This window comes from Anas platyrhynchos, chromosome 25, assembly GCF_047663525.1.
Source record: "Anas platyrhynchos isolate ZD024472 breed Pekin duck chromosome 25, IASCAAS_PekinDuck_T2T, whole genome shotgun sequence".
Classification (NCBI taxonomy): Eukaryota; Metazoa; Chordata; class Aves; order Anseriformes; family Anatidae; genus Anas; species Anas platyrhynchos.
In genome coordinates this window covers 3,831,970-4,402,594 of record NC_092611.1, presented here as the reverse complement: position 1 = coordinate 4,402,594, position 570,625 = coordinate 3,831,970, and the positions used below count along the sequence as shown (strand labels likewise).

At 44.2% G+C, this 570,625-nt stretch overlaps 6 protein-coding genes, 4 long non-coding RNA genes and 1 other non-coding gene across 38 annotated transcripts; 2 read left to right on the top strand and 9 right to left on the bottom strand.

Moving 5' to 3' along the window:
* The first annotated feature begins 7,593 nt into the window (after positions 1 to 7,593).
* On the top strand, positions 7,594 to 55,405 carry APLP2 (amyloid beta precursor like protein 2). 7 transcript variants are annotated; one of them, XM_027444200.3, is made up of 18 exons: positions 7,594 to 7,754; positions 30,984 to 31,157; positions 32,312 to 32,441; positions 35,948 to 36,060; positions 37,577 to 37,752; positions 38,301 to 38,518; positions 40,187 to 40,354; positions 42,395 to 42,510; positions 42,736 to 42,810; positions 43,973 to 44,131; positions 44,513 to 44,641; positions 47,137 to 47,236; positions 47,793 to 47,963; positions 48,558 to 48,593; positions 51,465 to 51,547; positions 52,378 to 52,452; positions 52,904 to 53,059; positions 53,852 to 55,405. In XM_027444200.3, the coding sequence occupies exons 1-18, from the start codon at positions 7,674 to 7,676 to the stop codon at positions 53,951 to 53,953; spliced, it is 2,262 nt and encodes a 753-aa protein (XP_027300001.1). In that variant the 5' UTR covers positions 7,594 to 7,673; the 3' UTR covers positions 53,954 to 55,405. The 7 variants fall into 7 exon arrangements, with proteins under 7 accessions (XP_027300001.1, XP_071883724.1, XP_038023467.2 ...); XM_038167539.2 differs by lacking the exon at positions 7,594 to 7,754 and having other exon boundaries at positions 51,465 to 51,544; XM_072027623.1 differs by lacking the exons at positions 40,187 to 40,354; positions 48,558 to 48,593 and having other exon boundaries at positions 7,595 to 7,754.
* Positions 55,406 to 69,952: 14,547 nt separating this feature from the next.
* Positions 69,953 to 77,263, bottom strand: LOC101794943 (transmembrane protein 45B). 6 transcript variants are annotated; one of them, XM_038167668.2, is made up of 7 exons: positions 75,575 to 75,613; positions 74,786 to 74,879; positions 72,639 to 72,843; positions 72,162 to 72,374; positions 71,504 to 71,688; positions 70,767 to 70,912; positions 69,953 to 70,540 (listed from the first exon to the last, which is right to left on the bottom strand). In XM_038167668.2, the coding sequence occupies exons 3-7, from the start codon at positions 72,823 to 72,825 to the stop codon at positions 70,414 to 70,416; spliced, it is 858 nt and encodes a 285-aa protein (XP_038023596.2). In that variant the 5' UTR covers positions 72,826 to 72,843; positions 74,786 to 74,879; positions 75,575 to 75,613; the 3' UTR covers positions 69,953 to 70,413. The 6 variants fall into 6 exon arrangements, with proteins under 6 accessions (XP_038023596.2, XP_038023592.2, XP_071883725.1 ...); XM_038167664.2 differs by lacking the exons at positions 74,786 to 74,879; positions 75,575 to 75,613 and adding an exon at positions 77,109 to 77,263; XM_072027624.1 differs by lacking the exon at positions 74,786 to 74,879 and having other exon boundaries at positions 75,575 to 75,731.
* Positions 77,264 to 80,371: 3,108 nt separating this feature from the next.
* Positions 80,372 to 91,586, bottom strand: TMEM45B (transmembrane protein 45B). 3 transcript variants are annotated; one of them, XM_072027626.1, is made up of 6 exons: positions 91,564 to 91,586; positions 84,256 to 84,457; positions 83,676 to 83,888; positions 82,626 to 82,810; positions 81,616 to 81,761; positions 80,372 to 81,072 (listed from the first exon to the last, which is right to left on the bottom strand). In XM_072027626.1, the coding sequence occupies exons 2-6, from the start codon at positions 84,437 to 84,439 to the stop codon at positions 80,955 to 80,957; spliced, it is 846 nt and encodes a 281-aa protein (XP_071883727.1). In that variant the 5' UTR covers positions 84,440 to 84,457; positions 91,564 to 91,586; the 3' UTR covers positions 80,372 to 80,954. The 3 variants fall into 3 exon arrangements, with proteins under 3 accessions (XP_071883727.1, XP_005019717.3, XP_071883726.1); XM_005019660.6 differs by lacking the exon at positions 91,564 to 91,586 and adding an exon at positions 90,747 to 90,870; XM_072027625.1 differs by lacking the exon at positions 91,564 to 91,586 and adding an exon at positions 89,871 to 89,993.
* Positions 91,587 to 98,743: 7,157 nt separating this feature from the next.
* Positions 98,744 to 134,950, bottom strand: LOC110352740 (uncharacterized). 2 transcript variants are annotated; one of them, XR_011804878.1, is made up of 4 exons: positions 134,803 to 134,950; positions 131,554 to 131,725; positions 121,378 to 121,483; positions 98,744 to 102,417 (listed from the first exon to the last, which is right to left on the bottom strand). It is a non-coding gene; the product is annotated as an uncharacterized lncRNA (long non-coding RNA). The 2 variants fall into 2 exon arrangements; XR_011804879.1 differs by lacking the exons at positions 98,744 to 102,417; positions 121,378 to 121,483 and adding an exon at positions 129,223 to 131,170 and having other exon boundaries at positions 134,803 to 134,945.
* Positions 134,951 to 147,800: 12,850 nt separating this feature from the next.
* BARX2 (BARX homeobox 2) lies at positions 147,801 to 183,870 on the bottom strand. Its single transcript, XM_027444309.3, has 4 exons — positions 183,356 to 183,870; positions 153,441 to 153,738; positions 150,380 to 150,464; positions 147,801 to 149,135 (listed from the first exon to the last, which is right to left on the bottom strand). Exons 1-4 carry the CDS (start codon positions 183,540 to 183,542, stop codon positions 148,884 to 148,886), a joined length of 822 nt encoding a protein of 273 aa, XP_027300110.1. The 5' UTR covers positions 183,543 to 183,870; the 3' UTR covers positions 147,801 to 148,883.
* Positions 183,871 to 193,981: 10,111 nt separating this feature from the next.
* On the bottom strand, positions 193,982 to 226,074 carry LOC139999438 (uncharacterized). The gene is made up of 3 exons (XR_011804945.1): positions 225,936 to 226,074; positions 199,863 to 199,987; positions 193,982 to 196,845 (listed from the first exon to the last, which is right to left on the bottom strand). It is a non-coding gene; the product is annotated as an uncharacterized lncRNA (long non-coding RNA).
* ARHGAP32 (Rho GTPase activating protein 32) lies at positions 225,744 to 489,989 on the top strand. 12 transcript variants are annotated; one of them, XM_072027724.1, is made up of 25 exons: positions 225,744 to 226,034; positions 277,241 to 277,335; positions 330,176 to 330,284; positions 349,945 to 350,036; positions 351,073 to 351,114; positions 351,485 to 351,569; positions 388,894 to 388,980; positions 407,278 to 407,415; positions 409,567 to 409,659; positions 411,358 to 411,480; positions 413,665 to 413,742; positions 423,224 to 423,305; positions 429,388 to 429,438; positions 450,153 to 450,302; positions 466,338 to 466,440; positions 469,620 to 469,764; positions 470,446 to 470,528; positions 473,077 to 473,184; positions 474,455 to 474,600; positions 476,803 to 477,004; positions 477,791 to 477,936; positions 479,119 to 479,193; positions 479,811 to 480,665; positions 481,321 to 482,243; positions 483,153 to 489,989. In XM_072027724.1, the coding sequence occupies exons 2-25, from the start codon at positions 277,328 to 277,330 to the stop codon at positions 485,403 to 485,405; spliced, it is 6,177 nt and encodes a 2,058-aa protein (XP_071883825.1). In that variant the 5' UTR covers positions 225,744 to 226,034; positions 277,241 to 277,327; the 3' UTR covers positions 485,406 to 489,989. The 12 variants fall into 12 exon arrangements, with proteins under 12 accessions (XP_071883825.1, XP_038023525.2, XP_071883829.1 ...); XM_038167597.2 differs by lacking the exon at positions 277,241 to 277,335; XM_072027728.1 differs by lacking the exon at positions 351,073 to 351,114.
* On the bottom strand, positions 280,209 to 280,280 carry TRNAP-AGG (transfer RNA proline (anticodon AGG)). Its single transcript has one exon. It is a non-coding gene; the product is annotated as a tRNA-Pro (tRNA).
* Positions 361,431 to 364,250, bottom strand: LOC139999437 (uncharacterized). Its single transcript, XR_011804944.1, has 4 exons — positions 363,064 to 364,250; positions 362,553 to 362,626; positions 362,141 to 362,220; positions 361,431 to 361,611 (listed from the first exon to the last, which is right to left on the bottom strand). It is a non-coding gene; the product is annotated as an uncharacterized lncRNA (long non-coding RNA).
* On the bottom strand, positions 473,178 to 513,656 carry LOC106017134 (uncharacterized). 2 transcript variants are annotated; one of them, XR_002402225.4, is made up of 4 exons: positions 513,171 to 513,656; positions 509,294 to 509,411; positions 474,387 to 474,627; positions 473,178 to 474,241 (listed from the first exon to the last, which is right to left on the bottom strand). It is a non-coding gene; the product is annotated as an uncharacterized lncRNA (long non-coding RNA). The 2 variants fall into 2 exon arrangements; XR_001190382.5 differs by lacking the exons at positions 473,178 to 474,241; positions 474,387 to 474,627 and adding an exon at positions 498,265 to 499,848 and having other exon boundaries at positions 513,171 to 513,649.
* Positions 513,657 to 533,581: 19,925 nt separating this feature from the next.
* KCNJ5 (potassium inwardly rectifying channel subfamily J member 5) lies at positions 533,582 to 567,478 on the bottom strand. Of its 2 annotated transcripts, none has more exons than XM_072027708.1 (4): positions 567,363 to 567,478; positions 554,082 to 554,256; positions 545,063 to 546,009; positions 533,582 to 534,393 (listed from the first exon to the last, which is right to left on the bottom strand). In XM_072027708.1, exons 3-4 carry the CDS (start codon positions 546,000 to 546,002, stop codon positions 534,047 to 534,049), a joined length of 1,287 nt encoding a protein of 428 aa, XP_071883809.1. In that variant the 5' UTR covers positions 546,003 to 546,009; positions 554,082 to 554,256; positions 567,363 to 567,478; the 3' UTR covers positions 533,582 to 534,046. The 2 variants fall into 2 exon arrangements, with proteins under 2 accessions (XP_071883809.1, XP_012955083.1); XM_013099629.5 differs by lacking the exon at positions 567,363 to 567,478 and adding an exon at positions 554,690 to 554,760.
* Between the last annotated feature and the right edge of the window lie 3,147 nt (positions 567,479 to 570,625).

Genomic DNA, 570,625 nt, shown 5'->3' with positions numbered 1-570,625 from the left:
CTGAAGGCGTTTAAAAGCTTTGAATTTACTGCTACTTCTTATCTTCTTGTGGTCTTCCAAAGAATTGCATGATTCAAAGGTTATAAACAAAAAAAACAAAATGGTGCAGAGTATGAAGCCACTCTTTTAAATGAGTTTATAAATGAATAGTACTAGAGAGCACTGTCTTTATTTGGGGTGTTAAAGTATCTGGACCCACTTGTAGCACAGGGTCTGCAAGTGTGAATCCCTGTGCCTAGGAATTCCAAAATCCCACCATTTTTCCCATAAACTTGGTTGAAGATTAGGCTTTAAGTCAGAACAAGACCCTTCAGCTCCTTCCCAAAATGTGTTTTGGTGGCAGGAAGTGGGAGGCAGAGCTTCTACATCCTCTTTGCTGCTACCTCATGCTTATTGCCCTTGTCTCCAGGTTGCATGTTTCAAGAAACTAAAATATTCCTGTGTTGACATAAGAATGACTGGGTAGCTGGAAGCCATGAGGCTCCTAATGATGACTGCAACAGGAAATGTCTTAATATTTGTTTAAACAGAATGATGCAAACTGCAGCAATCCGTGATACCAATTGAGTCGGGGGGGGGCTTTTTTGGTGGAGTCACTTCGCTCTTAAGCGCATTATGCTGCTGATAGAAAACGGTTACTAGAAATAAACCTTTGCGCCATCAGACATGAAATGTTCAATAGACGTGAAATGTCTCCTCGGCTTCTCAAAATTCTCATGGTCTGAACTTGGGTAGACCTGTGCGCTGTTAAGAGTTGGACTTGATGATCCTTAAGGGTCCCTTCCAACTCAGGATATTCTATGATTCTATGATTCTATGAATTCCTTGCTGTCTGTTCCTGTGTCGTGTTACTACTTAACACACCCTGTTGCTTGCAAACTGAGTAACTGTACAAACAAGTGATGGGGGAGAAATGAGGTGCCTTCAGTGTGCCACAAAAGAGCTTGTTAGCACAGGTTATTCCATGATGCCTGATGAAACACGCGCTGAATCAGACCTGATTGCAGAAGGAGGGGTAGATTTTTGTTGTTGAATTGCACTTATCTTCAAAGCTGCTGCAGATGATTCTACATTTATTCAGCAGGAAAAAGTCCTGAATTTTTACATTCTATGTTGTTCATTGCCGTGCCATTTGTTAAGATGATTTGGCTTTTAATCCACCAATGAATACTGAATGAAGAATTCAATCGTGAATCAGATATCTTCTTTTGCTTGCCAGTAATACAAGCCATTTTTATTTTCAATTTCAGGTTTCTTTTATTGCACGGGACAAAAATAAATTATGAGAGGAAAAGTTAAAATTGTTCTTCTCAAGCAACTCTCTCGCATCAATGCTTAATCTTTCCATTATGCGTGATATCATTAATCATCCTACTGTAATATTTGACACACGTTTGTGGGACAAATTCAGATCTAATATAAAAGATGCAATAATACTGACTTATGTGGAACTGTAGCTAATTATAACATATTTGAATTTTCATCTTTCATGAAAGACCTCTATAAAATGAAGAACCTTTCACACTGCTGAAATGAGAGTCTGAATGAAACTGGCAAGCAGACAAGGGGAAGAATGAAATGTTGTCCAAGGACAATAGGAGAAATTTCAGCATCATAATGAGCCAATAACTGGAAAATATGCTCAGTTGTTAGTGGATTTTTTACTTGTCTTTTTCTTTAAATTCTCATATGTCTTCTCTGTCACAAATTGCACTGTTCAGCTTAGCCAAGTTGGAATTATTTGGTTGCCCATGATGTAGAATCATAGTTTTAGGTTGGAAAGACTTCAAGATCAAGTCCAACTATCAGTCTGACCTACTAAGTTTCATCACTAAACAAAGTCCCTTAGTGCCACATCCGCACGTCTCTTAAATACCTCCAGGGATGGGGGTTCCACCACTTTGCTGGGCAGCCTGTTGCAATGTTTGACCGATGCATTCCTACTGTTCTCAGAGACTGAATAACATCTCTTCTAGTCCACCTGCAAAGACAGGAATAAAGATAATGGGAAACCACGGCCATTGTGGTAAGATACTATGATGCAGAAAGGGGAGAATTTACAAAGTATTTTCCGCAATGCAGCCTCTCTTTCTTCCCTCCTCCTCTTGTGTTTTGAGTTCCATGTGTCAAGTCAAGTGTTTGTTGCAGCTCTTTGAAAACACATTAGACTTGAGATCTGGTGCTGTGTTAGGCACAGAACAGAGCAGTAGGAAAATGGCCATCAGGAGTTAAGGATTTATTGCATGAAGTTTAGGTGAAAGCCAAACTGATGGTACTGTTTTAGGCACAGAACCAGAGCAGTAGGAAAACGGCCATCAAGAGTTAAAGATTCATTGATGTAATAAAAGGTAGACTTTTCCTCCCTTCCCTGTCAAGCCATTTTAAAGATGTCATTGAGGAGAAACAGGCTCATTGTCTACCACTATTTACTGTATCATATCCTTTTTTGCATATTCCTCTGCTAGTTTTCCTCATGCCTGCAATTCCTCTTATTTTTTTAAGGTACGACTGTTTGCAATGCATCTGTTCTTATTTATTTTCATTCTTTCGTTCTTCTAAACTCCACTGTATTTCTGTAGAAATTAACTGTCTTAAACTATCTGTGTCACCTTATCTTTCAAGGCCTAGAAGGTCTGTCTTTTTTTTTTTTTTTTTTTATCCCCTTTCTAGGGAATATCTTCATCCTCTGTGTGTACCTTATATTTTAACTCCATTCTTTTTCAGTGAACTTTCCTTCTTTGCATTGCTGCTGGACTTTGTGTCTTGTTTGCCACGAGTTGTCTTTTTCAGTCACAGATGGGAGACTGAGTTGCAAAACTGCAGGAACCCTACATTTCCACAAAGAATTTTTGCAGCCAAATATAGATGTCCAATACCAAAGTAGGTTGGCAACTTTCTGATGTTATTTACAGGTTTTGGAGAAGTGTTATTTCCCAAAGGCACTTACATAGCTGGATGTTGGATTGAATTTTAGTTTACTAATAAAAGTTGTGTATTGCCTTACGGTTCTCAAACAGCCTTGTTCACCAATGGATGACTTGTCTTAAGCATGGTATGGCTCATGATGAGTTGTGGCAGTTAACTGTATATCATCCATGCAGGTTGTTTAATATATATTTCTGCCTTCAAGCACTCTTTATATTTCTTACTGCTGAATTGTAACTGAATTAGGAGTTCTTTCCACTGAAGCACACCATATGCTGTGGTTGTTTTCTAAATTGAGTTAGCATTTTACCTCCTAAAACCAAGGCTAGCTCGGCTCTACCTTCGCAACCTCTAACTTGCACGTATCTGTCATGTAGAGCTACTACGAGTGATATGATCTGCCATTTAAATCTTCAATCAAGTTTTTTAATTAAGAGCTGCATAACATTACTGTTCACAGCCTAGATCAACTTTATGCTTTAATTTGTGGAGTCTAAGAGACTGGTGAGAATATTCAAAGGTTTTCTCACTTTTGTGAACTCATTCTCTGGTACTGGCGTGATCTCAGCACATCTGCTGAAGCTGCTGCTCCGAGTGACTTTACTGGTATCAGACACGTTCCTCACTGACTTCTCTTCACCGTTTTTAACAAGAGTTTATCATTGCCCTTTTAGGGCACGTTTTTTGCTCATAAATATGCTCATTTCATTTACACAGTTGTGGTCTTGCCAGTAATAATGGAGAGGTGCTCACTTGAAACATTACTTACAGAATAAGCAGTACTGGAGGATTTTTCTCTCTAAGCCAGCCACGGCTGAGCACAAGATTCTCAGTGCATCTTTTCTATAGGTGTGCTGGGAAAAGGATGCTAAAAGCCCTGCAACCAAGCATATAAAATAAGGTTCTTGGAAGTAAATGAAAGCTGCTACCTACCTAACAGGGTTAGCAATTGAAAAGGCATTCTAGGGAATGCTGCAGCCTTGCAGCAGTTCAGTGGTACTGTTGTCAGAGGCAACAACAGATAACTACTAGTTCTAATCTGGAATTATCTACACAGAAAATGTCGACATGCAGTGGTCATGGCTTCATGCTTCGTAGCATAACCTGCTGTTATGATGTTCACTAGTACTTATTTGAAAGCAACCACCACCAAAAGCTTGCGCGATCCCTGCTGAAAGTGCTTTTATTTTATTTTTTAACTGCTGGAATTGCATTTGCATTTTGCTGTGTAAACATGCTGTTAGGCAGCTCTGGACAACCATCTGCATGATGAGGGAGATTGCTCCGATCCCAGAACAGCCATCTCACAGCAGAGCCAAATGATACTCCGCGAGGCCGCTGGCTGTGAAGTCTGTGCTATGTATTTTTGCTACACAGTACAGGAACTCGTCTACAATGTATGGAAAGCTCCAGAAGTTATAACTACGGGGCTAAAAAAAGAAGTAAGAGGTTCTAGACAACATTAATTGTGTGAGTTATTTGAACTTCCATGGAACCTTTCACCTGAGGATCTTAAAGGGTTTTACTGACATTAATGAAACCTTCCTGTGCCTCCCTGCATATATATTAAACACCATCTCCCCATTAATGCCAAGCAAAATGAAGTAGCCCTAAAATGACTTTTCCAGGGTTGCACAGCGTGGTGCAAAGTGGTTCTCTGGGATGTGACAGATCATTGGTGGGCTTTGGAAGGTAATTTTCAGCCATTAGTGTAGTCTGACACTCCACCACCTTGCACTTCTCCTCCATGAAGGCTGCATAATAGCTGATGGATCATGGCAATGGTAAATCCACTCACCCTGTGATTGCTCCTTTCACTGTTATATGCCCTATGGCTCTAGTGACAGATCTATGCTCTGTTTCAATCTCCTTTTCTCCTTGCCCTCCAGCAGTCATGTAAATTCAGTTATATTCAGAGCTCCTAATGACCACGAAAGATAGAACAAGATCTCCTGGTTTAAAACTTTTCTGTGGAGGTCTGATTTCCACGTGAAGGGGAATCAATTAGTCTTAATGAGTTCAAATTAAATTTGTTGCATGTTTTTTAGGTAGTACGCTGAGCGCTGATGGTCTTGCTTTTGAACCAGAATATGCTGTGTTCCAGCCCTGTGATAGGACTTCAGCTCTTACACATTGGTGTGTCTGCAGTGTAGTACTAGTAGGTGGATTTGTTACTAAAGGTGAGAAGTTAAGCTGAGTTCGTACCTCATGCTTATCTGTGAGACTTCCATATAAGTCACCAGATTCCAATGGCTTGTCAGGGAAAAATGAGGATAATGCTGTTCTAATCAAGATTGTCTCAATAAAAAAAAATAAAATAAAAAATACTCTAAAGTGGATCAAGTATTTGGTATGTCTGTGTATGTGGATGCTGCTTTTTGTGTGTGTGTGTGTGTGTGTTAATAGCCATTGTTGTACAATAGTTTTATAGGTGGCCGAATAGCTTGAGATAAAAGACTTAAGTATATTCAAGTTGGACCATTGTTCTGATTTCTCACGTGGGTAACACATGGCAATTGAAATTCGGTCTCGTGAGGACCCTCATACTTTGTATGCCTCTGGGCTTAGACATTTGTGACTTATTTCTAGAGGTACTTAGTAACCTGCAGCCAATTGCTTCAGTTTCTGCTGTACTCCAAGAATCATGCCACTACATACTCTAACAATTAACAAGCCCTATTTTTTTGCAGTCTTTCTGACATCTGCAAAATACGCTAGATCACAGAGGTGTTGTGAGCATTAATATTCACCAAGTGCTATGTAAATACTAAGTATTAAAAGTGTATTAATTTATATAGCACTCTAAGTGCTGTGTAAATTAAACCAAGAATGAAAGCCTCTATCCAAAGATTTATAACTAGCTTGTACTTTTTGGCCTGGGGAGAAAGAAAAGTACCTTCTTTTACTTTTTTTTTTAGCTTAACTCCCAATATTCTCAGTTATTTACTGGTGTATTTATATTGCACAATAAAATATTTACATTAAAATGTATCAATTTTCAAAAAACTCTAACTCCATTTTCCAACTGAATTTGGCCATGTTGAAAATAAAATTATATACGCCAAAGGACTGCAATAAAAGAGATTTAAAGGCTTTCAAATACTATAAAAAAGAGACTATAATAAGTGACTAGTGGACCAGTCAGCTGTTTTAATTAAAACTGGGCCATGTATTGATCTATCGTCCAGATTTACCCCCATCTGCAACGTTTCAGCAATATTCCCTTCAACCATTTCAGAAAATAGCACTTGTGAGAGACACTAAAGAATACGGAAGTTGGGAATGTAAATGTTTTATAACTATGCGACATTTTGTACAGAAATCTTTCTTCCACGGTATCTAAGTGGCATATGTATTCTGATACAAAGAGTGAATCTACAGATTCTATAGAATATTCCTTTCCAGACATAATTATAATGGATTCCGTGATTGTTACTGCTTAAAGAATGCCAAGTCTAAAATGTATTGGGTTAGATCATTTTTTTTAAAGGTGTCATATTACCTAAACACTGCTCTTGCCTTTGAAACCAGTAGGAGCTTTAGTAGTTACATGTTGAAGGTGGGCATTTGTCCTCCGTGAATTGAGGTATGTTCCTGTTGTGGAAGCCAAAGAGCTACTGAAAAGGGACTGATAAATGCTTTGCACTGGAATGTAAAGGCTTCTGTATCAGCAGCTGTGCTTGGTATCTGTGGTTTGTTCCTGAAGGGCTTGATTCAGTTTGCTTAGATTTCTTTTTATAAGTAACGTGGTGAAATTCAAGCAGGCGATGCAAATGCGGTATGATGGGTTTTAAAGGCAGAAACGTCCTTAAATTGTGGCACCAGCTGTGGCACAACATCTGCACCGAGAGGCACCGCTCACGCGCTCCAGTCGCTCAAAAGGAACAGGAGGCAAAGCCGCTTTGCAGCAAGTGGCGCAGGAGCAGCAGGTGATGTATCGCTGGGATAAGCACCTGTCATTATTAAAGTTTACCCAGGGCTTTATGGTGTGTACAGAAGCAGGCAGCAGCACGTGCGGTGGTGATCTCTGCAGGTAGCGCCAGCCTCTCGGGGTGTGGGCACGCGAGCGCCAGCTCCTGTTGGGGTGGCTGCTGGGATGGAGCCACCTCATAGCGCTGTCTTGGCTGTATTTTTATTAAAGAGTGGAAAAAAAGGGAAAAAAGATGTTAAGTGTCATTTTGTTATGGTGGAGAATGGAGGTGCCCAGTGTTGAGTGTGTTTGTGAGGGGACACAGAGGGACGCAGAGTTGGCTTTGTGAGCCCAGGCTCCCTGCTTTTGATTATTTTTTATTATTTTTAAACGAGGACGCCTCCCCATTGCCCTCGTGCTCCTCGCTGTGGCGCTGGGCAGGCACCATGAGGCCCGAGGCCGCCCGGCCGCGCCCCGCCGGCCCCACAGGGCGCCGCGCCGCCAGGGCCGCCTCGGGGCCTTCCGGCCGCCATTTTCCCCCCGGGCCCCACAGCAGCGCTCCCCCCGTGGGCGGAGCCCCCACCCGGCGCCTCCCCCTCCTATTGGCTGATCCCAGCGCGGCTCCGCCCCCTCCTCCCCCAAGCATATGGCCCATTCTCCGCCCCGCGCCCATTGGCCGGCGCTTCGGCGCCTCTCCCTGCGATAGGCCGGGCGGCGCGGCAGGGGCGGGGCTCGGCGGCAGGGGGCGGGGCCTGGCGAGGCGGGTCCCGCGGGGGGGGCGCGGCGGCCGCAGTAGCGCCGGGGCGGCGGCGGTGGCGGGCGGCGGCTGGCGGCGGCGATGGGCTCGGCGCGGCGCTTCCCCCTCCTGCTCCTGCTGGGGCTCGCCGGCCCCGCCGCCGCGCTGGCCGGCTACATCGAGGTGGGTCCGGGGGGCGGCGGGGTCGGGGGAGGAACGGGTTGGGGCGGGGGAGCCCCCGGTGTGCGCAGTCAGCGTGCGGCTGGGGCGATCTTTGGGCTTAAAGGGCGTGCTGGAGGTGCTCCTGCTCCGGCTGCTCGCATCAATGCAGCTTCACGCGTAGAGGTGGTTAAGGGAGGGAAGCTCCTTTAGAAATTAAAACTTAACATTATCTACCTGCACGCGGTGGGGGGGGGGGGGTGAGGAATCCCGGCCCTTCCCCAAAACCTGGGGGCTGCGATCTGTGTAAAACAAAGAGCAAAGTGTGCGCTGGGGGTAAGGGGAGCTCAACAAACCCCGCCTGGGCGCTGTTCGGGGAGGCTGAGCTGCCACAAGGTCCTGCGGGGCTCGGGGTGCTCAGGGAGGGGTGGGGGACGGGTTGTGGTGCTGTGGGTGGCTGGGTTTGGCAGTTGAAGTGTTCCGGGCTTGGTTCAGCACAGCATCTGCCCGCGTGCCATGCAAAAATTGCGAGCCCCAAGCTGCTGGTTGTTAACCTGCGATAAGCACAGCCCGTTAATGTTTTTGTGTCTTGTGTGGAATTAGTCCAGGACTTCTGCCCTGCCCTCTTATTCAGCCATTGCCAGGGAATTGTATTCCACAGAATTTTTACCGGTGTTTCTGTTAGATTGCTGTAAATTGGTGGAACGAGGCAATAATCCTATGGGGAAAAAGTTGCGCTGGGGTTATCCTGCAGGGAAGGTGCCGAGGCTCAGCAGGACTGGGCTGAGGGACCCCAGCTGATGGCACGGTCAGGTTTCGTGCTCCTGCCTTGGTGGCGGGGGACTGTCCTGGCTGCTGGGTGGTGACCACGCTAATCTGATCTCCTGCACCTGTTGAGAAACTCCTCCAGCTGTAGGTCACTTCCTCTGGCATATCCGAGGCAAATTCAGCTGCTTGTGGCACATCCCTTCTGGAGGCTGCAGTTGCTCACGGACTTGCCTTTCAAAAAGCCGACTTCCTCCTCAGGAAACAAACCTAGCCGTAATTTTATTCTGAAGCCTTGCGTCCAGCTGAAGAAGCAGAGCCCGGCATTCAGAATGGGATTAGCGAAGGTTTTGGCACCGAGGGGAGCGCACCGGTGTCACCCACCTGGCAGCCCCACGGCTTGGGGCGCTGAGCTGCTGGAAGAGGATGCGCCCGGAATGGTTCCTGCCTCCTTCCTCAGCGGATCGCCGTGCCTGTAGCAGGGCTGGTTTCGGGGGCTGTGGATTTGCTCCCAGGCTGCGGCAGGCCGGCGTGTGCTGACACAGATCAGCGCCAGGCTGGGGCTGCGCTGGTGCGGCGGGCTGTCGGCGTTCGGAGGTGCGTGCGCGAGCTGCTGCTGCCGCAGAATCCGCATCCTCCAAAGGCATGACAGCCTCCTTGGTCGGCTGACACAAAATGTCAGTCGTGACATTTTAATTCTTTTTTTTTTTTTTTAACTGCATCCTCTACCGTTGTCTTGCCCGTGGGGAGCTGCAGCTCTCGAGTCTTTCTTGCTGCCAAATTTTTTCCAGAATGTTATCTTGACGCAGAGCTTAGGAAGTGAAATGGTTATTGTTCTTGTTTTCATCATCATTACTGGAGGATACCAGGTAATGTGATGAAAAATGTATAAGTGGTTGATTAAAAAACAAAAAGACATTTGAAAGTGTACTAGAGTTAAGGAAAATACGTAGCATTGTCTGTATTTATTAGTTCAGTTGAATTGGCACGGTCCCATTAGGTGGATTTTCTTTTGCTCGATTATCTTAGCTACCAGTCCCTGTCCCTGGAACACCCGGTAATCTTCTTATCGACTACAATTTGTTTTTCTTTCTTCCATGTATGGGGGAAGGCGAGTGGCAGATTTATTTATTTTTTTAATTACTGATGGATGAACCTTTGAATAGGGCGTTTACTGGGGCTTGTCACTGGTGACCGTCTCCCTTTCAGATCGTGGTGCTGGCAGATAACCTCTGACAGCCTTTCTTCAAATGAATTTGAATATAAGAGCTCAGAGAAAGCATGGACACCCAGCAGAATAATGGGTTTTTCTTCCCAGAGCAATGCGTGTCCTAAGGATGTATTTGAATTCAGTGACTGCTGTGTTTTGCTTGTGAAATCTGAGAGAACTTCAAATAGTTCACTGATGCTGACTGACAAAAGAAAATAAATCTATTCTAATTTGATCTGTATTCCAATGATAAACTACTTCTGCTGTGCCCTCAAGGCCTTTAAAGATGCAAAGTTTCTTTTTTATCACTTGACCTTTTTGTGTAATCGAATCTCAGCAATGCAGACTTGATACTGCCTCTTTTTTTTTTAATCTCTTTTTTTTTTGAGTGGTCTTTTTCCAAAGCCATCTTGAATGATTCTGTTACCTGTCTGCTTCAAATGAAAAACATTTGGGGTGAGAAAAACAACGTGCTGTCTTGCATCAGAATTGTGCAGCTCTTGTTATTTCTGTGCGGTGTGCTTAAATTCTCACTAACAAAAATATCAGTCTTGTGCCATTTCTGCAGACCTTAGGGACTTCTAATTGCCTGCTGCATTGAACAAAGAACTCCACCTAGGGGAAATTTCCACTTCTGTGTTGAAGTCCTGAGTAGAAACAGCTCAGTAAAATTCCAGTCTTGAACATGGCCTTTAGTTTGCTTTCAGTTCCCACAACTTCACTTCCCAGTAAGTGTTAGGAAATATATTTTCGAATGAAAGCAATTAGACGCAGTGCCTTATCTTAGCCTAAAGCAGAGCTTCGCAGAGGCAGAGATGCGTGTAAGGAAATAAAGCGAATCAGGTGGGCAGCTGGTATTGCAGAGAGGCTCTGGAATTTCTGCTGCATTGTAGAAGGCTACGTGAAGGTAAGCCCCGCTCTTTGGAGAATGCCTTCAACTCTCCTTGTGCTAGACGTGCGAGGGCATCTTATTTATGACCTCTCTTATGTGTTATTTAGGTGTTAATATCTCTACCTTGGATTAAGTGTTTTTGTTGTTAATAATGTCCATTGCAGCACCTGAGAGCTATTCAAAATCTATTATACGGGTGGTAGCTTAAGCTGCATTTGAGTTTTGTTGTTACATACTGCACCTTCTCCAGTGCATTATAGTGAAGAAAGAAAGAATGTAGTGCCTGTTCTGTGTATGTCACGCTCCTCTCTAGATTTTGCTTGTAAAAAATTGCCTTTGCTTTTTTCCATTGTATGTGTCTTCTGGAGGCGTATGGACTCAATCTTGTAAACATAAGTTATTTTGACTGTAGCATCTGCTTGTACAAATGTGCTTAAACCATAACCTTGTTCTTCAGCTGAAAATACAAGGAGTATGCTATCCACAGCTATTTCTTTCTTGGTAGAACAAGAAAGCCGCTTTCTGTACTTTAGCATCTCAGAATCTTCTTGTTAACTACTTTAGGGTGTATAAATGGATGTAATCCTTCAGCTGTTTGCTCTCATGTTGCTTACATGCAGTAAAGCTTACTGTCATTGATTATTTTTTTTTCTTTTAAATTTAGTTCATGCAGTCAGTGCCCCTGAAATCTCGTTAAATTAAGGTGGTGCTGGCTCTTAATTGGAGTACTTCAGATGCTTGCAATGGCCTATAAACCACTCTGGTAAGGCTTCTACTTCAGAACTGTGCTCAGCTCTGCAAGATTGTCCCTTTTTCTACAGAAGTGTTGTCTGTGCCCATAATGGGCATGCTTCGATTCCTCTGCTAGCAGTGAGTTTGTCACTGCTAATGGCAGTGACAGGCAAATGGCACGTCCTATCACTGGTTTAACCTTAAATGGAGCCTGCGAGGCACATAGGCTATTTACATTTTGTATTCCAGTTTTGAGTTTCCATCGTCTGCAGGAAAGAGTTGTGCCATTAAATCTCAGGTTTGTGAGAACATGGATTGACAGCACTGTGTAAAGTTAGAGTAACTCCTCCAGATACATATCTTTATTTAGTGAATGGAATAAATCATCAGGCTTCTGTTTACTGTGGTTTATCCAAAATGGCATATGGTGGTTCTTATTTTGGGTACCATGGGCTAGAAGGTAACTTCAGCATGTTACCACTGTTATGTCAGTGGGACAGGTTATGCTTTAAGTTGGGTGCTACAAGGGAAAGAACCAAGTAAACTTCCATTCTTGAGAGACTGTGCACAAGGCAATGTGCATTTCAAGGAAAACAGATGGATTTTTTATTTTTTATTTTTTATTTTTTATTTTTTTTAGTAATTTCTTAAGTTGGTTGCACTTTCAATTTACAAATTCTTGCAATGCTGAACAACTAACTCCCTAGTTGGATTTTGCATGTGGATAACAATTGTTTAACTTGTTCAGCTTCTTCTCAGTTAAGGAAACAGTCAGGAATATGTAATTAACTTTCCTGCCCTATATGAGAACATGAAAAATCCCCATAGAAAAGAGAAATTGAGTTCACTTTTTTTTCATGGCTGTGCAGTGGTCAGTGAGTCATAATGCTTGCTCTGCAGTCTCATTGGGCTGATTTTAATATTCAAAATTTCATCTTTATCTGCATTTGTGAAACTTTAACCTCCAACTTGAGACAAATGATCAAAACTGTAATCTTCTGCAAGTGGTGTTAAACTAATCTTTCTAGCACAAAACGTAGCCTGCTCGGCTTTTTTACGTAATCATGTGTCCACCTGATCAGAAACGCATGCAGCTAAGCTGCTTACCAGCGCTTCATCGCCAAGTATTACAGCGGTTGTTCTGTGTATAGCCAGCAGGGAAATACCTTCGTTATTTTTGAGGGATCAACCCGTATATGTACTAAACCTCGTTATAATGTTTGGTGATTGTTTTCTGTGCTGTCAGTGATGATCATGCTTGTGCAGGAACTGAGGCACTGCAGCGCCTTGGTACCTCCAGCAGCGTGCTGTCCTCTGACCAGTGTGCGGAGTCATGCGGGGCCGCTGTCTGTGGCGTCCGATGTCTGATCTCACTTTCCATTTTTCTTGGAAAATCAAATCACGTCCTCATTCTCTGTGTTTCACAGGGAGAGAACTGATGGTGAAAGCACCCTCGTGGATGAGGCATGGTCCGTGTAGTCTTTTGTTTTCTGCTGCAGGCAGTCCTGATGCCTGAACATATATTTCTTTATCCATTTTAGAGATCAATACTTGATCTCTCCTGGCCGACTGACAGAATAGCCTGAGAATTTTTGTTGTTCAGCTCCCATGATGTTGGTGTGTTGACTGCAAGGATAATGGTTTCGCCTGAGGTGCTTTTTCCCTATGTTTTTTTTTTTTTTCTCTGCAGAACCGTGTTAGGCCTTGCAGTAACATCTTTTAGCAGTAGTTTTGGGAAGTCTTGGATTTCAAGCCTGCTGATCAGTGTCTGGCTATAGAGTTTATCTAGTTCAAGGGTGCTCTTTTGGGGGTTGATCATCTGAACCTTGGATAGTTTTGGCAGATTTTGGCTGCTGGGGTACCCATGCAGCTGAGCAGCGCAGCAGGCCGCTGGAGCTGTACAGGCCCTTCAGTTTACCGAGGGGGCCTGAGGTCGCTATTCCATGCAGCACATGAGCTTCAGAGAAGTTTACAGAGGAGACGAAATCAATAATTGTTTGGCTCAGATGGCTTTTCTGTGTTTTGAGACTAACTGAAAATCGTTATGAAATGATGACTTTGAGTTTTTTCAAGGCACCAAATGCGCAGGGCTTAACAATTACCCGCATCATTCAGATGCAGCCTGGAAAAAATAAACAAAAAACGGAGATGCCAGAGCTGACCTTTCTTCCCTGGCTGCCTTGGTTAAGCTTCACGTGTCCTAACTCTGCAAAATCACAGAGTCCTAGGTAGTGATACAGCTCACCCTGCTGTATGCGGCCTCCCTCGTATGGGTATCGCACTGAGGTGCGGCACGGACGATAACCGTGCTTCAGTGCAGGGATCCCAGGCTTTGGCTCAGTGACAGGGATGCATTTAAGTAATTTCATACAGTAAGCTTCTCTCTAACAAAATTACAGCAGTCAGAAGTATAGTCTGATTCAGGTCAAGGACATGGAGAGAGAGATGGAACGGCTGGGGCCTTGTTCCTCCTTCCTGTAACAGTAGATTGGTACTTGGTGAAGTTTCCATTTAAGAGTAGCTAATTATCATCTCCTTACTGAAGACTCCTTGCTGATCACATCAGGCAGGCTGACAACCAGCCACACCAGAAGTGTTTAAATAAAAGTAGTGTTTAACCTTGGAAGTGCCCTTAGTCATTTAGGTCTGTTTTTACAACCAAACACTCGCTGATTAGGTTGTGTTTTCGAGAGTCTGATATGTTCTGAGGTGTTTGCTGGTGATTTTTTTTTTTAATTCTTGCAGTGAAGAAAGGTATTTTTTTGTTAACTTTTTAGTCTAACAGGCATGCATTTTCTCACATTGTTGTTGTGCTTGGGTTGTTTAATCCACCACCTCAAAGCACTGCAATAGCGATAAGACCTCAAAAATCATCTTCTGATGATGTTCTTGCAAGGATGGACCAGAGGCTTGGTGAGCTACGTGGTATTTTCTGGGAATTGCCCTATGTTAGTTTCAATACCGAGATGCTTAAATCAAAGCCAGACATTTACATTTTTAATTTTTGGGTTTCTCTGTAAGGGCTTGTACGTTATTTTTAGATCCAGCTCCCTGCCAAAAGTTTTGTCCATTTTGTTTTGGATGTTGGGCTGACGAATCCCACTAATTATGATGTCATTGCGTAGTGTGAAGTGACAGCAACAAAAAGAAAAATCTTGCCCGTGCCATCTGTTACAATAAACATTATGCATTCATGCTGGATTTCAAGCGGATTTGGATTGCATATTCACAACAGAAGCTGGTTTCTGCTTAGACGTATGGTAGCCTCCAGTGTAAAGCTTTTAATCACCAAATTCTCGATATGGTTTTGGACTTTGGTCTGACACATTGCTGGGTCTAAGTAGTAGGTCTTTTTGTTGGTGTTTAATCTTTTCCCATTCATATTGGGACTAGTAAATTGCCAAAAATAGTCCTAGAGCAATCTGCACGAATTATACTAATTCACTAGTACTGAGCATTGGTTGAGGGCTGGCTGACTTCTTACGCTGGTCGTCTTACGATAATAGTGGCCTGAAATAGAGAGGGGCAGATTTGCTTTAATCTGCTAAGTATTCCTCTCAAAAGATTAAATGCAAAATGTTGATTCAAACCTGTGGTTTGAGTTCCCAGCGAGTGTATCGGCATTTGAACGCAAATCTTTCTCTGCATAATTTATCAAAGCCCTTGCTGAAGAAATTGAATTTGATGTCTGCTTCATTTTACGCAGCAAGATCACATACGCGTTTAGAAACCCAAAAGAATGAAACAATGTCAAGATCCAAGCTAAGCACATTAACCTGTGCAACAGTCCTGGCCTGAGATTAACTCAATGTAGGGTGCGTGGTGGTGCTCACGTATTTGCTAGATGTTGTTGCCTGCTAGGAGAAAGGGAGACCAATTGTTAAAGGTGCACGTTATCATGGAAACTAGTTGTTATTCTTGAATGGAGCACAATGTTCACGACTCTTGGAATAGGAGTAAGAGCCTCCAGGTAGTTTGGGATACACTCTGTAGAGTCCTGAAGTAGGTTTCTGTAGCTTCAGCACCGAAGTGTCAATCAGTGGTGAAGGTTTTTACTTGGTAGCCAGCCAGGAAAGTATGATTCTGTGTTTTTTTTTTTTTGTTTTGTTTTGTTTTGTTTTGGAACATGTTGGTGTTTTGAGATCTGCATTGGACACGAATGTCTGTGCTGCTCTGGACTGGCAAGGGGCCAGAGCCCATCCCCAGAGCATCCAAGCGATTCCCCGACCAGGGGGTGCAGGACGGTGACAGCACATCCATGGTGGCACCGCAACGCCAACCGCAGCAGTGCAGCCCCCATCCCCTCCACCTTCTGCCATAAGGCTCCTCGTAAATTCTGGCTTCTTCAATTGCATCAGTACTTGCTCTGCAACAAAGCTAGTCAGTATGTGGATGTTCTGTTTAGGGCAACAGACGCTTTCTCGGAAGCAATTTACCAATAAGAGAGGCAGAAGATGAATGGCCTGCCAAAGAGCAGGCTCGATGCGATGTAATATTTTGTGCTGCTGTAACCCTGTGTTGTCCACGGCTGGCTGTACGGGCTAAGTCACAGCTTGTGAGGGGTTTGGGCCTGCCTCCTGGCTGCATGCTTGTCCTTTTACCAGTCTTTTCATTGTATGCATGTTCAAAATGTGTCTGAGTTACACTAATCACAACAGCTGACATGTATTATTTATGTCTGAATCCCTGGTACAGCTTTTATGCGTAATGTTTTGGATAAACGAATCCTTCATTTTCAGTGCTTGCATCTTGCTTCAGAACGCCTTCAGTTCTCAGGGTAGGAGACAAAGAAGTAAACAAACGCCAACCAGCCGATCACCTCGGAGGCCTTTTGCCATCTCCTTCGCTCAGCAACATGGCTCAAAGGGAGACTAACGAGAAGAGCTGGATTCCTAATGTATCAGGGCTGTTAAAGCAGCAGGAAATCTTCCTTAAGATTTGCTTAAATGTAAAACCTGTGATACAGACAAAAGGCATTTTGAAGTCCAGGCTGAAATCCCTGGGTTCGGATGGATTTGTTTTCCTCGGTTACATTAAGCAAGCTTTGGACCTTGCTCCACACGGGAATTAGTGTGGTGTGAAGAACACTTCTCAAAGTATAACCACATGGGAGGTTTTCCACAGGGCATCTGTAGCATGTTAATTCCCTTTTTCATTGCAGGGCACTGACTAGAATGGATCTTTGTGGCTCTTTTGTAAAAGCTGCTGATGTTTTTCAAGGGTATTACAGCTCTGAAAAGGCCAGCGGCGTACTTGTTAGTTAGGTGTATGCAAACAGCTGAACTGGTTGCTCCAGAGAAGCATGCTGTGAAGATAGCCACAAATTTTGGGCTGCAAGCTTCATGTGCACTGTGGAAGAGAAGGACTGGGAGTACTGCTTGCTAAGACGTGAAATGGCCTTTTTCTTCAGGCAAAAGAAACGATGCCTTGACTTCATTTGCCCTGTTGCCCTTGGTTTCGATTTGGCTTTTTGTATTTCCTGTCACTATCTTTATAAAGATTTTTGCAAAAAGTTAAATCGTTATTCCTCACTATGTAAGTGGCAGATTGCTGTACTCAAACTGTTCTGTTATTCTATTTAATAGTCTGTGATTATTAAATCTATCTTGATGGTAAAACCGAGGGCACAACAAACATTTAGCTACTGCTAGCAGTGAAGTTGACTGTCTAAGACATGCACAGCTGTTTGTAGCTGAAATTTCAGCAGCAATTCCCAAGGTTTTGGCTTTGAGGTACGTTGCCACTACTTTATGACAGTGCTCCTGACCTGCCTGTAAGCTGCTTCTCAGGCCACAACAGGGGGCTGGCCATTTTTCACTCTTTATAGCAGATAGCTTAAATATTCCACATCTGTAAAGCAGAGGATTTTGTTTCATAGTATGTGCTTTGGAAGGACTTCTGGGGCGTGGAATATCTCTTCAAATACCTCTCTGAGCAGCATCCACGTAACAATATGTACCTACATCCCATTTAAGATGACGTTCTTCAGTGATGAAGAGGATCAAAACAGTCATTAAGCTACGAAATGTGTCACGTGTTGTATGAAGCATGAAATAAAGATACAGACTGAACATGCCAGAGTGGTGCAATCCATTGGAACGCGTCAGGATGTGAACGTCTTTAGCTGAACTTCAAATGCTCGTGTTGCTGACGGATGAAACTCTGGTGCTGGGTTTTCATACAGAGACACTCTGTCGGTGTTTGCACAAACACTTTTTTTTTTCTTCTTCTGTGTATGAACGGATAGTTGGAGCCCCTCTGAAGCACCAAGGCTCCTGAGTGAAACTTAAAATTGTGTGCTTAGCTGTAGGTTAGTTGTTAGGATAAGTACTGGAGTGATGAGAACGAACCTTGGGAACAAAGAGTGGCCCCAAAGAAGAGGACTGTGCTTGGTATTCCAGCTGCTGCACTAATATTCCTGTCCCTTTCATTGACATGTATAACTGTCAAAAATGATGATCTGGAGTTGTGCAGCTCTGCAGTTAGGACATTCATTGCTGCTGTCCAGGCTTTAGAATTGCTCTGCAGCCTTGACAGAGGAGCTTTTATTTCTGGCCATTTTTTCTCTACTCCAACTGGTGTATTTGCAATCAGATAAAAAAAATTTCTGAGTGCAGTATTCTCAGAATCTTCTCGCTGTCCCCAAGCTCATGACATGAGTTCAGCCGTCATTGGGAGCACTGCTGGTTAGGTTAGCTGATGGCTGCGTGGAGAGGCAGCCTCGTTGAGACCTAGACTGGAAGGAACTCACTGGGGCCCATGACAGTTTCTATTTATCCAAAATAAGGATATTAGAATGGGACGTTTCTGGCTGCCTGGTGCTGTTGCATCATCAAGCTACTATTTCAACACAGCTCTTTCTCAAGGGCTCACTTCTTACCATGTGAGGCGTCTGAATACATTCCATAAGGTGAATCCACCACGGTGATTTGCTTGATTGTGGTGAGGCTGCTGCTGAGATACTTGCACAGCCATGTGTCTGAGTTATAAAAAGCCTTGTTGGGCCATGTCTGAAGTCAACTAATGAAAAACAAAACCACCGCTCCCAGGGGTGAGAACTTTGTGCAACATTTTCAGCCTTTGACTTTGAGAAAACTCTATTGAAGCTACTCAGCCTATGGCTAGGAAAATGGTGAGTGGCCTATTGCATCAATACTCAGATCAATCTTCCCTCCAATCGCCGTCCTAGTGATGGGATTTATGTGTTAAGTCAGCATTTCTATTGCCGTCCATATCTGCTTGTAGGGTCAAAGAAAGTAAAACTTGCTTGTGACAGCCGACCTTTTATATCTTTCTGCTGGCTCTCAGCAGAGATAAATGCACTCAAGTGTTGGACAAGAGCATCTGAGCAGGCAAAAAAGTTTCTGCAAGAAAAAGTAAACAGTCCCTTTCTGCTAATAGCCTTTTCCAAGGCTACTTGGAAACAGAGAATTGTTGGGGCTTGTGTTTATAACAAGACAGCTTGAAGTTTCTCTTTGCTGTTCCTGCAGTTGGAGGATGCTAAGTCTTTAGGCCAAACAAAGAATTTTACTGCTGAGATGGTCAGATTGTATAGAGGGTTAAATGGTGTGTTCTGGGAAAATAAAAAATAGTGATCCCTGTTGGAGACCTTGAAGAGGAACTTCTCTGGAGGTGATGGGAGTTCTCACTGTATTGCCTGCTGTTCATGAAGGCATAACTAGATTGGCTGAAACTGTTCTGCCTGTTCTTTTTCAAAGGGTAATTTCCCCCACTGATGCGGAATGGGTGATTTTGCTTCCAGCTTTGTAATAAAGCTTTTGGCTCATAATGGTTTTGTGCTGGAAGACCTCACTGAAGTGTCACATTTCTTAAAAAATTATCCAAGAGCTAAGCAGCAGAAGTATGCAGCTGCAGTATCTAACCACTTCTTCCACGCATCTTGTAATTAATAGTAGCTCAACTTCAAAAAAAAAAAAAAAAAAAAAGCACTGCTCTCTAACACCTACCTTGAAAATTTTGTTGAAAGTGCTTAAGGAAACCTTGAGGAAATAGGGTATCAGTGTGCTGAGTTCCTTCTTCCTGCTGAAAGCAGGAAGAAATTGATAACAGAAGTTGAAATCTCATTTTATCATACATGAAAGTCGGTTCTCCCATTTTGTTTGTTCCCTTGTAATGCTTCACAATCTGATAGAGCTCAGGAGACCCAAGACCTATAAAACCATGGAGGTCAGGTGTGCTTGTGCAACATGCAAAGTCAGTTAACGCTGAGAGAACAACAACCTGGACACGTTTGAGGCTCTGTGCTAACTTCTGTTGAACTAGTTTTACTTTCTGGATCAGCAAAATCAGTAAAGGGGATCTGAAGCTAGCCAGCTTTAGTCTGTGCTATAAATTACTGCTTAATTTTCTAATAGCATTAAGCAGTTACTCTAAGTAGAGGTCTGTTGCTTCCCTTAAAGGAACTGTTTAATACATCCATTAGAGTTTCTGTATGCTGGCTTAGCTACGATATGACGTTGTGACTATTAAACCCTAGCTGATAAATTAATGCTTTAGAAATAAAATGCTACTAAATTAGTCAGGATTGCTTTTAAAGAGTAAAAGACTGAAATCCATTAAGCCATTACTGAGGTCCTTTCTTCACTTTCTGTGACCCAGCAGCTGACAAAACTTCAGGGGTACTTCAAAAGGTTCCTTGCCATTTGACCCCTCTCTTGTGTTAGATTGCTGAATCTGGGGGTGGGAGCTTCAGGGGCTGGAGTTCCCGTTTTATACTGCACTTTGAAAGAAGAAAGTTAAGTTGTGAGATTCCAGCCTAAATTCTGCCATTAGTAACGGGATGCTTTGGAGATGTTTGGCTCTGGGGTGACAAACTTAGAAATAAACAAATAAACTTCCACTATCTGACCGCTGGAATTGAGCTGTGTTGCTCCAAGTCATCTTCCTGCTCTTCAGCCTTTTTGCTACTTAAGTGTTTGGCTTTTATTTTAAACAAACAAACAGCCAAAAAAAAGCTAAAAACCCAACACACAATTCTGCTCTTGCGTGCTTGTTTGCTGAACTCCAGTTTGCCAGCATTAGTGGAAGGAAACTGGCAGCCTTTCATCAGTTTTGTTGCTGTTTACTGGGATCAAAAATAACTGCAGTCAGGAAAATTGAAGGGCTGTTTTTTTGTGAAAAGTTGAGATGGGTTTGCTAAAGTAATTCTTTTGCTTTTTGCTTTTTTTTTTTTTTTTCCCATAAGTGTTAGGAACTTTTCCTAATGAGCAGCTTAAGTGCAAACTAAACTTTCTTAGGGCATTGAGGTTTCGTCTTCAAGAAAAAAAAATGATTATTTACTGTAGCTGAATAAACTGAGAATATCAGTGTGGGAATCTTTAAGCAGCAAATACAAAGATTTTTAAAGTGCTGCTTTCTACGCCCCTGCACATTAAATATTCTTAAAGGATTTTGTTTGGTATGCGAGCACTGATACAAGGTGCTGCCTGAAAGATGCTCAGCAATAAGCAGTTCTTAGAATAAATAACAGTAGGAGGAAGAGGTGTGTGGGAAGGTGTGTGGGGAGTTGTTTTTGTTTTAAGATCCCAATTTGCATTATTTTCTAAATATATTTCATAAGAGCTAATTTCCCCCATCTCAGTAATATCTGCTAACTGCTGACTTACTCTCATAGGCCTGTAATTTATAGAATTAACCCCTACCTTTGACAGAACTTAAAGAGTTTTAAGTATAAATATACCCTCAGTTTGGATGCTGAAAAACAGCAAGGCTGTTCCATAATTAGTTTGGTAACATGTTGATTTTGGTCTGGATCAGCAAATACTTGGCAACGCTCGGAGAGCAACTGCAAAGTTGAGAGCAGCCCTGTATTTGAGCCGTGGGTTTCCTATTCTCAAAAGATGGTCATTAGCATGGCTTGGACAGCCAGCACTTAAAAACCTCATGGTTTCCCCTTCCAGATTTGAAGTTTCATCTGGACTGTTTGTATGTCAGGATTACCAATTAATGTGTTTTTCAGGAGATTGTGAATTTGGGGGTGGAAAGCCAGCAGCATAACCTGCAGAGCTTCAGTGTGGTGAGAGCAATTCCTGTGGAATTATTCCTGCGTGCCAAAGGAAGTTAACTTGTCACCTAATTGCAGGACTTTAAGATACCAAGTGAACATTTTATCGTGTTCCAAAACAACTGCAGTCTGTGCACGCAAATAGCCAGCCTGTGATGCTGAACGACGTCCATAAAGGGAGGTAAACTCGAGCTCACAAATGGCTGAAACCAACGTAAGCCTACACTGCAAACTTCCCGCTTATCTTCCCTTTATCTTGCAATTTCTTTTCCAGGTATTTTTCCTTGCCACTTCAAATTCTTGATGCTCTATTAAAATACGCTCTTCAATTTCCTGCTGGCTTCTTGGGTATTTGTGTTGCAGATAAAAACACAATCTGTGCAGCCTTGTTATCGCGTGACATCTGAGTGGTGAGGAGCATGGTTAGGCTGAGAAACCACAGGTTCCTGCAGTGGTCTCCTCTGCAGGCTTTTTTGTGAAGCTCCCAGTGAGCTTCTGAGGTCTCTCAAACAAATATTTGCGTTGATTTTTTTTTACAATTTATTTTTCCTCTGGAATGCTAGATCAGTTTGGATCAGTAGTTTGTTAGCTTTTGCTTGCCTGATGACAATAAATTCTTCTCGTGGTCTTCTTTCTGCCAGTTTTATCCACTAGGAAAACTTGGACAAGTGTGTGCGATTCGTGGTGAGCATCGGTCTGGAAGTTACTTTTGGAATGAGCATTCTGTTTTGAAGTGATGAAAGATTTTGTAACTACTTTCCTGTGTATTACGGACCTTCTGAATCCTAGTTACTCCTGTGATTGAATCTCTGCGTCCTAGTTACTCCTGTGGTTATATTCACTAACTTACATGGCTAAAGTGCCTTAAGATGGAAAGGATTCATTATTAAACTGTGCGGAGAAGTTACTTATAAAATAGCGTCTCAGTACTCCTCATGTAGCGCTGGTGTCAGCAAAGCTTTTATGCTATTAACAGCAATAGTCCGTGCTAGCAGCCTGCTCAGTAATGAAATTTAGATCTGAAAAGAGACTTAAGTGCTTTTTTTTCTCTAAATAAAGTGAAACAGGATTAAACTGTGGCCACTTTTCTTGCACAGTGTTTTGCAGTTCTTGCAGTCTTCCAGTTGTCCAGGAAAGCAAAGTCATCCTGGTCTCTTTGTGGCCTTTGAGAGCAGGCTTTAGGATTTCCCATCTGCATGCTCTTAGACATCTCCTGGTTTGCAATCCATCTCCAACCCAGTTCTATAAAAACCAGTACAGGGTTCTGCGTGCAGCCATGTGCTGTGTTCCCCACGGCCTTCTTCTTTCCTAGGTTTTTAATGTTTGTGAAAACATAAACTTGCACTGAAGCTTTCATTTACTGGCAAGATAACAGGACATCTTGAGTCTCTGTGGTTCAGATGCCCAAATAATTCAAGTGGGAAAGCAGTAATTAGTCGTGCTGTGCAAGGCAGTATGATGACACAGATTGGCGCAAGGAGGGGCTGAGGATTAATCCAGCCTGCGCCCACTGACGGCTGACCTTAGGCGAGTCACTTGACTTTGTGCCTCAGTTTAGCCCAGTAATAAATAGGTCCCGCCTGCGTGTGCTGTGATATGACTTAGAATCGCTCCAGAAAAAGGCACTTTAAATAGCCTCGTTGCTGTGTTTTGCTGCAAAAAGGCAGGAGGTGGCCGTGAGTGCAGCCACCAGGCAGTTTGCATGAAGCTTGTCCTTGGGGCTCTTGTGCCTGGCGGAAGGCGGCCCGGCCGATTTCACGTGTCCGAGCCCTCCTGTGCGCTGCCTTTGGGTCACTGGCAGGGTCACAGTGTTGCCCGCCTCTTCTCCACGCCCTGTATTTGTAGGATTGCTTTTTTGGGAAGCCGTTCTGGCCGCAGCCATTACACACAAGCCATAGTGCTGAAAGCCTGAGGCCTACCAGTTGGTCTGTCTCAAGGCCGCGGCTCTGGAGGCAGTGCCGTTTGCTCAGGGAATGTTCCAGCCGAGGTGCTCTGAACTTTGCCTCTCCAGGGCTAGAAGAGAGGATGCTGAAGGTGGCCGTGTTACACAACCAGCCTCGGGGAGCCAGGCCTGCCCCGAATCCTGGCTTTGCTGGTGGGATCGCTGCTCCCTGTGACGAGCCGCGCTGCCTGCAGTGCCGCGTCCCCTATCTGAACGGCGCAGATGTCTGACAGCAGATTATCTGCCCGGTGACTCACCGAGGCTTGGTTTGTGGAGCACGATAAACTGGGGGAGGTGGGGGGATAATCTGCTGTGTAATTAGTACAAATTCCAAGGGCAGAAAGGCTGCCCGTGAGTCACAGGTACTTGGAATCTCCCCCTTCCCCTGCAGAAAGGCGGAGGAAGGCGCAGAAGCGGTGGAAAATGCTTCAGGCTTCAGCCTTGTTTGGGTCTGTGCCGTGCTACGGCTGCTGTCAGCACATCTGAAAGTGCACGGGTTATTGTCACTGAACTTCCGAGCGTCCAAGGCTGCGTGTTAGCCACCAACAGCGGGGATCTAAATATAAACTGCACCCAGGCCAGCGCTGCAGCTCCTGCATTGGTTTCCAGTTTTTGGCCGGTGCAGGATTCTCTACCACAAAAGTCAATAAAGGACGAGCTGATGAGAACGCCACCCCTTCCAGCAAGTTAAAGTAAGCCAAAGAAGTAAGCCAAAGACTGCTTTACTGAGATTTCTGCCATTTAAATTCAAAAGCAAACACAGGCTGGTATTATCAGCTCACACCAGATCTGCCTGCAGACAATAATTCTTCCTGTCTTGGACCCCTGCCCACGTGCATTATTGTAATTATCAGCAATTTAAAAAAAAATAAAGCAATAGAGCTAGGATGAGCTGCTAGTCTGTAGATTTACTGCCTGCTGTGTCAGACATTCATTAGCCTTCCTGGGTTCAAGCCACCTATCTGCTGAATAAAAGCAGGAAGAGAAGCTAAGGAAAACAAAGCGTGGAACACCATCTGAAGCACGAATTGAAGGCTCTGCTCATGTTTACAAGTCATAAATCCAAATACAGGGGGATTTCAAATATTCTGTTCAGAAGTTCTTGTGCATAAAATCCCTTTGCCAACTTCCTTCGGTTTTTAATCCAAGTGTGGATTTCCTGAATCCTAGCTTGCCATAAACTGTTCATTAGCAGGTGAGACTCAAGGCGATGACTGTAAGGTTTAAGGGGCTGTGCAGGGCCTGGAGACTGGGGGGCTCACCTCCGAATTCCAACCGGGGTCTTCTCCTCCGAGCTCCAGCCTAACACTTCACATCACACTGCAGCAGTTTCTGAGTAAACATCTGAGCCTTTAATTTTGTAAAGGACTGGTCTCTGCTTATGGAAGGAGGGATCCCTGGGTCTGCCCTTGTGCAGGGCTTACAAGCAGTCAGGTCACTGCACAAAGTGTGTGCTGAGTTTCAGCCGAGGAAGGGGCAGAAAGTCAAAATGCACATTTAGGAGTAGCGCTCATCAAGGGCTGTGCTCGCTGGAAGGCTCGTAAGGTAGCAGGACTCTTGTTTGTGTCAAAGGAGCTCTTTAAATTCCTCAGTGGTCTTGAAAAAATTCAATTTATATTCTCCATATCTGCAGTTATTCCACAGGCCTGGGAAGAGCTGCAGTGCTGACACCTCTGTGTTGCACTGCAGACAGAATGGGAGATGTATTCTTTTCAGTGAAATCCAGAAAAGCTTTTTTTTTTTTTAATAGGTAAAGGTAGGAAGTGAAATTTATCGGGATAGGGGATCTGTGCCAGATAGTATGTTGGTTTGAGCCTCATGTACGCTATGATTTAGTAAACAGTATTTCTTTTGAGAAGCCTTACTTAATTAAAAATAAACAGTGCAAGTAATCTTTCAAAGTACAGTCTGGCATTTCTTGTCGGTGCAGCAGCAAACAGTTGTGGAATATTTAACTCTACTGAGCAGGAAATCTGATCTGACCTGTGGACAGTGCTGCAAAAGGCTGCACATTTTCTTACAAGGCCAGGAAAGTCCCTGGCACGTATCGGTCTGTGTTCTCTGGCCGCTGTCGATGCAGTTCATGCTCAGAGGTCTCCTCAGCAGCCTGGGAATCCTGGAGGCTGAGGTTTCGGTTTTAAAGCATCTGTTTGTGTTGCTGCAGAGGAAGCCTAAATGTAAAGTGAGCTTGAAACAAAGGGAGTTGTCTGTTGCGTTGTCAATTGTTTGCCCTGTGCATGCTAGCAGGGAGACCAGGATTTTCCATACTGTGTATTCCTAACGTTTCTCTGGAAGCAATATGCTACGTGAACTCTGCAGCATAAATAAGAAGTGAATCTCAGATATTCTGCTCAGCTCCTGTCCACCCCGGTTCTGCTGGGATAAAGACTCCTCTTCTGGCTAATCTGATCAGATAGCGAGGTTACTCTAATGTTTAACCTCATGGAGGATTCAGAATGTAGTTACATCTGACATTTTGCAGATATCTGTGCTATTAGGAAAGCTCAAAAAAGAAACTCCAGCCGCCTGTATTCTGAAGCCCCCAGCAGCATGCCAGAAGGCTTTCCTGAATAGCATTTGATGGTGAGCAGAATAGCCAGCGTGCTCAATATGCTGTGTTGTGATGAGGTTTAGCAGATCCTGGAAATCTACGGCAAAGGAAAATGGCTATTTTTTCATGTTTGTTTCAGCGTGGATTGAAAGAGGCACTGCTGGGTGTTCCTATACCCTCTGTTGTTTGCGGCTGGAATTCAGAATGAAATAAGACATTAAAGGACTGCATCCGCTACGAGAGTGTTGAGATGCTCTAGTGAAGGTGCAAAATTGTTTTGCAGGTTAAAATAATTCTCTCAGGCTGCTGTTTCTTCCAGCCTCGTGGGTCAAAATTGTTTCCTGGAAGTAGTCAAAGCCTCGCAGACAGCAGTGATGCTACCAAGATGGCATCCATCTGTAAAACTCCTTCCTTGTGATGCGCAGCTTGTGAATTTAATGCTGGAGTTTGGGCCAGGCCAGTTTTTAGTCACCCGTTGTATCTTAGAGGCACATTGTGAACCTCCAATTTAATTTAAATTACAAAAGCATTTTACAATTAATTAGAGTTCTCTCCTAGAAGAATGAGAGGGAAGATGAGAGGGAAGGCTTTGAAAGTCTTGAAAGCAGAAAATCAAAAAGATGCACACAGCAGTCACTTTGCACACAGCGTTTCTGAGAAATTCTTAACTTACTGAGACGTGCCTGACGAGATAACTGGAGGCTTCAGTTTTACCTTGCTCTGGCAAAGGGAAACTGGCAAGTTCTCCAGGAGCAGCACGAAGGTTTCTTCCTCACCCCCCACACAGGTCTCTCTTTTGGGCCATTGCTCAGCCATGTGATGAACCAGCTCAGAAGACCAATTTGGGTTAAGAAGTTGTCTTTCTTTCCAGACTTAATTCTAAGTCTTGAGTTTCTCATTTGAGACAGTAGATACTTAGAGGGGTAAAAAAGATGTGACACTTTTTAGAGTGCAGAGCCCAGGCCTCTGGATGGGTAAAACCCAGTTTTGAAAGCCGCTGTCCCAGAATTGAAGAGGTTAGGAGTAAATGAAAGGCTGGATGCTTAGGCAGAGATGCTTCCATCAGAGAAAAAGAAGATTTAGATGTCTGAATTCCAGTGTTTCAGGACTGTAAATCAGGCCCTGCATGACAGGGTGAGGAATTTAACTGACATTAACTGGCCAGAGATTTATGTGTTTATGGAATCAAATGCTTTTCTGGTCTTGGAAAGCAAACTGGATTACAGAATTATACCAAAAGGCAGAGTGAAATTTGTCATGAATCGTTTTGTAAATTCAAGTGCTAGCAAGGAAAGTGATGGTTTATGTAACAGTCTTTTCCCAAATAGCAGTCATCGTGTTACGGCTATGTATTCACAGGGTAACAGCCACCGAAGGAGAGCTCACTGAGGATGTGCACCGCTGGGTGAGCTCTCTGCTGGGTGAGCTCTCCCCATTGTGCACGGTGCCCCCCCCAGGCTGTCAGCCTGCTTATTTAAGGGATTTAGTACTTGCTCCCTCGCACCAAGAGAGGTGGCTGCTTCCATTTATGGCTGGGAAATTCCCAGGGAGAAATGTGCTTTCAGTTTCTTCATCCCTCTGCAATGTGGAATGGGTGAATTCTCTGAAATACCGAGCAGCTCAGCCAAGGGCAATTTCTGCCTTGAGCTTCCTTCTCCTTTTTTGTTCCCCAACCCCCCTTTTGCAAAATAATGCTTGAGTGTTGGGTAACGGACTTCAAGCCTGGTCAGCCTGAGTGATCAGCTTTTATTTTTGGTATGCTGAGGGCAATTGTGGGGGCAACAGAAAAGGCCTTTGCCCCAAAAACCCTTCTAGGTGACTTTCTTCCCTTGAGTGGCAGTGTTAAAGGGGTTTGTGCTGTGCTCAGTTTATTGTTCAGTGCTCTGCCATTGCAGGTAGAATGAGATAAAATGCTAAATGAAGTAAGTGAGGTGTTCGGTGGCTGGGACAGATTGTCAGTGGTGAAAAACTGAAGCCCATTACTCAAAAACCTTACTTTTCAGACCCCGGGTTAAAGATTCAACTTCTGTACAAAGTTCATTAATTTACTCAACTGTGTGATTCAAGACAAGATTCTTCCATTTGATTAAAAGCGATGAAATCAAGCAGGTAATTAGTCTCGTTTGTTCAGCTGCGAATTGGGGTTTAGCATGTTCTGGTAGCTACAGCAACAGCCCTCTACTGATATGCAAACTATTTGAACAATCCAGGAGGAGGAATGATACCTTTGCCACAGTGCCGAGGTGTCAAGCCGGAGAGACAGCAAAAATAAACAGCAGCTAACATCAGTATGTAAATACGGGGTGGTCATGATTTCAGTAGCTTGGTATGTGTTTGAACAGGAGCTCTGCTCATGCAGGAGCGGTTGTGAGGGGATTACTTATGGATGGTTCTGCCTCCGGATGGGACCCGCGCCTCTCCTGCTCATGCACTGACCTTCTTTTGCTGCACACTTGTGAAGTTTCTTTTGAAGAAGAGGACTTTAAGGCGCAGGCTGTGCTAATGATGTCCGAGCCATTCCTAACACATACATTTTATTCGCTTTTGATGCCCTGTATTCTTCTTAGGGCTAATGCTGTGCACATACTTGATCCTGCACTTCTTTTTTTTTTTTTCAGAATTCAGCTCAAATCTTGGGTGCAGTCGTAGTGTTGTCATAAAACAAAGTTTTGTTGTGGCTTGTTTCCTGTAACATGTCAAGTCTTGTGCTCTCTGGAAAGCGGTTGTTGGTACCAAAGCAGTGTTTGTTTGCAGAGAGATAAAAAAGCCCTCTCGCAAGTCTGCATGCGTGTGTTTTTACAGGGTTACAAAGGATCATTCTCCACTTGCCTTTTTCTTCTGGCACAATAGGGCAGCGAGGAAGGCAGAGCGAGAGCCTGGGCTTTGCTGCGTGGTGCCGGTCAGCACCTGTTAGAAGCTCGTGTTGGTTAAATGGTTTCTGAAGGAACAAAGGCACTGCACCCTGTTACCAAAGCCTCAGCCTATTTATTGATCCTCCTAGACCTGAAATGCCTACCTGGCATCTCACTGCCCTACTGATGCAGCAGGTAGCACGATGTTTGTGGTGTTATTCTCCCATCAGAAGAGTCTGTAGTTTCCGTCCTGGTTCCTCCATACTACAGGAGGTCAAAAGACAAGCGAATAACAAGAGAAGGTTCTGCCCTTTAACTTGTGCCTCTTGTGCTCCCTCCAAGACCTGATGGAGAGCAGGGGAGGACTCAGAGCTTGGCTGTTTCCAAGCCTCTTAAGGAGCAAGCCAGCGAATTACGTCTGTGTTGGAAGAGCTGGGATTACACACGAATTCAGATATGTTCATTCTGTGTATCGTAACTTCTAGGCCTTTGGCTTCAGAGATAGTGAGTAAAATTTGCTGTTTTTAGCAAAACTGTTGCTTGACATCAATCTTCTGGGCAGAAGGGATGCTTCTCCACTGTCAGCACGGAGCTGAGAGGCTGCAGTCAGAGGAGGCCTTCAGGTTCAGCTGTGCTAAACGCAAAGCAGCGAGCAGTGCTTTGAACTTGGAAGCAGCTTGTTACTGCAACATCGATACTGGTATCTGTTAGATATAGTTCAATATTTTATTACTTCGTGATCTGTGCTAAAATTTGCTCTCACCGGTGTCTGTTGGCGGAAGGGGTTTGAGTAAACAGAAACCACTTCTCCGTGAATGTTTCTCCTGCAGGCGACGTGCTGTTGAATAGTCCTTAAAACTCAAGGGGTAATTTTTCTGAAGGTAAGGCATGAATCCATGCTTGTGTATCTCAGGTTGGTCCTACCCCCTGAGCACAGCCACGTGCTCAGCACTAAGCAGGCCGTGATCCTGAGTGCCTTATCTGCAGGCAGCGCTTGTGTGTGAAAGGGGAGGGGGGCAGTGGGCTAGTCACAAGGGAGTTAATTTTTTGCTAATATCCAGCAGCCAGGAGCTGCACGCAGGGTTATCGGGTTGAAATCATCTCTTGGTCACTTTTATACTTGCTGTGAGCATAAGCGTGTCAGTATAAGTTGATGAGGATCTGCAGGCAATGGGGAATAAACAGTGCCTGCAGAAATGTTGGTGTTTTTGAGTGCTTGAAAGGTTAAATCTGAAGGCAGGACTGGTGGCCTTGAGTGGTGCTGCCTCCAGAGGAGCAGAGGCTTAGGGGCAGTGGTGCCCTGAAGCCTGTGTCTTGCTGTTTCTCATCTGCCTTGTCTGCAGCGGCTGAAATGAATTTCACTACCCCAAAAACACTCGGAAGAGCTTTCGAGGTGGGAGTTCATGCAGTGGGTTTGTTTGTTATTGCTCATAGGGTTTTTAGTTACACAGGGAGAGGACATTCAACTCCGTGCATAACCTCAGCCTTTCAGAAACACCCCACCTCTGCAATTTAATTTAAATCCCTTGTTCTTCCTTTGGTCAGCCAGCAAGGTTTCAGAAAGGGAAGCTGACCTTGTTTTCATTGATCGGTCTGCAGCTTGACCCGGACGTGGGTCTGCCTTGTCGGGTTTTTGTCCTGTGCTCTCAGTCTGCTGGTGCCGGGTGGGGAGAGCACAGAACATGCATCAGAACGGGAGGCGACAGGCTTTGAGGAGTTGGTTGCATTTCTCTGATTCAACAGAAGTCATCTTTACTTGTATGTTTGGGCAAGAAAGCTAGGTGTTTCCATCCCAGATATTTGAAGATATCTGGAAAAACACATGGCTTGAAACTCTGAGCCAGTCTCATGAAGTGGGAAGTAATTATTCTATTAGCAGTAGCAATACTGGTAGCCTCAGAGGAGTTTCTGCCAAGAGTTAATGATATTAGTTATTTATCTCTCTATGCTGGGGACGGAAAGGAGCTCTTTTAAGTTCTTCAGACATCTGTTTTAGCTTTTGTGGGCACAACCTTTAAGTGTGAATTACTCTTTGCTTTTGGTAAGCTGTTGTTGCAATAATAAAAACAGAGTTTGGAAAAACAAATACATTGCTGGTGGAAACTTTGTGTGGGCCCACCAGCTTTAAGGAATATGGTTACAAAATACATTTGCAAGGCTCCAGTGATGCTCTGGATTAAGCGGGAGCTCTCTGAGTAGATGACAGAGCCTTTCTGGTTCTTTTGACATGTTCTGCTTTCTATCAGATAAAGCAATAAATGTTTTCTTTCTGTTCGTGTTCACAGGCACTCGCAGCCAATGCTGGGACAGGGTTTGCGGTGGCAGAGCCTCAAATTGCCATGTTCTGTGGGAAGCTAAATATGCATGTGAATATCCAGACTGGGAAATGGGAACCTGACACTTCTGGGACCAAGAGCTGCTTTGGAAGTAAGGAAGAGATTCTGCAGTACTGCCAGGAGGTGAGGATTGCTGTGTGATCCTGCGTATTCACTGCTGCTGAGGAGTTGGGTTTGAATTTAGCCAGTCAATAGCAAAGCAACCCTTCAGGAGAGTATCTTGTGTTCGACTAGCAGTTTTCCCTGGACTGTCCTGCTGTGTTACTGCCCAGTAAGGGCAGGAGGGACGCTGCAGTGGGATTTAGGAGCTACATCTGATGTAGATCAGCTTAGGCTGCCACAGGAGGTCCTTGGTCTATAAGTCAGAGAGGTACCTCTGAGCTAGTTAGAGCAGCATCTGCTCCGTATCTGCAAAAAGGGAACCCGATGCCTTTTTGAATCGGAATGTGGTTGTGTTGTTATTGGTGGTGTGTTCAGAACAGCCAGAATATTAGAAAAATATTTTCATCAAAATGTTGGCAGTGTTTTTAGGTTCTTCATGCTTTATTGTAAAGGCCTTAATCTCCTTTCAGTGTGCTCCAGATACTGCAGCATATTGGTTTTGAGTAAGTGACTTTAATTATTCCTTGGAGGTAACAGGCATGTAAAATACCACAAGGAATGTTATTTTTTAATGGGAAGGTGATAGAACACACCATGTCTGGACTGGAAAACTTTCAAAACTGTTTTACAAGGCTGATGATCACATAGCGGAAGCCTAAATATAAATCAGTGTCCAGACTTGAGAACTTGAGCAGATCGTAGGGATCATATTAATAAATTATAAATGGAGCAGGCACAAGGAAACCTGAGGAGTTAGGTGCATATTAGCTTGACACATGCTGAGACAGTCTGAAGATGTTATTAATCCTATTGGTGATTGCCCTCTTCCGGAGGGTATTGCGCCAGCCAGAAGGGAACAGGTGAGGATATTCCTCCTCCTCCACTGCTGTCAGAGCCAAACACCTCAGTGCTCAGCTCCTGCCCCTAACCAGGCTTCCTCCTGCCGCCTGTGAAGGAGTGGTGACATGTTCTGTTGATGCTCTATGTGACAAACAGCTGGGGGCTTTTTTATGTCTTTAGCTGTTGTAAGCTTGAACCAGAAGAGAATGTGGATCTGTGTGCACATTTGAACGTATTCTTGTTTAAAGATTCAGTCTTGCTACTTCTGGTTAGGAGCCACTTTGCACATTTTTTGTGCTTTCTGGAAATAAGTCTGTGTGGGTCTTCTTAAACAGATGTATCCAGACCTTCAGATTACGAACGTCGTGGAAGCCAATCAGCCTGTCAGCATCGACAGCTGGTGCAAGAGGGGGAAGAAGCAGTGCAAGGACCACACTCACATTGTTGTGCCCTACAAGTGCCTGGGTGAGTACATGATGTGCTTTTCGTGTGTTCCTGTGGGGGAGTAAAGGATTGCCTCCTGGCTTCTTAGGGAACAACTGAGTTCACAGAGCTGCTCTCGTATCAGGTTGCCATTTCCACATCCAACTTCCAGTCAAATGTTTTTATTTCCACAAGATGGAACTCTGCCTTTCTCCAACAGATCGACAGCTTGATAGCAGCTGTGCTGGAATAATGGTGCCTGGCGTGAAAAAGAAATCCCCATTCTCTCTGCAACTGCCATAAAAACCTGAAGGCTATTGTATTTGAGTATCACAAAGACATTGGGATTTAATACTCTGATCCTATTTTTGTGGAGCTTTAATATTTTGTTGCCTTGGAGACTTAAATGCTCATAGTGTTCAGGCTTCCTGCTTCGGTCTTGGCAAGAGATCTCTATTCTATTCCAACGACTATATTTAAACTTAGCTGCTTCAAAGAGGCCCTGCTTCTTGCAGCTATATCCCATGTCCCTACTTTGAACTGTGAAAGAATATTAGATAAATGGTGATGGATTTCACTGTACTTTCCAGAGTCTGTCCGCCCACTCGAATCAGGCGGCAACATGTTCAGTGTGTTTACCTGGCAGCTTTTGACCTGCAGCTTGGGACTGACACTGCTGTGCTGCATGTGTCCTTAGCAGTAATCTTCGTCTCAGCTGGCTGAATCTCTTTTTAGTTACCCACTGGAAAAGGCTTTGTATATCAGTTTGCAAGAAGTCTTGTGCAATCTTGGAGAGTCCGATGGCTGAGAACAGTCAGTGGGAACCGGTTTCCATAATTTGCAGAGGTATTTCAGGGTAGCATATGGTTTGTCCTAAAAGAGCACAACCAAATCTGCCTAACTGTGCAGGTACTCTTCTCCTGTATGTAATACCTTCCACTAGATGATCACAAAGCACTTCACAAAAATTTTGTATGGTTACATCCTGGGAGAAAGATGCTTCTCTTTATAGATGTGGGAATTCAGGTTTGAGAAGCAGCTGAACCCTGCTGATTATACTGAGTACTGCTAATGGAAATAAGGATGAAAGCAAGATCTCTGGATTTATAAGGAGTCATCTCTTTTAAAAATAATCCTCCCCCAAGCCTATTCTTCAGCTGAAAATTAAGCTGATTTTAGTGACACTGCCCTAAAATGTGATAAGTATAAAACTGTTAAAGGTTTTCATTAGTGTTTTTCACAGTGCTCTTGACTTGTAAGGCCCAGCCTGTAAGGCAGCGTTGTTTTTTAAGGTCTGAGTTGCAAGTCAGTCCATAAAATGCATTTTCATTGCCTTTATCATACTGCACATTGCTTGTTGTAAATGTATGATGTGTGCTTCTGGGGTACACATGCTTTTTTTTTTTATTATTGTTATAGTCCAACAATATTTTTTCCTGTTTCTGCTGGTGTCTTCCTTGCTACAATAACACAGACTATCCTGAGGTAGGATCTTGCTGTCCTGCCATGTTTAACCTTCTCCTGCCTCTCCCCCACCAGTGAAAGCTCTTTTGTATTTCAAAGGTGGAGGGGGGAGAGGAGAACCCATTAGCACTCTCACTGAACTGTAAAATAAAGGTAACAATAGGATGATGGGAGTAGGGCTGAGCTTGGTGAGGTGTGAAAAGACAAACTGCTGACAGTTCTGGCTAAGCTGCTAGGTGGCATGGAAACACCTCTTCTGGCTACTCTGGTTTTAAAAGCAAGAGGATTATTTTTTTTATTAGCCGTGGTCATGAATGGGGAAGGTGCGTGGTGTAATAGTTTTCCAATTATAAGCCGAATTGAGAAAACCTTCCGTGTCTCTCACGCCAGGATTCAATGCAGCTAGAAACAGCTGTTTCTGTGGCTCTTGTTTATTACTGATTACCGTTTCTAATCAGTTTGAATCTTCTGCCTTCAGACCCCAGAACCACAGACTCTTGATTTTAAAGTTTTGTCTTTTTTTTTTTTTTCTTGTAATCGGAAACTTTCCACCAACCTCTTGTGAGAGGGAATGAGGAGAGATTATTAACTCAAAATTGTATCTGGCTTGCTTTCAGAGAAGAAAATAGGGGAAAATAGCATTTCTCTATTATGTCTATTTTTAAATTAAACCAATTTAAAAGGGGTGATGAATGCTAGCTGATTTCATTATTTTATGATTGTCACAAGATAATCTGTCCCCAAACTCTATTTTGACTTGTGTGTGTAGAGCACAGAAGCGTTCATGAGCCTTTGGTATCTTCACTAATGGGCTGCATTAAAATGGGTCACGCAGTATATTAAATTTCTTCTGAAAAGATTATGTTGAAGGCTGGTTGGACAAAAAATTCTGCTCTCTGGAGACTTCAGGAGAAAAAGACATTTACCTAAAGAATTTTTCTCCAATTTAATAAAGAGTTCCTAAAGCTGCCAGTCAGGTGTGCCAGGTATGTTGCTGTGAAACACTTGGACTGAAGACCTTCTCTTAGTCTTTTTAGGGTATATAAGTATTTCCTTATTTTAAAATTACTGGAAGCGGCATTCAAATCTGCAAAGAAAAATCTCAACTCTGAGAAAATTGAATATTCTGCATTCCAGTGACAAGGTTTATTAGGACTGGAGAGAGAACAGAAAGTAATGCTTATGTAGTTCTGATACAGATTTGACATGTGCTGGTACTAAACCGAGTTGTGGTGGATATTTAAGTTAAATAGCTGTGAAGTCCAACTGATACAAAAGCTGTACAGCAGGCTGAATATCTTTGTTTCCCTCCTTCCTCAAAAGCAAAAGTCTGGTTTTAAGATTGTGCCAAGACTTGATCGTGTTGGTGAGGTTGTGGCTATCTAGATGTTGGAATGCAGTGTATTTGCTGAGTCTTGGTTTTACACCATGTTTTTTTGGTCTGTATGGTTTTTATTTTCCAGTCCTCTGTGTTTTGGTTAGGACTGTCCGAGTTGGGGAATGTGCTGCAGTTGATCCTGAACTAAGCCATCTGGAAACTGTTGAAAAACAAAACAAACAAGACTAACTCAGATACCCAGATACTGAAAACATAGATAACGCTTGTGGCACATAAAAATTTCCAGGCGGTTACAACAACAGGCAGCATGAGCTGGCTTTGGTTTGATACAGCTCATTTAGAAATTGGTGATTAAGTGGTTTGAAAACTTCCGTATGCAGATGCGATGTTTTCAAAGATTTGCATGAAATTGCTTCAGTCAATCCTGCCTGTTCCTTGAACAATTCACTGACTTGCATCGTAAACTTTGCTTTCAGTTCAGCCTTAGGCTTTGCATAATGTGTCAGCCATTGGCCCCTTCTCTTGTTTTCATTTTGGAAGCTCTGAGGCTCTGATTTTCCACTAAATTAGCATAGATAGCTGCTGTGTCCGGAAAGAATATGCCTTAGGCAGACCTTAAAGGCACTAACAGCAGTGGACTTTGGGCACCTCTGATACTGGCTTTGTCTTCTGTTTGAAGCTGGATGTTTGTGATGGGACAAATGGACTCTTGTTCACTGTCCTGGGGGCATTTCTTGTTTTTCAGTGGGCGAGTTTGTAAGCGATGTCCTGCTGGTCCCGGAGAAGTGCCGATTCTTCCACAAGGAGCGGATGGATGTGTGTGAAAGTCATCAGCACTGGCACACAGTAGCAAAAGAGGTAACTGAGCTGCTTTGGCAAGAATATTTGCTCTGGATCTGTCTACTCAGATGCTTGGAGTACTGGAGCATAACAATGTTTATCTCTGGGGTCTCATATTCCCATGTTGTAGTCTATGGACTGAGGCGGAGATAAATGAAAAAATGTTTAAAGGAACTCAGCTTAAAAAAAGTGTGTAGCTAGCTGAGTTATTTTTCACTCCTGAAAAGCTGTCCTAAGTAGCTTGCTGAAGATCATATTTAGGATGGAGCTAGGAATTGAAATCAGGTCCCTGGAATATATCACTAACCAGTGGCTCATCCTTTTCCCCAGGGTGGAGGGCCTCTGTGGTCGTAGGATGTTTTGTAATTGTCTTGCACATTTTGCATTAATGTTGGTGGTGCTACTGCTGGGGATTTGGTTTAGAGTGCAATGTGAGTTATGTTGTGATGATTAGTAGAGGTTTTACATAAGAGATGGATTATCTTCTCAGAATAAATCTAGCCCTTGGGTTTTTTTTTGATGTTTGTGTTTGTTTGTTTTATCTGACTAGTGAAAATGTTGCAAATTCTCTGCACACCTATTTCAGCTGGGAGTAATAAAAACAAGATTGTGACTAAATGCACATGTTTTCTGTTTTGTAGAAAGAGCAACACAATGTTTAATTGTGACAGTGCTAGTAAATAGGCGTTACAGATGCAACGATTATGCTTGTATTTCTGTAACTTACTGGGAGCAAAAGCCTGTCATAATAAAGCTGTGTTAGGGGAATTGCTTTTTAATTGAGGACGAACTTGCTTACGTTCAGAAAATTTTAAAATCATTTGCTTTCAACATAATTGGAGAACTTTTCCAGAAATATTTGGCTCATTTTATATCTGTGCTATAACAAGACAAAACACAAAAGAGTTCTGATGTGCATAACAAAGCCTTTCTTACTCCATTCCTTTCTGGGGGGTACCACAAAACAATATATTTCCGTAGTTCAAGAGAAGTATATAGACATAATGTCTAATCACAGTTTGCATTAGGCTTTTTCTTGAATTATCTGATTGATTTTCATCTACAGCGTGTTAAAATAATCCTGACACAAAGTGCATTTGAGCAATTACTCACTTACTGCAATGTAAAGTTTAATAGATAAAGTTTAATGAAATGGCCAGCCCAGAAAAGCAAACAGCAGTTCTCTTCTTTCCAAGTGCTCTCTCCCTCGAGTTGGCACAAAACGCCTCGTTATTTTTCCAGAACTCAGGCTGACAAGCCAGCAGTTGGTAGGGTCGGGCTGTTAGGGTTGGTGCATGAACACCAGGAAGCACTGCAAGGCTCTGAACCTGACTTTTCTGGGGATTTTTTTTATGCCTCAAGTCTCAAATCCATTTGTCTTTAGTGTTCAGACTTAGGTCTTGTGTTGCTACTACGTTTTTTCTGTGAAATGTAGACTATTGGTAGCATCCTTGGGATCTCTTGTAGGCAAATCTTGGCTGTTCCCAAAGTAAGAGCCTAACGCTGAAGTGATGCATGTGGGCTCCTCTTTCAGGCGTGCCTGACAGAAGGGATGATCCTGCACAGTTATGGCATGCTGCTGCCCTGTGGAGTAGACCAGTTCCACGGAACAGAATATGTATGCTGTCCTCAGACAAAAGTTGTGGATGAGGCTCTGTCCAAAGAGGAGGAGGATGAAGATGAGGATGAAGACTATGATGTTTATAAAAGGTGAGGTTCTGATTGCTGGCGTGGATGTTAGCAGCTCTATGGGAAGTTGCTGTCACCAGTTCCATGCAGTGACTCCGTGGTGGTGAGGACTGAGAGAATTTCTGTGCTTTTGAATTTCCCAGAGGAGCATCCTGAACATGAAAAAACCTTGTAGAAGGTTGACTTTGTAATGCTCCTTTTACTGGAGCTAAACAGCCCCCTCCTTCCATCCTTAGCCAGTCAAAAGGACTGATTGCTACAATAGGTTTGTAATCCCAAGCATTTTAGGCTTTCACTTACTGAAAAGGAACTGTTAAAAAACATATTAGGAATCCCCACTAAGCCAGAGGCACGGAGTAGCTCTCTAGCCTGTAAGAGCAGGCATGTCTGTAACAGGAGAAGTCCCATTGCTGCAGCTGATGGGCTGATCAACAATTGGTACATTTATTTTCCCATCTCTTGTGTTTCTAAAGCAGATGAAAAGAGAATCATTATTCTGTTACATCAAAGCTTGGCTACAAAGTGGTTAGCATTAGCTTAACTCCCCTAACTTAACTGTATCCCTTCAGTGAGTTCCCTACAGAGGCAGGTGTAGAAGATTTCACAGGAACAGCTGTGGAGGAAGATGAAGATGAAGAAGATGAAGGGGAGGAAGAAGAGGACGTGGTGGAGGATCGTGATTACTATTATGATAGCTACAAAGTAGATGACTACACTGAAGAGACCACTACAGAGCCTAGCAGTGACAAGGCTGTTTCTGAAAAAGAAGTTAGCAGCGATATGAAATGTAAGTCACATTCTAGCCTACAGGCCGCTCAGTTCCTTGTATTCTTGTTTGCTGTCAGTTGGCGATAGGTTTCTGATGAAGTCAATAAATGCCACTTGGAAGTTTTATTTGCCAGATAAGTTAGCAAACAGAGGAAAGCTGATGATGCTTATGTTTCAAGTGTTGAAATTAACTCTCTAGAGCATGGGCCATATGTTTCTAGATAAACAGCAGTTCTGCTGGCAGAAAGCCCAGTGTTTGGCACATTGAACAGGCACCTCCATGAAGGTGCAGTGTTGAGTCAGAAAATAATATCTGCATCTGCTAATTTTGGAAAATCTTAAGGAGGCATTTGGGGTACAGTACGAATCCCTAATTTTGGGTGATTGCCTTGAATTTGGTGTTTTATACCCAGATTACAAAAAGGAAGCTTAAAGTGTGGGGGCATATTTTGCAGAAATGGCGTTAAAGGTGCCCTCTGGCCATTTGAGGTTGAGGAATATACTTGGTGCTCCCCTTCTAGTCTCCATGTTAAACAATAATAGCCTTTGCATAAACCCTTCTCCTTCTTGAAAGAAAGAAAATTAGCACAATTGCCTCACTTTTATTATATAAGCATTTCCAGTAGCTTTTGTTAAGCAGTATGTGCCATTGCAGAGGGCATCTGCTGATTGTGTGGTGTTTCAGTGTTACACTGCCCTATCCTTTGCGTGTAGAAGTATCTGCAGAGGAAGGAGGATGGGGAGAGGGAATGAAATTCAATTAGCTACAGATCAGTGAATTGTTGCCAGCAGTTCTTGCATCTTGCTGGTAAATCGCCAGCATGCTGCAGATAATTTCACTTGCTGAAACACAGCTTAGATCATATATGTACAGGACTGTTACAAATCTGCAGATGTCGAAACAGACTTGGAACCATTTGAATGGGGTGTCTGTTTCGGGGGTACGCAGTCTGTTTTCTCAAAGTGCTGTGAACATTTGCTAACTTACACAGTGTATCTGTTCTCTTGCCTCAAAATAACCCAGCGGCTCGTATTGCCTGCTTATTGTAAAGCAGCCCACATGCCATGGCTACCTGGAGTTTCAGTATTTACTGTGTAGATGTTTCAAAACTTGAAAACCTAACAGCTCTGATTGTCATGGCGATCGTGTTCCTTGTGCTTAGCCTGCCTTCTCACTTGCTTTTATACCTCACCTGTAAGATGTGAAGCATCAATCCAGGCAGAGTGCAGTGGAACAGGACATCACTGAATGCTTTAAGCAGCCCTAATGGGTTTTCTTTCCATCATGCTGGTTTTATACAGTGGAGGCTCTACCATTGGGACACTCAAGACATAACTCCAGCATCAGCAAAAGAGATCCTTGCTGTTTCTGCCACTAGCTAATGTGAAATCACTCTTGCAGATGAAAGCTCCATGTTGAGACAACGGCTGCTGCACGTTTGCCTCAAAGCAGGATGTGCAGGCCCTTCCCTGAGTAGTGCTGGCAACCTTTGTGATGGACACTAGTAAAACCTCACAAATCCCCCCAAAACGGACACAAGCCCTTTGAAGGGCTGATGAGGTAGTGATGCTGAGGCTGGCACAGGTGCCCAGAGGAAGGTGTGAACTAGAGCCACCACTGCTTTGTAAGTCGCTTGGCGAGGCCTGTGCTCCTCACTAGCTCATGTTCTAACCCGTCTCCACACAGCTGTCTGCTCCCAGGAGGCGATGACAGGGCCCTGCCGGGCTGTGATGCCTCGTTGGTACTTCGACCCTAACAAGAGAAAGTGCATTCGCTTTATATATGGAGGCTGCGGAGGCAACAGGAACAATTTTGAGTCAGAGGAGTATTGTATGGCTGTGTGTAAAAAGATGAGTAAGTCCTGCCTCCCACTGGCCCTTTTGCAGCTAGCCACTGTCTGTCTGGCGTTTGGTGTCTCCTCCTCCTTGCCTGGGTCAAGAGAGGATACGTGTGTAGCCCATCCTTTTGGTTCTGGTGTCTGTCCTTTTGCAGCAGTCTCCTCTTGTCTCTGCTTCTCGAGGTCTTTAGGTTTGACTTTCCTGGGGAAGGTGGCTCTGGATGTATTCTTTCTGTGCTCACGGTTGGTTTGCAGCTCTTACCGAGGGCTTAGTTATCTTCTGGATTTATCGCAGGGACCGGGGGCTGTCTCTACCCTCTTGTTATGAAAACATGTAGCTTGCCTCTTTGTGTAACTGGCTTTTTTTTTTTCCCCCCAAGTATGTGGAAGAAAGCACTTGCTTTCCCCAGTTATATTACTGTGCATGTGTTTGACTAGTCAGTCCTGAAAAGCAAGCTGCTACTCGCCATTCTCCTGGTAGTAGGCGTTCTCTTGCTATTATATTTTGGGCAAACATCAGTGAAGTAGTATAGAATTCAGATTCCCACTTTCAGCTCAGTTTGAAATATGAATCGTGACTCAATCCCTGCATTTTTGAGAGCTTGAGGTTTTTGGCACCAATTTCAACTGGCTTTTATGTCAGATGATAAAACTACCAAAAACATTTTAACCTCCTTATTAATCTTATTGTTGAACTCCAGCACTTCCACTTCAGCTACCATTAAAGCCTTTTGAAAGGCTTTTTGTGTTATCTGGGGCTTGGCAGTCTGACTATACAGCCATAATCCTGTTTACAAAATGGGCTTCATGCAAGTGCTTTAGATTGGGCTGATCTAACTGAAGTGATGAAATAAAAGATGCGGATGTCAGGAGCTTTTTGTACAAAAGTTTGTCCTGTTACAGAGGGATTTGGGGCTGGAAAGAGTTCTCTGTGTCAAAGCCTGGTTCAGAACTGCCATGAGTAGGCCCAGAGTACAGTGCTGGTCTGTCATTGTTCTTGCGCACAACAATAATGCCTATGTTGTATGTCGCCAGTATTTCATGCGGTAATTCTTTCCCCTTTTCCACTCCTCCTTCCCTAGTTAGGACAGAGGATTGTGGGTTCCAGGGCTAAACTCTTAGCCTTCATTCATGCTAAAGCATAAAGAATTTTTTTTCTCTGAAACATTCTGCCTTTCAGTGATGTCGCAGATTTTATCTATCCAAATTAATAAAATGTTTGAAGGGTTGCCTTAATTTTCCCTTTCTGTTAAAGGGCAGTAACAGAGTGCATCCTGTTTGCCACAGATCCTTTGAGAAAGAGCTCTGCGGTGTGTAGTGTAGCACAGAACCTTGGTTCAGCTTTTCTCGAACGGCAGCGTGTGGAGCACAGACCTCCTGTTGTGGATTTCGCAGGCGCTTGTAACTGTCAGTTCTAAAATTTTATTTCTCCCCTTGTTGGATTTGAATGTCTTAAAGATACAAGCCGTCCAGATTATTGGACAAGTCAATTTGTCTCACTGAGCCTCCTCCTGTTGCTGTCTTGTCTAATATCATTGCCTGTTAGTTCTGTATGGTGCATCTGGTAGAGAAGGTAGGTTTGAAGTGTAAAATATTGGGTAGTGTTTTGTGCAGATTTATTGTCAAGCTCCCTAATCACATTAATGATGTCTGGAGCCAGCTTGTCAGTGAACAGCTAATGCACAAAATGTCATTTAAACTATCCAAAGCCAATGTGAAAGGGAAGAGGAAAAAAAATAAAAGTTCTTTATTCTGCAATCCGAGTCATTCTGTTGCTGGAGCTGAATAATGCTCGTCTCAGAACTAATGAGAAGACTGAACAGGTGCTGGTTGCCGCAGTGCATTACTGTGTTTGGGATGATGTAACTAACTGGTGTTGTGCAGTAAATTGGCAGCTTAGAGATACAAAAATGGACTCTTGGTAGGTGGTGGTTCAGTAAGCTCAGCCTGCCAGATTGTTAATGCTGCAGGCATGGAGATTCCTCTCCCTACCTGTCTCTCACAATCCAGGACCACAGATTTCTGAGCCCCCACTTACCCGTACCCTCTCTTTGCAGTGCCAACTGATGATGTGGATGTGTACTTTGAAACCCCCGCTGATGACAACGAACATGCTCGCTTCCAGAAGGCAAAGGAGCAGCTGGAGGTCAGACACCACAACCGCATGGACAGGGTGAGTATCCAGCTTTAGCCTTTTTTTTTTTTTTTTCTCTGCCCTGCATAGTTGCTGCCCATGTTCTTACGGACAAATTGGTGGCAAAATGTCTTTTCTTTCCAGTCACCAACTTCTCTGAGTTTCTTACAACATAACCACGCCGTGGCAGTTAGATTTTCACTTCTCCAAAAATCGGACATAAATTTGTGTTGTGGTGATATGTTCTGTCCTTTTCTTGTCCAGGTGAAGAAGGAATGGGAAGAAGCAGAACACCAAGCCGTAAATCTCCCCAAGGCAGAAAGACAGACTCTCATTCAGGTAGGAGTTGAAGGACCTAAAGAAAAAAGCTACTGGTTCTTGGCCTTCATCTTGTCAATAAACTAAATGAGAGATGCTCGTATTCTAAGCTAAAAGATGACTGAAATGGAAGAATATATTTCCTCTTCTGTCAGCAGTTGCCTTTTAGAGGAGATTTGATTGAATTGCATGTTTTGTTCTTAAAGCTGGAGATGATCTGATACTGTGCCAGGTCCTTTCCCAAGCCAAGTAGTAGGAAGCTATCTCATCTCCTGAGCCTAGCAACAGCAGAGCCAAACTGTAACCTTAGACCTTTGGCCTGCATTGCACTAACCAGTGGCCTCCCAGCCCAGTTCAGATTGGCCCTGACTCTCTGGACACACATTTCCTGTTTGGGCAGACTTAGTGAAAACCACTTAGACAGCAGATAAAGCTGGTTTGCTGCCAAAATGCCAATCTTCTGTCTTATGATTAGAGTTCAGTTAGACTATGAAGTTAATCAGGGATATGCTTTGTATGGGATTGTTAGAGGCCGTGACAAACAGGTGAAGTTCTCTCAAACCAGTATACAGCTAAGTGACTGACTCCAGTTCATAAGCTCACTTTGGATTTTATCCTGGAACACAGTTTTCTCTCTACATTAATTAGCATAAGCTACCTTTTGAAATCTGTACAAGTCAAAAAGAGTTTTCCATTGTCTGATGAAATACAGCAGCACTTAATGGATTCTTGTAGTTTGTTTGGAGATGCTCGTTATGACCTTTCTAATAGCATATATAGAGATTTGATCTGAAGGAATGCTGATGAAAAGACCCATCTGCGAATTCAGATTAATGTCTGTAGGGTGAAGGGAGCTATCTTGTTCATGTTTTACAAAGTTGAGGGCAAGAGTTAATACTGTGGCATTCATTCAGCACAGTTTGGGTTTCCTACCTCAAAAATGATCTTTATCTGCAAGGGCCATATGCCTTCTTCAGATCTTTGAAATGGATTGTGAAGGAAGTTTGGAAGGTAAATTGTCATTATTTAATTTGCAAATGTGAAATCTGCATCAGCATCTGTCAGTTCGCCTCTCTAAACGTCTCAGATGTGCAATGTGACAGACTCCATTTATTCTAAGGAGGTCCATGAGTGAGAGATACTGACGCATACAGTGTTTCATTCAGACTGTTCCCTATTCCAGCACTTCCAGGCAATGGTTAAATCTCTGGAGAAAGAGGCAGCAAGTGAGAAGCAGCAGCTTGTGGAGACTCACCTGGCTCGTGTGGAAGCCATGCTGAATGATCGGCGTCGGATTGCTCTGGAGAACTACCTGGCTGCCCTGCAGGCTGACCCACCACGGGTGAGTTCCTTTGCATGGGTATTTTACAATGGGGTAGTGCTGGGAATGGCTTGGTGAGAAAACTGACTGTGGCCTGCTGGGGAAGGAGCTGGGAATAGGTTCCCAGTAAAGCTTTTTCCCATCATGGCTGTTCCTGCTGAACAAGCAGTGGGTCTCCTAATTGACTCACTCTACTTTGTCTGTTTAAAATCCCTCCACTTTGTGTAGTGCTCACAGGGCACAGTGTTCTGAGTCAAACGGGCTTAGGGTAAAGGGAAATTACGTAAGAGGTTAGCACAAATCTGTCCAGTAGCAAAGCAGGCTTATGTCTCAAGTGCTGTATTTCAGTTGTGATTTTTATTTGAATCAAATGGATTTGAACTCCTTCCCTAAATCCTACAGCCCCACCGCATCCTGCAAGCTCTGAAGCGCTATGTTCGTGCTGAGAACAAGGACCGGCTGCACACCATCCGCCATTACCAGCACGTCCTGGCAGTTGACCCAGAAAAGGCTGCACAGATGAAATCTCAGGTATGAGAATGGTTTCTATCAAGAGAGGCATTGTTATCCAGCAGTGGCTCTCAGAGACCCTAGAAGGCGTGTGTCAAGTCCTTACACTAATTTGCTGGGTACTATAGCAACTTGACATACTTGTGTAGAGATCTCCCATTCTGTCTGCATATTGCCTGTCACCAGATACTCTGTACCATTTTCCTTGGTACATGACTCAGTGTTAAAAATCTGAGGATTGAGATACTGCGTTGGAACATCTGGTTTCAGCTGTGGATTATTGCTGCTCACAGTAGCAAGTCCAGGGATTAGAACTAGTTTGGTGTCACTTTTGTGTTTCCTTTTGTCGAGCATCCATGAAAATATTTGCTGGGGACTTGGTCATCTTTGAACACACTTTAATTTCTTTCAGGACCTTCTGTCTAAATGACCTTTTCAAGACCTTCTGTCTTTCATTTCTTTCAAGGCCTTCTGTCTAAATTTCATTAGCTCTGTTCTTCATGATAACTGTATTTTGGGTATGTGGGAATTCTCTTGTGCCTCTGCAGAGTTCTTGCCTTGTTTCCATGCATAACCCTTGCCAAGCAGTTTATCATCATTCCTAGCTTTATTCAAAGGTCTGTTTTGACGAGTTTATTTTGTCTTGTTGCATTACATTTTACTCCTGAATAGCCAATAAGTCACTTTCCTTCTTCTGGATAGCGTATGTGAATATGCTGCTTCAAATGGGTGTCAAACCTGGCCAGTGTAATTGTAAGAATAGATGCAGATACAAAGCTTCTGGGTTATCTCCTGATACCTGTTTTTAAAACGCTGCTCTTAAAACGGTGAAAGATGTACTGAAATTTCCAGCTAAGATACAAATTAAGAATGGCGTGTTAACGTGAAAAGATCAGAAGGGCATGTCCTTTCACAAGTTCAGAGAGAAGTAGAGAGAACTGACTGTTCGGTTGTTATAGCTTTAGATATGTAATCTGCATTTTACCAGCCCCAATTTGTGGCTGGTCCACTGCTTTGAAATGTCTTTTAATTCTTTAGCGTATGAAAGATCTGCAAGAGCCAAAATGAATGGAGAGCTGCAAGGAGACAATGCAATTGAGCACACCCAGTGCTGCCAAATGGAAAGAAAAAATGCTTTATTACTACTCAGCTGTCTAAGCAATAGATAGAAATACTGTGGTTTAAGAGTAAGACTGGGACTAGAGTCTGTTCATGTCATCTCTGGTGAGGCGTACAGTAACATTGCATTTACTGTCCAGAAGTAAACTTCACACCTGGAGATGCCTGATCACATGGGTTTCATGCTGATTCCAGGTGCTAGGTGCTAGTGGTGTACCTTTCACTTTTGTCTCTGTTTTTTTCTGCCACTGATTCTTGCTTTCTGGTTGAGCTGCACACCCTCAGATATAATGGTGTAACTGCGATATTTACAAACTGGTGTTTGGCTCGTGATACAGAATATACAATAGTATTTTCACAGACAGTTTAGCATATCAGATGCAGTCCACCCTGACCCTTTGTTCTAATGCTGCCAAAGCCCAAGGGGGGAGTGTGTGAACTGTATTCTTAAGCCAAAACCTAAACAGTCCTTAATTCATTCTGAAGGCTGCAGTGTCAACAAATCGACATGCGAGGGATGTGGGTGGTACAGTTCAATTTCCATTCGCTTTACTTTTCAGATGCACTTTAAGCTCCTCAATCGATTCTTTTGATTGACAAGCTGCCACATGTAAAATTAAATTGCTTTCATCCTTGCTCTTAAAGGTCAGGTACACGTCAGACTATAAAACAGGTCCATTCAACTCCTTAGCTTTCTCTAATATTTGACTGTTAATGTGTTTCTTGGTCTGCATGATCCCTGATTATGCAGCACCCTCTGCAGGTCAGGTTTGACTTCACCAATGAATTTAATATGCTAGGAAAAAGTGATTTGAGGTTGCATAAGGTTTGGATTTATGCCTCAAACGAAGGGAGAAAGCTGTTGCAAGTGGGGGCTGTAATGGGTGTCAGACATACACAATGCCACTATGCAGAACAAAGGCACCTTTGTTCTGAAAATAGAGGTGATAAATAATATTGTCTGGTCCCTTTGCAGGTTTTTTTTTTTTTTTTTTTTTTAGTAATCAGGAATGATAATCCGTTTTAATAAAGCACTTAATGTGTAGTCACTGTATGCAATGGATTATGACCATATCTGGGATACGGAAAATACCAGGTTCAGTGCTTCTAACAGAGGGCTGGTTACAGCAAGTCAGCTGAATCCTCTTTCTCTTCCCCAGCCTTTCCCAAAATACTAAAAGAGCCATGTACAAATAGCCAGTTCCAGTGAAGTATGAAGTGTTGGAAAGCATCAGTCAGAGTATTGAACTAGATGGGCCAACAGAATGGTCTCATTCTGTTGTCTGTCATGGCAAACCCACCAGTAGTAGATTTGTTATTAAATAAGTGGAGTATCAGTACCAGTCAAGTGACTGGCAGCTTTTGCCCACTCCCAACACATTCTTGTACATTTGCAGGTGATGACACATCTCCATGTGATTGAGGAGCGGATGAATCAAAGCTTGTCTCTGCTCTACAAGGTGCCATATGTGGCTGAAGAAATCCAGGATGAGATTGGTAAGTGTCTCTGTGTGCCAGCCCCTGTGCCACAGTGTTAGACTAGGATCTCTTATTTCAAGTGAAGTACATTGCAAAAAGATTATTAGCACCCTTGAAGATACCCTTAGCAATAAGCACTTGGGTCTAGGTGTAGGTACTTCAGGGCAGATATTCCCTGGGTTTTACAATGCAGCAAGTGAGAATAGCTTGTGCTAAGAACTCCACTGTCTGTGTAAGAAAAGTCAGCAACAGTTGGAATAGCAAAGCTCTCCTTCAAAGGCAGATGAAAAAAGATCCATAAAAATACAATGCGTTCCTGTTTTATAGGATTTTAATCCCTGCTTGCCAAAACCTCTAGCCACATCAAACCTCTGGGCCCTTATTAACATGTTTTTCCAGCCAGCGCCTTTACTGAGGATTCCAGCTGAGACTTGAAAGCATAAAAGATAAGATATCCTGGCAACCCAGAACAGTATTGCAGCCCTGCATCGGCTAGGTTCAAACCATCTGTGCCCCTTCCTGTTCTTGCCAGGATTCGTGCAGTCCGTGTAAGATTTCCTCTGATTCTTTCTAGATGAGCTGCTTCAGGAGCAACGTGCAGACATGGATCAGTTCACATCCTCCATTTCTGAATCTCAGGTGGATGTCAGAGTGAGCTCTGAGGAAAGCGAAGAAATTCCCCTGGAGGGCAAACCTTTCCGTCCATTCCAGGTGAAAACCTTCCCAGCCTTGCCTGAAAATGAAGGTATGTAGAACTGGAAACTTGGGTTCACTTGTTTTTACAAAATGTAGGCACTTTTTCTTAACTGGTAGCTCAGCTCAGTGGCACAGGATGCTCCATCCCTTTGGGTCAGTTAAGAGCAAAGCAGTAGCCCCAGCAGTACTCCTCAGACTCCGTCCATTTGGCAGAGGCAGTGCTGCTTGTACTTTGCACTGAGCTGCTCTCTTGATTTCCTGATTCTGTTCGTTGCAAGGCTGCTTGGTATCTTCCATTTTGCAGGGAGTGTTAAATTTTTGCTTTGTGGCTTGATTCTGAAATTCATTGTCAATCCTTAACCAAAATGTTCTCATGTAAATCTTTGTGCCGTGACCTGCTGAAGCGCCACAGGATCTTTTTTTTTTCTTTCAATATGTATCTATATTTTTTTATCAGCGGGTGTTGACATCTGGCGTGTGCGTATTTATTTTAAAAATGCTTGAACAGAGTCCTGAGCTTAAAGAAAGCTGTGGACTAAAAGCTTTCCCAGGGACTGAGTCAGAAATCATGCGCAAGCCTTTTTTCCTTTCTCTCTTAATCTCCTTTCTCTGCTATTTTTGTTTTTGTTTTCCCTCCTGCTAGATCCTCAGCCGGATTTGTACCATCCAATGAAAAAAGGTTGGTTCTAAGCTGCTCCCTCACAGTGCTTTCTATCACTCTCCTACCTTCTCTGTGTGCTTGGTAGCTTCATTTTAGTTCCATACTCACCTTTATTTTCATTTCCCTGCCCTCATTTAGATCAGAAACTTTCTGTTTTGTTTGTTTAGGCCTAGTGATAAAGAAATAAGCTAGTTTGAATATCCAATTGGTTCTGTGTTTTCCTCTCTGATGGGCTAGCAAGGTGCCTTAGAATGCATAATTAGTTTCTTTGCCCTCAAGAAAATGTGGGCTTAGCAGTCTGTCTGAAGCCATGCCATATTTTATAAGTCTTTTATTTGTACTCTTGGTCAACAATTCTCAAAATAAACCTTGCATTGCTGGTGGTAAATAGTCCAGAGGCTATTCTGCACGCTGTGGAATCTGTACTTGCCACCTAACAACAGCACTAAACTAGGAATGAGAGTGCCCCCCTAGACATGGGGTGTGTCTCCCAGCTACTTGTCCTCATAGGTATTATGGAGTACAGCTGCTCTGGGACAGGTAAAGTAGGTGATTCCTTTGTGTTTGTCTTCTTAGCATCCCCTTTTCAGGAGTAGCATCTCTCCATACGAGCCAAGTCCTGTGTGATTACACGTTTCTCCTTTAGCTCATTATTGATTGTGCAGTAACAGAGTGCCTGGCTAAAAAGGGTCCGACTGGGCCTTAAAATGGACATAGAAATATTGGTGGTAAATCCTTTGTCAGAGATACAGCCTCAGGTAAAGATCAGGCCCAGCTGATCTGCTAACAGATTTGGTTTCCAGAGCAGAAATGGGAGGCTAATTGTCAGAATACTTTCGCGGAACAGTGGCACGTGAGGTGAGCATGGGGAGTAACCCAGTCATTTTCTTTCGTCTGTCTTTGGTTCCAAATATGTCGTGCAGAATTTCAAAGCAGAATCAAAGGGTTTTGCTAATAACCATTTAATATGAGCACAAAGAACTTTGTAATGTGGTGAAGGCCAGGCAGCTGAACTGTTTTCATTACCAGTAGTAGTTCTTTACAAAGGTCACCTTCATCCCTCTTGTGGAGCAATTCACAGCGAAGTCAGTGCACTGACTGCTCTGGAAAGAACTGTGACAGCCTTTACTTTGATTCTTGATTGATGACTGCTGCGTTGACTTAAAGATGATAAGCGTAAGCTGGTCCTCTCCCCATTTGGGTAAATAAAAGAGTTTCTGATGACTTGGGGACTAAGATTACATCCTGTGTTTCCTTCTTCGTCTTTTCATTGAATTTCACAAAGGGCTGCTAGGGAGTTCTGTTTTGTGTGTGTGTGTGGAGTTTGTTTGTTTTTTCTTTTTTTTTTCCCTAGGAAGTGTATAATCTAAACTGTGCCTTAGAGCTACATAGAACTAGGTCTGTTATTTGGTACAGCGCGCTGTGACAAATAGCAAAGCTCAGTGCAGCAACTGAACTCCCAGCCCTGGAGACTGTTACGTTGGCTCCTGAGAATTGAATAAAGCAGCCATAGGCCAAAAGCCGGCACAGTAGTTCTCTTAAAAACTATTTCTGGTCTGTCCAGAAAATCCAAATCATTGACTTCCATAACAACATGACCTGCTTCAACAGCCGTGGGAAATCAGATGGGCAGTCTTGGCTGTGCTTGGAATCTGATTACTGTCTCCAAAGAACTATAGAGGAAAAAGGGATGCAGTAAAACCCTAGATGCTTCTTTTGGGAGGAGTTGGAGTGAAACATTAGTTTCCTTGGCATTTTTGCGCAGTAAGAAGCTTGTCACAGTAAAAACTTGCCATGGAGCCAAATATCCTTTCCTTTGCATCTCATTAAAGAACATGTGCCAATTTCAGCATGGGTTGACATAATGTCTTAGGCAACCTGCAAGCTCAGCAGTTTGTGGAGAGGTGTATGCAGTCAGTGTTAAGTGCTGTAGTGTATTTCCCCTGCCTCATGCTCCTCATTGGAAGGACCCCGTTGTGCAGGGCTGACATTTCACTGTCCTCCTGCTTTTGCTTTAGGGAGGCATAGATGTTGTGAAGGACATTACATTGTCCGTACTGATAATGGAAAACTTGCAGTCTCCTAACTTGTTATGTTAGGTCAGAGTGTCTTGCATCAGATTGTTATTGATCTGATCTTTCTATAAATGCCTGAGATCAAAACAGTTTATGCAGAGCAGCTGCCTTCTGTTAATTGATATTCTTCTCTTCAGCCTGTAGTAGTTTTAGCCTAGAAGTGGGTGAGTGATGTTCTGGTACAAAGGCTAGTGAAGTACTTTGCTCCTCCTTTGCCTTGGGATTTATTGTTTCTGGACTTGTGCCAGCTACGGGACAGAAGCTCATTACAGAGCTGTGCTGGTTGACCTTGAGATTCTCATTCCCGAGGCGCTTGCTGATGTACTTGATTTCAGAAGAATGGGTGATGCTGACCATGCGGTTGAAAGTCTTCCCTGTGTGCTGATTGTCAGCAGAGGGGAGATGTGCCTTTCCGTTGTGGGGTCATGCGGAGGTGGTGGTGACCCTGGCTGACACTTGCAGAAAAGAATTGCACGCTCACAATTTGTGTTACATGTTGCCTTGGACATTCTAACAGCAGTACTTATAACCGTATGGTATTTCTGGATTTACACTTCAGCCTGTTTTGGTGAGTCCTGTCTGCTTCTCTCATTGCCACCTCATTTCCCTTCATTAACAGAACCTCCCCAATCACTTGTCACTGTAGCATAGCTTATGAGCTCCCCTTCTGACACAACAGCATGAAGACAGCTTAATAATCAGCGGTCCATGCAGTTAAACGCACTAGCCATGGCAGCTCTACAAAGAGTAGGTAATCCTTCCTAAATGTCACTAAGGGCTGACTAATGGTCCTTGCCTTGCTCTTTTGGTGCAGGTTCTGGCATGACAGAGTTGGATGGGCTGATTGGCGCTGAAGAAAAAGTGATTAACAGCAAGAACAAAGTGGATGAAAATGTGGTGAGCCCTCCACCTTTATTTTGTAAAGCAAAGCCTGCCGTGGACACTAATTAATAGCAGTGGCTTATTTCCATGTCTCCTTCCTGCTAGCAGAATGTCAGTGTGTTCATTATCCATATGGTGTGGGGGAGTCAGTTTTCTGACTATTGTAGGCTCTTAATACTGATTAGCATCAGAAGGGTGGGAGGGTGAGGGAAGGAGAGAGATCTGGATCTTTGGCAGTCTGAGCTGGAGAAGTGTCTGATTTAGTAATTGCTTTCCCAAGCAGAGACCCTTTGATACACCTTTATTTTAGCTAGGTAGCTTTCTGTCTGAGTACACTGAATGCTGCTGCATTCCACCTGCCTTCCCACATACTTTTCCTAGCAAGGTACATCTCACCTTCTTGTAAAGGTACATGACCCAGTAGGCAATTAGCTTTATATGCAGTGTAAAAAATTCACTAGGTCATAGTGGCAGCTGTCTTGCCCCAGTTACCTGGCTTAAAAATATATATATAAAAGTGACTTCTTGGAGCCTACTTTCAGAATCATTCTATAGCCATAAGTTAGATGTTACATGACAGAAATGCTGTGTCCAAGGCAGGACCTGCATTTTTAATTCGGGTCTTTAGTTTGAGGTAGTCTAGGCTTCCAAATGGTTGCAGTCAGTAGCTCAGTTGGCTCTAAAAGTTGGAGAAGATCCCACGCTTTAGAGAGCAGGCAAAAAATGGTAGGTGGTTCTGAGCTCTTGCTTGTATGCGTTAAAGGTCTCTTGTCTGGCTTCATACTCCTTCTCCCACCTGTTTCTTACAGCTCCTTTCATAAAACGCTTTTTGTGACTGTTTTCAGGTAATTGATGAAACCCTTGATGTGAAGGAAATGATTTTCAATGCAGAGCGTGTTGGTGGGCTGGTGGACGAGCCGGTATGTATTATGGCTACTGCATCTGGTGATTGGTGACTTCCTGAAACTGGATTTTGGTTCTTGTGTATTGCTGAATTCCAGGGATTCAATGTGTTGACGCTGCTATGGCAAGTCATGCAGAGCATAATGCAGGATGGCATTTCTGCATGAAGATCACAGTAAAAACATTAGATGCTAACTTGACTCTTTTGTTGCAAAAGCGCTTTGTGGGGTATGAAAGCAGTGTGAGTCAGTGCTTGTCCAGAAATGCCTAAATGGGGAAACGACTTTGTGTTCATTATCCTTTTGACAGAAAGGGATGAAATATTTATACTGCCAAGTATAATCGGTCGTGCCTCGATACCACAGATGGCTGAAGACCTTATTGGTGGCCTCCTTTCAGGTCTGCATTTAGCAGGGCAACTCCCACATCACTCCTCCTCTACCTGCTCCATTGTTTTCTTCCTTCCAGGATAATGACAACTCGCTTCGTGATGACTTCAGTTTCAGCAGCAGTGCCCTTATTGGGCTGTTGGTGATTGCTGTTGCCATAGCTACTGTTATAGTCATCAGCTTGGTGATGCTGAGGAAGAGGCAGTATGGGACCATCAGCCATGGAATTGTGGAGGTGAGAAACCACTCCTGCTCCATCACAGAGTATGAAAATAGTCAGCATTGAATCACATGTTGTGTGTAGGGGGCGAAGATGGTAGTAGCTGCCAAGACATCAACTGCTCTGCTCCTAGCTAGATGGGACTTAACTCTGTTGAGGCTGACATCTTCATCGCTTATTTATTAGCATGCAGGTACCACTTGTCAGTGTGCCATGCTGGGACCTGTCACTTCACAGTTGTATTTGCTTATCACAAGGAATTCAATTAGGCTTCCCTGTCTGGCTCGGGATAGGATTTAACAGTAAATGAGCTTTTCAGGCGATATCTTTAGCAGGGGAGTCAGTCAGTCAATCTATAGTAATTTGTCCTCCCAACTAATACAGCAACTATTAAGAGCGTGATAAGCTGAACACTGAGAAGCAGTTTTTTCTTAATCCTTCAACTCCCAATATGCACACTGCTAATGGCAACTTAATGGAGTCTGAAGCAAGGTGTTCTTCCCCTTTGATCAAGTGATGAGGGAAATTATAATGACCTCTCTAATGAGAGAAATGGGTCCCAAATTTGTAATGTTAACTAACATATTACAGATCTGGGGAGAACATCTCCAAAGGAGCAAATGCAGGCAGTAGGAATTAACACCTGACCAAGGGATTCTGTTAAGCACATTATTTTTGTGATTTAGCTTTTTTTCTGTTTACCACTCGGCACGGTATTTATTTAGCATTTGTCAATTAGCTCTACTTAATACGAAGTAAGGCCTGCGAGTACCTCCTCTGAGCAGTAACCATCTGGTCTTTCTAAAGGTTGACCCAATGCTTACCCCAGAAGAGCGGCATCTGAGCAAGATGCAAAACCATGGCTACGAGAATCCCACTTACAAATACCTGGAGCAGATGCAGATATAAAAGAGATGAAGATACAACAGCCCTGACCAGAAAAGGAACAGGGCGGAGGGCCAAAGTGGTCCAGCGTTTTGGATCAACTACTGACCAACAGTTGCTTCAAGAGGACTTCATCTTACATTCAGAACTCCTGGATCATTAAGACTATAATTACTACTGTAGAGTTGCAATTTCCATTCTTTTAAATGGGTGAAGAAATGATAATATAACAATATGATATATAAATCTCCTTAAATGGGAAAAATGGATCTATTGCAGATATTTGACTGAGATGTAGTTTTCTTTTTTTTAAATAATCTGAAAAATACCAGTTCCGTTGTACTGTTGTCTGATACAAGCTCTATATATATAAAATGGGAAATGTTGATTTTTATTTCTGATAGACCACCTGTATATTGAAGGTCATTTGTACCAGCCCACCTTGTAAAAAGGAGACAGTTGTGGCTCTTCAGTCATTCTGGCTTTTATATATAAAGCAGTATTCTTTTTTCTTTTCCTTTTTTTTTTTTTTTTAAGTGAATTTCACTGGGAGTTGCAAAGAGATTAATTTAGGGATAGGAACTATGACAGCATAAGCAAGGAAGCAATTTGGAATGGTAACTAACAAAAATCCTTATAATGAGAAAAAAAAGGAAAAAAAAAGAAAAACCCATCCTCATACGCCAGTGGTGTGCACCCTGCTGCTTAGCAGGTAGGGCTCTAGGAATCAAGACTCCCTGGAGGCAAGGAGTTAAAAGGCTTCTAGCATCTCTGTTTATAGTTATTCTAGTGGAATGTTAGAACATGGTTTGTGCATACTGGGGTCTGCACATTCCCCTTTCAGATTCAGTTCTGCTCTAGAGTTGGAAGTTCCTGGTATTGAATTTAAATCCTCCGTTCTTGAACCAGTTTCCTTCAGTACTCACCTGGCATTAACAGCCCCCTCTTGCTACTACTTTCTAATTTTCCCCAGCTCTCCTGCCTCACCAACATGGTAAGTAGTTAAAGAGACGCAATGTTTTCAGCCTTTGCATCTCTTCCAGTGATGTTGGGCCAGAGGCACGGCTTTAGGTCTTAGCCCAGAAATGACAAATCACTGCAATAATCAGCACCTTGGGAGCTGATGAATGTGGAGTTCACTACAACTGGGGAGAGAAGAGGGATAAGTTGAGAAAGGGATACTGCCTGCTTTAAGGGAAATTGGATGCATAGGCCCTGAGAAGAACAAAAAGGGTATCGTTCCACTCACCATCATGTCTTTGTAATGCTTGTATAGTTGGTGTTAATGCTCACGGCTTTTTTAAATCTGGAGGTTCTGGTAACCTGTGGTGTATTTTTTCTATTTTTCCTGTGACTTTACTTTCTTTTCCCTTCCATGTCTCTTCCCACTATGCACAGATTTACCTGCAAACTCCTTAGTGTGGTCTGTGGGGAATGTACAAAGTTTAAACACATCAATAAACACTTTAACTTCCAGATGGTTTCTTTTCTTTATTCATGGACTTCCTTAGTTTCCCTGTCCTCCCACCGTGCCCTTGCCAAACCTGTGGGGACCTTTCCCCACCTCTTTTCCCACCTCTCCTTCACCTCCCATCTTTGAAGGATGTGCTGATACTGAGATTGTGTATTCTGCCCTGCCCAAAGTTGTTTGTGGCACTTCCAGATCCTGCTGAGCTTTGTGGAGGGAAGGAGGCATGATACTAAACCAGTGCCCAGGACTCCTGAATAGTGTTATGTCCTCACGCTGCAGCTGTTAGACACCCAAGCACAGGTCAGTTAGAGCTGTGGCTGCTGTTTGTAATCTGGCTCTTTGCAGGAGATGTGAAGTGGTGATAAAATGCCAGAATCGCTCCCTGGATGAAGGCAACCACTGGCACAGCTTCTCAGGGGAGTAGATCCAAAGCTCCTTGTGAAGAACAAGCTGTTGCTGCTCCTCGGCCATCCCCCTGCCCTTCCTAGCTGGCTGTAGGAACAGCTCCAAGTTGGAAGTAGGGGTGCTGCAGGAGATCTTTGAATTCAAGGGTTAAGAGGGCATTCAAGGAGCCAGCTCTCAAATGCTGACACAACTTCATTGAACTCTTCCTGTTGTTGATGGCCAGATCTGAAATACTTTGAAAATGTAGGAGCCAATGGTAGTAATTTGCTAACCGTAATTAGTACTTACTGTATCGCTTTTAATATCTGTTTTAGGAAGGGAACTTGAGTCTTTGGCTCAACTTTTTATTCCAGAACACCTAAAACTAACAGCCTGTAAAGCTCACAGCTGTCCCTGCCTCTGTCTGTCATTTCTCTTCTATTTTCCTTCTTTGAAGTGTGACCTTGAGCACAAATTTCTCCTCTCTTGCGTCTCACTGAAATGTCCGAAGAGTCATTGCCATTTGAGCACTGTTTTTGGAAGCCAAGAGACGGATTTGATCTTCCTTTGCATTGACCTGAGCAGTTCCCAATAGGTCTGAATGAAGAGGGGAAGAGGAGGTAGGAAGAAATGTGAAGGTTTAACAGCTTTGAATAGGAAACGATTGTGTCCTGTTTCTCCTTAAACGTGGGCTCCTCGGTTTCACTGGAACCTCTATGTTCTGGCTAAATTATTCAGACTGCAGGAAAGAACAGATGCTGTCCTAGAAAATGCCGTCTGTTGGCTTGTCACAACTACTTGGGAAAGAGTTTTGATTTTTAACTGTAAATTTCATTTAAATGATGCTGGAGCAAATCTCAAATCCAAAGCTGTTTCTCGGGCTGCACCCGCAGGTGGGATGACCTGAAAAAGAAACAAATTATAGAGGCTGTGGATTGAATTCCAGAATTGAATTTGGGCATTATATTTTTCCTTCAATAAATTCTATTAGACCTACAAAATAAATATATCAGGCCTGAATCAAAGTCTATTAGTTCCATGCTTTGGTGCGCACTGCTGAGTGCTCAGGATCGATTCTTTATGATGGATTTTGACTGCAGCTCCTGAAAAGTAAAATGTTTAAAAATGCTTGCTAGATCAGTGCTAAAGAAGAAGTGCTAAAACATCTCCCAGCTGATACTGGTATCAGCCATGCAAATGAAGGGCAGATACTGGCCTTCATTTGGGAAGTGTCAAAACTTTCATCATGGTAAGACACTTAAAATTACATGCTCCAGAACACAGTGGAACAGTTTATTGATAAAAGACAGCCTTGCAGAGTGTTTCAGAAAGTTGCGTGGCAGATGAAAGCTGTGATTTGAAAACCTTTTAAGAGGAGCTATGTGGTCCTCCCTTTCCGAGTGCGTTGGCAGAATGAAGGATTAAGGTGGAACTGAATCCTCTCCAATTTGTTCTGCTTCTCCCTAATGCAAAGGGCAGACCTGGGCGCGCTGATGGGTGCTGAATGGAGTTAAGCAGGTGTAGGTAGCTGGGTGAAATGGGTAGCAGATTCCCTCAGGTGCCCACAGCCTTTCAAACCCCAGACCTTCATGGGGTACAGAGATGATTCCTGGTGTGGAAGCACGCTTGCTCCCCCTGTGATGATGTGTGTTTCTGGGAGAGTTGAGCAATGCAGTTTGCCTTGGTCATCTTGCTTGGAGCACCTTGTGTTTGTGTTTTGCTGGCAACGACGTGGTTAAGTAAAAAGGGTTTTTGCTGTACAGGGTTATGTCTTTGGAAACTGGGAACACGGAGCAGAGGAAGAAGCGCTGGATCAGTTTGTCTCCTTATTGTAAATCTGTTCATTAATAATTGCTTTTCTGAGGGTGTGCAGTGGGGTAATGTACACAGGAACCACTCTGTGCACGATGGTAGGTGGATGTAATGTGGGCAGATTGATTTCACCAGCCTCACTTGTTTTTAATGTGGAAAGCAATACTTACTGAGATGCACACAGAGCATGTTTTCCATTCTTAGCCCCGGTCAGCCGGAGAGATTGAAGGTGTTTGTGAGGGGAGAGGCCCAAGCACATGGTGATGTGGTGCCTTCCCCTGTGCTGCTCCATCAAAAAGAAACATTAACCTGGAGCACATAAAGCCTCCGCTTTCCCCCTTTACAGCTGTGATGGCCTAGCACTGAGCATTGCTGTTCCTGGGAGCCAGCTGTAGATCTCAAGGTTAGCGCAGTGCTTAAAGTTGGTGTCAGCAGGCAGGGAACTCTTTGTGTCTGGGCTTCTCCAGAGCAGTCGTAACTCATTATTTGGCATCAGTACTCTACTGAGATGGCAGAGGCTTTTATGCGTGCACAGCAAGGGTCAGACATTGAAAGCAGATGAGCTGGGAGAAAGCCCATTTTTATAGGACATAATAACACATAGCTGGCAAGCCGAGTAATAAAGAGTAAGACAGAGAAATTGAGGGCAAGTGGAGCTTAATGCTGAAGTTAGGTATTTTGGAAAGTGTGAAAATAGTTAAGCTTTTGAGAAACGGTTGGCTGCTGGAGATGAGCATTGATCTCGGAGCTGTATGCAGGATGGCAACTAGGCAGAGCGGTAATCCTGACCCCACAGCTCCCTGCCCTGCTCTATCCACATCGTGCTGGCTCGGCAGTGATTTCTCAGCCGCAACAAAAAGCCGCCTGTGCTCTCGAGCCTCAAGCCCCCGTGGGACCACGTGCAAATCACCTGGCTGCAAGCCTTGGCAACAGCACGGGATGGAAGCCCAGGGGAGCTGTAAGGCAGCAGGCTTGAAAGCCGTTTCTCCAGCGTGTGAAGTTAGGACATCCTTAACCCGTGCAGTGCCTGGGATGTCTCCTCTCGAGCTCAGCCGGTGATCCCAGCTGTGGGGCAGGCACCAAGCAGCAGCACTGCTGCAGATGTGGTGGGGAGGCTCTGCTGAGTGCAGCAAACAGCGGAGGCGAGGCATTGCTGTACGTACCTGTGATTCCATCCTGCAGGAAGGAGCAGGTTAAAAATAACAAGAGTTTTGCTGTATTTACCAGTGACCCGTGGGGGGCCTGTGCTTTGCTGCAGGAGTACTTAACCTCTGGCCTGTGGGCTATCTGTGCGGTCTGCCAGGACAATTTAATTCTGATTGTTTTGTTTCGAGCAGCTCTTCTTCCTGAGAGCAAGCTGGGAGCAGGCAGGGGACTGAATGAGGCACTCATTAAATAACATCAACCAGCCTCTGGATGGCATCTGGGAGGTTCTCTGAGAGGCTGCCTTGCCTGTTGCCAGCAGCACACTGAGCAAACCCAGTGCTCAGCTGTGTTGGACTGAGGGTGACGGGAAAGGCTGGGGCCTAAGGTGAGCGGTCCCATCTTTGAAAAGGTTGCCGTGATGCACGGCAGTGGGAGGGGGTAAAGACTCTGCAGTATCAGAGTTAAGAGCTGAGGAGATAACTGAACACGGTCCAGGAAGCTTAATATCCTCTTCCAAAATTGCTAGCTGTACCAGGAACAGCTTGGGGATGTTCCTGTTTTCTAGACTCCTGTGCTTCCCTGTCCTCCCTCCCTCGGCTTTGTGGGATTGTGAGTGTTGTGGAAAAGTACATGACTTAGCCTATTTGTTTGCCATGCCTTTGCCTGTCCCAGATGGTCCTTTTGTTCTTGATCTGAGACCAGAAGGGGCAGGGGCAGCCAGTTTTACCTGTGAATTTTCTCTGTAGCATCCTCCAAGTCCCCGTTGTCTCCACGGCAACAGAAACTGGTCCAAATCCTCCCTCCTGTGCCTGGGCTCCTGGCCACCCTGCAGGCAGCCCAGCCCCGGGATCTCACCGTGCCCTGCTTTTCTCACCATACCCTGATTTTCTCACCGTGCCCTGCTTTCATCTGGGAGCGAGGATTCCCCAGGAAGGTGCCCTCAGCCCCTTGGCCTCCTCACCTGCCCCCTGTGAGCATCAGGGAGCACTTGTGTCCTCCAGCTGGGGACAGCACGGACATGCAAAAGCCTCGCAGGCCTCTTCCAAGCCCCTGCCTGCACAACTGTGGCTTTTCCCTGCCTGCCTGCAGAGCAATAAATGGAGGCTTTGCTCTGGTTTAAAACCACTGCTCACGTGGGCTGTGCCTCGCTGCTCCTTGCAGGAGGCCGTGCTCCGGGGGAGCAGGAGGATGCGATTTCTGCCTGTACCGCCAAGGCTGCCCCTGGTGCACAGCCTGCTTGCTTCCAAGACTGCAGCACACCGTGGGCTTTGCCAGGAGCTCCGGGTTTTCTTCCATCCGAGGAAGAAGAGGACACGTTTCCTGTAAGAAATTGAGTTAATCACAAAACAAAAAGATATTTTACTTCACCTGTCAGCCATGGTGATTGCAGGGATCTGCACATAGCTGTAAAGCTGAGAGGTGTCTTTGGTGCTGTGGCCTTGAGACCCTTGGCACAAATCGCTGAGGCCAAGATCGTGCCAGCTAGCACCGCTGCCTGCTGGGATGGTGTCCGTGCAAGCCAGCCTGTGCTTGGCAGTGCCTGCTTCAGTGCTGCCACGTGATAGCAAGCCCTGCCTTTAGCAGGGCCTCTTCACCTGCTCTCCCCTCTGGGCTGAGGAATTTTTGGGGAGGTGATGGCAGGAAGGAGCCTGGGTACCCTTTGGTAGCCATTTGCTCATGGGCTGGCTGGCAACACAGTCGCCTTATACTGGCAGAAACAAGTATGAGCTTAAATTGTTTTGAAATTCCCTCCTTTGTATACATGTATTACGGTGCTAACGTTAAAGAGGTTGAGGGATGCCTGCTTGTTCTCATACTGGCCTGCGTGGACAATGTAGATCAGATTGGTGTTAGGGTTGCATCCGAGCCACTATCCAGGCCCCTCCTGTGGAGGAGGAATTCCTGAAGGAGTTTGGCTAGTTGGAGAAGCCCAAAACCCGGCTGAATGACCTGTGAGATGGAGCCAGGATGGATTTTTTAAATTTATTTCTTTTTATTTTTTATTTTTTTAAGCTTTGGGCAAAGGGCCTGCAGAGAGTAAGGGGTGTAAAGGTTTTCTGAGCAGATGGAGGCAGGGATCGGGCCTACAGGCTGAGGTGGGCCCGTGGTGGGCCGGCTTCTTCTGTGGAGCTGTGCCCAGTGCCCCCAGGCCTCGACTGTGAACACCGAGCAGTCCTGCAAGCAGCAGCAGAGCCAATCTGGATAAAAAGAGGCATTATAATTCAGGCTTTTTTTTTGTTGCTGGGTGGCTCAGACAGCGGCTGTGTTGGGTGGATTTGGGCCTGTGGTTTACGCAGCGCAGCCTGGCACAAGAACAGAGCAAAGCCGAATCTCCCCGGGCTGGCGCTGTGTCAGCCAGCACAAGGTGAGCGACAATCGGTTCCTCCAGCACGGTGCCTTGGCAGGGAATAATCCTGCAGCTGGTGCAGGCTCATGGAGAAATGTAGGTTGGAGGGGACGTCTGGAGGGCATCTCGCAGACTGTTGTGGAAAGGGATGGCTCCAGAGTCAGACTGGGAGCTCAGGCACTGAGGGTAATGCTGCTTGTTCTTGCAGCTGCTCCCTACCCTCTCTGTGGGTTTGGGGGCACAAAAAATTAGCTGCATTATTATGTTGGATCAGTAGAGTCTGAAGGAGAATTCCCTTGCCCTATTAAGTGAAACCTTTTTCTTCCTCTGGGCAGATGCACTTATTAGTGTGCATCCTAGGGATGTCATCCTTGTGATGCTAGACCTGATTTCAGTGTCATTCGGGAAGCTGAGTTTAGTGAAGGGTCCCGGCTGTCAGTTCTTGCTACCTGTTCTCTCTAATCTGGTTTACAGGCCTCAAGACTTGGTCTTGCCCTGGGAAGAAGTGATTGTGGATGTGAGCTTTCAGCAGGTGCTGAGGTCCAGAGGAAGCAGGTGTTCCTCACGCAGCTTCTTTGGGGAACAGCTCATTGCAACACAAGTATTTCCATGCTGGAAAGCTGTGGGCAAGGCAAGGGTCCAGCTGTTTTCTGCCAGGATGTGTTTATGATGGGGGAAAATTGGTGGGTTTTTGCTTCTGGGCTGAATTTTGCAGCTAATACTTGCTGCTCCTGTGGAACAGAGCATCAGCTCCAGCCTGTGGTGCTTCTCCAGAGTGGTATGGCAGCTGCAGGGTCATGCAGCCTAGCTGCAGCTATGCCATTTATTTAACGTGATAATCCCTTGTGAAAAGATGGTGTCCCCCTCCCCATAATTCTGGGAGGTTTTTCTTACTGCTGTCTGCTTGTTTTAAGGGTGAGGATCAAGAACATCAGGGCCCTGTGAAGGTGTTCCTGCTGTGGGTGGTGAGGCATTCTTCATTTTCCAAGGTGACGTGCCAAGAACTATTGGCCAGAGAAGGAACTGAAAGGTCCTTATATTTTACTTACAAGCCTGTTTGCTTAAGTTTCTTTGCAAAAATAGATAACACTTGAATTTCTTGTGAACCAAAACTATTAGTGGCATTAAGTCTTCCTCAGAAATCAGTTTTCTGTCCAGCACAGCAGTAGTGCTGCGCTGGACACGATCAGGTATCATTAAGTATCATGACATATCATTAATCATTAGCTCTTGGTTTAGATGTTTTGGACAGTGCTCTTTTTCTTTAGAAATTGGCTCACTTTGAAGATATTTTAGTATCCTGTTACAGCTCTATATAGCTAATACAGCAAGGGGGAAAGGACGGAGCCTGTCCAGCAAAGCTCTACATCTGTCTTTTCTTTTAAATGTTTATTCTTTTGTGCTGAAGCTTCAATTTCTGCTCACACAGAAGATATTTCACTTTTTTACTATGTATGCATAATGGTGTTTTTGTGTGTAAAAAAGCTATTATACAGATGGTGTTTTTTTTTTTTTTTCCCTGTGTATATCTGAATAAAAATGCTTAACTTTATAATTTTATTTTGCGGGGAAGCTTTTTATTTTTTTTTCTTTAAATGAAAAATCTTTAGGAGAAGGGGGCTCTGATTTTTATTTTATTTTTTTTAAGGCTCCAGCCTGATGTTTTTTATTGCTCATCTCATTAGTTTTTTGGTTTTGGTTTGGATATGGCAAGGAGTTCTGCAGGGTTCCTGATGCCAATACAAGAAGGGTTCAACCAAAATGTTTTTATTTTAAGTAATAAATCTATTTTGATAGGTAGGCTTGTGTTTTACTTGAGTAGAGTTAAAGTAGAGGACATGAGCTGGACTGAGTTATTTATGCCATTCTTGTGAGTTATCATTTATTCTGAAGCTTTTACAAGCATCTTGTAGGTAACAGGTACATCGTAGCACCAAGAGAAGTCAGGCAGCACACAGAATAAAACCTAACACACAATAAAAGCTTGCCATCAAAACACAAATAGATATGGTTGTCTGCTAACTCTTCATCATCCCTGCGGAGCTAACAAGGTGGCTTTACAGCCATGTTTACACGTCCCTGTCTGTCTGTTAGACAGGACAGTCTCCATCATTGCATTTAAGCCTGGCCCAACAGCTCAATAGCATCACTACAGGTGATGGAAAGTGCAGCTCCAATCACCAGTTTCATGATTTAAAATATTATAGCTAATTTTAGATACATGCATATATACCTCATAAAAAAAAAATAAATTCTTCTTCATCAGACTCTCTTGGAAAGACAAGGTAGACACAGGATTAGGCTGTCTCTTCTCAGCTTGCATCTCCCAAAGACTTCTGTAACACTTAGATCAGATGCAATGTTAATTAACAGCTCAACTAAACCACAACAGGGGCATAGAAACAGGCAAACAAATCCTTATTTAAACACAAACTTTTTTACTAACCACATGTAGAACAATGAACAATTTTATCTAAGATAAGTATTTTGCATTTAAAGGCAGCCTAAACAAGTTTCATTGTAATGAAAGCTCTATTCTTAAATGCAGAGTTTACAAGGTGACACCTCTGGGGTCCAAATTGTAGTTAAAACCCAGGCAGCTCTTCAAAGCCATTTCCCTGAGCCATGTCACAGCTTCTCCAGGTAGGTCCTGCCTGACAAATTCAGGAACTAGGTTTTGTTTTGTCTTCATCTTGTTGTAAATAGTCTCTCCCTGAAGATGGAAAGGAGCTGTACCATACCCAGCGTATGCCACTAGCCCCCAGGAAGAAAATGCAAGGAACAAAGATCTTTTTTTTTTGCCCTGCTATCTCAGTTATGGTCCTCACCAGGTGATGGAGCTGTTGAAGTGACACAGGGACCTGGTGTGGTGCACTGAGGGCAGCGGCACATCATAAGCTGTCAGACCAGCAAAAACAATGCATCACAAATACAGTGTTAATATATATAAATGTTATCAGATAGATTCACAAGTAAAACCATCACCCTCAGCCAAAAGAAATGATGGAATTCACCAGGGAAAGAAAGCTAGGACAGGAATAAGAGGCAACTGCTGTTCTTTCTTCATGACCATTTGTGGTGAATAGCTAATAAAAGCGATTCCAGTTTCCCAGATGGGGATGTGCTACTGGCTCGAGCTGTGTTACCAGTCAGTGCTGGCAGCTTTTTATTTGATCTAGCTGTTTCGCACTTATGTCCCCACCACAACATGGCACACACGTTGAAAACATTTGGAGAATGATAGTCCTGCAATAGCGTTAAGCATTTAGGGAAAGCTTTTGTGGCATTCAAACCCACCCTCTTATACCTTGGCACATGCAATAAGCCACAGGTACCCAGAGCAAGAGCTGCAGCCATGAACCAGCCTGCTGCCTTGGGTGTGCTGGACATAAAGAAGACTAAAGGTTTGCTAGATCAGAGCAGCAGGGCTGAGCTGGGCTGGGCTCCCCAGGAGGTGCCCATACCAACCCTGCTCAGCCTGCGTTGTTCCTTCAGGAGCACCCTTCCTTCCCTCCCCACAGCTGACCTAGAAAAGAAAGGGGAGAGAAAAACAAAACCAGAACAAACAGCAGGTTATGATGTCAAGTTTCCCCTGCTGTTTGTTTTTTTCTTCCCAGAGAAATTCATTTTGTTCCCTTTGATTTGGCAGTTGGAAGAGGACAGGTGTATCTCAGTCTCCCAACTTGCTTGGGCCAAAATCACCTGTCCTGCTTTTCCTTACCACACACAGGAGACAACAAACTATTTAAGCATGTTGAGGAAGAACATCTGAAGAAAGCAACTCCTGTTCTGCCTATGGCACTGCCTTGACTAATATCTCCTCTGCTTTCTAGTCCCTTCTGGTGCTTCAAGTCTGACCATCACAGTGGAAGACTGACTGCCTCAGAACTCCCTTTAAAAAAAAAAAAAAAAAAAAAAAGTAATCTTCTGGCATTTTGCCAGTTCTATTCTGTCCATTATGGTTAAAATCCCTGACTTGAGAGAGCACTTCTCATCAGCTGTGCTGCCTCTGACATGCCCAGCACCCTCCTTGCTCCTGGTACACTGCACAGCGCAGCCTAAGCATTTATTTCAACTTTTCAGGTACTAGCATGGATTTGTCTACGAGCACTCAGGAAGGAGGCTTAGCTGGAAGCAGGACAGAACCACCTATGTTCACAACGTTTTTAAGGATTTATATCCCAGGTGTTTCTCAGACAAGCACCCAGCACAGACAGCTAGCCCAAGAACAGTGTTACAATACCCTACCTGCACGAACCTCATCACATCCTGTAAAACAAAGAGCTACTACCAGGCTTTAGCTTAAAATCCAGACTGGAATTATTTTTTGAGTTTGATTTGAAATATCACCACTATATCCAGAGCTTTGGGCTCACCTGAAGTCGCCCACGTGCTTCTATGCCTTAGGAGGCAGCTGCTCTCACCTGAAGCAATATTCACATTACATCTTGCTTGTTTGCTGAGCGGCCGTAAAGCTACAGTGCTGCTGTTTGATACTGAAGGACGCCCTATGAACACAGCAATTTATTTCGTGAAACACATCAGCACACTTAGTTTTTACTACATCCCCCCCCCCCCCCCAAACTGCAGTTGTTCCTATCTATTTTCAAAGCAGCACTGGAAAAACCACCAGCCAAAAATTCATATACCTATCCACATGTCAGGCAAGACATGAGTGATCCCAGCAGCCCCAGACAGGTTAAATTCCACAGACGATACTTCAAGGGGAAAATTGAACATTATTTCAATAAAGCCACTCTAATGTAAGTGTCACTGAGACTCTCACACAGCATGATTTATGAGCATCGTCTTACACACACACATTCGGCAAAGTGTTTGCTGGTCTTGAGTCTCATGAATTTTAGTACAAAGACATTAACGATTAGTTTCTTGTCTCCATCATGTTGTGTAACTGCTGCTGAAACCCAGAATTACGCAGCAGCAGAACAGCCAGAGCACCACAGCGAGACCAGCCTCACACCATCCACACGCAGCCCCAGCATCTGCGCTGCCGAACCCCCATCAGCCAAGAACCCGGCCCACCGTGGTGCTAAGTTCTTCAGCCTGAACAAGGGAAATGCTGAAGCCCAGGTTTTAAGACCAAAGTAAAATGCAACAGCCCCACGAGAACTACAGGATCACCCATTTAGCTGGGCAGGGTGCTCAGCCCTTGGTGGAAAGGGAGAGGCTGCATCCAGCACAGCAGGCCAGCCAGCAGACCTGCATAAACGTCCTCAAAACCAAATCTTCCAAAGCCCGAGCCTACAGGCATCCCACCCTCAAATCAGAAGCTGCACCAACAGGGGCAGCCTCCAAAATAACGGCCTTGCAGAAGGTAAACTGTGAGAGCCAACCTTTCTCTGCTGCGAGTGGCTGGTGTGTGTGAGACCCCAGCTGGGTTGCACCTAGCAGCAGTGAAAACAGCCAGATATTTCGGTGCTGCTTGCAGCAAACCTTACCAATTGCTTTTCTCTGAATTATAATTCACGCCTTATGCTCTCAACGCATCCCCCCATTCAAGCCCCTAGCAAAGGGGCTGTTTGCCTGGGCACACGTGCATGCTAAATGTAGTTCTGTCAGCCTACAGTTGCTCTGGTGGATTTCCAGCACATTGCATTTGCTCATGACAGAGGTGCCCACGCACACCCTGCACAAATGTAGGTGGGCTGGCAGTAACTGGGGGACCCCTTCTGCAGTAGTGCCACGTACAGGCAGTTGGCATAGCTAGGGCCCAGCCAATGCATTAATAGCTGCAATCAGCAGTTTTGCACTTTGTTTTTATCATATATTACCTGCCCATAAGTTTTAGAGGAGATTCAAGTTCTGCATCCTTAAAGAGTATGTGTAAGCATGTGCTGGTTTTTGTTCTTATTTAAATCAGCTGAGTTGAAAGGCAAGAAATACATTAAGACTTATTAAAATAAAATAAAATATGCTTGTTCTAGATGAGTAAAGTGACCTAGAAAATCAAGTTATCCTCTGAACAGCAATTACTCTGTTTGGAAACTTTTTAATTAAACTGAAACAGTAGATTTTAGTGGTGCATAAAGTGCTAATTTCAACTCTTCTTTAACCATGAACCTCCAGCAAGTCTCTCAGCAACGACAATAAAGTTTTGCATGAGGATGCCAGGTACTGAGAGCCAGCAAAGCTCTTCAAGTCCTCTAGCAGCCCCCCTCCATGGAGTCTCGAGGAGTTTCTCCTTCTTCCTGCCAGCTCGAGGGGGTATCTCAAATCACACCTTGCATTTACTGGCATCTCTCTGAAGGCTTTCACAGCCAATTCCCCACGTTCACACAGGGAAAAATCCTGTCCTTGACACTTGCCCTCATCAGAGCATTTGTGGAAATGGAAAAACTTCTCTCCCCCTTTCCCTGGTTTTCTTGCAATCCTTAACCAAATGCTGTTTGGATGGTCTGGTTCTTCAGCACGCATGCACTGTGAGTAGCTGAATTAATTCCCTGCTGTAATTGTGCAACAGAGAATATTTGCCACTAAAAACACTGGTCTCGGTATGCTAATGGACAGGAAATGGTGATAAAAAGCAGGTAAGCATTACCTTAGTTCCTGGCTCTGGCGGTGCCATTTAGTTAAGCATTAATGACTTGCAAACGTGCAGATCGAGGCTTTGTTTTCTGGCCAAGGTAATTCCAGAAGCCTCAGACCATGAGAAAAAAATTTCAGCCCCGGAGCAGCACGTCCACATTGCTGCTGCCTCTCTGGGGACCTAAAGCACAGATGGGCCATGAGAGCCCCACAAGGAATTAGATGTTCTTGCACAAAACGGTGCTACTACACCAGCAGGGGAACAGCAGAAGCTGGGGTTGTGTGTAATTATCAGGTCCCCGGTAATTAAACCCACCCAGGCACACATCATAACCCACCTCGAAGGGGCAGGGATCACACAGAGGGAGATGTCACAGGTCTATACAACCACCTGAATTCAGGATCACCCATCTCTGTCCTCAGTTTGTGACCAGTATGGCCAGATTTGGGGCAGACAGTGCAGACTTTCCTAACCGATACCGCTGTCTAGTCGGTGAGTTTTATCGCCTTCCAGTTTCAAAGGGAAGGAGCGCTTTGGGTTAAAGGTTTGTTATAGAGGATATAAATTCCATATGGAGGCTAGCTAGGAACCGCTCTACAATGCAATTACAGTGACAACAATCTGCTTATTTCTTTCTACTCTATTGACCCAATAAACATGAGTCATATCTCAAATATGGGACCTCTATCACCCAGCTAGATGGCAGGTAATTTTGTGCACGCTATTCAAAGAAACCTTTGGGTATTCACTATAGGCTCAGAACGTGGTCCTGCTAAGCTCATCAAAATGATCATTAAGTATTTGCCCTTATTTGTGTTTCTTCAAGGAAAGAAAAAACATCTCTGCTAAAGATCTAAGCTTTAAATAGCAAAATTCCGTCAGTAAGAGAGAGGATCCAAATTCCCTACATAATAGCAAGACAAGAAAAAATGGGAAAAAAGTGACATTAGTTGATCAAAGGGGAAAAGAGGATTTTTTTTCCCCTTCTTTTCAATCAAAGTACAGAACATAGGGTTACGACCTATGCACTAAGCTTCCCGTTAATGGCAGCTAGTCTATAACAAGTTGACCGAATGACCCTGCTTCTAGTCCCATGAGAGTTATTAATAACCAGAGCACATCACCTCCACGTAGCACATTTGAAGCTCTCACTCAGGCGCAGAAGATGTACATCAGCACCAGCTAACGACATCAGATTTCCTGGGGAAATCACGGCTCACGCGTGCCAGCCAGCTTTACAGCCCCAAATACAAGTCAGAGCCACTTGTGTCCGTGTCAAATGTGGGAGGCCAAAAGCTGTACTCACCTTGGTTCCTTTGCTCCTCAAGATCCTTTCCTCAATGGGCACAACACTGCCAACAGCACATGTTGGTCTTCTTCCAGCCCTGCTCCAAAGGGAGAAAATGCAATTAAATGAAATCTGAAGTGATCAATTCCAGGGACTGTGCAGGGCTGGGAACTGTGACTGCTTCAAGCCAGGGTGGGTTTTTCTTTCCTCCCAGGGCTTGGCTGTGTTTTTGAAACTGTGCAGACCAGCAGTAGAGTTTGGGCTAAGCTGTTTCTGTGTGTGTTTGGGGAGAAGCTCAGCAAAGGTATTAAAAACAACAGCAAAGCTGTTTGCCCAGCCCTTAAAAAGGGACATGGCACAACCACTTTAAACGTCTCCACTTTCTGATGAACTTGCTGTTTTCACTAATCCTGTTTAATGACAGCTTCTAAATTAGGTTTTGATCTTGATGACAGGAAGCATCTCCCTATGCTGTTTAACTGCTAAACAAATGAAGGATGTAAGAGAAAACAAAAAAACAACATGGGCACCAAGTGCAAAGCAGGCACTGAGGTTTTGTTGCTGTCCGCAGTGGAAGCGACCAGCTCTGGGGAGGGAATACAGCTGGCTGAGAAGAAAAGCCACGCCTGAGCTGAGGTTGCTGCACAGCCCAGGTCTCAGAGACCTACCAGCAGTATCTGTATGTCCAACCCAGTCCTGCAGAAGCTTTCGTCTTGCTCCAAAGGCTCTCCCTCCACACTGAACCCCGCCAGGCAAATGCCCCATCTCCCAGGTACACCAAAATCTGTGGCAAAGAGGCTGCTCCACTTACCTCTTTCACCCTCTTAAATTTTATTTGAAAACACGCAAAATTGCAGTGACATGCCCCATCCTTTCCATCCTTGCCCCTTTCTCTGGGGACATGGAATGACATCGTCCCCCACAGCCCGGTCCCTTTGATTTTCATTCACCCTCCAAACAGCTTGGAATCCGGACATCACCTTCCCCATGCTTTCATCCTGAAGGCATGACATTGAAGCGATCCATCATCATGGTTTGTTAAAGTACTTTATTGGTGACCATGTATACGCTGTGCACATTAAGCTTTGTACAAAACCCCCTCCATTAACACCAGAGCAAGCGACAGATGCCGGAGCAGGCTCACAGGGCAGTTTGCCTCCAGCAGCGAGGGCCGGGTTCAATAAGAGCCAAATCAGCTACACCAGGCAGACTCCACCAGTAAACCAGCCCCGCAGATAGCAGCCTGAGAAAATTAGGAAAACCTTCCCTGAGGAGCCTGGTTTGGGCGTGCTGCTGCCAGCAGGATGCCGGCAGCATGCAGGAGCAGCTCAGTGCCTGCTGCTGTGCTCTGCCTTCAGGGCCCTGCCTCCCGCTTCTGGTGCTCCCCCATCAAGCGTCGGTGCAGGTCAACAAGGCAAAACTCAAAACCTCATTTCAGTAGCTCTAGACCAGCAGGAAGGAGTTCCCACAAGGGAAACACCCGACAGCATCACTTGTCATCCAAGCCGCTCTCTGGCAGCAGGGCGCCGCTGGAGCCCTTGTTTTTGCGGATGCACATGCCGCAGTCCAGCTCCACGTCGATGTCCCCAAATTTCAGCTGGCAGGACTCATTGCAGCTGCAGGGAGAGACAGAAACACAGCTCAGGTGCTTACAGGCAGCAGAGCTGTCAGTTCTGCAGCAGCACCCAGCCCTCCCCATCCCTTCCAGCCAAGCCATGGAGCAGCCCATGCTCCCCATGGACACATGGTTTTCCTGACCCATGACACAGGTGTTGGGGTTTCCAGGGCAGGACAGGGTTTTGGAGGTGCTCTTGGCCCTCTGTGCCCCTCTCACCCACGTACCAGCGAGATGCGGCTGCGTTGGCTGCCAGGACGGCGAGGGCACCCGCGTAGTGCCAGCAGAAGCACATGGTGAGGAACGTGATGTTGCTGCGGTCGGTCTGATCCCAGCCTGGTCCTCCCCATGGAGGGGTCAGCACAAACCCGATCTGGTCACAGACAGAGGAGGTGTTAGGCATCAGTACACATCAGGCTTTAGCACGTTGCTCTTTGCTTTCCCTCCTGTTTTTATCTCTGTGGCCAAGCTGCTTCAGCTAACCATGGGCTGGAGGCAAAATAATCCCAGTAACACCCAGACCACTGCCCTCAGCACCATCACCTCCCCACATGGACAGGGACCCAGGGGTGAGCTCCAGGAGGAGAGCGATGCTCTGCAGGCAAGTCTCAGGGCTCCCAGAGCAGCCCAGCATCCCTGCAGAAAGCTGACAACCCAAACGCCAGGCTGAAGATTTAAGATGTTTACACATCCAAATATTTCCAGTTACTTAAAACAAAAAGGAAGAAACTGGACCTAATTAAATAGAATGAAAACTCATGTTTGTTATTTCTGACCCTTCTGGGGTCTAATTTCTCTTTTTATTATGCAGGCTTGTCCATGCTGCTTGCATTATGTGCTCATATCTCCATGACAGCTCTAGCACTAACCCTTGTCTCCCCTGGTTTCTTACCAAGATGTCCCATCCAGTTTAACCCCATCCAGTTTGCCCACTGCTCAGAGGAGAGCACTGGGTCCCACTGACCTGCCAGAGCCAGGAGCCCTGCAGAAGGAAGGTGCTGGTCCTGAAGGCCTCCAGGATGACGTGGTCTCGGAGGAACACCTCCAGGAGGGCACAGAGGGCTCCAGCAAAGATAGCCATGGCCAGCAGGGAGTGGAGGTGCTGGTCCAGCGCAGCATCGCTGTAGTCATGGAAACAGAAGAGCAAGCCTGCCAAGATTCACACTGCATTAGGGATTTGTCTGTTTTTTTAAAAAAAAAAAAACACATTTGAATATTGGGACTATGCTCCAGGTCTTGCTGTGATCTGCCTGATGGGAAGAGCCACCTGTGAGCTCTGCACACAGAGTAGCCCCTAGAGCCGTGGGCATCCCTGTGACCCAGCCAGAGCTGTCAGGAGCACAGCAATGGGCACCTCCAGCTCTGAAGGGATTAGGGAGCTTTGCCTCAGGGTTTCCTTCTCTCTGTTGGGTGGGCACAGCACATTTTTGTGACTCCAGAGAGAGCCAGCTACTTGTCATCAGGAGAAGCACAAATCCCTGGGCACAATGAGCAGCCAGCCGTGGCTGGGCTCATATTTGGAGAGGAACAGGGAGCACATTCTGCACCCTATCACCAGCCACAGCACAGCTGGGGGACTTTTGGCAGCTGGTAAACCCCTGCAGACACCCCATGTCATTCACCTTCCATGAAGAGAGCCACAGACAGCAAGAGACGATCCAAGCCAAGCGGCAGCTTCAGCGGTGAGTGTGAGACAACGTCCACGATGCCAGAGAGGAGGAAGAAGAGGTACATGGTGGTGTAGTGCCAGTGGGCGAGGTCTGTCCAGCTGTGTGTCTTGGGGCTGTACAGTGTCATGTGGGGACCAGAGGGAACAAACTGCTCCACCAGTATCCCTAGACAGAGAGCGGAAAGGTCACACTTTTCCTTTTACATGGAGGAAAAGACAAACTTGGAAATGTTTCCTTGAGATGGGGAATTCATAACCGTATCTGCCCAGCATCATCTGTAGGAATGCCAGCAGGATCCCACCACAGATAGTGCCACCAGGTTGTCCCTAAGCCCTCCCACAGCAGCATCCCACCCCAACAAGCCCGGTCTCATGGGGGAGAGTGATTGCAGCATGGTCCTGCTGCCTTGCAGGACTCTTCATCCCTTACCTGCCAGAGCAAAGAAAGCTTTGACCGCCCCTTCAAAGACTTCCGCACGCTGGACTCCATAGCTTGGCTGGTTCTCGGCATTTACTTTTCGTCTGAGATACTTCAGGGGGTATCGCACAGACCACCAGAGACCAAAAACGAGGAAGAAGGTGCCCCGGAGGGCACTGCCGAGGAAACTCGATGTCATCGGGCTCACTCACAGGGCCTGCAAGGACAAACAGTGCCTGGGGAAAAACTCAAATTATCCCCAAGGGAGGTCAGGGTGCTTGTTTGCTTGGCTTCCCCGGGGAGCTGCACCCAACCAAGCCACTGCACCATTGGGTGCAAACAGGGAATGCCAGAGACGTGAAGTCACCAGGGAGAAGCTGCCACCATGCACCACTGTATATGTATGTATGTATGGGGTTGGATGCATACAAGCATCAGGACTTCATAGTGCTGAAGAAAAATGCATTAACACCCAAGAAAACAAAGCAGCTTTTAGAAGAGGCACCGTAACAAAGTTTTTTGCTAATAAAAAGCAACAGCACAATTATTTCCTTGGAACACGAGCTCCCTCCAAACCAGATAATTACCAGGGCGTGAATCCAGCCGGCGCCTTCAGCAGCTCCAGCCAGCCGCGGCTCTGCTGGGCACAGCAGAAGGCAAGGCCAGCACCAGCACCGCTCCCCAAAGGAGCCTTGTGCAGCTTCCCCGCAACCTCTGTGTTGCACGTGAGCAGTGACAGGACATCAGGGAAAGGCATTTCATCTCCAGAAGGAAGAGCTCAGACACCGAGGGCATGCCACCGCGCCAACACCACCAGGCACCGAGTAGCAGCAGGGAAGGCAAGGAGAAACTTGAGGAAAGAGCAGCAAGAACAGAAGGAATAAGGAGTTATCCGAGTGCTTCCAGCTGTTATCAGGGCACGCTGATGTTACCTTGGGGTGGTCTTGTCTCCTCCAGCAAGACCCCTCTCCTTCCTCTCTGTATGCATCTATCACTCGAAGAGATCTCGCTCCTTCCCTCCTCTCAGGCTCTCTGCTCCTTCCCTTCCACTCGCACTTGTGCGGAAGCGAGCGTTACTCACCCGCGGAAGAGCTACCACACCGCCTTGCATCAGGAGGGCCTTGCATCACAAATCACATCCTCGTGTTTATAAATACCAAAGGAAATTGCAGAGGCCGGATGAACAACTCCAGCACGTTCTCCAAGTCCTCCCACACGAGAAAGTAATTAGGCGCTGTGAAATTAGGGTAGGATGTGGCGGGGCAAGCACCTGAGGTGAGGGAGAGCTCTACAAGGTGTCCCCAGCCAGGTTTTGGCTCTAGTACTGGAGTCATTCGAACTGGTTCAGCGTGGGCAAGGACAGGATTTTGATTTCCAGGCTGTGTCACCCATCGCATCTCCAGGACACAGGTGATGTGGGGAAGGCTCGCAGCTCTTCACACCATGCTAGGGTTTCCTTTCAGGAGGGAAGTTACTCAACAGCCCTTCGGGCTGATGAGATCGGCCCTGTCCCAGCAGCTGGTTCAGGAGCTGGTGGTGGCTTTCTGCTGAGTTTTGGGTGCCTACGGGAGGGTGAAGTGGATCGTGCCCCAGGAGAGCCCATGTCTTTGCTGATTATAGCTTGAACACCAAGGCTAGGGCACGTATCTTCCTAGCACCTGCATCCACTTGAAGAAGTGACTAAGAACAAATGCTCTTAAATCACATTTAAACAGTGTGTAATTGCACGATCTATAACCAAATTTGACCATTGTCCTGCAGGAACTGTAACTGCAAGGACAACAGCCTGAAGCTGGAGTCAGGAACATACCCCGATCAAGATAAATAGCTGGAGCATTAATTTTACATGCTTAATTGGAGGAGAGGAGTAGGAAAGCAGAAACATCCCACACTCAAGCATCAGAAATGGGCCCCAAGCCCACCGTTTGGTCAAGCAGAATCTTGTCTATAACCCTCTCAAAAAGAAAAAGTTTATTTTAAGAAACAGCCACTATTTTTCAGATAAACCAACGTGTTTCCAAGCAACAAACCACTTGCACGGCTCACATACTTGAGGCGCAGCAAAACACCCCCCCATCCCCAAAACCATCCCACCGAGGCCAAACCCAGCCCACCTCACCCACCAGCTCCCCCAGCACCCAGGCCAGGCTCACACGCACGCTGATTGAGCTCCAGGAGAGTCGCAGCCCCAGAACGCAGTGCTGGCTGAGGAGAGGCACTCGGGTTATTTATTTTTCCTGCAAGCTACTATGCCTGTCAGAGGATGTGAAATACGGCTGCAGTCAGAAGTTATTACCTGAGCTGCCTTTCTCCCCCCGCAGCTCCCAGCCTGTGATGCTTTTCCTTTAGCAGCCGCACGGGAGCTGCCTTCTCTCCTTACAGCACTGCACATTTGGGCAGGACAGCATTTCTGCCCGATTTCCAGGCTCTCCCCCAGAGCCAGCACAGCTCCAGCATGTGTCCAGCCAAATGGCACTGATGATTTTTGTCCCACACAGGGGATCGATCCTGCTGGTTCAGGGACATCGCTGCTGCTGGGAGGATGCTGTCCACACGGATGCACGAGTATCTGTGGGTGCAACAATCAGCCCAGCAGGGAGAGGCAGCACCCCAGGACAACCAGCCTAGCCAGGGACATTTGGAGAGTCTTGTCCCAGATATATGTCTTTGTGGATCCTCCTCCACCCCTGCTGGGCACACCTCTCTTGTGCCAACAGCCCTTGCCCAGCAGCAGAGGCACCCAGCTTGTCTGCTGTCCTGCAAATCCTCCACCACGGCACAGCTCCAAAAGCTGATGACCCCCAGAAGTGCTAAAGCCACAGAAACTCAGACACTGCAGTGGCTGCCACCACATAAAACCTCTTGAAGAACTGGGCTCAATAAGCCACGTCCATCCCACGCACAGCTCAGCCACCCATTTCTCTTTACGGGGAATGAGAGCAGTTTACCTGTGACTTCTGCCTGTCCTTCTCCCTTGCCAGATGCGGGCAGAAAGGAGCGGTTATTACTCAGAAGTGGCAGATAAAGGGAGAAGCGGCGGGGAGGTGGCCCTCAGACAGGATGTTTAGAGCCGAGCATCCTGCAGGACAGCTCAAAGCGCACTGAGTCAACCGGCTTTCACAACCAGAGGCACCTCGGCCTGCTATTAACAAGAAGTCTCCTGGAGTTTGCCACAAAATCAGGAAGAGCAGCCAATTCCTGTTCCCATGGCAACCACATATATTCAGTTATCATGCTATTTTTTTTGGATGGCTGGGGAAAGAGTCAAGGAAAGACAAGGATGCAGCATCGCCCGACATGGCCAGGCCCTGCTGGAAGGGCTCTGAGGTCCCAGAACTGGACTCAGTAACCCCTTTATGGGGTCTGGCCTTATGTAAGGTGCCTGTAGGCAGAAGTTTGGGGTCAGGGGCTCCCAAACCAGAGCTGAGCCCTTGCAAGCTCAATCTCCATCTCTCCAATCTCCAGATGAGGAGGAGGAGTATGGCCCCTTTCCCCCAAAAGCAGGGTTGGCAGAACACAGTAGCCTGATTTTACTCCTTTTTTTTTTTTTTTCCCTTACTTGACACAACACTGCCCAACACCAAGCAGCTGCAGCCACAAACCATTACTGACCTGCAAAGCATGCCTCAAATTCCTGCGTGCCCAGCCTTAGCACCTCACCAGCCCCACAGATGAGCAATGCAGGTGCCTCGAGGCGAACGATCCCCCCACTGCCCCCAGCTCCCTTCGAAGCACTGGGTTTATGGTGCAGGAGCAGCGCTGCTCAAGGAGCAGGCCTGGGCATTTACCGCCACTCACTGCATTTGCATTCTGGTAATTCTCTAAGCTGCAAACATTTACGTAACCCCCTGTGAACCCAAAAACCTCCCCAGCAGGGTACAGGAGGAGCCATGCCCAATGCTCAGCCCTGCAAGAGCCACGCACATGAGCCAGCACCCCGGGGAAGCCCTGAGGCTGGAAGAGCAGGAGGCAAACCAGCCTACCCCAGGGTGATGGGCTGTTCTCCAGCGCAGCCAGAAAGGCCACCGAGCCATAGCCAGAAGCTTGTTTACACGCATTATCTCCCTATCAGTGGCAGCAAGCAGGAGGAAGGAAGAAAAACAAGCAGCTGCTGGTGTGCTGCCGCGCTGCATCGCTGCCACCAGCCCTTCCTGCACGCAGCTCCAGGGCTTGCTCACCTCCAACAGGAGGCAACTCAGTGCTCGCAGGATGGAGAAATGCAAACAGGGACAGGGCAACAGACACTGCGCTCACCTGCAGGAGCTGCCTGTCCTACAGATGCACGGTGTGAGCCAAGTGTATGTGGAAGGGGATCCCTAATTCCCAGGAAAGCCTGCAGCTGCAGAGGGGCTGCCAAAGTACAAGCACCAAGCCAAGCTTTCAGGAGCTTGCAGGGTCCACTAAGAATGGGCACTAAGAGAAATACAGCCCCCATAGCAGCCCTCCCTATGGATCCACCCAAAAATAATACAGCAAGCTTACCTGGAGCGTGCAGGTTACTGGAAGAGCACAGCAGCACCGTTTGTGTCTGGGTTTTCCCTTCTGCTAACAGCCAGCTCCACACAGCAGGATCCCAAAAAGCAGCTGAGCTCAAAGCCAGTCACCAAGCAGGAGCAAAGCCCCCCAGGACTGCAGGAGAACAGGAGCTGGGAGCCAGCAGCTGGAGGAAGAGGGGAAGAAATGAGGCCCAGCTGCACCATGCCTGTCCCTTGCCGTGGAGGTTAAAGAGCCTGCCAGGAGCAAAACCAGCAGAGAAAGGTTTCTGTGAAAGGGTAACTTAAAATAAAGTACCTGCCAGTCTGTTAGCAAAGCAGACTTTGGGAAAAGCTGGCAGTGCATGAAATGCTTGGGGAAAAAGGGTTTCCAGCCTTTTAAGGCATGCCCACAACAAAAGGTGAGGATGAGGCTGTGAGAAGTGCTTGGGAACAGGGGACAAAATGATGGCAGCCCCCCCCAGATCACAGAAAGGGTCAGCCACACAGCATGGGTGCTATCACAGCTATCATGAACAGATGCACTCCAATGAACTGTGCTGAGCTACAATCCACTGGGATATGGGGGAACATTATGGGATAGTCCCAGTAATCGCACAGCTGCCCTGATGTTCCCAAGCTCAACACCAAGCTGAATTTGACTTCATTTTTTATTTTTTCTTGGCTGTAACTGCAACATCCTCTCCCTGAAGGTTCATCATCGGCCTTGGTGCTAATGAAAAAATGTGATAATGTTTGCCTACTTCCTGGGGGTGGTGGGAGGCACAATCTAATTAAAGGTTTGCCAGCAGCTCAGGCTCTGCAGATGGATGGTTGTTAGGGAATTGCAAAGTATTATTATTATTATGACGAATGCTAAGACAGGCTTTCATAAACAGGCAACAGGGGAGGTGAAGCAGGTGGTAAAAGCATAGGCAGGGCTTGTTCTGCTTCCTACGCTATCATTCCGGCCTTACATAAACGTGGCCGTGAAAGGTGGCAGTGGTAGATCCTATCTCTGGTCAGAACCATGAAATGAGCAGCTCATGGACAGGCTGTGCTGGGGCTCTCGGTGCTGAGAAACTGAACAACTGAGAAAGACAGAAGAAACAGGGCTAGGTATCACTTTGAGATAACCAGCAGCACCTTCCTGCCTTGAACAGGCAGAGCCCTGCACTGACCAACACCATCCACCAGCACCAGGCTATGGTGACACAGGGCTAAAACCAAACCACCCCAAACATCTCCCAGGGCATTACAGCCCTTTTAAAGACTGATATGGCTACAAACATAGCCCAGGTCCACGCCAGCTGCATGGCCATTCGGTCCGTACATAGTTTCAAGATGCCAGCTGGTAATTCAATTTATATAGTGAAAAACGTGCTGGTTGGTAGTAAAGCTGTGTTAAAAGTAGTACTTCATTTAGGACTATCCTGGCATGTCTGTCATGTAAGAAATAAGTGTGAGGATGGCTTTTGGTTGCACTTCACTATATAATAAGCCAACTCTGGACCATTTACTGTGCCCTTGGCGCCCAGCAACCTTCATGCCCTTCTTTGGGTACCAAAGCTATTTACAAACATGTTTCTTAGCTAAAACACAAATTGTTAATTCTCACCCAAAAACAAGTTCCTCAAAAAGCAAACATCACCTGTATTTTCTTCTAACTTAACCACAGGCTGTATCTCTCCTCCTTTGCTGACCTTCATACCTTGGAAAAGAATGTGCTCCAGAGAAAGAAAACAAATTAGCAAGCACTATACTGACAGTCCTAGGATGTTTGTAGGACCAGGAGTTAATGAGGCAGACAGAAGCTATTCCAGACTCTCAGTGCTACAGAGGGGAAAAGTGTTTTGTGGCCACATGGTGACAAGGGGACAAGAAAATGCTGGAGGAGATCTCAGAGGGAAAGGAGACTGCAACTTGATTAAGACAAACAAACAGAGCTGTGAAGAATTCAATAAACCCTTTCCCACCTTCATGCTCAAAAGCAACGAGTGCTTTGAAAAAAACCACAAGGTCAGCTTTCAGCTGCATCCCCTCTGATGGAAATAACCTCCGGCTTTTGGGGACGGCAAGGAGGAGGGTGCCTGCAAGGTGAGGGTGACCTCGGCCAGCCTGGAGCAGCTTCTGCACGCCCAACACCAGCTCTGCCACCTGGTGCTGCCCTCATGTGGCTATTTAATGGGAAGAATGATGTTTTTTCTAATTGTCTTTTTTTTTTTTTTTTTTTTTTTTAAGAAAATAATTCAGAGCACTACTTTTTTTTTTTTTTTTTTTTAATTATTATTATCATTTATATTTTATTTCTTCAATTAAGGTTGTTTTCTGTCCTGGAGCACTCTAGGTGCTCAGTTTGTCACCCTGCAAATAAGGCTTGCTCTGTGCACTAGGAGTCAGCAGCTGCAAAATGCTCTCCCCGGGTCACGTCTCATCAGAGCAGCAAGAGGAATTGGCACAGTTTAGAAAAAAAAAAATATTCCAATCACCTCTTAGCAGAATAAGTATCTGCAAAATGCTTGTTGTCTTCATCAGTTACAATTCATGAGACTTAATTGCATGGTGTTTATCAGATGGATTTACAGTGGCGGATTACTCTGCCGCTTAATTCCCTTTGCACTGAGCCTATTGGCACCTCCCGATATCCAATGCTGCAAAATAAACCTGCTCCAAAGTGGTGGAAATGCAGGGAAGCTGACATTCAAGAAAAGCTAGTCTTTACAGCACTGTTATAAAGCAATAAAATCCTGACTGTAGCCCCCTTTGTCTGCAGCAACCTCTGTGCACAAGAGTAAAGGGGCTGGGACCTGCGGGCAGAGGGGCAGCTGCTTTTTGGTTCAGCCACGTGCAGAAGCACAAACCCCGCTGCCATTCCCCCGACACTGAGAAGACTTCAGTGCAGAGCATCCTCCTAGCCCCAGGGTTTGAGACCCGAACAGCTGTAACTCAGCTTCTACTGGTGTTTATTTTATATACATTTCTTAATCTTTATACTCACTATTGGCACATCTTCCTCTTATCTACAAAGTGATGTTTTTGCAAGTAATTATCTGGCAAAGGCAGGCTGAAAATGAAAAGTGTGCCTGTTCCATCTCACTTTCCCAGCCGAGGGGGTTTTGTTCAGTGGAAATGTGGGACGTCTCATGAATCCTGGCTGCTCAGCCATGTGTCTTGCAGGCCTCCAGGCTTTGCAGGTCTGAGAGCTGGATTTGTCTAAGCCATTATTGCACACTCTATAATTTATAAGACTTAAACTTAAGGATATCAGCTCAATGAGGGTTTTTAATTCACATTTATTCACTCTTTAAGATTTTAAGTGAATATAAAACTATTTAAAACGTGTCTTCAGTTCAAAGCTTTGGTAATAAAATTTGTATTGTGTTCAATCAAGCTGTGATGTTGCAAATTTGACATAATCCCGCATTCAGCACTCCTTTGCTCTTCCTCCTTGGGATGACATTTTGGTGATGAGGTGTTGGAAGACCTGACCCCAGCCTGGACCTTCCCTGCCTTCGGTCACAGCAGGTCAGGCCAGCATGGGCTTGGAAGAATCACCCGGCCAAAGGATGCCATCCTTCACTATGGAGACACTCATGGGAACCCACAGGACAAAATGATCTCATAATGTTGAACTTCTGCACTTCATTTTGTAGCTAAAAGTCACTGTGGACAGTGATGGTGACATTTGGGTACAGGTTGGGACAGCTACCACCCATGCACACAACGGGCTTCCCAAGAGCAGAACGGTGGCACCTCTCCACTCTCCCCAAACATAAATATTTCATTAGATTTTGGTTTTGTCTTTCTTCTGAAAAACTGATTCTTCACATATTTGGAGAAGGAGAGTGCACCCTCCTCACTCTTCATCTGATCCGTTTAAGAAAGCAGCCTGGGAGCTTGTGTCACACTTTTGGTTCCGGACTCCGAGGCCAATGTAGGGCTCGCTGCAGTCTCTCCTGCACCTCTGGATGCAGCTGGAACACACGAGTGAGAAATCACCGTTAGCCAAACTCCCAGACTGCTCAGGGCAGCAAGGTGTACTTGTATGAGCACACAGAGGGAGATAAGCTGTTGCAGAGGTCCTAAAAAGCTGGTTTTCTTTTTTGTACTGCTAATAACTTAATGAGTGTCAGATGCTTGGAAATCCTTGCAAGGGAAAGGACAAAGATGGGCCAAGTGTCGGGCATCCTGGTAATGATTTGATTTCTCTATTGAATTAAAAGCCGTCTTTCAGCTGTCAGTGCAGAGCAGAAGCAGTGCATGACTCGCAGGAGCAGCTCAGGGACTCACTTATTTGCCTTCTCTGTCTTTAATGCCCGTGCCTCTTGCTGCCCCTATTTTGCATTCTGTGCACTCATCAAACAAAACGCACGCTTGTCGCCACGCTCTAAAACTTGTGGGAGCCACAGGATGCTTATTCAGCTGTGACTTTGTACTCCAGGACAGGCTGCTCATTGCACATCCCTATCCTGATGTCCCCATCCCCGCTCCTGCCCAGCCCCAAGCCCCAGCCGTACCAGTACGCAACAGTGTAGTTTATGGCCAGGATGACCACAGCAGCTGCCCAGTGCCAGAAGAAGCACATGGTGAGGAACATGATGTTGTCGTGGTCGCTCTCATCCCACATGGGACCTCCCCATGGCTGGAACAGCACGACCCCAATCTAGGTGGAAGAAGCAGTTCATTACCATGGGGAAAAATCTTTCTGCCTGGCCTTGAAGTCCAGCCTGGCTATGAGTTTGGTGCATGACCCCAAGCTGGTCTGAAAATGGGGCTTTCCAATCTCAGAGAGATGTTCTGGAAGCAAACTGGGCTTGAGAAACTTCTGCAGGAGTTTTGTAGCCACACCAAGCAAGCCTGCACCTTCAGAATCTCTTCTTCTGCACAAAATCTGAATACATTTGTCCATCTGGATCACAGACTCCTGCCCAACCTTTAGAAACTCCAAATTTAGTGTTTTACAAGCTTAGCATGGTTTTTAACCTCTGGAAGAAGGGTGGTTTGAGTCAGTGGAGCAGCCCTGGGAGTGAGCAGGAGGAGAACTCACACTTATTTTGGCAATTTAGTTCTGGGACTGGTTATCTCTACTCGATTTCTTTGTCTTTCCAGCTCCTACCAAGGCAATCAGGTGGCCTAATTTTTACTCAGCCATTTGATTGCTTGGTGAGGGTTGTGTCTTTCCACTAAACCAGAGGGAGTGCTGCCGGGTGCATTAGACACATTAAGCAATTAGTACTTGGTTGTTAGGTACTGCAAAATGTTGCTTGCTTACTCTGAGCACTCGCCTCTTCTCTTTCCCCCAGAGAAGCAATAAGCCGAGACAAACAGCTATTTCAGCCGGAGCAGCCATCAGAGATGACCTGTGCTGAGTAAATTCTCATTCTGGGTTATGATCTATTTATGAAGTGAGCCTTGCAAAATTATTCTTCAGAGACACGTGATTGATACATGATGTACAGCTGCTTTTCCTCTCTGCCACTGCTCTCCAACCTCGGTGCTCGGCTCTGCAATAGAAGCCAGAACTGACCTGCCAGAACCACGTTCCCTGGATGATGGTGACACCAGCTCTGAACATCTCCAGGACAATGTTGTCATAGAGGAAGACCTCCAGCATGGTGCTGCAGGCCCCTGAAAATACGGCGATGAGCAGGAGGGAATGGATGTGCTGATCCAGCATGGGGCGGTGAAGGACGTGGTAATAGAAGAGACAACCTGCCAAAATACGTATCCCCCTTAGAGCAGCATTTAGCACAATGACCGAGATCACAGAGCCCTGGTAGAGCAAATCATGTCCCACTTAGATTTTGGTGAGCTTTATCAAATGGGAAATGTGAGCAATTAGCAAGCTTGAAGGACAAGGAAGTGAAATAATTTCTTAATGTCACAGGAAATGAGTGGCATGCTACAGACAGCACCCAGGCCCCCTCCAAGATCTATTTCCTTTTCTTACATGCCAGACTTTACCCATTGAACTGTCCGTGCTGCTATTTCAAAGACCACTTGGACAAGGGAGAAGAAAATACCAGGAGACATGCCTTGGTTAAGGAGTTTTCAATAAAAGCAAGGACTTCATTTCCTAGTGTCTTCTTCCTGCCCTGTGTGAGCCAAGAGGTCTGAAATCCTGGCTCACAACTTGCAAGACAGTCTGAAGATAAAATGATATTCATGATGTGCTGAAGCCAGAATAAGTCACTTGAATTTGCCACGTGCAGCGCAAGCAGATGAGAATGACGATGCCTGCAGCACAATTAATGGCTCTCGGGGGAATGCAGGGCACACAAACAGCTCTGTGGATGTCAGATAGATGCTGCATCCACCAGCCATTCATCATAACAAGGGAACTCAGCCTTCTGCTTTGTACCGCTCTCACCCCAGAAACCCCAAGCCAGGCAAAGCCAGGACCTATTGATGCCTGTGTTTCCCATCCTGATACAGACAATCCTTCGATAATATATCAGACCTAAAATGTGTCCTGTCTGGGGGTGTCCAGAGCAATATCTCAGCCTGGCAAATTTTGGTCCCGCTCTGACTCACCCTCCAAGACCCCTCCCCAAATTCAGTGCCCTCTGCTACCGACCTTCGACGAACACAGCCACAGAGAGCATGAGGCGGTCCAGACCCCGCGGCACCGTGTTGAACAGGTAGGTGAGGACATCCACTGCCCCGGAGAGCCCGTAGAAGAGGTACATGGTGGTGTGCTGCCAGTTCATCAGTTTCACCCAGTCGCGTTTCTCCCCACTGTAGAGGTACATGTGTGGACCGTCCGGGACAAATTGCTCTGCCAGCATCCCTGCTCAGACACACAAGATCACACCATTGTGCTTCTGATGATTGATGCCACTCACTGCTGCGGGGGCTCTCTGAAGGCAAGAGCTGAAGATTTAGGGGTAGGGAGAAAGGACTGGATATAAAAATCAGGACTCCCTGGATTAATGGTAGCTGGTCCTTGGGAAGCAGTGTGAGATTTGTTTGTTTTTTTCTTTTTTCTTTTTTTTTTTTCATCAAACTCTATTAGAGACCAAGACCATTAAGGAGATGCATCCTTCCACATCTGGGCCAGTTTCTCTGGAGTAAGGGCCATCCCTTATGGAGTAAGAGCACAGCCATCACTACAGGCTGGCAAGCTACCAACACAGCAACTCTGATATAACCCTTACCTATTAGAGCAAAGACGATTTTGACTGCTCCTTCGATGGCATCCACACGCTGGAAGCAGTAATTCCTTTGGGACTTCTTGCTTGCTTTCTGGCTGAGATGCCTCAGTGGGTATTTCACAGACCACCAGAGCCCAAAGAGCAGGAAGAAACTGCCTGGAAGCGCATGACCCTTGAAGTTTGCCATCCTGACAATGTCCTCCAACTAAAAGGCAAAGAAAAACAATGTCATTACACAAATCACACCAGGGTTTGATGTAACACTATGGAAAAAAATGGAGGATTTTTTCCCTTTGCCTTTTGGAGAGGTCTGGAAGAGCCGGAGCCCAGACTCATTTAGCTGAGCCCCATGTCTGCTGCAATCTGGCATCCCAGCAGCCTGAATCTTGCAGCCCCCAGAGGGCCCAAAGTGGGCTTCATCCCTTCCAGCAGCAGCTCCTGCTCTTCCTAACCCTCAGGGGTTTGAGCAAGAGCATCCCCTGCAGACCTGGACAGGGTCAGGTTTATAGGACCAGGCAGGAGAGATAACACACTGGGAAAGCTATAGCTGGGGGCAAGGGAACCACCAGTGGGATTGTTCAGCTCCTACAGAAGAATTTGAACAGCCACAGGAGCGGTGTGCTCTAAGCAAAAGTGTTTAAAATTCCTGGAATTGTTTCAGCCCAAATGCATTGATTTCGCAAAGCCAAAGGATTTTGTTAAAAAAAACTTCAGAAATGCTCCCAAACCCCAAACAACTTTCTCTCTGCATCACTGCTTCCTCCCAGAGCATCACCAAGCTGGGATTTGCAGCGGGGATCCCACCCGAGCTGCTCAGCACCTCTGCTTGCACCCCTTGGTGCTGGCACACACGTGCAGGGGTTGCAGGAGAGCCGGGGGATCCGTTTCCTAGGAGAATTGCAGCAATTAAAACTCAGCCAGCTCCTGTTTACCATTTGCTGCTTTGCTTAATTAGGTGCAGAAACGATTAGCTCTTTGATGTGGGCTCGAACATATGTTCAGGGGCCTGCCTTGGCACGGCTATAGGTCGGTTGTGTCGGGCTGGTCAATTAGGAGTTTTTAATTGATAGCAAAGGCTGTGGCTGGCGGTGCTGAGCAGCTCCTCCTCTGCTCGGTAGTGCTCCCACCCGTGCTGAGCTGCAGCAACACTGGCTCACTCGTGGCACAGATGCAATCCACTGGAACAGCGAGGGGCTGCGTACCTTGGTGCTGAACCTCCCCATACACCCACCACCTTGGTTTGCTTCCCCCAGCTGCATTTGGGCTTTATTCCCCACCTGTTGGTATGATAAAGCAAAACACACCCTTCTCCTGCTGTTTCCTGCCATAAAGGACAATTTGGGGATGAGGTTGAAAACAGCTTGCTGCTGTTGGCCTTTGAGAAGCACAAGTTGTTGCTTAGGCTTTTTTCATCCCCATTTTGGGGTCAGTTTGTCCTGAAGACACCCTGTTTTGCTCTGTTGAGCCCAAGCTGCTGGGTCCTGGCCATGTGCAGATAGCATCTCCTGCAGGCAGCTGTCCTGGGGCAGGAAAATCCTCCAGGCTGGGTCAGACCTGCTGCTGCCAGGTGAGAGCTGCTTTAAACAAATCAGCTGATGCATCACCTTGAGGCAAGCAAACGTCGCCTTCTCACACAAACACCACCCTGGTGTGTGCAGCTGCCTGCACAACCGTGACTGCACCTTGTGCCACAGTCCTACCTTCACCAAATGCCTACAACCTTTTCCTGAAAAAAATAAAATAAAAATGAGGAGGGGACTTAATGCTTGGGTGGAAATGCTGTGCGTGAAAACATGATTTCCTACTGCATTTGAGAGCAGCTTTGCAGGCAGCTTGTAGGAGCACTGCAAGGCTCTGCCTTATTTCATGACTTAAAAGCAAGGATTTATTGACAATGGGCGCATTGGGTAATTAAACATGAAATCAAAGCAAGGCGCTGTTTACCAGCACTGCTGGCACAGTCCAGTAGCTTAATACAATAGCCTCTTTAGACCTTTGAAGCAGGAATCAGAACATCTACCTGGATCCCTCTGACAAAGGGAGTGACATGCCTGAGCAGGGGAGGTGGCTGAACAGTCTGTATTTTCTGGGTGAGCAGCGAGACACATCACGTACATGCAAAGGTATTATATCAGAATAATATAACTAAACCCCTAACATAACTAAACCCCTAGCAGAATACCGTGACAAGACAGTCCTACAGCCGTACTGCAGTAATGCTATAATTACCATGTTACAATGCTACCCTACATGTCAAATATTTAACTCCACGAGCCAGCTCCAGCAGTTATATTTTAAAGGTCGTTGTTTAATAGGACCTGAGGGTTTCCCACATGAGTCCAATGCAGTCAGAATGTGATTACCTAAAGGATACAGTGATCAGTCAAAGCAGGGAAACTTAAAGGTTACTTTTAGGTGTTAAACACACAACCCATTTGTAGGATGAAGAAAAGCATGAGAAAAACCCAACAGCTCTGATTTCAACCCTGAGCACCCCAGAGGAAGCGGCTCCTGTTTATCCTCACTCCAAATGTAGTGAGGCTGTGCCTGTGATTCCCCCCTATGTTAGGGAAAAAAATCAAAAAGCCGAAGACACAGCTGGTTCCAGGGTTGGTACCAGCAACTGCTGCCACAGGGCATCGCTGCAAGGCATGACTTTGCCATGTTTCCTACTCATCTGATCTGTACACTTGATAGCGCACCCGCGTCCCTGCTCCCATGTAATTAATGCTCTTTGCCCCACTGCCTGTTTATTACAATGCCGTGCACTGAGCTGGCTTAATGATTTACTCTTTCATCTGCTCTTATCACCTCCCATAGGAGTTGGTTTCTTTTTGTTTTAGAGCTAATGCACCAAATCACCCAGGAAGGCATTTGGTGCAGTCTGGAGGATGGTGAGGAGCTGGGGCAGACATTTGTCTCCTCCTTCCACCTCCCTGTGACAGCCCCAGTCTCTTTTCAGCCAGCCCCAGGACCTCTAGAGTTTGCCTTGTTTGCTCTAACATTTTGAGTGTGCTTCTCTTCTCTTCTCTTCTCTTCTCTTCTCTTCTCTTCTCTTCTCTTCTCTTCTCTTCTCTTCTCTTCTCTTCTCTTCTCTTCTCTTCTCTTCTCTTCTCTTCTCTTCTCTTCTCTTCTCTTCTCTTCTCTTCTCTTCTCTTCTCTTCTCTTCTCTTCTCTTCTCTTCTCCTTTCCTTTCCTTTCCTTTCCTTTCCTTTCCTTTCCTTTCCTTTCCTTTCCTTTCCTTTCCTTTCCTTTCCTTTCCTTTCCTTTCCTTTCCTTTCCTTTCCTTTCCTTTCCGTTGTTTTGCAAAGGTTTTATTACTGCATTGATAACAACTTGCTCAGGGCACTGCTTCCATGTCCCCGGCTTGGAAATTACAGTCTGAAGTTCGCGATTGGAAACAGCTCACAGCCATCACCCATGCAATTAACTCTGCCCTTCAACCTCCACAAATCAGACAGTTCAGAGCCAGCAGAGCTGTTTGGCTCTCTGGGGGACCTGCTGCATGGCTTTCAGAGCGTGTTCGTGTGACAGGGGCATTCCCGGGGGAAACGCTGACTCAGTAAAGAAGAGAAATGTCCTCGCTCACAAAAAGGCTGAGCTCGGTCTGGATCCCAGCTGGGAAATGCCACTGAGGTGCATGTCTGGAAGTAATGCAGCTATTTCTGACCCTCTTGAGGTGGTTTTGGCCTCCCTGTGCTGAATCTGAGAGTGCAGGAGGGCATCGAGCCCAGACCTAGAGACCAACAGCAGCTGAAGTGCTTTGGCCAAAAAACATCCTCCGTCAGCTCAGTTCCCACCCCCAAGTTCTCCCTGTGCATCACATTGGTTTGTGTTGGATTCAACATAACCCCACATCCTAATCTACCAGAAAAAAAAAAAAAAGAAAAAAAAAAAACAACAAATCAAAACAAACAAAAAAAATCAACCAAACAAACAAATAAAAGGCTGGGCGGGAAAGAAATGGTCCAGCAACGAGGAGCCTGGAGAAGCAGCCGTGGCAGTGATATAGCTATACCATTGCAGACAGAAAAATTGCAAAGATGACACCCAGGAAATGTCAGGTATATGTACAAATGGAAGTTCCCCATCTCGTGTCCTGGCCACCTGCTGTCTGTGCTCTGCCCCATGCTGTTACCAGCTCAGTCCTGTTTGTCTGTACAGACCCAGGGGCACTTCTAACGAGAGCAGCACTTCCATTAGCTCCCCTAGTAGCTAGATCCCTAATGCAGTAATGTCAGCCTGAAACCCCACTCTGAGCCATTTTATCCCATTATCACTGGGTTTTCTTGTATTTCTGCCTCTATCCACATTGGGCAGTGTTGGTGACGTTGAACAATCTTATTATTTGTTACTAATACTCCCAAGCCCAGCTGCTTCTGCAAAACTAAGAAAGCAACTTTTCTGCCTATAAAAGATATTTTTGGGTTAAAAATCATCATCAGCATTGGAACCTGATGGGCCCAATTGCGGGGCAATAGCTGAAGGACCTTCCATTGCTGGAGCTTGCACAGAAGCATTGGATGGAGGCATGAGATAGATCGAGCTCATCCTAACACATTGGCTTGCCATTAGGTTTGCAGTGGGAAAATTAAACCTTTAAGTTTGAACTGGTGAAAGCTTCTGGAGTGGTTTGCGTAATAGACAAAACAGACCTTAATACAAAGAGACAATGGGGGAGAGAGAGACCAAAAGGAGAGGAGGTTGTTGTGCTCCCTGCTGCTGCCCTGCCTCTGCTGACCTTCTGCTGTGCCTCTGTCTGTTTTGGGTGTGCTCGATTTTACCCCACCAGAGTGGCTGCAGTGAGGGGTGTGAGCCCAGGACCCCAGAGCAGCGACCTCCCTCCTGCTTAGCTATAGCCCTGCAGAAAAAGCTGAGCAATAAAACAAATTACCCAAAGCCATCTTAATTACACAGGCTCGGAGCAGGCGCTTTGTCATCTTTTGTTTCTCTTTACTATGTGCATTTGCTCATTTGTGCTTTTAAGGAAACAGGGTCTGACTTTAAAAATGATCTCTTTTGGGAAATGCGTGTTACCATCCTAAAAGCCATTTTTCTTGGCCTCTACGTTAGAGATTAAAGTGCTTTCTGAAGGTGGAGGTTGCTGTAGGACTCGCCTTGCCAAGGTCTCGCCTGCTCCGTGACGCATGGTGATGAAATCGCCCTGACTCTGCGAGCCCCTATTACCTCATGGGCACCAGCGCACAGCCGTGACCCCAAACTGGCATTGCTGCCACCAGAAACACCGCAAAGTCCGTATTTTCTGAAGACAAGACAACTGCACATCCTAAAATTGTCCCAAAGCTGGCGCTTGCTGCAGTGTCTTTAACAACTAATCTGTGGCTGCTCCCTGCTCCTCATCCTCTGTTCTTCCTCCCCTGCCATTTTTCGGGGGGAACCCAGCCCTAACAAGCATCCCTTGCCCAGGGGAAGGAGCCCCCTTGCCTTGCCTGGGCTCCCCAGAGGATATTTTGGGCAAACCTGCCATATGACACAGGCTGACAGCTGCCTTTGACAACCCTCAAGGAAAAAGCTTCCCCCCAAAAAAACTATTAAAGAGACTGTTTCAGTTTCAATATATTCAAGGCACAGCCAATTAATCACCTTAAACACCTCACCTCTGCTTGCTGCGTGGTGCTGGTGTGCCTCGGTTTATTGGATACCTGCGGCTGCCTGACTTAAAGCTCTGGAACTGCCCTGCTCACACCAAAACGTTGTTAGATTTGGTGACGTGCTGCTAGGAAGAAGGAAGAAACCTGCAGCAGTGTCCTGCTGAGGGAGGCACCGGCTGCGGAGAAGGGCAGTGCCCGGACTCATTTCCTCCTCACCTGCCCCGTTTTCAGGTACTAAAAAAGACTGTTCAGGGCAGTTCTGCAGGGAGAGGAGGGTGGGGGAAGACTTTCTGCTTCAGCGCACGTAGGGCGATTTCGGTCCAGCTCTTGGACAGAGCCTTTGTGTTTCTTTTGGCTGGGAGCAGAGCAAGCAGCCAGGGAGGGTTCATGCAGGCTGCCCAGCGAGGTGCACGGGGCCTTTTGGGGACTCCTGGGCTGCCCCTCTCTCACCTCTGCTGCCTCAGCCCCCCGATATCTTGTTTAATTTCCAACTTTCTCCCCAGAGAGCACTGCGACCAACTCCCACCACCACGGCCCATCCTGGCACAGGCAGCAGCAGCAAGTCCCTGCCTCCCCCACCCCACTGCACCCCGTTACAGCGGGACACCCCGGTGTGCAGAGCCCCCCTTCCACATCACTCACCCGAGGGGAGCGGGTCCAGCCTCACCCACCCCAACCCCTCACCTCCCTCCTCATGCCTTTGGTCCAGACACCGAATTTGGGGGTCCCCCACCCAACCCCACCTGGGAACCCAATCCATGGGGCTTCCCAGCCATACAACATGAGGTCCCATTCCAAAAAGGAGACAGGGTGTATTTGCCCACCCCATCTCCCACCGCATTTTCCCCCACGAAGCCCCTTCCCACGGCCACCCCTCGGTACCTGCCGGCCGCTCCAGCTGCACCTGCACCCAGGTGAGCCGTGCTCCGCCCCACAGCCCTGCCCGCGCCTCGCCCCGCTGGCTCCACGCTCCAGCTGGAATCTTTAACCCCAAATCTCTACTTCTTTAATCATCTCAAGTATCAAATATCCTTCTCCAGACCCTCCCCCTGCATCGCTCTCCCTGTGCAGGGTGCATAGAGCATCACCCCCTTCCACCCCATGCCTTCCCCCTTTGCAGCCCCCAAAATGCTGGGACATGGAGGGGGGACACACCAAACAGCTTCACTGCTTCTGCGTACTTCATTTTCCCTGCGTCCCAGGTTGTGATAGATGCTCCTCCAGGGATCCGCGATCATAACCCATATTTCAACTCCGAACGCAATTTTCTGACCAGACCTCCTATAAAATGTAGTTTATTCTTAATAATACTTTCCACTTTCATCTCCAGCCCTGCAAGTGCTTTACAAATGTTAAATAATTAACCTCCACGACACCCTTGGGAGAGAGGTAAGCATTATTATCGCTATTTGTAACAGAAGCACTGACAGAGCCTTCTGTGCTATAGCCCTGCCAGCCCTCGGTTTAACTCACTTTTATGGAGCAGCACAGGTACTTACATCACCAGCAGCAAATACACCTGCCGCAGGGAATTTGTAGTGAGAAAGCTGAGTCTTACTGTCTGGGCACATTTTTAAATATACCCACTGCATTTCATAAATGACTTTGCAGTTAGAAGCACTGTCTAGCTATCCCCTAGCACATTTTTTTTTTTCTTTTCAAGTGGGGCATTTATTAAAAACCAAACCTATTCACTCACCCCATCTTGTGCTGTTGTTTAAACAGGTGTCTTCTTGTAAAAATAATGCCCTGTTGATTCATCTTCACTCCCCTCTTCTAGAGGTGTGTGCTGCTGGAGTCAGGGGAGGAAGGAAGCATCCTGCAGGCATCCTCTCCCCGCTGATTTTATCAGCATCTCGTCCTGACAGCTGCTGTGGCACTGGGGTTGGATGCCCGAGCCATGCATGTTCCTTCAGGTGGGCGATTCACATTTTCCATAGAGAAAAGCCAAGCTGCAGGCATTTCTCTGCTCCAGCTACATAGCTCCTCCATTAAATGGCTTCATGGATGCCCTAGGAGCCTGCTGCTATTTTAACTCCAGTCCTGTGAGCCTGGAATAAATCAGAATAAAATGGGTTAAGGATCAGGACCCTTTTACATCATCCCTCCTGCAGACACAGGGGGGTCTTTAGGTTTACTCCCAAAACCCTGCACCTGAAAGGGAGAATGAACAATAAATGAGAGGAAAATGAGTGTGATGTGGAGGGCCCGGAAATGTATCAAATTATTTAGCTGGGGAGGTGCTGTCTCTCCTGAGCAAGTTTATGAAACAAACAAACGAACAAACAGGATGTCCAAAAAAATGTCAATGCAGCACCAAAAATGCTGTGCAAAAATTTGGGTTGCTCTTCCATTGACAATGAAACTCCAGAGTTTGTAAATAGACGGAGTTTGACTAGACGGTGTTTGTAAATCCCACGGCTACGCTCATTTCAGAGGGCTGTTTAGCTACTGTGGCAGAAACCTGACTCTGAAATTGAAATGTGCCCTTAGCGAATGCTCTGCTGCCTGTTGCTTGTGTTCCTTGTCTACCAGGAAATTTGCACTGCAAAATATTTGCAGAACGAAACCATGGTGCCTGGGGGGGGGGGAGTGGATTTTACTATAAGGAAATAGAAAACCTCTGCATGTGTATTTATGGTAGCAAACACCACCCCTGAGCAGGTAGCTAGTCTGAATTTGAATGTGTTCAACCTTGTCAACTTCCCATGGTTCACAGCAACCATTTCATAGTAAAATACAGACAAAAAGTCAATTAATTTATAGCTATACCTCTGCTAGAGTTCAGCAACCCCTTAAAAACCTCACAGCTCCTTCAATGACCTTGAAATCACACATAAAGCCTGGACCTCATCCAGCCTATGTCCAGATTTTGGCTTCTCACCAGCCACAGACATGGGGCTCCCACCCAAAGTGGGACTTCGGGTGACCCCACTGCATGGCACGGGCAGCAGAAACAAGCCAGGGCTTGAGTCCTGATCGGCAGCTTGCCCAAATCTTGTTACCTTGACATGAAACCAGTCCTGGCACAAATTCATGATTCCTAGTCCAGGATGTATAAAATAGCTTGGAAAAGGCTCAGAATTAATTGCTCAGAGAAATGGGGGAAGTGTGGAGTGTTATAGACAGGAAATGAGTTCCCTCGTTCCCGTGTGCTGGCACAGGGGATGGGTGCAAGACCCCCACCACCACATGGACACAGCCAGAGGTGAGCTGCGTGGCTTGGCTGCCACTTTAGGATGCGGGGAAACTGGAAAGCGAGCTGGAGAGCTGCATGGCACACCTGTCCAGACATAGATACTTTTGTGGTCCTTCCCTGGGACATCGATGTTGTTCCAACCAAAGGAATTACATCTTGTACTCCTTTCACCTGTGCAGAAGTGTTACGGGTGTGCGCAAACCCCACCTAAATGAGCGGGTGCTGAGCAGTGTAGCACCCACCGTGGGCAAGGTATCTCTGGAAAATAGTTTCATGCCTTCATCCTCCTGCTTTTAAATCCCCCAAAACCTGACTTGGCCCCTCAGAAAGGAGTCACATCCCGCATATAACCATCAAACAGATCTGTCACATCAGCCTTCCCTATAGGCTGTGTGCATCCCTTCAGAGCATCCTCTCATCTCATTGACTTGTGTAGAAGCGCTAATAATATATCCAGATGGTCCATTAATATCTTTGATAGCCAAATTAAAATTGAGGAGGAAAATGATACTCCAAAGTCACTGTTCTCATTCAGGCATCTTGCCTCTGGTAGAAGTTCATTTACTTGAAGTGTTTTTCTCTCCCCGAGCCGATCGCGGAGTTATGCACCAGGCAGGAAGGGTCTGGAAATCTCTTTGCTGCTGCTGCAGTGCAGGATAAGCCAGTACTGCAGCAGCAATCCCAAAATTGATCATCACAACCCGAGAACAATATTTCACACGTCGTGGCGAGGGGTGGACAGCTTTGGATTTGAAATTCTGGGCAGCAGTGAAAGCAGGCTGATGGATAACTTTAAGGAATAAGCAATGTTTCGTCTCCTGCTCAAAACTCCAGAGCTCGGAGCCATTCATGTGCTGAGCCCACGCACGGTTTTGCAGGGATGCCAAAGTCCTGCGGCTGCCTCCAAGCTGCCATGAGCACAATTTACACCTCACCTCGGGTGGCTCCAGTCCCCAGGCAGGGTGTGAAATTTGGGGAGTGGAAAGTGCCCCAAGGAGGTGCAGGCTGGGAGTTATCGAAAGAGATGGCAAGGGACTCCTTGGGCTGTGTGTGAAACGTGACCTGGTTCTGACAAACACCCTGTTCCCTCGCAAAGATGTCTAGGAAGGAGTTTGCCAGATGGCAAAAGGAGAGAATGAATAAATCCGAGACAGCACATCTGCAGCAGCTTCCCAAGGCCAGCCCACAAAGGCACGCCAAAGCGCAGCTGTGGACAGCGAACAGGATCTGTGCACGGCCAGAGTGAAAACATGCTGAGAAGGGACTGCTTTGGGGCAGAACTTGTCCAAGAAAATTGATGCAAGTGAAGCAACCCCCAAAGGTTCCTATAACTGCCCCCACCCTAAACAGGTATAAGCCCCTTTCCAGGTAAATACAGGCAAGAAGGGACTGGGATTAAATAAAAGTGGGGAGAGCTCAGCCACGGTGGGATTCCAGCTGCATCCGTCCCAGCTGGATGCCGGCACTGCAGAGTGCTTGGAAAATGCTAAGCAATTAATAAGGGACAGCAAAATCACTAGAAATACAATAGAGTGGTCAGACAAATATAAGAGAAAGTGAAGGTGGAGAGCAAGAAAAGAGAGAGAGACAGCACAAAGGGAAATACAGAGAGAGGTGATGGAGGCGTAAGAGATAGCATGGAGAAGGGAGCACAGAGCAGGCAAAACTCCATGGGAAATTTTAACATTGGACAAGCAAAAAAATAACTGACAGCTGACATAGAGCAAAAAAAAGCAGGGGAGTGAAGAGATGCTGGGCAAAAGCACCTCCAGACCTGCCAGCCAGGAGCAGCAGCAGCATGGGGGGGTTCAGTCCAACCCTACCCCAGACACCCTGGGGCTGTGTCACCGCCACGGCCACCCTGTGATCCTCAGGGCAAAATCCAATGTCACAGCCCTAAGAGCTGCCCCATGTTCCATCTGCACAGGTTGTGCTTGGCACAGTGGCAGCACTTCTTGGCAAAATACCTTGTAATTTTATTTGTTTTACAGGCTCTTTTAGAGGGCTCAGGGGAGATGGTGCAGGCTGAGGAAGGGCACAGCAAAAATTAAAATAATAAAATAAAATAAAATAAAATAAAATAAAATAAAATAAAATAAAATAAAATAAAATAAAATAAAATAAAATAAAATAAAATAAAATAAAATAAAATAAAATAAAACCTCCCAGAGGGCTTTGTTCCCCCCCCCCCCCCCCCCACCGTCGAGCTGCCATTCAGCAGTGAATGGAGCAAGGGCACACCTCGGTGGCGGAGGGAGGAATGTCACCTCCCTGATCACGTAGAAAAAGCGGTAAAAAGTGGGAAAAGCGGCATTTGCTCGGGGTTCTGTTGATGCTGAACACCTGGGGCTGGCCCAAACGGTGCTGGCTGATGGGGAAGTCCTTCGGGAGCTGCAGCTGCGAGGGACTGGCAGCATTCTCAGTTTCATCTGAAAGGACAGGGAGCACCAGCACGTCGCTTTGGCACTTTAACACCGAGCTCTTCATTGTTTTTAATTAAATTTGGGAAGTGTCATTGTTAATACCGATGTTTACTTTCGCTTCTTCCCAATATTTATCACGGGCTACAGTTCTTTGCCTGCTGTTTTCCTCCTCCCCAGCAGTCCTGAGCAAATATTTATAATGTCTGCCAATTTTCAGCACTCTGCTCAATCCCCAAAATTGCATCTTACCCAAACCCGTACCCAGAGCGTGGGGGGACAAGAACAAAACCTCCCCCTTAGGGACCCTGGGCGATGGCAATACATCCCAGGCAGCCCCCCAGAGCCGTGCCCAGGGGCTGCTTTGGGGCCACGGACCCTCGGCACCATTTGGGGACGCTAGGTGGTGCTGAGGGCCCGCAGATCGCCTCGCAGCCGCGCAGGGATGCTCAGGACTGCGAGGGTGCTGGGGAGGGACTGGGGGCCACATCCCCGTTGTGTTTCCACCCGCGGAGCCGGCCCCACGCCCCCGGGAAGCTCCTCGTGTCCCTTTGTCACAGGCACTTGGAGCCAGCCTGGAAATTTGGGAACAGTGCTCCCCAGTTTTACTGATGGGGAAACTGAGGCACAAGGGGAGCACCGAGCAGTGTTCGTCCCCATCCAGTCCCAGTCCATCTCTGGAGCACAGCACAGCAATGCTCCAGCGAGGAGGTGCCCTGGGCTGTTGCTCAGCCCCAAAATCAATGGGAAGGCACTCAAATTGCCTCCTGCAAATGCCAAACTCCCTTTTGGGGTCTGAACTTGCCTAACGGTGAATCTCAGATCATATCACCTATTTTTTTTGGATGGGAGATAGTGAACAGTCAGTCCCTGCTTGCAGACTCTGGGTTATGCACAGTTTTACCAAGGATGACTTTAGGGTGGTGTGGAACTGTAATTTTGTTCTAAAACGGAAAAAAAAAAAAAAAAAAAAAAAAAAAAAAAAAAAAAAAAAAAAAGATCAATTTTTTTTGAAAGTTAAGGGCTAAGACACAGATCAGCTCAACAGACAAGGTGAATAAAAACCTTCAGTGCTGCTACTTTGGCATGCATTAACGAGTTTTCCACCACCCTCAGCTGCCCCTGTGAGAACCAAGGGGGCTGCTAATTAGGCTGAAACCCGCTCAGGTCTGCCCCCCCTCACCCCCAGCCCCATTTGCCCACCACCTCCCATTCCTCCACACCGCCCGCAGGCTCCGGTTACTCCACAAGTCTGTAAACAGCATCTAAAATAATTGTGCAGTTGTCACCGTCGGGCCAGGGGGACACACACAAGACTATTTTAAAACGCTGGCTTAGCCCAAAGGGCCGAGGGGATTGTGGCACGGCCCAGCTGTCCCCAGCGAGCGCATCAAAGTGCCAGGCGGGATGCCGCAGCGCCGGCCTGTCCTCGCCGCTTCGGCTGGGGCAGGGGGCCAGGGATGGACAGCAGGGAGATGCCATGTTAATGGTGTTTTGACGCGGGGCTTCCAGAGCCATCTGTGGGGCCTGGGGGGACACGGGGAACAGCTGGAAGGGAGCTGGGGGTGGTGGGTAGGGGGTGACAGGGGGCCGTGGTTGGGCCAAGGGACTTGCGGTGCTTAGTGCAAGGCACGGGGCTGAAGACATGGTGAGGCTGCATGTCCTGCTCACCTTTGGAAATAGAGGAGGGAAAGGGCAATGCTAACATCTCCTAACCCTGTGGAATGAGCAGGCTTTGACCGTGCCTTGATGCAACGTCAAGGAAGGGCTTGCACATCCCTCCAGGCCAAAAGACAAGACTCTTCCTGCTGCCTGTGGCGTTAGGGCTGGTGATAAAATGTTATCGGTGTTCATCAGCCCTAAGCAAAACGCAACCCTTAATTCCCTTTGGTCAGCATGAGGTGCCACGCTGGATGGCCAGCAGAAGACAAGGATGCTGTCTTCATCTTGGTCTCCTGCTTGCCCTCTGATCCTGCTCTGCCTGCAGACAGGCAGGATTGCTCTCCAACCCGATGGTCCCCTGTTTCGGAGCCTGGTGAAGAGGCTGTATCAAAGCTTAGGGACCTGCTTTCTGCTGGTGAAAAGGACCCTTTGCTCCCAATTCCTCACTCACAGGGTTTTGCCTGAGCTGCAAGGCTCCAAATTACCAACAAGAACAAGAAAGGGATGCTCAGCTGGGGTGACTCTTCTCTCTGCTTTATTTTGTGTCATTTCCCTGCAAGCCACCAAAGCATGCTGCCAGCCCATTTCCCACATTTAGATTTCCAGCAATTACCAGCAGTGCATCCACCTCAATGACTTTCCTGTCCCCTTATGAAGCCCCACTGTCTCTGCCTTCAGGGGCTCCCTGAGTCAACCCCCCCAGGAGGCAGGTAACAAACAGCCTGGTGTATAGCAGGCCCACTTGGCTGTGTGCTGCTCCCCAAATAACACCTCCCTCCCTTTTCCAGAAGTACTAGGCACTACAGTTAGTCCTGAACTTGTATTTCTTTGGGAAAACACAATAAATAAAAATAAATAAATAAATAAATATATATATATATATATATATAAATGGCATGCTGATCAAAGTTGGGAATTGACACTTTTGACAGCTCTCATTTATTACTCACCTCGTCTCTGCAAAGAAGCAGGCACAGGCAGAGAGTTTCTATTTTCTCTTTTGGGGTTCCACAGGAGGGCTGAGGCAGCTCCTCTACCATCACGTGGATGAGGAAAGTGCTATTTCATCACCCGCTCTCTTGCAGTGCAAGCTATGCCCACCCATTTCACATCATGACTCCATCAGATATACCCACCTGGCTGGGCCAAGCCATGCTTGGGGAGATATACAGGATACTTTTAGCCTTGTTCACAGGAAGAATGACTTGCCAGGAGCTCTCTCCATGAAGAATCAACTATATACAATCTCATGTAAAGACCATCAAAGACCATCCCTGCATGTCCCGTACAACTAACATCTCCAGATATTGGTGGTGTATTGTCCTGATCTGTTGATTAAATGGGGTGAGTTTTGACAAACCGATACAAGCCCTACACAGAGCCATGAAAAATCATAGGTAGATTGTGCGCCTGTCTTGGAGAGGCTTGGACCCCTCGCAAGGTGAACCTGGAACAATTCCCAGCACCAGGCAAGAGCCATCTTTCAGCAGCTGCAAGCCATTTATTAGATGGGTTTGAATCTTTCTGCAAAAGCCGAGCCTGGGGGATGGAGGCGGAAGGGAGAGAGACAAATGTGAAAAAAAAATTGCGTTAATTACCAGTCCATTTGCATGACGTGAAGCTGCCCCGGTCCGTCATCTTGTCCCCTGAGCCATGGTTTGTCGGGTCTCAGGCTTTCATGCCGGGGTCCCAGCAGCGCCCGTGTTTCTCTGCATTGCCATAGGGATGGCAGCTGCAGCTGACTTCTCCCGTTAGAAGCCACCGCCGGCACTCCAGAAACCATTTCGGGAGCATTTGTCGCAACAGCTTCTGCTAATCTCTCTTTCATTTGTAATTATTTTCTCGCCCAGGCGCTCCGACACCGGAGCCGCCCTCCCTGCCTGCCCCTGCGGGAGCATCGCTGGCTGCCCTGGGGGTGTCGTGGCGAGATAAAAAGGACGCGGGGGCGGGAGCAGGGACAGTCTTGCGAGGAGGACGGTGGCCTTCAAACGGGCTCAGGCTCCTCCAAAGGCAATTGAAGTGGGCCGAGCGATGGGGCCGGCAGCTTTGAGGCAGCCCGCGCCATCTCAGCCAAGAATAATTGAACAAATAGTTTATCTGGCGCACCGACAGCTGTAGGGAACAGGCGATTTCCAGAGGATTAGGGGAGAGCTGTGAAAGGGAGCTCCCACGGGAAGTCTAAAACCCTCATCTTGAATTCAGCCCGCCAAGAACACATGTTGGAGCCTTTGACTTACTTTTTAAGCAACGTTTCTCCCCCCACCCCCTTTTTTTCCAAACGATGCTATAAACCAAAATGGTGAAGTCACTGGAGCACGAGGCAGGACAATGGGGTCTGTGGGAAAGAGATGAATTATTTAGTGGCGGTTGATTTCTAAATGGGGTTTTCCTCTGGCACGTGTTTTCTTTTGGTCTAATCCTGGCAGTGTTATTGTAACTTTTTTTCCCCAGTGTTTAATTTTATTGGACTTTAAATTTGTAGTGGTCACCAGCAAGGCAGGGAGGCAAGACAGGAGACTTCATCTGTAGTGCCTTGGTTTCTGCACTCATCAAGCAAAGCTCAGCCACGACATGAAACTGTGACGTGCTTTACATTGCACCCACTTTACATTGCAACCTCTTCCTCTGCCAGGGCATAAAGACCCAAAATAAACATTGCGCCCAGCCACTGTTTTGCCTGGGGTAACATCAGAGCAGATCTAATCCCAAACCCCTCTATTTTTGATTGCATGTGAATAGAGACAATTAGAGATGAAGATAAGGCGCCTCGGGAGTGGGTTGCAGCTCAGCTATGGAAACTTCTTCTACACCTTGTCCCACGGAGTGCTCCAACCTGGACCTGAAGGATCATGTCTGGGAGAGATCATCCCAGCAGTGCACCTCCCTTCCCCAAGGACAGATGCTGCACTGTGTCTGGATCATCCCTCCACAACCCTTTTTTCTGCAAAACCATCCTCTCTCACTCAGGCACAATTACACATTTTTCTGGCATTGTTTGCAAGGTCAGAAGACTTCAGTAGCCAGCACTCACATCTCTCAGAGGTCAAGTTCACGTGGAACTGGAGATGCTCAAGAAGAGCCTCCAGCACCCTGTGTAGTCCTTAGTCCACCAACCACCTCACAGCCCGATCAGTCCAGCTGCAGACCATTTCGAAACCAGCTCCATCCACATGCAGCCACCCACAGAGAAGTGAAACCTGGAGAGCAGCACCAGGGATTAGCTCACCCTGGCCAGAGAGATGTGTCTGTAAGAGCAGGGATGAGCTGCTGCCTTGACCTCCCTCTTTATCTCCCTTTGCTGCAGTCAAGACAACCAGCAACGATCTCATTTCCAACCAGCTTCAATTAAACATCTAATTTGCAAACAGCTACATGAGGTAAAATCCCTTTTACCAGCAAGAGGCAGACTCTGCTCACTCCTGTGCAGCCAGGCATGGCAGACTGTACAAAAGCACAGTATCCTATGCATGAATTTGCATCGAAATAGCCTACATTTGAGGCTCTCCCCATTTTCCCCTAGTGTGTAGCAGTGCCCTGGCCTAAACCAAACCTTATTTAAAGACGGAGATCTGGTGGTGTCACTGCACTTGTCACTGTAGGTCTCCTCCAAGTCCTGGTCCACAGAATATGAGAGGACAGAGCTGATGGGAAGTGCTAAGTTCAGCAGCACCCCCTCCCTTCACACCAGCTCCAGATCTGTCCTCAGACTTAATTTGGATCAAGAGAGAGACAGAGTTAACGATCTAATCACTATTTTTAGAAAACTAGTCTTCTGTTGAGTATGTATTTGGCAATCCCTACAGCTGCATCACCAGCAATGAAACCTTTGGGGATGGGTTTTGCCTAACTCCAGTCACTCAGCAAGAAAATAAACTTTTAAGCCCTTCCCTTGATGGTACAGAACTATTTTTACTGCTTTTTCACCAGAGCATTATCCAGGCTAGTTTTAAATTCATAGGCAGTGAGAACTCCCTCATAAAAATATGGCAATTTCTATATAAATATATATTATAGAATGAAAAAAATGCAACAATTTCTGGAGGAGAGATTCGCTAGGGGTTATTAAACAGAGGCAGGTTTTGGCTTAGTGAGGCTATAAACCACTGACTGCTGAAAGCTTCACGATTTACTGGACAAAAAGGTTGTTCTGGGCCATATTTCTCCAGGATGCACAGCTCAGAATTGTCCTTTTCTTGCTCCCCTTCCCCAGCATTCAGAGGGCCTGTGGTTTCTGCTGGGTCCCAGCATGTTGGTGGAAGGGGTGAACATGAACGGGCTCAAGATCTTCAAAGTCTGGATTAGTCAGCATCCAAATATATTATTATCAGCTTCTAGATGTGTGGGATTAGGTGGCAAGCTCTAAAGAAGGCCAAGTTCCAGGCAGTCCTAGCAGACTTCAGTACATGTCACACAGTTCAAGTAGTAAAAAAAGGAAAAAAAACACAAAACTTTTAAATTACGAGGAGATGAGAACCTAACAAAAGGAGTCTCATTTGTTGGTTTCTTTTTTTTTTTTTAAATACCATTCAATCATTCCACTCACCAAAGAGACCTTAACTTGAAATCCAGCCCTAGAAAATGCATTACTTACTGCTGAATTGATGTCACTGCCAAAGAATTTTCTCTCAGCTTAAGCTGTCTGCTGCAACATGCCAGTGGCACGTTCGAGATGTTTCCGTATTTGTGGAGTAAAATTCCTTGCGTTGGTTTTTTGCTCTTCCCCTTTCCCCCCATTTTTATTTAATTTCTTTCCAGGGGTGGGATGTGCTGCTAGAGCTGAACATGCTGAGTAAAACATTTCACTGCAGATTTCAGCAGTCAGTGGGAAATGCTCACACATTCCACCTGGGTTTTGCCACACGAAATCAAGGATTCACCTTTACACCCACAGTGGTCATCGCTCCATCACTCCTCTAACCTACCACATGTTGCATGAGCTGGATACAAGCACTGCAATCATGACACAGAGCAACATCTACCAGGGATTTAACTCAAACCCTCTGCAACCCAGGACACTTTTGCTTCTTGAGTTTTGAGGTGGGTGTGCTGGTGACAAGTTACCGGTTGCAGAGTCCATCGCTGCGGCTGGTACGAAGCTCACGCCTTGCTTGCATTGCTGTCTGCGGGACTGAGCTCCGCAGAGGTGGCAGCTCCAGGTCACTGCTCAGGCATGCTGGCAAGATGCTGTGCGCTATGATTAATTGTCTGCAGTGTGTTACGGGGCCGTTAGATGTCTCCGCATGCTGCGATAAGAGCCGGGACAGCATCGCACCTGGTAACAAACACAGACAAAGGTGGAACTTGAGCACAGCAGGAGGCCAGCTGCCCACACACCCTGCTCTTTTCTGGCCCAGAAGGATGGAAACTCATGTAACACATAACAATTAAGCTTTGTGTGTGTGAGGGGGCAACAAATCTGCAATACAGCAACACATCTAATACTGAATGCACAGTACAGCCAGCTCGTTGGGCAGACTGATTCACTTTAAATGTCTCAGCTCGCAGCCTGCAGCATCCTCAGCTGCGCTTGGGCTTCAGCAGGAACTAAGCACACTCATTATTTCATAAGTCCAACCTCTATTTGGTTTGTCACTGCAGATTTTTCCCATTCTGGTACCCAAACCACAGTGTAGTCCCCTACTTTTACCTTTCTCCTTCGTTTTCTGCCAAAAGATGGGCAAAAAGCTAGCCAGGACTCTGGCTCACTACTAGTTTTCCTTTAGCCTTTGAGACCCATTACCTGTTTTTCCTCTTGACAGAGGTTTCAAATCAGAACTTTTCCACATGGGTTATTTGTTTTTGTGGCTGTAATAGCTTTGCTTTTTCCTCCCCAACCCACCTTTTATTTATTTATTTATTTATTTATTTATTTATTTATTTATTTATTTTTGTACAAGGAGAGAGGAGAAAACCTTTATACCATCTGAATGCAAACTTATCTCAGTCTCTCGGGGATCAACATTAGCTGGCACCAGTTTATTTAAAAAAAGAAATCAAGGGTGAAATACTGGATGCTCCAGAGAGGTGCGTGTTAGGCGAACACAAAATGCTGTGTTTAAAACCAGCCCCAAGCCCTGTTTTGGGACATTTCCCTTGCCAGTGCTGCTGCTTTGTGACTTCCCCACCCAGAGATTCATCGTGTTAATGAACCCAAAAGGGTTAGTGGGGGGCAGTTCCCAGAGCCCCAAGTGATGCTCAGGTCTCTCCATGTCTCCTCCAAGCCATGGTGCCTCAGTCCAGAGAAAACCCCCGAGATATGCTAACCTAGTGACATCCTGGTGTTATTTCTTCTGTGCCGAGCCTGGTGGGAGATGGGGTGCTCACTCATAACTCTGCCTGGTTTTTGTAACACCCATCTTCACCACCACCTGATCGTTACCAGGAATCATCAAATCTGTGTTCACTTGCGTCATTTTCCAAATCTCCCAAGCCCCAATGCCTTTTTGTTCATGGCCATTAAATAGGCTCAGTGTGGAGGTACACACATAAGTGCCAAGGAAGAAGCTCTGAAGAGCAGATACGCAAAAAAAAACATGAAGGAAACTACCTCCTCGTGAAATCAGGAGGATTTATGCTCACACTGGCATGTAAGTACCAGATCTCTGGTGCTAAATACATATTTTAAGTATCACACTGAATATGGGAAATGTGCTAAACCATTTCTATAGTGTCCTGGCCTCTTTTTATGGGTTCGTTGCCTGAAGCCAGATCAATAAAACTGTGCATTAAGGGGCCCTCAACCTACTTTTGGGAAGGCTGTTGGAAACCAAGGGCTTCTCAAACCTTTCTTCCCATCTTTTAGGAGGACAAATGCAGCTAGCCAGCATTTTTGCCAACACTTTCATTCCCATCTTATTTCACAACCCCTCTGTCTCCCTCCTATCATCCTCCCTCCCTGCACGTACAATTGCTGATGTCTTCCCAACCAGATGCACACCTGCAGGAAAAGTTGGCATCTTCTCTTTCCAAGCTGTCATAGAGTCAAATAGTTTATGAGTCCATTGATGACAGATAAATTAATTGCAGAAAATATGAATGACTTAATATTTTGTGTGCTAATATATATATATATATTTTCTTTCTTTTAAATCCACATCATGGTATAAGATATATCTCAGGCTATTTGGGTCGTGTTCAGATTCCCATGTCTCACCGCCTACTTAAGGTGGCAGAAGATACCCTATGGCTTGTAAGCTCCTGGATTTGATGTTTTAAATATGCAACACAGCTCTTGTGGAAAGGTGCTTGACGGGTAATGTAGCCTGGACTAAAGATGGAAGTAGCAGGGACATTTGGAGGTGTGAAAGCATACCCAAATCCCACCGCACCCAGAGGTACCCAGATTCATCCTACCCTGCTCAGCCTCAAGGTTTAGGCTCTCTTTGTAGGCATCAGAGAGAGAGGCAGTAATTCCGGCCACCTCAGTTATTTTAGGCAACAGCAGTTGCACGGTGAGGGGAAAAAAACTTTTTAATGCCCTGCTAAGGGAGAGGCATAGTCTTATATACAAAATGTGAGAATCTACAGCTTTTGTCTCACCCCCCTATGACAGTCTTCTGTGATGGATGATATAAATGCATAATTCATATTTGGTCTGTAGTCAAAGCTAAGGAGAGTAATGGGGGTTTGCTTGGGTTTGATTCAGCCCCCATCATCAGGCAAGTGCTTGCAGAGTCAGCAGGAGCCCAGATTACGTGTGTAGCTGTCCTGGATGTGGGTGTTGTAAGCACAGGTTGACTCTGGCCACAAGAGATTGCCCTTATATTTATGCATTGATGACTAACCCATTACTGCTCAGATAGCTATCTATAGTCAATATATTAGATCATCGCGGGCTATTGATCCAACAAGCTTTAATTATCTACTTAGATTTAAAAGAATTTCAATTTGTGGATTGAGAACAATCATCCATCTGCTTTATGCAACAATAAGCAGCAGGATTGATGAGCAGCCTAGAAAACTTGACATCTGAGGGAAAACCGAGTAAGACGGGGTTGTTCATTTGAGAAAAGGGAGCTTGGAGAGAGAGAGAGAGAGAGAGAAAGGTAAAAGCCAAGCAAAATATTAAAGTGAGGCAGCGAAATAGCTTCTCTTCAGTCTCAATAGGATGAGTAAGGAGCGTAGTTGAATTGTAGTGAAGGGGATCAGGCTGACCCTTAGGAAATATCTAAACATAATTAAAAAAGCAGAATACATTCCTTACGGAAATAAGGAATTTGAGCCATTTAGGAATAGGAAAGACAAGTATCAAACATGGATTAGATAGAGTTGTCTCTGCCTTTGCATTGAGGGCACAGGTAGGTTAGAAGGTGATTCAAGGTTGCTCTCTATCTCTGCTTTCTGTCATTGCCAGACTTCCTAGAAAACATTTGGGTACAACACTGTCAATATCGGGGTTGAAGTGGATGTTTATAGTTAGACATGTATTTAGCCAGTCTGCAGATCTTGCAGCACTAGAGTCAATGGCAGATATTGTAAGAGCAATCCTCCTCTTTCTTATAATCAGTCCTTAAAGAAAACTCAGCAGGAGTACTGCTTAGAAGTAAAAGCTTGGATTAAGACTGTGCACAAGACTTTGCCCCCCGCTCTTTAGTTGACTTCAGAAGTTCTGAAACCAAACTATGTAAGTAGCAGACACACAGCGACAGTTTGGTCTATAAACTTCGTTCCGTGTTGGGGATGAATGAGGTCACCCTGCCATCTGCATCACACCTCCAGGGACATGATGCTTTATGAACAACCCGAAGGTGGGACTGCTGCACAGAATTGCTCCCATGCACCAGGAGAAGACCACCGAGCCTGCTGTGCTACCCCAGTGCAGACCCTGCTGCCTGAGCTCTTCAGCCACCCTGTTATTGGTGATTTTCCCCCAAATTCTGCCACCGATTCCAACAGTCCTTGCTAAGCCGCTTTGCCTCCCTCCATTTCCAGACTAGAGGCAGATGTTAAAGCACAGCATGACTGGCTCCCAGGCCAGGCAGCATTCAGCAACGCTCTCTGGGCTGAAGGCAATGCCATTGCTCTGCATCTGTAATAGATTTTTGTTCAGTGTAGTAATGCATCACAATGACTGTTAATTGTGTCTGTGTTTTTCCAGGGGAATAATTATTTAGATGAGAAGGAGGAGGTTCTTCCCCACTTGCTATTTAGCCTGTAGGATGTCAACAGAAAACAAGCCCTAAGTGGCAGAGGCCACAGTACAAGCCAAGCAAGCAGAGCAAGGTCTGTGCCCTGCTCCCAGGGACGACAATTTGTTCAGGTAGTAACGTACAAACCTTAGGGGTGTTCATTTTGGTTTAAGCTCGGGTGATCTGGAGGGAAAACTGATTTCCTGCCTTTAGAGACATTCCACCTTAATGTAAAATAAATAAAGAAAGAAAAGCTTTGAAATCAGAGGAGAACAAAGCCAATGGAAGAGAATCTGGAGAGCTGTGCTGTAGAAGACACCCTCTCTATAAAAAGTGACTTTTGATAATTGCTGGAAAAGTGCCGGAGAGTATTTTGGGAGAGAGGAAAAAAAAATTAATGTATGACCTAATGTTTCTGGAACCCATCCACCAACCTGGGTGCCCCGTGGCTGTTTAATTTTTTTAATATGCCTTTCCAAAAGGCATTTCACAATCCAGATTGTTTTGTGTGCAATTCAGAGAGAGGCTGTACACCTCCCTTTCAAGGGCCCTCTCTGGTCTCTGCCTGGAATGGCTTTTATTCAGGTGAGAAGCAGATAACACCTCTAAAGCCAGTTCTTCATCAGCAGTAACAACTTGAAGACCTCATTAGAATGGAGCCATGAGGAAGGGTGATAAATAAACTGGAGTGTAATTAGATAGATGCTCTGTAGTATTACTGCTCCTACTATAACTGCTACTGCTACTACTGTAAAACAGCAATAAAAGAAGAAAATTCCAAAGGCGAAGTATGACTAATGAGTAAATGTAGTTATTTATACTATCATATGTCATTTCTGTTACTTTTTAATATATAAATATATCTGGGATGATTCTATGCAGTCTGTGTCTCAGTGAGGTTTCCTAGACCTTTTTTCCCATGGGGAATGATGCTGTGATCTCTTGGCTCCTACCGGGAAATGCTGCCATCTCTGTAGGTTACATAGTGCAGGATCATGATCTGAGTCTCTTGAGGACACAGAGCGAAGTGGGACTAGCAGTAAGATGTAAGTGATAATAGATAAAGTAATTAACCACTGGATCAAGAGTTCATGTAGAACGAGGCTTTTTCTGCGTATTTTCCAGACAAGGCTTCTCTTCAAATGTGGTATTATAAATGAACCCAATGGTAATGGCTTGATATAGGAACTAATATCTATTCTTTTCTGGACTGGATTTAGCAAGAAGCTGGCCTAGGCAATCATTACATTCGCTTCTGACTGTAAAATCGTTTGCCTGTATTAACCAGTTACTGCACACTGGTTTCAAAGCTATCTACACCAGAGGGGATGGAGGTTGATGTACTTAAAGACTTTTTTTAAACATCTGTGTATGTTTTCTTTCAGAACTTTGTATACACTTCAGAACTGTGTACGTGTTCTTTTAGGGCATGCATCTCCCTAACACATTCCTGATAGAGGATGAGGACTGTGCCCAAGCTCATCCCACGTGATAGGTGCTACTGCCATCACGTATGGGCTGTGCACCAGCCTCAGCCCCTCCCTATTCAGCATTCCAGAGATCTCTCAAGAGGAAACCGTGCTTGCAGTACAGTGTCCCCATGGGGCTTGGGGACACGGGGAGCGTCCAGCTGAATTTTACACCCCCATTTATAGGTTGCCCAGAGAAGCTGTGGATGCCCCATTTCTGGAGTTGTTCAAGGCCAGGTTGGATGGGGCCCTGGGCAACCTGACCTAGCTGGAGGTGTCGCTGCCCATGGCAGGGCTCTGGAACTTGATTGCCTTTATCCTTTCCTATCCAAGCTATTCCACGATTCTATGAATTTGTGACAAGAATCTGGCAAGCTGCTTCAGGGTGCTGGGACCTGATCTCTAGACATCTGTGAGAGCTCAGTCTGGACATGTGTGGAGATAGTTTCAAGCATGAATCTTTACCTTCTAACCTCCCGGCCTCCCCTGTCACACCCTTCCAGCTCAGACTCTAGCTGTGCCATGTGAGCCCACATTTTCCATTTGATTTTACAGCCTGTAGGGCTGTTTGTACAAGATTGGCCGGTAGGGATGTTAGCAGATTACAAATCAAAGGGAAGGAATTTGCTCCAGAAAATGCAATGGCAGTGATGGCTCCCACCGAAGCCTTCATCAGACGTAATTAAACAAAGCTTCATATTAGGAAAGTGCTTGTACTTGCTAGCTCCCCTAGGCTGAACTGGCTCTCATTTCCCATCAGTTAACTCTTTCAGGCTCACTCTGTACATGAACAGTGATTGAGAGGCCCCCAGGCAGTAAAGCAAGCTCCTGTCCCCAGCCCGTGCATGTAGCATCTCTCCCTGCTCTCCCATGAGAGATGGGAGCAAGAGCAATGGTTAATGCAAGACCACAGGAGCCTGAAATAGCATCTTTCATGCTGCTTTTTAGCTCCATGACACTGCTGAAATGACAGCAGCAATGGCCATTTCAGCCAACAACAGTGACTAAGACATGAGAGCCACCAGACCCAAAAGCATAGCTCTCCGCAGTCCATGGAAAACAGCCAGGACATCAACTATTTGGTACAAAAGTCACATTTCTCAGCTCACTGGCAGTTACTGTTTCTCTCTCTGCAGTTCCACGTTTTTCCCTGCTAAATGGGGGCAGTAGCTCATTGCTACATCACGCCGGCCTCACGACCTGCGAGGATGCACTCAAGGGGAAGGCAGGAGCTTCAGGCAGAGCTTTGCTCTGCATTTTGCAGTGCAGGAGTGCTCAGGGAGGATTTATGAATGCCGTGTGCTCTCCTGGTGAACTGCATCTGCCAGCAGCCGAGAAGCTTTGTAGAGAAGAAATAAGCTGTGAGAAAACTGAATGTCTCAAAGCCACCCTTCAGCAAATGCTTGAAGGTTGTTAGGGAAGCAGCTGAGAAGCTTTAAGGGCTTCTCATTTCCCTCATCAGCCTGCAAAGTTTGAGGCCAAAGGGGTGAAAGTCAGAAGATACAGCAGATCAGAAGGATGATAGCATTTACGGAAGAAGAGCAGGGACCAGAGATGCTTTGGGGAACAGACTGAGATTGAGGGCAGCCCTGGAGCATTGAAAGAAATTGTCAGGCAGTGAGAGCAAGTCCTATTTCCCTCCTGCGAAATAACTTTTTCTCTAAACTTTTGTCTTAAATGTGCCTGTTGTTCGTAAAAATTACCTTCTTGCTGCTGTTCCCTGCTGGTGGTGGATGTGGCAGTGCCAGAGATTGCTGTGAGGCAGGCCAGGGCTTAAGAGGCAGGGGATTAAGCAGCAACAGGCTGCACATGTGAAGCAGTTAAGCCCCAGGTGGCAAATGGGGCTTGTGGGGGTGATTAGTGGATGTAACAACCCCAGTATGGACTTAGTAGACCTGGAGAGGGTGTTTTGCTGTGGTGTTTGCAACTGAGCCTCCATCCCTGGCTGTATCCCCACTGAAGAGAAGGCAGGTTGTAGGCCAGGTTGTCTGTGTATGACCAGCAGACAGAGCAGAAGTAAGCATTTAATCCAGTACGGGCTTGCCAGGAACTGTGAGTTAGTCCCCCTTTCCATAATTCAGCTACTTTTTGTCACTTGGGGGTGTAAAAGCATTTGCAACCTAAGAGCCATTCTGCCTTTCGCCTATGTCCACATGTGGTGTTTCCAAGATGTTAAGTGTTAATACTGTTAACACCAGGTGCTTCCTGGAGCTGGTGGACAAACTGCAGCCCCTTCACATTCGCCCCTGAGTTTTCAGCACGTCTCAGAGGTGATGTGGCCTCATAGTGACACAGAAATTGGGGAAATCTTCCCTTTTTGGCAGTGCCATTGACTTACTGTGTGGTCTGGGGCAAACCGTGTAACCTCTCTGTGACTCTGTTTACCAGTCTGCACACCAATGAGCACAGCATTTACCTCATCAGGGGTTGAGAGGCTTAATTATTCCCAGACAGATGGATGCTGCATAAGCGCAAAGTGTTGCGATGACTAAATCTTCCTGGAGGTGCCTCTAATATCTCTGATTAGTTTGTTTATCCCCCAGATTCTGTACCATGGGCATGACAAAGATTACAAGGAGCATGTTTAAGCAGGGGCATGAATGCTTTGCCAGATACCTCCAGGTTAGAGGGAAACAGATGATGGAAAACCAATTAATTTTTTACAGCGAGAGAAATAGCTACAGGATTAAGAAACATTAATTATTTATTGAACTGCTGCCTTTGCAAAATAAAGAGTTTATATATATATATATATAAAATAATCACTCATTGTACACAACAGGATAATAACTTCGGTAATCTGAGCTCCTGTTTTGACACTGCTGTTTTCTCAGAGGTCAATTAAAATAATAAGAGCAATAATACTTAGGAGCCTCAGGAAGAAAAAAGCTATCATGGCAATGCTAGGGTTTGGGTTATCAAACCTTTAGCCCTTGGTGCATGGAGGCCTGGTTCTGGTCTCCCTGCTATGAATTGCTGCAGTGCTGTGCACCTGAGCAATGCAAATTGATTTGGCAGCAGAGATGCCCTGAAATGCAGTTCCAGTGGCAGCAATGGGGAAAAACTCAAGGGCCATTGAGCAGCTGGGCAAACCGCTGTCGGTCAGCTGCAATGCAGGCACTGCCTCGGTGCTCCTCTCTAGCCCTGGGCAATTGCAGGATTAAATGTATTTGCTGAAGCCACCTTCCTGCTGGTAATGCATTAAACCTCAGTACCTCAGTGCTGCTGGTGGCTCCCTGGCTGGGAGCACCTTGAGCTGTCTTCTACAGACCTGTGTTGGGAAGCTTGCAGTGAGGTAAATCTGCTCTGATTCATGGCACACACACTGTCTTCAAGGTCTTCTCATTGCTGGACAGAAATTGCATTTTTAGTAGGCTTTGACTGTGGGAAACTTGGATTTGGTTTCAGTATTATGAGATGTACCTCATTTCCCTCGCATGCAGCCATAGACACACACACTTCACCGGTATTCAAAGCAAGGAAACTCAGACAAAACTGTTTCCTGTTTTGTCTGGAAAACACAAAACAAACCCAACACAATAAATAATTGTGAGCAAGCAGAGAGGCTGGGAATTGAGTGCTGTAACTGAATGGGACGGATTTGCAGAAGCCACCAAGGCTCTGGGTATAGGAGCAGTGGGATCTCCTGCTGCCCTGCATGATGCTTTGCAAATCCTGAGCTAACAACCCATCTGTTGTGCCTTTGTAGATAAGGTCCAGGGTCACTGGATGAGTCCTAAGTGTCCCCAGGGTGGAAGGTTTGCTCTGCCAGCAAGGGTCCTGGGCCCTTTGGGATCCTGTTGGCTTTGGTGTCCCTGCCTCAAATATTTGGGTGCAATCCTCAAACTGCAAATCAGAGGGACATATAGAGAAGCTGAAGAAATTTACTTCCGATCCAAAGAGGAGCTTGTCATGAGCACACATGCTTTGAGATGAGGGGACATCCAAGCTTCGTTGGTGGTAGTGCATTTCCCACGGATGACCTTGTCTGGAGGAGCACAAGTGGCCAGCGGATCTGAGCTGTGGCCATCGTGACAGCAATGGGAACACAACTGGCGCCAACAGCAAGCCCACACAGGCCTCCTGTGAGTGCACCCAAGCACGTTTCAGCTGCAGAGGGGCCCTCACCCATTAAGGCCTCCCAGGGTATGTGGCAAGATTTCTTTTATCCCTGTGGCTTGGTGGCTGAGAAGGCTCTTCACTGCTGGAGATATTTCCGTGTGGGACGGGAGGAAATTGTGCTCCAGCGAGAAATCACAGCTATGTCCCTTAATGCTGGGCCCGACCCTACCCCTTGGGTCTAAACAGCTTCTGGGAAGTGAAAGGGGATGTCTTGCAACATGTGCAGCCCGGAAGATTGATTGGCAATGGTATTTCACAGCTGGCTCCATCCGCAGCTGAGCTGGATTCCTAAGTCCCAACACCCTTCAGCTTCGCACCGCGCAGCTCTGGCTTTTACCCCCAGCCCTCAGGCGAGAGTTCATTATTTCTTGCTGCAAGTTCCTCCTTGGATTAGGAGCTTTTTGGAGCACAGCCTGGTCTTGAATGTTTGCTGAGCTGTGGTGCGTTGCACACACAGCCTCGAATAGCCAGACTAAGGTTACCTCTTTGGCCCAAAGAGTGAGTCAATGGGTGGGACTTCGCATGACCACATTGCATGGGAGAATACTCCACGACCTGCATTCAATGTTAAGAGCAGGCCTGTTTATATATAAATAATCTAGTTACAGAAAACTGTTTTTTCTAATGAAAGAAAGGAAAAAAAATCAGCAGTTTTCCTTGCTTGGGCACCCAAAGGGGCCACTTTAGCAAGCTCAGTGCTCAAAAGAGCTCAGATCTCTCTGCTGCATCTGGACAAATGTTTTCAACCCCAAATCCCAGCCTCTGCATCTGCCCTCGCTCACCAAACTCACTATCTCCAGCCCTTCCCACACATACCCGACATGGTCAGGAGCTTTCCCTATCTACTGCTGTTTTGCTACCCAAAGGGGTTTTAACCAGTCCTCCCATTGACCCTGATTATTCTTGGCACTTCAGTAGTTTTAGTAGGGTCATTGAATCCAAAAGCGATGCAATCATACATGCAGTCATGAGGGTAATTATCAATACAGAACAACAATAATTATAAACCAGGAACAACAATTATGCACTTTCCCTTTGTGATTTGAAATGGCGAAGAACAACTGGGTTTGCTTGTTCCAGCTGAAGCCCAAAACGTCTCCAGCTGCTCATGCTGAGGATGAAGGTTTGGCAACTGGAGCAAAGCTAAACAGTTAGGCTACCTCAGGAACAAACTTGGCTCCTACATTTTATTCCCTGTTCTGCCACTCACCTTGGAAATCAGGCCCAAGTTTTGGCATGGTGTCTCTGACCACAGGAGTTTGGGGCTGCCCTCCTCTACAATCAGGAAATGCCCTGAGACTCTTAATGTGGTTCTTCAGAGCCGCACAGAGATGGTTTGATTTGAGCTTGGTTCAAGTTTGTGGCAAAGTTGCCAGGAGGGGGAGAAGATAAAACAGGAGGAATTTCCTATGGCTCTTCTCCATGAGTCTTCCTATCTCTATCTTCATTTCCCTAGCAATTAAGCAGCAACAGAGGTTTTTGTCTGAGGTTTTTAATCCTTGTAAGCCTTGGCCACTGCCAGGAGCAAGGCTGTGCTGTGCTGAGCACACAAGACCCAGAACCACATGCCCACCTGGGTCTGACTCTCCTCCCTTTCCTGGTGCCTGCTGTCACTCACTCCTTGCATCTCCTCTTTGCAGCTCAGAGCACAAGGTCTTCCAGCAAGGGATGACACAACCGATGTATTAAAAATGCAATCGCTAAGAGGCATGGAGCCCACCTGCCTCTAAACCAACTGAGCACACCAACCTCCAAACATCTCCTGCTCACGGGGTGTAGGCAAAGTCCACCCTGTGCAGTTTGCCAAAAAAAAAAAAAACACCAAACAAGAAGTTTTATATCATCGTAACCGGGGTTATCCCAATAGCCACACAGGGCAGTCAAAAGACTCCCACCAGATTTTGCAGGGGGAAAGAGAAAGGAGAGAGACCAAGAGGAGGCTCTGCCCCACAAGAACAAGCAGGTAAATGTCAAACTATTTCTTCTCCCTACTAAGGAGGATTAATTTCCCAGGTTTCCCCTGCAGGGAGAAGCAAGTCATTCGCAGCAGCCCTGGTCTTGATACAGTGGCACAATCCTGAGGCTTCTAAGGAAAAAGCAAGAGACAAAAGTTTGATTCATAAAAGCTTGGGGAGGGGGAAGGCGGGAGGAGATGATAATAATAATAAAAATGCCTGGGGGTGATTTCATAACATTAATAGGTAATGTAGTCAATTATGTAGGCTTATTTTATTTCAGCAAAGTGCAGGTGGTGAGCTACATCTCATCGCAGGTGCTTTTCCAATTAGCTGTACGTATTCTAGGTGAATAAATGGCCAAGAGCCAAACCTCCATGCCACTAGCAACAGACTAATCCAAACTAATCCGGAGGACTCATCTTGCTTCATGTTAAAGCAACTAGAGTCTATTTTCTTTATTATCTCTTGAAAGATCTCTTCTCGTCTTGGAAAAACAAGGAGGACTATTTCACATCGGAGGCCATAAATACACTTCACTCGGCATTCGGTAAGGGCTGGAAGACTATCACTGCTTGAATTCAATTGCTTATTACCATTATGTAATAGCAGATGAATATCCTGTTCTGCATTTGCTAAATGTTTTCTTTTAATAATCAACTCATATCCACATAATGGGTGAGCTTATGCAATAGGATGCCTTATGAGTTCTTCAGGGAGACATCTGTTTTTCAGCTTCGTTAATTACCAGCATCGGATCATTAAAATGTATTTATTTACTTTTGTTATTACAACTGGGCGAGCCCTATCGCTTAGGAAAGTGGCAGGCTGATAAGCCTGCCGAGTGTAGGCATGGAGTAGGCAGGAATTATGAGAGATAGCCCCACACACACATACCTGCATCTGCTGGGCACTTTAGTTTTAACTTGAGGCCTGGCTCCTCCTCATGTGCCTGTTGTAGGTACGGGGCAGGTAGGAGCCAGAAATTGGGGACTGCCATCCCCCGGCCTACGGTGAGCCTGACGACTCCATCCTTCTCTTTGACTTCAAAACCAGTAAGCCCAGACCTCATTTCCAGAAAAACCTCATATGGACTCTGTGGGGTACATTGCCAGTCTTGTGACCACTGGTCAGGAGGTTTTGGGGTGGACACCAGGTGCCCTTGTGACAGCAGAGCAATGCCGAGGGCTCTGCAGAAACTTGGAAGTAGACCCAAGAGAGAGGCCAGCAGTACTCAGTTTTGCCCTGATGCAGGGAACTTTACAAGTTACCCACATTTCTGGATATTCTTCACCAAGCCTGCGGTGCTTCTAAGCTATATCTCTGGGGAAAGGAAGTTTTTCTTCCTAGATTTCCAAAGACCCTGACTTACCCTATGAAGAAAACTTCTGCAGAGACTCTCAGGGGTCCTTAGCTCCCTAATTCCTGTTCATTTCACTGACGATACATGCTGTTTGCTGAAACTCCTTGAATCTTCCCTTTATTGGGGCTCACCCAAGCACCTACTCTGGGTCACTGGCACATCCAGAGCTGCACCCAACTTGCCTTAGACGCTCCTGGAAGTCCCATCACCTCATGGGGTGCCTTGGTAAAACAACCAGCCTCTTCAGGCTTTCGAAATGATGACCCCAGGAGCTCGCTGGGGTTCGGGGAAGAGGAGCCTGCCAGGATGAGAGCTGCCTGACATCATCCGGATCCGGTCCAGGACCATCAGACACCTGCTGAGCCTCCCAGTGTAATTCCACGGCAGCTGCTGCCCTAGCCCACAAGTGCACAAGCGGGAACATGAGCTGTTTGGATCACTTGCCTCAAACATTGTTCTCCGGAGTGTTTGAAAAAGGCCTAATGAAATGTGACTCAGAAATAACTGACAAGTGCCAGCCTCACCTTCTTATTGTTTCATCAAAATGGGAAAGACAGTGAGGAGAAGAGTCAACCTTCTCCATGAGATCTGCTGTCCCAACTTGCCCGCAACTTGCAGGCTGACTGAAATGTTGACACAGAGTTGACATCTCCACTTGATTTATGGAGAGCTTGAACGGCGGGGAAAAAATTAAACATTATAAATCAATGAGTAACATCCATAACCCTGAAGTGCTTGTTGTAAACAATACAAAACACCGGCCTAATTTTTATGTGTGTAATTTACGACGAGCAATTCCTTCCAAATGAGAAAATTTAAAAGGAAAAAACCATCACTTGTTAGAATATCATTAATTCAATCAGATGAGAACTAAGCCAGCCATTGTTCTTAATGGTGGAAAGTTTCATGGGAGCTAATTGCTTATGTGTGGTGCCTTTTAGCATGTTTTCGCTCAGACGAGCAGAGGAGATCTGTTAGTGCTAGAGGAGAACCACGACCAGGGGTGAGAGTGGCTGGGGGGCATGGCTGGACCTTCTGCGCTCAAGTCCTGGGACAGCCCCATCATGGCCCAGCTTCATCCCAGCATTGCCCAGCTCACTCTTCTTACCAGGGACTTATGCAGAGATTCTGGTCTATAGCAGAGGAGTTCGGCCAGGCTTCCTGCCTCCTGGTCAGAGGACAGCAAAGTTCTCTGAATACCACCAGGGAGGTCAGGTATCTCCTGGGAAAGCCTGGTAGCTCTGGGTAAGCAAAGAGAACTAAACGTGTTCCCAAAGCCAGGAGCGATGCCCACACTGATAGGGCATTTCACAGCTGGAGATGCCATCCACCATGCAGTCTGCCAAGCCTTGCTCCTATCTACTGAAATGCCTGTTAAAATCTCATGGCAAGGAGGTGGTATAAAGTCAAACCAGAAATCCTGCTCTTATTTTTGTTTGGCTCGTTGCTTGCTGTCAGCCAAAACTTCTCCTCCTAGCATTCCTCACCTCCCTCGGTAAAAGCGGGTAGGTGGGAGCTACAAGCTGCAGCAGGGCAATGCCACACAAAACCAATTGCCCAAGCTCTGCAAGCACAGAGTAAGAAATGTCCCCCTCCTCATAAACCATAGCTGTGGTTTTAATTAATCTGTTTTAATTTGCTCTGAAGCAAATTAATATCAATCCCAGTGCAGCGCGCAGCGTTTCAGACAGAACATCTCTTCCTCTTCACTAGCCCAAAAAAAACAAGCTTGATTCTGCCATGGACAGTTTAGAGAGACCTGGTTTGCAGAAATGTGGAGTAGAGGCAAGAATCAAACCCTGACTGAAATCACAGCCTGGAGCTGTGCTCACAAGAGCCCTCTTTGTGTTTATCCCCAGCCCAGCAGCGGCTGCGTTTTCGCAGCAGATCTCGTGGCTCTGGGCGCAGGGGAACGCTGTTTGCCTTTCGGTGATTAACAGATTCCAGAGTGCTTGGGGATGGAAAGTTCTTCATAAATAAATAAATGGATCTAACAGAGATGTAATGAGACTGTAATTAATTACTGCTCACAGAACACCATGAGAGGCATGAAGAAATGTGCTAGCAAAATGCAAAGTATTACTGCAGAAAATATATTATTGTTGGCACACTGGAGAACATTAGCGAAGCTCTTTGCTCGCTATCTGCTTACCCTCTGTGCTGTTTCTCAATCCTTACTCCTCCTGAAGGGAAGCGGGGTGCTTTACCCAATGATTTGGTTGCCAGCAAGGGCTCCTGGCTCTTTCTCTGTGGGCGGTGATGGCTGAGCCCTGCTGGGGCACTGGACAGGGTGGGTGCTGCTGCTGCAGGCAACATGCAAATGGCACTGGGAGTGCGATGCTCGCCCTGGCTGGAGACCTGCAGCCCTTCTATCCCCCAATTCCTGATTAATGCCTACAAGCTGCAAACATTTAAAGTCTTTTACATAGATCTCTATAGTTTTGACAGCCCCAGAACCAGGCTTGAGGTCCAACAATTCTCAAATACAGGGTGGAAAAGTTCTTGGGGGCTATCCAAGCTGTTCCCATACATTTGCATTTTAAAGTCAAAGGGTTAAGAGTCAAGATTCAGCTAATAATAACCAAATACTTGGGCAGGGAAAAAAATATGTTCTCTGGACAGGGTAAATCAGCCTGGCTGACTGCACTGAGCACCTACTCCTTTATGCAGCCAGAGAATCTGTCCTTCTGCAATTAATAGAAGCATATATATTGCAAAGCTAAGATTAAAGATTTCCTGTGAACAACTACGATTAAATATTTCTTTCACCAGGAATACTTGGAGAGTGGATGAAAGCACCCTTAGCAATTACACAGTCAAGTCATAGGCTATCGCTTTACACACATACATAAATACACACGTATGCATCAACACTGAAGGAGGGGGCAACTGTAACCTTCAGAGAGTATGAGACATGAAATAAATCTGTTTCCAATTTATCTTGAAGGGAAGGAACTGAGACAGCAAGTTGCATATAGACACTTCACAGATTGAGCAATGACATTTGTTTTTCTGGTAAGCTCTTAAATGCTTTGAAAGAGGTGAAACACGATCCATCTACAACATAAGCTCATAGTCATTGACTCCAAAGCCATCCTCTCAATTACACTTACAAACAGCATTTTCCTGTACAGAATTAAGAGGAATCCCCATAATCCCTTGCCCTTTGTAGTGCAGCAATGATACACTGGCTGCCAGCACGATGGGTCTCACGTGGGCAGGGGTGGGCACTGCTCGGACAAGGAGACCTCAAGGAAACAGCCCCAGACAGCACCAGAAATGCTGTACTGCATGTGGGCAAAAGAGGAAGAACACTGCAAGAGGTGCCACCATCCTTAGAGCCCGCCTGCATCCCCTTGCTGGGTATCGGGGTCCAGAAGCACTCACCCCATGCACCGGATCACTCTGTTGACCCATCCCTGCTCTGCAAAGCAAGCCAGTATTTGGGAGGGATAACTAGGAAGGATAAACCGAGATGAAATGAAAGGTGGGGGGGAGCCTTTATCAAGTTGGAAAGCACCAAGTTCATCTTCCCAACTCAGGTATGGTTTTCAGAGGTGCACAGGCTTAAAGGGAGAGAGCAGATGAACTCAGTGGAGATGGCTAGAGGATCAAGGAACACAAACTATGGGAAGAAATGGAAGAAACTCACTTCCACTCATTTCTAGATTCAGACCTTGAAGTCCTGAGGGATGGCTGTAAAGGAGACTGCTGCCATCCTGGTTGTCACAGTGAAGACTGAAGAGGGAGCCTCAAAACCTGAGAGCTGTGGCAGCTTCACAGCTTCCACAACTCAAGTCATGGCCAAGGCTGCATAGTCCTGGTGGAGGACACACACCCTGCATCTCTGCATCCAGCCAGTCTGCTGGGACAGCAAGGCCACCCCCAGGTCATTGTCTGAAACAGGGATGTGAGTGGCCACATCTGTCTTGTACCTATGAACACTTTTTGCCTCAATTTCTCCTCACAAGGCAGCTTCCCACACGGGTCTCGTGTCTCACCTACCAAACATGACTGTTTTTGGCAGGGCAGCTCAGGAGTGAGACTGGAAGACAGCTTGATTGCCAATATCTAATCATAATTGGGGATCCAGAAAACTACTTATCTTAAGAATTGCTTAATAATGCACTTAGTGTGTGAAGCATTATCATTGCATATAATTAAATACAGAGAGTTACATGGGGAGAGATAAGGATCCTGTGCAAATGAACGAGGAGGAAGGTAATTGAGATTTAAGCTGCTGCTCTGCCAGCTTCTCACCTAGCTCGCTGTGAGTTGTCTCAACACGCGTGCCTGGAGAGAGAAGGGCTCGGGAAATGGGAAAGGAGAGGGGGAGCCAGAGCCAGCTCATCCCTCGCTCCTGCCCCGTTTGTCCCCGTGCCTCTGTTTCCACAAATGGTGCCCACAAAATCCACAGGAAGCCCTGGAGTGCAACTGGGCAATCAGCGCAAAGGAACAATTAAGCCCTGGGGTGTAAATGCTTAGCTCTGTGGAAGAACAATTAAGCTCTGTGAGCTATTTTATCCAGCCCTATAGCGGAGTAAGCCCTGCAGTGCGGACCAGATGTGACACAGGCGCAGGGGATGGGTCGTGCCTGACCTGGGGGACGTGGGACTGCCACCTCCAGCAGCCCCAAGTTGTTGCCTGAGCTCCAGAACAGCAGGCTGTGTTAAAATACTGAAAGCATCCTGCTGGCTTGTATGGGAGATTATTGCCAGCCTGCTGCTGAGCATTTCAGGGGCTGGGAGCTGTTAGGGGGTGACATGCAGCACCCCATCTCCTCCCTGCTCCGGCTGCCTTTGAGCAGGTTGCAGGGGTTGGCTTTGCTAAGGTAAGGGTAAAGCCACTGAGGTTGTGTTCATTTTATTTTGCTGCTCTGCTGGCAGGGGATTTGGAGCAAACAAGAAAAAAGAAAGGGAAAAGAGCAGGGAAATGGAGGAGAATACAAATGAGAAGAGAGGTCCCACCGTCACATTGCAGCCACAAAATTACCTGCATTGCTTGGCAGTGCTGCTGCCAGTGCTCATGCTAAAATTGCTCAGCTCACCGCAGGAAGAGGTTTTCCTCATGCCCCACTTCCCGGAGTGACAGAGCATCAGCAGTACTCCTATTTGTTATGTTTATTGGGGAACCCAGAGCTCTGGTTCTGCCAAGCACTGAAAAACCCAAACCCAAACAAACAATCCTCCCTTCAGAGAGCTGAACACACATGCAGAACACACAGCCTTCACATGTGCAAGAAGGAGAGAGGCTGGGAGCAGAGAGATGAAAGGAAAATGGCAGCTATTGCACACAATTATTTTCCAGCTTTTTGTGGCAATTAGAAAAAAAGTTAGCAAATGTATCTGGAACAGCATGTGGATCAGCAGGAATGCAAGAAAGAACCCAAGACTTATTTCTCCCAAACCTTATATTCTGTGCACCTACTGAGTCCTAGTCGACCCATCCTAATTATGGCATCCAACTCCAGCATCACAAATCAAGGTCGGCAGTGAAGCTGAGAAAAAAAGCTCCATTCAAATGTAAGATGCTCTTGGCCAGCCTTGTCTGAGCCATCTCAAAAGCCAGAGGACTGTTTCACCTTTTCCTCACCCAGGGATACTAAACGAATAAGCAAATAAAAACAAAATCAAGGGAAAAGGAAAACAGTTCATGTCCTCTTGGCAAGACAAGCAGTAAGCAAGCACCAGGCAATGTACCAACCAACACATCAAGAAACAAAACAAAGGCATCACGGATCAGGGAAAAAATAGTTATCTGCTATTTTTTTTTTTTTGCCTTTTTTTTTTTTTTTTTTTTTCCTGGAGCCCTTTTCCCTTCCAGCCAACTCATATTTATCCCATGGCATTTTGACAGTCATCTAGAAACCACACAAAGCACATTTGTTCCCATTTGCCCCTGAGGCAGGAGGACCGGTGGAGCAGCTCTGAAGGAGGGTGAAAACAAACGTCCCAACACCACCATTAAACAGGCAGAAGAGGAAACGCAGTGATACCCTTGCTCATCCAGCCCACTCCGAGCCCAATGTCTAAACAAACTCTGCTGAGGTTAGACCGCAATAGACCTGCTGACAAAATAGCCCTTTTGATAAAAAATGATTTACTCATCCCCTCCCAGCACAGCCGCTTCCACCTGTGCCGCCGCTTACACACAGCCTGGCTCTGTGATTTCCAAAGACGACCATAAATTACCCACCTTGCCAGGCGATGCTCGCTGGTTCCCATGCCTTGTCATCTGCTGCGTGTTTTATCGCCATGCCCAGCAGCAGGGATCTGTGGAGGGGGGACAAGTGGCCAAATCCCTGCAAGGATGGAGGAAAGAGGAGAGCTTCAGAGTTAGAAGAGCCCAGAACCATGTTGGCTCAGCCTGCGCCTTGGGAATGGGACTAACGGGGCAGTTTCTCTGTGTGTCCCCACTTTGGGAAGGCAAGGAGTTTGTCTCTGCTCCCGGGAATGGGTTAGACACATCTCTGTCTTCAGGCAAGGTGCTGAAATTCAGCTCCATGGCACCTCCATGCCACTCGCCCTCATTTTGGTGCCATGAAACATCCCCCACTCCTGACCCAACCTGACCTACACCACATTCAAAGCCCACTCCCAAACCACCAACTAAAATTTGGCTGTGAAAATCATAGAGACAGGATTTCACTTGCACAAGTGGTTTTTTTTAAACAATGGTCTTGGAGCACTGCGAAGTTGCCAGGATCTGCAAGAAATCTTGAGTGATGATGTTGGCTCCTTCCAACCATGCATTTAGGACGCGATAAATTGGGTCTGAACTTAAACTTCCTCCCACTGGGAGCTATGCGAGCCAAAAGCACTTTTAGGACAAATTCAAAATGGATACGGGTCATAATGGATAAGGGACTGGAGCAGCGTGTTTTAGGTAAGCCTTAATCCTTCATAAATTACAGATAATTTGCACGTAAGTGGGTTATAAAGAATATTTCAGTATGTTTAATAACTAAGTATCTGAGAGAAAAGAAGGAACAAGACCACTGATTAGATATAAATTTAAGTAGAAGACCAGGTTAGCAGCCCCTAGAAATGCTGAAATACTTTATTTTGGGAAACACTGTGCTAATGGAATTGAAATGCTCTGTGGGATGAGGGCAGTTTGTAAAGCATGGGAGAGTATGGAGGTAACAGAAGAAAGCAAAGAACTGGTTTAGAGTTGAAGTTTTTTTTCCTTTCCTATGAAATGTGAGCATTTTGAAGTGATCTGGGTTGACCCTTTCTCCAAATTTGGTGTTTCATTAGCTTAAAAAATTATGGTTAATGGTTTTATCCACAAAACATTCACTTCAGCATTGATTTTTGTTTTAAAAATGATTTTTTTGTTGTTGAAAAACAAAAAGGGCTGTTAACATGGATGCACAAGCATTACTTTTTTTGAACAGGACACTTCTTTTTTTTCAATAAATTGCTCAAATTACTTCTCAAATGCAACAAATTTCAATTACCCTGCAGGTTTCACCTCCCTGTATCACATGTGAAGTCCAGAGCAGAGCCCTGCTCCTGGACAGCTGTGGGCCATTCCCCAGATGGTAAGCAAAGGTTTTCCACTCACTGATCCATCCCCAAATCTCTCTGCACAGAGTGGGATTTGCTGTGAGCTGGGCAGAACCCTGCCAAGGGCGTGCAGGACTTGGGACGTGTCACTCAGCGAGGGAGCTCTGGGCTCTTGCCCTTGACACACGGGCACCAGTCCTTCCCCACAGTGCTTGGGGAGCCTGCCTGACGCCCAGCCCTCGAGCATCACCACCACCAGGCACAAAACAGCTTGGCTGCCTCCTCTTCCTGCAACAGAAATGGTGCTCAGAGCCATCAGCATCTTCCCTTCTGAGACCTTCAGGAAAGTAAACAGGTAAAGAGATTTGCGAAAGCACCAGAACTCCTTTGTGAACATTGTGTCATGCTCCATAGCATTGTTTTAAGATCTGACCCTTTCTCTACATCTTGTAAAACACTTCCCTAACACACGGCTGCTTCCAGGGCTGCAAACCAACCAACACGGGCACCGGAGCCAAAAGGACGGGCAGAATCAGGCCCCCAAGCCTAATCCTCCATGACCTGCTGCTACATTTTAACAGGTGATGAATCTGGGGGGAGATAATTCTGCTTGCTGGTTAATTAATCCAGCATTACACGAGCAATGAGAGTATAATGACCACTCATAATCCCCCTGCAATAACATTGCATGCCGCCGCTCGCAGCGGGCCACCTGTTGGGGTGCCACCGGGGTATCCAGATCACAGCAGCTACTGGTCATTAGTGCCATATCCACGGCTGAGATTTTATTAGCCATCATTTGATACGTTATCTGCCTTGTACAACTAGATCTAAGCCTGAAATATTGTTTTACAGCATTAATTAAAAGCATTGACACTGAATGCTTGGTTCACATTCTCCAACGTGATTTACGGGTAGCATTTAATTACCTGACAATTGTGATTTACCACATCTACCTGGTAGGTACCATGCGTATTTAAATCAATTAATGTTTGGTGGCTTTAGTATGTCTTGCTGGGGAAGGAGTGAGAGTTTCTCGTGAACAATTAAACTCCAGACAAGGAAGAAGTTGTCAGATATTTCAGGCATCTAAACTGCAAACAAGATAATGTGACCTGGGCAGAGTCACACAACAGCTGTTTGCAGACCATTGCTTTATTAAGAGTCCTAGTGAATTTTTGTAGAAGATTTAACTAATTAGCTGAGTAGGCCCTCTACAGAATAGACACCAAGTTATGTTTGGCTTTAATCACACAATAGTCCCGCTGGCCCGTTCAGTTGCTGAAAGTTAGGCACATGCTTAGTGTTTTGCTGAATTAGGGTCAATATAAACACACATCTCTTGTAAGCATCTAGGAAGCTGCACTAATATTAAATGAATGGAGTCAGTGGCTCAGAGAGCTTTGTGGCTGAAAAAAAAATGCAGCAAAAATAATGAGGAGAAGGAAGGAGAGGAAACAGCTGAAGCCTTGGCTCAGGAGGGCACTGTGACAAGCAATACTGCTTGTTACCCCAAGTCCTGCTGATCTTTGTGGGATAACGTGTGCTGGGGCTAAGGGGCAGCTCACCCTTGCCTACATCCCTGTGCAATAAGATCTCCTGCTCCAGGAGGGAGGAGGACTACTGCAATGAGCCCTCAGGGCTGGAGGATTTTACCATGTGTGCCCTTAACGCTTTTGCCCTGTCACCACAACATGCTCCTGGCCCCTCACCTTTCCCTGTCCCACAACAAGCTCTGTGCATTCCCAGTTGCTCTCTCCCCATCTCTGCTCCTCCACTCCAGTCCTATTCTTCCGCCACTGAGCTCACTCCCACCCCAAACACCAGCCCCTCTTTCCTGTCCACCCTCCACCATCTCCTACCCCATCTGCCATTAGCTCCACCTCTCCCCTGATGCCCTACACCAGGTGAACTTTCTAGCAGTTCCTATTTACCTCCAGCCTTTGCCTGCTTGAAGGCTCATGCTTGTGCTCCTCTCCCCCACCCCAATCCCCCAATTATTTACCCCATTAGTATAAGCACACCATAATTTACACCACTTGCCTCTCTCAGCTCCCACCCATCCCCAGTTGTTTCTCATCACAAAACTCTCTGAACTTGTGCTTGGCATTTGCTGCCCCAGTTCCTTTTTTTTGCCTTCCTCTGCCCAGTTTGTCTTCTGCCATCTGACCTTCCTTCTCCTTACACAGAGTATTCCAATCCCATCAAACCCGTGCTTCCCAAAATAAAGAGGTCCAGTGTTCGGGTGGAAAATTTCTTTAAAAAATAAATGCCTTGTGCTCTTGAGATGAATGCGCATTGCCGAATCACTTCCCAGCTACTCTGTTTATGTAACCTTGAAGCTATTTTGTACAATCCTTTAGTTTTGACAGCTTAAGATTGGTTATGAGCTAATATTTTAAAATCAAAATAACTCAGAGGTACAAGAGATTGTTAAAGATCTGCCAGACAATCTGCACAGAGTCACACCAACAAGCACAATATTTTTTTTTAAAGGAAAGGCTTTTCCTGGGTTACCTTGTCTTCAAGTCAGAAGATGTTTGCGTAAAGTAAACTAACTCCCTTTCCAATTTGATGGCCTTTAGGAAGTTGAAAATATACACATGGATACATGCTTATTGTCTTTCTACCTGGCATTTCTCTGTGAATAAAGGGCTTCCAGCCAAGATCAACGAGATAAAATCTTTCAGGAACTTTTACAATGTCACATACTTGTGCAAATTGCCCGTGTGTTTATAGCAACAGGCACCACAACAGACCTCTACGCTTTCAATTAGGCCAGGCAAGCCAGGCGGATCAAGCAACCTTCTCCATGTGTTTACGGGTGTGCATTTGCATGCGATTGCCCCACCAAAGCACAGAGGTGCTGGGGAGGAGCGGGGGAATCACAGCTCCCCACTGCCCTGGTGGATACGTGATGGACCGGGCTGTGCTGGGTGGTGAAAACAAGGCAAATCGGATGGTTTTGGGTCCTTTCCCAGTTTGTAGCAAGACCTTGAGTTGCTTCACCAATTACTGCCTTGTTTTACCCATCTGTACCAAAGAGATTAAATAGCACTTAATCACCTCGCTTAATGTGCTGTGAACTGTCAAAGACCTGGAAATCCTGGGGCGTACGATCCAGCGTGAGAAGGAAGTATTATTACGCATGGCCTGGTGTAGCCATCTTGGTGAGAAGTTGCCTAACGCGAGATATGTGGAAATGAGCTTCCAAGCTGTGTTAAGGTAAATGGCAAACTGAGACTCTTATTTTGGAACACAAATGTTCCTACCAAAGTAATTATTCCAGAACAGCTATTTTGATAAGTATCCAAAAGCAGACAACTTCTGTGTACTGGAAGAAGTGAGTATATTCTTCTGTTTCATGATTTTTAGGGATTATTTCTAGGCATGTTGCTGGCAAGTGCTAAACTTAGAGTTTTGCTATTATCCAGACAGCGCCTAAAATGATGGGCTTCCATCTACCTTGGCCAGATAGAAACATAAATAATATCAGTTAGGATAAGATGGAATTGATTCATTTAAGTTCACAGAAAAATGAGCTAGAAAAACAAGGCCAAAATATCTATAACTATAAAAATCTTTGAAAAGTGGGTTTGTTGTTCTCTCTCTTTTTTTTTTTTTTTTCTTTCCAAATAGACTGTTTTCTTCAAGGAATAATTTGCGTGCTTTAATGTTTCCATTTCTCACTGGAGAATATTTTTCAGGAAGCTGAGTAGAGGCTTATTTCTTTCCATAGGACAAGTCCTTTCTTCTTTTCATCTTTTGGCAAGAAAGGGGATGCCTGTGCAACCTTCCCCTGCCAGGGTGACTGCTGCAGATGCAGAGGCCAGTGCTGCCGATGGGTGAGGACAGGTATGTGAATCCTGGGCAGAGCTTGCTTTGCTCCGAGTGCCTGCAGGCAGCGCAGGGTGATGGAGAGCCTCGAGGCTGCACTTCAAAATGGGATGGGAAAGCGTCTGGACTGCTGCACAGAGCAGACTGGGAAACACGAGCGTGATTTATTGCGCCAAATCACACAAATAAAAATAAGTAAGTGACTCAAGCATGTGCTTGCCTTAGCAGGGGTCAGTGCAGTGAGACACATCCCTCTTCCCACCTGGTGGAAAACTGCCCCAGGGAATCCTCCCAGGATCCAGTTACCGATCTGGGGAACATCACTTAAGCCAATGTATTTCATTTCTAGTCCCTTGGGATTCCAGATGAACAATCAAAGGGGTGAAAAGGGAAGCTCCACCCAAGTTTGTATTTCACAGGATGAGAAGTGCATTATCAAGTGACAGTGAAATAAGCCCAAGGCGCAGCAAGTGCCGATGGAGTGCCTACGTACCCGTACATTTTGATTAATTATCACAGTATGGTTTTATCTCTCCAGCAGTCATTGAATTAACCATGTGCACCAGGTGGAGGAGATGCTCCTGGCCAAGAAGGTGATGAAGAGACCCCGCTCCCAGCCTGCAAGCCCCTCTTGCTGGGAGACCCTTAGCAGAAAGCCCCCTGAGATAAATGTTGAAGGTCTGTGTTAAATGAGTGTCAAACAACAGGGACAGGCTGTGCACACATGCTTCAGCCAGATCTGCCATGGAAAGGAGAAATGATTCACTCCATCACCTTTCGAAGTGACACTGTCTCATGTGGGAGGACGAGAGAAAGTACCAACTGCCCACTCTCCAAACCCCACTCTCCTTACTCAGATGAAATTTTTATGTTGCCACCCACACACGTTCAAAAACCCGTGACTCATCTCCACAGATAATGAGATCAGCCTTAAAGTTACGAGATTTTGAATACAATAAAGGTTGCCTCCTAAACTCTTCTCTTGAAGAAGGCCTTTTTTTCAAGCTTTTCCCAGCTACCCCAAAAGGTGGGGATGAATTAGTTCCATTTCTACCTCTCCCAGAACTGGGACTCTCAGGGGACCTCAGTTTTGGGGCAAACGCCACCTGTCCTCAACCTGCAGCACACAATCACAGGAGCTGGCAAGGCCCTCATGTTGGTGGAGCACTGCCTGAGCAAGAACCAAGAGGTCTGGTCCGTGATCAGCTCCATCTCAAGATGTTTCACTTGTTTCTGGGTCTCTTCCAGCTCAAGGCAGGGACTGGACCTGGTGGTGGAGGACGGAGAGAGCTCCTAACACCCGAATATGCCTTGTGTCCTCCACAGCTCCCATTGCAGGGCAGGATCAGGCTATGAATCACAGACCTTGCTGGATTTCAGACAAAAAAATCTTTCCCAGAGGGATTCTGACTCTAAGGTTGATATTTAGGGTCTCTCACCCACTCTGTGGTGTTTTCTTTTTTTTTTTTTTTTTAATTACCCCTTTGGGCTCAGGGTTCTGATTACCCAGTTTCATTCCTTTTTTCTTTACTGATTCAGAAATATTTGAGTGACAGATCTTTTATTAAAATATCATTATCAGAGAGCATCCAAGAACAGGCAGGGCTAGCGCTCCACTCAGGCTTTCCATGCCTCGGGGGGAGCAAAGCTCTTCCTGGCTCTTGCCCGGCCGCTGATGAGCAGAGGCTTGGTATGCAGCCCTTGGTAAAAAACACAGAAGAGCAGGATTCTCCCAAAAGGCTGGGAGGAAAATGAATTTCCACCACACCAGACAGCTAAGCGGTGAGGCAAAGGAGACAGCCTGCTTGTCTCATTCAAGAGCTCCTTCCCATCCCACTCCTGGCAGGAACTCAGGAGCAAGAGGGACACGGCGTGGGCAGCTGCTGCCTTTACTTGTCTCATTCCTTGTCTGCTGAGAGACCATCTGCACAGCAAGGAGAGCTGGGCAGGGGCCGTGTCCTCTCCTCTTGCACCAGTGCTTCAGGCACCCAAGCTAAGTCCAGGGCGGGTTATGTGTTAGAACCTTCTTTTGGAGCAGGGCTTCAGGCATTTTTCCCTGCTTCACCTTCACTGCTGCTGTGAGCTTCTGTCTGCTTTGCCAATGCAGGGTCAATGCAGGGCCAGAAGCCTGCAATGATCCATCACTCGTACAATAGTTAAGAGCCACAATTGCATCTTCTGACACAGGCACTGAACATAAAATTCTATGGATTGTATTCTGTGGGAGGTCAAATTATTTGGATTTGAAAGAAAATGAGGTGTTACCCATCCATCCTCTTTTTTTTTTTTTTCCCCTCACTAAGTGCATACGACTTGCATTTCGTTTTAAAGAACTCTGCAAAATGGGAGCACTGAGAGCAGAACCTGAAATATTTCTGTTTCAAATGGTCTCGCCAGGGGTTGCAATAGGGTTTCTGCACCTTCTCAAAGCCCTCCCAGCTTCCATGGCATGTTCTGACTGCAATATCCAAAGAACCGGACAGGAAGAGTTGAGCCGCTGTCCCCAGGCTGCTTTGCCCAGGACATTTTTGGTTTGGGGACGGTGGACAGAGTGCAGACACCAGCTGTGCTGTCAGTGCACACACCCAGCATGGCATTGCTCTCCAGGCTGGTGTGTTCCTGCCCAGATAAATCAACATCACACCCAGTGCTTATGGGGAAAAAAAAAAAAAGAAAAAAAAAAAAGCCCAGTTTGCTCTCTCTTGCCTATCCATGGCACAATTCCAATTATTTAATGGACTGACTGAGCCTGAAACCACAAAAACCACTGGTGTAGCAGGGAAAGGAGTGTTTCCCAGCGGGGTGCAGTCGCTGGGTCATCCAGAGGTTCTGGCCTCACCACTTGGGCTGGGGCTGGTGCCCAGGGCTTGGCCACACCGTCTGCCTGCTGCCAGGGAAGAGATCAGCAGGGATCCCTGCTTTTCTCATGGCGCTCCCCATTCTCACTAAAATTGGATGGATGTTGGGCAGGTTTGCCTGAAGCATGGGCTAAGCCCCTTTCCTCGAGGCCACCCGTCTTTTGGGAGGTGAGGTTTTGGGGAAGCCAACAGGCGTCCTCACCGATGAAAGAAATGAGCAGCAACATTGCAGCTGGCATGCAGGGACAGCCCTCGCCGGGGGCCCAGAGCTATGCACGCCCCCGTCACCGTGCCAGGGGGTGCCAAGTGTTAGCACGGATCCATCCTGCTCACACGCTGCCTGCTCTCAAATCCTTTTTCCAAAACAAAACAATTACCAGTGCTTTCGCCTCCTCTGTTTTGCTTGGCTCCACCACCCCTGTTTGTTGTTTATTGTGGTGCTCTGCCCTTCTCCCAGGAGGCTGCAGATGGGCCATGCCAGCGGGGAGCTGTGGGATGAGGAGAAGGATCCGGGCATGCCAGCACCAGCACTGCCTGCCCACCAAACCCCACGCTTGAGGCTCCCTTGTGACCTGGGGAAAATTCAGCCAAAATTTTGTTTTGACAGAGAACTCCATTTTGACAGATTTTGACTTGGTTTCCCATGCAGTCCCAACTACTATTGCCCCTTCCACGTTATTATTTTCTACTTAAATACCCAGCAATAAACATGCTAGGATTTGGGTTTTCTCTCGCTTTGTTTTCCCAATGGGAAATGTTTGTTTATTTTGAGGGTGCAATCAGGAACTAAACAAGTAACCATGCAAAACACACCAAAAATATTCAGGGTGGGGTGAAACAAGCAGAGTGGGAAGGAGTCCCAGGAAGGGTTTGACAAGGGGCTGGCAGCAGGGTGGTGGCAAAAGTGCTCAGGCTGGAGGGTCTGAACCTGAGTATGACATTAGGGGAGAAATACAAATATATGGGGGCAGAATATAGAAGAGTGGCTCCTTTCCTGCATGCATATAAAACTGGAGGAACAAAGCTACGTGTGCCAAGGGAAAGGGGAGAGGGAAACCAACAGCATCACCAGCTTGGGGAGATCTTCAGAAAAAAAAATGAATTGACCTTTTGTGCTGTCTGGGGAGAGACTCTTCCATCATCTTTATGGATTTCCACCTTCGGCAATAGCTAAATAGCCTTGCGTATCTACCATCAAGGAACTAACAGCCATGCCATAAATCTTAACCCTAAACTATCATTATTCGCCAGAGAAAATGAATGGTTTGCTCTGCGAATGACAGAGAGCTCAGCTCCTGAAAGAGGAGACCCCTCTCGGGCTGGGCATCGCCCCCTCTCCGGCTGCGTTTCAGGCTCGCTCCTACTTGTCATGGGCTGAGTGCTGCCTGTGGATTTGACTCTGAGAAAAATCTGTGCAGATGTGCCATTTGATACCTCTTGAGACTGGTATTATCTGGATATTATCTATTTCCTGATGGAGAGACTCAGGTTGGACAACGATGCTGCGCAGCCAGGTCACAGTCACCCACAGCAAAGCTCACTCTTCGCTCGGAATAAGGATCCTTGGAATCCCAGAAATAATAATAAATGGGGTTAAGGTTCACTGATACAGCAGAAAAAAGTGACCAGGCCTTGTGCATCCCGCTCCTCTGTCCCAGGAAGGACACACAGCCCCAGCACGGGCACATGGAGCCAGCCCCTTTGCCTCGGCCCTGGGGCAGCTGCTGTGTGCAGAGTCCTCCCCTCTCATCAGTGCTTCCTCAGCCTGGGTGCCTGCGAGCCCTTAGGGAGAGCAGGGGAAGAGGGGAAACATTAGTTTCTTAACAAATTCTTGTGTCATCTTCTTGACAGCACCTCTAAGCGCTGAGTGACACTCAGGAATGATGTGGCTTAACCTCAGAGTTCACGCGAAGGAGCATTTCCCCTGCCAAAGAGCAGCAGCGAGCGCTGCAGGAGAAATCCCTCCCAGCCCTCCCTGCCAGCAGCACCGAGCCCACGTGGCAGGGACGCAGCCGAGGCACCCCGTTCCCTCCAGGCTGTGCCATTATGCCAGCGGGAACAGCTGGCTGCTAGTGCATTTTGGAAAAGGATTCAGATATTTGTGAATAGCTGGGGTAATACATCATGAGATATTACCACCTTTCGGCGGTGATGGCACGACTGACCTTACACACTCATTTAATGCACTGCCAGTGGAAAGCAAGCAGGGTGGACACAAAGAATCGTGGTGAGGGTGAACAGAAACATCTTGGTAGCGCCCGTGCTGCTGCTCCGGCCGGCTGGGTGAGGATGTGAAGGTGAAGGCTTTCCCGCAGCACTCCTTTCCAAACTCATTATCTGGAGACCAATAGAAAGGCACTGTTTTAAATCCTGGGGATCAAAGGTTTAACATGACCAAGAAGAAAAAGCCTGGAGAGCATTAATTAATGTTTATATGTGGTTTCTATCTCCTCTTTCCTTTTTCTTCACCCTTTGTCTGCCTCAGAGGATAATAGGTGGGAACAGATTTTTTTGTCAATGCCAGATTTCAACAGCTAAGTCTCTTCTTTCTCTTCTCCAAAATTTATGTAACAATTTAATGCATTGGCTAATGATTCATGTGACTTTGCCAGTGTTTATCTGCAATTAAGGCTCCCATTGTCTCCCAACATTGCCCTTTCCTTGCAGAGATCTTCTGCTGGGGATGGTGCCCAGGCAGAAACCTTTGCCATCCGGCCCTGGGCATCCCTCGGCATGCCAGTGCCTAAGGAAATGTGCCGTCCCCTCTGCAGACAGCAGGGCTAAATCACCTCCCACGGGCACTGCCCTGCTGCAAATTCCCACCCGCATCGACCCGGCGGTAACACACGTGCGTAACCCCAACCTTTCTTTACAACTTCTTCGGGTCAAAGCCATTCCTTCTTCGTGGGGTGAGCCTCTGGCAGGGAGGGCAGGAGAGCAAATAGCTAATCCCCTGCCAGATACTCAGAGGGTATAAATGGCTCCCTGCTGATTTATGTCAGCCGAAAATATGACTCTGCTATGTCTCTGGGTTTCTATATAGCATCGTGCTATGCTGCATTTGAACCCAGTAATTTTAGCTAAGAAAAAATTTGAAGCTACTGCAACAGGTGAAAAGAATGAGGGGGTTTTCTTTTTCTGCCTCAACAGGCTACATATTGCCATCTTCTTAAAAATAAATAAATAAATAAGAGAGAAAGAAAGAGAGAAAGAGAGAGAGAGAGATTAAGAAAGAAAGAAGGAAGGAAAGAAGGAAGGAAGGAAAGAAGGAAAGAAAGAAAGAGAAAAAGAGAGAGAGAGAGAAGGGACCCCCACCAGCTATTTATCAAAGTTCTTGAAGTTCTTTACACAGTATCACCTGTTGGCTTTTTTTTTCTTTTCTTTTTTTTTTTTTTTTTTTTTTTTCTCCTATGCTTAACCAGAAGAGAGGACACATTGCATGGACAACACTGCATGCATTGAAGGGAAGAGGCTTACACTTGGATTCAATGTTCATGTTTGTATAAATACATCACAAAAAGCCCTCAGTATTTTAGTTACAAACTCCAGGACTTTGAAGCTGGGAATGCTGAAAATGGGGTGTTGCAAGAAATTGTAAATAACTTCTGTTTTTTCAGGAACTATCAACTGCATGAGCAGGCTGGTGTGTTTTTCATGGGGCATTTGACATATTCGCTGCCAGAATAGCTGCTTGCAGACTGAAGAGTCCAGGCATCACTTGCTCAATTTGGTGCAAAGCAGGGCACAAGAGCACAGCTGTAACACCCAAAGTTCAGGATCTGCTCCATGGGTGGATTAAAGCTTCCCTGAACTTATCATCTGGAAAGCTAATCATCCTAAATTCATTTTACGATCAGTGGGAGATACTTGTGGAGAAGGTATGCTTGGCATCTCGGTGATGATTTCTTTATGGCCAAGGGGGAGCTCTATAGAAGTAGACTGGGTGAAATACAGAAAGCTTATGCACTAACAGATGTCTTCTTCTCCACATTTTCCCTCCCTCCAGCCTGTCCTGCCTACAGAAGGGAGGAAACCTGTCCCTCCCCTCTTTTCCTGCTGTCATTCAGCTGCTTCCCCAGAGCCCACCTCGAGATGTCTGCTGGCAGGGATGGGAGCGAGGAGAAATCCCAGTGCTGGGCAGGGCAGAGCAGCACCTGCAGCTCGATGTCATCCTCACCACTGCAAATTCTTGTATGATGACACCATGTAATGGGCCTTAAAAGCTCCTCTCTTTTAATTTTTGCATTTTGCTCCTCTATTTATAAAGCAGGGTACACAGGCATGCCGGGTAAAGGCAGGCACACGATGCCAAGGCAGGATTAAGCCCAACTGCATTGCAGCAATTCCAGGCGCTGCCAACCCAGCTCTTCTGCACACCGTGTGCTGGGGCTCAAAGAGCAACCCCAGCCCCGTGGGGCTGCCCGTGCCCCACTCCACCACCCCACTGCCTGCAGCCCAGGGTTTGCACCAGCCACAAATCCAGCAGCAAGTGTTCAGGCCGGATTTTATTCAGCCCTTGTCCGAAAGAGTTGTGGTGATCCCAACAGCACTGGAGTCAGAGGTAATGTAACACGGTGAGGGTGGCCAACGTGATCCCCCATCTTCATTTCCCTTTTAACGCAGAATTAATTTTATCTAGAGGAAGTTTCTTAAGACGAGAAATTCCGTCTGGATATCAGTATTTCCAGTAATGGAAAATCCACCGTAACCTAGGCACACTGAGCCATGGTCAATTAACTGCACTGCTAAAAGGTTGCTCCTGCCGTCTCCATCATCCATTCGGTCCATTAGGGAAAATCCAGTAGTTTTAAAAATGAGATGCATGTCATTTCAACTTATATATATATATATATATATTTTTTTTTTAATGTGTGTAAAATTATGTTAATTAAAAAAAGAAAAAGAAAAAAAAAGCTCCCCCCAAAGACATTATTTTCCAGAAGCTGCAATTACTGCTCTTTTGCTTCTGACTCTGGACCAAGAGCTAATGAACTCGTTGACAATGTAACTAGAATGCAAGGAAAGGGACTTGGCACAGCAAGAAACTGTGCCCTATGAATAGAAGGTTTCGTACAGCCTCAGCCACGTTAATTCTGTCTCCATTCAAAAACACAGTGCCTGAGCACGGGGGAACATTTCCACGTTTGACAGATGGAATAATCGCAGCAGCGAGATATTAATACTCCATTAAGCAACCACAGATATTTTTTTCCTCTTCCCCTAAGTTCAAAAACAAAGAACAGAAGGTAAGGTAACTATTCACAGCCTGTTTAGCAAGCTCACCTATTTTTAATGCGCTAGCTGCTATTATGCCAAAGTACCCATATCTCCTGAAAAAAAGCTGGTTAAAAATAGAACTCTATTAATTAGAGTCACCAGCAGTTGCAGAGGTTATGGCCTGATTTTGCTCTCACCTACAGACACCACAGGAGCCAGTGGGCTGAGGGAGGGGAGGCAGGTCCATGCACCACCGATGTCCAGGGCAGATCCGTGCACCCATTCAGGACGGGCAAGAAGGGACTGGCACAGGAGCAAGAAGGAAGGGTGTATTTGAGAGCTTAATGAGGCTGCAAGACCCACTGCCACCCGGGGCTCCTGAAACCCAAGAGCCAAAGTGTAATTTATGCGGATAATAATACCTAGGGTCATTATAGCCAGTAGTAAGAAGCATTTGGAAGGCGTATACAATGTCATGCAGCAGGGTGAAGCCAGCTGTTAGAGGTTAGGAAAAGGGCTGTCGTGGAAGAGAGATTGCTCTGCAACTGCCTGCTACTGTTCTTTGTATTTGAGGGAGCCATCTGGTACCAAACGCTGACATGGGCTGGACAAATTAGAGCCTCCTGTGTGGACAGCGATTTTCTAAATTTGTATTCTCCATTTCCACTCAATGCTGCAGATAGCATTTGGCAAAGTAGAACAACGTAGCCAAACTGTAAGACATCTGCTTTGCCGAAGTTATCAGAGACATGAAAATTAGGTTTTATCTAGAAGGTGGCAATCTAGGCCAAGCAAACCAAACTAACTTCTATCTACAGTTAGAGGCATCTCCAGGAGCAGGTAAGTTGGCTTTCTCTGTGCCATCCATAGGTGGCAAGGGGTCAGGCAGCTCTGACTGAATAGCAATGATGGTTGAAGGGAGGTGAGATGAATCCTACCCAAAGGAAGGACTGCTGCAAGCTGCTGCTGTGTGGTATTGCCCGATGGATTCTCAGCATGAGAATAAAAATGCCTACCCTAACCAATAATAATAATAAAGTTTCTTAACTCACCTCTTGCAGCTTAATTGTCAGTCTTGGGAGACCTCATTTTTTACATACCATAAAAGCAACAAAAATTTGATAAAGCGATCCAACCATTAACTGAACTGGAGGATAGTGCTGGAGAAGGAGCCAGCAAAAAGTGTAAATCACAGCCCCTTCCACTGAGCAGGTATGACAGCATTTCTGTTAAATCCAGCTGAAATCCACTGGTATTAGTTCATCCATCTTAAGAATATGAATGAATATAGAAATCTGGGTATGGGAATCCTCCTTTTATTAAATTTGTTGGCATTTCATTGTCAGAAGTGAAAGCACAAATAGGGATTGAGCCGCCTTGCTTTCACTTCTCTTCTGTGGCATCCCAGAATGAGCCACGTAGGCTCAGGCATGGCCCATGAGGCTTTAAGTCAGTGAACATGCAGGTTGCCAGTGACTCCAGTGGTCTTCAAACCACACTTTTACAAAAAGGCAAACCAGTAATGGGGCCTGAGAGATCTGAAGTGTCTTGGCTTCACCAGGAATGGGTGTGTAGACCCAATTTCAGATTTTAAGGGCTGGTGGCTTTGACCTGAATCACTTTGAAGCTGATGAACAGCCCCACAGGAGCATGTTTGTTGTTTTTGAGGCTGAGTTTCTTAACAGGCAGCTTTGGGTGACCACAAAGTCAGCCGTGACAGTGAGCTCCACCACGACTTTCATAATCCAGCCCCAGACCTGAAAATTACAGCTTGCTCCCATCCCTGCCTTTCACATCCTTCTGCACCTGCTGACTTTGGCTGGAGTTGCAGGTGATAAAACACTACCAGAAAGTCTGTTGTAATATTTCCCCATGCATCAAAAGCATAGGAATTCAGGAGAATTTACGAGAAACTCTGGCAAGATTTATACCCTGGTTCACAAGCCAAAGCCTTTCAAAGGAATTAAAATACATTTCTTATGAGCAGCTGAACTCGTGTTCATGCTCTTAGTGCTATCAGACAGGATTCCTGGGTTTTGCACTCTTGCCAGCTCTTTCAGCTCTTTCTGTTATTTTGAGAAATGTGCTTCACCTCTTTGTGCCTTTAGTTTCCATATCTGTAAAATGGGCACTGCAGCTAATTTAGAATTTCTGCATCAAGTAATGTTGGAATGTTGGCAAAGCACTTAAAATTGTGATTGTGGAGTTCTTGATTTCTTGATTTCAGCCTGTGAAGAGAGTAAAATTAAAGCTGATTGCTACAGAAAAGAAGCCTTTGTGTCTCATCTTCCTCCATCAGATTATGTTTCTAAAGGTATGTTAAGAAGTGAGACCCCATAGGGGTTAGTGGTGTCCATTTAAATCTCTCAAATACCTACACACAAATATACCAAGCACATGAGGATTAACTCTAAATCTGAGTGGATTAGTCAAGAAGCTTTGCACGGCAACGTGGAATTGCTGGAGAAAAATATATAAAATTGTCATTTTTGTCAACTTTACAATACAACTTGATCCCCCGTGTATAATGAACAGTAAGCCTGGCAATATCCCAGGATCAGGTGAAGAGAAAACTTTCACTTGGGAAAAACCAGTGGAATTCACAGGGTCAGAGCATCAGAGACGGGAAACCTGAGGCCACCTAGCTCCCTCACCCCGCACCAGGCAGTCCCCACTGGCTGCCCTCCTGGAGCTTGTCCAGCCCTGCTTCGAAGATCTATTCACCCATAAGGATAAAAATATATATTTACTCACTCCCTGCTGGGCAAAGACAACTATGAGAGGTTAGGATGTGAAGGACCTGGTTAAATGCACAAAATAACAAGAGCAAGCAGATGACCTCGATCAATGAAGGCTACATGTGTTACAAGTAAGAGGGAGACAGTTCTCTTTCAACAAGTGGGGAGAGCATCTAAAATAGAGAAAGCATGCTTTCATACATAGATTCCCTTTTCCTATGAGATGCTTCAGCCAAAGGGGAGCAGAGAGAACTGCTCGTGATAACCTCAGTGGTCCCTGTGCTGAACTACACAAGCCCTGCCATGCTGCATGTGGACGGAGGGAGGGGAAAACAAAACATCAGCAAGTGATCACAGGGAAGTTCAGCCCTGACAGCTGACCTGAAAAGCTCTGAGACTATGGGTAGAAAGAAGGGAGCCCCACTCTACCCTGCTGCCAGCTACAGGGCAGAAATATGAAAAGATTGCAAGATTTTATTTATTTTATATATATATATAATTTATTTTCCTGAGGAATAACTAGGATTGCATTTGATCCACAAAACTCTCCTCACTTCTTTTTTTTCTAAAAATTTCCCTGCCTGGAACTGGTTGTCAGTGGCTGCATGACTGGTCACAGATTATTCATAGCCGTAATTAGCAGGTGTGTGACTGCCTGTTTAGCCACATTTTTAGATCTCCGGGCTGGCTCTTGCAAGCTGTCAAAAAGAAAGGCATTATTTTAGGTAAAATACCACTGCAAAACAGAGTGACATTCAGTTTGACGTGTGAGGATAAATTAAGGATGAGGATACGTTAAAGAAAACTCAGAGCGCCTTCGTCACATTCCTATATTCAAGGAGAAATGCAGCTGAGTTTCAGTTGATCTTGGCTTCTTCATTGACCTGTAGCAGTAAATTTTCCCCCCTTTTAGTGTTTAAATAGTTTGTCAGTGAATGATCCCATTCATAAAGCGCTGGTGATGACAGTTCTGCAAAGCTAAATGGCACTTAACTGTGCACCTAATAAATCTGCAACAAAAATAAACAGAGAGGAAGAGGGGAAAAAAAGATTAAAAAAAAAAAAAAAAAAAAAAAAAAAAAAAAAAGATTAACAATGCCAAAGAGCTAAAAAGAAAAAAAAAAATCGACTGGCAGGTACGAAGGGATATTGTCATTAAAACTGTTTGAAATTGTATTGTGCAGGATTGCTCCCATTTCCTGCGCCTTTTTGGCTGACCTTTGAATTCTCAGAAGGAAACAGCCTGGGTTGACATTGGGGAGCTCTGTCTTCAAACGTGAATTTGCTGTGGGCAGCGCAGATCCATTGCCCCGTGTCCCTCCTCAGGTACCCACTTCTTACCAGGACCTCTTCAGTTAGGGAAAGGGCATCGCCACACTCACAGAAGGCAAAGTTTGCTTCTATGAAATGGAAACCTCGATTCCATGTAGCCAAGGGAAAGCAAGTAGTCAAATTGCTGAAAGCAGGAATCAGGTCTGGGTGGACATTAGGGCAGAAAAGCTGGTACTAAAAGATCCAGTAATGAACAAATCTCAGCACGCTTGTGCTACAAACAAGGCGCTTATCACAGCACTACACACTCCAGGAGCAACAGCTTGAATAAATCAACCTAGGCAGAGGTGGCACTGGAGAAATGTCACACGTATTCAAGAACTGTAAAGAAAATCTGAAATGAGCAAAAACACTGAAAATTGACTTTAATAGCTTGGAGGGAAAAAAAAACCAACAACCCTAAAAAGTGTTTAAGGCTATACAGGGAAATGGGACAGTGTGGAAAGAAGTTTGCTATGTTTAATCTCTCTCTTCAATAAGATAATGCTTTCTAAACAAAGGAAATGCAGTAGAGCAGTATTTTTTTTATAAGCTGCATAAGTCTGGATAGGGAATTAATGACTTCGCTGACAAAAATGAGGTTTTGTATGAGAGGGCATGGAGGCAGCTAGAGGTCGAGGGAAAAACGTGTTTTCAGAGGGAAACAAGTGGGCTCAAGGAAGTTTATTAACCGAGCCGTTCAGGATTCAGACTGAGACTAATTTTATACAAGACTTTAATTAAAACCCTGGGCAGAAAAAGCAGGGCTGAGCCACCAAAGTGTGCTGATGACAAAAAGCTGAGTCAGATTGCAGTTACTGAAAAGGATTGTATAACCTGCAGGAAAAGCAGGAGAGTGAGGGCTGGAACAGGGGAACGAGACATGGGAGGAGCAAAACACCATGTGGTAATCAGGGAATGATTAACAGAGGTTTCTGGCTACTGAAGTCAGGTGGCCCATAGGGAAAAAAAAAATAAAAATTAAAAAAAAAAAAATTGTAACTCCAAAATGAGCCCAATTCCTGATGGAGACAGTACAGCTTGGCTGTATCGATGTGTGCAGTTTTTATAACCTGTATTCAAGAAAGATAAACTCAGCCTGGAACAGTAGCAGCAGAAGGACAGCAGAGCGATCAGAGGAAGGAGTTTATCTCATGAGACAAGCCTGCGAGAGCCCAGGGGACGAAGGCTGCTCTGAGATATGATCCCTATCTATAAATACCCAGGGACAGAAGCAGCAGAGAGGGAAAATGGTTTGCACCAGTGGGCAATACTAGTCAAAGACAAAAATAAAAGACAGCTAAATGGGACATACATAAGCGTAGACAGGCAATCAAATGAAGGACTGTCACAGGAGTTTGCCTCTGATACAGCTTTCCAGTAGAAGCAGAAATGTGTGATTCCCCTTAATTTTAACAGCGACTGAAATACTTATGAAAGGGAAGGTACAAGCTAACATGTTCATTTGCAGCTTCGTAGCCTGGAAGGACCCTTCAGACCTGAACTTTAATCTCCTGCCATCAGAAAGGGTCCCACCTTGACAAAGCACCCCGAGCAGTATCAGCAGAGAGTCTTGTTGCATAGGGAAAGGGGAATATTTGTATCACACTTCACCAGCATCCATTTCTCCACCTGTTGTTATTGTAACTGCACTGAGTTTAATCAAACTGAGCTGTTAGGAAGAACAAGCAGGAAATGAAACTGATAAAAATAGGATCCTCCCCGAAGGCCCGCGCGGCCCTCAGAAGTGCTCGGGTTCCAGATTTGGCAGCACTCGCTTCTTTACCTGCTCCAGATTTATTTTACAAGACTGGAGCTCAATTTCTTTGCTGGTAGCAGATCTTGAAAAAGAATTATTAGGAAAGAACTGAGAAGTAGAAAACTTTCCTTTGCTGAAAGAAAAAAAAAAAAAAGGGAAATCCTGCCTTGCACTCAGTTGCTGGGCTTGCAGTAACTTCTGACTTAGGAGAGCCACCACTACAGGAGGCTGTTCGTGACACCCTCAAAGGAGCTCTATCTTCAGAAGCAGGATTATCTCTTTCTTGAAAATCAAGATCTCTCTCGGGTGTCTTAAATTCAGACTTTGAAGTCTTTCTTGGCCCCTGTTTCCAGGCCCGTGTCCCACACAAACTGCACACAGCGCCGAGGGGATCCAGCCAAAACCCCGCGCTCAGCTACCTCAGGCTCTCCATGAATTCCTGCTCGAACAGATGGGCTTCATCCTGTGTCCAAAAGGTCAGCAAATCTGGCTTAATTCAGGCCAGGCTGGGAGCCAGGGAGAGGAGCATTCCTCAGGGAGGGGATAACCTGGGCTGTGCCACCAGCTGTGAAGAGCTTTTATGAAAGGAGAGCAAAATGCTGGGCTTTTGCTTGTGCCCAGGTGACCGCATGGCATGAGGGGCCAGAGCTCAGGAAGGAAAATAATGAACCTCAGAGCCTGTGTTCAGCGGGGACAATGCTTGGCTGACACTTCACGAATAATTATTCCATCTCTCCTGGCAGGAGCTGAGAGCAAACGTCAACCCGGCCTCTGCTCTTTGACATCTTCATATTACCGCTCCTGATGGGTGACTTCTCACTGCACAAATGGATCTAATTATTACCTCAGGGGTAAATATTCACTCAGGCACACAGAATAAGGCAGGTAACTCCCAGTCTGGGCTTCTAATCCCATTATCAGACACCTCCTCAGCATCATTATCCTCAATAACACAAAATGAAGCACAGGGGAAAAAATACCATTGTATTTCCAGTAATGAGAAGCACGGACAAGAGAGGAAATAATTTCTCTGAGTCATGCTCCCCACCCAAATAATAGAAATATCTCCATGTGGAGAAGCAAATGACGTTATGGATTAGCTGCGTTTAATTTTCAGCATGAAGAGGTTCCTACGTGCAAATGCCAGCACGGAAAGTCAGCCCTCCCTCCTTGGGGGGCCGGGGCTCCTGCTCATTGCCCCGAGGTTTGCAGAGAGCTGCAAGGGATCGGTCCCTGCAGGATGGGATGCTCCATCATTCTACATCAATCCAGGGAGGGACACAGCCAGAGCAATCACTCTGCATGCAGAAAGCGGGTGTGATGGGCAGTTTGCAGTTTGGGGGCAGATTCAGGCTCTGGGCATCCTCAGCTGTGCTGTGCCCCTGCTGCCACAGCACGAAGGAGCTCCTGCAGGAGGCTGGGGAGAGGGGTAGGAACCAGGGCTAATTCGAGGTCTGGCTACATGGGGAAATCCCCATCTCTCCAGCCAGAACCTCGAGTGCCCAGAGCACTGAGGCTTGTACGTGCACATACACACACATGCTAGGGACAGGAATGGGTGAGGGAGGAAAACTGAACCTGTTTTCACTGAGCTGGTGCCATAAACTCCCAGAAGAACAGCCGTGGGCAAGAAACCCCCCAGTCTAGGACCTGTTTGTATATTTATACCTTTAATACACTGCTTTCATCTTGTTTATTTCTCATTTAGCTACTAGATGTCCAGGAGAGTCCGTATTTCATGAGGCACCAGGAAACCTCCACAGAGGGCAGCTGAGCAACCTGGCTTCAAAATTCACCTTCCCTCTGAACGCGATCTTGCTAAACAGCACTCAAGAGCCAGAGAAATCTGCAGGGTTTGTCTGTATCCAGCAGTCTCAAGGAAGGAGCCCTGTTGCTTTCACGACAGTTTACACCTCTCTTTTCTGACTTCCACAAAGACTACTACCACATCATCGTAATTACCAGGTGGCACGGCTGGAGCAGCCACCCAAGCCTCCTAGCTGTGACAGGAAAGGATGCTGCTGACAATTTATGGGCTTGCTTCTTGCATAAATACCAGGACGTGACTGACTGAACTGCATATTAAAGGAGCTCTCAGCCCTGCTTTAACTCAGCTCAGTTGCTGCAATAGCCTTTCCAACACCTTGCAGGTGTGGGACCTCTCGTGTGTAGTTTTACCATAAGGAAACCCCACCAGCTTACTGCAGGCTGTGAGAATCTGCACAGCATCAGAAGTGGGTACCACAGCTCTGCTACAACCAAAGACTTTGCTCTGGCTAAAGTAAGAGCTGGGCTCTGACAATAGTCTAGGAGCCTGTAACATTTCCCACCTGACAAGGATGCTAGCTGCTGGTTGGGAAAGATACTAAATGGCCCACAAAGGGGAAGTGCAAAAGGCCCGAATCATTTTCCTTTTGTTTTATCTACAAGAGTTTGGTTACTTTGGTTTTCAGCAAATACTGCAGGCATTTGCCCAAGGGGTGCTGTTGCTTCCTCTACTTTTGACAGTGCTCTGGCATGCTCAGCAGGATTCTTTCCCAGGAAATTTTGTCTTGTGAAATTTCTTTTTGAAAAATGTGTTTCCCACTGATTTCTGGGGAACCAAACCTCCCAGATGCATGAAGGAAAGTAGGCGGCCCAGGACTGGGATGACTGCAGGAACCTCTCTTAGTGAGTAACTATGACTCTCAGTTGTTTGACAAAACAAGTGTTTCAGTGTTTCCAGCAGGTAAGGGATGTGTCAGAACAGCCTGGAGGGGTTAACTCTCTCCATTGGCAGCAGCCAGGCAGCACACATCTCCCTGTTGGCACCTATGGCTCCCAGCAGTGGTAAGAAGTTTCCTTCCTGTTACTGCCATGCTAAGGCATAGCTATTACAGTGTGTTGGAAAAGTATGTTCAGGGAGATTAACAATATGGGAAGGGACTAGAATGGTGGGAAAGCCTAGATGTCAGAAGGTATCTGGTTACGAGAAAATAAAAAAATATATATATAAATAAAATCAATTTCTGCTAGGGAAAAAATGTCTTTAGATTTTCATAGGGTTCACATCCCAGCACTGAAAATCCAATTCACAAACTCCAGGATTTTGAAGTCTAAAGCTAGCATCTAGCTATGGATTCCCAGAGAAGAAGAATCAACAGGTTTTGTTTGTTTGATTGTTTTTGTCATTTTAACCAAAATCGCTAAATTAAGCAATTTGAGTTGCAACTATGTTTTCAATGTAAAGCAGGAAACATTACTGTGTTCCAAAGATTTATGCCCCCCCAAACACCTATTCCTAAGTTTATGGTAAAACTTGAAAAATCCCAACTTGTGGTATGACACCATGAGAAGAAAGAACAAATTTCTTACAGGATGTTCACACCCAACACCTCAGATCCCATGAGACTTCAAACCCATGCCTTTTTCAAGATGTGGACTTGCACCGATGTCTTGTGTTGTAGCCTAACTCCAGTCCAATTGTCCTTTACTCAACCATATTTTGTTCTTTACTCAGCTGTGTTTTAACCATAGAGCATAAGAGGAAATTGGCAAAAAAAAATATAAATAAATCATCATTCCTGCATATATGGTTAAACCCCAGAAAAATCTGTCTTTAAAACCCCAGAGAAATCTGTCTTTTGACATAAAGCCAGGGCTTTATGTCAAAATTTTTTAAAGTCCACTTTTAAACAAAATTACTTTTCCTCCAACTTTTTTTTTTTTTCACATAGTTTGATGCAGCTTTATTTTTCAGCTTTATTTTCAGCTGTTTTCAGCTTTATTTTTCTTTCACATCCTTGTCCTCTCTTTGTTCACTCCTTCCTTTCCTTACATCCCTTTTACATTTTGCTTCTGAAAAAAGTGATGGAAAGTGGAACTGAAAACTCACCCAAACACCAATTGCTTTGTATTGGCCTGGAGCTAAACTATTTTTTTTTTAAAAACAGGACGACAGCCCATTCATCCTTGCTGGGACCTCGGGGAACTTACCATTTTGTAGGATGAGCTCAGTGCTTTGCAAAATTATCTAAACAGTGGGTACAATAAAAGGTGGGTCCCAGCCAGAACTCCGGATATGAGCACTTTCCATCCCTGTAGGGGAGTTCGTATTTCAACATCAGGGCTTGTTTCTTGCTGTTAGAACTGGAAGCCAAACACCCTTGAACATTTGCAAGGCTCAACCCCAAGGGCACACATCTCTGATCAGACTCCCCTGATAGGTGACAAGCCAGCCTAGGACAGGAGGTCTCAGTACCTGGGAGGCAAATACTGGTCTTTGAAAAGATAAAACTGTCTTCAGGACCAGTGTGAAGACACCTGGAAAGCCCTTTGATGCCACTCTATTGGTAAAGGTGAAGCCTTTTTGTGCAGACATTTAAAGGTTCCTCATCTCTAAGGTTTCTGTCTTTTTCCAGGACATAGCAGTATTCCCAAGTATCGAATCTTGCACTAAAGGGACCATCTCATTGCCAAGGGGTCTGAGAACATTGCCACTCCAGGGCATGAGCTGAGCACTGCTGATAGAGACAGAAAAATTAAAAAGGCACCATTGAATTAGCTGGAGACAAGTGCCCAACCTGCACTTCTGTTGAATGTCCGTCTCCTAGAAACTTGTTGCTAAAGCCTTCAGAGACGTGCCATGTCAGTGTTCCGGAGAACCAACACAACTGTTTCTAACAGAAAGGGGACTGGGGATGGTGGTGTTCGGGAGCAGTGGGTATTTGCAGAGATGCAGTCCTGTCTGGTCTTTGAGGAACAACATGCACTTTTAATTTTCTCAATTTGAAAAGCCCGTACAGCTCTAGACCAATGAAAGGTGGTTCAGGAATAACCACTGATTGGTACAAAACTCACAAACATGCCAGGCTTTTAGCTCAGCAAAAACTCCTCAAGATCCAGGAAGAGTTCCTCTCCTTGCTAGGCATGACAGAGTACAGCACTTCCTCGTACCAACCACTGATAGAAGAAGTAGGAGAAATAAGGAGAAATAAACCCAATGGATGAGAAGAAGTAGGAGAAATAAGGAGAAATAAACCCAATGGAGGAGAGTCTCAAAACAAGAGGAAAAGGATCACTTGCCTACCTACAACGACTAGGGTCAGTGTTCAACTCTACTAGAATCTGTAGATGTTTTTCTCCAGCTGCAGACGTGACACAGAACAAACAAAAACAAAAAGATTTATCCAAGAGATAAATAATTGTTTTTACCATTTATCCCCTGCTGTTTTCCTCCCATCCAGACATACACATTCAGAACGTGCTTTCCATGAACATTCAAGAGGCTACCAGGAAAGCCAGTGAAAGTAATTTAGTGTAAGTAAATATGAGACAGCATTTAAAGACAGCTAATTTTGCACTTAATCACACTGAAAAATAAGAGGCTAAGATTACTACTCATCTAAATGAGGAACAGAATCATCTTCAATGTCTTATGGACTCATTAAAAACTAGCCCAGACAGCTAGAGTATTGCATTTTTACCCAGATTGACTCATAAGTGATTAGAATGGGATTAGCAAATAAAAAAAGTCACTGGAATGGTTCCCACTGTAAAGTAGTGTTGAGTCAGAAACAATTATTTTCATCTGGGAAGTGGGAAATGACATTTCCCAAAACTTATTGCTGGAAAATGACCAGCTTTGTTTGTGTTTTAGAAATTTATCTTCCTCAAAAGGTTTGAGATTTTGTATTTTCATATTTCTCCTTTTCATTGAGTAGCACAGAAATACCACAAGCCTTTTCCTGATTCAGGAGAACATTAGTTTTCTTGTTTCTGTATTTCTCCCCAACCCCAATCTAAATCTATCAAAATCTCCCAAAACAGACAAGGGCACTGGCTGTCAGTAATAATAACATAATAAAAGTCCAATATGCATTTTCTATTTTATGGAACACATTTTGGATGAAAGAAAGGGTATATATAGACATTTTAAAGTTTACAAAATGCTGTGCTTACACTGAGAAGTTTTAGAAAAATGGACTGGAAAATGTCTCCACTTTGAGCCCAGAGAAGTTAAATTTCTTTGATGCATTCCCTGAAGGTCAGGTTGGATTTTTTATTTGATTGTTTTAAATGTTTACAGAATGATCTGCACAGAAAATTTGATTTAATAACCTCTTTAAGCATCCAAATAAACCTAGTGGACTCTTGCAGGCATTATATTATTATTATTATTATTTTTTATTTTGCAAACTAATTGGTGAAACTCAATAGAAAAATTGTTTCCAGTAAATTGCTCCCTTTACCCTCACTGAGTAATACCACACTTAAGACTTGTAGAAACATTTTATTTTGAGATAAGTGCTGTTGCTAGTATCCAAGAACAATACATGACAATTATAGATTTCATAGACCATCTAATCTAATTCCTGTATAAACAGGCTATAGGCCTTTTTTAAATTAAATGCCATTTCAAGTCCAATAGACATGGTTGAACTAAAGCAGTTTTAGGAGAGAGAGAGGAAAAAAGACTTCCACAGATAAGGAATCTGCAACAACATACTGTATCCTAATTCCAGCTAACCAGACAAGTGCCAAAATCTGTCCTGCCACCTCTCCCTGTGCCTCTCATGAGTATGTTACGGCACTGTGGAACAAACAATGGTTCAAAGAAACAGATCCCCACATATTTTAATGGCAGAAGAAGTACTTCATGGCTCACAGCCTGCATTTTCCAACACGACAGGCAAGAGGGAAATCTGTTTTCCCATTTCCACCTCCATGTAAAATAACTAAATGCCATAAAATGCCTGAGATTTTCAGTTTCTTACAAAAGAGCATTGCCCAACTCTGGTGATTTTTTTTTTAATTATTTTTTTTTATTGAGGTGTATCAAACCTGTAGGTGCACCTAAATACATTGTAATCTACAGATTTAAGTACTTAGCACAGTGAGTGGAGCAATGCACTTCATTGAAGTCAGCTGGAGCTTTGCCATGGAAGTATTACCTGATGCAGATGCATGCGCCATTGCAGAGCAAATGCTGAGGTGGACTTAAAGTCTTTCAAATATCATTGAGCAAGAAGATGGGAAAAGAAAATAAATCCTTTCTCCCCACTGAACACTCCTTGGATAAGTCACTTGAGAACTATGTGTGTGAATTGTTACGCATCCCCTCATTTATTGGCTGTCCAGATATAAGTGTAGGTGGAAAGGTGACAGAAAAAAAAAGCTAGAACACCAGTGATCCCACCCTGACACATTCATCTGCACCCAGGGACAAGGTGGCATCAACAGCACCCCTCACCTACCTTCGCAAGGTGCTACAAGGAGTTTGCACAGTGCTTCCTGCGCTTTGGTGTTATGGAAAGTTCGATGACTCCCATTTTCTCCAGTTTGTTAGAATGAAAAACCTAGCCCAGAAGTGTCTGGACATTTTGAAAAAAAATCTAGGATTCTGAAAGAGAAACAACAGCAATGTTTTTATTTATATATTTAATTTTTAATTAAAAAATAAAGGTTATCTTAATACATCTCTTGCAGCCTTTGGGCAAAATGCACCCTTAACAAGACTTTATGAAACATGATGCACATCTGTTCTTGGCACACATCTTAAACGCGAACTTTCTGCAACAACTTCTTAAATCCATCCTTCTCCCCAAACCCTGGAAACATTTAAATGTTCTTTAAAAACCTTACAAAAATTAGAAGTGGGCCCAAAGCAAAAATCCTAGATCCAAGCATCCCAAAGCTTTTGGAGCAGACTCAAATCCAAATCCTCATCTCATTCAAAGTTTTATCCTGGATCACTGCAAATTCACAGACACGGCACCCAAATAACCAAGAGATATGAAATCTGAACGCTGACCTGGGTATCAATCTCTCGTCAGAAGCTTTGATCTTTATACAGAGCCAAAACAAACCCATGGGTCTGAATTCTTTCCTGAAAATGTTGAAGTTGGGCCCATCCCTAACAGAAATAAGTGCTGGTTACATGATGAAATGGTGCTACCATGGCTCCCATTTCTTAGCTGTCCCTGGTCTGAGACCAGACCAAGTCCTCTGTCCATTGGCACTACTAAAAGGCAAGGATAAAGCCAAGCGAACACACTGAACCCTCCAACAGTCATATCACTACACATTTGCCTCCCGCAGCAGGAAAGGAGCCCTGGTCTTCTCCTCTATTTACCAGGAGCTGTCTCAGGTTTCTAGATGCAGATTTCTCTGGAAATACGTCCAGTTTCTCTGGAACTCCGTCACTATCTGTGGGAAGGCGTACACACGCCACCAGAGAGACAGGTCATCACCACTCACACAGGATGTCTTTGTTCCACTGTGGCCCATGATGGCTGATTCCCAAAGGCACAAAGTGACAAATCTTTCGACTTATACACAAGGTCTACATATATATATATTTATATATATATGTACACACACACAATTACATACATATTTAAATATATATATATATACACACATATATATATATTTGGTTTTGGTTTTTCTTTTCTCTTTTTATCCCCCCTTTCCCTTCGTTCTTTCCCTTTTAACTTAATGGCGTAGCCTCCTCTGAGGAGGGTGCTGGTATATGTTCTGGAGACTTCTCTGTCTCTGAAGAGCCTTCTGGCTTCTCCTCTGTCACTTTAGGTTCCTCAGGGGCTTGAGATCCCTCCAGCTCCTGACTCTGCGCCTGGCTGTTCATTTTCTCTTCTGCTTCGATTTCCTCTGAAGTGGGAATGGAGTTTTTCTTTGGACGGCCTTTGGGCTTCGTTGGAGCTTCCTGCCCACCTTTCAACACCTGGAGCAAAGAGATTAACAGTCAGGATCAATCTGAACATCACTGCTGTGAGACATCCTTTAGAGGGTAGGATGAAATTCAGCTTTGACTTTAGAGTGGATCCATGGTTTGATCACTATTGCAGCTTCATAGAAATTCCTTGCATTCATGGAGTCAGTTCACTCATTGCCTCAACTAAATGCAAAAAATACCAGTAAGGACACCTAGAACTCTGGAGCTGTCTAAGCCAGTTCCTACAGCAGGCCCAAAAGCAATCTAAGCACAGAGTCCTCAAGATTACATACAGAAAGATAATATGCACAATTCACTTCATTTTTTCGAGTATTTGCTTTAATCAGAGCCCAAGTAAGAACAGTCACACTTTAGCCAGGATTTCCTCTGGCTGCCTATTCTCTTGCCAGTTCCACTTTGGCTTCTGAAATAGTCTTTATTTTTAATACGATTATTTTTGTAACTCCTGCATTAAAAGATGTGACACCCATCTAACCTGTGTAAAGGCAGGGAGTCATCAGAATAGGTCTGCTCTTGTATTTAATTCCATTTCCACTCACATGCTGCAGCCTCAAGACACTTTCAGCCAAGGATCTGGATCCAAGCTGTTCCCAAATTTGTTTCAAGTGGCAGTAACTTCTGCAGCTCTCACAAACACTCAAAAATTCAGTTCTGATGCAGTGCAGAACTGAATCTCCTCTGCTGGGTGGGAATACATAAACATCTCCACTGGAGAATTCACAGCATCTGTTCCCAGCAGGATTTATGGATAGCTGCCCTTTCTAGAAGCACTTTAATTGGAAAAGGGCCATGAAGCTGGAAGTACAAGAGGTGAGAGGAAGGTATGAAAAGCAAGAATTAGTTACATTAGTGCTTAAAACTGAATTGGCTTCCACTGAGCAGTATTATCTTTTTGGTCTACATGGATAACCAATCCCACAAGTGTTAAGATCACAAGAACGCCAAAAATGGAGAGGTAGATACTTTGGTTCTTTTCTCTGCTGTTTTATTTTCTTTCATATCTTGGCTTCATATTCTTCTTACTGCCTGTTGTACATCTAGCCCACCACATATGCTGTAGTGTGAGTTTTGTTGTTTCTTTTTTTTTTAAAGTGTATTTCTAAAAAAAATCAGCAAGAATAAATAAAATTTGGTATAAATAGAGACAAATCACTGACACTATCTCAGCTTCAGAATCCATTCTTTTAAAAGCAGTTTTAAGGGCTATGGAAAAATGGTAATGAACCACTTACCATTTTCTTCCACTTCATCCTGCGGTTCTGGTACCATGTCTTCACCTGGAGCTGAGTCAGCCCCAATGACTGGGCTAAATCGAGCCTGGAAAACAAGACAGACATTGAAATGAGTTGACAGAGGACGAGAAGAGCCCAGATGCCAGGGGCAGCCAATCCAACAGTAAGTGCATATAACAGGAGGACTGCCAGAAAATACTGCTATTTGTTCCTTCAATCTGTTGTTTGAAAAAAAGTCAGACAAAAGCGGTAAACCACGTTTGGGTAAAAAGATAGCTGGCTCTTACAAAAGAAGCAAGAATATTCAGGTGTTTGCAGCACTAATTTGAGAAATGAGCTCTCTCATTCGTTCTCTTTTCTCCTCTATCACCATGAAGGAATAAGCAAACCTACAAATATCAGAGGTTTTTCTGCCCTTTTTGAAACACACGACTGTGGTACTCTGACTGCTGACACCACATTTGTGCATGAAGCTACTGGTACACAGCATCCCTGAAAAACAGGTCTATGGTGTCTGAAGCAAACACGTAAGAAGAAAGACACTCGGCATCAGTCTGCCTTTGAAAGCGTTGCTCCTTATATCGTATTTCATCTTCACTACCCACATAATGGGGATAATGATACTTTTTTCATTTCTCATGGAGTAGTAGTACATCTAAATCTATTAATTTCTTATGCATTCTGCTATTATAGGCAATTTAGGCATATAAATGAATTTATTATTTGCGTGTTTAGCTTAAGGGTATATGTGGCAGACAGCCCATAATCCTGATTCATCCTCTGCAAATCTCCAACCTGTGCAAGTTCATTTGAAACCATTCATTATTTCTATATTAAAACCCAGGATATGAAGCAAATACATCTCAGACTAACTCTTTATCCTTCCCCACAGGTGATAGTAGCATGCATCTGGCAGTGTTGTAATGGCGTTGCACAACGGATGGAGTTGGAAATCCTCAGCAACGCTGGGCAAGTGCCCCAGCGTCACGCAAGTCCTGCAGGTGGGACAGCTCAAACAGAGTCACATTCCAAGGTGTTCTGGATTATGTGAGCTTTTTTGGCAAATATTTCCCCACCTTTGCATGGGGAAACACACTGGTGGTTCAAGGCCAAGTTTTTCATAATACAACTTTTATTTCAGCTGGGTTCCTGGGGCAGTCAGACACACTTTTGTATTTATAAACACCTCTGTACCCCACACCAGCTCTGTGCTCACACACATACTCCTAGCTTCATTCTTATCCCCCACTTAGATTCCCTACAGGTTTGGTTTGCCTGCTGCCCATGCCACTACAGAGTGTCTGCAAGATATCCCATTGACTTAAAAATGCCACCACTGTTGTGTGAGTAGCAGAATCTAGCAGAGGCATTATCCCCTCATACCGCACTCCTTTACTACTAATAAACCAGGTGCTCCAGTTGTCATCCAAGCAGTACAATGTTGCACCCAGGCCAAAAGCTGCAGGACTCAACACAGAGCACAATCCATTGCTTCACCATCACGTTTCCAGCCATGAGTTCACACAGAAACACTGCTTGACTAACTCTTGCCACAGTGCACATGTCTTATCACACTTTGATTACCTGCAGCCAGTTACCACCTCTTGCCACACACATTATTGTAACCAGCATTGCCTAGAAACCCAAGGAAACAAACCAAGAGGGGGAAGCGGTACAGGGACGGGAATTGCTCATCAGCCTCAAGCACATACAAAACCAAGGAACAGTCATACTATTAATTAAATTTACCAGCCCTGAGTGCTTCAGCAATGGTGTCAACAATCTGCTTATGTGAAGCTGTGAGGAGTCAATACAGGAGCATTAGGAACTCTGAAGCTGTACAAGACATTACAGTCTTGTCCATGAAATTTGGTCTAGCTGTGATCCTTGGCTTGGTGACAGACAGTAAAAGTAGAGAATGCTGACTTCAAAACCAATTTAAATATTGGAATTCTGCCATCTGTGGAGCTCAAGGTCTGGTCAACCTTTCAAACTCTCTCTAGGTTTACAAACTTAATAGGAATTGGACAAAATCTTTTTCCTGTAATTTAAGTTTGCTGAATAGTGCCCAAGGTCTTTAAAATAGATAGAACCTAGATAGAACCTTTCCTTATTTTAGTTCATCCATTTGTTACCAAGCAGTCCCTAAGAACTCGGGACAGAAGCAAGGCAGCCTTCTGATGTATGCATCCCTGGCTCTATTTCCCTGATGGACAGGCCACTAGCTCCTCACTGAATTGCTAACCAGGTTTACTAGAGGAAAGCTACTTCAGCAGCCAGCTGAAGGAACGGGCAATCTCCCAGCCTCCATAGAGACACAGCCATCCACCATTGGATCCCAGGAGGAAATCAGGCTGCATTTTTTTCCAAGGGTCTAGCAAGAACAGGAAAGGGAGAGCTTTTGCTCTGTTTCTTGTGCATCTCTGAGTGCCTGCTAGCAAGCACATTTATCAGCATGTGACATTTCCATTGATACAGCCTATCCATGTCACCTTTGATCCCAGGAAAAGTTAGCCTTGAAATTGAATCTGGTCACCTGCCCATGTTCTTGGCCAACAGCAGAGGCATCTCTGTGGAGCTAGAAGGCAGCACACTGCAGCCAGGGAGCATCTGGTATGGGAATGAGAACAGCTGAGCAGGGCTGCAGTAGCCCTTTTGCTCCCCTTCCTTTTCCTAGTTTAGGAAGCAGTATTTTCCTGCTCCTTTCTAAGCAGTATTTATAGCGACTCACAGGCCTTCAGCTAGTTTCTACCCTGCCTGGTTGTCCCCATATCTAAAAGGAACAGAAGTGAGCTACAGATGAATACAAGGTGTGATCTGGCTGTCTTTCAGATCAGTCGCTGTCAGCATTGTCCCTGAAAAGGAAAAAACACTCAAAGGTGACACTGAGCATTCAGATGCACTGTTGAGATAAAGCAGTGAACCAGAATGTTTCCTAGATGAAGACAAGAGCTTCCAGCACAGCAAAATGACTCTAGGAGGTGGTGCATAGTGCATAGGTGCATGGTCTGATCTGTGACAGGCAGCTTGTATTTCACTGCCCAGCCCAGCAAACCCCTACCTGTCAGGGGTAGACAGATACTTCTGCTTCTGGAATTTCTTCTCCAAGCCCATTAGCTGGAGCTCTGTGAAGATGGTCCTACTCCGGCGTGGCTTTTTTAACCGAGGTGTGGGCTGCTCTGCCTCCGACTCGCTGCTGGCATGGGTCTCGCTGGCGGGGGTCTCCGAACTTGCAGTCCCTGAGGAGGCCTGGGCAGGCAGCACACGGGAGCTGGTGGCAGCTGGAACGAGGTGAGGGACCACGGAGGGCTGCCTGGTGATAACGGAGATGAGAGGATATGCCCTCAGAGAAGGGGACCCTGGCAGGGAAAAAAGAAGACGTGGATAAGGGCGAGTTGAGTGGTGATGTGGTTAAGAAATAAGAGCATTGGAGAGAACAGGCAGAGGGGAACACCTTCCCTGGCTCTGCCATTCAGCTATTAAATGACCACAACCAAGTCAATTCCTCTCTCTGGACCTGTTTGCTCTTCCAGATTATGTTTAGCCTTCTTGGGCTGGCAGTCTCTTGCTGTGCATTTCATTTTCCTTAGCATAGAGTGTCTATTTTCATTGTCTTTTTTTTTTTTTTTTTTTTTTTTTTTCCAGGAGCTATTAGAACACACATTGTTGAAGTCATCCATTTAAGTACCCCAAGAGACTAACTCAGAGCAAACAAGACAAAATCTGTCCCCACTCATGCAAATCTGCTTCTCTACGGACACTAGGACAGGGTTCATTTGAGATAGTTACCTAGCCACCTTTATATGTGACAGACAATTTCATCTAGTTCTCTATCGGGTAACTCAAGAAGTCAGGTGAATCACACTTCTATCCTCCGTTTTCCATATTGACCTCACTGACCATTCAGGCAGTTGAGGCTGGATAGATAAGAGGCAGATTTCCTCACTGACTCGTAACTCTACATCTTACACCAACCAGTGGATACCAGCCCTAGAAGTAAATCAGCAGCTCTGTTCCAATCCTTTCAGGCCAGAGCCAGTCTGGGATGACAAATTTAAACACTCCCAGACACTACAGGAAGTTCTGATTCACTTCAGGTCGCCTGAATTTACAGCTATAGACAGATTTCTGCTCAGCCTTAGCCCCAGGAAATCAAATGTTTCTTTAAATCTCTGGGCAGTGAAATATGGCCACGTACGGGAAATGTGCATTCGTTGCAAGATGGCTCTGTATACAACTTTGCAAACAACCTGCAGTCTTGGGCAAGTCGCTTTCTTGCTCGGTACCTCAGTTTACCTCATCTGCAAAATGGAAACAATCCTTCTTACCTACATTGCTGGTGGTAAAACATGGATTAAAGCTTAATGTACATAAAGTATTCTGAGATCCTTAAGATAAATGGTACTGTGGAAAGGAACGTATTACACCAACACACCCGATTGTGAAACTCTTAATATGAATCAACACTAATGAACATAATGATCTATAGGCCTCAATGAGTCTATTTTGGTGAGTAACTCATCACCAGTAAAGGAAAGGTGTTACCAGCCTGGCCTGCTGATGACCTATATTCCTTACTCTCATCCCCAGCATGAAGGGTTGTGGGGTCATACATCAGGTATCAAGTAAACAGCCGTGCAGAGGGTACATAAAGAATTCTGCAGCTTGTTGATTGGCACTTCTCCCCACAACCACTTCGGTCACATGGAAAATTCAGCTGCTTACAAAGTGAGCTTGGAAAATTTTTGTCAATACAGTGTAAATCACAGCAGTCTGCATACAAATTAAGCCTTGCTTTTCTCCTCCACACCTTTGCAACACCACAAATCAAAATATTTCCATTAAATTTAAGTTATTCCACCTAAACCACCCAGGAAGTACATGAGAGATGAGAATTGCTTAGCCAACAATTGCTTGTGTAAAGTGTATCTACGTCTTCTCTCTGTGGATTTTTTTTCCCTCAGCTGATGCCTGTGTGCAGATCTACTACCACCAAGTGAAATGGCAGAAGTTCTGCCTTGATTTACCATCTCAGTGGCAGTTCAAAGAGCATAAATCAGGAGAGAGCTGTCCTTTGCCTTATGCCATTAATTCTGCACCCTCGGACACCAGCCAGCTATGCAGAAGGTACAGCAGATCCTACTCCCACAGTTCATGTTCTCCCAGTCAGTACCTGCTGGGACAGGCCACTGCGGGACAGGAAAGGCAATGCCAACACACCACTGGAACAGACTTCTTCCTCTGTTTCAGCCAAACTGGCCTGAAAGAGTAACCTCAACTGGTGCTCAAGCTTACATGCCATAAAGGAGGGTGTCTAGCCTTATGGCATGCTCTAGGCAGCCAGAGGGTCTCGGTTCAAACCTCTCCACCTAATGAACGCAGCTCCTGCTCCCCTACAGGTTCATTCCCTGAGCCTTATCGCGCAGCCTGAAACACCATTCCTGCCCCTGCACATGGGTGGTTTTTGGCAAAAAAAATTGATACTTGTACCCTAGTGTGCTTCCAGCAGGGCTCTCTGCAAACCACGAGATTTCTGAGCAGTAAGAAATCACCAGAACCCAGAAACTGCTGCAAGGCTCCAAGTGACAAAATCCTATAGAGAAAAACACTTTTACATGGGACTCTCTTCAAGCGAGGTCAGCAAAAGGTATTTGGAATCAGAGCAATCAGGGATATTTGCTTTCCTGTATGCATGGTAGCAGCATGCAGGACTGCTTGGGGTGAGGGAGACTAGCTGTGATGGTCCCAGAGCTTGACATCGGCTTCAGACTAATTTTCTAGTAATTAGGTAAGATCAGGATGACGATCATAAGATGACCACTTTCCTCCTTCCAGGATCAGCAGTTGCAGCACGGCTATTTTTGCAGGGTAAAACAGTGGCTGGTTATTAGAGAAGCAGATGACACTGGGGTTGTTCAAGTGTTGAGCACCTGAAAGAGGGGATACATTTTCCAAACTGTTCAGCAGCCAGCAACTGAGATGTGGCGAAAGCTCAGCACACACTTATTTTTGGTGCCCACGTCAGGACACTTATTTACTTACAGAACCTCTGAAACTGCTGCTCTACTTCTGGACAAGTAATGGTTTGCATCTGCTGAGTTGCTTCGAGCTCCAGGTGGTGAACAGATTTGTGAGGCTGTTGACACCGAGTGCCTTATTTGTTTATCATTTGAGATCATAAGAGAAGCCTTTGCTTATGGCATGACCCCAACAGTTGGGATGGTGCTTTTAGAAGTGATTGTAAATAATAAAAGCATCAGCTGATGTTCAGCTCAGCCATATACAAGACTTCTCAGCTTTCTGCCCTTGGCCTGATGAGGGCACAGGATGGCTATGACAGAGTAAGGACAGCATTTAGCGAAAAAACAGGGGTTCAAGACTTTCAGTAGGGAAAGCTCGAAGTCAGAAAGAGGGCAATGTTTTAGCAGCCACCTGCAGTTAGTAAAAAAAAAAAAAAAAAAAAAAAAAGCAGAAGTAGATAACCTCTACATTGCTACTAGAACACAAAGAAAAAAGCATAAGTTCAGCATCCTGTTCTGGATATAGTTACCCCAAAGATCAAAGACAGCTGAAGTTGAGTTAGTCCACTGTATCGAGGTACACTATTAATACATTTCCCCTTAAACCATCTGTACAGTTCTTACCCTGATAAAGTCTTGGCTTCCAAACACTACAAAATCTGAGGCTAGATCTAAATTTTCACATCCCCCAGAGTTCAAAGGTATTTCTAGACTGACATGGTATTGTAAGAATGGAATAATTTCCTAATCTTCAACAAATTAAATGCTGGCAAGCAGCTCTTGTCTGCTCAGCACTGTTGTGACATGCTCTGTCTCTCAAGACGGGAAGGAATGGAGATGAAGCACTCTGCCTTTTCATACCTGCCTTATAGAACAGTTTCAGCTGAACGTGTACTTTCCCATATCATTCTTTGAGTACCTTTTCCACTTTTGACCCACTGTCCTTTTGCCCTCAAAAAACAAAAAGAAGTCCAAATATGCCAGAAAATGAGGAATTAGTTTGCTACCCTGGCAGCACAGTGTTTTAGCATTCCCCACTGATACAATCAAGAGTCTGCACTGGTGAAGTGCTGTGAAAACACCACAGGTTTAGGATTCAGGAGTTCTTAACACTCTTCATAAGAGGATGGTGTCTTACTATGTGGTTTTGCAGAGAAAATTCCTAATTTATGTATTTGAATATTCTTCATTACCCTGTTCTTAATTTTAGGATAGTTTCATGTTTCCTGTGCTGCTGAATAGTTCCCAAGTTCTTGGGAAGTATTAGTATAATCCATACTTCATACCATACACAACTGAGGAAATGGTGCTTATACAACCATTTTGTTGTAATTATTTTAAGCATTTAACTAGTCTCAATTTTAAGCATCAAGAAAGCTCTTATTTCTGTCCATATTTATAATGCTAACATCTGGCCACTTGGTTACTAAAACTAATAAAGAGCTAAAAATAAAAATGACATTAGATCTGCAGAGTGTTTTCCAAGGATCTGAAAGCATTTTGTTTCACTATTTAAATCAGGCCATGTTGGCAGCCTCCATACAGTGAAGAACGGACCTGACCCTCGCACAATGCACTGACCACACAGCCTTGAAATGAATTGGCTTACTCAAGCCATCTAGAAGACCCCCGGACTCCTGTTTCCTAATTACACGCAAGACATTTGTCCTAGAAATTTCTCATGATCTGACATATTCACAAGGATCTTTTTCTCACGTGTTTTGCTTTTCAGTACTAGCACCAAGAAGAAGGACAGGGAATGTGTCCTGTTTTCCCCAGAAGGTCGCAGTCAAGAAAGTCAATTTTTACTGGCCAAACAAATCAATATCCCAGGCATCAACCTGGTGTATCAGCCTGTAACTTCCACTTACCACACATATGAAAACAAGGAGTAAAGCAGCAAAGGCTCCAGACTCCCCATCCTGCTCCAAGTCTAGATACGTGAACAATTGCTTTTCATCAGCCCAGCCTGCAGCCAGCTCCACTCATCTGCTGGGATGTTTTGATTAAACTTATGACCATGAGATATGATGCAATAGGTGCACCACCATTGAACTGTATCACATTGCAAAAGTTTTAATTAAAAATAAATGTTTCAAACAAATCTTTTTCTCTCCTTTTTCCCCTCCCCCTTCTCGCTGGCTTATTTTCAACTGCAGCAGACAGAGACTAGAGGAAAGAGAAAAGGGAAAGCACTAATTAATTGCACTGTTTGACTGCCGGCAATGGCAGAACAGTTTTCCTCCTAGGCAAACTCAGCTAATTCTGTTTTGGAAGGAAAGGAAGGAAAGATTTATGGATCAGCTCCTCTTGGCAGGTCAGTCCTGCTCGGAGGCAGAATGAAATCTCACTCCGAATGGGCTGCAGTGAAAGGTAAATAATAAAAGAAAATGAACTTACGACTTAGGAAGGTCTATAAATCTGCTGTCTCCCAAGTGTCAAAACAAAAGGGTACCAAGAAGGAGTTGGGTTCATTTAGGAGAGTTTCATTTTGCCAAAAGAATGAACAGCCTATTGAAAGGAAAAAGCAAGCCCTGAGCAAAGCAAAGAAGGCAAAAGAAGAAATGTTCAGAATAAGCGGAACCAAACACAGTTTGTTTAGCAGAGAGGGCATTAAATCTAGTTTCTGTACCAGATTCCCAAAACCAGATTTGCCAGCCATGCCACTGCCACACATCTTGGCTGGATTTTGCCACCAGCTTCCATGGGAATGGAGCCAGGCCAGAGCTGAGCACAGACCTGGTATGATCCAGCCATTCAACTTGGCCCAGAAGTCAAGTGGTCAAAGACAACAGCCAAACACATACAGCATGCACTGGGACACAGGATGTCTTCTCAGCTCCCAGTGGGTTCCTTTGCCTTGTGGCTGCTAGAGGTTGGCTAGGGACATAACACGGCTCTTGCACAAGGGTTGTGCTTCTGCTTGCTTCCTCAGCCACCATGCACTGTGCAGACCTCCAGCACCTCTTTCCCATCAGAAGAAGAGCAACGAGCTGTGCATATAATGGGCAAATTCATTCTCTGGTAGAAACAAGTAGTTAGGAGAGGACGGAAGGAAAATAACTGGGTCTGCCAACCCCTTCAATAACTCAATATACAGCCCTTTTCTAGCCCTCCTCATTGGCGTGCCATCATTAACTAATGCTCAAACCCCCAGTTCAGAAACGACCTGGGTGATGTTCATGCTATGCAGCATGGTGCTGTGCACAGATCTCTCAGCTATCTTTAGAATGGGAAGCAGCACAGCCATGCCAGGGTATGATTGCACCTGAGCTAATTATGGCCTTAAAAGAGGTGGGCTAATTAGGCTGTGAATACTGTGTTGACAGCTTGACAGCTTCCAAGACACGAGTTGGTGTATTTGTATGGTGTGGCCCTTGCAACACATTGACACAGATGGTCTTTCAGACATAACTACCCCTCTTGTGTCCTCTGCTGATGGGCCGGGTGTTCAGGCATAGCCCCAGCATCTTCCTGAAGATGATCCCTGCTCAAGTCAACTGAACCTCAAACATGCAAATGCTACTTCTGGACTTGACTGTTTTTAGCATCCCTATCAAACCAACCTTGGCCAGAGAGATACGGGTAGATAACCTGCCAGGAATCCTTTGCATCAACCAGGGAAGACTTATTTTCTTCTCATTCTTTCCAGGCTTACTGTAAGACACCCCTACAGAGCCTGCCCCTCTTTGAATATTGAAATGGCTGGAAAACTTGGATGTAATCCTCTGACCTTTAAAAGGGCCATAACTCAGCTTTATAATCAGATCTTTCTGTGGCTATTACGTATTAAATAGGAATCCTGGAACTGGGAACACTTGATAATGCTCTTTATCATCATTCTTTTCCAGCACCTAAGAGCCTGGTTGATTAACAGAGTTAGCACTGCTCTAGGAGAGCAGACTTTCATTTGTTCTTGTTGGTTTTGTTCGTTTAAATGATTGTTTTGTTGTTGTTGTTGTTAGTTTTGTTTTTCTACTAGCTTTTTCTTTGGTTGCATGGGGAACCAGTTGTAGCTAAACAGGAGCCAAAGCCTTTGCTATGAACAGAGGTGAAGGGCACTTCTGGGACATTTTGAAAGCTTCCATAAATAGTCCCAAAACTCAGCTCAAGTGCACAGAGCCAAAATTTCCATGGGAATCATGAGTGTCACAGAGGCTATGGGGAAAAAGAGCAGTCAACCCTGAAATCTAAGTGCAGAGCTCGAGTGAAGAGACACTGGTGGTGCTCCAAAAGAGCATTCAGTGAGGTTCCTCAAAATTAAGTCTAACTGCTCCTCATCAGAGGTTGCAGGTACAGCTCACACAATATTCTCTTTCCAATTCAATTCAGTAAAACCTATTAGTCTGACAAGGGCTGTGAGTCTTGCCAAAATTAAATGCAACTCAGCTACACAGCAAAAAGTTGGCTTGGTAGCTAATGGTTTCTCTCCCATAGGGAGAAATCCAGAGCCAATTGATGTCCATGGCAAAACGCCCATCAGCTTCAGTGGAGCCAGAATTTCACCTGCATGCGTCCACAGAAGAAAAAAAAAAATAGTGCAGCTAATTTTAGTGAAGCAGAAAAGATCCTTCATAGGGCACTCTGATTAGAGGACAATTCTCTTGGAACCTACACCTTCTGTTATGAGCCAAGACAAAATTAAGGCTTATCCTCCTGGAGTCTTATTTTGCCTTCCCCAGGCACTTCCCTGTTCAATTAGTTTTGTTTGTTTGTTTGTTGGTTTGTTTGTTTTTTTTTTTTTTGGGGGGGGGGAGGAAGGGGTTGTATTTTCATCTAAGTCAGTTGCAAACAAAAACCCTGCTGCCTGTAAATATTACCTTAAATAATACTGAATATAATGTATTGTCACTAGAAACTGCTCTTCCACCATGCATCTCTCACTGTGCAACTACCCATCCAGCTACCCAGGGGTGAGCAGAGCTGGACTCAAACTTCAGCTGCCCTCACCTAAGCTGTGGGGCACTTGGTTCTGTAGTTGAGTTTAGCCCAGTTTCGAAGCCACAAGAAAAATTTCCTGAGCATTTGGAGTTGCGAGATCCAGGTTTTCTGTTTCAAGCCTGTCACCTTTAGCAATTTATCAACGTAATGTTTCAGTATAACTTTCACATAATAACAGTAATTAATAAGTTTGAATGCATCTGAAGCATGCATGCCGGAGGCCTTTGCACACACACACACACACACACACACACACAAAACGAACCAGAAAGATAATTAATCCTTACTTAATAATGACATTTGATATTTATATTGTGCTTTTTGACTTCTTTAAGGCACTGTACACACAGTAAGTAATTGGTCTTGAGGAAATGATGAGCCTGAGAACCTCCCTTAATGAGAACTTGCCTCTCTCCTGCTGCCATGGGCACGTATGTAATACCCTGCCTTGGACAGGGCTGGATGTGGGGCAATTATCTATCTTAAACACAATCCAAAAATTCACCTGCAGCACCAATGCCTCCAGCAATGCCAGATCCCTGAAGGGTGGCACCAGAACACTTCTGGCTGGGATGGCAATAACCATAATAACAAGCCAGCTTTGTTTGAGAGCCATACTGGTGAGGGAGGAGATAGGAATGCACATTGAACCAGAGTCAAAAGACCTGGTTGTGCTGCTGTCCTGGGGCTAGTCACTCCATTGTGGTTTCCTGCTATCCTGGGATATCAAGGCTTAGCTGCTGAGTTTCTTCTTAAGCGCAAAAAAAAATAAAATACAACAAGCACCACCTGGGCACTACAGGTTGTTCTCCCTGTGCCCAGTGGCCTTTCTTCCAGGTTGTCTGTCAAAAGGGAGTGTGCCAAGACCTTGTCATATCCTTACTGAAGAAAATTTATATGGAAAAGGATTTATTTATTTAAGAAGCATTTAAAGAATCTCTTTGGCCAGTGCTCAAGAAGTCCTTTGCAAATGTAATAGCACTCTGCCTTAATTAGTGGAGAGTGAATCAGAAAAATATGCACTACTTTTCTATTCTGAATTATCCCGCCTCACACAAGGGGCTGCCTTTTGGAACAAAGTCCCCCTCAATTCACATCCATCCTCTTCAGGCAAACTGGGCATGGCTCAGAGGTTCTGCTCTTTGTCTGAGGCTACAAGAAGTGATTCTGTTTGAGATTCCTCATCTTTACCAGATGATCCGTTTAAATCCTACCCGGGAGGTGCTCCGGACCCAACAGATCAGTCCTCAGATCTCCTTTAGGATATATGGGCTCAAGGCCATCACAACTGGAAACAGCTCCAAGTGGCGTGCAGGTTTTTTTGTGAACCTCCATTCCAGACCCTTACTGTTCGGACTCCAAGGGAGTTTTAAGACCAGGCCACATTAGTCCCAGGGAAATAAACACAAGCATGTCTCCATAAACCACACTGTTTAGATGGTGCAGGAAAGTTACTGGGATACAAGCCACCGGCTCATTTACCATATCTGTATCGAGGGACACTTTGGCTCCATTAAGCCAACATCAGTTTGAATCCCTTTCTTTTGAACTAAGTCATGTTGAATACTTCAGCCAAGATTTTCCTCCATTATGCAGCATAAGACTCAACTGTAGAGCTCATCACTCGCTGGACCCGGATTTAATAAGCAAGGTAGCCAAAAGATTACAGAATCAAATAGCTAGAAGAATGAATTTATAGGCAGTTTCTGGTCTCAAGGGTGGAAGAGAAACACAGCACCAGGGCGACCCAACTCTCAGGGTGGCTAAGCTGAAGCCGCAACAAGTTTCTGTCTTTGCTGATGACAGCCAGATGACTAGACACCTCGGGACACCAGGGAGAGATGTAGGAGGCCAAATCCAGAACTCCGTACAGATGGTCTCACCGGGTAGGGAGCAACACTTGGATTTAGGTCTAGAAACAGATCATTGGAGTTGAGAGGGTACAGTTTAATGGAAGGATAAGTCATGTTATGCTCTTCATACTGCTCCCTAAGTATCTCTTACTGGACACTGTCCAACATACTAGTCAATATGGACTTTGGTCTGACACATTAGGACCATTCTTATGTTCTTACACATTTGATAAATAAATCTGCCTTCTCTCAGGATTTCAGAGTTTCTGTCCAAGTTCAAATGCATAATGCCATGCATGCATAAATCAATCAGTCCTTTACTTCCTGCTCTGTTAATTATTATCACAACGTCCATAAGCAAACACTGGCCTTGGTCAGCTGACTAGCCATGAACACAAAAGCACTCTTCAGGTTTCTCAAGCCCACCCTTGTGTGAGCTCCAGCACAAAGCTTGCCATAAATATCACCACCTCTTCCTGCTTCGAGCCTCTAAAACACTCTGGTGAGTGACACATGGGAAGAAAGAAAGTTCAATTGTTTCTAAACACCAGAGTGCTTAAATTTTGTCTGACTGATCTTTTGGAAAATGTTTTTTTCTTCTCAGGAGAACAGTAGATCTATGTTTAAAAACCACACACAGACCCCTCCTCTTTTCCTCCACACTGAAATGAAAGGGGGACTTGAGCAAGTACCAGCGTTAACCTGAAAGAGACCTGTCACTTCTTGGCAAAGCCTTTGCCTCTCATAATCATGGCTTATCTCAAGGATCACCCTATTAATAATCTTGCCCCCATCAGGACACATTTAGCAGAGAGGTTGGTGTTACTGAGCTGCATATATGTTTCTTTGATCTTGCATCTGCCTTAACAGAGAGAAAACTCATCTCTGTGCTTCTATGCACAAAAATAAACTCTGTGGACGATTTGGCTGAACAGCTGCACAAACAATGCAATTTAGATGCATGCAAATGATACACAAGCAAGCTGTGTTCAACCTGTCCATCCTTTGTGTTTGAGTTAGATCAGCAGTCTTAACCCAGCTCTTGTGGCTAGTGAAAACGAGAAATATCGATGGAATAAAGCTACATATAATGCTCATTCCAGTATTACTCTAAGAACCCTGAAACCTCACTGTCAGAATCCAGATCATCTTCAAATAAAGATTTCATTCAAACCTGATTTTTTGGATTGAAGAAGCTGACAAAGACTATGTCAAAGCTTCCAGCAGCACAGGGCATTGCTATTTTTATTCCCTCACTTCAAATAGCAGCTCACTCAGGTCACTCTGTGGATTGAATCCTATCCCAAACATAATCAATCGAGGACAGCTAAGCTTTCACTTTATGGATGGAGGAGGGAATACAGATGAATTTCCAGTTCCCAGAGAAGCAACTTAAATAGGACTGTCTACATTACATGAAGCTGGCCATGAGCTGAAGTCATTTCAAGAACCTTCACTTGTATGGCTTCATCACTGCCTCTACCTGTCCAAAATGGACACGGGGAGGCAGGATGCTCTCAGCGGTTACTCCCTCAGACTCCAGGCAGACTGATACTGTACTCATTTCAACATCTGTACTTGATTAGCCAGCCCTATGGTCCAGGAGTGAGTGAGGACAAGGAAAATTGCATTCACTACTTCAGACATCATGGAAAGAGCATGTCAGACGACAGCATTACACATGTATTTTCACCACAAAGTATAGCTGGTGGATGACAGAACAAGGAGAGCCAACGAGGCAGTTATGGGCTTGGTCAGTAGGGGGGATATGGAAACTAAACAAAAAGCAAAATAGCCAATTGCTTGGTGTAAAATGCTCTGCCCGCAGAGGATGCAAAAGTCACAGCAAAAGTCATAGCACCACAGAGGTGTCATGCTGGAGGGGGCCTTGCCAGGATTCCAAACTTCAGCTCAGTCCACCCCACGCTTTGACCCTTTCCACCCCATGCTGGGGTGTACTGTCTGTGCCAGATCTACAGCCTGTACAAATGGGAATAGCCCCCAAAATCAAAAATCAGTCTGACATACAGACCCGGAGCATTCATTTCAGGGTGTTTGTTTTTTCTTCCCTTTACAGGTAGGAAAGGGAAACACAAACTGGTTTAGCTCCTATTGCAGTTCTCAAAAAGCAAGCCAAAAAATGTCTCAAGGATAGGCAGTCTCACAATGGATGCACCCGGAGCAGTAGTTCCATGAGAAATATGTCAACCTTACAAAGTTGCAAAGCACTTTGGCTGTATGTAACCATTTACATGTCAGAAAAGCGATGACAAGGTCTCTCAGGTACCAGGCTGCCGATACCCCAGTGCTGTTAGAAGGACAAGCCAGAAATTCCAGTTGGTGAGCTCTAGAAAGTTCCGGTCTCCAGAGAATATGATCCTTCACTCATGCCAGACATCACAGTGCTGTTTTTTTTTTTTTTGTTCTGATAGGAAGTCAGCCAAGGAGACACTGTTTTCACATCTCCAGACAGATGCAGATTAGACTTAGGGTGGAGACTGGGCCTAATTAATCATAAGAGTTCGAATTAGGTTTCTACAGGTGCTCCAATTCTGCTAGCTTTAATTGTGGATTAATGACATTATGCACACAAACCTTAGAAGGACATCTGTTTCAGACATCTCCAACCTAGAACTACGAACACTCCCTATAAATGCTCTGAGGAGGGATCTAGATGGGAGACCCTCCCTCACTCTGAGGTTTGGAGGGGTTTGAGTCAAAGCTCTGGTTATCACCCATCTCTGGTTTTCATCAGCACATCTGTTTACCTCTGATTTTCCTACGGCACTTGTCACTGTGGAATGCAGCATCACCACGTTCCACAGGTACGTCTGTGACTCTATAATCTCATTTAAACACCAATCAGAAAAGTCAATAAGCAAAGGACAATACAGCCCTTTCTTCCATCCACATGCGTGTGTGGGCGTACAATCCCCACCAGTACTAGCATCAACTCCGGGATAATGGGAATATCATGTCATTCCCACTGACTTTACTAACTCTCACTTGACTCATAAAGGGCAAGAATAATCAAGTTTTGATCAATTAGGTGTAGATTTTGGGGGAGGGGGACACTGACATAGCATTTCCAGTCCTGCCAGAGCCTTAATGTACAATCTCAACCAGATCCCCAAATCTCACTGGAATTCTGTCTTCCCCACATGGAAAACAAAGATATCATCTACCACACAAGGCTGTTATATGGTCTGGAAAGTACTCAAACGGAAGCCACAAAGAGGAGGCAGAGGTGTTATTATCTCACACCTTGCTAAACACATTTCCCATTAATAGACTGCATAGATTGCATGAGCACTGCACTGAGAACTTTGTGTCATATGATTATGAAATTCCTTAATGTACCATTAATATATATGTTAATAATGAAGCAATGCATGTATCCTATTGTTGTGCAACCAGCAATGTTTCCACAGGAACTCCTCCAATAGCAGGTATACATGCGGTTCATGGTTTTTCAAACCAAAATAATGAATTTCATTATTATTTTTTAAATAAAGTTATTTTGAACCAAGAACAAAATTCTGGCAAAGATCAGATGTGGCTGCAGATTTTTATATAGTAATAATCTAAGGAAAAAAAGCTTGCAGAAAATTTATTTCTGATGTTTCTCAAACACTACCAGTGTCAGACTCCTTTATGTGACTGGGGTGAAACTCATCTGACATTTAGTATTCCCATGCTCTTCCTGTATATGGGGTAAGAGTCTTCACATTGCTAGTGTTCTCACTAAGCTATGAAATGGTGGCCATATCCCACCTGTAGCTTTATTAGATATTCCACCCAGAGAACTTAGACAATTCTTGAGGTGCAGTGCTTTATCACAAAAGACAGCCAGCTCTACTGATCCATCACACAACACTGTTCTGCTTTGCCCAGCCATGCCATAATAGTTGCAGTGGGTCTTAATTTCCGACTGCTAAATGAGCCTTTAATATTTGTTTGGTGAATGACATAAGAAAGCTTTTCAATTCTAAATAATTAAAATCATGCTGATCTTTTTTTTCCTCATCAAAGTATCAATGCCATGCCTGCAGCTAGTCTGTTTCCATCCTGGAGGATCTGCCAGGAAGCCAGAGCTAAGGTGTTTCAGTTTATGTAGAGTTTTAGAAAGACTTGCTTGGTCATTGACACCAATTTTACTGTCTCCAAACTCTCCAGTAAATTCAGGAGTGCTATTTTAAGTCTTCTTCTTCCATTCTTTATTAAATCATTATGTAGAAACGAAACCTTTAAGTTAAATGGCTGCAACGTTGAATGCATACAGCTGGCTTACTAAAATGATTTCCCGTGTCTAGCCAGTGTATTCAGACCACCACAAATACTCCACCACCACCTCCTTTAAACACACAAAATATCAAAGTAGTTAAAAACAAACAAAAAACCCACATGCAACTAATACTAAGGCAAAATCAGAAACTTTGTAATCTGATATAAGAATTAGCTCAAATTAGCTAAAGATCTCAAATTATTTTGGTTTTAGTGCTTTGTTTTAAAATGAGTCAAAAAAGACTGAATTTAAGACAGCTAAGTAACATGTCCCTTCTACATTCATAAAACTTCAGACTGACACCACATTTCTACTCCTTTCCAGCTTGGAGGAAACAAAATGAGAATCTCTAATGAAAATGAAAAGTACTGCATTAGAACAAATCCATCTACAATTCACCTGGTGTATCTTTGCAGACATTATGGAGAGGAAAAAAAAAGAAAAAGCATTATTTCAATTATTTTTCCTCTTTGTGGGTCACTCTTCATTAAGTTGTTGAGAAGAAAACATACTCCCACCAAGATGTTAATGTCTCATTTCCAGTACTGCTTTGGTAAAGAGACCAAATAAAAAAATAATGGCTTCTACAATAAGACATATCATCCATCGTCAGCATGTAAAATGCAGTCATTAATCACTGAAGTAACCTACTTATTATAAGTATTCAAGCACTGGCAATACAAATGCTTATAAAACAGGGGCTCCTTTCATAATTCCCTGCCCTTGTCTCTCAATAGTTTAGAGGATTAACCCTTTTACAACGAGGGATGGGCAAACTGGTTTTGCCTAATTCCAAACCAACTTGACGTCATGGGTTCGAAAGTTCGACTTGAACTCAAACATTATCAGAAGCAGTTTGTGCTGAGGGGAGACAGCAAGAAAGAGCTCAGTGAGAGAACATGTCAGAAAACACTGCTGAACATGGACAGAATTAAAAAAAAAAATCAAAAGGGTCAATGTATGGATAAAAACTACTAATAAATTATTTGAAATCCTTGCAAAGTAATAAATGCAACTTTGTCTTAACATCTAAATGTGATTTGCATGGAAGCCTCTTCCCTCCTACAGACGTCTCTCTGGAGGGAAAAAAAAATACAGATTTTTTTTGTGCTTAGTTAATCCTCACAAAGAACACAGTTATATGTATACATGTCAATGTTGCAATCCCTACTGTCCATATTACTTTGGGCTTCTCTTGCATTTCTTAGCAAAAGATTTTATAATATTTTGCACGTGTGTGATGAGACACCATTTTCTTGTATGTAGGAGGAAAGATAAGCATTTAACTGGCTTCACACTGTGAATCAGGTACAAAGTTGAGTAGAGTTGGCCAAGCCATTGAGCTGTAAAGGTCTCTGATATTCCCTGGGCTTTGCAAAATCAAACTCCATTTGGTTATCCCTGCTCACAACAGCATGTCTCAAGCTGACAGCTAAATGAATGCTCAGCAGAAAATGGTCATATATTTACAATCTGATGCAATTCCTTTTCTTTTCCTACACACCCAAAACTTCTCCTGACTTCAAGGAGTAAATAACGTGGGGATGGGGTAAATCAAGAGGTACTAAGAAAAGCAACATTTGAACATCAGAGTTTAAAAGACGTAAGCCTCGCTATTCACTGATCATTGTAAAAAGTGAGACATCTGAAAGAAGAAAATTCTTGTGGAGAGAAACTAGATGAGGGATGAATTTGAATTTGCTCTCAGTGTGCAAAGTGACCCCAGTTCAACCAGAGCAATAACTTTTCACACTTAAAGAAATTTTGTCATAAACTGAGCAATTTTGTCCAATGTTGGTATCAATTACTAGAGGCAAATGATCTGTGATTGGCTTTGGGGAAAACAATCATCCTGAGACAACAAATTAAAAAAAAAAATCCCCTGTATTTTAAACCATGCTAAAGCTATGTGCCAGGTACTGGGAATGAACACGTAGTTTCTTCTGGCTAGATTTTTCCTTTAACTAACAAAGCAGCAACAAGCAATAGCAACTACTTCACTGTAACTTCATCTGTAGAAATTGCTCAGTGAATACCTTGTAGGCATGACTGGTTTCAAAGTAATTGAGATATGTCCTGGTAAATCATCAGCAAGAAGTGCCAAACATTGCAAAGGTACTCAGAAAATCTGCACCAGTGCAGCTTCCTAAGAAATACTAGTTTTCTCAACATATTTCCCCCTAAAGGAAATGTCTTTCTTCAACCAAAGTTGCCATCAAGACACTGCAATGAATGGCAGCGTTTTCAGTACCCTGTAATTTACTACAGTAAAGTAACATTTTTATTTTGCAGGCATATACTTGGAGGTAGAGAAATACAATCACCAGGTAAAAACATTGTAAACATTTCAAAAAGCTATAAAAATATCAAAGTTCAGATCACTGGTGAGTTAATATGAGTCAAACGAATCACGCCTAAGCTGTACTAAGCAGTCAATATCTATGAATACATAATAGTAATGCTCAGAATTTAAATAGCTGTCAACTGATTTTAATGCATTTTTACAGGTTGTGACATGTCTAATTGTGCTCATATTAAGAAGGGAGAAAATAAGGCATGGATCACAAATCAGTGACAAAGTCAAAAGGAGAATCAGGCTTTTTTGCAAGTATGTTAAAGCCACAGCTATTCAACTACAGCTATCTGGTTTTCTACGCTGCTTTCATGGTAATATCTTTGTTTACTTGTGGGGAAGAAAACAGGCAGTATTTTTCTTTAAGCGAAGTATGTGCCATAAGAGTCATACATTAAAGTTTACAGTGGTTTTACCTCCTCACCCCCATTAACACTACTGGTTGGGTATCACCTTCTACTCTTATTTGAAGGGAAATACCTATTTCATAGTTGTAAGCTCTTTGGAAAATGTTAATGGAAGCTATTAGTTGATCCTGGTATTAAAAGAAAAGCATGTAAAACAGAAGAGGATATGAAAAGGTGAAATAACCATGAAAGCTACAACAGCATAAAAGAAAATGAAATCATTTGCCAAACTAAGTTTACCACACTAAAAAACAAGCCTATTTAGCCAACTAAACAGCTCTAAAGAGACCCCTATGCTAGCTGTGCATGCAGTCTTACGGATCTCTTTCATTTCCACCACTAATTGCAGTGGAAGAGCTTTGTTACAAAAAACAAACCAAATATTAAGAGAAGTCTCAAGTGATTCAGAACAAACCCAGGTCCATTCCTTTAGCATTATCCACTTGTATGATGTATTCTGAATGCAATCTAAATGTAATACTGGAAAAGGAAAGACTAGAAGAAGGTATGGGGGAGAAGTAGAAGGAAATCCAGAAGCTTCACTCCCGAACAGCCTTGCCTGAAATGCACTTGCTAACGCACAGCCTCTCCCATCCCACACCAGAAAAAGCCAAAGCAACTGTGCCAGCAAGTAGGTGATCCCCCCAATGATCCTGTGCAGGTACCCCAAGGTCTCCCAGCAGCTTTGCCAGGAATAGGAACCGTGGCAGTGCCTCTGCAGAGCGGGTAATGATCTGCTTCACATGTCCCCGAGGCTGCTTGTTACTGTGCAGGGGAAGCACCAGTCACAGCATAATATTTACCCATGGGATGGTAGAAACATCCCACACCTACGTCCCATTTTCTGTCCTTTAGCTGCTCTGCAAACACACAGCATTTCCATCCACCACAAAGACTTTCACAGAGCCAGAGCAATGTTGTGTCCTTAGTTAAAACAAGGATCAGGCCCTACCATTCGTTTGAAACACAGCTGTTTAACGAAGACAGAAAATGAAACAGACCAGCTTCAAACCCTGCAGAAGTCCTTTCAACACTTGGCATTAACTGGGCGATCGTTTAACTGCGGGGACAAATTTAGTTCCCTCTAGTTAATGACCCCATTTAACAGCTATCCCCTCTTGTATAGACAGTTCGCAATGTCCAAAGCTTCTGACAGATCTTTAGTGATGGCACTTGGGATGTGGTGCTAAAACGTCCAGAGATAGCCTGCTTGGCTGGGTCGGACAGCTGCAAGCCAGGAAACCCTATACCTGCCGACTCTGAGCTGCTCCAAACAGCAGGGAGACACCTTCACCCTGTTGGAAAAGAGCTGATGGGGAGAAATTCTAAGGACAGAATGAGAAGGATCAACCCTGAATTCATAAGACACAAAAACGTTCTCTAAAAGAGTCACAATTTAAAAGATGATCTCCCTGAGTTTCTGAAAACACCATATGTTGTTAAACTTGAACGCATATATAAATCCATCTTTTTATTATGTTCTCTTTTTAAATAATATTTTGGATGCTGTACTTTGTTCTGCTGAGACAAAGACGAATCTCCATACCCACTCCAGTTTTGAGATTAGATCATGCAGACATTTCAGCAGCTTATGAGCTAATACTTGCACAAGTAAGCTCTCTAAATCCAGACAATTAGGAATAAAAACAACCCTGATTTCTAAAAATCTCTTCTCAATCATCTTTGCTGTCTCTTCTCATGTAAATGCTAACCAACTCGTCTCTGATGGACAGAAATATATCTACAGTATCAACCACGGTGACATCTCTTCACAACAGAGAGGTGCTGGAGTGGTCAGGCACCGTCGGGCACCGTCGCAGAGGTCTCTGTCTCAGCCACAAGAAAAAGGGTTTCATTAGAGCCACACAAATAAAAAGCTACCAGTCTAGGATCACATTAAAACTCAAAGTGTTCACGAAATCTAAGCTTTAAACTACTTTAATATAATGTGCTTCTAAATGTTTACAGTTAAGGCATAATTGAATTTGACTCATGTGGGCCCTGATCCAACTACAATTTAATTGACTTCAGTGGGAGTTGGATTGGGCTCTAAGTCATTTTAACTAAAATAATACATCAATTGTTCCTCACCCACTTCATCAAACGCCTTCCCATCATTTATGATTGCTCTGTAAATTATTGCAACAAGGTAAAACCAACCCTTCTAGCTTTTGGCATGGTTTCCTGTCCCTCAGTGGAGAATCTCACTACCATCGAGCAACCTAAAACAAATTTGCTTACAGAAAGCGAAAGAGCACAACAAAGAGCAGACAGCAGAGATCTGAACTGCCTGGTATTGCCCTCTGCTGTTACAGAAAACTTCAAATATCAGCTCCTCCACTATTTAGTCACCAGAGGAACAAAATGAACTACTACCGTAGCTGTCAAGAGAAGGTTTTGAAGAAAACAGACAGAAGGGCAAAACCAAATGTGTTCACAAACACATGCAAACATTTTGTGGCCAAAAAACACTACACAAAAACATTTGGTTCAGACTTTTCACCATCATATTGTATCAGTTATTACATTACTTGTTTTCTGCTTCAGGGGGATTTGTTCTTATTTTTCTTCTTTTTCGTCTTTGAGCTGCAAGAGTAAAATTGAGCCCAAGCACTAGGCCCTCCTAAATACGTACAGAGCAATGCAATTATGTGCCCGTGATACGTGCTGCAGGCAAGTACTTACCGTAAGAAGTACCACCGCTGCTAATTTTGCTTCAAAGATGACAGATTAACCTGTCACAGAATACCCTGTTTAAGTAACCACAAACACATCACACGCGTTTCTCTGTCTTGTAAAAGAGGAGATGCTTTTAATAAGGCTTCAACCCTTGTGTGCTTACACAACAGTGTTTTGGATTTTAACGTATGCATGTAGGCAGCTGGATACTAGATGTGGCATCAGGCACCTGCACACACAAAGCTACGGGGACCTGTTCTTGCTTCAACACTTGTTCTGAAGATGCCTATTAAAGTTTACTTCAGGTGAAATCCAACTTCCATGGGTTAAATCCTAGTTAAAAAAAAAGTAACAGGTAGAAAACTAGCCATTAACTATCCTGCAACTTGTAAGATAATCATTAGCAGAAATATCCAGAGCCAAACAGTGAGCAAATGTTTAAAGGTGACTTACATTGAAAACTCTCCCTTGTTTTGAAAGAAAAATCCACAGAATGAGTAGAAAGATTATCTGAGTTATAGAGCAAATATAAACATTTCTAGTTCAAGTCCTTCCTTGCATGAGTAGTCCTGTTGAAATCAGCCAACTAACTACATGAATAAAAACCACTGGCATGTTTAAGAATTTACAAGATAAGACCTGAATGCGCACATCCAAACACATTTTAAGGTCATCATAAGGTTGTTGCTCTGAATATCACAGAAAAAAAAAAAAAAAAAAAAAAGCATATGTATTTACAAATTTTCTATAATCACATTATTAACAGGAATTTTATTTAAGAACTTCTGGAAAACTGATCTCTTTTTTCCTGTTTTAAAACACACACACAAAGATTGTCTAGGAGTTGTTGATTAAGGGTGTCGTTCTTTCAGTTTGTGTGTTTTAGAGAGCTCAAATAATTTCCAGAAGTAAATACTGATGAAGACACAAGTTCAATCAGAAGTCTTACACTTGGGAAAAGACAGACTTGACCTACCGAGCTCTCATCATGTATGCCAGGATATTCTTCTAGAAAGTGTCTTGTTTTTACTGATAGTCGTTTTTTCTTACTGAACTATAAATGTTTATGCTCTACAAGAATTGGCAACTCTGGATAGGTATGCACAGACTGGTCAAAAAGGAAATAAAAGAATTTGTGGTTTTTGTTGTTGTTTTTTAATAAAAGGAAGAGATGCTGGACTGCCGTTCCATGTACACTTCAGAGAGACTTTACACAGACAACAGATTGATGCTGTCGCCAGGAACACCAGCACCCTCAATAATTCTCATCAGGTAGCTGAGAGCAGAATCAAGCCCCTGGCAGCCTCATGGCACACGTCCTACCAGCATCACCCAGAGCGCAGGACTTAGTGCCACAGATGTGCTGGCTGCAGCTGGAGGAGATTTTATAACCAGTGGGGAGTCCACATTAGGGAGGCTGGAAGGAGTATTTAGGTATAGGCTATTCTTCACCCTCCCTTTCAGTTACTGTAATGGTCTCGGTGCCGAGTATCCAAACACCTGCCTGAAATATCTGCAATCGGTAAATTGGTGTTCTTCCGAGCTGTCTTCTGGCCAAGAGAAATGAGAGAAAAGAAGCCAAGAATCAGTCAAAATGTAAAGTTACATGAGAGAAAGATGGAAAATATTAAGTATTTACTGTGTTAGCCAGGTCCTAACACCAAATCTATATATATTTTTAAAGATGTCATTAAAATGTAGCTTGGGGAATTTCACATCACTCAACAAGGGCTAGAAGCTTCTCAGAGTCTCAGATTCTCCCAGAGCACTAGAACACAAGAATTAATTGATAACTGGGGGGAAGAGAAATCCATTTTCAATATTCCCCTGGATGATAATATTTATATGACCTCACAATTTATTGCTGCTAAGCTACTCTGAAACTCTCACATATGTCTTGTCCCTGCTGTCAGTGGTGGGAGTGATCAGACATGACATTGCACAGAAACTCTTCCTAACAGAGAAAGAAAAAACAATGCAAACAGAGGACATTTTCTTCTACAAATCTATGTGAGCAGACACTGTTGTGCCAACCTGCAGGAGACCTAACTGTCTGTCTCACCAGAGCAGTGCAACGCTGTGCTCTTCTCCCTGCTAAGTCAAAGCATCCATCGGCCACCCACTGCTCAGCTCCCACGAGCTTGTTCTTGTGACCCAGCTCACTTACGGACTTTCTCTTGACTTAGTACACAAATACACCTGAGATCACAAAACAGGTTCCTAAGCTTTCCGAGGAACTATTTTTCCACAGCAAACAAAGCTTGTGTTAATGTGTTCTGGCTTCTGCAGTCCAGCTGGAGCAATTCTTACATAGCACTGACTGAAAATGTTCAGTCATAACTTCCTCCCATCAAAAATATATTAAAGAAAAAAAGAAAGAAAAATCTTGCAATACAGAAATCAGCTTCATTGCTTTGCCAAATGTCTCTTAAAAAAAGTGTTAGGAAGTTTCACTTTAGGCTTTAGAAGGTATGTTTTCAATATTTTATTCCAGATTAATTATTTGATCTGTTTTTCACCCCCAATTTTTGGGCTTTAAACTTGCCAAAATAAACTCTTAAACATTTTGTTTCATTCTGAACTGAAAAGGTCAAGTGATTGTTATTTTTCCTATCTACCAACAAACCAAAACATCCATTTTTCTCACTAATCTTTGTATTTCCTCTACGAAGCGTAGAAATTTTGTACGTGGTCTGCAAAGCCTGAGAGCTGCAGTCACTGCTCACTGGATAAGGTATCAAGGGAATGAGCATAAGAAATAGAGCATCACAGTCAAGAAAAAAAGATAATCAGAGCAACAGTGAGCAAGAGCAGGGATAGCTTACTCCCTAACACAGTAAATGCCAGCACTGGGCTAAGAAACAACTCTAGCAAGCGTATCGAGCAAGCTGTCTACGGGGGCTGGTTCCCGCCGTAAAGATAGTTCCAGATGATCGGCTCTGCCGTGTGCAGTTCCAGGCAAACCTTTACTCGCAGGTCTGTGCTGAGGGCATGGAAGCAACTTAAAGCCAGAAAGGCAGAGATTTCTTTTGGTCAGCCAGACCTGCTTGGAATGCTCTTACCAGCATTTAAACACTAAACCCTTTCTGAAGGAGTATCTATGTCCCAACCACCACGCCACCACGGTTATAATAGCGTGAGCTCTCCCTTCACCAAACTCTTCACTGGAAGATAGATGTAATTAGCAACCCAAGTAAGTAGAAGGGAAATAAAGCTCCTTCGCTACTGCGCTGCTGCCCATAGTGAGTAGATAGGGAACTTCACACAACTTGCTGCCTCAGTACAAGTCCGCATATTTTTTTTCCCAATCTCCCCAAGAAAGATTCTGCCCTTGTTCATGCTCATCTGGTACTGAAGGCAGCAATGCAGGTGGGACGTTTATTCTACAAGGCTTCCTTCTCCTGCACTTAACACCAGCAAGCTGAATAAGTTATAAAAAGAATAAATCACAACAACTTGAGAGCCGTGGCACTAGATTTGCATCGCACAGTTGCTGTGAGCAGGATCCGAACTGAGGTCAGCAGGCTCTTTATAAATCTACAGCATTTAAACCTAAAACAATGCGCAGATGGATTTAAACTGCACTCAGCGTAAGCTGTGAGGCTTTAGAAAATAAGGTGTAGGTGTCAATTTTCCCAGTGGAATCCCACATTCATTAATACCTTCTATTAGAGCATTCCTCCGCAATGCTTATTCATACTTAACCACAACCACAATGCTGATTACTTTCCACAGTAGGCTTTATTGCAATCACTGGGGTGTGATTTTCTGTTTTGTTCCTTGTGATTTTGCCTTTCATTAATGTATTTTATTCAAGATTAACACCACCGAGATAAAGACAGCGAAATTCTGTCTTGATTGCAGATTTTTAAATAACTCAGCATTTAAACTACTTTAGAGCCAGATTTCTGTGTTCAATCTAAGTGAGACCTGTGTTCAAATTCAGACTCTGCTCTGGTTTTGCTTCACTTCTGAAATACCACCTCTAATATTGGATATAATCTGACTGAGAGGATTGACAGACTCATCTCCAAATATATGGTTATTATTAGTCAGCTCATATACCACTTTTTTGGCATTTCTGAACTATATTTTCTGCTAAAGACATCAAAACATGTAAAAACCAAGGCAGACGTCCTGAAAAATGCCAAGCTCTTTAAAATTAAATTTTGTGCTTAAGCTTCAGCCATTACAGATGAATCCACTTGACAAGTCTACGGCATTTGGTCAGTTTACTTCGGCTCTGAGGCTGGTATGAGATTGGCATTCAGCGTGATTGCTGCACAAGCACTTTTTTTTTTTTTGAAGGGCTGAAACCGATGGGTAGTTTTCTGGCTGAGAATTTTAACCAAACTTGGACTTACCTCCTAGCAGAACAGGGAGACAGTCCCGCAGAGAATGAGAAAACAAATTCTGACTTTTCTAGGTTTTCCAAGGAGTGCTCTTAAACACCAGCTTAAACACAACCAAGTTTTCTAGGATCTGTATTCAGTAACGTTGTCTCTGAAGTATCTTACATTCACTAGTAATACTCAATAGTTTACCTAATAGTGGATCAGAGGCACCTACAGAAACACCACTTCATACTTCTCAGTATTTATTTTTATTTTGTCCTTACTTTTTACTATTAAACTACAGAATTAAACTTGTCTCTGTAAACTAAACCCAGTAATTCATTTTTTAAAATATTTTTTGCACAAGATCGCACAAAAGAATCAGAAAAAAAATCCACACAAACAGTACTGCAGCAGTGTAGATTCCCACATAGATACTTGCAGCTTTGCAAGTCGGCACCTATTACTCTTTGCTGGTGGATTAAAAAAGATATTCATTGCGGTCTGCTTCCCTTGACAAGCACATTTTGGGACACAGGACTTTAAGGGACCTCCTGAGTCCTCAAATCCCAGTTTCTGCCACCATATGCATCCATTTCAGGCAGCTAGGTCAGAACGCTCTTTGGAGCAGCCACAATACACACAACAAGATAAAGGCTCTTTCCAACTCCTTGAAATAACGAACAAAGGTCTGCCGGCAGAAACGCCGCACTGTGCTGGGGATGGTCCCAGTGGAGACGCAGCGCTGCCGGGAGGCTTGGCACACTCAGGTGTGAGATCGCCTGGTAGAAGATACACCCACAACTCTGTATTTGTTTAACTGCATTAATCCAGCTGTTAGGTTTCATATAATATGCTTTGGAGCGCCTGGCATCTCGTTTTTCCCTGCACTCAAATACACACTACATTGATTCCCTTTTCCTTTCCCAGCTCTCTCCCAGGAGCCCCATACCAAAATCTGTTCGATTTAAAAAAAAAGGTGCAGCAAAGTGTTTCAGCAAGAGAAATGCCTTCCATCACAATTTTAAGTAATGTCCCAGAGCAAATTCAAACCTTACCCATATCAAGGCCTTTTCAAACAGAATCAGAAGGACTCTCTGTTTTGAGGTCACTGATATTAAACCCGAGTTTTTTTTAAGACTCAGTAAAGCTACTTTCTCACCATGATTTCCTGAACAGGTTGACAAGACTGATCGGAGATCAGGAATATCTATGCTCACACTTTACTGCATGAGCAGTGATTTCCCACAGGTCCCAGTATTTAGCAGTATCACTTAATTCAGTCCAGAGAGAAAAAAAAATCAAATATATCATGATAATGGCAGCTCTTTGGGATAATCAGTTCCTAATTTCATCCTAAGATAAAACAACCGAAGACAAACAAAGGAACTGGAAAATAAGAATTCAAGTTTTGAAGAATTCTATACTACATATCTACATCCATTAAAACCCTGACTGTACAAATACAAAACAAGGTCTTATTCTCCAGCACCCCTAAATAAATAAACACCAAAATAATCACTTCAAGGAAGCAAGACACAATTAGTACTTTGTTTTTTAGAGCAACTCATTTCACAGACTAGCAAGCAGAGTAGTAAATTTTCAAAAAGATGTAGACAAGCCAGGAAAATTAGGGTTATGTCCACTCAGTGAAGGTGTGGCACTTTTAAATATATGTGGAGCAGTACAATACCCTTCAATGCAACTCCTCTTACACAAGTGTAAGTACAAGTATCAAAGTAGCTAATTCTCTAAGAAGAGAAGTAAAACCACGCTAATATGAATGCTTCATTTGTAAATCTATGTTCATACAAGGTATTGTTCTAGCATGGCTACTGTAGCAGACAAAAAGAGGTGCAGTCCTACCTTAGATACGCACCAGTAAAAACCTTGGTGTAGAGTGGATCTAAGTTATCCTGATGTTCACTGGGGTTTAACTTGTAAATCACCAAGATACTTTCAAATTTGAGATTTATTTATATTTTTATGAGCTCCAGAACTTGTCCTCCAGCATGGGTCCTCACAGAAAACATAGACAACAACTAATTTACGCAACCAACTTTGCTAAAATAAACTGAAGTTTCATAACAAGCTCTCTCAAAAAGGGCGATGTGACTCTTTTTAATCCAGCATCTCAGTTCAGTTGGATAGTTTAGAAAGGACATTCAAAACCAATATTGTTCATTATTAATACACAATGCCACCAATTCCAATATCACCAGGAACACCACTTAACTTTCCCCCTGCTAGGCTATAACCACTCTATCTTTTATTTTTTCAATAAATTTTAGTTGCTTTGACACATTTGAAACTTTTCCAGTTTGACCTCCTAACATCACGCACTGACAGTGTCCTTTGATTCTATAATGTGCCCACAACTACAAATATGACAATTGGATTTTGAACTTCCCACTAAGACAAGATTTTAAAAAGTAAAATATAATAATAGTAATAATAAATTAAAAAAATAAATATTAAAAAGCCAGGAAACAAAACAGAATCAGTATAGGCTCTCCTATAAATATTTGTAAAGTGTATAAAGTTAAGAAATGATATAAAGATTCTTTGAAAAGTGATTCCTACGGGACTCTACTTAGTCCGAAAGCAAGCCCGAGGTTTCTAAAGCCTTAAGAAGTCACTGCACTGAACCAGGCACAGTATATATTAATGCTGTAACCATTACTTAGACAAGTTAAATAGGATATATGAAAAGCCAATAAATAATTAAATATCATGAAACAGAATAAATAATGTTTTCGCTGTCAGAGTCAAAAATCAAAGAGATACTAACCACCATCTGAAAATACTTCCACTTAAATACTTAATGAGCTGTTTATTGATCATAACGTCTGTGAACCTGGACAAGCATTTTGTAACAGATTTGGTATGAATACAGCCTTCTTGTTTATTTGGCTCAGTAAATGCCACGATACTTATTCATAGACCAAATTTAAGCTAATGATGGATCCCTTTTACAGGGAATTGCATTTTTCTTTCCAGAGAAGTTTGTCTGGGGCTTGTTCCAAGCTCTTCGCAATGGGATTCTTCCCCACGAGATTGCTGAGCTTTGCACTAGACCTGAACGCTCCTCGTAACTAAAATGTCAATCTTCGACCTGACAATGCACGGGAAGAGTCCCGAACACTTCTTCCACCCCCCCATCCCACTCTACTCAACAGCTTTGCTTTGTGCCAATTCAGCTACACACGCTTAAATATTTAATCTTTGATCACAGCCAAGAGAAAATATTTTCCATTTTGTTACCAACGTTTTTCAAATCTCTTCACTTAACAAGGGATGTTGTTAAACACACGTGCTGTACAACATCTTATGTCCTTCAGCTTCAAAAAAATTACAAAGCATGTCAGACTTCTCTGACTTCATTCTAGATGAAAGAACTATCAACTCTTTAGCGTAGGAAAAAACCTAAAAATTTGACTTCTGAACCAAGAAAAAGCCATGCTGCTGAAGAGCAGTTCAGCTGAAGTGAACTAATTACTCATTACTGCGTCAAACGTGTCCCAGGTCCCTGCTAGGACCACACTGGCAAAATAAATTTCTGTGATTTAGATTCAGGTTCATTTATTTTAGACTGCAAAGAGAATAAGAGCTCACTGTTTTCCCGATTAATTCAAGAGATGAAGGACACACATGCGGTAAGTTAAACGCTATAGCATGGTATTTCTTCAGTCTTTACTTCTAAGTAGTGTTTTTTTTTTAACAGATTTGTGTTGGGCATTTTTCAAATTCTTTTATATTTGGAGAAGAGCACAAAAAATATCTATTCCTTAGACAATGACAGAATTTCCTCTCTTTAATAATAATAAAATCCAATTACCTAATACATATAGGAATTTAATAGTACCTATCAGCCTTGTAAAGCTCACAATTTGGAAGCATGGACTTTTGTACTCATTTCTTTTACAGTTTTAATCCCACAAACAAATCCCTTTCTGTATACCACTTCTCAATCACTGAAACTCCATGAAGCTTAGGGCATTAGAAGCAGATATTCACATTCCACCCTGACACAGGGACAGGCCAGAGCTTGGGCTAGAAACACAATCTTGAGGGCAAATTCATTAAAGATCCCAGGCACAAAGAGAAGTAAGGCTTTAATTCAGCAGTTACCACAAAAGCCATGCTAGCATCGCTCAGAATACACTGCTAAGTTATCTGAGGATTATTAATGACTATTTAATGAATATATATTAGTCTTGAAAATCTAATGCTTGCTATACCTGACACAGAACCACATATTCAAAGAATTTCTCCCCTCACACACACACACCCCAAGGGTGATGAGAGCTGAAACAGCTGCTGGGAAGCACCCCACTCTTTAAAAAAACGAAAGGTGACATTCAAACCATTGTTCGATACTAAGTTCATCATACATGCTTCTGGATGTTGGTAAATGTTTGGGTTATGTTCCTTCTGGGTGCTACAAGAAGCTTTCTGTTCTAACGCTCTCTCTTGCTGTACAGCAGGCTGTTCTAACCAGGAGGAGGTGAAAGTCTCCCCCTTCCTGGCCATGGAGGTCTGTGGCAGGCTGTGGCATCGCTGACTCCAATACAAGCAGAATTGGGCCCTCCACACGTAAGTGCAAGCTGCAATACACTGAACCCATTTGAGACTTTCATGCCTATTTTGGCCAAACCCAGAATTTCACTGTCTACGCAGTAGCGAGGGATCAGCGCTGAAAAATTCCCTTGTCAGCAATATTTTGATTAACAACCAGGTCTCCTTACATAAAAATACGGCAGCGATTAGTCAGAGAAAGCAATGAACTTCACGCACAAATCAATAGGAAGAAATAAATTTTGAACAAGGCTCACACTATTCATGTAACTTCTTTTGAAAAGCTGGCGATCCTGGGACTTAATTGTCATTTGGCTTTCTAATCAATTTTGGTTCTTTAATTAGTTACATTTGCAAAACAAATATTGAGGTTGGAGAAAGACCAAGGGATTACTCTACTGATCAAACTCTTAGCAACGTACCAGCAGGTTTTATATTAGTGCAGCTTCACTACAACCTGGAAAGTTCCTTCTTATTTATACCTGCCTTAGCACAGGAGGGAAAAAAAAAAAAAAAAGCCAAAGTGGTGTAGGGCTTGCAATTTTAAGCACAGCATCACAGAGATGCAAAATGAACTTCTAGTAACAGGAAGAATAAAAATTTGTGACCTTGAAACATATTACTTAACTAAAAATTAGACTTTTCAAAATATTTTTGCACAGTTAAGATTCCTTGGATAATGTATTTGTGAATTTCGGTTTCATCACCCAAGTCATTAGGTGTCACCACCGCAAGTGTGGCATTCTGGGAAGAATGTGAATGTGGAAAACTACCTGCTTCACCAACAAACTGGTTCTTTTTCTTTGTTTAAAATCTGGAATGCATTATAGAAATGACATTTTTATTTTGAACACGGATTTTAAAAGCTCACATTAGACCAATCCATTTGTGAAATTTAATAACGCCCGTGGCCAAGCCCCCGTTGCTCCTGTGGATGTATTGTGTACGCAGGATGTGTACAGGGCAGAGCTGTGGTTGCAGGCACCAGGTCCAGACCCCAACAGAAGCGCTTCCACACCTAGAAACAGCCCGACTTCTTTCAAAGGAAACGAGAACCTCGGGCTCAAAAAAAGCCAAGGGAGTCGTTTTTCCCCTGCTGCCAGCTCCCTGCCCTCCCTTTGTAGTCGCAGCGCTGGCAGCGAAGAGCCCCGGGCGAGCACCGCGGCGCTCAGGGCGCACCCGGGGGGCTTCGGCCGCTGCCCTCCCGCTGCGCCCATCCCCGGGGCATCGCGGCTGAGCCCCGCACGGGCAGAGGGGGGGCCCTGGCGGCCCAACGCCGGCACCCCCCGCCCCGGGAGGAGCAGAGCAGCAGCAGCAAAGCCTCCTGCGGGGCAGGATGGGGTGGGGGTCCCCAGGGGCTGGATGGGGTGGGGGTCCCGAGGGGCAGGGGACTGGACGGGGTGGGGGCTGGATGGGGTGGGGGTCCCCCTCCAGCCGCCTCCTGACCCCCCGGGACGAACGGGTCGGGCTCCCCACGGTCCCCGTCCCTCCCCTAGCCCCCCCCCCCCCCCGCAGAGCCGCCTTACCCGCGCAGGAGTGCAGCGGCTTGGGCCGGACCAGGAGGGACGGACAGACGGAATAGAGGGAAAGTTTCTCGAAGTAGTCGCACGTCTCCTTGGAGAGGATCTCGTCGATCATGAAGGTCTTGTAGCGCCTCCTGCCTGCCTTGGCGCGGCCGGGAGCGGCGAGCCGGGGCTGCGGCTGGCAGTGCATGGCCCCGGGGCTGCGGGGGGCTGCCAGAGCCGGGGCTGCCAGAGCCGGGGGCGGCCGCTCATGGGCTCCCGGGACGGCTGCGGGGGGCTGCGGGGGGCTGCCGGGCTCTGCCCCCGCCGCCTGCTCCGCTGCGCGCTGCTCCGCTCCGCTGCGCTGCGCCGGCCCCGCGCCGCGCCCGGCCGCCCGCTATATAGCCCCGGCGCCGATAAGCATCTCGCCGCGGCCTTTTTGGGACGCTCCGGCTGTCAATCAGGGCGCCCGCTGCTCCCCGCCGAGCACCATTGTTACCCTGCGCCGGGCGGGGAGGATCCCGCCGCTCCTCTCCCCTCCCTGCGCTCTATTTTAAGATACCGGGGTGTGTGTGTGTGTGTGTTTCTTCCCCCTTTTTTTTTTTTTTTTTTTGGGCTCCTGGAAAGCATCCAGGTTAGGCTTTTCTCTCCCCCCACCTCCCCTTTCTCCCTCCCCTGCGATTATTTAACGAAAGGAAAAGTGCGGGCACGAGGGTGGGGGGAGCTCAGCCCCCGGGATGCGCGGACCCTAAAGCTCAGGGCCGGTGGCCGCGGCCCCTTCCGAGCCTGGAGCCTTCCCCGGCGGCACCGAAGTTGCAAGAAAAAAAAAAAAAAAAAAAAAAAAAGACAAAAACCCAAAACCAAACCCCCCACGATCCGTAGGTGCCTCGCTGCAGCAAACGCTGCCTGCTCCGGAGAGGCGTTTTCAGTCCCGGGGCCGCTCTGGCAGCCCGGGGGTGATTTACCGGCAGACCGCCGCTGATCTCAGCGGGATTTCTGCAAAAACGAGCTCCGGCACCTCTCCTGCTGGGCACAGACCCCGGGGCACGGCGCTCCGACTTTTCCCCGCTCCACCAAGGCCGCCTTTCCCTTGCCGGCTGAGCCCCGTCTATTTTATTTTATTTTATTTTATTTTATTTTATTTTATTTTATTTTATTTTATTTTATTTTATTTTATTTTATTTTATTTTATTTTATTTTATTTTATTTTATTATTGTTTCTTTCTCCTTGTGGGCTGCCCGCTGCAGGTCCCCGGTGGGCCAAGAGGATTCGCCCAGGCGGGGGTCGCAGCCCCGGGCCCCCCCGCAGCTCTCCGGGCACCTTGCTCGGGGAAGGGTGGATCGGGAGGACCTGGCCGCAATTACACGTGGCCGCAAATGTTAAGCAGGTAAAGAGGCTCCTTATGGAGACGTGCCACCCCCAAAACATTGCTTGTAGGCTTCACACAGGGATTTAAATATAAGCCACAAAACCTCAGCAGCCCCAAGTTAGTTTCCGTGCTTTGGTGAGCAGCAAACTCACATCGAGATGTTAGAAAACTGAATCTGCTTTCATGGAAGAAAATCATCTCGCACTCTCATGTATAATTTGAGCAACTTTTCTTTTTTTTTTTTTGGTTATCTATATTTTTTAAAAATCTATAAGCTGCCTCTTTTTTTTTTTTTTCGTAGACAGCGTTTTCATTACAAGTATCATTTGGCTTTAAACTTCATAGATATTTGTGGATTTGGAGAGCCCCAAAAACAAAAATAGACACTCGCATTGTCTAAGCGCTGTCAACACTGGAAGACAGACACAAGGAAATACAATACTTCTGACATATCCTTTGAACTTTTTTCTTAAAAACTCATTACGTGGTTTTAGAAAAACACAGTGCAGCAAATTATATTAAAACAAGGATAAAACATTTTGCTTATGAAACCATTAGAAGAGCACTCTTGTTTAAAATAAATTGTTTGGAAAAAATTATTTTTTATTTTGAGAAACTAAGGCAATCTTTCTAAAAGGAATTTAAAAAGAATGTTAGCAACAACCAAGGAGTTCAAGTACAAGCCTCTCCCCCGATGATATAACTATTTTAAAATTACTTAAACTGTTGCTTTAATTCCTAAACAAACTACAAATATTTAAAGAGATTTGCTGACTACATTATGAATGTAGTTTTATGAACCCTCGCTTAATTCAAACATAAAACAGATTTTAGGAGCACACTTTCTTTTCCACTTTCTCAGACAGTTATTTTTTCAAGGAAACAAAATAATTACCAATAACATTAACTTAAGCAACCACTGCTTGCTAATAATTAATGCAAAGAATATTTCTGAAAAAATATCCAAACCAAGCTAATGATTTAAATCCCAAACCAGCCAAATACAGCAGCAAACAGCATTTTGCTCCACTGTGCTTCCTCGGTGTCTGCGGGCAGTAGCTGCAGCCCCTTTCCCCCCCTCCAAATTCACTGCTCGTTTACTGGTTTCACAAAACCCGACAAAACCCAGCAGAGAAAAGTTTCCTAAACTGAGAGCAGAATAAATACAAGTGCTGCAAATCAAGGAGTCTTCCATGAGCCCAACTCAATCCAGCCCAGAAATGAAATGGGGAAGAAACCATCGGCTCGCCTAAGTCACTTACGCACAACTGACCGCAAGACAAGAGTCTCTGCTTGTCTTTTAAAGCTCATTTCTTCCTCCTGTCTGAAAGGCTGGGCACCCAGGGACGTGGGGCTGGCACCTCTGCCTGGGCTCTAGAAACGCCGCTGCCCTTGCCAGAGCCCATGGAGACGGACTGGCAGGTGGGATTAGCGCACCCTAATAAGTCCCTAGTATCTTTCTTACTTTTATTAATGTGGTGGTTTTTTTTTTTTTTAATTTTATATATTTTTAAAAAGTGGCCAGAGCAATACCATGGGTTATATCATATGAAACACACACTGGCTGTCAATCAAAAAGGGGGTGCTTTGGTCAGGAATAATCAGGGGTTTTGTTTCCAACATTAATGAAGTGGCTGGAATAGCAAACATCTGCCAAGGGGACTCAAACCCCGAGCAGCTGTTGGAGCCCCCAGTACTCTTCCCATGTAGGACAGCCTTGCTGATAAGTACTTCTCCCTAAGGTTTCTCTAGCAGTTGAGAAATGGGGCCGTACGGGAGGGTAGAAAGTGAAAGGCATGTTAGGAAAGGTTTGGAGGGCAGACGACTTGACGTAGTTTGTGTGCATGAGCCCAGCACCTGCACTCCACAAATGGCAGCGTGAGAGCGTGTTTTGGGGATTGCTGCACATGCCCTTTTCCAAGAGGGAAGGGGGAGTTAATCCAAGGGAAGCGATCCTGCAAGTCACTGAGTGAAGCAGTTCTTTGTGTGTAAAGCCAGTACCAGGACCGAGGAGGAAAATAGCGCTGCCCTGAGCTTGTCAGCCAGCAGCGGGTCGGGCATGATGCCGGGCAGGGTGTTTGGCCCTCCGGCAGAGAACTGAAAGTAGAACTTCCAGGACGCCCACTGCCTTTTCTGATACAGCAGGAGACCTTCCGAACCTGGGTTTCTGGAGACGTGTTTTAATCCCAGCCCTGGTGCTACCAGGCACCCGCCATGCAGTGCTGAAACCCCACTGGTGCCGTGCACCTTGGGAAAATGATGAGGCTCTGTAGGGTGGGCTTGTTTTGTCCCAGCACAAACATCAGCAGAGGGCATGATTATGGCTACAGGAACTAAGCAACTGCAGTACTGCTAAATTTGTTATTTAGGTAGTACTCAAGCCCGTGGCTCTGCTCAGGGTGGAGCTAGCCAGTTGTGATTTCTGCCTGTTTGTACATTGCCTGGCACACTGGGGTCATTTGTATAAGGAGAGGAATTCTCTCTGATGGATTTTCAGTTCACCAGTTTTCCCATTTAAAGAAGAATTTAAATACAAACAAAGCAAAACAAAACAAAACTTTTTTTTCTTGTCCTTTCTGTCAATAAAGTGTCAAAGCCTTCAAGTATGTTGTTTCTTGTTGCAAATCCCTTCTACCCTGTCTAAAGGGCAAAGATTATTTTCTCAGGCCCCTGACCTTGCCATATTTAATTGTTAGAAAATTCTTTTTTCCAGTGAAATCCTTTGAACCACCTTTGAAAATACAGACACATACAGACATATCCAATCCTGTTAAATACCAGCACTCTGATCTTAAGTGTATGCCTTTGTCCTGCATGGTGGTGGGCTTGATACCTGATCCAGAATGGCAAAATTTGATGTGTAGGAAGAGGGAGGAACACTTGGGCCAGTTTCAGTGTGTGTCCAGAGGCTTTGTCCTCTCAGCACGAAGTGCTTCAGTGCATGGAAGATATCAGCATCCACCCAACACAAGTAAAGAGGGTGTCTAAAATCTGCCCAATGCCAGAGAATACGGAATCACCAAGAAAGCTTTTTAAAACCTGGAGGGTGTAAAACCTCCCCATGTGCACACAATTATGTAAACCCACATAGGTTCATGGAGCAGGGTCTCTCCCCCCCTCCTGGAAGGCCTCTGTAAAAGCAGGAGCGTAACAGAGAGTGGAAGAGAAACCGAAGTGTTTGTTGACTCTGAACTTTACCTTGGCCCCTTTGCAGATGGCAAGATGATACAACTGGGCACCGAAGTGTGCGATGTAATAGAAATCGCAAAGCGGAGAGGTAATTGCATATGCTCACGCGCTCCATTGGCTTCGGGGAGGCTGTTGCTTCCAGCTTATCTTTACAAGCAAATTTCACTCCTGGCCTCAGTGACTGCAGACTAGGGTTGCTCCAAGTCCAGCGGTTTCATTGAATTATTAGTTTTTTTCCAGCTATGGAGCCAGTCCCAAATCCTCACAATTACTTTGCCTGTCACCTCTAAATCTGTCTGCAGCCTCTCTGAGTGTCTCTTTGAGTGTCAACAGACCACACTCAGAGCCAGGCTGACTCTCCTCCTAGTCCCTCTGCCTTGCTGTGATGCTGCAGTGTTTGTGTGGTCCAAACCAGCCCTGGCTTCACTAGCAGGTTTTGTTCCTTATGTGACAGACCTGGGTTTATGGCAACAACACCGCAATGTAGCAGTGTTGACTTGGTCAGAATAAACTGAGGTTTGAGTTACTTTCTTCAGTAAAATTACAATGATAGCTGAACCATCAGCTGGGTCTCCTCCATTTCATATCTCGCTCTGCCTAATCTCCCTTGCTCATAGCCAACTTTTAATCATCTAGAAATCAAATATAATGGTACTTTTATCATGTGAGTGAAGACAGTGACTAGTCCCCCAAGTCAGTTAAGATGCTCTGCTTTAAAGCACTAATGCAGTTAATAGCTGTTGGTAGCAGGCACAGAATGCACAAGATGGAAAGAGCTCATCGCAAATTGTGTTGCTCCTTAGAAAGGAGATACGGATGTGGTCTCAGATCTACATGTAGAGAAACTGAGGCAGGGGACCCCTCTTTTAATCCCCAGGACAGAAGCCAGACCTTCTCATTCTACACCACATGTTCTCCAGGTCAAGAACAGTTTAAATCCTAATATTTTCCTCCTATGACCTCATTTTTTTCCCCAAAAAACAACATTGAAGGATGTGAGAAAGTATTGCTATTTCCCCGGTTACCTCTTTGTAGGGACGCACACCACCTGAACAGCTTCTCTTTTCCTAGGTCCTATTGCTACCAAAAATCAAACCAGGTTCTGCCCTTGGTGGTTGGAGTGGTTTCCATGAGCTCACCACAGGCATTGCCTTGCCATTACTCAGGGCACCAAAGATCATGCCAAACTGGATAAAATAAATCATTATGAACCCTGATACAGACTCACTGACAGAACTGAAGGCATTTAGAGAGATGTTTACGGGGTGGCTCTGTTTTCTGGGTGTTGTATAGGTACCACGTACACCTGCGCTGATGCCAAGAAACATATGCCATCTTTCAGCAAGTGGGGATTTGTTTTTTCGTGCTATAGCTAAGAGGCTAGAATCCGGACTTGTAAACTAGAGCTGAGGAGTTTGGGAGCGGCAATCAGGAATGTAAAGGAGCCTTCTGTGCCACCCTGAGCAGTAAAACACTGATGGGACTCTCTGTGGAGCAGAGGTAGCAGATCATACTGGTCATGGACAGGCCCTCACTGCTGAGGAAGGAGAAAATCCTGGAGAATATCACACAGGGCAACCATTCTTGCTACTGTCCTAAACAATATTTAAGCATCTGGTTTGGGCAAGACACATGTGCCTCGTACCCCATAGTATTCATCAGATATTAGTGGGACAATAGTGGTTTCCCCATGCATACATTTCTCTAGGGAACTCTATCCTGCATATCCATCTCTTCATCATCCTACCTACATTGCTGTTCTTTCCAGGATGCCAATGAAAACCAAGACATCGATTTTAATGTGGCCAAGGTAACAAAAATTTCATTTAAACCACTTTTCTGCAGAAATCAGAACCAACAGTAAGGGGAAGCATCTGATCTCATGAGAGTGTCAGTGTTTGGGACTGGAACATCTTTAAAACGCTCCCCTAATTTTTGGCATGGTAGGCTTCCCAAATTTAACACTGCTTCACTCTTTAATCCATACTCCAGCCTAATCTGGGTGACGATACACATCTGAATGCTCACTGCTTCATCCAGCTTTGCTTAAGGCCAATTATTTTTGCACAAGCCTTGCTAAATCTCTGCCAAGCTGGATGGTAGTATGTTCAAAAATCAAAATATTTCCAACTCCTATAAAAGGGACCAGGATGTTTTGGCATTCTGTGACTGATGCTTTATTCGTTATTCACAAGGATTATATCTGTTTGTTTTCTTTCTTTTTCCTACAAGACAATTTACCTGAAAGCAGAGAAGAAAGAGAGATCTCAAACCAATAGACCAGAAGTATGTCTCCAGTCTCCATAGAGACACCAGAAAAACACTACGATCATGTGGGTTGTACACAAGAAGCCTATTCATACTGGAATGGGTGGTGTTCCAGGACGTTAAGTAATTTTGACAATCTGCCACTACCTCAGCCTGCAAGAAGCCCGGAGGGAGTTATTGATGCCATCGAGTGCTGATCTTTATAAATGGTTTCTAGACAACCTTCTTCGTTCTGGGCTCTGTGGGACCCCAAGCCCAAACTGCAGATGGATCTCAGCACAGCCATTCAAAAGCAACCAGGGCCACCGCCCCCAGAGAGCACCCAGGTGCTGTGTGTCCTACCCGGACGGCTCAGGCTTCCCCTCCCAGGCAGGCTGCAGAGCCAGAAGCTGCAAGGAGCCCGGCTGTACAAAAGCCCAGGTGTCCCTCTTCACTTACCTAGGCAGCATGCTGTTGCAATCCACTGACATAGAAACTTGCACTCAGTTAATACGAGGGCAAAGAAGGCACAGGGGCTCTGGGACTCACGAAATAGCAGAAGATACCAGTATTTACTGTAGCACTGCTGGGTCTTCAAGGTTCACAGGTAAGGCTGGGACTTTCATTGCCTATCACTAAGAGACAGTAAGATCCTCAAGGAACAAGAACTGACTATGCCTATAGATTTTTCCTTCTAAACAAGGAAAGAGCAAAACTGCAGCTACAGTAAAAACCCTTTTCAGAGGTCCTGGCCAAATTTACCCTCCTGAGGTAGCCTGCTCACGGGGAAATGGCTTGCTGTATGCATGGAAGGCCAGCAAGGAAAGGGGCTGGTACTTGGAACAGAGGCAATTCCTTCAATTTTCCCCCTGCTATAAGTGCCTAATTTGGCTACTTACGATTCTCAGTGTCCTTTCTGGACTTACTGTAAAGTCTGCTTAAGGCTCCTACCTGGGGAACAGGTCAGGAATCAGGTTCATAGACATAGTTTAAAGACAATGCCATCCCCAGAAAGATTTGTTGCCTGGCTTGTAGCAGCTGGCTATTTTAACATTAGCTAGGAATCAGCACACACCTCCAAGGGTTCAGGAGCATTGCATTTAGGGGATTCAGCACAGAGAACTGGGCTGCCTGCAGAATGCTTAGGTTCATCAGCCCCAGCTCATTCAAGCCTACTCTGAATCCTTCAGAGACTGTTCCTAAGAGATTTGGCCTGTCTGCACCAGTGCAGTTCTGGAAGCAAGTTTGTCACACTCAGGATTGCACAACAGCAGCCAGGGCACTTGCAGGAATGTGCAATCCATCAGGTGGTGCCACCACTCTCCTCCACAGTCACGGGCTCTGCCTCACTCCCCTTCTGTTTGCCACAGCATGTTTTCAGATGGAGCTTTTTGGATGTGCCCCATGGGGACAAGCCCTGCCCATAGCCTGGGGTTCAGACAAAGCAGCTAGTACCCGTTGAGGAACAGTGAGAAATCAACTATAATTCAATTGCCGTTCAGTATAATTAGGACATTAAAATACACATAGTTGTTAAGACCCTGGTGCCATTGGTTAAGCCACAGAGCTTTTACTGTGTTATCAGGGTAACTGGGGGAGTAATACATCAAACGGCTAGGTCATATTTCCAATCCCATTGCATTTAAGAGGGAATCTCCAAGTTTAGATTTCCTGTTTTTCTCCCCAGCCATAATCTCAGCTTTATGAGCAGCACTGAGCTGTCATTCCTCTCCCCTCTACACACTCCCATGCCCAGGTCTCTCAAAAGTGCTCTTGACAGTCTTTCCAGTGGCATTCCAGTAGGCCTCAGCATCTTCACGTGGCGGCTACTGCTGAGGACTTGTCTTCTTTTGGGAGGCTCAGGCCTGATAGTAGGTGCTAACTCACCATCACGCAGTGTCTTTCGTTCAGTGTTTTGCTCAGATTGCGCAGATCTTGTCTGCAAGCCAGGACTGTTCTCATTCCCCTTCTACATATTGCAAAAATATCCTAAGGTAGGTAAAATTTCACTCTCCAGCTTGCTGTAGACAGCAACAACAGCAATTGAAGAAATTCTTTAATACAGAAGGAAGCTCTCTAGATTCTGCCTTGAGACTTACTCCTTATCTGTGTTCTCATTGTCCACTGCTTTGCTACCAACCTGCTGTTAACATTTCTTCCTACCCCATAGGCATTTCTGCTTGTTACACTAGTGCTTTACATTTAAAATTCTTCATAGCCTGGCTTCATCTTGTTTTCTAATTTTATATTAGTATTTTGTTGTTATCTTGCCAGAGCTGGGGCAGTATCATTCTTCCTTAGGAAAAAACCTTCCATCATACCGTCTATTAGCAGGTATTTCTTTTCTATCACTTACCTGTTAGCTTAAAAAAATCCTCCCCTTAAAAAAAAAAAGAAGTAAAAAAAATGCTGTCTACAAAAAAAAAAAAAAAGAAAAAAAAAAGAAAAAAAAGATAACCTCATCTTCCCATTTTTATAAGAAAGGTAGAAAGGCAGTGCGCCCACTGCCCTACATTCCCATGTGCAATTACTAATCAGGGGTCACTGTGCTAAGTGTCTTCTGCACTATACTACGGGGAGAGGTTATTGGTTATGTTGTAGTAACAGCTCAATATTGGTTTTAGAATTTAAAAGCAAAGTGTTTTGGTTACTAAAATAAGTAAGGTCAATATGAAAAGAATATATATAGACTATGTTTGCATAATACTAGACTAAAAGAACACTATAAAGAAAAAAGGTCTGAGATCTTACGGTAAGGACATTCTGGTTTACATCATGCTTTCTTATATAAAGTCTTTTTTTTTTTTTTTAATTCTAGACTTTAAATGTTATATCTTCTAGCATTGGAAAAAGTATTTTAAGACTTGGTTTCTGCAGTGTTACTACTTCATATGAAGTCTTGCTTTCATCAGCTATGGATCCTTGTTGTCAATAAGAAAGCTCTTGACTAAATATAACATGGTGCCAGGAAGTACTCTGATAGTCCCTATTTTTTTTTTTTCTCTACATTCTATTCTTTGTTTTTTTTCTGTTGAAGGAAAAAGTTATTCCCCCAAGTCATGGCTCTCACATTTAGGGAAGAATAATAGATTTCTATTATTCTATGAACTTACAAAAACAGAAATGTTAAACTGGGTATGTGTAATGACATGAAAGAAGAGTCAAATTTTATAGAATGTTTTCTATGGACTCAGCAGAAAGAAACGATTCAGCTGAACCAAAGAATAAAGGTATCAGAACTTTTAATAGTGACATTTTCAACTTATTTCTACCATTTCATAGCCTGTTAGTGAAAACCAGTGAAACAGCCTACTTCAGCTTCTTCTTTCACAGTGAGACAAGTCTGTTCTAAGAATGATGGAACGATGGAATGTACTTTCTTCTATACAACAGAATAAGAAATAGCATATAAAGGAAACATACAGTATTTCTGCCTCGAAAAAAGGGGGTGGGGGGGCGATTCAGTGAGCAGTTGAAGTGCAAAGGAGCTGACAGTAGAGGGCAATAGTCAGCTAGCAGGCACTTCTGCTTGAGCAGTTTCACATTTAGTGAAACTAAATTAACTATTAACTAATTAACTAGTGGATTAGTTAATGTGAATTACTTTTAATGTGAAACTAATTCCAAACTTTGCTTTGCACTAGATGACAATAAGCAGAGCTGACCTAAGTAGAAAAAAAGTAGATGATCAACTTCGTGTGCAGCACCTAGCTTACAGCTGCTCTCAGTCCATTCCAGCTTGACAGTCTCCTGTCTTAGCTTTGCCTATGACTGAAGGAGCTTGTGAACGCCTTACCAGAAAGCAAGACGGGGGATCTGAAATCATGTAAGCATTGGAAACGTGAAAGGAGGTATGAGAGCTGAGAAGTAAATAGAACCCTTAGCAGAATGGAGAGGAGTTTTGAATGATACTGCACGGAGGGAACTGGCTGGGGAAGACACGCCAGGAGGCAGAGAGCTACCACCAGTGCCTGGCACGTGCCTTCCCTTTTGTGTTGCTGCTCTGACCTGCATTGGCCAAATCAATGCTATGTCTGACTTCCTGCCTCACTACAAAGGTAGACAGCCTTCCACTTAACACTTGGCTTTAGCTGCTATCTTTCTGCAGACAAGAGCAGGAAAACTCTTGTGGTCTCCCAGAATACTAGGATTGTGAACAGGATCCAGTTTGAAGTTTAACATTGATTAATCCTGTTCTCTTGCCTGCAATGGGACTAAACTGCCTGATACTAGATAAAAATCTGTCTTGTAATCCAGATGAGGTAAAGCTTGAGGTTAATTACAGCTAATTAGATCTCCATTGTCTCTTGGCTGAATTGAGATAATTTCTTAACAAGACCTGCTCTGAGCTTAGAGCAGAATCCTTGTAAAAAGTTCCCCTTTAAACTCCCAGTGTTTTTTGTTTTGTTTTTGTTTTTGTTTTTGTTTTGTTTTGTTTTTGTATATGCAGTTACAGCATGCCAATGACAGCCTCAGTCAGGTGAAAGGATGGGGACTTAAGATGTAGTGGTAAGCCACAAATGGTTGTTGGGGGAGTTGAAGATCAGTATAAATGGTTTTCTGTTCCTTTCTAAGCAGAACTGGTATGGCTACATTGCTACACAATGCTCCCATGTCTGAGCACAAACATCTCTCCCACGCTCCAAAGGGCTCTCTTCAAGAGAAACGGAGGCACTACTTCAAGCTGAGGGTAGCTTTGTTCATCTAGTGCCCCGTTGTCACTTAGTACACAAGTAATAGCAGACACGGAGTCCGGATCGTGGGCTGGTATGAATCAGGCTGGTTAAGTTTGCTTCCACAGGGCTTAGCCAACTTATATAAGGAGATATAGGTCTCTTGGGCAAAGGTACGTGTTGTCAGCTGTTGCTTTCTGTCTCCTCTGCAGTGGTTTTTGAGGAGCTGGTGACTAGCTCTCAAGCAATCTGCAGAGTGGATGAAGATGGAGTGCTCCTGGGCAGGTGGGATTTGTGAATTTTGCCCATTCCAATTTACAAACAAATGATCTCAGCCCTAAAATGAGAACATGTAACTGTTCTAAATACATGCAGATAAAAGAGGATGATAATGTTATCAGAGGACAGACTGTTTAGAAGTCCTGGACTCTTTCTGACCTTTTCACACTACACTGCAAACATGAAGACCAGCCTGCAGGTCAGAATCACAGCAACCTGTCTTCTGTGGCAGATTGCAATGGGATCTTCAGAGTCTTGCTTCCCATCAAAAATGGAGTCACTCTATTAGGAGAGGCAGGTCAACACAACTTCCCTAACTTTTCAATGAAGGTATTAATATCCATCCATTGAGAATCCCTCCTCTTCATATCCTGCTGCTAAAGCTGCTCGTATTGTTGTGGTGGGTGCTGGCAGTCTGTCTGAGGCACTAACGAACCAGTCATTAAAATGCTAAGTTTGAGATGACTTTGTCAAACACTGGGTGGTGTGTGTGGTTAGAATAGATAGCACCATAGAAACCCAGATGCTGCCTAAAGAGCTGAAAAAACAAATCTAACTCGGGTCTGCTTCAGCCTCGGGTGCCATCCAACCCACACTCAAACATTCAGACTGGGCTGCTGTGTTCCCATAACCGATTGACCCTCCCTTTTGGAAGTGCTGGGTCGCAGACACGCGGGTTATTCATGTTAAAAGACAGGCAACATGACTCTTCCATAAAAGTCCGACAGACAGACACATTAACCCCTGTAATCCCTTCCTGTGGTGTACATGACGCCACCTAGATTTATTAATTAAACCCTGTTATCCGGTGGCCACTGTCAATTAAGTGTTTCCTTGTAACATATAATGAGGGCTCATTCATTAGCAAATGTTTCCATTACACTTAAGGCTGTGAGTCTCTCTGAAGACTTTTCTTCTCCAACAACGCAGAGAATTTGTTGTAGTTCGAGATCCTGGGTGAATGGAGGGTGTGGAGAAGTTGAAAGCAGGAAAGACAGATAATGGGTCTGTTGCTAAACTGAACAATTAATAAACGATCACTGCTGTGCCCTAGGAAGGCACAATGCTGTCTGCAAACTCATGGGTGCAATTCCTGCCTCTGCCACTTGCCAGCCCTATGACCCTCAGAAAGCTGCATTACACCCTCACCTTTCTTGTTGCTTGTCTGCTTAGATGGCTCTTTGGAGTAATATGTGTACAGCTGAAAAAAGCAACCTTGCACATGGAGTGTTCAGAGGCCTCAGGGCCTCAATTCCCAGTGAGGGTCTCACTTCCCACTGCATGCAATTCTTCCTTTTGCCTGAAGAGTCCATGCCAATTTATTTGTACCATATTTCTAACCCTTCAAGCTCAAGCTTACAAGTTACAAGTTACAAGTTCTGCCTGGCTTTGCCTGGCTTCTGTATTTTCTTGACCTTAATTCTATGTCCCTTGCCCTGACTCCAGACCTCTCCTGTTCTGTGGTCAGGAAAATCTTCTTTGTTCCTGTGGACTGTTACATCTACCCCTTCCTTCAAAATTAATACACTATGTATTGATTAGATACAGGACTTATCAAGCGAATCCTAGGAATTAGAAGCAGTGTGACTTCTGACTCTGCAAGTGTGTTTTCAGAACAGGATTACCTGAGAAAACCATCTAGAGAACCTCACCCGGTAGCTTCTTCTGACCTCAGCACCGTTGGCTCAATACACACTGGCTCAATAATTCATTGCAAGACTTGTAGTGCTGACTCTGTTCTTAAAGCACCAGCTTCCTGAGTTGTTATGAGAAATACAAACACATCTGTCAGATAAACTCTGACCTGGCTGCTGAGAAATCAAACCACCAAAAGACTGATCAAAAAAGTACAAGATGCTTCTGTCAAGCACTATCTGTAATAATAAAACATTTTTGATTTTAAATGAGTACTTGAAGTCTTTTCAGACTTGATGTGACTTTTAGATCACTGGGTTTTGGCAAAAAAAACAAACAACAAAAAAAAAAAACGAATAGAATAATCCACCCTGAATGTTACCAAGGGTTCTTCCCAGCAGCTGCCTCGAGAGAGAGGCAAAGGACTAACTGAACCCAAAGCTTTTAGGAAGTAGTCCGCCAGTTGTGCTTCAGCAGCTGTTGGCACATGGAGCTACAGCTCCCTCTCCTGGCAAAATTTGCAGCTGCAAATCCTTTTTGAAAATGGCCTGATTTATTCAGTTAATCCATGGCTGGGTTAGGGCTCGATGTGAAGAAAGCTCAAAGCTAAGCATATCAGACAAATCAGAAACTCTGCACACCAGGGGAAAAAAAAAATCAAAGCCCATCCACAGATAACCAACAAATAGCTGAAGGAATTAAACTCAGCCAGTACTTGTTGGCCAGCTTAACCCTAGTAATGATTTTATTAGTCCTGCAGTGATGTTAGGTCTTTGTACCATGATCTCAAAGCTTCAGAATTACTGCACCAAGCCTCTTGTAGAGGTTCTTTACTTGCCAGAGGCCAGTTGCAGAGCCTGGAAATAGATGGGAGTGGGAATTTGGACTTCAGGCACAAAGTTACAGGGTGGTGTCTGTGTGTTGTTCCCTGCTTGCTGGAGCACTGTGCTGGGCTGTTGCATGCCAGCACTGGGGAATGGTGTTGGCAGTAAATCCTGAAAGAATCCCACAGAAAAGATTCAAGCCAGACATTCCCCCTCTTGCAGGTCCTCTACAGCCAAACTGAGTGAATGAGCTGTTACCATTGAGCACATGGAAAAGACGACCTTATCGAATCAAAATCACTGGGAAAAAAAGACAATACCATCTGGCCACTTCTGAGAGAGCTAGAGACCATGCTGCCACTATCTAAGGCGGACTGTACACTCATCCTTCCCCACACATTCCTGGGACATTTCTAATCATAACTGTGAATGGCATCCCGCAGTGCTTTTCTGGGATCAGGTTCCCCTCTATAAATGCCCAATCCTGTGTTTGGAGGCAGCAGAGCTCCAGTTGAAGTCAGCTGAAACAGAGCTGGTATTTCACGCAGGGTCCATTAATAACAAAATTTTCAATAGGATGCAATTTAGGCTTTCAGAGCATGGTTGTACCTATTCAAAGTTGTCTTTTTTAAGTCAGAAAAACAAAACAAAACAAAACAAAAAAAAAGAAGCAAGAATAAAACGATATATTCCTTGTCCTTTTTTTTTTTTTTTTTTTTTTTTTTTCTGAATTGTTCTACAGTGACATATGTATATAATCAATTATGGAGAGCAAAAAATAGGATTATTTTTAAGAAGCTCACTTTACTTTTTTCCCTTTTTATTGTCGGCATGTTCACACAACTCAGCATGGATTGAAGTGATAACGAGTAACTCAGCACATGGCCCTGTCTGCTCGGTTTATTATCATGCATTCCTATCTGACTATCTAATCTAAGATGCTTTTAAAGGACCCATCATCAAAATATCTAAGTGCTGCCACAGGATCTAATTACTAATCTTCAGGAAGAAACACTGGCTTTGCTGCAAAGTTGGAATAACCCCCTTTAAATCTTTATGAAACAAAGGGGCAGAAGGCATACGTGTACAAAACATAAAACTGTCTTTCTTGTGCCTAAGTCTGTGAGCACAATGCATGATGCAATATAAAACTATTGTTCTATCAGAAACTATGGTGTTATTTTACACTGCACGAGACCATGAGTCATTAAAATTGTGTTGTAACACTTCCAAGAAATCGTTTATGTTGGCCTGTGTTATTCATCACTTTCTTTATTGGTTGGCTTTTCTTTGACCATATTACCACAGAATTTGGGTGCCCTACAAGTACTTGTGCATTTGCTCTCACAGCATTCACAACTCACACAACTCTCTTTACATGTGGGGAATTAGAGGCAAAGATGAGGAATGAGATTTGTCCAGGGAAATAAAAATGATTTTCAGGGCAACAATCCAAATGCAACCAGATGTCTTGTGTCATAGTCCTTCCCTGCAGGGTCTCCATGCAGCTAAATAGGGCTTTTTTCCTTGTCTCCTGACAAGCCAAGGACAGGTTCACCAGCTGGACCAAATGAAATTGTAGCCAATGTCTGCGTCCTTCTGCTCAAAGAAGTTATTAAAACTCAGAAGGTGCAATAGGCTCACAGTAGTGCCGTGTTAGATACAGGCTTTGATGCCTGCCATATACAATAGGGGAACAGAAGGCTAGGAAATGAGCCTGGGATGAGTGTTCCATGCTTGTTATAGAAAATATCTTGCCTAATTTTAGTTCTCTTTTTTCTTCTGTCCCTGTTGAAGTCACTACCAGCCTTCTATTCAGCTCCTGCATATCAGGAATATCCTGCATATCCATATTCCTGGATAGAAGAATCAGCAGACATGAGCTCATGAATCACACCCAGATGTGTCCCAGAAAGAAAACCTAGAAGTCTTCACTCTAACTCAGTCCATGCACAGTTTTCAGCTTTAAGTCAAAGTACAATTTTCCCCAAACCATTGTAAAATTGTGGTTGGGCACAGTCTGATTTACAATTTATGTGGTCCAAGTCAGTTTGTCACAGTATAAAAACCAAACTGTCATAGCTACCTTTATCATAACAGCTACTGCATTGTCAAGTTGCACCAGTATGTTTCCAAACAAATGTACACAGACAGGGCTACCCAGTCTTGTCTTAAAAAATTGCTGTCCACTTTCTTCTATGGACAAAAGCATAACCCAAGCATTCTGAAGCCCAGCCCAACCTTCTCTTCTCGTTGTTCAGGTCACCCTCCCTACCAAGCAACAGCAATACATTCGTGGAGTTAAAGTACGCACCATAAAGTCATCCAGGTGGTTCAACCCAGGCGTCCTTGAACTGCTCTGGTTACTCTGGTGAAACAGCATCTTCAGACAAGCATCCGCAGAGCCTTCATTTGACGGCATCATGAAACAGTGTGCCACTACAAAATAAAAGTTTAATGTCTAATTTTAATGCATTCAGCTTTAGCTTCTAAGTGCTGATTAAGACTGCTTGGCATTTGATTTCTAATGCTACACTTTTATTAATTACTATTAATATAACGACCATTTGAATTTATCATTGTTATTTATTTTATTTATCATTTAAATCTGTTGTTTTAGTAATTATTTTGCTTTTTAGGCATTTAGTGCTCTGTGCATTTATGAGAGTGTTTATTTAAAAAGTTTTAATATTGCAAACTCTTACAGCGAGCAGGATTACTCATCTCTCACGAAGTACACCCATCTCTGCGTGTACTCAGATGCCTCTGTCCCTCGGGCTGCGCACACCAGCGCTCGTACCGGAGGGACCACGGCGGAGCCAAGCGGCACTTTGGGTAAAGAAATTCAAACTTCGGCTGGGAAATGCCAGCTCCACACCCACCCTCGCCCTGCCTTTCCAAGGGACGGCCACCAGATGGCAATGCTCCAGAGCAGAGCCTCAGCGCCAGCACACGAGCACAACCCTCCCTGCTGCAGGATGAGTCAAGAGCATCACCTCGAGCCAAGGAAAAGTCAGAAAATAAAAGAGCAAAACGTCCTTGAGTTTCGCTGAAGAATTCGAGCTGAAAATCTGTACCAGGATGGGCAAAACCATCACTATGTGGCCTCTTCCACCCCTCATTTGCCTGATTTTTCCACCCTACAGTTATTATTATTGTAGCTATCTTTGTTTTGGAATGCAATAGTTACTTCTCATGGCTGGCACCCAGCTGGGATGAGCACCCCTTGTGTTGGATGCTGAATCACCATGCAATAAAAACTGTCAGTTTCACTACAGTTTAACAATCTAGCATTATTCTGTTTCTCTGGGGACACCCTCACCCCTTATCACACCTTTCCTACCCAAACAGCTCCTATGGAGAAGTCAGAAGGTGGGCACATACCTTGGCAAAACTGCCTGCCTGTTTCATGCAAGGTGGTTTGGACAGAAGGGGGAAGGAACTTGAAAAAATAAAGCATTTCTCCTGCTAGTCTTCTTCCTTACCATTTTCTCCCTTAATTACAACACTACATTTGTTACTTTAAAAACACTAAGATATAAACTGTTTTCAGACTGTTTATATCACGAAGGACAACAGAAGACCTTTAATAACTTTGGGACTGACTGCATGAAGTATCATTTAAAAAAAAAAAAATTAATATATATATATATATGCAAAGATGAGCAAATCAGTCTCTTAAAATGCAGCCCTGGAAGGCAGATTGACAGGTGCTGTTATTCTAAAGATAGGGAAACTGGGAGAAGACACTGGAGTCAGTACCAGGAAGTCTTTCTCACTCCCAAGTTTGAGGTTCCCAGAGCTGAACCCCTCTGCCTAACACAGTGCTAACACAGTGCAAACACAGGACAACAAGCCCACCATCTCCATTTGAGGTCACCTTCCTGTTCTCCAGTATAGGTGGAGTCCTACTGCTGTAGCTCACTGCCCCGCTTCTGCAGAGTTGCCACCTGCACCACGCAAGGGGCTGAGCTCAGCTATAAAACATTCAGCAGGAGCCGAGGAGAGCTGGAGGCTGAGTGCCAAACAGGCAAGGAACAGCAGAGGGAGGTATCAGGCCAGACATGAGAATAACCAAGAGAAAGTCCCTGCCCTGTGCCGTTACACACAATATCACGAAGTCCCTTTGGGTCTGCATGTCTCCAGCTCCCCTCTTTCACTGTGGGACACAGCGGGCCCTGAAAGTAATTGTGCACAAGGAAGGAAAGGGTTTTAAAGGCAACACACAGAGACAATCTTTTGTGCCCTGGTCAACTGCACAGCAGTGAGCATCTGAGAGCTCTAGGAAGGACACAGTTACTGGAAGGACATGTACAAGGCTTTGCCCTTTGAGTGCACTTTTGCACACTTCTGACTCCATGCCCACCACACGAGTCTAAAGGAGATAGACAGTGGTGGCACATGCATCACTGGAAGAGGACGTTGCCCTGCCCTCCCACTACACGGATGCTTTCAACAACCAGAGGTTCTGAAGAACACATCTGGAATCACTTACAGCAGCATCTGGAAACTGTCATGAGCTGCAATGAGACACAGTTGCTTAATTATTCTGGGTCTGCATCCTTTGCCACTGTGAAGCTGTCAGTGGCCATTCAGCCTCCTTGGCACAGATCCCAGCACAGCACCCCTGCATGCTACTCATCACATGTAACACTTGTCAAGGCATAGGGAGCATCAGCTTTATCTTCAACACTCTCCTGATCATGTCCAGCACACACAAAGGACTGCAGAAAGTTCACTGTTACGGCAGGAGGAATTAAATAAAAACAAAAAAGCTTTTATTACTCGGAGAGCACAGAATGATGGCCCTAGAATACTCCCAGTTTATCTCCCCACCAGACACGACTGAAGATTTCATTCCACAGCATCAATCCATTCTTTCATGAGAAGTCCATCAAGAAATATGCTTGCAGCAGCTTTATGGTTGAGATGACAAAAGGAGTATGACAGTCCAGAGCATCCAGGACAGATTTCTACTTCACCATTTTATTCCTGGGACATCATGCCATCTTACAAGTATAGACTAGATAGACTTCCATGGAAGACGATCATTTTTGTTTCCCTATTTCTTTACCAGCATTGTTGCTTGCTCCTGGAAGTGAAGGAGTTAAACAGACTGTGCTATGCATTTTACTCATAGCACAAAGGGAGACAGGCTAAGGATTCTTGCTCATTATCCCAGTGCTGAACTTCAAGGCTGAACTTCCTCTGGAATCGTTTGCATCTTCCCTTTCCGCCTCCAGCAATGCCTCTGAGGTCAGTGTCTTGACCCAGGATGGATGGGATTATAGCAGAGGGAGGCTGATGCCTGTGCTCAGTCAACTGTTTCAGAGTGGGATGGTGCTCCCTGTGCTAACAGGAAGCAGAGAAACGTGAGAAAAAAAAAATGGAATAAAAGGAGCAGAAACCAAACAGGAATGTTGAGAAGCTCTGGGGAGAGAAGAAAACGTGAAAGTACATGGGATACAAGGAGACAGGGTTCACTGATGCAACAGTAGCTCGAGGGAAGCAAATGAGACATACAGAAAATGCAAAGGAATGATAGAGAAATCATAAAACCAGGACCAAATTCCAAAGGATACATCTAAGAGTTCAGCCCATGCTGCAATAAACAGCCAGATGGCTGTGTCTCCCAGAGAGACGTTGCTGGGAAAGGAAATGGAGAGGGAAAGGGGGAGAGCAGGGTCACTAACATACGACTCTTCCATTCCCAGTGAAAGAGGAAAAGGAAATGTAGATTACGAGAGGTCTTCATGGCCTCAGCACTGGCTGAGCCAGCACAGGCACAGGAGGCAGAAGAAGCCAAAGAATGTCTTTGAACCTCCTGTGCTCACATATTTTCCTTGCCCTCTTCCCTTCACTTTCTCTTCCACCATTTCAGCCCCCTCTTTTCTCACTCACACCACCCCTCTCTCCAGTTCTGACAGTCTTTCTTTCCTTTTTCAGAGGCCCAGAACAAGGACTGGTTTATAGCACTCTAAGCCATGTGTCACAGTGACACATCCTCTCTTCTCTCTCCTTTAGGTGCCCCAGACCAATGTCCCTCACAGGTCACAGTCAAACAAATGGGAAGAAGCAAGGCAAGCCTTTACTCTTAAAGAAATGCTGTCCAGCAGCCACAGAGGGCTACAGGACCTTCCCCAGATTCATCTTCCCCATGGAAAGGGAATAAATCATACACTCTACCTACAGTCATACAGGTTGGACTTGCCATACCAGGAGACACGACTAAGGGAAATATGGTGACTTTAGGATTGCATTAATTGGCCCCAAATCAGGACATTTTCTTGTTGTTCTTGACATGCGCAGCCCTTGTTACATGATCGTGAATAAGTCATCTGCCATCTGCCTTTCCTGTGTCTCAGTTTCCTCAGATGTGAAACAGGTAAGAATGCTGATGTAGCAATGTATAAACCCCCAAGATTTTGTGTGGAAAACATGAAAGCAGTTAAAAGAAACACTACTGGGTGAATAAGCTTAAAAGTGTCTTCTTTAACTGAGATGTTAGAAGCTCCGGTCCTTCAGGCAGCTGTGAAAGTCAGAATAACGCTGAATTCCAAAGCAGGAGGAGAGGTTTTGGTGTTTTGTTTTTTTTTTTGTTTTGGTTTGTTTTTTAAAGGGCTCATCTTTTGCTTTCATCTGTACCTGTTACATGCTGAACACAGGCTCTCTTATCCTATTTACTTAGGATGTGTCAAAGACAAGTTTACACCAAAGGCAGGTGAGACTAGAGTCCTCCTTTTAGATGGCCATTCACAGACAGCCCTGACCCTGCAGGGGAAAGGCAAAATCAGAACTACCTGGTGCTTCAGCCAGCTGGGAAAAAATAAACCACCTTCACCATATTGTTCTGTTTTGGTTTGATAAGCTCCTTTTCATGGAAGAGTATTTGATGACCTGTACAGAAGCCCAATCCTCAATTAAAATTAAATGACTATGGGAACTGGGAGATCTGTGCTGTGGAGAAGGAAAGCGTTGGTCTAAAAGGCACGAGAAGTGTGGACATTAAATGAACATTAAGTTCAATCTTTTGATTTTTTCTGCAGTTGGCAGGATTTTTCTGTGGAGTAGATTAGCAGAGCTCCTTTCTGTTCCATGACACAGCGGATGGCCCCGTCTGCAGTGGGGACTGGGGCTGGCACTGTACAGCCCCAGGGAGCAGGGAGGTGATGGGCTACTCTGCAGTTACCTGCAAGCAAAGGGGAAAAAAAAACACCTCTCTGACAGAGGGAGGCAGAAGCTGGTTGTATATTACATTTGTCCCCACACGGAGAGGTTAATATACAAGGCTGGTTTATCAAAGCTTTAAAAAAATACTATATTCAGGGAAGGGAAAAAGGACCGTGTTTTCACTTTTTTCCTCTTCGTTCTGTATGTTGCCTACTTTATGGTAAATAAGGTATTCTTTCTTCTAAGCATTTTATTTTTAGCACTACTGTTTGTAAATTATTTTCCTTTTTACGTCTGTCTACCTTTAGAAGGAGATTAAAAGTCTGCTATTAGGAAGGTGGTGGTTGTCCCTGGGTACCTGAATGGCAGGGTGCGCTACTTGGAGAAGTCAGCATTTTTAGGGCTGTTTGCTTTCATCCTTGCTTCAAATCTGTTTTAGAACCTGCTGAGTAAGCAGGAAAATAAAGAGATGAGGTAGGGGGGTGGGGGGAGGCAGCTGAAGCAGGAGCAAGACAATAGACTGCCACAATACGTTGTGGGCTCTGTTTTATACTGACTGCAAATAATGTTGCAGATAGTTTTACCATCACGTCAATCCAATGAGCAGGAGCTGAATATTAGGAGAAAATAATTTCATGTGTAAGATAGTAAACCAGGTACTGCAGGTTTTATCTATAAGCGTTAGTAAGTTACTACGTGCAAACTCATCCATAGAAAAACAATTTGTGTTTCTGTCTTGCCTTTTGAAAATGTGTGCTTTTTTGGTGTCTCACATGACCCACACAGCATCTCACCCAGTGGGATTGCTGTGTCTCTAAACACCATCACAATGGGAAAATTAATTGCGTGGGCTGAAGCCTGGAACACAAAACTTGGCCACGGTTGTATCATTTCCACTCAGCAGACAGGCAGATCGCTTCTGGCATCTCTAAGAGCAGGAGGCCTGTTTTACTGACTGGCTCAGATTCCAGATCCCCTAGAGCAACAGAAATTGAAACACACTGTCCAGAAAGATTTAATAAAATAGTCTTTCACCTACAAAGATGGGCACCTCGCCATCCTCACTTTGCCTCTGCCTAGCAGCTTACCTTGGCTGACAGGTGATCGGAGTCCAAGGAAGAGGGAGCACAGAAGGGAAAATGATTATTCTGAGTCAAAACAACTGCAGCACAGGAAGCGTTTGTATTTCTGGGCTGCAGCAGTAACTGAGACAAATGGACTTCTCTCAGCCATATTTCTCTATCAGCCACGTCAAACGTACTTCTCTATCAGCCATAGCATTTGCAATGTTTCATATGACTGAGCAGTTCAATGTATGCAGGCTTTGCAATGAGATTTGCTCTAACTTCCCGGTCCTGCTTCTGAAGCCAGAGTTCCCTGTCTCCTTGACAATAATTGTTACGATCCAGACTGCAACATCGGAATATAAAAAAAAAAATAGCAACCTTGCTGGAGTTTTCCTTGATTTGATTAATGGGTTATTTTTATCATCATTGCAATCTATTTTGCAGAAAAATCTAGGTTTTCCAGTTGTACTCCACAGCCCCATGGTCCCAGCTGCTTTATTCTTAGAGAAGAATGGCTACTGACCTTCCCCGAGGAAGTTTACCTGATCAGAGTTGCTGTATCTGACTTATAACCCACACATAACTAGATACTGCACCTTCAGAAATGACTTCTGCTTTCGAATATCCAACTTACATTTTTTCATTCTCAGGAAAGAAAGCCAGTTCATACAAAATTAAGCTCCCTCAAACCATCAATCTGTAAAACAGACCTAGGTCTTTTCTCACTGTGAATTTTCTCATTGTGAAAAGGTTCAGGCCCATTACCATTAGCGAAAACTTCCCAGGGGATAAAGCCAGTTATCCTTCCAGACACCCTTCCATGCTTCTTAAAATTGTCTGTCATTTGGATTATTCTTCGTGTTGCACTTCTTTCCCAAACTGGACACCGCACAGCACAAGCGCAATGATGCAAAAAACCCAACCCAAATCAAACCAAAACAGCAACAAAACCAACAAAGAAATCCACAAAAGATAATCAAAACAAAACAAAAACAGAAAAACAAAGCAACTTGCTAAATTCTATGCTTTTATCTAGAGCTTTCAACTATACAGGATTACCTAGCCAGATTTTCTTTCTTTCTTCCTTTCTTTTTTTCTTTCTTTATTTCTGGAAACTTTATTCAAGCAGAACTGAAGAGCACATATGCTTTTGTGGGTTTCTGGAGGTGCAGCAGCAGCTTTGATCAGGTATTTCTGTGTCCAGGGCTCCTGAACACATCCTTTGCATATGTAAAATTCATCCCTACAGCACCTGCAGAGCAAGACATGCCTCCAGGAAGCTTTGGAGCTATGAAGCACGCAGCTCACAGGCAATGTGTATATGCAGAGTGAATCCATGGTGTTCATGATGTAGTACACAGAGCACCTGAACAGAAGCATGGCAGTCATACACCTCTCACAAACACCATCATTGTTAGAGGGAGTTTCATAAAAGGCTATATATAGAGAGACCACATTCAATAGTTGTGCAACTGTTAGCAGCCATTCTAGTGCTGGGATCCTCCAGCTGTCTTGATAAGGAAGCTCATGTTATTTTACACTGGGACAAGCCTCAGCAATTTAGAAATGTGCTGCATGGGTTCCAGTCCACCCTTTGGTAGCTGCTTCTGTTCCCTTGCAGATCCAAAGATCCTCAGCCTGAGCAGCCCCTTCAGTGCAAGCCAGCAGGAGCTGGAGGCATTCACCACCTTGCAGAACATCCTGCAGGCTCTCCCTGCCAGCCCCACTGCCCAGTGTCTTCATTTTAGTGCAGGCTTACAGCAGCTGTAGTCACACCTTGTTTCTGTAGACATGTCCAATTCCTGCCTTTGTTATCAACAAATTCCTTTGTTATCAACGATTCGTTTGCCTTACCAACAGCCTGAAGAGCTGCTGTAGTTTTCCGTTTCAGTAATTATTTTCCAGAGACAGAAAGAGCCAGTCCTCTCAGCTGATTTTAATGGTATTAGTCATCTTTGGCTTGGCACAGGGTTCAGAGAGCAAAGACAGGTCAGCTTTCTTTGGGCTGCATCCCTTCTGCTTTCAGGCATTGCAGAACCTTCATGCAAACTGCCACAGTAAGCAGGTTTGTCTCGGGCACGGAGACAAACACTGAACATCCAGGTATTGAACCAAGCCGTATGAGGCACTTTGTTTTTTCACAGGAAGCAACAAGAGGATAGAAGTCTCTCTCCTCCTCCTCCCCTCCCATTAGTAAACAAATTTCTTCCTTAATAGAAGAAAGAGCAAGCATGGCAAGAAGCAGCACAGGGAACAGAGAGATTTCTGAAATGAGTAAAGAAATTCCAGTAATTGAACAGCCCATATTTTGACACACTGAGTTATTAAGTTCTGAGAACTGATGAAATATCTCCCTAGACATAGCACAGAGTGCCAGGACAAATACCAGAGTTTACGCAGCCTGGTTTTCAGCACAGATACATTGGCCATGCCCACAGGCAAGACTACAGTTGCTGCTGATACAGAAAATATTTAGGAAAAAGCCTAAATAGGAGAAGGCAGCTTTGAAGGTAAAGGAACTGCAACTGCTGCACACACACAAAAGGATGCTGTTCAATGACCATGGCTTGAAATTATGAAATTAGAGCCAGTATCTCAACATTCCTCTGAGTTCTTCCATTTCCTACTAATTTTACCGAAAGCTGAGGAACCTCCTCCCACGCAATCACCTCCTCTGGTTTCTGTAACCTGCTGCATTTCAAGCTCTTTCCTGTTTTTCTGATAGAAACTGACGGGACCACTCCCACAAGCCAAATTTCAGAGCGTGCATCACTACCTAAGTTTTGGCTTGCAACCTGAAATACGCCCTGGATCCAAATAGACTACAAAATTAACATTTCACAATAAAAATAAATTGTTTTTACCCTGAAAAGAGCTGAAAGCATTGCTGTTAATAACCAATGATCATCCTTTGCGTATATGTAGTATCTTTCATTCAAGAGCCTTAAAGCGCTTAATAAGCAACAATTAATTAACCTCATAACATCTCACTGGTGTAATTAAAGCATCTATATAAGGCATAATTGCACCACCAATGATTCCGGTTCCAGTGATTTCATCAAAATGCTGCAGGTATGTCACAGCAGTTTGTAGTGCATGCAACAAACAGCAGCTGCGTGAGAAAGATCTTGAGAAGTTCTGTATTAGGCTCTGGAGAGGAATTTAGGAAAGCACGATGCAAATATGTAAATCATTAATGTTACGGGATTTCTGGCAACACACTTTCACACTTCTCTTTTATGGGTGTATTAATCACCACTATAATTTTGTTCCCCACATGCACGCTAACTTAAAGGCATCCTCCAGAATTCCCATAGAAGCCTTGATCTATAATTCCCAGAGAAATACTAGAGTTTAGCAAACACTCATTTACAATTTCAGAGCACAAAGTTTATAAATCAGTTAGGCAAGACTGTCACAAACAAGGCAAATGAGTTTGAGTATCTAACATGCCTTTAGAATAGCTTTGAGACTTTCGGGTTAAAAAAGAAATAGCACCAATGAGCATGTTAAATGCTGTTATCTCAAGCTCCTGGGTATTACATTTGCATCCAGAGCGGAGGGCATTTAGCAGACAACAACCATTGTCTCACTGTCATAAAGGTCCCCTAACGTCAAAGTGTTTATTAGACACACTCAACAGGCTGGTTTGGGGATACTTCACGATTCATTATCATTTTGGATGAATAGCTGTACCCTCTCTCTTCTTTTTCTAGTGCTGCATTTGGTTCTTTCCTATTCTTTTATACCTCCTCTTCAGTAATAGCTGCTGTATCTTCCCATACAATTATGACATGTTATTCCAAGATGAAGGAAAGGGGAATTTGTTCCTTTAGAGAGCTTTCATCTGCACACAGTGCTTTAAGGCATCTGCCTAGATTTATATAATCTGACAGTTTAAAGGTGGAACAATAATAATAATGGCAAGGCTTGCCATTTATTCAGCAGCTCTCAAAGCACTGCAGTGTTCTTCATAAACACTGAATCTTAAACTACTGTCAGTAATTTTTGTAAATGGGAAACCTTAAGCACAGGTTTTAAACTTAAGGGAAATCTCAAGCACGCAGGGCTTGTAGTAAGTCAGAGGAGTCACTAATGCATTTAGGAATGCAGTCCAAGTACCCTAATTTTTCCTTATGCCTTTCCAATATGCAATTAAAAAGTGTTTCAAGCGTGCTGGTTTATAAGAAGAGCTTGTACTTCTCTTTCCAAACCCACATACCATCAGACTGAATCAATATCTAACACTGCAAGGATACTCTAAAGCAGTGCTTGAAATGCTAAACCTTGCAATGTTGTACCAAGATTTTCACAGGGCACTGGACCACAGCAATAGGAGACTACTGATATTAAGTTACTTTGCATTTTTATGAGGAAAAAAAAAAAAAAGCAAAAACAAAACAAACAAACAAACAAAAAAACACATAGCAATAAGAGACCAAAATCTCACCAGGTATTATTTGGCATAGCTTTATTGAACCCAGAAACTCTATACCAACTTGAACAAGTTGAAGCTGTGGTAGCAAGACTCAAAGGAAGTATTTAGCATGCATAAAACCATTAAGATCTGGAGTTTCAACAAAATAGAAAGATAAGCATCTTGCTTCAACATTTAAACCAATCTTTGGAAGAGATCCAAAACAAGACTGGGGGTAAGATTTTCCCCACGCACTCACCCTATTACCTAAACAAAGGAGAGTCAGGTTATTTCCATCTAAGTCTGCCTTGTGGTGGAGTGGAGGCAGTTCTGGCAGTGCTTGGACCTGAAAGGCAGCATTGTTAGAGTGACAATGTGACAGCCAGCCAGCATCAAAAGCGTTAACCCGAGTCAGGGTTTGTATTGCCCCAGATCGTTTCAAAGGCAGCAGACAAGAATCTGGCTTCTGGCTTGGAAGGTTGGGAATGCACCAGCTGTAACTTCAGCAGTATGGGCAGCCACTGCTTTAAAGTTTTAGTGTGCTTCATACACCAATTCCTCCTGAATAGGAGCAGGAAATTAATGAGTGGCATCAAACACGCTGTTAATTAAAAGCTTCTAAAATGCCAAACCTTTCACATGCTTCATCTCAAGTCAGTGGATCTGCGGGGCTTGATGTAGGCTGCAAACTGGTCCGCAGGCTCTGGCAGCAGCACTCAGCTATTTAGAAGTATGTTCAGCCAGCTCTTAACCAACTGCTAAGAGACATCCACATCTTATTTAAATTTATCAGACAGCTTGCTCCTGCTAAGAAATATTTGACATGGCAGACCTCTGTCAAACAGCTCACAGGTTGCTGTTTCTGTCCAGAGGACCCAATCCAACATTAAAAACATGCAGGGAACACTCCAGCTTGGTGTGAAGTCAAAGAAAATGCAGCTAATTTACCCTCAACAAAAAGATGCCTGCGGTGCTGAGCAGAAACAGGCCCCAGATTCTCAGGTCATAACAGAAGTCATAGAGCACAGGGTGTGCATTACAAAAAGAAGTGCGTCTCTTGCAAATCAGGTGGCATTGCTCGTGTTTACCATTAAGGTCCACTGTTTGAGACATCAATAAAAACATGCTGGAGGAGAAAAATGTTCTGATTTACAGAGCTAAAGCTGGGACTTCAGCATTCATTTCTGCCTAGATAAAACCAGACCAAGGAAAACCCATCAAAATGCCTTGCGGTTATGGCAAGTGGGACTCTGAGTTAGTCAAAACTAGAAAGAAAAAGGGGACAAAGGGAGACAGAGTAAGTCAGACCATGCTGGTCAGATCTCAGGGAATTCTAGCTGCCCCAAAGTTAAGAAAAATGACAGGTTATTGCAAAGTTTCTGAGTGTCCTCACATTAAATAAATTCACACTTGTAAATTGCCTTTGTGTGGAATCTTTGAGATCAGAATCTCCTTCTTTTATGTAAAGTACACTGAAGAAATAATGGATTAACCGCTGTCAGCAAGTGCTACTACTACATTAGGCCCTTTCTTCACCTAGGGACCTAACTGGATAATTACAGCTTCAAAAATGAAAAATTTAAAAGAAAGAACTCCAGCACCGAAGGGTGGGTAACAGTTTCTGCAACATTAGTTCCTCATGACAGTTAAAAGCAGGTTTCTTCAAGGATTCATGGATTATTATACAGAAGACTAGATATTAAAATAAATATGGGACGTTCTCCTCTCATTTTGCTCCAAAGTGGTATATGGCATGAAGAGCTTGCTTTGCAAGGAATGTTCTTGTTTAAATGGCTTGATAAATTGGATTCTTTTGATGCTGTTTTGCTCTTGTCTTCCTTAATCTCTCCTAATCATAATAATGATTTTTTTTTTAGCCTGCAATGCATTTGACCTACTTCCACATTCCCTCTATCCTGCTGTTCTTTCCTTTCTGTATTCTCTGTAAGCATCTGTATTTTTCCTCCTTTTTTTCCATTAAAAAATAATCAATGAAATTTTGTTCCAAAAAAAAAATAAAAATTAAGATCGTCAGGCAAATCAGATGTTTTGATTCTTACCACCTAGTGAATGCTGGAAACCTCACACTGGGAGGATTCTTCCCCATTCAGCCCAGGCAACAACCTTTACAAGTCCCAAGACACTGCTTGTCTACATGCAATTTGTTGAAGTATTTGAACCAGAGGGCTCTGACAGAGACCTACGAACTGGAAGTAGTAGCATCCAATTTTTAATCACTCCAGGGGAAAAAAAAAGAAAAAAAGAAAAAGAATTTGTCAATTAAAAAAACATTTTTGATACAGCAACAGAAAGAAAATAACTAGCTATAGTGGCAAGTGCATCACTTCAGACAAGTTATACACCATCCAGAATGCTGTCTGAAACAGAAGGATAGCCCAGGGATTAGGGTTTTAACAGAAAATTTAGAATTGGGGATTACAGTCCTTGCTCCACTACGGCCAGTCTGTACAGTTTGGCCATTTACAAAACAGGGTTAACAGTTTTTCTCCTCCCAGCGCCGAATATTGTCAGGAATTTTAGGCTAAATACAATTTAAAATAAATAATTCTTCGATGGGATCTTGAGTACCTAAAATGGGAGCTTCATAGGCATTTAAACTGAAAGTCACAACCCCGGTGCCTGGTACCTGCGTATCACTGGAAGCACGCTAATTTCAGACTCTTACTGACTTTAAGGTAGCTGTAGCTCTGCACAGACCTAAGCAGGCCCTGATCTGAGCAGAAATACACTGTGTAAACTCCACTGTAACTCAGAAGGGAAGAGCAATGACTTTTTATGCCTCTGTTAAGCTCTCCAGTCACCCTAGTTTCTATTTTACATATTTTTTTTATTTGTTTTTAACCTGACTCTTAGATGGTAGAGCAATAGGTGCCAGAAAAACAAGGTAAGAGCAGCTGGTTGTGTGCAAAACACATCCAAACACAGGCAGGGCAGACGTGGACCACACAACCATAGCACAGAAGAATACGACAGCAGCACAGGGAGGCTGAGGCCAGATCTGTTTGTGGGGCTCTGGCTAGCAACACTTTGCAAGGAGATGGGATGAGGACAGAGTCTGAAGTCAGCTGTGACAGAAGAACACAGAAGACTTGAGGACAGTTACTATTTCTGCTCAGCCCTTAATTGTTTTCCATTTTTGAACTACTCCACTCTTCCCTGGAGATCAGGAGGGGTAATAGAAAAACAGTTTTTGCATCAAGAACGTCATTCCTTCCTCCATTTCTGGCATGCCCCACTAGGAAATCACCAGCAGAGATCTTGCCTGCAGATTCTCATTTGAAGGGTCAGCGCTCCTGCAGGCTTTGGACCATCTTGCATCAGTGATGCCCCAGTCTTCACTTGATGTTCCGAGTGGACTTGTGACCACGTAAGTTCACTATCTTGCGGACATGACGGTCTAGACAGGCCTAGCTTTTGAGATCTCCATCCAGCTGAGTTTGGCAGGAGCCAGGCAGCGGTATGTACAATTTGCCTTGGTGCTGGGACTTCACAAAGCAGTGAAAGAGAACAATGTAACTGGAAATGTGGCGTAGATTAACACCAGGCAAAGTGTATTTGGTCTTGGAACTGGTCTGCATGTTGGAACCAAGACTAGAAGATTTGGGAAGAGCAGTACAGAATCCTTGACAAGACTGAAAAATAATCAACAGTCCTAATTTCCCTGGCATGTGCCAATGCTTGTTAGCTAATTGCTTCAGACGCAGTACTCCTGCTCTGCTGTAGCATGGGGGAGAAGAAAACCTGGGCCCATGTTCAGGGAACAAAATGTTTAGAGCCAAACAAACAAAGACAAAAGGACAACAGGAATCAAAGGGTGTTGTATCCGATCCAAGAACACAAGGCAGTTAGAAAAACATTCTCAGAAGTAAATTGCAATAAATGGCAGGTACCACAGTAGCTGGAGAGCTAAGGAACAAAGATATTTCCTGTGCAATAAACCAAGTAGCATTACATAAAAAGAACTTCATTTAAAGGGACAACAATCCTCACCCTGTGCTTTCCACTGTTTTTAACACCTTTGTGACCAAACAACAAGATAACCTAATGTTGCAGCATTCAAGGGGAAACCACTTTATCACAAAATATATGAGGTTGTTTTATGGATACCAAGCCAAAGTACAGTGAGGATGTGACTAAAGCTGCACAGACAAAGCAAGAGCTGAATTTGGATGTCTCACAGTTCAGGCCACTGCTCTCACTGCTGGGCTGGCTCCCTTTTAATGCTTCCCCCACCACCGCTTCATATCTGCGAGAAGGGATGGGAAACTGAACTCAATTTATCTTTCTGTTGTCTAAGGGAAACCCTCTGAATCAGCTCTTGTTGCTCCTCATGCTTCATAAGGAATGCATTTGCTGGGTGCCAACCCCAGCAGCAACATCACAAAACTCACCATGCTAACTAGCAGTGTTGCAGTCTTATCAGATACCTTGCAGAGACAGAAGAGTTTCTAATGCTTGCACTGTGCACGGGGCGGATTAATTACAGGTCTCATTCCCATTGGCTATCTTACACTTGAAGAACTGTGCAAAACTCCCCTACAAATGAGAACAGAGACTCTTACAATAAGCAGGCTTAAAAAAAAATAATTAAAAAAGCAGCACTTAACTGGAGTATGTATGTCTAATAGCTAATTATGATGCTAAGTCATGGAATCTGATGATAAAAAAAATAGCTATCCCCAGAAGATACACAACCTAATAAATGTTCACTGCAGATCTAGCTCCGAAATCTGCTGCCCGTTGAGATAATGAAGTATGATTTAGTCAGATCCAGACATCTTTTTAATTTCAGATGCAAAACTGCTCAGCGCTGTGTGAGGCTGCTACAGACAGCAGCAAAGAAAGCGTGGGGGACAAACACACACGGCGCAAGACAGGCTGATGCAGCCCAGACTGCCAGACAGCAGGAGCTCCCTGTCTGATTCCTCGGGGGCTGGAAGACGAGGGAAGAAAGAGGGCCATAATGCAGGCATGGGGCAACAGCTCCCAGTGGGATTCCTGGCCTACTTTTCGGTTTGGAGTCACTGCGGAGATGCATGTGTTGTTTATGTTCAGCACATTTACAGACAACAGGTAAATGCCACTCTGAAGCTTTGTTCTTTGGTTTTTCTTCCAGCACAGCAGTCCTCACACATGACCTGACTCTCTGGCAGATGCTTTTATTTATTAATGCCACTGAAAGTGAGACCTGCACCCGCCCGTTGGGTAGCAGTACCTGGTGACCCTCCTTAAACCTTGCATTGAGAGCAGAGCTATTACATTACCTTCGAGCTATTATTATATTACCTTCAAAAAAAATGGTCAGCAGCTCCAGTGACACAAAATTAGGCAACTCTCATCTATTAAATAAATTGGGATGTGCTTTCTGACCTACATATTAAATCAACTTGTATTTCCAGGGGACTGATAGCACATGGGTCTGCTCCAAGGACATCCTGAGAGCTTCCAAAGCACAAGTGAGCTCCAGAAATGTCACAACTGACAATGCAGCATTTTTCAACAGATTTCCAGGTGCAAGGAGGTACACTTCCTATCCACCTCCTGGCAGAGCAACCCCGAGGGTAAAACAGACCTACAACTGGCATGTAAAGCATATAAGAGGGAGCTGTCCTTGAAGGGGACATTCATGCCTCCCCTGTTTATCTGCCCACAGGCCAAAACGCTTGGCCCAACTGTCACTCTAGGATGCTCAGAGGCAGAGCAGTCATATAAAAGCATCGGAGACTTGACCTGAGGCCAATTTCACTCCACTGTAAGTTAAATCAATCAGCGAAGAAACCTTTTGGCTAGATTCTCTGCATATTTCTCAAACTTTCCATCGCCCAAAGCCACCCTCATTCTTTCCCTTCCTTCCAGACTTTTCTCTCTAGCTTGTTCCTACTCCCAAATCCCCACAAGCTGCCCTTCACAGCTCTCTGTGTTGTTACCTTTCCTTATCTTGTTCAGTGTCTAAGGGCTGGCTGCAGAGCAAGCCTGAAGCAGTCAGGCGGATCTGCTGACTTCCAGGCTGAGCCCAGCACCAGCTCAGGTCCATCAGGCATTTCTGACAAAGCCTAGCAGGCAGATGGGAAGTTTACTCACCCCTTTATTGCTGTGCCCTGTAGAAATGAAAAGCCAGAACAGAGTTCAACATGCCTGGTGTTGAACATGCCACATCTCTCGTGCACAGTTCTAATCACTTTTTTATAATCTTTTCTACTAACTCGCTCAAGACTTCATCTAGCTTGGTGCACAGAACTTCTTCCAATGAAGATTTTGCCCTCTCCTATCCCAGTCTTTTGTGGGTAGCTAATGCCAACAGGCAGAAATCTGACAGGCATCAGCAATAACCACATTTTACCTCCAGCCACTGCTGGAACTTGTGTCTCCAGAGCTCTGCAACTAGACACCAGCCCTGAACTGCACTGCTGTTAGGGCCGGTGTTCGTACCCTGAGCTTCCTTTCTGTCTTCCATCCCATTCAGGTTAAGCTTTGCAGTTTTAACACACACACCCTTTAAAAAAAAATCTACAGATTCAGCCTTTTTATACAATACTTTAAGTGAAATAACATCTAAACAAGCCTAAAAGCATTATGCAGCAAAGGCCATTCCCTTTTCTCCCCTTAAAAATTACTGTGATTTCTGGTTTTAACTGTGGCAAGATTAGAAAATGGCCCGCAGTACAGCAAGTTAGGGTGAAGTTTTAAGTGGTTACAACACAGCGCAGTAAATTTTTATCCTAAGTTCTGTGAAAATAAGTACTTGAGCTTTGATTTTCTCTACAGTCTTCAGCTTTACAGTTTTATAGCCCATCTTAATTTCATGTGACTCAATCTAGCCACAGCAATCTATGAGGGCTTGAAGTAGGAGATACTTTATTTTAAAATACTCCTACATTTAAAAGATTACCAAATTCCTACAAAATCATTTATTTGCTTAAACAAAACCAGTATCTTAGGTTAACAAAGGAAGTTTTGCCAAAAAATGCAGTTAACTATTGGTTGAGCACTCATTTTGTTAATTATTAATTATTCTTACTAAAGGCTGCACCCTAAAAAATCAAAAATCTTGCAGAGCTTTCCTGTCATGTTGTAAACTGTAACAACATAGCCACCTTGCCACGTGTATTTACAGTTGTGAAATAACAATTTTTTTAATTTCTGCAGAAGATCAGATAAATGGTTGGCTTTGAATTGTGGAGCTTAACTGCGTGCCCAGCCCAAGAAAATTTATCTACAGAAGCAAAATCTAGGATGAAACATTACCAAATAACTCATTTGCAAGAGGAGGTTTTTCCTGCTTCCATCAGTTTATATCTGGGACACCCAACCACTGGAAGATTTAAATACCTTTTCTAATAATAACTGAACATATTTATATAGAGTTTTATATATTCTTAATCCTCCAAATAAGTCTGCAACACTAATTCCTGTTTAGAACCAAGCTACGGGATCTTATGGCAGCAACTGCTGCTGATTGCAATTATATTTCTCTCAGAAGTCAGCATCAACTCTGGCTTCCCCCAGATCTGAGACAGATGTATGAAAATAAGAATTCTGCATTCAGGTGTAAGTCTATAAAGACAGAGGAGCTCTCAGCACGCAGATTTGATGTAAGTAGCCACCCTGGGCTTTTGGAAAGTTCATAGCCAAATAAAAGACCGTAGTTCAGTCTTGGCTCTTGCTGCAGCCAGCTGCTGGGAAGTTTTACCCATCCCTGAATTTCATGGTACATTTGTTAACAGGGAAGAAATTTCATTTAACAAACGGGTGAAAAACTGCCCTCTATCCTCAGATGTGGAATCAATTCCCTGAAACAACCAAACAGCAAAAAAAGCTGCCTCATCCCTCAAGCTTAAGGGTAGATGAAGATTTCACCAAAAATTTCAGATTCTCCCCATGCTGATCAATGCAACCAAAACACAGCATGGTCATCAATGCTGGGGGTGAACTCCAGACATACTGGAATTACACAATGATCAGATGAAGTACTCCAGTGCAAGAAAGGAATAAATGGAAGATTAATATGAAACACAGCAAAATAATGAGGTCTTGAGCTGTCCCACTTGCTCCCATAACCCCTCGACAGCCCAGCCCTGATGTCACCGTCAGCCTTGACTGTTGTTACGAATTTTATTAGCATATCCACAAAACACAGCTTTCTTGTATTATGCTCTCTCTGGAGTGCATGTGGGGGAAAAACACCCACAGGTTTCCGTAAGCAGCAGCCTACCAAGTGTCTGCATTGTGTGTGACGTGCTAGTACTTGACAGCTCTGCCAGGCTCTCCTGGAGGCCCCTGAAATGCCATCCATCCACCCCAGCTACAGAAAGAAGCCCTGCATCTGCTAGCATGTACCAGAGGGCATTTCTAGCACCTGTGCTATGCAGCCCCTTAATTTTCCCCCCTCTCACTTGCTCTTCTTGCAGGATTGCAATCAGTGGGTGTGACTGGAAAGGCAGAGCCCAGGGCGCATCCCTGTTTCCAGGCTGACAGCCAGTCACTTTGTTTTAGGATCTCACCAGATCATCAGTTCACCTCCAAACACCCTCTCCCTGGTGCTTTCAGACACCCATCTAGCAGCCACCCCTCAATTTCTTATTTTCCAACCTAAAGAGCTTCTACACTCCATTCCACCTGCTGAGGGTTACCGCAGCCCACCTACCTCCACACCAATCCACATCCAACATTTGGATATTAGGAACTGCCACAGCTGTCATCGGTACAGCTGGATATTATGGCTCATGTGATAGGCCTTAAGCCACTCTCTAGAAGAGGCGAAGAAAATCTAAGATTAAAAATGAAAAATACTGTGTGTTTCTTGCAGGATTCTTGCCCAGCTTGTGTATTAAGACCTGAGGCCTAATCCAATCTGCTATGTTCACTCCCTTCAGGCAACGGAGAGACATGAACAGGAACAGGCAGCTCCAGCCACATACAGTTAAGTCATAAATATACAAATTATTACACAACATAATTTGCATTAAATATTACATATTACGAGGAGAAGCACTAAGTCAGTAACTACGAAAACAAGCCAGGATCTGGTCTATCCTGCACATCTGATCCCCATCACACAGTGCCTCAGATACTCCTTCCCAGGTAAGAAATTGCTGAACTAAGACAGCACACTCAGTTAGGCCCCAGCTACCAGATGCCAAACATGTGGCAGTGCTGGATTCCAGGACATTGCCAGGTTTCCCTGAGCAATACTCCCTTATCTTTACACACTTGATGGTGTACTATGGTATTTGAACTCTATATCCTACACTGCTCTTTCCACGCTGGGTGGGTATAGTACTAACATGTCTGAACTCCCACAAGCTTCCAAAACCCAGTGCCATTTCTCCATAGGAAAAATATCCAAGTGTCAATCTACAAAATACAGATCTTCACTACTTGCTTAGTAAGCCGCAGAAGTGCACAAGCACTGAGTCTCCCCAGTCTTGCAGGGCCCCTCTTACATGCTCCTTGGCTCATCTTGATCTCTGGTCTCACTACCAGAGCAAGCTGAGCCGGTTCTCCACCCATGCCAGTGCCCATACCTGCTTGGAAAGCTGGTGGTGCAATGCCCACGTAACAGCTGGGGGATCTGTATAAGATCCTACCAAAAAAATTGCAAGTCTGCAAGCACAGAGAAAATGGTGGACAAGCACCCTAGAGAGAGAACTAGCATAAACAGATCAGCAGCTGCAATACAATCCCTCTTTCCAGCTGCCGTGACCTGGTGAGAAGGGATGTGCACGCCCGAAGTTTGCTTTCTCAGAGAAACATCCCCGTGATTGACTCAACCAGTCACTTGATTTCACAGACACTTCATGGCGATGTAGCTCCAGGAGAATTTGTGAGACTATAAAGAGGGAATTAAAGAACAAGCAGTCAAAGGAGCAATTTTACTCTATCCTAAGCACAGCACCACACTTGCACGCAAGGAGAAGTAAGCCCAATAACTGGAAGAATCCCATTCAGCACGCCGCGTGCTCATCTGTGTGGATTTGACCATCAAAGAGACAGGCTTGAACATAAAGTTATATTCTGCTCTACTTGTGTTTATACTTACCTGACCTTTACATATGCATAGTCCCAGGGCCTGCTCATGTACACTGAGAACATCTTGTAAATATGAAGAGGTTCATCGCCTTAAAAATCAATTTATTTAGTTACACTCCTAATCTTCCTTATTGCTTTGTGTAACCAAATGCACTGTTCTCCACAAAGGTGACAGAATAGTAATAATTTTAAAGAGGTAAAAAATGTTCAATTCTTTAGCTAAATGCTAGAGAATATTAGAAATCTATATCATTGTTTGCAAGCATTTGGAGTATTCAATGACTATTTCAGCCAAGCCATTTCAGAGGATGGTAATTTTTTTTGAAAGTCTAAATGAATGGTTCATTAAAAATCTGATCTCAGTTATTCTGAATGTGTTTCTTTGTAAGCCCAGAATTCACTTGGATTTACAAAGTGCATGTGTACAGAAATGCACCCAACTGAAGGACCCAAATCAACCATACTAAGAATCTGGGGATTGTGCTACCTTGGGGTGGCAGGGTTCATTCCCAACAGAACTTCTTAAACCCTCAGTAAAATATCAGAGTTTACATCCCATGCTAATCATGTGCAATGCACGTGCCAGCATCACACCTGACATCACCACGTTAATTAGCTATCTCCTGTTTATCGGTTCCACTGGAATACACCATGCATCAGCAACAAGCTGTGGCATCACCAGTGACAAGAGCTCAAGAGCCAAGGCTCTGTTCCTGGGTGTAAGCACCATGCAGGGGTATTGTGGTCACAGGAAGGTCTCTCATTTTGTGTACACCACATGCTCCTCTCCAAAGAGTGGAGATTAAGTAAGGTAGATATATTTTGGGTTTGTCCTATATGAGTTAGTAGGATTGTGATACATAAGAATGCTAAAAAAAATGTCTAGACATACAACACTGTAAGAAAAAATCCCTCCTATCTCTAAAGAATAGGAGCTAAGATGTCTGAATATGAAACATTGAGAACGGAGCAGTGCGTCATCAGCTCAGAGACCAGTTGTGCAATCTGACCGACCATCAGTATATCCATTGCCAGGAAAAAAAAAGATACATTTGTTCTTTGAAAACATGACTAGGAATATTGGTAAAGACAATAAATCTTTGTCTGTCCTCCCCCAGTATCCTCTCAAACACACCAAATCTGCCAGGGAAGTTATTTGGATGAAGTCTCTTACTCTTATCATTAGCATCGACATTTTTTGGAAAAAAAAAAAAAAAAAGAAAAAAAAAAGCCTGGCTTCATCACTGAAGTCAATAGCAATGCTCTTACTGGCTTCAACAGTCAAGATTTCACAACAGGTTTCTGCAATACTAACTGAATTAAAAACTAAAAGCTGTACCAACTGAAATGAAGACTAGCTTAAAACTGCAGTTAATCAAACTAGTCACTTTTTAAAGCTTCATAAGGATTCTGATAAATTCAACAACATCTCTCTGCAGTAATCAACCAGAAGCCCCAAAACAAATTCAGCACCCCTATATGGCAAGTTCTCTAAACACATAAAAAGAATTGAAAAATTAACTAGGACGCCAGTAGCGTGCCAAACATACTCAAACTTGCATAGGTTTAAACTTTTGTCAGTTTTGCCACGAGTTGGCTCATTCACTGGCTACTGAGCTTGATGTATTAACTCCCTTCAGCGCTGTATTGTCCTACTCTCACCACTTCTTTATAAAACATAGTGTAGGCTTCACATTTCTAAGTGGTTACAAAGTTATACACAATTTTCTGGCGTCTAAACTCATGTAAGAGACGCAGAGCTGCTCTGTGAGGTCTGCAGACTGCAGATCACCTAACGCACATGTTCTTTTTGTATTTCAATGTCCTTTGTACTTCCTCTGGGAGAAATACAAGGCGCTGTACAGAATTAGCAAGCTATATTGAAATGTCCTAACTTTTACATACTGAAGTACAGAGAAGTGACCTGTTCAGCTTCCACAGAAAGGTCCAGAAAAGACATTCTCCCTGGGTTCCAGATATCCAGATTTCTTCCTCTAAATGGGGGCAGGAACTGCCTCACTCATCTCTCAAATCTAGCATGAGGTATGACTAATGCTTGCAATGTGCCCTGAAACACTGGGAGGAAAGGTGCTATAGAAATGCAAAGCAGCTTTCAGGAACAGCAATACATTGTCTCTCACTCTTCCTTTCTCCCACCTTTTTACTTTCACGCTTCTTCGTTGTGGTCCCAGTTTACTTTGTAAACAGTCTCATACTGCTTGGCAATAGCATCAGCATCTTCTCAAAATAAATAAAGCTCAGAAGAAATCTGTGAATGTAACTGATTATTTTCATAAATATTTGATTCCAAGAAAAATATTTAAGAAAAGCAGATTGTGAAGTAAAGGAAGGAAAGATACAGTGTTATCTCACAAAAGCATCTTCTGAAGGCTGGCTTATATGAAACAACAAAACACTCTGAACCAGCTAGCAGCATAGCTGCTCTGTACAGCTTCTCTCAGCTGACAGCGAGGCATCATTTCACTGACACTGCCAGATAAAAAAGCCCTCCTAAAAACCAATAGTTTAAGTCAGGAAAAAATCCCCTTCTTTAGTTTCCTTAATCTTGCATCTCAGTGGGGGGGGAAAAATGTACATAATGTAACAAACTACATGGCTCAGGGAAGTTCTCACTAGGGAAGGAGAAAACCAAAACAATACTCTTAATACCAAACCACAAATTTTAGCAGAAGAAAGTAAAAATTGAGATGTGTCAGGAACTGACACCTGGCCATATTTCTCCATACCATCCTTTGGGTAGAATTATTTTTTTTCCCCTGAAAGTGCTGGCTAACTTGCTGATGTGGTGATCAGGGCAGAGTGACCTTCAGATCCAACATGCAAAGGGCAGACAAGCCCTCCAGACACACAACAGCAACCTCTAACTGGCAAGGGCTGAAGCAGTTCAGATCAGTCCTTTCCTGTTTGGGTGAACTGGATACAAGGGCTCTGTGCTTTACTTTTCATTCAAGCTGAAGCATTTCCTGGCATCCTGAAGAGACATTGAAGTTTTCCAGAAAATTAGCAAGATGAAGGACTGAAGGAACAAGAAACAGAGAGAAAGTTTGCAATGGGAAAACATTCTCACTTTATTATTATTGTTGTTTTCAAGCAAAGATGTTCAGACAAAAGAAAAGAAAGACAGCAAGCTTCAAATCGCAAGCCACGAGCTTGGTGGGAGGCAGTTAAAGGGGAAATGCAGCAGGGATCCTCAGCACAGAGTCAAGACCTCTCTTTGATCTCCAGTTTTCTCAAGCTGCATTCCCATGTGCAGCCCACCATTTGTTTTGAGTTAGACAGACATAATGAAAAATACTCTGCTTGGGAAGAGCAACAAACAAGCCTTTCAAAAATCACCCAGTGACAGCCAGTCAAAATAAGGAAGAACTGAAACCGCAAGAGAGATGGTGGCATGTAATAAAGAGGGATAGGCTCCACTACTTCAGGATGCTCTGGGTATTTTTCATCCAGGGATTTAAAAGTCACTCAGATCAGCAGTGGAGAGATAGGGATCGTCTCACACATTACTAAAACTTCAGCCTCCTACATACGGAGTCAACAGAGCCGCTGCCGGTGCCCCCAGGTTTTATCAGCAGTGAGCCATGTGGGCACGGTCCTGGCTCATCCTAATTAACTTGTCAGGTTTGACAGGATCAGAGTTGTAGGCACCAGCACACTAAATCACATGATTTTGCCTTGTCATCATCTTAATTTATGCACTTTTTGTGTCCTCTTTTGTTTATTAGCCCACACAGCTACACTGTTCCCCACGTTAGGCGATGCTGTTCAGTATCTTTGCTATTTGCTGTCTCCTTACACAGGGAGCCCAAACCCACCAATGTTCTTAACTACAATTTTGTCTGTGGCATCTGGCACAGCATACGCTGGCATGAAGCAGTACACATGTCTCAGAGCTATTGTTCCAGACTCTGCACATTTACAGCTATCATCAGTTACCCATGACAAGCTTGGAAAATTTTCTTCACAACTCTAACAACAAAAAATTCTTCAAATCTCTTAAATTAAAGCTCACAACTCAGAACTACTACGTGCTTATGGCTTGTTACCCCTAGCTTCCCAATTAGCAAACAGTGGTATCATTTATCCAAATGTGCTGGATAGCTGGTATCACATGTAGTCTTAACATAGATGACGTATTATATTTACAGTGCTTCCCAGCTGAAAGCAAAAACCAAAACCCACCAAATCCAGCTCATGGAGTAGAGTACACCATGACTCGCATATAAAAGATTCCTAAGAGCGTACCAAGTGGGCTATTCGGTATTTGGTTTTGCAATGACCATGTAGCTGTCAGCGGGAGGGTGAGTCACAGCACAAACCACAGCTCCGCGTGAGTCCCCAGGTGCATGGTGTACATCATCCCAACACAGCTCGGGGGTGTTCACCACTGTGCCTCTGGCACAGCCGCCTCAATGCCATGACTGAAGGAATAAATACACACCAGCCAATGGATATCTAACTTCTGTGGTCACCAAATGGCAGAGATAATTATCAGGGAAGGATTTTTGACATTGCCTACTGCCAGCAAAATAAAGTTACGTGTTTCTGAAGATGCTGATGATACAGTAAAGCATCTATGAAGCGTGTGGGCATTATGAAGTGCCTGGGGTCAGCTTCCCAAAACACAGCACAGAAGAGCAGTATCTCCACCTATGAGCTCCTCAGTTATAGCACTGCAGGCTCTTTCATTTAAGAACACGCTTCACTCCTTTGGAGGAAGGAATTTGTGGTTAATACCTAAACCTCACTTCAATTTTGAAGTGAGTTAACCTTTCCTGATAAAGCTGCAGTCTGGGGGCTAGACTTAATACACTTGAAGCTATATCACAGGGAAAAATTGTGTATTGTGCACAGTGCAAGTAGTCCAGCCGCAGGTGAGTCCTGTGGCCCCTCCTTGGTCTTGCACCATCATGGGAGGTGTGAGGGCCAGGTGCAGGAGGCACCTCCTTTACCTCTGTCCTCAGGCAGGGAGCCAGCCTGGCCGCGTGAACACTAAAGAACACGCAAACTTCAGCACCTCGTTGGCGAGATTTTGGGTGCTCTCCTTCCAACAAAACCGGTCAAACAGCCGAGCCCCAGCAGCAGGCTCAGCAAGCCCTCACCTCCATCCCTCTCATTGCCTCTGCAGGGACAGCCCCAAACAACCCCACTGCCTTCGTGACCCTGCTCGCCCCTCACTGGGGGTCAAACCCTTCCTCCCCAAACTGGAGGCTGAGGTAGGGGGCAAACTGGAGGCAGGGGGGACCCCCACGAAGCACCCACCCCCTCCACAACCCCCCACAGGAGCCCCTGGTGCTTGCCCCAGGCGCCCCCCACTTCCACACCGCCCTCACCGCCTACTGTCTGCGCCCCCCCTCAGCAGCCACACGACTCCCCCAGCCTCCCTGCAGAGCCCTCAGCACCACACGGAGCCCCCAACCCCCCCGACCGCCATCTCCCGCCCCTTGCCCACCCTCCGCCGCCCCGCTCAGCGCCCGCCCTTTCCCCGCGGCGGGGCGGAGCCGGGCAGGCGGCAGCAGCGCGCATGGGCCCCGCTGGCGGCCGGAGCCTTTCTCTGCGCCGCGGAGCGTGTGTGAGGGGGGCGTGTGCCGGCCGCGGCTCCCCCGTCCACGGAGCGGCCCCGGGGCTCTTCCCCCCGGCTCGGGGCGCGGCGCCCCCTCACCTGCGGCGGCGACGACGACGACAGCGGCCATGTCGCGACGCGGCTGGTAGGCGGCGGTGAGGGCTCCCGGGCTCGCTTCCCCCGCGGCGGCGGAGCGAGGTGAGTGTGTGTATGTGTGTGGGGGGAGCTCCGTGATATTGGGGAGGGGGGGAGGGGGCTCTGTGCTGGAGGGGGGGGCTCCCTGAGGAAGGGGAGGGGGGCGCCTCGTGTCGCGATAGCGCCGCGCATGTCGCGGGGGCGGTGCTGGGGTGGGGGCGGGGGCGAGGGGAGGGGGCGCGCGGGAGCTTTGTCAGCGGCTCCGGCCGTTAGCGGCCGGTTCCCCCCCGCGAGGGAGGGCGAGAAAATGAATAAAAAATAATTAAATAAATCAAGGCGCCCGGGGCTCTGTCTCGCGGTGGTGGTTTTGGGGGTTTTCGTCTTTTTTTTTTTTTTTTTTTGCTGGTTTTGGCTCTCGTTTTTCTTCCCGTCCGCTGCGTTTTAGCCAGGCAGCCGGTGTGTCGCCGTCCCGTGTCGCCGACTCTGAGGGGAGGGAAGGGGGGTATCGCGGCGAGCCCCGCCATCGCCAGGCGGCCGTTCGTGGAGAAATGAGGGATACTTTGTGGAGAAATGAGGGATAATTGGGGTTGGGGTCCGTGTGGTGCCTCACAGCGCTCCCAGACGCCGTCCCAGCCTCGTCCTCCTTTGTGCGAGGTGTCCTCGGTGACATTTGCTGGGGCCGCGTAATGCCTCGTTAGACCCTTTCAGGTGCAGCCAAGACCCGTGAGGGTGCTCAGCAGACCACGTCCGTACGATGCCGTCGCAGCGCCATGAGGAGAGCCGCGGGAGCCGTGCGGCTTGGTCTGGAGTTTCGTCTTGGTTGGCCTTCACGCCGACCTGAGGCAGGGACGTGAGCGGGGACAGCAGCGTAGGGTCTTGTAAGGAGAGATATGTAATCTCTCTTTTGGGCTCTGGGCGAACACTCGTGTCAGTTTGTGAAAAAAGGTAAATGAGCCTTTGAAACTGGCAAGCGTGTGCCCATGTAGATCACCGTTTTCTTCTCGTGTACGATGCGTCCCCATGGTCTTTCTCCCCAGAGAACCCATCTCACATCAGTCTCCTGTTCCAGACTGCACTGGTGGCTTCTGAATTCTAAGAAGGTGAAGGGAAGAAGTCATTTTTTGTTGCACTTCTTCTGTACTTTCTACATGAGATAGTGCAGAAAACAGCACTTTGGACAGGGACTTGGACAGCCTTCGCTGTGGATGGGAGTCCAGTTTGTTGTGTAGGCCAATACTGTCACTGGGAAGAATGCAATTCAGAGGAATAAGCGAAAAGGCGAGAAGTTAGAAGCTTAAAATATGCAATTTCATTTCAAGAAAGATACAATCTTGAAGAAAGAGATCCAAAACTGACAAGACACTCCTCTTTCGGTATGGAGCAGGATGGTTAGGCTTTTGAGACCGTTACGAGAATATCTCTGTCAAGTGTGTGAGTTCTGAGCAGGGGACAGATACCTTTTCCACACAATAGGGACAAATGTCCTACGTATGCGTATTTAATACCATGCAATTCATTTCCCACTGCACAGATGTCTCTTCATTCCAGTTTTGCAAAATTAGGTTAGCCTTGACTGAGCAATTTATTTTGACTGGCAAGTAAAACATTATATATTCTTCATGATAGAGAGCAAGCAAATAGTTCTGGTGGTTGCACTGATCTGTTTTAATGAAATGTATTGAAGGTTGCCAGCACCATACCAGAGTGTGTACCTTTGTATGTCTGATGATTTTGTGAAGTTTAAACGTATTGAAGCCATCTGGAAGAATCAAAATCTTATTCCTGTGAGGACGTATAGTGATTGAGGCAATGAAAGGGAAGAAAATGGGATGAGAGTCTGGCAATATGTTTTGTAAAACCTATTATTTGGGGAAACAACGGAACTGAAAGTATTAATGCAGTATTAATACCGTGAATATTAGAAATAGTAGTTCATTGCCAGAAGCAAATTATTGTTCAGTAGTTTAGCTTCTAATCTTAACATGGGATTTGTAAATTTAAAGTATATTTATCAAGTTTTTGAATAAGCAAAGAACATCTGAGGCAGGTCAGCAGAACTATTATTAAGGAATTGTTTTACTTCTTAGATTTTCCTCTATGTAGCTGAATGTTGCAATGATTTTTGTACCTCTTGCTGATGGGTTGTGAAATATCTGTATCCCAGTTCTTAACATTCTGCTTTTCTGTAGAGCAAGTGAAGGGAAATACAATGATGTCAGTAAACTTCAGGGGGTGGGATTGCGGCAGTGGGGATCCCAGGGGGAGTGGAGGAAATCTGACTGGTAAAAAGGGGAACAGTGGCTATAAATATGGCTGTTTTCCCCTGGGCTTTTGTTTCTTTTGTGAACTTCTGTAGAGGAAATGTTATTTTGCCATTTGAAGGCATTGTTTTCCATGCAGTGTCAGGCCATGTTATGGGGATGATTCCAGTGAACTTCTCCCCATTTCAAAACAAATAGGTCAAGCACAGTAATATATTTATACAAAGATTCAATGTGTTTTTCAGGAGCCCAATACACATATTTCCAAAAATAAATGATGTTTTTCTTTCTTTATTGTGGCTAGAGGAGTTTGTATAAGGCAGAAAAATTGCAGAGGGTTCCCTTGTCCTTTGCTTCCTCCTTTCCACAAATAAGAGGAAGATGTTGGCCTCTTCATGAACTGGGTGATTATTTTTGTTTGTGCTTCCTCTCAAAATATTCTTATCAAAGTCATAGTTCCTATCTGACTCCAGTGGCTGTGAGCATGGCAGAAAGAAGCTATTGTCTCACAGTCGTTGCCTCGATAGCATTTTGGGTGATTCCAGAGTACAGGCAGAAAAAGAAGAAGCTATAGAGAGATGTAGGTAAATTTGTACATTTTACTTGCAAAAACCTGGACTGATTGCTCTCTTGGGGCTGCGTGTGTTCGGTCAGGTGTAGCGTGTGTGGGGCCGGTTCCTTCACGCAGCTGTGCTCTTGAACTGCAGCTCCGATTCCTGCTTTCAGCCCTTGGTGGCCTGCAGCAGCAGCAGCTTGTTCCAGCAGAGGCTGAGAGCTTTCTGATGGAGGGATTTTACGAACATCCGAGCTCAGAGGGTTCCTGGCAGACTCATTCTCCTCCACCAGACGTGGCCAAGAATTTGAACAGAAAGGCAAGCACATTTGATGTCTTAGGTGTCCGTGCCTACAAGAAGGAATGCTGTTCAGCTTCGCTGTTTGGCTATGCTAGCTGCCCTGGAGAGGTCTAATACTATAATGTGAAATTAATGAATTAAAGTGTTTATCAACTTTTAAAATCAACAACAATTTTCACTGGAAAAAATAAGTCAATTTGGTATCTGGTGTGAAGCAGGTCCACAAGTCTGGCCAGTCTGAGCATGTTGATTTTCATAGTGATTTCTATTGTAATGCTAATCTTTCGAAGTGGTTGGCTGTGCTCTCTTAGCCAAAGTGAGAGAAGGGATGTGCATACCATGGACACTAAAGAGAGGCTGTTTTATTTATAGCTATTGTTATGTAAATTAGGCCTTCCAGCCAACCAGAATTTGGAGAATCCCATAACTTGCGGATATAATGGTCCAGCTGCAGGTCAGCAGCCATCACTAATTGTGAGCCTATTGGGCTGAAAGCATTTCTTTTAAACACTAATTTTGTGTTTGTGGGTTTTGTGTTTGTTTTTTAACCTGTATCATAGCTGAGAATATATCACCAACTTTGGTGTTGAACAATTAAAACTGGAAAACTTAAAGGAATTTTCAATTTCTAATTGTTGTGTTGGGTAAAAAGGGTAGGATGGCAGAGAAGCTGTTGTTTTCCATCAATACAGCTATGCAATGGTCATTTGAATCCTACTTCTGCTTTAATTGGTGACTTGCTGTGCTTCTCTGAACAGTTTTTCTGCATAGCCTCCATTTCTCCTGAGTAAAACTATGGACATATATAGATGGTATGGTACTCCGTGTGCATATGTTCCTATGTGTCCATGTGCCGCTTGAAGCCGGGTAAACTAGGTTAATCTTACTCAGAATGTGTATTTATTTCCTAGAAGTTGTTTCAGAAATACACAGTAATGGAAAGCCTGAAAGAACTGTTCCAAGTTAATATATTGCTGCAGATTACACAGGCTGCAGCTGCACAGGGTTTCCCTCCTGTAAGGATTCCTGCTGGCCTCTCTGCTGGGGCTTCTGCCCTAGGAGCTGCGAGGTTGGGGCTGTTCCTAAACACGCAAAGGCTTCATAACGTGCTTTGCTTATTTGGTATTTTCTGTTCGTAGAGTCTCTACAAATACCCAACTAGACCAGCTTACTGTATTTGTGTGTGTGTAGTGTTACGTTATTTGGAAGCGGGCAAAATAATTAAAAACTGCCCTTTGAAGTATTTAGTAAATTGGATTTGCTTTCCTAGCAGTGGACAGGAAGTTAATCGTGTCTAAGCTGATGTTGACTTTTGCAATCTGATTTTCCCTGAGAAGAAACTTTATTACCTAGTTGTTAAATGCACAGTTAATTAGGTGCTGATTGTTTAAGCTGATAAACCAATGCTACCAGGTTTACTGTAATCAGTTTGGTAAACGTACAATGTATGTGCTTCCTTATGTTGTCTTGCTTTTTGATTAAATACAACATTAACTACCATCATTCTCACAATTTGAATATGGTTAGATTTGTTTTTCAGGTGATGGTTATTACATTCACTAGCTGTTGTGTTGCTGTATCCGGACACATGTAAGGCTGCAGTTTGTAGCGTCACCTGTGGATGTTAGATGAAAACCAGGCTCTGCAGCTCCTTTTCCACCCATAATCCCCACTCCTAAAATCATTGTTTTAGGATCCCATGTTTTATTTCAGTTTGTTTTCTGTAGCTTAATTGCAGCATTTTGAGCGAGTCCTCTTGCTGCAGGTGAAGTCAGTAGCTGAAGCAATAGCTCAGCATGCGCTACTGATCAATGATTCATTCATCCTCCTGTCATCTTAATTGTTCTCTCTGATGAAGAATAGGAAGATGAATTGATCTAAATGGGAGGGACATTATTCTGAGTCCATACTATAGTATGGTAAGAAGTTGAGATATCAGAGCTGCGGGTTTAGTGGTTTGTTCAGGTGGGGCTCACTGCCTCCTCCCCTTTCTGTGCCCCACTGCTGCTTTGGTTTCACCAGGTCCTCTCTGGAAGCTGCAGTTGCTGCCCCTCCGTTCTCTTCCCTTGCCTTTCCACAGGTCAGCCTTTCATGTTTGTGGGTGGAAAGCATTGACTTAGTGTATGCATGATAGCTCTTTAAGAATTAGAGGAGCCGGGGTTTCTTCCTTTTTCACCTTTAATTCATTAAACCAGGGTGACAAGGAGTTTGGAGCCTGCCTTACTGTGGGTTTCAGGGTTCAGATTAAGTGCTTAAATGTGCCTGAGGTTGTCGCTGGATGGAGGGACACTTGGTCAGCCTGGGCTCTAGCCTTGTATCTCCTGATGGTGGATCTGTCCTGGTCACAGGATACCAAGCACCGTGCTTGGATAAACTGACTGCGATGGTGCCAATTGTGGGCGTTTGTTTACTTTGTAAGCAGGCTGTATGCTAGATCAACAAGCTGTCAGTCCTCCGTTAGTTTTGATTTGGTCCAGTACTGGAGCCACGCCTTACAGCAAGTGTAAAGACACAAAGCGAGTGAAAATTCTTACAGCAAAAGCACGTTCGGGTGACATCCCATGCAGTGGGTCGGGCTCATGGCAGCAGTAGTCGAGTGGAGTGCAGGTACAGTGGCGGTCCTACAGCCCCAGAACCTGATTGTAGAGAAGGGTGACAATGATTGAATTACTCCGGGCAGCTTGCTTTTAAGATACAGGGACGAAAGATGGTATTCTAAAAGCTTTGTCATCACTTACTGGCAGATTGAGATAATCAGTTTTGCTAAAAATAACTTTGACAGGAAGGTGTTAGGTTCTTAGAAGTGATTTGAAAATTCTTGCTTCTTACAGAAAACCATCTTAAATCTTTTGTGTATCTCATTATCTGAGATATATTTATCACCAGCTGAACAAGTGTCTATTAAAATGTTAAAGCTTTGGGGTTTTTGTTTGTTTATTTTTAAGTAACAATGTTTCCTAGCAATTGGTAGATGAACTTTCTGGTCTCAATACTCACAATGCTCAAGGTGAGTGCTCAGAGCAAAAATAAGTGATACTGTCCTTGGTGATTTGAAAGCAGGTTGATGTCTTTTCATGCCATTGCGAAAACAAAAGTGGCAGCAGGATTTGGAGAGCTAGGGGAACTGGCTTGATTTCCTTGCAGCTGGAGAAAGCAATAGCATTGCAGGTTGACTCTCACTCAAGGGAAGAGGAAAAAAGCAAAAAATCCTGTGCAAGTAGGAAAAGAAGAAACAGAAGGGGTTTGGAAGGTAGATTTCTAGGAAACTTGGAAAAAAATGTGTAATTATGAAGATAGTAGCTTGCAGGAAAGAGACTTCAGCTGGTTTAGGTCAGAGTTTACGAGGGTATATGATGCAGAAACTCAATGTTTACAACTTGGCACTAGGTTGCTTTTGGGAATGTTTGATTCCACCTACGTTTAGTTTCTTTCAGACCTTTAATTGTGACATATGAAGCATACAGCTCTTTCTACATAACGTGAATGGGAGATTTTTAGAAGGCATGAGTTTTATACTGAAGATGTAAGGCCAGGTAATGCTAGTGGAGAACTTTGCTGTACACTTTTGTTATAATCAATGGATTAATCAGCTGTGACGTGACCAAGTAGAACTTTCTATATTGGCAAAAGCTGTTCCTGCGTAACTGGGTTTGTGACTGATCAGGGTGCTCCAGTGTTACAATTTCATGGTGACTTTTGGGTTTCTACACAAAGCTAGCACAGGATACCCTGAGTTGGAGGGGAGCCACGGGGATCACTGAATCCAGCTTCTGTTATATATGTGATCATGGAAGGATGTAGCTGGAGAACGCTCTTGGAGCTTCATTTTTCTTGTTGCGAGAGCCTTTGAACATTTGCTGTGGTTTAATTTTTTACTTTTTGTTGTGATTCATGAATGTCTTCATTAGATTTAATAATGGCCAACCCATGTGTTCGAGTCTGAAGGCATGATTTATTTAAAAAAATAAAAAAGAGAAAACAAAAGGCTTTGATATCTTTTGTGTTTAGAGGTTTACAAGGACCATCTCTAGAGAGTCAACTCCCACCTGCTAGGAACCATCAATCTGTACTTCAGTAGCTACTTCTAGTACTTGTCCTTACAGTTATCATCTCATCCCTTGCTCTCTGGCTGTGATACAAGCTGTGAAAATTTCAGGGTTGGGGTGTTATTGTTTGTTTTCAATGTGTATGCATACATGTGTGTGTTATTTTAAAGTTGCTGACAGGCATCACTTTTGCACTAAAATGTGTAGAGTCTTAGAAAATTCACAAAAGAGTTCAGATTTAAAAAAAAATCTTTGATATAATAAGTAAACCAAAGTGCATTGATCCTTCCTCACTTGTATGTATATGCAGAAGTGTAAAATGTTTGCTGGAGGTTGGTTGATTCAATAGTTTATTGAATCAATAGTCTTATTTCACAAAAAGTTCTGATAATTTATTCTTGAAGTGTAAATGAGATTCCATAGTTCTTCAGTTGAATGATGCATAAGGCAAGCTTCAGATGTGAAGTTCAGCCATTGGTAACTGCTGCAGCTTATTTCATTGAAGAAACAGGAACAAAAGTTTGTTTGTAACTACGCTGGAACTGAGAACAAAGGCTGGGAGGACCTTTGAACCTTTGTGGCTGTGCATCTGAAGGAGGAATTGTTCAAGAATGGGAAATACTGCCAGAAGACCAGAGATCTGCTTTCTCCTACATCTTTCTACAGCAGGGTTTAATGACCACATTTAAGGGAGGGAAAAAAAAAATTAGTTAATTGGAAGACTTCCTTACTCGTTCTTCCCACCAAGCTCTGGTTTGATAATTAGGTATGTGGGAATGGTAATTCTATCACTTTGTTTGTGTTTATTTTTATTGAGGCAAGTTTTAGAAAGATGTTTCTGTGGGCCTTTTTTGTTGTTGCTGTTTTTTGAAGAAATCTTGGTGATTGATAGCATCTTTAAATGTTTTTTGTTGTTTTTCTCCCCCTCTACCCCCTCCCCCCTTTGTGTGTGTGTTTTGTACAAATAATTCTGGCCTAGGAAGCAATTTGTTTCCCTGCTTACTGGTGGTGGTAATTGCACAATTACATTACATTCTGCAATGGCTGTCTCCCCAAGGAAGACAGGAAGGAGTAGTCAGTGTTTGGAAGAAATTGCTACTTCTCTGCACGATGAGTTGACTGGCGCCTTGAGGGTTGCAGCATCCAGAGGGTTGTCCAGCATAAAGGGAGCTTCAGGCAGCAATTTGGGTCGTGTCATTCACCTTCATGATTTTTACAACGCTTGAAGGTAGGATGGGCAGTACTGAAACAATATTTTCCCTAAATAGCTTCACACAGAGGGAGAGAAACCACAGTATTGAGTGTTTATTAGTATTTCTTTTAGTAATGAACATAACACAGCAGCTGGAAAAAAACACGGTTGTTCATTTGTGTTTCTCAGTCTGCACACGCAGCTCCTGAGTGTGCTTAGGCATGTCAGGTTTCATGTCCACCTCTTTTTAATGCTGTGCTGTCCTGGGACTGTTCAGGCAGAAGGGAAGGGCTGGGGTTACCCCATGCAGTTTCGGAAACGGAGCCAGCTCTGACCTGCAACCTGTGACTAGTAAGGAAGGTGCTAGGAGGTCAGCACAGCCTGAGCCCTGCTGGCCTGCCTGGCTGTGCTGGGGTGCTGCTGGTGGCTGTGGCCAGCCCGGCCTGCTGGAGCATCGCACGGGGTGCTCTCCGGCCTCCTGCTCCCCGGAAGAGCACAGAAAGAATCGGAGAAGTTATAAATACCCAAAAGAGGATTAGCAAGCAGGCATGTTTTAGCTGGTAGATGAGCATTTCAGGCGTTGATTCTGCTTGCTGCTAGAGAGGAACACAGCCCGCTTATTTTTCTGGAGTGTTAAATTCTTTTCTTTTCCTTTTTTCCTTCTCTTTTTGTAGTTTATTTGTCTTGTGTATGTGTGTGTGTTTTTCTTTGAAGGTGTGGGTGCATGGTTGCACTGAAGTTTTTGTCGCTTTTTATGTTGTATGTTCACCCTGCCTTCTGAGCTGTCCCATGTGGCAGGGGATCTCAGGGTAACTTGCCCTCCTCCTAGCCTTTGCCTGTAGTTTGTGTAAGATCAGCTGTGCTACAGGGAAATTCCTGCTCCTGTCTGCTGGGCAGTATGGACAGCCTGCCTCCCAGGGGCATGGGAAAACTGTCCGGTCCTTGTCCTTTTATCTTTGAAGTTCTTCACGGCGTTACAGTTGTTGTCACTGTACCTTCTGCTGCTTCCCCTCTTGGTGTACAGCAGCTTGAAATGCTCAAGTAACCTCTCATTTTTTAAAAGCATTTCACTATGGGGAGTGTTCTTTAGCTCATATTTTCAAGTCAGCCATACACAGCAATTACAAGTTGCATAATGAAGCCAATAGATCCTTGGCTACTTAGTTATGTCGATGTATTGTATTAAACTGGGGAGAACTGGGCTGCCTAGAATAGTGCTTAGCTGCTCTCTCAACATTTTCACCTAGATTACAAAACTTCTCAGGCTTGCATCATTCAGCATAGGTACTCCTTGCATTTCCTGTTTGTCAAATGCCAATTGTAAAAATTAAACCACAGTTAACTTCGAAGATTAAAAAAGGAAATGAAAACATAGAGATCAGTGTTTTAGAAAACTTAATTTGTCAGTTCTTATCGGTACAAAACATGTGCGTGGAGGAGGGCTGCCATATGGCTGCTAAATATAACACAACTTTCTCCTGAGAGCAGTCTAAAAAGTACAGAAGTTCGCAATCTGGGATCTGTGTTTTTAATAAGACAGTGCCTCAGATTTTAAGGATCTTGTGGGTGCAAACTAAGGTAATGGGAGTAGAGCCAAAAGGTAATCCAATAAATTTTAAGTGTTTCCTGTGAAGAGGTGATGTTGGCTGACAATCCGGTGAGATGCTCTGTGTCTTGCAGATACCTGACCCTTTGTTAGCAATTTCTTTAATTGCAGGGTGTTTGTCAGTAGCTGTGCAGGTTACATCAGTTGTCAGCGCTCCCTACCCTCCAGGTGCAAGAGCTGGTGTTCGTGCTTTCCTTTTTTTGCACTGTTACATCCCACCACCGAGGTGCTGGGGAGCTTGGTCTCTTGCAGTTGCTGTTGGAACCAGGCAGATGTGGTTGTGGTGGCAAGACTTGAGGATAGGTGTGCTGTTTTGTTTTTTTTTTTAAGTTTGTGTTATTTCTACTCAGCTTTCATGTTTTTATTGCGATGCTGTCAAAGTACAGTATCTAAAAATATAAATGTAATTAAAACCTGATAACATTCGTAGGAAATGGTTTACGGTGTGTATGCATGTATCTGTTTGAAGCAAGGGAAAAGTAGCAGTGCACGCTCAGTAACACGATGTCTGCTTAGATTGCAGCTGTGAGCATTTTTGAGATGTATTTTGCTGTAGAGGTCAGTCATGTCCCAATGGGAAAAAGGTCTGTGAAGAAAGCAGAGCTCCAAAATAATTGTGATTTATTTATCTCCTCCCTATGCTGACACCCTGCCCGCTCTCTTCTGAAGCTTTACGCTAGGCATTCCTGCTTCATGTAACATAAGCTGTGTATAATCTAACGACTAAGGGCACGTTATTATGAACAGGCTTTGACAGTTCAAGTTAAGAGTTAAAAATTTTTGAGTGGAAACATCCAAAATAGGCGTTGAATTTCTGATTTAGCAAAGCACTTTAGAATATGTCTAACGTTGATGTGAGTAATTGTAGGGCTGCATATGGGATAAAAGGCATTGCTGAATTGAGGCAGAAATATCTGATAGGAAAAGCTTATCCTGGAAAAGAATCAGAAGAGAAACTATATTGGTTGTATTCCTTAAGGCCTTTAAAATATTTCAAAGGGATGAGTATAGATTTACTGATGGGGTTTTGGTGACTAAAAATGCAGTTATGCAAATCACAGCTTGTTGGGGCAGGGAGAATTCATTTATGCACTTGAGCACATGTGTTCTTTCACTGTTTGCTCTATGAAGTTGAATTATAGGCAACAAAAATGCACTTTGTTGTTCCTTAATAATAAATAACAGCGTAGCAGTTTTGATCTTCAAAGCACTGCTCAGACCTTAATTAATCTTCATAATAGTCCTTTGAGAGAATTAAAAATGCTCCCTACCCTTTTGGACAAGGAACTCCTTAACCTGGAGATGGGAGAGGATTCTCTAGGGGCCATATTGTCAGCGAGTGCTGGGACAGTTGCTCAGAAATTCCTGGCACCGGGTGCTTCGCCTCCTTCTTGCTTCTCTTATTGAAGTGTTACAATTTCAAAAAATTTGAATATGCGTGAAGAAATACAGTTCTGAATTCTTTGTGTAGTTTTGGATTTCCATCTGAGTGCTAGTGCTTATGCATATGCATGTTGGAATTTCCCTTTTGAATATTCCTATAGGCACGAAGTGCCAAAGGTGTGTGTCCGCATGCATGTGTGCTGCTGGAAGCAGGGATGAGAGCAGGTATGTAAAACCGCACCTCAGAAAACCCGGGTCGCATCTTTTTTGTTACAGGAGTGGCAAATAAAAGGATATATGGCCCTGGAATCTGTGGGGTGTATGATATATCACAGGGAGAAAGCGTGTCTCAGCCTCCCTTGTCTAATCTTCCTAGTTCTTTATCAGGTTTAACACAAGTAGGAGAGGAATTAATAAAGATACTCCATTTTCAAGTTATTTTTTTTCCTTAGGTAACTGTTAATTTGCCTTCTAAAACAGATTTAAAGAATACACTGCTCTTTGAAAACCCGTCGCCTACGTAACTGGGTGGGCTTGCCTCTACTGAAGATGAAGGTCTCAGAACGCTAGGTACCGTGAGAAATGCTTAAATATGACCCGGGATTCCTGTCTGTGAGATTCTGACGTATTAGACCCAAGGTCAGAATGATTTATAATCTTTTCTAAACTCGGGATAGTTTTGCATATATTGGGATGCTTCAAAATACCAAGTAACCCCTGAGTGGTGTTTTTACAATGAACTCCAGCTTTGACATAAAGCATTGTAATTTCTGCTGGAAGTTGCGCCAGTTTGCATGAGGAATGAATGTGGACCTGTGTAGCAGAGCAGAACATTGACAACCCGTTAAACAGGCTTGAAGAAATCTTAAGTACGAACAGCTATGTCAGCAGAATCCTCTAAGTAATGCCAGAAAGCCCTGTTATACTTAACCTGGTGACCTTGTCATCTCGGAGGAGCTTGCTGACAGCGTGGTGCTTTCAGCTTTGTTTGGGTGAAGGTCCTCTCAGCATTCCCCGCTGTGGTTCAGGAGTTCCTAATTATTTGGTACAAGCCTTCTGAGGAGGAATCTGTGAAATTATTTACATTGCATTTCTAGAGAATAAAAAAGGTAATGATTTCAGCTGACTCAAGGGTAAATACGAATACTGTGATTTGTTTGGAGTAGAAAATGCAAAATAAAATGTCCATTTGGGAAAGCTGTTACATTTTCAGAGTTCTGAGCTATCTAGTCTTGTGTTATTTTGTAAGTTACATAGAAACCTTTATTAGGGGAAAAAATGCAAATAACATGTTTTCCTTGTTGGGCTTAGGAGTTCTGTTCTCTGGTATGTGAGAGTAGCAAATCTTGTTTTGATGGCGGGCAGAAAACTAATAAGTTAGGAAACTGGAGGCCCATAATCTATAAAATGCGTAACCCCAAATCTTCTCTAGGTCTGCTGTCTAGGGAATGACTTTCTAGGTGTCTGGAAACTGCTGAAGCGTGCACAGACTGATAAATTGAGCATCAGCAAATGAGTCAGAAGATAACGTGTGTGTTGGAGTTTCTTAGGCACTGTGGCAAAGAGGAAAGTTATTGGTAATTGAATAACCACATTATTCTGGACCATCTGTATCTGATGACTGATAAATGAAATTTGGTGGGTTAAGCTTTCAAAAGAGCCCACATCTGATGCCTTTCTGAAGAATACGCTACAAAAATGCTCCTGGTTTGAAATAATTTCTGGGGTATGAACTTGAACACCTTTCAAAAGTTTTTATAGCCATTTCTACAATTTCAGTAGCTTCAGTAAGATAATAATAGTGTTTTTGTTGGTTGTTGTTGTGATTTTTGTTGCTTTTGTTTTTGGGGCCCAGAAATTAATTCCAGGTGTTTAGTGTGTGCGCACATGTGTCCTGCATACCTCTGACAAAGGTCTTTTTTTTTTTTTTTTTTTTATCTTCCTGGATGAGTTCTTGATGCTGCCTCATAGCAAACTTCTTTGAGAGTGGAGAGACTGGGGTATGTCCTTAAAATAAAATCTCATTTCTGATTAACATAGTGAGTGTTACTAATGCTTCACCTACCCAGAACTTTTACAAATGAAGGTGAAAGTATTCAACACCTTAATGCCCAGGCACGTGTAGATGAAGTAAGCAAAGCATTAGTTCTTAAATCTTCTAATTCTTGCTTGAATTTTGCTAGACAATGATAACGTATGAGAGGCTGGAGAGACAAAGATCTTGAAATTATAGTTAACGTCCCAAAATATCATCACAGGCAACTTGTTCTTCCCAAGTGCTGCATATTTCAAATGTAACAAATCTGTCTAGTTTTCAAAGGCTAACGCTTCCAACACTTCACAGATCTTGCAAAGCACATAAAAGAGATGCATGGATTTTTGGAGTTGCTTCGGAAGGCCTGAGGTCAGCGAGTGTGCCAATCAATAACGGGAATTGATCAATCTTCCAGTAACGCAGAAGGACACAGTGAGGTTCTTGTCACTTAAGATAGTGGCAAAAACATCTTTGTTTTTTAAAGTGGGGGTAGTGTGTGGGTTCAGTAACTAGTTTGATGTGTAACGGCACCTTTTTTTTTTCTTTTCCAGAATATCTGGGTGCCTTCTAGCAGCTGAACCTGCATGCTGTGGGCTCGCTCGCCTCTTTGAAAGGGCTGTCGTGCTTTCATCACGGCTTAGAGCAAGCTACTCCCTGTGTGTGAGGGGAATAGGGATAACGTGTAGTTTTAGAGAATGCTTTTTGAATGATGATTTGGTAGGGTTGTTTGCTGACTGACATATGGTCTGACATACGGTGCTATTTACCACCTCAGTGTCTGAACTTACAGGGAAATGGTTATTTATTTATTTATTTTACATCTAACTCTATTAAGTATTTGTAGACATCTTCCAACAGTATCCTGGCCAAATCAATTTACAGTTTATTTTTCTTCTGTTTATCCCATCTGTTTGTGACTGTTTCTTTTTTCTTCTTTTTGTGTTATAAATAGATCTCAGTATTTCAGAGGCTGAGGGTCTCGGGAACGGCTAACACTTGCAAATCGCTCAACTTTTACCTGCAGCCGTGGAGGTGTTAGGTTTGTCACCTTCCTATGAGATGGAAATGTATGCCAGGCTAAAAATTGCTTGGTAGTATGAAGTCTGGTGTTACCTCTTTCAAAGTCATCCTAGTTCTGCCCAGGAATAAAAAAAAAAAAAAAATAGAAACAGTAATGGGGGAGGGAGGATGATGTCAGAGGTGTTTGTTTTTGCTGAAAATCTGTTGTAGCATGGAAGAGGGGAAAAATGACATGAAACGAGGTATCTTAAAGCGCCTAGGCAAAAGTATCTGTGGCCAGTGGAGCTTCTGGAAGAATACATTGCAGCTTTCAGCACTGGAAGAAGATGCTGAAATGGAAAAGCTTTTCTTTGGATGCTTGCAGGATGACTCCTGGTACCACAGAAGCTGCTGTCAGAGTTCTCTTCCAGATGGACCTGTACAGGGCTCGCAATGAGGCTACTCATGTGTTTATTTGTTTTATTACTGCTTTTTAAACAACTGCTTTAAGTGTAGTCCCCTTAAGCATACGCGTAGCTGCATTTCTTAAAAACATGAGGACAAATGAAACAAATGCTCAAGCATGGATTTATACCAGAGAGAGATGAAGACAGGGCTTGAAATTTCTGGGGGAAATGTATAGAAACAGTTTGAGAAGTTTTCTTCTATTCTGGTTTTAATTTTTGTCTTCCCTGTTCTCATTGGGAACAGTCTGATAGAAATGTGGATCTATATTTCCATTAAAACTATCAGATTTTTTTCCTATCTGTCCCATGTCACTTTGAGTAATCAGTCACCTCGCGAATGTTCACATTGAGAGAAAGCAATGCTGGACTTCCTTGTTGTCTTTTTTTTTTTTTCCTCTTCAGCTTCTAAGGTAATGATATTAACAGTTTTAACCAATTAATGTGTTATAAACTTGTTTAAACTGCTGTGTTTCATGCTTAAATGTATAGTTGGTAGATAAATTTGAAGCAAATAACTTCCAGCTTCCACCTATTTCAACTCTTTCCAAATATTTTCTACTTACATGAAGCTTTGTGAAGATTAAAAGTTCAAAACTGAAAAATCTGCGTGTTTTTTTTGTTTACAAAATTGTTTCTTACAATGATTTTTAATGGAAAAGTTGTCAAGTATGTGAGGACTACAGGGTAATGCAAGGCAGGATGATGCAATGATTGGTGATGTGGTATGTTAAAGATACTAACTCAAATAGTAGAAGCAGATTTCTCCTGACATTGAAAGAGACAATTCATAAGAGAGCTGATCAGCCCCACCGTAAACGCTTTCATCTATGGGTTGACAATGGAACTTCAGCACTGAGAGAGGCTATTGCTTTAACGAAGTACAGCAAGAAACTATGCCAAACTGCAAGCAAGTGGCTGTAGCTTCCCTCCTGCCCCGGGGCTGCACGCTGTCCGTGCTGGTAACGCCAGGGAAAACGAGCAATGCAGCAGGGACAGAGACAGCACGGCTCGTGACAGGGGCTGAAGGGGCTGCAGCAGGTTATTGCATTAGCCTACTGCCTCACCTTACAAACCCTTTTGTAGGCATTTTGCTATTTTTTCAGCTGCAGGACTTAACAGGCATCCCTTAACAGGGCCTGTGTTTTGTTCTGGAGCCTGGGGTTTTTGGGGGTGGAGGGTGGTTGGTTTGGTTTTGGTTTAAAACCTTTTTACCCTTCTAGCTGGGGGATAAACTAGAGAACCTGTTACCTGTGTGAAGCACTTGTTTGGTTTGTTTTTTTTCTCAGTCTTGGGCCCTGTCATTCAATTTCAGTGTTTCTAAAGTGAAAGATTGAGCTCTTTACAGTAAAATGTGTTAAGAAACCCTCTAAAATTTTGTTAAAGCATCTGGAAGATGTAATACAGAGCTCCCCGCAGATAAAGATGTTAAGAGGCTTTCTTCACTGCATAAATTGTCCTCACAGAAGTGCTCCAGTGAGGGCTCACACATGTAGGTAAGCTTACAATGCGAACACAACTGCTCGCCTTCTGTGGGACACACCAAACACCACTTATTTGTCTTCTCCTGCACAACTTGGTTCTGGCCTAGGTTTGCCAAATGGCATTTCTCTGATTGTATTCAGAAGGATAGTTAGTGTTTTGAAATATGTCAGTAAGTTTTTATTTGTGTGTGATCTTGCACATGGAACATTGTGTGATTAAAAACCTGGTGCAATAGTAAAATAAATAGTGCATAAACCTAGGGGTTTACTGCCTGGAACACACTATTAGGAAATCTATCTGCAAGTCCTTTTTCCTATGTGTAGTGGGATAGAAGATGCTCTTTACACAGGGTCTTGGAATTTAGTGGAGGTGAAAAACTCTCCGCCAAGTGGGAGAGAGACTTCCTGAGGTGCCTGGTGTTCGAGCAAAGTGTAACCATCTGCTGGCACCATCAGGCCTGTGGGAATTCTGGTGAACGATTGTTTGGCTTCTTTGTGATGTAAATAGTGCTAGGACACTGCTAACCCCCTTCAGAACTGCACCCACACCCTGCTTTCTGTGGACTTCAGCAGCCTGGTCAGTAAAGCACCCAGGTGCAGAGCTGTGAGTGCCTAAAATCTCATCACTTGCAGAGCACGGTGCGCGCCCAGGAGGAGGAGGTGATCTGCCAAGGCGCTGGCTGTCCTCAGACAAATTGAGTTGTTTGAGGTGTTACTCATAACGCAGGAGTCAGCAGAGGAAATGTATTAAAGCTTCATCCCATCAGCTACCTGGTATTTTATTGCAAACCCAAACCTAGGGCAGCTGAGGTTCCTGCTGGAGCTCTCCAGGCCGTGTGGGAGCTGTTGGCCCTGCTGCCCGCTTGTGTCCCACATCGCTGCTGGGACGTGGCACCGCAGCCCCGACCCGCTCTGGTGCATGGCGCTGTCTTTCAGTTATTGCTGTTGCATTTTTCAAAGTATTTGTCTTAGCTGTGTATCTGAATAAGATATGGTTGAGGTGTCTCGCTGATTTCAGGCAAGATAATTCTTTGTCAGACTCTGCAAAGTGTATTTCAGAGTATGCTAATTTGCTTTGGCAGAACCCGAAGGTTGGATTTGAACTTTTGTCTTGTGTGATGCTCTGAAAACAACCCTTATCGTTCAAAACTTCAAATTCTCAAATTGCTTCTCTAAAAAATAAATAAATAAAAATAAATAAATCTAATTATTTAGTCTGTGTTATTAGAAGCTTTTAAAGCTCCCCCCCCGTAAATGTAGAAGGGGGAGATGAAATGGCCGTGTTTTGGAAATGGAAATTAATCTCTCTGAAGTGTCTTTAGTAAGCCTTGCTTCGTTTTTGATGTCCATCCTTTGGAGGAATTGTTGACAAAGCAGTTGAAAGTTTTATCTCTTTTGATGTATGAACATTTGAGATCTCTTAAAAATCACTTTTACTTTGAATAGCCTCAAATATTACTTTGAAACAAGCAGAGCAGGAAAAGCAAATGACTGTTGAGACAAATTTCCTCAAGAACTTCCCATTCAGCCAAAAGAGAAAAGAGGTTTTCATGTCGCATTCCTATTTTGTAGGAAGATGGATCAATGGAAGACCAGCGCAGATGTGTCTGCACATGTGCCCCTTGTCAGCTTCTGATCTAGTGAATTAAATCACATGGTTGTAGTTGTGTTTTTCTTTTTTTTTCTTTTTTTTTAAATAAAGCTATTGGTGCAAATCTGTAATGCACATTTGTTGAAATAATTTTATTTTATACCAATTAAAAACTATATAGTATCAGTTCTCTGTACAGTCCATAAGGGGATGTTTGCTCCTTTTAACTTTAAGGTGCTTGAAGGAGATCTTGAAGATAGGACAGTGTTGTCACCTGACTCCTTTCTGTATTTCTGTGAGTGCATGATGTTCTCTTGCGTTTCAAGCTAACCACAGCTCTAGTTCAGTTCTTGCAAATAACTATAATGTGCTGGTTTCTTCCTTGATTCCATACGTACTTTGGATATGCCTTACTTGGTGTGGCAATAACCCTTTTTGTTGAAGTGGTAGAGATTACATAAACTGGAAAGAAGAAACACTGATTTTTTATTATTATTATTTTTTTTAAATTAGGTATTTTTTTATTGTTCCTCTTCCCTTTGTTTCAAAAGCCAATTTTACAATCAAATGCTTAGTTTTTGCTTTTTTTCTTGTGGAAGTCTCAGAAGCTTTATTTGGTGGGACTGCCACTGAGTAGTAGCTGCAGTAGCTTCTCTTTGAAGAGCTGTCCCGTGTCTTCTCATCAGCAATTGAAAGGTGAGTATAGGACTCAGAGCACTTGCTCTAGGAGCACATTGCAACAGTCCAGAGTTCATTTTAGAAGAGTTAAAGGGAGACATGGTTTTATGGATGATGAGTACAGTCACATCTTAGACTTTGTCTTCCTCTTTCCTCTCTCTCTCTCTCTCCCAGGCTTTCTACTTGCATTGCTTTTTTTTTTTTCTTTTAAAATTAGTATGTCTAATTGCAACACTTGTTAATGTGTTTTTGCCACTTTGCATAATGGAAATAAATCTCAGTGTATCTACCACTGAGCAGAAATATGCCAGTGATTTCACGGAGGGTGAAGGGAGGTGCCAGGACTTTTGCTGCTGAGCTGTCTCCTACCAAGGTAACTGGTGTTTAATTGTGTTTTGGCAATAGTGGGTACCTGTAATTCTTATTTTGTCAATAATAGATTGGGCATTATAGATCTTTAGGGATAGAGTTAGAGGACTGAGTCTTTGAGTAAGTCATTCTTATCCCTGCTGTACCTGACAGCTGAAAAGTTACTGACCGAGCCCACGTTTATGCTTGTTCAGCACGAGTACACTCTTCCCTAAGAGTTACCATCTGTTTCATTTCTTCTGCATCTGTGAAAATTTGTATTTTATTTATTTATTTATTTATCCTTCCGGGTAGCCTTACTCTTATTTTAAAAACCTGTAGTAGATGATTAATAGGTTTTTTGTTTTGTTTTGCCAAATGCCTCTCCCCGGTTCATTCCATACGGCTGTGGCACCGCAGCACTGTACAAGTACAACATAAAAGCCACTTGGTGCTGTGAGGCCTGGCCTTGCATCTGTGCCTCCGGTAGGTTCACTGGGCATTGGGCTCACGCGGCTCTCGTTGCCAGCAGAGGGAATTCTGAACTTTTCCTCCCGTGGGTTCGCTGCAGCACAGGGCTGTGACGGTAACTGCGCTCGGGCATAGCCGGCACCCAGCTCTCCTGTCACGCAACAAACTCCTCCTCTCGCACAGGGTTTAGTTAGCGTATTAAGCTGTGAGCCACCAAGCTCGTTCAGCTGCAGTCAGAGATTATCATCTTCTCAGTGCCTCTTGCTGTCCCTCAGGCCTGCCAGACCCTTTGCACGCGCTGTCCCTCCTTACCCCAGCTGTGCTCCAGGTGAGGAGCGTGGCCGCAGAGGTGCTCAGTGCAGCCAGGCTGTGTTGAGAAGTCCCACGATGGAGTTGCAGCCAAAGCCACAGCATTAATAATGGAACCAGCAGTGGTATCAGGAGCATTAATGTTAGCTTCAGGGAGGATTGTGTTTCATTTTGTGTGTATCTTCTTGCAGCAGTGGTAGCTGGGCTCCTGCTGACTTAAAATTGTTCAGTGTTTCTGATGAAGCAGGCATTATCTCGCAAAAACCAACACTGAAGTCAGCAACCATGTAGTAGTTAAAGGATTTCCCCAGTGCTGTAATTGGGGTCAACACAGGAAAACCTTGAGAGGGAATTCCACCCCCCTGTAGTCTTAGAGAGGAATGCTCCCCTTACAAACGGGGATTTGCTAACAGCTAGGTCTTTGGTATGCTAAGTAGGACAATGTAAATAGTAATTTATTTATTTATTCCCCAGGGGGTTACAGCTCTCTACCTTTTGGTGTGTTTTTTAAAAAATAAATTTTTGTTTGGGTGAATGACTGAAGTTGATTGTTGATGAGAGCTGGCTGTGTTTCCTTTTTGAACTGATAAAGCACCGCTCTTTCACACTGCTTTTAAATACATTTTTTCTTTCGTTTGAAGAACATCTTTCACCTTGTAGCTTGTGATGTGCAGTTTTGGGAACTTAATGGAATGAGCATGGCAGGGCTTGAAATGAAACGGTGGAAGAAGTTCCCTGGCTGAAGGTTGTTGATGAAACAAATGAATTCATCTCTGTGCCAGCGACTGATGTTAATGTGGTACTTTGGAAAGGTAGTTAGCTTTGATTGTGTTTTTCAAGGAAGTACCAGTTAACCTGTGGCCTTAGAAAGACAGGGCTTTCATTTGAGCTGGAATGTCCTAAATAACATCTCTCAGAACCTGATCAAGGAGGGAGTTTTGTAATGAACTGGCTGAATGAATGGTTTTGTGACTGCGGGTGTTCAAGCAATATGTTGTCTCTAAAAAGCAATGTGTGCTTATTGTAAAGCTGTTTTTGATTAACTTGCATTTTATCACAGGTTAGTAAGAAAACCCCCTTCTCCATCTCCTTCCGATGTTAGCGAGTGAATACAGACCGTTACTCTGATTTAAGTAATGTTTTTCTCTACTTTAGCTGGGCAGAAGTTGCTCAGAAACTTAAAGAATTTCCTAACATTTTCAAATAAATCGTTTTAAGAGATGGTCTCCGTCACATTAAAACCACGAAAGACTGGGACTGAAGATTGCTGATATTTTCAGCAAAATCAAGTGCAGGGGCAGAGGAGGTGAGACAGGTTTGTTCCAAGTCCCTTTTGCTTCTTGCACTGTGAAAATTAAATGTTCTCTTCCAAGTTGTTTTTGATTGCACTTACAGGGAGGAAAAAGCAGAAGAAAAGACTTAAATCCTTTGGATGTTTTGTTGAGACGCTTTCTTTGCTCCTGAGCCTGTTAAGCAGCACACTTGGTGACATAGGTTTATTTAACCATTTTTTTTTCTTTTTCCCGTTTTCTTTCCTTTACTAATAAACGACTTTGCTGTGTCTAGGTAAAATTATTTGATCATCTTGTTTTTAAAATACATTTTTATAGATCCTTTGTGTAGCACATCTGCAGCCAAAGAGAAGCTAGCCAGCCACTGCATGTGAGGTTGGGTTCTTCTGAGCTGCAGTGGCGCAGAACCTGACACCGGACAGGGAGTGCTCTGAAGGGCATTTCAGGTTTTGGTACAGCTTTATTTACAAGCCTTCGCACTTCTGAAGGTGCAGAAAACCAAATGTTTCAGCAACAATTTGTTTCATACACACTGTTCATTGAAATCGCAGATGCGCTTGATTTAGACAGTGTTCTGACACTTGCTGAGCTCTCAACACAAGCAGCCCCACTGATGTCAGGGGAACTACTGGATTTAACTTAAAGCATGTGCTGAGCTGAAATAAGATGTGATACAGAATATCAATGGATTTTGTGAATTTTAACCTGTTCCTCTGCACTTCTAGAAGTAAAGGGCATCTCTTTCCATGGTTGTTTTGCAGCTTGGTTATTTATTTTTGCCAGTGTTTTGAGATTTAAATTTCTTTCTTAAAAAAAAAAAAAAAAAAAAGTAAAAACAAATGAAACAACAACAGATACCTGGTAGTTCTTCCCCTTTTCTGTTTTTAGCTTAACTACATAGAAAAGACTTTACAAGATACTTATTTAAAGACAAAAATAAAAAAAACCATCATTTATTTTTGTTTAGGAAGCAAGCTGAGCAGGCACATCTTTCAGAGAACCATCCATACCTAGTGTACGGAGTTGAGACAATTTAGATTACAACCATGCTGTGTTGGTGACTCCACCGTGCGGACCTTTTGCTGCTTTCCGTGACCCTTGCTCTTTGCCTGCAAATTGAAGATGGCTTTCTCCTCCCATCTTTTGCAATAGCAAGCATTCAAGGTTATCCCCTCCTGCTGCACATATCCTTGAACATTGTTCTCTCTTCTGCAAACTTTCGCTTTCCTAGGGAAGTCAAAGCTCGCTCCTTCCTCCCCAGCAAAGCCGCAAGCTGTGCTGTCTGCTGTTATGACACCTGTAGTGAAGAGCGCTTGAGTCTCGCATTGTGCTGCTCAGACATGGATTGTGAAGCTCTTTGCAGATGTGACAAATATAGATAGTCCCACTTCACAGACAGGCAGAATGAATTTCCCTAAAGGCACTTGTAATTCAGCATTAGATCTGGGCAAATACTTTTGATCTGAGGCCCAATTCCAGTTATTCAAGAATTCATCTGGTAGGTGACCAGGAGTAGATAGAGCCATATAGTGGTGCAAATGCCATATCTGTATGGTATGACCCTGACACGTCGCCGTGCAGCATTATGTGTAAGTACACTCAGTAGGTGCTGAAAATCTGTTGGAGGTTTTGTTGAGCCTTGGAGGCTGGTCTGTCCCTGTGCTTTAGTTATGCTGAAGTCTAGGCCACAGCAGTAGTTCCCCCCTACCCCTTTAAAGAAGCCAAATTTTGAAGCCTACATTGTCTGGCCATGCCTCTTTAAATGTAGATTATTTTATCTGACAAACCCTGGATTTTGGCTGCACCTTCTCTTCAGCAACTTGTGTATCTAAGAGGTCACTACTTGAGCGTGAGAAAAAGTGGTTTATTGAATTGCAAAAGAGCATGCTTGTCTCTTTGAATTCCTTTGAGAACAGCCCTACCTTACGTGTAATGCTGTTCTGAATTGGCCCCTTGCATTTGGCAAGCACAAATGGAAGTGGGTAGCAGAGCCAGCACATTGCACTAGCTCTCCTTAGAGCTGGATCCTGAAGGCTACTGTGTCTTTAGGTTTCACTGCAGTTGCATCATATCATATTAAATTTACCAAATATGTGACTGTGTGGAAGTAGTTGTTATAGTCCATTTTATGTCAGTGTTTTTGATGGTTTAGAATTTTTCACCTTATATTCATGTTGAACAAATCCTGGCATCGAAAAGTTTATGGTAAGGTAGAATTGATATATGCCCTGAAGCAAGTACATTAGAAATGTGAACTTTCTGATCCCACTGGAGACCTACTTTTGTTTAGCACACTGTAATTGTGATCCATGTTCCATAAATATTGCAGTGGGGATGCTAGATCAAAACAAGGATGGCGCTTTATGGTATGTCAGCGCCAAGTGATTGCCTCAGTTACAGAAAAAAGAGAAGAAGAACATATATTGAGGGGAGAATTCTCAGTATTGCTATACAATTGAGCATTCATTTATGCTTCCATTGAAGGCTTTAGGAAATCTTAACTTAATAGACCATAAAGAAGTACCGGGCACACAGAACTAATAGAAAATAATTTCAAATTATTGCCTGGAAAAAGAAAATGTGTACATTTCCTTTCTTTCCTGGCTGTCCTCCAGCTGCTGTTGGTAATGGCAAGATAAACTCTGCTGTTTGGGCAGAGAAGGAATTACGAGTTTGATCACATGATTATTCCAGCTGCAAATATATTTGTTCAGGGACTTGCAGTCATTTTGGTTTATTGCACAGAATTCCTTTTCTTTCACTGACCTCTATCACTTGCTGCAAATGAGATCTTCGCACCTTGCCTCCTTTTTGTTGGGTGCACACATGCGTATAAGGAACCCCTTCTCTGTGTTCAATTCAATGGGTAATGCATGGAAATATACAGACTTTCATCTGCTCATAAAAGCAAGCGTATCTTGGCAAATGGGGCCTGGAGGCTTAGAAATAAGATGTTTCCCTGCTTTAGTTCAAATAGAAAGTCTGAGCAGCACAGCTTTTATGATTTCTATATGGCACACTTTCTGTGTTTAAAAGCTACAGCAAATATGAAAGCATCATCATTACTGGCAAACTAATCATGCCAAATTTATTTGTCCTTTCAAAGGCTTTCTCTAATTGAGCTGTTAGAGAAATTGGTTATCCAGAAGATACACAACAGGAAATAATAAAACCAATTTTCTTCGGGGAGTATTTTTAATTCATATGTTGTATATTTGATACTCAGAATTAAATAATGGGGACAGTAGTAACTGCAGACAGTTCCAAAGGGAAATATAAACAAAGGATAGGAATTTCCCTCCTGAAAAATAAATTTCTAGGCTTGCAAATCAGTCCTTTTTTTAGTCCCAGGTTGATATTTAAAATTTATTCAACTTTGCAGCAGCATCCTTGTTTTCAGACATTGTCTGCCAAGTGCTGTCCTGGAGTTAAGTTATCTTGGCAGTGACTTTCAACTGGAACATAGAAATTTAATAGAGGTCTCTGTAATTTTGAGTACTTGACTTGTTTCAATGAACTTTTACCAAAGAAAGGTTAGAGATTTGCTCCCCAGCGTAAGTCGGTTCTTTGCTCTCTCTCAGCATCTTGTTCTTTAGTTTTAGTACTGGATTTAAATACTAGTCTTTCATACCTGTGCCCTGCAGATAGAACAATGCATCCACATGGAGAAATAGGGGCAAGGAAAATGAAGCTCCAGAACTAATCACAGATAAGTTTGTTATGGGTGGTTATTTTAGTTTTGATGAAATTACCAATGTGGTAACTTGAATGTTTGGTGATTGGAAAGATCCTTCTCAGATTGATTGCTGCTAACATACATTTTAACTCATTCATATTGAGTGCTGCGATGAAAATAGAGAAAATCAACTGGAGTCCAAACCAGAGAAACAACCAAAGCATTACTCTAGTGGGACAGTGTTCTGTGTTTCATTGCTTATTAATAGTCATTTAGTTCAGTGCACTGATGCACAGTGTAACTGAAACCACATGAGTGATGTTGTTCAAAGCAGGGAAACGGTCCAAGTAGGACATTTAGAAATAAAATGTGATTTGTGCCTGATTAGCTGCTGTATCCAACACAAAGTTACACACTAACAAGTAATATAATTTAAAGGGCCTGGACATACTGCCTAAACTGTTCCAGTTGGATGCTTGCATTTGGTGTCTTTGTGAAAATCGTCTGATGTGTGAAACAGCAGTTACCATGCTCGGTGCTTTCAGTTCTGTTGGATGTGCAAGGCTTTTGCAAGTCGGGATACGTACATTCAGATGTCAGCTTGCAATTAAAGCTCGGAAATTACCTCATGGGATTGGAAGAACTTTGCTTTTGTATTAAGTGATGTCTATAAATGACTTTACATGAACATATGGATAATATATAATAATCTTACTAGTACTTTATTTTTGAGTCTCTGTCAGTGTCACTCTCTACACTGTTACCAGTCGTGTTTTGAAAACAGTGTATGTGCAGTAAGGTGCCTGTGTCCTGCAAGCCACAGGCTGGGCACTCCTGCGCTGGGTGTACCTGATGCTAGAGCAGCTGCAGCAACGTGTTTGCCAGCTTTGGATGGAGAAATCGTTGCTGAGGTTTGTGGGCCAAGTTGCCAGAGTTTTGGAAAGTCAGATGCGTGGTATGAAAGAGAAGAAAAATGGTTAGGCTGGGGAAGGAAAATAATTTGGTAAGCTGCTCCCTTTTTCTCAGGAGTGCTCTCCCTCTGCACCATGGCCTTACACTTCAGTTGTACTGGTCCCAGTGATTGACACCCTGCAGGCTGTGCCTTTGTGTGCAAGCCGTCCCTGCCATTCTTCATTAGATAATGCTTTCAACTAACGCTGTGCTATCTGTGTGCTGCCTGTATAAGAAGCTCGAGAAAACCTACTTAATTGTAAAATAGATTATAATCGTTTGAATGCTGCTTAGCTGGGTGATGCAGCTCCAAATATTAAGGTGATTTAACAGCAACAAAAATCTATGTTGGTTAAGCTGCAGAAGACAGGTGTACGTAATCTCTTCTTTCCAAAGTCTTTTCATTGTATTTGTTTTTAAATTGCGTCTTTCCTTGTGCTTGAGATTCTGACTTTCATCTACGTTTTATCTTGGTCTTCTGCAAAGTACGTAATTTGTAAAACTGCAGTTATGACCTTAGCGCAGGGATTGGAATGTGTTTCCTACTCTCATAGAAAGGCTCTCCCTAATGAAGTCTCAATCCATTGCTCTCCGTTAACTCAGACTTCTGGAAGTAACCATCTTGTATGCAGTAGCTGGAAAATAAATAGAACAAGTAGTATCAGAAATCTGCAGGGACTAAGGTGGAAAGGTCATCACCAGTGTGGCTTGTTTCCCCCTGAAGCTTAAATTGTAAGGTCCTGAACATGCTGTTAAACTTCAGTTAAACAGTACTAATAAAGGGTAACAGCCCTAAATGCTTTTGTATGCAAGATGTGTATTCCTTTCATGAAGGCCATCTGTTTTTAAACACAGAAATGACTAAAAGTGCTGTGTGCCTCAGAAACTTAATCTACAAAATACGCCAACAAGACATAGTCTCCAAAAAGTATATTTCTGTCAATGAAAACTTGAGGCTGGGAGTCAGTTGTGTGTTATAGTCCTGAACATACTGTTGAATGGCTATTTGGTTTTGGGCAGCCTTTTCGTGAGTTGGTATCTTGACCTGTAAAAAAGGATGGGGTAATGGGTGGGATTGGCCAGAAAAAAATCAAAACCAGGAAGGCAGGGAAAGGAATTATAAGGTTCATTTGTGTAATGTCAAAAGATCCTTAGATAGAAATATGATGCTTGGATTTTGGAAACCAAGCATTTCAAAATGACTTTTTCACATAGCTTTGAGACCTGCCTGTAATTCGTTGGGTTGAAGATCACATCCTTAATTGGAAGCTGAAGCTGTTGCTCTTTGGTGATGCTAGGTACATTGGTAAAAACGTGTCGGCAATGGCATGCAAGGTCTCCGCACTCTGATGTTTTGCTACGTCTTTAATTCTAATGAAGCTTCCATGTATTTCCTTACCCTTGTGCCATTATCTGTTGTTTTGAGACGTAGTGTAATGATGCAGTTAGAAATATAGATTGCATTGAGAATAATCAGCATTTATTGTACCGTGTTTCAAGAAATATTACGTATTCAGAACATTGATGCAATTTGTTCCCAGTTTCACGGCAGCTGAGACCGTTTGAAGGAGGTACTCTGTAGAGTCAGGCTGCAAGCATGCTGGCACATTTCATAAAGATATGGGTAATAATTGAGCCTGGTTTTTATTTACAATCCAGATTAACTGTTTTCTTGTGTGATTTTTCTTTCTTTGTTGTTTCCCAGTGGTTAAATCCCATCTTTCTTTCCACTGAAGAGAAGCACAGTAGCAGTGGGATGCAGTATGACTAAAAGGTAGTAAGAGGAGTAGGGAATGACACGGAGTTTAGCTGACTGTGGTGCTCTTCCCTTATCCTCAATTTATACTGAATAACAGCACAGTAGATGGGACACCTGAAGGAAACAAGAAAACATGCTCCCAAACCAGAGCATTGTGAATTAACATCTCCCAGTCACTGCATTCACACGCCTCATCAGTCCAAAAAGCATAGCTAGGTTATTATTTAATGTAAACTAAACGTCTGTGAAGGTGTGCTCCTCCTTCCAGTCTGTAAAGATAATTGAACCATTGAATTTCACAGGTTGGTCCTATTATTCCTTTTTGGTGGATTTTTGGTGGAGCTAAACCAGTTGAAGATTTAATTCTTTGTGTGTCTAGATAATGGTGTCATGATAGTGTAGGACTACATAGCAGTCTTAGAAGAACCACAAACAATGAATACGTTTGTATTAAACATTGCTAAATGTTCTGTTGTGATTTTTATAGTGTTGGTGAATTTATAAATTGTTTAATATGTCATGAGTTGCAAAAATGACTGAATTAAAGGCTGCACAAGATATTTGTATTGAGTAGAAGTTTTATCTTAAGCAGCTGGCATGCCTGGAAAGTACAATGAATTCTTATTTCAGCTTTGGACTCCGAGTGTTGGAAAATCCTGTAGATGCTTTGGAGCAGTTTGTGAGATCCCAGATCTTCTGGGCATAGGAGGGTAAGGCACGTTGACCAGAACTCTTGAAAATTCTGCAGTTTGTTCATTATGACTGTGGCAGAGTGAAGAGAATTTTCTAACCGAGTTTGCTGTGGTTAAAATCCACATCCATCTCAGCAAGCGCTGAGAGAGATCAAATGTGACTGTGATGTGGGAAGGGCTACTGGGCCCGTCTGTTCAGTAAGAGCAAGGGGGGTGGGAGGAGTGAATAGAAAAAGCGTTTTTTAGCCTCATAAAGTCAGATGTCCGCCTGTCCAGGCCTTGAGGCACCGCTGAGCCCCGAGCAGCCCAGCTGGGGCCCAAGTCTGGGCTGGCCATGGCCGCCATCTTAGGGGCCGTGCCCCTCACCTCACAGGGCTCTCCCAGGCAGCCTCGCTGCTCTCACGCAGCACCGAATGCCTGACCTAGGATATAATTTATTTTAGCGGGCTGTCTTTCAGAAGCGATACGCAAACTTATTTTGCTCTAGTAGTTTGTAATGCGTTTTAACATTTCAACAGTTGAATTGGGCTTGTGTGTGTAACCAACTCATCAGAAGCGGTGACCTTTAACTTTCAAAAGGCCTTATTTAAAAGCCTGTCTCTAGTTAGCCTGCTCTCCCTTTTTCTTAACTTGTGTTACCTCTGAGTGCTTAGAACCGGGTTCAGCCACTGATTGCTTCCAATAGTTGTGTTGGCAGAAGTGGCAATCTTTCCGGAGAGTGCTACTCCAGCAGTGTTTGTGTTAAGCCTCTCGCTTCCCCCGCCCCCCCGCAGCTTTAATTCCAAATCAGCATCCTCTCCAAATCTGCTACTGCATTTTGTTAATCCTAAGAAGCTGAGAGTTTTTTTTTTTTTCTCCTCCAGAGGAATCTTAATTATTTTTGGTAGCACATATGTGGAAAAAATGAAGTAAAAATCTCTCTTCCTCTAGTGTGAACGTGAAGTCATCGCTATTGTCAACTCTCAGTGGGTTACTTGCATATAAATAAATTAAAGGAGGGGGGAGTAATCTTTTGTTAACGGTGCATTCTGTTACTTGTGGCTGCTATGGTAACAGATGAGGGAGAGACATGCTTGCATGGTAAAGCTTAATGGCAAAGCAGCAGAATGTAGCGATGAATTTAGCAGGAGGAAGAAGGGAAGAGAGCACAAATCCTTTAGCAATGCTGTGAAATGAGTCACCAATTAAGCCACAGATGGGGGAGGACTTCCACATTTATTTACAAATGATTTCACAGAATCACAGAATCTCTAGGTTGGAAGAGACCTCAAGATCATCGAGTCCAACCTCTGACCTAACACTAACAGTCCCCACTAAACCATATCCCTAAGTTCTACATCTAAACGTCTTTTGAAGACTTCCAGGGATGGTGACTCAACCACCTCCCTGGGCAGCCTGTTCCAATGTCTAACAACCCTTTCAGTAAAGAAATTCTTCCTAACATCTAACCTAAAACTCCCCTGGCGCAACTTTAGCCCATTCCCCCTCGTCCTGTCACCAGGCACATGGGAGAACAGGCCAACCCCCATCTCGCTAGAGCCTCCTTTAATATACTTATACAGAGTGATAAGGTCACCCCTGAGCCTCCTTTTCTCTAGGCTGAACAAGCCCAGCTCCTTCAGCCGCTCCTCATAGGACTTGCTCTCCAGGCCCCTCACCAGCTTCGTCGCCCTTCTCTGGACCCGCTCAAGCACCTCGATGTCCTTCTTGTAGCGAGGGGCCCAGAACTGAACACAGTACTCGAGGTGCGGCCTCACCAGAGCCGAGTACAGGGGGACGATCACCTCCCTAGCCCTGCTGGTCACAGTGTTTCTGATACAAGCCAGGATGCCGTTGGCCTTCTTGGCCACCTGAGCACACTGCTGGCTCATATTCAGCCGACTGTCCACCATCACTCCCAGGTCCTTCTCTGCCTGGCAGCTCTCCAGCCATTCCTCTCCCAGCCTGTAGCTCTTCTTGGGGTTATTGCGCCCCAGGTGCAGGACCCGGCACTTGGCCTTGTTAAACTTCATACAGTTGACCTCAGCCCATCGGTGCAGCCTATCCAGATCCTCCTGCAGAGCCTTCCTACCCTCAAGCAGATCGACACACGCACCTAGCTTGGTGTCATCTGCAAACTTACTGAGGGTGCACTCAATGCCCTCATCCAGATCATTGATGAAGATGTTAAAGAGGACCGGCCCCAGCACCGAGCCCTGGGGGACGCCACTAGTGACTGGCCTCCAACTGGACTTGGCTCCATTTACCACAACTCTCTGGGCCCGGCTATCCAGCCAGTTTCTAACCCAACGAAGCGTGCGCCAGTCCAAGCCAAGAGCAGCCAGTTTCTTGAGGAGAATGCTGTGGGAAACGGTGTCAAAAGCCTTGCTGAAGTCAAGGTAGACCACATCCACAGCCTTTCCCTCGTCCACCCAGCGCGTCACTTTGTCGTAGAAGGAGATCAGGTTCGTCAAGCAGGATCTGCCTTCCATAAACCCATGCTGACTGGGCCTGATCGCCTGCTTGCCCTTCAAGTGTCGCATGATGACTCCCAAGAGGATCTGCTCCATGAGCTTCCCTGGTACTGAGGTCAAACTGACCGGCCTGTAGTTCCCCGGGTCTGCCCTCCGGCCCTTCTTGTAGATGGGCGTCACGTTTGCTAGCCGCCAGTCAGCTGGGACCTCCCCCGATAGCCAGGACTGCTGATAAATGATGGATAGGGGCTTGGCCAGCTCCTCTGCCAGTTCTCTCAGTACTCTTGGGTGGATCCCATCCGGCCCCATCGACTTGTGCACATCCAAGTGCCGTAGCAGGTCACCAACCAGTTCTTCGTGGATGGTGAGGGCCACATCCTGCTCCCCGTCCCCTTGCACCAGTTCTGGGTACTGGGTATCCAGAGAGCAACCGGTTTTACCACTAAAGACTGAGGCAAAGAAGGCATTGAGCACCTCCGCCTTTTCCTCATCTCTTGTAACTAAGTTTCCCCCCGCATCCAGTAAAGGATGGAGATTCTCCTTAGTCCTCCTTTTTGTGTTGATGTATTTATAAAAGCGTTTTTTGTTATCTTTAACGGCAGTAGCCAGCTTGAGCTCCAGATGAGCTTTGGCCTTCCTAATTTTGTCCCTGCACAGCCTCGCTACATCCTTATAGTCCTCCCTAGTGGCCTGCCCAATTTTCCAAAGATTATAAACCCTCTTTTTCCTCCTAAGCTCAAGCCACAATTCTCTGTTGAGCCAGGCTGGTCGTCTTCCCCGCTGGCTCATCTTTGGGCACATGGGGATAGACCGTTCCTGTGCCATTAGGATTTGCCTCTTGAATAGCACCCAGCCTTCCTGAACCCCTCTGCCCTTCAGAACCGCCTCCCATGGGACTCCACCAACCAGTGTCCTGAGCAGCCTAAAGTCAGCCCTCCGAAAGTCCAATACAGTGGTTTTACTGGTTCCCTTCCTGGCCCCGCCAAGAATAGAGAACTCCACCATTTCGTGGTCACTCTGCCCAAGACTGTTCCCGACAATCACATCCTCCACCAGTCCTTCTCTGTTTGCGAAGAGAAGGTCTAGCAGGGCACCACCCCTGGTAGGTTCACTAATCAGCTGCGTCAGGAAGCTATCTTCCACTTTCTCCAGAAACCTCCTAGACTGCTTCCTCTGGGCTGTGTTGTGCTTCCAGGATATGTCAGGGAAGTTGAAGTCCCCCACGAGTACAAGCGCTGACGATTTCGCAACTTCTGTCAGCTGCCTGTAGAACTCCTCATCCGTCTCCTCATCCTGGTTCGGCGGTCTATAGCAGACCCCGACCAGGACACTAGCCTTGTTGTCCCTGCCGATCCTAACCCAAAGGGACTCGATCTTGTCATTCCTAGCCTCGAGTTCTACAACATCGAAAGACTCTCTAATATAGAGAGCCACACCGCCACCCCTTCCATGCTGCCTGTCCCTTCTGAAGAGCCTATAGCCAGGCATCGCAGCACTCCAGTCATGAGACTGGTCCCACCACGTTTCCGTGATGGCAACCAAGTCGTAGCCTGCCCGCTGCACGATGGCTTCCAGCTCCTCCTGTTTGTTACCCATGCTGCGTGCATTGGTGTAGATGCACTTCAGCTGGGCCTTTACCTTATCCTCCGGCCTTGCCACTGCTCCCCCTGGTACAGCCCCAACAGTCCTCGCTCCAGCCCCATCCCCCTTCTTACCTAGTTTAAAGCCCTATCAATGAGCCCCGCCAGCTCCTGGCCCAGGATCCTTTTCCCCCTAAAGGATAGGGACCCGTCTACGGCCACCAGACCAGGTGCTGAGTAAACTGCCCCATGGTCGAAAAACCCAAGATTTCTGCGTAGGCACCAGCCCCGGAGCCACGTGTTTAACAGGTGAGCTTTCGTTGTCCTCTCCGTACCCCTCCCTGTCAACGTAGGGACGGACGAAAAAACTACCTGCACTCCTGCTCCGTCCACTAACCGTCCCAGTCCCCTAAAGTCTCTTTTGATAGCCTTCAGGCTTCTGTTGTCAATGTCATCAGTGCCCGCCTGGATTATCAGGAGCGGATAATAATCAGAGGGGCGCACCAGGTTGGGGAGCTTCCTGGCCACGTCCCTGACCCTGGCCCCAGGGAGGCAGCAGACTTCCCTACGGGTAGGGTCAGGCCGACAAATAGGGCCCTCCGTCCCCCTAAGGACAGAGTCTCCCACGACAATCACCCTTCTTTCTTTCTTGGTGGAGGCAGTTCTGATGCGTGGAGTCGACCTCCTCGCCCTAGGCATCCTCCTGGGAACACTTTCTATCTCTTCCTCAGCTACCGGTCTCTCAATCTCCAGGGCCTCAAACCTGTTTTGTAAGGGCACCTGGGAAGGTGGGGCCGGAGGGGGAGGGCATCGCCTGCCACGTCGCACAGGGACCTGTCTCCACTCCTCCTCAGCTCCCAGATCCCCTCCCTCAGCCCGACGGCGACAGGGCAAGGGGTCCACCCCCGTTTGGGGTGTCTCACCCCGGTACCTCTCCTTGATGCCCTGCAGGGAGTTGCTCCAGAAGTCAATCTCCCGCTCACACTCCCTAATGGCCCTCAGCCTCTCTAAACCGTGTTTTGTTGATTATATTTAGAGCAGGAAGAAGGACAGTCTGGAACTTAGGGGAGCAGTAAATTAGGTGGTATTGTTGTTGTGACTGTTTAAGTGCAGTCCTGAATGACTTTTGTGACTGTGGACCTTGCCAAGAAAAGTCAGTGGGCATTCCCCCTGCCACTTTTTTTTTTAAGATTTACATCTGTCGAGGTGAATTTTCCTATTCTATCCTGTTAGGCTGAAAGGGAAGGTTTTTAACCCTCTCTTTCTTAAGAGGATAAATGGTGACTGTTTTGACTTTCCTTTTTCTTCTACGCTTTATTAGTATAAAGTATCTCTTGCACACTTCAAAGCTTTGCCAGAATAGCAGGCCAAGTCATATATCTGGATTGAGTTATGAAGGGAGGATTTTATGGGAAGGACCGCAGAATGTCATCTTGTGCCATGCCTGGCTTTAGGTAATACTTTGAACTTGATAAATGTGATGAACCTGATTCTGTGCGTAGTTGGTTAGTAGAGCTTTTAAACTCGAAAACTTCTGTGGAGCGATGTTTTTTCTTTTTCCCCACGTATATTCTGGCATGATTACTACCATGCTGAAGTACAGAGAGTGATTTCTTTGAGCTCTTGGGGAAAGTACTTGTCATCTCAAGTTTTTCTTGGTGAAACATCAAGAGAGCATTATAATTACTGCTTCAGTGGGAGGCTTTGTGTCAAGCAGACAGTTCCGGAGCACAGAATCTTTTCTGTAGAAGCTTCACCTGAAGCTTTAGCTTTGTGGATGTGATGCAATGGAAACGGTTCTGAAAGTTCGCAAACAGGTTCTTGACTGTCAGTAAACGCTGCTAGACCATATGATTCTTACGGCTGTGAAGTTTAATGGTGCAGGGCTTTCAGAAGTGCTTGGGGGATGGAGTAGAACATGACAGGGAAGGCAAAGGGAGGGGAGGTGTGAAAACAAGTGAAATGTGGGATGAGTTTGGAGTGGAGGATGTTGAGAAGGCTGTCAGAGGAAGAGTTAGAGAAGGGACAATAGGACTTTAGTTTAGAGGAGATATGAGAACACAGGAGGAAGACCTTTTGCTAGCAAAGTTAGAGGTGGTTGAAGGATCTTGTGTGAAGAGCATTTTGTCCAGACTAAAGGACGAAGAAATAAATTGTCATTCAACAGCTGCACTGTTAAGAGGGGAAATCATTGATACTGTGAGTGGTGCTTCCCTCTTTAAAGTGCTAGGAGAAGAAATGAACAAGATATGTAAGCAGAAAAATGCTTTGTTTACTGCAGATACCAGCTGTACAGAGGAAAGTGCCTTTGTGTACCCTGAAAAGGTATGGTGCTACAACATGCTTCTGGAGATGGCATCAGCACTTTCAAAAGCTTGCATCTATATCGTCTGTGTTCAGAGATTGGTTTCTTTAATTAAGAAGACAGAACATGACGTGACTATGTCGAAGCTTGGTGTATGAGCTTTTCTGGTTTGTTTTGGTACTGCACTTCCTGCCTGTAACCAAAAGCACAACATCTAAGCCTGCTTCATGAGGGTAGAAGTGGATGGTGATTGGAACAGGGGGAGAATAATGAACTGCGATGGGAGAAAAAAACAACAAAACAAATCCCCACAATTTTTATGTATTCTCCAAAACTGTCATAAATACTACAATGTTAAATTTGGGCCTTCAGTACGTTCTGTGAACTTTTTAAAATTAATACTGTGTCACTGACATGCAGGGAGTATGTCCTTGCCATCCTCAGGAGTTTGTGAAAGACGTGAACTTCTGTGGGACCTTGTCTGTCCTGCGTGGTTATCCCACCCTCTGGGGAGAGAGGGAGCGGTTGTGTCGATTTCCATTTCAGGACAGGCCTTGCAAAGGAAATACTCTTGGGTCCTTTACAGCCCAGTTCTGGTTGAGAGAATAGCCTTATTTTGCAGGCTTCTGGTTTGAGAGGTGTCCTGAAGGATAAAGCTGAAAGGCGTCATTGTAGCGTTAGTCCTGCCTGAGCTGAGGAAGGCAAGCCAGCGTCTTGCCTGCAGCATCCTTGTTAGTCTTAGAAATAAACTTTTGTCATTGTTTAAAGGAAAGTCCTATTAAATGATGCTTTTCAAGCATCGAGTGATTAATAGTAATACTTCAGAATATTGCAACCGTTTTGCTGTTTCCTTTCTCAATTTCACTAGTACGAAGTATATTTCATCCCTAGACACTTTTTTATTTTCTGCTCCATAAACCAACATAATGCTGAAGAGTTGATTTGAGCAAGAAGCACCTTGTTAAAGGTGATGGTAAACTGAAGGTAAAGTCAGGGTAATTTCCTTGCCTCTGACAAAGTGGTCCCTGTTGTTCCTGAGGTGGTTATACAATTTCTACTAAGGTTGGCTTTATTCCCTGAGAATTGTAAAGGAAAATTATTTCTGAAGAGTTGAGACTTTTGCCTCCAAAATAATTTAAACTGAACCACATTTCAGGTAAGATTTTTAAAATGGAGTCTTTTGTATTTTACACTCGTTTTGTTACAGCTGGTGACTGCTCAGCTTTTGCATGGAGTGGATGTGGGATGCCCAAATTGTTGCTATTCTCTTGGTGGGCCACAGTCACATGCTAGTTTTGGATGCCGGGCAAAGGAGTGAAGCCAGGTATTGAGAGAGCTTAAGCGTTACAGAATGATTGCACTTGTGGCATGCGGTGTTACTTCTAGCACGTGTACATGTTTAATTCTTTGAACCTGGTGTTTTGTGATGACCGAGTTGTGAGATCAAGGAGTTGTCTCTGTTCTGGACATGGAAGGGCAAAAGCATAGAGGAGTTAAAAGTGTAAGCACTGACATTTGCTGGGAGATGCTCAGTAAAGTCTTTCCTGTGTCAAACAAAAAGCAAATGGAAAAAAAAGAGTCTAGCACCTGGAATAGAACAGGGCTGCTCTGCTTGTAGGCTGTGCTGTGCTGAAGTTACTCTCATTTTCTAGCAAGAATCCCTCTGTTGTCATTGTAATGCTGGTAATGAGTTGATACAGAAAATGTTCACTTCCCACTTTGCGGTGATTCCCCCAGAACTTCGGCCGTTCTGAGCAACTATTGCAAGCAGAGCTTGCTGCCTCTTAAAGGCTGCCTCTGTTGGGAAGTTCAGGTTTGGACACTTAATACAGCACTTAGGGATTTGAGGCTTTGGCAGTTTTGTTCATTACTGGAATGAAGGGACAGTGCATCAGGAGCTGTCCTGATGGATCCTGATTCTCTTGTTTTGGACTTCATTAATTTTGACTTCCAATTCTTCTGACTAAGAGAGATCTGCAGTTACCTTAGCTTTCCTGCATTCGGATCTGTCCCGGCACTGCGATTTGTTTGATTGTTGCATGGCCAGGCTGTCGGGCTTGTGCTTCCAGAGGGCTTTACTGCTTCAGCAGCTCCCTGCTGGGGGCTGGCAGGGAGCATAGGCAAGGTGAGGTCAGATCGCAGCCCAGCAGCTGGCAGTGGGAAGGACCAGGCGTGAAGGAGGCAAAGGAATTGGACCTCGGAGGCCAGGAGGGGCGGCTGTTCTGCCGAGAGGCAGGCTTCTTGCCCCAGTGCTGGGGAGGAGATGCAGCTTGTGAAGCAGAACGGGGCCAGTGCGTAACAGAGGTGGAGAAGGACCGGCTGCCTGCTGCTCCTTCGGGAACTGGCGGCTGCCCCGTGCGTTTCTGCAGCACTGCGTGGGGCTCGGGCAGGCGGCTGCTGTGTCCTGACAGCTCCGGGAAGGTTTGACAAGATCAGCACTAAGTAACAGTCTAGATCTTTTCAAATCGTCTGAAATGGGGGTGGACAACTTGGTGCCTTTAATAGCTGTTTGCTCCCTACAGAAGGGGAACAACTATTTTTGGCTCCTTGTTGTCAATGACCTCTAATACTACAAACGAAAAACTATAGGAAAAAAAAATTGAGCACCATAGCATAAGCATTGCTTATTAAGTACAAAGAGCTCCCTTTCACCTGGCAATTGCCTAACATACAGGTATAGAAGCACACCTGGAAAGCCTTAAAAATAATAAAAAAAAATGGGCAAGATGAAACATGGCAAAAACAATTTTGCCTGAACATGTTTCAAATTCCCTCCTGAAGAGAATGCGTATATATGTTGCTCTCAAGAAACTCTTAAGTGTTCCTGCATCCTTTACCGCTTTCAATCAGCCTGTGTTTCCAGCTGGGCTTTGTAGCTCTCAGGAATATTTTATGTTGCCAGTAAGAATGCCTTATTTTTATTTTGTGTGTGTTCAGAGTCCACAGGTAGTAAACTCAGGCTGTAATATTGAGGTGTACATGATATGTGAGGCACACGGCTTCTGTATTTATTTATTTTTCTTAGTAAACCATGTGATTGTTTATCAGATGTATTCACATGGTTGGCGTGGGATTACAGTTGTGATGCCCTCGAGATTTGACATTACTCTCAGCATAAAACTAAAGTCTTCTCTGGAGCTGTTAACTATCTCAGTGCCATCCGATAGGAAGGTGTAGAGGGCAAAAATTCTCTTTATTTCCATACACAAGTTTAGAACATGTCTTTGGGGAGAAAAAAGAAAATACAAAAATCAAATATCTGGGGGGAAACAAACAAACAAACAAAAAAAAAAAAACAACAAACAAACAAAAACCCCTTGCAAATCCTGAAAGGCATTGCACCAGCCGACCAATAATTTCTAACTTTTGCTGGTAATAAGACATGAAGCTATGAGATTGTTTTTGTGTTAACTGCTTTGCTTTGTTCTTCTAATGTAATTTTGGCTGTGAGAAAGCACTGCTGAAACTCTAAAATACCACATAGCAAATTATATGAAGTATTGATCTTCAAGTCTAGCAGGGATACGAAGTTGTTGGGAAGATTAGGCTTTTCTGGCAGCACATACACTCATGTACATCTGGTGCTTTCTTAGTTACTGGGCCCCAAGGGGTGTCTGTCCCTCATATCCTTGGCTCTTTTTGATAGGAGACAGATTCTAGCCAGAATAGTTCTTAAGTTTTGAAGCTTAACAAAAAGGCCAGACCTGCTGGTGCTGACTGTCGCTTTCTTACAAGCGTGGCTTTCCTGGGGAGCACTTGGGGGTGTTCAGGAACACTCAGAAGATTGTAGCAGGGCTCCAGAATGAGGTAGCGAGCTTTTACTTTTTCCTTTTTTTTTTTTTGGTACAGGAAGGGGGAGGAGGAAGACCTAACTTTGTTTTCAGAAGGCAATTTCATTATTTAATGCAAATTTTATGCATCTCTTGGATAAAACACGTTCACCAGTTTCTTATCTTTGTCCCTCATCAGAGGTAGATGTTTCTTAGCTACAAAACTGGGGCAGTAATGCAAAAAGAGACTCTGCAGTGGAGCCCTTTGCAACACAGGAGAAGTGTCTTGTCCAGACAGAAGAGCAGAAGATCTTTTCAGGTCAAGATATTAACTCGTAATAATAATTTGCAGGGCGTGGTGGTGGTGGAAACGAAGTGTGGAGATTGGTGAGAGATGCCGCTAACGCTGATCTGTACAGTCCCGATGAGGCAACTGCTGGTTCCTTTGTAATTAGCAGAAATGATAGTGCAACTGCCTCGAAACAATTACACTGCAAATAAACAATCTGTGCCATCTAAGAGGTGTTTATTGTCATAATGGAAATTAATTTCAAAAGCTTCAGGCAAAGCGAAAGCAGCGCTGCTGTGCAGCACATACCACCACGAGGTGTTCCTCCTCCAGCTCCCGGCCAGTTTGCTCTCACGGAAATGAGTGGCGTGCTTTTCCTCCATCAGGTCGGCGACACACAAACAGGTAATTTTGATCCATTAGCCTTAGTGCTGTTGTGCTTTGTTCAGTGGCAGGTTAAAAATACCCCAAAGGAGAGAGAAATATTTTATAATTACTAAGCCGTGTGCTGTAGGGTGACGTGGACCGTGCAGGCACTGCTGTGTGTGGACGGTAAGGACGCTGATGGTAACATGGGAACCCAGGTCTGCAAAGCAAACAGTGTAGAAGCTTTGGGTTTTTATTTTATTTATTTATTTATTTATTTAAAATATTAATTCATTCTGCAGGAATTTCTGGTATCAGTTGACCTGATGGTTGAAACTAGTCTGTAATTGGACAAGCGCTTGTCCCAGCAGCAGCAAGTCTAAACAGCTCATGCTTCTTGCTGTTGTCCTTGCAGTTATTCTGGTGTGATGGTTTTACAGCTGTGGACAAAAGCAGATTGAGGTGAACTGCCTGATCTGGATGAGACTCTTTGGACTTCCCTTAGTTCAAGCAGTTCCTGTTCTAACTCTTCCAGCTGTTTGTGCATCTAGCTGTCTGCTCCCGGTTAAGCCAGCACAACTATTTCTGGAAATTTTCAATGAACTGGTTCAGTGGGCGGTAAAAATAACCACTGGGGAGGGTGGGAGCCCTTACATTTCAACCTGGTTTATTCCATTGCCCTGATTATCTTTCTTGCTAAGATAAGAAAGTGCACCTCTATGGAGACTTCTATAAAGCAGGGGTATGGTGAATGGCTGACCGATGGGGATAAACGCATTTAGGAGGCCGGTACTCCCATGCAGTATGGTGACACAGGCTGGGATGCAAACTGCTAGACTTCTTTCGTTTCTCTTGTTCTCACTGACGGTTTACACGTGCTGTTTGCCTCTTGCCACGCTCTACTCCTGGCACGCCTGTTTCTTCTGCTGCTGCCCTGCAGTCTGAGACATAGTTATGGAAAACTTCCCCAGGCTGCACAATGAGCCTGAAGGCTGGAGATTAAAGGGAGCATCCCTGCTCCTGTGCAAGATCAGCGTTACTTTTATACAGAATGTAAATCCTCCACGATCTGCTTTGGGGAGTGATAAAGAGCCTCTTGGCCTGTTTGCCGAGTGTGAAGAAGTCAGAGTTCTCCTCTGAGTGAGATTCATCATAAGCGATCGTAGGTTTGAGTTAATGTCACTGAGGTGAGCAAACTCCTTATAAAACTGCTCTGGTGCATGGCTGTCTGTAAGCCCTTTAATACCAGCTGAAATTATCTCTGAGAAGACAGCTTTCTGTCTCCTCAGGGGTCTGGCTTGATAGATCACATCTGGGGATTGAAATGTCGTACCGACACTTGCTGCAGACGGCCCTAACCATCGCTTGTGGCTTGTCGTTGTGCATTAAGCTTATTCCAGTCCTTGTAAAATCAAGGGAGAAACAGCCAGCGTACTGCAGTGGGCATGATGCTTTATTAAAATACTTTGATCAGAATGTCCAGGAGTTGCTCCATTGTATTCCTGTGATGCCGAGGATTTTCACCTTGGAAACAGCTTAAACTGGAACAAAGATTGGCAGTGGGGTCAGGATGTACATGGCCCTACAGTGTAACAATTCAGAAAGAAGCAAACTTAAAAACCCCAAACCAACCAACCAACACCTCAAACCCCTTTCCTCTGCTCTAGCTGCTGTTAGAAGAGGTGAACCTTTGGGGTGGAAACCAACAGAAGTTTCTCTGCGCTGTGCTTCTGAGGTGGGCGCTCAGGAAGTTCACAGGTGTCCTGCTGCACCAACAGTGCCCGTGGTGGACTGCCTGCTTCCTCATCGTGCTTCCAGCGGGTTTTAAATTTTGTATTACTATTCCTTGAGGAGTTTTCTTTAAACACCATCATCCTTAGCCTCTCTTTGCCCCCCCACCCCGATTGTTTGTTTATTTTTGAATGAATACCTTTGTATGCAAGAGCACTGAGGCATCAATATTGTCATAGTAACTAGAACTGCAGCGCTGGCTCCCCGCCAGAGCACGGTGAATCATGGCGTGAATGTGGGTGGCTGGAGATGAAATAAGATCTGATTCTTGGGTGAATCAATGAAGTAGTATTTGTATGCTTGTTTTTTTTTTTTTCTTTCCCTCCCTTTTTCCTAGGAGATATTTTGAACATCTTATTTCTTTCTGGATCCATTTTTACTTCTGCTGTTTCATAGGTAGGATGTTCTCAAACTCCGTGCTCTACATCTGAGCAATAAACACAGTTCTGTATGGTAAACACTTCTGTTGATTTTTGGTTTGTGTTTTTGTTTTAAGTCTTATTTTAGTTTAGCTTTAAATTAAAAAAAAAAAAAAAAGGAAACCTGCAAGCTAGAATTCTGAAATGCAGCAATTTGATTTAATTACGGACGAGTTTGAGAACAGGTTTGTGTACTCTGTGTGAATGTGGTCTATGTGGAGGACAGCAGAATGTGATAATTGCAGATCAGGGTTTTCTAAACACGGCTCTAATTTCTATAAATGTTGTTTGTGCCCACACTGAATCCTACATTTTGTTTATATTTATATATTGATGAAAAGTAATCGCTGAGCACGCGTGTGCACACACAAATGTGGATGTGAATGGCAAGACTGCATTCTGGGCACGCATACTTCCAGCTACTGCTATTGCTGTGAATGAGTGCCTCATCTTCAGGAAGGGCCACAAGGAAGCTCCTCCTCTTCAGGTGGCGATTTCTTCAATGTTTTTATGTGATATACTTCAAGAAATCCCTTCATTTGTATAGCGGTTTAGTTTGAGTGTGTACTGAGAGCCAAAATTACACCGAATACATGTATTTAGGGGTCTGAAAAATAAAAGCAACTTATGGCTGAATATATTTTATGTTCGTCAGGAAGAGACTCGTATGTGCTTTGTTTTATTTAGGAGTTATTGCCACTGTGATCAAAAAATTGAGTTGCTCTGTTTTCTGACTTCGGGTTTAGAGGAGGGGACGGGTGTAAGGTGCATGTACGTAAGCTCTGGGGAAAACCTTGTGTATCAAAACTCCTCACTGCTGTCTTAGTCAGGGTGCTTTATCAATTAATAATGAATTGTTCCTGTCAGTAATTTCAGACTACACTAAACTATTCTAACAGATTATACAAGTTTGAGTACCTTAAAGTATTAATGAAATTGCTTTTCTTTTGAAGTCTTCTGTGCCTGCAGGTAATATACAGGATGACCTTTTCTTCCATTTCTTCCTACTCTCTTGGTTTTGCCAACAACGTTGTGTTTTAGGAGATCAGTTTTTCCTTTAACCATTTCTGTTTTCGTGAGCTGTGCCAGTCTCTGGATATCTCCTTTCATCAGACTCCCAAGCCCATTTTCTTGCTGTAGCTGTTGGGTTTTGCCTTCTGTCAGGAGTGGCACAAATGCATCTACGGTGAGCTCCTGGAGCAGTTCTTCCACTGAGTATCGTCAGTCCAACGGCTTTGATGTCTGGCATTTTTGGGTTGGCTGCTGCTGAGATCATTTATCCTCTGGAAGGCTGTCAGAGGTTTTTTAGTGCTGCTGTAAGTTCCACACCCATGGTGTAATACCACTCTTGGGAAATCATAGCACTTCTGCCCCTTCTCCAGCTGCATGTAAATGGGAACGTTGACATCACAAGTTCAGCTGGGCAAGGGTTGAGCGTGGGCATTTCTTCTGCCCAGCTGTGTGGCAGCACCGAGAGCGTGTGGAGAAACAAGGAGCTGGCTGCATGTTGCAGCATGCATGTGCTGCCCGGAGGACTCGCTGGGGCCAAATAGTGGTTTGCTTTCCTGTCTCAGAATTGGTTTCGCCCCCCCCTCTCCTCCCTTTATTTTAATAAAAGCAAAAGAACGAATTTGTGCCCCAACACAATTGTTTCATTATATTCTGAGGCTCAGATGTTTCCAGCGTGTACAACTGAGAGAGATTAGGTGTGGGGGAGAGCTGAAGAGGAAACCTCTGTGGCTCCTGTGTGCTTTAAAAAGCATCTCTCTGTATTTCTAAGGTGCCCTAAAATGCTTTTCCTCTGAGATGGTCTGTGTGGTTTTTTCCCACCTGCTAGTACATTGGTGTTGTTTGGGGGGGTTGTTTTGTGTTCCTTCACAAAAGAATGCGCTGGTGCTGGAGTTCAAATCCAGTATGGATATGATCTGATAAGGATTTAACGAGGATTAATGCTGGCTGCCGAGTTCTTCTGTCTGACTCTCTGGGTGCTTTCCTCAGCTTGCCCTGCCAGCAGGGGCTGTCACCTCCTCCAGCCACGATGGAATTGCACTCGCACAGCACCCTTCTGAGCTCTTGGGGCACAGTTAAAATGTAGGAGGTGATTGCGTCCCACCAACAGCTAAAAATCACCTGGTGTCTTCTCTTTGCGCTCATGCAGGGCCTGGAGGTTTGATCCTTTTGTACGGATCTTCTGCTGTCCCTAAAATGGGCTGGTCCTGGTGTAACGCTGGTTAGAAAAGGCCTTGGTGTTCTCGGTGGTGAACTGCAAATGGATGATGGGCTGAGAGCGGTGACCGTGGCATGAAGAAAACAAGCTTCTTTATGCAATGTGCAGGGCTGTGTTTTCCTGTTGTTTTAGTTCTCCCTCAAAGATTTTTTTTTCTTAGACCATCTAAATGCAGCTCAAAGCACGCTCATTGCAGTTCTATCTAGCCTGCTAAAGGAGACCAGAAGAATCTCCCAGCTAAACAGCAGAATGAGGGCTGGCACTGGAAATGCCTTCTCTTGCTCTTCAGCAGGGGGAGGAAGCTGGGCTGGGGAAGCTGTCGTGAAAAATATCTACTGAAGTACAGCGAGGTCCCTCTGCCCCCTGCTCTTCCTGAGCTGCGTGCCGCGTTCATCTGCCTGCTGTGTTTTATGAATAGTGTGGATTTTTCTATCATCATTCCACCTGTCAGTGAATGCGAGGGAGGAGAATGAAGAAACGCTTCCTCAGAGGCATCTGTTGCTGCTGCGTGCCTTGCTTCTGTGCCTGCCAACTCACCTGGTGAGACTGCCGGGTCTCGTAGCTGCCTTGGTGAATGTCTGCGTGTCACCAGGGGCAAGGATTTCATCGTCACCATGAGTCACTGTAAAATGCTGTTCTGTGGCTTAATTATTTTACTCAAATTCACAAGGACAGTTGTCCAAAGTTTTTTCAGAAGCCTCTGTATAAGTTGCTCTCATAGAGTAGTTGGCAGCTGCTGGAGGCTTCTAAAGGACTAGCACCACATTAGTCTGACTCCTGAGAAAAGTGGCATTGGTGTATGCTTTTATTATTTGCCCTTTAGTCAGGTGGGAGCAAAACTAATCAATATTTTTAGCATGAAAGTAAGGATTGGAATATAAAGGAAGAGACACAAATTACAACAATTACTGGTTCTTTGCTGCAACTTTAGAGACGTTTGATGGACAGGCACTGTGAAATGTAAGCAGGCTCTCTAACAGCAGACCTCGCTGGTTAGCAGAGAGTGCTTTGATTTCCGAGTTAGGGTAAAGGACGGAATTTCAAGGCAAAGAATGAGTTGTGGTTTTGTCCCTTGATAACCAGATTTGACAGCATAGCAGCTGTGCTGGAAATAACTTCATGCCGACAAGTTCTTCTGCAAAGCTTTGTTTTTCTTTATCTCTAAGGCTACTGTGTTTGGAAGCCACTGGATTCAGATGTTCAGAACCTAAATGTGAAGCTTTTTAAGCTTGCTTGCTTTTTGTAAAGCCAAAGTGACTGTGACAAAAACAACAAAACCCCCTTTGAAATGTGGTTTCGAGATGTTGTGACTTGATAGCACTACTTAAAATGAGAACTGTTGGGCTCTTTTGCTATGCTAGTTTTAGGTAAAACTGACACCTTTGCTTCAGCCGGATCTTCCCAAAGAACTTAAGCGACCTTTTCTTGTACTGAGCCCTGAAGCTCTTCCTAACAATGTTCCAGTCACTGCCCAGCCCGGTGGGGTTACAGACCATCTCCTTGGGTAGGATTCGTCTGCCCTAACTGCCTGGAAAGGTGGCTGCTTGTCTCTGGGCTTCCTCTGCAGCTGGTGCAGACAAATAAGCTCCTCCCGAGGGTGATGATAAATCTGACCTGTCTTTAATGCTTGCCTTAGGATAAGATTAATTCCCCCCGAGCAGTGGTGTCAGATTTTTTTTTTCCCATCGACTATAAATGTGATCCAGGGTTGAGTAGTTTGCACTTAGATTTCTGACACAAATGGTAATAAATGTGTTTCAAAAAGGAGATGGAAAAAAAGTCAAGCCTGTATCTCTGAACACTGTTTTCAAATGAAATACATATTTTCAAATTCATTGAGCACTAAAATTGAGTTCCAGAAAGTCCCCAGGACTTCACATCTCATCAGTGGCTGATTTTCTCCTGTGTCCCTTTTACTCACGGCGAGCTCTAAAAGTCTCTTCTGCCCCTCGTGTGATGATTTGGTGAGACTGCAGGGGCTGGGGTTGGGTTGACATTGGTGGTGTGACTGCTCTGGTGTAAATGGAGATTGTGGCCACTGGCCTGATTTAGGGAGGAGGTGAAGCCTGGCAACAAAAGTAGCAAATGCAGACGCTGGTTTTTGTTCCTGGCCCTGTGTGTGGTGTGCCCGCTGGGTGTCGGGTCTGGGAGCATTCCTTGCCCGGCTGAAGCGTGCTGCGGGGTGCAGCAGGCTGGGAGCTGCGGCTCCGTGTTCCCCTGTGGTTATGTGGGGCCAGGCGGGCTCTGTGCTGGGCCGAAACTGGCTCACTACCAGTGGAACAGACACCGTGCCCCTCAAATGGCAGAGCTTGGTGCTTTGCCCTTTTCGGGGAGCTCAGATACTCAAGAAGAAGCTGTCACAGAGAAATACCGTGGAGCTTTCTCCAAATGTGCTGGGCCTGTCGGAGCAGGAACTTGTTTTGCCTTGAAACCTAATCTGGAGCTCAGCTGGAGCTGAAGATGAAAGGCAGTTAATGGATTATGAGCGTTCAGTAATTTCCAACGTGTGTTACTTTATTGGAGGGTCCTAAGTTCACTGGAGGTGATCTTATAATTATCTTGCAGTTCAGTGGTTGATGCTGGGCAAATGTAACAAAGACTAATGACAGGATTGAATTTACTTGGTATTGATTTTTTGTGTCAGGGTGGGATGTTCTTGTGACATCGGTATTTAATTTGAATTTGGGGTACAAAAAAGTTGGGCATTTGGGATCGGGGGCTTGGCTTGTTTATTACTGTTTTAAGCTGGAAGAGCTGAATTCTCTGGGACTGAAGCAGTGCTCGTACTGCTGGGAGCAATGCATCTCTGCTGCGTTTGGCACCGTTGCTTTAAAATGCCTGCTCTACAATTGGGAAGTCACGTTTTCCTTCAGTTTTGCAGCCTTCATTGAAGCAGCTTCCTTCACTCAAAGGAGCACATCAAAGTGCATCAGCCCTTTTATTTATTGGGTAGTCAGGGGTGCTACAACTGCCTCGTAACAGGGAACCAGCTATGTGAGGGTTCAGCTGGTCCATTTCACGAAGAAGCTCTTCAGCTGTGAGAAGCCCAAACAGTTGTGAGCAGTGCGATATCGCTGCCTGTGTGTGTGACGGATGAGTTTTTATTTCCTACAAGTACCGTCACAAAGGTGAATGTTTTCTCCTTTCCAGCCACAAGTTGAGTTATGTGGTCAGCGTGGTTTGCATTTTGGTTGGGCGAAATAGAAAGGATGATGTTTGCTGAAAACCGCCTGATCAGTAGGAGAGAACACCCTCGTTTTTGGAGATGGCCACGAAGGAAGCCTCCAGCTGACCCCCATGTTTAAGAGGTAGTGGTGCCTGCTCTTCTGCATTAGTGCTGCAGTGCCTTGGCTGCTGCGTGACATGTAAATCTCTATAGCATAGAGAAATAGCTGGAAATCTGATTTGACTTCAGTGAAAGGGCAGTAATGTGATTGTCAGTTGAGAGGTGTTTTGTTTTTTTTTCCGAGTTAGCAAGATAAAAATCTTATCTTGGTTGAGATAAGGGGGTTGTGATAGTTCAAAACAGGCAGTGCTGTTTTGGTCATCTGTCAAAGGCAAAACTGCATGGTGTTTCTAGCTAGGTCTGAATGTGAAGGAAGCTTTTTTTAAATTGCTACTGGCCTTATTAGAAGCCTGCATCCTGATGTAGATGCTGCTGGAGGGCCGAGACCCTCGTTCTGTTGTTAATGGGGGTTCTGTTTGAGTGTCATTATTTCTTTACGAAATAAACCCTGTGACAAGTCTGGTGTTTGGCAGTCATCGCTCCCAAACCACTTCCATTTTGTGCAGTGCAAGTGCACAAAATAAGCAGTCAGAAACATAATTCTCTGTGATTTAATGGTGCTGGTGATAAGGAATAGCTGCCGCCAAAGCAGTGAAAATTGAAAACCAGAGAGGGAGGAGTAGCAGAAAGCGGCAATGACAGTGATTGCTGCTGCTGCTCCTAATGCTGGTAAGCAGCTAACACTATTTCAGATAAAACCCAATCAGCAGCATTTTCCAGAAGAGGTGGTTCTAGCCTACCACCTGTTAGACTGTGTTTGCTCGTGGAGGCATTTAAATTCGTTACGATGCACAGTTCTTAGAGCGAGCAGGGAACTGCCTTTGCTCCCATTATTCTGAGTGTTTTTCCTTGGTTCCTGTCTGTTCCTATTTCTGTTTTCTTTCACAGGTTTTTTCTTGTTCCACTGCTGTATTTCTGCTGATAGCTTTGTGTTTCCACTCCCTGCTCCCCTTATTTCCATGCATTCCTTATTTCTCTGGAACAAAACTTGTGATAGAAGTGGATGTTTCAGTGACGCCGTTCAGCCAGACCACGCTCACTGCCGCGTCTAGGTGGGGTGACGTGGGAGCAAAGAGCAGAAGCAGAAGCAGATGGTGAGCTGCAGGGGCTCTCGGCGCTGCGGGGAAGGTCTGCTCTCGCAGTCTGGCTGCGTTACACGTCCCTGCAAGGGAAGGGGGCAAAGGAGGTGTCAGGTGAGAAGCAGGGCACACCTGGGGTCGTACCGCTGTTCCCATCTTGCATTGCCTCTCACCTTGCTCTTCTCTTCCAGCTTGTCTGCTCTTGCAGCGTGTGGGAAGTTCTCTTACTCTGTAAATTCACAGAGCTTTGTGCCCTTCGGTACGCGTCCTCTCACCGTATAGCATGTCCCAGTAGTTCTGCTGGCATGCAGTTCAGCTCAGAGCTAAGGAGGTGTGGATGCTTTGAGCCCAAACCTCTTGTTCTGCAGTGCTCTTCTGCTTGTGATATGCGGGTTGTGGTTGTGTCCTCATGTGCTCTCCTTAGCTTCGTGATTAGTTTGGCTGGATGTTGCCCTTTTTATTCCTTCTGCTAGTTTAAGTGCTGGAATGGATTCAAAGCCCATCTCGTACACCCTGCAAGCTGGAAGTTGCACGAACCTTTGCTATTCATTCTCTGTGATGCTGGGAATTAACTTTCCTATGAATAAAACTATCATCAGTTAGAACAGACTTTTCTTGGAAGCTACACGCAAAACGGGTGCAGTAGAAATTGCAGGGAGGCAAAAAGGTTGTCTGGGCTGTAGGAATGACAGCTATGCAGGGAAAGTTCATACTTGCAAGCACTCCTACCTCTGTATTTACATTATCAGCAGCTATTTCTGCTTTGTCAACTTGAAGTTATTTTATCTCAAGTTTGTTACATCAGGGTGGTGTTCTTCTGTTTTTATCATATCTTCCCTATTCGAATGTTGCCTCAATTTACTGCTGCTTCATTCTGTTTGTAACCCTCTTTCTATCCTTCGCCTCTTTCTTGGCTTGCCAGCCGGCACCGCAAAGCTATCAGACTGGCTTTCCATTTGAAGCCATTGCAGCTCGGTTCCCTGCCAGGCTTTGCAGTATTAGTCAGGAAAACCTTTGGCAGAAGTCTGACACTGAATTTTGAAGCAGATGTGGCCGTCTTCATTGGAGGGATGTGTCGGAGTGAAATCTGGCAGGTGGTTTTATGCAGGTGCTGATACAGATAAGGGCACAGGAAGGTGTTCTTACTTTGCCTTTCTTTTGAAAGATTTCATGTGCTCATTCTTTACTCCTTAAACTGCTGTCGCTCTCTTTAAAAAGTTACCAGAGAAATAAAAAATCCTGACAAAGGAAGGACACGAAGCACAGAACTGTCATTGAAGTAACAGATTGGAGGTGTGGGACAAACATTTATCCATTTGGAAATGTGCAGTATGCCGAGTTCTAATTAAAGTCCTTGTCGGTTTCTTCTGTTTTTCTTTGTCATGTTGACTATAAAGGGGATTTTGTGATAACTCACCTTCATGAACAGAGGAAAACGCTGTAGCATAGATATGGGTGACTGAGAGTGGAATAAAAGGAAAGCCTAGATATAAATAAGTAAGAAGTTATTCTAGTCTTTTTTTTTTTTTCCTCCATTTCTTAGAGGAATGCCTTTATGAGTCTCTGAAACAGAACTTTCTTCTACTTATCTTCACTCCTGGGACTTTGTGATACTAGGGGATGGCGGTGGAAGTGGAAGCTGGAAATGTGTTTGTCTGGATTTTGTTGCTTTGAGTAAGGAAGCAGGAGAGAACAGACCGGGAGATGATAAAAACCTGCCCCACCAGGGGTGGGGATCTCACTGGATCCTGAACAACGTTGTTTTTCTTTATAACCCCAACGTTCAATCACTCTGAGCAGGGGGGGAGCAGGGGGAGCCATGGGCTGAAGTGCGAGGCAGAACACGACCGGTGTGCTGGAGAACCACCAGGGTGAGGGACAGGCTGGGAGGGGAGGGAGTGTGCAGGGGGCTTGGGAAGATGGGGAGAAACACATCAAAAGCCTCTGGAGGTGAGAGAAGCTTAAAGGAACTGCACGGTGTAGCTGTGTGTAGGGTTTTGGTAATTGGTTTTTGATTTTGTTTCTCCTTTATGGTTCTCTTCCTTAGGATGCGTTCTTATAAAGTTATCTGCAAAAGGGTTAAAGATGCATTGCAAAGCAACAGCAAATTCTAGAATATCAACACAATCTGCCTTCACACTAAGAAAAGAAATTTAATTTTTAAATAAAATCACATTTTTATTAAAGGGGAAATATTTTTTTCAGACTACAAAATCCCATTTTGTCCTTGTGCTAAAGTTAGAGGTACCATTTTAAAGAACCTTGCATGCTTACCTCGGAGTTCTGTGGGAAGATGCTCCTTTGACAGAGAAGAATACATTGACCTGATATACAATGTATTTTTGTCTGATGTTTTAGCTTAAAATGGGTTTGGGATTTTTTTTTGTTTTAACTTTAGAAATTGTCCTGCTTTTATTTTTTTTTTTTCTTTTTAATCAAGTCAGTTCATGTATTAAATTGGAATCTGTACAAGTTGCAGTTAATTATAGTCAAATCAGAGAGAGGCCTAAAATAGGTCACATGCCATTTGGAATAAAATGCACCGAAAATCATTAAATCTGCTTGGTTGGACCTGACATATATTCAGAGGTGTTGCATCCTTCCCGAGCTGCTGCTATTCCATTTTTTTCTTGTATGCCACGGGGAGTCTGCTCTCTGGTCAGTAAAGGGAGATGTGCCCTTTCTAAAGGAAAGAAAACATGCATTTAATTGTGGAGTCTTCTGTTTTTAACACTAGGGTCAGAAATCTTATTTCACTCCATCTGTTTGTTCGAACCCAGCTGAAATTCTTCCTAAATTTTGTCACAGTGCCTGAATACCAAAGGGAAATACACATGCTTGAGAGAGAAGTGGGCCCTTACCCCGCGTGGAGACAAGTCCATTACCTACATATTGAAGATATTTAAATGATTTTAAAAACAGTTCAATTGGTTACTTCAGAAATCTTTACAACTGAAAAAAATAATCCATATCATATGGAACCTTTGATAGCCTGTATCATTTAACGCACCTGTTTACTACCACAGAAAATAGCTACCTTTAAACTTCATTCCTTTCATTTTTTACCTGGAGTTGTGCCTTGGGTTCCAAGGACTTCCCAAGGACATTCCTTCTCCATCCTGTTTGGAGGGGACAGGGAGTGAGCTGCCTCAGTGAGTCAGCAGGATCCCATTAACCCTCTCCTAGCACGATTCACGCCATTAGGCAGGCATTGCTTTTGTTTATAGGTGATGTGTAGTCCTTGGCTTCTTGTTGCACGTAATAGGAATAATGGTTCTGCATACTATGGAATTAATTACACTGAAACAACTTCACCAGTGACCTTCAGCAAAAATCATTCCCAGCAGCATATCATCTGCATATATGTGCCGACTTGATGAATGCCTGCGCACTTCCTCGTGTTTGTCCTTTATGGGAACTGATTACTATTTCAATTGGATGCAAGAATATGCATGCATCTCCATTTTTTTTGGAGCTTTATTGCAGTAGGTACTTGTGAAATTGTCTGCCAATAAACATACCAGATCAAAAAAACTGGTCTTGTTTCCATACTAAATATATCTGCAGTATAAGTAGAAAGTGTTTTTATTTTTTTATTTTTTCCTTGCACAAGCTTGGGAGCTCTGTAAACCCAGCTGTCTCCCCCCGGTCACTAACTCCAGTTTCTGCATGATCATCGGTAATCATCAGACCAGCCTCCATGTTCAGGTAAGCCTGAGACTTTAACATTTGTCCTCAGTGTGCTGCAGCCCTCCTATTGCTCCCAGAGGATCAGCTGTTGGCAAGTCAGTGAAGTGTGCAGGCAGCTCTGTTCACCTGGCTCTACCATGAAAGTGGGGAGGCATATCTGACCTTGTGCAGCTTTGGGGAGCCACTCTGTTATGTAGGAAACTGTTAATTTTAAAGATAAAGCTGTGCTTTAAAAACTGTTATTTCCTAAGCAGTACTTAGTAATAAAGTTCAAGGTGCACATAGAGGAACCCGAAGAAGACACCCTGTGCAGCAGTGGGTCTTTAACTTGCAGTTGACATGAATCTGTTACAGTGCATGAGACCTTGTGCAACCTGACTGTAGAGGGTTGAATTTCTCTGTTGTTTCTCTTAGACAACTCTAAGTATGTTCTTAGGGTTCTGTAAATTGGCAGCATGAGTTAGGAGATTTTGATCCCTCTCAAGTCACAGGAGAGGTTAGGCTGTAAGTTAAATGAACTGAGCTGTTTATCTTTAAATGATTTTGTGAAATCTGCATCATGAAAGGTAAGGCATTGGAGAGCTGAGCTTATTTTATTGCAGACTGGCTAAATTTTGTAGAACATGCATCAACTGCAAATTGCACTTGCTTTCCCTTGGCTGACATCACTGAAGTGGAGAGCTCTTTACATACTCAACATAGCTGTGGAGCCTTAGTTTTGAAGAGGTGCCACCTTTCAGTTCCCTGACCCCTGCTGTTGGGCTTCCATTGCTCTTTGCCTTACCTTTCCTGTAGGGCCGTTCTGTTTCCTAACTGATCATAACTTTAACAAGCTAAGATTGGAAAACAAGAACGCTTGAGCAGCTGACGTTTTCTTGCTGTAGGAACCGGTTACCATAACGAGATGGTTGATGCCATTCTCTTAAAGCTTCAAAAAAGACTGATCATGGTTTCCTGTCCTTGAATAGTTCAAATTCCAAGGTCCTTTTATTTTTAACTTGTGCATTTGGCAGCTGTGGTTTAGCAGGATCTCTGAGGAAACAAAAGCAAGATAGGGCATCTTAGGTTTAAATTGCTGGCTGTGTTAAGGCTCTTTTAGTCCAGCAGGACTATACCAGTGGGGGGTTGAGCTTTGCAAGGGCTGCTTGCATGTGCTTGACTGTAAAGCCGTGAGCAGTTCTCAGTGACCTCGACAAGGGCCGGCACTATTTCATTTAGTCATATGTCTACTTTTTTGCAAGAGGAGATGTTCCTTGATGCTCCTTGTTTATTTAATGGTAAGCCAAGAGGCCAGTCCTGCAAGTCGTTTCTCATCGTAGTTACTTCTGTGAGAAAAGTTTTGTAGTAGGTTGTGTCCAGCTTTTGCATCTCAATCTCTTGTTTTCTTGTGCTGCTCTTTGTCCTTCCAACCCTGTAGACCACAGAGACACATTTTGTAGAGAATATAATCTTAGAAAAGAACATTTGATGAAGCAACTTGTGCAAGAGAAATGCTCTGTGTAAAAAGAAATCATTCATGGCTTTTAGCTCTTTAAAAACCCATCCTAATACTCCTGCTGGGTCCCTTTCACTGTGAAGTAATGTAGAGGATTAGTCAGCATCATCTAATTAGGCGGCAGCAAAGCAAAAATTTCCTTTAGCTGACTCTGCCCTGATTTAGTTTCCATTCACTGGATTTGCCCATTGAAACCAAATGCAATGAGAACATTATTGATGGCATTTGAGATGTCAGAGGGCGCATGAGGTGTGGCATACTTGAATGAGCTCTGCACCTGAGGAGGAAATTTTCAGGGTCATCCTGTGCAGCTTTTATACCCAAACAGTCTTCCTTGTGCTGTGAGTGGGTCTGCAGGTAGCTGGAAACCATCCTGGTTTCTTAATAGCTTTAATTCTGCTCTATCCTGAGAAGGATGCGAATAAAAGAGTTGCTGGAGAACCTTTCCTTCCCACTCCTGCAAGCCTGTGTTGCTTTGGTATCCATATGGCACTGTTTGGTGATCTTCAGGCATTCAGCCACCCCGTTAGAAGTAGTTCCCAGTGACCGTGGGGCTGAGCTGGCTGCCGGTGGCATTGCTACGTGGCTGCCCTGTTGGGAGAGCACATCTTGGTGGCCTCCAGGGCAGGCTGGTGGAGTCTCAGCCTCCAAGAAACCTGTACTTTGCAGTATGACACGCAGAGACTGGGAGAAGGGGCTTCTGTCAGGAGGTTTGTCTTGGCCCTTTATTGCATAAAAGCACTTCAGCACGTGCTTAACTGCCAGTGGACCTCTGTGTCGTGTGCTGAACTGCTTTCTCTGGCTTGGACCTCTCTGAGGAATTCTGACACTTCAGTTCCTGGTTATATCCCATATCACCCACTAAACCATGTCACCAAGGACCACGTCCAACCATTCCTTGAACACCCCCAGGGACGGTGACTCCACCATCTCCCTGGGCAACCTGTCCCAGTGCCTGACTGCTCTTTCTGAGCTGAAATGTCTCCTCATTGCCAACCTGAACCTCCCCTGGCACAACTTGATGTCCCTCTGGTCCTGTCACTGGTTACCTGTGAGAAGAGGCGACCCCCAGCTCCCCACCCCTTCCTTTGAGGCAGTTGCAGAGAGCAATGAGGTCTGCCCTGAGCCTCCTCTGCTCCAGTCTAAACACCCCCAGTTCCCTCAGCCGCTCCTCACAGGACTTGTGCTCCAGGCCCCTTACCAGCTTCGTAGCCCTGCTCTGGACACGCTCCAGGCCCTCGATGTCCTTGTAGTGAGGGGTCCAAAAGTGAACCCAGCACTCGAGGTGCGGCCTCACCAGAGCAGAGTACAGGGGGACAATCACCTCCCTGTTCCTGCTGGCTGCACTGTTCCTGACACAAGCCAGGAGGCTGCTGGCCTTCATGGTCTAAAATGAGGGCTCGTCCGGGATTTGAACCCGGGACCTCTCGCACCCTAAGCGAGAATCATACCCCTAGACCAACGAGCCGCCATGCTCTGCCCTTGGGGTGCAGAGGCAGGAGAGGACCCAGCCTCAGGTTCCTGTGGAGGCTGAAGCGCGGTGCCGGGGTGGGACGCTCACCTCGCTAACCACAGGGACGAAGCTCTCCCGGAGGACGGCTCTGACTGGGAAAGCTGACACCGGCCGGGCCTTTCGCCGGCATCGCCGTGCTGCCTCTCCATCCCTGCCAGGCTCTGCCGCAGCAGAAAGGTCTCCCGAGGTGAGCGGCTCCCTGCCCGGGCAGGCGGGGCGAGGACCCTGCTCCTGCGGGCGCTGTTTGGGGAGGGAAACGGCTTTTACGAGTTAGTGGTCTGCGAGATTTGATCGCTTGCAGCTGAGGAATTTGGGAAGAACAACTCGGTCGTTTCTGAGCAGAGGTGGTTGCTCTAAAGTTTTGCCAGTTGGGGCGTTAGGTCTGCGTGAAGGAGAAATTGGTCTTTTTGTATGGGGCTTTAAAACAAACAAGAAAAAAAGCAAAACCTCATTTTCTGATTAGAAGGAGGGTTTTTTATGAGCATGCTGCTGACAGTATATAATTTTAAACAAAGACTGCCGTAGATATCATCTGCAATTAACTGAAATAGCTGGGACATGACAGAGGATGGGATAAGAGAATTTTCTGCTGTATTCTGTCAGAGCCACTTACTGCTTTCTAGCGGGAAGTGATGTTGTGTGTGGAGTCAGTCTTATTGCTGGTATTGGAAATGAATCAGTGCATTGTTCCTAAGCCGCTGAGACTTTTATGGCTCCCAGCTTCAGTGCTGGGCCTTGACTCGCAGCTGGCGGGCAGCCTCCTCGGGGAAGGGAGGGCGTACGCCCAAGAAGCGTAGATCATCATCACTGGAACGTCCACTGCCGTGGCTTTGAGCCTGCCTGGCTGTTCTGACTCTTAGACAGGTGAGAAGAGATTAAAATTTGCTCTTTGCTGTATAATTAAGGAGCTTTTATGAGGTGAGAGCTGCTGGGAACAGAAGGACTTTGGGGATTGGGTAGCTGCAGCCTTGGAACCCTTCTGCTCACCTGGAAGGGACGGGGTGCTGGGGAGAGGAAGCACGTGGCTGGGGTTCGGGGGGCTAAAGAGCAAAAACGTAGAGTTTGAAGTGAGAGAAATCTGATTCCTTTTTACCTTTAGGCACCATAGGAAGGCTGAATGTGGAGAGGTTGGTTTCGCCTTCACCCCTCAGGAACACCACCTGCAAAACATTTCTCTTCTGCAGTCTGTGGAGTATGAGAGCAGATTAGAGCCTGTTTTTCCCTGACTTTAGACAGGGGATCTCTAGGGACATGTCTACCTAACTTTCCAGCCAAGCTTCGCTGCTTTTTTGCTGTGCGTTTCTTTTTCTTTTTTTTTTCTTTTTTTTTTTTTAAAGAAATGTCCTTAATGTAACAATAAAGGAAACATAGCAATTCACTTAAGGGATTACAGTAAAAAACAAAACAAAAAAACCTTCCCTGGCCTTTGAAGATACCTTTTCAAATGATGTTCTGCATGCAGATGAGATCTTGGATTTTCTTATTCCTGATGCTGTTGCCGTGCTATGCTACAGCAGTGTCGCGTGGAGATCCCCACTTAGTGTTTGAGCATCCTGAACCTTGAATATCACATCAACTTGTCAGACTTGAACAGTCTCGTCAAAGTTTCAGGATGAACTTTATAAAGGGATTTTATTTGCACTGTTTTTCCTCTATTATTTTATTTAATAGAAAGTGGAAGAGGTACATTGTCTCAGAGGCAGCTCTAAGGTGAGTCACATCTATATAAATAGAACTGCTGAGCACATCGGATAAGCTGCACTGTGCAGAGGACAAAAATGCTTCAGAGGAAGGAAAGCCTCCTCCTTAAAATGATCACATAATTGTAAATGCCTGTCCTCCAAGACTGCTGCCAAGGGTACCTGCCACATCATATTCTTTTTCCTTTCCTCCTTACCCCTCCTTCAAGTGCAGGTTCATTTTAAATTGTAATTAACGCACTTGTTAGATCACTGAAGTTTCAGCAGAAAGCATACAGGGTGGAGACAGCTGCAATACGACCGTGGGTGCTGCACGTGTGCTTTCCGTTCTGTGAGTGAAAGCATGTCCTTTCCTTGTCAGGACTATTACTTCATTATCACCTCTTCCTTCACCCGTGATACATTCTACACTCCATCTTTTCTCTGCAGTTTCCAAGCTTTTTCAGCATAGGTAGAACATGACAGTGCTTGACTTCATTGGGAACGCTGTCTGCAAACCCCTGGGAAGCGTTTAGTGCTAGCTCTGTTTGGCCTTATTTGAGAAGAGAGAGGCTTTCCTCTTGCACTGAAGTTCAGGGTAATGGAAAGAGCTCAGCAAATCAGCTGTCTGCAGACCTCAGTTTGGACTTCCCAAAAGCACAGGGAGCCCCCGGTCGTTACTGTGAAGCCGAGTTTGCCCCAAGCCGCGGATGCGGTCTGGTGGACAGGCATAGTTCTGATGCAGCGCGGGTCAGCCCGCTGTGGTATCCAGCTATTCCGTGGTGATGGGATCTGTGTCATTCCTGATGCAGCTCTGAGCTTTTGTGTTCTCTCTGAATTTCTTTATTTCAGTCATCCTGAATATATACCTTGGCATGAAGAAAGCCAGTTCTTATGGAAAAAGTAAGGAAGGTTGAGGACAGTGGAAATCTGATGCCAGAGCTAGATCCGTGTATTTCTGCCAAGAGCTTAAATACAGCATTTAGTGTTCAGAATATGATATTGTGACTAATAATTCAGAAATACTTGAGGTTTTTCATTTTTTAAATATTTTCTGTTTTTGTGGAAATAAAACTGTCCAAGTAAACCTGATGACTAACTGCTAGTTGCTTCCCCAGAATCGAAACTTACGTGTTGCCCATCCTAACTTAGTTCCTAGGGTAGGTTTTGTAGAAATGCTCAGTGCTTCCTGCTGATACACACACAGTTCCTCTTCTCAGAGGCTTTACTTGCTCAGAGTCAGCTGCTTCCATGTGATCTGTCAAGGTTTTGTTATCAGCCATTCATCCCTGGTCACCGGAACAGTTGATTGGTGTGATGTGAGTGACTGAGGGCTCTGAAAAATCCCACTCTTGCCTCTGCAAATTGCTGTTTGTGGCTTTAACGAATGAAGTATGGGAATTGACAGATAAGTGCTTGTTCAGGAAGTCACACACAAAGAATTTAACTGAATTCAATGAAACTGAATTGGGTACAAGTCCAGAAGTTCAGTCAAAAGTGAAGTGTCCCACCACTACTACCCCAGCGTGCCATGGCTATACCTGTGGTCTGATGTTGCACCAAATCTATGCTAGATGCAGGCTGCCTCTGTTTTTCCCAGCTGCCTACATGACACTGGGCTGGATGAATTGTTTACAGCTCCAGAGAGTCTGTAAGCCTGTTTGTCTTTGCCTCAACAGTCTGATCCAGGGAGGAACAGAGAGATTCTTTCCTTTTACTCATTTTCAAAATGGAGAAGCATATCTTATGATTGCTGATTGGTTTGTGGTGGTGGTGGTGGTGGTTTTTCATTTTGTTACGTTCAGTTTGTGGGTTTATTTTAAGTAGGCCAGCACTAAAACACAAATTAAGATCCCAGAAATTTCTTTTGATTAGCTGCAAATTTGTAGAACTATGTGCAAAGGAGAAAGTGGGGGAACATATACTGCTGAGGACTCTGTAGACACTGAAATAATATGTCTGTGTACTCTGAGGCCACATAATGCAAGAACCTGCGACTCCAAGGGCACATATAAAAATGAAATTACAGTCTCTCAATAATACGCAGTGTATTTTTTCTGTGTAATTTTATTGGGTTTATTTTTTTGCTTGGCTCATAGTTAATGAAACTCGTGTTTAAAAAAATACATTTCAAGCTTCTGTTTGAAGATGGTTGTTGTATATTCTCACAGTCTTCTCTGTAATGAAATATTGGGGGAAGAACAGTGTTTTCTCCTTTTTGGGAAATTCTTGAAGAATTTTTGCAGTAAGAACGTTCCTATCCTTATTCCTTCATCCCATTTACTTTTTTTCCTGTTGGAGTGTTACGATCCTCAACAATAGCAAAAATGCATGGAATTTTACTGAAACCGGTTTGGAAATGTGTAGCATTTGTTCAAGTCTCTTACATGCATTGTGATGCACCCAGGATAAATTTTTAAGGAGAACATTTCTGGCTTATAAATTCTATAGGATGCCTTTCTTAAAAAATCCAACCCCTTGTGTGGTTTATATTTATTATGATTGGATGAAGCTGCAAGAAAAGTGGAACCCTTTCAACATCAAATATGGGTTTTGCTTTCATTGTGAACATGAGTGAGTAAGTTTGGCATATGAACTTGACCTCTGGTTTTCATGGTAGTAATAACTTCTCCATTCTACTTAACTGTTGCAAGGTTTTTTTTCTGGCAATGCTGTCCTTTTTATCTTTAACTGTAGAAAACTTCTTTATGTTCAGAAACTTAGATTTCATCTCATGGCTACTGATTTATTATTTCTAGTTTCTCAGAAACATAACATGCTTGTGTTGAAACTTATCCCTTTCTAAAATTAACAGAATAAATCTGGCAAGGTAGTAGATAGTTAGGGGCAATTAGATCTTTACAAGAGATCAAGGGCTTAAAAAAAAAAAAAAAAAAAAAAAAAAAAAAAAATATATATATATATATATATATAAATGAGAAGTATCTAAATCACAAGTACCACAGGATATGGGACAGAAGCTCCAGGACCTCTTTTTCTTTTTTCTTTTTTTCCTGATCTTAGTCTTTTCTTCCCTTTCCCCTCCTTTTTTTCCTTTTCTTTTTCCCCCTCTTCTTTTACTAGGCTTCTTTCCAGCTTTATCCGTAGAGACAAATGCAGAGGATGCTAAATGTCCTCTGCCTCATGACTGGCTATTCTGTTCCCAAGCCATCCTCAAGGTGAGACTTCACATCTGGCCAGCTCTGCGGGTGGAAGAAGACTGGTGCCGGCCGAATGAATCGCCACCAAGCTGCCTCGCCTGCAGCCAGCGCTGCACCTGGGTGTCCGCCCCGGCGGGTGATTTTCGTGACTCTCCAGTTTGCTGCCTCCTCTGTGCCTGGTCGGCTGTGTGTGGCATATCTCGTGGGAAGCCCCTGGTGAGGGTGAGCTCTGCAGCCTGCCTATTGAAAGTGTAATTGCATCGTAAGCTTCTCTGCTGGTCCTGTGACATTTGAAGAATGGGAATGTTCATAGGAAATTAATATATTCCACTTAAAACAGATCCTGAGCTCTTCTCAGGTGTGAAACCAACCCCAAACCCCTAGCTTGTAATTAAGACCCATTTTTTCCTGTTATTACTTGTTAGCTTGCATTACGTGAACCTCTCTTGAACATGAGAACACAGCTCTGCAGTAAGAGATGCCTTTCGGTTGTGAGCGGGGAGCAGCACTGCTGCCCAGGAGGCAAGCAGAGAATATTTCTGTGCGTGGGAGCTGGAGAGCTGCAAGCAGTCCTTGCCATGGTGTCCTGGTCACTCTGTCCTTCCACCAATAAATGGGGTGATGGTGCTGCCAGCCCTACATCCACGGGGACTTCACCCATGCACTGGGGTGGAGTACCCGGATTGTCTGCTGGTTAGAGAGGCTCTTGGGAGATAAAAATCTCCAGTGGTTGTGGCTTGTGGGATGTTAAAGCAGCTCTCGTGTCTAGAGATAGGGCAGCATGGCGCTCAGATGAGAAGCAGCTCATGGCTCGGATCTGATCTGAGCCTGATGTGTTGGTGGCACAGCTCGCAGACGAGGTGGAGGTCAGTCAGCTGGGGCAGAAGATCAGCATGAGGCAGGAGGGGCTGCGCCACGGCTGGCTGCTCGTCTGAAATCAGCCTGGTCCCCTGGGGCGAGGCCCTGTGCTGAATGCTGCTCAGAAAGGAGGGCAGTTGTGCACCTTGCTAGTACTGAGGGTCCTCTGCCTGCGTGTTCCTCACTTCAGCTTGCTGGTAGAGAACTCGCTGCGTTTCTTCACATGTCTTCATCCCGAAGCAAAGCACTGCCTGGCATGCGTTTGAGATTTCCTTGCCAGCTCCCAGAACGCCGAGCTTCCACTGGGATCCCAAGTGGGCTTCTGTGCACTGTGTGGAGCGTGGCACCAAAGCCAAAACGTGAATAAACATTTTGTATTGACTTCCATGTTAAAGAACTCTCTTTCATTCTCCAAGGTGGTATCAAATGTGGTATCGGATGCCCTGGCAGTGTCTGTCATGATGTCAGCTCCACGGACAGGTTATATTACTGAAAGCACCAAATCTACGGGGGATGTCTGCTGTGTGGTAACTTAGATCAGGATCAGTCGCAATCCCTTCCCTTCCTGCTAGTAAAATTATTCCAAGTAGTTTTATTTAACCATCTTTTTATTAAATACTTTAGTGCTTTCTCTGCACTGGAAGCAATATATTGGAAAAACATTTGGTATCAGGCACTGAAATTGAGCTTGCAGGGGAACATGGCTGCTGCTCCTGCAAAACCTCTGCATGACGGGTTAGGTGAAAACTTCATTTTTGCCCCTATTTGGCCTTATAGATTTATATATTTTTTTTTAATGGACCTCACCCTTTCAAAATCATATCCTATGTTTAAAATGTAAGTTACTGTGTTACTACACGGTGTTTCAATATGCTAGCTTGGTAATAAGCATGTTATCTATTTTGAATTAACATTGTAATATCAGGTCTAGTGCTGCGCTGCACTAAAGCAGAGGCCTTGGGGATGCTGAAATCCTTCCTAGTGACTGTATTGCTTCAGACTGTGGGAGCTGTAAAGCTAAATTCATTTAGATTTGTTTACGGAGAGCAGGTTTCTGCCGGGTGAACCCTGGAAATGCCACGAGGTTTCTGCCCTGTTACGAGGAGGGGCGCCGTGGAAGAGGCAGCAGCGCAGCTGCTGTCACAGGCGGTCAGTGTGTGGGCCGGTGTGCTCAGGGAGAGGCAGCTCACGGCAGAAGTGGGGGGGAGAAAAAGGTGTTTGGATGTAAAGGCTCATAAAGTAGTGCGGGTTTTGTGCTAAATGAACCTGCCTGGTTGCATTTTTTCCATAACTCACGGTGTTCGGCATGCCCCAACTTTTCTTGCTGAAGTTTTTCTTGCTCTGAGTTTAGGGACGAGCTTCGCCTCACGTCTCTGAGACCTGCTGTGCCTTCCCCCGTACCTGGGAAGCACTTTTTCCCTAAGCACTTGTCACTTCAAGCACTCATTTTTCTAATCAAAAGGCATTTAATGTGCCTTTCACTTTCATAGTCTTCATTTAAATGCGGTCCCTTGAACTACACACCTGGTAATTGGATGCACAGTTTAATGCTTCTGGAACGCTGGTGTTTGGCACCACCAGAATGTGAATCAAATCAGCCATGAGTTCTCCTGTTTGATCCGTAAGAGACATGTTTTTGAGTTTTGCTCAGTGTTTTAAGTTACAGGAATGGGCTAGATTTGATTTGGAAATATCAGGCCTTTTTAATATAAACCTAGGTTATATTTTTGAAGCAAATCCATGAACCTGGAGAGCTTGTAGTGAGCATCAGAAGCCTGATAGCTGGCTACCTGTGTAACTGTGAACTGCATCAATAGAGCTTAGATTTTCTTTATTTTTGAATATGTTGATTTCTAGGAAGTTTATTGTAGAATTTTTTTTTTTAAACCCTTTGATGAGGTGTTCCTCACCAAACAGGTAATAGACCACAAGACGCAGACAGCAGGATATTGCTGTTGCTGCAAATTGGAGAGCCTTTGCAGAGGCACCAGCTTTAGCACCAGTGATGGCTTACTGTAACAGCCATTACAGCACGAAATTGTCAGAAACATCCCAGTAATAAACTTGCGCGGTTGAAATTTATCCATTGCCTCCCAGAGATTCATCCCTCAGGAGTTCTTCACAGCGCTTGTTTTCATGCTGGAAATATGAACACATTTAACAGTTGCACAACAGTGCAGCACATCTTTAAAGATATTTATAAACAAGTTTCGTAATGCTTCCCTGATTGAGCAGCCACCTCTTGCTTACAGTGCTGTTGGTGACAGTGGTTGTATTCTGGTGATTATTTTTGATACGCAGCTCTCCGAAACAGAGGCGGTCTTTGTGTTGGTGCAGCACTTTGCTCGGTAGGAGCTTCCAGCCAGTTCTGTAGTAGTATTGTAGAATAATTGCACTTGGTTTTCTAAGTTTGTTTCCTCAGTTTGTCCTACAACAAGCACAAAAGGAACATGTGACTCCTGCTCTGAGATTTTGTTGCCCAGCCATTCAGTTTCCTCCGGTGAACTATCTGCACGCTCAGGCTTTAAGGAAGATTTATTCTGGGGAGCAGGGGATGGGATGGGGACAATTTTCAGCTAGCTCTTTTTATTTATATTTGAAGAGCAGTCTCCAAATCGTTATTGTGGCAAATGTACATCCTTTTTATAAAAATACTCATCTATAAATATTGATTATGATAAGTTCTGTGCACCAAATTACAGCCTGCCTATGCCAGGGCATGATTCACCTCCTGCTGCATGGCAGTTGTCACCCAGGAGTCTGGCACTCTTGTTTCTTTTTATAGCTGTGACTTCAACATAGTGAATTTCTTCCTCCTTTGTCTTACAGCAAGTGAGTCTTGAGACATCTTAAAGCCATGTGTGTATCGGTGAGACTTAAAAGTGGCGGCCTGGCCCTCCTTGAAAGAAAGCCCAGACGTTGCATCTGACTGTTCACCTGTGTGATGGGACAAATAGGCTGAACAAACCACTCTGAATTATTGGTGCCCTCTCTGTTCCCCTGGGAGCACATCTGGGTTTGCAGGCACTAGGGGAATCGTGTCCTGTGTGCAGTGAGTGCAGCTGTTGGGCACAGGAGGCATGCAGCAACCTCTCCCGTTGTTTTCCCCCTCCCAAAGCTATTTTGCAGTACAGCCACCTCACGTCTCCAGCAAACTTCCCACCCTTACACTGAAGGGGTGGTGCATTGATTTACTGACGGCTTCTTTTGCCATTATCCTCCTTTAAAATGGACTTAAAGAGGTGGGCTGAGGCTTGGTGCCAGGCAGCTGTGGTTGATGTCAATACAAGGATCTGCTCTTCGGCTGCCCTGGGCTTACAGCAGAAGGCCACCTGTTCCTCTGGTGATGCATTACGTTCTGTCCTGCTGGACTACTTGAAGTTAGGTTAGGTTTGAGTTAGACTTTCATGTCCTATTGTCTTCTATGAAGAAATCTACTTAATACTTGCTTGTTTTATGTTTAGTTTTCAGAAGTGACCTTAAAGGGCTTGTTTTAGCTTAACAAGAAGTGCAGGTAACTGCATTGAGATCACATCCTTTATGGCGCAATGTGGATTTTCTTCCTGTTTTATTGAGAGAGAAAAATCTGTACTGTTAAACCTTTGTGGACTGTAAGGGATTGCAGACCTGGGAGTCGGGAGCCCTGTACTGGAATCCCACAGTAATTGGTTGTGTGTGCTCAGACAAGTTATTTAATGTCCCATCCTTTTGTTTCTTTTCCAGCTTTTCTGTGCAAATTCTTATGTGTTTTGAATGTTTCCGCTGGCACTGCAGGGTGTGATCTGACTGGGATGCCTAGGCACTATTGGAGCTAGCTTTCCTTGAGGGAAAAATATAAATTTTTTTAAGCATTTTTTTTAATGATGATGAGAACCCAGCTACTAGAATCTTCTGTATTCTTTTCTCGTTTTCTAAAAAAATCATTTGAAAGCTGTAGCATACCTGAAATTTTGTACCTGTTGAGCACTCGTGCATGAAATAGATACTGAAAGACCAAAGATATGCTCAAAACACCTTGCATTGAATGTCTTGAGGAATCCTGTTCCTGTCACCCCAAAAGACCAGGGTCTAAGCCTTGACCCAGGGTTGCACAGGTAGAGTGTTTTTCAAGCATATGCTGTGTTTAGCAAGTTATGCTAGGTTCCTACTCTTTAATTGGCAAAGAACCTGATTTATGCCAACAGCAATTCTTTGGGAAATAATGAAAGCAAGTTTGTGAACCAAAAAGAGTTCAGTCTAACCAGTGAGTTGGCTTTAGGGAGAATTCTGCTCTCCCATACGAAGGAAGTTGCAAAGGAAATAATACCTCTTGCTCTTCCAGCTGAATTTAGCTGAATTTGTAGGTTGTTTTTGTTTGTTTTATTTGGCTTTTTTTGTTTGTTTATTTTCTTCTTCTTTTTCCCCACCCCCTCAAATAGTGGCATCCTTTCAAGCTGTGTTCAGGAGACCATAGTTTAAAAAAGTGAATGGGATGTGTTTTCAAAAACATGGTGCAAGATGACTTCTCTTACGCTGGAGCAAGGTAGGCAACAGGAGAGTAGACAAGAGCGGAGCATCCTGGTGTCTCCTCTGTTTTGTGACTATCTGAGGGTCTTGTCCCAAAAAGTTGCTTATGAACTTCAGGTTTTTGAACCCAGTCTTAGTGGTTTAAGAAGTCACCTCTTAAGTTATATGCAATGATAATAAACATCACAGGGAAAGGAGAGGCAATAATTGTACGCATCCCAGCTTTTTGCTGAGTGAGGTAAATCCAGTATATGCTAAAATGAGTAGTAAGCATTGCGTGTATGCAAAATCCTGTTCTTACCCATTACCAAATAACCTACTGCGTTGTGTGAATACCTACTGCAAAACGTTGTACTTGGAGTGAAAACCAGCTCTGCTGCAGAACTTTGAGCACAAAGACAAAAAGTTTAACTTCTTGGAGTTGTAAAATCTTCTGTTAGTTCCAATTACCGTGAAACTGCTTAAATCTATTTCTTCAGTTTGTGTTTAATTTTAGTTATCTGTGGATATGCGGATATCTATAAATGGTACCTTGTGGAGACTGTCTGCTTTTTAACTGCTGGCTTTACACCTTGTGTGCTCATTAAATTGTTGAATTAAGTGTTCCTTAATGATGGTAAGAACCCAACTACTAGAATCTGCTGTATTCTTTTCTGGTTTTGTAAAGTATCACTTGAAAGTTGTAGCACACCTGAAGTTAACTTGTTTAAATTTAATGAGGAAGCATCTTTTTATCCTACCAGGGGCTGTTTCCAGTTCATCTGTCTAAATCTTACTGTTTTCTTCTCAGTGGTGATGGTTTGGAAGCCGTGGTGTTAAAGCCTCGACGTGCCACACCTCAGTGCTGGGCTCTCGTGGTTTGGGGATGAGTTACCCTGAGCTGCTTCCAAGCCACGCTGCTTTTAAGGGAAGCTTTCAGCATCTTACCTCTTGTTTTCTGGCACATTTAACAACTCACATTCCTTTTCCCATCAAACCAGTATCCTTGGTGTGTTAGGTGTTGTAGATGTTGAGCCTGGGGCAGGGCACTAATACCTTTCTGTGTGTGTCCTTTTCTCCCTTTTAAGATCTCTCACTGCAACATGCACCCAAGCTTCTTGAATGTTGTTCTCTGTGCAAACTAATGAAAATTTTGCTAAAGAAATTCCCCAAGCTCTGTCTCAGTCTTATTTTCTTCTGGTGCTTCTCGGCTTTATTATAGTTTTAAAAGATTAGATTATACACATAAGAAAAGCAATTAACAAGAATCTGTGTATAAAAATGGATTGTGATGACAGAAAATTAGATGTCTTTCATCTCCTTTTTTTCATTTGAGGAAAAGGAAGTGTCATCTCTTCTCTATGTTCAAAACAGCCATTTTATTCTCATTTAACTCTGTTCTGTGTTGTTTTTTTTTTAAAAGCTTTCAGTGGTACATTAAAAAAAAAAAAAAAAAAAAAAAAACAGCAAAAACCAGAAGCTGTACGTGGAGAAAATTCAGAATATATTTTTAAGCAGAAAATATTTATGTCCAGTTTTTAACAAAATCAGTGCTTTTTTCATGCCGAGATTATCGTAAAGATGTGTGCTGTGTTTTGTCTTCATGTACTTTATATGCTGGTGTCAGTGGTAGTTGGAATCGCTCCTTCCCCTTGAACATCAGAAGATTGGCGAAAGCTTGGAGCTCCAGTGGCTGTCCTTGGAGGCAGGAGTAGGAGCAGCATTTCTCGCCATGCAACATTTGTATTATGTAATGTCTGTGAGCTACGTTTCCATTCGTTATCCGCTTCTGCAATATTTAAAAAAACAAACAACCCCAGTACCAGCAAGAAGTTGCTCTGTCACTGAGGTCTGCAATTAATGCAGTTCTCTAGCTGTAGAACCGATGTAGTTAATAAGACATTGAATGACAGTTTCTTGGAATATTACTTGAGACCTCACAAAACAGAATATTCATGTGTTTATGATGTGGGAATGTAGGAGAAGTTGCAGATACAGAACTGGGACTGAAGTAATCTCCCTGCAGGCGAAGATAATATGCTACCCCCATGCACTGAGAAGTTTCAGCCCTGTTTAGAGGGATTATGCATATTGTGTTTCTTTCATGTTGTTTGTTTATTTGTGTCCTTTCTGTTGAGCAGGCACCTTCTGCAAAGCACAGGCTGAAGTATGGCGTCAGCCCGTTTATTCAGCCCTTACCATCACAGCCGATCCCACACCTAATTTATTTGGAGGGTTCCAGCCAGTTATATTTGCAAGCAATTGAGACCTGCCAGCTCTAGGAGCAGAGCACAGCCTCTTCCAAATGATTGTGAACACCTCTATCCGTCCTGCTGTGTTTTCCCTGTTCTAAGCAGCGAGCCCGGTGGGAGATCATCCTGTGCTTTTCAAGCATTCTTGATTGTGGTATTAAGGAAGAAAGACTTGTGCTGAGCACACTGGATACTTGATTTAACTTTGGCATTTCTTTTGTCTGTAAAACATTAGGCATAAAACGTTGATTAGGGACAGCTGAAGGACATTGCTAAACTCCTCCAACCTCTCTCCGTAAGTTTAACAATTGCAAGATTCACTTGAAAAGTGACTGATTTTACTCTGTTGGAGTAAAGGAGTTTCTTACAAAGCAGCATTTGGGAAAGGGGAAGAAAAATATGTTCATCCATGGGTGAATACGAGTATGGATAAGAGGTGGGGGAAGAGCTGATTTTCAGGAAAATGAAAATGGGAAGTGAATAAAGTAACAGCAGGATGGTGAGAGATGCAAGTGGGGAAGCAGGGGGCGATAAGGCAGAGAGCAGGAAATTTGAAAGGATAAGAACCTGAAAAAGAGTATAGTTGTGTAAGAACCTGGTAGAGGAAAGCAGTGAAAAAAAGATAGGAACAGCAAAGTGAAAGTTCTGGTGAGCTTCATGGTTTAGTTCATCTGGGGCTTAAGACAGACCTTTTTTTTTTTAACACCAGTGGAGGGGGACAGATTCTGGAAGCCTTTTTGCACTATGAAAGCAAAGGGAGAGGTCGTGAGAAGTTATTTAAAGATACCTTCTTGCTGTAATAGTGTTCCTGTGGAATCCAGCTTCAGTTAATGAAGCTTCATGCAGGCACCAAGGCTCACCTTGGTGAGATGTGGTGGCCTGGCTTTGTTAGCCATTCAGGAAGGCTCAGTCCTTAATCGCTAATCTCTGAAGAAGCACACGTTCTTTTCTGGGTAAGTGTGAAAAACCTGGCCTGACTCTATTAATCCACGCTCTGGGAGATCACAGGCACATCTTTGGTAATTTTTGAGTTATCATTCGTCTGCTCTTTCGCACTTCCCTGTTGTTCCTAATGAGAACATTGGCAATGTCCCTTCATAGCAAGGTGCTATGAAGTGCTTGGATGGTGAATGTGAAAAACAGAGATGTAACTCCATTTAGGTGACAGGAAGCATAAAACCATGACAATATACAGACAGGAATACCTAAACCGTACCATTTCAAACTTTAATGTCCAAACAAGCAAAACTATGGGACCATTTCGGAGAGGGTGATTCAGAATGAAAGGAGAATGTGAAAAGAACAGACAATGACAGAAGACAAAAATTGTCCTTCCTCTTTCCTTGCAACTGTCTTGGGGAAATTTTTAATTGAGAGCTTTTATCCAAGAGGATACTAAGGTGAGATAGATAGGGACAGAATTATTACCACTCGTCTACAGTGTATTCCTGCAAGTCAAATTAGAGTTGGCTAATATAAGAAACAGAGCAGCCTGTTGCTGGCCTTATGTGGGAGGGAGTCCTTTGTATGACTGCATATTTAGGCACTGGGTGCCTGATGGGGTTTGTGACAGCTACCCGATAGGTACTTAAAGGAAATTCTTTCTCAGGGGTGGGATGCGTGCTGGTACACAGGCATGGAGCTGAATCATTGCTGCAGAGGACCGACTGTGCAATCCCATCAGATATTTTTACGTGTCCTCTAGGTGAGCTACTCTGATGGCCTGGATTGCTGGTGGTGCTAACAGCTGGCACAGTTTTCAGCTCCTGGGACAAAATTGCCATTACCAAGGTGTTTGGAGAGGATCAGCTTATATGTGAAGAGCAGCTGGTGGAAAGGGACTTGAGTAACTGTGGAATGATGCTCAGAAATGAGAGGGACGGACAGATGGGGGAAGCATTCAAAAACGTTCAACTACCGTGCAGTCTGTTTCAGTGATAGATACCCAGATGCTCAAATCCCTCTCAGGATGTTCTGTTTCTTTGTTATTGCTAGCCTCTTGTACGGGAGAGGAATTGCTCCCTTAAGTGCTGTCCTTCGGGGCCAAAAAGCTGTTATCTCTGAGGACTTTGACCTGGTCACAGCGACATGTGCCTGTGTCAATTGCCATTCGACCCGTTCCCCTATTACTCAAACCCTGACTCCAGACTTGGCCACCTTCCACTCAGACACTCCTTTTGCAGGCGAGGCAGTCCTCTTGCATCATCAAACTGTCATGAAAAGACAGCGCCGCTCTCTTCCCCACGAGTCTTACAGGTGGCAGAGCTCTTCAGAGCAGCATCAGGTGCCCGGCCACCTTCTGTTTTCCCTGAGCCTGCCTCTGCTTGCTCTCTGCTACTGAGCCTGCTCTACATTTTCTGCACGTCCGGAGGAAAACAAAACGTGTGGGGTAACTGCTGTGTTTGCTTTTCTCTCTCATGTCTCTGTTCAGTGTCCCTCAGGACCTTTCTTGTCCTGGCAGTTTATCTTGCATTTTCGCTAGGCTCAGGTGGGTAGGTTTTCAAATGAGGCTGATGATCCATTTCTACAAAGGTGACTTCTGAACGTGTAAATGTTAAATATGTTAAATAAAGCTTCCCTTTTCTTTTATAACACAAAGCTCTCTTTTTCCATGTCTAACCCATTTGAGGGATACATTTCAAACCCATGCTTTCCCCCTACCCCTTCATGTCTCTCTCCCTAGAGGGCAGGTGGCTGAGGTGTTGACGGTGCTGAGTGCAAGCAGGTGGATTGCGCAGACACACCTTGAGCATCGCAGGGCACTCGTGCAGGCATGAACTTGTACCGAGAGGCAGCTTGTTGAGGCTGCTTGACGAAGGAAGAAAGGCACTGTGGGAGCACTGAAATTAGTCACCTAGCTTGGAGTCTGCTCCACGAGGCTGGATTCCTCCTCACCTCGCAGTGAGGTTGCACAAACTGTGTTGCAGGAAGCGCCTGTTTCTCCTGGCAGGGGTTGCACCGGAGAAGGTCACGGTTCCTGACTTAAAAATACCTGCAACATGTCCCGTGCTGGGTACAGAGCTGGGTGGCTGCTCTGTAGCTTCCCTTTTCTCTCTGGTTTCTAGTCCAGCTGAAGTACAGGCATCCTGTTTTAATTTTGCACTTGTCATTTTCACAGTACCAAATTCAGATCAGAATGGATATAAAGTAGGTTAGGCTGTGTCTTCCCTGCAGCGGTGTCGTGCCAGAGGTCACCCACCTCATCGTGCAGTGTGGGTGCCACAAGATTTTTGCACGGGCACAGTGCCCAGGCGGTGCCTGGAGGGTCGGTCTGGCCTCAGGGTAAGGCAGGGGTCGTGCTATGATGGCTCTACTTTCTTGGTGGGCAGCTCTGGCAATAGCTTTACTGATGGATGTCCCTTTAATGACCCAGGTTGTTTAAAAAGTAATAAAGAAAAAATGCACCTGATACCTTTAAAGAAGGACTTGGCTGGCAGTTGAGGATGCTCCATGTTACGTGCCCGGCGTGACGAGGAGGTTTTCCTCTGCATCTCAGCACCCCCCCTCCTCTGACCTGAGGTGTCGGCAGGGCTGGTTTTTCAGGGAGATCCTAAACTTTCTTTCCTTGTCCTTCCCCTGATACTGCATATACGGGTACTATGGAGTGTGTTTATAGAGGAATCCATAAAATATCTTCAGCTGATCATCAGAAGAACGAGGTCCATACCAAGGAATCCAGCAAGCAGTAACTGTCACGGAGATGTACCAATGCAGAGCCGTATAAAGGGCCTTTGAAGATGATTAATTGCGGAGGTGTGCGGTCCTGGCGGTAGCCTTGTCTTTTAAATAGAGCCTTGAGCACAGTTCTCGTATGGGAGCATGTGCAGGAATGCAAACTCCCCTTTGGACAGGGATTAGAAGGCGGCTGCTGCAGCCTGCTCAGCGTTGGTTTTCTTCCCGGGGAAGGCACGGCTTGGACCAGCCCTCGGAGACTCCTTTAACTGAGCCGTACAGAAGGAGCGTCTGATGTGGTGAGGAGGGGTTGAAAGGCTTTAACATATGTTTTGTCAGTCAGAAATTGCAGCCTGTTTTTCTCCTTCTTGTGCTGTGATTCACCAAGTCTTTCCGGTATAAAAACTTGGTCGTATAACATGGGATCGAACAGAGTGAGCCACGGAGCGCAGTCATTCACAGAAGGCAAATGTCCTGTCATATGCTTCAGCAGAGAGCACTTTGTGACCTGGGTCATCAATTAGCGATGAAATAGTTCTTGTCTCGGGCTAGCCGCAAGATTTTCTTTTCAATATTTTAGCTTCTTGGTTCCAGCTGGCCAGTTGGTCTTCACGTTTCCTGAACTTGTGCCAGGGCATGTTGAGCAACGCCTTACCGAAAATTTTGGTTGTAATATACAGTATTAAGATGGAGGTGCTTAAAGTCATTTAGGCAAATATATATATATATATCTCAACACTGAGATATTTTTCCATTAAATTTCATTTGCTTTTGGAAGCAAAAGTAGTCCTACATTATCTTGTCATGCATACATTATTAATTGAATTCATTTTTAATTTAATGAAAAATTATGCTAGAGCAAGGGAGGAAGCTGTCTTGTAGCATCCTTGCTCTTTCTTTGCCTAGATAACCTCAAGCAGTCAAAGAGGTAAGATTTAAAATCCATTCTCGGTCAGAATTTTTCTCCTTAAATGGAGCAGTGTTTACATTCAGGAAACTATCAAAGGAGGAACGAATGCATCCGCGGAGGTGACAAGTGGTATTCAGGTTGTATAATCTCATTCTTTGTGGTTGGCAGAAGTTTCTGTTAGAGAACTGTCTGAAAAGGAGTTCTCAATGCAGTTTCCCCATTTAAGTAGTAGAGGGTTGAATCATTGTGTAAAGCTAATTATCATTCTTGTAAGCTGTCACCATGGAAGTTAGTGAGTTGGTCAGGAGGGTGGCTGTGTCAGAAAGAAGCTCTGGGTTGGGGAGCTGATCCTGCCCGGCTCTCTGTTCCCCCGAGGATTAGGAGAAAATGTTCCCAGCAAATTGGAGCTTGCAGTTACTGATGCTGTTCTGCTCTGTTCTCTTCAGTAAAAAGAAAAAAAAAAAAAGAAAAAGAAAAAACAAACACACACAGTCCTCACCACAGTTGGGACCAAATTTTTATTTTTCTATTGTTGTGATAATTTGGTCCCAAATCAGTACAAATGTAGCTGACTGGGGAGCAGACCTCATCTGTAAGAGAAATGATCCATTACTGTCAAAACTCGCCTTCAGCAGAAATAATCAAGCTCGTGTGCGGTAAGGCTGTCTGTTTACATCACACTGTAGCACAGTTTTGGGCCCGAGCTTCCACAGGATGTCTTAAGACCCTTTTTAAAATGTGGCATAGAAATGTTCACAGCTGTGTTTCCTAATAACCGGTGAATTCCTGTAGGCTCCCGAAGAAAATACTTATTTTTTTGTTGTTTAAGTATAGAATCCAGAGCTCTGGTCTCGAGTAAAGGCAGAAAAAGGCACAAATAAAAATCCAGGGTGTCTCTCTCTAGCCGTGGGGAGTTGGCAGTCAGAGCATGAGCCGACAGGTAGTATCTGATGCAGACAGCCAAGCCAAGCGGCGCTGAGACGATGCGCGAGTGTGGCTGGCAGCGCTGCAGCCCCAAGTGCAGCAGCAGCACGGCACCCTCAGTGGCAGTGGCCCTGCTAAAACCCTGTGCAGGGGTGAATGTGGCTCCTGCCTACGTCCTCAGCAGGCACAGCACCTGCCGGAGCTGTACCCTGACGGCATCTCCTTGTGCTTGTCCCCACAGCTTCTGGCCCACCAATACGCCCAGCGGCACACCTTGGGCTCTGACCCATGCGGTATGGGTATGGGCAGGAGCTGTTGAGTTCCTGTGCTTTATCCCTTTATTAAACGGGTCTGCTCTTGCTCCATGCCGCATTGCTACAGGATGCACCCTTACGGATGCACTTTACATGTCTGGGCTCTCAGAGCTCTGTTTTATCCTGGTGCAAAGTGAGAAGAGTTGTTTTTAAATGAGCGTATTATTTCGTATTCATTTCTCTTTATTTTTAGCTTGTCCTACCGGGGCAGGTCTGTTTTGGTGAAACAAAGAAAAATTAGCATTGGGAGAAAGGGATTTAGAAACAGTCGTTCAGGCTTTCTAGGCACGGAACAGGGAGAACCTGTTTGCTCTGCCCGCTTTGCCAGGCTTGAAGCTTTCCCTGCCGCAGCCGCTGAACCAAGGTGAGCCGAGTCCTCACACACTGGGTCTAACTAACAAGGTGGAGCTGCTCAGTTACACAGCACTTAGCCAACAACACTGATCTGACCATTTAAAAAGAAAAAATCAATAGTTATATTGACTGTTCTGCATAATTGGGGACTGGGTAGCCTTTTCCCTGGAACTTTAAGCAAGAAAGCGTTTCTATTTAGTAAATCTTCTGTCTTTTAGGCCTTGTGTTACACCGAGAGAGCACAGATTACACGTTGGGTTTCCCTGGGCTCTATTCCTGCGTATAGGCAGCAGCTGATGTTATTTGTTACAAATTACAGCTTGTGTTTTTGAGCTAGACCTTCAGCAAATAGCGGCAGTAATGCAAAGAACTTGCACCATTTCTCGGAGGTGGGAATAGCTCTGCGTTTTGTACCGGTACAGAAAGATTAAAACAACTTGATCAAGGTCACGCAGCAAGCTAATGGCAAAGCCAGGACTGAAAGGCACTCATCCATCATCCTGCTTCTCCCCTTTATTTGCTGGTCCTCGCTGCCTCTTAGGGATATTTAATCTTCTAGCCTGCTGCAGAGGGGGGCTGATGAAACACTTCAGTCCTTTCATGGGATCTGAAAGTTGGCTAATAAAAGCTTATTCCTCATTTACGGTTCAGTGTATAAACTGGAAAGTGGGAAGCGTAATATCAGCTTTGCAGAACTTTTAAAGCAGGCTGCGTAAAGGCAGAAATCAATCCAGCCGCACGGGTCTCCTCTGGGAACCCTGCAGATCCTAGCCAATTTCCAAAAAGCAGGAAGCAGAACCCTGAGGAAATGAGGTCGCAGCAGCTGACACAGCTGGGAATAGCCTCCGTTTTGGTCGCTCGCAGAAGTTGAATTTTGGGGTGAAAACATCCGGCTCGGGCAAGGACATCCCTGCGGGGTGCCGGGCACAGGGCAGGAGGGCAGCACGCCGCCTCGCGCAGCTGGGGCAGGGTTTCAGCTGCAGTGCCTGTGGCAGCCTCGGGAGAACAACGGGGAGCGGAGCTGCCGAGGGAAGGCAGAACGGGAGCCCGGCGTCGCGGGTGCTCCGCATCTTGCTCAGCTTCCCCGGGCGTGCGGAGCTTCGCCAGGACACAGGGGCGGCAGCGGGTGAGCCCCAAAGGTCAGTGCTGCTGCTACGTCCCCGCACGTGAGCGTGGCGGAGATGCTCGCTGTGCTGTTAACCCTGTTGGCTCACCAACGGAGCGCTGGTGGGTGCGGATCGCCGAGGACTGGGATCGTTTCGCAGCTGGCCCCAGGCAGCGATGCCTTATAAGCATGCAGAGCGTAATGTTCAGAAGGCAAGCGTGTCATTTTCACTGAGCTAATGCAACTTCATTTCAATTTTTAGTGTATTTTTCAGCGTATGTATATGACTATCTTTTAAGTGGTTGAGTATTTGAATGGAGAAGGGTTAATTGCACCCTTCGATCAGATTACGCTGCATGGCTTACGCTAGCATGTAGAAAGCAGATGAAGTATAATTTGGCATCCCTTTTCCTTCGTGTGGCGTGGTCTTTGAGGCATTTTCCGTGTGTGTAGAACGTTGTTGTTAGTGTGAGTGAAACCTGCGTGCTTTTAACCAGCAGTGAAATCCCTCCTGTCTGTGGCGGAGTGAAGCACACGCTCTGCACTTGTGCTGTGCGAAAACAGCACTGGGCAAAAGGTTCTGTGCTGAGCATCTACGTGTACTTTTCCTTTTTAACGGGTAACTAAGTGCTGCTGATACGGCGTGGATTTAGGAGCAGTAGTTGTGGAGGGGCCAGGTTATTGTGTAGCTTAAATTCTCGTGGAATGAGCCAGGGCTGATTATCTTCATGGCAAATCGTCTCCTTCACCCTAGGCTTAGATTTATTCTGTGGCTGATATGAAATAAGCCTATTGCTGTTACACTTCAGTTGGGATTTTCTACTTTAAGGCTGAGAGTGCATAAATATTTCCTGGTGGAAAAAAGGGAGGGAGGTGGGGAACCAGCATAATTTAAAACTTGCCTCCCTGGGCATGCTGTTACCACCTACCTGGTTTAAAGATCAAGAGCATTTCTACCAAACTAAAAGTTATTTATGGACATAGCTGCCAGAAGCTGAAGACACAGGTTCTTATTTCACTGTAGAATACATTATCAACAAAGTCTTGATAATTTATGCTAACTCCACCCACTTCAGTTTACACTGCCAGAAGCTGAAGGAGAAAGGCTCATAGCAGCACTGCAAAATTCCTCCGAGTCTGCTTTCTTATCTTCAAGTATTTTGCCGTAGGAGAGCTGCTACTGGGTATCTTTGTATTGTTCTACCAGTGACTGAGGTGCTGTGAGAAAGCCAGTTTGGTGGTTTTGGTTCCCCTTTCTCAAAAAGAAAACTGTATTTAAAAATTAAATGTGTGTAGCGTGCTGATGCTGGAGCCCTCACACTCCCCAGCCTCCTTTGTGACAGAAAAAGCACAATGCACAATACATTAGCATTCATGTATACGCATGCACAAACGCTGTATAGAGCTCCGTAAATAGGATCTCCAGAGGATTTCTGTTCCATGTGAATTCCCTTGGGAATGTGAGTGTTGGGGCGCGCAGCTCCTGCAGAGCGAGACCTCCGACATTGCAAGTGGCCGGCACCAGCAGCACGTGGGATTCCGGGTCCGGGGCTAAGGAAAGGTAAAGTTTAGCAATGATTTGATGCAACCTATGCCGGTTTCATCCAAACAGATCTTGTATTTCAGGGAAGCCTGTGGATTAAATGTATTTGAGTGAGAATCCCCCTTTTTTTCCCTCCTGCCACTTGCGCAGAGTCCAGAGTGTGACAGAACCTGGTTCAGGCTCACTGGGGCTGAGTCTCCGAAGGGGAGATCTCTTACCCCTGTGCGTCCTGCGTCCTGCTTTTCGAAGCAGAGATGAAAATTAGCATCGTCTCTTACAAGACTTGCCCTTAATAGGATTACAGAAGTATTTTAAACTCTGTACTCAGCCCGCTGCTCCTGGCACTGATACCAGGAGCGTGGGGAGTTTGGCTGTTGGCGTAAAGGTAAATCCAGGCAGCAAGAACCGAGCTGAAACATTTCTTCTGCTGGGGAAACCAGGTTGTATTCTGGGCGGTACGTGGACGGATTGCAGTCTCCTGGCCTGGTGCATAGCAGTAGCTCTGTGGCTGGAGGGGAAAGGGGAATGAAACAGCAGCTCCAGAGCTTGTCACCCAGCGGTCATCCCAGGGGCAGGCGCAGCACGGCACGGAGCAGCCGGCGATGTTGGCACTGGGGGCATCTTCTCCGCAGGTGACCCTCGGTGACCCGTCCCTCCATCCGTACAGGATCAAGTAACCAGTTGTTCCTGCGCTATTAGAATTTGTCTGGGCACCATTCCCACTTGCTTGCTCTAACATCTCCCAATTAACGTATCTGATTATTCTTTAACAATTTATAGCTATTGACAGTGTGCTTCAAAACTGAAAGTCCTATGTTCTCTTGATACAGAGCTTAGAGTACCAGGAGGGTGTGATCCTGTGTGTAGAGGTAGAGGACACAGAGTATAGTTTTTTAAAGCAAGTTTCTCTTCCAGAACTGAAAGCTTTCAGCTGGACATGTTGGTCTTAAAAACAAAGAAAAAAAACTGCCATGATAAAAACTTCTCACTTAGTTAAATACGTGTTTTTTTTATTAGTATTTTTTTTAAGGGGGGGGACACTTTAAAAATCTTTAAGTAATGCCCACTTGTTTCTCAGCCTTGTGTATATTGAGGACATTCCCATTTTGACTGAAAGTTGGGAAAATGTAGTGCTCAGGAATTTTTAAGAGATTTGTTTTCAGATGCTTTTTGTGCTTGAAGGTGAGCTGGAGATGACCGATGAGAAATAATTGAGCAAGACTGAGAGCAAAGAGAAGAGAGATGCAAGAAGAAAGGAGAGGCAAAGTGTGAAGTGGAGGCTGAGAGGTGGCAGAGTGAGAGGACAGGAGGAAACAGTGAGTTCGGAGTGGGGGGTGCGAAGGACAAAGCAGAGGAATTGGGCTGGGGTCTGAGCCTTCCAGTCGCGGGGATGCTGAGTGAGGCAGGTGGGCATCGAGCTGCTGAGTCAGAACAGGGCAGGTTTTACTGTGCATGCATTGAAAATGAAGCAAGGCAGATGTAGTGTCTGATGTGTACCTTGGGATGTGTGCGCCTCCAAACTTGCTGTACCTTGGGAACAGGAACTGGCTGCAGCAGCGAGGGCTGCGAGGTGGAGTAGGCAGCTCCTTGGTTTCATCGCGTTTCTTTGCACAGGCACATGGTGCTGTCAGCTCCCTGTTCTCCTTGGTTGTGGAAGGAGCTTCCTGCGTACTGTTCACAGGGAAGAGCTTGCAAATGTGTTTGAAGTGTGTGTCCCCAGAGCAAATTCCAATATAACCTCTGCGCTTACACGTGTGGGTGCCTCGTGGCTGCTCTTTTGCTCTGGCCTGATGGTGAGGACCAGAGCATGAGTCAGAGCGAGGATGGCAGGAGGAAGAACTGGAGCTTGGCACCCTTGCTTTGAAGGGTCTTGCTTATGTTCTGGCTTCTCTTGTGCCATGTGCTCCTTCTGCTTGTGCTTTCTGAAACTGAATGCAAAATTCGTTATCCCAGCACCTCTGGAGACACCTCGGAGGTGATCTGATTCCAGTTCGTAGGTCTGCTGCCTTTTCTTATGGGACCCCAAATCTAATCTGGTTTTCTTCCCCCCTTGCACAAAATCAGCAGTAGCAGCGCAACGCTTACCAAAAGACTTGGCCCAGCTCCCTTTCAAAGCCGTGGGAACCCGTGTCCGCTCAGAGATGTTCGGGTACAGGAGGAGGCTATAACGGCAGCACGGCGATCGGCAGAGCCAGGCCTGACCTCTGCTCAACTCCCAGCCAGGAACAGCGTGTCTGTGCTGGATCATCCGTGTTAGATTATCCTCATGGCTTCCAGTGCAGTTCATAAAGGGTTGCCTAGCCTTTCATTCCCTTTCAGTAAGTTCCATGGCTGAATAAACCTCTGAAGCATCCAGAAGATGACAGTGCATTACTGCTCGGTGGATTACATATTTACAGTTACTCTGGGTTCATTTGAAAGCTTCTTTGGGAGGTCTGAAATCTCTGGTTAATCGGACGTGGGGAAGGACTTTTAACCTGACACTTCTCATAATGGTAAAGACTAGAAAGCCCTTGTTACATTAGCATGCCAAGAGTTTAACATAGCTCTTTGGTTTTTAATTCAGACAGTTCAAGCCAGGGGCAATTTTAACTGGGTGATCACAAGCATCCTATTGCTTTTGCTGAAATAAGATGTCGGCTTCTCTGGACAATGAGCTGATACGCAGGCGGTGGGAATGGTTTGCTTTCTCTGCAAATGAATTTAATGCAGTGTGTAGTCCTGATGGGATTTAACTGCTCTTAGAGGGGGCAGTTCTGTTTTTATGGCTCTCCACTTGAACTGAGTCTCTGGGTGCAGCTCGTTGCTGTAAACCAAATGTGACAAACTAATGAACTCCAGCAATGTGTATTTTCTTCTTTTCATTATGTATTATATAGCAATTTTCCTATTCACAGTGCCATTGAGTAGTCAAGGATTTCTCAACATTTTTTCCCCAGGGTTTATAAATTAGTGCTCCAAACGTTGTTCAGGATTGGAATGTAGCAGATGAGATTTCAGCCCTAAAGGAGTGCTTTAACCATGCAAATATGCTTTAATTTCTGGCCACAGTTCTTCATTTGTGTATTTCAGAGGGTTTTGTCCTTCTTAAAACTGAACCATAACATTACACTTTTTTTTTTCCAAAACATCCAAAGCTTTTGAATCTTTTTTCATCTCTGTATGTTTTCTTGTACTAATGTTTTAATGGAATCGCTTACTTGCTGTATTAGACAAATGTAACGTGTAAATACACAATATATGGCTGCAGCTTGTTCAGTCACTGTGCTGCAAGCTGGTTGGGGAGTGGAAGTGGGCAGGACCAATGCTTGTCATGCCTTTTTCTAATTCTTCACCCCCGCTGAAGAAGTGCATATTCCTACAGTGAATATGATTTTTTTTTAAGTAAAGATTTTTGATGCAAGATGTGAGATCCATATCAATAAGTGCCATGAAACCAAGAGTTGGAAGGTAAATTAAAAAAGCAATAAGCTACTTAATTACATTTTTTTCCATGGTTTCTGAGCAAATCTTGTAATTTGGAGTGATGGGAAGAGGGGCCCTGACTCAACATCTTAATGTTTTCCCGTAGTGACATAACAATGAGGCCAAACGTTTGTATGGCATGAAACACACAGCGAGCCCCTTGCAACGCTTGAGATAAGAGTTTCAGTTTTGGGCATGTGCCCTAACACATTTGTTCAGGTGTTTGATACTCAGATGTTCTTTGAAAATGCAAGCAAGCCCGTGGCTGTCCCAGCCTCCGAAGCCTGCCTTCAGCAAGCTTTTGCATAAGCAAAGCCTGCTTCAAAACCAGCTACTGGTACAAAAGCAGTACAAAAGCAGCTACTGTTAGCATCAGTGTGGGGGAACATCCACAGCACAGGAGCCATTTGAAGATTTTTCTGAAGTTAAGTTGATTTCATCTAGTATACCAAGAGAAAACAAACAAAGCATGGATTAAAAAAAAAAAAAAAAAGAGGAAGAAATGGTAATGATTTCTTAATTTTGCACAGTTTCATCTGATGCACAGTGTTGACAGCTTCCCTGCGACTTTCCCAGCTTCTTACACTACCAGGGGATCTGCTCATGAGCACACATGAAAATACTTAGCCTGTCATAGACTGAAACTCTCCACTCCCTGTTAATGGTTGAACAAGGCCAGTACAAGATACCACTTTCAGAAGAGTGTTTTTCTTGAATTCTAATGTTTGTGGTTGCAGAGAGCTATTAAATTCATGCCCAGAAGGTTAACCAGAGCTGCGTTGGCTTTTTTTTTTTTTTTGTCTACAAACTAATTTGTCTAATACTGCCATGGTTGCTCATAGCTTTTCGCAGGAACAACATAATGAGATTAACAAGCCTCTGATCGCTCCATATCTGATACTTAAATCCCCATGGGAAGCTGTGAAAGTGTCAGAGCTCTGCTGCTCTTGTGTGGGGGCTGCGCTGGCAAAGCAAAGAGTTATTCTTTATGTAAGATGATGAAGATTTGGTTGCTGGGAAAATGGAGTAGCTAAGCTTCAGGCTGTGTTCTTGTAGCCAGCATGATTTAAGAAACAGAGAAAAGATGCTGAGGCTGCCAGCCAGGGAGTTCATTATTGGAAAGAAGAGACAAACATCTCCACTCTGCACCCCTGCGCTGATGCTCTGATGAGGAAAGCAACTTTCAGAGGGAGACGATTCCGCAAGAGCTCACAGCACCACGAGTGGAGCTCCTGGGAGGGAAAACCCGTGTTAGAAATACCAATTTCTTGCCTTTTGCTACCAGCTAGCTATGGTGCATATGCGTGGTGTTGTCCCAAAGCACTTGCCGCTTACCTCCTTGCCCTCGTGGTCTGTGCCTGCTTCAGGCTAACAGGCAGTGAGCCTGCAGTTTGACAGGTGCCTGCAGCCTGATTTATGAAAACAGATTGATACCTAAATTACATTTCCCCCTGCTTATAAAAACATCCTGGACTGATTGATTGAGTGCAAAATTAGAAGCTTTTTCTTAAAAGCAAAACCAAAATGAAAGTGAACTGTGTGTTATTAAGAAAAAAGGGAAAAAAAAGCTCAGTATTGATTTTGAAGCACTGTTGTGTTTTTTTATCCCGTCTTCAGTATTGTTGAGATGCTAACAGCTGCAATATGTATTTTATGGAGATCTCCACCAGCCTCTTCTTTGTGTGCACATCCATAACTTCCAGCCTCTTCCGTGTAAGGTGCATTCTGATTTTTAATTAGTTTCCCCAGTTTCCCAGTGGTGTCTGTGTATTTGCCAAAAACTGCTCCTCTCCAATCCTTGAGCAGAAGTTAGCTTGGTGAAGGTTGTGAAGATGTTGCTGTTGGCTTGTGAAGGACTGTGCTTACTTGTCAGAATAATTCCTCTTTTCTCCATGCGTCAGTGTATGTTAACAAACATCAGAATCCTTCAAAAATATTTACTCCACCGAGTATCTCTGATTTTGAATACTCTCCCCCTTCCAAGGCTTGATCACACATGGAACTTTTCAGGAACAGCTGCGCACAAATAACTCCAGATGCAGACAGCCCCTGAATACGATGTTCTGTTCTGTATCGGACCTGTTCGTGCTGACCTTTTCCAACCCCGCTATTGTTTTTTAAGCCCAGGATTACCTCTTTGCTTATTTAAAATATAAATTCTACATGCATATACATGTGAATTTTAACATTTAAATGGTGAAACTACTTTTATTCATTGTTCTACTCTCTTGTCCAGCTGTAGCTGTCAACACTGGAGGTAATTTGCTGCTGTTGTAACTGTCCTTAACAAGAACTGTAGCGTTTGTTCCATCTGCAGAGCCACACAAGCAGTGAATACCGGGCTTTGCTTTGGTGCTTATGTACTTCAGGAGAAGAGACCCTTAGGCCCCCTGAGAAGTATTTCCTCAGTTAGATGCTCAGGTCAGAAATGCTAGCATGATTTAGCAAAGGTAAATATAAGCTTTGTGGCCATAAGATTGTGTGATGATAAAGTTTTTCCTTTAAAGAGCATTGAATTCAGTTTATTGATTTTGACTTTCCTTATTTCTTTTTGTTGAGGAAATGTCAGAGCAAAGATCATTATAAATCCTCTAAATTGTTTTCAGATGAGTCAACGTGCAGTCAGTCGAACAATGGAATGTGTACTTCACCGCATTTGCTCAGAAAACAGCCAAGCAAACCACCAGAAAGAGTAGGTCTGGAATTGCTTGAACCTTCTTGGCTGCTCCCTGCACAAGGAAGAGCATGTGTAGCTACGCCAGCTGGAATGCAGCTGCTCCTTAAATCTGGCACCTAATGGTGAGCCCTGTCAAAGTACATAACGTTGGAGAATGCTGATCAGTTTGTTTGCAGGCAGAAAAGTATGGGTGAAGGCTTGATTGCAGAGGTGGAGGAAAGCCCCACCACATCTTCATATGCAAGTCTTTCAGACTAGGTATGTTGAAGATGGAATTTGTGTGGGTTCAAAAAGCCCTGCTGGGTTAATTCAGGGCCAAAAATAAAGAAAGAAAAAAAAAGCAGGTATTCATGTAGATATCTGGTTGTTCCACAGATTATCGGTGGCTACAACCATTTAAGTCTGTGCTCCGTCAGCAGTCTGCTGCTCTCCAAAATGACTCATAGTGTCTGGAGTACAGTCCTCGGAGAGAATTTGATATCACTTAGTTGTTTTGCTATGAATTTTTTCTCTGGCTTCTGTGGTGATAGGTTTAGTGACACGTGTGACATTACTGAGAAGTGCGATGTAAATGCAAACTTCAGCGTCATGGACAACAATGCTGTAAGCACGTGATGCTAGTGCATGGTGCAGAAACCTCCCTCTAGGCATTTTCAGTGCTTTCTGCCTCTTTGATCAGTAGTAAAGATGTTGAAAAAGCTTGATGTATTTGGGTGCTAACATATCATAGTTGTCATGTTAAATTTCTGGAAAACATCAGAAGAGAAAAAAGCTAAAGCTAATAAGCTATATATATATGTTTATATATATATAAGTATTTGAGTCTTTCATACCTTGTAAATTACCATGGCACGGTTTCCTTTTGTGTTCAGTTTGATGAAGCAGTCTGCAGCCATGTAACTGATACATTTAACATCCTGGCAAATCGCGCTAGCGGGCTTCCATCACAGGTTAAAGCAGAAGAAAAGTACCTGTGATACTGCAGAATAACCATGTATTTTTTATTTTTCTTCCCTCACAACTGCTTAACTGTCACATCTGACTCTTTTAAGAGTACATGTTAGATTGATGAACGAGATGAAGTTGTGTGAAAGTGAAGGCCTGTCTGAAAGCTGTCACGCAGCTGTTAGGAGCACTCAGCACCTTTGGGAGATAGCAGTGTTATTACAATCATGTGTATACACAAGGGCAGAGTGAAAAAGGTAACACGTGCTTGCATATGTTACACTTCTTCCTTCCTGTTCTCTCTCTTAAGGGAGTGGAAAACAAGCTTATAACTGGAATAGTATAGAAACCTTTTTTATGTACTTGTTTGGTGTCCTAATGGGAAAGACTGACATTTTATAAGTTTGCAACATGTTTTTGACATTTGTTTGGTTAAAGCATCTCACTGTTGTCACACACAGAGGATTTTGTCTTCTCCTCTGCCTGTTGACACCACGTTTCTTCTGCCTGTGCTGGAGGCTGCCCAAGGCATGCGGTGAGCTTGGGTGCAGCGCCCTTCTGTAGGGTCTGGCCTGGTGCTGACTTGTAGCACTGCGCTTTCAGCACCATGAGTCTAACACTTAATTTAGGGAGATCAGAATAAAATTACCAGGGCTCCCAGAAGGATTTCTCCATTTATTTAATCCTATACTCTCTCTAATAGCTTCCTCTAGCCATTCATCTCCTCCATTATATGATAATACCTCGTCGTAGTGCTGGCCTGTGTTATACTAAAGGTGGTGAGTTTTCCCATTCGTTGTTTTGTGCGACATTTTGGGTGGAAGTCAGTTGATGTGTGCCTGCATACCTTGGGGGGGGGGTTCTTGTTTTTATTTTTGGTTTGTTTGTTTTCAGCAGCATCAATCTGATAGTGCTAATGTCTTCTCTACAGTTTACCTTCCTGTTGATGATTTCAAGTAAAATTTTGTCACATGCTTTGATGGAAGCAGTTAATTCAAAATGAGAGTTCTCTAAAGGTCCTCTGTAGCAGTCATGCATTGGCCAGTTTTGCACAAATTTTTATAGCACTGCTGTGTCAGCTGGGAACATGCAAAAAATAATAAATATAAAAAAGAAGAAGGGTGTCCTCTGGCTGATGCAGTGGTCAGTCTCCTTGTATAGGGTCAGCTGAGATACAGCACAAGAATGGTTGTTGGCATGTACTCTGCACGTTACTACAGCAGTCCAAGATGTTACCGCCTGTAGGCTTTTCCTGTAGCATAATTATTGAAGCATTCAAAGGTTTCTCATCTACTTCCGAGCAAAATCAGACCTCTTACTTTAATTTCACCGTGTCTGCTTTGGAGATGCTCCCTCTGCTCACCAGCAGAGGTGAGAACCTGTGGGCATCAAGTACTTCGGTCCTGCTACTACAGCTGATGTATGACTCTCCCCTGCAGGAAGATTGCTGTTTGTGGCAGGGTCTGTGTGCCTAGCAGGGAGGCTCTGCTGACATAATTGCATGGGTAGAGTTGTAGTGGTGAAAGCTCTGTAATGTGGAGAAGACCACCGACTGAAAGGACAAGTGTCATCTGGGAATCTCTGCCTAAATTGGGCTGCATATATGCAGTCACACTGAAAGGCTCATTTAAAGAAATGCTGATCTACTCGAGTGACTTCTTATCCTTAGCACGAGTGACCCCTCAAGCATTTAAAAAGCAGCAGTCAAGTTTCTGAAAAATCACAGGGTTGGCTTTTAAAAGTATGCCTTTTAAGGTGCACTTCAACTTTTTTTTTTTTTTTTTAAAATTTGCCCTCCAGTTTAAGTTTTTAAGTGCAAGATGGGTCATGTTGTTCAGCTTTCCTCTGCAAGATGATTTCATAATTATAGTGAAAGCAGAAAATATTTCTTAACTGTTTGACTCCGTGACTGTAACTTTGAAAATACAGAGTGCTGAGAGACTTGCAGTGAATTAACAAAAAAATTTCATACCGTCTTGCTCATTTTTGTATTCTGATGTTATTATAATACATGTCCAGTGGTATTTATGCAGGTCATGCAAGTCCTAATGGTTGCTCTGCCAACAAAACTATTTCCACGTTTCTCATCAGCTCCTTGAAAAACACCGGACAAGGTATTTTTTCTGGATGCATATGTAGAAATACGCACACGCTTTCTGTTTCCTCTGAAAGGGATTTGAGGTACAGCTCCACATAGAATCGCATCATGCAGTGGTACACCTGCAGCCCTGTGCAGGGCTGTACCAGCAGGCAGGGCCAGGTAAGCAGCGAGCTCCAGCTTCTTTCTGGGGCATGGCGGAGCCTTGGCCACGTGGAGAGCACCCAGGTAACGCTGTCTGCCCTGGAGGGTTGTTCGTTGTCTCCCACAGGGAAAAGACAGCAACGTTTTTATTTTTTTAATCGCTTTTGTATACCGTGCTGAAGTGCCATGAAATACTGCTTTGATTTCTGAGTATGTCTTACATTTCATGAGCTCCAGCTCCATAGCAGCAAGGGGAAGACGAGGTGTTCATCTCACTGATGTGAGACTTGGCAAATGAGCCTTTGTATCTGGTTACAGCTAGCAATATGCCGACATAGGATACGGCAGTGGGAACACACAGCCACTGATACGTTAAAATGGTGTTAAACACCAGCTGATGCCCATGTGGGCTTTTTAATTAGTACCTGGCCTCTTTCTGAATCTAGATGTACCTCTCCGTAGGGAAAATTTTTGATAAATCCCCAGTGGCTCATGAAAGAACAGAAGGTGATTTTCTTTTTTGGCCTTTTCTCTATTGTGCATATGCAAAGTTTTCTTGGTGCCTGCTAAAGAAAATATTTATGTATATTACTAGGGAGTAAGATGCCCAGAAATCGAAAGACTCCTACAAAAGAACTTCAGACTGCTGTTTATTGAAACAAAGTACCTGTGCAGTTATAGATGGAATGTACAATGTGGTATTGCCTGGAGTTTTGTGGACAATACATCTCTGGGCAACTTACCTGGTGTTACCTACTGGAAAAATCTGATTGTCACTTGGCTATTTGGCTTAAAGGAGAAAACAAACATTTCATTCTCATGGGTACTAACGTCTCAGCCTGCCTGTTTAAACACACTGGGACCTGTGTAAGACAATGGTATTTGCTGAAAGCAGCATGCAGCAGGACTGACTGCAGGATACACAGTGTTCCAGTATGTGATTTATTTTTTTTTTAAATGACTCAAAAAGTTGAAAACAGGCTAGTTACTAAATATTACTGGCTCTGAGCTGCGAGGTACTCAGGGGGCCCCAGGTTAATGCACCAGATGTGACTTTCTGGAGAATAGATTTATTTAGGCCCTGCCGTGTTGATGAAGGGCAAGAGGTTGCAATAATGCCGTGCTTTGCACATGGCTAACTGCACCAGGGGGAGGAGTGCGAGTGCAGGAGAGGAAAAAGGCACCAGCAGGGTCACCGTGTTGCAAACTCCAGAACAGCGGGCGAGCATGAGCGCCGTGCACTGTATCAGCGCTGAGTGTGACCAGTTGATGTTGCTGCTTTGTGGAGCGCTGCTGAACTCTCAGCTGGTGCTTCAGACTCTTCGGTCATGCATGGGGAGCTTGAGCCAGAGCGCTGAGATTGCTGGCAGTTGCGTGCTCAGAGAACTGGCTTTGTTTAGGGTTTTCAAGGTGTTTTGTTATCACTCATCAGCTCGCGGAAATGCTGATCAGTAGGGAGTACAGTCATGCGTGCAGCGAACAAGAAATACAGGTTTGGGAAATAACTTTCATCATCTTCAGTGCTGTTTAAAGAGGGAAAATATGGAAATAGAAACTACAGGTACTTCTTCCTTGTTATATGCCCACTCGTGATAATGACTTTGCTTTTGCATATGCATTTCATAAAAACTGTAATAAAACCCTTTGGAAAAATATTTATTAGTAATTCAAAGGAAGTAAAGCCAATGAATTTAATATAGGTGCATTAGCATACATACAGATTAAACTTCTGATTAGATTGAATACACCTGCTTTTGCTGATTCCGTAAAGATGTTATTCATGTGCTTACTGATATCAAGCCTTGTCTCTTTTCAAGCTCCTTTCCCAAGCCTGGCCCAAGCAATCCCCTTCCCCAGCCCTCCTAATACACTCTTTAAGTTGGCTGATCAAAGAAACAATATCCATTAATGTTGGATGTTTGCTGATGCTAGGTACAGCCCAGACAAAACAGAAAGGAAACGTGCACATCAAATAATACATTTTGCTATTATTACAAACTTAAGAGCTTCATGATACTTTTAACTACCTACAGAGGCACTTTTGGATGGGTTAAAAGAAATTAATTGAACCTGACCGGCTATCAGTACAATAGCAGGTGTATGGCAGCATGGTGGTAGAAAATAACACTGAAACCTGAGCAAGGGGTTGGTTGCTTTATGTGCAAATGTCTGTGGCGACTGATGACGTGGGAAGAGTTGCCCTGGCATTAGTGTGGTATAGCAGAAGGCTTCAGGTGCAAACGTGTTTTGTTGGTAGGAAATCTGTCTTTTCTAATGTGCTACCAATGTTTGTGTATGCTGGGAAAATAAAATGAGGTCATTTTTAGAGAATATGTTTAATTACTGCTGCATTTACAATAAAGATTTTGCTGAAAGGCGTAATTATGTAATGGGAATACGAAATGATATCAATCTCTTTCCAATAATAGAAAATTTTGTATTTTTTTTTTTTTACTAACTGCTACTTTCAGCGTATTTTCCAAGACATAATGAGGAGGCAGCAGGGCAGAAAGGTATTGCCTATTCATTTACTACATGAAAAATTAAGCATAACAAACTAGAAGAGGATACTAATATAGTTTAGCGATCATTTAGATTTTGCTTGAAAAACATTTATAATTAATTATGAGGATCTTGAGAAATTCATAGAAATGAGTGCCAAGAGTTTCCTTGCAAAGCACATTTATGAATCTTACATTAAATTTAAAACTCTTTGACTAATTACCTGATTAATTTGATGTATTTCAGGAAAAAGAACAGAGCAGCTGAGTCCTTTATGTTCTGTTTGACATAAGGAAGAACTTGGGTAGCACAGCAACCTCAAATGTATTTTCAAACAAGGACAGAATATTAAAAAAAAAATAAAAATCAGGACCAAGTCTGAGAAGACTTTTGGTGAGCCTCTTTGTGCCTGGGATGGAGCCAGCCCCAGAGATGTGAGGAGCTCTGGGGGGCTGTACTGGGGTCCTGGGCTGGTGCTGGTAACGTGGCCACAGCCCCGGGACTCCACTGGCCCCATCCAGGGGAGAGCAGGGAAGGAGCCTGGCCTGGGGATGGGCTCTGGCACAAGGGGAGAGTTGCAGCTCCCATATCAGACAGGAAGATTTGTAAAGCACAAAAATGGCCATCGGAAATCCATGCCCACGTCCCACTTGAAAACATGACTCAGAAGCCTAGTTCCAACTTGCTTGCAGTGCAGGCCAGGCCATTTGGTACCAAAGTTGCCATGAAAATAGGGCCTAGGCCGGAGGCAGCCGGGCAGAGGCACTGCCGTGTGCTCCTTGTGCCATGTGGGGTTTTGGGGCTGTGACCCTGTGCGCCCCTTCTGCAGCCCTGCGGCAAGGGGCTGCCTGCCAGGCCGCGGCCTGCACTCTGCCTCTGGCGTTACTTCCTCGCTCTCCTTACGTTAGACCCGTCATCTTTCCCCCTCTCCCCTCTAAATGTGTTCCTCCTCTCGGATAAGGAGGTTTAGTGCTGGTGATTAGGGTCGTGTCTCGCAGCATGGGGCTCTCCTCAGCCTGCGGCCTGCTGACAGGACGAGCCCCTTCTCAAAGCGCCACGGAGTGGGCGCCTCGCCTTCGGGGGGCTGCTGGAAGTTGTGTGCCATCTTACAGTTATTGCTTTGTCCACTATATTCTTACCTTTTCTTTTTTTAAACCTGCTGTCTCCAAGCCTTCCCTTTTTGCTGAGTTATTCATTACGCGCTAAAAAGTCTCCTTTCAGTGTTTCGGTTCTAAAACCATCAAGATTCCTAAGAGAACGGGGAGAAGTCTGAAGAGCACTGTTGACTGTCATTTTTCCTGGGCACTAAAATAAATGTGCACAGGTTTCAATAATATCTAATTTCTTTGTGAAGGATAATAGCCTGGTCACTTCATCGTCCTGACTTTTTGCACAAGTGCCGAGGTAATGGAAATGCTTTCATTTTCCAGACTACCCTTGAGTGCTTGAGACAAATGCTTTCAAAAGCTAACCAACGCTTCTTTTTTTTCTTTTTTTCTTTTTTCTTTTTTTTCCTGTTGTACAGGAAAAGCTATAAATCTGTTCATCACCTGTCCATTTAGGTTAACATGTTGCACCTGCAGCCCATTTTAATGTCTTAAAATAATCAGACAGTGTGCTTTCACTGGAAGGTACGTCACTGAATCAGTTAAGGTTTTGTCTATTTATTTTCCCAAGAGGGCATTTTATTACTGATAGCATGAGTCAGAACAATTAAAGGCTATGGTGAAATATGCCAGCTTCTGTGATGCAATAGGAATCGTAGTGAATGTTACCTTAAAGTTAACACGCTGTGTGCTGCGTAACGTGTAAGGCAGAAGCCTACCAGTTATCTCTGTCCCATAACTTCTTCCCCATCAACCTGAGTGTGTGGGCAGTGGCTGGGAAGGAGAAATGATGTGCTTCTGTGTTTTGGGGTCATCTGTGGGCATTGGGTTTGTCAGCGTGGGGATAGAAGTTTGTCCAGGCTCACCTTCTGTGGGAAGGAAAGAAGGCAGCCAGGACTCCTGGGTCTTATTCCAGGCTTCGGTGGCTCAGCCAGCGGGTACATTCTTCTTGTGCATTATTTACACTTTTTTAAGCAGGGTAACAAAATGCAGCTTTTTTACGGGAAGATTTTGAGTTAACTGTGAAGAGCTAGATGGCTTAAGTATAAAAATTACTTCAGGGCAAAACTTTATCTTATTCCTCTTGGTCTTTTGAAACAGGATTGGAAAGTGGATTTAGTGGCTGAGTGTAATTTTCAGCAGGATTGTCCCTGTGTTTTAAGCTTCCCTTCTGACCCTTTAAATTGTAAGAATTCTGCCCAAGGCGCCGGGGAGGGGTGAGTGTTGACACAGGTGTAAGCAGGATGTTGCAGACGCTGCGCTCCTCACTACGACTTCCTGTTTTTAACTGTAATTTATTTTGATGCAAAGGTCCACAGTCCATTTTGCCAGCCATTCAGCTACACAAACACATGTATTTTCCTCTGCTGTCCGTAAAGCCCCAGCTTTCCTTGTCCCAGGACAGCAGGGATTAATTTTGCCAGCAGTGGGAAGGGACAGCACCTTATGCTAAGGGTTGCATGGCATTGGCAAAGGAAAGCATGTAGAAAATCATTCTATGTTCTAATATATGCTTGAGTCCTTTACTCTTCCCACCTCTCCTCTGGCGTTGCAGTTCTCTGCCCTAGCCAACACGGTTATACAGATAAATTTTGTTGCTTAGGGAAGGTGCTGGTATCCTCCCATCTTTTATTACCCCCATGCACAAGCGAAATGGTAGCACAGATATCCCATAGAATTTATACTGCTGCAATTGTGCCAGGAGAGATTTAAAGGCAGAGGAGGAGGAAGCTCATGGTATTTTTCAAGTGATTGTGTTTGTAAGTGAAGAATGGTGGAAAGAAATTAGGGTTACCTGATCCGTCTGCTTTTTCTACCCCAGCCTTGCAGAGCGTGGCAGCACCTGCTCAAGTTTCGCTGCCCTTCAGCTCGTGGCGCGAGGCTGCCGGACTTAGTGCCTGGAGTGTCTCCTGCAGGCAGCTTCCAAACTGAAGGGACACGAAGGCTTCAGTGGCAATTCAGGAGGGTGGAGGATTAAATGTTCTTGAAAAGCTATTTGCATAGAGCTTTGCGAAGGAGAGAATGACTGCAAGGCTGTTCAAACTGAGCAGCGCAATCTGCACACCTTGACTCGCCTCATCTGTCTGCTTGGTCTGTGCCGTGTGTGTTTAACAGGTAACATTTAATCTCTCCCTTTCAGGGAGATACGTGAGAGCTGTTCAGCCTCAGCAGACACGGGAGAGCTGTCCTGTAAAGCTATGCAAGTAGAACGGGAGCTTACATTTCATGCCAGTTTCTCAGGAGGACGACTGAGGAGGTGCAGAAGCATCATGCTGTGGCTGTCCTGTCCGTCCTCGCTGGCTCGGCAGGCGCGGGGCAGGGGGTGACCATCTCCTGTCTTGCACCACCCCAGTTCCTTTTGGGGTTGTGCCAGCTTCCCCAGGCTCGCGTCTTCTTTCAGCTTTGTGCTTCTCTGACTTACTGCCAGGCTTTAGTTTCCTACGGTACTGCTCACAAAGCAAAGCAGCCTCTGTAGAGGTGCGGTACCAGCCTCCCGAGGTGGAGGTGCAGCAGGGGTTAAGGCCAGCCCGATCCCTGCCGCCTGCCTCAGGTGAGCAGCAGGCGAGGCTGAGGAGGGAGGCAGCCAGGCGGAATTCCAGGCTCTTCTTGTTTCTATTTATTTATTCACTTAGTTTTCCACGATAGATGTTATTTCTTACAGAAAAGACTGTCCTATCTGCTGCTGTAGTGTTTTCTTCTTTCCTTTTTCTTTTTCTCTCTCTTATTTTATTTTATTCTTCCTGCTGAGTCATTGCACAACTCAACAGTCATTTTTGTGGCATGCTTCCTGGAGCCTTGAATCGGATTGTCACGTACCTTTCTTCTTTTCTCCTACGTTTAATGTAACTGCACTCATTTCAAGCACTTCTGCGCAGCGGAACCCCTTTCCGATGGTCCCGTGGTTCCTCTCTGTGATCGGGGTGAGTGAGGCTGTCCTAATGGCAGAATGTGACCTGTGCTCAGTAAGTTGTTATTCCTGTGATAATGTTAACATTTAAAGATTCCTTAAGACTCTGCCTTACACAGAGTTAGCATGCAAATGCAGACACTTCATCTTGTAGCTGAGGGAACAAAACTCCTCGTTTGCTTTTGCTTTTTCATACATTCCACTGCTGGCATCTGCTGAGGCAGTTTAACGCTGCTCATATTTTTCATCCCTGTAATATATTAGAAAGGGGGTACTCTTTTTGTTCTTTGAATGTCTTCTCAGGCTTAGGTCATCTACAAATATGTAGTTCACTTCCTCCCCCCCTTTATTCCTTTAAAATTGGGTTGGTATTTCAGGGACTTTCTTGGCCTGCCTGATGTAAAATTAAAGAGGTTACCTAAAACCACAGAATTAGAAAGTGGTACAGCTAAAGTCTTTTTGTTCTAAGGGTGAAAAATCACAGATGATTTTTTTTTCACTTTTAAAATGTTATTAGACACAGGTTGTGTCTGTAACACCTATATTTTGTTCATAGTTTTTCAAATTAAAAAAAAAAGAAGTTTGACATCTTTTTCCCCCAAAGTGTTTCAGGTTCTTTTTTTTTTTTTTTTTTTTTTTTTTAAATCACAACAAACAAAAAACTGTTCTTTTTCCTGAGCTCTAGCATTCACAGAGACCTTAGGGTGATGCTGCATGATGAAGCATTGCAGCACACTGACAACTCAGGTCCCCAGCTCCAGTGTTTGCAAAGCTAAGATAAATGTCCAAATTCTCTTCACTCAGTGTGAAGAGATGCGCATATGCATCAGGATGGGATCTGCAAAAGCTCGCCCAGGCTTCACAGGACAGGAGGAGGTCATCCACTCTTTCTGAAGCTACATCCCAGTGAAGCTGAATCAAAATGGTCCTGTGGCTAATTGAGCCATTTCCACCGCCGACACTTTTATTAGGCCAACAATAGTTCTTTTAGCTGTTTACTTTGTTGTGGCCCAGTGGAAAGCTAGTCCTTCTCAAAATGCATTTATTTTTCCTCCAGGGCAGTGTCAGTAGAGATGGGCGAGCAGCTCTGCTGGCTTGGGGCAGGTACGGCAGCAGGCAGCTGGGAGCGATGGGGAGCTGCTCCTTTTGCAGAGCCCTTGCATGACTTCTTAGGCTGTTGTGGAAACCTCATGGCTGGATAGAAGTGCTGTCTTGAAGCTGTGCCAGATGGGTGCTTCGATAATACTGATATCTGCAGCCCAGTGCTGCAGGGTTTAGTCATCCTAGTAAGTCTTTTACATGGGTTATTGCTTTCTCTCCCTCTGCTTTTTGTAAGAAGGTAATGGGGCAAGGCGAGGCGGAGGTGTTGCATCAGACCTTAGTGGTTAGAGCCATCGGTTGGGAAACAGCAGACTTCAATGCTGTCCTGAGCCTCTGCAGTGAATTCCCTGAGAGAGTGCCCTATTTATCTATTGCTGAGTGGGACTGGGCTGGGGGAGGCTCTCCATCACTTCTTCACCAGGCTACAGCATCACGTGGCAAGGAATGGATGAGGGTAGAGCATGTGCGATCCTCATCTGCTCAGGAGGGTGTTCTTCCTGTGCCCTGATTATTTTCCCCTAGGGCCTGATAGGGAGTTTTATATTTAGGGGCTTTGTGGCTAGGAGCTGCGAAACTGAAGTTATTTCCTACTTTAGCCTCAGTCTTCCTCTGAAATATTGGACAAGTTATTTGAGCTGTCAGCTACTGTGGGTTTTTGGAAAATGGAGGTATTCTCTTTGCTCACCTCTTGTCTGCTTTGATGTAGTTAGTCTTTGCTGTGACATTTTATAGTCTCCCAGCACAGACAAGTACAGCTCTGAGCGTAATTGGGGTCACTGGGCACTAGACAATAGTGTTTATGATCAGAAGTCTTCATAATACAGGCTAAACATGGTATTTCAGCTTTATGTTCTTCTGAGTAGCCTTTAGAGTTAATGTTTTTGTTTTTATGATGCATCATCTCTCAGTCTCTCCTCCAAAAAGTAAAATAAATCTAAATTAGACTGAAGCCTTGGCTAATTGTTCTTTCTCTATTCATCTCTGTGGCAGCAGGAAACCTAGCAGCAGGGTTTCCATTCACAGCAGACATGTGTGCCAGCTCAAATGCTTTTGTCCCAAAATTGCATATGTGGGTGTTGAAGGTAAAAATGATTGGGTAGTAGTGGTTGCAGCTGTATCCTTGAGAACTCCAGGCAAGGGAGATCAATGATCTCTTTCCTGCATGTCTTTTTTCCTCACTGAAAAAGATACTTAACAATTGCAAATCATTCCAAAAAGGCAAAGGAAATGTTTTTTGATAACCAAAGACTGCATCAGCCCTGGGTCTGTTTGTGGTGCTGACATTGGTTCTGCACAAGGTAGGAGTGGGAAGGGTTCTCTGAACTACTGCGAGGCATTTTGGCGCCTACAGCACTTTGATCTGATGGCCTGCAGGTACCGTGTCCCCTTGGCTCCCCCCATCTTACTGCACTGCTGCCACCGGCGTTTCCTCCTCCTGTGCATCAGAAATGCGGGTAGTAGATGGGTGGTCCAGGCAGGTTTGTCCTGGTTGGAGCTTTTCTTTTCCACTCATGTTAGCTTCAGAACGACCTGCTTATGATACACATCTCTCTGCTACAGCAGAAATAATTACAGTATGGCTTTGCACATACTACACCCATATGATGACCCCCAACTGGTCAGATCTGCCCTTGATAGCTTATTGTAGTTGCAGGCCTCCATTTAAGTCCATTTAGCTGGGCAAGAACAATCCAATAGAAATAATAATGGTGCAGCATGTTAGCAGTGATCTCTAGACACAGAAAGGACTGAGCATTTTCATCTTTTTTGCTGTTGATCCCACTGACATGGAGCGACAGTAGAAGTATGGCTGCAAACACGATGCCAGGGCCACCAGTCAGTTAAGGCGAGTCACTAAAGGCAGAACAGCTGGAACTGCTCCTGGGTTATTTGCTTATGCTTGTCTTTCATTCATTATTTGGCTGATCAGGTTCTGGTGCCCCAAAATTCATGTCCATTCTTTTCCGTGTGAGTATTTGCTAGCAAGTCTTCTCTGGATGTTTTTTCCCCTGACTTCTCGCACAAAGCGTGCCATACAGCCACACCATCGGTTCTGCAGACTGCTGCGGAGATGGAAAGGCAGCTCCGGGTAGGTGACAGCTCCGTCTGAATGCTTGGTTAGGGAAAGGATTTCCCCGCTGAGCAGCTAGCTGACTAGACAATTTTTAAGTGTTGTTCCATGTTATGAGCAGTTGTCATGTTAATAGCACGCGAGGCTAATTGTAACTGATTAGTTGATTGCACTTGTTCCTCATTTCACGTACTGAAAGCATCACTTTTCTAATAGATGCTTGTATTAGGAAGGATTAAATTTACCAGGGCTTTGCATTACCACTGCACTACAAATGAATGAGAGATCAGCCCAGGCAAATGTCCTTGGATCTAGCTTTAGGTCATACTTTGTAATCTTGGGGTAAACTTTTCTGTATTTGGATTACCTGTAAGCAGCTGGGTTTTGTTACTGATTGGTGCTGTGGTATTTAAAGACTAGCAAAAATCGGGGCTGCTTTTGCTGGGAAATGAAGAAGACATGAGAGGAAGGCCTTGCTCAGGAGAAAACATAATCTTAACAGCGACAAACAGAAACAGGAGATGGCAGAGGAAGCACAGGGACCACTCCGTTTACATGGCAGGCATTGACGAAGCTCGGTGAGGTGGCACGCATCTTGCTGCCGTTTGGATGAGGGAGGTGAGGGGCTGCGGTCTGAGCCCTGCTGTGCCAGGGCTCAACCACTTGGACCTGGGAGGGAAGGAGAAACGAGGCTCTGCCACTGCACCCAGCAGTTTTTTGTTCGTAGCACCCGCGTTCAGATGTCTCGGAGGAGCAGGAAGGGCAGGATCAGCCATTCTTTGCCATCTCTCTTCTGTGCTGAAGCTTTAGAGCTGCTTTTAGCAATTTATTAATTGTAAATGAGAGGTTAGTACTTCTTTTCCCTAGAGACAGTTTCTTTAATATCTTTATATTTGTTCCTGAATTGAACAAAAGGAAGCCAAGCTTGGCTTGGTGATTTCCCAATTCCTTTTCTTAGACTGGGCAAAAGTGATAAGAGAAAGCTATTCTTAAAGATTTTTTTCGTTGACTATCTCTGTGTTCTTCTGAAAGAAAATGCCAAGCACCTACTAAAACAATGTCTTTTATGCATTGCCAAAGAAAAGAGTGGGTTTGTTCAGTAATATATGTATGCAAAAGCGTAAGGATTCTGAGATTATTTTTATAAAGCTTTTTAATAACTAAGACTATTACTAAAAGCAGGTAAAAGCTGAACATCCCAAGAACTTACTCTTTTCATGCATTGTTTAAAGAAATTCCAGTTATGCAAAACCTGAATGCAAATTATTAAAGCCCAACTCAACAAAGTTCTTAGGTGCACATTCCAGTCCCTTCCAGAGCACAAAGTTCGTGTCTCTGCTCTTACCTAGTGCCTTGAGGTGGGTGCTGCTGAGCTGGGATCTGACACAAGCAGGAGAGCCAGGAAGCAGTGAACGACGCTGCCAAAAAATAGTATGGCAGAAGAGCAGAAGGAAGGGAAGGTGGGCCTGCTGACCCTCACTTGCTATTCTTTGCTTTTAAATTTAGGGATTTACTGAAGGTGATTTAGGGTTGATCTTACAATATGCCTACAGAAGTATCTTGTTTTCAGGAAAAAAAATATGACAGCAACAGGTTTTGTTTTATAGTATGGTGTTGGCTTCTCCTGTCCCAGCATCTCACTTTATGAGATGTTAAAAGCATCTCTGCAGTGGCCAGCTATTTGACACGTGCACCCTAAAGGGGGATGCTGAAGTGCTGCTGGGAGAGCCATTGTGGCTGGCTCCTCCACCTCGGTCACCTTGCCAGCCCCTGGGGGTGTGGGTGATGTGTGTGGGGCCCTGGGTGCATCAAGTGAAGCACAGCGTCTGTGTGTACATGTTTCAGGGTTGCTGAGTAAATTACGAAGACCTGCAGAGACAAAGCAGGCTGCCTGTTGTACCTTAAGATGTCTTTTTGCTGAGCTGGGAGCTGTCCTACCCAGTCTTGCCCCTTTGCCCACAGGTTTTAGGTTCCAGGTGATCTGATCTGGTTCGTTTCTTTGGCAGCTCAGAACCCGTGGTTTAAATGCCCATGCAAATTAATGAACAAGGCAGGTATTTTGAAATCTGAAAACTCATTTAAACCCTTGCACAAAGAGACCTTAACTGGCTGACTCTCTTGGAGCTTGTATTAAAAGCATGTCCAGAGATTTAAAGCAGGGCAGGAGACCAGCTTGTTTGTTAAGTGCTGGCCAACTGCTGGCCTCTGCTTCATGCTGTAGAGATACATCAATGGTGGAAAAGCTAACATGCTGGTCTTGCTTTTTTAAAAAATTAATCAGACAATGCTGAAGATACTGGATTAAAATGGCCGTTATTTCATTTTTTTTTAAATATATATATATTCTTAAAGGTTAATGCAAAAAAAAAGTTTTATTTTTTTCTTCAGAGCAAGTGTTTTCTCTTCTGACAGACAGCTGAGAATCTGATTCAACTGGTGGTGGTGCACGCCAAGTGAGAAAGTGATTTTTTTCTCAGAAAAAAGAAAAAAAAAGGTAAAAATAAAAAAACTAAAAATATTCTTGAATTGTGGCCTTCCAAATCCCCTTTTCTATAAGGAGCTGAGTAACAGTTGTTAGTGATCATGCACTTCATTCAACTCTAGCATAGGAAGTACATCGATCATTTCTAACTCAGCTTCCCTGGGCATAGTTTGGTTTGGCCAGTCTGAATTTGCAATCTGTGAATTGGAAAAGCTAGAAATTCTGCTAGTGTAAAGTATTTTGAAATTATCTCTCTAGATGTGGTTTATGTGATTTTGTTTTTGAAAAAAAATTGCAATTGAATTCCTCTGTCTTCTTTGAATCGAAATACTCCGTCTTTGTAATCGTGCTGCTCCTGTTCAGACCTGTATTTCCATAGCTGGGTGATTTCCAGCCTTCTTTATTTGGGCACGTGCACAAATTTTCCTGCAAAGCAGCCATTCCTGAAAATGAAAGGGTCCGTATTTACTCACTAGTTTCACAGCACAATTGAACGAGTTTTTCTTAGTCAACTTCTGCTCACCCGCACTGACTGTTCTCACACTCTTACCGATCACAAGCTGAAAGCCACTGACCTGAACTTTTAAAACTAGGCAACGGGGGCGTCTTTATTAGCACAGGTAGTAAGTACACAGAGTAGTTCAGGGAAAGTGAGGTTGGTTTCTGCTGCCTAATATTTGAATGATAGCAAAGGATTTTGAAAATATCCTTCTGTTGTAATATTCTGGTTTTCTATGAGTTTTTCTTACCCAGTGATTTCCCAACCAAATGAATTTTGACTTCCAATGATGAACTTCCATCAAAAGTGGCGGTTACAGCTTTCAACTTTGTAGAATCAATCCCAGTTATGCCAGGTTTTCATTTTGTGGTCAAGGATTACATACAGTCCCATTTACCATTTGTTTATTTATGAGGTGTGTTTTAAGCTGACCTTGTAGGTTTTTTCTGTCTTCACTCTATGTGAACCTTGAGACACACTTCAGAAATTTTATTTAGTATAATGCAGATAGGTGTAATGTAATCAGCAAGGTGTTGACAAAGCTGATTTAAAACATGGGAAATTAAATTCTCTTCAGGTCAGCACTGTCAGCCTTCAATTCCCATCTCTCGTTTCATTGTCCCTAGGGCTCTTGAGCTATCACTGCTTTCCATATTGCACGATTATTTTCTTCCTTTCCACTGTATTAGTTTTAATTTCATGGATACAGGGTTTGCTTGGAAAACTGGGTTGGCAGAGGGTGTGTGTTTTCTGTTTGTTTGTTGTTTTTTCTTCTTTTTTCTTTTTTCTGCCCATCACTTGGATGTTAGTACATATATTTCTTTGTGGTATAAGTTTGAGGCCAGAAATAAAGACATCAAAGTTTCTCACTGTGTTCCAACTTCTTGCCCCAGTGTTTATATGCTTTAGGTCAGGTCTTGGTTCTTGTTTCCTAGTTTTTCTGCCTTTCGTCATGGTGATAATAAATAAAATACATCATATAATAAAAATATAAAATATCATATATATATATATAAGCATTGTCTTGATCAAGTTATTTTTAAGCCCTTAGGCAGAAATTCTCAAGGAATCTTTCCACTGACTCGCCATTGGCATTCCTTTCTGTGCTGTGACTGGGAGTTAGGGGATTGAAGCCTGAAAGCTACTGGGTGGCACTGGGAGAGATGGGGATGCTGCATCCAGGCTGTTACGCTAAGCCTTGAGCCTTACATGCTGAGCACTGGGTTGAGGATTTTTGTGCAGTAGCTCACCTGCGCTGAATTCTTGAAGTCTGAAGTAAACCCAAATCTCATTTGTCTACATAACAGCTGGCAAATTCTTGTGGTGGTGCCGACACGTGCTGTTTGCTGCTGCTGACCCTTGGACGTGCAGCGGTGCATCGCGATCCCATTTCGGTTGCTCCCTGCCATCTGTGTCTGCTGCTCTCCCCTTTCCCGAGCAGCACCCGGTGGCGGTGGCAGAGCCGAGGAGCTTACTGGAGATGTGCATGGCTGCCAGTAGCAAGGAGGACAAGCCACGTGGATGTACAGTTCCCTGCAAGCAGCACAAAGATTAATCCGCAGAGCATTATTAGCACCCCGATAAAGCCTATCTTATTTTTTATTTTTTATGCAAATTATTCGAGTGGCATAAATACCTATTTTTATCAGATAGTGTTTAAAGCTCATTAATTTTCAGTATAGTTTTTTGTCAGCAAAAGCCTTATTTAAATTTGGCTTTTTGGGGTAGAATTTATATCTCAGAAAACATCGCTTTCTGTGGATCTCTAAATCCTCTTGAATCATCACTTCCACAGGGCAGAGCCGTGCTTCTCTGTTGGCTGAAAAATCTCCAGGCACAACAACAGCACTATATAAATAATAAATAAAGTAATAAATCAGTCATCATCTGCTCTCACCTCCTAAATTGAGGTCAGGAAGAAAAGTCACTTGAGGAAGAAGCAGCAGGGAAAGCTGAAATGCCCGCTGTCCCATTGGGGGAGCACAACCTGAAGACCAGGCTTGGCATTTAATTTAAAAAATACACAGCCGGGCCGAAATGAGTGTCTGTCAAGCAGACAATTAACTGTCTGATCTGAGGAGCCTGGCATTCAGAGTGCCTCATGCCTCCATGCTACAGGTGGCTTTTGAACCATCAGGCATCCCTGGGAGCGATTTGTCAGCACCCAGAGGAGAGCTGTTGGTCCGCGTGTCAGCAGCATCCCGCTGACAGCCAAATCCACGGCAGCCCCGTTACTGCCACTGCTGAGGGCTGGCAGTGGGACGTGGTGCATGGTAAAGAACCTGAGTAATGGGGACAAAAATTCTTGTTGGAGTCTCACCAGGATTCGAAGTTTCTGTCACTTTCTCCTCCCCGGTTTAATCCAAGCTCTTTCAGAAACACACTTGTTGTGGTTCTTTTTCTCCTGCACAAAAACAAGCGTGCAGTCACTTGGTGTTTGTGGATGTGGGACTCCTCCAAACTCATACGGAAAGTTGCTGCCTAGTGGAAATAGTGATGCTAAACAATATTATACACACAGAGCAACTCGATTTTATGGACGCCTGCTTATTTTTACTTTTCCTACAGAGCTCCCATGCCCACCTGTATTTCCAGAGCCCCCTGCCCCGTGGGGCACGGCTCCTCAGCAGCACCCGGTGCTCAGCACCTCCCGGCCAGGAGGTTGGTACCCAGGTGTCTCAGTTCCTCCTAAGCAACATGCCACAAGTACTGGAACCAGCAAATTAGGTTTGAGAGCATGAGGAAGGGCAGTGGATGCTTCCCTGATACGGCCGCACAGTGTACAAATGTACGAGCTCTGGCTTGAAATTCATAAACTTGACCTACTGGAGAACTTTAACGGGTGGGTGTGAATGCGGGCCGTGCCTTTTGTGCAACGTCCTGTAAACATTTGTTCCAGTACATTTGATTCTCAATTTACAATGAAGAGGGATTCATTCATCTGCAGAGCGATTGCTTAATGGCCTCTGTACAGACAGAACCTTATTAATATCCCGGTGTCAGAGTTCGTTTGAAGGGCATGCAGAGCTGCTAAGCACGTGAAGAAATGGCACACTAAATAATATGTGTCAGTGTTTTATGTAGGTGCTGGTGGGACTCGGGGGGTTCTACCCTCCCATGGAAAAGAATCCATGGCAGAAGCAAGGTAATTAGTGCTGGTGCAGCCTGACGTGGCTGGTGACTCAGATACACGCATGCAGTGCTATTTATTTCCCCCATAAATTAAAATAATGTCAGATACACATAATGCATACGTGTCTATAACAATGTGCGTAAGAGTGTCCGTATCTGTAATTTCCCAAGCACGTCTGGAAGGGGTCCAGGACACAGAGCAGCATCTGGCTGCTGGGAAGAGCTGCGCGGCTCTGTGCTCCCCGTGCCCAGGGGACATCTTTGGTGATCCTTCAGTGCCTGCAGCCAGAAAAAGGGCTCAGGGCTCTGACATCCCTGGTTCTCCACTGTGAGGGCAGAGACCTGAGGGCACCTGGGTTGTCTCCTGGAGAGAAGAAGGCCAAGAGGCGACCTCTGCGGCTTCCTGAGGATGGGAGTGGAGAGAGAGGCACCAGCCTCTGCTGCTGGCTGCCGATGGGATGTGTGGGTCAGCACAGAGCTGTGCCTGGGGAGGCTCAGACCAGGCATTAGGGGAAGTTTCTCTGCTGTGAGGGTGGCCAAACACTGGCACAGGCTTCCCAGTGAGGTGCCTGGTGCCCCATTCAAGAGGCAGCTGGAGAACGCTCTCAGTAGTGTGCCTGGACGTCTGGGCAGCCCCGCAGTCAGGCACTTGGACTCTGCTTTTCAGTTCCCTCCCAACCGAAATACGCTGTGCTAGGCTAGTCTAGTCCAGCCTATCCTTTTGGTAAGGTGTTTTTCTCTGTTTTGAAGCTGTTACGTATTTATTGGTAAAAAGAAATTGTACAAGAGATGCTTTGTGTGTGCATGGAAATTGGCAAACACTGAGACACTTTTTTATTTTTTGTATTTTACTATCTTGAAGAAATTTCCCTTTCTATGGCAGGGGAAAGCTTGCAAGAGTGTGTTACACATTGTATTACAGGAATTCAGTTGTACACGAATCGCGTCCTCATCTTGACACCATGTTCACACTTCCCAGCAAATTCAGCGTAAGCCGGCCTGAGCACAGAGCCTGTGCAATACGTGTGTCGTGTTTGTGTTCACGTGTTTTAAAATCGTAATTGCTGATCTCTGCCCTCCTGATTTGTAGCTTCTGCGTGATAAACTTGCTGTAGAGCCCTGTGTGCCTTACGTTGAAGCCACCTGGCCCGGCAGGGTTATGGTTCTTGTTACGGGGGGAGCTGGGTCTCCTGCGGGTCCCGAGTCTCCCAGGAGAACTCGTTCCCTTCTGCCCACCTGGATCTGCTGCGGGATAAATCGCTGCTGGAAGCACACGGCCGGCCGTACGGTAACGCCTGTGGGCTCAAAGGTCATCCCCGTGCTCCTCCGGTTATTGACTGGCCACACGTGGCAATCGGCGCATGGGTACATTCGTCACAGGGTGAAAGCTTGGAGCTGAGACCTGTTTCGGTGCCTCCTTCGGCTCCTTCCCATCATGGATTCTTCTCTCAGTAAGGGTCAGGAGTGTTGAGGGGCGCCTGGCCAGGTTTTTTGTTACTTGCATGGTGTCTTTGGGCAGCCCTGTGTTCTGGCAACGTCAGAAATTCAGAAAATTTGTTTGTCAAAAGGAAAGTGTTTTCTTTGGTGGGAAATGCCATTAAAAACTAGATTTCTGATGAGAAATCCAGGAGGAATTGGCATAAGCCTGAGGAGTGTGTAGTAAACTGATTTGTAATCCAAAGCGATCATAAAGTTGTAAATTCAGTTCCATTATTTTCAAGTCTTTAAGCTGAGAAAGCAGGCATTTTGTAGGCTGTTTGTTTTAATGCTGATCAAGAAAGCTGGGTCTTAATCACGTGCCCTTGCTTTTCATCCCATCGTGCTGTTTGATTGCTTTGGGCTCAAGCTGCTCTGGTTCGAATTGCTTGGATTCTTTTGGCACAATTGCAGCGTTGCCAAACCCCAACATCCAGAGATCCCGGGGGAAGCCTTCCTGTGCCTGTTTCAAAATCACAGTGTTGATACAAAAAAATAAGGATTTTTTAGCTTATCTCTTGTTTCTGTGTTGCACAATCTGATTTCCAAAACTTTTCTCGGCACCCAGCAGGGTTCAACTTCCAGTTAAAATACGTGGCAAACATCTCGTGTGCTGGAGCTGGGGCTGTGAGAAACACACCAAGCTCGCTCTTGCTACACAAAGGAGAGGTGAAAGAGCCGTGCTCTGGAAGCATCTCCACCTTCACAGAAATTGAGTTCTTTTCAAGAGGTGTGTTGTAAAGGTGCAAGTCTCCCATCTGAGCCCACATTGCAGTTTTACATCCTGAATCATGGCACCTTCGTGCACATTTTCTTTTCGTATATGTACACTTTCACCGTTTAGGCGTACTCTTATCTCGTTGGGGTGCCCTGTTATCAGTGGGGGATGCTCGTGGTGCGAAGGGCACGTGGGGCCCAGCAGTGTCAGCCTGAGACCAGAGCCTGAGCACATTGCGTTCAGGAGTTGCAAAACTTCAGATTTTTGTCTAAAGCAAAAGAAATTTCTTACAAGGCTTTCACCATGCTTGTTTTAGTCAAATGGTGCATAAATGAGTGTATGCTGATCAGCTAAACCAGCCCTGCTTTTCCATCCATGTATGTGTAGTGCTGATTATTGATATGGTTACTTTGGATAAATAAATAGTGATCTACTAATAAAGTAAAAATCTGCTTGAATCTTGGATTGTAATGAAACCACAACAGATGCCACTAGACCTTCCATAGGCCTTCGGTACTTCAGGTCTGTGCCCTGAAATGCAATGTAAAATGGCTCTTGGCTGCAACAGCAGAGCTGCCGTAAGGATAAGCTGGGCAGCTTTTATGGATACTTTCTGAATTTAAATTTTTAGCCTCTGATCTCTTTACAGGCTTGAAATACACTTCACAGGGTGTTCAATATACAGCTCCTTATCTGGAGAAAAGTTTACCTTGATCAAAAGAGATAGATTTGAGCCCATCCTTGCAGAGCTGGGGCAGCTGAAGGCGCTCACCCTTGCAGATGGGATCAGTAAGAAGGATGAGAGCTGCTGGCTCAGGCTTGGGTCACGCATTCAGGCTAAGATATGGGAACAGCAGGCTCCGTTTCAGGCCAAACCATCCAGCGACAACCAAGAAATCAAGTGTATATATCTCTGTCTAGGCTAATGGAGTTTGCCTGGGCAGTATAAGCAGTTTGTTGAAAGGGACTGAAAATTACTCCTCAGTATTTTTCAGTGTTTTAAGATTTGTGAATCGTGCAGTGATTAAACAAAATTATCTGTTGATTGGCTAGGAAGTGCAGATTTCTCTTCACCAGATTTATACTCTTATCTTCTTTGTATAAAGAGGAAGTAAGAGAAATTTGAGAGGTCTGCAAGGTTTCTGGTTTTATAAAAGCATTTATATTGTCACATAAGCAACATAACTGAACTGAGTACCAGAGCAGACCTTATGTAAGATTAATGAGCAATTTTCACCAAGTATCAAACCTCTCTGTCCTCCTTTTCAGAATGATGAAGTCCTCTGTACATGCAGAAGAAGATGACTTTGTGCCAGAGCTTCAGAGAAGCATCCATCCCCGGGAGAGGCCAGACTGGGAGGAGACTCTCAGCGCTATGGTAAAACACCTTGTTGCGTTTCCTCTGTGCATTATTTTCAGTTCTGAATAATCTACACTGCTGGCTCTTGTACTTTCTAGTTCTGCTTTGACTCTTATTCCCTGAATTTCAGATTTTTAAATGGATTGCACAGTAGTTTCAATAAGACCAAAATACTTTCCTTCCTCTGGCACTTTGTCAAGGAGAGAGAGAAAGGAGCATGCATAACGCTTCTGCCCTATTAATATGTGCCCCAAAGCAGGTCTAGTAACCAATTAAAAGGTCCATAATGTCACAACGATTTTCAGTCTGCATTAACCTCTTTTTCAGTAAGATTTTTGAACTTCTTGTACGAATATGCTCTTTGAAGCATGCATCATTGTGGAAAAATATGGTTTTAGCAAAATGCTGGCTAAGTCTACAGAAATAAAAAATGTCAGCCTAAAAGCTTACCTGCCATCACATGGAAAGGAATTGCAGAAAAGCAGCCACAAAAGTGGGGTTCTCATGCCTAATGAAAACGGAACAAGTGGCAGTGGGCCACAGAAAACTGTATCACCCTGATTTGTTTTCTTTTTAAATGAATGAGCAGAGTACCCGCAGTTCCACTTTTCCCAAATCCTCTAGAATTTGCTGAGCTTGGACAGTCGGTTGTTATTTTCTTAGTGGTCAAATAAGTTGGTTTTGTGAAGTTATCTTACCTCACAGAAGCTTGACCTACCTTGTTTTGGTATAGGAGCATCTGGAAGTTATATCTTGCTTGTTATTCTCAGATTTTTTAAATTGCCTCATTAGCATAATAAGCTGATGAGGAAATTGCATTCTGCGACAGACCTTGGACAGGGAGAAGGTCTGAACATTTCAGGGTGGGATCGCTGCTCTCATGGGGACAGTCCAGCTGCACGGCTAAAATTACTTACTGAGATGGGAGACCAGTGACAGGTTTTCCCTTGCATCAGATCATGTGGCAGTGGCAGGGCATCAGCCTGGAAAAGCCATATGTACGCTGCTCCTGGGCTCCCAGCAGTGCAGCAGCAGTGTGAGAGATGGGCTGGGCTCCGCTGCACTGCAGCACGGCCACGGCCATCTGAGGTGTGGGGCTGGGGCTGCAGAGAAGCCCAGGTGCTGGGCTGCCTGGTTGGCTTTTAAGCTCGGTTACTAGGGTGAGATCAGAGGCCTTTGTGGATAAAACCCCAACTTTTAGAGAGGATATGGGGGGAGAAGGAATTTTCACTGTTGGTCAGTAAATATTTGACGCATTTTCCTTTTCCCTTTGGAATTGCAGGGCTGATGAAAAACATTTGGGTTGTTACTGTACATGGCCAGTGTCCCTAGGACTTTCATACAGACCTGTGATGACATTCGGTAGTACTTAATGCATCTTAATGACTACTGTTATTACCAGCAGCACTTAATTTGGAGGTTTAAGTTGTTTTGTTGTGGTTTAATGTTAACAGAACAGTGAAACAAAGGACAGTAACTCCATCTTGCTTATCTTGAAACGTGACAGCAGACACATTCCTTTAGTTTGTCTTAGAAATTTCAGGCTGTAACATAAAGACCGATACTCCTGTAGAAGATCTGAGTAGCAAGTTCTTCGTCTAGGAGCGTTGACCTTGTCACATATGCACTTGTGCCTTCTGTAGCACCACCTTTGCAAACAACCTTTAAAAGGAAAGATGCAAGGTACCCTGAGCTTACACAGTGCCCGACAGTGAGAGAGCACACATTTCAACCTCACTTCCCTTCAGCGGCTGAACAAGCCTTCCAAGGATGTGGTTCAAGTGAAATCAATGCTATTCACGAAGCCACAGGAGAATCCAACAAGACAAAGGAAGCAAGCAGGACATTCAAAACCCACTGAAACATGAGCGTTCATCTTGATGGATTATTTAAAGTTTAAATCATCGTTAATATTTGGCTGGGTCACATAAAATAGATGTGGGGTTAAATGTTCATTACACAGCATTCAGGAAATGTGTACCCTCCCTACAAGCCAGGTATTTATTTTAATTTTAAATGAGACAACAAAGTTCAGTTCTATGTTTTACTGTTCTAAACCCATATAATACAATTAAAATATTTTGTTTCAAACTTTATTTTTAGACCAAAAAAAACCCAAACAAAAACAAACACAAAGAGAACTCAGGCCTCACTAGTGTTTTTCTTTGCTGATATTTTCTGCACTTGTTCTGCTTGACCCCATGCTTATCCATAGCAAATTTAGACTTCTTGCAATTGTCACCTCCTAGGTATCTTTTTCCTCTGTATGCAGATACTTTTTTCCTTCTCTCTGCCTTGGCCAGCAGTTCACATTGGTGCCACCTGTTCAGGAGCCCTGTCTGTTCCAATCAGCGTTATTCAGGCATCAACCTCAGAGCATGGTGCTCCTCAGCGCCCTAAAGCCAAGACTCCTGTGCAGATCAGTGCTTGACACCGTGGTGTCTGTAACCTCGAGGTGTGTCTCAGGAATGCGGCTCTCCAATTCAGTCTCCACCTGTAACACAAGTTAGCTGGCATACCTCATTTATTCTAGTGTTTGTTCGTGTTTTTCTTTTCCTTTTTTTTTTCCCCTACCAATGGTTTATAATGGAAGACAGGTTCACCAACTCTGGCTCGATACCTTCCCTCATCTCATCAGGACTGTTGTCCTCACGTACACTGTTCAGTGTTCAACCCCCATAGGTGCACAACGTGTAGAAACTTCTGTGCCCACTGACTGCTGGACAGGTGCATGCTCAGATTGTGCGGTGCTCCTGCAACTTTCTGCAAGATCCTGCAACCGCTGTCAGTGCCAGCCTGCAAAGGAGGGTGGCTGCAGACCCGACTGGCAGCCAGCTGGCTGCAGGAGGTGTCCTGGGGAAACACACAGCTCTGGTGGAGTCAGCACACCCTGAGCTGGAAGGCACCCACAAGGATCGTTGAGTTCAGCTCACGGAGAGCTGAACTGAGGAGCTGAGCATAATTTCAATCCCTGGCAAACTCCCTGTTGACTGCTGGCAGTTAGGTAACTTAAATTTCTGACAGGAAGATTTGTTCGCGTAGGAGGTGGCATTCCAAATGTTTTCCTGTTCCTCTTCAACACTGCAGTCCTGGAGAACTTGTGCTACTATATTTGCATTAGGGGGGAATTTTTTTTTTAAATTAAGATGGAAATTTAGTCTCACTTTTGTTCATTGAGAGCTCAGTAATCATTAGAAAACGGTCATTGCGGTCTTGCAAGTTGCATTTGTGTCTGGCAAACAAATGAGAATTTCTTTTAATGTTATAAAATGCTCGCTTGCAGCTATGACAAAGGGCTAGCCCAGCCTGCCCTTCGCCCCCTACTTATACACAATTTACTCTTGTAGCATTATTGGTGAGGGGGAGATTCTCAAAAAAAAAAACACCTTTGGTTGGATGTTTTGTGTTGTTGGGTTTTTTTGGTTGGTTGTGGGTTTTTGCTAGTTTTTGTTAAGAGGTACAGATTAACATTTTTTGGTAGTTTTATTGACTGGCTGATGGTTAAGACAATAAAACTGTGAGGCAGTAAGTACCTGTCGCTGAGAAAATAGTAGAATGTGGTTGCAAATCACCTGGGAGTGTTGCACTAAATTCTCTTTCTGTATACGTGTATTTATCTGCATTCTGGGGAAAACAACAAACAAAAAACTGTGGGAAACAAGATATGTACCCTCTACTTTTCCTTCTGGTGGGCTTTTTCATTATAGGGGAAGAAAATGAGTGGCTTTATGGAACATCTAGCAAAAGTACCAGCTGCCAGCAGTGAAGAAGTTAGAAAACTCCATGTTCTCATAGTGACAAGGGAAGAACATTTCCTTCATGTTTCCAGTTGAGCCCTGTGCATTTTCAATAGCTGTTAGCACAAATTCTGAGCATAGGAGAGTCAAACTAAATATTTGCGTTAAAAAGAAAAAAAGAATCCCAATGAATGGAATCCATACAGAAAGCAGATGACTGTTAAAGGATATGTATGCGTGTGTGTGTGTGTGTGTACAGTGTAGTATTTCATAAGATGTTAGGGAAGATATTGCAATGGCCCTGCTTTTGCAGGATGTTCTGGCAGGGTACGTCTTTGTCCTGAAGAGAAGCTGTTAAACCCAGCCAGAAGGACTGGGGCCATTACATTGTGCTGGAACAAGAGGCTGTTCCTTTCATTCTGCTAACCATTGATTCATTTTTTAGAACATGTCCTGTTGCACAGCTCTATGCCAGCAATATAAAAATTTAACAGTCCAGGTACCTGCGTAAAAGAGACTTAGAAGAGGATAAACAAGAAAATTCAGCTCTAAGATTTGCTGCACAGTGATTTGGTACAATGAGGCATAGGGGTAGGTAATAAAGGTACTTGTATGTAGGGTTTGTTCTTACGGTGTTCCTTTTACTTTGTGGTCCTCTGAATACATTTCAGATGGGTGAAAAACCCTCACTTGCTCATGTTCACTGTGTTAAATGAATCAAATTTACATTTTCATCTTCTGCCTTGTGTCCAGTCAGAAGGTAATATTGACAGAATGCTCTCGTTCTAGGGGTTCAACACCGTCACACCCTGCGTTTTGTTTAACCAGTGCATATACTATGTTTGCCTTTCTACTGACCATGTTAATCCTGAAACTTCTTTCCCTACTCTCATTCTTCATTGTGCGTTCTTAACAGCCTCAGGTTTGATCTTTTCCCATAGTATGCTGCTCACATGCTATGTGAGTTTCTCAGAGCTGCACAAAAAACTTAATTTCTGGTTGGTAGTTGTTCAAGTTGCACATTTCGGGTTTTCTTGTTGCTTGTTCTGGGTAATGCAGGCTGTAAAGGCTGGGGAAGTTGGACATTGCTGTGTTGTTCTCTGGTCTCCTTTGCTTCCCATTGTAGACAGCTGGAAACCCAACTGGGTGCCAGGCTTTGTCGCGTGCAGTGACTTTCATATTCTGCCAGGTGAGTAATGCTGAGACCAGCAGCAAGACGGAGAGCCTAGAAACGTCTGACACGACAGGCAGGCCTGTGATGCTCATTCATTTCTCTCCTGAACTTTGCCTTTGTACATGTTTTTGTACTTTGGGAAAAGGTGATTTATGCATTCACGGTTAGATGAACGTACCCAAGTCATCCCTGCCCTCCCTCTCCCCCCTTTTATCTGCAATATGCTTGGAAGTGCTTATTATTAATTTATATAACTGCTTTGTTTCTAAAGCCACTTTTTAACAATAAATAAACTAAAGGTCTTTCTAAATATATAGAGATCGAACGTCCTCCCATAACATGAATATTAGGTAGGACAGAAACTCTGTTTTTAATAGTTCTGTCGTTGTCAGTTAATTCTGGGCACCTGAGTAACTTCAGTCCTTTGTACTTCTTTGTTGTTTTTTTTCTACGTTTATCATCTGTACTTTCATCTGTTTTTCTTGTTTGGGGTTTTGCAGAAAGGCAAGTAATTTTCTGTTGGAGATTTAGTTTGTCTGGGTACTTTTGGTGGTTCTTGAAACTTCATAGTAACAAAATCTCATGCTATAAAATCTGAGAACCAGACTGAGATGCAACACTAGGCAGACGCTTTGTAGGAGTTAAATAATAAGACAGCTGCTTGACCAGTCCTCAAGGACTGCTATATTTTGTGTCAACCCCCAGTTATGTTCTGTACTTTCAGACTTTATTAATATTAGCCCCTCTGTTTTTCTCATGTCTCAGCCTCCAAGTCCCACCACGCTGCTGGCCTGCCACGTAACCTTCACACGCCGCTTTTCTCAGTTTGGAAAATGCAGTTGATGACAGTGACTTTGTTAGATACTTGTGAGTTGTAGGGATGAAAAGCCGTATTTGAGCCAAGTAATATTGCAGCATATGGATTTCCTAATGTTTCTCTGAGCTAGTTATGCTACTGTCGAGGAAAGGAGCATCTTTCCTTGTAGGGCACTGAAAAGTGCTGTTTCTATGCTAGGAGAAATGAAGTTGTGAAAAAAAACCTTTAAATAAGGTTTCTCACACAAACCTACAAAACAGCTGTCCTCAGCCTGTCATTAACTTTAGCATATTTTGGTATTTTTACTTAATATTGCGTTTACCTTATGTTTCTGACTTCCTCTCAGCATCTCTTTATGATCCTGGAGGTTGCAGCGCTCGGCACAATCTGCTCCAGCCTCGCCCCTCGGCAGCCCTCTGTGCTTACAGCCGTGCACGCACGCTCGATCCCATTGCCTTTTGTCTAAATTTTGTGGGGAAGCAGGGTTACAGGAGTGAAAATAAATATAAAATATTTTAAATATAAAACTCATTACTCACACACCCTTTTAAAACCGCGCTGTCCTGGGAAGATACCACCTGAAGCTGCCTTAAGCTGGCAGGCAGAACTGTGAGAGATAAGGTGAATGTACTGACTCCACAGCTAGAAATGGGATTTCTTTTTTATATATGTGCTTCTGAACAAGGCTGTTTTTTTCTGCAGAGTGTGCACTTCTTTCAGCTCGGGAAGCTTTCAAAGGCCCTAAAGCTGTGGTAGGTTTATTTCCTGGGAGATCTCTTTCCATAGTGCCCCGAGCAGGATCCAGGTGATCAATTGCTCCTCTGCCTGCTCACGTCCTGCAGTGAATGTCTGCAGGGCTTCGCTCACCAGTAGATCACTGCTGCTGGTGTGCGTTCCTCACCCTGAGGATGCCAGCCTTTCCGCCTTGGTGCACCTCTAAGCCATCGCTTTTGGGATCTAGAGGTACAGTTAATAATGGAGTTATTGAGAAGATAACCTCCGTGTCCCCCAGTGGTACTAATTTATAATCAGGTTGCCTAGAAATGGGCTGACGTAGAAACCTCTAAATTACTGATAAGAAGCCATTGAGAATCCTTGAATTTGGCAAATGAGTTAATGAATAAGAAGACGGACAGTTGGCAGGTGGTACACAGCATCCTTTTTGCCTTACGCTGGTAGGATTTTCTTATTTTCCTGCAAATGTTTTAGAAAGGTACAGGGGTTAGACCCTGTCTTTATGAAGTCCCTGCAGTGATCCCAGCTCTTACATCTGTTCAGATGGATTCTGAGGCCTGTAGTGGTTCCAGTGTTTGATGCTAGGTAAGGTAACATGCCATGGTTTGTGAGGGTAACAAAGACTTTTTAATGAGACCTCAATATATCACTCTCTTAAATCTGGGACAGGAGTGACAAGAAAACTAATTTTAAATACAATTTATAAAAGTGTGTAGAGATTAGTAGATTGTAAAGAAAGATTTCACTCTCTTGTAGAGCCGGGTTTGTTTCTCGTTCTTTGTAGAGCGCTTAGCCCGGTGCTGCCCCAGATCTTGTCTGTGACTTCTGCAGGAATACATGCACAGAATAGGAGTAGCTAGGGTTCCGTTTTAATTTTTTTTCTCTTCATTTTTGTTTTGTTTTATTTTACTTTTAATTGAAGACATCAGGCATGTTTCTGAGGATGTCAGTCGTGACCAAGCCAAGATGAATACTTCCAGGAACTGTGTAAAACTCTGAAGAACAAGGCAGTGTGGTAAACCCACTTGTTTGGCACCATCAGCTGTGGTGATTTCCAAAAAGGTGGTTTACTGAAATGCTGTCATTTCTGCAACTGAGATACATGGATACAGTACCCTGCGACATGTCAGAGCTGACATTTGGGATTTTCTATTCCAGTGGCTTGCAGCCGTTTGTGCTCTGTATACATACGAACCAGCACCAGAATTTCACAGCTGGGTGTCTGGCTGTGAGCTGTTCAGTGGTGTGCAGGCAGTTGCCTTAGTCTGATCCTGTTTTCACGTGGGATGAATGCTGTGTACTTCTTTTGAAAAAAAGAAGAGCACTGTTGAACTCTGCCAGCCTGTAGGCTCTCTGTTGAACTCTGCCAACCTGTAGGCTTTTTTTTTTTTTTTTTTTTTAATGGCGTGGACATTTCACTGGGATTGGGCTTTAGATACTTACTCACCTAGATGCTCCAACATCTGGCTTCTGGCCCTCAGTCTTACGAGTTACTGCATTACTTACATGTAATGGAAAATGTTACCTTGAGGTTCAGACATTAGCTGTGTGCTGATGCAGCAGCACCTTTCATACCCAGCACTCCGATAATCTGCAGCACTTTGATGTGGATTGCGGTGCTCATCATGTGTAACAGCGGGGGCACAGGCAGCCCTTTGGACCAGGGTAACGATGGGGCAGAAATGGGGTTTCAGACAGTGTGGGACTATCACCAGCACAGGCCTCGACAGGAGACAAATGTTCCATGCAGCACATCAAGCGGCCACCGGGCTGTAATAATATTTTGGTCCAAACAGTTCTGGTCTGGCATCAGACCAACAGCCTACATTTCGTTTTCAATTCACATAACTCGTTTCCCTTATTATTGCTGCATGAATCGAATGTTTTTTGCCTTAGGAAGCTTTTGGCAAGGTATCCCCTTGTTGCATATGGTCCTTTCCCTCCCTCTGTCTTGGTTAGAGAGCTGTTTCCCTTCCACAGGCTAGCTCCCAGCGTGAGGCTCCCTGGGAATCTTTAAGAACTGGGACAATCACTTAATTGGCACATTGGCTTCCATTTGAGTTTGCCAATTAAATGAGTTCAATTAAACCAGAATGGATACTGTAGTTTTGGCAGTAAGTATTAATTTCTAGCAATCATTTAATTTTTGTTGGTGATGCTATAGAAGCAATTGTTTCCAGTTATGTTTACTCTGGTTTACAGTGTGTACAGTTTTGCAGTACAGTGTTGATCTGGGAGAAAAAAATAATAATTTCTAAATTTCTGTTTTAGAATTTGCTAAGGCTGGATGAGTAAAATTTACTGATCACTGTGTCCACCAGTTTGAATGCACCCTGCTTTTGCATTTTGCACGTCTGTTTATTTCAAAGTTAATCCAATGTGCATCAGTAAATAGAGTCTTGCTAAGTGAAACATTTGGGTCGTGTATTTACACACTGCCACCTGTACTTCCTCTTAGTCGTGGAGGATAATGGCAGTGAAGAAGACAAAGGTGGCACTGGGGTGTACTAGCTAATTTTTTGAATGCTCCCAGCAGCCCTCTGCCAAATTGCATATGTGTAGGAAGGGCTAAAATGCATTAATGCACGTTAAGCACTTGCGTCTGGGTTTATTAAGGCATCGGGGAGCCCCAGCACCCCCGTTAATCATGCCCCGTGTAGACGGCCGTGCTCAGTGGCATGTCTGGTATCAATAGCGGCTGTGTGGCAGTGGAGGCCGGCTTTGCTTGGTCTGTGAATGACCGGCTTGAATTTCCCGGGTTTTAGGTAAATGAATTTCAGTTTCAGATGGTTTCACATCCCCATATCTTTTATAATTACCACCAGTTTTCTGTTGGATCGGGCTCGGCTGGCTTGCTTGGTGGTGGCAGCGTGCTGGTGATGCTCTGCAGGTTGCTGTGGTGACGCCGATGTAATTAGCCCTGCAATCAGCCTGTGCATCCCCATTTCAGTGCTGGGAGGAAGCATGAGGTGAGCTCCGAAGGCTGGGTTATGCTGTCATGACCCTCCGCCTCTTTTCCTCCCACCCAATTCCAAAGATGATCTCTTTTTACACATTTTGTTGTTGCAATGTAAGAAATGCCACATTTGTTTGAAATGTACTTATTTAGGGGGATAAAACTTATAATTTATTTACCTGTCAATCACTTTTCCCTGTCTTTTTTTTTCTGCTCTAAAATGAGATGGAACATGCAGGAAGGGAAAGGAGTTTCTTATTTATACTTGTGGGTTTTTTTAAGTCAGTATTCATTGCCTCTCAGTTACCATAACGTGAAAAAAGATGGACCAGGTTTGAGCTGCTGTCAGCAGATCGCTCAGCAGCCCCCCTCCGTTCCCCAGCCCCAGCTTAGCTCCATGAGACTGAGAAAAACCTGTCAGCACATAGCTGCTCTTGCTAAAGGCTGTGGGCAACCCTACGATTCAGCCTTCTTCGTTATACGGCGATGAATTACTCCCTAAAAATTGGTAATCCTTAGCCTGATTTTTGAAATCATTCCTTCCTTTCTTTGCTTTGAGGTCATTGCAAGAAGGTTTGTGATAGCTGCTGTAGGCCTTGTTTTTTCCATCGAGTGTGGCTTTAAAGATTTTGTCTCCCTAGAAGTGAGTGTGTCTCATTCAGTTAATTTTCCTCAGCTGGTGTTGTGGGATCCAGAAGCTTGTGGCTGTGACCGGGTTGTGTGAGGATGCGCAGCCTCCCAGCAGCCGGCGCCAGGGCTGGCTTGTGTAGCTGCAGACTGAAATTCACCGTGGTTCTGGATAGCAGCAGCAAGTTATCAACTCCAGGGTGTCCTTTTGGGACTGGATGATGATGCTCAGTGGGCTCAAAGAGTCCCAAGGCCTCTCTTTGGAGGCAGCTCCCTGCCAGGCTGCAGGGGTCTGCCTCGGGACAGTTGTGGTGAGCGAGTTTCTGGGATGAAGTGCTGGGAAGGGGATCACTGCGATAATCTCGTTTAAAAATACTCCCCCTCCAAGAAGGTTAGTTTTTCTCTTTCTTTTTAGTCCGTACTGTTTGAGATTGTAACCACTAAAATAGCTGCTGCAGTGCGAGGAAGTGGGAGAGAGTAGCCAGGGGCTGAAGGATTGGGGCTGGAGTTTAAAAATGTGGCTTTGCCTCTTCAAGCCAGGCTACCACGAAACTCTGCCCTTGGTGGCAGTGCTCCTGGTGTGCCTTCTCCTCTGGGCAGTGTAAGAGAAGGGGAGCTTCAGGGTCTGCGTGTTCTTGATTTGCTCTGTGGCCTGTACTCCAGCAAGTAGTTTCAGCGTGAAAGCGTCCAAAGTTGCTCTTTGGCATGGTTTCAGAACCCGAAATGTTAACCGGTGCTTCTTGCTTTGTGGCACAACCTTTTTCCTGGTATTTGTGTGTGGTGAAGGGGCTGCCGTCGGTTCCCCAGGCTGAAGGGCAGCGGTGTGCTCCAGCTGTGTGCTGCTGTAGGGATGTCTGCCAGCTTCGTCACGCTTCTTGTCTCTGGGCGTGTGTTCCTATACCTGCCTCTTGTTTTTGTCTTAAGCATTGACCCTTAGGGAAGAAATCCCTCCTTTTTAGCTAATAATTTGATGGATGCAGTCTGACATCCTTGGGGGTGAGGATTCTCACCAGCACCTCCTGCTGAAGATCTACTTGGTGCTGTGAGCAGGACGTCGCCGTTCACCTTCCAGGCTTTCCTGACCAGAAGCACGTGCAGCCCTCTTGTAGGTGATGCCGTGTCCCAGTCTGACCTCCCCAGGTGACACGGGGCCTTGTTGGAGCCCACTGTCACCTGGGGTCTGTGCAAGCATTGTCCCTCGGCACCCTTACCCCACTGGAGAAGCGGCCACAGCAGGGCCACCTTCCCTGGTGGCACTTGAGCATGGCTGATGAGCTGACTTCTGCTCTGCTGCCCAGAAATTGATGGCCGGCTTAGGGGATAAATGGCATGCTACAAATAGGCCCATTCCTCATGTTACTGTGTTATTAGAAGGGTTTGCAGAATGAACATGTCGTATACCAGTCGTGTGTTTTATGCTGTTGGAACCAGCTCTTCTTATAAACCGAGTCCAAGTTGGTTTTAGGTTGGATCTTAGGAAGAACTTCTTTACCAAAAGGGTTGTTAGGCACTGGAACAGGCTGCCCAGGGAAGTCGTGGAGTCACCATCCCTGGAAGTCTTTAAAAGACGTTTAGATGTAGAGCTTAGGGATATGGTTTAGTGGGGACTGTTAGTGTTAGGTCCGAGGTTGGACTCGATGATCTTGAGGTCTCTTCCAACCTAGAAATTCTGTGATTCTGTGATTCTGTGGCTTGGTTTACAAGCATAAACACAAAGTCATGTTAACTCTATGGACCTGGTGATATATTGGGGTTAAATGTCAGGCTGCTGTTTTTTTCTGCCTTCCCAGTCTTTCTCCCACTGCAGTGGGTAAGTTCTTTGGTTCCTAAGCCGATTTATACCTATAGCATAATGTAATGTAGTGTTGTTATTTGCACAATGACTGAATATGGTCAGGGGACTTGCCGGAGTGGCATTTGCTAGTTTCAGCCTGACTTAATCTCTGTAGTTTTTTGTGCTATGAGAAATTGCATTCTGGCATAACAACCCAAAGCCCCGCTGGTCCTTGTGTAACTAAGCCATGATTAGGATCCTTCCTCCCCCTGTGAAACAATAGACTGCAGAAATTGTGTACCAAGCAGGGTGAGGGATTTGGGGGTTGTTTTTTTTTAGCCAACAAGGAACTGGAATCAAAGTATTGTGCTCGTTGGATGTTCTGTTTTCTCTGGCTTTCTTCTAAAATTTATTTTGTAAGCTGTACAGAAGAAGGACTCTAACCCTGGCTGCCTTTCCCACGCATATTGTATGTGGGATTTTTGTTCTTAAAGAAAGTACATTCCTTAGCCAGTATACCATTATGTGGGGCTCTGTACTGTACCACTGCAGCTCCCCAGGCTGAAACCTTTGTGAATGGTAATAAGGGGCTCACTGCTGCTCGCTATAGAGTGTCAAGGCCAAACTTACAGCTCGCAGGTAGTTATCATGCTAATTCTGTCCTCAGTGGCTAACCATTCATTTTTGCTTGGTGCATCCATTTCTGCTTGGTGCATGCCATTTTCTGAAACAAACAGTAGCTATGAAAGAAAACACACCAGTGTAGGGCTGCTTTGCTGGCACTAACTGCCCTTTGGGTGCACATCATTCATCCACAGAGTCTGTGCCCGTCCATGCATCTTTTTAAGGTCCACTTAGGAAATCCTGGTGTGACATAAAATCTGCCTGCTTTGCAGAGGTGAGTTTTGTTCGCAGCGGCAATAGTCCTGCCCAAGGAGGTTGGTGCAGCTGCCAAGTCGCTTACTCAGTGTCTTGGATTCCATTTACCAAATTAGCTGCTTTACATGTGAGCTGGGGAGGGTTGGACCCACGTATCTGTGAGCTAGCAAACTTGATGTGAAAAACCAGTAGATGAATGGTTAAGAATCTGTGCTTTGTTCAGTCCAGGCTGATCCTTTAAACTATGGTAAATGGATGCCCTGGACTAACTCCACTGTAATGCTAAAGCTCAGGAATGAGAGGTTTCCCTTAATTTGCCAGCTCATGGCAATGCTTAAAAGTTTTTTCTTATTTTTTTCCCTTTGGAGGGAAAATGTTGGGAGCAGAAAAAACACATCCTGTGTGGTCTTGTGAAAGAGAATAATTCACTGTTAACTGTGCCATGCAATAAGTGCTGGCTAGAACAATTCAGCATTGACAGGGAATGTGGAAAATGGAATTAAATGTCCTAAACTCAAAAAAAAAAAAAAAGGAAAAAAAAAAAGAAAAATTAAAGTATCTTCTTGATTGAATGCAGCTTTCTTAAATGTGGGATTCCGTATGTGCCCAGCCGGTATTCAGAGTTTCCCTACTGGTAACACTTGTCATTCCTTCACTGACTTTCCTCTATCACATTTCCTTGTTTGCCAGGAGACTTTAAAGGCAGGGTAACTGTTTCTCCACACACGATAGTCCCCAAGCTGAGAGCTAAATTAAAATCTCTGTGCTACCTCTAATTACTCCAGCAGCTCTGGCCTTGAGCTATGCCTGCACAGAAGCCAGTCCTGCAGCTCCCCTCCGGCACGGCAGAAAGGGTTTTTCATTTATCCTTGCAACCAGAATATAGAAACTTGCACTAGGTAAGGAGCTAAGTGATGATGTTAATTAAAAAATAAAAACAAAAAAATATATATATAGAAAATGTAAAAACGTCAACTTTCTCATTCTGAAAACCACTTCTGTGCCCTTTTGTTGGCACTCAGGTTGCTGCCATCCATCCCAGCACGCTGGGGCCAGTTTGTGATGCTGCACGAGGACACAGGTGGGTATGTGGCCCCCTTGGCTATGGGAACAGGGTCTGCCCTTGGTTTTCAGCTGTGTACAGGCTCCAGGCAGTTATTAAATGCGCCGGTGCTGCGCTCTGTTGATCAGACTGTGAATAGCACGGATGCTAATTCTTAAGGTCATCTGGGAAGCGTAGTGTCTGGAGGGTCTTGTCTTTTTTTTGCTTCTTCAGTAAAACTGCTTTAGTATAACGGGCAAATATTTTTGTTTAAGATGAGCTTGTCAGACCTGTGCACACAAATCAGGTGCTTATTCACTTTAAATGTGTCCAAATATCTTATGCAGTTCTGGAAGACTTAGCTGCAGTGTGTTAAAGCTGCTTGCAGTGACACAAACGTCCTGCATGAAATCACTTCGAAAGCTCGGTACCTGCATCCACTAAATGAATCATCAGAGATGATTTTTTATATGAGAGCTTGGCAAATACTTGTATTTTCATCATACTGCCACTGTACCTCTGACATTTTTTGATGAATGTTGTATCTTCTTCAATTGCTGTACGTTTCTTCCATCCAAAAAAGCGACCCAGTTACAGGCTTCCTGGGCTCAGGTACATTTTAATCCTTTTAGGGATAATGCTCAGGCAGATGAAAGCTGCAGAATTGGGACCTTTCATTTGGAATTACTTCTAACAGCTTGGACATGGGGATTTTATGTATAGTGAAAGTATTTTGCCTTTGCTTTGTTGATTTATTTGCTGTGCAGAACCAAGGTTGTTGTTATTTTTGGCTAGTCCTGTGTGAAGGCCGGAGCTGGACTGGATGACCCTGGTGGGTCCCTTCCTCTTTGGGATATTGGTGTGATTTGATAATCCTGTAAGTAAGGAAACTTTCTCTCCCTGGACTGTGTTAGTGGCTGCGGAGTCCGAGACAAACAGTCTTTCTTCATCCATCCTGCTTCGGGCTCGCTCTTGAACAGCGATCGGTAAGGGCAGGGCAGCGCTCATGTAGCTGTCATCCTTTAACCTTGTGACGGGAGATATGTGTAGGACAGCTTCGTGTTAATGCTGCAAAGTAAGCTCTGAAGAAGAGTCGATGCCTGTGTGCAGCTAGCCAGTGTTTGAAGCTGAGAACAGCCGGCAATGCCCCTGGGGGTCAGTGGCCCGCCAGGCACTGAGCGGGATGCCGGCGGCCTCCATCACGCATGAGGAGCGCCCCCTGCTCCCCACAGAGCAATGGCTTCCTGAAGGAACCTCTCTGCTTCTGCTGTTCTTCAGTGAGGTGAAGCTCCTACACAGCTTGTCTTCTTGGAAAGCTCTGGTGATGGCTTGTTGGTTTGGGTTGGGTTTAGAAAGAAAATCAAGGGGAAATGGGAATGATGTAAAGGAAAGACTGTCATGGAAACCAGGCTGCGTTTTGAATCCGCTCTGCCGTTTTTAGCAACAAGGCCGTGTGCTGAAGGAATCCAGAACAATCTGGTCTCCTTAAGCTGGTTTGGGTGAGAGACTAGGAGATAGGAAGATGCATAAATGTTCCTGCCTGCCTAATATTTATCCTTACTTTGTGTTAACCTTGTCTACGAGCAAATTTCCCCCCTCAGAAATCCCACTTGGATCCTGTAGCCTGGCTTAGGCCTCGAGTTGTACCGGTCGCTGCGTGAGGCGCGTCAGGGCAGCGCCGGGTGTTTGGGGTCTGCAGTCCCTGCAGGAGGGCTCACACCCCCTGCCCTTGGGTTGCCCAGGGCCACAGCCCACCCGGTGTGTCTCTGCTTGGGGGTCTTCTCAAATGTCCTTCTGTTGTAGGATCACGGCCTGGGGCTGCCCCTGAAAGCTCTGAGCAGAGCTATCGAGGATACAGGTGTGTGGTTATTGAAGCGCGTTGTCCATGCCGTGCTGGATTCAGTGGTTCTGTGAAATTAAAAGCAAAATTCTTTGAAGACTGAGATAATTGGGGGACATGAGAGAGAGGCAGGTGGGGAGAGGGGGAATGTGGAAATCATAGTGCTGTGGAAAACCATTTTACCAGTTATACAGGATCCTTGGAGCTTGGTGGGATCCCACCCTTCCTTCTCTTCTTGTACCTCCCAGTGCAGGTCTGAGGCAATGGGCTTTGCCTAGGTTCAGTGTTTCCCTGTTTGTACCAAGGTAGAACCTGTGTCGCATCTTGTTTGATGGACTGCTTTCTTCAATTTTTTGTGTGTATTCAAATTGTGTTATGTTTATGGAAGTGAGGGAATAGGGTTGACATGCTTTCTGAAAAATTCAATCAGACTTTTAGGAGAAAATCCCTTCACGTTACGCTGTGCAGTTGTCAGATATAAATTATTTGTGACTTAAAGTTTTGTGCTAGAGAGCGCAAAGTTGAAGTTTTCCAAATCATGCCTATAAAAGACCAATAATTTCAGACTTGGATGCTTACAGCTCATCACCCTGGTTTGTGACAGCTCTCGCATTCCCAGGAAGTTTAACAGCGATGCTTGAAACTGCCCCGAGTGCCGCAGGTGCTTCGGGGACCCTCCTGCAATCCCCCAGCAAACAGCTGGGGTGACCTGAAACTAGAATGGCCGTCCATCAGAAGGGTGGGATGGACAGACAGACGTCCTCCTGAAACTGCTTAAACTCGTTAGTGATGCCTGCTTGCCTCACAGTTGATGTTGGTGCCTTTTACAAAATATTGAAGATCTCAAATGTTGTCCCAGGTGTTACTGAAGTGGTGCAGTCTTTGAGCAAGGCTGCGGTAGGAGGATATGTGGGTTTGGGGGAAGCTGGTGGAGCACGGTGGGGCCGAGAAGCCTTCAAGTGTAAGAGGAGTGTGGATAAAGTCAACAGGCTGCGTTCTGGATCACGTCCTAATTTGTTTACCAAGTTTGGACCAAAGCAGATTGATTGATGCAGCAGTGACATTAAGCTGTGAAAATTGGACTGAATAATTTGCATGAACAGATTTGCTCTGCAATTACTAGGTTTCCACAGAAGAGTGATGCATGGAAAATAAGGAAGTGAGAAGCAACTGATGATGTTAGCTAGCTAATTTTCAGATGTTAGTAATTCAGCTGTTTCAAAATGATTTTAAAAGTTAAATGACTGTGACACAAAACACAAAAGACAACAAATCTCATTTTGGAGTGTTTTGTTTGTATTTTGAGAGAAAGGTAATCTAGGGTGACATTTTGCTTGCCAGGTTTTGGATTGAAACAAGTACAAACTAGTGGTGAATACAGCGTGCTTTTCTGTAGCTCTATATCTGTGGTTTAGATGGAAAGTAGCTGCGTTCCATTTTGGAGCAATATGGTTTATAAAATCGCACTAAATTTCCTTCTTCATTATCTAATCACCAAGTTTTTTCCTGTGTTCGCACCTCATACTAAAGATTTTGGCTTACACAAGATCACCGTTCTGCCTGTTTTCCTCAGCTGTGAGTTCTGGGAGATGATGTTCTGCGACAGTCCTGAGAGCTCAAATCTAATTGGAAAAGCACCCGCAGTTAATGAGTGTACCGCATCTCATTGTAGTCCATGTCAATGGACGCGTGCTGCTGGAAATGGGAGAGGCGGATATCTCCTTCCAGCAGGATTGGACATAACTCAATCGGGAAGGAGAGGAGAATACAACTTTTTAAAAGAAATGCTGGCATTTAAGTCTCCCGGAGGTGTGAGTTTTGCCTACGCTGCTTTGAGTCAGATCCAGGGTAGTCTCTGCCCACTGCTGCAAACTGGCTTGCAGCCCACGTTTTTCTGTCAGATTTGTTTAACCATTTTTATATCCCACCAGCTTCTACTGCTGATGGAGAGGAAAAATTATTTTTCGTCCTACAAAAATTCTGTTCCTTAGAAAATTAAGGCAAGCGCATCCAGCTTTGCCAAAAAGCAGCTTACAGGAATGGCACATTTATTATTGTAATTACTTATTTTCTTATGTAAAGGACCTGTAAGGTTTATTAAATTGGTGATCCTCTTAATGCTGAAATTCACAATGAGACTCTCAAGTGTCCTATTACACACTGAAGTAATTGTGTGCTTATAACAGTCAGTCAGCCCAGGAAGGGTTTATTTAAGGATGTAAATATTGTCCTTGTTTTCCTTCAGTGTGTGGGCGAGCATGTTCTGTACAGCTGTGGGACAGCGGAGCTGAAACATTGCTTCTCTTCAGGGCTGTGACAGGCACAAGTGGAAGAGCGAGCATCCTCACCTCGAACTTGTCCGAGATGTCAGAAGGGGAGAGCATGGCCAGCACTGCTGCAGCATCCCTTTTCTGAGGAATTTGGCTCAGAAGGGAGAACTTGTGCTCTACTCAAGTCCTGCCCAGGCACAGTGATGCAGGCTGACGAGTGCAGGTGTCTGCACCGCATGCCTGCACCTGAGCCAGGGCCACCTTGGATTCCCTCTGTCAAGGCAGAAGCAGATACTCCTGCAGCTCCTAGTTGCTTTTCCCTAATCTAGGAGAAGAAGAAAAATCTATTCCTGACCCAAAGTGCCTGTGTATCTCTAGTGACTATAAAGGTAGCCTTGGGAAGATAGACAGTTGTAGCTGTGCTCCTCGTACATGTTTGAAGTTAAATGAGATGAATCGCTCCCTCTAGCTCTGTTGTTGTTAGTTAATGAATATGGGAATGGCTTTGACTTACTTCAGCTCTTTGTGATGTGGTGAAGCACATGTAAATTTGACCCAGGTCAAGCTAAAAGGAGAGCTTCAGGGAGGGCAATGAGAGGTTCTGCCATTGTTCGCCCTGTACGAGGGCAGCCAGCCTGAACTGTGGTTGTCTGACTCTGAAGTCTGAGGGGTGAGGACCGAGTTGTGCCCATAGCCGACACTGCGGCATGCAGCTGGCTGTGTTGTGCTGTCCGACAGCCTGCCCACTGATTGTCTCCTTTCACAGATCCTTTGGTAGGCAGGGTGAGAGGCATTGGCACTGATCTTCTGGATCAGAGAAGTCTGTTCACTCCTGTCATTAGGAAATGAGTTTCATGTAATACCTACTTGTACTGGGCCCCCAAGAGAGGGAATTCTGAAGTGACTCTCTTCTTCTTGCTTGAGCATTCATTATTCTGGACATTATTCATGTTTCGCACTGCATTGAATAAAGCAGAAAAACATCCTTCTGTGATCTGTCCTGTGCTCGTTCAGCTGGTCTCATCCGTGCCACAAATGAGCCAACATCAAGGACCATATTTTTCTTCTCTTGCACTGTGAAGCCTGTGCTGATCTCCTGGTTTGATCACTGGTTCCCTTCATGAAAACCTTGTCTAAAACCCCTTATTCCCTAGAGCTTAGGGCCTGCAGCAGCACAGCGAGAGGAGCGCGTGGTGCTCATGTTCCACCTGGGGTGCTGAGTGCCTGCCCAGCACGGCTCATGGCTTATGGAGAAGCAGCTGGAGGAGGGAGAGGATGGAAAAGCGTGACAAAACAAATGAAAAAAGAGAGTGTGGAGTTGTGGCCTCACCAAAGTAAATGAATTCTGATGAATTTTAATATGTTCATGCACTTGTTCCAGTAGTTTCAAATACCTTTTTTGAAAGCTCACCTCCCACATATGAGCAGCTCTGTTATTAACTTGATTTTCTGCCTCATGAGCTATCCAGCTTCTTCCCCTGCCTGAACGCTGCACAGATGTTTGGAAAAATCGGGTACTTAAGGAGGAGTCCAAGGATGGAGTTTAGGAACATGTTACACACCTACGTCTGAAAATCTCTTCTTTAGAAATCAGAAAAAGTAATTAATAAAGTGCTGGATCTCTGGAGTTATTAGCAAGGCTCTACAAAACAGTTGAGGAAGAGATAATCATATACTAAGTTAGAACCCTAATTTCAGTTTTCTTTTTTTCCATGTTTAAGAGGCAAAAGTATAGCTTCTCCCACAAATGAGGTTTGAGCTATGGCCACAGTACGCAATCAACTTTTAAGTTTTTTTTATTCATTTGTTTGTTTGTTTGTTTTGCAGGCAAGAGGTGCAGATATCCCTGACATTCCAGGGGAGTTGCCACTTAGGACTTGTGGCAGCACAGCAAGTATGAAAGTGAAGAATGTGAAAAAGTAAGAGCACTGTTCTTTGATTTTCCTGTATTTGTTGGGCTTCTAGTTTTGATATCCTGGATTTTAGCTGTTGTACTGGAATACAGCTAGGGCATTCAGCAGCCATTTTTGTTAATGTCTTCATCAGAGCAACCAAAATTATAGAATCATTTAGGTTGGAAAGACCTCTAAGATCATCTAGTCCAACCGTTAATCCATCCAAACAAAGTAAATTATAGTTAGAGTGGTCTAAAACTGGGGACATCAGAGGTTTTGTTAGGTCTCTTGCCCATTTTGTGCCATCTAAGCAAGCCTGTTTAAGTTCTGAACCTCACAGTCACTGTGTTTTTAAACTTTTGTAATTTCTCCGGAAACCAATTCATTTAAATATATATATATAGGGTGGCCTATATATATTTTTATTTGTGTTTTACTCTTTTCCTTTTTTTTACATTCTGCCCTGTTCCTCTTCACTGAGTGGGTTTTTTTTTTTCTTTTTTAGGGGTATTTTTTACTTCTCTGGTTTCCCAGATTTTTTTTTTCTGTAAGCTTAGGCTCTTTTTCTCTCTCTTTCACACTCTCCTGGATAATGTAAACCAGCTTACTATGTTTGTAGCTAAGGTTTCAAACCCCTAACCTGTAAAGAGGTTCAAAATTAATCGATATTACTTGACTTGTCTTTGCTAAGAGTGCTGACTTGAGGACCAGAACTCCCTAATATTGATTGATCTGTGCATTCAGATCACCCCTCTGTAGTGCTCTGATGCTGCAAGGGAAATGGCTCTTTGTTCTAGTGCTGAGCAGCCAGATGCTGTATCTCACTTCCCACTTGTATTCCCGTGGGAAGAGAGAGCTAGATAATGACAATCTCATTGGCTCACCACCAGAAATATCTATAGGAGTCTATAATAGCTTCAGCAGAAACGAGAGCATGTTGCAGAGCCAGAGGATCTCCCCGTCAGCCATCACTGTAGCTGGAGACACTTGGGAATAATTATGCCTCACTTTTGAATTTTAAAAAGGCAAAGGATAAATAGCGTTTGTTCTGCACCCTCAGATACATCAACCCGGGACTGATGGGCTGTGATGCCTTTCACAGGTAAAGTTCTACTTTCCTATGTGTCTCGTGTAAGGCTGTTTATTTGCACTGCAAAAATGCATCTGTAAAGGTAGAGCGGCTTGTCCCTGCACCGTTTCTTAAAGACGTGGGCCTTGGTGTTGATGAATTGCCACACAGTTCTTTAAGGATGCAATGATAAAAGCCACTTTGCAATTTAGTTTTCCTTCCTCACTCAGTTCCTTTCTCCACTGTTTCGGTGCATCACATCACCAAACCCCTCTGTTCCCTCGGCTTTGGGTTGAGAAGCTCCTTATTATTTTATATGAGTAACTGCATTTTATAACAGTGCTTGATGCTGAGCATGGTGTCAGTGATTTGCATCTTATGGTGTGCTTTTGATATGCTTCAGGTTATCCTTTACAAAAGGTCATTTTCCGAAGATGGCTGAATGTGCGCATTTCCATTACGAAAATGTGGACTTTGGCAACATACAGGTGAGTTTCAGATTTCTTTTACATACAAAACATCATCATGTTTGTCTGGCTACCAACTAACCTGCTGGGGGAAGCTCCACTGAGGTTTATTCAGTTTATTGTGAAATGTTAGTAATAGGAAGTTAAAGCAATAGCGTCTCTTTCTTTGCAGTTGCTTCTGTGTTCAGGGCCAGAAGCTGTCCTCAGCTGTGTGGCCACCCCTTTGAGGCTGGAGAGGATTTTATTTCCACAGGATTTGGCTGATGTCACGGTTTTAAGACTCCATTAAACATGCATTATTGAGCTGTCTGTAGTAACTGCATGCATATTTTTTAGCTTGTGTGTGTATTTTTAAACAACTGTGTTGTGCATGTATTTATGTAAATATAAAATGTTAATTCAAATTTACTGATTCTCTTCGTGTTATCCGAGCTCTGCATTGTGCACTGCAGCAGCTGTGTCATCAGAATGCAAGAAACTGCTAGTCAGCCTGAGTTGCATTTCTAGAAGTGTGCAGGCTTTATTCCTTTGTGAGCCATCCATCAGAAACATAGGCAGATGCATTTTTCATTGAGGAGTACCGGGGAGGGTTGAAAACCAAGAGTCACTGCTAGTTTCTCATAAATAGGGCACATCTTGTGCTGCACTTTCAGAAACTGGAATGCCTCCAGCATCTGCCAGCCTTGTAGCCAAAAAGAGGTTACAACCTTTTCATTTGTAAAACATTTCCTGTAATACAGTGAATTATTTACAGCTTTTCATGTTTCTGCACCTGACAGTTTTGCAAACAGAATTATGCACCCTTTTTTTCTGTCCTTAAATTCTGACTGAGAAGGTGTGCTCTGGAATTTGGGTCCTGTTCAGGATTCCTATCTGCTGTTACTCACACTTCATGGCTCTAAGTAGATCCACTATTCTGAGCAGGGGCTGCACATACGTTGCAAGACACGTGCACATACAGTAGTTACGTAGAAATTCACATTGCTGACTCAAAAGAACCATTTCAGCTGTGATACATTCTGTTCCACCCCCCAAAAGCTTTCCAGTCTTACCTGAGAAGCGCAAAACCCTGTTCTTTCGCAGTTAAGGTAATGATTGTGGCTGAAACAAAAAAGAAGGAGAGAGGTACTATCCCCAGATGTCCCCAAGGCTCGGTGAGTTAGACAAAGCAGTGGCCTCAGGAGGACACCAGAGCAAAGAGCTCAGTGCTTTGTCAGGTCTCTGGGAGGGGGCTGCTGACTCACAGCAATCCTCGGGCTTCTGAAGCAAAGCTCTGCTTCGTTCAGTTCCTGTCTATAGGAATAGTGTGACTAATCTGCATCCCTATTTTTGTCTCCTGGTAATTTTCTGAGTTGACATCATAGATCTTTCAGTCATTTCAGGGAGAGGTTTTATGTGGAGTAGGTGTTGAGCAGGTTTCTGTACACACGGGGATGGTTTTGGCATTCTGCGATCCTGAGTTCTCCTCTCCATCAGTCAGAGAGGTGGGTGCATTAGCAGACCTCCAGTGCCATGTGCATGCTGCAGAGAGATTACAACCTTTGCCTGTTGCTAGTATTTAAAGGATTTTGAAGACAAATCATTTATTTTGTGGGGTTAAGCATTTCTTGGCATCTTTTAAGGAGGGCAGTGGGTACCTGTATGGTTGATGTGCTGAGTTGTGTGTTCTCAAGAGGGAGAAACCAATTGCAGAAATAAAATCCCAGAATATCTCCTTTACAGATTTTCTTCACGTTGCTGTGCAAAGCATGTGCTGGTGGGCAGTTTGCACAAGCAAGAGCTGGTGCAGTCTGGTGCTGTCTGCAGCTTCCCGTGCCCCTGCTCAGGTGTGCTCTGTGTTACCCCGGCAGAAGGCAGGACACCAGCGGCTGTAACCAGAGCAGTGTCTGGCTGAAATACCTGGGGAGGGATAGCAGGGGAAGAAAAAGCAGTCCTGGGTGTTCAGCTCTATCTCAGTGTCTGTGCCACAGAGTCAGAAGGATGGTCAACAGCCGCGCGGGAGCCTGATGGAATGTGTTGGGGGCAGCCAGTTGAGTCTTTTCTGCTGCCTCTGAGAAGCCCTACACAGAACCGAAGCCTTACTCACCCAAATGTGCTCTTTGCTGTTTGTGTGCCTAAAGCCAAACAAGTGCTTAAACAAGGTGAATCAGGCCCTAAATACCAGCTCCGTGCCTCTTGCTCTTCCCCTTTTCTAAGCAAGATTCCTGATAGATTCCCACGGTGTGGTTTCTTTTTAATAGGGATAAAAATATCATGAGAACAGAGCTCTGCTCCTGACATAGGGAAGAACAGAGCATTACAGTATTTCCTTAGGAGGAGAAGACCGGTGTTAATGGCAAAATAAATGCAAGCTATTAATACAACAGCAGTATTAGTTTACAGTCTTAAAAATAGGTTCATATAGGGCTCATACATTTTAATCAAGTGGCTTTCATTGGTGGCTCCTTTGTGATAACAAAGTAGACTAGAGAATAGCAGTAGGATGAAGTGACTTGTAATTGACAGCTTGGCACCTAATAGCGAATTACCAAGTTGCATCTGAGGGGGTAGTGGGTGTAAACTCCTTTCAAAATCTATTCACTGTTAAAAATTTGCATAGTAGAAATGCAGCATTATCTGGCTGTGTCAGTAATTGTGTAATGCTGTCTATTAACAGCCTGGCCAAATTTCAGATTGTTTTGTAACGTTTATGTCACTTGTAATATGGTCTCATGCTGCAATTGGTATTAATATCTTGGCATTTCACCTCATGAGATCGTTTTAAATTAACTTCGAGATGTATAAAAAGGGGTTTGTTCTCTTCCTAGCACTGTGCTAACAAAACTACATGCATTTTGGGAGGCTTTTCTCTTCAGAGATGTTCTGGTACGCTGCTTTCAACAGCCACATATTTTACCCTTATCTGTGTCTGGCCAGCAAGACGCGTGTTGCATGGGCAGGAAATTTCTGGTTTACCAGGCAAAAGCTGTATTCATGACAAAGGTAGCTGCTGTCAAAGCTGCAGTTACAGGATGGGCTTTACAAATTGCATCAGTGCCAGAAATCCACTGGTATTCTGCTGAAATACTTCATATTTATTACTGCATTTATTTTTCATGCACGTATCATTTTTAACTTTATGACGAAAAGCCAGGTTCTGCACAGACCGTTTGTTTTAGTCTGATACTGGGTGAGTATTTAAGAGCTTTGTTGCAGGAACAGAACTGTGGTTCAGCCCTCTGTGGTCTGTGTCCCCCAAATTAGATGTTATTAGGCCACAGCTAGGCTGTGATCACTCAGCGTTGGTTAGGTCGGTTCTGCTGCCTGCCTTCGCTCTTGAGGTCTGCTCTGCCTTTCCACAGGTCTTGGCTAACGTCCATCTGTGATGCCTCTCCTGTCTCTAGAACATCCAAATCCAACCAATTAATATACAAAGTAGACATTGCTTATGCAGGTATTGCTGTACAGAGCATCTTAATGTTCAGTTAAGCACCAAAATACAGGGTTGGAAGTCCTCAGTGCCTCTTCCAGGTTTTCTTACACTGACATTTCCGAGTACAGGTAGGCAGGAAAGTTCACCGCGTGCTTAACTTCAGAAGTGCCTAAATCATCCCAATGTGACATAGCATGCTCAGAATCAGTTTCACAGGTAGCATCTTAAATTTAAACGTGATTTCAGTGTGCTAGAGGGGGAGAATCCCCTCCCTTGTACTGCTGGCCTCACTGCTTTTGGTGCACCCCAGGGTATGTCAGTGTGTGCTCTGGGCTGTGAGCACACACTGACAGCTCCTGTCCAACTTCTCATCCACCGGTGTGCCCAAGTCCTTCTCCTCAGGGCTGCTCTCAATCCAGTCATCCCCCGGCCTGTTCTGGTGCTTGGGATGCCCTGACCCAGGTGCAGGACCTTGCCCTTGCCCTGTTGAACTTCATGAGGTTCGTGTGGACCTGTTTCTCATGCCCATCTGGGTCCCTCTGGATGGCATCCCTTCCGTCTGTTGCATCAGCTGCACCACTAAGCCTGGTGTCATCCACAAGTGTGCTGTTTTTGTCAATAATAAAGATATTGAAGAGCATCGGTCCCAGCATGGACCCCTGAGGGACACCACTCGTTGCTGATCTCCTGGACATGGGGCTGTCGACCACAGCTCTCCGGATGCAGCCGTCCGGCCAGTTCCTGGTGCACCAAACATCCTGCCCCTCAAGCCCCTCTCTGGGCCATTAATATGAACAGGAGAAACAGTGGCCAGGTATTCACCAAGTGTCTGTACTGCCTGCCAGAAATAAAGATTTTGTCTTCACGTGAAACAATTAAGGAATTATCTTCAGTTGAGGAGATTTTAGTAATGGAATATGAGAGCTGATGAATTCTCTGCTTCCCAGATGATAGGGGTTTTTCAGGGAGCAAATAATCAGTAAAGCAGAGAAAGTGCTGTAATGCACATTCATATCGCTTCAGCTATCTTGCCTTTGGCACGGATTTACCCCTTCGCACAGCACGGTCTCTGTCTCGCTGTGGTTGTGTTTGTGTAGCTGCCTTCTAAAAATAAAACCCCGTCAGAACAGGACTGGATTACGGCGCATGGAAGATCCTCTCCTCCTTATCTGTTAAGCCCTGGCATTGCAAGTGATAGGAGCGTGTTATCAGTGGTAAAGGAAGTATTTGAAGCAGAATCACTTCCGCCGGTGGAGGCATCAGCTGCCAGGAATTCCTGCTGCAGCTCAGCACATTGTTTGCTGTTTGAATGCCTTTGGCAAGCAGCAGCCTTCCAGCCAAGACGCTGGGCTGCATTTCAGTGGTGGCTGTGGTTTGCATCTGTAATTGCATTTTCCTGTCGTGTCTTAAGAGTTAGAAGCATTGCAAAGAGCAGTTCAATTTTCTGGTGCCTTTTATCAACAAAGTCTGTTGAGAAGATGTTTTGGGGGGTCTTCCTCTTCTGGTGATTTGTCTTTTTTTTTCTTCTATTTAATAATCCTGTGGGGAAGAGGGTGGGGAGGGGAAGTGTGCTTGTGAAGGTCTCCCTCTATTAATCATACAAATTTATTTTTTTTCCTGTGATGGATTGCAAAGGAAACAAAACTGGGAAAGCCTGCCCAGATGCCCTCCTCTGGAGCTAACTGGGGTGCTTTAACATGTTTTGTCAATGACTAAAGGCCGAAACATCTTTGCACAGATCAACCAGAAGCAACAGGAATGTCAGTGCTCCCTGACCTGTGTCTGTGTGGGGTCAGACAGCTCCCATCTCCTTCCAGCCGTGATTGGAAACGAAGCCTGTGCCCTGCCGTCGGTGGAGGAGGGATTGTTCGTTCCCTCAGCTCTCCTGTGGGCATGGCAATTTCAGCGTCTTGGCTGTCATGACCAGCTGCAGGCTAGAATGTCTTCATTTATTCCACCCATTTGTGAAGTGTTTAAAGAGGAAAGAAGTATTTATTTAAAAAAGTGAAACATTAAATAGCAGTCCTCCCTGCCTGGCTCGTTCCCTTGAAAAGATGGAAGTGCATAGTAAAATCCCCCAAACTGGCCTGATTTTTGCTGTGTGTTCATGCTGTGAAAAATAATTTTGCTTGGTTTTGCTTGGTCTTTAAAAACATCTGAGTGGTTATGGCATGGTATACCACACTGAATACTACATGGTGCTCCATTTTAGCCTGCCTTCCATCTGTGGGTGCTGTCACTCTCTCCCTGTGCCTGTTCCCTTGTTCTGGCAAGTTGTGTCTCCTTCTGCAGAGCAAAGCCCCCTCCTCCCGACTGCCTTTTCCGTATGGTTTCTGTACCATCACCTTCTAAGTGGCAGGGGGGAGATGTTGCAAGGGCTGCTCTTAAGGACATGGGTATAGAAAAACAACGATGTTCATAATGTGGAAACTGCTTCTATTAACTTAATAACTCCAGCCACAACTCCCTTAAAATTGGCACAGTCTACAGCCAAGATCAACAGATTTCTAAAATTTGGAGTCTCTAGGCGAAGCTTCTCAATGCCAAAAAAGTGAGGAAAATACTCAAGTAAGTTCACCTCAGTTTTTGGATTCTTCTACTTCCCGGTTCTGCATCCAGCTTGCCACTCAGAAAAATTCCTCCCTGGAACAAGATCACACCTGTGAAATTCCAGCTTGTTTGGTTTTCTTCCAGCACGGATTTTAAAGTGGGAGGATGACTTCAGGTGTGGAAGCGTTGATCTCTCTCCACGATGCCTCACTACAGCTGCTGGCACGCTCAGGACTTGTTTTACGGTTGTTGCTGGCTGTAGAGCAAGCTAACAGCCTTGTTAGTGAGCTCTCTTCAACAGGCAAGGTTCACATAAATTGTCTACCACTCTGTAAAACCTGCTAAAAAAGACTGTCAGGAGGTAATTTCAAGGCTAAGGAGGGGATCAGCATCTTGTTGCACTCCTTCCTCCCCTTGGCTGGCGGTTACCGGAACGATGACTTTATAAATCTGTTTTATCTTTTTTAAAAAGCAAAAGCTAATTTGTCTGCCATTGCTCAGCTGGCTGATTATTGAATTGCCTTTCATAGGGAGGAAAGGTTTTTATTCCTCTCCGTCTTTCTTTAGATGAGCTCTGTCAGATTTCCTTTATTCTAAGGAAATTGAAAGGAATTTATTTTTACGTCCTTTATTTTAAGCTCATCATCATCAAAGTATATAAATAGAAGGATAGACTATAACCTGCAAATTGTTGTTAAAAGCAAATGAGATTGTACCTGTTAATTCCGTTGAATTAGTATTGTTGTTACTTTTTTCTCCTTTTGCCTCTGGGTGCTTTTGAACATTCGTATGGGACGACTCGTGTCTCCTCTGGGTGTGCTTCACCAGAGCAGAGCCCAGCTGGGTCAAGTGGCAAAGCGAGGGCACTCCGAGAGTCTGAGCATTGCTCACCCGGTGTGTTTCTGCTCCGTCTTATTGTGACATTAGAAAATAACCATGCAAATTTGGGTAAGCATTTTCTTTGACTTAAATACCTTGAGGCAGGCGATGTGCTGAGGACCGGCAGGCCAGGGTGGTTTCAGGGAAGTCTCTGTGCCCTTGGCTCTTCTTTGCAGCTGAGGATTTCTAGCACTCACATTTGAAAACGGTGACCTCCTGCAGGAACCCAGGTTACTTTTTACTCCCCCTGCATTTAACGCTGAAAATATAGCAAACTTGTTTGTGGATTTTTGTCTTTACTGGTGCATAGTGGCTCTTTGATGACATGAGTAAGTCTTAAAAGTGACCATAATAAGCCCAGCTGTTAGCTCTGGCGTTGACCCCTTGCCGTTTGCCACCATCATAAATCATCTTTAGCAGCATGTCACAGAACTGTAAAAAAATTGTTTTAATTAGTAACTGGAGCAGAGTTGTGTTGGAAAATTTTTCTTCCCTCAGGTTTAATGACCTGAAAAAAACACAGATGTATTATATGTATAATTAAAATATATTAAAAATTTACAAGGAATCCATGTGCTCCAGAAAAGTAATCCCTATTTCACTAGTGTTTCATAGGCTGAAAGAGGATTAAAACTCTTTGTTTTATACACAATAAGCCGTACTGCTAACAAGAGAAACGTTTAAATGAACCTTGTGTTGTGCTCACAGATCTGCAAGCATGCTGAGCCTGTGTGGTTTTAACAGCTAGAAACTTGGTATCAGTACAATCCCTGGGATTTCTAGAAGCAGAGGTGTGGTTTTACATATGGAGGTTTGTCATGCCAGTACCAAATACCGTTTGGACCATTTACATGTTGTGTTCACTGTGCCTGCTTACAAAAAGGGAAATTTGTTTCGTTTGTGCTTGGGGGCCACATCTTGAGATTGTTTGATGGCAGAGTTGGCAGCTCAGGGGTAGGAAGTTGGGCTGCAAATTAGGAAGCTGTTTGTTCATTTATTCATTAATTAGCATCCCAGTGGAATGTGGGTGCCTGTGAGTTGTAGCTATAAGTGTTTGTCTTCGTGTCCTGGCTGAGAAGTGTGGGTGGGAGGAGGCGAGGGCTGCTTGCGAGGAGATCCCTTGCCCCATTCATCTGAGCATCCCAGGCGTGCTGTGGCTGTGGTGCTAGACACGCCGTGTGTCCAGGAGCTCTGTGGAGCTCCTCGTGTGATCTGCTTTCCAGCTGGGTTCCAGACCTGGAAAATCAGCGCTGCTTCTCCACCTGCTTCTCTCAGTAACGTAGCATGCGGCATGGCAAAATCAAGCTTGTTCTCTCGTTATAAAATCAGAGAAGAGCTGTCTTTGAGTGCTCAAGGAAAAGCTTGTCGCTGCTCTCAAACTTTGATGGTCTACCCTGAAAGGCAAGAAAGTGTAGAAGAAAGCACTTGAGCTAATGGTGTTTGCATACTACATGTGAAAATGTTTGCTGTACTGTGACAGGACTCTTAATGCAGCACACATAGCTGTACGTGTACCACAGAGGATGTTTCTAGATCTGCTACGCCGAGACCCAAGTTTTCTTGTTTGTTTTACTTGCAACAGAGACAGATTTGTGCAGAAGATTTCCCGTGAACCTAAACTTTCCCAAGGGTCTGGGTTCAGACAGATTTTTCGTTTTAAATGGGTAAGCGTGCACACAGGCACATATTCTCACCCACGCGTACCATTGTAATGTCTAGGAGGCATTTAAACATGTTTGTAGACTTTGATAGTTCTGTTATTTTATCCCTTGCTGTGGTGTGTGTGTGTGGAAAATGGAGGCTTCTGTTTCCTCCTGGGCATCCATACCAAAAAGCTCTTTGATCTCTGGTGAGTATTCCAGAGATATCAATTCCTTATTTCCTCTGCCTTTTCATTTCTGGCTATTGTGTCAACAAAACCTGCAAATTCAGGTTGTTTTCATGGCAAAGCAGTGTAAAATTGAATGCTACCATTAAACATCATGTTGAAGCAGTTTAGCAGTGCACTTGTGGCTTGGGTTTGTTTGTTTTTATTTTATTTGATTTATTTTTACTTGAAGGAAGAAGCTCATGATGCTTTCACATCCTCTTCAAGATTCATTCTCCTAAAGTGTAGTTTTTAAAAATTTATCTTTAAAATAACTGAAGAAACTTTGATTTTAGTATCTGTTTTTTTTTCTTTCCATCCTTCTACCATATGAATTAAAGAACCATTAATAATAACTAAATAACTTGCTATGGGACATATTTTTAAGGTGCAAGACCTTTCCTATATTTCCCAGAAGGAGCTTTTATGAGAAGCTTGTTTAGGCCTGCATGCAAATGTTTAAAGCCCCATCAAGTGTTTTTCTGAATGACTGGGGACTGCTTTGTGAGTTGCAGTCAGAGCTCACACCTCTAACTGCAGAGCGAGCTTTTGGCACCATCATGCTCAGAATTATGTCAGTAATAATTCAGAGGAAAGACTGTTGCTTAATAGATACCAGCAAACCCAGCATTATAGCAAGTTGGAAATGAAGATGTATAGTGCTGTATGCTTTATGTATGCTCAGGATCCATGAACCTGCCCTAAAATTAATCCTGTTCTATTGGAAGAATGATGAAGCTTATAAATGTGGTTATAAAACAAGTTGCCTTCTAGAAAATCTCATTCTTGGGGTAGGTGATGTTGTCTGGTCCTGCCAATTTATGTTTAGATACTAACAAAAATTCTCGTGAGTTACCTTGAAATTCAGTGCAGCTGTGTAATTGCTCTTTACAGAGCTTGGGTGTTAAACTTATTTATTGCAAATATGACATGTCAAAACATTCAGTCTTTAAAGTGACTGATTTTGGACCAAGTTCCCATTTACCAGCTTGAAGTATTCAAACAACCAAAACAACTTCTGTTATTTTTACAGTGTGAATCCAGGATTTTACTTTTATAAGCTGGTAAATTATTGACAAACTGTGTGTGTGCTGAGTCCCACAGTAATTATAGGTGCAGCAATCCTGGAATGAACACGGATGCCAGTGGGAGCTGGAGCCTTGGGTTAGGAAGGATTTGCATGGAAGAAGAAGCGTCATATTGGGACAAGGGTGCTGCCTTGTTCAGGTGAGGGGAACTCAGGCTTCTTTAGCCCTAAGTGTAAGGCTTGAGAAGCATCAGATCCAGATTCAGAGCCCACTTCCATGCAACTTCTCTTGTGGCTCAAGGTTTGTTTTAACGCCAGGCCTTGCCATCTGTTTTAAAATGAAATAAAAGTTAGATTGGGTTTGGAAACTCTTCTCGGAGAAGTGACCTCTTACTCTAGTGCATGCGTTTTGAATTATTAATGCATTTTAGCAGTAGCACCAGAGCTGTGATATGCACTTTGAGAACACCCGGGACAAGCTCTGCTGGTTTTTATTTCCCCCAGTACATGGTCTGCATTTCTTCCAGCTCTGCCAAGCCTCCCTTTATCCATCACTTTCTAGTTACTTTAAACTAAGTAGAGTTCAAACTAAGCAGAAGATCTTTTTAGAGCTGGTTTGTGTTGCTGCTGAATCAGAGGGCACAGAGAAGTTTTTGTCCTTCACTGAGCTGTGAATATTTTCATTCTGCCTCTCCTGTCTAAAGGATTTGCAGGCTGCTAATAAAGATCCAAACACAAGTTCTGGTTGGGTGGCGGGAAGTGGGAAAGCACATCCAGCCTTTTAGAGGTGTCCGAATATTGCATTGGTTATAAAGACATTACCTCAACTGAAGATGTGCAGAGGATGAAATACATACCTGCACTGTTCGGAATAACGTTGGTGAGAAGCCATCAAGGACAAAGACATCTTTTGTTTTTTAAAAGGTTTAAAGATTATCTGCAAAGATTAAAAGGAGTTTTACGTCCGAGGTCTCAGATTACTAGAATACCTTTTTGGTTTTGAATTATTATTATTGTATTTTTCCTGTTACTGATCTGCAGGATTATCAGTATTTCTGTATCCGTGCTGTGGTTTGCTTGCCATTAGGTGTAGCTTTTCACGTGTAAAGTCACTTCCCGCTCAGACGTGTCATAGGAAGGGAGAGCTCCGAGCACAAATGCCTCTGGTCATGCTCATGCTGTGAACAGCACATGTGCTTCTGCCCACCTCCCTGCCTGCTGCCCCCTAAAACCAACGAACAATTAACAAAAGGATCATCTCTGCCATACCGTGCTTCCCCTTCTGGCGTCTCCTCTCAGGCAGCAGTTAAAGATCGGGCTAGACATGGCTGAGGCCCTCAGGCCTGCCATAAAAAAAAAACAACAAACAGGTAAAACATTAGGTTATTTTCAGGTTCTAAAGAAAAAACAAATCCTAGAGTTCTACATTAAAAAAGGAAGATAAACTCTCACTGCAAGCAAGCGCCAAAATCTGTGCTGCGGGGTCTTTGTTGTTGCTTTGTGTTCTGAAAGGAAAATTGAGGATTTTAATCTGAATTTGGTTGCTGTGGAAGAAGACACAGGTTGGTAACTTCTCATTGTATGAATATTTGTGTACTACTTTAAGGGGTTTGTCTGCTTGATTTCTGCTTTTTTAGAGAATAGGAAGGTTGCATCAGACTTGAAGATTTCTCAGGAGTAAGTTAAGTAGGAACTTTTTAACAGGAAACCTTCAATTAAAAGCAGGTCTCATACTGCCCCATTCTTTTTTTAACAAGAGAGAACTCTAAGCCTTTCTTACCTCTAAGATGGTGCCTTGTCCTTCGTTGCCTGCTGTGCTGCTGGGAGCTCTTCATGAGCAGTGAGATATTTTTAAGATTAATTACCCATAATTACTATTCACGCCCAGAGAGACCAAAAAATAATAGGAGCTTGTAATTGCAACTGATTTTTGAAGTCTGCTAATTAGGAACTTACCTAATTATGGCCACAGCTTTGGCTGTGATCTTTTCAAAAGTCAGGTAAAGCCGTGCTGGGGTTGGTCAGTATTTTGACCTGGAAATTTCTTGTTTTGGCCTTGATCTTGGCAATTTCAGTAAACGATGCTCTTCCTTCTAAAGTATTTCCTCTGTAGTACTCCAGCGCCAGTTGTGCCGTGGGCACGATGGCCAAGGAATTCAGAAGTGCACCAGGTCTTGGTGTAATCAATGGGGGGCACTTAGCTGTGGTGTCATTCTTTAGGAAAAAGATGAGCACGACCTTCTTCACATTGCTTCCCTTTCAGGTCTTAGACAAAATCAGTCACCATCTGCCTGTGCAAGTCTTGTCACATGAAAAAGGGTGAAAGTCAGATGTCAGAGGCATTTGTGCTCACAGTGTTTCGTCTTGTGTACATTAAGTTTACTCTGCAATTAAATCTGTACTGCTTTGAGGTGCCTTTGAACTGTCAGGGTATTCCAAAGGGGAGCCGTGATCAAGAATAAATCCACGTTGTGTAACGAAAGTTGCACTTCCTGAGGTCAGGCTGCACTCTTAGTAAATAATGCTGCTGCACTTCTCTAAAACTTTTTTGTTGGGCTGTTTTTCAGGGTTAGTTTACATGGCATTTTCATATTTTGAGTCTCCTTTGATTTGGATACTTTGTAAGATGCAGATGAAACAATTCCTACAAGCAGTGAAATGTGAATTATGTTAAAATAGGTGTTCCTTTGCTTGTTTCTCCCCTTTCCCCCAAGTCTATTGTATATTAATTTTCAGAATCCATCTGTCATTTCTTTGGTTGCTTAGGAATAGCTGAGATGTAAAGTGTGTTCCGAACTGATTTTAACAGAAGTTTCAATGGTGCTGTCAGAGTTTGTTAAACTTTTTTTTATCCTTTAATTGAAAGAAAGCAGTGAGGTTGCCATCTCTGCCAGGTTTGTGTAGGATGTTTTGATTTAAAACCAAACCTAAACTATTTGCTGGCGTGGTTTTTTTCAAGAGTCAAGTGTTGCTTTCCCCTCTCAGCTTGGTTCAACTTGTGCCTAACGTCGTTAAGACGAGAACTTGGGTCATACATTGACTCTTCTAGAGACAGTCCTGAAAAAAATAACGTTTCATTTTTCTATTAGATTAAAAAAAGCAAAACAAATAAAAAAAAGTGAGAGGGGGACGACTTCCATTTTTAACAACAAAGTACCGATGTACTCTTCCAGTTCTTGTGTATCAAATGGATACATTTTTTAGTTTTCCTTTGAAAATCACCTTGGATGTGGTGATGTACTATACTTTCTGCTACAGTTAGGGATGTATTTGTCTTGCAAGTTGCTGTGATCAGATTAAGGCTAAAACCACCACTGTAAAACAAACTATATCTGCATCAGTAATACTAAATCTCATTGCTACCATAACGTGTCCTTGAATTCCAGAAGGACTACAGCATGGATTACACATAAGCCCTGCGCTGTCAGGTATGCTGCGTGTGCACACTCCAGCGTTCCCCAGACAGAAATTCGTTCATTTAGATACACTCACTTCAGTGGCTATAGACAGTCTGAGTTACTGGAAGGCCTGTAGCATTTTACATCTTGTGTGTGCTCATTTAGACAAGCTATTGCATCAGAGCTTTCTGTAGGTGAGTGTTTGTTCTACTCCCAGTTGCTGACAATTCACTGTTTTCTTTTGGAAACTAAGAAGTTCTTCATACAAAGCTTAACAGAACTGCCCGGATAATACAGTGAAATAAGACTTTGAATTCTTTGTTTGTCCACAATTTGGAGCTGTGGGGGGCTGTCTGCTGGAATTGCTCTGCTCCTTGCTCTCCTGCACGTGGCAGTGCTTCCCATGCGAGTCTGTCACTGCCACCACAAACCATTCGCCTCTGGCTGTGGGGCCGGGCAGTTGGGCACAGGGCGATGAGCATCACGTCACCCGCTGGGAGGAACCGAGTCACCTGCATTGCTGGGTGGCCTCAGGGGTGCCGTATCGGCGTGGCTGATGCTGTTATTCTTATCCTCGTGGTTGTCTTCATCAACGTCAGGCAGAGCTGAATCATAACAGCCCATCTCCTGGAGGTCTGCAGAAATCCAGAGAACAAGTGTGTCAGAAGAGCAAACTTCTTAGGAGCTTTCAAAGAGTACACAATGGCAAAGTTAAACCAAAAGCTTTTCTCTTTGGAGAGTGCAGTTAAATGCTCGAATGCAGAACTGGAAGCTCAGCTCCGTGATTCCAGTGGGGAGATCTCAGGTGGAGCCTGCAAGGTGTACACCTGGTTCCAGTGTGACCCAAGTTGTTCAAAAACCACCTTCCCTGATCTGTCATCTGGGAAATTTAAAGGTTAAAATTTTCTTTTCAAATCTTTGTTGCCTTATCTTCTGCCTCTGGCATTTTAGTGGTGTTTTCTAGAGTGAAAATCTGTGGTTTTTAGATCCATGAACTTTTATGGAGTTTTCCTGTATTTGTAACTTTTGAAGTTTACTCTATTGGAGACAGCCAATTAAGGTTTTGAGACATGGATCAAAACCAAACAAATAAACAAAAAATGCCCACAAGATAAGTTTTACGAAACATTTCGTAAAAATAAAAATAATCCTATTTATAGAGCTTTTCCAAGATTATTTCTGTAATACCATGGATAGAAGGCATTTTGCTTTACTGTCCTTGCTGCCCTTTACCGAGTCAACATACAGAAGGTGCATTCTTTTATCTGCAAAAGCATTTTTCTTCCTCCCCTGGGATTTTGGAAATGCATGTGATATACTGCTTTGCCCCATGACATAAATAATCCGTGGCAGGCAAGTAATGGGGTAATTCCTGTGTGTGCTTGCAGTCTGGAAAATACAGCTTCACGATTTCCAGTTGGCCACCGTGAGTTTGCAATCCATTTCATATAAGCACTGGAAAAAAAACAGCATTGAAGTGGTCATGGTCTCGAGTGACATGAAATGTCGAAGGCTGGCTTGCACTCTGCTGTTGTGCTTCACGATGCCGTCTGTATTTCTGTGATCACACGCTGGTTTTCAGTTGGGACTGGACTGTGCAGTTCCTCCCCGCCTGGCAGATCTCTGAGGTGCGTCAGCAGCGCTGGGGACAGCCTCAGGACTGCAGGAAAGGATTTCTCTTACTTGCCTGGCACCTCTCTCCTGCAGTCAGTCCTTTACTCACGAGGACAGTCCGTTTGACCTCGATGCAAGTAAGACCATACTGGGCAGGGCTTATGTAGTGAACTAAGAGCTTCACTTCCTAGTGAAGCTTGTCTATTTAGCAGGAATTCTTCTTCAGCTACAAGACCCAGAGAATATCTAGAATAAAATATTCCTCTTGCTTTTTGTTAGCCATAAGGTTGCAATTAATATTTAAGAGGGTGGGCTGCTTTTCAGTGCAGCATAATGTGTTTGCTTTTCCTGGGCTGAAAGCTCTAGTCCTTCTAAAACAGCATCTCCCAGAAATAATATCAAACCCAATCATATAATTAGATTAAAAGTTGTGGTAATTTCAAAGTAGGTCTCATTATTAGCTAGGTGTTTGTCTGCCATAATGGTGCACACGTATCTTCAAGCCTTTCTCAAAGAGAGCGAAGAAATCTGTTTGTTTAAGGAAACTTGAGTTTCTCACATAATTGCTTGAGACTTTAACATGATTATCTCAATCTTTTTTCCAACTCATTATTTTCAGAACTGAAAATGGATGACAGTAGTGTCACCTATTTCATTTTAATGACTGCATTATACCAGCTTTCTGTCTGCTGAGTAGTGCCTTTTGCTAGAATTATTGAGGCTGAAACCTTATAGATGAAGTCGTAGGCACTTCCTGAGAGCCGGTTATGTTAACCTTAGATGAAACACCTAATTTTCAGACTTCTTAGAGATTTTCCTCATTGATTTGGCTGAGATTAACAGTAAAACAATCCACTGGTTTTAGGGCATTTGTGTGTCTTGTTGGAATAATGGTACCTACAGATCTGTACCCATGTGGACCTCTATCAAGGTTTTAGCATTTCCATGTTGGTAGGAAGGATGGTAATACTGATGATAAAGATACTAACACAGCTTTCCGTATCAGAGTTAATAAAGCCTTCATGTTTACCAGATGTGGCAGAGGACAGAGACTGGCCTTGCCTCTCTCCTTTGTCCTTCCCAACATTGTCATGATGCTGTGCAAGTGCTGATGGCCACGAGAGTGACTTCATGGTTGTACTCTGGAAAACTTCTTCCAGGGGCTGAGGATAAGTTCTTCAAGTCACCTAACTGCTGTAAATGTCATTGATTGTTTTCATCAGAAATACAGTCCCTCCTACACAAGGTCTGACTGTGTCATTAACCGTGTAATTGCAGCATAATATAAAATCTTATTTAAAATGCAGTAGGAGTGTGGGAGGGAGGGCTTTTTCAGTGCCTTGTCTTAACTTACGTGTTCTCATTCTACAACTAGTATAAATGTTTCTGTTGAATTTGGGCAATATTTATTTTTCAGAGTAGGTAAGGTAAGCATGTGCAATATAGTAAACTTTTTTTTTCCCTAGTGGATGAGGTGCCTTAGACCTCATACAACTGCTTAGTTACTTGGCAGCTGTATTTTGAATTCTGTGTGCTAGTCTGAGTTGTACATTGCCTAAAGCCTGCAGATACTGTGGGACACCCCATTCTGCAAAAGACAAGGAGTTGGGGATATCAGGGAATTTGTAGAGGGTGCAGCGTGTCCCTCAGTCCCTCAGCGTACTCCTGATGACCGTGACGTGGGAAGGCGCTCGCTGGAGCAGTAGGAACCCAGGGCAGGTGTGTGAGCAACAGAAAATAAGAACCATGCACATGGTTATGTTTGCACTTGAAGAGAAGGAGAGGTGCAATAAATACAGGCGTGATTCCCCTTGGAGTTTCATGTTAAAGCCAGGTATTTTTAGTCTGACTGAAGTTTTTTATGCAACATCTGGCTAAAGGGGGAAGTTTTTGTTTTTTCTCCTAGCAAAATTTTCCTTTTTCAGAAAATCAATTAGTCCATGTATCTCTTCTGGTCATTTTCCAGCTCCCCTTTCCCAGAAAGGAGTAGTTGAGAGGAAATACTTCCATCTAGTCTATTCCACGCTTTAGCACTCGCTCAAGTTTTTGTATAGAAATGCCTGTGGTGATCTAAAACATATGGGAGTTGTGCACTGCGCCTCTGCATCCAGCTGTGGAACATGGACTTTAGTTTTCTTTGTTTAAAAAAAAAGGAGAGAGGAGGATTTAAGATATGAAAATTTTAAACATCCTTTCTCACAGATGTACACACATGCATGTGTGCACAAAAATTGTGTGTGCACCCTCACGCCCCCAAACTGAAGTGAAGCAAAGAAATGAGCAAGTAGCTAAAGGTCATGGGCTTAATTTGAAAGCTCTGGGAGTCCTGTAGTCGTAGAGTAACCTTTATGTAAAACTGGGGGCGGAGGCACAGTAAATGCCAAACGCACCGGGTTTCACACGGCCGGGTTGGTAAAGATGAGTGGTTGTTGATCTTTCCCACTTCTGGGGTCATGGGAGGAAATAGAATAAGCTTCCCTTCAGCTTTTATCGCTTCCTCCTCCAGCTAAGGGGAGATTATTTTCCTTCATTTGCTGCTCGTCTTGTCAGCAAGAGAGGTTGGTATTTAGCCAGATAATAAATAATGCTTTTCCTGGGGAAGCAGTTCTCAGATGTGGTTGTAGTTAACACTGATTTCTCCCCCTCGTAGCTTTTCTGTCTTGAGCCTAGTCCTGCAGATCTGTGCTTGGAAAGATGTGGTTTGCGTAAACGTGATGTGCAAAACTTGTTTGGTTTTGCTTACAGTCTGTTTCCCAAGCTTTTAGAGAAGTTTTGATGGTGCCTTATTACCCACTGACATGTTTGCTCATCCTTTTGAGTAAGTTTCTGATGACGAAATTTGCAGTGGAAGTATTTTTGTGCAATTGGGCTTATTTATGCATTTCTCACTGCTGCTCTGTAAATGTAAATAAGGGGTGTTACTCAGCCCAGCCCACTTCTCCATTTGGCCTGTGTATTAAAAACAAAATGCATACTCTGTTTGGATGACAGGAAGGTGAGAAATCATAGTAGAAACCTCTCTGCACTCTGAGTAAGAGAAAAATCTGTGGCAGTGAGACAGGATCAATGGCTAGATTAACAAATTGGGCTTCTCATTGCCACAGCGCTCTTCCTCCCATCAAAATGATTGCTTTTGGGGCTGCTTTTATTGTTCTTTCTCCTCTCCCAGAACTCCTGAGGAGATTGCAGGTATTTAAAGCATTTTTTCCAGTGACTGATTATTATCAGTGTGGGAAAAAAAAGTGAATATTGATTTAGTGGGGGAGAAAAAAAAAAAAGCGACTGAGCAAGAGACTAATAGCCTGCAATGACAGGACTGTATCAATTTTCAGTTCTCTCAGAGGAATAATATGCTTGTTTCCAGCAAATGGAAAAGTAGACTCTGACTAAAACTGTCACTGACCTCCCACAGCATTTAATGGATTCTGGAGCTCCGAGCAGAAGAGGCAGTCATAACTAACTCCGGGATTTTAATGCACTTTCCTTGAAAGTCAGCAGTTTTATGAAATGCCATATGCAGGAAGATAAAACGTACATGTATCTTACAGAGCTGTAAAAAAAAATTATATTCATTGGCTTACTCTTTTTTTGACCGCGGATGAAGGCGTTTCTCAATAACTTTAACAAGCCCACGTTAGAGGTTCTGCATGGTTTCTACCCTTAACATGTGTTGCCAGCATATAAAATGAGCCTGTTTAAAAACGATGGGCGAAGAGTGTGAAGCAATCCCACTCCTGGCCCCTTCCAGAGGCTTTTCCGTGCTGGCAGCCCCGGGCGCTGAGGCAGCGCTGGGTTTGGGCACAGCGACGGGCAACGGCCGAAGTAAGGGCCCCGTTCTGTCCAGCAGTAGCCAGCGAACGAAAGAAGGCTTTGTTCTGGGGTAAAGCCACTTCTCTTTGGAATAAATAAAGAAATAAGTGAGCCCCTTCAATTGAAGGGTCTCCTTGTTTTTGCCTGGCCCCGCCAAGCGGCTGGTTCCTCACACGGAGCCGTCCCCATTGTCTTGGCCCTGGAAACGCAGCGGCCGTGCCGAGCCGGCCTTCCGAAGGACGGGGCCCGTGAGCCGGGAGATGATTTTACTCATTTTTCTTAGGAACCCGAATCATTGCTGAATCCCACCATAATTTGTATTGCGGTGCCACCTAGCGTGCAGAGGGCGTTCAGGCTTCTCCTGCTCCGCAGGCCGGTGGCAGCGGTCGTCTTCTCCTCGCTTCCAGCTCCAGGCGGCTCCAAACAGCTGCAGCTGTGTGTGCAGAGAGATGCCTGGAGCAGTACTTGTGTGCCATGAGCTGCTGCTTTTCAAAAGTCTCATCTTTACAATTGTTGGGCATTTTTGGAGCGAGGTGAGGCTGAGGAGTGCGAAAGGACAGGAGAAACGGTGGTAATTTGCGCATCCACCATCCCTGGAGGTGTTTAAAAGATGTTTAGATGTAGAGCTTAGGGATATGGTTTAGTGGGGGACTGGTTAGTGTTAGGTCACAGGTTGGGCTTGGTGATCTTGGAGGTCTCTTCCAACCTAGATGATTCTGTGATTCTGTGATCCTCATCATCTGCTCATCCGTCAGCTCATTCTGTGGCCATAAGCTGATTTTGTATCATTTGTGTGTGTTTCTTTAATCACATCAGGAATTACTTTTTGTCATTTATAACATGTCCAGTGGTCGGTAGGTGTGTATATCCAGTGTGTTTTACTGTTGCACTTTCATTACTCAAGAAATGTCATTACGAATCCGTGTTTGAGTTCGAACCCCAAACCCTGCCCACCTGGAAGCTGTCTGGATCTGACTTCTCTGGTCTTTGGGCCTGTTGTTGATGTGACTTCATCCCTTGTGCTGTTGTTCTTCCTTTACATTTTGATCCCCCTAGTTGGCTCTTTTAAATTCTGCTCGTATTAAAACGTGGCTTTTCTGTCAGCAAGATGGAGCAATCCTTCCCTCTCTTGTTCCGACAAGTGTTTAACAGCAGCGATACGCTTGCAGACGCATCCTGTTCCAGCACCAGTTTTGGTATCGCTGTGTGATATCCAAAATGTTTAATTCTAAATACTGCCAGGAGGGGGTCTGTGCCTCCCCAGGTAATGAATGACTAAACCTCAGCACGGTAAAGGCTGCCAGAGAGGATTAATTTCTGAATAATCTCATTTTGGTTTCAATTAATTGTGAAATCAGACTTTAATAGGGTGTGAAATGGAAATAGAGAGAGGTAACACCAGCTGCCTTTATTTACATGTGTTAATCAGCACAGAGCCAAACAACAACAACAACAACAAAACTGGAGCGATTCGTAGTGTTTGAAATGCTTCAGTTTGGCTGTGAACTTGGAAAAATCCTCCTTTGCAGATAGGTGGAAGGTCAGTGGCATTTTTAAAAAAACATCCCAAACATGCCAGCATCCTATCCGAACCCTGAAGTTACTGTATTTCAGAAATACCAAAAGTGGCTATGGAAACCCATCATTACATTGAATTAGTTTTGCTTTGAACAGTAATGTGGAAAATATTTACTTTTCCCTTTTTGCGTATAGCCTGTGGTGTAACGAATAACACAAGAGCGGGCATGTGTGCTTTGTGTATCAAAGTGCCTATTTCCAAATGTCTGCTATTACGGTCACCAGGGTCAATTAACCAGTGACTAAAGGTGGTTTCCTTTGGAGACAGACTGGGTTTTTCTTTTTGGCTTCTAGTTCTTAAATGGTGGGCACCACAATTTTATGGGAATTTGTGTCGGAAGCAGAGCTCGGTCTGCAACCAGGGAGATTCTCAGTTAACTGTTTAGTGCAGCTTTAGGGCAGCGGGGAGAGCAAATACAGAGTTGGGTTGTGTTGTAGGTGGTAGTAGGAGAAGTCTTGGCAAAATCCATTATGTCACTTCTGGCTAATTCCCTCTGTTGTTCGATGGCAATTTGATTTGGGTTCCTGGGAAACTTAGCGGTTTTGATGGTGTTGCTTGGGGACTGGTTTTGTTGGAATGAGGAAGGCAATTTCTGCAGGAAAGAGCAGAGGCAGGTTCAAGGAAACTTTTTCATTATTCATCTGGAGAGGAAGAAGCAGCCTCCTTAGCTTCAGTTCATGAGATTTACCCCATCTTTCCTTTACAGTTTTCCTCACTCATAACCCACAACCTGTCAGAAGGAGCAGAAGATGGGACAAGGAGAGTTCTGGTCTCTGGAGAGTCCTAGGTGTAGGGCTGTGTGCATACGCGTGCATGCACATGCCTCGGTACCCCAGGACATCCACGTGGGAGTTGCTGTGCAGAGATGGGTGTAGACCTAGTGCATAGTTGGGTTCCTTTTAGCATCAGCACTCTCAGTGAAAAACACAGATTTACTGCACAATGGCACGTGAAATCATGCTGTTGTTTCTTACAAAACAGTATATTTCAGCATCTGAGATACAGTTGGGCTTGTAACCTACATACTCGTCTTGCACAGTTGAGAACTGCATGTTGTTTGTAAGGATGTGAGCAGTGATCTCATTTAACGAAGTCAGTTTAGAGAATAGTTGAACTTTTAGCTGGATAAAATAGGCTTTGTCAGTTGAGGGGAAAAAAGAACATTTTGGTTATTTACTGGTGTTTCTTTTTCCTGCTATCTGGTACTTGCAAACAAGGAGCTTAGATGGTTTTAAAAGGGAAACAGTTTATACCGGCCTTGTGTTATACTAGAAGCATCCTTTTCAGCTCCTTGTACTTATGAATGATATATGCTACTAGTTAGGGAAATACAAGCAAATGAGCAGTACAGACAACAGTTCACACATTCCTCTGTTGCATTTTACAGGTCATTTCAGGATGCTCTTTGCCTTAGCAAATACACTTCTCACCTCAGAAGAGATTTTCTTCATTGTCACTTTCTATAACCTCTTTGTGCCAGTGGCAGACAAGTCTGCACATCATTGGAGCCACCAATTCTGTATCAAGAATTGCTGTCTGATTTTATCAGAGAAGACCAGGTGCAAGAGGGAATTGGGTCTCAGCTTTCAGATGGGCTGAGGGGCAATGAAGAGAGTACAAAACTGGAAGGCTGCAGCTTGCTGGTTACTACTACCCAGTTTTGCACAAAACAGGGCTTCTGTGAGGTGACTTAGGCTTTAGAATTTAAAGGCACTGACTTCCCTCATTCCCTAATGTGTTTTCTTGGTGCCATTAAAATACACCATGGTGTCATGTATTTAGGTGTATGAGAAGCAATCTTGTCAATTCTGCCAACTTGTCATACTTAAAAATACAGCCACCAGCAGCACCTTCCGCTAAGTTTTCCAGTGTAATGGTTATATTTCCATGTGGGCAAGCAAGCATGGAAAATGGATTAATGTTTGTTGCCACCACGGGCAACAAACAGGAAAAAATGGGAGAACTGCACACAGGCAGCAGGACAGGTATCAGCACTGGAGTGAGGCAATTCTGTCATCTTCCTGCATCATAGACTCTACTTGTTGGAGAAATAAATACGAAAATGTGCAAGAAGAGAGTTTGTTTAAAATCTGCACTCTGCGGTGTTACACTTAAAATATGAACTTATGGGAAATTCCTAATGCATGAAGGTAACGGAACATCGCTGTGTCAACACCGCTAGATGCTTATGTGATGATTTTCTGTCATTTTTGTGCCGGCCAGCCCAATTCTGAGACTGGCTGAAACGTCCCATCAAAGTAGCTCTTTCAAACACAGCACCATCTAGAGTAAAAAAAATCAAGTACTGCAATACAGCACTGAAATAGACTCCTGGCTATTCAGGGTAAGACCTGCTGCTGCCTCCTGGAAGATGAAGGCACTCGCAGTACCCCACCAGCTTCCAAGGACCGACTTAGCCCTGTTGTGGAAGTGGTGCAACTTCCCTGAGCTGGGCTGCAAAGGTAACGAGAATTTGGCCAAACATGGTAATAAAGGCGTGAGGTTGTGCTAAGAAACTATCAGATATTAACATTTCTGTTTTAATAAGGGAGTTCAAAAATACAGATGTGAGAGAGTTGATTGTGTTCCCTCCCTTCAGTGGGGAGATAAATGCCAGGCAAGGGCAGGCTGGCTAAAATAAGAACCCCTGACGTGGTCAGTAAGTTGCAAACGCCTCTTTCTGAGCAGAAAGGACTAGACCTCAATATCCTGGGCTAGCCAAAGTGCTGTGAAGTGGCAGGAGCAGTGTTATGTGGTGTGGTGTTCAGCAGAACTGGTGGCTGAACTGGAGTGCTGAAATTGCCACGCACACTTTGCATCGCACCCGGCGCTGGGGCTGAGCGGAGGGGGTGATCTCCATGCTGGGGCTATCGGTGCTCAGGTGCTGAGTGATAAAATCCTGCCAGTGGATAATGATCTGCAAAATTTGATTGGCAAATGCTTCAGTGTCATTCATCTGACGGTCGTAGTATAGACCTCTTGGACAAGCTAACGTATTTAGGCTGTTAACTGAACAGGGAAGATTGTGATAGCAAACTTTTCATCGTTTGAATACTTGTTTTCTGTAGGGAATATGTGCAGCGAACAGAGAGCCGTTGTACCTAGGCACTAGGGCACACATCCTGCATTGATCTGCAGCTTGCACAGCACCAGGGACTTGAGAGGAATTTCATGGAGCTTTAGCTCTGAGCAGTTTGATACCAGTGGAAAAGAAAGGAGGATGAGGAATCGGCTTGCCCTGAACTGTGCTGTGTTTCAGGCATGTGATGGCAGTTTGCTGTCATTTTTTTTTCTTCCGAGCCGTAGCAGCAGACTTGTGCGCTGCGCCTGAACACAATCCCTGCATGCATTCCCTCCCTCTCTGTTTCTCTTGGCTCTTGTTAAACTCCACGGCTTGTCTTGTGGGACCTTTCCAATGAGAGAGCGAGCGGGAGAGAAAGGAGCAGCGCCGATTTCTCTACAGTGCAAATTGAGCATGAAATGGGCAGTGTGGAAGCGGCTAACGGGGCTATGGAGGCAGCTCTCGAATGCTATTCATAGGCACGTTCAGCTGAAGAAGCAGCGGCACCAGGAAGAGAGGAGAGCGAGTGAACCGAATGTGGGGAGTTTAATTTGATTTTGCTAGCCTGGAGTTCCTGCATTTCGGAGCCGATGCCTGGAAGGTTTTTTCAATTAACTGCTGGGAAACGAAGGAGAGACCTGGAACTGTTAGGCCTTGGCTAGGGATCCCATCCATGGAAAGAATAGATCATTGTAGCAGGGGTAAGTAGTACACAGCCTCTCAGAGATCCTCTGTACTTGATATAAGATCCTTTTTGTTTACTGGCACAATGTAATAGCAATGCTAAAATAAAACCAGCTGAAAGAAAGCCTCAAGGATGGCACCAAATGCTAATGTGGCAATAAAGAGTGAGTCAGATTACAACTTCACAGGCAGTGTTTGCTTTGCAGAATTATCAGATGTCGCTTAAAGGGGGCATTTCTTGCATTTTTGTGTAGACTGTCTTGCATTACTGATTTTAAAGACGAGGAAAATGCAACCTGTGGCCCTCCCTCCAGAGATTAACCTGTGGCCTTTTGGAAGATTTTTGTGCTGAGCAAGTCAGTCTGAAAGATGTATTAATGAGAGACAAGGAATTAACTGGGAATGGGGCTGGGAAACATCCCAGTAGTGGTTTCCGACCTCAGTAGAAGTGAATGGCTGTTCAGATCCTTTATTAATTTATTTATTATTTCTAGTGAATCTTATACCAATTAGAGAAATGAAGAGCCAGTGAAAAAAAAAAATGTTGCATTTTATGGTGCTAGATGTATTGCTAATAACACCTAGAACACTTCCTTTTTTATGGGGCTAGGTTCACCAAATATTTCCTTTTAAAATGAAAATATTTTATAATATGTTTGCTTTTTCTCTTTCATGTGTCCTTGAAAGATAATCTTTGGAATATCAAGTAATGTTTACTGGTAAAGAGGATGCATATCTGCCCCAAATGTTTATCTGCACAAGGAATTTTATAACCCTTTATTTAGGTGTTTCTTCCTGACACTGATATGTACCTATATGAAACATAGATTTGGATGAATCTTAAATCAGGTGCAGGGACACTTAATACTCATCTTAGAGCTGTGCTGACAGGAGCCATAGTGAAGTGTACAGTAGACAGGTAACTTTTTAGAAGATTACATGCATTATTTTTCATTCATAGCCAGTAAATTATTAACTAGACAAAATCACCATTTGCTATCCAGACTTTCTAGAAATGACTTTGTCCACATGCCTACCTCTACAATTCCTGCCACAGGCAGCTCAGTGCTACTCCAGGCTCTAGACAGGCGGTGCACATCAGTGCAAAGCATCTTCAAGACCCCTGCAAAATAACTGAGTTACCCTCGCACCTCCCCTTGGAAAAGGCAAGTGGCTGTGAGCCCTTGGGATGTGTCGTAACTTCTCCCTTTGTGCTGGCTCAGCTCTCCTGCCTCGTGTGGGAGAGTTGGACTTAACCCTCTTCCTATTTCCTGCCTATCTTTGCTCATTGCTTTTCAGATGGCCCAAAGAGCCTTTCATTGCTTGCTCCCTGATTTGCATACGTGACTAAAGGCATCTCTATGTTCGTTTGTGATCTCCGTTAGCTGTCAGGCTGACTGACACCTTTCACTTGAGCTTGTGGTTAGTGTGACAAGTAAGAGTTGGTGATAAAGCATTTATATTCCTTAAAATGTGAGCTTCGTAGCTGCCATAAGTCAAAGGAATTGAGAGCTTTTCTGTGTTTTATTTGTGTGTATGGGGCAGTCAGAGTAGGGTAGAGAGATATTTGGACTGGCTGCTTTCAAAATGCTGGACTGTTTGCATGGCAGTGCTTCCTGTATGCAAAATGCAGTAACTGTGAGATTTAAATTCATTATTTGGAGTCTATCTATTTGACTTGTGCAGGTTTTTTTACTCCTGTTGATCTCTTACAACACAATTCTGTGAGTAGCTGTGTTTTTTTCCTTCCTCCTTCCCTTCTTTCCATCCCTTCCCTTCCTCTCTCCTTCTTTCTAATGTTTCACATTTTAAAAGCTGTGAATTGACAGAGAACAACCTGATATGCTCTGGAGCTCTAGGAGACGAACTCCTAACAAATACCATGCAGCTCATCAAACCTCAGAAGTCTGAAATTGATGAGGAATTCACAGTCCTCTGCCTGGACCAGAAACGCTGTTTGCACGATGTACTCCGAAAGGGCCTTTCCATAAAGATGCTCAAAGATGTGTTCAAACTCTTCTTACATCAAAACCAAACCAACCCCCTCTGCTTGGCCCTGGTTTATCATACCTAGAGGTATCTGTGCCAGGAATTGCTGCAATGTTTGGAATTACATTTTGTCAGCAGCGTAATATTAATAGGAACCTCTACCCTTAGCCATTTAACACGCCCTTGCGATTGCTTTTGCTAAGGAAACGCTTCACTTACACGATACATTGTTTTGTGGAAAATTGAAAGAGATGACTCGTGTACCTCCAGATTATTTTAATTTCCTTTTGGCCACACTGCACTTGTTGCTCTCTCTCCTTTCCTTGTAAGCCCTGATGTCTGTGCAGGAAGTCGTGCAGGGCCCGTAGGCATTATCCTGATGGCTGCTTTTCTCCACCCGGCTGGAGCAGGGGTGCCTGGAGGGCTCAGTGGTTCAGCCGCTCAGTGAAAACGCTCAGCTCAGGCTGTGCAGCAAGACATCACTCCCTCCTCCTGTTCCTGTCAAAGTGGTGTGTGCTGCTTTCTCCGAGCAACAAAACAACCGTTTAATCAACAACATGCTATAATGGAGGCTCTGTATTTACTGGAACCAGATGCGCTCGTGTTTCTGAGGCTGGGCTTGCCTGGCAAGCTGTCCTTGGAGTAGCAGTGGTTTTGGTTTCCGTCGTAGGTGCACTAGCAAACTGCTTCTTCCCTTGTGTCTTATCCTGTGGTGTATCTGTTGGTGGTCAGAAGGAGTAGATGGGGTCAGCAACAGATTCTGTTCATTTATCTTCTAGTGCCTGATCCCCGAAGCACGCGGCTGTGCAGAAGAGTTACCTGTGTGTTTATTCCTGTGCTCCTCAGCTGCTCTCACCACAGTGTCTGGAGTATTGAGTAGCACCTAATAAGCTCTCTTGAGGATGAGTTTGCAGAAGGAACATGATTGCCTGTGCCCTTCTGTCCTCTGATACATTCTGGCAGTGATTCCCCAGCTGTGGCCACAGTTAGTGAGAGACTTTGCATGTGGCTGCCACGTGTAGCTTATTACCCTGTTATAAGTCTGGCAGAGTACAGGAACCCTGCGCCCATGGCAAATGTTTGTTTGAGAGCCACTGCTTTAGTGGCATTTTTGTTGTGTTTTCTGGAACCCCAGGCACTGGGAGTAGTGCCCCCACAAGAAAAGAGGAGAAAATGAGGTTAGCATGGAAGTGAAAAACCAAATACTCACACAGGAAAAAAAAACAACTGTGAAGCAAATCTGGTAGTAGCTCTGTTTTTCTCCCATCTCTTCCCAATTGTATTACCAGTGAGATTCTGCTTCATACAAAGGAGCCAGAATATCCAGATTTCAACCAAGTAAGGTGAAAAGCAGTTTTCAGTCTGGTGACTGTAATGGAGAAAGTTCTCTTTCTAACCATGTTTTGGGTCTAGTTTCTCCGATGACCATTATCGCTATTACCTAGAATACATGGAGTAAAGAAATTTCTTAAGGGTCAGTTCCTATAAGGCATTAAAGACAAAACCCAAACCTACCAAATTCCAGCCAGAAAACCCACAGGTGGCAAATCCAACTTATATAGCATTGCAGGATGTTGTGCCTCTTTGCCAATCACTGAGTTCCTGAAGCACTTCTCTGCATGCAGCTGCATCGAGGAGGATGTTTGTTAGTTTGTTTTTAATAGCGTCTGATATTTTAACTTCATGAAAACATTCTGTTTTCAGACCCTAAGAAGTTGTTTTTTGCCTAATGGACTCCCTAATGGTTGCATCTCTGAAGTTTTTATGAATATTTCATTGCTTATGAAGATTGACCTTCTTACACACTTGGAAGAAATAAACGGGTGAGACCACAGGAGAAAACATTTGCAACTTAATACAGGAAAACCTGGGAAAAGTATCTCTGATACAATTCTATGAGATTGTTTGTCTCAACAACCCAGGCATCAGATATATTTGGTGTGAGAATAAAAACAACAAACTCCAGCAGCATACACCTAAGCTGCCTGCACTGGCGGTTCAACCTGCGATCAGGGACTGAAAGGAAAGTCTTTCAGTCACACGTTTCTAATTGCAGTAGGAGTGGAATTCTGTCAAGGTTAGTCTTGAGTTCTTCACAGAAGCACAAACTGGATCCCACTGTGCTTGGTGTCTGAGAGCAGCACTACAGTAGCACTCTAGCATGGCACGGAGAAGCCCCCTTCCCCAAAACTGCACACAGGACTGGGGGGCGTGGAAGTAGCCAGGAACTGCCTTCGATCATCTCCTCTTGCTGCGTGTAACAGAAATGTGGCTCAGGGCAAGTTTTTTGTCTGGTTTCTTTTTTATTTTATGTTGCTGGCTTAGTTCGTTAGTAGTTCTTAATCTGCCTTATCTTTTACTTTCCGTCTAATTGGCTGCCTTTAGTTCTCAGGGTCGAACTGTCTTGCACGGGTTGCTGTGGTAAACTTAAAAATATCAGGTCTGAAGCTGCTGTATTTGCAGCGCTGTCTTTCCTGGCATGAAGTTACAAGAGCACTACATCCCCTGTACTGTACATTGTTGCAGCTTTGCAAATTCTTCCTGACAAGGGGCTGCTTCTGGACATGCACCTAGTGAGCAGCGTGCTGTAACCCAAGGAGGTTCTCATCACCAAGAAAACAAATTCTTCCTTCTCAGCTCGAGTAACATAATGGAAATCAACACCTGTCAGACTGATGCTGGTAACTTTAGTCAGTGCTAAAAGCAGTTGAATTTCAGTCTGAAGCTGGCTACTGCTTGCACATAGGCACCCTGTGTTTTTCTATCCAACATCTACTGGGGCTATTCCTCTGCTTTGCCTGATTAAGTGCACTTTCCTTCTCCAAAGACATGGCACTAGCAAAAATCTGCAAGCTGCAGTGTTTGAAGGGCCTTAATAACCTTTACCAGCATTACATTCTGGAGTCAGGCTCTAAGATGCCAAATCTGAGAACAATTAGTTCTCATGGGATGCTCCTCTTCTTTGCCATGTTAAGATGCTGCCACTTGCAAGAGAGTTCAGGTGAGAGCGTATTTAAAAAGTTGCAGCAGCTAAAAACGCCAAAGGAGCTCTGTTTTTCACATGTCCTAGTCAGCAGGCATCCCCTGCGTGCTCCTCTCTATCTTTAAAGTTATCCTCCACAATAGTCTTTGATTTGCAAAGCAACACGAGGGGCATCACAGCCTCTCTCCGAAGCACAGCGAGATACACAGTGTGCATGCATGACCTCACTGGAAGCTGATATTGAAAATGAAATAACAAAATAACCCCAAAAGAGACTGGATCTGGTGCATGCATGGCACATATGGAGCTGTTATGACATCCAGCATGATTAAAGTACCTCAGAGATCCTGCTGTGGGGTAAGTAGCTGCCCTTTTCTCTAGCTGTGCATATTTATAAGCGACAGTAGGATTTATTAGTCTTGAAGGTGAGGCTCAGTTGAAGGGGTGCTGACTGTTGAATAATCATGCTTCCAAAGGAAAAATTGTCTCATGTAATTTGCAAGCTTAAAATAGTTCTCAAAGTAACTACGGGCAAAATACACTTCCCATAACCTTTTTAATTTACTTGGTGCTTGTATTTATGTAAAATTAGTCCTTCTGAGTACACCTGTGAGTTGATGGGAACTTGTCTGCTAGGAGAATTTAAGCCAGCATTTAATACCACTTTTATTGCTAGAGTCCTCCTGACACGTTCCAATAATGTTTTCTCTTGTACTCTGCTCAATCCATGGGGAAAAAATAGGATATGTTCATGGGAACATTTTGCCTTTTTTATTGCAGAGAAGCATTTGAGATTAATTCTGCATACAAACACCAAACTGAATTAGTCACTGAACCTCAATGCCAATATTAGCACACTTAGGTGGCCAGAATTAATCTGTGCAATGGCTATACACAGTTTGATCAGACGTGCTTTACGAACGTGACGTGGAAATTCAGCCACCCAGTCAGAGCTTGGCTGCATGCCTTTTACCTGGGCACACATCACGGTTCTGGCAGGCCTGCAGCAATTTGGGGATTGTCTGGAGGAGGTGTGCAATACGCCGTGCTCCGTGCACATCAGACGTGCTGTGGGTGATTTTGTCACACTGCTCTTAGCTCGGAGTAGTAATCTGTGGCATTACAGGAGATGCCTCTTGTTTTTGTCTTGTTGAGCTCTGTTTGATTTTTGTTGCTCTCGGGTGCCTCTTCTAAGATTTCAAAGGGATGATTTCAAAGAGCAGTAAATAAATGGAGTTTCAGATACAGAGATATTCTTTAAGCATTTCTTCTTTGTCTTTACTTTCATCATTAGTTTTGAGAAGCTGCTCTGTTGGAAATGTTCTTTGCTGCTCTGAAGCCACAATTTGGTGTGAAAAAGATAAAGCAGGAGAAGATAAGGAACCGTGTGGGGGTAAAATTGGTACATTTAGCAAGATAAATTCTGGAGAGAGGGGGGAAAATGACCAGATAACTACATTTTTGCTGTCAGAGAAATTAGAGAATGTTTCCCTGTGCAAAAAGATTTGCCAACCTACATTTTCAAATACGGTAAAACAATACCTTCAAATATATCAAAAATAGGTTTTGAAGGTGCCCCATTGCAAGATAAACTGATATAAGTAATGGGTTCTGCTAAATGAAAATTAAGTGGTGTTTGAATCGCTAGGGCAATTTGAAAGGTAGTGAAGGTATTGTCTGGTAAGAGACTAGAGCTGAGGCAGATAGTAAGAGGCTTTTCCTGTGATGAGTCTGCAGCTCTAGGTTTGAACAGTGTTAAGGCATTCAACTTCCCAAGAATTTGCCCCAGGGATATTTGGGTCCTAGATTTTTTATTTTTATTTTTTTTTAAATAAAATGGAGAAATATTTCATAGGAAAATCAGCCTCCTATTTCTTGCTCTTGGCCATCAGACATACTTTTCACCCAGTACATACATTCCAAAGCGATGCATAAAGGTGGCAAGATGACCTGTGGTTTTTCCCTCGTCTGATTTGCTTAATTGCACAAACATTGTAAATTAACGAGAGGACGGGCATCAAGGAGACATTAGAAGTGTGGTGGTTTAGAAAGAAAAAATGTCCATTGCTAATATTGTCAGAAAAAGTCATCGGATGTAACAGGGGTTTGCAAATGTAATGAGCTTTTGCTATGGCTGAGTTTGAGCAGCAGCAATTTCAGTTGCATGTGTCTGGCTGCTTTTGCCAGGGAGTTAACCTTAAATTCCATCTTGGAAAAACGTGAAAAGATTACCGGGTTTCCCTGGAACAATGACACATCCTCTGCCAGGAAAAGCATCAGCCTTTCCACTGACTTCAAGCTCCTGGCGACAGACAGCTCCTCATCATCCTTGCCATCTCTCCTCGACATTCCTACAGATGTGCGCCGTGTTTGAGATGAAACCTGCTGAAGTTTCTCTTGCCTGTGAGGCTGATTCATGGCCATCCGCCCCATCACAGCACCCCGTGCCAGGCAGCTCAGCTCGCTGGGACCTCTCCCCTCGCCCTTGGACCACTGGGCGCTGCTCAGGGAGCACAGCCAGGCAGGTTGCGTACTGCAGGCAGTGTGAGGGCTGGGTCTGCTAAGGAGGTTTGCAAACTTCTAGTAACTTTAATGTTACGAAGCCGTGCAGATTTTCCTGCATTTGGAGAGAGCAGTTGTATTCAGTTTATGTATGGAGTTACTTTGATTGGCCACAAAATGCATTTTTCACATGATGAGAACATGCATTTATCTGCAGTATGTTGTGTGCAGGTAGGTATGCTTTGTCCGTGGCTTCACGGTGGGTTGTATGGCAATAAAGGATGTAGTGCACTTCGTGCATGCAGATCCAAGCAGAAGAGAGGCAGCACTGCACGTTCAGGAATGTGTCAGGAGCTGCACCTGCTGCTTGGGGTCAGGGACAGGCATGTTTCTGTCAGCATCTCGCTCTGAGATGCCAGAAATGTATCTGCCAGCTCAGGCCTGGTAATGGATATGCGTGGTAGTGCTTACATTTTGCTCAAAAACCTGGTACTTGCTCCATGAGGCTTAATAGTGCATTCATTCCGTACCAGCAGTGTCACTAAAAGTTTTTGCAGGAGCCAGTCACTGGTGTGCAAATAGGGCAAGGCAGGAGCTGGAGGGTTTGGGGCTGCCTGCTGGCTCCCAGTCAGCACAGCATTTTCTCAGGAATTTAGATAAGAACTTGCGAGATGCTGTGTGGAGTACTGAGGTCGACTCCAAGAGGATGTGAGAGTTATCCATAGGCCTTTGCTGCTCGCTGTAGTGGCCTTCCGAGGGTCAGTGGGCTCACACCTCTGACACGTGGCCGGCTCCAGAGGGCTGCCTGCCCTGCCCAAAGTGTGGTGGGGTGGCAGGGCTGGAGCATGGCAGGGAGGGCTCTGCTCCCTCTGTTTGCAAGGAGGGAGAAGACTTGAAGGGAGGAAGAACCATATTTTCCCAGCCTATGATCTTAATTCAGTAATTAATTGTTAACTATTTAATGCCTCCAACATTGAATGCTAACCATAACTCTCTTTCTGCTTAGTTTTTAAATTTTGCATTAGCTTCAAGTAAGATTTTAAGCTTCAGACAACAGCACTGTGCAAAATGATTTATGGGACTGGAAGCGAGGCAAGTTCATGGTGTTAGTTACCACAGGCGTGGACAGCTTTGCCAGAGCCCTTGTAACCTTTTCTGTAAGTATGTGCTGTTCTGCGCACGGGCACTCTGCCAGCAGCCGCGCGCTGTTCACTTGTTGAGATGTGTGTGAGGGAGATCAAGAGCAAGTGTTCGTGGCGTTATGAAGTAGAAGCTGAAATAAATAAGCTTCATAGACGAACCAGGTCTGTTTCCCAAGCCTTGCACAAATTATCCTTTCATCGGGAGGGCTGGATGGAGTTAGCATCCCTTGGGAAACAGGGAAATTAAAGCTAAAGCTACCTCAATGAGCTTCCTGTGACATCTGGGGGTCAGAGGGTGGCTGGAAGGAACAGACACAGCCCCATTCACCTTGCAAAGCAAAACCAGCTCTTACCTGGGCAGGATTTGGCACCTGAATTTACTACCAATAACCCTAGCCTCAGAAGCAGATTTATGTAGTGCTCTTCCTTAATATCATTTTTTAAAGTTTTTGTAGTCTGAGGAGAGCCCACAATTGTGGTACAAAGCATAAAAATGATTGCATGAATCTCAAAGCTGTATTTTCACTACTTTTCTGTCTGTGGTAACACATGCTCATGAAACAGGGCTGCTCAAAAGCTGCCTCTGTTCTAAATGACGTCCTGACCGCAGTCACTAGTCCTTCCTTTTTCAGTCCCCACCTTTTTCAGTCCCTGTGTGGGGAGCATGGCAGGTCCCGCACAGGTTCACAGCAGGTTTGAAGCTGTGGAGCTGCAGACAAACAAATGAGACTTTAAAACTTTGCTGCTTTGCTCTGAGCACAGATCTGCTGGAGTTTGATGCGAGGATTATTCTTGGAGGGAGAGCAGAAGGGAGCTCCAAAGCCACTTTGGAGAGGACAGATGAGAGCGTTTGTTTTGCTCCTGCTAGCCCCTGCTCTGGGAGGTAAATGCACGAGCACAGTGCTGTGCTCGGTAAAACTACCAAGCTTTTCAGTGAGACGTCTGCATGTGCCATGTCATAACTAGCTTTCCCTCCTAGTTGCTGTGGTGTTGTTTATCTCTGCAAGAGGAGTGACCAATAAATCATCCCTGCAGGAGACTTCTGTAATCGCTGTCTTTATCTGCTGGCTTACTGGAGATGAGCTGCTTTTTCTCAGACAGTGGGAAGACAGCATGAACTAGAAGCATTTTGAAGCTAGTCCTGCCTGTAAATACTATCAGTAAAGTCTTGGTTAGCAAGCACTGCTCTTTTTTTTTTTTTTTGGCAAAATTATATGAACAAGGTATGTAACTTAATTTTGTCTTCCAACTTAGGAAGGTGAAACTTGCTATTTCAGAGTGGGTACAGTGAGGTTGTGATCGTTTCATCAGCTGTGTCCTGCTCTTGGAAATCTTTGCTGCTCTTTGGTTTATTATCGTTCCCATTGTTGGGCAGTTACCCGTTGTTCATTGCATCAGGCATCACTACAGCTCTACTGGTCAGCAGCACAAAGCGACACCGTCTGCTTTTGCAGGAAGAATTCCTCACCTGCTCCGGGGTTTAGCACATCAGTTCTTTGGTGGTCTGTGCTGACAGGCAGAGTGGAGACTCACAGGTTGTCTTTAGCCATGTAAAGGAAAATTTCAATGATACTTTGACATAAATTTTACTGCACCTGTCCATTGTAGGATGTCTTGTTTGTAAGATACACATCAGGAGGAAAGGCTTTTAAATATTGTGGAAGCAATGATTTTTGAACAGCATTAATGTATATCAAAATAAAGATTAGGCCACATCGGAGCAGGGAGCATAAGTGAATCTTCCAGGGTGTTTTGCTGCGAGGATAGTCACGTTACAAGACAAACCCAACAGATTTCCCTGTGTACACAATTCTGCTCACTGTCCCTCAGCAGTCATGAGGCTGGCTGCAGGAAGAGGGGCAGTCACTGAGCTTCTACAGTTTTTCTCTGAAATAAGGCACTTCCATATATGTAGGGCAGTACAATGGGTTTAAAATACCACTTCTCACCACTGGCAGATTAGAGAGAGAAATTACTGAGGAATTGACCCATCGTGTCACACCGGGACTTGGAACAAAAATACTGTACTGGTTGATAATGTTATGCAGATTACTGCAGCCCCTGTGCAGGTGTTTTTGTTTGTTTTACAGGACACGTAAAACAGCTTAGGAGTTTGTTTTGCGAGACGTGTGCTGGGATGTCACGTAAATGGCTCGAGGTAATAACTTGCTCCCTCTCCTCGGAATCCAGGGAGCTGTGCTTTCGGGCTGGCTCCTGCCCAGTGTCAGAGCATCCTCCCTGCAGCCAGACACCCCGGGGAGGTGTCTGCAGGTGCCTGGGTGCGATGCTGCAGGGGAGGGCCCTTGACAAGCGGCCCGAGATGAAGCTGCATGCTAGCAGGGGACCCTTGGGGCAGCAGGAATCAGTGGCAGTTTACCACGGTGCCTGGCTCCTTTCCTGGCATTTTACTGCCACAGGAAGCAGCACAATCCCGGTAGACCAGAGAAGTTCAGAGGAGAGCTGCCGAGCTGCTGAGGCCTCCAAGTGAGCGGAGCCATTCTGTGCTGTAGCACAAGCAGCACACCTTAGGCCAGGAGTCTGGCTAAATGGGGACTTTCAGAAGCATTAACATGAAAGCTAACTGCGTGGGTGTAAAGTCAATGAATATAAATCAGCCGGTTAATCCTCAGGTAGGTATGCTCTTTCAAATGGAAAATGATCTGAGTTTGCTGTAACCTAGTCCTCCTACACGCAGGGACCTCACGCCTCCGGATGATTCACTTTCTATTTCTGGAGAGATCGTGTGTGGACTTGGCTTGACATGAGTCCAAACTGGTGTGAATGGCAGCAAGATGCGAGAGGAAAGGTGATGCAATTCAACCTTTGTCTTAACTCGGCCCGTACCTTTTTCTACCCCGTCTCTTGTTGCACAAAATCAGGCCTTATGTGTGCCTTGTGTGTGCCCGGGGAGCCGCTGCAGTTGTGTGTGGCCAATTTCATGGCCTGGCTGTGCAGGTGGGCAGAGGCCGAGAAGCGATGTGCAGCCCTCGGGATGCGCTTTAGCACTGGTGAACTTTAAGGAAAGCAAGGCCTGAAATTTCGTTGTGGGCGGACAGAGTAGGTGTATGTACTCTAAATAAGCAGTGAGGAGATTAAAGGATGGAAACTTTTCTCCTTGAGTAGGAAACCCGCTTTTAATTGAACTGGAGCTCCCTGGAACCTGACACACGTGGAAAATATTTCCAGCCATGTATTAGCTTTCCTTTAACTGCATGCTTTGTTTTTTTGTTTTTCTTTGACTGTTAGTTTGAAAATATAGTAGCACTTGAAATATGAAATTTGATAGCAAAGAATGGTGATGAAGTGGTGGGGAATGTGCAATGCAGAAATAAATAATTGTATTTAATCACGTTTATGGCAGTGGGCCACGTACTGCTACACACATAGAAAAGTCAGTCTTACAAATCTTTAAAATTGTCTCCTTCTGGAATGCAATTTTTTAGGGTAAGTAAGCTCACAGATCCTCTGAAGCAGTTTGAAAGGTTTATATCCAGGGCTGTGCTGCACACCCGCTCATGGGGATGTGAGCGTGTGTAAAAATCTCCAAGTTCTCATTCGCTTTAGGGAAGAAAGTTCTCTTCAAAGGGGGAAATAAATTCTCCTTTGGTGGAACCAAAAGGCTGCCCAGAAGCTGAAAACAAAAAAGTGTGCTAAGGAAGTGGTACAAGAACTGCAAGAGTGGTTGAGGGAGATGCTTCATGTGTGTTCTGGAGAGGTGATTTGTGACGGAGCAAATTAGTGTCCTAATGGAGGTGACAGTGAGTGGATTCATCTTGAACAACTTGCACAGTGTTTTAAAACTTCCTATATCCCACTGCATAAAGAGCAACTTCAGTGAGCTTAAATGTTCTTAAAGGACACCAGTTAGGTCCAGTTTAGACTGAAAGTGCAAACTTTGCTTCTGTTACAAATCCTTTGATGGAAAGTTTTTATTTGCTCACCAAAAAACACTTCCACAAATGCCCATCCTGGTGGGAGTCAGGAGAGCAGCGACAGCTGGGTGCTGAGGGGCTGAGGCCTCATCCTGCTCGTGTGCCTCTGCTCTTTCTGCCCTGCTGAAGGATCTTCTCTCCCTAAAACAGCTTTTTGGAAGACATTTGTTTTATTGATTTCTTTTGCAAATGGTCTTAATTTGCATAGGATCAATTTGTAACTTCAGTTTCGGGTGAACTTAAGCCCCTGGAAGTGCAGGATATGAAGACCCCTGGGAGCAGCAGGGCCAGCCGAGGACTTGTTGTGGCTCTGTGTGCAGGAAGGACATGGTTAAATCTTCTCTCACCTCTAAGAAGAGCACGTCCTGGTGTTGTATTTAATGACTCTTTGCATCTGATGAATGGCACCATAAAACTCGCTATTGTGGTAAATTGCTTGACAGCACTGGAATTAGGATGTATGTTTTATTATCTAATGTCTGCCTGAACATACAAAATAAAAAATGAATAAAATTGAAGGGGATCACTGTTATCTGATGCATGAATATTTATGGAGATATTTTCAGTGAACAATTAATTTGCAGACTTCTAAGCAAGATGTTTAATCCCTGCCTTGAACAGTTTGCCTTCCTCTGATTGTTTTATTTTTGTACCATATTTTTTATTTTTAAACTGTCAGGGGAGATGCCAAAACCCAATGACATTAGAGGGTCTGTGCAAGGCATGAATGCTGAATGGTTTCTACCTGACGACTCCAGACAGACGAGCATTTCCCTGGTTCCCTGATACTCAGCATGTCTTGCAGCAAGTTGATGTGACTGTTGTGCTTCGTGCATTATTACATGGCTGGCTTATCCCTGCTCACTGACCTGGTCTTTCTCTCTCCCTCTTCTCCCCACCCCCTGCCTTGGTTTAGCTCTCGCTCCCGGAGGAACAGAATGAAGTGACGAGGAACGGCTGCGAATCCAAGGAGCTGGTCTACCTTGTACAGATCTCGTGCCAGGTAAATGCCACTTTTTCTCCCCCCACCTCGTTTTGCAGCCTGTGTTGCAGTATGTTTAGTGACAGCCTCGTAATATTTTGATATGGCACTTCTCTGCAGCGTGTGTGGATTTTTTCCCACTTCTCCACTAGCTCAGTCCTCAGAAGGATGCTGTCTGTGGTACTGTGACCAGCTAATTTTAAGGAAACAAAGGGAGCATCAAGAGGAGAAAATGAATCAGTTAAGCAAATAATCCCGGCTGCAGTTTGTGCAGAGCCACACGATTAACCCAGGGACACAAGCAGGCGTGCTCAGGCAGTGTGTGTGTGCCTGCCAGTCGTGGGGGCGTGCACGCCGACACACCAGGGATGTAAACAGATGAAATAAGTGAGCAAGACTGCCCGCCACTATTCCTGTCGATTAAGGCATGCTGCTGGGAGCCAGGAGCTGGGGACTCCGGATCCGTTCCCAGAAATGTCTCCAGACGGCTGATACGAAATTCTTTCGCTGCCTTTGCTACTGTGGTACCAAAATGCTGTGAGCAAATATTCTGCTGCCTTGTACCACAGATCCCATCTGATAGTGATGCTGTAAAATGCTACATACTGGGTTATCATGTTTTAATGTACCAAAGAAAATTGTTGTTTGTGGGAGACCTATTGCACTGGTAAACTCAATTGGGAGTTAATGCCTGTGAGGCTGTTTTCCTGGTCTCAGCATAGCAAGTCCTTTTCATCACGGTGATGTTATCCAGACCATAGCAATAGCTTCAATGACAGAGACAGACACTTCTCAGGTACTAAAATGAAGTGGACAGAGCAGACATGCCTGCGTTGTCTGCGCTGAGGTGTGTGAGGTAAGGGATTGCTTGCTGCTACACCGTGCCACCACAGTGCCAGTACTGCACAGACAGGCTGCAAATTTGCAGTGAAGTTGCTCCTCTGCATTACTCTGGGTGCATGCTGCTGTGGTGTGTTCAAAGACAGCTGAGGAGCAAAGCATCTTGCTCCGGTTTGAAGGTGGAGCTTGGCACAAGCAGAGCTGCAGCAGTGTGTAGGTAACGTGATAGAAACACGCGGAATAATTCTTCTCTGTTGTCAGGGCTTACAGTGCAAGAGCACTCACAGACACGTGTGTCTATATGTGCATATACAAGCGCTGCTCTTCAGAGAGGAAAGAGAGGCTGAGAGTGAACATCTCCTAAAATTGCCTGTGGTTGGCCAATTTGCTAGTAATGCTCTGGCCGAGCTGTAGCCAGTTTCATAAAAAAAATAATTGTTTTTTTAGAAAAGGAGTCCAGGCCAACAGGCAGCACTGCAAAGTGGACACGTGTCTGTGTCCCAGCCAAGAGCAGCGTAGTGACATACAATGGGATTTTTCTAGGGACTTAAGGAAATTGAAATTTCCATATATTTTGGGTCCTCACATATTTGGGACTTCATTCAAAGTGCTGTTTAGAGTTAAACTTCAAATTCGTTTCTGACTGACCGTTTCAGGTGGGCCACTAGAATGTACTGGCACTTGAAAACCGTCCGTTGCTTTAGAGCGGTTGTACTCTAGCCTCGGAGCACACCACTTCTGATCTTCCTGCGTACCTTACTGAGCTCTTTAAAGATTACCAGGACACCCTCAGGTATAGTTATGTTTTTAAACCCTGCAGAACGCGTAAGCACAGGAGCAAGCCCCCGGAGTTGCAGAGAGCCAGCGTGAGGCACAGATGGTGCCTTGATGGAAGTGAGCCCAGCTGTCCAGCAGTTGGGCTGATACTTCTGGCAGACCCTGAGGTGCTTCTCAGGGATGTTTCTGAGACTACAGAGGAGATCTGATTTCTCCGGGGACAGTGTGGTGAGTTTTCTGCCTTGCCCAAGGCAGGTGCTACTTTGCAGGCAGACTTAACCGAGCTGCTGCCCAGTAGATCCAGAGGCTGCGAATCATGCCCAGCTGCTGAGTTGTCACTTTCTTTTTCAGTGTTTTACTAAACTAAAATGAAAGCACTGGGAGTTGGCCTTATCACTTTAAAGGATGGGCACAGACCCAGCCACCTTTTCATTTAGTAATCCAACTATCTAGGGTTTCTCCACACCCAGAGTTTGTGATTCATCTCTGGCGTTAGTCTGTCCTTGCCTCTCAGATGCTTACAAAGCTGAGAAACTTGTGGCATCTGGATTCAATGAAAGGAAAGGCATGGAAGGAGCTGCACAGCTGAGTATCATTTCTACCGTGAAGATACTTCACCCCTGACATCTCGTGGCCTCTCCTAATGTCCAGGGAAATATTCCATGCTGTCACACGCTGGATACCAGCGGTGTCTGGATGGATTTGGCTCCACATTCGAATTAAATGGGAGGTGTGAAATAGCTCATGGAATGATAGTGCAGTGGGGAGAAATTTTGGCAAGACACGTTTGTATCAGGCCAAAAATACTGAAGGAGGGAGGAAAAAAAAGCCTATAAAACAAATTTTACTTTGCTTGCCCTTCGGATATGCTACTAGCATTGGTGTTCAGCCTACTGCAACAGCTTGCAAGTCTCCTTGATTTCTCTCGTGGGCACAGAGAAAAGTGATTCTGTTAATTAGGGCTAAATCTGTATAAATTTCAAAGCTTTAAGATAGTTATGATTTGTTGCAAAAACAAGAGTGTGGTGAAGAGCAATGGCATGTGGCCATCCTGGCAACTTTAGATTACAAACTTTAGAGAAATAAGCTGAAAAGCCTGGCTCTGGGATCGATCACGTTGTACTACTGTGCCTTGCCCAATTTGGACTGTATGCAGATACAATCTGTGTGCTGTGTGGTCCATAAAAAGACATTTATTTTGTTATTTTGCTCTGTAGCAGACAACAAACCCAAAGCTTTTGAACATTAGACTTTTAAAGTATCCAGCTCAGCTTTAGCTGTGTTTGGCAGACTACAATTCGGCATTTACACTAAGGAAATTCTATCCCACTCTTTCCCATCTGTAAGTATAATTTTAGTGGTGTAAAGAGAATTATTGTTTGATGACTCTTTTGCAAAACCTTCCCAAATAACGTTTAAAAAAAAATGTTGAGATGTGTTTGTGACACATTTCTGCTGCAAGTCAGCTTGTGAAATACAAGCTTTGTGTGAGGTTCAGAGGGGTTTTTTAAAGTCTCTATTCAGCTTTCCTTCTACTTAGAGATCTCAAAAAATTAATCCAGGTTATTAGCTCTTAAGAAGAAGTGGGAATATATAGAAAGCTATTCCAAGGGGTTTTGAAAAGTGGAAAGACGGGATTCTTCTTTTGATTGCTTGGAACAAATTCAATCATGAAGACTAACAGATGACTAAGGTAGGTTTTTAAATTTTGTTTGAAAGATCCAATTTTTGTTTTGTTTCTTAGAGCAATGACGGTGGAGTTAGCTTTTTTTCCAAGGAAGATTTCACTGTTTAACTTTCACTCGTTTCCAGGAGATTGCTTTCAGGACATGCACAGTTCCTGCTGTTGACAGATCGCTATTACTGAAGTGAATATGAATAAAATCCCTTTCTATGATGAAAGAAGGGTGGTTGGGAAAAAAAAAAGAAAAAAAAAAGACTCGTAAGCAATCTACAAATGCTTGAAATCTGAGGAAAGGTTTCTGGGAAAAGGAATCCTGTTTTGAGGTTGCTCTTTCCCAGAGCACAGACGGTATGCCACGTGCATTTTGGCTAGGAAGGAAAACGCCTTTTAGGAATGGTAGAGATGTTTTTTTTTTGTGTGTAGGAAATGGAGAAGCATAAAATGCTGGGATGGGGGATGTGAGGACTGTACCTGTGAACCTTCAGAACTCTGCAGGCAGTTAACTGTCATCTTTAACCACGGACGTTAAAGGACCACAGAGGATGTCTGAGGCCTCGCTGAGTTTGTGCTGTACCTGTAGACTGTGAAGGTCCACTGACAGCATCTGCAATTCTTGCTGATTTCCACAGGGATAAGCAAAGAATTTACAAGGTCTGCAACACATTTAAAAGGGGTTACTATGTGTCTTGAGAATAAATCAACAAGAGTAAGAGCCTGCAAAAAGGTTGAAATAGGCTAATCCATCCAACATGTTTTGTTGAGTTGTAAAGCAGGCTGAAAATCTGCCTTTTTAATGTTTTTAGATTTGCCTGTGTGACATTACAGCAGCAACTCCCTGCATACACGCTTAAGTATTATAATGTAAGAATGGCTAGTCTAAGCTGTTATTCTGAAGAACAACAGAAACATAAAAAGCATGTGCTACTCATTGCAGTGTGAGGTCTGTGGTGTTTCAATGCCACAAACACCATTTTTGTGAAATTCGGAATGGCAGGGAGAGAACAAGAGAAAAGTTGTGAAAATATTCTAAGGTAGACCTTAAATTCTAGATATCACTTATGCTTTTTATCCTTCATTTTCCTTATCACTGATTATCATTGTTGAAACAGAAATGACAGGCACTAGAAACCAGAAAAGACAGACCATGCAGGCCTGGGTGATGTTCAAAAAATCTTAGGCCTAGATCTCATGATAGTCCCTGAAACACAGCTTGACTGCTGTGATCCCAGAACAAAGCCACACTACATCCTCTGTTTCCTGGGTACTTTTAATGGGATAATGCCAACTTCCTGCAAAGGCAGACTTTTTGCTGCAACCTAGGTGGATTTCTAAGGCTGTTCTGAAGGCAGGAAGCTCTCATGGTCCAAGCGGGGTTTTTTTCCATTTTTCTGCTCTCATTTGCAGACCTCGCACTGGCAGTAAGTTGAGCCACACAGCTTTGTTGTATAGGATGCACAGTGCTTTGCGCTGTTCCTGTTATTTGTTCGGCGCAGCCATTGCTGTCTGTGCTACATTCAATTTGATTGATAGAATAAGGTCTCTGATGTACTGGGTGAAGGCATTTACGCAAATCTACGCCCCTTGTATCTCCCAGCTCTGCCTTGCAGGAGATTCAAGCTCGGTATCTTCTCTCTGAAGAACTGTATTTGCAAAACCCTGAAGGCAACCCCATCCAGCGTTCCATGGCTGGAAGCATGGTCGCAATAATAAGGGTTTTAGGGGCAGCAGGGAGGATGCCAGGAAAAAATGGGATCCAAGTAGGAAGAACAGTCAGGACTCCCCATCCTGGGTGGTTTGTGGGGAGAGAAGAGTGGAATATAGTTTCACAGAAGCAAATGTCTTACTCAGACTACTAATGTCTAAAGTATGGTTTGCTGATTCCATCTGCCTGTGATAGTCCATGCTAAAAACCACAAACTGCTTGCAGTAGGATTTTTGAGTCTAGCATTCAAAAACTTTTTGTATGATTGTTTTTTCTCTGAAGGGCTTGTTCTTCAATATATAATAGGTTTGTCTTGTGCGACTGAGGCTCAAACACCTAGAGAAGAGTCACTGAGTAAGTACTGCAAAATTTGCTCCTGTGAAAAGCTACAATTCTTGAAACAAATGGGGCTCTAAGGGCCAAATTCTAACACACACATACATGATTTTGTGTGTGTGTGTATATATATATATATATATATATATATATATGTATATATATATATATATGTATATATGTATATATATATATATACATATATATATATATACAAAGAGAAAAGCTAGTCTCATCTGTGTTAATGGGGTAGATCTATGTTGGAGCATCCCAACTGGGTCCTACTCAGTGCAGAGTCTGTTCCTCAGAGTATGTGTTACCTGCTTCTGCTTTCTTAACGTAGAATTTGCTGCCTTTGTTGTTTCAGGAAGATTTTGCTAAATAAAAGCAGTTACCCTGTCATTTTATTGTGTAGTAAATTCAGGTGATGCTTCACACCATGCCTGTTGCAGTCAGGCTGCAGCCTGCTGCCCTCAGCTGTGTATCCTCACTCCTTCCACTTGAGGTCCAGTGACCATGGAGCTGCTGGATGAGTCCTGCCAGGGACGAAAACCAAATCCTCCCTCCTCCCCACCCCCCGTGGCTGGTGGCAGTGGTGGTACAGCCAAACTGAAGTAGGTGCAAAACGGACATGCACTGAACTACGAGGGTGTGCCCTGGTTTCATAGCGTATTTATTAGCTGCTTTGTACAGGCAGTGCATAGGGACCCACAGTATGTGCTAAAGCTTTGTCTGTTCAGGAGGGTTCAGGAAAGGTACGCTGGTTTAAAACACAGGTCACAGTCGTGGCCTTTCCCCCTTGCTTGTTTTCTGCGCTTCTTTTCTGACGCTGCTCCCACTTGCCTGAAGGTAACAGCAACAAAATGCCTGGAGAAATCTAACTTCCATCACCAAGTTTGCCTGTGAGTCTTAGGTACCTCACATGCTTGCATGTGTTTGAAAAGCCCTGTTGTGATACCAAGTATTTATTTCTAAGTCCCCCAAAACTTTTAAAATCCTGACCACAGGCCTTTATGGATCAAGTATTTCTAGGCTGTCCCTCCAGATGCTCTCAGACATGGAAACCTCTGCCTTAAGCATTTCTAGGGGGAGAAGGGTTTATGCTAGTCAAAATAAAGCAACTAAAATCCTTGTTCCCACAGTGCTAATCCATCACTTGATGTGCTGTGCTTGAGTGCTTGCTCGTAGGCCATATATGCCTTCTGCTCTCAATAGCACTAAATAAAAGTGAAGGACAATAGTAGCTGGGGTTAATAAGGAACGTATGAGGCTGGCAAGCAGACTGAAAAGAGCTGCTGGGCTATGTTCAAAGCTTGGGAAATGCCAAAACACTGGCAAGGTAGCGTTTTTGAGAAACTTGGGTCTGTTCCAGGCGTTTTGAAAGTGAAGTAGCATCTGTAGGGAAGAGAGAGAAAGTACTGAATTGCATCGGAAGCCTTTAAAACTGCATAATTAACATCTATTACTGTGTAGCTGTTAGTATAATACTAAAGGATAAATTCATTCAATAATTAGGCTAATAATCATTAAGGACAAGGATCTGACTGACTGTTCTTTGGAGTTTTGCCACCCGACAGTGATTTGGGTAGGGCGGCACTCCCGTCAGCCAGGATTAACGCTGTGCTGCGCTGCCTCCTTCCCTTTTGTAAAAACACACCCTGCACTGTTCTTGCTCTGCTCGCCATGGCATTTATATACAGCTCCCATTAACCAGAGTGGTTTGGACATGTGTGACAACGGAGGTAGCAGTTCTGAGGCGAAGAGGAGCTCTCTGCACCGTGTGGCACTGCCTTTTAGTCTGAAGCTTACAGGAGGCACTCGGCGGAATGGCTGCGTGGGGACCGAGGGGTGCTGGCAGGACGGCTTCCAAGGCTCACACTGCTTGCTCGCTTTCATCAATTGCAGTGTATTTGTGCTCCTCAGGACTCTGGAGTGGACACATGGAAGCCAGCCGCTGTGTGCAGTGCTGGGTGGGCTGTGATGGATCCGGGAGCAGCACAGCACTGACCTGCAGCAGCACCGCAGCTCTGGGGTCTCGTTGTCCCACTGCAGGGTCACTCCTGTCCCAGCCACAGAGCAGTCAGTGCTCCTGTGTGTGTGAGTCTGTCCACTGGTAACAGGAGGTGAAAGACAGCTGGGGGTTGGTATTTCATTTCTCCGTTCTGGCACTTGGATTTTTCCCTATTTAAATGTGTGTTTTGAAGGTCAGCGTGGGCCTTTCTTGTTCTGGACTCTCTGTGCTTCAGATGCAGTAACAGGGTTCTAGCTGTGCATGGGTTTTGGATTGAATGATTTATTTCTTGCGTGACAGTGCAGAGATAAATATTATCATGGAACTGCTTATGCTATGGCAAATCCCTTCAGCAGGTGCACGTGTAGATGCATTTCAAGCTGTCCCTTTGGTATGCCAAAGACAGAGGCTGGCTCTGCTCTGTTAACGGCTTCAGCTTCCAGCTCTAGCAGAGAAGAGGTCTGGTGAATTTATTTGATGGTGTTTTTTACTGGGGAAGGAGGATATCTAAAAATGGTCACTGTAAGATAACAGCCTGGCACTTCCTCAGGCTTGCATCGGACTGAGCTGCTGTCTGGTATCTGTGAAGGAGCCGGTGGGTGCTGCAGGGCAGCAGCAGCCCCGTGTGCCTCAGGTGCTTCTCTGCGATGGAAACCCAGCTGAGGGAGGCTTCAGTGTAGTCCTGCTCTAGAAAGGGAAGTGGAGCAAGAGGGAGAATTACTTCTTGGAATGAAACACCGAATGGCATGAACGTGCTGCCATGAAGGTTTCTGAAGCAGGAGAGGCTTTTAGGATGATGTGGTGGTTTGTTATCGGCGTGTCCTTTGGGCGTTTTGCCTTCAGAGAGAAAGCTCTGAATTAGAGAGATCCATCTTGTTGTATCTAAATTGCATTCTATTTAGCTCTGAAGCAAGAGTGAAAATCGGTGTTGAAATTTAAGAGGACAGGGTAGCGATTATGGTTTCTTTCTGCCAGCGCTGCCTTTTGGCAGGCTCTGCTGTCACGGGGCGCTTTGTGGACGAGGCAGGGCCCGGCCACAGATTGCAGAGAGCGCTTGGCTCACAGTGCTCTGCAGAGACGTCGATTCCTGCCCCATAGCTAGACAAGTGGAAATGCATGGCCGAGGAGCAGCATGTCTGCACTTTGGCTTCTTTTACAACTTCTCCAAGAGCCACTTTTGGCTCAGATCCAAACTGAGAGGAGGACTGTGGTGGATGCTTCTGGTTTTCTGAGCTGCGCTGATGTTTATTCCTTGTGGAGGTTGAACACGTGCACTTGTAACAGCAATATGACAGTGCCTGTGTCTTTGGGAGAGTCAACAGCCATTTGGGACAGGTAACAAAGCCGTTTGTGCAGTTCAGTCCTTTGATCAGCCAGCAGAGCAGTGAAATGGGCTGAGCACAGCCAGTTCAACCCCGTGCTCCCTCTGACATTACAGAGTGCTTTGACTCGTTGCATTTGAAAATGAAGAAGGGCTTCATTAGCAGCTGGGCCAGCCGAGACCTATTTCAGCATTATAAAGAGGAGATGCTGTACTTGGCAGCTTGGTCCTTGTTTTCTGGCTGTAAGGTCAGAAAGAGCCTTTAACACTGTAACTGGTTTTCTCTCAAGGAAATGTCAATATCTGCACTTTAAGGAAGTTTTGTAGCTAGCCTTGAAGCTGTTACTGTGAAGACTGTGTGTGCAGGAAATGAAGGAAATCCCTTTGGATGTCACAGCTTAAATTTTGAGACTTGACACTAAAATTATTACTCATTTTAAAGCTTTCCAAAGCTGATCAGCCTGTCTGGGAGAAAGACATTGAAAAAGGACAGAGAAGACACCTCCTTGGTGTTTTGTTTTATTTTGTTGGTGATAATCCCTTAAATAAAGCCCCGGAGAGACTGAGGACACGTGCATGTCTTAGCAGTGTGGCTGGGCTGCAGTAGATGAGCTGGCAAAGGGAGCGTAGAAGCAGAATAACCCAAGGTTGGTGCAAGCAAGGGGTGTCCCTCGGTCCTGCTCACCACCAGCCCCGGCAGGGCTGCAGAGCTCCAAACGGAGGCACCGGGCTGCCGCCTGCTGCCATAGCGGGGCTGGGGCCCCCAGAGCTTCGTGCTGTGTCCTTTCTGAGCAGGGACAGAGATGTGAGCTCTTAGCTCTAATAACAGCTGAGCGAGCATCAGAAAAAAGGCGAGGTGAGCCTGGTTACAACGCCTCAGACCCAAAGGATTTGCATGTTGATAGACTTCATCTGCCTTGGAAGAGCCTCCCTTAACTTGCAGGCAGCAGCTTCCTTGGACATAAGGTGGAGGGGGTGCAGCGTTTTCATTGTTTGTAGCGGGTCTTTGACATCACTGAACAAAGGGGCAAAATTCTCAGTCTGGGATGTTTGGAAAAGCTCTGTCCTACCAGTCACTCTGACTGCACCTTGATGAGCTGAAGCCTGATGGTGTAGAGAAAATCTGTAATTGAGTTGGTTTGGTAATAAAACCCCGATATTGTCTTCTTCAATAACTAGAGGTGCAATAAGATTTGTTTAAAAAAAAAAAAAAAAGAAAGAGAGTTTTCCTTTGAATGAAGTAAATCCTTCATAATTGCATCTCTTTTGTTCTAGTTTGATGGAACATAAAATTAATATTAAGTTAATAAATGCTTATCTTCTGATTACAGCGAGTACAGTGCTATCAAATAACCTAGCTGTTTGCCTGCTCTTTTATGCAGATGTGCTTATCAGGGGAAACGGCTTCATCACACATCCCAACTGGCTTTTGAGGCAGGATCTCTGCCCCAGTGGTTAGATCTCCCCAGTGCAGTGCCACAAAATAGGCAGATTTTTGTTCTGGAGAAAACTTGTCCAGGAATCAGCAGCAGAATGCTCAGAGGGAACGTGATCAAGCTCAGTCCTTCAATCTTTGCACCCACTGGGGCTTTCCCTCAGCTACAGTCCGGACGGGTGCTCCCTGTCGCTGTGCTGTGCAGTTTATTGACCTAGTTCAGCGACCACTTGCAGCCTGAACCAACTCTCAGTTCATCGCAGGCCTGCTGCGGATTCCTGAGTTCTCCACTTCCTTGGCAGGGCTGAGAGCCTCCAGGCTTCAAAAGCTGCGAATGTGCAGACAGGCTGGGGGATGTGGCATTAAGCACAGTTGCCAGCTGATATTGTTAGGTGCCGTGGAGCAAGTTTGCAATCAAGAGCTCAGGCTTTGACAGATGAAGACGAGGGGACGGACTTTCTTTTTGTCTAATGATGCCTTTTTAACTGATCTGTGGTTTTTAAAAGTCCTGTGTTTACCTTAAACTTTGTGGTCTACCTTTTTAAAAGACCACGTCACAGATATTAGAGCATTAAAGATGGCCTGTCTTAAACATTTTGTCTCCTAGGTCTTGGCACCAATCTTCAGTGTTTCTTCCTGAGGCTGGTACAGGCAGCTGCCAAAAAAGCAGCTCTGTTTCCAATTTGGCTTCAGCCCCAGTTCTGTTAAGAAAACTTCTCCAAAGCTGCTTCTCCTTCTTGTGAAAGAGAAGTTTCTAAATTTCTAAATAGTGTTTCTCCTTCCTACCTGCTTTCCTCGAGTTTTGGTCAGCTGCACCTTTAACCCACCTGCTTGCTGGGGGGGCTTTCTGGCCTGTGCAATGACTCCAGCTCCCGATCCTTCACAGCATTTGTATCAGAGGCAGCTGGATGCCTTGCTGCACTGGTTTTTGTTTGTTTGTTTTACCTCCAAGCATGTTGGGTGCAGTTCAGGGCACAGGATATAGCCAGGTTTTGTCCTGAGGAGCTTCCCTTTTAATTGTAGGATTTCAGCGCTCCTTCTGCACCCTGCCAGGAGCCCCCTGCTCCTCACGAGCCCACTGCCCTCCTCTGGAACAGCCCCCAGGGAGGTCGGCTGGAAGCAGGCCCTGGGCTCAGGCACAAACTGCAGCGATGAGACCAGGAGGCGCAGGCTTAGGCAGAGAGAAGAAAGTGCTGGTCCCACAGCTGTGCCAGGTAGCAGGCTGTCTGTTCTGCTGATCCTCATCTCTCCAGGCAGATACGAGCACTTTCTGACCTCACTTGTGCCTACAACATGTTGCTGTTTGCTCCTAACTAATTTTTGGTGTTGTGTATGCTTACAGACTGTCTTCTGAAAAGCGCGGTTCAGCCACATGGCATATTTGCCTACCTTTCTCCTTAAACTATTAATGTGTGTTATCCCTATAGCCCTACCCAAAGCAGCAGGGGTAGGCAGAGAGGTTCCCTCTGGATCCTCTGCCAAATCCTGGGGAGCACAGGGCAGCGGGGGGCAGGAGCTGCCACATACCCCCAAAGAGCCTCTGCTGCTGCTCCCACCATGCCTGCGGGCAGATCCTGCTAGCAGTGCCTGCCTCCTTTTGTGGTGTCAAGGTAAACGGGTTTCTAAGGGAAGCCGTGTCAGATACAGCATGGTTTTAATTATTTTCTTGCTTCGGAGTTGCTGCTATTTTGTAAGAGATGTGCTGGATGTGCGTTCTGTTGCATGGCAACCGCAACTGGACTGCCTTGCCTTGGTTTTTCTTGTTTGCTTTTGGTTTGTTTTTTTCCCCAAAAAAAAGTTTGTTGGTTTTGGACCTACAAAATCTTTTCTCTGGCAATTAGTTTTAACGGAAACATGCTTCTGTCTTTTGATCACTTAAAAAACAAATCTGCCCTTTGCTTCAGTGATGTGCCCAAGAAACGAGATGTAAGAAAATCGAGCTCTGTATCCGCCTGAGCTGCTGTCACTGCAGCTAACCTCAGGCAAGTCATTCTGAAAGGTTTTCCTCTGGTTCAGTTTGGTTTACTAACCTCAGGCAAGTCATTTTCAAACGTTTTTTTTGTTTTGTTTTGCTTTGTGCAGTGCTTGCTTGCTTTGATGAAAAGTTGTTTCTCCTCTGTGGTTAAGTGCCCAGTAGCTAATAACACGTCTGGGACAGGGAGAAGTCAGTGCTGGCAGTATGCTTGGTGTCCCTATAATTCAGATGCATTCATTCCTTGCCTCGCTACCTGTAAGACGGCAGAAGTTTTGTTCCTGTTACTTAGCAGTTGGTCTTGTTAGCAGCTTTGAAGTATTTCCTTTGTGGCTGTAAGCTCATGTTGGGTTAGTACTTTAATTTTCTGGAGTGCAGAAGCGCCGTCCCCCACGCCGTGGGCGCCCTCCCTTTCACCCCTGTGTCCCTCTGTGACCCTTTGCTCCTGCAGTGTAATTTAACTAAAGAGATGATTGATACTGAATTGTTTGAATTATAACATGTCAGGAGAGCAGGGAGTTTCACTGAGATGCTGAGAGCTGTAAATCCTGTTTCAAGTTCATTAGGTCTCTGCTAGGCTGCCATTTAGAAATGGGCTTGCTGTAGAGGAAGCAGGTTGTTAAGATTTCAAATGCTGTACACACAGTGTGTTTGTGTTAGGTTGTTTCAGCATGCCCTTACTCCCCTGTACCTGTACAAAAGCAGCTGCCACCAAAGCCTGAGCCAGGTGCTTGCGGGCTGTCTGGATGCCTCGGGCAAAGCTTCCTCCAGAGTGATGGAGAAACCGCTGGAAGGTCAGGGCTAACTCCATCTGCACCCAGAAACATGCACAGGTCTGATCATGGTGAGTTTCCAAAATTGGTCAGAGCAAGCAGGAATAATACTGCTGTCATTCAGACCAGCTCTTGGGCAGCCTCGTGTTCCCCGTGGTTGTAGTGTTCCTATCTGTAATTGGAATCAGGGAGCACAAGGAAGGGCAGCATTCAGCGGCAGTGATTTCCACCAAAATGTCTTTTTCTCTACTGATTGCAATTAATTGATAACAAACTGATAATTAGTGCTGCAAGAGATTAATTTCTTTTGTGGAATAAGTTTTTTTCAGGATTCATGATATAAATATACCAGACTTCCTGCTTGCAGTCTGACGGTCCCTCCCTTCATCTTGTGATAGCTTTGGTCTCTTGCGTCCATGACTCCAGGTGGAGCCCAGAGGTTTTCCTCTTGCTATCATCCTCACCTTATTTAAAGCTCCCTCCTCTCCACATTTTATTTTCTTCTAAACATAAGTATGTGCAGCTGCCTGACAGCAGAATGGCTGTCATGCTGCAAACTGTCCATGCTACCTGAACAGCCCAGGTCCCCCCAGAAGCGAGAGTGAGCATCCATCCATGGCCTCAAGGTGAGACCTGGAAGTGTGGTAGCCAAAAAGCCTTAAACTGCTGACTGAGTACTTCCATTCAGAAGTGAAGTAGCATTATGCTGCCGTAGTGCAAACCTGCTTTAAGTTTTAAAGTTCTACAATTTCCCTAAAGTTGTAATAATAACACTAGAAGGTGTGAAATCATCCAAGACATTTTGGTAAACAGACTTAAGCTTAGATAAAGCCACCTACAGCACCAGCTAAACACACTTCCTGTGTAAGCTCCAAGTGGTGGATTTTATCAGTCTTGTTTTCTGTTTTGACTAAATTTCTAAGCCGTTTTCCAGTGTGACTTGTATTTAAAAAATAAAAAGGGGGCTTAAGGGTCAGGCTGGAATAACATACAGAACCCAAGACCCAGACAGTTGTAAAAGTCACCCACATGGCAGAGTTGAACTCTGCGGGTGGATGCTGGCATGCTTCCAGCTGTTCAATACGTGGTGTTTTCTTACTGCAGGGTCAAACTGAAGTGACTTTTGCCATATACTTTCATCTCATTTTCTGGTCTCGATCTCCATGTGGACTGGTAAGGTTCGTGAGAGCGTCCATGTGATTTCTCTCAGGAACTGAGCATTTGAACCAGAAAAGAAAGGTCTATCCCTGTCTTAAAGTAAATAAATCATAGGTGCAACAAAGAAAACATACTCAGAGCGTGGGACAGGAAAGTTGTGCGTGCTGGAGGTCAGTAGCACTTGGGCTTGAAGATGCATTGATGGACAAAAAGAAGCCCTATCTGGGCAGATTTAGATAGATTCAGCTGGAAACGGCCTTTTTCTTACATAGTGGAGAGGGGAGTTTTGTAAATCATTATTATAAAACTTGAGCATATCTGTTTGCTAAATGAACCGTATCACAAATATTGACAAGAGACAAACCTAATCACTTCTGTGTTAGCTGGGTGCCTCCGAGTAAGCCATTCAGTACGCTACCAGGGGGAGATTGCCTCTTGCCAGATCCTGAGTGAAAAGAATGAAGTCTGCAGAAGAATATTGCTACATGGAAGTGGTCTTGAGCTTATGGGACCCCCCCTTGGAAATGAGTAAGGTTTTTGTAGTGGTCAGTTGAATGGTAGAAGAGATAGTGGAGCAAAGTTGCTTGTTTTCAGCTATGGGAAGGAAAGTACAGAGGATGTTTTAAAATACCCTCCTCTTCAGTTTGCTTTTCCCAATCCAGCAGTAAGCAAACAGCACTGCAGTCAGGAATGTCTCTCTGTTAGGAGAGAAACCATTGCTCAGCTGCAATCCAAAAGCCATGTGCTGGGCTTTGGGAGAAGGGGAACAGGGAGTGATACCGCTGCTCTCTTGAAGCATCACCAAATGAGCTGCATTTAAGGGAATACGTGAGCTTCTCTTTGCTATGGCTGTACGTTGTCCTCCTTAGGATGTTTGAGCAGTAGAGCTAAAAATACTGCTTGAGGAGCCGTGGCTCTGAATCCTTGTCCCTCTGAAACTGTCTCATCTGATGCGCAGGCAGTGTAGCTTTTTATGATCTGTGATCTCAGTATAATCATTTCACTAATGGGAGGTTCCAATCTTTGGCTCAGTGGAAATTAAATCATCAGTTCAATAAACTCTAATATTTTTTTTTAGCATGACACTTCTTCTTGCTTTGATAATGGGAAAAAATAAGAAGCTCTGTGTAATGTTCTGAAGTCTCACCAGTCTTTCACGATGCATTTAATCCTACACAGCATGCAAGAGTAAGAGAGAAGGGAAGATCAGACTGTAATAAGAGAGGGAAAGAGCCTAAACTTTCAATTTTCTGGGAAAATCCATAATTGTCATGATGTTTTTTGTTGTAAACATTTCTGTAAAATGAAATTCCAAAATATGCTTTGATTTTGTTCAAGAGGTTTTGTTTTTTAAATCAGTGGTCAATTTATCCTTTTAAACATACTGATACTCTTTTTGGCATTGTTGAAATCTTCATCCAGGACTTGATTTTTTTGTCTTTATGAAATTTGTTCTGCCCAGGTTTGTAATTGAAGGCCCGAACCCGGGAATTCACTTCACTGTGTGCTTAACTTCACCCCTATTTTTATGTCCCATGGAAGTGAATGGGATCGAATGTGCTTGCCTACATATGGGCCATCAATATTTTAAAATACTCCAAAAAATAATTATTGAAACTGGCGATTGGAAATCAAACGGCAATCAAAAATTAGTTTGGGTAACTCTTTGTGGAACTCATTAACAGTATGAAGAAGGCATTTTTGTTTTATGGGTATTCTGTGCCTGGGGCATCTGTAATGTTTAGCTTTGCTATAAAACACTGCTGCAAACACAATGCTGACAACATGAGGCTGACTTAGCAGTTATTTTCTTGTTTCTGCTATTTTATTAACTCTCTAAATTAAAAAAGAAACCCTTCTGACACTTGAGAGTTTTCAGGAAATGGGAGCAAGATGTACAATTTTTGTATTGATACACAGAAACATCGCGGTAGTTTTGATATCACACAAGGTCCGTGTTGTTTGTGCTGCTTTGGCTCCACAGCTCAGGAAGCCTTGCTGAGAGGTGTTTCTTTCGCCTGGGCTTTGCACTGGCAGGTTGGGGTGCCCAGTTCCTCCCCAGTACCTGCACCGATTCCTTCCTCTGCACCTTTGAAATGTGGCTGTCTTAGTTTTGCTTAAAAATTTTACTGCTGGGGCTCCAAATCTGCAAAAACTTTGCTTCACAGAACTGTTGGGTCGGTCTAGAGCTTTTTTATTTATTTATGGCAGGCTTTAAACTGTAGGGCACTGGGAAATACCGGAATAACTTTCTGCTGGATAGAAATTTGCATTTTGGCTCCTGAAACCATGTCCTCTGCTAGCACACCACGCACACTGCCACACATACGTGGTTCGAGAAGGGGCAGCCCCGTTCCTCGCAGGACCTCGCGCCCCATTTGCAGAGAGCCCGGGACGTGGGGCTCCCTCGCCCAGGGACAGCGACGGCCGCAGCCAGTGTCTGGTGCTGCACCCCTGGGCTGGAGGCTGCTGCCTCGGCCTGCATCTCATGCAGCACCCCGGGCTGGAGGCTGCCGCTTCGCAGGCGAGCTCGGCTGGTTGCTTAGCAGCTGCAGAGCTGCTGCAGTGCCAAGGTAAAGCTTCTGTGGGCCGGGGCTGCCCCTTCTGTACCAGCCTGGGGCTGGGCTGAGGCAGTGCCGGCCTCACGAGGGACCTCCGGGAGGGATGGCGGGGCCAGGACCACTGCCACGGCCAGGTAAGCTGCCCCTGCTCCCTGCTCGGTGCTCGGCCCCCTGCTAGCTGCCGGCAGCTCCGCTCTGTGCTGTGCAGGATGCGGCTCTGCGGGGGGCCTGCCCACTTTTCCAAAGATAATAAACCCTCTTTTTTCTCCTTATCTCAAGCCACAATTCTCTGTCGAGCCAGGCCGGTTAATTTGTCAGAAAATAGCTAGTACTTTGGATTATCGGGTTTACATTTACAATTGTGTTACAAGCTTTGGATATTAGTAGAAGAGCGACGCTTCCAGCTATGTAAGTGATTTCAGGGTGTAGCAGGTTGTGGTGGGGAAGCTGGCTGTGCTTTTTGGTCACGCAGGTGAAGAGGCCCCGTGTCCATGTCTCCGTCAGGCTCGCACAGCCACGGCAGCAGGTCTGGGAGCACGCCATGCAGTCATGTTCCCCACTGAAAACTGGAACTGCACCATAACCCCTCATACACCGTGCATCCCCAGGCCATGCCTTTGAGTGGCTGCATCACTTGGAGAGACCTGATTCCTTCACCGGGCATCTTCTGAGCCCTTGCACTGCCGGCATTGCCATGCTCTGGGAGCACCCGGAGCACTGCAGCAGGGCTGACATCTGTTGCATGCTCTGCTGGTTCCCTCCCCCTTTCCCTAGGGAGGCAGCTGCATGTAGTGTGTGAAGCCCTGAGTGTAAATCTGGCGAAGATATTTTCTTTTTAAATACGGCCGTGGTGTTGTTTTGGGGAAAGAAAGAGTGAAGAAGTGCTTTGCACTTGAAACACAGGGTGGGGAGGCTTTGTTGGAGGTCTGTGGTCACTGGTTCAGCGTCCACAGCTGTAGAGCAGCAACGTGTCTTCTCCAGGGCTGTATGGGAGTGCTGAGAGGATTAATGACTGTGCATAAAGTGCTTTGACCTGTAAACTGCTGCATTACTACAAGATTTTTTTATTGATCATAATAGGCCATTGAAGCATTTAGAAGTAGTCATTAGGTATTAAAAGCTTCACGAAGTAAATTATGCTGTGCTGCTGTGGTCTCTTCCTTGTCCCCCCAAGGAATATATATGTATCTTGTCCATGTTTTTAATTGGGGAAATGATCTGCACTTAGGAGTAAATCTTCAGCTAGTGTTATTCATTATAGATTTTTTTTTTTCTAATTCAACAGAAGATTTGCCTGGGGTATCTGGCAGAAATATTGCAAGCTCCAATGCTGCCTTCAGATCCTTGTTTGCGTGGTGTTCTACCTATGTAGAATGTAATTTCAAGCTCTTTATACAGTCATTTTGTGATTTACATTTGTGCAAAGACATCTTGTTTACAAAAACTCTACAAAGTCCTTGTTAGACAGGTGCAAGTTAAAAGCTTTGGATGGGTCCCATAACTGCTGGGCCACATCCAGACCCGCTGGTATGGGATTAAAACAGGAGCACAAACAGCAGGGTTGAGCATGAGTGGCTGTCTACAAATCAAAACACAAAAATATTGCTAAGACGTTTTCATCACTTCCAAATGTTTTGCAGAATGGGATTGCTGGATCTGTTGGTTACTTGTGGAAGAGTTGTCCTTTTCCTCATCTAACCAACGTGGGTGAGTGTGTAACGCTGTGCTGCTGTCCTCTGTTTGCGCAGGGAAGGAGCTGGATCGTGAAGCGGAGTTACGAAGACTTTAGAGTCCTCGATAAACATCTTCATCTGTGTATTTACGACCGGCGCTTCTCCCAGCTCTCAGAGCTACCTCGCTCCGATGCCCTCAAGGACAGTCCTGAAGTAAGTTACCAGCTCTGCAGATATTTAAAGTCACCAGCAAGGGATGACAGATATTTATGAGTAAGGACACAGTGGTTTTAATGCGGCCTGAGTTAGATTTGGAAATTAATTGAAGTAATATGACCAGTGTGTGTTTTCTACACTGTGATTTCCGTGGTTTAAAGGGAAATGGCCTGCAAGTTCATAGGAATTACTGTGCCTCTAAGTAAGTGTGGGGTGATTGTGAAGAGAATCAGGAAGGAGGCTGCACCGTTAGCACCTTAGATAAGAGTTTTGGTATGCCTTTGGGAATCTTTTCAGTCATGCAGATATTTACTGACTTAACACTATCAACATTCCTCGGAAATCATGCTGTGTTGGGACTACAGCACTGCAAGAGTAATACCACTTGGAATGCTAGATTGTATTTATAAACTGCAAATTACTGAAGTTGGCTTTTAAGAGCATCGACATCAGTATAATATTTAAATTGTATTTAAAAATCTTATAGAGTGCTTTTTCCTACGTAAGAGGTATCTTTCATTTCTTGTCTTACCACCTTCGCTCAGAAAACGATGAGTCTTTGCTGTTGATAACCTGGGGATTTATTCATGTCCAAAATAATTTTCTGGGAAGTAGCAGGTGCATCTTGACTGCATCGTTTAGAAAGACGGGGACAGGGAGACAATGCAATGTGTGGCCACAGAAGGTTATTTGAGCCAGCAGAGCATGACAAAACAGCCTCTGTTGGGCCTCAGTCTGTCTGTGGGAAGAGCGTGCATCACAGCCACAGACAGTGCCCATTGCTGCGTTTCACAGGTCACTGGTCTCGGGGACCTGTGCTTGTGTGTTTGCCCCCTGCCATCAAGCACAAGTACGAAAAAATCCTGACGTGCTGTGTTGGAAGGCTAATGTTGCCTGCCCACAAGATGTGTAACTGAAAAGGGAGATCAGAAAATTGAAGCCATTCCAAGCATTCAAAGCAGAATCTATCCAGGATGTATAAATCAGAGTCCGTGCTCTCAGTGCCAACTGGGTGAGGATTGATTGCTTTAGAGCTACACACAATGGCTGAAATCAGTACCCCACTGAAGTCTACAGGGCTTTCGCCATTGGATATGGAAGACTGATAATGCTTTTCCATTTCTCATCAGAGAATGTGATTTATTAGTTGCTTTGATTTCATGCAGGTTATTTCTGAAGAGAATTTGAGGTCATTAGTCTCTTAAATTCAACATAAGAAGCAATATCCAGGATAATAAATTCCTGCATTCATTTTTTGAAAATATATTTTAAGCATTCCTATTTCTTAAATCTTCATTTGTACAGCTGATCAAATACATTTAATACGTACTTTATATCACGAGGCTGAAGATCTGCATTGTGTCCGTAAGCACAGAAGATGTAAAGATGTCAAGCAGCTCTACTGCTCTGTGGAAGGGAATTCTGCAGCTGTGTGTGTCTCGTGCTGTATTTTTATTTCGAATTGGCCACATTTGAACAGATGTTTGAGGAACTGTTTTAAACAGTCTTACAAACTCTGGGCTACAGTATTGCTTTATAACACTGTTGGTGAAGCTGAGGAAAGACTTCACCAGCTTCTCTTTTATGAAAGCAAATTTATTGCTACATAAGGGACCTTGCTTAAGTGTATTTTTAAAACCCTCTAGTTCTATTTGAAATATTACTCTCATCAAGGGGTCAGTCTGAGTTGCCACATTCTTAAGGGTTTGCAAGTGGGTGGAAATGGCAGCCCGTGGTGTTTTGTTTTGTTTTTTTTTTTTCCTAAATGGTTCTCAGATGTGTTTGATGACCATAATACAAATGATTTGTTTGTGTATGAAATTCACAATAAGAGGAGGGCTTTAAATTTAAAGTATCCTGACAGGGGAAATTACTAAAAATCTACTATCCTAAAAACAAACAAACAAACAAACAAAAAAAACATGTTATTACTTTCACAGGGAACTGCTTCTTTAGATTGTTGATTTTTTTTCTGTGCAATCTTTGCTATATGCCATGTATAGCTTGCCCCTCTCCAAATGACAGATCTCCTGTGTTTCTGTAACACCTGCCTGTTCCAGGGAATAACTTCTGGTAGTTCTGAAGAGGTCTCTCAAAACTAAACTGCATGAACAGAAAACCTGTATGTGTATTCCTTTTCTCTTCCAGCTTGTCAGCCATATGTTGACGTCTTACCTGTCCCGACTGTCGGCCATCGCAGGCAACAAGATCAACTGCGGGCCGGCTCTCACATGGATGGAGGTATAGCATGAAATTCTTTTTTTTGTGACATTAACGAGCAGAGCAAGACACAGATATGCTCTTCTACCTTTCCAGAGAGATATAATCCTTCCAGATCTATTGGTGTCACAGAAGAAATACCCTAAAAGCTTGATTTCCTTGCTATAGGCATGTAGGTGGCCACAAGAAAGGTATAGTACAAACAGAATCGGATCCTGTGTTACAGGAATACCGGAGCTTTTTTTGCCTTCTGCTTGGATTTTGTCTCTCAAAGACGTGTCATTCTTCTGATATCACAAAGTAGCGTAAAGTGGCAATTCTAGTGCAGCAGGGATTAAGCCAGCAGACCACCTAGGCAAGTCCAGCCCGTGGCTGGAGTCTCCAAGTGATAGGTTACAGGAAGCGAATGCATTCTTAGCTCTTTTTTTGGCAAGACAATAGTGCAAGCACACTAAATTTAAAACTGTTGGAGCTGTCTAAGTTATGCTGTTTGTCTGTCCTCTCCCCCCTCCCCCTTTTCCCCTGTAATAGCTGCAGAAACAATAAATATTATCTGCTCCTGTTTGCCATCGCTGTTGGCTGAACGGCTCAACAGAGCCTGCTTTGTGCTTGCAGTGGCACGGTTTGTGTATTGTGGAGTGCAGCTGTAGCTTTGGTTTCTCTGTTAATGGTCTTCTACCATCTGAAACAATAGACCTTCTTGGGCAAAGAGCGCAGAAAAGAATGGGGCTAAATGATTGGGGCCACCTGTCTGTGTCAGCGATGCCATTGCTGATTAGTCTGGGAGGAGATGTGTGTGTCTTTGCATTGCCTGATGATGATGCTGCACACCAGGAGCACAAACAACTAGACTTGCAATTCATTTTCATAAATGCTTGTGATAAGGACTGAATGCATTTCCTGCAGGTTTCCCTGTGGATATGCTCCTCACCCAGAAATCCTTTGGGATGAGACAAATCCTGGAAACCTTAGAATGAAGGGAGAAAGGAAGTTAGAGAGAAAAATGAAACTACCGTCTTCATAGCAACACTGAAATACAGATTGCAGCAAGTCTACTTTACATACTGCACTTGCTGCAATGCAATTTGAATTCTCTAGAATAACCTTTTAAATTCACTGAGACCCTTGCAAAATTTTACATGGGCACAAAAATCTAGAAATTTTGAAAGCAGGCCGATGATTGCCCCAAAGGGGTGCAGCCATGCTTTCTTAAAATAAAAAGAAATATAAAGGCAGGAGAAAGCTGGAAGTGCCACAAGTTTACAATTTAACAACATTTCCCCTGTACCTCAATACCTCTCCTTGAACATTAGTTCCACTTCGCAGAGAGTTATTTTGAGAGAATTATTGTAGTCGTCTTTGTGTTGTCCTTTTAAATACTTCAGGAAAACCAATACAATTCAGTGATAAAGGGAGGTGCCAATGCTCGCTATCATGCTGTTGTTTGTGTGTAGAGATGTTTAAATACAACATTTTTGCCATTAAATGGATGTCAGGGGACATACGACCTTCTGAAATACGCTTTATGAATTGTTCTTCCTCTTCATTTCTGTGTGTGTTGTGCCCTACAATGTCTCTTCGTGCTGCTCTCCTCAGGGGGCCCCCAAGCTGTGCTGTCTCTGTGAATCAGCTTGAAATCTCTGCCATGTATGAGCACCAATAAAATGCCTGCTCACTTGTCCTCAGCTGCCTCACAGTCCCCTGTGCTCTTTGTTTCAGATTGATAACAAGGGGAATCACCTGCTAGTCCATGAAGAGTCATCCATCAATGTTCCTGCTATTGCCGCTGCCCATGTTATCAAGAGATATATTGCCCAGGCAGGAGATGAACTCTCCTTTGAGGTGAGTAATTAAAGAAGCTTGCGTTCTTTGTTGTCATATACAGGAGAGTGTTACGTGTGTGTACATCAGGAATACACTCAGGCACCTTCAGAATGTTTTGTGAGGTGAAGCTTAGAAGATTCAGTGAAATATTAGACTTGCACTTGGTTGGCTACAGGGAGGAGTTCAGTCATCTATAAAATATAGCTTTACTTGGCATTAGTGTCTTCTGATTAAACAGATACTGCCAAGTATTCTAGCCTGGTCTCAGAGCAGCAGCAGACCCTGCATAGCTTGTCCTGCACAGTGTATTAAAAGTATGTTAAATCTGTTCAGGAAGGCTGTCCACATATGTGTGTTTGTGGACACGTGCCAATTTAATTATTCATTGGCCAGTTCTGCACAACCTGTGTTACTATTAGCAAGTCCATGTCTAAAACCATTTTTAAGAACTTCTGTTCCTATGGAGTGTAAAGAACCAGATCGTTAAAGAATTTAGTACTTAAGGGGCAAGTGATAATCCAAATCTGTTCTGAAAATCTTACTTGATGCAGAGCAGGAGTTGCTGTGAGGCAAAGTTCTTGCAGATCAGGCCCTGGTATCCTTTGGGTATCTGGTTCTCCTTGTCCTTTCTATCCAGAAAGCAACATTTTATGCTCTGATAGTGTGCAGTGGCAATATCAATGGAATGTGCATAGTGTTATATAAAGAAAGTGTAAAGGAAAACAGTTAGTGCCCAAAGCAGTTTCCGTGATCACATTCTTAACATGCAGCACAGGAAGTAAAACTAATAGTGATAGTCTGTTGCTGCCAGGGCTTTGCTCATATTCAAAATCGAGGCAATTATTAGTGTACACCAAAGAACTGAGCTAATCAGAAAGACATATGGGTATGTCATCTTCCAAGTTAAAATGCATGCAGAACAGGGTACAGGCTGTTTGTCAGTCTCTCAGTATTAATAAAAGCATTAGGATGGCAGTCCCTGCTTGTAAATCTTGCAACTCAGAGCCAGCAGGCTATGTTGGCCTAACAACTGTCATGCAGTTGGGCAAGTTGTTATGAGGCATAGTAAGCAAGCAGGGAACCCAAGGCATGTGTTTCTTTCCAAGTTTGTGCAGTGAGAAACCTTGGCAGAACAGAAATGGAACGGGTTCAGTAGTTTCACAATGTTGTGTTCTGTTCCCTAACCCACACTACAGTTTTATTTTTAAACTATTGTTAATTTCTAATAAGCAGTTGTGAAAGTAGCTGACTGGTATTTGCTCCTCAGCAGTAAGGAAAATGTCTGGTTTCTCTGCTCATTGTGGTGACAGCATAGTTTCCTTGAAGGGAGTCTGCTCTGTTGTTGGTTTGCTATTCCTTGAGCAAATCACTTCACCTCCCTGTGTCTCTGCTAGCCCTATCTGAAAAAAATGGGGATCCATCAATGCAAAATATCAGGTGAAGAATGGGCATTAGTGTTAACAGTTTGCTATACCCAGCTACAGTGTTTGCTTAGGTTCTGCCTTGTCTGCTCTGGCCTGTCTCATTTTTTGGTATAGAGGCCCCACAGATTCTCACCAAGCTGATTTTAGTACTGATTATACTGATTTTCATTTCAGCTCTTGCAGTATTACATTTTTATGGGGTTTAGTAAAACTTCAGATAACCTGTTTTGTCTCCCTTAATAATGCTCGTTTTGTTAATAATGGTCGTTAGAGATGGTGGCAGTACCATCTTCTTCTCTGTTCATTTTCTCATTAAGAAAAATATGTCTTGGTCAGTTTGTGAATACTAAAGGGAGCCTTTAAGTTTTTGCCATGAACAGAAACAAGCAGATACATGTTGATGCCTACGTATGCATAATGTAAAGCTTGTACTAAAAATTAGTTCAGCTACTTGAGAATATTTTCCAAAGTGTTTTATGCTATTCCTGCAAACTTACGTGTGCAGTTTAATCAGAACACTTCTGTACCTTTTGGCAGAGAGCCTGTGGCTTTTGAGAATTGTTTCGTTATGAACAGCTGTATCCTGTATGTTGTATAATGCAGTAACTCCTCTACCTCACAGTTCAATTTTACAAAGGCAGCTCTCTCAAGATTTGCACTGGTGCAATTGCTCACAAGTGTTATGATTTTTTGCAGTGCTGCAGAATGCAGTCATTTGAACTGTGTTTGCCTCCCAGCTGCACTGCAAGCTGTGACTGATGTTGCTGTTCTCTTACAGGTGGGAGACATTGTGTCCGTTATTGATATGCCCCCAAAGGAGCTGACAACATGGTGGAGAGGCAAGCATGGATTTCAGGTAGGCACAAGTTTCAGACTTGATAATGCAACTCAAATAAAGTCAGGATACTCAGCTTAGAAGTGCTATGCCTGTGCAGGATTGCTTATGGATATAACGAGTGAACCTGCACTGGTGTAAGAGGACTTTCCCTTTTGCTCTGGACCTTGGGCTAGAGCAGAAGTGTGATCTTCACAGACAGTTATCTCCTTATCTAACTGTGCGAGGTAAGGATAGCTGGGACCCTTTGCTGTTGATCAACAACTGGACTGATGCTAGCAGAAGCTTATACTCCACCCCCGTGAGACTACTAAGTCAGGCAGAACATGGAGGATTCACAGAAAGTTGGTAAGACTCTGCCACTGACTTGGACAAGCCACTCAACTAATCTGTGCTTTCATGTCTACATTTATTAGAATGTGTTAACATTACTAGTACTGTAAATGTTACAGCAGAGAAATCTAGACTGAATTTGCAAAAGATCCTAAACTGATGTTTGACTTAAGTACCAAAACCTTTGAGTTGAAGTGCACTTTCCTTCCAAAACAGTTGTTATTCTGTCCCTTGGATCTTCTCATTAGGAAATAAAAATTAAACTAAAAGTATTTACAAAACAAAGCCCCAAAGCTACTGATGGGTGGGGTAACTGTCTTTCTACCTCCTCACACTGCAGTATCGTGCTGTTTCAGCTCCTTTCAAGCGGGAGGAATTTTCATACTGCTTTTGTTCTCTGTAAGTAGGTGGAATTTTGAGTTTGCTCTGGAGGGGGTCAGAACTGACCAAACACTTGTATGTTTTGGCCTAGAAAGTCTTCTCAAAGTATCTCAGATTTTCCCTGACAGACCTTCCTGTGCCAGATCCAGGGTATGGTTCTGCTGTCATTAATACCAGGGCTGTGTACAGTACAAATCCCATCTGAATGGAGTGTTAGTTATATGATTGCATTTCTGTCCGATGAGCCAGAGCATGAGATACAGCTTTTGTTGGCTTTATATCAGGTGTGGGAGTTCTGATAGTATCTCATTTGTATAATGAGAGCAGCATGGACATACGGTATGGGCTCTGAAATTAATCTGGTTTCTGGTGTTAGCACACCAATATTTCTTGAACAGACTTGACTGTTCTTCTAGCTTTGAACTGTGTTCTTTGCAGGACTTTTGCTCTGAACTTAGAATCCCTAAAGCTGTACTTTCTGTACTACGAAAAATGAGTGCAGTGCTTTGGTACTACTCAGAATGATCGGACTGTGTGCGGCTCTCAAGGGAATCAGTAAAACCAAACAAAAATATGTGGTGATGTGTGTGTGAGTGCAGACACTTTGTACAAAGCTGATTGTGTCCCCTGTAGGACATGGGTTCTGTTACTCAGTGCAGCCTCCCTGCTCGCCATCAGGCTGGTTGCAATTGTGACTAGATGTGAAGAGCACCACTAGTGATTAAAGACACAAGAGGCAAGGGAGCTATTTTGCAGTTTGTTGCTGCCGTCTGTCTCAGATCAGAGCAATGCTGTTGTGCTTTCCCAGCATAAGGATTTGTTGATGAGCAAAGCACTTGAAAAGCAGTTGTCTGTATCCGTGCAGTCAGTATCCTGACAAAACAGTTCTGAACAGCTGCAGAAATAAGGCGCCGTATTTTTACTTAACAGAAAATTTGGGGTGGAATAATCCTGCGTGTTAACTGGAACGCAGGAGCCTTCCCAATGCGAATCAGGTCATGGCCACTGAACTGCAAGACTGGAAATACTGCAGCTATAGTGTGTGTTTCAGTATTTCCGTATTTGTGTTTGCACAAATGCAGAAAATGAAGTTAGCGTCCTTTAAGAAGGTACTGCCTGTCAGCTGAGATAGGGTGACAGACCATCTGTACGCTTTTTGCTACTGCTGACTGCGGAGTAAAGCTGGTTAGCTCAGAGGTGGGGTTCAACAGCTGTATCTCAGTCGACAGGCAGTAATTTCATAAGCTATGCTAACTCAGTTATAACTGCATAAACATATCTCTTCACACAACCATGGATCTGATTTGCAGAGGAGTGCATTTTTTCTCTGAGTCGACAGTTTTTGTCATTTCTTTGAAATGTACTTATCAGAGCTTTTTATTTTCATGAAACATCATCAACTATCAGGAGATGCAAATTCTAGGGTTGTACAAAGAGGGAGAGGGTTTTTTAACCCCTGTTTCAAGTTTAAGGCCCAAATGCTGTGAGTCTATACAAAATGTTAATTTCCTGATGTAATGTGGTTTTTCGATCACACTAACTACTGCAGCAAAAGGAGAATTTGGAAAAAGGACATTTTTCTTTGATATTAATACACCAGACCTAGAGATGTGTTGCAGCTTAGTGTCATCAATTAATACTTAAAAAGAGCGTACAGGTGAAGGACGTTGTTCGAGTAACACATGCGAGAACTGTGCAGCCTTTTCAGTTAATTAAAGGGAAACAATTCTGTTCCCATTTGGGAGCAACAGCCATTGTAAAAGTGATAGCAATCTGCTGAGCCAGTTGTTTTAATTAATAAATCAATGAAGACTGTCTTGCCAGATTGTTGGGATTCTGAGATCAGCTGTCCTGCAGGGAGCAAAGACTTGCTTGTAACATTACACAGTCTGTGAAATCCATAGTAGTGTGTTGCTGATAGTATACAAAGCTTCAGACAGGGCTTTGAGCCTCGTCTCTTACCTCAAAGCAAATCACCATTAGGATAGACACCTGTGCTTCTGGCAGCGGTGTCCCAAGGGTGAGATGTAGGACAAGATATACTGGGTGGGTTTCATTTTTTGAAATATCCTTTAATAGTCTGGCCTTTAGGGCGGAAGCCGTTGGGAAGTCTTTCAGCTGATTGCCTGTGCATGGTAAATTCATGCTGCAGGACTGGGAATGCAGGACACCCACCGAGCATGCAGCTGCCTGAGAGTGCAGTGGTCTTTGAGGAGCTGCTGTCCATCATGCAGCAGCTTTCAGATCTGAGTCAGCTCCATCTTGGGATTTTTTCCCTATTTGATGATGTGTATAAAGTTAATCTGTTGAGCAGTTTCCTCTGATCAAAGTGGATGGTACAAACAAAAAATGTCTTCACTACCTTGATCTGATTGCTTTGCTTGTTCCTTCGCTCTCAGAATGGTAGAATATGCACCTACTGGAAGTGTAATGCCATCCCTTCTACCACTGATTATTCATATCTGCACAGAATGAGAAGTTTAAGCAAATATACTGAAGTGTGTTCAAGACATCTGGGAGAATAAACCGTTTGTTTTCAGAAGGCCAAAAAAAATGAAATAACCACGCGACTCAGAATGACTTAAGTCAGGAGGGGAATTCAGAAGAAATGCAAATAGGGAGGAATCTGTCATGAATTGTAGCTGGAGGGACAAGATCTCGAAAGAAATGAGGCAACTTGTAGAGATGTTGAGAAAAGGAAGAAGAATTAAAGGAAAAATTGTAAAGGAATTAAATAAATTCGAAAGAAATTTAATTCTGCACCACTTAAGCATCCTGGCTGCCTCATGCAGGAATCTGAGGGAAAGCAGGTTGGTTTTTATGTGCAAGATACCCAAATCCGATGATAACAGTCTTCTCTGGAAATCTTTTTAATAGAAAACACACATTAACAGTACGTGAGTCTGTATGGATAATGTCTGTAAAGTTAGCTCACATCTAGGAGAAGCACACACGGGCTGAAGATGATATGAGCAAGATCACAGTCAGTGAGTGGTCGTTTCAGGAGCTCTGGGGCTGGCTGTGAGACCTCCCTTGCTCTCGGAATATTGTAAGGCCAGTCTCAAGTTTTTCTTGCTTTGTTTGGTGTGGTTAATCCCTCCCAGTTTGCTAATCTTCACCTGGAAAGCTTAAACTACAGACAAATGTTCATGTCTGACAAAATATGCCATGTTTCCTTAGTGCCAAGTTATTAGCCTGGAGTGATGGATTGCTAGCTATGTGGAATGTCTCATAACTCACGGAGCTGTAAATTGTTTGTGGAAAAAACTGTCTTGCTGTGCACCAGTACAGAACAGTGTTTACAGATGAGTTTTCCTTAGCCCCATCCCCTGAATGGGCACAACCAGGTGGGGAGAAAAAAAGGAGCTCTTGAAAACCAAATATTTGTTCATGAGACTTGTCGGGTTGTTGCTGCTTGCTAGGGATGGAGGAAGGCATTCCCACATGGGCCACGATTTGGATTGCAAGCCATGTCTTGGTAGGAGCAGAGCAAGGTTGCAACTTGTAGAAAAGAATGATTTCTTGACTTTAAAGCATTTACCTGGTTTTGTGTGTTGAAAGCAGCTGTGACAGTGTACGTATCTGCAGAAGTGCATGCGTTTCTGCATGCCCCCATCTATTAAAGCACACACAGGCTTTTGTCTGTGTTGTATCAATTAACAAGAGGAAGGTGCACAGATGTCTGCTGAAAAGCGAACCTGACAGGTTGCAGGTATGTTCAACTTGAAGGGCAGTGTCGTGGTTTAACGTTCGTTATGGAAGTCAGCCAGAGCCACCCCCTGGGAATTCATCCTTTGGGTTCTGGGTTGCAGTTGCAGGCGGCTTTCTCCCAATACCTGGCCTAATGGTGGCATTGCAAAATGCTTAATCGTGGGCAGAACAAAACAACCCGTTAGGCTTCTTATCGTTTTCTCTGGTTAAAGTAAAATGATTTTAAGATGTTCTTCCTCAAGCTTTTTTTTTTTTCTTTTCAAATGTCCTCAGTGAGTCACTGCTTTCAGTGTAAGATTGTTACCTAAATTACAGCCACCTCCACGTTAACAGCCTCCCAGCCTTCTTTGTTCTCTTCTTCTTTTCCTTCATGCTTTGTCTTTAAAATCAGTAACTCTGTGTCAGACAGCTGAATCACTAGGGACAGGCCCTTTTCTGATGCACAACTGCCTTTTGATGTTCTTAATAATTCTGTCTTTTGGGAATGGCTTCATTAATTGCACCGCTGCACAACAGCGAGCTGCACAGCTGCTGGAGTTGGCACAAAGCAATGCACAAATGTGTGCAACCAGGGGTGGGCTGGACTTCCTTGGAATCAGCCTCTTGCAAGAGCTGGAACTGGTTGTGAAACTGCAGGCCCATCCTTCCAAGCATATTCCATGCTGGACCTCACCATGGGATTTAGGACTGAATAGGTTTTCCAAAAAGAGACGCTTTTTGTGTTGGACTGGTCAGGAGTGAGAGAGGCTGTTAATCGAGAGCTTTTTTTTTCTTTTCCTTGTGCATAATTTTATAATAAATACCATGTACGTGATGGGAACATAGGGTACCAATTAGTAAAAATGGCCTGGGAAAGCAGAGCACATTTTTGTGGCAAGTGTCACTTTGGAAGGACCAGTCCTTAAATTAAGACATGCAAAGGCAAAGTTGGATTTCTGGCTCACGTGCTTTGGTCTGGGAGCTCGGTGCTAGCGGCAGCCATCTGGTTGGGGGATGATATCACCTGCGGAACAGGCGGCGTGCGAGAGCCCGGTGGCCATGTCACCAGTGACGTCCCTTCCCAGCCAGATGGCCCCCGCCATTCAGAGAAGGATGCCAACTGCAGCGACAGATCGGGCAAAACAATGCCTGAACTGATTTGCCACGACAAAACGATTCCTCCTCCGCATGCATCCACTGCGCTATTCCTGGAGGCGCGCAGCAGGAGTTTGAAGGGGCACTCGGACAGGAGCTGGCATCCCCCTTGGCACCCCCAGCCAGCGAGCATGGCCGGAGTGGATGCACTTCTCATCAGGAGCAGCAGGGATTTCTCACACCTCACTGTTGGGGCGTGTGTGACCTTTGGTTGCAGCGTTGAGCTGCCTGCCAGCTCCGCCACCCCGGCAGGTGGGGATGCTGAAGGGTGGCAGCCCTTGATGGCCTCACCTGGTGTGGGGGTGTGCCAGTGGAGGGGGAACATCCTCAAGTCTGGTAAAGGAGAGCTGAATACCTCGGCCACAAAACTCTTTTAATTCCTTTTATTCGCAGAAAGGATTTCCGTGTAGGACGTTATATATTATTTCTCCATTCCATGATATAAAGCAGGTTCCCGAAGAAATGCAGGCCTTTGGTACGTAGAGATGCAAAGGAATAACTGCTGTAGGTCATTAGTTCATGGATTTATCTTGGTGTTGATTCTTTCAAGAATATTGTAGGCCTTATCATGTTAGATATAAAGGCTTCTCCTAAATTTTACTCTAATTCTCCTCTGTAGCCAAGGGTTTATTAATGTGTTGGGTTTTTGGTTGGTTGGTTGGTTGTTTTTTGGTGTGGCTTAAATGTAAGAAAGGGGATCTAGGGGGAAGGTATGATGGAGGAGAGAAGGAGAGAGAGAGAGCAAGATGGGAGGCGAGTGCTCATGCTCCCATCCAGCAGTGAGAAACAAACACAGTGTGTGTGAGGTGGAGGCTATTAGTAGGTATTAAATTCGAAGTAGGTATTAAATTCTTCCTTGCTCTACCTGTGCAGGGTGCATCTGTTTTATTTCTGCCCCAGCCACTAGTATTGTTTCCTGGAAAACAGCACAGTGAAAATTCTGCTCATGAAAGCCAAATAAGCCATAAAAAGATGTTGTTTTGGTGTTAGGTCTTGCTAGCCTGTCACAATTTAAAACTGAAAGAGGGAAAAAAAACAAAAAAAGAAAGAAATTTAAGCCATACTGTAGCTGATGTTAAGACCAAAAAGCAATCCAAATGTCTCAAGCAATGTTTCATTTGCCATTTGTGTTACTGATACATTCTCACTTCTTTGAATTCCCTCCTCCCACAGAAAATGCTTACTGTTATTTTGACTTTCCCATAAAACTGGAAGATGCTCCAGGCTTTAGCAGTCTCTGTGGGGAAAAAAAGACACAGTAGCTGTTGCAGTAATATTTGTATGTTATAGTAGTCTGTGCTCTCCTCCTTCCATTGAGGTGTGTAGTGATTTTTTAACCTTCAGGTGACCTTGTATTTATCTAAATGTATATTACCTGTGCTATTAATTTTTGTATGTTACCAAATCCTTTAATCCTGGCTCAAGCACTAACAGTGCCTTGCTACATCTGTTGAGATTAACTCTTGGACTAAACTCATGTATTTATACAAAATCGTGGAAAACTTTCTGTGGAAGGAAAAGCAGCATCTTTTAAGTGGGTGGGAATGAGGCATAAGTCATAGGTTATGACCCTGAAGATGATCTCCTGAGGATCTTGCAAGAAAAGTCAGAATAAATATGTCAAAAAATGTAAGCCAACAGAACTGCTACCAGTAAGTTAACGTCAGAGAGTTTGTAAACACTAAAAAAGTAAAAATTCCCTTTCCCTTAACAGTTCATTACAATTATTCATTCTAAACATGGCAAAACTGACATGTTGAGAGCAGGTGCCATGTTTTATTTGGGAAAGGTTTTGAGGTACCCAGAAGCAGTGACATAACCATTTGGCACCTTGTTTCATTTCCAAATTCATGGTTAGCATTGTGTATTGCATTGAGAAAAAGGAAAAACACCGTATTAAGAATCAAAGGCAAATAAGCTTTTAATTACAGTATGGGATTTGGGGTTGAGTTTAGATCCACCATTTTTCATTACAATTAATGGAAGCTTGGTGTCCAAATACTTTGTTTCTTCGCAGGCATAGACTTGTGGGCAATTTGAAAAAAAAAAGTTCTTAAAGCACTGAGAATGCAAGAAACTAATTCACTGCAGCTATGGAGTGTCCCAGATCTATCATTTTTTGTGATGGGACTGAGACTTTCACCAGATGTGTGCTTTCTTCCTAACTTAAAAATTGTCTCCTGCATCTCTTGCATGGAAAATGTCCATTGTAGGGTCTAAGAGAAAAGGGTCTGAAAATGTGGACCAAGGGTAAAAGTTGCCAAGGGTGCTGGTCTGGCTTGATTTTCACCTGGGGCGAGAGTGAGAAGGGAGGTGCTGTGAAGTGGAGAGGAGGTTGGGGTGCTGCGAGGTGTGAAACTGCCTGTGCAAGGGCTCAGCACGAGATTGATGCATGGGTCACGTCTTCGCCTGAATCCTTAGACAGCGAAAGGGAAATAATGTCACTTCTCCCCAGATCTGGAGACCTTTAATTGGCATGTGAGTTTCTGCAGGCGTGTCCAGCTTACATGAACCATTAAGATCCTCCCCACACCAGTCCTTAACCCTCGTGCTGATGCAGGCAGCCCCGCAGCATTTCTGAGCTAGAGGTGGTGCAGGAAAAGAAGCTGTGTCGGCCAGGTCGCTGTGGGAACACTGCACTTGAGCGTTTGAAAGGAACCACTCGGAGGTGTCACTGCCAGCGATCCTGGTGGCAGAGCAGAAGCTGCAGTCAGTGGTTGTCAAAATGTTGTGGGTGGCGCTGCTGTGTGCTTGCCCAGGGTGGGCTGTTGCTTCTGAAGCATCTTCAGATATTTGCTAAGGAGATTCTAGCCTCTGGGGTTTGTTTCTGGAATCTCCTTTCTGTTCAGTTTGGTGAGCGGATCCACAGATAGATCATACCGTAGCAGGATGGCTGCCAGCTGTTCTCTCCAATCAGTTTTCCGTCATGGATCTGGGGCACTGCTCTCCCTCATCGTTTGCTGCTAGGGAGACTGAGGCGCGGTGGTTGCACTGGCTTGTCTGTGTTCAGAAGCAGGGGTGAGACCAGAAGTTCAAGGTCCAGTTAGAGATTTTTTTTGCCATATCACACAGTTTCTTCAGAAAATACTTGTCTTTATTTCTAGTCAAATTACCATTTTCTTATTTATGGATGAAGAACTCACTTTACTCGTTTTACTGTATGTTATTAAACCTGTTCTCAGTTCTGAGAATTCATTATAACTAAAACTACATTAAAAAATTTTGACAAGCTCTTTCAGTACACTTAATTTGAATACTTAAGGATTATCAGTCATTAGCCACCTCATCAGATGATGCACACAAGGCTGGGATACAGTAAGGCACTTTATGCATTCAAAGTGTCTTCTCCCAAATTATGCATTTTTCTGTAATAGGACCATGCAGATATGCAAATATATTTACCCATATCTGATTTCAGGTTTCTAACAGAATAAAATGTTAAAGTGCTTGTGAATACAGTACTGTGACAGTGAAAAATGATCGAGCATTGGTGAGATATGAATACAGATGATTGAGATGCTGTGCGCTGAAGCATCTTGCTCTTTTCATTAAATTTCATGTTATACACATGCAGCCAGGTGCAGGAAACCCAGCTTAAGTCTTTCGTGAGTTCCAGGCCATCTTTGAGATTCAGGCGTGTGTAACATACTTGTCCTCTCCCTGCTCCATGCACATGGTTGCAAGTTGACTCTCTCTGTCCTGTGCACTAAGCTTAGGAAACAGAACTGTATTTTACAGAACTAATCACTCGGTTTGTAGACTTTCTGGCTGCAACATTTTGAAAAATTACTACTTTTATGCAGGTCATTTTATGTTGGATAATGTTATGGAGCATCAGGCATAACATTTTCCTTGAAATATGCTTGCGGTTGCTGGTTTAACAGTTCAAATCTTAAAAACACTGCATTCAATAATATGCCTTTCTTTTTTTTCCTTCCTATAGGTTGGATTTTTCCCTAGCGAATGTGTTGAACTAATTAACGACAAAGTCCCTCAGTCTGTGACCAATTCAGTGCCAAAACCAGGTATGTTTGTTAGATTTTATGGTGTGGTGAAATTAAATGCAGAGGGTTTTTTTTTTTCAAGTTCCATGTTTGTTTAATACCTCCTTTATACACTATGTTATACTCTATGTGTTGATCATCCTTTATGTGTACCATGTTATTTTCTATGTGTTGATCATCTACACATTACCTCTCTCCGAATATTCGCCACTGTTAAATGTCTTTCATCTATGGTATATCAGTGGTGTAGCCAGTATCAATGTTCATCTCCTGCATGACTTGAAAGATTTCAGGCATGTAAGAATTTAAGATTCCTTCAGTAATCTGTAACTAGCAATTCCATGCAATATCCCAGTTCATGGTGTCCAGAGAGTGTTTCACATTAGTATTTTGTTTTTTATAAAGAACACACAGGTGGTCCAAAAAATGTTTCTGCTGACTTAGATGGAATAGATAAATTAGGTACTGCAAGCTGCTTTCTGTTTGGGGATTGATGAAGAAAGTCAGATATAGCAGAACTTGGAATCCTAATTGCCTCTGTGCTGGGTATATAACTCTGCCCACTTCCTACAGCCCTTCTGGCCAGTTCAGTGTTATATGAAATACAGGCAAATTACTGCCAGGCTCTGCTGATGAAAGGAAAAATAAACAGGAGATAAGATCTTGGATCTCATCCTGTTGTCATCCTAGTATATATTGGACATGGTTTCAGGTATATGTGCTGGCAAAACTAAGATCTCTATAGAATTTACTGGTACTGAAGGTTTTGTTTTATTCTTCATATTTTTTATACATTCATGTTTATACATATGTGTGTATCTTGTGTATCAAGAGAAACAATCTAAATTTGCTGATCTTTCTTAAAACACTAGGCAGCAGGCAAGTTGAGTTGGATAGCTGGTTAACTGGTGTTCTTTTCATCTGTTTTCTCTGTTTTAATGATGATCCTTATCTTTACAAGATTACTGATTTGATCCATCAAAAACAAAAAGATGCATTTCCAAAGTCTGATTTTTACTAAGGGAAATTAATTTTATCGATCTTATGTTAGGGCTTGGGACTTTTGGTTTAATGGTAAAAAGTCACAAACACCCTAAGCTATCAGTGTACTGCATTAATCTGCGTGCTTCAAAGAGCTGACAATTCAGGGAAATAGTTTTCGCAGCTATTGGTATCTCTAGCCCTTGTTATTCTTGGGAACATGCAAATGTATTTGTTAGAATTAGTGTCACAGAGATCACGAGCAATTCAAAGCCCTGCAGCAGGTGGTCATTCCATAAATCCAGTATCTGCCTTTTGTTGTTTGAAGTTGATCTCTAAATACCATGATCACTCACTGCTCTGTACTCTATCAGCTGAAGCATGTAGACAAGGGAGCTTTAAATCTAAATACAGGCTGGGCTGCTAGATGCAATCATAAGCAAGTGTTTACTATTAAATATGGCTCAGGCAATTAAATGTCACAAACTGCTAGTGAGTAGTTTCTTGCTATGCTTTAATGAGAGATAATGAAGCAGCATAGATTAATAGATTCTATTTGTCTTCAACAACACACTAGGGGGTGGATTTCCCCTTTCAGTCCTGGGAAATGTTTGTTATAAAGTTGATACCAAAAGCCCAAGTCCTATTAAAACTAATGTGTTGAAAGATATTGCCAAGTCATGAGGCTGTCCCTGTTGACCTTCCCTGATAGTTGTTCCAGGCGAACAATTAAAGGCAAAAGACTGCTCTAGAAGAACACTAATAAGGGCTCAGATGCAAGGACTGCTACAACAGTTGCAGCTGTTTGTGTAATCCTTCCCTGCCCTTCCTGTGCACACAGAATTTATGCCATTTCACTGCGGCATTCTGCTTCTATTTTTTCCACCTTTGGAGGTTACAGCACTTGCATGCTGGAGGCCGATGTCCGGAGATTTCCTTGGTTGGTACAGAAGTTGGGGCATGGAGGCAGCTGAAAGGACTAGGAGGAGACTCCCATGGTTAAGGCATGTTGAATGCTATGGTGGAAAACTCGAGGCACTCATCTGCCTGGAGGAAAAAAAATGATGTGTGAAATACAGGAGGGGTGAAAAGATAAAGGACGAGGAAGGAGTTCCAGTTTCCTGGTCTGGGTTACCACACAGGTGCCCAAGCTGCCTTGCCTTGTTAATACAGCTCAGGCAGGTGGCATGGAGCAGAAATGAGTTGCTGGAGCACTCGGAGCAGCTTAAGAAGCACGTGCTGCAAAATGTGAAATTGGATTCTTCCAAGCAGTTCATTCAAAGCCTTGCCAGGAATTGCACTGCTGGGGTCATGCAGAAGAACTTGCTTTTTGCTCACCCATATTCTGTGCATTTAACGCATTTTGACCTGTTGCTGACACGTGTGGGGTATTTCCCTGTAAACTAACTACATAAACTAATTTCCCCCTGGTAGCTATATTTTAAACATTAGATTGGCTTTTTCCAAGGAATAGAGACTTTCCTTTAAGGAACCTCTTGGAGATTTTGTCCTTATTCAATATTGTCAGAGAATTAATGTGAAGTTTTAGATTTGGCATGGATAACACATACTTATCAACATGCAAGCTTTATTTTATTTAATCAAAATGTGGTGTGTAGAGCATCTAGGACATTGTGTATCTGCAGCGTAAAGCTCTTTGCCATGAAGGAATTCACAAACGTAGAACTGGTTGTGTTGTTTAATTGTCCATAGATTTGGCTGCATTGAGTAATCTAATGAAAAGCAGATGGAAAGCGAAGAACTTCCTGCCCTCTGTTTTTATTAGTATTTATAATTAGAGGTTTTGATTTGCTGAAGTGATGAGGACAACATTTTAATAGAACCATAAAATATTGCAACAGCCTTAAATACAGTACAAATAATGACTGAAGCTCAAATGGAAATGAAAGGCTGGCAGTGGGAGCGGAGCTGACTTTAGAAACAACATTTTCATTGACTGTGGAAGTAGAAGGCTCACAGCAGTGATAATGCAGCCAGTGCCTGAGATAAAGAGAAGGAAAATGGACCACGGGGGAAAGCTGTCCATTTTATTCAATTTTGAAAATTCAAGGTAGTAAGAAAGAATATTGGTTTTGCCTCGATCACCTCTGAAATTCATTTGAAAATGAAGTTTGGATTGTCAAAATTACCTCCCAGAATGCTGCAAGGGTAGGTATACTCGCAGATACCTATATAGATATATAGATACATACAATTAAGGTAGGTTTCATTATTGCTTAAGAAAGTGGTTTGGAGTTTTTCAAACTTCGGACACGTGAGAAAGCCATATGAGGAGAAGATGGAGTGCTCAGGAGGTTACCTGTTGAGTGATGATTTCCCTTCAGGATTGTGCTAAGCCTGTGCCCCCATTCTTTCAGGTGAGGTGTAAACCAATATCCTGCTTGTTTCAATGTGTGTAAAAAACACCATAAAGGTCCGGGAAGGGAAGCGGGCTCAACAAATCTGTTTTCTTGAGTACTTGACTTCTCCTGTCTGAATTCTTCCTGACTTCTTATTCACATACAGGATTCTAAGGTTTACTTCTTGTTCTAAACTATTATACTGAGTTGATATCTAATATGTTGCAGTTAATATCATTTGGTGACAAGTTAGCCAAATTTCAGTACTGCAATAGATTGAATCAGCTTGTATTTATTAAGATTTTTAAAGAGATGGGATGAAAGGTTGCATTTGAATTTCAGATAGTTGGTGAGAAGTTAAGCTTTTAAATATTCATTGCAGTGCTTAGAAGAAAAAAAGTGAATAGCTGTTGTGTTTTTTTCCTTGTAAGTGAACGTTTGGGAATTGCCCATAGACTGTGGCTGTGTTTACTCTTCTCATCCACTTCTTCCATCTCTGGTTGGTCTTTTCTGGAATCAGTGTTTATGTCTGTGTGCTCATACAGTCCCTGCTCATGGCTTTGGTGTAATTAAGTCACAGGCAGCATGTCTCAGCTATCTGTTTCCGTCCATTCTCATGATTCTGGATATTTGTAGTTTAACAGTATTTAAAATCACATGCCATGCTTCACCTCATACACGCTATTTGTTTCGTGTCTACTGCTAACAAGTAGTTCTTGCTGCGTACCAAATCTTCGCTGCCCTGTGCCTTGGCGTGGTGCTTGGTCTGAAGGTTTTGGGAGCATCTCGTGTCAGTGGGGAAACAAAGAACACAGATGCAATTTACAGTGTGACAGTGAACCTGGGTGAAGAAATGGGGTATAGGAAGGTAATGTTTTCTTTTTTTTCCAAACGAACATTTTTAAAACTTCAGGGGTCTTTCTCACCCATTCCTCAGTCTTGCTCAGGACAAAAGAATGAGTGGGTTCAGCAGCTCAGCCCAAATTTATGGAGGGGTTTTTCAAATTCTTGTCTCATCCATTCATGCAATTTAGATTTAACGGGTAAATGTAATCTTGCATGAAACCCAGGATACATTACAGGGTACTTGTTAGTGTTACAAGCTATTATAAATAAATACATTTTAAACAAAAATAACAGATTAATCTGGGGCAACACTCAAGTACGATCCACTGAACTTCAGAAGGATTAAAATTTAGGTCTGGATCAGGCAACAGACTCTCCAAGGACCCATGTGGCTATCTGTTCTGACCTCCTGAAGACTCTGGTACAGTCCTGAATGCAGAATGGTACAGAATGAATTAATTTTCACAGGAAAAAAATGCAAATTGAGTTACATTGATTATGTTAGAGCTATTACAATAACAGACTCTTAATGAGGTAATGCCTGGTTTGAAACAGGCTAGTTGCTAATCCCTGGATGAAGAAGATGGTGTGGTTTTGTGTTTTTTTTGTTGTTGGTTGGGTTTGATTTGCTTTTTAAATTAGGAAGGATAAAGTGCAAATAGCATTTACATCCCACAGATGCCTGGGCTGAGCAGTTGTTTGACACTGAGTGCATAATGTCTTAATTAGTGCTTTTATAAGGAAAATATGGAAAGATACAATGTATGTAATTAGTACCATTCTCGTTAATCTTAAGTAAACAAACCATTTTTTTGGCACTTAGCATGCAACTGTTTCAGCAAAGCTAAATTAAATGAGACTTTCACTGAGCCAAGGCAGGTACGGTTTTCAGTGTGGGAGCAGATGTACTAACACGCTCGGGGCAGGCAGGAGTTCTTGATAGAGAAGACAGAAGATGTGCCTTCAGTATTGACAGGCCTAAGGGCCCCTTCTTCAAGAAATCACATTCTCTCAGCTCCTGTCAAGTGGGGGGACAAAGATTTGGGTATGGAGGCCATCAATGTGAGTGTAAAAGCTGCTTCTTTGGGAAGAAGCTGCTGCTTTAAGCAGGACAATGCCAAGTTGCTTAAACCCCAGGTTAGAACTGGTCTAATCTGTGGAGAAGTCATTTCTGGAGTTTGTGTTTTCTTAATTTCATCCAAACAAAAAGCTAACACTTGGGGCTGAGGCATTAAGAACAAAGTCTCTGCTGTGTCTGCAATTGGTGATTTTCAGGGAGAAAACCTTTTGTCAAGAGGAAAATATGTATCTTAGACAATTTTGTTTTCCTTTTTGTGCAAAATAAAATGTAAGATAAAGCAGCTGTCTGCTTTAGCACCACTAGAAATGAAGGAAAGCCGAATGTGCTAGGAACCCATTTTCACAAAATGTAAATTTACAAATTTGGGAGGTTTTTTTTTGTTGTTGTTTGTTTGTTTTTAAGAGGTTGGCATTGTCCATTTATAGAAAGACATACTGCATCTTCCTGACTCAACAAAGTACTTACACATAGGCTTAACTGTAGACACATGCTTAACAGGCATTGGGAGTAATGCAAACAAATCCTGCGGTTCTCTGTTGCTGAGGAGGGTTGGGCCTTATGCTAAAAGTTCAAACATACTAAATGCCTTTTTTTTTTTTTTTTTTTTTTTTTTTTTGAGCTGGGACACACCGGGTGGGGAATTCTTGGATCCTAATGTATTTCCAAAGTGTTCAAGGAATAAAGCACCAACAACATGAAGGATTGAGTCGTTGGTTATGTGTTGCACTGTGTACAGCCTAGCTGAGCTTTGTGTGAAATTAACCCATTTGGAATGGGTGCATGTTTTAACCAACTGTTTTGTTTGTTTTTTCTTTTTTTAATTATACCTTCCCAGTCTCCCCTGCCCACGGAGCCCGTCCAGCGTCCTGGAGCTACTTCCCCCCTTGTACGTTTTCATTTATTCCTTGTTTCTTCTTTCTCTCTGTCTCTCTCTCTTTTTTCCTTCTGTACCTGCCATTCAGTAGCACTGTTGCTTTGAAGGATATTCAGGGATCCAAAACTTTAGTCTAACATTGTGCCTTTGTAAAAGCTCTTTGGACATAAAACATAATACAGCAGGGAAACAAAAGAAAAAAAAAACAATTCTAACTTTTTTCTATGAGAGCTGATAGAATCATTCTGAGTCAATAATACCACAACTGCAAGAAATTGCCCTCTAAAGTGCTGGGCAACCAAGTGAGAATGCCGATTTGAAAGAAAGAGAAGTTTAATTTCTCTCCATCACCCATTTTTGACATGGGTCTGAAAGTACATTACAACTTGAAAATATTCAGAAGCAGAAATTCTTTTTTTTTTTTTTTCTTCCTAAAAGATGACAAAATGCCGTTTATATGTGGTATTTCAGCATGGCCCAAGTAAAACTGGGAGTCAGGTGGAGGTGGCTTGCTTAGGCAGAGCGTCGTGCTTCATGCTGCTGTGGTCTTGTATTTAGGTCCAGCTAGTGCTAAGCTAAACCTCATAACAATAGCCTATTGCCAGTAAATTTGAAAGCTGTTTCCGTAGACTTAATATGTTTTATGATAAAGGTCTCATTTACACATATCAGCTCCCAAAGGGATGTTGTTTGGATTTCATATATCAGTCTTAATATTGGCTATGCAAATATTGTGTATATATTTTTATATAAATATGGAATATGTGTGTACGTGTATAGATGTACACATACTTGCCCCACGCCCGTGCACACCTGCAGCCTTTTGGCCCCGAGGAGGAGCTGTGATAGCCCAGTGCCATGGAAACTGGCTCCTCCAGAGAGGAGTGTGCTTTGACAGCAAGCACCGTGTTTCTGGGGTGCAGACTTCACGTCCCGAGCACCTTGCAGAGCATGAGCACAGATCATCAGATGCTCTCCAAACAGAAAGGAGGAGACTTCAAAGAGGAGAGGGAGAGCAGGGTTTGTGTTTCAGACGGGGTCACGGAGCCTGTGTGTGGCTTCTTCCACTGCAACTATGCCAACCAACAAGAGCTGGGGGTATTTAATCTGGGATAGTGTTTTTAAGATTGAGGGCAAAATTGCTTGGATTGACTATATCCAGTGGTGTATAGCCTGCCAAAAAGTTTGGGAGGTTAGAATAGTGGGCACTGGTAAGGACTGAGGAGTTCCCTTCAAACACGCATTAGGGACTGGTGCAGCTCCTTGAACGTATGGGTCCTTCAGAGATGCCATTCCCACTAGGGTTCAGTAATAGTTAACTTCAGATAATAAAAGTAGGGTGTTTTTTGTTGTTGTTGTTTTTGGTGGCTTTTTTTTCCCCCTTTTTATCTTGAAAACAAAGAACAGCCGCATTTCAGCTTACTGAACCTGAAAGGTTAGCATTCAGCCACCCTTTTTTAAGCTGTTTGTGAGAAGGAGGAGTTCACCACTAGAACAGCTGTAATACTTCTACTCAAAGCTATAGGGCTTGTTAGTGGTTCTGCTTGTTTTTCATGTGAAATTAATTTCCTTTGACAGCCGTGTCCCTTTGTGAGTCATGGAATTGCAACAGAGATTAGAGACTTGACTATCGCTCTGCACAAAGTGCCACCAGAGATCGTGTGCCACTTCCCCCTGTGCATAAGTTCTGCTCTGTGGTCTGCACTGGCAGCTCTTGTTTACGATGTTTCTGTGTTCCAAAGATCATGGTTGCATGTCTTCTGTTACTAGCAATTTAGGAAGATACTTGATGTATTATTTTTTTTAAGTATGAAAGCTTCTGGGTCCTGTTCAGGCTCTGCTGGTGTTGGGGGAAGTTACTTTCTGTGTTCAGGAAGCAGTTTTTAGACTCTGAGGTTCTTTTTTGGCCCTTGGCTTCCCCATATAAAACAAACTGAGATCTAAATAGGGAGGCTTGGGGCAAAGTATGGTTTTGAAACTGGGACAGAGTGCCTCTGAAAATGAGCTCAAAATCGGCAGTCTCCCAGCCCTAGCAAAGCCCACTATTGTGCAAGTTGCGGCTAAGTTTAAACATCTGTGATTCTTCAACAAGCATTTGCCAAACTAGATTGGGATCTATTTTACAGAATTTTTCAAAACTTTTTTTAAAGTGAAAAGTGTTTGCAGTGATGTGTTTACATACTGTGTGTTCGTTAGCACTGGAATTGAGAATTAGACTGCATCTGCTGTGCTCAGACCTGAGCCAGCCTTAAGCCAGATGCTCGGGTACCAGTAGGGCCCACCTGCATCCTCAGCAGCTCAAGTTTCCTTGGAATTTGGGTGCTCGGTCAGCTTATTTCAGCTCACCTCATGTTTTTTTGCTGTTCATCCTTGGCATATCACTTCACTTTTGCACAGAGCCATTGCTAGTTAGGAGTACTTCAGGTCTAGAACATGCCAGAAAAGCAACACCTTAGAATGCACGACACTGAAGTCTGCGTTTCTGTAGCACTGTTTCTCTAACTGCTGTCTCTACAAATCAAACTGTTAGTCTCCTGCAGTTTGTTCCAGGAGATACTTTAATTTAACTTTGTCCTTTCTCTTGCCTTCTGTCTGTCCCTCTGCCCCCTTCCCACGCGACGTTAATTATGTGCAGATTTGGAGATGGATAGTGTAAAGCCAGGTTCTGCATGTGTTACAGAGGCTCTGAACCAGTCCCAGCTGAGCTCAGGTAGAGCCCGTTAAGTACAATTAGTCTCTCGGTGTCCTAACCAAGTCTAACACTGTATGTGATAGCAGTAACTATTTGCTAACACCCTAGCTTTGCTTACAGAAGGTAGATGTAGCTGAAATAGTTTATTATTAAGATTTTGTGATTATTTTAATATCTGGTGGCTGAAAAAGCCAATGTGTGACTCACAAACAGATTTTCTGCAAGTGATTTTGTTCAGGTTGGTGAGTCCAAATCTTAAGAGTACTGCTTAACAGGTCTGGGTCTTGCCATGTGGATGCTCTGTAGTATCAGTGGCTGTGAGTCTGTGTCATAAATGAGCTTCTTTTTTTCCTGACTGGTGATTTTTTAAATGTAAAGTGTGCTTTTTTTCCCAGGCTTTAAATTTGGGCCTCAGAATGCTATATCCAAAGAGTGTGCCAAACCCTCTTTGACGATGATCCGGAGGAAAGAACTTGCTCGAATAAGAGAGAAAAGAAATGTGGTTACATGCTGTAGTTTTATGGCAACGTAAATGACCCTAATGTCTGCCCACTTGCGCAGTGATAGCAGAAAACAACTGTGTTGTGTTGGCATTGTCATGACAACGTCGCTACAGATTTTCAGAACTAACATTAGGTAAAATTGAAGTGTTCAAGTGAAACTAAGGAATTGAGATGCCTCTCTGGTAGATTGTATGCATTTAAACAATTTGATCGCTGATTTTGTAGAGGTACTCGATAGCAGACATTTCTTCTTTGTTGTTTCAATAAATTGTATCTGGACTTTTGTTTTCCTGGATTTCCCAAGTGCATCAGAAGAAAATGGAAATGGCATTTTAGGATAGACTGAGTAGCAAACTTTTTGTTTCCAGCAGGTTAGATCGGGGCTTTACAGTAAGGCTGGCGATAAGACATATTTCTTGCAAAGCATTAAGGCAACATGTTGTCCTCTTACATCCCTTTGTTTTGAGGTTGAAATGAATTCATGTGGTAACTGTACATCTGATATAGATGGTCCCAGTGTATTGAGCATAATGAATTGGTTAATGGGTATTTGATATTGAAATGATACTAATAAGTACAGCCAGTCAGAGCTCTCTTGGGTTCAGCTCTCCACAATGCTGGTATTGTATTTACGTTTGTTAAGGAGGCTAATGTTTCTGCAACATGGTGATTTTAAGTGCCTGGTAAGTGCCAGGCATTTTTCCTAATTGTATTTCAAACGATTGCGAATCTTCTTGTGGTTCCCTATGTGTAAAGCTCCCTCGGCTCTCCCAGTGCTGAAGTCCTTGTCTCTCCTTCCATGGCTGCCTTCTAAAGTCACCAAAGGAGGATTTATTTTTTAACTAGGCTTTAAGACTTCATTTTACTCCAGTAATAAGTGGTTTGTTGGATGCTTGCATTAAAAACAAAGAATTTTTCTTAGCAGTATTATTTTACTGGTAGTTTGCATCTTGGATATGTCAGGAATGCCAAACTTGGGCTTCCATTATTATGTTGAATTGCTTGCTTTCAGTGCTCATTTCTCTGAATTGCGCCAGTAATTACCTGTTTTTAGGAGAAGGGGATTTATTGCCATTACTGCTCAGGACTGCACACAGCTATAAGACATGCTATTGCAGTTGTCAGTCTTTTTAGTTCTTCAAATTCGTGTGCAGAATTGAAGTACGGATCAGAACTGCAGCAGTGTTTTCCTGTTAGTTTTTCATTTCCGCAGTCTCCCTTTCTCTTTGCTCTCCCTCCCTTGTTCAAAGTGATTCTCCTCCTCCCCCTACTTCCCCCCCTCTTTTTTTTCCCTTCTCATTTTTTTGGCAGAAATAGAAAGGAATCAGAACTGTGGGCTGATCTGTGGAAATGCTGCTATATACAGGATTCATCTGGCCTCCTATGCAAGTCGCACCATAAAATCTGTGATTCTGCCGGAAAGTATGAGTTAGAGAGAACAGCTTCCTAGAGCCTGTATTCTAGGAACAGATACTGACAGAAACTCTAAATTACATATTCTGTGTTCATTGGAAAAGTAAGCGTCAGTAAGTAATCTGAAGTTGATCTTGGCCTAGAATGAAAAACTCTTCCACTCGGGCCTGGATACAGCTTTTAGGCTGTTTCTGTAGCACGCACATTCTGACAGTTTTTTCCCTTTAGAAGGCTGCTGCAAGGAACGTGTAGCAGTTCGGTGTCCAAATTCTGCTAGATGTGGTGTTTAGCAAAGGAACTACAGGAGCAAAGCACCTGTGGGCTTAACCCAGCCTCCACCAGCCCCAAGCTCCATTTCCCTCCCTCCCCAGCTGGTGCATCCCAAGAGCAGCAGCATGATGATGAGCTGCCCCAGCTACTGAAGCGTCTCTCTTCAACCCCATTTTAGGGAGCAAATTTTGCAATAGTTGCATTTTGCTTCAGCAAGTCAAGCAGCACTGAGCTGTGTGTTTAGTTTTGCTTTCTCAGTGTTAGTTTGGGAGAAGGCACCAGGGAGGCCTCTGTATGAGCTCCAGGGCTCTGGGGTCTTCCCTTTTTCCATCCCAGTGTGTAGGAGCACAGCAACCCCCCCAGCTTTCCCCAGAGCCAGCCACCGAGGCAGAGGATTTCCAGTACGATTTGCACAGATGAAACTGAGAGCTATCTTCAAAATGCCCCCTTTCCCTTTGCAGTAGGGCAAGTTTTTGATACGTTTTCCTATAGAGCTCCATGAAAAGATACCTGAAGATTTCTGAGGTTGTTCAGCATTTCAGGAAACCGGGGGTATTGAGTGGGTTGCAGGCACATAAGGATGTAGATGCCAGTGAATAGCAGTTCTGGGGGTCCTCTTCCAAACTGGGACAAATGATAGATTTTCATGGAACTCAAGGAAAAAAAAAAAAAAGTCCTAAAAGTTAAAAACTGACAATTTTTTTTTTCTGCAGACTGCATTGTGCTTCTGACTATGAGAACATACTTCTGTCTATAACTTGTTTTTGAATACAGCCTTCAGTGGCAAATCTGAAATACTTTTTCTGACCACATAAATAAAATCCATGAATTCTGGCTCCCTCATAAGTGAGGGATGAGCAAGAATTTTAAGAGTTTCAAATAAATTCCTAGGGATACATAGCATTAGGAAGGCAATATATTTTTTCTTCTTAATCCTTTAATCCTTTAACAGTGCAGATGTTTTCTGGCAGTTAGAAGAAAGCATGCATTTTGGCAGGGTTTTTTAAGCACCCATGACTGTGTTTCATACCCACAGACTGTGGAGTCTTAGGTAATGTTCGCAGTTGATGCAGTATTTGCAGTCGGGAAAAACAGATATTTTTGTAGCATGTTGTAGGTGCTATGGAAACGTACTTTGATGGTTATCAGTTATTTGTGGGTAAATTGGTTGAAGTTTTTTTCTTCAGGAGGTCTGGCTTTGAAAGAATGGAGCTTTCCCTTTAGAAGAAGAGAGCTAGGCATCACTGCCCTGGCTGAACAACCCCTGGCAGGCAGGGTCAGAAGCAGAGGAAGGAGGCTGGGCAGGAGGCTCTGTGGTTTGGGAAAAGAGCTGCATGGAGAAGAGAAGTCTGGACTAAACCAAAAGGGCTTCTACAGGCTCTGGGGACCTGAGATGAGGAGATGGATACAGTTTGGTTTTGCCATTTAATAGTTTTTTTTTTTTCTTTACCTGAAATAAAAAGGGTGTTTTCAAGTCAGCTACAAGACCTGCCTGTCTCTCTCCCCATAGCCCAGAAGAAGGGAGCGTTGTGCCTGCAGAAACAACTGCCATGTGTGCAAAGTAAGCAATTTACAGGGATAAGCCATTTCACATGAGCATTGCCTTGTACCCTGTGCAATCACGTGCACAAGTGCAAAATGAGCGAAAAAGGTGATTGCTCTGGCAACTTGGCTGCTTTGCACAATATCAGTAACAGCACAGGTGCAGGGCATCACTGAATGAGGCCTCTGTGTCCAACCTCAGGCCAGATTTGCACTCGTGTTTTTCCTGGCACAGCTGATCCTGCTGTAAGTAAGGAAGAGATAGCAGCCAGAGCTGACACAGCTTATCTGCCAAAAAAAGAACTCACCACCACAAAAAGCCCTGCACACCCAGTCGGGTGTGGGCACAGCTGTCCTGGCAGAAGAGCCCTGTTGTCGGCTGGGGTTATGTCAAGGAAACAGCAGCTCTGCCAGCTGAGAAATGTTTTGGGTCAGCATATTCTGCATCTCCACTGGGAGGCACTCCTGGTGTAGGCACAGCACTGGGAACCGACCTCGAGTCCCCTCAAGTCCCCGGGGACATGCATGAAACACAGGTGGAAGGAAGAGGCAGATTCATTTCTGCAATCCCTCCTGGGCAATTTCTTCCATGTCTGTGGTCACCCATAGCCTCTGGGGCTTTCTGAAGAAGCTGAACCCAGAGACAGCAGCTTCAGGCTCCCCAGAGTCTGATGAGCGATTTTGTGGCAAGACTTGCGTGTTTCTTAGGGAATTTTAACTGGAAAAGAAAAGGAATAATGGTGGTGTGTGTATCTGTGCACAATCTGTATGCATCAGTTCGGAAATAATTATGTAGATCTGTGTATTGTGTAGGTAAGAAAGAAATGTAGTAGTGGTTTTGTTATGGAAATAATCGTGGCGTTTGTGGCAGGCATGCTTAACCTCTTTTGAGAGGCAGAATCCACCAAAATAGGATGGCTGCTTGTGAAGTACAGCGGTAAAACTTGGCTGAGCACAGGGGTGTTGGAGGCACCACCATGGTAATAATAAGGCCAGCTTTCTTTTCACTTCTTCTGTGCTTGTTTCTCACTGCTCTCCACTTAGGGTTTTTTTGTTTTGTTTTGTTGTTGTTATTTTTAAACTAGATATTTTTTCCTTTCTCACAAGCTCTGTCAAAGTGGGACTTAAGTCTAATAATAGTTGGCTTGAGCAAAATTCCACAATTGTGGTAAGAGCTTTGAAATCATGGAAAAAAGGTAGTTTGTTCCGCTCTGCTTTTCTTCTTCTTTTTCCTGAATAATTCTGTCAATTAGTGTGGGAGCCAAGTTGTGGCTCACAAATATTTCCAGGCAACTTTAACCTTAGATGATAGCCCATAGCGCTGACCCCTTCTTGCATTGGCAAATGGGTTTATCAAGGGTCATGCTGGAGCATAGATCGGATCTCTGCTGAAAGCCTGATGGTCATTCACGCAGGCTGAGCAGCTCCACCATCACCTCTCTGCATGCACAGGAGTGGAGCTTGGGCTCTGGCTCCATCTGGCTTTTGCCCTGATACCTTTAGAGATGTGTATCTTTGTGAAACTCTAGTGTTAGATATGAGTGGACCTGGAGAGTACTTGCTGGCAAATCCATAGCATTTGTTTTGCTTTATGAGAACAAATTGGTTTGGGCATGGCCATGGTGTATGTGCGGGGCAATCCTGAAGTGAACACATAAAAGGATGTATTGTCCACTGCTTGGAGAAGATCTGCAGAATGTTTGCATCAGAAATCCTGTGCTAGCAGCCAAGGCAAGAATACAACTCTATCCCTCTCTGTCTTGCCATCCTGCTTTTGCTTCTTTGCTCTTCCTCCGCCAGCAGTGAATTTAAACTGCTGCAAAGTTCAGATCCTAACATTGCTCAGGCCTTTATGGTTTGCTTCTCTAGCTCACGAATCAGCTTGCGTCTGATTAATTCAGGAGACTTGGCTGATCTGAAGTTTCATCTACAGGATTTCATTTAAGAACTTGTGTTGGTGTCATGCTCATTCTTCTTCAGCATTTAATCCTGTGACTGCATCAGAAAGCTTGCATCAAATTCTTTGACTTGTTCTCATGGGAACTTGCTTTTGCTAAAGGGAAGGAAGGGCAAGGGAAAGTCGTCTGTTACCCACTTGGCTGTGTGTGATATCATTTTAACTGCTTTTTTACCTTTGTGAAGGAAATAGTTGGAAAATACCTCTATGTCAAAACTGACTTCTGTGAGCTCTGTGAAGCCAAGTTTTGAGGTTATCCCATGCCCATCTATTGAATGGTTTGCTGTTTGGTTTGGTTTTTGCTTTTTGATCTGCCATCTTCAGTCTTAGTTTCTCCCCAGAAAAGGGAGGTTGTTTGTTTGGGGGTTCTTTTTTGCATGTTTTGAGAGTATTTGATTGCAGGATAAGTGTAGCTGAGTAAGAAACAGCATTGAAAAATACTGGCTGCCTAACTTCTAATAATGGCTTGAAGCTTCCTTTAGTGGTCAGATCTGCAAAACCAGAAAGTGGAAAAAACTACAGAGTATATTAATAATGTTTTCTAGGTTATTCTGCCTCCCCAGTATTTATGTCTGAAATAACTTTTGGAAGATAGGTTAAATTTAAGAACGCTTTAAGGATTGAATTTGTGACAAGTGTGTGGATGGAGCCTTTTCATCTGTGGTTTCAAATGCTTGTTCTTGTTAGCTGTGTTTAAGAGAGAGATGTTTATTACCTGCCTCTTCTGCTCCACTGCAAGTTGATGAACACATAAGCAGTGGAGAATTCCTCTCTTCCACTTGTTTTTGTTGCTTAAAATAATCCAGCAAAATAAGTTATGAACAGAAAACGAGGTTCATGTGAAGATGTGAAGTATATTTTTCTTTCAATCAAGAGATTCAGAAGAAAGAGGGCATCCCAGTGCCATTCAGGACTGTAGAGGACAAAGATTCCCAGTCTAGGGCAGAACCCATAAGCGGCAGAGGCAGAGAAGTCGTGTCTGCGGTGGTGTGACCGAGTCCTTTCGCTGTCATGCAGTGAGTGCTCTGCCAAAAGCAGACTTTTGTTTCCGGGTTCAGAAAAGCCACATCCCACATTGCTCAGGTTTCGTTCCCGAAAGAAGGGCATTTTGTAGCAAGCATTAAGTAATTCTCTTCACAAACAACAAACTGCAGGTGCGTGTGGGGGGGAAGTGTACCATTAGGAAAACAGCATTATCCTGTGGATGTTTAAATATCATCATAAAAATATGAAGTATCAGGATGGCTAAGTCAGATTTACAAAGATCTCTGCAACTATGAGCTCTGTTGTAGGATTCTGTTTGGTGTTGTGTGTGACATATGTACAGCTTCTTACCTCTTGATGGCTTGTTTCCTCAGAGCAGATAGTTGTCCCTTTAAAACAGACATTATGGACCACGTAATAAAATATCTCAAGTACTGTTGATGGTGATCTCCAAAGGTAATATGCACACCTACAGAGCTCTGTTATTTGCAATGCGGCTGTTATACTGCTGCTCTGATTAGCAAAAACAGGATTGTGACCTCTGGCCTCAGCTTGAAATGGTGCACGAGCAAACTTGTGCAAACTGGAACAGTTTGTCACAGCACAGTCAGTCGGCTTTGTAGGATTTTCCAAAAAAAAAAAAAAAAAAAGAAAAGAAAAAGAAAAGAACCTGATCATGATCATGGCAGTTTTGAGTAGCTGCAAGCAGTACTACTTTGCAATCCTGTATAGCTTGTTTTTCTGTTCTGAATTATTGTGTGTGCATTCTGCATGTGAATTTCAGATAGCATTGCTTCTGTTGTGTTTGTTCCCTATTTGTGTTGGGATTGTACCAATTTTTATTAATGGGCTTGACAGGGAGAAAGTTCCTGAAATATTCAGCTGGTACCAGGAAGCAGATTTTGTATGCAAATTGTACATACACACATATAGATCTAGATTCTAGGAGTCACTCTCAGCTGCTAAGGAAAAAAGTAATGCGGTGCTGTGATCGTTGTCCAAGCAAAACAGCTCCTGTCGTAAATACAAGTATAATAAGTAGCTGGAGAACAAGCATTGTTTGGAGATACAAGTCAGCAAACAATTTTGAAAACAACACGTTTGCTTGAGGAGAAACTATGAACACCAAAAGAAATGTTTTACCCTCCCGATGACCAAGATGCCTGCGTGAATACAGGCAGATTCCTCTTTAATCCTTCGGACCCTGAGGTTGCCCAACTTACCTAGCGATCCCACATTTTAATGTGTGTGACAGCAATTAGTGAGATTGATGAAGTGCATTGCAGCCCTGTACGGACCGAGGAGCTTGGGGTCAGCGTGGTGAAAGAGAACAGCAGCAGTACGGAGTCCTCAAGCACCAGATGGATGCAGGGACCCCACCAGGTCCCCTGGCACTTGCAAAAGGCCGGGCTGCTGGGCTCAGGTCACTGCCTGGTGGGTTTGTCCCTGCTGTGGCCAAGTCACAGCGAGGTGCGCGTTGTGCTCTGGCGGGGGGATGCTGAGAAGCTTTTGGGGCTGGGCTGTGAGCTGGCTCACTGTGAAACGCCCCGTGTCGCTTGGCTTTTGCCAGCGGGCCCCTGAACGCTTGTTTTTCACGATCGTACCCGCAGCTCCACCAACACAACCCCGGGGCCGAGTGGCCGGGCTGCGAGGCCCAGCCAGGGGCCGGGCCTGCTGCCGCGGGGCACCCCCAGCTCCCTGCCCCAGCCTTGCCGCCTGACCTCCGCCCCCAGGGCCCGGGGGCCGCTCGGGGAGAAGGAGGAGGAGGAGGAGGAGGAGGGAGGCACCTGCGGGAGGTGGGGCCGGGCCGGGCCGGCGGGGCTGCGGGAGCCGGGGAGGGGCCTGGCGGCGGCGGCGGCGGCTGCAGGGGCGGCGAGCGCGGCGGTGCGGGGCCGGGAGCTGCCAGAGCCCCGGGAGGCTGCCAGGGCCACCCCCGGCCGGCGACAAGCGACAGGGAGGTAAGGCAGCGCTCTGCTCCTCACCCACCCCCCCCCTACCCCCGCCCACTTGTTGCTCTGTCTTGACTTTGCCGTTCGGGACCGGTGTCCTCGCTGCAAGGTGTTTATTTGCTAACAGCCGGGCACCTGCCGGCCTCTCCTGCCGGCTTCTCCTGCGCCTTTCTGCCCCGGAGCTCCCCGGTCCTGTGCTGCTGTGCTGCACCCATGCGTCGTGCAAGGAGCTGGTGGAGCTTTCGTGGCGGGCAGGGTGGGCGTGAGGAGCCCCCCGGACCCCATGGAGAAGGGGGCCCAGCAGCCGGAGCTCCCAGGCCGGAGCTGTGCCCGCAGAGGTCCGGGGGCTGCAGGGATGAGAGCCCCATGCGGGTCCGGAGCGAGCCGGGAAGCAGCAGCTGGGGGACGGGAATGCCGAGCTTTGCATGTCAGGAGGGTTTGGCATATCGCTTTATGCTTTCCTTATCCCTCCCTCCCCAGACTGGCACTCGGAGGACATAGGATGCGTTCCTAAGTGGTGTTGGTGCTGTTGTTCAGGAAAGGGGGCTTCCTGTTTAAAATGCTCCTTCATTGTTCGCTGGAGCCCCAGGGCAGCGAATGCACACTCTGGAAAATAAAATTCCCAGGGAGAGCAGTTACTGTGATCACAGGAGGCACTTTGCAAGTAGCCGTGGCTCGTCTGTTCGTATTTGTTCAGAAAGTCTCCCAGAAGCTATTGGCCGTTTTAAGGACTAAATGCCCTGCGGGATCTTATTATTTATGGCAGAGAAGACAGCAGGCCTCCCCTTTTCACTCTTCCCTGACCTCCTTTGTTCTGGGCACCACACAGGCGCAATAAAAGAGGCTCTTTTGAAGTCAAAGCTCAGGACTGGTAAGATAAAGGAAAAGAACAAAGCACGCAAAACAATACAATATCTGCATTCCTAAGTCTTCAAAAGTCGGTTTAGTTTGCTGCAAATCCCCAAATGTATTGGGCCCGATTTTCATTTTTGTTAAAGCTGTTGTGCACTTCTTCAACTTTATACGGAGGATGTGAAGATGTAATTTTCATCATCTTCAAAGCTGTTCTGTCCTGCCAGTGCTGTATATAGTGAGTGTGACATGAATGAGGCTCATGTCCCTTGCATTCAATGTCGTTTCCACTCCAGGTGAGTGCGAATTTTGTTTCCGATGCCAGACTCGTTGCAGGGCTTGGTGCTGGTGTTAACAGCTCAAGTATAAACAATTTAAAAAGTCTGGGTTATGAATAGGCAAAGAACCATAACGATATCAATCTTGGAAGAGCAGGACCCTGTAGTTTGAAAGTAGCTGGTGTGGGTTGTAAACAGCTGCCCTCTGGCTAGTGAAAACGGAGATAGGAATCTCTTGTGACGGGATTGGGAGAGCTGCAATAATGGCACTTGTCATACTGGGAGTACCACATACCTCAGAGGAGCCTGTGCGCTGAGCAGGGCTCGAGTAACGGCTACGCCAAGTGGTTGCGGAAAGGGGAGGTTTGTGCCCTGACCCAAGTCTCCTCCTTATTCCGGATGGATTGCACATATCCCTTCCTGAAGGAATAATACCTCCTTTCCCAGTGTCTTCCCAGTGCCTTGCATAAGGGCGGATGCTCTCTGAGTCCAGGATTGGGCTTCATCTGCCAAACTCCTCGTTGTTCAACTTGTGCAGTTTGTTGGTTCACGTCAGATCTTTTTTCACTGCCCGCCTCCGCCCACCACCCAAGCTGAAGCGTGCTGCCATGCAGAACTGGAGGAACTTGACTGCAGTCACTCCGGTTTGTCCTGGTTTAGCTGCTGTCAGAGCTGGGCTGAAGAAAGATTTGTGTTTGAGTGAGTAGCGAAAACTCTGGGCTGCGTGCATGTGTCCAAAGAACTCGATGTTATTCAGGGTCGGCTTTAGTTGCTGTCAAGTTTTTGGAAAATCTCCTGCAGCACTGCTGCCATTTGTATCAGAAGTGGAAATAGCGTGGGTGAGGCTCAAGCAGTAACTTCATTTAGGGTGTTTTGAAGCCTTTTGATGAGGGATGGAGCATTTTTGATGAGCTGCATGGAGCATACGACTGGTGTCTTACAGACAGTGAGAATACATGTAAGGGAGGGCGAAGGCAATTTGCCTTCAGATAAGTAAGGTTTGAGGACAACCCATCTTCCTGATGGACAGATCAGAGGTTTAGTTGTGCTAGTAATACACTTACCTGAGGCAGAACATTACTTTTCAAGAGGTTTGTTAATCTCCAAGGTGAGCAAGATAAGCGAGGGGACTGCATTAAGCTCTGCTAGGATACATAGAGATTTAGCAAAAATGTAGTATGAACCAAGAAGACAGCAAAAAGCTATTGCAGGTGTCTCTCGTGCTGTCTTTCTCCTAGCTCTGCATTTTCCACTTTGCTCCCCTTGTCTCCTGGTCCCACTGCTGGCCTTGTGACCTCTTTCCCATCACCTGAGCTGCTGATGCTATTGCCTTGCATGCTAAATGGCCTCATTTTTATCGTTTTGCTTTCAGTTCTCAAATGTTTTCCAGTTTGGGCCTCTGATAACTTGTTTCCTTTGAACTACAGCCCCATCTACTATTATTTCCTCACCTCCCATTGAAAGCCTTGAGGACCTTGTGTTACCTAACTGAAGCCCATCCCTGCGGCTTTGTCACTCTGCTATTAGTCAGCGCTGCTTTTTTTCCAAACACAATTGAAACATGCTAATAGAATTAATAGATTGACCTTGTCAGCCCTGTACCTTTGAAACCGCTCTCCTTTCTCAGTTAGCCTTCAGCTGTGATTTGTATCTCCTAACCATACACTGCTTCCCTCAGGGTAGGTATGCTCTGCTTCAAGGAATTCAGAGCTGTCCCCTGATCTGTTTGTTCAGGAGGTCAGGTCCTGTTATCTTAATGCTCCCTTGGAGTTTCTGAGAAGATCAGACATATCTTTAGCCTGGAAGGTACTGCAGATTTCTTTGTACCAAACTTCCCTATCTGTGGGCAGGTGACATCCTCATCTAGCTGTCCTTGTGCTTTGTGTTCCTATCCCCTTATAAATACTCAACAAATTTGGCAGTTTTTGTCATTGTAAATAGTAGAGATTGTGGTTCTTGTATGCATTTTCTCACTGAGGTACAGAAACCTTCTCCCTGTGTGCATTATTACAGACGTGTGCCTGCGTGTGTCACATCAAATAAATAAAGCTACAAACAGTGCTGCTGCTCAGGTGTGCCATTAGCTTTTGCAGTCTTCTCTCTTCTGTAAGGAGACAAATTAGACCTAAACGCAGCAGAAGATGACGGAGGTTGTTGTATAATCTGGGAATGAAAATGCACCGAGTTAGTTACCAGGATCTCTGATGCCGGCTGTTCCTGCGCTAATCAAAATAAACCGGCACTTAAATTTGAGCCAAAGGCAAGCACAAAGAGCTGCAGTTTTGTTGAGGTTGTTGTTCACGGACACTGCCCAAAGGACAGCTCCAGAATCTTGGGCAGGTGCAAGAATAGGAGCAGCGTCTGTGTTATTGGGCTCTGTAAATAAGAGCAACGCTGCTCGTTGGTTTTACTGTTACTCTCCATACCTTTACTGTGTTACTCTCCATGGGTATTGTGCTCCAGTAATAGCTGGAAATAAATGCTTGTTCATGGTCATCATAGTTAATTTTGATGATTTTTATCTGCTGACACTGAAATGAATCACCTTTAACATGTTTCATGACCTCTTACAACACAGAGGCCAGCCGTAACTGATGGCAGCATGGCACAAGGTAGGTGCAGCAGCATCTTGAGAGCACGCAGCAGTTTGTTGGTGCTGTTTGCTTTTACTAAACAAATGAGTGGAATTTATGAAGGTTATTGAAGACAAAAGGATATTTTTAAAGTCTCAAATCTCTGGAATTCTAAAATCTTTCTAAAAATCTCTGTGGCCAACGAGGGAGCCCAGTGTAGAGATCACTGAAATTACTGATTCGTGTTGGCTTGTCCTTCTTCAGAACCGGTGGCCTATTCAAGAACTAAAGGAGGGTGTTTGGTGGTGCGTGGTTCCAGATTCTGGTTGGGTTTTTAGGGCTGTATAAATTAGCTTCCAAAATAGAATCTGTTGTGGCAGGAGGAAAGTGGTAAAATGTCTTGTTGCTAAGGAACATGACAGAGAACTGGGAGATGTGACTCAATTCTTGGCTTTGTATAATTTCTCTCCAGTACGATGTGGGTCCGCAGAGCACGTCTTGCTAAGTGTGAAGGGATGAGTATTAAAATACTGAGGTTTTAAGAGGTCGAAGGAACTGCTGCTCTGTAGGCAGCCAGCGGAACTGACTCTGCAGAACAGTGGTTGCACAGGTAAATGTATTCACAAGGAGTGTGCAGAATCAGGAACTTATAAAATACGTGGCAAAGCCAAAGCCAGCTTCTCATCTCCGGATTGCTGGTGCTGCTCTTTCTTCAGAAGAGCCTGGTGCTGCTCTTTCTCTCCCCACAGTAGAGTTTAATTTTAGAGGAGAATGGGTCTTTAGGGGCTAATAGCCTGGAACAATTTTAGTTTGACTTACTGTAAATCTCTCTTCAGAGAGGATGGATTTCACTTCTGTTTCGTAATGCCTAGCTGGGCTTTTTTATGACATTCCCACACCTCTTTCCATCTTTGATTTTGCGACTGGATATTGCAGTTTGTTTATGTATTATAAACTCCACAGCCACACGTGTTCTTGCTTTCGACCTTAGCACCGCGGTCTTGTCACAGCAGGGGCCAGCTGGGCTCTGTAGCGTGGAAAGTCGCTGGGGAGAAGAAGAGAAACAAACACACTGGCCGTGTGCTGGCAATGTGGGTCAGCAAACACACTCCAAGATTTTCCCTCAGAGTCCAAGTTTACTAATGCTGCATTGGAAAACACACTGCTGTCAACAATCCCACGGAAAGGATTTTTTCTAGGCATGGGTTCAAAACCAAAATATTAGCGATAGCACAGGAGATAAAACAGGTGGTTTTTATTTGTTTAGCGTGGTCTTGTTTTCCCCAGCCAAAGTGTAATGGGGTTGGAAGAGGACAGGGAGTAGAGTTATGAAGATGTCCTATAGGGAGCTGCCAGTATCCTGCTCAGAACACAGCGCTGGATCACCATATATCTGGGCACCCACCGAGCAAGCACCTACCTCTTCTGTGTACGTAGATGTGTAGGTCTTGAAACCCACTAATTTTTGCTTCTCTTTCTTTGTTTCCCCGGTGCCAGAGGAGAGGCAGGGTGTGTAGGGTGGGAGATGCCATCCCAGGATGCCAGTGTCTCATGGTGTGCTGTTGGCTGTGTTTTATTTTGTTCTCAGAGCCATTGCATGGGGGTTTCTTACTGAAAAGGGAAGGAAAATGTGTGCACAAAAAATTGGGTGCACAGTCAAGCCACGTTTATGAAAAGATTTCTGTTTGGTCCCTGTGATTCGAAGGTGAGGAGTGAGGAGCCACTGCTCTTTTCCGTTCTACTTGTGCTTTTCTTGCCAGCACTTTGGGCAATTGTTGTAGTGAAATACATTTTAGCAGTGGTCTCACGAAGGGTTTTGTGCCCAGATGTGATGCTGCTGCACTTTGGGCTGAGACTCTCAGTATCACTGCTTCTTACGGTGGGAAATCCAGAGTCGTTGCATCCTTGTCCAACCTGTGTGGGCAAAACGAGCCCAGCAGCCTGGGCTGAGCCGCAGCCAGCCCGGCACATGGGCCAGCAGGCCCAGGGCTCGGCTGTGCAGCGCGGTGGCCTTGGCAGGAGATCAGCGTAAGAAGGCCCAGCCTGTGTGCTCTGCTTCGCCACCCCCACCGCCCTGCAGATTACTGTAATCCGGGTAACTCGGTGGCTCAGCTGATGGTGAAGCCCCACGGAAAGATGCAGGAGCACGACGGGAGGTCCCCCGGGGCAGAGGTCGGAGGAAGACGGATGAGGCACGTCCCCGTGAGCTTCCAAAGGTTCCCGAAGTAACCCAGGAGGAGCTCTTTGTGCTGAGCGGCAGCCGTGGAACTGCTTGGAATCAGCTGAGGGCTGACACGTTTCTCCAGTGAACACGCTGCGTGAAGCATATCCTGAAGTGCCTTTTTAGTCTGCGGCATTCGGGCAAACAGGCCCTGCTTTTAATGAAGTAATTGTTATTTAATAGTTTGCATCAATGTCGGGGGAATTTGGGGCCTCACTGACACTACAAAAGCTTGGTGGAATAGCAACAATGGCACAGATTGATTGATAAATGTTCCTCGGGGAGCACAGTGCGTGGCAGTCTCCCAAAACCACAATAAGCTACCTGGCACAAGGAGCCCTTTTATCTCCCTCCCCTCCCACTGTACAAAGGCTTTGGCCAGCGCAGTTATGTCAGCTAAGGGTGTGATATTTTTTCGCACTCCTAATTGACATATTTGTGCCAACAAAACTTCAAAAGTAGTGCAACCTCAGGATATTTTTTTATTATTATTATTTCTGCAGCCAGTCTCACTATGGCAGATGGAGGTGCTTGCTCGGGCCAGGATGCTTGGCCAAACCTTTATGAGGAAAATCAGCCTCGGCTCCTTCTAGGAACACAGTTCTTTGAACAACTTGTTTTACAGTGCTAAAATCTAAGATGGAAAGTGATATGCCTAAATACTAGGATTTTTGTTTAGTTTTATTTGCCTTTGTGTTGGCAATTCAGCTGCATGGGTAATTCAGCAGCATCTCTGTCTGTAGCGTATTCCGACATACAGAATTGCCTGGCAGTCACCCTGCTTTAGCCTTTGGGTTTACTTCTGTGTCGCCCATCACCTGAACACCCCACAGGGAGACACCAGCTGCAAATCTGTCATGTCCTCACTTTACTGATGGGACAATAAAGCAGCGTAGAAAAGGGCTAACTAGTTTGTCCAGATTTCCACAGCCTGTAACAATTTAAGATTCGTTTCTGGTATAAACCCTCTCCCTGGGTTCCCTAACTTCCTTCTACTTGCAAATTCTGGGTTTTTCAGCACAGACAGGTGGGTGCAGGAGCCCAGGACAAGCACTTGGGCTGCAGCAGGAGAGCACCACTTAAATTGCTGGTACTGTCACCAGCGGGGCTGCAACGGGTTCGGAGCAGAAAACATTTATTCTGCATGAGTCCTGGGAGCAACCTTGGCGTCGGTGTTTATGCAGAAACTGTGACTGCTGCGCTAGCTTGATCTGAGCAGAAATGAATCAGAAATGAAATCTCTAAGGATATGCATTGCTGGTTTGACGGTCAATTGATGCCAGGGGACTTGGAAGCAGGATTGAAAGCATTTCCCCCTTTATTGCTTTCGGCACACAGACAGCGAACCTGACAGCCTCCTGTGTTCTCGTGATAGCTTATCCGTATCAGACACCTACGTGCTTTTTTTGTTCTTTTTTATAACCTGTCAGCAGAGAGATGACTGCTCGAGTTCCCTCACTTTCCCACCCCCCGCCCCAAGAAGTCCAACTCCCCTTATCAGTGAATCATTCTCGCGCAGGTAGAAGCCCCTGAAGCCGGCTTAGCCTGGGAAACACTCGCACGGAGTAGGCAGTGATTCAGAGCAGACTGGGGCAGGAAACTGTGCTTAACCAAGGAACTATGCAGGTGTCTCAACAGGCTATCGATAAGTGATTTTCTGGTTCCCTAATCTGCTCAGGCATCGCCCTGACAGTGTCACGGACTGTTGCGCAGGTACACTAGGGGAGTGTGTTTGGAGGAGCCTGCTTAATGATACAGAAAACAAGACAATTATTTTAAACTGTACTGAGCACCTTAAAGGCAGGACAGATTTATTCTGTTTTAAAAACTCGGGTCTCCGTTCTGGTTAGAGATGCAAGCGTGTTTCAGCACCAAGCCAAGCACGTCCTTGGAGCAGGGCAGCGCATCCTCTGCACCCTTGTTTTTCACACCAGAGGTCACCAGGTGACCTGGTCCCCAGCTTTGGGGGACCTGCAATGCTGACACTGGCTGCATTTCCCTATGTTTTCACATCCGTTATCTGATGGATTCATTTTTCATTCAGTCAAGCAAGACACTTCACGAAGAGCTGTGTACAATCTGTGAAGTGATTCAGATGAATACATGGGTGTTAGTAATTGCTTTATTTGTCAGACTGGTTAAAGTGTCTGTCTGGGGTCCGTCAGCTCTGAAACTCCACAAAAGTCAGGCAGAGACTCTGCCTCCATTTGGTTTTGAGCAGGGTTGGTAGGAGATGAGAAATGAGCCATTACTTTACTATGATGATGGATACAACCAAAATCCGTCCTAACTTCGTTTGGCGTGTCGGCACAATCTGTTCATTTGTGGTATGTAATTAAAAAGCCACAGCAAACCGACAACATTCCTTTAATTAAAGACCCCCTAGGCAGTTTGTCCTCCTCAATGCTTCTGCATTCTCTTAAATGATTTGGGTTTGATTGGTGCAAATGCAGACCTGGGTTTTGTTTGAGATTTTAGGATTTCAGATATTCAGATGTGATCTGCTGCTGCAGATCAATGTAATGCCATGCTGCTAAAAGGGACTTCACCCAAGAGCAGAACCCTGCTCTGTTCAAACAGATAGAAATATTTTAAGGTCTTTTATATTAGGCTTATTATAAACAGAGGGGCAGCCTTAGCAGAGGGGCAGCTGCCTGGGCTGCTCTGGTTTTCACTCCTTAGCGGCATCAGCTGGCTTGGACACGGTGACTTGTTTCACCAGCAGAGCCGAGACCACACAATGTTGAGTGGGAAATGGAGCTGAAGGTGTAGAGGGGCGGCTGCTGAGCTGCGTTCTTGTCCCTTTGTAGACTTCATGTATTCTTTCTGCAGGAGGGAACTGCAGCTCTTCAGATCAGCCACCTTGTTCTTCTATTAAATAAAACCAAGACAGCAATTCAGTTATCTTGCAATAACTTGGAAAGACCGAGGGAGGTAACGCTGCTCTGGGCTGGGCTGCCCCACGTGCAGCAGGAGTGCTGGAAGGTGTGCTGGAAGGGCAGGCTGCAGCACCCGGAGCTGGGCATCCTCTAAGTTCAGATACTGTCAGTCACTCATTTGCTCTGGAGGAGAGCCTGGGGCTACTAGAATGGAAGCCAGTAACAAAGCACTTCTTTCTGCTTAGAGACTACAGACCGTGTTTGTCAACGTGGAAGAGATGACAGGTTTTGCTAGCTTAGCCTCGTTCCTTTTGCACAGATGCACATTACAGGTGCTGCCCAGCAGCCTGTGTACGGTGACAGTGCTTTAGTGAAGTGCCACCTGAAGCTTCATTTTGGGTAAATGTATCTTTGTGTTAAATTCTTCCATTTCAGCTGTCGTGTCATTTCAGCACTGGACGGGGATTAGAACAAAAGCAAACTCTCAATTTAGTATCAGACCTTGGAAAATCTGTTTCTGTAAATAATTTATATTAATGTTGCTACTGTTTTTACATGCTCTGTAAAATGTGTTCTGCTTGGCCTGAAGTGGTTTCTTTATTTTGTTGTGCAGTGTCAAAAAAACACGGCAAGCTCATCACCTTCCTTCGTACATTCATGAAGTCGCGTCCAACAAAGCAGAAACTGAAGCAGCGGGGGATCCTGAAGGAAAGGGTGTTTGGCTGTGACTTGGGAGAGCATCTTCTCAACTCTGGACATGATGGTAAGGAACAACCCATTTTTGAGTTCTTCCTCTGTTGGGAATCTTACTAAAGAGGGATCATATCTAGCAAAAGAGTAGTTGATGCCAGCAGAGAAATGTGTAATGAGAATCTGTGACTGAAAGATGAATTGAGACTGATGCTAAAAAGAAGCAAGCATCAGGGTTTGACATGGGAGCACTGAAGGTGAGTTCTAAACCTCTTGGAGTCTTCAAATAAATACTAAATACAGGGAAATAAACTTTATTATTGTGTCAGTGAATAAGTAACTGCTATGTTAAATCCATACATTTCTCTCCAGCTCGCTGTCTTTGTTTGATTCTATCACAGTCCACAGTGTAGATTGTTTACCTGCCCTTCCTCTTGGTTTCAGAAAATGTACAGGAGTTAACTGGATATTATTTGTTATAGCTGTATTTTCTCTATCTTTTACGGTGACTTCCCTATAGGTCTTCTCTGCCACTTCCACCTTCCCATCAGCATTTTAGGGATGCAGCAAAGATGAGCTCTCCATTCCAAGAAAAAGTTACACAATTTTTACCACTCTTCCTTTGATGAACTTGTTTCATGTGTTCTTTCCTACCATCTCACTGGGACATCTCCAATCTAGGCTGTGAAATCAGGGAGGTACCTGCACTGTTGAGTATCAAACAGAGGACACAAATTCTTCCACAGTTCACTCGCTGAGGTCATTCCCACAGATGGCTCGTGCTGAGGGTTTTTTAGGAAAGCAGCGTGGAACAGCAATGGGCCACAGCCAGTTTGCCCAGGAGTTAGAGCCATCAGGAAATCAGTGATGGGTATAGCATCACTGTCTGGCTATGTCAGTTTGTTGATCTGTTTCATATTTTTGCTTCTTGCCTAATGCAGTAGATATTGGGCCATTTCTCGTATCTGCATAGACCTCATCTGCTGGCACTCTGAACCTGATGTCTCCCAGCTTTTGTGTGGAGCTCAAGGAGAAGTAAAGTGACATGTAGGGTAGGAAAGAAATTTCTCTGTTACATTTGTTGCCAGAAGTACTTTAGGTTCCTTGTTCATATGAGTGCCTTTTGGAAAAGGGATGGTAAAGGGTGGGGAGCTGTTCTGTGCACTTCTTTCCAATGGATTCAATTGGTAACAGCAATGTGTACTCCCTTGCCTGACATGAAGTATTTTACTACCGGTTGGTGAATAATATGAGCTTGTTCTTAAGAAATCACGACTGTGGCAAGGCTCATTGGCTTGTTAATTGGAACCAGTAGAGATCTTTATTGCTGGGGCTTGAAAAGCATCAGAGAGCCAGAAACTGCATGGTTTGAAGGCAGAAACGTACAGTAACCCATGTAAGAACTGCATCAGGAGTGGGTAATTTACACCACTGGGTAGCAATAGAGCTGGTTTTATATTTATGCTGTGGGAGCAATCTTGGAGGGCAGGAGACATGCCAGCAGTGAGCTCATTAATGGGAAGGAGAGAGTTCTTTTTGATCCTTAGCCCTCCTCCTGTCCATTTTAGTTAGACATAAGTCAGCAATAATTAAAGCTCTTCTTTGCTCTCTGCACTGACTTTTTTGCCTGGTTTTAAGGGGTATGCATTTTATTTAGCAGTAAAAGACTCACCCTGAGCTGAACTAAACTGTCCTAATGACACTAGAGGCTCCTGTGTGGCAGTCTCTAGGAGGTCATTCCTTGTCCTGGTCCCTCCTCTGCCATCACGTGCAGGTGAGTGATTGTGACTGAGCTGTGCTAATGAGGTCTCTTCATCTGAGAAGTTAGCAGTTGCTTTCAACCTCGATTTAATAACTCTTTCCTAACTCCCCGGAGTGAAGCAGATCCAATTTGAATGTTGCTAACAGGGCCATGTCTCCATTTCACACAGCAGGATTGTTTTTTTCTGTGTGATTCAGCTCTCTGACCTGTATTCCAAGTGATGTAATCCCCGGGATTGGTTTTGTGGAGACGTTTCTGGGTTCCTGTGAATAAAGCTCTGTGCATGCACAGCACTTTAAGATTCCCTCATTCTGTAGCATTAAGGTTCCTCAGTCACGGAGCCAAGTGCAGTGCTCCACGTTAAGTGAGGGAGAGCAGTGATGCAGTCCTGTTTCTTCACCTCATAAACGAGTATTTTTATAGGAGCACATAGTACTTTTGCTGAAGTCTGTGCGTGATACCTACTGGTAATGCTTTGGGATTACAACTATAAAAGATCTCAGTTCAGAAATACAAAAAGAACCCAAGGCATTTATAGATGGATTTAGATTAATGGTAGTTTTGCTGTGTTGCTGCCCAGCATCCAAAAGATTTAGCAGGACTGAAGGAGAAAATAACACTGTCCACAGTGTTTGAAATGGGTGGCTAGGCATTTGTGTGCTCTGCATTAATGCACCACTGAGCCAAACTGAAGTTATGTTAATTATTTTATTAGTTATCATTCTTGGGAAGTTGACAAAACCTAACTTCCCAAGAATTCCCTGTGAAACAACATGAGCCATCCCAGTTTTGAAATCATGACCATCTGAAACTTTTCTGAACAGGGCTTGTCCTTCAGATAGGCAATGGTGAGAGTGGAAAAGACAGAAAATAAAAGGAATATGGAAGCATGAAAACTGAAGTGGGTCCAACATTTTTTAATAAACACTGAGCTGAGGCAGCGGGCTCAGATGGCTTAGCTAGGACAGCATAGAGTTGGTCGCATGTCTGTGTACCCAGAAGGGAATGTACAAACACGAGGAAAGGTTTTACCTCCTGCAGCACATTGTCTTTCTGTGAGCTCAGCAAGTGTCACTCTTGTTCTGCACCAGTTGTGCTCCTGTCAGAAGGGGAGTACCAAGGTGTGAGATGTACAGGAGGAAAGAGATGTAGAAATGAGACCTTACTGTTCCAGAGCAAGAGCCCAGGTGATGCCATCTTGCAGAGCTCCATATGCATGCTGTACATTCAGCACGCTCTTGGATCCAAACCAGCAAAGCATTTATCTTCGTTTACCTGATTTTTTGAGATCAGTCTTGCACTGGGGCCGAGCGCTGTCTTTTCTGCAAGATGCCTGTCAGGCTGGCATGACAGAACTTGTGTCTGCTCAACTTCAGGACATAATACCTCTGTTTACTGGAGTTTCTCCTTAGGGGAGGGTGTCTAGGTATGATGGGATGAGTGGAGCAAGCAGGCTGTTGCTGCTACTGCCTCTTCATTTTTGATGAGGGTGCAATTTGTCATTTTTTAATTGTGGTATAGAGACCTGAGAAGTAACGCTATAAACAGGTATAGGGAGGGAGGAAAGGATTTTAACAAGTGTTTACAATAACAACAGTAGGGATGAGTACTGCACCTCAAGATCTTTCTGTATGACGGGTGACTCATGGTGGGGATTGCAGTGATTATTGAGCTGGCAGCTGTAGACAGGCAGTGTCCTGGGTTTGGGGTTTGGTTGCTTTTTTCAATGGCAGTTTGTTGTGTGCCGACACTTTGAGCCCTCCGCACAATGACGGGGCACTTCTGTAGGAGTTGCACCTCCACATGGTGTGGAACGGGCCTTTCCCAGAGGCCCTTGTAGACCTGACAGCAGTGATGGGAAGGAAGCATCATTGTCCTGTTTCTTAGATGAGGATTTGAGTCATGGGCACATCACAGGATGATCTTTCAAAATCATTTGTGTTCTAAGCTGCTTTTGAGAATGGCCATTAGGAGCCCCAGTAAGTCACACTGGAAGGTGATGGGATTTGGGGCCCGAACTACTTTGCCAAGAGTGAAGGAGGAAGGTTGGCTCGTTGTCATTGGATGTGATTACTCAGGGCACCCCGAGCAGTGCACGTACCAGACCTCTCTGACTTAAGACTGTTGTTCTGGTTGCTGGAGATTGGATAACCCTGGCCTTCACCAAGTCAGGGAACCAAGCAGTCTCAGGTTTTATAGAGAGTGGACGAAGTGTTCAGAGCTGGAATCTGGGCTGGGCGCACACAGCCCCGTGTTCTGGTCACTGGCCCGGCTGTGTGTCGGTGCGTTGTTCTCACCGAGCGTAACAGCCAGCAGCCCTCGTTGCTCCTCTTCCTGCCACATGTAAGTAACACATTTGGGGCTGCTACGTGGAGGAGTAAAACCAGTTTTGATGTGAGGGATTTCTGACTTCTCCATTGGGTCTAAATCTAGCAAAGGCTGTGGTGATACAGCCGTCAGGCATGTTGGTTTGCACAACACCTAGCAGTCGCCCAACGCAGCCTGCCTTCAGAGGCCTGTCTCCATTTAATTTTAGTGCGTTATTCATTTGTTGGCTCCTTCTGGGTTTTGAATACTCATCTGCCAATGAAGCGTTGTTTGGAAGCGAACCAAGCTCAACAGGGAGTAGCTGTTTCTTCGTGATCCTGCAAAGTTCCCAGGTGGTTTGGTGCCGCTGACACCTGCCATGCTGGTTGGCTTTGCAGAGCTACAAGATGCAGTCAGTTCAACATAATCCCTGACGAGTAGAGGGGCCCTGTTCCCTTTGTCGGTAGGTAGACTTTTTTCCCCCTAATATTTTCTCTCAAAGGAAACCAAATAGAACTCGAATTTAGCCTGACCCCAATTAGACAGAATTGTGCATGCAGAGGATGTGTTTGTTTAGTGTGGGAGCTGGTTAAATGCTGCATTGCAGCATCTGTACCATGTCCTCATTTGTGCCTCAGAACGTTTTGAAACGTGGCTCTCCACAACTCCTGAATTTAAGACCAATGTAGGAGTCGGCAGCGAGGTGGTTAGCACAAACTTTGTGCACAGCTGCCTGGAGAGGCCGGTGGATTAGGAGGCTGCACAGGTTCCTGGCTGTCACTGACAGCACGTCACCAAGGTTATGGCATTCAGCTCCTTCCCTCGTTTTTATCCAGGTGAAAAGTAAAAATAACACCCAGCATTTTGAAATACATGGGTAGGAAGTCCTTGTGTAAATGTCTGATTAGAATCAAGTCAAGTGCTGTCTTGTTACATCGTTTTATAGTAGATTGGTGCTAAAGCCACGTGTTTCACCCAGACCTGTTCCCTTTCAGCCTTCTGTCTCCTGTGCTTTAGCCTCTTGCACAGACAGAAAGGGGCAGGAAACCTGCCTGGAGGTTGCCCACAAAGTACAGTTGATAAATCCATCTTTCGGTGCCAGTCCTCTGCAAGCCCCTTAGGTTCGTTTGAGTGATGGATTGCTTCACGCGGGGGATTGGGCTGGGTTCAGCAGCGCTGGGAGCAGGGAAGCTGTGCAGCAGATCTGGCGCTGCGGTGGTGTCGGTTCCTCTGCCTTTGGGAGCTTGCAGAGAGGTTGGGGTTGGTGAGTTGAGGTCAGTGAACCAGAGGAGAGCTTCATTGCTCTTTTGGGAACGTGAGCCATGAGTTGCAGTAGCTGAGGAATTACTTTCCAGTGTGCTTTATATGCAAATGCTGCTGGGGATAAGTGCTGGATTTGCTTGGACTGCAGGAGATGAGGTGCAAATACTGGCAGCTCTTCCGTGCTGAAAATGTACCTGTACCTGGCACTTGATAAAATATGAGTGTTTCTCTCTTGGCGGTTAGAGTGGAGCACAGGCTAACCCTGGTGTGCCCTAAAACAGCGTAGAGGTGTTCCTCATGGCATAAGTCATATAACATGGCCAGCTGTATTAACAGAGGGTTTTGTAGACTAAAAGCAAATGGTATTTTTTGTACCTCTTCATGTATGTGTTGTGTTGATACCTCTTTATGCATTTGTTGTCTTGATACTTCATCAGTTTCCATAACTGGAAAAGGTGGATTTAGAAATGGCAGTAATTTTTATTCAATGAGTTCCCCATATCAAAGGATCTGTAGCTCCCCTTTGAGTTAGTCAGAACTCTTCTGGAAAATACTGACTGGTGATCAACAGGGAGATAGAGTACTGCTGTTCTTGCTGAAAAAGTGAATGTCTTCAAAAGACAAGGTTTCCTAACATAGCTGATTCTTGCTTTCTATTCCTCCTATTACTCCCCAGTTCCCCAAAATTGTTATCAATTATGTATGACAAGTTGGGTAGGATTAAAGGAAGAATACAATGAAAACCAAGACTTCTCAAAACAGTATGCAAGATCAAATTAAAGCAGAGACACAGTCCTGTTATGTACTGGGCACTAGCAACAACTGCATAGAGGGGATGGCTTTATTCCCTTATGCTGGTCATTGCGCTCCTCAGATAAGCTTCTTAAGAGCACCTTGGGACTTGTGGTGACATCACAGTTTGTTCTGGGTCCTCTGGTCTTACCTTCAAGTAATCCCCTGGCTGCCACTGGGTGATACATTTGCCTTTGATACTAATTTATTGCAGATTTGAGTATAGGAAGAACAGTGTTACCAGAACAGAGTAACCCAAGGAATGAGATCTTGGGCAGCATCTTGGCAGGGATCTGTTGAAGTCTGGTTCCCCTTAGCTCCAGGATAAGCTTTGTAATCTATATGTCATCTCTTTTGATTCCTCATATTAATGTGAGGAGTCCCTTTTACTAGCTAATAATCTTAATTGTAATAAAAGTCTGGCTGGATGGATTTGGATCTTTGCCATCTGTGAAGGAAGTCTTGATTTGGAATTCAGGACAGCTGAGTCTTACATATTTATTATTTTTGTTCTTGATGTTTTAACTCTTTGGGGGTAAATTAGCTGGTGCCCACTCTCTTGCTGTTTGAGGATGAAATTGAATATTAACAAGAAGAAGTAAAACTTTGCTAAAAGGTAGAAAGCTATAAATATTTATAAATGTATTATTCTTTTTCCTTCCTCTCTCTTAAGTACTGTTTTTAAACATAAACACAAGACAGCCCCTGAAATCCAGGAACTTCCAGTTTATGCTCACAAGGCTCAGATGAATGTCTGCTCATGATGTCGTTTGTAGAGAATTGGTTTCCTTCAAGATTTCAGCTTCACAAAGGCTTCTTAGCATTTGTCGGGTTCCCATCAGAAATAGATACTCAAGCTTGACGTGGGCTCGCTGCAATTCAAATAGCAAATAGTCGTGGGGCAGCAGAGAGATCTTGGAGTGCAGTTCCCCAGGGCTGCTTGGAACTGTTAGGACTTGAATGCTGGCAACCACATCAATAGGTTTGTTTAAGCAATAACGTCTTGTTCTTACACAAAGATTAATTGAAGTGCTGCACAAAAAAGGTAGGTTGTGTGTGTTAAACATAACATTTAGATCAGAATTATTAAGTTGGCCACAGTCATTACAACAGGCTGAGGAGAATGTTGGCTGTGACTGAGGCTGAAGGTTTATATTAGATACATAAATTCTGTGAATGAACCCTTGGGCATTTTTGTACTCTTAATAGGTAGAGCTGAAAAGTTTGAATGTGAACTAAAAGTTTCAGACCTCCAGGTAGGTTCTATCTGACTTCATGCTTTTACTCCTCTCTCAGTTTTTAAGCATTTACGTGTCCGAAGGAGTTTTCATGCTTAGGACATAAATCTGATTTGAATGATTTGTATTCATGTCCTTTTCTGCCAAGATAATTCTTGTGTGACTTTGGGCAAGTTCCTTCAAATAGGATCCATCTTCCTTTACCCTAAAATATGTGTAAGTAGAAAATAATAGTGGATCCTGAGTTCCTTGTTGGCACAGCAGGAAAAATAATGCGTGCTTACTTACCTGATAGATTTTGTAATGCCCTCAGATATCTAGGGGAGAAAAGAGCCATAAGTAAAGCACGTGCCACATGCAGAATTGCTATCCAGGGCTACAGCTCAGAAATAGAATCATTAATGTTGGAAAAGACCTCCAAGATCAACTAGTCCAACCATGCAGTTAGTTGCATCTTGTGTCTCCTGACAAACCTACCTAATAATGCAAGTATTGACGAATCTGGAAATCTTCCTGTTATACCTAGTTTAATAGTATTTGTACAGTACAATCCTATTGAGAAAACTGAAGGTAATTGTAGAGTACACAGCTGCTCAGAAAAGAGCAGATTCTTGAAGAAATGTCTTTAGTTAACATGAAATTGTAGCAGCTCTGCCCATGGCTGTGAATGAACTCAGAAGACAGCAATTCATAGATAGGGAGGCCGTTAGTTTCCATCAGTGAACTTTTTTCAGTACTTGAAACTTTAAAAATTGGTTATATGCTTCATGCCATAGGGATATAGTAAACTTTTTCTCCTCCCCAGATGATTCCTTTTGCGCTTGAGGAATCATTAGATGCATACTCTTAGTGATTTGACTTGTATGTTAGATCCCAAACTGGCCATGTCTGTTTCTTATGAACCTTTATTGTTTTCTGCTTGTTTTATGTTATGCAGTGACATACCAAAATACTGTCCTGTCTCTTGCATCTGAGTCCATGTTTGTTTCAGCTCTGCACACAGTCGATGTATGAACTTGAAAAAAATGGTTGTGAAATTGCATTCTGGGGCAGTAATTCAGTGGGGCTCTTGTGACTTGACAGCCCCTTCAAGCTTACAGGTAACATCAGCCATACCCTTCCATTTATCCTGCTGGCAACTACTTCGTTTGGCTACCCTGTTTTCAGGTGATTAGCTATATATTGAAACCTGTTAGCCTCAGACATGCCAAAACCAGTTTCCTTTCAGTGTTTCACAATTTATAGTGTGTTTGTTTTTTTTTTTTTTTAAATCAAAATCCATCTCCAAAGGCCTTGGGCATTCAACTTGAAGAGCTAAGCTGTAGTCAGAGCTGTGCGAGCTTAGGGACATGGTCTAGTGGGTGATATTGGTCACAGGGGGATGGTTGGACCAGATGGTCTTGGAGGGCTTTTCCAACCTTACGATTCTGTGATGGGATCCGGGTGCTCCTGAGCTCAAACCCTGTCTCTCATGCACAGTTCATGGCCTCGGCAGTCTTGCTGGGTGTCTACCTCCATCTCCATGTTGTGAAATTAAACTAACAGTCCGGATCTGCCCCAAGGTGCCACAAGGGTAAACTTGTAATGTTTGTGAGGTACTTGGAAGGTTAAGGGCATATAAACATTAAACAGTGGTTGTTATTCAGGTGTTACCACAGGTCAGCACGTGAGACCCACAGCCTGGTGAGTGCCTGGAGGAAATAACTCCATTTATCTCCAGGTATCTCCTAGATTTATTTTGTTCCTTAGTTGGGTTTGCATAATTTCACAGATCTAAACGTGTTAGGTGTTTTGGAAACCAAAAGGTGCTGAAGTGACTCGAGCCCTTCTGTAAATCACAAAAAGCCTGTGTGGTTCAGGTGCCTCAGTATTTCTTCGGACCTTGCAGGCTGTGCCTCTGCGAGAAACCCCTGTAATGTAAAGGACGGGTCCAGCAGCCTGGACAAACAGCAATAATTGTCCCAAACTGCAGATGAGTGGAGACATATTCTGATGACTGCTACACAAACTCGTTGAACACAAGTTGAGACTTTTAAAGGCCAATAGTTCTGAGATATTTTGGGCAAATGTCCAAACATAACAGGCAGTGTTATTGCTTCACCATCTGCCCTCTGAATTGCTGGAACTCAAGATTATTGGGTATGGGGTTAGCATTACAAAGAGGTATGTGGGGTCCCCATGGAGAATGACTTGTTTGGGGGGAAGTAGTTGCAAAAAGGGAGAACTGAGAAGGCAATACAAGCTTTTGCAGTAAAGAAAAGAGACAATCTCTCAGTCCCCTCCCTTTTTACCCTGCCCGCAGCTGTGAGAGGAGAAATTCTTTATGCCTGAGTGACCCAGAGGACAGCAGGGAGTTGAAAATTAATTTGCATTTCGAAACACTACAGCTGTAGGGAGAACAAACATGAGAAAAAATGTTGCACTACATGCAGGAATTGCTTGTGCTCTTAGCCCTCTCTGCTCTTACCAAGGTGGATACCTTTTTCAGTCTTAACTTACTGTGGTACATGTAATTGAGCTATATGGAAAGCACTAGCACAGCCTACATATGAATGTATTAGTAGTATATTTATTCCATTTAATGGTTGTGATGCATTTCTGTATTAAAAACAAAAATACAACCCCAGTTGTTATCCCCACTTGGGTGGATACAACCTGGGAGATGGACGTACGATATAAAGGTTCTTCTCTTTGATACAAAAGCAGTAAGAGTAAGCATGGTTTATGCCACTGCAGTGCTCAAGTGCAAAAATGCCCTGGCACAGACATACCCGCAGCACTGAGAGTGTTGCTGATGTTACAGGACTTAAAAAGCGTGGTGAACTGCCTTCCTAGCCTGATGCAGCACCACGGGATTTATGTTTCTTAGGCTTGAACCTTGCACTTTGTTTTTACACAGTTCCTGGCTAAGCTACCATAAATAAAAAGAGTCCAGTCTTATAAAGCAGAGTCCAGCACTGGAGGCTGATTACACAGTTGGGCGCTGCATGGTACCTGCATGGAAACTGACTCATGCTTTATGGCTGCCTCTTCTGTTATCATGAGTTACAGTACAAAAGTCATAATTTCAAATAAAAGCACTGCACATTATCAGGAAATAGTGCAGCTTGTGGTTTGGACTTTACCCAACTCTTCAACAGTATAAATCATTTTAAGGTGGGTCACACTTCTTGAAAATCAGGAAGAGAGCATCTCAAAGGAAGTTCACTCTTTGGTCTTGTTCTTCTCTCTTAATCCTGCTGATTCAAATTTAAGGACACAGATTTAGGAAGGAGCCAAAAGTCCTGAGAAGAGAATCTTTCCAAGCCAGTTGTTGTTTTTCTGAACATGCAGGGCACGGTGGGGTCCGCGTGCTTATAAAATGGCACGTGCAGGTGATTCCCTGGGTGGCAGAGAGCCTTCCTGCAGAGGGTGTTCCTTACAGGACAGGGCAAGGAAAACAAAGTCCGTAACCTCTCGGTCTCGTGCTGTTTTACAAGAATTTCCTGCGTAGCTTTCACTGTAAGGCGGAGGGAGGAGTTCCAGAACGGAGCAGTTTGAAGTGAGGTTCTGAGAAAAGTTACAGTCTGAATTATTAGAGTTTTCGACTGTATTTTTTTAAGGAAATTCTTGGAAGTTTCTTTGAAAAATTGAGCTAAGAATAGGAGGAAGAATGGGGTAAAAGCAACAGTACTTCCTTGGATGAGGATATTCATTGTTAGGTTCTTATGTAACTGTGTTTATATGGTAAGGGAGACAGGATTTGTGTGGCTAATTCCAGGTGTCTAGAAGTTGTCCATGTCTCAGCTAGTCACAAAGTTCTAAGAAATGGGCACATCCCTAAAACAATCCACACCATCCTATTATTGCACCACACGTTCCTGGGGCACGCTGTCTTCTGCAGGTACCTGATTTTCCTCGCTGTTTATAGAGGCAGCCTGGACAACTGAGAGTAAGCTGTCTCCCACCTCAGATTCATCTTCGTAGCTGATTGTTTAAATTTATATTCCTGTGGCTCGAAACGTAGCCTTTAACCTGCTGTTGCATTCCTGCTCTCGGTTCTATTCTTTCTCATATTCTTCCTAATTATCATTACGGGTACTTGATATTCATGGCTCTTTCTTTTGCTTAGGTGGTTTGGTGTGGCACTCAGGACAGTTTATTTTGTACTCCTGTTGGGCAGCAGGTTCAGCTTTCCGCATTTGTTTGCTATGTGTGGAATTCAGCTGAGCAGCTGCATTTCAGCATGCTGTGGTCCATTAACCAGCCGAAAGGCCTGGCTTATGTGGCAGTTCACCTTATTACTGTAATATTGTGAAAACGACGCTGCTAGGGGGGAGCTTGATGGGAGGCCTCGTTCCCCAGCCTGAACAAATAGTGCTGATTCCAGTAACGTACTTTAAAAAAATTAAAAAAAATAAAAAAAATAAAAAAAGCCTCCCAAAATCCAGGGAGGGACCATTACAAAAGATTAAAAGGGAAAAAAATAAAAGCAAGATGATAGGAGAGGAAATGTGACTGATTTCAAGATGAAGCAAAATGGTCTTCAGAATGAAAACCATAAAACTTCTGCTTCCTCTTAATGGGAAAGAATTAACCAGTTAACGAGCCCTAGGAGATGCAATAAACCTTTCAAACCAGCTGAGAGATACTCAGGAGCAAGTTGAAAAAATTCCTTTAGCTGCAATGGTGATCAGATGTGCCAGGGTCCACTTTGTTGATGCATCCATGTCTCCAGCCTGGCACTACCTGCTGTCTGAGACGGGGAAGGGGAGGGGGTGAGGGACGGGAAGGAGGTGATGGATTTTGGAATAGGAGATGTGTACGGTGCTCGGATTCTCATGAAGGTGTTCAAAAGTGGCAGCTGCCAGTGGATTTTAGCAGGCTGCAGCTGAGTCCGTGACTTTACTGCAGAGAAGTTACCTGGTGCCAGTGGATGAACATGGTATTGCTCAGAACAGGAATAAACCCAACGTCCAGTGTTAGTACTTCTGTTATTTGCCTGGGAATGTGGATCTGGAAGGGGCTGTGCTGGGTTTAATAACGACAGACACCAGTTCTGGGCCCACAAGTTTTCTGAGCAGTGGGTTATTGGTGACTGGAGGAATATAACGTGCAAGGTGCCCTGCCCTTCTTCTGGTCTTTCCTCAAGTGGCCTGCTTGTAGCAGTTGTCAGAAATGGAGTGCTGAGCATGGTGGACCTTCACAGCAGTTACTACAAACCACCTGGGTCACCAACTCTGGTCATTAGAATTGCAGGAAAACCTAGAAATTGACTAATATTAATAGGATTATAGTGTAGGTGCTACAGCGTATGAGAAGAAATCCCTGCTAGTTTCCCCCTGGGATGCGGCTGTGACATAGCTTTCTGATTCAAATCTGGTGACTGGTTTGGGATCCAGAAGCCAAAGTCAGGACCTGAACACCAGTACGTTCACCTCCATGGCAGGGGACACAGGTGTATGTAAAGGTAGCCGTAGGTACCTGGAAAAGTCACAACCGTAGGTGGTGGTCTTGGTGCACTTCACAATCACGATCCCAAGCTTTAGCCTGTGCTGTCACCCTGCTGCTCCGTGCTGGTGCTAACAGGCGCTGTGCCCTGCATACGCACATGGAAATGTGTGCTAATGGATGTGTAGCTAAGGGGCTTAGGATTCAAAGGGGAGCGGGAGATTAAACACATTTGTCAGGCGTCATCTTTGTTCAAAAATGAGTAAAATCAAATCACCGTTCCAGCAAAGGGCCTTCAAGTGTAATTATGGCCCTTCTTGTATTTCAGTCACTTCTCCAACCATGCAGCATTCCCCCAAAAATATCTGTGGCGCTGGCATGATATATTTAGCTTAAAGAACAGATCGTCCTGGCAACCAGATTAGGAAATGCATAGAACAAAGCCTGCTAGATTTTTTTCAATGTATATTAATTCTTCTAACTGTGCCCGGGCCCGTCCATGACAGAGGAGTGGTTTGGGAAGCACGCTGCTGTTGCTGCAGCCCACTGCTCCCCTCCGTGCTCCCTTGACCTGATTCACGTTGTCACAACAGGTTGCTGCTCAGAAGAACTGGTGCGCAAATACCATTCTTACCGTGCTGTTTGTTGACACAGCTAGATAAACCCCAGCAGGATAAGGCCTTGGAAACACGCAGGTTTGTTCCCTGTGGCACAGCCTTCAATTAGGGCACGCAGGCAGGTGTCCTGGCCGTGCTCAGGGTGTGCAGAGAAACGGGGGGGTTCCCCCATGCCACATGTGCATCATCCCTCTCAGACATCAGCAGCCTCCCTGGTAGGAATTAGGTGGGCAGGGAATGTGCTATTACTTGCTTATTTATTTATTTATTTCAGCGGGTGCTGCTGATTTCATGGGGTGCCCATTCAGACTCCAGTATCGACCACTGAAATCTTTGGGCTTTGCAGTCGCACATCAGCAGGTCTCACCACGACGCTTTAAAACCTTACCTCCTTGCCTAGTCCTTTGTGACCCTGGCAGTCGAGCTGATTCGGTGCTGAGCCCAGCATCCTCACTTAGCTCTTTGATCACAGATTTGTGACCTCTCACCTTTCTTAATGGATGGTGGTGGGAAGAGAGATACACGTGGACATCTCATGTAGTCCTGCCCATTTCTCAGAGAAACCAAAAGGTGCATTGCTGTAGTGTGTCTTGCTATCTAGGATGCTGTCTTTCCTCATGCAAGAAAAGAAAGCATCAACTGTGTCTGCACCTGAAGGCTGTGCTTTGTGTTCACTGCAAGGGGTGGTGCAGTTCTCACCTCTGGTTGTCTGCATCCATTTATACCTGGGTCGCACTTGCTCCTAACACGGTGGAGCGGTGCAATACGTAGGCAGCCCCTTTTGGCAACCGCTTAAGTATGATGTAATTCCCACCCTATCCAATTCAAGCATTAAAACTTTCTTCTTGAAGAGGTGTTGAATCTTTTTGCGTAAAGGGGTAAGTGTTGTCCTCTAAAAATGTTTTTTGAAACCGTATTAGGATTTAGGGCCATCTGTTCCGCCTGCTCTGTTCTCAAGACATTTAGCTTACGGTATTGTGGATGACTGATGCACATTTTACCAACACGCTCTCCAAATGTGTATTCACTCGGCAGCAAGAAGTTGTTGCTTATCCTGGCTCAGATGCCTAGCTGTGCATGCTGTCTGGCCGATTCCTAATGCCAGCAGTGTGGTGTGGCTCCGAGCTCCCAAGGCTGCGAGAGGTGCCTTTCTTCAAAGCGGATGCTGAGGTTTCCTTCTGTAAAAGCCTTTGGCTGCATTAGTGGAAGTTAAAATTTCCATTCCATCTACAGGGGAGAGTAGAAGGTAATCACCTCTGATGGATTTCCTTCCCCCAAAAAGCAGCGCTTGGTTTCCAACACTTTTTCTATGCCATTGCTTGGTGTACAAGGGTTCTGTGTGCCCCAGAGTCTGCACCGTGCTTTGGAAAACAGTGTGAGATGCTGTAAATGCCTAGTGCTAGAGAAACTAGAGTCTGACTGGCTGAGTATTGACTGCCTCTTGGTATATTTGGGCATCCCAGCTGCAGGGTCTCATCTAGTATAGCTGCTCTTGCTCAGCTGATGTGCCACGCAGCTATACAGGTTTTGTTCTGGCCTGTGCTCGAGTGTGGAGCAGATGCGTGCTTAACCCAGGATGATGCCGACTCCCAGGAACCATTTGAAATGACTCTCTTCTCTAGCTGTGTGTTTGGCTGTTTGCTGCAAGCCCAAAGAAAAGCAGTGAAGTGACTGGGAGGGGAGAGCACAGAGCATCCAAGTTGGGAAGCACTTAATCAAACTGACTGGCAGATGGCATCTGCTGCTTGATGTAAGGGGATTTGCCACATGACCTATTCAGAATCTGTGCCACGTGGCAAATTGATCACACTTGGCATCTAATGTAAGAATAAATCTCGATCATCAAAGGAGCTGTGGAAAAAAAGGTGGTTTGCAGAGGAGTGCACAAGGATGTGAGCTTTTCCATGCTGATTTGCTGATGTTCACAAGAGCTCAGTCCTGATTTTCTTTCTGTGCTCAGAGCAGTTTTATCTCCCTACGATAAATACAATGATTTGCTGTTCCTTAAGCCTACAAGGATGGACAGATAGCTCAGGCAGTGGATGCTGCATGGGGCTGAGAAGTCAACTGGAAAGAATTGGTTGGTGAAGTGGCTTGAATATTAACTTGACACCTAATTATATCTTCTGGGCTTATTTTTCCATTCTGTCATAACCTGGTCTATCTGCCATCTCTGTGAGTGTGGTATGTTGTGTAGCTATCTAAATCCAGTCACGCTCTGGTAGGCTTTGGGGAGGAAATTATCAGCTGTAAAAACTCCGCTGTCCCTGGTGCAGAAAGTAGCATCTCTTTAACATTTGTGTTTGCTTAAACCAAGCTATGCAGGCGATTCCCATATAGATCTGAAAGCCTTTTGGCCACAGAGAGCGTATCGACTCAGTTTTATAGCTCTTCTGAACATGAGATTTAACACCACAGCTCGTGTGGGAGCTGTGATGGGACCTGCACTGTCTCTGCTTGACCAGAATTGACTTTTTCCAACCTGATTCATATATCCTGGCATTTCTTTAAAGCAAAGAATGCACTTCTGTCGAGCTTCTTTTCCAAATCCTGCACTTAAAACTCTTACAGGTTTTCTCCTCTAAGGAAGATGTGAAGCACTAGCCCAGCTGGGTTTAGTTTATGGGATCTGACAAGACCACAGCCTGAACGAGGACTTTAATAACATGCTCAACTAACCAATGACACTTGTTCTTTAGTCCCCCAGGTCCTCAAGAGCTGCACTGAATTCATTGAGAAACATGGCATTGTGGATGGAATATATCGTCTGTCTGGGGTTGCGTCCAACATCCAGAAGCTACGGTAAGAGCACCGTGTCTGACAAACCTGCTTGTAGAGGCGGAATGAGGTGTGTGCCAGATTCAAGGGCTGTGTTTTCAGGAGCCTGCCCCGTGCCAGCTATGGGGCTGGCTGCTCAGCAGCTCTGTGTGTGCAGCGTGCACTCCAAGGATGGTGTGCTGGGATTGCCACTGCCTTGGAGTTCTCTTTTACAGGTGTGCAGGGTTGTTCGGTAGACTTTGTTCTGTGGGAAGTTTTCCTTCAGGATGGGTATCGGAAGGCTCTGGGATTGCGGTGTCACTGCTGTCAAATTTCATTCCTGTTTCCTCTTGTTCCTGGAGCCCTTTGGAGCGGCTGATACTCTCCTTGCTGCTTTGGAGTTCTGGCATATTAGCAATTAATTAGTGACATGCGAATAAGTACTTGCATAATTCATGGTGGGTGGCATGGCCCTGCTGCGTGGCTGTGAGAAGGAAGGCTAGGTGTGTGTTGTCCCCACTCAAGGGCTGTTCTCATCACTCTGAGTGCCCTTTATCCTTTTGTGAGGCCCCGTTTCTTCCTCCCATCATTTGGTATGCATTCTTCTCTTGTGAAGGGTCTGAGAGAACCTACTGGGATGTGACTAATTCCAGTTTTGATCGTAGGCCCGCTGCTTCACAGAGGCAGCAAAGGGGTATTTTCCATATGAAGGATATCCTTTTTGTACCAGCTATTCCCAAGTTAAATGGACGGGTTTGAGCCAGTACAGTTACTGTACAAACCCTTGTATGGATGGGCTTATTCTGGTTCAGCTTAATCCTGTTTTTCATCACAGCAAGTTCAATTTCAAAAATCTACTCCCTGAGCCTTTGATATGCAGGCTCCAAAGACTCTGATTGTAGCTGCTGTCCAGAGCAGAGTCGGCTGAATAAAATGTTTGCCCTTGCTTCAGTTATATCCCTTTAATTCCCCATTCTGACTTGTGCTGGACCATCTTTCTAATCACTGCCCTAGTTCATCTTTTATAACCATATTCTCTTTTGATGTATTCCAAAGGTGCTTTAAAATGTTTTTCTAAAACTTCAGTTGCATAATACCCTGGTACAGTACAGAGAACGAAACGATAGCCTACTTTTAAATTTTCTGAAAGTACACGGCATAACTTGTAGACACTATCCCTGTCAAATTTCATGACAGATTTTTCATAAGTGTTTGATTAATGTAGGACATGTTGCATTGCTGCAGTTTCCAGCTATATAAACAGATCATTAAGCTTATTTCAAAATTAGCTCTGCAGTGCCCTTATAAATGAGCAATTGTTGTTAAGTTTCTATTAGAAGAATTGAATTTCCCGTTTTTAAAGGTGGTTGTTTTTTTTCTTTTGGTTGGACAGAAAGTTAAGAGAATTTTATTCCACGTGAGAGATTCACTCCAGGACAGAGGCTGGCTCTTTAGTAGCACAGTAGCTGCCTTTATTTGGATGGTAGATGAACCGGAGTGAGTGTCAGGTTGGCATGGGCATCCCTGTACTTGGCTCTGGCTTTTTTTGAGATGCTGTGAAGTTGTATTCTTCCGCTAAAAAATCTACCTTTGGGGGTCAAAAGAAATAAGTTGTTCTCTATATAGTCAGAGAAAGAAGACTGCCTGTAAGGTTTCCCTTTCTTCACTCCATATTCTGCTTCTGCAGGGGTAGGTCTCTACCATGGCATGGGATTTCTTCCTTGGGAAGTTGTGCTGGAGCAGCGGGAGTGCTGGGGTAGGGCAGGAGATGGTCAGAGAGAGTCCGCCAAGGCTCGGTTTGTTTGTTTGGGCGGGTTGGTGCCTTTCCCTGATGGTTCTTCTGAGCTCTCTCTTCTTCTGCGGAGCCAAGTGCAGGAAACAAGTTTGTCTTCCAAATGTGAGTAAGGGATGAGTCAGAACGTGCCTGTGGGAGCTGCGTACAGAGCGCTGAGGAGTGTGGCTACAGGGAATCCATCGGTTGGGGAAAACAGAAACCTTTATTTCCTCCTCTGTGCTGCCTTTGGGATGAGGAGCTGGGGCAGATGTTCACCTTCTTGTCTGAAGAAGTCGACCCCTCTTCCCCTTCTCACTGGCACAGTGAACTGGCTTCCCTCACACAGCTTCATGTCTAGGCGAAAGGAGCTCCTTCCTTGTATCGTAAGGGACGAACACTTGGTCACTGAGGTTACAAATACGCCTGGTTGCTTGGACATGGATACAGACTGGTTCCATCCTGTAGCAGAGAGGGGCAAGCTTGGCGTTTGACCTGTGCCTAAGTCGTGTTTTATCTTCTGTGTTACAAATTGCCTGGCTTGGACTGGAGGGAGGCCGGAGCTGTTGCCATTAAGTCCCTGCCATTGCTGTGGTTGTAGTGCAGACAGGGTGACTCCCCGCATTGATGATAAGTTGCTGGGTTTACAGCTTAACGACGATGGCAGGGAAACTGAGCTCCAGCTAAAGCAGCCATGTTCTCGCAGCTCCCTGTGGCCATGCCAGCCCCTGCAGATCTGGCCTGCTAATTTGAAACAGCAATCTCCATGCACATATCCGAGCAGCGAGCCAGCTCTTGGCCTTCTAAGCTCAGCTTTTATTTCATAGATGTTTGTGCTTTTGGTTTTCCTCTCTCTGAAAACCAAGGGAATGCTCAGGGTTTGTCTTCATGTGGTTGCTGGCTCTCTTCGCCCCATAGCAGAGGCGTGCTCAGCTCACCAGCTTGGACCCAAGGAATTTCTGCACACAGTAGTTTCCATGTGCAGCAGTGCCAGCGGTGCTGCCGTTCAGCATTGCTTTATCATTTCGGTTTCCAGGCCTCTGAAATGCAAAGGGACAGCAGCTTTCATTCTGACCTGTGGGGACTCTTCCTCCAGGCAGCTCCCTGTCACAGTCCTCGGGAGCTGAACAGTCAGATTGCCTCCGTGGTCTTGGAAAACATGCTCTGGAGATTTTGTGAAGGGCTCTCTTACAGGAAAAGTGATTGTAGATTAAATTGTAGGCTTAGATTATGAACTAACTGAAAAAGGCCATACCAAAAAAAAGTCTCATTTTGGAAAAAAAACAATCTAGTAGCAGCACCAGCATGGCTCGGGGGGCTTTGGTGACTAAGTAATTGTTTTATCCCGTAAATCAGGAAATCCTTGCTTTGCTTGACTGTAATTTGTGTTGTTTTTTATTTTCTTTCTTCTTTGCCAACCTCCCTCTACCCACTTTTGTGTATTCATCTCCAGCCATGAGTTTGACTCTGAGCAGATTCCTGACCTAACTAAGGATACATACGTCCAGGACATTCACTCTGTGGGTTCCCTCTGCAAACTGTACTTTCGGGAGCTCCCGAACCCCCTGCTGACATACCAGCTCTACGACAAGTTCTCTGTGAGTACAAGGCAACGTCTTCCACTTACCTCACAGCATGACCTGTTATCTGCACATCTACGCACCTTCCTTTGCCTTAATTCTGTTTTAGGCTGGTGTTTTTATAGAGGCCCAAAGTGTGTGTCTGTAAAACCACCAGCCTAACACCAATACAGCTCATGCTGCACACCAAATGCCCACCTGCTGTTAACATCCTGCCCCTTCAAAAGGTGGGTGCAACAAGGCCCCAGGTTTGGGAGCCTTTGTCTTGTTGCCCCATTCGGTTTACTCACTTGTGCCTTTGTGTCACATCCTGCGCCCTATTGATGCCACTCCGGGGGCCCCAGTGAAGGTTATTAGGGTATTAACAGTGCTTGCAAGAATTCCCCTATCTTATGCCATTCCCTGGCGATTTATCTAACAGGAATGGGATTAGAAGCAAATGCTACTTGGAACTGAATGCCCACTGCAAGGAATGGTGCTGTACAATCAAGCTATAAACTGGCCCAGAGCTTGATTTACTTGCCCTTTATTGCATTGAGCTGTGTGCCAGTCTGTCCCCAGAGACAGATGCCTCTTGGAAGATCGAGAGGCTCAACAAATTCTCAGCACTAGAGAATAGTGCACTGTCCACTTAGTTCAAGACCCTGCGTCAGGTATCTGGCCTTGTTCGTATCTCAGTCATTTACTGTGCTATTCCAGGATGCTGTCTCCGCTGCTACAGATGAAGAACGGTTGGTTAAAATCCATGATGTCATCCAGCAGCTCCCCCCACCTCACTACAGGTTAGTACAGCCTTCAGTCTGTTTATAGCTCAGCATTGCTGGCATTTCAAGAGTGTAATGGTGCGATTCCTCTCAAGATAGCTGCATTGTGCCTGTATATATTAAAATGGTTTATGGCTACATAAAGTTGATTTATATTATAATTAGATCATTACCAGACAAACACCATATACTTTATATCGTCTTATTTGACTTCCTCTGGAAAGTATGTATAGGAGGCAAATACAAGCTCGTTATGGCACAAGTGGCTGATATCATTAAGGAAATGTTCTTACTGAGGGGGCACAATACCCTCTCTAGGAATAGCAGTAAAGACAGTGAAATGTGAACACCAAAAAATTGCTTCAGGACTGTGGTTTAAGTTGTTCAAATGTATTTTGGCTGTAAGCATCCTCCCCCTGCCCCAAATAGCTTTTAGCTGCAGGCCAGTGCTGAATATGTCAGTACATAAGGAGCAGCAGCAAGACATACGAGCACGGTGGGGCAGCTTGGATGATGGATGGGATCATGTTGTATTCTGGAGTGGTTGCTTGCATTATGGCAAGGCAATTCTTAGTAACATTTTATCTATTTAATATTTAACTATAATAGCAATAATAGTAACTAGCAAATGCTAACAGTGATCTTTTGGAAATAATAACTATACTGTGTTGATTATTTAAACAGTACAAACTTATTAGAATAGTACGTGCTAAATGATATGCATTATATTAAGACACACTAATTAGTATTCATAACTATTTTGTTGTGCACGACAGTTAGTCTTTAATCATCATATTATATATATTAATGTTCATTTAACCAGTATTAATAACTATTGCAGTGTATGGTAAATGTCTTCATACTACGAAGTATGGTGATTGGTATTAATACCAGAAATAATATTAATGACTATTTAAATGATATTAATAATTACTGCAATTAGCCTGGACCAATTACAATGTATTGATTGGTATAAATAAAATAATACATTACTATTTAAATATTAATAACTATTGTATGGCATTCTTAAATAAATATAACAGTATATGGTGATTGGTATTGACAACTAATTATAATGCATATCAACCAATATTAAAAGAATTATTATTGTGTATGGTGATTATCATTTGATTATAATGGGACTATATAATTTATGCTATCCATTATTAAATATCAATAACCACTGTATTGTACTTAGCTTTGATTATAAGGTATGGTCATAGGTAATTAAACAGCATTGACTAACTTGTGGGACTTAATACTAAGTATTGGTAATTACTTCGCATTTAAAACTAATTATAATAATTTATTTGTGTTAATTAAGGGAGCAGGGCCTTGAAGACTGTATCAAAAACAAAAACTCCTTTGTCAAGTTTTCTCTGGTGCATTCCTCCTTCTCCCTGAAACGGCTCTCAGGGGATCCCAGTGCACATCCCTTAGGGATGCCTGTGCCCAGGACAGGCAGCAGCACAGCAACCCAGCCAGCAGCTGTGTGGCTCTCACTCCCCCTGCTGCTGCTGCACTGCTGGGCTCTGCCTTGGCTCACCTCAGTTCCTCAGGGTTGCTTGAAGAAGGACAGAAAGACACTTCGTTGTTCTGCTCCGTTCCGTGAGAATTTGCATGCGGGTAGGCAGTGTTTGAGGTGCAGCAGGGCCGTGCAGGTTGCTGGAGAAGCCTGCTTTGTGTCCACCCAGAAACACCCATCTGAGCTTCACGCCCTTCCCGCCTGAGAAGTTTTGGGCCTCTGCTGCCATATGGTGAAGGGGGCACAGAGAGACGGGTGCCAGCCAGGCTGCTGCTGAGCGCCAGCATGGAGGAGGTGGCAGCAGCGTTCACATTGCCACCCCCTGCACTGGCTGGAAGGAATGGAGCTGGGCCCTTCCTCCTCTTCCCCATGTCACGGTAGCAGCAGCGTTTGATCTAAAACACAATCTTTTATTTTTACTTGATCAGAAGTCCTGTGAAGCTTAACCTTGTATCTGCTGTGTATCTCTTATATGTGTATAAGAAAGCTGGAAGCACTCATTTCCTAAGTAGAATTCAGATAAAATTTGCTGGTTTTCAAAATCCTGGGCTGTGTAAATAAATAGTCTTCTGTTTACCAGGAGGTTTATATTCAAAGTCCTTTCTTCTAACTCTCAGATGAGCATTGTGCTATGACCCAAATACAGTGTAAGGGCTGTATTTCTGTTTCACAATGCTATAATAAAACCACCAAGAGCTATGAAGCTCCAGGGTGCTCTGCTTCTAGATCCTGCTGTGCTGGTGGCATTTAGCATATTCCCATCCACGTCAGTCTTTGCTGGGTCCAGTCACTTGGCTGACAACAGGTGCTTGGGCAGTCTTTTCCTTTACTCAGAACAATTCAGGAGAGACTCCCTCTTACCCCACCCCTATGTAATTATTTGCTAAAGACAACTTTACCATCCTTCTTACCATACACTTCAACTTTTTTTTTTTTGTGAGCACCCAAAGCGAAAGAAGATAATGAACTAGGGTTTGTTTTGTAACTTGCAGCATGGCTTGCTCATTGGTGCTGAACATTTGCCTATCTCTTGTTTTCCAGGACACTGGAGTTCTTAATGAGACACTTAGCTCGTCTAGCTGATTACTGCTCTGTTACAAATATGCACGCTAAGAACTTGGCAATTGTCTGGGCTCCAAACCTCTTAAGGTAACTTTTTTTTTTTCCCATTCAAATACAAGGCTTATGTAAGTTTTTGTATTTATAAAAATAAAAGATAGATATCAGTTGCCCAGAAAATCATAACTTTCAGCAGCCTAGAAAAAGATTTTCCTTTTTTTCCATCCAATGTGCTCTTCTCCTGTAAAATTTCTAATAGGAAATTATTCTGAGCAGGGGGTTGAGACCAGCTGGCAAGCTTCTGAAAGTGATGTTAATAGCTCTGCTGTTGTCAGTGGAACTGTGTTGACACACTGTGAGAGAATACCCCAGTATTGCTCTCTCTCTCTGCACTGCAACTCCACTGACCACAGTTCAGCAGTGTCAAGGAATGAGCATAGTGTGTTCTCACCCCCAGAACTCTTTCTAGATGATAATTTCTCCTCTCCTGGTTAGATGAGACTAGTGTGTCCTTGATCATCCAGGAAAATGTGTTTAGTGGCATCACTGATTTCCCACTGCAGAAATCTCCGGAGTCTAATTTGACAGCTTTTGGCTGCAAAAATTCAGACTTATGGAAATGATCTTGGATAAATGTCTCCTAAAACTTGTTTTGAATGTACCTAATAGGGTATTTTATAATTAATGGTGTAATTTAAAAAATTGTGCTTTAAAACAAAGACAAAAAAATCACCCTGGCTTCTATTGAATTGATTTCTGGACTGCTTTGCTACCAACCTGAGAAATCCGAGTCAGAGATTCCCCTGTGTGCAGTTAATGAGGGAAAGCTATTTTCTCCTTTATGGCAATTCACCCACAAGCAGTCAAAAGATTTCTTGTTTGAGTTTGCTGTTGTGAATATTGGGGTACTTGCTGGGCAGGACCAGTTGGAGACATTCCCTGCTAGAGGAAAAATGATGCAGAAGACCATGCTGAGCTTTCTACAGTGTCACAGCATTAAACTGCTGCCATACACTGTTTCTAGAAAGAAGTTAAAGGAAAGTTCCCCACTTCGTATATGCAATGCTTACCTCAATCTGGACCTGCCACGTGCTTTCTTTCCTTCTTGACCCATTGTTCCTCTTGCCTGTTTCAGTAGGACTCCAGCCTGAAACCAAAAGCTGGATGTAAATCACTGCAGTCAATATGACCATTCGTATAATGCTTTGATGAGATTTATCTCTTAACTGCCCCTAAAGTCCTGTCTGCCCAAGCAGTGTGGCACAGTAGTTCAACATGTGACAAAGCCTTACCAAGGGGAGCATATCTTTTTCACAGTCTTCTGGCTGTTTGCATTTTATTTAATCTTCCTTTTCTTCAGATCAAAGCAGATCGAGTCTGCCTGCTTCAGTGGAACAGCTGCTTTCATGGAGGTGCGAATCCAGTCAGTAGTTGTGGAATTCATCTTGAATCATGTGGATGTCCTCTTCAGTTCCAAACTCAGCTCAGTCATACGAGATGGAGCAGGTGCGTGACTTCCTCCGTTAGCTTTACCTTGATCAAAAACAGCAACAGACGCTTAATGAAAATCTGAGCCTCTTCCATGACTTTCGAAATATGTTTTTACTATCAGTGAGAGCACAGATTTACAGGGTTATGATACTAGAACCTGGCAAATATGGCCTCGTTTTTGAAATTGCTATCAGTACCTTTCCTAGAAGCCAAGGATGCTCTTCAATCAGCTGATTTAAAGGATCAATCAGCAGATTTAAAGAAAGTTCTTGGTATTCATTAGCATTGACATTAAGAAACAAAAGTCTTGCTCTTAATGTGAAATATTTTGACACCTGCTATCCTGGTTATTTCTTCTGCATAGTCTATATAGGTTAATTAGTATAGTCTATATAGGTTAACATGGCAAAGACTGCATTGGCCCTACAACTGTTGCACAGTTCCCTAATTACATTGCAGATTTGTGGCTTTAGGATGAGAAATGAACTGTGACATGTTTGTGCCCGACCCTGGAGCATCTGAAGCGTCATTTCTCCCTGGAGTGTACAGATTTGCTCAAGTAACTGCTAAGACCTTAAGTATACCTGTTCCATTGGAAACAAATGGAGTTGTACCATTCTGTGTGTTAGAAGAATAAATGAGAGCACAACCTATTACTATTCCAAAGCAGCATTAGGTCTGTTCCATCTGCTTTGATAACCTGCCCTTCCAATGAAATTTGTACAGTCAGTGCAGTTACTTTACCACGAGTACAGGTAGCTGCTGTTTCAGAATTGTTGCTGCTCCCCATTTTTGTACAAGCCCTACCTCTACTTGGCAGCCCAGAAAGTCAACCTGATCTGGTGGAAGGTGTCCCTGCCCATGGCAGGGGGTTGGAATTAGAGGAACTTCAAGGTCCCTTCCAACCCAAACTATTCTATGATTCTGTGATTCTACTTAGGACAGCACAGTTTTCGTAAGTCCAGCTTTTATTCCTACTGGAAGACAATTTTTACGTCAGTAGGATCCAGAGCTTAGCTTGGCTAACAGCCCATAGCAGGCTGAGCTCTGCCAGGGGAAGATGAACATGCTAAGAATCCGAGCCAAATGATTATCCAGGCTTAGAACAGAGCATATAAATTCGGCTAATTGTTTAATGACTTGGGCATTCACATTGTGTACTTTGCCACAAAACTAGGGGGGAAAGGGTCAGGCTGTTTCACAGCGTACCAGCTATGCTCAGGAATACTGTGCCACAGCAAGGCAGCATTCTCTTCAGTGTTTCCAGGAGCCCCTCTTTGAGCACAGCATCGTATCTGTACCAGCCTACAAGAGTTAAAGTGGTATTCCCAAGCCTGCTTTAAGACATTCCAGGGAAGTCCAGTTTGAAGGCAGATGGAGCTCTATGTACCTGTTTGGCCCAAACTTCACCCAGGGTAGCATTTACAGCTAACAAACTGGGTAAAGTGCACACTACCAAGGAGCTGTGAAGCTAAAGGAATAGTAGTAGGAATGGGTCCAACCAGGATGCTGATGTGAAGGGATGATATACTTCCCTCCCACACCTCTTACTCATGTGAGGATAACCATATAAATAATTGCGCGATAAACAATGGCAAATGAAAGACAGCTCTTACAGCAGACTCCCCTGTGCTCCTCTGTAGCACTCCTCCACATCACAAACTGGCTTAACAGATCCTAGCAGCTGGAAGCAACATCAACTACTTTTGTAAAAGTTCAGATTTTTATTTCCAAAACCAAAAACAAGCTGTAAAAAGACTGAGAGCAAAACACACAGCTAGATTCAGTTCACTGTGTCCACCTGCACATAAGTCTGTAGCAGCTGAAGTCACACATGGCATTTCCTATTGCTGGAATCTGGGAATAACTAAAAACAAACTTTGTAAGAAGAAAGCTGTCACTATCGTTATGGAGTTCAGCATGCAGATGAAGCTTAATTAAAGTATGTCAACACTGAAGGTTTCTAACCTGCTTGCTTCCCTGCCCATCACCATTCTTGTTTTGTTTTTTGTTTGTTTGTTTAAATACGGTAAGCTGCTCTCAATTAAAAGTATTTCCTTTCTCATAAACATACCTCTGACAAAATGGTTATTTTGACCACATCTTTCAGGGGCTAGAACAACAAGATCTTAGAAAAACACAACAGTTCCCCCAGAACTTTGATGTCTGTACTGCTGTTTTCTGATTCCCCCTCTTGTTCCTGGTTTTCCCTTTCAGGGCACAGTTCTTTATCACGGCCCAAGTCTCTGCTGGTGTCCTCTCCTTCCACAAAGCTGCTCACACTGGAGGAGGCACAGGCACGGACACAAGCCCAGATCAACTCTCCCATCGTAGCAGACAGCAGATACATTGAAGTGGGAGAAGGCCCAGCAGCTCTACAAGGGAAATTCCACACGGTCATAGACTTTCCATCTGAAAGGTAGAGAGGAGTTTCCTTTCCAGCATGTGTCATAACTGATTTATTTTGATTACATCAAAAACTTGTTGAAACTGACTTATAGTAATCATGCATAAAGTATTGTAGCCAATTTTCCACGCGCTTTGGACTTCGTGAGGATTCAACTAACATACAAATGTCTGATGGGTTTAGGTTAGCCCTGCAACTTCTGTGCCATTTCTTCCTTTTCACGGGGCTATCACTAAATGTAAGAGCCATACCGATGCATATCCATGCCCGTACTAGCCACAGACACAGAAATGTGAACAGGGTGAATACCTAGAAACACTGGGGTTTTCCAGATTTCAGGACCACATGCCTGAAACAAACTTCGGTTGTCCTCAAAGTGGAGCTGTTGGACAGACTTGATGGTGCTAGAAATTAAACATGGCAGTGGGAGGAGGCAAGCATGATTTTACAGCATAAGAGAGGCTCTTTAATACCTTTTGTGACTACACAGTTCCTCAGAGAACAGCTATACCAACCAGCTAAATAAAAAACATTACTTTGATGCCATGTTGTACAAGTATGGAGCCTTTGCTCACCTGCATTGCATCTGCTTTGCATAGTTTGCTGGAATTTACCCAGCACCCAAACTTTAGGGCTGAACTATAAGAATGAAAACATCCTCAACTATTTAAAAGAGACCGCGTTTCTAAGCTGTCTTTCAGCAGAAACAAGGTATTGTTAATAACAAACAACTGTTAGCAAGAGCTAAATGCAATTTCCTATCACCCTGACATACACGATTTGCTGTTCTCACTTCAGAAAAAGACCACCCAATAAGATGAAGAAATCGCCAGTTGGCAGTTGGCGTTCCTTCTTCAACTTGGGAAAATCATCCTCTGTGTCCAAACGCAAACTACAGCGCAATCCCAGTGAGCCCTCAGAAATGAAAGCCATAGCCCTGGCAGGTAAGGGTGTAAATCCATTCTTCAAAAAACAAGATTTTTCGGCAATGCAGAATTCATGTTTACAGTGTGCTTTTATCTCCTTCTAGTGTTCAAGCCATGCATAACATCCTGAGTTAACCGCTGTCTTTCCTAAAGGGATCTCGCATTAGCTCATGAATTTGACATGCTAGAGCACACCCCTTAAATGTGTTTCTCAGAGTAGCTTTTGAAGGACATTATATGGGCACCACTATAAAAAGTCTCAGAATATTTCCTTCTTGACACTCCTATCATGAAATAAGAATACATTTCTGGCTCCATTTGCTATTCTCGGATGATACATTTAAAATAGGCTTAAAGGCACTTTACCACAGATGTATTCTCCCAGAAAGCGAAAGAAGACATCCAACAACTTTTTGTAGCCTCCTCTATGTAGTCTCTGACTTCTCAACCCTTATATATATATAATTTTCTGTCTCTTTAAAAATAGCAACTATATATTTTTGCAGTGAAACATACCACAAATTCCTAAATATGGACCAGTGAGGACTTTGTCCCATCTTTTCTCTGGTGCCATTTTCAAATTATAACCTTCAGTCTTCAGGGTAATAAACACATTATATGACTGTCTTCCTGGAGCATTTTAGTTGTACTCGTTTAGTGCTTGTAAAACCAGCTGTGTAAATGTTACTTTCTTCCCCATTCTAAGGGATTTGCTGTCAGGAACCAACCAGTTACCACAGGTACATCCAGACAGAGTCTGTAGTGGCATGACATGCATGGGAGGCAGCCGTTTTCCAACCTGTCACCTGCAGTAGGTTAATTTTCATAGGTTACTCTTCACCAGTCTGTAAAATGAGTGTCAAAAATCAACCCAGTCTTTGTAATCACTTCTTGCCCAGTAGTATGCAATCATTGGCTGAAATGACCTCTGTAGATCATCCAGGCCAATCTCCCACACAAAACAGGACTACTTCTATCTTAGACGGTAAAACGTATTAACACTCAACCAGGGTAAAGGCTTTCTTTAAGGACTTTGGAATAAAAAGAGAACAGAAAAAAAAATAAAAGCACAACTGTTACTTTAAAAACAGCAGTACTGATGCTAGAAGCCCATTCAGCTTCTTCCTGCCACCACTACGTAACCAAATGTAAGCCATGTTTGTAATTCAACTTTTCCCTGTCTTGGTTGCATTTTCATAGGTGGACGAGGAGACAGCGGAACTCTTCGCTCAGCTAAAAGCGAAGAATCACTTACCTCTCTGCATGCTGTTGATGGTAAGACAAAACTGTACCTTCACTTTCAATGTGTGTGGATTAAAAAAAAAAAAAAAGGCAATAGGATATTACTGACTGCAGATACTCAACAGGGCAGATCCTCTTCCTCCCCTCCCTCCCCCTCTCCAGCAAAAGCTGGACTCACTACTTAATGGAGCAGCTTATCGTTCTGTGTTGGGCAGTATTATCATCTGAGAAATGCTCTTCAAATCTTTGTTTTCCTTCGAAGGTAAAAAAGCAAAGCTATTGCTTTTGTATAGCTGGCATTACTTAACCTTTCATTCCTCACCATCTCCTTTCTATTCTAAGGTGGAAAAGACACCATCAGGAAGGAAAATGCTTTCTGAGGGAGACTTAGGCCTACAGCACACTTAACCTAGTTTTGCTTTTGCAAACAGCATAGTTTCACACCAAATCGGACCTGACAACTGCTTTAAAAGAGTTTGAGCACATTTAATTAACAATTACCACTAACTACATTATTTTTCTGTTCAGAGTTTGCCACATGAACATCTTGCACATTGCTTTAAAACAACGTTAAAAACAACACCAAGCCATTGTCTCCTGGACAGTATTTTTTTTTTTACACTAACTCCTGTGTATCTACTCATTCCTAGGTGAAACTAAACTATTTCGACCCAGAAGACCTAGATCCAGCAGTGATGCATTGTCTGCTTCTTTCAATGGCGAGCTCTTAGGAAACATGAATCGCTGCAATTCTTACGACAACCTTCCACATCACGACAGCGATGGGGATGAGGGGATCATCCATGTTCCTGCCCTTATTTCTCCTCGCTCTTCTGAAGACGTTGACCTGAGCCCACCAGATATTGGAGTTGCCAGCCTGGATTTCGACCCGATGTCTTTTCAGTGCAGCACACCCCAGGCAGAGTCTGAGTGCCTGGAGAGCAGTACCTCCCCGATGGAGTCAGTCGGCATAAATAAGGAGAAGCCGAGCCTATTTAAGAAGGATGTAGAATCAGGCAGCCAGTCCCACACACCAGGCAGCGCCACAAGCTCTGAGCCAGTCTCTCCTTTCCAAGAGAAGATGAGTCCCTTCTTTACTATGGATATGAGCCCAACTGAAGAGAAGGCCTGCAAACCCCATGCCTTCTCACCCAAGATGGAGCAAAAGCCCATCAAATCTCCACCACTGACTACATCAGAACCTGTCTCCTTTGCACTGCCCAGCCGCATGTCAGAACCAACTGGAGGAGTGCCCATCATGACCAGAAACTCCTCTGCTTCCAACTGGAGCAAAGGGATTGGCCTCACTGAAATGACAAACAGGTCCCCAACCCAGATGTCCTTGCCCCTGAAAAGCAATGAAACAGGAGCAGGGGAAGGAGCCCAACAAGAGCTTCTGCATGCCCAGCTAGTGGCTGCTGGCAAACCAGAGTTGCCAGAAGAAGGGGAGAGACCAATGTCAAGCAGTCAGAATAAGACTGTACCCACTGGACACACACAGCCAGGTACAGTGCATTTTCCTCCATTCTTTCTTTAAGTTCCAAAGGGGACCTGCTCTCAAAAAAGTCCTTCTCTGCGTGCCTTTTAGGAGAGGGGATTGCCCATCAGTTCTGATCACAAGTGTTCTTGCAGGGCTGTGCAAATCAGTAAGGTCTTAACCTCTGTCTTCTCCCTACATCACACAAATCTCGGATATTTTTTCATAATACTTTGTATACCACCTTTTTTTCCCATCATGCCATACATGAAAATCTATAGCATGTACTTCTAAATCATTTCAGCCGATAGACCATCTAAGACTTTTCTTTTTTAAATTAAAAATCTGCCAACACTTGAAGAAGGGACCTTCTTGCCCAAAACCTTATGATCAAAATTGTGTAAGGGTGTCTCATTCTCTGCTACCTACTTCCTACCTCTCTAGAAATGCAAGAGGAGCCTTTAGACAATCTCTTGTGTTTTTTTTTCCTTTTTGTGATGAACTGCTGTGCTATTGAGCAGCGTTTGCATGTAAGACTGAAGATACAGTATTTCGCACCAGAAGGAATTGCCACTGTGAAAGTGTGGAAAGCATCTATTTTTTTATAGTAGTCATTAAGGTTAGGTCACTCTCCTTATTGGGTAACATAAAATCACTCTCTCTCTCAATTTTCCCCCCATTAGGAGCAGTTGCCCTCGACTCCCCCCAGGATCCTGTTCCTGTCAGTTCCGTGTCTCTTATCCCTCCTCCTCCTCCGAAAAATCCAGCGCGCATGCTAGCCCTAGCGTTAGCTGAGTCTGCACAGCAAGCATCTGCTCAGTCTCAGAAAAGGCCAGGAGATACTCATTCTGAAAGCACAAATTATGGAGAGACCGAAGCTGGTACAGCTCTAGAAAAGCTCCATATCTCTGCTGGTGCTCCAGACAAGCTCCACCTGTATACCAGTCTGCCTGAGAACCGCCTTCACTTCCAGCCTGGAGCTCCAGTAGAGCAGGATTTTCAAGGTAGCAGCACAGCCGGGGAGCAGAACCACCTGTCAGGCGCACCTGGAGCTCGAGACCCCCTGCCTCTCCACAGTGGCATGCCTGGGGACATGCCCGCTAGCAGAGATGCAGAGCAAGAGCAGTCCAGCTTCCATCCTGGTAAATCGGGAGACAAAGATCACTTCCCGTCCCACGCCGGGGACCGGGAGCACACACAGCACCACACCCCGGGTGCACCGCCTGACTGGGAGCCTCCCACACCTGACATGCCAGTAGATAAGCCCCAACTCCGTGCATGCATGCCCGGGGACAAGCACCTCGCGCCCGCCTGCACAGCCGATGACAAACTTCAGACTCCTCCTGTTGTGACAGCCGGGGAGAAAAGCACCCTGGCTTCAATGCCGTATCTGACAACCATCCAGACAACAGCAACCGAGCCTAGCCACGGGCCAGCGAGCCAACATGCCACTGGCCCGGCCACTACTCAGACAGACAGCATTGTTACAGCGACGCAGCGCACGCTCGCAGCCAGCCAGCCCGCTATGTCGCAGAGACAAGATCACCAGTCAGCAATGGGACAAGTGCCAGCCGCCTCTGCAAAAGCAACCAGTGGTTCCAGCCAGGTACGTGCACGTATCTGCAAGCACCGTGTGTGTGCACAGCTGCTCTGTGTTTGTGGGGGACTGAGCTCAGGGAGAGTTGGTCCAAATCTGAGTGGCAAGAGGCAGGGGGTTCCTCATGGGTTACTTACTGGGAATTGAATGTGTAGGACAGAGGCACAGCCTTAGAGGAATGCAGCACAATATTTCTTAAGTAAATACATGGGAACATAGCAGTGTATCTACTCTCATAAATTTAAGGAAAAAAGAGTATTTGGTGGGGTGACTGATCAAGGGAATGGTGGCTCAGAAGTGCTCAGATGCAAGTAACTGACAATGTCCTCTTCCGGCAGCCTTTAATAAAGCAGGTCAGATTCCTGGTGAGGGGGTTAGTCATAGAAGTGTGCGTTCAGAAAGCCAAGCTATCTGCTGCCCATGAAATACGCACACCTGCAGCCTGCTGGCTGTCTTAGTCACTGTAATGTGGAAGGGATTTCAGCTGTATTACACTAGTTGAGCTGCTAAGTCCTACACACAGGTGTATTTCCATTAACATAAGTACATTAACAAGTAGACCACCTAACAAAATGCTTTGGCCACTGTATAAAGGCTATAAAGTAGAGACAGCTACTTCCTCCCCCTTCAGCAGTCTGACATTTGCAATAAGAGCACTTACAGGCTCTTCAGCTGCCGTTTGTGGCAGGTCCTGGAAGCCACCTGCCATCCCCCAGAGGCAGCATGCTGCCCTTGCTGTGAGAGGGAACATACACATCTTTTCCTTTGACAGTGAGCAATGCTGGCTCTCCACAGCAGACGAAAGTCAGGCACAAAATAACTGACACTGTACTAATCCATACAAGCATCTGTGATAGCATAAGTACGGAATGGGGGAAGGATGCTTGCCTCTAACTTCTACTGGTCTCTTCCCTATAGGTTTGGGGTGCAACTGCACCAGAAAAGCCACCTGATCCTGCTCCTGTTTTTGCCTCAGAAAATAGTTCTACTACACGCTGCTCATCTTCTGTGCCCACAGGGCACCAGAGCCATGTGGAAAAGCCTCGGGAGAGTACAAGGGCTCCCCCGCTGCACCTGCGTTCCGAGTCCGTCCCTACTCACTCATCCTACAGCTTTACACCTCCTGTCCCACCTGTGAGAACACTGGAGAGCAAAATTGCTGCTGCCATGCACTCAAACAATACGGATGCTATCAACAACTCCAACTATCACGCCTTCCTGGCTTCCTCCATGCTGGCCTCCTCTGTGGAGGAAGCCCTGCTGCCGCCGCCACCACCTCCACCCCCCAAGCACGCTTCCCTGCAGTCCATCTACGTGCCACATCCCAAGCCGGAGAGCATCCCAGAGCCCTCTGGACCAGACAACTACCTGCACCACAAGCCGACCTCCAGCCACACGTACAGGCCTGAGAGTGTTCCTCCTCACATCTCCTACCACAGCAAACCTGACCAGCACCAAGCCTATCCTCCTCGCTCTGAGACACCGACTTCTGCAAGCACTCGCTACAACACCTACACAAACCAAGGAAAAAGCACCTCAACTGTCCACTCCAAGCCTCGCAGCCGGACGGAGTTTGTGTCCTCTGTGAGCCCAACGGGTCTGCGTAACACCAGCTACACTGAGGACGCCCCACCCTACCCCACCATCCGTCGGGTTCAGTCGCTGCACGTCCCCACCCCGGCTGCCGCTGCTATCCGCTCCGTTCCCATTTCGCGCACCGAGGTGCCTCCAGACGACGAGCCCGTGTATTGCCCACGGCCTCTCTACCAGTACAAGCCATATCAACCCCACTCTGACTACCACGTAACTCAGCTGCAGCCTTACTTTGAGAACGGACGAGTCCATTACCGCTACAGTCCTTATTCCAGCTCTTCTGGATCTTCTTATTACACTACTGCCGATGGGAACTTCTACGACCTGGACCCCTACAGTACCGTACGGGCCAAGCCCTTCCACCCCCTGCCCAGCCGAGAGTTTGCCTCCTACGCCTCGCGGCTGCAAAGCAAAGGTCTGTACCGCTACCCTGGTTTGTCCGCCTACCCGCGGGGTGGCCTCATCAGCCACCTGGCTGGCAAAGAGCACAGCTTTATTAGCAGAGATGTGCCTCCTGCCCCAGACATCAAGCACATGTACATGTCATGGGACCTCGAGGACATGGAGAAGTACCGCATGCAGTCAATTCGCCGAGAGAGCCGCACACGGCAAAAAGTGAAAGGGCCGGTGATGTCCCAGTATGACAACGTGGCCCCGCTGCTGCCGGATGATCTGGGAGGACTGGATGTCATTCATCTGCGCAGTAAATCTGATCCTGGGAAAACTGGGCTCCTCACCGTGGCAGAAGGTAAGGAGGGGAGGTACCCAGCCAAAGCAGCTACACCTGAAGGAGATGAACGCTACTACATGCAGCACCCTGAGCCAGAACTGGACAGAGCCCACTACCACGGGGCCTATGGGAACGGCCCTTCGGAGAAGCCGTCCCTGCCCCAGAAGCAGAGCAGCATCCGGAGCAGGAAGCTGCACGAGCCTGGATGCAGCACAAACGAACACAGGACGCACTTGCAGCAGGAGGGAAGCCATAGGCAGCCTTCCGAATCCAAAAACGGACCCCCTTATCCTGACTACAGGCCTAAAGGCGGCCCAGAGCCTTCCGAGCCCGTCGGTTACCAACACTCTGGCGGGAAGTACATGCCGGTGAACCAGGATACCCTGAGACTGAACCACAAGGAAGTGAAGTTAGCGGATGACAGACAAGATTTAGAAAGGCCTCGAGCCAAACCGAGCACGTCCATGGAGAAACAGACCAGAGACTGCTATAAGGAAGAGGAGCACGCGGCCTCTCCCATGGCACCACCACCCAAGCCTGAACGGAGCCACAGCCTCAGGATGCAGCACCCTGAATCCATGGAGAGGGATTCTGCCCTCCTCTACCCGTACCAAACCCTCGGGAAACGCCAAAGCACTATGACTGTGATGTCCCAGTACGACAATTTGGAGGATTACCATACCATGCCTCAGCACCAAAGAGGGAGCTATGTTGGAGGAGGGGGGTTCATGCCCCCCACTTTTACCCACATGCACAGCAGGACTTACGCCACCGCCCTTGGCCAGGGGGCCTTCCTCCCAACGGAGCTGTGTTTGCAGAGGCCCGAAACAGAAGTCCACGTCGAGTGAGCTGGTATGAGGCGAAGGAGGAATAGAGTCTAAGCAGCCTCTGCTGGACAGTGGACTGTTTTATTTTTTCAGTGATGGAAAAAAAAAATCTAGCCCCCATGAGCAAAACTCCTTCAACCCCCCCTCCTCCCCCACCAGCCCACCCACTCACTGTTTTTATGTAGTAGAGATATAGCTTTTTCATGTAGTTTGAGATAACTGGAATGGTTAGGCAGGCTGTTGGCGCCCAGATGTTGCCAGAGAGGACAGGCAGAGCTGAAAGAGATGCTGCAGGGGGAAGGGAAAAGAAGTTTTTCCTTCCCTGGATTTGATGTTGGCAGTTACCACCGCTTCCTCACCATGCCTCCGTAGTCCTGTGCATGATGGACTGTGCATGCTGCTGTTCTTGTGAGCCCCGTGTGTCACCCTTCCCACTGTTAGCTTCCAAGAAAGGGTCTCCGTGACACGCCTCGGAGGAGCCACTCTTCTACTCCCGCTGAGGTTATGCAGCACGAGGGGGTGGGGGGAGGCTTCCGAAGTATTTTCTTCTTGATAAATGCCAAGGTCCTGCCTCTCCCTTGAAAATTAGCGCTTAGGTATAGTGGATCTTCACTGCTTCAACTGCTTGGAAGTGGGTGGGAGCCTGTTTTGACTTCAGCCTGTGGAAGAGGCTCTGAAGCAAGCTCACGATACAGCACACTTCTTAAATTGCTTGCTTAACAAGTTGCTTCTGGCTACAAGAAGTCAAAGTTTCTCTAGTGTAAGTGGAGGCGAGCTATAGAAGCCAAGCAGGGCACAGGTCTACATTTCTCACAGCAAAAGAAAAAAACAATACAAAAAAAAAACAACACAAAAACACATGCACAAAGGGAGCAGCACACCCATTTCATGCCAATTCCTCCTATACTGCTAGGCTATCTACAGTCCAGATGATTTAATTCCATGTTGAGGCTGGCCAGACAGTATCCTCTCATTCCAAAAAAAAAAAAAAAAAAAAGAAAAAAAAGAAAAAAAAAAACATAATAAGAAAACCACTTCTAGTAGTGTTATGTCCAGCTTGTAAATTGGAGCACAAGTTTCTAGCTGGGAATGACTGTGTAAGTGCTGAGTTACCTGCATGCCCAGCTATTTGCCCAGGGCCAGACCCTGCAGCTCTTAGATCAGGGAGTGCTCCTAGTGACCCTAAACTGAAGGCCCTGCAGGACACAGCTTTCTGTAACCTTTCAGTTCTGCGTTGGCAAGGGAATCCCTGTGAAGTCGTGGCACACGCAGAGTAGTTACGTGCTGTCTGTGCGCTGTGAAATAGTTTTGCCTCCCGTATTGCAAGCGTAGAGCACACCAGTATTCAGTTAGCAGTAGGGACAGAAGGCCAGTGCACTCTCTAATACACTAATAACATTGTCCTAGGTATTTAAAAGCTTTCCATATTGTGAAAGAAGCCAGGCACCCACTGGTGTGCAGCCTCCTCGACTTCCCAGGCCTAACTACAACCCCACCTTACAAAGCACATCCATTTCATATTAGGCAGGGCTTGCACAAAATACTTGAGGTTTAGGACTTTTTAAATGCTCACTGAGAAATACCAAGGCCATTCCTGTTCCATGTGGTTGAAGAACTTCTCTACCCATTTCAAATCTCTGATGTTTTTATTAAAAATCTGGAGGTCCTGCAGTTAGCACACAGCTGTGAAAGTTAAAGGGAACTTTTATTAGATTTATAAGATGGTTGGTTGTTGTTTTTGTTGTTTGTTTTTTTTTTTTGAACAAAAGTTTCATAACTATTTTGGGGTTTTTAAATCTTAAAGAAAATGTGCTTCTAGTAGCTAACCAGTCTTTAGCTGTTTGCTTCTTTTACTCTTGTAGCCTTGTCCAGGGCTGTTTCAGTAACAGTACCTTATGGTCCTATTTTATTGTGCAATGTTGTTGTTTTAAGTGTTTTGTTCAGCAGAGTTGTTACATGTTACAGAAATAAATCTGGCAGTCAGAAAAAAAGAAAAAAAAATGCACTGTGATTCAGGTTACCGTCACCTCCTTGTGAGTAATTACCAGGTAGAGGGGCTTGTTTCTTGGTGGGGGAATGCTTTTTGTAATGTTTTCTTTTATGGGGGAAAAAAAAGATGCACAGAAAGGGGCCCTTAGGTGAGCCAAGCTGTGGGCCATCCTGCTCCAGTGCTAGCTCCCCAGCAGAGGCTGACCCATCCCGCTTCCTTGCCACAAGTGAGCTAAGGGAGGCCGAGTTCAGGATGTTCAGGATGTGCGCTCTCCAGCGAGGTGCGTACTTCACCAGGACTGGTACCAGTCCTCAAGCGCTGCAGCACAGCCCCCCCCAGCTGCCAGGTACCTGCCGAGGTCTCCAGTTGAAGCAGGGACAACACGTCTGGTTCAGGCTATTTGGGATTCAGGTACCGAGAGCTGTAGGTCAAACCTCTCTCTCCATGAAAGCCTTAACCCCCGCTCCTGCCCCCCAGCAGCTCTCCTAACTTCCATTTTGGCCTTATGTTAGTCAGGACTGTCCTTCTGCTACCAGGGGGCTGAACTCGGCCCCCACTATTGTAAATGCCTCTATGGATGTTCCTGCTCAAAGCCACCATCTCCCTTTAGATACCAAGTGCCATCCCTGGACACTTTCTGCTCCCCAGAAACCTGCCCGAGCCTGGGCTCTTCCACGCACAGCATCGTGCAAAGTGCTGGGTGCTAAGCACCCTTTCTCCCCCATGGGAACAAAAACTTTCAGCACCTTTCAGAAAGAGCTCCTGGAAGTACACATCTGTACTCCTAGAGGGGTGTTCCACGCAGCCTTCCCTCAAGAGCAAAAAGCATTTTAAAAAGGCACACAGCAGAAAACTTAACCCAGCGTCCTCCCCGGCCTGTGCACAGCCACATCGGGGCGTATTTCCAGGGCTGCAAGCTCTCAGAGAACCCAAGCCAACCTCTCTATGCCAGTAGTAGGCCACAGGTACAAGGCAAGGTTCAGGTACCAGCTTTTCCCAGACAGTCCGACAGATGAGCGCCTTTCTTTTGGTGTCACCACCAAACATCACAGCGCCAACATCTGCAGCAGTCAGCCCGCGCCCACCCCACACGAAGCCATATAGCGAACTATGCAGTTCTGCTCTTGCACTGTGGTGAATCTGATGGTCCTTAGAAGGAGTTTTTCCATCCCCATTAACTGATTGATGATAAGTCAAAACAGCTACATCTTTCCAAAATCACAGCTGAGCTATACAAAAGGGCACTTTGCTTCAGTGCAAGGAGGGGAGGTTACACCACATGTCTAAATAAGGTGGATGATCTGGAGGTAAGTTGGTAGCTCAGTTCTTGGCATCCTAGCAGAGAAAGGGGAGAGAGCAAAGGGATGGCAAGGCAAATAAATAAAACTAATTGCAAGGCCAGTTCATCTCAGATTAATTTATTGCCTAGGCTTATCTCCAGCTAGATGACAAGCAGCTATGCTTTTAAATATTTCCCTTACACTTGCCACAAGCTAGCTACATCTTAACTTGCCACTTCCTAAGTTTTCAGCTGAGTTTCTGCCTAGTGCATGGAAGAGTTAGGGTCCAGTAATGTACTCCAGCTCTGGTTTTCCACCTCCACCTCGGAGCAGAACGTGTGACCCACAGGAGACCTTTCTTGGCGAAGGGAGAGTGCAGACGTTAGGTGAGTAATGAGGACCTAGCCCCTATAAAGTCTTAAGTAAAGCATTCATTTCTAATTTTTTAACAAAACTTATCAGGTGAAATCTATATGCAGATACAACAAAAGACCCACAACATTGTGCCTATGTCTTTCCAGAGATCCTCATTTTATGCTCATCGTTTGAAAGGGGTCAGCAAGGATTGCACAGTGGTAGTAAGTTGCTACACAAAACCAAAACCAACCTGAAAACATGCTGTTCCTCTTTAACCCCAGAAAGGGACAGAACCTCACGTGTACTATGCCATTCCTCAGTACGTCAACAGGGCATTGACAGAAGTGATGTGTTACGTGTTAGGAAATCTGGATGAGAAGTAGTTTTACTTTCTTTTGTTAAAGGCGGCTTAGGCATGCACCTCTTTTCCCAGAACCTCGTGCTACGGAAACCCGCTGTTGAAAGGCATGGTCTGGTTTAAACAAATGTACGCCAGAATACCTGTGTGTGCAGTCTTGCCTCGTCCAGTTTGTTGGGAGGGTGGGGGGGTGGGGGGAGAAAAGGGTTGTTTTGCAGTTCATTTTCCTGCTGTAGAAGACTTGGTTTTTCTTTCCCTGAGCCGCATGAGAGAAACGTCCCAGAAAGTCTTGGGTTACCTTTGGAGATCCCTCCACTTTAATTTATATAGTGTCTTTTTTTTGTGAACTGGTGTAAAATGTATATGCCGACGAGCTCATGTATTTTTATGTAAATATTTTTTGTGGTTTCCCCACTGCCCTCCTCTGTAAATATTTAGAATTCTCATATTCTTCTCACCTTGTATGATGCAGATGTGGTTTTGTTTCTGTTTTTTATTTGTACTGTAATGCAACAATCCAGACTGAAGTGTCTTGTGGTATTAAACAAAAGCAACAGTCCCACTGAGCTCACACTCAGATGTACAACTTGACAGCATTAATCAAGCCAGGTTAAAAACTATTCCTTTGTGTTTGTGTATTTGTGCCTCTGCCTCATTATTATTTTTATACTATATTGTTAATTAATAATAATGGAAAAGCATGAAAAAAATTGAAGAGCCATGCTTTGGAGGGACAGGGCAAGGATCTCTGAAGACAAAGGACAAGGTGATTTGTATTCATTTGCAAAGTCTATCCCAGAAATTGCTCACTGTAGGTCCCTGCCACTGCTTATCTGCCCCGCTCCACCTGTGGCCATGACTGCTCCTAAAAAAAATAAACCAGCCTGGGCTTTTTTTGTCTCCCTTTCTTCTCACCCTGCCTGCCAGGGCAGGCAGAAATAGCTCGGCCCTTGCCCAGCAGGGCTGGTGGAGCTGGCACTGACAGATGGCACTGGCCATGGTGGCCTTCAGAGCCCGCTGGGGGATGCGAGGTACCACACTAATTTTGTGCGCAGTTAATTAGCAGCAAAAGATGATTAAAGGGAGCTATGCTTTTAACATTGAGGGAAGGACTTTTTGGAGTATTTTCAGCCAGTACATGCTATGTAATTTAGAAGTGCTGCAGGCAATAAAACCCAACCTAACCATCCCCTCTGGGGGCAGCAGGCCAAACCCCCCTGCCGCAGGCTGGAGCCGGTGGGACACCATCACCGGGAGCTGCTGTGTGTGCCTGGCCTGCTGCACAGGCAGTAATTTGGGAGCAGCAGGCCCAGAATTGTTCTGTAGGAGCACAGAGGGCTATTACAGCTCCTGTGAGCTGGCTGCTGAGCCCCTTCTCTTAGCCTCATCCACGCCTGAAGCCTCGCTTCACAGCCCAGGTTTACACGTAGCGCACTCAGCCCCATCCTTCAGCTGACCACCCGTGTCCTTGCAGGAAAGGTCCCACGGGCAAGCCACCACCTCTGGTTTTTAACATCTGGCCTAGGGAGTCTTGGAAAGGTGGCCACCCAAAGCAGTACCATGCTGTGCTTCAGTGCGAGCCATAAAAAAAAGTTGCCACAAAAAAAAAGTTCAGGTCGAGCATCACATCCATGCCAGAAGATCTCCGTTTGGTGAGTAAGGGCACAGCAGGTCTGACCCCAATGCCCCAGGAGCACGGCCTCCCTCCTTGTTTTGGCCTGAAGCGCATGAAAACCGAGGCTGTGCTTGCCCAGCCAACAAGGACATCGCCTGGAGCAATCCTCCCAGCAGCACAGCGAGCAAAGAAGTCATGAGCTGGGTGTTTCAGCTCACGTCCAGGGAGGACTCGGTGTGTACAAGCACTGCCAGGAGCATTTCCCAGCTGCACACCCGCCTCCCTCCTGGCACCACCACAAGAAGAACAAAACAAAAGCTGGAGGCTCTCGGCTCTTCAGAGCCGCTCTCGAGCAGCAGCCCCGTGGCTGAGATCCACACGCAGGTGGGGGGGAAGAGGGCACCGGGCTGATTTTCCCCAGGTGCTTCCACCAGGCGGCACTGTGAAACCACATTTACCGCTAAAAGCCAACTTTTTAGACCGTTGGAAAGGATCGAGTTCCGTTCTAGTAGTTTCTGTCCGGGTCCCCAACTCCGGGTACCTTAGGGCTGGATTTTTTTTTTTTTGTTTCCCCACCAAAGCTGCCCTGAGCGCCCAGCTCCCCAGCACCATGCTCGCTGCAGCCCCAGCGCCCGGCCGGGAGGGCTGAGCTGTCGCTGCTCAGGAGCTGTGCTCAGAGCCCGCTTGCCAAGCTGAAAGGCAAACTGCAGACCTAGGCAGTTCACTGCTGCTTTTCAGAGAAGCCATCAGCTGTTCAAGGACTCTGTCCCCAGAGGAACACTGCAGTGCATTTGCTTATCATCAGATGTGCTGGTTAAAAGAGGAATTCAATGCTCGAAGAGACATCCAGAAGCAGCAGCTGAGGCTGGAGAGGCAGGGAAGATGCAGTGCTGCTTAGTTCCTCCCTCATCATCCTCCATCTGGCAAGGATGCCCTGTTACAATTACCAGATTATGCACCCAGAAGACCCCCAGCCACAAGCACCAAGTCCAGCAGCTGCCAGAGCAGCGCTCATGCGGCTGCAAGAGGCTCTGCAGCCACATGTGCAGATGGCAGCACGCAGGATGCCACTTGTTGAGCTTCACTTCCCAGCACCAGACTGGGCACAAGCCAGGCCTCGGCCTCTCATTCCACATTTTTGAGGGCTGAGCACCCGCTGCAGGCAACATCCATCCACTGGGTCCACACAGAACGGCAGGAAAACCCCAAAACATGAGCTCAGGAGGCGGGAAGCCTCCAAACAGGGAGGCTGCTCCTGCCCCTCGCCAGCAGGGCTTGATGAGGGAGGGACACATAAGTCCCTCGGGAATAACATTCCTGCTGCAAAAGGCAGGGTTGGTGTGAGAACAGCCTACCACTGCCTCAGGGATGGCAACGCACCCTGTGCAGTGCCTGGGTCTCAGCCCAGAGAGGCCAGATCTGAGGGAGCACCCGGCTGTGGGGGCCAACAGCAACAACAAAAGGGATGGGGAAAACGGCACCAACCAAAAGGGATGGGGAAAAGCTGTCCTATGCTGCTCCCATCTGCCTAGGGACAGCAGGAGCATGCTCCCTGCCCCAGAGATCTCCAGCCTACCTCTCCACAATCACTCTCCTTTCCCCCCAAAAAATACATTTTAAATATATCTATATAAATACATACACACACGTGTACAGTTGGGTGCACACACACAGTGGAACAAAGCCCTCAGGTCAGTGCAGGGACACAGCTGGCACCACGGCTACCTCTTAAAACAAAGTTCTTCAGCCTGCAGCAGGGCTCTCGATCCAAGCTGTGACTTTGGCTTTTGAAGCCTCGCAACCACCCCAAATATTTCAGCTTCCCCTGCTACCCACCAGCCCTGTCTGCCCACCCAGACACAGGTTATACATGTACCTCCCAGCCCAGCTGCAGCAGGCGACCCCTCAGGCTTTTTGCGCTGCAGATCTCTGGCACAGACACAACACAGCGATGCACCCTGCCGATAGATACCTGCTGTGGGGGCAGCCCCCAGATCCCAACAGCCGGGGAGGAACAGGAACCAGAAATGAAACCTGTCCTGGCTTAATGCTGCAGGGCTGGGGTGTCCTGAGGGAGCCTCGTCACAGAGTCCCCACACAAACCTGGGGCACTGCAGGCTCCAGCACACAGCAGCACTGCAGGGAGGCAGCTTTGGCCTCTCGTCCTTCCCACCCCACCCTCAAACCACCAAGCTCCAGAGCACGAAAGGGTTGTTTGCTGTGTGACCTGCAAACAGCATCAAGTAGGGAGCAAGCCATCCCGTGGCAAGTAGGGGGAGACTTGCTGCAATGAATAGTTCAATTAAAATTTACTTAACTCTGTCACAAGCATCTTGACCCTCAAAGACCAGAGCCACTGATCCCTCCTTGTCCCAGGGGATGGAAGCCAGCCCTCGGCCCCCAGGCCGACACCCTTCACTTCAGACATCCCGTCTGCACTTCTTGATCCTAACTGGCAGCCAAGATTTGGCTTCACTTACAGTATCTGCCTTATCACCTGGCTGGAAACCCCTCTCTGCCAGCACAGGCCTCCTCCAGCCTCGTGGCAGAGCTGGTGCCTGATCCGTCCTGTCCTTACATCTCGCTGTGGATTTCCCTCCCTGCTGGCTCAAGGCCTCTGCCAGCAATACAGTGACTGTGACTCCCGGTCTGGGGAGGTTGTTTTGCTACAAAGGGACCAGATTTCTCCCCAGTCTGTGCCAGGAGATGCCCATCGAGCAGCAGAATCATGCCAGCAGCTCCTGCTTTACCACATAACCCCTCAGTGCTTGTCTCAGACACACACACGGCCCAGCACCCCAGTTCCCTTCTGCAGGCCGCAGAGCAGGGTGAGGCCGCCTGCACTTGGGAAGGAGGGGAGAGGTTCCTGAGTGGTCTCAGCCCTGTGTATGTGATTGCTCTGCTCATAGTGACCCAATATCTTCCCTGTTACACCACCCACTGCCTCCCCAGCACTACAGAGAAAAAAAAAAATCCAGTCTGATTAATGGGGGGCAAAGGGAAGAGAAAGGTGAATCTCCCCAGATGCACAGCATCCCGTTACAGCTTGATAGAATGTAATCACTGAGGCTGCTGCCTTTCTGAACAAAGAAAAGTCACCCTTCAATCAAAAAGGTCACCCTAACTATCAAAGGCAACAGGAAAGAACGAGATTCTTGTACAAAAGGGCTGTTAACCCTAGTGGCAATTGTGTGTTTAGAAAGACGCAAGGTTTGCAGAAAGTGTGACAGTTTAGAAAGGGAAACAGGTTGCACAGAGGGCAAGAGAAAGGTTTTCAAGCAAAAAGGTATTCATTTTTTAAAGATCTAAGGGGCTGGAGAAGAATATTTGACTCTAGCAAGTGCTGGAACTTTATGCATTATTCAACCTGTGTGAACATTTGAAGACCAGGGACCTGAGAAGCCTCGAAGAGAACAAGTCACCTGGCACGTTCCCAGGTAGGAAGTATGGGTGAGCTGTGTCATCGAACCAAGGAGATGGCTGCGATGGGTTTCATGGCTTCTATTTACACTCTGCACCTCAGCACCACACTGCAGCCATGTCCCCTCCATTCCCTGATTACGCAGAAAATCCCAATGAATTGGGAGTGCCCCACTGGGCACTGAACTCAGGATCTATCTAGGGAGAAACTCTTCCTGACCCACAAGTGTCAAACATATCTAAAAAGCCAGCCAGCACACAGAAATTCAGAGGAACTAAGAGCAATAACCAGGGCAATACAACACGTTCACAAAAGGCATGCAAGTAAAAATCAAGTCTCTCCCTCCTCCGACTCAGCACTCACCCTTGTGGGCAGACAATCTCATCAGCAGCAATATTCCAGGAGAACCTCTCTCTGCTGCATTTTGAGTTGTAAATTCAAACACAAGAAGATTTGGAAAAAAAAAAAAAAAAAAAAAAAAAAGGCGCCAGACAGGGCCAGGTTCTCAGACAGACAGGCAGGCAGCCAGCAGAAATGCATCCACAGTCCCGGGCTTGCTCCCGAGGATGCAAAGACATCTGCCTTGCCCCTCTCCCTTCTAACACATGCTCTCTTTTCACGGGTTTCATTTCATTTATTTCATTAAGATCCTTGTGTTTTCTTCAGGCCTCCCTTATTTTCTTTCCTGATTGGGATCTTACCAAGTCACCTCACATAAAGGACTTTTTCTTTGGTTTGCACCTTTGGTTTTTTTCCTCTGAATCCATTTCAACCTCTGCATGCCTTTCTGCCTTCACCTAGCCCTGAAAGGAGGGGAACTGGAGCAGGATCCCTCTTGTCTTCTGCAGGAGATGGGATGCGGGTGAGGGATGGGAATGCCCCCCACAGACATGAACGTGGCAGTGTGTCAGGCATCTGCGTGTCCCCAGACAGAAAAAGGGGAGGTTTGTTGATAACAGCACATAATGCACACGTGCTGAGGTGTGCAGTTGGGTACAGGAGGTATGTTAACGTGCTACAGAGCAGTCACTGACGTCTGTAATACAGCAAGAGAAAGAAACTGGTCTAAGCTTTCTCATATTTCCCCTACACAAAAGACTATTTTGGAAAAGAAAACACCATTTGAGAAGGAGCACTTTTTTAAAATGGAAAACTCTTTTTCCTCAATCAGCAATACAACATCAAAGGCAAAACCCAAACCCTTTAACAACCCCCAGATCCCCAGCCTTTCCCTTCCACCTCTGGGACTGGTTTAAGCTGCAGGATGAGCACAATGGCTGGGATCCCCACTCAGCTCTGAGCTCTGCCACCCACAGGGGAGTCAGGCATCCCCTTTGGGGCTGCCCCCAGCTCCGAGCCAGCTTCCACAAGAACTGGACATCCCTCAGCCCAGCAATGCACCAAGCAGGCATTTGCTCAGATGCATTTTCTGGACACCAGACAGGAGATTCAGTGGTCTGCAGAACAGCCAAGTGCTCCCAGTCGCAACCCAATGCTGCAAGAGCCACCTCTTTTCTGGCAGTTCCTAGCTTTTTAGGACATCATTTTTTAACCTTAGGACTGTGCTTTTTGTGGGTTTTTATTATAGATGCAACCTCTGCTCCTGCACACACATTAGCATTTTTCCACAGAGCATGGCTCAGCTCCCGCCCTCAAATAGAGCAGCCTAAGTGTCCTTGTTCCGGCTTTCTTTCATCTCATCTCCTGCAGGATGAATAATGGAGTAGTGGTAAGGAAGAGAAGGCAGCAGACATGCCTGTTTGGAGCTTCAGACCAGACAGAGGGAAGCTTAAACCCTGAACTGGCCAAACTGGGAGGAAGCTCTGTTGATTTGCATCTGCCACAAAGAACACCACTGGGAAAGAGGCTCGGTCAGAGGCTAATTTAAAGGCATCATGAAAGGGAAGAGTAAAAACAAGGAATTAGGATCCCATTCTGTTTTTTCCCTACTGATCTTGTGGTTTCCTGGTTGTATCACAGATACACTCAGATCCAGAGCTCGGGATGAAGGCCTGCCCATTTCACAAAGGGCAGACTCGAGCTGCACACATTTACACGGCTGGAGAAAGGCAAAATGCAGGTGAGGTGTTAGTGCCAAGAGAGAGGCAGGGCAGTGCTTTCAGCCCAGTACACACCTCTGGGTGAGCTGGATGGTTGCCTTGCACAGAGCCAAGCACTCAGCCAAGTCTCCACAGCTGCACCGGCTGCAGCTGCAGGAGCCCCGTGGGATCCGCAGAGCAGGCAGAGCCCTCTGGAGATGATCCACACTCACCCCTGGGAGCCTCAGGAGGGTATCATGACTGTCCCCATCAGGACGTGCCTTACCACACGCTGATTACTTAAAAACCCCAAACCATGCTCACAACATTCATCATTTATAAACAAAGGTGTCCAGCACTGCCTCCTACACATCCCACAAGCCTCCTTCTGCCTCCTTATCCCTTTCAGACCACACACTGATGGGAGCGGCACCACCTTAGGTCTGGTACACAGGAACAGTCAGGTCCTGTCACCACGTCATGCCCACTCTGCCAGAGCCGTGAGCAGGGATCAGAGGACAGTGCCCGGGGTAAGGCAGCCTGAACCAGCAGGTGTGCCATCACCATCAGGAGCTGAATGCTCCCGATCAGCCCGCTTCCCCTCCTACATCATGTTCAGACTATGGGAGCCACAGAGCTGCATATCATGGTATAGATGCTGGAGGTTTCAGAATAAACTAATTGGCTCCATCAAGGAACGATTTATTGCTCGCCATCTTGAGCTGAATAAACCAATACTCCCCAGTTCCGTTAATGTGTATTAGATTAGCACTCCTGTGCACAACATCTGCTCGATCTGTTCTTGTGGCATACATCATACGACAGCGGGGCACCTCACCTTGCAATTTTTCTTGAGACTGCTCCTTGAGTAGGCAGCTCTGCAGCACTACTGAGCCTATACCAAGACAGTGAGCAGCAGGGGATCCTCAGCATCTACAGCACCCCCTTTTCCCACCCTCACCCTGCTGCTGGCAATGCTTACATTTAGCCTTCCTCCCAAAGCCTACCCTAACTGGGAGTCAGACAAATGTCTGCCAAGGTTAAGCATCAATAACACAATAAGCAGTCTCTTTGAGGGCAAGCTTCAAGTGAACAGGCAGAGTTTTGGAAGCAGCACTTGGACAGCTGAGAATCCAAAGGTTTTCTGTCTTTTACCAAAAAAGGTTTGGCTCCCATTTGGATGTTTCTGATGAATTTCCCCCTTTAATTACAATTTCCAGTGAGAACAGTGAGCTTGCCTGATTAGAGCACCTTTCTCAACTTTCCAAGCTTCATTAAGTGAAGGGAAAAAGAGAGGACCAAGCCTGCTGAATTTGCCAGGGGTCAATCGGCAAGCCAGCCATGACAACAGGACTCCACAAGACATTGGTGTCTCCATGGATATGCCATGAGTGACTTTATATTCCTGACTTCAGAGTAGTCTCATATTTCATTTTTGCATGCTTATGTGAAACGGTCAAATCCACAGACCCTTCACAAGTTCCTCAGCACTCAGCAAAGCCCGTTTCAGGGGGCTGAACATCAGCTTAGCTCAGGCATCAACAACTCAGGCAGGATCTTCAGCAGCTTATCAATTTTGAGAAGCTGAGCCTCCAATCGCTACTCAGAAATACAAAGCAGACTTACTTCTTGTTCACTTTAGCAGGCAGAAGAGTAGGACAGAGAGCTGTAATGACCTGTGATGGATGCATGCCCAGCCTTTCTTACTTTGAGGGTCTGCTTTTGTACACTCCTAGGGCATGTGCACTAAAGCATCCTGAACATAGGCTTTGATACTCCACAATTGCATCAGCACTTGAGGAAGAGAAATGTCAAAGTAATTAATTTTGAAGAGGTTCTTTTATTCTCTATCCATTAAAATCCTGTAGAACATTTCCCAACTTAGGCTTTTCTGTAGTAAACTGTCAGTATAAAAGTCTTGTTTTCTTCTAAAGAACAGGGAAAGGGAAAACTGAAAGCAAGAAATCAGAGATATGGGACAGAAGAGCCTCCATCCAAACAGCCAAATTTTTCACTCCAAATTGAAATGTTGCCTTTCTTTGTAGTAGGCAGTCTTGTTTCTTCTGGCATTTTCTATTGAAGTGACAGAAGTTTTATTAAAAAAAAAAAAAAAAGAAAGAAAGAAAGAATGAAAAAGCATTGTAAAAACAGCTGCCGAGTTACTTCTGCCAATCCCTTTACCTGCTTGCGCCCCAGTTTTGCCAGCTGTAAGACAGAGATAATGGCACAGACCTGCCAAGCACTTCAAAATGACAAGGACTATGCAGCAGCCTGTTCTCTGTTCAGCAACAGGCTTCACGTGACAGCTGTGAATCGTCTCCTGTGTACACAAAACATTTTCCATTTAAACAATCATTAAGGCTTTTTCTCTGAACCATAATCAACAGATGAGGTAACGCTCTTCCCTTTTGCAAATGAACTTCTGCAAGGTGCCTGGAAACCACCTGCCTGCCGCTGTGCATACCTTTCATGTATGGCCTAAAACAAGTGGCAAGAAGTCAAATTACTGAGCACCAAGGCTTGGGTGAGCAAGCAAGCAAACATCAAACCAGAGTCATTTGGCCCCCCGCCACCACCCAGCCAGTAACCATGCTGGAAAACAGCTCAGGAGTCGAGTCCTGCCTCTCAAGTCTTCTGCTCTACCCTGTAGACCAAGATATTGATGATTTGCGGGTTCAATTACATTTTCTGCTCTGTTCTTTCAGAGACAAAGTCAGTGGTAAATGTTTTCTGCAAAAGGAAATCCATTACGAGCATTTCCCAGGATACAAGCGGTGCAAACCAGCTCACCGTCCTCGTGAAAAGGAACAGGAAAGAGACTGTGCAAGGCAATGGCAGACTCTGCCTTTCTGCAGCCTTTTCACTTTCCTTTGCCTCAGCTGCTCTGGCCACATCTGAGCACTGCTGTAGCTCTTCTTTTTTTCTGCTGAGCCTCACTGCCTCATTGCAAGTTGTGAATAGCTTTCCAAAACGGAGTTAGGAAGAAATAAGCGTACTGTGCATTGCACGTGCAGTGAATTGTCATTCCACTATTGAAACTTCAAGGTAAAACTGCATGAAAAGGACACTTCTTCTGAGGCTCCTCTAGCAGCAATAAATCTTCCAGCTGCATAAGATGGGAGGACACAGATTAAACTTGCAATGTACGTCAACAGGAGGGGCGTATGCTTGGCCAAATTCAGCTGTCAGTGTATCGCTAGGGCTTGCTGAGAACTGCGTGTTCAATTGCAATGGGAAATCAGCAGGTCAGCTGTAGGAACGTGCGTCCAAAGTCTGCAGACAAAGAACAGTCGAGCTGTGATCACAGCTTTCATTCCCCTTTCAATGCATGTGGACACCACCGCGAGTAACACCACTCTCTCCGTAGCTCAACACGGAGGCTCGTTGCAGAAGGCTGAGAATTGCTGCAGAAGAAGAGCAGCAGAGTCAAGGAAGAAAATAAAGAGGAAAAGGGAGAAAACCAAGCAGAAATAACAGGGCTCATCACAGCAGGCATTTTCCCACCAAGTGATACAGAAAATAATTTAAATAATAAATGACACAAGCTAAGTGTTTAATTTCTCCCTCCAAGCCCTTCTCTCCCCAGGCTCTCTGCAGGATCATCCTGTTGGACACAATCAATGAGATATCCCTTCACTACCCACTGAGGAAGCCTTCATGTACTTGCTAAACTCATGGGCCAAGAGTGTCTGCAGCTTGACACCAGTTTCCTACAAATCTTGCTCTTCACATCTATTTCTGGCTACTCATAGAGGCAGAGGGAAGTCTAAGACTAAACTAAATGCCAAAAAGAGAAGCCTGAATGATGACAACACGAAAATTATCTGAAGAACTTTTTTTCATCTGAGACAAAGGAAAGAATGCAGAAATAAAATCTTCAGAAGTGATTTGTAATTTCTGGTTGGGATAGCCCTACTAAGCTAAAAAGTTCTTCCTCCCTTGTCACAGAAAACAAGTGGATTCCTTTCCTGCAGCAAATTGGGTTATTTCCTCATCACATATACAATCAATAATTAAGATCCCTAATAGAGAAGAACGACGCTGGCACAATCAGCCCACAACACAGGTACAAACATCACCAAAACAAGCACCACAAAGAGCACAAAATGTGTACAGTGATGAAATGAACAGCACTAACATCGAAATTCAGAAAATTTTCTTCTTTCTACCAGCTCAAGGTCGCAGCAAAGAGCTCCGATAGAGCATGTCACTTTCCCCAAACCTCCTATCCCCAATCTGGGCTCATACCTTTCAGAGCTACCCCAAAAACCACTGTTTAAGCACAAGCCTTGCTGCCTTGCAGCCTTCCCCAGTGTCACCTTCCAGGAAGCAGGTCCATGGCTAAGCCTGTGTTACAGTTTAGCGTTTATTATCAGGCTAGACTAAAAGTTTTCACAACACAAGGGCACATTTACACAGCACCAGTAACAAGGCCCTCTCACAGCCAAGACCCCAAAGAACCATCGTGCAGCAAATTCATAAACCCGAATGTGCGCAGAGTGCCTTCTTCACTCCAAGCTCCATAACTGCCTTTCAGCAGGGAGTTCCACAGACTTCTGGGGGTAAAGAAAACATAAATACAGACATACAAGTATATATTAGTTTGATCATTTTAAAATTAGCTTTTTGTTTTTAAATTTTGTGCCATTCTTGTTTTGTTTTCTACTGCTCTCCCTGGCTCAGGGATGTGGCATTTCCATAATATACTTAGTCCCACTGAAATCGAGATGTTTTCCAGGCTGTGGCCTTTCAGGAGGTGGGAGTCAGAACTAGCTTTCCTACAGCTCAGCTGTGTGCCCTCTGGTCTCTCCTAAGAGAGGAGCAGAGCTGCAGCCAGTCCAAGGAGGAAAGGGCAGGAGCTATGGCATGCACATGCTGCTACACATTCATTATCACAGCTACAAGAGGCTGCCAAGTTGGAGGAATATTTTTAGACTGGGGAAAAAAAATTGGAACTTATTAGAGACTTATTAATACAAAAGCAACACTAACACTAGCAGTGTTCTCGTGTTTTCCCTATACTTACACAGATGAGGTTTATTTCCTTTCCTCCTCCAGCTTTTCTAGACAAGGACATTGATGCTTATCCAGCCCCTGTGAAGACTTGGCAAAGATACCAGCACAGGAGAGGACAGTTGAGGGTCAGTGCTTGGTCTCGGGGGATGGAGGGTGTTCTTCAACAGGACTCCTTTTGGTCCTGCCACAGCCACAAGCTTGTCACAAACTGCAAGGTCAGGGAACGAGCCTTGGTGCAAAGGCAGCGTAAATGCCCCACCACCAGCAGTGATGCACGGACAAAGTTTGCATATTCCCTGGAATATCCTGCCCTAGGGATTTATTGGCAAGTGGAGGACCAGGGCAGCTAACCTGAGTAAGATTTGCACAGGGAAACTGGACTAAACCCCTGTGTGGGCACATTCACCCAGAATCACAAGCAGGCTTCACTGAATTTAGCCTAAATTGGTCATTCACTTCAAAGCTATTTTAAATCTGAAGAAGAGCAGACATGCTACTGGCCAATGTAGTTTAAGGAATCCACTTAAAATTCACACTGCTGGTTTACCTGGACTAATTTTCATCCGAATGTCCCCATTTAAAGAAGCTTGAAGGGAAGCTGGAGGAACAGCTCGGCCAGGTGACTTGAAGACAGCCAACACAGACCCAACCTCATCAAGCAGCAGGATCAGGAGAGTGGGGAATGATTTTAGCTCCTCCTGTGATGAAGTGTCAGTGATCTGCCTCAGTCCTCTGAGGTGAACTGGAGCCATGGCAGAGCCAAGCTGGCAAAAACAATTGCCCTGGATTTGCTACTCCAGGTTAGTGACCAGGCAACACTTGGGATTTCAGCCCAGTTTTCTACAAGAGACGTTTTTGGCTGAGCTGTGCAGACAGATTATTTAACAGAAGGACAGGAAAAAATGGGGAGGGAAGGATGGATTTAGCTTCTCCAGAGAAAGCTGCTGACAACGAGCAAAACAGAATACCCTGGAGAGAAAGTGCTTGACGAGAGACTAAGCCATAGGAATTGTGTTATCAGCATCACAGGAGCAAACCTGGATGGAGTTACGGGCTGACATTTGAAAAATGAAAGAGCTGAACAGACACTGCTGTGCTGGTGAAACGATGAATGGGAGAGCAAAGGGGCACGAGCAGGTAGAAGGGAAGATTTCATGCATGACTGGACAGGCAGCAGCAGCTCGCGGCTGGATACAGATCCCCTCCAGCACTATGACTGATCAGAGGGAACCTCTCAAGCAGAGGGTGTTTTTTGATATGCAAAGCCACCAAACTTTCCCCTCGCATAGGCACAACATCCATGTAGTTTCACACTGAAGGTTGTTTCACCAGGTCTGTTTTCAGTACCAGGCTATTGCAGCAACAATAGCAAATATTGAACATATTAGGAAGCAATTCATCGAGCTGGAAAGAGACGTTATGGAGAGGATTTTATCAAGATAAGATAAGCAGTGACTTAGCTGCACAGACAGAAACTGATCCAAATATATTATTTGTTATGGCCCTCTGAGAAAACTTGTATTTGTCTTGCCACCAAATACAAACACATAAATATCCAAGACAGATGTTGTCCTTTCCTCTAAAAGGCAACACACACTTCCCAGAAAGTAACTCCTTAGCAGCTAACAAGTTTTAAGTTTTGATGTATTCCACCATGCACTGTTAGGGAAAAAAAAAAAAAAAAAAAAAGGAAAGAAGAGAGGGAAAAAAAAGGATACATTTAGTGAGAAAGCCAGATCTAAAAGTTAGTTGGAGGGCATGATTTTGGAGGGCAGAAGCCATGAAGATAATTAGGTTCTGATCAGTTTCGTGAAAATAGCAGCTGAGCATAAGGAAAGAATCCCTAGTAGCATCCCTGTGGCATGATAGGCTTTTACAGGAGGCAAGTTTCATTAGGCTTTGGAGAAAATGCCTTGAAGCAGAAAACCACAAGAAACCAGGCTTCACTGCTCTTCTACTCACAGAACGGCTTGTTTAGAAGTTACTGTCATTCATCATGTACAAATCCTTATTACAGATGCAATTGGTTTATAAACAGTGATTAAGTTTGAAACTATACCACAAACTTACAGTTAATGAACTAGTTCAACTTCTGGACCAATTTAGTTAAATGATCCTCCACCCCAGACCCCCCCCCCCCAGCAAAAGCAAGGCCATGGGTTAAGAACAGCTCTTCCATCAAGTACAAGCAGGGAGGAGAAAAAAAAAGAAAAAAAGTAATGTGCCTATTAGTATCTGAGCTAAGAGAATAATTAGTTTTACCTCTTTCTATTCATAAATGGGTTGGAGCACCTTGCAATTTTCTTTAATTTATTTAGGATGGGAAATCTGCAAAATTATTCCTGCAAATAATTAGTTATTGATGTATAGTACTTAGGGAAAAGCACTCATAAGCAAATCAATCTATTATTCAAGCGACATTTGCTGTTTGGGGATTCGTGTCGCTGGAAACACTTTTTTGGTCTACTACTGACTGAACACAACCGCAGGCTTCTGCACGGGGGGGAGGTGGCTCAAGGTCCACTTACAGGAGTCAAACATTTTTTTCTTCCAATGACTGTTTTTCTCCAGCATAAAAGGTTTTGAACATTTCTTAGCAAAAGAAAATATAGCTATTTTATCAATATTCTAGAAACATTTTCCCAGCACTGAGTTGTCTCTAGCTAATAACAATGGCATGAAGACAGACTGTGAATTCCTCATGAACCCACAGAGTGTGGAGACAGCTTCAGATGCTCACAGCTGGGGGCTGATCTTCAATTTCAGCTCAGTTTCCCACTTCTCATCATGACAGACAAAGCTCTGATCACCAAAAACACCCACCCATCACACTTTTGCTACAAAGCCACACAAATCTCATGTAATCATGCAATAACATCTTCCCCCAGCGTGAGGGCCTCCCACACTTTGTGTGGGGATTTTTGCCACGAGTGGAACAGGAGACCAGCCAAGTCTCCCAAAGTCAGCATTTTTCCCATTTTCCAGAGCATTTACTGCCCTCTGATTTTAGTTCAGGTTGTATGTAGCCACTCCCAGCAAAGCAAAGCAGACATTCCCTCTGCAGTAATTAAAAAGGAAGAACTACATAAAATTATCTGTCAAACTTCAGAGGCTACGGTTGGTGTTTCACTGGAGTTTTGCTGAAACAGGCTGCTGGTGCCTTATACTGGAGGGTTTATGGAAAGAAGTGTGTATGGGGAGGAGGCAGACCTGACGACTGCCTCACTGAGGCTGCTCCGCATCTGTGTGCACACATGGAGCAAGCTTGTGCTTGCATGTGCACACTGGCTAAGCACACACCAGTGAAGGGTTGCAAGGAGTAATCAGGGAAACCAACCAGGACTGACAGAGCTGCTGATACTAGAAGTCAGGAAGCATTACGCCCTGCCCTCTGAGACCCTCAGCACCACACTGGCACGGGAGCACGCGCAGCCCAACACAAGGCCAGTGGGCAGGTCTCTCCTGACCTTGCAAAAGGAAAAATCCCAAGCAGGCTCTTAGCATCTTCCTGTTGCCCTGCAAGCATCCGTGCTGGGCCTGCAGTGGGAAAATGGGAGGAAAACTAGAGCTCTGCACCTGCTGCAAACGTTTGTTGTTCCAAGGGCTTTATGCTTGTACAAGGAGCAAAACAATTTTGCAGCTTTGCATCAACCATCAGTTGCACAAGGGTTAACACTGTGCAGCAGTCCCACCCTGATCTGATAAAAGCAAGAAACCCAGGCTGGCAGGGGACAAGCACCTTGCTCTGTGTGACATTTTAACAGCAATGAGCTCTGTGACAAGAGACGTGAAAGCCAGACCACAGCCTGCCCCATACTCTCTGTGATAATGGTGTTGCAAAGCTTTCCACACTGCATATGCAATGTAAAAAGCCTCTGGATGTGTGTCCTACAAGCAGCAGCAGACCCACCAGTGTGGCCGTGCTGCCAGTCCTTCCAGTGCTTAAGTGAATACTGCTTTTAGAGACCACATATTGCTACCTGGTACAGCTCGCTCCTGACTGCCTGGACTCTCATGATTTAAGTGCTACTTGAGCTCCTTCACATCCAATTTCCCTGCTCATCCCCCACCTCTCCTACAGAATTTCTTCAAATTGTATGCAACAAAAACCTCTAGAAGTATTACTTCATCCCCCTGCACTCATCAGAGATGCTAGTGTGAAATGCATTTTGGGGGATTACCAAATCCAAAACCACTAGTGCTTGTTAATGCAAATGCCTTGAACTGTCCTTAAGCCTTCAACTTCCCTCCTTCCCACATCAGCAGTGCCATTCTCAGCATCAAGCAGCTTTGGTGCTTATTCCTTCTAACACTCCATGCAAATCAGTATTATCATGCGATGGTGGGTTCAAAAGGAATCTGCATTTCCTGGGCAAAGGAAGTAAATTTCTGTCTTTTTTTTTTTTTTTTAAAGGCGTGTTATAAAATATAATAAAAGCAGCTGCTTTTGGAGAGGTAAGAGATACATGTAAATATGGCTTTAAAGGAACATCTTCCTCTGCAAGCCCAGTAGAAAAAGTATTTTCAATGCACAACAGCCATCTCTATTAATCCCATCCTGTATTATTAGTTAACACTATTAGCTTCCATCCACATTACTATCCCAGATTAACACTGTGGGATTTGTTCCTTCAGTTCTGGCCTTGCCTTACAGTGCTAACCATAAGGGAATCTGCTTGCCAGTTGGTCACCAGCAGCACTCACACTTGGCTCAGTGTTAAGGCACAACAGCCCCCAGGCTGTGTGTTTGCTAACCAGCAGTCAGGGCACAGCTCTGGCCTTTCTTGCATGCCTCTCTCCCTACCTGCTGCTTGCCCTTGGCTGAGTCATTAATGCTTTGTGCCTTTGCTTACTATCAGGGTGGATACATGATCGCTTACAAGTATGTTCATAGCTAACCCAGCCCCAAAAGGCTCTTATCTATGCTGGATGTTTTAGGAGTATGTAGAAAAGCCTTTCTCTAAGCATACAGGCTTTGAGATAGATAGCATGACACTGAAATTTGTATTGCACAAGTCCAAATTGCATTTCACAAATAATTTATTCTTGCATTAGGATGAGCACAGAAACGGAACTTCAGAGAACTGGAAATATAGAACTAGTGTATTAAAAGGAACATATGAACTTCCACATAATTAGTAACATTTTGTAAGGTGCCTTTACATAAATTAAGTAAGTACTACTAGTTCCATTATACAGGTGGGGAAACTGGGACACAGATGTCCCCAAGGCCACAAAAAGGCTGGTAGCACAGGGAAATACTACTACTCAGGGCTCAAGATTCCCCAGGTAATGCCCTAACCTGTGAGCTACATCTGATCTTACCAGAATAATGCTTTATTCCAGTATCAATTGATGGGGAGGAAAGGAAAGGGGAGGAAAGGAAAGGGGAGGAAAGGAAAGGGGAGGAAAGGAAAGGGGAGAAACTATTGTCTATAGAGGATTATAAATTACTCAGTAATTCTCATTATAGGTGTAAGAAAAGCCCAGTAACTTTTAAAAGTCATGATGACCTTAAGCACCCATGTGTTAGAAGCTCTTGTGCTGAGCAAGATGTCACTGTCTGTCACCAGCACCCAACAGAGCAGGTCAGAAAACTAAATGTACTGATCCAGAGGTCCCTACATGGTCACTCCATGAGAACAGACTAGCACAGCCTTTAACAGTGTTTTTACTTCCCATACCCAAAGAATGACATCAAGAGATCAGGTTTGAAACATACGTAAAAAACTTTGGGGGAAAAAAAGATATGGATGCAAAGCAACGCTTTGCCACAAAGTCACAGAAAAAAACTAAAGGAGTAAGGAACATCTCAGACTAAGCTAAGTAGCATCCCAGATGCTATTTAGTGAGGTGACACTTTATAATCTTTAATACATTTCTAAAACAAGCCCTGCTGAAGTCCCTGCTAAATTAAATGGGCTCACTGTGCAATAAAGTAGATAGCTGGAACTGCTACAAAATTACACTGCTTCTCTGCCCCAGATAAGCTTGTCACCAGCGAATTCTTCCATCCCCCCCCCCCCTTTTTTTTCCATATTAATGCCCTCCATCATAATAAGGATTCCTACCCACTGCCAAAACTCAATTTACACTATTTACTTTAATGACCTCATTTGTCATCTTAGCATGTGTGTCTACCTCTGGGACTGCAGCCCCGCCAGTCTGCCAGAAGGTCTCATTTACAGTTTGCTCTTTCATTATTATTTTTAAAGATTAAATTGCTTCCATTTCAAGTCAAACAGTCTGGGAACTCCCACAGCCCAGAGGATACCACGACACATTCATACATTTGATCAAAATATGTTTTAGGGTTACGTGCATCTTAATCTCAACTGACGCTGCCCTTCCACACTGCCCCACAGCATCATCCATCTGTTACCATCACCTTTAACTTTATTATTCCTTTTAATCTATGCACAAGATGCACACTGGCTATGACATTTGAATCCTGACATAACATTTCAAGTTGTGAGAAGAATTTTCTATTTTCCTATTTTGGGGGGCAAGGTGGGTGACAGAGAAGGGTGTGATAACTTCATTTTCCAGCACATTCATTCGTCTGTTTTAAACCACAGCTTAACAGCTTAGCTGGACTACTCCAGAGCGGTGTATTCCTTCCTATTAAATTATATTTCTCTCTTACGGTGCATCTCCAATCCTGACATGCTCAGTAAAATTCAATGTTAATCAAGTCATTTAAATAGGTTAGGGGAAAAGATAATATTTCATGTTTCATTATACTGCATGTTTTGTGGAAACAGCATTACACAACTGCTAGAAATACAGCTAGAGGAAGTTCCCTAAAACGCGGCACCGAAACCAAAGCAACACGACAATCTGCCATTCAGAGCAAGGAGGGAGGGACTGGATATTTGAGAAATTCCTTGTGTCTGTCTGTGGGGTCTGAACAAACTATTCCTGAGCTTGTTTGCAACACCTTTAAAAAGAGAAATTAAAAGCCATTTTCTTGCTTGTGAACAACCGCTCTGTCCATTTGCCTTCTTCTGTCTCTGCCTCCAATCGACCGACTGGGACAAAATGTGTCTTACCAACGCAGCCCCTGCGATCTGGAGTGGCCACTCCTCTCTGTTTCCAGTAACATTTTTAGGCAGAATGGGCATTTCCTAGACACCAATTGCAAATCCCGGAATAAAGCTCAACCAGAACAAACAGATTACTTGCTGGGAAAACTGGGGCTAGAGAGGTGCCTAATTTAGAACCACAACATAATCAGTTCCTTCAATATTTAGGATTTTTTTTTTTTCTTAAGGCTAACAGAAACCTCTCTTTAACAAAAATAAAAATAAAAAATAAAAAAAAATCAGCCATCAAACTTCCCTAAAAACAAAGCTTAAGAGCTCTAAGTTCTTTCAGAGCACTTCTCATTTCTTCAGCTCAGGCAACTATATGATTACTTCTTTCTTGTTTTCCTACCACTGCAAACATTTATCCAGAGTCCCATTAAGCATTACAGCAAAAACCCTTTACATCTCCCATTAGTGATTTCCAATATGCTGATATGTTTCTTCAGAAGCTTTCCCAGTGAATAATTGGTCCCAGAGTAATAGTACTTGTTATTTATACACAGAGGTGTCCTGGCTTCAACAGCAGGAGTTTAAGTAATATCACCTTCTTCACATGTATTTGTGTCCAACATAAATGTGGGTATTTTCTACAGAAAAACTGGTTTCAGAGATCTCATCAATACTTATAAAATACAGTTAAAATAAAATTCTTCAATTGCTTCCAGATCCTATATGATGGTAACCTGGCAATAAAACAAATTTACAGGCTATGTATGCCATATAAAAGCATATTTATCTTACTTACAGTCAGATGATCAAGTTTCTGGTATGTCAGGAGAAGATGGAAGATACTGCAATACAGTCTTCCCCAGATTCCCTCAAGTCTTGCTCTGGATCATCACATATGGACAAGAGCAGCAAGTCTGAGGAAAAAACAAATAAGAATTGACAACATTCAACCAACAAAGGCAATGCTAGCGTAGTCTAAGACCATTTGCTAACACAGAAGCAATACAGCATCAAAGCTCTTAGGAACAACATCAGGTAGTGCCAAAAAGATGCAAACACTTTAGGGGCTATGCAGTAAAACTTCAAACAACAGCTTTTGGGCTGAAGGTTATTTTTCTCCCTTTACTTTTCTTTGCACCCGTTATTTTATCTGTGAAGGGTTTGTGTTATAAGCATGCTCTGTTTGCTGCAGCACAGAATGGCTGATGCTGTGCAGCTGACTCAAACCTGAGATTGCAGAGAACTATCTTCTATTTCTGCAGTAGCTGCTTCCCAAAGAAACATAGGGGGAATTTTAATAAAAATGGTAGGCTGGAAAACCTACAGAATTTGCATGTGAAGCAGAAAAAGATTTTACAAGAAGGGAAACTGAGGCACGGACTAGTGAAATCATTCCAGTACAGCTCTTAAAAAGAGAGTTTGAAGGCTTGAAAAAAAAAAAAAAAAAAAAATGCGGTTTACAAGGAAAGCCCATCTCATGAAACCTGAATCTTCCTATGATCTAAAAATCACAGATGAAAAATTTGTCTAAGCAGGTATATTTCTGTAAAGAGCGTCACGTTTAACAAGCCAGACTTTTCTGGTGCACTCCGTCAAAAGAGTTTCCCAATCCATTTAGCAAGGGGTAAAGGCTCTTTCTGACAGGCATGAAACTCTCACGCTTGGCATATTCTGACACCTACTCCAACTGTATAGAGGAATATTTGTAGTCACAGCAGGTAAACGAGCTGTGGACAGGGAACACAACTAATTTAATAGCATGAATTATTTACACATACATTCAAGAAAGCCATCTTGCTACACAGCAGTCCCAGCAGCAGGGATTATTAATTTATAACTCAACTACAGCTACATTAAACAGAACGAGGCTTCCATAAAACCTTAACTGTGGTGACGCACAGAAAATATTGCCTAACTCACCCAGAAAGTACAACAGGGTTCCCTAACAAAGCCTTGACCATCAGCCAGAGATCGATCATGGCTGTTGGGCACTGAAGCAATGTCCACTGGCTTCTGATCTGCACCCAGATACGCCAGCTTGTCTGCCGTGCCCATACAAAGTAGTGCATCCTGAAGTAGGATTTGTCTTTAAGCTTTCATTAGATTCCAAAATAGCATCAGTTTCTTCCCCTTCAGAACAGCAGTGTGAGCACACCTGTCTCCATCAGAACAAAATCCTTGAGAAGACACCAGAGCATCCCCATGTCTGCGGTCTCCTGGCTGGGCCCCCTCAGCATAGATCTGTCCAGACAAAGGCAAAGAGATGCACCAAAGGGAAGGCAGGAGAAGCACTGGGGGTGGGCCCAGGAATAATGAGACCTGATGGGAACCTGCAGAATGTGTAGAGGAAAGGAGAAAATGTGAAATAACTTAGCAAAGAGTCAAGGAGAAGGAAATGGGAGCATGGAGTGTGCTCCCCACAGAGACAGTCAGACTAGGGTGAAGGTAGGCAGGACAAGCAAAAGAAACTGGAAGACAGACGTATCCATCTCCCTCTGGAAAGGGAAATATACGTTTAGAGGTAGAAACTTGTACAGCAATGAGAAATGTGAAAACTAAAAATAGGTAAGGAGCCAGAGGCAAGGCAGAGGCAGGACTGAGCATGGGACAAGAGGAGCTCAGTGCCTCACAGCACCACCCAGCAGCTCAGCCTTGTAAAATCGTGTATTTACACAGCAGAAACCCACATCATGTTGAGCAATCCCAAGACATGGGTTTAGAAACCCTGTTGCTTGGTCTAGCTCCTGGCCAAACACTTTGTATTCTTAAATCCTGCTGGTACCATCTGGAAAGAAATGGAAGCCGCCGCTCTGTGCAGGCGTTCTTCCAGCATGCTATTTGTCCTGATAAACATGCTAATAGCTGGACTGCCTGCATTTTCACATGGCTTATTCACCCAATAGATGGCTGATACAGCAAATTAATCTTCATACGGTAGTAACTCAGTTCCTATTAATGACTAGGAACCCTTCATAATGCGCTGTGATCAACCTGAAATAATTTCATAAAGTCAAACCTCACGGCAGAGCTGACTCCACTATTAACTCCTTGCTAAAGATCAAGGGACTGAAAAGGGCAGGTTAGATTGCCATTCTTGGTGATTTTGAGTGTTGCTGTTTTCAGAAGAGGTGGTTGGTGCTTCCTGAACATACAGGAAGGACCACACACTGGGGACAGAAGAAAAGGCACTTATCCCACTGAATCGTAAAAAGAAAGCATATATCAACCCAGTAAAGCAGCTCTTCCTCTTTCTGGCACAGATATATTTATGACATTCTCAAGAAGTGGGTGTTTGACCTACTTAGAAATCACTTTGTGATACTGTGTAAGTGACCAGCCAGGGGCAGAGCCTGGGTCAATCCTCCTAAATCCTGAGCTCCCCTACACCTAAGCTGAAGAAGCATCCAACTATGGCAGCACCTACGAGCCCCCCAGGCCCTTTGGCTGGAACAAAGGTGAGTGGGCAACCTCTTCATTCCCTGCTCTCCTCTAGGCCGTCATGAACTGTGTGTTACTAATGTGAGGTTACTAACCAGGAGCATTCAGCATCACTGTTGTGCTGATGTCTGAAACTATCATTAGACCCCTGCTGAGGCTGCAGTTAAGGGGGTACCTGTGGACCAGGACAGTCAGGTGACAACCAGAGCCTCAATTAAAAAAAAAAAAAAAAAAAAAAAAAAGGAAAAAAAGAACAACCCTACCTACTAACTACAAATACTGGAAAATCAGAAAGATTAATTATCTCAGCGGGATGGAAATTGTCCTGTGTCAGGGATTTCAGCAGCATGAAAGAGAGCTTCATACTGAATTTGAGAAGAAAAAGATGAGCGCTTCTGAGCATCTAGAGAAGGACAATGGGACAGATGGACACAGGAAATATACTGCAGAGACAGGGCCTGTGAAAGGTACAGTCCTGGTCAGGAGTTGAGGAGGAGGTCAGTGAGGTTATTATTAGAGTGGGCACAGGATGCAGAGCAGGGATTTTACACTATAAGTTTCCCTACAGAATTGTTTTGAGATCTTACATTAAGACCATTTATTTTTCTGCTCTGTGCTTCAGTTTCGCCATCTTTACGAAAGGGGAGAGTGACATCAGCCACATGAAATGTTTTGAAACACAGAACCATAAGATGTGCTACATTTGATGTGGGTTGTGGGACTGCTGTGTGCTGTGGCCGAGGCACGCTTCGAGGAACGTACAGCCTACCGAAGGAGAGGCAGGGGTGAAAGGGGCTTTGGGGCAAGCAAGTCAGTACTGTTAGCAAGAGCCAGGCACGTGGAGCAGCATAATGTCCAGACTCCCATGTACTACCTCTGTTAGTGTAAAGAACTGGGACCACTTGGGAAAGCAGCTACATGTATTAGCAGAGATGCAGCATGCGTTTGATCACTGCCTGATGCGAATGCAAACATCAATCGCCCAAACAACAGGTAGCACAACTAGATTCTAAAACACAGCAAGCGATTTTAAGCAACCACAACAGGTTTGTGACCTGATGGTTACCTGCCCCACAGAACAGGGCATGGATAAATCCTGCCCCGAGAAGGGCACCATCGCTCAGTACCCTGAGGACCAAATAACCATGCCTCAAAGGCTTGAGACATCGGGAAAAAGCTGTCTTCCTGCACACCACTACGAGGGCAACATGCAATTTATGTCTGGTTTTCCTTACCTCCTTTCTCCTCCACAGCTGTTGCTCTTTTCCTTGAGGAAGCAAAGCAGAAGGCACTGAACACACTTCATGAGTGCACAGAAAGCTCAAAGCAGCAAACTGAGCAGCAGAGAGGTCGAGGAGCAGGAGCACACCATGTGCAACTGCACGTTTCACTGCCACAGAGCTCCAGCAAAACTAAAGCTACTTTTTTATATTTTTTTTCTCCATGAGCAAAACCAAATTCCACTCATATCATTCATTACAGGAAAAGCAAAAAAAAAAAAAAAAGAGAGAGAGAGAGAGAAAAAAAAATAAACAAAACAAACAACAACACAACAACAAACCCTACACCTTCCTCTCCAAACCCTACTCCCTCAGCACCAATCAGCAACTTAATGGAGTCCCCCTGAGTGCTTGGGAGGGGTAACAAGGTCTGCCTGTCAGCAAAGCCCCATTGCTCCTTCTTGCCTCTTCCTGGTCAGTCTGTGTTGCTGGGGAGTTACAGCTGAAATCCACAAAAAATAATTAATTGGTTTTGGTTTTTTGTTTGTTTTTTTTTTGAGGAGCTATTAAAACACCAGTCTAATTCCTGGTGCCTCAAAGTAAGCAAGCTTTAATGTATTTTCTGTTTGTCCACAAAAATGTGTTGGGAATTTATTTTTCTCTATTTTTGTTCTCTATTTTTCTCCTATTTTTTCCCTTTTGCAGGATGCCAGGGGAGGAAACAAATGTTTCACTTTTGAGTCCTTGTTCAAAAACATAATGAAAACTTGGAAATTATTTTTTTATGAAAATGTCCACTTAGGAAAAAAGCAATTCCCTTCTCTTTCCTGAAGAAATGATTTCATTACAAAAAAATAAAAAAGCAAAAATGGTGCATTCTAGCGAGAAGATAGTCTCTTCTAAAATTTTGAGTAACAATCCCAGGCACAGAAATGTAATTTCTTTGTTATTCTCACCAGTGCCGTGCTTGCAACAGGCAAGATTCTCAATGGTACTTTCAAGTTACCAGAAATACATTTGTTAAGAAAAAAAAAAAAAAAAAGCCTGGCATATAATCTGTATTTCCAATTTACAGTCAGACTTTCAAGATTTAGTCCAGCTCAAAACTCTGCTGCACCTTTCTGCCTTATTTAGCAAAGGATGCTGAACTGTGATCCTGTGATCCTGCCTCTCATGATTCCAGCAGAACTATGCCACAAGGAATTTGGCTTGGGGACTTTATTTAGCATCTTTGCTATTTTTATGGGAGCTGTGCAGAAGGAAGCCACTATCTGGGAAAGTTTCTTGTCTAGACAGATGCTAAGGGAAGGTAAGCAACCCATTTACCATCACATAACGTTAGCAGAGTTCCTGAGACAAGCTCATGCCATTACAGCTAGGTCAAATTGCCTCCAGACTACAGGATTTGCAAGTGGCAGGATATTTTACTGTACCCGTTGGCCCAGGAAAAAAACATCAGTAGGAGTATTTATGCAAGAGATGAAGGATGGGAAAGGTCAGGTTAAATATCAGGAAGTGGCTAATACATCTGTTCCGGAGCTGCTGTGGGTGACGTATCTGGGGGGCAAGTGTGGGCTGCCCCTGCTTGTCTCCAGCTGGGAAATGGCTTAGAACAGGTCCCTAAAACAGCATTTCCATGTACGTTCTTGCAGTAATAGCCACAAAAGTGGCCTGAGATTGGCAACACAAGGGAGGTGAAGCTGAATGTTAATAAGCAGGACCTAGAAACTATCTCTATCTGCAGGCTTCAGGTCTACTTCATTACTTCTTTTGCTTAAATTAAAGGCCTTAATGTGGTTGGGCACAAAGCCATTTTACCAGAGAGTTCTGTCACTAGCATTGTATTTATAACTGCGATATCAATATGCTCCACACAGGACTGAAATCCCTTTCTATTTTGAGCTGTGTAAGAAGAGAAGGACAGATTTCCTGTCCCAGATGATTTACAACTTAAACAGGCTACAACACAGGGAGAAAGAGACTCTGCGGAGTCCTGCATCAGTCAAGTGGACATAAGAATATGATCTGCTACCTGAATTAATGTTTGTTCCCTCAGTTGCTAACCAGAAAAAGCCTTTCCAGAAATCTGCAAGCTCAGAACTTCCTTTGGAGCCATGTCTCTAAAGCAGTAAAGTCTGGGGCATCTGTAAGCTTTTTATCAGCCATTTCCTCACCCCTTTGGTCTGTCAGTGTAGAGCTGACAGCATGATAGTCCTTGTAATGTGCTGCTCTGTCAGCTTCAGAAATGCTGATCTTCCTCACTAGTGATTGAAGTTGTCCCAGCATCTCATTACCATCTCTCCCAGTTGCCTGCCCCACATCAAAGGGGTTTCCTGAGGCTTTGACAACAATCTCCCTACTTCCAAGGGAAAGCTGTTGCAAGCTTTTTTGTATGAAATTATTTATGGGAGCTGAAATAGGATTTCTTCATAGATGGAAAAAGGTAGAAGCTCCAATTTTGCACCCTCCCATGCACAGTAGAAGATGATCAATGTCAATGGGGATCATTGACATATCATTACAGTAGAAGTTGATACCTCAGTCAATGGGGAAGAGAAGGCCTGCACGAGTCAGCACTTTCAGCCTCAGGACCTGGCTCCCAGAAGATGTTCCTATAGGCTGCAGGATATGCCCTCCTGGCCTCACTCTCGGATGTGGCAGTCCCACCTTTGGCTGCGATTTTGACAGAGCCTTACAAAGCAGCTTATGGAGGGAAAGCTGAGTGTCCAGACCCAAACTGGACTTGGTGCTTACAGCACAGTGCCAAGCGAGAATGTGTGCAGACCCCTCCGTACTGTGATAGGTTTTTGTCATCGTCATTCATCTTTGAGCATAAATGTTAAAGGAAATAAGTGAGGCTTTATTTCCCAGCACTGAAAGTGCCTTTAGGCATTACATCCAGGATGATTTCCCTCACTGGAAGATTTTGTGTCTAATATGCACCTTGCAGGAATCACTCTGGTGTACTGGCTATGGAGCAGAGAGAAAATGAGTGCAAGTGTGTGTGCATGATGGGGTCTGTGTGCATGCACAAGCAGATCTGAACATGTTCATATGCCAAATAGCACAGCTACAGGCAACTATGCCCTTCACACTGTGTATTAATGGTCATCCACACAGCATGTTGCCATGCAGACCCGGGGGGGCTGCACACTGCATCTGTCTAACTCCTGGTGAGCATAGCTTCAGGCAGCTGTTCAAGGGACATAATTAAAGATGGTCTCCAAATCCATAAATCAAAGAGAGAAAGACCTTGAAAAGGGGGATAATAGGAAGAAGAAAGGACTTAAAAATATACCCTGTGCTGTATAATACCCAGATAGGTTCTTTCCAGACACAATTGTGTTCCAGAAACAGCATACTGAGACTCTGCAAGCTACTTGGGAATCCAGGTGGGGGGAGGCATTTAATCTCTACGTGTTTGTGGGGCTTTGAGCATTTCGCTCTGCTGTTAAATCATAGCTCTTCCTTCCTGCATGGCCTCCCAGGGAAAAAGCAGGAGACGGTGGTTCCCCAAGGAAAAGCTGTCGAGCTGTCGGGGACGTGACTGGCTGTGAAAAAATACCAAGGGAGAGCAGCAGGGAGATTTTTCTCCACAGTCCAGATACACAGGAGAAAGCTTAACCAACAACAAAACTACATTAACGCCTCCCTTACATGCATTAACATTTTATCAGTAAAGCCCCAGAACAGTCGAGAGGGAGATATCACGTTTCATAGGAAAGGAGAAACTGAGGCATGAGAGGATGAAGGTCAGTACACATGAAAACCTTTCCCCTCAGACACCCTAAGTGGACACCCATCTGCCGGGACACAGCTCCACATTAATTCATCCTTCTGGCTGCAGCCCAGGTCTGTGGCCTCTCTGCTACTTTTCAAGCTCAAGCACCAACAGCTTGGTGGATCCTGTCAAAGCAGCAAGCTGCATCAGGAAGCTGATATGCAAAGTTGATGATGCCCTTGCCTTTTCAGGAATCTCAGATTAAATGAGCATGGTCTGGGCTCTAAGGGGGTGCTGGCACTACTCTTCTAAAAAAGGGAGGCATAGAGCTGTCTTGCCTTGAGTACGCCAGTTGGGTGGGCACTTTATTAAACTTTAGACCAAATCAGCTCACAAAGTTGGTCAGAACTCCTCAGACAAGATTTGCAGTGTGGAAGTGAGTGTGAGAAAGGTTCCCACACACACAGGCAGAAAGGTTTGGAGAGTACACAGTGAAACCCAGGAACACACTCTGCCTGAAGATCTGGAGAACACTGTCCTGGTCTGCTTATGAGCATGGTGCTCTTATTTACCTTTCTTTAAAAACAAACAAACAAACAAACAAATAAAATCTCTTCACCTAATCCCTTGCACTGTAGAGCTGGAGAGCTATTCATTAACTATTTCCTACTCTGGTTTCCATGGAAAACTGGAAGTCAGATTTACTGAATCCAATGAGATCAGAAAAAGTGCCTTTGGTCTAACAGTCCTACTGGCCCTTAACAAATGAGGCCAGCAAGGAAAATGATCAAAATGCAAAATAGGGATTTCAAGTCCATCTGCTGAAGTGACACAAGCTCTCAGCCTTTTAAAATAATACAATTTCCGAGATATACAAATAGGTCCACACTGAGGTATACTTTCACAAAAAGGGCAAAAAGAGGCATTACCAGAATGTGTTGAGGAAGTATAATATATTGTGATTTAAAGCATTTGATCTTGTTTCTCTCTGGTGCAAATCCTAGAATGATAAGTCCTAGAAATCCTCTACAGTTAAAGGAAGTACACCTTCTTCCTCTGAACAGGTACCTTGCCTTTTTGGTACCAGAAATCATGGGTTCCACTTGAACACTGCAGTGTTTCCTTGCATGTACTGTCGATAATTCTATGCATCATTGTCCATGATTTCCAAGGTTTGGGCCAGGGTCCCTGACTTCTGTAATGTCTACTCTTGCTTCTTCCAGAGGCTTCTGCTGTCTTTCATACAGCGTATGGCCCATCAGAATGACTCTTGAGATCATCTGAAGTCCTGGAAGTTGGATGCTCAGTGCCGAAAGAAGGGGTGAGGTAGCTGAGAATTAGGATGCTTGATTTGCATTTGCAGCAGTGCTGTTTATTTGAAGACTGTGATTTTCAGCAACTCTGTCTATCAGCTTACCCATGTAGGAGAAACATGTGAAAGCATCTAACTGCTTGCTCACAGATGATAGAGAAGGGAAATTCAAACATGAGTAATGTTTGCAAACTAGTATGGTGTGTGTTTTTTGTTGTTGTTTTTGTTTTTGTTTTTCTATGTAGACATCCATAGAAGGCTTCATTATTCTGCTTTAGGCTGAAATCAGCTCTTTTTAGTGATTTCAGCTGAGCAACACTTGCCCCATTACATGCAGAGTATAGCAGTTTCAAATTCCAAGAATGAGAACGAATGCAGAAAAGACACCAAGTTCCTAGCAGCTGCAGGTTAGATGAGGCCATTTTAAAAATAAAGGATCCTGCTATACTGTGCATCAGGCAGAATGGAGCGTGGGCCATTTTGGGGACAGATTCAGTGCAGTCTATCTGGAACCACAGCAGAATTCTTAATGAAACAAAAGTGCAGCACTCTAAATTTAGATGCGCTATTAATGCTTTTAAAAGTAAGTGCATCTATAGCCATGGGGTGTCTGAAATTTCATTCACAGTGTTTGCTCCCATCAGGCCAATCTGAAACCCACTGCAGCCGGTGGCAAAAATCCCATCGATTTTAATAGATCCACCACTTGGCTCACATTTCCTGTCCCTGCCCCTGTTTGGTTACCCATTTAGGAGACTGTTCTGTATGCCTACAACAGTCCACAGTTGTTGATATTTGTAATTCCATGTTATGCTGTAGCCTTTTTGGAAGCAAAGAAGAGAGGTTAGACCTTGCACAGTAGCTTGTTGAGTGAGGCAGCAAAATAAACAGCAGGCCAAAGAGTGTAAATCCAAAGGAGATATCTATCTCTTGAATAGCACATCTGTTAGTCTAATGCTCTTTGTTTGTGTTGCAAAACAGGTTTCTCTATGGCACTCCAGCTACATTTACATCAGATGTGCCATATATCATATAGTAATACAGACAGGAACTGTGACTTGCCTGGTAAATTGCTTTCTGCTTGTAATATGCTGATCTCTGTGGGATGTGGATGTATGAGATCTGTGGATTGAAGGCAGTATTGCAATCTGTAGTATGATGGTTATACATGAGGGATGTTCATATCAAACCCACACTGCAATTTATTGCTTATTCAACCAGCTTGATTTATAAATATTTCACCTTCACTCTTTAAAACCACGCACACAGACAAGCTTTCCAGTGCCAAAGGATGATCAAAGAGGATCATCAAGATGCAGGTTAAGGATGCAAAGGCTGCAGCTTCACCACAATAAAGCCCACCAAAATCAAATAGGAGTAAAGCCCATGATTTTTGTTTGGATCAGTAATAGCTGGTGGTCCCTCATTTATTCTCTATTCCATTTAAGCACATTATGTGATAAGCACGGGTTACAAGCATGTACTGATTGTTCTGTTGTAGGTTGTTTGATCTTGCTCGGCAGGAGGGTTGGACTAGATGATCTTCAGAGGTCTTTTCCAAGCTCAGCCATTGTGTGGTTCTGTTCTGTACAGAATCAGGAGAGGTTCCCTTCCATCAGTGTTAAGGAACAAATTACAAACTCACCTGTCCTGCTACACTCTGTTCATCCTCATAAGGTCAAGAGGATGCATTAATAAAACCCAAACCCACTTCCTGTCAATCACTGCCAGGTTTATCTGTTAGAGACACCTCTTTCTGCCAACAGCCTAGTTCTATTTTTACTGAGCAAATGCTTTCACACCTCAGCTTCCATGTGTGTGCCCACTTCATCCATTGTTCACACCTAGTTTACTCTTAACACCTCTCAAGGACCTTGCAGATAGGCGTGAAAGGATTCCTCCTTTGGACAGCCATGTGCTCTGATAGGAAGAGGGAAAACAAATACGAACCAGAGTTGCTGTCAGCACTTAGGGCTATCGAGGGTGGAGAGGAGAGGCCCCGTTTGTTCTGGCCTGAGTTACAAACAGCAAGGGAGTGTATATTCACTCCAGCCCTTCACAATTGCTGCCCAGTTTATTTCTTCTCTCTTTGCAAACACTTTGGAGTTGAAGCTACGTAAGAAGAGCATCCTCTCAGCAAGGGCCTCGACTTTTTGTGTATATTTCACTCAAGCTGAAAATTTCCTGCAATTTTCTGTGTCCAGCAATATTGGGAGCACAAACATCCAGCAAGGGGGCAAAGTGGTTAGACATGGAATCATGACCAACCCATCTGAGGAACCAAGTTTAAGACAAACAGCCCTACACCTGTAATTTAATCACTGAACATTTTTTCCCACATTGCCAGGAGTGCTAAAGATTCCTTGTGTAATCACAAGGTCAGGCTGTGCCAGCTTATCCTACAGGCTTTAGGACTGCCTTGCAGGACACATCGTCACTCCCATCCTTCACCAGCTGCTATGATTTTAGTCAGATGTGTTCAGAGTGGCTACTAACCCAAACGTAGTCTTGGAAATATCCCCAGAGCATCCATCTCAGTGACAATTAGACATGAAATATGAATCCTCTTGATATCAGTTTAGTGTCTTTCCAGTAACTTCCTACTTCATCTTTGGAATGTACACTATTTAAAGAAAGAGGGTCATATATTTAATTAGGATGGAAATAAATGTGTGTGCCAGATATAATTTGACTTTAAAGAATGATCCTAGTGTTCAAAACCTATTAGTTTTTCTCTTCCACCTCGGTTATTAATAACATAGGTGCAAAAGAAATCAAACACTTTTCCTGGGATGAACCATGCTAAAGGAGGGTTGGCCAACCTGCACCCTCTGTGTTGGGCTCTTGAAGGGTATTTGAATGCCTGTGTATTGGAACATTGCGTACAAATGCCTTACTGTACCCAGCCTGGCTGCAACTTACTATGTCTAAGAATAAATACTTCCTAAAAATAAACCTGTAATTTCCTGATTTTCTTCCTTTCTTTGTTTTCTTTCTCTGGTTGCTTTTTTCTATCCTTCCTTCTACATGACTACCTAGCTATCTTTTTTTCTGTGCTTTGTGCAGTCTGGACATTTGAAAAGACTTCTCCATTTCAGCATTATCGAGCTAGAGGCTTCCCTGCACACATGATTACCTGCAGTAAAGTTAAGTTCACTCACTAAAACTACTGATACAAGAATAAAACATTTAGGAGCCAGACCTCTGTTTCATAATCATTTTACAAAGACAATAATTTCAATCTTGAGACAATCAGTAGACTATGTAAGAAGTGAATCATTGAATTGACTTGAATAAGAAAAAGGATTGTTCTTTATGTCAGAATTACAGCAGGATGAATTTAGTACTTATTTTAAGTTGAAAACCAAATAAACAAAAAATAATAATAATAAAAAACAATGGCCCAGAGACTACAGATACTTTCACATGCATGATGGACACTACCATAACAGCATAAAGTGCTTTCCTTACTGTTACTGCATCAGACACTTTTACATCCCTCAATCTCACTGAAAAGAGCGGTAAGATTGGCACAAAAGGCATGAGAAATTTATAAGACTACTGTTTCTTGAACTCCCACTTCTCATTCTTCCTAAGGGAATGTTACAAATAGGGTACCAATCCTCCACATGTCAAAAATAAGGGTTGCTAATTCTTTCCTCTTCCGTGGCGAATGGAGCCAAGATTTTCAGATGTGACTGACTGGTCATTTTGGAAATCTAATTTGGCACGCCTCAAGAGAACCTGATTTTCATAAGGCATCAGAGCAGTCTTTCCTAGTTCACTAGAGCATGAATCTCGCTCATAATTATTGAGCCCATTTTGTATTCAGCTTCTACTCTCCCTCATGCAGAGCGACAGCAGCTTAAGTGTTCTCATCTCATTTTTTCTTTTCCCACAATTCAATTCTTTCACATTAGCAGGGATGGGGGGAACCCTCTTTGAGATGTATTATTTCATTGAATGTTTCCAACCAGGCTACATTTTTCATGGCCTTTATTTGGATCAATCATGTTAAAAGCTGATGTTGCATTATTTAAGCTTTGACAGGCATAGAATTAAGATGCAGGTTTATTCACTTACAGAAAATGTCAGACTAGAATTGGATGATCACTTTATAGATTGAACCTAACTACTAGGATATCTGCTTTTTCAAGCAGCAAATGTTAACGTTTTTTTTAACATTTTTTTTTTCACCTGGTGGCAATGAGAAGTGGTATGAGAATGGGATTTATTAGAACCTGTAGTAAGTTCATGGAAAAATCATCCTGCTCTCTTCTTCAGTGAAAACAACCCGTAGCTGAATACTCAGTACCAAACTGTACTATACCAGACTTGGTACTAACATAACAGAAAGCACCCTAGATAGTGTGTACTCACACAGGAATTTAAAGGACTTATGCCTGAGGGCAAGTGAGATTGTCTGCAGCAGACTGCAGTCTTGTCTGGCTTCAGACAGTTCTATAAAGCTATGTTGATTTACAATAGTCAGGACATTTCTTCCTGTAAGTTACATTTTCGACATCCAAAGCGTGGTGCTGCTAAATCCGAGTTACTGAACAGCCGGAGTTCAGCTCCACGCTCCCCAAGGAGACTGCTGTTCTGTGGGGGGGCTCTGGGCATCCCCGAAACTTTCCTCCTGCTGATACACTTCCCCTGGCTCAGGGAGTCCACTGCAAGCATTAGGCCCTATTCTCAAATAGAGCTTAAAAGTTTTGGTAACACGAATAAAGCAACTACCTCATGGCCCTGCAGTGTGCTGAATTTCTGTTTTATTGGATGAAATACACAGGCACGGAAATTTTCATTGTGTTATGCACTGTGTACCAGAGAGTGGGAGCTGTGCTGGGAAATGACGAGTGCCCAGGGGTCCCACCCCTTCATTTGGAGCTGGGACAGAGTGACCTGGCCTCTGCTTACCCATCCTCTGGAAGATGCACCTGTGTGCTTTGGTAACGAGTGGGTTAATAAGCAGCTTTTCACATTTTTCTCCTCTGTAGCTTAGTTACCCCACAATCAAGGCAACAGACTGTTTTTCAGCATGGATCTTATCTTCCTACTCAAGAGGTCACAGATTGCCAGCCTTGTTTTAATGAGCTGTGTCCTGTGAATTTCACAGTCACTTCAAGTCTAATAAGGGAACCCACAGGGGTAGTGTTTTCAATTTGCTCCTCTTTCCTGGCGAGTTTGTACCATACATCACACATAGCAGTTCACAGCTGGTGAAAAAGAAAAGAATTAGCTGTATTCCCAATACAGGGATTTTACATTTCAATATTTATGAAGATTGGGGGTCCTCTCATTTGAAAGGCCAAACAGTTTGTTTTACTGTGTGTGGAACATATTATGTTAATATAGAGAACAACTGCTTCCAAGAACTAATCTGATGATGGTGTTGAAAAGCCCTGCACACTACAGAAATATGATGTGCATCTAAGAATTCTTCATACTCTTGTCTAACCAAGCCTTTTGCATGCAAATTAAACACAACTGGAATTCCTGCCCTACCCCCCATCAGAACTATGGGCTACTTACAACTGAAATGACACCTAAATGTCTAATTTTAATTTCAAATTCACTCTATAAAAGTACAGCCTGATTGTTTTTCCCTGTGCTAAAGAAGCCCTATGACAAATGATCAGATCTAAGCTTTACTTAAATGCGTATGAATGAGCGCTGCCATCAGCTGGAGATCCTTGAATATTCATTAATTCTTCCAGACATCTGATATTCCCTTGTACACAGCGTAGCAAATACTATTGGTCAGTAAACAATATCAATGCCCAGTGGGAAAACTGGAGATCCATTTTTGACTTTTCACCTCACAGTAAGGTGAAATATTCAAACTATTTTGGAATATAGAACATAATATTCATATTCAGACAAAGAACTTTTTTAGTTGAGGTGGCATTTGCAAATTAGAGTTGCTCTGTTGAGCAGAACTGAAGTATTTAATTTTAGTGAGATCTGGCATTAGCTTATGCTTTTCTACCATCCATTAGTGTCAGAAATGAGCTACACATCTATTTCAATTACATATTTGTATAAATAAGCTTGTATGCAGATTAAAATAGATTATACATTCAATGTAGGACACTTCACAGTGAAACATCCAAAAGTCACCAAAAAATTGAGAGAATTTTGTCTTTTTGAGGCAAGGATTTGCTAATTAGCCAGTGAAGTACAGAAGACAACATGCGATCTTAGAGCAAAGGGAGGCTTCTGTTACATACTAGGAATGGTCAATACAGGTCCCAGATAAAGAGGAACTAGTGGAAGTGTTTCTCCACCTAGGTCTCTCACGAGTACTCCTGTTTGGGATGTTTTTATCAGTAAGTGCATTTACTTGTTTTCTGTTTAATATACTTTGACTCACTGTGATTTTTCAGTTAAACGAGTAACAATAAGGGATTCCTTGTTTAAAGACATGGCAAATATGTTGACCAAGGCGTGGAAACCTCAACATGTGTCTCTTCAGAATACCCAAAGGATAATCATGTGATCCCACTTTTTGCCCAAATAAGAAGGAGTGCCAGCCGCACTACAGGAGGCACAGAAGGGTTTTCCAGTGACCAGTGGATAGTTTCTGTGTGTCACAAGGTACCGAGGAACACACTTAGACCCTGCAGGTCACCAGTGAGGCTCATTTTCGTGTACCCACTCTGTAATTCCCATCAGGGAATAACATTATTAACCTTATACCCAGCTTTAATTTTCTGTTTCCTGCTGGGAAATCTCAGAATTTGAAGAAAGGAAATTCTCCCATGTGTTTGTGGAATGACAGCTTCTACCACCTAAACAGCAGAGAAAGAAGAGTGTGTGGAAAACAAAGAAAAACAGCTTTATCTACAGTTAATAAAAATTAAATGTCAAGCAGGACAAGAAAAACTGATGTGGTAACATACAGAGGACAGGATCCATGAGAGACTGAGTAATGAAAAGGTCAGGAGAGCCATAAATAAAGCCTGAAACAGCTAAGATCTAGGGAGGGAGAAAGCTCATCTGAAGAGTATAACAGCTCAGGCAATTTAATGAATATGTTTTATGTAAATGGAACAACTACCATTCCAGGTACAGAAACTGTCTTTACTCTGAACAGTACATAACCACCTGTTAATAATCAAAACAAGGCACAAACTGATCACATGCCTTGGAGGGGCTGCACAGTGCAAGGACATAGCTCAGAAATGGTGAAGAAGAGCAATTCTCATTCTGTCAGGGTAACCCAAGGGAAGTCCTGGTTTTCTTGGGGATTTGGCTTGTAGCCCCCACCTTCTCCATGTAAAAGCATGTCAGCCTGCAGGGTCTGTAGGTCAGATGTGGAATAGGAGGTGCATACAGGGCAGACATGAAGGAAAAGGTGGTGCATTACTATCCAAAATGCAATGGAAAAACAACATTAGTTCAACGGTTGTACACCAGAGTGAATTCTCCTTAGGGCTTTCTGGCTGTGGGCACAGTGCAATAAAAAAAAAGTGAAAAGCACCAACTGATTTTGGCTGACAAAGACACAAATCAGTGCTCAGGATGGTGAGAACCAGCAGGGCCAGAGGGCTCAGTGAGCAGCCCCCAGCAAGGCGCTGCATTCCTGTCTGTGCAACCATCAAACAGCCCCATACTAAGGATTGTCTGGCTGCCTGGTGGGACACAGACCTGGTCACTGCTTCACTTGCCTGTGTCCAAGTCTGCCATCCAATCTGGTCCCCCCAAAGGTTTTCCCGGACAAGCCTGGTTCCTACCCACATCAGTGACCACGCTGATCAGAAAGAAATCACCTGCAAGATGACCTACCCTTCTCTAAAGGGCTCCCTGACACCCTGTGACAGTATCCCACTTCTCTGCTGTACGAACCCAGAATAAAAAATTACTCCTGCCTCAGTGAAATTGCAGTCATCAATCCCAACTCAGAAAATCAGCCAGCTTAATATTCAGAACATGCTTGTGGGTCTTCCTAAACTGGAGCCTAAAGAGACATGACAAACAAAGCACCATGTGTAAGCACCGACTCGCTCAGAATTGTACCGGGGGTCAGTGGAAGTCAGGGATAAAGCACAAGTTCTGAGTCCCAGCCCATTGCCTCAGCCATCAATTATGCTGTGTTCTTCAATATTGTATGTAATGAAGCACAGCACTTTGTTCTAGGCTAGCTGTTCATTTATAACAGCTAGGACCAGATATTCACTCAGTTCATTATTATGACTGTCTATCATGTGTATTGCAGGAATAACTGCAAGGCTCAGCCCTGCTGCGCTGGCTGCTCTGCAGACACAACAGAGGCAGGCCCGCACCCAGGAGCTCCAAGCTCGTTGCAGGAAGGCTGAAAGCAGATGGGCAGAGAAAACAGGCAGGGGAAGCACAAGGCTGTGAGACAACTATGATTCAATAAAACCTGACGTTGTGAAATTAAATGTGAAAAAAATGTCTTTCCTCTGCTATTGAAAGCTACTTGGAGCGTTGTTCCAACTGCCCCGCAGGATCTGGGGTCCTACTCCCTCTCCTCTCCTGATTGCTGTTTCAGCCATGTGGTCTGTCTCGTTATGCAGCTTGGCAGCCAAGAGAAGTTTCACTCGGGGAAGGACAAGCCCCTCATGGCCTTCCTTCAAGGGTCCATCAGGCAATGACTCTCTCTGCCTGCACCTGGCATCTGTCTCTCCTCTTTCTATTCTGGGAGGAAGAGAAACAGCTGAGCTCTGCTACCGTATGCGAGGGAGGCAGATGGGGCGTGAATTCAGTAGTGATTGTACTGCTCATTTGTTTGGCATGAAAATGACGGACACATGATAGAACAACCCGGAACAAACATGGGGGGTGGGGGGGGGGGGGTATGAATACTGAACAGCATTTACCGTCATTACTTTTCCTGTTACTGTGAGTTTTTCTTCTCGTTCAGTGATAAATCTGCATAAACACGGAGGGCTAGAGTTGCCATCCTGATTCTCGTCAGGTATTTTATCTGACAGGCTGTCCTATTTCTACTATTTCCTATGGTGCATTTCTTTCACTTTCGAGCAATGGGAATAGACAGTTCAGTTTCGCTGCTTAGTTAGCTGCACGCAGGCATCCATGAGCAGTACTGGAAGTTTGGGTAACAGGAGTGGAAGGGGGAAGGCGTTTGCTTCCTCTATGGAATAGAAACACAGGTTCATAGAATTTTTTATTAACCTTTGGCTTTAACCACATTTGGCTTTCTGAATTGTAAATCCGTGCAGGATTTGGGAACCAAAGCTCAATTTAAAAATATCACATATGAAGATTAGTTTTTTGTGACATGAACCCCAGCAACCTTCATCAACCAGAATGATTAGTTTGGTGCTTCCTCAGCCTAGCCCACAGCTGCTGTTTGTGTGTGCTACAGAAACACCATTTTGTTCAATCTGAAAAAAATTCCCTTAAGCAAAGGTATATTGAAAGAGCGATGGGTCAAAAATAAGATTTATTTGCACTCAGAAAATGCAGGCTAGTGTTGCTGAATTTGCACACCGTAACAGCAAAATCATTAAATTCTTTAAATATTCCTACAATAGTCTTATGCTGAATGAGGATCTTTATGAATATTTCAATTACAAGATGAGGCTTGAAAGAACAGAGCAGTTTCAATTTTGAACCACCCTTCCTCACATAACTTGTCCTATTTGGTATTAAATGAAGCTGAATTAAATCCCACAGCCCCGCCATGTGTACCGGGGGTGACGGGGTCTCTGCAGATAGAACCACCTCTCTGTCACTCCTGTTCTTGCTTTGAATAGACCAAGGGCAGTTCGATTCAGGAGACATTGAGCTCTTGCCATCTCCTTTGGCAAGAAGAAATGTATTTAGATGGCTCGGCCAACATCCTTCCCCTCCTCCTTGCCCACTGATATTTACAATATTTGTTTAATGTTAATTTAAAGGCTCAGCTTTGTGCTGTGCAGTGCTACACCTGCCCCCTCTCTGTACAGAAGAAATAACAGCGACTCTACATCTGACATGCACAAAGCCAGTCTTGTTTCTGCAGGACTAAAGAGAGAGTTAGAGAGCAGCAAATAATACTGTGCTGCACCGATCAGCTCATTTCTACTCCCAGGATAGGAAAGGTCATTGATTTTCTTCTCTGTCCCTGCACAGACTTCAATGGACTATGATTCAAATACCTTGTAAATAAAAGCAGAGCCTTTTTTACCACTTCATGTCCTGGTTCTGATCTCATCGAAGCAACCAAAATTTAGCATTAATTCTGAGGAGTTATTCCTGATTTTACTGATATTAATTAAACCAGGTTATTTTTCACTCATTCATCTCACCCCACTGAGCTAAATTCTGTATTTGCCCACACAAGTGACCTCCAGTGCTTGCAAACTGGTTTTGGTTCACTGAAGTTGCTCTAGAATTGCATTCCTATCAACATGTGAAACTCAGACTTCATTGTGACTTTAGTTAGATTTCATGTTCCTTGGGAAAGTAGTTGCATGTTTGTGCTATCTCATTCTAGCTTAAACAGGATGCCTTGACAGTCCTGTAATGCAGATAACAAACCTCTTCCAGCAAAACTGCAGAATTAGGCTTTGCTTTTCAGCAAAAGCGATTCCACCAGCACCAGCTGTTCAACACAAACCACTTCCATATGCATTTTCTTATGCACAATAAAGTCTGAAAATGCAACCCTCCCCTCCGTTCCCTGAAAGCACAATCAGTAGTACTCAAAGGCTGGGTTCTGGTCTGCTAGATGTTGGCAAAGCAGAGGGACCCACTGGGCTCCACTGCAGCGTCTTCCCATTTCCCTAGCATAAATTAGATCAGAATTTGGCCTTGACTTCTTCATGTAACAAAATGCCAAGAGCTCGATTCTCCTGTTTCTAACACCTATCTAAGTGACCGGGCATCCCTGGAAATGAAGTCCTGCCCAGTGTCAGCAAAAATATCAGAATCAGACTTTCAGTAGTTATTGCTGTTTCCCTGGCCCTGAAATACTGGCACTTTAATGCATGGACTTAAAGCTTGTCTAGTTTCCCTGCAACTTCATTAAGTTTCCTCTCCATCATCCCCCTAACTGCTGCTTAACACGTTCTGGCAACACGCCCTCCTGTATCGCAGCGGATATGGCTGGCAATGTGTGGAGCTTATGACGGGGCATTAATTACTTGAGCATAAATAACATTCCCTCTTATCTCCACTTCAAGATCCGCTACTTCTAATGGTAATATATCCATAACTACAAATTAGAGAAAACAATGAAAGGGGTAAATCGAAGCCTAAAAATGAGTGACAGTTCTTGCAATGACTGAAAATTAAAACCAGGCAAGCTCTAATGAAAAATAAAGGTACATTTCTAACAGTTGCGTTGATTATCCCCTGGAATCACATACCAAGGAAAGAGCTGTATTTTTGGTCTCTAGATACCTTCAGATCAATCTAAGAAATGTAGTTTAGTCAAAACTAATAGTCATAATGAACATAAATATGGAAAATCATACAGGGGAAAAAAGTGTATGAGCAATACAGGTCAGCCGGGCTGTATATAAGCACTGCTAACAACGCACAAGAACAGAACAGTTAAAAAACCGGGCCCGAGAGAGGAGCTGATAAAATAAAATGTCTTGTATTGCTGGCCTCCCTCCCACCCCAATCCCCAAACCCTCAAACAAAATCAAGCTGAATGACAAAGCCTTTACTGCAGGCAATTCTGCTTTCCTGCCTCCATTCACAGCTCATTAACTCTCCTGCATTAGAAAGGTGTTCCCCAACTATTCTGCCACCAGAAGAAAAATAAAGAACAAGAAATACAGCTTTTGTGTGCTCAAAAACTCTCATTAATGATCGCAGGACAGAAATGTATACCTGAAATCAAATTACTTTCATGCTGCTGAGGGCTGCGTGGTGTGTTTGTGCTGTGCAGTGCAGTATTTAGCTGTACGATGGAAAAGGGTTTGAACATGTAGGTTTGCCTGCTGGAGAGACGGCGTGTACGGTTCCGTCTGTATGAAGGCACCTGTACTCAGGATGAATAATAGAGTCCTCAGGTGGTCTAATATGCAGGATTCAGGTATGCACATTTGTGTGTGGGTGGGTGTTTGTGAATAACTGTGTACGCTTTGTGTACACACACAATAGGGATAGCTCCTGTCGTGTGTGTGGCAGGAGCACTGGCTGTGTTATGTACACAGATTTCTGTAAGTGTATGCTATTGTGGATGGCTACTGTTGTAAATTCTGCTTATCACAGATATAATTATTCAACGTTTTGGATATGTATTTTTAGCTTGTTTACTGGGTGCATTATATAAATGTGAATGGTTATTTGTGGATGAATAGTGTGCGTACAGGCTATAAATATTTCTTGTGGAGTATTAGTTATTAATATTTCTGAAAGTACAGAGGCTGATGAGTGTACAGTATATATTGGTTATTTATGTGGGTGGATACATCCATGTGAGCTATTTCGACTCACATAAGAGATACAGACCTGTACTGAAACCTTCACACCAACGAGTAGGTTTGCATTCCTTTATTCCCATGGTTTATTGTCCTACACATGCTCAGGGAACAGCAGGGAAACTGATACACATTTCAGAGATGACATTCCTGGAAGAGGAAAAGGGGCGCTCTTTTACCTTCAGAATGGTTCTACATGCTGAATGAAGTAAATCTCTCATTGGGATGCATTTCAGGAGAAGGGGAAGATAGGACAATCCTGAGGCCTGCCTGAAATGCTTTGTGAAGGGTACAACTTGACTGTATCACCAAAACCCATGTAACTGACTGCCATGCAACCTGAAAGTACAGTTCCCCACCTTTCATGTATCAAATACAAGGTTCATTCAGCTCCGGAGGTGATCCTCCTCCAGATCTGCTCAGCTTATTAAAAAACCACAGGAGGATGTTTCGCCTGTTCTCCAGCACTCAGGGAAGTTATTTGCTATTGCTCACACTGACACCGTTTGAAGCATGTATTCAGCAAGGCGCTTAGGAATATGTGCAAATTTTGAACACGTAAGTAGTCCATGGAAGCCGACAGAGTACACAGCTGCATAAGTGCTTTGCTCAAAAGGAGAGCAGTACACTTCTTGCCTTAATCCCATGCATTGTAATAGATGTGCACACCTCCTCCCCAACTCCACACTATTCAACAATTATTCCGCTCCTAATACTCGACATGCAACAACAAGCGTTCCTAACATGTAGGCTATATGATGACACAGACTTGACAGTATTAGGAAAGAGCAATTTTATGTGATGAAATTTCAAGGGCAATAAGCAGGCAAAATAACTTTTTGGCTATTTGAAGAAGTCTAGTTTCTCTCTGAAGGGTAAAAATCAGGTAGGAGAAGAAAGATACGACTGCAGTCTAGTGGCATTTTGCAAGCTCTCTCTGTCTGCAGTGACACAAGGGGCCCAGCAGGCCCTCTTCTGTTCAATTGAACTGGGCAAGTTGGCTTGTTGGGTACAGCGTACAAAGCCTCTCTCAGAGGGGCTGGAACTGCCTCTGTGGTGCCTGGATCAGTTACAGTTTTACTTTTCACTTCAGCTACAGAATGAAACATTCTGGAAAAAAAAAAAAAAAAAAAAAAAAAAAAAGCAAAGCTCTGACACATAATTATTTTGTAGAGTCAGGGTGAGGAATGAGAGGCTGAGAAAAAGAATACTTTTCTAGGATACCTCTCCCATTTTTCTCCCTCTTTTCATCTTTCTTTCCCTTCTATTCTTCTGAGGCTTAGTATGGAAAACAAGGAAGCTAAGCAGAAAAAATAAAATGAATTTATTTGAAAAATACTACACTCTTCATGTCTACAGGATGCTTTCTAGAACTGATGAGCACTTCAAATGCATTTCCAAACTTACTGCATAAGATAATGGTAATTCCTATATCCTGGAGGCCAAGCTGAATGTTGACTCAACACAGTTTTAAGTATAACAGAGCCATGTCATGCTCATTTTTCCAACCCCCTTAGAAAGAAATACACATTTCCCTTTTATTTGCATTATAACACTAGGTCTCTTAAAAATACTACCACTGACCCCTATATATATTATTTTCCTCTTTGTTTACATGTCAGTAGCACCATTCTATTAATCCTGAATAGCTTTCTATTGCCTTTTTTTTATCATCTTCAAATATCAAGAGAAAAAAATCCTAGCATGCTGTTCAGTCCATCCCTACTAAGATTTATATTTATTTCATGAATATACATACACTACTTATATGCAATGTAATGCTTGCATAGTATATTTTCTTCAAGAAATAAAACTCCATTTTGATAAAGAAGTAATCTTGCAGGAATCTTAGTTTTCCAATAGATTTTTGGGGGGGGGGGGGGGTAACAAAAGATTTTCTCTAATAAGTCTATTTTTTTCCCATGCTGTTCACATTTCCAGCAATTTTTCCCACTTTACAGGCAAAATCCCTTTTCTGTATGTAAATTCTTCTTTGTGGAGCTATGGTTTTATTCCTATATCTTGTAAAGACCAAAATTGCTAACTTAATTTGGTTCTTCACAGGAATAGCAATCTTAATTGACCTGCAGGACAAAACGTGTCTGAAACGCTTGCAGAAGTTACTGGCAGGTTAGCATTAGACCCACTGAGATGTTATTGCTTGCCATTGACAGGACATGGGGAGCTGATCCTGTTTCGGACTTATTTATAGGAAGGAAACTTGTGCAAATAATCTGATGCAGCTGCATTAGAAAAGCCACCCAAAGCAGATACACTGCATCAGCTCATTTAGTACAACTTACAGAACAAAACTTCAATCATGTTAATCCTGTCCTGCACTACTGTGTCTCCCAGCTCAAAAAAGTGAATGTTGCAGGGCCAAATGCCAACCAGCATGCTTGCACTAGTGTGGCCAGATGGCTCCAGTTATGTCAGTGCATGTTCCCATTAGCTATAAGAACATCGTCATCTAAACCCTTATTTTAAGTATGTATTTTATGGAAGAGCAGACAATTTTGCAAACTGTCACTTACCCAGTCTACCTACTCCAGGGACTCTCCGTGAAATTCCAGATCATTTCAAGCTCCCAGATGGCTACATGTTATGTTCTAAATCAATTGGAAATGGGACACCCAAGACAGGGGAAAAACAAAACAAAATGAAATGAAACAAAATCTTTACTGGAGGAAGATCTAACCTTTCTCTGATCATGGGCAGCCTATGAAACATATCAGAGATTCCATGAAAAGAGTGCACAAAGATGGTATTTCAGTTTGAGAGGATAGTCAAAAACATTGGATAAACATGTTATAGGTTTACAGTGAAAGCTATCCTGTTAATGTCACACATTTTTGTAGGAAATAAATGACAATGACTGTGATTTTGGAAGAAAACACTAAACAAACTAAACTAAACACTAAACTAACTAAACTAAACTCTGTTTGCAAAAATGCTGAAAACAAAACACTCCACTACATACCAGAGAGTTTTTTTCATCTTCTTTTAATTAAGCAGTAACAATGTCTACAACACATTGACTCACAAGTTAAGTGAAGGTATGAAATCACATTCTTCATACTGAGATGGGAGATTCTAGAGTTTTACTTTTTAAATATCCTTGTGAGGGAGAATAAGTTTTGAATGTCCAATGAATGTCTTTTGTAACAGTCAGTGGTGGGAATTTCAATTTTAATCATGATTGTATTTAGTGAGCCTTGTCCATAGAGATCAAAATACTTTGCGAAAGAGTGCAAAGCCCAGAACCTCACTGTACAGGTAAAAGAGAAGTGAAACTGAGGCACAGTGCTGTGCAGTGACTCGCCAGGAACAGGCAGGCAGTAGAGATCTGGACACAAATCTCAGGTCCCTGACTCTCAGCCGGTTCCTGACTTGCTGGGCCACAGTCTCCCAGTAAGTGTACGTGGTTATCTACTGTCCAGCAGTTCTTGTGTTATACAGGCAGATTTTCTTTCACCTCTCCTGCTGTCCCATTGGCTCCATTCATTCCTGCAGGCTCCCTGTCTTCTTCCTCTTCCTCTTCTTCCCCTCTTGCTGTCTCTGCTTCTCTGCCCCCGCTCAGGAGGGTGGCACTGGAGAGGTGGCTGAGGAGCTGGCCTTCCCGGCGAGACTCAGCCAGCTCTTTGGCACAGCACACAGGAGTGTTGGTCTCGTAAGTGCTATGGAAGCTGTTGTAGTCAACTTCATAAAAATCCTTCTCCAGGGTGAGGACAGGAGTGAAGCGATGTCCCCACAGCACCTCAGTGTCCATGTAGGAGCTGCGAGCCTGGCAAGTCATCCCTGGATGGAAAGAGAGGGATGTTAAATGCAAAGCTTCCTTACATGCTCACCCAACCACTTCGTTCATTTAAAAGCACTTTCATGTTATCTCCATACCGGATTGATCTGGGACGTAGAAAAAACCTTTGCTTATTAAGTCTCACAGAAGGCTCTATCATGAAAAAGAGCCCTCAGAGGAAAAAGGGGTGGATTTGTCACCACATCTTCAGATTGTATCCTAAACCCTGCACTGAAGGGTTTGAAGTCTGGTATCTCTAAGCAGCTTCTCTCTGTCCTCACATTGCTCTGCTGAGATGCTGCTTGCTTGTGCGGCTGCTACTAGCAGCACTTCTGGTGAACCATGTGCTAAAATGACATTCGACCCTGCCAATGCACCTCAAATCCTAACTCACACAGTAGAGTGAAGCACTGCCCTGCCAAAACACCTAGCTGCCTGCACTCCTGCTGGGTCTGACGCTGTCCCACTTGAGCTACAGCCCTACCAACTATTCCCCTATTCCCTTCTGCACTCAGGTTAAGGCAAGTGATATAGCCTGAAAGGTGGAGAAGGCCCCAGCTCCTAGTGATTTATATGGCACGCTGGCTTATAAATACCTTTGGAGGATTCCATCCAACTGTATCCAACAGTTTTGCTGACCCAAAACCCACATTACACAGTCAAGCTCATGAGCATATTGAAATCAAAATATTCATGGATTTGATACTGAATGAACCGTGGGCAATATGAAACCAATTTTGTCCAGCTTCTTCTCACAAGGATCAGGTTTTTTTATGTACTTTGATAAATTTTGAAGAGAAGCTTTGCAGAGCAGGTGTAAGCATTTGGCTTTGGCAAAATTGCAAATAACAACTTCCTTTGGAGTCACCTGCTGATTGACAAGTCAAGGTTGACTTCTCTTCCAAATATTTGTCTTCTGCTTGTCCTAAATATGTTAGATTTATGGACTTAATTTTGGTGAAATGTAGAAAACCTGACTTCACAAAATTATCCCACTGCTCTCTTTTGGAGGGTGATAGATAGGCCTGCTTGGAATACATTCAAAATATGCACTTAATCCAGTTCCCAATCAACACTTCCAAATCCACCTCCCATAGCCCGAAGTACACAAATAAAAATCTAAAACAATGCACAGGGGAAAAATATCAGCATCAGGTGCTTCAGGAAAGATCATATGTATTGTCACCATGTGAGCTTAACTAAGTGTCTGAAAACTCAGAATAATCGGAAAACTTTTCCTTCGAAAAAGGGCACCCTTGAAAAGTTTTTTTTTTTTTTTTTTTTTTTTTCCCTGTCATAATTGCTATAGTTCATTAAAAGACACCCACACAAGCAAGTTACCCTGATGATTTTACCTGTCTTTTATTGCTTTCCTTAGCTTAAAACTACCAGGATGGGAACATATAGCTCCTTTTGGTTCTTGAAAGGGGAAAAGAGGGACAATGACACACAGAATCACAGAATCACAGAATCACAGAATTTCTAGGTTGGAAGAGACCTCAAGATCATGGAGTCCAACCTCTGACCACACCTGACACTTAGCAAAACAGAACTGGAAATTTCTCAGACAGAAAAGCCAATTTTTTTCCCCAAAGAGAGCTGCAGGAGTACTTGCTTCTGGGCAGGAACAACAAGTACAGAGTTAGTCATAGTGTTGTAGCGTGTCTGCTTCCTGGACCAGCAGGAACCAGGAAATGCAGAGGCTGCATGAAAAATACAATAATGGAAGAGGAAAATTACCCAAAGTGTTTTTACCTTAAGCAGAAACTCAACTTTTCAGAATCTTTTCAGAAAACTCAGACTTTGCTTTATTAGTAAAAATCTGTGTGGCGATCACTCCTGACTATATGCTTCAGGTCATGCTACTACATGCAGCATCGCCTGCCCTGGGTTCCTCAGTCCTTGAGGTGAAGACATTTTAATCTTCACTCCTTTCTATCAGCTTGTAAAGAGCAGCTCAACATGCAGGCAGCTTGTGGAGTCCTGTCAACTTTATGTTTTTTCTCCGACCCGTGTCACTGATGTTTATCATACCATTCATCCCCAAGTGCAAAAGCTTTTGTCACAGACTGTTTAAAGGGTCAATAATGCAGGGTTGCAGGGCTAATCTCATGCTGGATAACCAGTAACATGTGCACGTATGTGAGGGAGACAGTTAAAATAAACTACCCCTTTTTTCCTTTAGAACAGCTGGTTTTGTACCAAAATTCACAAAGGCCTTCAGGTGTTTCCTCCATGCTCTGAGCAATTTCAAAGCCCAGAGATGAGAGTAGGAGAGGAGGCTGCTCATACTCATGGCATTAGGTCCTGTAAACAAACAGGTTGATTCGTACCGTGGCTTTCCAGGTGCTGCCTGAAGGTGTTGTGCTGTGGACCCCAGGGCTGAGATGGGGTGTCCCTGCTAAATGTAGGGGCCTGAGGCACTCAAGGGGAACTCCTGCCTTGTTATGAGGGCCTGAAATAGCTCCTTCGCTGGGGGCAGTACCTGACAGTGAACCTGAACTCCAGAGACACAATCGCAGTTATCTCCTGCTGTAAGTATTCAATTAAGGAAGGAACAATAGAAAGCTTTCATCAACCAAATACTGCACACTGCCAGCTTCCTGCAGGAGCTGCTTTCTGTAACCCCAGGGGTACACAGAGCCAGCACAATAAGACAACTTGTAATTGCTTCATAATCCCATTCAAATATTCCTTTTTAGCACATGTGCAGTGGTATTTTAATTGCGTGGGGACATACTGCTTGGCAACTCCTACATTACCCAGTAAACAACAGCATTGTCTCTGCTTCAAATTCCATTAAGTGCCTGCTTTGCAGGCTGCCCTGTGCTCTCCAGCCTGGTTAATTAATGCATCTGTAATGTCCCTGGCTAATTATTGCCTCTATAACTGCAAAAAGATGACAGAGGAGGTGTGGAAACAATAAACCTTACTTTTATTAACAGCACATGGATGCAGCCACTTTCAATTTGCATACAACGTGCGCTGAACATCAAAGTTTCGGCTTGCACTGAGGCTGAGTAATTCACCAAACTCTCATCTTTCAGACATTGCTCTGGGGTCTCCGCACAAATAAGTGGTTTCATTTCACAAGCCTTGCCTATCCAAGTCCAGGGGACATCTTAGTTGTAGTGAATTGTCATGTCGTATGCTGACATCCATCAAGAACCACACCAACCTTGCCACTGCTGTTCTGCAGCGCAGGAGCACTGTCCTGCCCAGCCCTGCCCCAAGCACTGACATCTCAGAGTGCATGTGCAAGAAGCTGGGGGAGATTTCAAGCTCCTCAGATTTCTTGCAAAAATAATAGTAACTTTTTTGCTCTTGACAAATATTGCAAATCCTTTCTTAAAATAGATATAACTACATATTTGGGGTTTAAGCAGTGTGGTTATTTGGTATAGTTACAGAAAAGGAAGTAAGTGGCATTTGGTGACTTGGGCTTTTCATTTAAATATGCTTCACACCAAAAGAATATCCTTATTTCCCCTTTGTCAGTACAAGCAGATGTGTTTCAAACCTTATTTCCAAATAAAAGTCACCAAGATTTTTATTTGTCGAGCATATTGATTTTTCCAGACAGTGGGACCATTAAAAGTTTAATTTTCTCCTTAACGATCTGGTTTAAAAATGAAAAAGTATTCTTAATATAAATTTGTACAAATTGTCAATTGTATAACATGTAATATATGTAAAATCATCAACTTTCAAGTTTTAGCTACAGCTTTTTCATCTCATAAATTCATAGCTTTGCTTTCAGTTGAAAAAAAAAATCAATTTTAATTGAAACCAGAAAAAAAAAAAAGTTATAAGCAGATGCACCAAGTTTTCAATAAAGCTAGAACCAGTTCCAAGCTTTTTAGAAAGCTGGAGACTGTCCCCTGGTTTCAGGTTCTGCAATAAACAATTCATAGAGTTTTAATGATAATTTCATTATAGCAGAACCCTAAGAAGCGGATTTTTGGTCTGTTGGCTGGAGTCACTACATCACAGACTCAATAACAGAGCTTGTGCATGTTCCTGTTTAAGGCAGCTGTAGATGCCTTCTTAAACTGCTTGTTTCGGGTTTCCAGAAGATGAAAAGATGCAAAATATATTGCTATGTGTATTAAATCAGGTGTTTCATTACATTCAAGAACAGAGAGAGTCAGTGAGGAAAGATTAGTGGGTAAAATAGGTGTCAGGGAACTCTACCAAAAGGCACTTTTCTGTCATCAAAATCAGTTGGGATCAAGCAGCTTACATTTTATCAAAGACAAAAGAATGTTAATACATGCTGATAAAAAGCAGTTATTTGATGGCTCACTCAGTAAGGAGCCTATTTTTTTCTGCAATGTACTCAATGGGAGTTGCAGATTTCAGAACGTTTCGCTGCTTGCAGTGCCACTGATTATGCAACTGGAGCAGACGCTTCTGGCCCTGCCACGCTGCTAAGAAAAGGGGAAATTCTGCAGGAGATTGCTCCCGATTTCCAGGCCTTGTGTACCCTTAGGTTACCCGTTAAATCAAACTTCATCATCGTAGGCCAGATCTAACTGCATCTTGCAGCTGCTTGGTTATCTGTAGAGGAGCCAGCAGTCTCCCTCTGACTGTTGGAGGATGCACATTTTTTTAATGTACCAGCACAGCCAGTACCCTTCTTGGCAGTTTTACAGGAGGGGGCAAGGGCAAGAGGGCCACAAAGCATGACCAAGACTCAAGAAATTGCCACAGGCTTCAATCTGATCACATCAGCAGCATAGCTGAATCTTTCAGTACTGTTACAGCCTGGACTTTCTCAGTGGGTAGAGATATCCCAACCCCTGGGGCTGTCAAGACAACATTTTTCATCAGCCTAAAATTAACTCTCCTCATTTAAATGCCACAGAGCTCAGTGATTATCTGCTGGCAGCACGTCATGTGGATGCTGACTGTATGTTTGCCATATTTGCTGGGCTCTCCCTGCAGTTTAGACATAGATATTGCTGGAAGTGATTTCACTTCTGTGTCCTTGTTTTTATACGCTCTTGTATGCAGGGTGACGTTTTCCTCTGTACCAGGTACACTAAAGCTGCATAAAATATACTCTGCTTCTTGAGCTGAGCTCCACCTACACTGCAAAAGTACAGAGGAAGAGCTGATGGACTCAGAGGTATAGTAACAGACTGATGGCAAGCAGTAGTTATAAAAAATTTAATTCTATCACTCTAATTAAGCAATACATGCCTTTAGATTAGCACCAGCGTTTGGATAGTCATAAAATTTATTAGTCCCTTTGCATTAATCAGACAAAAGAACACTGTAACCTCCAAAAAGTCAAAATTCCTCCAACTTCAAAAGGAATTTTAGAAGGTAGGAGCATGGTCCTCCAATTATTTATGCTTGTCTCTTTTACAAGAAGCGTCTGCCCTTGATTCACTTTTATTTTTATGCCAGAGGAGAGTAATAGGATTTTAACTTTTCTAAATGCTCTCCAGGAATGTAAAAGCTTCCAGTCACTGAAAAAAAAAAAAAAAAGTAAGGACCTTAAGATTTAAAAATCTTGGGTTCAATTCCCCTGTCTCTACCAGGCAGAACCTGAGGCCCACACTGTATAAGTTTAGGCCCCTCACAAAGGTATTTATAGGGACTGCAGAGGCACCTAAGATGACTAGCCTGCTACTATCCACCTCTGGAAGACAACTCAGTTAGTGAAAAGAATGACTGGAGGTGTCTAGCTCTTCCCTTTAATTATATAGGCAGTTTCTGTGACAGTTCTGCAAGGTCCTTCGTGCAGAAAAGAAAACTTATTTATATGCAAAATGCAAAGCAAAACAAGACAACCCAAACCAGATGATGAATGCATGAAAAATCCACTCATTAATTAACTTCCTTTGTTCTCCCAAGAAAATCATGACTAATTTCAGGATTTCTTATGTTGTGACTATGACTTTTTTTTTTTTTTTTTCAGCCACAAAATTTTACTGTATCTTCTGTAAAGATGGATAATTTGAGGTGCAAAAAGGTTACATTCTCTTAGGGACAGGATGAGGAATGGAGATGCGGGATCCTGAATCTGAGTAAACTGCTTGCAATCATGAAACCATGGTAAGCCAGAAGTGTATATACCTATCCTTTCTTAAGAGTTTATTAAAACTTTGTTTAGCCATGGGACTAATCAGGCCTTTGGACTGTCTCCTATGGGTTATTTAATATAGGTTGGAAAAAGAGGCAGAGAAAGCCAGTGAGGACCAAGGATGAAGTAAAAAGCACCAGTATCTCTGCCCAGACAATTGCAACACTGGACAGTGTAGATTCAGAATGAGGATAGCAGGACAGCTACTGATAGATTAGGTTTTGGTTAATTGTCAGTAAATAGCAGCAAAAGGGGAAAGTTGGAAGGGAAGAGAGTGTCTTCAAATTATTTTCCAGAAAGTCTATGTAGACTGCTTCATCACATGGAATGACAGTGAGGAAAAAAAAAAAAAAAGGAGTCTCTAATGTTCTTTAATTGAGTCAGCCATTTCTTCACCACATAACCCAGTTCACTCTGCAAGCACATGGAGGAGGTGTGCAAATCTCCACTGCTGTTCTGCATTCTGGCTGCCTTGCTTGATATAGTAAGTTGAATTACGCATCAGGAGGATAAAGGCAAGAGGCTTGGCCCAACAACAGCCTAGCCCTGCTCCGTCGACAGGTTAGCTCTGATTTTTGTTTTCACTGCATTTCTGCTTTTTCACAGTGGCAAGAAAAAATGTATTCACTTAGCAAACAGATTTTTCACCTTCAGTTTCTTTCCTTTTATTGTAGATCAAATTTGGGCCAGATGATCTCGACAAGTGTCCCTTCAAGATATGGCACAGGAGAATTAATTCCCTAAACTAATCTCTGTGACCAATTCATTAAGTAAGCACTGTGAGTGATGCTGGTGCTTTCAAGATGCCCACAAAGCAGCACTGGAAGTCAGAACACTTGTCATCTATATTGATTTTGCCTTTACAGTGGTTATTTCACTCAGCAATGATCACCACGGATCTGTTCAGAAACCCAGTCTCCCTTTGGTGTTTTTAACCTGTTGTCAAGTCACAGTGCCACAACTGTACTAAAATATTGATTGGAAACACCCCTGCCAGTGGGCATTCTGCTGCAGCTGGCTTCATGGGTTAGGAAGTAAAATAGTTGTGGGTCCCTGGGGAGCTCTCACTTGACTAATAAAATGTTTATTTTCTTCTTCAGGAAAATAGAAACACTGCATTTTAGGCTGGTTGATGTGTTTCTTGTGTGTTGGTGTTCTTCAGTTTGTTGTTATTTACCCTTTTAAAAAATTCAAATCTGCTGAAAAACAAAAATATTGTCTTAAACCACAATGTTTGTCTTTGTTAAAACAAACAAACAACTTGAAGCATTTTAGAAATTCGAGTCATCTTGAAACAAAAAGATTGTTTTAAATAACGTTTCATTTTGTAAAAAAAAGAAACAGCAACAAACCAACAACAACACAAAAACAAAACACAAAAAAAAAACAACACAGTGACTCACAGTGTTTCAACTCATTAGAATTTCTTCTACACTTCTCATTTGAAGCTATTTACTATCTTTGCCTTCCATTGGATAGGAATTAAACTTAAATATCAGTGAGAAGAATTACTTGTTTGAGAGGAGGACAATGCATTTCATTTGTAATGTATGTGGTTGGTTAGAACTACTGGAAATGGTTATAAAATTGCTGTCCCAAATGTTTCAGTGAATAGTATTCACACTTCTACTCAGAAATTATGCTTAAAATTTCTTCAGTTATTTATATGTTGACAATTACCAAAGCGTAGTCAGGTCTGACCTGCTTTCCAAAAACCTTATGAAAAATATAGCTATTTTCCCCACCAGTGCAGGATCTATTCAGGGTATGATTTGTTGCTGTCTGCAAAGACTGGGTAACTTTCCATTAATTTTTCCTCCTGCCAACTACAGAGCTGAGCTGCCTCTGGGAGAGCACATGGGACTTGCTTCCCTTGTGTGTGCCACGAGCAGTGCTATATATGCTGACTGCATATACATCCAGTTATACCCCTGCATGCTGCGACTACGGCTGCTGATTTTTTCATAGGAGTTTCTAAGGGAACAAATGGCCTGTTGTATTTTCATACTGTCCTGAACCTGACCAGGTTGTCACAGCATCATGATTTAATAGAAGTCACACTGCAAGTAAATTATACCATTCCTGAAAGCAGATAAGGCTTGAACAGTGTGATAGGGAGGAAAGAACCAAGAGAATTTGCTGGGAGCAAAGGTTAAAGTATGGAGGTACGGATTAAAGACCCACGAATGGGCTTATCAATATTATGAAGTGCAAGGACAAAGCAGGAAAGCAGAAAGTGCTGCAAGCCACTTTTGTTGTGGCAAAATATCACTCGCCTGGCTACCATGTGTCATTCAGAAAATCATCTCAGCCTCTGAGTCTGATAACAGCAGCATCTGAGGTCCACTGTGCTCTAAGTTCAATGCAAACTGGCTCTTCTAGCTCCGTTTTTGAAGTTTCACAGCCTGCCTTCTGAGACCAGAACAAATCATTTCCACAGATGTATGCTCCTTAATATCATTACACACTGGCCTGTACAATCCGTCTGGGAGAGGAGCCCATTTGTAAAGCAATATTATTCCTATGCCATGCTTTTAATTTTGAGGTTGTTATTGATAATGACTTCCTCTCACACATATCTAGCAGGGGCTGAGCTTTCATAGGAGGATGGCAGTGCAGTAGCTGTTCAAACAGAATTTGATAGTGTCACAGTGCAGAGAGGAAAGAGGCTTTGGACGTGCAAGGAACTGCATTCCACGCTAAGATTAAGAGGTTCTAGTTTCTGGTAATTGTTTAGGCTACAAAATAAGCTTCCATTACAAATCCTCCCCTTCGATATTCTTTTCCACCCACCCCTTCTTTTGCCACATTTCTACAATATTCTGCTGGGAAAGAATATTTGCCTAGCAATGCCACATGAATTCCACTCGTACAATACAGTACTCCAACCTAAGTGCAGTGTAATCTATACATAACCACCCATTAGCTCTTTGAAAAACTCAGCTATTGCTATTCACCTAATGACTAGAGGGAAATACTGGGAAACTGAATTAGGTCTCTAGAGAGCTGTCTTCAAGTGTGAAGGTCTGGAGTACAGGGATTTTAGACTATGTCCCCTTATCACAGAATTTCTAGGTTGGAAGAGACCTCAAGATCATCGAGTCCAACCTCTAAGCTAACACTAACAGTCCCCACTAAACCATATCCCTAAGCTCTACATCTAAACGTCTTTTAAAGACCTCCAGGGATGGTGACTCCACCACTTCCCTGGGCAGCCCGTTCCAGTGATGTTTGACTGTTAGGAGACTAACAAGGACAAACCAGAAGAAAGGGACAATATTAACAGTAAGCAAAGGCCCAGAATCTGTAAGTCAGGATGCTACTACCACCAAGGACTCATACCAAGCAGAACCCCCTTGCAAGTGTTTCAGAGAGCGCTTATACTTCAACAAGATGGACACGTCCCAACCCCACCAGAAAAAAACCTTGGGTTCACAGCACTGCCTCAGTCCTGAAACACCAAAGTGAAAAAATATTTATTGCATTTTCGCATTTCTGAGTCTTTCTAGGTTCCTACATCTCTAGATAGTAATTCTTTCCTCCTGCTGTCTGTAGTCCCATTTCCCTCAAAGACCCTGATTTGACCGAGGCATGCTGCTAACCCCAGGCTGAGAAAACTCACCTGAAGGGAGCACCAGCATCTCCGGCTGCTTAAATGCACTTGCTGCACTCCTCCTCAGTGCGTAGCATAAATGAATTAGCTGCAAGTGGTAAAATGACCCCTAAAATGACCCCATGGTGCCATATCTTTTAGGTTCAAGAGTAAAAGCATCTTCCTCACCAGGCAGACACCCAGGAGATACACAGCATCCCAACTGTGGAAAGGAGCCTGGGGACCTTTGTGGCCACCCGTTCACTCATCTTGAGAAGCACACTGTCACCTCCCTTTTACGTACCTTGAAAAGCTGAGGCACAAAACTTTTCCAGATTTATTATATACAGATGCAGACTCCTTTCACTGCCTGCCACAAATACACCCATAGGAGGAAAGTGGGAACCAGCTGAGTATATCTCCTAATCTACCCATTACACAGGATTGTTTTATGCTGTTAAACAGCTGCTGCGCTCCTAGAGTCACAAAAGCATTTTCTGTATTTTTCTTCTTTGAGCTCTTTTTGAAAATCTATGTCCTACATCATGTGCAAGTCATTCTGTTTCAGCACATGCTGTTTTATGGGATATAGTAATACTTGGGCACTTCCTTCATAGTCTCCATTTAAATAGCAACACCACAGCAGTACCTAAAATATCAGAGTTACAGCCAATTTTTAATACTGAGGAGAAATGGAAAAGGATTTGCACCGTGAATTTTGATCACAGAAAATAAGAGAACTCATAAGTTGCTTCAGTCTATTCCTTTTTTCCCATGGATCAGTCCTAAGTGATTATGGACAGATCTTCATGTAATCCCTTTGTATGAATCCAGGACTTATATCCCACCTGAATGAGTCACAACAGGATAAATCCCAACATCTTCACAGTCCAGGTGACACTGACAGTGACATCTTAATGCCAAACTGCACTCTATTTTTCCCTTTTCTCCCTCAAAATTGTGACTGATTTAGACAAGTGCTTACCTGTTGCTTCCACCATTCCTTCCAGGATGACCACAATTTCAAATTCTTCCTTCTCCAGTTGGGTGCGAGACATCTCCCAGAAGGGGCTTTTCTCGTTGATTTCATGTGAGATGATAAGAGGTGACACCAGGAACAACCTGTCGTCTCCAGTGTCAAATCCCACATTGATGTCTGTTTGATTCAAGGGGATGAACTCTCCCTCTTTGGTCTGTTTGGACTTAATCAGTTTGGCTCTAATGGAAGCCTCAACAATGTGGGAATTGCGGAGGTCTCCAACACGGAACATGAGACAGAGCTTCTCATCCCTCATGGAAATCACCGCATTGTTAGAAAACATGAGGGTTTCAGCTCTCTTCTTTGGTTGACTGATCTTGACAAACATGCATCCCACCATGAACGCATTGACAATGGAGCCCAGAATAGCCTGGATCAGGAGCAGTACAATGCCCTCTGGGCACTTCTCCGTTATGACCCTATAGCCATACCCTATTGTTGTCTCAGTCTCAATAGAAAACAGAAATGCAGAAACAAATCCACTGAGATTTTCAACACAGGGGATCCAGTTTTCATCTTCAAGATGGTCCAGGTCTCCCCGGATATAGGCAATGAGCCACCATATGAACCCAAAAAACAACCAAGTGATGGTATAGACCATAGTGAAGACAAGAAGATTAAAACGCCATTTGAGGTCCACCAGAGTAGTGAAGAGGTCACTAAGGTATCGATAGGTTTCTTGGACATTTCCATGGTGTACATTGCACTTGCCACTTTTCTCCATGTAACGCTGGCGTGGCTTCTTACCTTCTGCTGATATGAGGCGGGTTCGGTCAGTGGCAATGGGGACGTCATCTCGAGCCTGTTTGGGAATCTTCTTAGGTTCTCTGGATACAACTCCGATGTCCATGTCCTGGTTCATGAAGATTCGAGAATCTCCGGCCATGGCTGGGCTGAGGGAGAACAGAGAAGTAAAGTTTAAGACAGGAGGAAAAGAGCTGAGACAAAAGCCATTTCACTGTACTCTGTGTGAACCATTACATGACAGAGCAGGTCCACAAACACTGCAAATATTAATGCTACACTGATAAACTTTGCCCCATGTTGGTACAGGGCAGGTTACAGGCTGATTTTACATTAGGAAAGCTTTTTACTAGAGCCATGCCATTCTTCCTAGTATTGTTCTGGGAAATACTTTGAAAGGCTTCAGCACTTTTCTCACAACAGCCACTTGCTAAATATAATGCTGCATTGAACTGGATGTTAAATACTGATTCATAATACAGTCTCTTTAAACATGAACCACCTGCCAGTCACTTTGCTTAATGCACTACTGGAACATCAGAAAATATGGTTATGAGCATGGTCTGGGTAAAGTAGGTAAACCTTGTTTTTCTTTTTTCTTTCTTTTTTTTTTTTCAGTGGTGCTCAGATTTTTTTTTTAGACCTGAAATTTGCCTGAGATCACAACTAGAAGCAAAGTAAAGGGGCATCAATGTATATTTTCAATTTTCAAAAGGGACTGGAGCTTTTTGGTGCCTTACCTTTTGGGTGCATACCAAGAGAAACCTTAGAAGTGAATATAAAATGCTGAACACTACTGCCTACCTGAACCTCAGACAAGTCTAAATTATTCATGAAGGTTTCCCTTACAGTCAGCATAGAAAAGCACTCCCAGTGATAATTCAAATTTCAGGTGTGCTGAATCACCTTCTGGATATACTCACCCCTCTCTGCAGATTATTCTGGGAGCCTGAGTTCCAAAGGTAAAATAACCTTTTAATTTAGCATCTATAACTACATTTCTGCAGGCTTGATGATTTCAAACCTACTGGTAATCAGATATATCAGAGCCCTTTTACTTCATCTGACACTAAACAAAAGCACCGGACACTTTCAGAAACCCAACAGTTATTAAGAACCCACTGTCCACATGCAGCACTATGCTCAACAAGGTACAAAGAAATAATACAAAATGATGGCTGTAATGATTTTTGCAGGTAATAATGTAGCAACCTGTTTATTGAGATGATTTGATACTACTGAAAAAAACCACACATGCTCTACAGAAAAATGAGAGTCTTCACTCTGAATGCAGGACGCAGACAAAATCTCAGTGAAAGACTACCTAGGAAGCCTTAGGGATATCAAAGATAGAGCAGCAATATTCTCTATGGCGTTCATTCTCTGCATTGTCCTCTGCAAATCCTATTAAAATCCAACTAAATCTATTACTGCTCCCTCTATCTTTAATCTTCTTGTGTGTCTGTGAATGAGAAAAGGTGTAGAGATACAATTAAGAGTATCTTGGGAAAGGCAATTTTAAGATCAAGCAAAGTAGCTTCATCTTTTCAGTATTAAAAAGCACAAAGGGTGGGCGGGAAGGAAGCAGAGGCAGGATGAATAAATGAAGCAACAAATTTCCACTTCCATTTTGCTGTAGCCAAGTCTGGTTAACAGCAAAGAATTACTCGTAGCCCTTGTATAAGTCACCATCAATCATTACTCCAATGAAGCAGCCAAAGCCTGTTGCTGGAACCATACCCGCTGGCTCCATTCACTAGGGAGCCCAGCCATCTGTCCACAGCACAGTCCCAAAGCTTCTTTGTGCTGGCAAATTTGCCTGGTTTAAGGGTTTGGGCCAGGGCTGAGGCAGTGCAGTCACAGGAAGTAGCAGGGATTAATGTTTCTGGGATGGTCAGCCAGGGGGAATCAGGGCTGCTTCTCCCAATGCCTATGATCCTGGATATGGGATAGGTAACCCCAGGACTGTGCTGGTCCCTTCCTCCAACAGCATCATCAAGGATTTGGGCAGAATATTAATCCCTACCTCTATGTCTTTGTCTTCTTTTTCTCACACAAGACTCCTGAGAGATGGCTGATAGTATATTTAGATGTATCTTCACCCGTTTTCTACCATTTGTCGAAAATTCAAATCTCCTTGACTATTGGTGTGGCCCTCCGCCGCCTTATAGTGTGTCTATTTACATGCATGCAAAGTGGCTGCTTGATGTCAAATTATACTCTCACTTCACAACACGTGAAAGCATATGCCAAGTGCAAGTCAGAACCATCACACTGTGTTTTTTTTTTTCTTTAATAGGGAAAAAGCATCCCATCTACTGACTACAAGAGAATAAGGTACAAAGGAGAACCTCTTTGCTTCCTTCTTATCAGTATTACTTTTGATCTTTGTTTGCATTGTTTGATGAATCTAATATTACTCCATTTGGACTCAGGCTTTTGATCTATCTATGTGTGTCCACAAATGTAAAAACAGGCAAATGTTGCATGTTTTCAATTAAAAAAAAATAATTTTGTTAATATTTTTTATAGGAGTTATACATGAAGCTGAATTTCACTTACACTAACAGTATGTAAGAGAGAACAATCAATTTCAAGACATTCATCTATAGCATAAGGTTCCACATTTTACATTCATACCAAAGAGACCAAAAGGATCTTGAAACATATTAAAAAGATCAGAATAGAATAAAAATAATCAAAAAGACTAAATCTCTAGAAATATCACTCTGGTGAAGCAGGCTAGAGGGACTGTCCATTAATGAAAATGCAGGGAAACCTGCTTTAACTAAAACACTCAAGGGACTGGAAACACCACTTTTCTAATGCTACTGATCTTTAGCAATAGGTCAAGTGAAATCTTTCTGGAAATCTTTAGGAACATCTTACAAGTGCTCCTTCAAAATTCCTGCTTTAAATGAACTTTACTGATAGCTTCAGTAGCATTACAACTTCTGCCAATATTTAATCTTAAACTCTTTCATCGCAGCAAGAACATGACCTCAGTATGTGGTTATTGAAAATAACTAAACTTTGCATTATTATTTTTTTTTTAAAGGAGTAATACTGGTTAGGAGCTTGAGCACAGGCTAGAGCACAGACTATCCAGCTTTCTGTTCCAAGTGCTTTCAATTTTTTTTATTTATTTATTTTTTCTCTAATTCTGGGTAAATCAGTGCCTCTCCTTCTTCCTTAATTCCCCAGCTGTAAAATCTGTGATACAGATACAAACAGTCTGTGAGATCCTAGGCACAAGGATCTTCTAGGAAATTTGCCCGTATTAGTTTAACCGCTCGGAAAAACTTTATCACAAATGGCAAGATACCAAAAGAAAAGCACTGTACCTATGTAAAGATCTTGCTTACTCCTTTAATTTATAATATACTGCCACCACTATCAAACATACACATCTTTTCTGGATAATAGTAATTATGTGCAAGCATCTCACAGAGACTTAGACTTCAGTTTGTAAACCACTGCTCCATCCAACAAAGCTCTGTGACATGAAATTGCCTCTTAGAGTCACACATACCATCCTGTTTCATTGGCATTTACCATCTTTGGTTAAATGGTGCCAGGATAATAAAAATGTCACTTTTGTATAGAGCTGCTTTCCTTTTGGACAGGCAGCTGCAAAACGAAATGTGAGTCACTGCATTATCAACCTTGCAAAGAGGCTTTTTATCAGACTTGCTGTGGCTCTGCTTTTGCCCAGACGACAGACTCAGGGGCAGTCATTGACATTTAGGGCTCTTAGCTTTGCTAACGCAGAGTCAAGCTGGGGTTGGCTAAATATCTTCTGAAGGCATTGTTTTGCAGAGCTGTCCACAAGCCCTGCCTGGCAGTGCTGATGTACCTCCTGATAGCTCCAAGTGTTCAAGATAGAAATTTGCTGAAGATGTTGCAGAAGGTACAACAAGAGAAGCCTTTTTCCCCTACTTACCATTGTGACTTTTTCCATTTAGGTCTCACTTAGGTAAATGTAGGTTTCAGTGTGGGTAGGATTTACTTCTGGAGGGGTTTAAACTGTCAGGCAAGAGGAGTTCAGAGGCATGAATTTGCCATTAAATTTGTGCAAAAAATTACTTCCTTCTGTTTCAAACCTGATGCTCATGCTTTCTCGCATTATGAGAATAAATGAGCAACATCTCCTCAAGTTGGGATTTTACTTGACTGTATCATCTGCTTTCCAAATGAAGAGTCCTGCACTACTAAACAAGCAATCAATATAGTAGTAAATGCTAAACAGATCATTACTGAAAAACTCGACCTGGTTCTTTTGCTGCCTGTTTGAACACGCCATATAAAAGGGAGCCTAGCTCACTGTCCCCAGATTCCTCTGCAGCACACAACCTCTTTGGGTCACACTGTAAAACAGGAGTGAAATGCATGATTGACGGACACTAGCACCATGGGAAAGCCAGTAGAGGAAAGCAGCATATTAAAGCAATAGCACCCAAGGAGAATCACAGAATCACAGAATTTCGAGGTTGGAAGAGACCTCAAGATCATTGAGTCCAAAATAAAATACAAATACGAATAAAAACAATGACTGCTGAACAGTGAGTGCCCATGGAAAGGCAGAGGAACAGGACATGCTAGGGAAGGATGGCCTTCCACAGATGAAGATAGACGGCTATTAGGTAGCTGCTGACTGACAGATGGGCTCTGATTTCCCTGAGAAAGGCATCTTTCCTGCTATCCTTTTATTTACTGTGTGTATACATCAGACTCCACAGTAAACAGTGCAAACACAAGATTACCTTTCAAGGTGTACATGAGAAAAAGAAAGGCAGGCAGATTTTGTGCAAACCATGTCACCTTTCAGCTTTCTGATTTACAGAGACTAGGAAGGCTGACTGTTTGGAAAGTGCTTGGGGATCCACAGGTGAGGGGAATGATATAAGAGTTTGCTATTTAAAAACAAGGCAAAACACTTCAGGAGACTGCACAAGATGAGATTGGTGGTTCAAAAGCTCCCTCATCCAAGTAATTGCTTTTTAAAGTGTAATCTCATTCAGCACTGAAGTAGGGAGATGCCTTTCATTTCCTCCGAGTTTTCATTAAGTTGCAGCACTGCTTTTCGAATGTGGTGACAGGCACGGTATCACAATGGAGCTCCTCTGGGGCTTGAGGAGACACCCACCCACCAGTACACAAAAATGGGTGAGTGATGATTAACTAGGCAGCTACCAAAGGAAGCAAGATGACTTTGTGCTTGTTACAGAGCTGAGCTAATGACGGCCTGTCTGCTTAGAGTTCATTAGGCTCAGAAGTACTGAAACAGAAGGTGTTCAGCCTTTCAAAACAACATTCTTTCTAAGAAAATCTCTCTGGGTAGGAAGTCAATATGACACAGAGACAGACAGTGTGTGTGGACATTTGTGATTTACTTTTAGCTGCTCATTATCTCCCAGTCTATCTTCCCATGTAATGCTGGATAATCACAGTTCTAATATTCCTCAGCCCTTTCATTGCCAGTTGAGAGGTGCCCCCCCATTTCCAGAGTATCATGTTTCACAGTGCTCAAGACAAGTAACATGCTTTAAATTTATTTATTTATTTTTTAAGATCTGTGCAATACAGCAGTGCTCTAGTTCCCATTTTTCAGGACGAGGAAGCGAATCACAGACACTTGCTTGTCCTACACTCACATGGAAAATCTGTGGCAGGGCAGAGGATTGAAGTGAGAGTTTCCAAAATCCTAAACAAGAGCCTGGATTCACTGCACTGCTCTTCTTCCCTTCCACCAATCCAACAGCAGGCCCTGTGTTTCAGTGTGCCTAAATATTACCCTGAAAATCCTATACAGTCTAATCTTTTGGCATGAATAACCTAGCCAGATTATTTCTAATGCCAAGAAATAATACTGCTGCCATTACTGTGAATTTTTTCAAAACCAGAGGAGTGAGTTCCAGAAAAAAAAAATATTCTTACAATGTTCTCTTGAGTAGCTACAGATTTCAAATAGATTTTTCCCACAGTATTGATTAAAGTATAAAAAAATCCCCCACATAAAGCAAGTTTGCAGATTCATTAAATATTTCAACTTCAGATGAATGCAGAAAAGAGTGAAAAAATAAAATTGCCATGAGAATGGAAGGCTGGTTATTGTTTTTTCAGACAAAAGATGAAGACTAGGAAATGCCTCATGAGACATCGTAATGACCCCGGTGTACAGGCTGCAACAATTTGTTACAGAACAAAGACCAGAGAGCAGAGTTTTCACAACATAAGGGGTACGTACTACTTGAGGTAGTGTGTGGATGGAATATAATCAGCGTAACCTGCAGTCAATTACTTTATACTTCCTTGAGTTATAGAAGTTGAGCATGAGAAGTCCATGTGCAAAGGATGCAATCACATTATGCTCTTTGGTGCTCTTAATCATTTTTGAATAGTCAAGCAATATTTTCTTTATCAACAAATAAATCCTGAAAATAAACCAATTTGATCTCTCCTTCTCCAAGGAAGTGACTCTGCCTGAGGCACTCTGCAGCCTCTCTGTCCTTTCATCCCAGACTCTATTTTTAGGGAGACCTTATGGCGTCATTGAAAAAGTGACTGTTATCTTTCAACAAACACAACTGAACAAAGAAAGACAGCCACTCTTGTCCTGATAAGACACTCCTGTTTCTCCTGCTACTGGCTGTTTACACATGGCACACGGAATATTGGGATAAGCAGAACCTCAATTCTATGAGAAAATTTGGCCCCAAATGTAGTCATGTTCTGGTTCTTCATTGTTTAAGTGTTGCACCTTTATTGCAACTGAGAGTCTCTATATAATCCTGCAGCTGGCTTGAAAAATAAAATAAAATTGAACTATGTTAATACCACTTCACACTTCTGCAGCACTTTGCATCCAAACAGCTCAAATATGAACTGACCAAATACAGGCTCTTTCTGCCCAAGAACTGTAACAGTGCTATTGAACCCACTGTGCAGACAGGAAAAGACAAGTCACAGTGAAACAAAGAGACCTACCAGGACCATACTGCTGGTAAAGTGCCAGTGCTCACCTGATGTCTGAGTGCCTCTCCCTACTGCTAACTGAATAGAGTGTGACAAAAGTCCAGAGATTTGTCTCAGAACATGATGCTAAAGCTCTGCTTGCCTTTTTCAGAGTCCGTAACTAATCGGGCTGGAACCTTCCAGAGATGGAGGGTTTTCTCTAATAGAAACCAAAAAATGATCCCAATCCTTTATCTCCATCTGAGGAGAAACAGTGGGGGAACGAATCAGACCCCAGAAGTCAAACAACTCCCGCAGCACAAACACAGCCAGACACCTGCTATAGAAGATAAGGTTTGCTTGGACTGGTTAGAGAACTGGTAAGAGAAGTCAGTTTTGTTTCCTCCCATGCCACCCAGCTATGAGGTAGTTGAGGTATAAGGTAATGAGCCTGCTCCAAAGGAAAAGAACAGGAGGAAGAACCTGCTTGACTGCTTGATTAAAGAACCCCAGAAAGTCAGGTGGTAAGCTTTTTGGGACAGTTTCTGCCAATTCTTGATAGATTTCCTGAAACTCTCAGGACAAAACCAAATGGCAGAGATGCTGTGTAAGAGTTAGCCTGTTACTCTCAACCAGCAGCCACTACCACAAAAAGGAGTCTGAACGCTATTTGCCCAATGCAGCAGGACTCGGTACAAAAATGAGTCACGTTTTTACCTCACGGGCCATAAACACCCCTGGGGCTCCCAATGCATTTATTCATCTGTCCCCCTCAAGGCTGAACATTCACTGTCTGAAGACTACAATACAAGGGCTCCTTGAACCTAAGCTGACAAGTAAGCATCCTAATTATAAAATAATTTAATCTTTGACTCCAGGTGAGGATCATACAATCACTCCATGCATCTCAGCATTGCTTACTGATCAGCCTCTTCCTATCCATTGTATTTCAGAGACCTCCACTAATCTGGTATCTGAGAATTTCATTATTTTTAATGTTTTTTCCTACATAGCACCTTTACTAGATTTGACAGTGCCTTTGTATAAGATCAACATCTAATCCCTGGCTTCCCAAAGAGTTTCCTGGCAGCTAGCAAGTTAGACAACCGCACATCTCTAGCTGTCACCCTGGCAGGGCCAGGCACAGAAACACGGTGCTCAGCTGATCTGATGCCTCAGCTACTTCTCCTCCTCCTGGTTATCGATTGTTAGCAGCCAGAGACAAAAGCAAGCACATTGGAAAAGCAAACAAAATCAGGTAACTTACTTGCTAAGAGTGACTCTGCATCAGTCTCGTGCCTTGGCACTTTGGGGATGCTGGACGGTGACAGGACTGAGAGGTAGGTAGAACAGCTGCTGGAAAAGTGTCCGGTCCATGCCATCACCAGAAAGCTGGGGTCGTCTTCTGCTCGTTGGGTTGTCTCCTCCTTTCTTCCCTCTGCCTGTTATTACAAAACATTTACGTAGCACGGTGATTTAAATGCACACACCCCTGTCCCTAGGTATTCCTGATTTCCTTCACTCTGTCAGGGCTGAGGAGGGGTTCCCCAAACCACTGCAGCACTACTTCTGCCTGTCAGATGCCAGCCTGCCCTTGCCCCTGCTCTCTCCCATCCCGATGAATATCTGGTGTGCAGCTTGTTAAAGGGCTGGGGAAGAGGGAAGGGAGAGGAGAGGTCTGCATGTGAGAGGGAGCATCATCTGTTCTGAATGAGCAGGAAAGGGAAAGGTGGCAGAGTGAAAGCAGAGGGGAGGGGTTTAAGGCGCTGCTTTGCACAGCAAGGGCTGGCTGGGGAGGGGGGAGAGGAGAGGCAGGGGACGGTGCTCCCTGCCACCACAGGGTCTGTGCCACCTCCACGAGCTCTGTGTGCTTACTTTTCCTCCCAGGGCTGCTTCTCAGCTCTCCTCTTGCCTGGGTTCCTGGGTTCTCCTTTCCTGGTGAGACGCTTTCTTTTTTTTTTTTTTTTTTTTTTTTTTTTTTTTTTTTTTTTGTGTGTGTGTGTGTTAAGGGGTGGGGACTGCATTCTTGCTTGAAATCACACAAACTGAAAGCAGTGCCTAAAAACGGAGAACAGGGAGAATGCAGAAGCTGTACATTTATCAGGAGGCACATGTGTATGCATTCATCAGCACTGTGGAAATCCTTTCATCCAGGCTGAACCAAGGAATTTGGGAAAAGTGGGGGGAAGGAGGGAGAGCGTGATTCCTCTGACGCTCCTTTGCCTGTCAACCACCAAGCTGCTGAAATGATGTTTGCTCAGGTGCATTGTTTGCCTGTGATCCAGCTAGTCCCAGGAAAAAGCTCTTTGGTGGTTTGCTTCCCTGCCCCCCACCTTTTTTAAAAAAAAAAAAAAAAAGTCACTGATAATACCACACTGTCTCCCTAGCTTCATAAAATATTTCCTTTTCTGAAAAGCAAATGTCAGGCCAGCAGCAGATATGAGATAGAGCTGCCTGGTGACTGCAGGTTACCTTCAGGCTTTGTTGCCCTGTTCCCTAAACTTGACACCCCCACTCCTCCCCAGTTTTCTGTTCCAGGAGCCCCACACGTTACAGCCCATCAGAAATGCTTTCACAGGAGATTTTCTGGGCAGGAAGAGAGAACTTGTCAAAATCAAAACATGATACAGGAACGTGTCAGTAGTGCTGGAATCTGACAGCAATTTGTTCCATTTTCTACTGCAAAATTACTTTCAATTGATTTTTTTTTTTCTTTTAAAGTTACACTATCACTAATGAAATAAATCAGCATTGGAATGACATTTTTACTTTTATATTACTGTATGGGTATTTTGCATCTTTTTATTTGCATTCTTGTTTTGGAACAAAGGAAAAAATGAACCAGAGAACTTGTGGCATTTGAAAAAAAGAAAAGAAATGTGATAGAAATTTTGATTTCTTACCATTTTAAATCTAGGATACATAACACCTTGTTAGGAGAGCTAGAGCAGAAAAATAGCTGTTGAGAATTTGAAAAAGACATGCACTAAAGAAATAAACTCACCTTTGACTATTCATTAATAGTCCTGTTATGAAGGGGACTGGGTTAGGAAAATACATCTCTATAGATGTACTTTTTACCAGTGTTCTTGTTCTTTGATCTGTATATGCAATTTGGATCTAAACAGATGGGATATGAATCTGGAGCCAGACCAAGGACTTTGGCTACTAAACACAAGTTTTGTGAATGTAATATCACTTTTCCACTTGTTGTCAGTTTATATTTCCCACTGCACAGTTTGGACAATTAAATCTGACTAGCCAGTTTGGCTTCTGCTTCTCATGAATTTGAATGGTGCTACCCTGGCTAGGATGCAAACAGCACAGAGGGCTCAGCTCAGCACTGGAACTATTTCCACTGAAGTAAGACATGGTATAATATACTGTTGATGAAATCCTGTTATGTTAGATCTTCTGCCTGCTCACAACCATTAGGAATGCTCCTTGTTTTTCCAGCAATATGTATTTTATTTTTTTTTTTAGGACTACATCTACAATATATGAAATATCCTTATAAAATTATGGCTCAGAGAGTACAATAACAGTTATGGGTTTTGTCTGCATTTTTTTTTTTTTTTTAAATACACAGTTAAACTTACCCCAAAAGTACTAAACAGCAACTCATACAGCAGGAGAGTCAGTCCCACCTAGAATCATAACATTAGCTTTCAGGACAGGTTAAGTTGCTCGATGAGGCTTCCATGCCAGCACTAAGGACAGTGTCACCTTCATATAGGCATCAGCTCCGCTTCTTCTTTTATTTAATCTCTTGTAATAAGATTTAGAATGAATTTTTGTGCTAGGAAAAGCAGCCCAGCCAGCAGCCCTAGAGGAAGAGAGCCTCTGCAAGTCTGCAAAGCTAATATGACATGGGCTACGTCAGGAAGAGCCTTTCTTCCCACATCCCATGCACACGCTCATCCAGTGCAGCTCATCTACAAACCCAGTAGCCTCTAAGAGGACAGGGGTCTCCCAGACATGCAGAAGGGTGGGCTCACAGCATGGTCATTTCTGCAGTGACAATTTTCCCACCTTGAGCTACAGCATTGCTTCATTTACAGGTAAGAAATTGCACTGTTTCATCCAATGTAAATAAAAACTCTTTCACATTTTGAACCGATTCCCGTTTTTTCCTGCCAGGATTGAAACTCTGCTAACAGGCACTGCCATCTGCTGGCATAGATATCCCTTCACCGATATCCCTACAAAAGGGGAAAAGGTCTTAAAAGGGTTTTCTGCAACCTAACCACAGGTTAAGGTTGCAGAAAACCCTGTTTCCCCAACATCTCCACATGCATTAACCAGCTGGAACAGAGACCTCTCCCCTGACAAGAGGTGGGACGGCCGCACTGATCTGCAGATGCTGCCCTGTGCATACCCTAAGTGCATTTGTGTGCTGGGGAGGCCGCCTGTCACAGGACGTGATGCACCAGGCACGTTGCAAAGCACAGCAAAGATCACAGAACAGCAGATGCTCAACAGGTTTGTACTTCCACCGACATAAAAAAGGACTTTTGGGAGCTGTCTCTGGAGACACGGTGCCTTTTGCGTGGGCCCATGTAAGTGCACGCAACTTGACAAGTTTCGTTACTTGACTTTTGCTTCCTTATTCTTACACTCTAAATTACAGCACTGTTGTACCTATGATTTCAACCGACGTCTTCCAATTTGCACTGATTAAAGACCAGACACATCTGAGAACAGTTTTTCAGCTGGAAGCTACGCTTCATTGAGTCGGTGACATCAATGTGCCCTTGCTAATGTCGTTTAAAAGTTGTTAATGGCCTCACAAGTTTGAAATATATTAAAGAATTCTGGGTATCAGCTCACTGCAGAAGAGGAGGATTTAACACCAAATGGCAGTACAGTTTGGAATTATTCTCAGGCTAGAATGTAAACAAGGAAATGCAGAGGGAATGCTTCTGAATCAACAAGGCAAAGTTCTCTCCATGTTTGGGATGGGATTCATCTCAGCTAATGCCATTTAGGATACACAGGTCCAAGTCTAAATAGTCATGCTCTTTCTTTTCTAACCAATGCAGGGGATGGGTAGTACCAGGATGCATCTGAATTAGACCCCTAGTTTAGAATGGGATGAGCGCTCCTGGAGTGCATGGACGCAAATTTCACTTCAGTGCAACATCTTGATTAATCTGGGGGTGCTCACAAGCTCTAACAGCTGTGCTCCACAGGACCTCTAGGGCTATTCAAGGGGATGAAATGATGGCAACTGGAATGCTCAATTCCTGGATTTGCAAACAGAACAGGATGTGGAAGAGCAAACTTTAATCTCATTTTGGTATAACAAAATAGCTCTCCAAGGACATTATGTATATAAAAAGCTTTCATAATGCAAACATCAGTTTGGATTTTTTCTGGTTCCTGTAGAATTCAGCAGGGCAGTCCAATTTTTTGAGCTTTCATGAACCAAATGAGGAGTAAGCTCCATTTCCTTGAGGTTTCGCTGCACATAAATGAGCCATTCACACTGATGAGCACAGACTGGGCCATGACATTTATCACCCAAAGGGACAGTCTTCATTCTGAACACCAGTGACAGAATCTAAAGCTTGCTCTAAAATGAGTGGTGTCTGTTTATGGCTTTACATGCATTGAAAGAAGAGGGAGCAACAGGACCTTCAGGGAGCATTTTAATTTGCTGTGCAATTTGATCTCTGCAACGAGAGATGTCTCCTCCTGTTTGTCAACCATTAGCCTACTATCCCACTAGAAGAAAACAGTTGTAGGAGCCAGTGCTAGAAAACAGCTTCTAAGATCATCTCATCTACCTCCACTCTTCCCTGGTGTACTGAACAAGAGCAAGACTTGCAAGTAAGGCTTTCAGAATCCAGATCAAAATTAAGTGATGCTCACCCACTCTGTCTTGAGTTCCTTTTGTGTTTTGGGGCTTATTCAAACCCCAAGCTCAAAACGAAACTTGGGAAGTAGGAACAGAGGCAGACAAGGGGAAGGAAAAGTTTCTGCAATAAACCCAAACTCCCCCGCCTCTGCTAAGCATGTGTGGAGGAGTCTGCTTGCCATTTCCTTTGATATGATAATGAGGAGCTAATGCTAACCTGGGGAAAGAGACAGCTCTTCTTACAGTTACGTGGGGCTATTGCCTAGCACTGATCACATCCCAAATTGTTGCTATCTTTTAACTTCTGGATCACCCGCAAGTGTGTTAGGCCAATTCTTAGTGAACAGCCATTATAATTAACAGTAATTAAGCCCTTATTTTGCAGGCACAGCAGCAGAACCTAAGGCTGAGGAGCACCCAGAGACCAAACTTCCCATTGCAGCCGTGGGGCAAGGGAAGACCAGCGAGGGCACTGCTTGAGCTTATGAACTCGTGCCCTTGGGACACATCTATTCTGCGAATGAGCCACTGTGCCAGCCTGCAGGGCTGTTCACTGAGAGCTCAAACAAACGAAAAAATGCAGTAGCTGCAACACACTGCCAATAGTGCCAAATTTAGGAAAAAAAAAAAACACAAACAAAAACAAAAACAAACAAACAAACAAACAAAAAAAGCAGAATTTCCTTGCTAGGCTGTCAGAATTCAAAAAGATTTCTGACAAAAGCAAAAGTCTTGGTTCATTCAAATGGGAATCTCAATGCATTAACTTCCTTTCTCGAACTGTACAGCCTTTGCTTTGCAGAGAAGGATGGGCACGTACAGGATGTAACAAGCAAGGTACACTCAATTTCTCAATCTCAGCCAGTAACCAGCCCCTTCATTTACAAGGAATATCAACTCTAGCTTGTGCTTTTCCTGGCAATGATAAGAGACAGAGCCAGCAGCTCCTTCATTTAACCATAAGGAATATAACAGGGTATTTAGTTGAATCCAGGGAAGTCCACAAACATTTTTGCATGAAACTATAATAGACTAAACTGTGCTTTGGGGCACCACTGGGAGCACAAACAAGGCCCACCGTGCACCCTTGATGTCCACGATTGTCACCTTCTATGAAATAACCATGCACTGAACATTAGAGATCGGTGCAACAAAGTCATCGCCAGCATATCTCATGGTTATGTTGCAGGAGGCAAAATCTAGGGTGCAAAAATAACATCCCAAAGAGAGATTTAAGGCATGGAATATCAGCATGTCTAGTTTATTTAGCTGGTGTGTTTTAATGCTATTTACAATCTACTCCGTAATTAAAAGCAACTCAGCATTTGTTACAGCAGGTCCCACACGGCATTGCTCTGAGTTCATTTCGGGATTCTTTTCATCTCTTTTCTGTCTGCAGAAACCGTGACCCCCACTGACTCTAGTGAGGTCTTTTTATTACTGTTTAATCTCATGTGTGTGCGCCTGGCACCAGAAAAAGCAAGAGCCTAGCAGCCCAGGGGACAAAAGGCCTCTATTTAGCCACAAAACAGGTTCTGTATGGACAGCATGTCCCCAGTGTTGCCCTTTCATCATTCTCCAAACATATTCAGGTGACTGGACAGAGCAGCTCTGGAGCCAGAAGTGGTCTGTTAGAGAGGCTAACCACCGTGATCTAAGGTAGACAGATAAGCTGGTAACACCCGGGCTATTAATTCCTGGCTTGTTTTGTTTTGTTTTGTTTTGTTTCAAGTACTGTCAGTCATGCTAGAGCTCAGAGACTTGTCCCTTAGGATTTGGCTGAGGTCACCCAGCATTTACAATTTCAGTCGTGGTTAACCTGGGCAAGACTTGAACTAGAAACATATAGGTAAAAATCTTCTAACTCCATTTTAAATTTACAACATGAATTTTACTGAGACACTAAACTGCTTCTTACAGTAGGAATTTTTGGAGAGAGAAAAGTAGTGAAAGGGTCCATAAAAGAAGCAAAGCATAAATTCCTGCTGTCACAATCAAGTAGCATAGCAGTTGCTGACCATACGCGAGTACCGCAGGCCGTCTGCACACTCTCTTCCCCTGAGAGGACTGCAAGTGCTCTGCCAGGGGATTTTATTGCTTGGTCAAATTCCAGCAGCTAAGCTGGGCTGTAGAGCAACTCTGCAAGTAAGTTTTATTCTTTTACATACAACAGATTGTCAAGCCAATTTCTGAGATGCATCTTTGTATGACAACTACTAGGGAGGCTTTAAAATCAAACCATTTGTTCAATCCTTCCCCAAAGCATCTACATCCAGGAAGCAATCTGCATGGACCTGTTAAATTCAAGAACTGTGTTTATTAGAAAATGCCAGTAGAATCAGGTAACTTCTGAGCTCTTGGATTTACACATAATTTGCTAACATTAGGAAGATTTTCAGCAGTTTTTCAGTCATTTTGGAGCTTAAGAGAAACAATTCTGGAACTCTTTTTTTTTTTTTCTTTTTTCCCCAGACCTTGCAGCAGCATTCAATATTTATAAGGAATTCCCTGCCTTGGTAGCACCAACTGACAGTTACGAAAAATAAGTACACTATAAAATGCATTAATATTTTAAATCTGCCAAAGACTGCTAGACAAAGATATTTCCAGCTTTTGCCTGACTGGTTGATATTTAGTTCAAGCAAATAACTGACAAAAGAAAACATATATGGGAGGAAAATGAGGGGGTGTATGGGAACTTGCAACAGCTACAGTAAAAAGTTTTTCTATATTTACACAATAAATCAGCAGCAGAATCAAGGAAAGAAAAAAAAATAAAAATCAAACCAGTCTTCTGGTTTCTACTCCAGCCACTTATTCAGGGAACCACACTGTCTGTTATGTGCTCAGATATTGCTGTAGGATTCTGTAGTACATGAATAAAACCCTTCCATCTTCCAAATAAAATTTTGAGATTGTGCTGAATCTAGACTTTTCCACAAAAATACGAATAACTCATGTTTAATGATGCAAGGGAGAGAAAAGATAAATCTTGGTATCACTGCAATAAAGTGCCTTTTTTATGAACATTCCCGTGTGCTGACTGCCTGACAGTACTGGACATGATCCAGGTCTGTTTACAGTGCCAGCATGTCTGTGTCCCTGACTCCTGGCGCATCTGTACATTTTGTTCTTGGCATATTTGTATCTATGGAGCCAGCTGACCTTGAAACTCTCACCACAGGAAAAAAAAAATAAAAAAAAATAGCAGCAGACAGAAAGCCTACCACCCCACACATATTTCATTGTTATTATCAGAGTATTTTTCCTCTGTTTGGTTTGCACAGAGAAGATACTCAATAACACTGAAAATGTTCTTACTGTCCCTAGAGAGGCCTGTTCAGAGTAAAACCAAAGGAAATTAAAGACCTATCAAGCAATCCCCTGATACAGGTTCATAAATATAAAACTGCAGGCAGTGACTGGCTAAGACACTAAGGACAAAATGTGCTAAAACACTTTGACTTGGGTCCCTCTGTTCTTGTCTCCCCCATGCTCCCTGTTCCCACAAGAAGACAGGGAAAGATGTTCCCTACCACTCATTATCACTGCAGATTCACATAAAACAGAGAGAGGATGATGCATTTGCTGTGGGACTAACTTGCCATAGTACACTGCTTCTGTGACAGAAAGGTTTTGCAGGCATCTCTAAAAATACACCTCTTCCAGAGTGCTCCGAGAGCCACTTCTTTTCCTCAGGCAGTGGTTCAGCACCTGCTGGGACACACTTAGGGAGCATCCTTGTGCGCCTCGTCCTGATGGTGCTACAGCCCCTGGGGTCTGAAGGCTCAAGAAAACTGAGCCAGACGCTGCCCCCTTACACGGACTGCATGCCGGCTGCTGTGCCTGGAGCACAGACTGCACAATGACTTCTGGCGGATCCTTAATCTGGGGACCCTTCTTCCTTAAAGCATTTTCCCTCCTCCTGAAGAGTCACTCAATGAGTTTTGCTGCGACCTGCTTCCTGACTGTATGAAACCACCACACAGGTCAGTGTCAACCTTCCTGGCAAGTCCTGAGAAAGAGACTGGGATGCTGAGAAACAAACTGGGTCCTCCAGAGTCTTCAGAGCCAAATTGCTCTGGAAGCGTGCTGACTACAGTTATGTTATCATACTCACTAGATTGCTCCCTTATTCACTGTAATTTGTGCAGCAACAGCTCGCTAAAGTTGTGGCAAATCTGTTGGATTTACCCTGAAGTTATTCAGTGAAGGTCTCCTTTCAGGTCAGATTTGCCTGGGGCTTATTGCTTTTCCACACAGTGTACCAACTCTAAATTTCAGATCTGACTAGTGCTAAAATTGTACAAGAAACGATGCTTCATCCAAATGGATGAAATTTACTTTATTTTTCTGTTAGTCATGAAATTCATCCACTGTTTGATACATCTGAGACCAAGATTAAGGAAATCAGCGGAATCTTAGGCCATTATAAAACTATTTCAGAGTGCAGAACAACCACAGAAATAGCTCAGATGACTCTACAAGTCATGCTGTGCTCTGTTGTAAGAGCAGACGTAAGGAATTATTGACTAGATTTCCCAGAATGTACCAGTGTAAATGAGGCATAACACCAGAATTGTAGACATGTCAAAAGAAGTATAAGGAAGTTTTCCCAGGAAAATATGATGCCATATGGACATGGTAAATCCTAAAGCTTTGTTCTGGTGAAGTTTCTTTCAGTTCCCCAGGCTTTGCAATATCATAACATTTTCTAGAAAGATGACTGGGTTATGTCATCTCAGCACTTAAATTGCCTTGGGCTGTGGTGTTTCCACACTAACGATACCATCAGAAGTTGCAGACTCAGTACTATCCCATTCACAGGAATTGATTCATTTGTGCTGACAGCTTGCATACACCTTGTCATACGATATAGTTATTGAAACTGAATTGCTAGAAGCGCTATGATCGCTTCAGGTGATTTATCAGGGACTTATTCAGCACTGAGCCAATGCCAAGAAAATTCCCTCATGTACCTAGACCAGATGTTCTCATCTGAACTATGTTAAATCTGAAACAAAACTAAAGCCAACAGACTTGTGGTGCTACTATAACCCTTATTTCAACTCAGAACTACTTTCCTTTCTGTGCCTCCACAGGCACATCCCAAATCAGCCAAAAAAGCACCGCTGCACAAAAGTTCAACCTCCGATTCCACCTGGTTGCTGTACAAAAAGATTTTGGCATCTAAGAAAAGCTTGAACATTTTTTTTTTTTTCTTTTTTAACTGAAGACTCTGGCCCTAATCCCAAAATGGAAGATTGAAATTCGTGGTACTCACGACACACATATATATATATATTATTTTTTTCTTTCTTCCATTTTTTAAAGAGTTTTTCCAATCATCTACAGAGCCAGCAGTTAACTCAAGCAGTCCCTGCAGAGGCCAGTAGAGGGTGATGGACAACCACGTTGCTTTTACTACCCTGACCATTTCCCGGGGTAAAGGCACACTCTCTGAGGTTTATCTGAGTGTGGGTGATGGAGACCTAGAGAAAATCTTGCTACAAGGGATGAAGGTGCCTGCCTGGGCATAAATCAAGCTCCTCTTCAGAAAGCACCTCATAGCTCTGTGGAGCTAGACATGGCACACACTCACTGCAAAAGGGAAACAAGAGAGATTTCGATCTATGAACACATTGCGAGACAAAGGGCAGATGACTGTCTCCAGTTACCTAACCAGGTCCTGCACAAAGGTAGAGGCTCATACCCAGCTGCCTCTTGAAGCAGCTGGGTATCACCTCCAGCAACTTGTCCAAAACCTAACTAGGCACAGTCCAAGCAGAGCTGTGCTGTGTGTCACTGCCCCTCATAGACCATGTTTGTTCCAGCCTGCATTTTAAGCCTTGCATACACGAAGACACATCGCTGACCATTTTCATCACTCATGAAAAACCAGCAGGCCACAGCTGATGCTTCAGCCTCTATTACCAAATGTGGTTACAGCTCTCTGCTATCCAGCCTGTTCTTACAGCTCTCCCGAGTGACTCGTTTTGATGGGTTCACTCATTAGTAAAACAGTCATTCTTTACATGGCTATTTCTAAAGTCCTGACCTTCAAAAGCAAGGCCCAGGGTTTTGAATAATCACCCAGAAAACGTACTTCTGAAAAGACAGTGTGGAGGAGAAGTACCTGCAGTTCTTTGCTTGGAAAAAATAGGATGTTCCATATTTTTTTTTCTTTTTGATAATAGTAACCACACAGAACTTTTATGGGTACGATGCAAGTCTATCAGCCCTTTCTGCTACTCTTAGAAACCAAGACAAAGTTACCACCCAGTTCTGTTATTACTAGTCATTAAACAGTCTGAGGTAGGTCTTCCAGAAGGAGAGCAGGTGCTACAGGGGCCATAATTCCCACTAGCACTGCCCGCAGGGCATTAAGTACTCCTCAGCCATGCTTGCAGCTGCTCAGATGTACAGACTTGCATCCTGAATCCAGCTCTCCTTGTAGAGGCATTGCCCAGATCTCACAAAGCCAGGTTCCATAGGACTGTGAGCCAAACTCAAACAATAATCAGTAATAACCTTTTTCCCAGTGGAAGAACAAAAAGCATAATACATGTAAAGAGAACGTGCTGATTTCTTCACTACCCTGTCCTATGTCTGTGTTGCCTCTGGGACCACATTCTTACTCTTGGGAAATAACTAAACAAGAAATTACTCCACACAACTTGTTTGCATCCTTACTCTGCCTGACACTGTGGCTCCATCCAACCTATTTTTTGCAAAGGGAATTCAACAGAGTCCTAATTCTTTCAAGTGATATGCTCTCAGCTTTCTTCATGACTCCCATGAGAGATCAGTACCTGACTTGAGTATGTCAGAATATCAAACCAGGCTTTTTACCTTGCTTTGCCTTTCTCTGCCTTGGATGACATCAGTGAAAAACAGGATGATGACTACTTCCTTTACTTCTCTCTCCCTTCCCTGCATTCCAAAAAAGAGGGTAAATTTCATTTATTAATGCTGATAGAGTCCACTGAGACTTGTAGATAAAAGACTCAGTTTGCAGCAGAATATAATGTTCTATCTTGCAGGAAGCTTATGCTTTACTATTTATTTTCAAAGCACCTACTGACATTGCTAGGCAACTGGGACATTGTCCAAAATAAAAACAGCTATAATAAGGAAAGAAATGAACAAATTCTGAGTCTAACAGTCTATACAATGAAGCTGAGGTCTGTCAGGAAAATAGACAATGGATGGAATTAATTCCTAAAGTTGGAAGAAAGTGAAGGTCAAAATGATCAGTTGTGGGTTGCCCAAAGAGTAAAGTTATAGATGCATTCTAAGAGGGACACAACCACAATCCAGAAGGTCCTGCCACAGAGGACACCAGGTCCTTTTACCATGGTAAAATTTGGGAACTGCTGAGCAGCAGCAAGATGAACTTACTGGATTTTCAAGAGATTTTATACTGTGGCAGTACAAGGAATGGTCACTGTTGCATAAAGAATAACGCAGTGTTATGTCTACACAGAACTCTTCATTTCTTCATTTGCAAAGTACAGTGGGTAGAAAAACTGAGGCACAGACCACAGCCTTACCTACAGTTCATGCTCTGTTCTCCAGAACCCTGTTCTCCGTATCTAAAGTTCATATTCTGTTCTCCAGAAAATGAATTTTGCTGGTGATATTTAACACAGCCAAGAAAGGCAACTTGCAAGCAAGGATAATATACCTTAATCTGCTTACTCCTGTTCATGTACCTGCTTTCAGGCAGATGTCCATGTAGGTATGCCTGGCTGTGCACTGTGCTACCCCACTCCTTATCAAGCCATCACGTTTGCTCAGGCAATCAGGGTCTGACATGTTTCAGATAAAGCCTTTGGCTAGCTGTGCTCACAGCAGACCTGGACCTGACAGCCTCAGGGGCTCTCAAAGGTTGATGTAGGGACAACCCCTCGAGACCAGCATTTTAGAAACATCTCATGCCCTTCAGAACTTAGACTTCCATGAATACGTTTTTGTAGCTTACAGAAGCATATCTATTTGGAAAAATGAGAGAAAAAACACATAGAGTATGAAACGAAGCGTGCTCTGATTTCAAGGCTTCATAGCATTTGATAAACCTTAGTTCAAAAAAACTTGCTAGAGCACAGTGTGTACCTGAGACATCTGTGCTTGTTCTACAAAATTAATAAGCATTGTCACTGAATTACAACTATTTACTAATTTTAATACTATCATAAATAACAGGCATGAGAGCTCTAATGTCTAATGCAGAAGCCTGATACTAGCAGGCAACCTGAAATGAAAATGTAGAAACAAAACTTCAACCGGTGTTAACTGGTGACACCAGCTGTTCAGCAACATGAGATGTACACTTTCCTACATAGCATTTTAGCCTTTTGTTTTCCTGGCATCTTGAAAAAAGATTTCAGACAACCCTGAGTCAGATCTCGAAGTCACTGTTCAGAGCCACCACTAGATTGCTAGCAGTGTGCACTCATATTTTCATCTCAAACTGTCTTGTTTAAGAGTGCAGAAGATAAGGGGCAAGTTGACAAGGACACAGCTGCCAGTATAAGAATATGCTGCTCCCTATCAATAAAAGTCTGTTTTTCTCCTCTGTATGCTTAGTTTAACTTTTTAAATGAAGGATTTAGTGACTAGAAGGTAGAAGCAACACATAACTGCTAACATCTGTCACTATTCTGCATGGCTATTACAAACCCTTACCCAGCTGAGGCCGAGGTGCTGATCCAGCTGCACTGCTGGGTGCTGAGCTGTCCTGGCAGGCTCTCCAGCAGCTGAACAGCTTCTGCCGAACACCCAGCTTAGCATGAGCAGGAAGGAAAGAAGTGCCTTTGTTGCAGTCCACCCATGGCCTACATTTTCAGGGGAAGTAAGGACCTCTCTGGCACTAACCTCTGCCAAGAAGCTGAATTACAAGTAAATGCAGGTAATGAGCTTTAGTACTTCCAGCGAGAAGCTGGCATAATTTCCTCTATGAACCGTGTTGCATAAAAACTGCTTTCCCCATGCAACCTTATCAGCAGAGGTGTTCTACCTTGCAGGCTTGACAGGGGTCTGGGGGGGATTTTAGGCCGCATTGTTCCACAAAATCTTTCTTGCAGCTATGTTCTTCTAGCATAACAGCTTAAAGAGAGTGCTAAATTCTTTTCAGAAAGCACAGAGAATTTGTGACAAGTCACAGAAAAATTAAGTACGTGAGCGTGTCTCTAACATGCACAAAACAATTCAGTGGGCAGCCAAGTCTCTCTCTCAGCCTATGAATTTATGACTACTTTTTTTCCCCTCTCCCAAGCTGCCCTGCACTGCTCTGTAAAGAACAGGGCAGGTAACACCTACCCACAAATTAGGCCTCTGTTTCTGTGCGACTCTAATGACTTGAAGGAGTTAAATCACACAGGTCTCTGCCTTTCTGGATTTCCATGTTCACTGGCACAGCCAGCACTGCAGCTAGCTTTGTTCTTGAAGTTAAAGAGCCTATGCATTTATATTCTGTCGTTACAGTTAGCAAAGCAGGCCAAAGGCTTCAGCTACCTGCTGTCTAAGAATAAGGAAGGCTGAAGTGATTATGAACCTTTTCCTTTCATTAGTAGCAATGCCAGAAGCAGCTGGAAGGGACGATGGGTACAATCATTTTCAGCCGTTATACCGTTCTTCCATTTCAGACACTCGCCCTCCTAGAGATTTACACTTTCTTCAAGCTTATCTGTGTGTTGGCATGCATGGCTATTTATTTAAGGAAGGGTGTCAGTGACACACACCCTGCTAAGAGAAACAAAAAGCCAGTTCTCATATTTCTCTCAGTGTATGATGGTGCTGGTTCACATAAAAGAAAGTTTTAGGAATGAATCACAACGGTACATACATCAGAATGAATATTCAGTCTCCTATTATTTCTATATGTGCTGCTACACTACTATCTAAAATATGTTCAGCATTTTACAGATAGAAAATGAGACGTAATTGGAAGGACGGAATCACCTCTCCAGGGACCCAGAATGAAACTGTAATGGATTTCAAATCCCTCCCCATGGTAAGCACAAAGTAAACCAGTACTGGGAGGCTGCCAGCCTAGTTACACTGAGGTTAATGAATAAACAACTGCCTGCAGTACTGACTTCCCTGCCACACTTAAAATATGCATCTTTGATTACATCTTAGGGAGACTGCTTCTTCCATAAATAATCATTTCTGAAGATAAAGGCGTTAAATCTGTGTGTTTTTCATTGACAAAACACATAGAGATTATCAACATTTATATAGAAAAACTGCTACTAGGTGAGCAGACTTTTCGCAGAATACTTGATTTTAATAGAAAATTTTGACTTACTGTGAAAAACAGAATGCTAGAAAACAAACAAAAAATGACTTGCAAATATAGCAGGGGACATTCTGAGAACATTAGCTCAGTCACACCTTGTTTCCTATTTATTCTTTATAGGACAGTCTCCCTGAGAATACATTTTGGATAAAACAATAAAGCAAGCTCAGAAAAGGGGAGATGGTTATGAATGAGGAGAGTTCTTGGCTACTGGCATACCAAGGTCACTTCTGAAAATGGGATTTAATTCCTTGGTTATGGACGCATCTTTGGAAGTGCTATCCTAGGAAAATAAATCAGCTGAACACACATAATATCCTAAATTTTCAAGAGTGTCTTGGATAAGTTTGAAGGTCCAGCATGAGAAACAATACAGAGGAATCATTTTGGAGTTTAAGTTCTCAGCACTTCATGGGGATTACTGCCATTTAGGGGATCTCATTTGTCACTTGTGAAAATCTAGGTCCTTTACTCCCCTCCTGCTCTGCCTTTTTCATGCCAAATATAGGAATAATTTTCTGGCCTCAGACTGAATAAAGTTGTTAATTACACTCTTTCCTAAAAACCTGCAATTGAAATTCATTCCATGAGCTTCTGAAAGCTAGGGAAAGCTATTCTTTTTTATAATACTCTTTTGACATGTCTTAGTGGAAGAAAGAAGAAAGCCCATTCACTTTTAATTTCTCAGTTTTGAGGATAATATTTAACAGAAGTAAAACCCTTGAAGGGCTCAACGTGCTCTTTGAAGCTAGTGGGGTAAAAAAAAAAAACAAAAAAACACCATTGAATTTCATTGCAGAAGAATTAGCTTCTTTCTTCAAAAAAAATGTGTTAAACAATCTGTAATATGTTATTTGAGGCAAGAAATTTAATTTGTGCCGTTATGAGCTGCCAATAAGGTGACCAGGACAGGATTCCTGCAGGTACTGGTATAGTATAATAATAACTAGATTTATTATTTCTGAGTATATCACATCAATTACTTAAAACGTAAAGTTATCTGCAGCAATTCCATCATCAGTGTTTCTGGTGCTATAGTAGCCTATATATGTTGGTATTACTAACAGCATACCTGCCTCACAGGAGTGTTAAGAGATATAACAGATGGATTAAAATACTTGGGAGATGAAAAGTGATGTTTAATTAAAATTAAATTAAAATTAAGTTTTCAAATTTAGTATTAATGACTGAGCTATTAAAACAATGCAATGGCTAATAACCAAACTCTACTCCTTGTATCAGTGCTTTTTGTCTTCGGAACACTCTGGGGCAAATGCTCTGTCACTGAGTCACAAAGCTCCTGTTTTTTAATTGTGTGAACAACTCTGTGTCTGCCCAAGTGTTAAATAACTTTTTAATGTACAAATCCTATTTCCAGCCTCTTCTAAGCCTCTGAGAAACTGAGGAGGTCCTGCCTACAGGATGTCCTCCACCCACCTTTGGTGGGTACCTGGAAGCACTGGGTTCCTATTGCTGTATAAACCAGGGAAGACCAACCTCCTATCTGAGGTTTTTAATGTTGAGGGTAGAACTCAATTATTTATGGCAGGCATCTAAAGATATAAACTGCTTTATTCACCTAAGTTCTCTCTCTATTGATGGAGAAGAATGTGCACCTCTAGAAGAAAAGTCATTCTTAGATACCTGT

Excerpts from the sequence above, each read along its gene's own strand:
- APLP2 (XM_027444200.3), top strand. The coding sequence starts at position 7,674 with ATGGGCTCGGCGCGGCGCTTCCCCCTCCTGCTCCTGCTGGGGCTCGCC. Across the intron at positions 31,158-32,311 it reads TTCTGCAGTACTGCCAGGAG|ATGTATCCAGACCTTCAGAT; the intron begins GTGAGGATTGCT and ends CTTCTTAAACAG. Across the intron at positions 52,453-52,903 it reads GTGGGCTGGTGGACGAGCCG|GATAATGACAACTCGCTTCG; the intron begins GTATGTATTATG and ends TCTTCCTTCCAG.
- LOC101794943 (XM_038167664.2), bottom strand. The coding sequence starts at position 72,825 with ATGACATCGAGTTTCCTCGGCAGTGCCCTCCGGGGCACCTTCTTCCTC. Across the intron at positions 72,375-72,638 it reads AGCTTTCTTTGCTCTGGCAG|GGATACTGGTGGAGCAGTTT; the intron begins GTAAGGGATGAA and ends CTCTCTGTCTAG. Across the intron at positions 71,689-72,161 it reads TGTGGCTCTCTTCATGGAAG|GCTTGCTCTTCTGTTTCCAT; the intron begins GTGAATGACATG and ends GAATCTTGGCAG.
- TMEM45B (XM_072027626.1), bottom strand. The coding sequence starts at position 84,439 with ATGGCAAACTTCAAGGGTCATGCGCTTCCAGGCAGTTTCTTCCTGCTC. Across the intron at positions 83,889-84,255 it reads AATCGTCTTTGCTCTAATAG|GGATGCTGGCAGAGCAATTT; the intron begins GTAAGGGTTATA and ends GTGTCTGAGCAG. Across the intron at positions 81,073-81,615 it reads AACTACACTGTTGCGTACTG|CTGCATCCAGAGGTGCAGGA; the intron begins GTACGGCTGGGG and ends CGTGTGTTCCAG.
- BARX2 (XM_027444309.3), bottom strand. The coding sequence starts at position 183,542 with ATGCACTGCCAGCCGCAGCCCCGGCTCGCCGCTCCCGGCCGCGCCAAG. Across the intron at positions 153,739-183,355 it reads GCCGCTGCACTCCTGCGCGG|GGTCCCCTTCTCTGAGGGCA; the intron begins GTAAGGCGGCTC and ends TTTCCCTGCCAG. Across the intron at positions 150,465-153,440 it reads TATCTGTCTACCCCTGACAG|GCTCGATTTAGCCCAGTCAT; the intron begins GTAGGGGTTTGC and ends CTTGTTTTCCAG.
- ARHGAP32 (XM_072027724.1), top strand. Across the intron at positions 466,441-469,619 it reads TCCAACATCCAGAAGCTACG|CCATGAGTTTGACTCTGAGC; the intron begins GTAAGAGCACCG and ends ATTCATCTCCAG. Across the intron at positions 477,937-479,118 it reads GAAAGCCATAGCCCTGGCAG|GTGGACGAGGAGACAGCGGA; the intron begins GTAAGGGTGTAA and ends GCATTTTCATAG.
- KCNJ5 (XM_072027708.1), bottom strand. The coding sequence starts at position 546,002 with ATGGCCGGAGATTCTCGAATCTTCATGAACCAGGACATGGACATCGGA. Across the intron at positions 534,394-545,062 it reads AGGAATGGTGGAAGCAACAG|GGATGACTTGCCAGGCTCGC; the intron begins GTAAGCACTTGT and ends CTTTCCATCCAG.